This window comes from Microcebus murinus, chromosome 9, assembly GCF_040939455.1.
Source record: "Microcebus murinus isolate Inina chromosome 9, M.murinus_Inina_mat1.0, whole genome shotgun sequence".
Lineage (NCBI taxonomy): Eukaryota > Metazoa > Chordata > Mammalia > Primates > Cheirogaleidae > Microcebus > Microcebus murinus.
Genome location: NC_134112.1, coordinates 60,138,123 through 60,714,838, shown reverse-complemented (window position 1 = coordinate 60,714,838; position 576,716 = coordinate 60,138,123). Strand labels below are relative to the sequence as shown.

Here is a 576,716-nt window from a genome sequence, read left to right as displayed (position 1 = left end):
ACATTTATACAATGTTGATGGAAATGTAAATTAGTACAACCTCTATGGAGATCAGTATGAAAATTCCTCAAAGATCTAAAAGTAGATATACCACTCAATTCAGCAATCCCACTACTGGGTATCTAAAGGATAAGAAGTCATTATATCAAAAAGATGCATGTACTCATGTTTATCACAGCGCAATTCACAATTGCAAAGATATGGAATGAATTTAAGTGCCCATCATCTGAGGAGTGATTAAAGAAAATGGGAGATATATATATATATATATATATATATATATATATATATATATATATACTATGAATATACTACTCAGCCATAAAAAAAAGTGAAATAATGTCTTTCACTGCAACTAGGATGGAACTGGAGGCCATTATCCTAAATGAATAGAAAACTAAATACACATGTTCTCACTTATAAGTGGGAACTATGGGGATACAGGGGCATACAGAGTGGTACAGTGGGCATTGGAGACTCTGTAGGGAGTAGGATGGGAGGAGGGTGAAGGAAGAAAAACTACCTATCAAGTGCAATGTACACTATTCAGGTGACAGGTGCACTAAAAACCTAGACATCACTGCTATACAATTCATCCATGTAACCAAAACCCACTTATATCCCTAAATCTATCAAAATTAAAAGGAATTATTTTTTAATATAACACAAAAGACAAAAAGGAGAAAGAAAACTCTAGATTTAAATTCTCTGCTTTAAAAAATCCTGCTACATTTTCATCAGCACTGCAAAGAAGATAGTAGCCTTCCTTTTTATGAATGAGGAAGATGAAGCTTGGTGGGCTTAAGTGGTATCTCCAAGGCCCAGCTAAGTAAGATGTGGACCCCGGATTCAAACCAAAGCCATACTTTACCCTATTATATCATGGCTACAATTTTGTTAAGGCTAGGTTGATCAGTGTGTTTTTAATAACATGTTCTTTAGAAACAGTATACATCCTAGGTTGAATCTTTGAGAACAACCTTGGAATCCTACTTAGTGGGGTCATAGAACCTCAAACATAAATTCAGGGTCTCTTAGTTTACCTTTGCCAAATGCAGTATCAGCATAACTGCACTATACAGTATTCCAAGGGGCCACAAAATGTTTGTGGTAAGGAGCTGGTCTGTTTCTCCTTTGAAGCCTTGCCCTTGATTAGCTCGGAGAGGGAGTACCATCAAGGAAGTTCATGTGTGGGGAAGAAGCAGGCAGTATTGACAGGTGTAAACCAGGCCTGTGTCTTCTTCCCCACTGGAAATGTTCGTGGGTCATGGAGAGGGGCTGGAGCTGAAGCTTGAAACCCTGCAATCAATCTCAGCTGGGTGTTCAGTCTTTCATAAGTCATGAACAGCCGGCGGGGACCCTGTGGGGCTCAGTTGTCATGGGAACCTGACTTTTAAATGCTGACAATGAGAGGAAGACAATGCATTGAGCATAACATACTATTTTAAAAATCTATGACTTGTGATGGCGAGACAATGTAATGGACTTACTAAGAACACAGTAAGGGCTTGAAAATTATTTCTAGACTTTCACATAGCCTTGTATCTGTAGATTCACAAACTTAATGAACAAGAAGAATTGTTAGATGTCTATATTAAAATACTCTGGAAAAATTGCTTTTCCCAAACTAGTTCTTATAAATTAATACACCTGAAAGTATATCGATGGCAATTTTAAGCCCACAAAAGGACAGTTCAACAGCAACACACTGAACAGTGAGGGAGTGCTCAGAGGAGGCTGAGATTTAGGTTAAGACTGACATGTCAATTAGGTTTTGTAAATATGCTTCACAGCATTAGTGACATTTGATAATTATTCTGGTTGGAAGTCAATGTCAGCAGTAGCAAAATTATAATTGGCAGGACAGAAGAATATAGATATATATAATAACCAATGCAAACAACAACCAAGATGAGGATTACAAAATAAACAAGTGATGGCACCAGCATGGAGTGTTTTTCCATCTGACAGAGGCACTTACTTTAAGGATCATCGAGCCATGCTTTTGGTGAATTCAGGGATGTTACTTATAGATAGTATCTTTATAGCCAAGTTCTACTGAATATTTATTTGTTAAATGAAAGAAGCCCTAGGAAAAGTAACACCAGAATATGTGCTGGGTGACGGGAGACAGGTAATTGGCTTTATACAGTGGCATGGTAGATGCCTAAGAAGGTTATGCTTGGGACAGGGCTGTGGAGTTTTGTATGGAGGACACGCAATTATTCCAGTTGATTCCTATTCCTTCAGAATTTTCCTCTACTTATTCTCACATGGGGTAAAAGGGGTAACTATATATCTGCCTCATTGTTTGATGAAGAATTTTTTTTTTTTTTTTTTTTTTTTTTTTTGAGACAGAGTCTCGCTTTCTTGCCCAGGCTAGAGTGAGTGCCGTGGTGTCAGCCTAGCTCACAGCAACCTCAAACTCCTGGGCTCAAGCGATCCTCCTGCCTCAGCCTCCCGAGTAGCTGGGACTACAGGAACGAGCCACCATGCCCGGCTGATTTTTATATTATATATATTAGTTGGCCAATTAATTTCTTTCTATTTTTATGGTAGAGACGGGGTCTCACTCAGGCTGGTTTTGAACTCCTGACCTTGAGCAATCCGCCCGCCTCAGCCTCCCAGAGTGCTAGGATTGAGCCACCGCGCCCGGCTGATGAAGAATTTTTGAGATAAGAATGCTTACTTAATAGTTGTTTATACTCATAGAGGCCTAAACAAGACATACAATTAAAGCAAGCAGTTTCAGTGGAAAATAATGACTATTTTGAAAAATCAGTGATAGTGCCATCCTTGTTAGGTGAAAAGACCAGAAAACCAGCTGACTTTATCAAATGATTTAGGACCTTATGATTTATTATTTTGTATTGTTCAAGATTATTCTACCTAAGTTATAGGCTTGTCCCTACAACAGTCAGTCATCTCTAAGATGTGAGGATCTTCAGAGAAATTCTCAACTAGAGGTAGATTTGGGAGTCATTGGTTTATGGGTGGCAGCTGAAGTCCTGACCATGGACAAGAGCCTACAAAAAGCAATAGTGAAAAGAGAAGAGGGCCAAGGTTGACACCAGAGAAGTTTGCGTCATCTATGCCAATGAAAAAAGTTTCAACTGAAAAGAGTATAAACTCTATCAAATCACAAAGATTAAATAAAATAGAAAAGGTAAAACTTATTTATCACACTTGACAATTAGCTTAAATGACTTTAAGAGCATTCCCACTGGAGTGTAGGTTGGGGAGAAAACAGATTGCAATGACCTGAAGGGCGAATCCCAGATACAGGAATAGATAGTAAATGTTGGGGGTTTCACATTCCAGAATCTTGACTCCGAGAGAAGGTGATTGTTATGGGTTGAATTGTGTCCCTCAAAAAGTCATACACTGAAGTCCTGACCTTCAGTACCTCAGAATGTGATCTTATTTGGAAATAGAGTCTTTGCAGATATAATTAGCTAAATGAGGTCATTAGGGTGGCCCCAAATCCAACATGACTCGTGTCCATATAAAAAGGGGAAACTTGGACACAGGTATGCATTCAGGGAGAACGCCAGGTGAACATGAAGGTGGCCATCTACAAGTCAAGGAGAGAGGCCTGGAATACATTCTCCCTCAGAGACCACAGAAGGAACCCACCCTGCCAACACCTTGATTTCAGACTTTTAGTCTTCAGGACTGTAAGACAATACATTTCTGTTGTCGAAGCCATCCAATTTGTGGTATATAGTTACAGCAGCCCTAGGAAAGTAATACAGTAGTGTAGAAACTATGTAGAAAAATGCACGGTTGGGGAAAGATAATCTCTTCAAAGTCAGGGAACATTGAATGTGTTTACATACATAGGAAAGGAAGAAGATAGAGGACAGAGAAACAAAAATAGATGGGGCACAATACTGAAGGAGATAGGCATGAGAAAGGTGTTTTTCAAACTCTTAGCAACCTGTAGTAAGAAATGCATTTTTACAGCATGACTCAGTACACACATGCATACACATAATTTAAACAAAGCTCTGCTTTCTCTTACTATTTATAATAGTAAGTTATAATAAAGTTAATACCAAATATTATGTTAATACAAAATAATGAAGTTGATACCAAATATTTATTAATATTTAAATGCTATTTAGAAAAATAAGGTAACATAGACCATATAAAATCAAAACGAAAAATGCAAATGCTGGTTGTAACCAACCAGAGTTGTAGACAATGTTTTGAAAAAGACACTGCCAGAAGACAGGCAGGGGTTAGCCTGGAGCAGAAGAGGGGCCTTGTCTTCTTCCACTGGAGAAGAAAGTATTGGGAAGGATGCCTGTGAACATAGCTATGTCTGCATGAAGTGAAAGGCTGAGCATTCTCAGCTGCTGGGCCTGTTCTCTGGATGAGGAGAGAAGGCCATTTGCCAGAAAGCGAGTAGGGAAGACATGGGTGAGGAGAATGGCAAAGATTTGTAGTAGCTGCAGCAGGGAATGAAAAAGGGAGCAAAATTTTAAAAAAGAGATACCTGGCTACAAGTATGTGTCCTGCCTCCCAAAGATCTGTTGGCCAGAGAACTGTGACCCTACTGGGAGGGGTCAGACCAGCCTCATGACTGTGGCCCTTGTCCAATCTCCAGTCCTTTTCTGTCTTCCTTAGCCACTAGTCCTTGGCTCCTCGCACTCTTGGCTTGACCCTACATGCTCTGGGTTGTGTCAAGAAGAAATCTGGGATTATGTCTCATTTTCCTTTTGTGCCCTCCATATACCATGAAAGATGCCAGGCCACGTTCTTGATTGCTTTATCTTCCCCTAGAACCCCAGAACCCCACAGTGTGGTTTATCAAGCTTCAGCATCACCTGGGAGCTGGTGATAAATGGAAAACTCAGGGCCCACTCCTAACCCTCTGAATGAAAATCTACATTTTAACAAGCTACACACTTGATTCATGTGCACATTAAAATTTAAGATGTGCTGTCCTAGAAGAGTGGTTCTCAATCTTGACTACAAAACAGAATTATCTGAAGAGTTAAAAGAGAATGACATCAAGACTGAATTAGGAGCTCTAGGGGCAGAGCTCAGGACTTGGAGTTCTAATATGCTGCCTGGGCTGAACACCTGCGCCCTAGAACCTTGCTGTGTATATCTTGTTTCTCACAGCCCATTTAGTTATAAGGGTCCTTGGAGGACATCCAGTGGCAACCATGTATTCAAGGTTTCCACGTAAAACAACAGAGTCACACATTTGGGGGAACAGGATGTGGACATCTTTAGGAGGCCATTATTATGCCTAACACATGGGGACTCTCTGTCTTAAAGAGAAAAGCAACTAGATTTCCCATACACCCATGTTCATCAGGCACCTCCCTTGGCCGGGCACTGTGCAGGGGATATGCAGATGAGTGGGACCCCGTCCTTGCCTGCAGGAGCTTCCCCTAGTGAGGAAGACAGGACGACGATGCACACACCGTGTTGTTTCATGACCAAGGAAGTGCTCAGGCGGTTCTAGAGTAGGGAAGGTCACATCCACTAGGGGGGCAGGGGAGGCTCGTTGCACCTGGTTGGGGTGAGTGCTGTGGTAGAGGCACACAGCGCAGAAGAATAAGTACTGAGAGAGATGGTGACTTGCGACCTGGGCTCTGAGGAACTGCCAACATTTTAAGGGAAAATAACAAGCAAGTCCTGGAGGGGGCCAGGAATGTTTTCTTCCTCAGGGAGAGTAGGGCAGGGTCTGGTTGGCAGGGGAGCCTCACCCAAGTGGGATTCCACCACTCCTGAAGCAAGGTGACACTGTCGCCTGGATTTGCTCCTACTGTCCTGTTGCTTTAAGTCTCGTCTGCCCCAGATTAAACTGTTCTCTTGGATCATTTCTGCATCCCCTCTTGGCTCCTGTTTAACCCTCTTTTAATTTGCCCTATTATTTGTTCTCCCAGCTCAGTCCTCACTGTGCTACAACTTGGTCTTTAAAATTCAAGTTCCTGGGACACTTGAGTTCCTCAGGTAATTCTGTTTATAGGTGAGATGCACTTCTGCCTGCAGGCATTCTGTTTTCTGGGTAGCTGACCCAGCTCACTGTTAGCCCAGTGTTTGGTAAGAGGTACTGGGTATCAGCGAGTGAGAGGGGCTCTAGCACAGCTGTAACCACACATGGGGAGTTCAAGTAGTACTTGGTTAGGCCTCAAGTAAGTGTTGGTATGATGCCCCAAGTCCAGCATTTCCAAGAAGTTGTCTTTTCCAATGTGGATAAGTCAGCAAAATCAAAAGGAAATGTTTGTGAAGGCAAAGGTGGGGGACAACTACAAGAGAAAAACTGTTGGGCATCTATACTGCCAGTCTCTAGCTGCCTTGTCCCACATGGCAGCCACTAACCACGTGTACCTAAATTTAAATAAATTGAAAAAAAATTAAATTAGAAATTCAGTTCCTTAGTTTCACTAGCCGCGCTTCAATTGCTTAATAGCAAGATGTAGCTAGCAGCTACGTTATTGGACAGGGTAGATACAGAATATTTTCGTCATCATGTAAAGTTCTATGGGACAGCACTGGTCTATAGCAATGCACTAAACTTCCCAACACCTTCTCATAAAACCCAAAGTCTGTGTCAGGGTTGCAGACAATCACAATGCCTGCTGGAGGCTTATGGGAAATACGCGGAGGGGCTCCCGGTAGTTAGTGGGCAGGGCTAGGAATGCCGGCTGTCGCACGATGCTCAGGACAGCCTCACACAATGCAAATTCATCTTGTGTCCAGCAAGACTTTTGAAAGTCCTCTTGAAATCTGTTAATTATGATCTAAGCCAAGATCCTAACTCCATTTTACACATAAACTGATTTTTACAAAATTTTACTAATTATTGAAGAATACAACTATAATATACCTCAAGGGATGCTTATCCTTTGTTTTGTTCAAAACTCTTCAAGTGCTAGTCACCATTTTAGAAAATCTCAACACTGACAGCAACATTATGGTTTTGTTTTTTTTTTTTTTTTTTAAGGTACAGGGTCTCTCTGTGTTGCCCAGACTGGAGTGCAGTGGCTATTCACAGGTGTGATCATGGTACACTACAGCCTTGAACTCCTGGGCATGAGCGATCCTCCCACCTCAGCCTCCCTTGTAGCTGGGACTACAGGCATGTGCCACCATGCTCTGCTTAACATTACACTATTTAAATTACCAGCACACCTGTATCAATCCATTGTCATATTACAGTGATTTTATGTAGAAGTGCAAGCATCCTACTAATTCACTATATTTTCTGGCATTGTTGGGAAATACTTATTTTATTGCAGGTCTTCTATTTCTTCCTAGAGTTATGGTACTATATTAATTTTTTTAAACTATGAGTGAAGGTTATATTATCTACAAATTTTATTATAAGAGAGTAAAAGGGCCATTAGGAAATATTTGTTATAATAAAGGGGGCCTTGGTTTCATAGAACTGAGAATCCTCAACAAGACCCTACACAAGGGGCTCTTGGCTAGCTCCCTCAGTCCCCCCCACCCACCTTCCACCTGCTCCCCTTGCTCCACCACACTTGTCTCTTGCTCTTCCTCAAGCTCAGAAAACAGGCTTAGGCTTCAGCCCTTGGCACTGGCTCTCCCCTGGCCTGGAACACTAGTTTCTTGGTGGCTCGTTCCCTCCCTTTGCTTAGGTCTCAGACTAAATGCCAGAGAGGCCTTCCCTGATCCCCCAACTGCAATGGCACCTCCACTTCACTCTCTAGCCCTAAGAATTTTATTTTTCCCCTAGTCCTCATCACCCACCTGTTCTGTATCTGATGATTTGGGCATTTTCTGTCCCCTGGCTCACTCCATTGTAGCCAGCGCAGACTTGGGGCTCAGTAAATCATTTGAATTCCTCAAGCAAAGCACATAAGGAATTGAGAGCACATATAGCTTGGGTAACTTTAGGGTATTATTTTTTTCTAAAGATGAGAAACCATTTTCTAGAAATTCAAACTACATTTGAGGGTTATGACTTCTACCATTATGAACTTTCTTTTTGTTTTTTTCTTTAACTTTCCTCTTCTACTGGAAGAACTTTCTTTTTGTTAAACTAAACAATCTGATTTTTAAAGTTGCTTGTTCTCCTTGGAATTTATCTCCAGTGATGCTGCAAAGAAAGATTTGGGTTTTGATATGTTGGGTCCCAGTAACAGTTTGACAATTTCCTTACTGCTTATAACCTTCAGTTCCCTACAGAGGCCTCCTCTCCACTGCCGTCTCTGCCAAGTGGTTGTCACAGCATTAATTAAACTGGAAGAATAAAGGCATTGCATGTCATTTTCTATATTGGATGCCTTCATGTTATGGATGTATCTCCATGGAGAATCCCATACATAAACTAAAAACAAATGCCTGGTAACATTACAAAACCTCAATCGTTGTATTGTTAAGAGGGAAAATTACATCACCCTAAAATATGAACTCTGTTGCATGTATCATATTTTTTAAATGTCTAGAGAAATATGAGTTTACTTCTTTTTTCATTTTCCAAATTATATTTAGACTTCCTCCCCCAAAACATTAAATAGGCACATCTTTTTTATGTATACAATCCTTATTGTTACTGTATCCAGCATTAGACTCAATTGCCCTGAATAAGAGAAATATATTGCCCACTGCATTCATACATATTGATAAAATTTCAGATTTATTTTTAGATGTCCCCAGGTATCATACATATAAACTCTATGAAGCACATTGCTTTTTAAGAAATATGTATAACATTAATAAATTATATTTAATAATAAATAAATTATTAATAACAGTGAGCATGATAAAATATAAGCTAAACCACAAACAGTGGCCTTGCTGCTCTTCAACAGAAGAATAAGTGGCTTTGGAAAGGTTTGGCTTTATCCCCATATTCCAAAGGTCAACTCGCTGGGCTTCTATAAAACTGGAATTGCAAGAATTCCGTAGAAAGTCTCTGGACGTGCTCTCATGAAAGAAATCACGGACAGCACAACTAGCAAAGAGCACAGGGCAACCTTGTTAAACTGAGGGTACGACCGGGAGGAGATGCTGGGAGTCTAGTAAGGGCAGGAGAGAAGAGCGAACTCTGAAGCCAAGTCAAGGTGGATGCCCCTCAAAGCATGTTTCACCAGCTGCCATTACTCGCCCACCAGGCCGTAAGAACAGAAAGTAAAAGTAAGTGTTCCAAATTTTTATAGCAATTTAACAGAGTAGTTATATTTCTGTTGAACTTAATGCATTATATTTTATTATCAATTTAATAATTTTTTCTATTGTAGTTTTAAATTTTACTTTCCTAGAAATTCATCATTATCGTAATGAATAAAAGTCTGGCACTATTGCAGATTGGAATTTTTTTTTTTTAAAAAAGGACTTCACCACAGATGATTTTAGAAGCACTATTCAAAGTCGAATTGAACTTTATAAATAAATCTGTTGCCAAAGAGTGCAGTCTTAACCAAGCTGAATTCAGAGCATCAAAGTATAAATTGTCCTCAGTTTGTGTATTAGATATGCCCTGAAAAATCTGAGCTATGAGGTTGGAGGTCAGATTATTTCTGAGATATCTTCCTATCCTGATAATGTGATATATTTATTCATTTAATAAATATATGCTGTTAAATATTCCAAGTGATGAGAAAAGACTAGTGACTAAAACAACAAAAATGGAGTTTACATCCTAGTGGGAGGAGACAAAGAATAAACAATAAGTGTAATAATAAAGTAAATTACACAAACGTAGAGAAGCAAGTCAATGATAGAAATGCAGAAGTTAGGAGTACCAGAGTGCAGGAATCAGAGTGTGGGAGTGTGTGTGGGGAGTGGCTTAAAATCCTGTGGTAAGCATAAGTCTCATTGAGAAGGTGACAGTCAAATGACAGTTGGAAGATCATGAGGCGGTTAGTCATGGGGCTTTGGGAAGGAAGAGTGGACCAGGCGGAGAGAACTACTGCAAAGGCCCCAGGGGAGCATCACTGGGAGGTTGGGCGTTGGGGGCAGCAAGGCGGCCAGTGAAGTAGAGCAGAGTGGGGAAGGCCAGCAGGGAGGAGATGGGACCAGGGCAGGAATGAGAGCTCAGATGCCTTGGGGCCTCCAGGGCCATTGTGAGGACTTGGGCTGCTACTCTGAGTGAGCATGGAGCCTTGAGTAGAGGGGTGGCACTCTTTAGAAGGATCACTGGGACTGCTGTGTTCGGAGTGCAGTGGGGGACCAGTTAGGAGGCTGTCCCCAGTGAGAGATGGTGGTGGCATGGTCTTGGGTGGTAGTGGGAGAGGTGGTGAGATGCTGGGTAGGGTCTAGTTACATTTTCATGATAGAGGTAACAGGATTTCCTGACCCATTGGAGGTAGCATAAAAGAGAAAAAAAGGAATCAATTGGTCTCCAATCTTATTTCTGCCATGATAACTTTAGAAATGTGCTTTCTCAGGGAAACTTTTATATTGTGTGTGAAAACTACATTGAGTAGCCTGGAATTAGACAGTGGATTGTGGCCACCTTTGGGACAGGCCTGTGTCTTTTCCTGTCTCTAATTCCAGCACAAGGCATGCCTCCAGGTACAAAAAAAACTTTAAATAAATATGTTATGGCATAAAAAGGATATTATACTTTCATTTACATACAAGCTACAAGCATATAATTGTCCCATACATCTTTTGAGTTATTAATCAGCAAATGACCTGAGCACCCTGTCATCATTTACCATCTATTAGATACCTATATCAATATCTACCTGATATTGGTTCTTATTCCGTGTTTTTTACCTTTGAATGGGACTTGGATATTTGAGCTTTCATATTGCATAAGTTGTTATTTCTGATTTTATTGGACTTTCCAGCTCAAAGAAGCATAGGGAGATGCTTCTTCAGGAGCTTCCAGACAACATAAATCAAGCTTTCCTTGTATTTAGCAATATATGCCTTAGGTCTCTAAATGAACTTGCAGCCAGCCTCTCTATCATTCAGGGTCCAGGCCCTGGTGATGGGTCATTGATACAGAAGATCCTCACACAGGTAGTACCTGTTGACGAATCAGTGGGACCAATAGGCTTTTGACCTGGCACTCCATAAGATCTGCTCATCAGCATGCAAACTAGAGAGCACATTTTGTTTCAACCATGCCCCTTCTGAAATCTGACCCTCAAATGCCTTTTATCACAGGGCCCTTACATTGGCAAACTTCTGCATTTTCGCTAGAGGATGCTCTGGTGTTCACACAGAATCCTATCCCGAAGCTATAAAGACACAGCTCACAGAAGGAGCTGTGCCAAGCACTTTACCAAGCCCTCCTCACGCGTGATCTCACTGATTCCCTCTCACCATCTTTGAGGCCAGCATTACCACCCCAAATGACAGACTGGTGAACAGCCTTCAAGGTCATCCAGCTGGTTGATGCAGCCAGGATCTAAACTCAGATTGTTGATCTAAAGTTCATGGATGTTCACCATCTCACCACTCTGCCTCTTAGTATAACCTAACACTTGCCAAATGATAGTCACATTCTGTCCCTTGAAACTCTACATCCCCATGTGGAAAATCCCATGAAAAAGGGGACCAGGGCTATCTGTTCTAATTTCTATAGTTTACCAACCCTGGGCATTCATCTTGTCTGGATTGAACTTCAGCCAGTTCATTTTCAGCCAAGTCTCTAATTTAGGAAGCCATGGGGTAAGAGACAAAAACCACCCTGTCAGAATCAGATGAGAAAGAAATACAGGATGGGGATTCTTGGCATAATGATGAAGCAGGAGGTCCAGATCCCTTGCTGGTGTTTTAAATGGTCTCCCATTGACACTGAACAGAGAGCATCCCCCTGGCAGGAGATGCAAGAGCAGCATCCTCTCAGCGGACGAGCAATCACCACCAACCACCTTTTGGGTTTTGAGAGAGAAAAATGGATTTGCTGGAGCCAAAACAAAACAAAACCATGTCCATTCCACCTCAACATCTGAAATTGAATAGTTCTTGGCAGTAGTACAGGAACACAATAAATATTAAATCAGCTAAACTCAATTGACCGTAGGACTCAAAGTAGGACGCCAAGGAGAATTGATTGAAATGGTTTTGCTTGTCCCCTCAGTTCATCCTCCACCCACACCTATCTTCCTTTCATCTGTCCTTTTTACCTGCTCAGCCCTTGGCCTTCGGCCCCCAGGAATGCTGTGGGCCGTGTAACACTAAGAAAATTCGAGTGGGAAGGTGAGTATGCAGAACATGTGGGCAGCGTGCGTGTGGAGGCGTCAATCTCCTGTCTGTTCTCACTCTGGAAGCAAGGACCAGTCAGGAGTGGGGAGGAGCTGTAGAGTCTGGCAGGAGAAAGACAAAGAAGGAGGGGAAAGGGAGAAGGAGTGTTGAGAGAAGGGGAAGTAGAGGAGGGCAATGGTATGGAAAAACTAAAAAAGGGAAGAAGAATGGAAATGAACTGAAAGGGAAGGGGAAGGAGACTCCTACCAACACCCCAGGAAGGCTTTTCAGAATAATTTGGTCCAACCAAATCTATACCTTCCTATCCTTTTTTTATTAGGTCCTTAGAGAATTTTAAGATAGATTATAGATATCAGGGTGAATGTATAGGAAGTCTTTCAACCTACCTACAAAGCCCCTGTGGGACTGAGCCTTATCTCCTTGGACCCCCACTGTCTTCCTTCACAGAACCTCTAACATTTATTTGACCCCATCTGTTTACATGTCTGTCTTCCCTCCTGGAATAAAAGATGATCAAGGGTGTAGATTGTCTCCACCAGCTCTTTGTAGTCCCTGCTGTTAATACGATTCCTGCTTCATGGCAGGTACTCAGTAGATAATAAATTTAAAAACCCTAAGTCCCATAAAAAACAAATCACTGGGCAGACACAGAAGAATACATCCTGCATGACTGCATGTATAGAAAGTTCCAAAACAGGCAAAGCTAATCTGGGGGTAGGAGTCAGGATAACTTTTGCGTAGGGGTGATAAATGAGAGGTGATATGAGAGGGCCTCTGAGGAATGGTAATGTTCTGTGGCTTGATCTGGGAGGTCCTTTTTTGTTTGTTTCCTTTGTGAAAAGTATGGAGCTGTATGCTTATGATTTGTGCCCTTTTCTGTATCAGTATTATGTGTGCTTCAATAAAAAGTTTACTAAAAGCAAAAAAAAATCAAATAATTAGCTACTCCAGACAGAGAACCTTCAAAAGAAATTGAGGTGGATGAGAGATTCTAATTATATAGGGAGCTGCTTCTCTTCTTTTCTTTTGTTGAACATGAATTAAAATAGCTTTCAAATTATATGATAAGCCTCACCCGCACTTCCTAAACATAATTACTCAGTAGTATATCTTATTTCACTGCTGAACAACAACTGAACCTTAAGAGGTCAACACATCTGTACGTATGCACATACAAATTACAATCTAATTAAAGAAATCTATAGTACCACGTTCTATATTATTGATTTCTAAAATGTTGCTACACTGGAATGAACAAAAAGACTTCTGCATCGGTAAGTGTTTGGAATGTCAGATGCTGAAAAGTGAATTGTGCCTTTGATTAATTGACTTTAATAATAATAATTTTATTTATATAGAGACCTTGCCAAGGCATTCAGGGAGCTGTAAAGCAACCCATAATCCATGATTAAAGCATTATGCAAGCAATATATAACAAGCCTCCCTCCCAAAGTAAAACAAAGGGAAGAGATGGATGGGGCAAAGATATGAAGGTGCAGGAGAGGGAATGGGCTGTAGATTCAGTGTGGAGATGGTGATAAATGCTTCATTAGGGAAAGAAGGGAGTTTCCTGGGATTGGTGAAGGAGTGTAATTTAACAGAGTTGCATTGAAATAGTGGTCTATGGGGAGGCAGTCCTAGCCCTGCAGAGATGCCCGTACTTCTTCCTCTCTGCATCTGCCGGTGAGAACACAGATAATAATCACATCCTTCCTGCCAGCTACATCCTATCTGTGAGTGGGATTTTTCATAATAATCCAAATAGCAGAAGTTAAGGAAATACTTATAAATTATTCCTCAATTCTTGACACTGGCAAAGATCTGGGTGTTTTTTGTTTTTTGTTTCTTGTTTTTAATCAGCTCTTAGTGAAGTCTTGGAAAATATAAACATATATTTGAAAGTGACTGTGAAGGTGCTCCCAATGCAAAAGTCCTGAGGGAACAATAGCAGGAACTGAGAAGTAGGTATGATTTGTTGGAACTTCCTTCCTCTGCAGACAGTCCCCAACCCCACCAGCACTCCTTCCCCACACCCCAGCATCCTACCTACCTCGCCATCCCTCTGCCCTGCCAACCAAATGACCTCTCTTCTTGCCATGGCTTCTTGGTTATTCTTTTTAGTTTTTTACTTACTTTTATTGTGACTTACAACCAACACATAGACATTATTTAAAATGTAGGAAGCAGAGAAAGATGTAAAGAAGTAGAAAAGAGCTAGGTGCTGTGGCTCATGCCTGTAATCTCAGCACTTTGGGAGGCCAAGGTGGAAGAATTGCTTGAGGTCAGGAGTTTGAGACCAGCCTAGGCAACATAGCAAGACTCAATCTCTACAAAAAATAAAAAAAATAAAAAGAATAGCGAGGCATGGAGGCACATGCCTATAGTCCTAGCCACTCAGGAAGCTGAGGTGGGAGGATGGCTTGAGCCCAGGAGTTTGAGGCTGCAGTGAGTTATGATCCTGCCATTGCACTCCAGCCTGGGCAACAGAGAAAGACCCTGTCTCTAAAAGAAAAGAAGAGGTTGAAAAAAAATTTATCCCTACTCCAATCACCCAAAGGCAACTGCTTTTCAGATTTTCTAAAATATTACATTAATGTGTGTGTGACATATATATATGAAAAAGTTTACATGAATATATACCAAAGTGTTTTCAGTGGTTGTGTCTAGGTGGCAGAATAATAGTTGATTTTTACCTTTATACAATATTAGAAAAAAATTACATACAGATGTTTATTAGTTAAAATCATGAAAAAAAAAAACAATAAAGAAAAGAGAGTGAAACTGGTTATTTCTCTATGTGAACTTTGTCCACCTGATATTAAAGGTTACCTAACCAATATTTTTTAGATGGAATGACATAATAAAATACGGCTTCCAAAAGATGATATAGTAGATGCTGAAACAATGTTTTGAATGGAGGTTGATGATACAGTTCTCCACTCTAGATTACAAGTTTAATTCTTATTTAGTTTCTTCATCTGAGTAACAAAAAAAGAAAGATTCATTGTAGGAAAAGGAAAAAGTAATTAACAAAATCCACAAGTGATAAGATGGAAAGTTAAAAATGGCATAACATCACTAGCAAGGTCCACATATGTGCAGTTAAACAGAAAGACAAGGACAAGGGAATTTTCCTCTAGCCAGAGCAGGGGCAGGGGATTCCCTATTGCTCAATTAATTTCACCCAATCCCTAGGTAAGTTAAATAAAAATCTTTATCTTATGCTGGGTAGATACAGTGAATATCTACCAATAGAATCATATGCTGTCTGCAAAGAAATAAATACTTTTAAAAAAAATCCCTCGTTTGTTTTGTGTTATTGTGGTCTATGTTGGCTGTGTAATCATGTGCCTTTGTTTGATGAAAGCTGAAAAGATGTCTTGGCAGGGGAGGAAGGGGAGCCAGAGTTTACTGGGAATCCTTGGCCAATGAGTGATTGATTAGTGGGTGAGGAGTCAAGTGAGAGCTAGTGCCCTGGATTGAATAAAAGAGCTTCCATTATTCAGAGAGCACTGGAGAAGGATGGGGAGAGGCTGCATGGAAGGCTGCCATGAGTCTAACAGAAAAGCAACTTTATGGGAAAGAAAGCGGGCATTAGGGCAAAGAAGGCAACCGTATTCTACCCACTGAGCAAAAATTGACATTAGAGAGGTTGGGATAAAAAACAAGTCTAGAGAGAGGAAGATTGTAAAATGTTAATGCTATATGTGTTTTACTCTCATGGGACTATTTTCTCTGTCAATGTTTGCCCTTCTCTTGATTGCTGATTACATAATCACCAATTTTATAGATTGTTATGTTCAAGATGAGGATTTCTTAAAAGCCTGTGACTGATGGTACAGGTTTGCTGTCTTATCTCTTTGCATGTTTGTATTTACCCATGGTAGGTGGCACCAGAGACTATCACAGAAGAAGGAAAACAGAAATGAATGCAAGGCTTAGAGATCACTGAAGGTGGGGTAGCAGCTGAGTCAAAGCTAGGGTTATCAGGTGACAAACTGAGACCCTGTGCTTGCATTACTCTGCTGTGATAAGACTATCTTTCCCTCAACAGTGTTTATCAAACTGCAGGTTGGGAACCATTACTGAATTGTGAAATCAGTGGGGTAGATTACCCAGCATTTTTACAAAACCAAAAAGATAGAAAATGGCCGAGTGATGAGACTAAGGGGTCCATGCATGCTGTCTGACCCTTGGCTCCTGGTGGGGGTGGCAGATATAGGTGGGATCTGAAGTCTTAGTGGGGGTACCCGAGGCTTGCTCCCCACGGTAAGGCCAGATCAATAGCACTACTGGCCTTGCCTCCATTTCTGCTGCTGCCCCCAGTTCCCAGCAGCAACCTGCAGGGAGGCCCACAGGTGGGGCCCAAAGAAGAGAAAAAAAAAAAAAAAAAGAAGAAAGAAAAGAAAAATATTGAAAATATCAGCATGCATTGCATGTGGTAAAGGTAAGTATTGTTTTGTAAAATTTGTGCTATTTCACACACACTCACCTATGTGTGTGTAGTGAGTTGCAAGGTAAAGTGTATTTTTCATGTGGGTCAGAACCAAAAAAAGTTTCAAAGCTTCTGTCCTAGAGTGTACTCTTTAATAATACCAAATTACAAATTTAACACTGTTAGAGGCTTAAAAGTCCCAATTGTTTGGAAGGTATGCTTTATTATAATAATTTCCCACAAGAATTTTGTGGCAAGGAGAGCCCAGGTATTCTCAGAAACTATACCTAACTAGCAGATTAAATCTTTCAGTAACACCAGTGATAGTGAATGTATTTGTGTGTGTGTGTGTGTGTGGGGGGGGGGTGTTTGACTTAAAATGTTACCTTTTAAAAAAGCCCAAACACGTTAACTCTGCATATGTTGAACTTTTGGTAACTTAGGCTAATACATAGGAGGCAAGTGGATCAGAGAATTCAAAATAATAGGTAAGAAAAAAAAATCACTTGTATTTGTTTTGGGAATTGCTACTTCATTTTTTCTAGATTTACTTTACTATTTACATTTCATATACAGCTGTTTTAAAATGAGTTTCCTTCTCTGAATACATTAATAGGTTCTCTGACAGTGGACGAAGCAAACTGAGTGATAGGAGGTTGCCACTGTGGGATTAAAATTTTCCTTGTGTAATCCATAGAACGGTTATTTTACAAGAGATTTTGCAGCTGGAAAACTTCACATGACATATATAGTTGAGTAATATTTCATTTATTATATACTATTTGCCATATAGAAAAATTTGTTCACTCAAACTTAAGTCTTATTGAATTTTTTTGGTCTAAAAAAATGTATTAGGAAAATTTCCACCTAAATCTGTGTTGGTGTAGAGCCAGTGGACAAGTGGATAGCATCACATCTTGACGTACATAGGCACGCTCACCTGAGTTGATCCAAACACTCCCCAGCCACTTTTGCAGGCCGTTACCCAAGAGCTTGATGTAGAATGAGTCAAGTGACCTTGATATAAGAAAATCAATTATTTAAGTAACAATGGATTTTCAGATACTTTTAAAATCCAAACACGAAATGCCAAAAGAAAAAGAAAGGGAAGCACTCCATGAAGAGGAAGTGGACGTGTAGTGATGAGAAGGCTTTGAGGAGAAAGAACAGTGAGGAAAAACAAATCCTTTGCAAAGGTTAGGCACGCAAACTCGGAAGAGGAAGCATTTTGATGTATTTTTCTTTGACATTATCACTAACTGAAATCCTAAGCAATCAGACTTCTATAAAGAGGCATTTAAGAGCTTACACCAATAGATTGAAGTATGGTTATTGCTTTTTGAATTTTCATTCACTGAAAATTCATCTTTCAATCTGTTCCTCACTTTCTTAGTTCTTAGAGCTATGTAGTACTCTTTTTAATAATTAGCAATCAGATTTCTTCAAAAGAAAAAAAGTCCCTTGCAAAATTATCTTTGAAAAAAAGTTGCTGATTGAAGAACACTGGTTCTTGGTAAGAGTACTGTAGATTGCTTGGCAGTACACATCTTTATTCATGAACACCCTTTGAAATTCAGTTTTGCATGTATTTAATATATTTGCAATTCAGTTTTGCATGTATTTAATTAAATAACTTCAAAATGAATGAAGTTATTTAAAAATGATAATAGATGCCCTACATGTAGTCCTTTGGAACAATTAAAATAGTTAAAAGTGATTACCCTTGAAAAACCTCTTTGCTTAGAAAAGCTTATTGGCTATCACCCATGTCACTTTTTGTAAGTTAAAAAAAAAATTAAACACAATCCTTATCAAAATCCTAGCTGTCTGTTTTGCAGAAGTTGAAAAGTTGATTTTAAAATTTCTATAGAAATACAGGGGACCCAGAATAGCCAAAATAATCTTGAAAAAGAAGAGCAAAGTTGGAGAACACACACTATCCAATTGCAAAACTTACTGCAAAGCTACAGTAATCAAGACTAGCATAATAAAAATGGCATAAGAATAGATATAGAAATCAATGGAATAGAATTGAGAGCCCAGATATAAACCCATACATTTATGGTCAATTGATTTTGGCAAAAGCTCCAAGGATTCAATGAGGAAAGAATTATGTTTTCAACAAATGGTGCAGGAATAACTGGAAATCCATGTGCAAAAGAATGAAGTTGGACTCCTACTTTATACCATATACAAAAATTAATTCAAAATTGATCATAGACCTAAATGTAAGCACTAAAACTATAAAACTCTTAGAAGAAAACAAGGGGGGATATCTTCATGACCTTGGATTAGACAATCATTTCTTAGATATGACACCAAAAGAACAAATCACAAAAGAAAAAATAATTGAACTTCATCAAAATTAAAAACTTTTGTGTCTCAAAGGATAGCATCAATAAAGTGAAAATATTATACAACTAACAGAATGGGAAAAATATTTGCAAATCATATATCTGATAAGGGTTTTTTTTTCAGCATATTATGGGGGTAAAGATTTTAAGGTTTCAATAAATGCCCATTTCCCCCCCTCCCCACACAAGTCTGAGTCTCCAGCATGACCATCCCTGAGATGGTGCACATCTCACTCATTATATATGTATATACCCTCCCCCCAACCCCCTCCCACTTGCCCAATACCCTATTACTGTAGTACCTATGTGACCACTTAGGTGCTGTTAAGTTAATACCAATTAGCTGGTGAGTATATGTGGTGCTTGTTTTTCCATTCTTGGGAAACTTCACTTAATAGTATGGGTTCCAGCTCTAACCAGGAAAATATAAGATGTGCTATATCACCATTGTTTCTTAGAGCTGAATAGTACTCCATGGTATACATATACCACATTTTATTAATCCATTCTTGGATTGATGGGCACTTGGGCTGTTTCCACAGCCTTGCAATTATGAATTGTGCTGCTATAAACATTCGAGTGCAGGTGTCTTTTTTGTAGAGTGTCATTGGATCTTTTGGGTAGATGCCCAGCAATGGGATTGCTGGATCAAATGGTAGATTCACTTGTATCGCTTTAAGGTATCTCCATATTGCTTTCCACAGAGGTTGAAGTAGTTTGCAGTCCCACCAGCAGTGTAGGAGTGTTCCTCTCTCTCCGCATCCACGCCAGCATTTATTGTTTGGAGACTTTTTGATAAAGGCCATTCTCACTGGAGTTAAGTGATATCTCATTGTGGTTTTGATTTGCATTTCCCTGATGATTAGAGATGTTGAGCATTTCTTCATATGTTTGTTGGCCATTCTTCTGTCTTCTTTGGAAAAGTTTCTGTTCAAGTCCTTTGCCCACTTTTTAATGGGGTTATTTGATTTTTTTCTTCCTGATTTTCGTGAGTTCTAACTATATTCTAGTTATCAGTCCCTTATCGGATGCATAGGATGCAAAAATTTTCTCCCATTCTGTAGGTTGTCTGTTTACTTTCATGACTATTTCTTTGGCTGTGCAGAAGCTTTTTTGTTTGATCATGTCCCATTTATTTATTTTTGTTGCTGCTTTGATTGCCTTTGGGGACTTCTTCATAAACTCTTTGCCTAGGCCGATGTCTAGGAGAGTGTTTCCAACTTTTTCCTCTAGGATTCTAGTAGTTTCATACCTTAGGTTTAAGTCTGTTATCCAGCGTGAGTTGATTTTTGTGAGAGGTGAAAGGTATGGGTCCTGTTTTAGCCTTCTACAGGTGGCTATCCAGTTTTCTCAGCACCATTTATTGAAAAGGGATTCTTTTCCCCAGCATATGTTTTTGTGTGCTTTGTCAAAGATTAGATGGCTATATAAGGATGGTTTTATATCAGGATTCTCACATCTGTTCCACTGGTCAATATTCCTATTTTTGTACCAATACCAGATTGTTTTAATTACTACAGCTTTGTAGTATAGTTTGATATCTGGCATATTAATGCCTCCCATTTTGTTTTTGTTGCCTAGAATTGCTTTTGATATTCGGGGTCTTCTTTGGTTCCATACGAAGCGTAAAATTATTTTTTCTATATCTGTGAAGAATGCTGATGGGATTTTAATAGGTATTGCATTGAATCTGTAGATCAGTTTGGGTAGTATAGACATTTTGATGATGTTGAGTCTGCCAATCCACGAGCATGACATGGATTTCCATCTGTTTACATCCTCTGCTATTTCCTTCCTCAGTGTTTCATAGTTATCCCTGTAGAGGTCGTTTACCTCCTTGGTTAAATATATTCCTAGGTACTTTAATTTCTTTGTTGCTATTGTGAAGGGAATTGAGTCTTTGATTTGGTTCTCAATTAGATTGTTGTTGGCATATATGAATGCCTCTGATTTCTGTGTATTGATTTTGTATCCTGAGACTTTACTAAATTCATTGATCAGTTCCAGGAGTTTCTTGGTTGAATCTTTGGGGTTTTCTAGATATAATATCATATCATCAGCAAACAGTGAAAGTTTGATCTCTTCTGCCCCTATTTAGATACCTTTAATTCCATTTTCCTGTCTGATTACTGTAGCCAAGACTTCCAGCACTATGTTGAACAGAAGTGGAGATAGTGGGCAGCCTTGTCTGGTTCCAGTTCTAAGTGGGAATGATTTCAATTTTTCCCCATTCAGTATGATGTTGGCTATGGGTCTGTCATATATGGCTTGTATCATTTTTAGGTATGTCCCTTCTATGCCTATTTTCTGAAGTGTTCATATCATGAAAGGGTGTTGAATTTTGTCAAAAGCTTTTTCTGCATCTATTGAGAGAATCATGTGGTCTTTGTTTTTGCTTCTGTTTATGTGGTGAATTGCATTTATAGATTTACGTATGTTGAACCATCCCTGCATCCCTGGGATGAAGCCCACTTGGTCGTGATGGATTATTTTTTTGATAAGCGTCTGGATTCGGTTAGCTAAGATTTTGTTGAAAATTTTTGCATCTATATTCATTAGGGATATTGGTCTGTAGTTTTCTTTTTTTGTTGCATCCTTTCCTGGTTTTGGTATCAGAATAATATTCGCTTCATAAAAGGTGTCTGGGAAGTTTCCGTTCTTGATGTTGTGGAATAGTTTCTGCAAGATAGGTACTAGTTCTTCTTTGTAAGTGTGGTAAAATTCAGGTGTGAAGCCATCTGGACCGGGACTTTTCTTTTTAGGGAGATTTTTAATTGCTGTTTCTATTTCAGCTGTTGAGATTGGTCTGTTCAGGGAATCAATTTCTTCCTGGTTGAGCCTAGGGAGGCTGTGTGTTTCTAGAAATTTGTCCATTTCCTCCACATTTTCCAGTTTGTGTGCATAAAGATTTTTGTAGTATTCATAAATTATATCTTGTATCTCTTTGGGATCAGTTGTGATATCTCCTTTTTTGTTCCTGATGGAGCTTATTAGAGATTTCTCTTTTCTGCTTTTCGATAGCTTAGCCAATGGTGTGTCAATTTTGTTTATTTTTTCAAAGAACCAACCTTTTGTTTTATTAATCTCCTGAATAGCTTCCCTGTTTTCAATTTCGTTTAGTTCTGATTTGATCTTGTTGATTTCACTTCTTCTGCTGGGTTTGGGGTTGGTCTGTTCTTCTTTTTCCAGCTCTTTGAGTCGTTTTGTTAAATTGTCTATTTCTGATCTTTTTGTCTTTTGGTTAGAGGCATTTATGGAGATAAACTTTCCTCTCAGAACTGCTTTAGCTGTGTCCCAGAGGAGTTGATAACTTGTGTCTCCATTGTTGTTTTCTTCATAGAATTTTTTAATTTCCATCTTGATTTCTTCATTTATGACGTAATTGTTTAGTAGGAGGTTGTTTAATTTCCACGTTTTTGTGTAGAAATGTGAGTTTCTGTTAGGGTTGATTTCTAGTTTTATTCCACTGTGATCTGAGAAGGTACATGGTATGATTTCTATTTTTTTAAATTTCTTGAGATTTACTTTGTGTCCTAGGATATGGTCAATCTTAGAGAATGTCCCATGAGCTGATGAGAGGAACGTATATTCAGTGGATTTGGGGTAGAATGTCCTGTAGATGTCAGTCAGACCCAATTGTTCCAGGGTTTTGTTTAAGTTCATTATTTCTTTATTAATTCTCTGTTTGGAAGATCTATCTTGTGCCATCAGTGGAGTGTTGAAATCTCTTAGATCCAGTAAGGTTTGCTTTATGAAACTGGGTGCACCTAAGTTGGGTGCATATATATTTAAAATTGTTATCTCTTCTTGTTGAACTGAGCCCTTCACCATTATATAATGACCCTCTTTGTCTTTCACTACTTTTTTTGGTTTAAAAACTAAATCGTCTGAAATTAGAACTGCCACATCAGCCTTCTTTTGGCTTCCACTTGCCTGGAATACTGATCTCCACCCTTTTACTTTTAGTCTATATGCATCCTTGCGGGTTAGATGTGTTTCCTGAAGACAACATAGACTTGGCCTGTATTTTCTTATCCATTCAGCCAGCCTATGTCTCTTGAGTGGAGAGTTTAAGCCATTCACATTTATTGAGAGAACTGATAGGTAACGTAGATTACTGTTCATTCTGTTGGGTTGGATGTTGTTGCTTTGATTTCTCTCTTGAGCCATTGTACTATATGGCCTTTAATCTTTGGGTTTTGGTTGTTTTTATATTCGTGAGTTTTTATTATGTTGTTCCGTGGGTAACACTGTTTTGAGTACTTCTTGTAGGGCTGGTCTTGTCTTGGTGAATTCTCTGAGACTTTGCTTGTCTGAGAATGTCTTTATTTCTCCTTCATATATGAAGCTTAGTTTTACAGGGAATAAGATTCTAGGCTGGGCATTGTTTTGTTTCAAAAGAGTGAGAATGGGGCCCCAGTCTCTCCTTGCTTGTAAAGTCTCATTAGAGAAGTCTGATGTTATTCAAATTGGCTTTCCCTTGTATGTCACTTGCTTCTTTCTTCTTACAGCTCTTAGAAGGGCCTCTTTAGTTGATATTTTGGTCAGTCTGATGACTGCATGTCGTGACGTCTTCCTGTTTGCATTGAATCTCCCAGGAGTCCTCTGAGCTTCTTGAACTTGTATATCAAGATTTTGAGCAAGGCCTGGGAAATTTTCCTCTATTATATCTTCAAATAGCTTGTCCAACCCTTGAGTGTTGTCTTCTTCCCCTTCTGGTAACCCTATGACCCTTACATTAGGTTTCTTCCAATAATCCCACGTCTCTTGTAGGCTTTGCTCTTTTCTCTTGTTTTTCTGCTCTATCTCTGTGACAGTTTTATTTATTTGGAGGGTGTTACCTTCAAGCTCTGAGATTCTTTCTTCTGTTTGATCTACCCTGTTCTTGAGACTTTCCACTGTATTTTGTAGTTCCCTGAATTGATTCTTCATTTCCAGGAGTTCGGTTAAACTTTTCTTCATTGTGTCTATTTCTTTTTTTTTTTTTTTTTTTTTTTTTTTTTTTTTTTGAGACAGAGTCTCGCTTTGTTGCCCAGGCTAGAGTGAGTGCCTTGGCGTCAGCCTAGCTCACAGCAACCTCAAACTCCTGGGCTCGAGTGATCCTTCTGCCTCAGCCTCCCGGGTAGCTGGGACTACAGGCATGCGCCACCATGCCCGGCTAATTTTTTATATATATATCAGTTGGCCAATTAATTTCTTTCTATTTATAGTAGAGACGGGGTCTCGCTCTTGCTCAGGCTGGTTTTGAACTCCTGACCTTGAGCAATCCGCCCGCCTCGGCCTCCCAAGAGCTAGGATTACAGGCGTGAGCCACAGCGCCCGGCCGAGTGTCTATTTCTTTAGTGAAGTTTTCTTCTAGGTCCTAGAGGCTTTTTGTGGTTTCTTTGTGTTGGTTATTGAGTTGTTGTTGCAGCTGGGTGAGTGTTCTTATGATCCACATACGAAATTCCTCTTCTGTCATTTTGGTTGCCTGATTTGGGTTGGTTTCCGTTTCTAGGGGGCTGGTGCTCCTCTTTGGGGGTGTGTTTTCCGTTTGGTTCTTCATATTTCCTGAGTTCCTTCGCTGATTTCTTCCCATGTCCATTGGTTGTTGTTTCTTTCCTTTAGGTTTTTGTTTGGGTATTCACACGCCTTATTTAGTTTCTGAGATGTTAGGTGGTATCTGTGGGTGAGATTCGACCACTCCCTGTATAGTGAGTCAGTGGGTGCCGTGAAAAGGCTGTGCAGGATGCCGTCCCTGTCAGTAGGTGGAGCTTGCTTGGAGGAACAGGCTATGGTGTTGTTTTTGTGTCCTGTTATCAGCTCTTGTTCTGGGCAGAGCTGGGTTGGGTAAGCCTGCCCTCGGGCACCACCAATGTCGTTAGCAGGTGTCAAAGTTCTGTTCTCTGCTTCCAGGAAAAGCTGTCAGGGCGGGGCAGGAATGGCCCCTACTCAGCCAGAAACTGTGCGTGTGGGGTGGGGCTGTCTGAGACCCACAGTCTGGAGCGGGCCTTGCTTCTTTCCACCCTCCCCAACTCCGCAGCTACTCCTGGGCCTCTGCCAGCAGGCCAGACCACACGCCACCAGGCCTCCCCGGACTGTGATGCCGGTGGGGAGGTTCCCTGTGCAGGAACGCCACCTGGGCTGGGCATATGGTCTCCTTTTGGGAGGAGGGTTGCCCTCCAGGAAGCTGATCTGCCCCTGAAGGCACACACACCTCAGCAGGCTGTTCACATATATCCCTTCTGTGCCCCAGGCAATGCCAAACCTGGGTGCACAGGATCTGGTCTGCAGGTCAGACCTCTGGGTCCCAGAGTTCAAACTGTATCCCCACCAGGGAGAGGAGTTCCTGTCCCAATTCACCCACAGGGAGCCCAAGCTGGGTCTATGTCTCTCAGCCTCTGAGTTGGCACCGTTCTCCTGGGAACACCGTGCCAGCAGCACCTGGGAGGGTTGGCGGGTAGGGAGCTCACAGTCTGAGTTCCCCTGAGTCAGGTGTAGGGTCCCAAAAGAGAAGGTCCCATTCCATGGAGGTGCCTCCGGCTGGTGGCTATATTGTCTCTCTGGGCAGCCACGGGTAGGGTCGGAGGAGGGGAGGAGGAGGCAATATGGTGCCTGCCACGTGGCTCGGGTCTGTGCACAGGGAGGTGCCCGGAGGGAGTTGGGAGCCTGGTGCCGTGTCCACTACAGGCTCATCGCTAGCTGGCGGTGGCCGTCTCTGGGCTGGTGTCCGCAGGTCTCTCCACCCGCTGGGGAGCCCACCAGCAGTCCCAAATGCAGGGGAGGAGAAAGGTGACTGATCCACCTACCCTTCCCGCTGGTCTCCGGGCTGCTCCGGCGGTCTCAGCTTCCAGTTCTCCTCCGCAGCCTCCTCCCGTGGAGTCTGCCGGGGTCTCAGGTACCCCTCCTTTTGGCCCTCATCCGCTGTATGCTCGTCTTCTTGCTTCTTTTTTCTAATTTCTGCTAGAATCTGTCTTTTCTGCAGAGACACTCTGTCTGGCGGTGTTTCTCGTCCGCCATCTTGATCTCCTGATAAGGGTTTGATATCTAAAATACATGAAGTACTCTTACAACTCAACAATAAAAAGTCAAATAATCTAATTTTAAGTTGAACAAAGGATTTGAATAGACATTCTCCAAAGAAGATATATAAATAGTAAATTAGTACATAAAATCATTCTCAGCTTCATTAGTCGTTAGGGAAATGCATGTCAAAACCACAGTAAGATGACTTCACACCATTACAATGACTATCATCAAAAAGATGGCAATAATATGTATTAGTGATGAGATGAAGAAATTGAAACTCTCATACATTGCTAGTGGGTATATAAAATGATGCAGCCATTTGGAAAACACTTTGGTAGTTCCTGAAAATATTAAACAGAGTAACCATATGTCCCAACAATTTCACTCCTAGATATATTTATATATTCAAGAGAATTGAAAACATATGTCCACACAAAAATTTGTACATGAATATTCATAGCAGCATTGTTCATAATAGCCAAAAAGTAGAATCAATGCAAGCATCTGTAAACTGATGAATGGATTAACAAAATGTGGTATATCTATAAAATGGAATATTGTTCAACCATAACAAGAAATGGAATGCTAATACATTCTACAACATGGATGAACTTTGGAAACATAAAAAATTATGTTCAGTGAAAGAAGCTAGACATAAAGGCCACATATTTTATAATTTCATTTATATGAAATATCCAGAATAATCAAGTCCACAAAGACAAAAAGCATATAATGGTTGGCATGGGCTGAGGAAAGGAAGGAATAAAGAGTGACTGCTAATAAGGGGTAAGCATTTCCTTGGGGTGATAAAAATGTTCTGGAATTAGATAGTGGTGATGGTATATACTAATACCACTAAATTTTATACTTTGAAAGGGTGACCTTTATGGTATGTGAATGACATCTCAATTTTTAAAAACAAACAAAAAAAGAACTTTGCAAGACAATTGAGAAAATTTAGAGATAGTCTAAATATTAGATGATATTAGGGAGTGGTAAGTGCTAATTTTCTTAGGGTGACAATTTAATTATGGATATAAAAGAAGAATGTCATTATTTTTAAAGAGGGCTTATTTTTAATTGACATTCTGAAATATTTAGGAATAAAGTTTATGATGTTTGCAAACTTATTTTCAACTTATTTTGGGTCACCAAAAAAAAATATTTTTTATAAATGTATAAAGCAAAGTTAGCAAAATATTGACAAAGTTCAATTTGGGTGATGGTCTCCTGAGGGTCTAGTGTTCTTTTTGTTCAACTTTACTGTATTTGAAATTTTTCATAACAGAAAATTCAGGAAAAAATATTAATTTAAGTTCCCTAAAGTTTTGTCATTTGTCACATAGTGAATATCTTTCTAAGCTCCTTTATGGCTTGGTTGTGAGAATCAATTTGTAAAATACTATACAGATATTGATTACTATTTTAAAACTCTGCATTTTTAGAGCTTGAAGTGTCTATCACCAATAAATTGGGACAAATGCAAAACCACTATTTTAGGATGAATCAAATTTCTACCCTCATTCTTTTATTTTATATATTTAAGACATGTTTTACTGTCCAATTCAAATTCTTCTTAGAAAAATTTCGGAGCCACTTAGGGTTAGATGATGAATAGTTAACACCTATTATTTTAGATAGCTAACTTTGTTTTCCAAGCTTCTGGGGCAAAAAAAAAAAAAAAAATAAGAAAAAATGCATCAGGGCATTTTTACTCTTCCAAGAGTAAAAACAGAAACATCAGACTTAGCTAGAAATACATATTATGGGGTTGTTGAGAGAAACAGCACATAAGTAGTAGATGTCTTGAAAATAGGAATGAAGAGCTTACTGAGTCAGGAACCAGTGAGAATACAGAGAGCTTAGGTGAAATATCATGTGGCCAAACCTCCTTAACGCTGATGAACAGGCTGTCTTTTCACTCAAGCCCCGGGGAACTGGTTGTCCTGAACTCTTTCATCCTGCCAGGCCATCTACCCCTGGCAGCCTCCTTCTGGCCTGTCCAACCACAAAGCTTCTCTCCCCAGAGGGAGAAGGTTTTGGTCTCTGTGGAACCTTTATTGGTAGGGCAAAGGGAAGTTTTCAACAAAGTTTTACCCCTTTCAAGAAGTAAGAAGGGTCTCATAGACCTTGCAATGTCCTGGCAGCATCTGCAGCACCTGAACACACAAGCGTACATCTAATCACTGCTTCTCCCATCTACGCACACGCTGACTGGCATTGCATGTAAGCTCTATGAGAGCAAGAGTCCATCTGTCTTGTTCACCACTCCATCCCACCTGGCGTCACAGGTGCTCACTGAGTGGTAATTATGTATCATACCATATGTCAGGTATTGGGGTTACTGGGATGAGTAAGACCTGATCCCAGCACTTGAGAAACTTTCAAACTCTTGAGGAAAACAGCCATAAACAGATCGTTATAATATCGCGAGTGCCACCGAAGGCATGTGTATTGGATATTATGAGATCACAGAGGAAGGTAGACCTAAGAAAATTTTCTATAGCTGCAACCCATAGCTATATTAATATTTTCAGTTATAGCAGGAATGGCTTGTTTCATTGAAGAATTGCCTCTTCTCTAACAGTTGGGCTCATTGAGGCCTATATAACCAATATTTATCCTCAGGTATACATATTGGATAGTTATAAAACAAACAAACAGCCATGTGCTGTGGCTCACACCTCTAATCCCAGCATTTTGGGAGGCCAAGGCTGGAGGAATGCTTGAGGCCTGGAGTTCAAGACCAGCCTGAGCACCATAGTAAGGCCCTGTCTCCTACAAAAAGTTTTAAAAATAGCCAGGCATGGTGGCATGTGCCACCTCCTCAGGAGGTGGGAGGATCACTTGAACACAGGAGTTCAAGATCACAGTGACAGAGCGAGACCCTATCTCTGAAACAAACAAACAAACAAACAAAACACATCAGAGATGGCACCACAAGGCAACACTTGGACATCTTGGGTTTGTTCTAAGCTCCTGCCCTTCTCCTCTTCTTCCTGGAGTTGTTCTCACTCTTCTTTCCATTCCTAAAATGGACTCACAAGACAGGGTCTGCAACCCATTCACAATAAGATACAATCGGTAAGATTTAAAATGTCTCCTTTCCTTAGGTTAATTGCAATTTGATAACGTAGGAAAGTCTTAAATAAAAGAGTGAAACTCACATCATGGGATTTCAGGTATTATCCTTCATAAGGAAAAGGTATTTTCTGGTTAGGTTGGTTTCCTCACCCAACTCAGCGCCCAACTTAACTTCTGTCTAAAGCCAGCAAGCTCCCTGGGAGCCACCGGTTCCTATCTGAAGTTGGCACTGGTTCTTGCCTTCTTGGTGACTATGTGATATTTATGTGAAATGAAGTGGTAATTTCTTTTCCTGTTCCTTGTACAAAGATGCCCAATACACTAACTCCATCTAACAGGTTTCCACCAATAATTAACACTCTGTAGGAAATCAGACATGGGATGGAACGTCCCAGAGGAAAAAGCCTCTCTCTTGAGTGCTTCCTTTCTCAAGAAGTTGACACATCCTTCAGCAGGGAGGGCTGAAAGGAAGGACAGGAAAGGCTTAATGCAGAACTTTCCAACCTCTGCTGGGGGTGAATTGGGCAAGCATTGTGATTCACCAGCATCCGATTTTCTAATCATCTCAGGAAAGTGGCTTATGAGTTTAACATGAATTTAGAGTTACTTTTACAAGGAGAATGAGGCAGAACAAGTGTTGTCTTTCTGATTTACAGCTGCAATAGCAGACCCCACATACATTTCAGACGATGTGATCATATTCTGTCAAAACCAAAGGCTCAAGTGTGAACTCTGTGTAGATCATTCACCGACTCTCCTGATAATAAAAACATCAGGATAGGAACATTTTTTTCCGCTGTAAGCATAAAGAGAGAGACACTGTTTGCAACTCCGTGGCTGTATCATCCAAAATACTGTGATCAGTTATTCATGATTATTGGGGTCACTACATGAGTTAATTTGGATTCAGTAATAAATACAGCTATTTAGAGGCAGAAAACTGAAACCATAGGGTAAAAGTAGCAAATGGTTCTTAAAAGTTTCCATATGAGACATTGCTATGTGAAGGAAATCCACATCTCAGAATATTTAATCACAATAACATGGCAACTTCCTATATCAGTTTCTTCCAAATAATAATAAATGTGTGACACACAGGTAGTGTTTTACTCAACGTAAGGCAGCTGAGTGCAATGCTTAAAAGAATACTGACATTGCTAACTTATTCAAGGTCACACTAGTTCTGTGACCTAGAATATGTTTCTTATCCTTTATGTGCCTCCATTTCTTCATCTATAAAATAAGAATAGCGCCTACCTTGTAAGATTGTTGTGAGTTAAGATACATAAAGCACTTAAAACGGTGTCTGACAAAGAGTAAGGCCTCTGATATAGTCGGGACATTTGTCCCCTCCAAATCTCATGTTGAAATTTGATCCCCAGTGTTGGGGATGGGGTCTAATGGGAGGCATCTGGGTCGTGGGGGCAGATCCCTTGCGAATGGCTTGGTGCTGTTCTCAAGGTAATGGACGAGTTCTCACTCTGTTAGTGCTAATAATAACTGATTGGGAAAAGAGCCTAGCACCTCCCTCCCCTCCCTTCCTTCCTTCCTCTTGCCATGCTCCCCTTCAGCTTCTGCAGTTAGTGGGAGCAGGCTAGCCCCTCCCCAGAACCAGGTGCTGGTGCCATGCTTCTTGTACAGCCTGCAGAATCGTGAGCCAAATAAACCTCTTTCTCTATACTTTACCTGGCCTAGGGTATTCCTTTACAGCAACGCAAAACAGACTAAGACAGCTGCTGTAAATGTTAGCTCTTAGCTCTATTTTCTTTTTCATAACCTAAGTTTATTTGTTATTGACAATTTTTTTTTTTTACTGCAAAGTTACTGTATAACTTTGCAGTGTTAAAGTGTATTAGTGTGGTTGCCAATAATAGAACTTATTTAGGCAGAGAGGCAACTTACTGACTCATGAAACCCAAGGAAAGGTTGGACAACTGAAATTGTGGGAAGGTCCCAGGTACATCTGATGTTCAGGACCTCTGGAATCAGGACTTAATTGTCCCCAGGACATGTTCATTGCTTTGCATTCCTGCCCCCTTCTGAGATCAGCTTAATTTGCCACTCACTGCAGATAGGCTTTCTTCCCATAGTATGTAACGGCTTCTGATTTTAACTTAGGCTTCATTCTTACACCTGCTAACATTGATAAGGGATTGACTGCTTCTTGATCTGTTCACAATTTCAAAATCCTGGAGAAGGATCCTGATTTACATATCCCATTATTGTACTTAAATGAAGGATTAGTTAATTATAGAATTCAAGGTTGAAAGTTGTTTTGCTTCAGTACTTTAAAAATATTATATATGTCTTATACTGGTTTTGCTGTTGCAAAATCTGATTTTCTTTTTCTTTGATGTTTGGAAATTCACTATTATGTATTAGAGTGTTTTTTTGTTTGTTTGTTTTTCCTTGTGCCCTATTCAGCACTATAAATCTTGCCATTCTATAATCTTAGATGTTTCTTCAATTCTTGGAGGGTCTTGGTCATTCTCTCTTAAAACATGTTTTGTTTCCATTTAGTTTTTATCTGCATGTGGGGCTCTCACCAGATCGATGCAGACCTTTCTTTCATACCTTTGAACTTCTCTTTCATTCTCTTAATTTTTTTATCCTCTTCCAACACCTTCTGAAAGAATTTCTTGACTTAATCTTCAAGGTCACTAATTTGTTCTTTGACTGTATCTGTTCTGCTATTAAACCTATTTGTTGTATTATTTTCCACTGCAAATATTCTATCAGCTATTTTTTTCATAATTGTTTATTTCTGTTTCATGTTTCTAATATTCTCCCTTACATGTCTCAGTTTTATTATTTAAGTGTGTATCTGTTTATTTAATTTTGCTTATTTTGGGTGCAAATTTTCCATTATTTATCTTCATTTTACAATATAGTATTTATGCTCACAAGATGTCTCATTATTTGTCCCTTGGGATGACCAGCTAACCTGGTGTTTTGGAGGTCTTCTGCCCACCCCCCAGATGCCCTCTCCACTCTTCCTCATCTTGCTCGGGTGCTCCTGGAAGCTGACCTGTACCAACAGCAATAAGCTCCCTTGCTTTCTGGCTTCCCACTGGGTTCAGTCATGGGGGAGGCCCAGGAGGAGAGTGTTGGGAGGGAAGAATGTGAGGTCAAGAGTCTTTATTCTCTCACTTCTCCCCCTGTGCTGTCAGCTCTGTCCTTGACTGAAGATCAGAATTCCCATCAAGACAGCCCTCCCCAAATGACTTTCTTCTTGTGATTCTGATACTGCCTACCTTCCCTTTCCCCATCAGGCCTGTTACCAACACTTAGATACTGCAACAAGTTGCCTGCATAATATAAATAACTTTATTAAAATCTCCTCCAATTGTTAGTTTGGGTGCACCACCATTTCCCACTGGGACCCTGAATAGTACCCTCAGCTAATAATGTCTGCCTGGGGAGGGGGTGAAATCTTCTCGGGCCCTAGCTGGTGCCTCCCCAGGTGAGTTAGGAGATGCAGAGTGCTGTTCCAAGTGACGTTGGCTGACTGCCTCATGGCGGAGAGGCCCTGATGACCTTGTGTTAAAATCCAGGATTAAGCCACCTCTGTATCCATCTTCTCTACCTCTGGAGTTCGGTCCCTCTTCCCAGGAAAAGTTTTATCCAAGGATGTTGTCACTGCTTGCTTAAATTATAAAGGGGTTTTGAGAAGGCATGAGATGCCCAGGTACCTGCCAGCCCATCTACACTTTTATAATTTGTTCTTTTCCTCTGCAGCTTCCAAAGTTTCCAGGATACTCTCCTCTGACCCTGTGGTGGTAGCACAGAAGGCAGTGGTCTGCCCAGAGCAATGCTGGGGGGACAAAAGAACACAGCTAGAAAATTCTTTGCCAGCCTCTTCAGGGCTGTAGAGCACACCTCATCATCTACCCAACCCCAGACCCAACTACCTTCTATATTTTCAAGAGTTTCCCTAGTTTTAAAATTTTTAAGTTGCCAAGCCAGCACTGAGCTCTTCTAGTTGCCAAGCCAGCACTGAGCTCTTCTTCAGATTCTCTTGGGTTTGGTTTGGGCAAGGGAACCATAAGTGGGATTCCCTGGACCTGTAATTGAATGTGGTTGCTCACACAGATACCTATCTTTTGTTCACAATGGTGTTCTGATTTGCCAGGACCATAATTGCTTGCCCAGGGAAGCCCCTCACCTGCCATTGTTTAGGACTGATAATAAACGAGGTCAGTTTTCAAAGATTATCCAACTTTTTCCCCTAGGAAAGACTCAACACTATCACAAAGGGACAGAGAGGGATTTTTTGCCCACATGTGGGAAGTCTGGTTCTACCCTCTATGCTTATTATACCTACTACTATAATAACTTGAATATTATAGTGGAAGTTCACCAACCAGAGCTTCACGAATGCAGGATTTATCTGTTCTGAGTCTTGCCAGCAGATATCCTTCAGCTGTCAGCCCTTTTGGGAGATTGCCTTAGCTAAAGAGATAAAAGGAGGAGGTATTATTCTTGTTGTCATTGCTGCTGTTGCTAAGTAAGGAATAAAAGGAAGACATTAAACATAGTTCCTACCTTTGACTAGCTCACAGTCTTGTTAGGAAGACAATTCATAAATGAAAAGAAGTATAGTTGAGAATACAAGCCAATATGTTTAATCCACAAGGGTGAGGCAGGCAGCAGTTAGGGTATTTTGGGGAATTTGGAGGAATATACATGATGTCCTTTTGGTCAAGGCTAGTCATGGAAGATTCTACACAAAGGAGTGATTTGTAAAGAATCTTGAGGCAGGATGTAATTCGCTAGGACATATTGCAGATATGGTTAATCTAGAGATTTCTTAACTCTACTAGATACTGTCTATCCTATTGCAAATAAGACTGATATGTATTTGGGAGAATTCATCCATTCAGCGACCAATCCATCCATTCAATGACCATCCATTCAGCGACCATGAATAGTCAAATAATAGCTGACTTTTATTTTAAAAATACCTACTCATCTCACAACAACCCTAAAAATTAAGTACTATTATTATTCTCACCTTCCAGATAAGGAAGCGAGGCACAGGATAGTTCAGTGACTTGCCCGAGATTACACAGCTAGTAGGGGCTTGTGTTGGGATCCAAAGCCAAGAAGTTTGGGCCAGAGCCTGTGTTTCCTGTTTCCAAGCAGGTACTGCTTTCCTCTGAGACACCAAGAGATGAGAATTGAATTGAATCTGTTTATGAAGTGATAGCTATGGATAAGCTACTATGCCTCTGGGAAGAGGAGCTTGTTTATTATTTCTCATCGTTTTTGCAAAAGCAATTTTTGCAGCAGCTCAAGCAAATGAAACAGGTGCTCATTAGACCTCCAGGCTGGCGTAACTCTCACTTTGCAATTGCTTAAGAGATGGAGAAGATGAACAACGCTAAATGTTCACTCCAGAAACTTGGACATCATTTATATTCACATTCAGTTCATTAACCCAAGTTGCTATAACTGTGTTTTTATGAAACAGGCAAACGCTTCAGAGTGTGGAAGCATAAGCCAGAGGAAAGTAGTATATCTTTAAAACAAACAAATCTGGAACTAATGGAAAACTATCCCGCCTCTTTCTTTTTAATGGTAATCTCTGAAGCACATATGCGTAGACTGCCTTAGTGTTTTTAGTGAAAGTTAATAAAAGAAACATTTATTTTTGAAGATGGAATAATACATTACCTGATGGCTGAACTATTTTGAGTTCAGTCTTTATGGCTTTAATGAGCAGAGAACATGTGGCATTGGGAGATGTCTGAACAGAACCCATACAGTTTGCACGGAGAAAAAGAGCTTTTACAAACATGGCGAGAACTATGTATTGATCCAAGGGATTCCTGAAGTCACTGATTCATTTTAATGACTCTTCTTTGGCTATGTGTCTGTTGCCACTCACCTGAGGGTAAACATGGGATCAAAGTTCTGACTCCCCCAGGATTAATCATTTTCTTCTTTATCTGCATCAAAGTTCTTTGATACAGCAAAGCTTCCTTTCTCAGTTGAACTTACTGTATGTTTAAATTTCAATCAATCATAGTAAATATTGACTTGAAAGGTCATTGCTTACCTGAGGGAAAGGGGTTATCATTAGAAAAATTCACATTTGCAAATTTTTTACTCCTTTCCATAAAAAGAGATTTATTTACAAATCTTATTAATTCAGGAAAAGAAAATTTGACCACAATTCTTTAATTATTTCACAATATTTAAAAATAAGTATTTCCTGATTCTACATAGATTTTATAGCACAGGCATTATGAGTGCAGAGTTTAGAATCACAAAATCCTGAACTGATTTGTGGCTCTGACATCTTTTTGTTGCCTAACATTTAGCAAGATACCAACCTCTACTAAAGGGACTAATGACAAGGCCTACAATATATGTTGGCTTGGAGTTTCAAAATATATAATCAATATAAAGAATTTAGTTCAGTACCTGGCACATAAGTGCTCAATAAATATTAGCTATGCTGTTGTAATATTCAGAAAAACATACATGTGTATGCAAATTATGGTGTGTGAGTATTTGCATAATCTAAAAACTCTGCTATAGATTACAGAACCCAGATGTAGGTAGGCTCAGCAATTTTCTTAAAAGATCAATATATCTTTAAAATCTGTGAACAGAGGTGTCATTTGTATAGGGATATCCAACATTATTTTCTTAAATTAGGCATGCACACCAAGTCAGCTTGACTTTGTACCTTGAAATGGTAAATTTATGTTCACTTTAGAATTCAAATTCATAGGTTCACAATGCTCAGTATAGTAAAAATAACTATATATTTTGTAGTTAATATTAATACGTAATAATTGAAGTGGTAATGTATACTAATTGTGTGTACATGCGTAAACGTAACCATAGGCAATGCAATATTGCATTTAGAGAAATATAGGCCTGTCAATGGTGGCAATGGCCTCTTTTTAGTTGCAGGCAATTGAGGAAATGCATTGCAGAATCACCTTTACATATTTTTTTCAAAATGCTGATGCCTGGGCCTCACCTTGGACTTAAGTGAATCAGAATTTTCAGGAATGGGATCCAAATGTTTGCACTTTTAATAGAGTCATCCTGCCATAAACAACTAGAAAACTGGGAAAAATATATCAAATTATCATTTTTGGACATTGGCTAACAGGCCATGCAAGACTGAGATCTGTGAAACAAGGCAGACAAATGAGGTGAGCCCTTCAATTCCCCAGCTACTGCCTGATGGCTATTCCGGGCCTCGGCTCAGGAAGGGGCCCACACAGAGCCTAAGTGTCTCTGTCTTTGTCCTTTCTTGATGTTATAACAAAATACCTTAGACTGGATAATTTATGCACAACAGAAATTTATTTCTCACAGTCTTGGAGCCTGGGAAGTAGTCTAAGATTGAGGCACCCACAGTTTCTTTGTCTAGTGAGGGCCTGTTGCTCATAGACAGGAACTTCTTCCTGCATCCTGGCATGGTGGAAGGGAAAAAGAGCTCCCTCAAGCCTCTTTTATAAGGTCACTAATCCCATTCATGAGGGGATTACCTAATCAGAGGTGACCTAATCACCTCCCAAAGGGCCTCTTAATACCATCACTTTCGGGGTTAAGTGTCATCAGAAGAATTCTGAAGAGACACAAACATTCAGACCATAGTGGTCTCAATGCGAGCTTCCAGAAGGCTAAGGTGGCTAGAATTTATGTAGTAGAATATCAGAGAGAAGGAAATTACACAGAGAAAGTTCTGGAGATCAGCAGAAGATTCCCTGAGCCTTCAGCTGATTACTGATGGATGCATGTGTGGATCTGGGGAAAGACCCACCCTCCAATCTCCACTTCCTCCATCCTACCCAAAGATAGCTACATATGATTATTTTAACCTGTTTTGAACTTTATGTAAATGGAATCATATTGTGTTTGAGGGGGGTGACTTATTATATTCCTGAGGTTTATCCATGATGCGTGGCAATAGCACATTCATTGTTATCGTTACATGTTCTTTTACGTATTTATAGTACATATAGTATTTATCATTTTGCAGTTAGTGGAACTTTGGTTTTTATGATTTTTAAAAAATTTTAGCTATTAAAAACAATGGCGCTATGAATATTCTTGTACATGTCTTTTGGTACATGTCTTGTACATGCATTTTTCTTTAGTATAAACCTAGGAGAGGAGTAGTTGGGTCATAAGACACATGTATTAGTACATGTAATATATATGTAATATTCCTTGATACTGTCAGTTTCCCAAAATGGTTGCACCAATTTTACTCTCACTCTTAGGGCATTAGAGTTCCACTTTTTTCCACATACTTATCAACTCTTGCTATTGTCGATTTTTTTTAATTTTAGCCATCCAGTTGGGTGAGTAGTGGTATTTCACTGGAGTTCTAATTTGTATGTTTCCCTAATTGCTAATAACATTGTGCAGCTTTTCATATGTTTATTGACCATTTAAATACCTTTCTATAAAATTGTCTATGTTTTTCTTATAGATTTATTAAAATTATTTTTACATATTCTGGATATAAGCCCTTTGTCTATGAAATGTGTTTCATATACCTTCGCCTACTCTGTAGTTGGCCTTTCACTCTCTCATTGGTGTCTTTTGATTTAGGAACAAGAGCTGCTAAATTTAATTTATTCCAATTTATTCATCTTTTATAGTTAGTGCTTTTTGTGTCCTGTTTAAGAAATCTTTACCAACCTCACTTTATGAAGATACTTTCCTATGTCTTTTTCTAGAATATTTTCTACCTTGGGAGCAGTTAAATACTAGCTGAATTTTGTTTTCAGTTTACTTTTTCATATGGATTAAGCCAACTGGCCCAGCACCATTTATCCCAAGACCATCTTCTCCCTTCTCTGCTGTGCCACCTTTCACAGAAATCTAGTGTCCCTGTGTAGGTATGTCTTTTGCTGGATTCTATTCTTTTCCATTTCTCTGGTCTATCCATGTGCCAATGCCACTGTCTCAATTTATAATAGCTTTATAACAAGTCTTGATATTTGGCAGTACAACTCCTCTAACTCTACTCTTTTCTTCAATGTTATCTCAGCTCTTATTAGCTCTTTCTATTTCCATATAAATTTTAGAATCAGTTGCTATCTTTGGTATCAATTGTAATAATTGTCTTCTGGAAATTTTTCTATATTTTCCAATTCAAAGCTCTCATCATAATCCTAACATTCTAATATTATCCTTTTTATTTTCAGAAGAACCTGTTGGTAATATCCCCTTTTTACTTCCGTTACTGGTTATTTGCATCTTTTCTCTTTTTTTCATTGATCAGTCATCCCAGAGTTTTATCAATTTTAGTAATCTTTTCCAGGAATCAAATTCTACCTTTGTTAATCCTTTCTTTCATGTTTCTTTTAAAGAAAATAATTCCTCCTCTTTCAGTTATTATTTCTCTGTTTCTATTTAATTTGGGTTTAATTTAATTTAATTTTTATAATTTCTTGAAATGGATACTAAGATCAATGATTTTAAGTGCCTTTACTTTTCTTATATATGTTAAAATATTTCCCTGTAAGCACTGCTTTAATTTAATCACATAAGATTTAGTATGTACTATTTTCATTATTATTCAGTTCAACTGTATTCTATTTTCCATTATCATTTCTTCTGGATCACATGGGTTATTTAGAAGTATGTTGCTTAATTTTGAAGCATATGTGAATTTTCTAGTTTTTCTGGAATATTGTTATTGATATCTAGTTTAATTCCACTATGGTCAGAGAATATATTCTCTTTTTAAAATACTCTTTAATTTTAATATTATGACATTTGGTAGAGTAGCCTATAGACTAGCATACGTTCAGTTTTACTAAATGCTTGTGCAGTTGGGTACACCGTTCTACATATGATAATTAGGTCAAGTGTGTTAGTCATTGAATACTTAATATCCGTTATTATTAATATTGTGATTTACCAACTAGCATATCTGTGTCATTCTTTTTAAATGTCCATATCTCTGCTGAAATTCTCTATTTTGTTCCTTTAGTTCCTTGAACATATTATTTTAAAGTTCATGTATGATAACTATCAGACAAAATAATAAATACTGTCATATATTTAATTATCTCAGTTTTCAGTTAAGTCTTCTTTTCTCAAATACCCAAATGTAATGTTTCTGATTGGATACTAGGCACTGGATATGAAAAACAGAGAGGAAATTGAAGCTCTGGATAATTTCATCTTCTTTCAGAGAGAATTTTCTTTTACTTCTGTAAGTGGGCATTGAGCTAGGGCCTCCAGATTACCTTACAGTCAGGAATTAAAATGATTTGAAGTTGGGTTTCAGTATCTAGGGAGGCTGGTCTATATCCAGTTTTCCTTTACTCCTAGTGTATATCCCAGCTTGCCCCTAGACCTGGATTCCTTCACTAATGCAAAACTTGAACTTTGGTTTTTGCCCCCCATACCTGTATCTGCTGAAAGTTCTGCTTGGCTTCTCAACTGCTGCTTATAAGAATTCTATTTCTCTTCAAAGGAGAGTGGCAGCAAATGCCAGACTCACTTTTGGGGGCTTTCTTCCTCTCCCTATGATATTTCTCCCACATTCTTAACTCCCTTGCTGCGTATGTGTGTGCATATGTGCTTGTATATGTGTGTGTGTTCCAGCTTCCCTAGTTCTCAGTGGAGAGTTTGGTCCAAACAACTAATCTTCCATAGCTAAAAAGTAGAACTAGCCTAGAGAATTTTTTACCTAACAGGGCAATCTCATCTTCTTATCAGAGTAATTGGCTCAGTAAACACAGACATGTGCCTGGAATTCTGACAGATTTGTAAACTAAAAAATGACTGTTGTTGTTTTAAGTCACTAAGTTTTAGAGTGGCTTGCTACATGGCTGGAAATATATGGATTTTGGTGCTTGTGCCTTCTGTTGGTACTGCTGCCATAGGAAAAACTGAAACGTGTCATTGGCCTGTGGAACAGATAGTTGATGGAAGCTGGAAGGGACATAATGAGAATGCTAGAGAAAACTGAAAAGGCCTTGAGAATAGCTTTAGTGGAAGCCCAAAAGGCCCCAAGGAAGCTTTAAGGGCCTGAAGGAAAATATTATTGAAGCTGGAGAAAAGGGGGCCCTTATATAGTAGCAGAATGTAAAACATAGAAAATATAATAAACTAATGATCTAGCGAAGGAAGTTCCCATGTAGAACATTGTTGGTGCTACCTGGGACCTTTTAGCTGCCTATAGTAGAATGGGAGAAGAGACATGAATCAAAAAGGAACTGTCAGCTGGCTGTGGTGGCTCACACCTGTAATCCCAGCACTTTGGGAGGCTGAGGTGGGACAATCACTTGAGGCCAGATGTTGGAGAACAGGCTGGGCAATAGTAAGACCCCATCACTATAAAAAAATTTAAAAATTAGCCTGGTGTGGTGGCATATGCCTGTAGTCCCAGCCACTTGGGAGGCTGAGGCAGGAAGATTGCTTGAGTCTAGGAATTTGAGGTTACAGTGAGCTATGATGGTGCCACTGCACTCCAGCCCAGAGGACAGAGTGTGACCCTATCAACATAGGCATAGGCAGAATTCTAACATGGCCCATACCAAATCAACCCCATAGTGTTGCACCTGTTATTAGACTATGTTATATGGCAGAAGGGATTTTTCAGATGTAATTAAAATCCTTAATCATTAACTTTGATTTATCAAAGGGGATTATCCTATGTGGGCTTGACCCTATCAGGTGAGTTCTTCAAAGGGACTGGTCCCATTTTGTGAAGAGATTTGAAGGGCCTATGAAGGGAGGCCATGGCAAGGACCTGAGAGTGTCCTCTATGAGATGAGAAGAGCAGCAAGAAATAGGGACGTCAGTTATACAGTCCAAGGAAATGGTCTCTGCTGTCAGCCTGAGGGAGCTTGGAAGCAGATCTTTGAGCCTCCAGATGAGGCTGCAGCAGGCTGACACGGTGCTTTCAACCCTGTGAAACCCTGAATAGAAGATCCAGCTAAAGCACGCTGGACTCCTGATCCACAGAATCTATGAGATAATACATTTGTATTTGCTTTAAGCTGCTAAGTTTGTGATAATTCATTATACAGAAATAGAAAGCTAACACAGCAACTGTTCAATTTTCTAGCAAACTTTAGAGGAAATATAAAGAAACCAGGAATCTATATTTGAAAATAAAAGTATGTCTTATCTCAGTCTCTTAAAATTGGCAAAATACTCTCAAATTAAGAAATGGCTTCCAGGCAATTATTGAATCCAGGGTGGGCCTGTAAGATTCTTTGTTAGGAACTCCAAATGATTTAAGATGGAACCTCATAGACTCTTCTAAGTCCTTATAAGAATCTTAAGGGTGTGACTCACAGCCTCTCTGTTAAGCAATGGAGCTTCTTAGAATTTGGAGGGTTTGTCACATGGCAGCTTCATAAGGACCCCAAGGGGGGAGAGAGCTTACCTGAAAAGATTAGAAGTTGTGGCAGTCTTAAAAGTCCTTTCCTAAAATGACCAAACCTTAATATGACTTATTGAGAATCCACAGACTATTTAAGAAAATATTTTCACCAGTGTTCTGGTGAAACACTGTCAGTTTGAACAAAGAACCAAGAACAAAAAAGCATCATTCCCAGGAAGCAGTATTGGGCTTTAATTAAGAAACTAACAGCAGCTGCCTGGCTGTGTTTTGGAATCGCTAGGGACCAGCGGATGCTGTGTGGCACCCTGTGTGTTTTCCCTCTTTTTCTACCTTCAACTTTTGAGTTAACTTCCTGACTTCTAATTCTCTCTCTCCTCTATTAAAGCCACTGGCAAAACTAAGCCAAAGTAGTTTCTGTCTTGCATCAAAGCCCGTGGTCTCTGAGGGATTCATGGGGTAGGGGGGAGGGGGAAAGACGGGGGGAGGGGTAAGAAATTTTTGGCACAAGCTTTTGTACTTTAGATCAGTTTTCTGGCTCAGGTGCCCTTGATCCTCTGTAGGTGTCTCCAAAAGTGAGGATAGTGAGGAACATAAGGGGGAGGGGGAGGGGACTGACTGCCTGTCTCCTCATTTTTTGGTTTTAGTATTCCCCATCCTCATCTCTGAGCATGTGTATATGAGAATATTTGTGTGAGCATGCATGTGTGTTTGTGTGCACATGTGCAAAGTATTGTTTAGATGTCTTTCCAAGAGGACATTCAAGCAACTCTTCCCCTAATCTATCTTCCCTAAACTTAAATACCCTTCTCTCCACTAGAACTTTGCCCCTTTGTAATCAAATCTGTTTCCTTTGTTTAAAAGGAGAAAACAAACAGAACTGTTTTGTCAATAGAAGAAAGGGAGGTGCTCATATCAGACATCGTACAGACCCCCTTTACTAGTTATATCCTCAGCAAGGCCTTTCTCTGGGCCAGACACTTAGTATCAGCCCTGGACATCGCACGGTAGGCATTAATTCCCAGGGTGTCCTCAGTGTGGGCCCGACCTCTGCACAGATGCAAAGAAAAATCAAGGAAAAAACTTCCATTACTAAGATGTATTTCTTTCAGAGATAGTTCATGGAGGAAAATGCAGGCTGACTAAATTGCAGAATTCTCCCTCCCCCACCACACCAGTAAGAGTGTGCTTTCTTAAAATGAAAGAACCAAAGAAGTGAGTTGTCTAAAATGTGCTGCATGTGTTTTTTCCTTTCCTGAGGGAAAAACCTGTTTGACTTTGGGTTTCACCACTCATAAATTATCAAGTTATTTCTCACTTAGGGCATAAATATCAGTCTGGTTCGAATATGCCCCCACACATCAGCTGAGACTGAAGAGAGCTAAATTTACAAAACATTAAATCAATAAGCAGGTGTGAATGGGTAAACAGCGTGATATCCCTTAACTTAATAAGGCCACAGCATTACTGTTAATCATCTGTTTTGCAACTTCGGGAAGTTTTTTCCTTTCTAATTCTATAGTGTTGTTAGAAGTAAAATGAGTGAAGGTCCTTCTATCAGAAGAAGAGAATGATGTAGCTCAAAATAGAAAATGAGAAATTATCCCAGGGAGATAAAGCCATGATAATATCCAGGGTACGGCAATGATTGCAAAATGCTGTATTTTTAAGGAAGAAATAACTGCAGTTCATTTTCCTTGTTGTTTCTATTAATGGGAAGCCCTACCAGATGTCTCTCATGGAAATACCAATCCTACAGATGGGGGAATATGTAAAAATAAATGAGTAAAAATAGTATTTCCTCTTTCTCCTGTCTTAGGGATCCCCAAAATCATGTTTCTAAACCTACAAAGACAAAGTGACAATCTTCTTTCATTAAAAAATACCCTTCAGGAGGATTCCTGGAGGTCAGGAGTTTGAGATCAGCCTGAGCAAGAGTGAGACCCCATCTCTACAAAAAATAAAAAAAAATTAGCCAGGCATGGTGGCACATGCCTATAGTCCCAGCTTTTTGGGAGGCAGAGGCAGGCGCATTGCTTGAGCCCAGGAGTTTGAGGTTACTGTGAGCTATGATGACACCAGTGCACTCTAGCCCAGGTGACACAGTGAGATTTTGTCTCAAAAAATAAAATAAAATAAAATCCTTCATAGAAAATTCCCTGCCTCCATCATGGGATATCTTTTTAAATTGCTAAGCAAATGTCATAAAAGGGTAGTCTGGAGTACTTGCATTAGATTACTTACCAACGTCCAAAACTTTTTGCAAGGACAAAGTTCTAGGGGAACCACCAGAAGGGGAGAAATGTTGGTAACTACTGTGAATTGGTGGAAGCCATAGTTCTAAAAGATCCTGGGTAAATGAAAAAAAAGGACTAAAGTGTGGGGAGAGCCAAGCTGCCAGGGAAACCCCAGAGGGACTCTGATCTTGAAGTTAGCAGGGCTGGAACGTGGGAGCAAGCAAGGAGATGGAAAATGAGGCATTAATTTGAAATGGAAGATATAGAACAAACTGATGAGGATTAGGGCTGCTGGGTAGATCCTGGCTTTTTTATTCATTCATCTGCCCAACATATAGACCAACTCTCCACCACTTCTTATAAAATACATACTGTGTGTTGATTCCCTCCACTCCTTCTCTACCACCATTGACACACATAACCAGGCAGCTTCCAGGCAGCCTTTAAACTAAAGGGTAAGAATGAGCAAGAAAACCTACTAACCTACACAACAGGAGAAAATCTATATCTAGTACCTAGAAAAAGCAATCTAGTCCCTTTTTGCATTGGAATGGACAATAAATCATATGAGTAAAATAAGAATAATGAAGTGGAAAGTCCAAGGTAAAGAAAATATCTGATCCCCAATGAATATAAGGTCATTTAGGAAAGGCAGGGGAATTAGAAAAAGACAAGCAAAACTGAAATGTGTGTGTGTATGTTCATGCATGAAATATCTTTGAAAGGATACATAAGAAATTAATAACAAGGTTGCCTTTAGGGCTGAGAACTGGGGAGAGAGAGCTTATTCATCACTATACATTCTTTTATCTGTGGAGTTTTGTCCAAGGAACTATTTAAATTAATCAAATATAATTTATCCATAAATTAAGAACAGGACACTATGAGAAAGGAACAGAGAACCAAGGGCTCTTGGAAATTAAAAATATTCTTGATGAAATAATAGAAGAGTTGGGATAATAGAGCAAATATACAAAGAGACAGCAAATCTCACTAGTTGTACTTCTTAAAAAAGAAACAGGAAAAAATTAAAATAAGGGATATTATCAAAGAACTAACCAAAGAAAAAATTTCCTAGAACTAAATGGAGACATGAATCTTTTGATTAAAATTACCTTTTTCATAACTCTTTTCTTCTCCTATTTTAAAAGATAACTGCATAAAACTATGATTATAAAACTATGCTGATTGGCTTATCAACAGGTAAAGATGTAATTTTTAGGACAATAATAGCTCAAGGAAGAAAAGGATATGTATTGGGGGAAAGTTTCTATAGAATACTGAAATTAATATTAATATGAACTAGATTATTTTAAATTAAAATTGAAATTACCAAATTTTGAGTAAGGTGAGTAAAAAATTCCACAAACAGACAAAGTATTGTGAATTTTAGAACTCCAAGGATAGAGAAAAGATCCTAAATGTTTTTATGGAAGAAAAAGACATCACCTTATAAAGGAATAAAGATTTGACTTGAAGCAATGCCTTCAGAATTCCAAGGAAAATAATTTTCAAGCTATAATTCTATACCTAGCCTAATTATCAATCAACAGCCATGGTAACATAAAGATAGATAGATATATAGATAGATAGATAGATATTAATGGATATAACACCTCAGAAAAGTTACATGTAAAATATTCCTTCTAAAGAATTTTCTTCTGACAAAATAAGATAAAAAGTAATACAGACAGAGCTGCAAGATGCAGGAAATGGTGGCACTAACTCATGTGCACACTAAAAAGAAATTCCAGGAGGAGAACTCTGTAGCAGACCTGGAAAAAGCAATTGGCCCCAATTAGAAGAGCAAGCCAGGGGGCTCCTAATAGGAATGTATTTAAAAATGGGTTCCATGCAATAGACAGAATAAATAAGAAGCTGGAAGTCATAAGTCATGTAGTAAAAGCATCAAGTTTATTTTCTTAGCCAAAAAAAAGGAAAAAAGGCAAAGAAAAATACTAAAAAACTGTACAGGCAACTCATGAAGCAAACCACAGTGTAGAATAATTTATAACTCTTTGTTCCTCTTCATACCTTCACACCATTGATTCCACCACATTTCCACTGCCCACCACGCACCTCATATATCCCACTTTCCTTCAGCTTGTAGTTCATCATCCATCACTCTAATAACTACCTTTTCTACACCATCAACATCTTCCTCTGATTTACTCACCTGACAAAAGAAAAAAAAAAAAAGCAGGTTAAACTCAACTCTCTGTATGGGCTATGTCTGACATCAGCAGTTTGTGACTGGGGAAACATTTGCAGCTCAGACAATTGATCTCACTCTAAACAGAGGACCGCAAATCTCACAGGTGCCCTCAGCACACACTACCAATCCTATTTTACTTAATTTCCAGTCTCCCCAAACCTCATGCAGCCATTTCCCATTTCTTACTCTTAGCTGATACCCTCCCTGCATTATTGATCTTTTGACACAAGAGGTGCATTGCTCTGTATGATTCTCTCCCACCATGCCCACAATTGATTGAACCAGAACCCCAGCCCTGCCTCTGACAAAACCCCGTGTGGTCTGGGGAAGCAGAGAAAGCTTGTCTGCAGAGACAGAGAAAAATGGAAAAGGTACACAGAGATGTCAAGGCAAGAGGTGGAGCAAATCCAGCTAGCTTCACATTTCCTACTTCAGTTCCCCTCTGGAGGTCCAAAAGCTTTTTTTTTTTTTTTTTTTTTTTTGCTTTCAGTTCAACGAAACACGATTGCATCTTCATATAAAACTCTTCTCTCTCTGTCAACCCATTTGGGACTTTTTAAACTGTCTGCTAGACAAACTCCCATAGTGGGGAGGGTGGATTTCTGGCCTGGGCCCACCCTTCACGCCATACCAAGTTCTGAACTGAGTGATAGGAGTCAAGCAGATGAAGGTAAAAGTATCTGCATTGTTGCTGATTAATGTTGAATTGGAGCAAGTAAGTTAGGGGTGTGATAAGAGAGAGTTTGCTGATGCTAAATACCAGAATCTGGCCAATTGAACCGCCCGCCACCTGTCGTCACAGGCAGCACAGGGACACTGTGGCCTCCCCTGGGGGGGTGGAGTCTTTACCGCTAAGCTCACCTGTGGCTGAGAGAGGACCAAAGAGCATGCTCTCCCCAACCAGACAGATCTGAAAGAGAAAAGAGGGGAAGGAGGGACTGAGTTACAGAGTCATAGTCCCTGACCCTAAAGTAACTAGTCAGATAAGAGAGTCCTTCTTTCCTGTAGATGAAGAAAGGCTGAGAAGGTCCAGGAGTGTTATGCTAATGGAGGTCCCTTTACTAGGACGGAAGCCTATGGAGGGAGAAATACTTAGTCCTGTGCAGTCCCCCCAGGCGTCCTCAAACTAAGGCCTGCGGGCCACATGCAGTGTTTTTGTCTGTTTTTTTACTTCAAAATAAGATATTTGTAGTGTGCACAGGAATTTGTTCATAGTTTTTTTAAACTATAGTCCGGCCCTCCAACGGTCTGAGGGACAGTGAACTGGCCCCCTGTTTAAAAAGTGTGAGGACCCCTGCCTAGAGCCTGGTAGACCTGCTGGTTCCCTATTCACTGCTGTGTCCTCCATGCACACAGAGGCAGGAGTCTCCTTTTGTCTACCCTAACGCAGTAGTAAGCCTGCCTTAGGGAAGAAAAAGAAGACACAGAAATTCAGTTAATAATGGAAAAACCTTGTGAGACATCTTTTTAAATAGAGATGTCTCCACCTAGAGTAGGTATAAGAAGTTGACATATGTTCCTGACCACAACTTCTTGGTCATGTCTCCCTGAAGATGATTTCTTTTAATGAGGTACAGGCGGTATTCTTACACACACCACAGTCTTTTACAGCCTTTACAATGCTGTAATCAATTCTGGGTCACCAAATGTAGCTCATGGCCAAGGACTTCTCACAAATGATTGCTTCACCGTGCTTCACCTATTATGGCTAAGATAACGTGACAGATGCCTTCTGGAATAACAATGAGATTTCCCCATGAAAGTTCCTCGTGGGCAGATAGTTCATGATGGAAGCTTGTTTATAAAGCTTGGGTTCCTTTGCCCTTCTTTCCTGGCCACCCTCTCCACACTGCATTTGAATCCAGGCAGTTAATATAATGCACACCCTCCCCCCAAATGGATAAAGAAGGCATTTGACATGAAAGCTCTTGCAGGAGAGGTGACTTGCCACCATGTGCGGCTCATTGGGACAGGTAGTGCTGGAATTAGATGTTGTCCTTCCAGCCTACTAATAAGACTGCAATAACAATAGGTGAGCAGAAGCCTAGTCTTTATTTTGCACGTTGTCAACATAATTAAGGTGTAGGCCGATCTTTAGAAATAAATACCCGAGGAACCTTGTGACCAGTGTCATTTTAAAAGGCAATAGCATAGAGGGAGCTACAGAATTCTTTTCCTCCTTTGATAAGAGAAAAAGTTCTTTCCTGATTTATGCCCAATTTGGTAGCGAAAATGAGATTTTTCCTTAGTAGTGAGAAATCTCAATGCCGTCTGATATTTGTGGCTGCATTATTCAAAGTAATTAATTGCGACAGACAACCCCAAAATCTCCAGGGCTTAACACAATAAAAGTTTATTTCTCACTCTCATCACAGCCCAGTATGAGCCAGGCAGGCCTCCGTCTTCCATGACATCTGGAACGCGTGCTCTCCAAGGTTGCCCCCCACCGGGGAAGAGTGTGACGGGGACAGCGTTCCAGCTCCTACTTGCCTCATCCCGAAAGGGATGCATTCAGAGACCATTGGCAAATCTACTCACCTGGCTCCAACCTAACTGAGAGGGGAATGGGAAATACATAATGAAGGTGTAGGCTGATCTTTAGAAAATAAGTGCCCAAAGAATGTTGTGCCCTGCATAAGTTCTAAAGGCACTGCCATAGAGAGAACACATGGGTATCTGGTAAGCAAATTCCCTGTCGTTGTAGCTAAGCATAGCTCGCAGGCCACACTTTGAATAAATAGTAGTTTATTTTAGCAAGGCAGCCCACCTGCATTCATAATCTACATTTTATATTCTTAAATCTATAAGAAGAGTAGGTATGGGCATGTATAATTTAATCTTCAGATATTGTGGAGCATACTTTTTTTTTTGCCCTTTCTAAAATTGTTAGTAAAAACTTATTTTTTATGCATAAGATTTTTTTTTGCAATGAGTCCTTTAATTTCTGAGACTGACATGGTTAAGGCTCTCATATCAATTTTGCTTTAGTCAAAAGGGGTTGGAAGGCCATTGATAAGGCCTCTAAAAAGATGATCCTGCAACATTATTTAAAAAATGTTTAAAATTTCTGGGTCGAAACAGATGGTGCAGCTCAGCAGTAAAATAATCAGTGTGTGCCAGACTGTTGATTTTATATGTGAATCATAAATCTCCAGACAATGACTGATGGTGCTTGTGAACATTTTCCCACAAGCTCATCAGATGTGTTTGTCATAGTGCAGCCAGAGGACCGAGTGACCCTATTATGGTAATTGTGTATTAGACAGGCATTGGAAACACAATACGTAGTATTCAGTTACTTTAAGATAGAAGTAAGTTCTCAGCATAGGAATGCCAAGTGGCCTGTCATCATATTGCTCAATTTGTTTTAGTCCTAAGGTTTTATGCTTGAGCTTACATTCATTTAGTTAGCAGTATTACTGGAAGGTGAATTTGTACTGAGTGTTGTTTTCAAATATTTTAAGGAAAGCATCACCTCTCTGTTATAAAAGACTGAGTTTGTTAAAAGTAAAGACCAAGCATAGATGAGCAGGCCTTCAGAAAGACTATTCTTTTCATTTCAACCCAGACATGTGGGATTATTCTTTTCTTTTCTCCTTTTGTATTATTTCAAAATATTACAGGGGTACAAATGTTTTTGGCTAGATGGATGGCTTTTGTAATGCTTGAGTCAGGGTTATAAGTGTGCCCATCACCCAGATAGTATTCATTGTACTCATTAGGTAGGTTTTCACTCACCACCTCCTCCCTCGTCCCCCCGCTTGATTTCCACTGAGTTTTACTTTCCTCTGTGCACATGTGTGCTCCTCAGTTAGTTCCAGTTTAATAGTGAGTACATGTGGTATTTGTTTTTTTATTCTTTAGATATTTCACTTAGGATAATAGCCTCCAGTTCCATCCAAATTTTTGCAAAAGGCCTTAATTCTTTCTTCTTCATGGCTGTGTAGTATTCCATAGTGCACATATACCACATTTTGTTAATCCACTCATGAATTGATGGGTATGACTTGATGTGGGTTGATTCCACATCTTTACAATAGTGAATTGTACTGTGATAAACATTGGAGTGCAGGTGTCTTTTTGATAAACTGAGTTTTTTTTTTTCCCTTGGGTAGATCCCCAGTAGTGGGATTGCTAGATCAAATATTAGCTCTACTTTTAGTTCCTTAGGGAATTTCCATACTGTTTTCCATAGAAGTTGTACTAATTTCCAGTCCCACCAACAGCATATAAGCATTACTTTCTCTCTGAATCCATGCCAGCATCTGTTGTGTTTGGACTTTTTATAAAAGCCATTCTAATTGGGGTAAGACAATATCTAATTGTGATTTTAATTTGCATTTTCCTGATGATTAGTGATGTTGAGCATTTTTCACATGTTTATTGGCCATTTGTCTATCTTCTTTCGAAAGGCTTCTGTTCATGTCTTTTGCCCACTTTTTAATGTTTTCTTTTTCTTGCTGATTTGCTTGAGTTTCTTTGTAGAGTCTGGTTATTAGCCCTTTATCAGATATATAGATTGTGAATTTTTCCCCCTATTCTATAGGTTGTCCGTTTGCTCTGTTGATTATTTCCTTAGCTGTGAAGAAGCTTTTTTGATGTAATCAAGTCCAATTTATTTATTTTTGTTGTTCCTGTGACTGCCATTGGGTCTTCCTCATAAATTCTTTACGTAGGTTGATATGTAGAAGAGTTTTTCCAACATTTTCTTCTAGCATTCTTATAGATTCATGCTTTACATTTAAGTCTTTGTCCATCTTGAATTAATTCTTGTTAGTGGAGAGAGATATGGATCTTATTTCATTCTTCTGCATGTGGCTATCTAATTTTCTGAGCACCATTTATTGAACAGGGGTTCTTTTCTCCAATGTATATTGTTGTGTGCTTTGTCAAAGATCAGTTGGCTGAATGTGGATGGTTTTATATCTGTGTTCTCTGTTCTGTTCTATTGGTCTATGTCTCTATTTTTGTACCAATACTATGCTGTTTTGGTTACTTTAACTTCGTAGTATAATTTGAAGTCTGATAATATGATGCCTCAAGATTTTCATAATCTTTTTGCTTAATACTGTTTTGGCTATTTGGGCTCTTTTCTGGTTCCAAACAAAGCATTGGATTATTTTTTCTAGATTTGTAAAATATGACATTGGTATGTTGATGGGAATTGCATTGGATCTGTAAAGCACTTTGGGTAGTATGGACATTTTAACAATGTTGATTCTACTGATCCATGAGCATGATATGTTTTCCCATTTGTTTGTGTCTCCTGCAATTTCTTTCCTAAGTGTTTCTTAGTTCTCTTTGTAGAGATCTTTTTACCATTTTGGTTAAGTATATTCCCAGGTATTTTATTTTCGTTGTTGCTATTATGAATGGTACTGAGTTTTGGATATGACTCTCAGTTTGACTGTTATTAGTGTATAGGGATGCCACTGATTTATGTACGTTTTGTAACCTGAGACTTTGCTGAATTTATTTATCAATTCCAGAAGTCTTTTGGTGGAGCCTTTGGAGTTTTCTGGAGAAAAGATCATATCATCAGCAAAGCCTATGATTCTTATATTTGGCTGTTTTACATAATGCCATGTTTCTTGTAGGCTTTGTTCATTCTTCCTAATTCTCTGTTCTTTATTTCTGACTAATTGTCTTAATTGGAGAGAGTTGTCTTCAAGCTCTGAGATTCTTTCTTCTGCCTGGTCTAGTCTATTAAAACTTTCCACTGTATTTTGTATTTCCTTAAATGAATTTTTCATTTCCAGAAGTTCTATTTTTTTTTTTAAATATGTCAATCTCTTTAGTGAATTTTTAATCAACTTCCTGAACTGTTTTTCTTGTTTCTTTGAGTTGGTTTACCATTTTCTCTAGGATTTCGTTAAACTTCCTCATAATCCATATTTGGAATTCTTTATCTGTCATTTCAATATTGCCATTTTGGTTGATATCCATTGCTAGAAAGCTAGTGTTCTCTTTTGTGGGTATCCTTTCACTCAGGCTTTTCATACTTCCACAGTTCTTTCACTGATTCCTTTGCCTCTGGAGCAGCTGACACTCTTTGTTTTTGGATTTTTTTTGTTGTTGTTGTTCAGATGGGGCTTTTTACATTCCTCACTTGTAAAGGAGTGTGTGTAGCATATGTTGGGTAAGAAACTTTGGCTTTGCTTGTGGGTGATTTGATGGTCTAGTTCTGAATAGATGCCTTGGTTATAGAGATCCTTGGTGTGGTGGTTTTCTCAGTTGCTAGTTGTTTGCAGGCTGTAGCAATCAGTAGTTAGCCATGTGTGTGGGCAGATTCCCTGTCTGTTGTTGATGAGGGAGGATGGAGGTCTTTGAAATCCTTCCTCTTTCCCCAACCGTGTGGTCTGACAGTGTGAATTATATTGGCTTGCCAAGTTTGATCTCTGAGACAGCAGGTGGTGATTGTGGGTAAGAATCAACCACACCCTGTATAAATGAGTCAGTAATGTTATAAAGGGCTCTGCAAATTGACCTCCCTGCCAGTAGGTGGCACTTGCCAAAAGGAAGAAGCTGCAGTGTCATTTTGGGGACCTGTGACTGGCCTCTCAGGAGAAACAGTCAAGTGCCCCAGGCGGTGGATGGAGCCCTGGAACTTCCAGGTGAGTCCTTATTCTCCACCACAGCGGGGAGTGGGGGGGGAGTGAGGCTGAGTGGGGCTGGGTTGGTGAGCTTGCCCTTAGGCCCCGCAAAGGCTGGTAAGGTAGCTATTTCAGCAGGGGTCAAAGGTCTGCTCCAGGCTTCTGGGGAAAGCTGCCAAGGACAGGCTGAGGTGTCCTCACCCAGTCAGAAAGTCTGCTTGTGGAGGCAGGGGCCAGCTGAGATTCATAATCTGGCTGTCAGGAGCGGGTTTTACTCTTCTCCCTACTACCCTGCTCTGCAATCTCCCTCCGGCATCTGCTAGCAGGCAGGAGCTCAAACTAGCTAAGCTCCTCTGTAATGGCGCTTCGAGGAGCTGGGAGCTTCTCTGTCCAGGATCCTGCCCTGGACTAAGAGCATGGCCTTCCTGTGGGGCAAGGGGTGCTCCGTGAGTGTGTTGTGGCTGGGACCCACACTGCATTCTCTTTTTGATTCTGACTACAAGGGCTCCCTCACCTTAGGAGATTAGTTGGCAAATCTCCCCTCTGTGCCCCTGAGCAACATGATTGAGTCCTGGGGGTACAGGTTCTGGCTTGTGGGCCTGTCCCTGGGTCCCCAAAGATCAATCTCCGGCCATGCCAAGGAGAAGTGTTCTGGTCTTGAGTTGCCTATGGGGTGCTCAAGCAGGTTTGATGTCCCTCCACTTCAGGGTGTGCCCTGCTCTGATGGAGCAGCCAGGCAAGCAGCACCCAGGAGGGCCAGTGAGCAGGGAGCTCGCGGTCTGAGCATCCCTTAGTCCTCTGTAGGCCTTTAAGAGGAAAAGTTTGAGCCCCTGTCTCTGTGAAGCCCTGGTGTGGTGTATGCACCAACAGGTGGGAAGCAACAGCTCCTGAGACCTCTGGCTTAATTGTCTCTCTCAGCAGCCACAGGTGGTGGAGGAAAAGGGGAGGAAAAGAGTCTGATTGGAGGAAAGCTAGCACTCTGGTTGTCTCTGTCCCTCTCTCTGGAAGGTAACCCTCCCGGAATGTCTAGGCTCTGGGGTTACACTGATTCCCCAGGACCCACTGGCTCTTGTGGCTCCTGAAGTCTGGGCTTGAGTTGGGAAATGTTTGTGGGAATGAGCAAGATGAAAACTGAGGGTGTGATGCTCGCTGGGAAGGACAAAGGTGAACAGTGGGTGGAGAAGCAATATGGCGCCTGCCGTCTCAGCTCAGGTCTATGGTGACAGGAATTGCTGCAAGGGGGGCTAGCAGGCTGGTGCTTTGTCCTCAAGAAGCTCCCAGATCACTGTCAGCAGCAGTTTTGGGGTGTGTGAGGGTAGAAAATCTCTCCAGCAGCTTGGAAGCCTGCTAACTTCCAGAGATGTGAGGGCAGGAGAAACAAACCTCTCCACCTACCCTTTTCACTGGGCTCCAAGCCTCTCGGGGATTGTCTTCTGCTGATATCTTGCTCTTTCTTGTTCTGCTCTGCAAATTCTTCCCATGGAATCTCTTGTAGGTTCTGGTACTTTTTCCTTGGAATTTTTCTTTTTCATTTAAAACTTTTCCTTCTTTCTGAGACCATCTGGCAGCTGGTGTCTCTGGTTAGCCATCTTGTCCCCAGAATCATAATTTCTATTGAGAGATCTCCCTTACAGGACTGTCTTGTGAATATGAATGGTATGGCCCAGGACTATTCTTTTAATAATAACTATTCTTTTAAGAATTCTTTGAATTGTTTGGGAAATACTCTAACTGCTCCCATCCTTATAGTCTAAGGGATCCAAAATGCTAACTGCTCTTGTGTACAGTTGGCCCTTCATATCTGTGGGTCTGCATTCCTGGATTCAATCAACCATGGATTAAAAATCTTCAGGAAAAAAAATCCACAAAATTCCAAAAAAACAAAACTTGAATTTGCCATGTGCTGAGCATCACATTGAATCCATGCAAATGAAGTGATGTGTAGGCATTGTATTATAGGCATTGATGTGTAGGCATAGATATTATAAGTAATCTAGAGATGATTTAAAGTATATAGGGGGATGTGTGCAGGCTATATGTAAATACTATGCCATTTTCTATAAGGGAATTGAGCATTTACAGATTTTGGTATCTGCAGGGGATATCCTGGAACCAATCCCCACAGATACTCAGGGATGACTCAGTGTATGTGTGTGTGTATGTGTGTGTGTATTTCATAAACACATAGCTGAAACAACTTTTATTCCATTTTATATGTGTTATAGGTAGTTGAAAACAGTATTGAATTTTTATTATATTTTTAATAAAGGAAGGCTCATGATTTTATCCTTTTGCAGTTGAAGGTACCATTAAATTCATATAGATTATCTGCAGGTTATCTAGGGGCTGCTACTGAGTTTGAGCTTTGCCCATTACTTTCAAGGTTATCCTAGTTCATCACAAGTTCTAGCATAATGTGTCTTCTTAGGAAGTCCATGAAAATGATGCTTACCTTTGAGGATGGGTACAAGGATGTGCAACTATTTAGGAAGAAAGGGTTTAGGCAGAATACAGCTGTTTTGACTTGGTTTCCTGCCCCCTCCCCATGAATTGTCTTAAACTAACCAATTAATAGATTTGTGGACAGTAACTTAATTTCTTAATAAATTACATATGCAGATTTATCATTAATGAGAATAGAGTCAGACTAAGGGAGGTGAGGTTAGCCACATGTAACTGACAAATTAAAGACTTTTTACATATATAATCTGTTTCTTAGGGAAGCAGGAGAATGCAGTGTCTAAACATACTGATTTGGAATAAAATTTCCTGGGTTCAAATTCCATCTCAGCTACCTACTAGCTATGTAACTTTGTGTCTCTGAGCTTCAGTTTCTTCATCTATAAGGAGAGGAAAATAATATTACATACTTAACAGTGTCATTGTGATAGATAATGAGATTGTATTCATAAAGAATTTACCATAATTTCATAAAATGAATATTATTTGTTCATGTGTTAACATGAGTGAGCTTAACCAGGTGCTGTCCGTGGTTCTGAGGTGAGATCTGAATCATAGACCATAGGACACAATCCAAACAGTACAGCTTGCACAAAATTGCATAATATGTGCAGTCTATCAAGTAGATGGCCTTCCATTAATTCAGGATATGTGTGTGTATTTTTATAAATATACATATATATAGAGAGAGAGGGAGAGAGTGCCATTATTTTGACTTCTCTGAAGTGGGACCATTGACACACTGCTTCACATAGTTTTATCATGGGTTTAAGAGCCACCAAAACACTTAGCTACTTACATAGACAGCTGCTTTGATTTAATTTGTACCCCCACCAATAAATTATCCTAATTGACTAATATCTTTTTTGACACACTTTTAATTTTTTAAATAAAATACATGTGAGAATTTCCTTATTAATAAATTTGTTTTCTAATGATATATTTTTACCAAAGGGCCAAATGGCCAACTGGTGCATTACCTTTATTCCTATTTACCATTGATAGAGGTTACTAGCCCAGCATCCTACCTATGTTATGTTCATTTATTAACTTAGTATGATTGGAATATAATGTCAACAGGTTGCTATGCTGTCATCTATTAAACTGTACTCAATAATTAAGATCTTTCTAGATATTATATTGTATATTATATAAGTTTTAATTTTCACTTCTTGTCTACCTTTATGATGAGGATGTAAGCTCCAGAGAGCAAGGTATTATCTCTTCTGCCCCCTCCTTATTCCTAAAGCCTGGGACTGTGTGTGGCTTATAGAGGACATCCAACCAATGTTTGTTGAATGAATAAGAAAAGAACAATTTTCTAATCAAGAAGATAGCCACCTTCATATTGTAATCTTAAATGCTCTCTTTGCCTAAAATAATGTCACCCCAAGAAATCAGTATCTGCATGGAGTCAAGTATGAGTGAAGTTAACAATTGTATGCCAATAAAGATAATCTAAATGAAATAGACAAATTCCTAGAAAGACACAAATTATTGAAACTGACTCATGAAAAAATAGAAAATCTGAAGAAGTATATAACAAGCCACTGAATTAATAATTTTAAAACATGCCACAAGGAAAATCCCAGGCCCAGATGGCTTCACTGATCAATTCTATCAACCTTTAAAGAATTAACATCAATTCTTCACAAACTCTTCCAAGAAGTAGAAGAGGGTATACTCCCTTGACTTACTCTATTATCCTGGTAGCAAAACCAGACAAACATCACATGAAACTATAGACTAAAACCTCTTTGGAATGTAGACCTAAAAATCTTCAACAAAATACTAGCAAACCAAATCCATATAAAAAACTATACAGCATGACTAAGCACGATTGGATTTATCCCAGTAATACAAGCTAGTTCAACATATAAAATCAATTAATATACTATATTATAGACTGATGAGCAAAAACCACATGATCATCCTAACAGATGCACAAAAGCATTTGACGAATTCTAACACCTTTTCATGATAACCCTTCTTCCTCCATATACCATTTTCACATATTGGAAGGATCAGTTGCACAAGTTGTTTTATAAGGCAATCCTTGCTTACATCAGTAAATAAATAAATTTGATGTGAAGAAGAGCACAATATCAAATTAAAGAAAGTTCTCAGTATAGTTATGAGTAAATAAAGAAATAAAAACAACTTAGAGAAAAGGAAAGAAATTGAATTCAGAATTAATATTTTTACTAATAGAAAAAGGAAAAATATTCAATTTTATAAAAATATCTAAATGCAAATTTTACTTAATAAATATCCCAGGGAAACCTAGAATGTTAGGGGTTCATGAATCTGGTATAATGCATTCCTCCTAATAGAATAAATCTCCAGAGATTTCCTGCATCTATCTGGTGGGAATTGTGCAGCAATAAGACCTGCGATTATAGAGGGAAAGGAAGGAAGGAAGGAAGGAAGGAAGGAAGGAAGGAAGGAAGGAAGGAAGGAAGGAAGGAAGGAAGGAAGGAAGGAAGGAATACACCTCTTTCACACTTGAGAACTCGCAAAATTTTCATTCTCAAACTATTCAGACATTCCAAAGATTCAAGTGTACCTAAGAACCAAATTTGTATCTAGTTTTATATGAAAAGAAGGAGTCATTCATGGGGCAAAATGACTCTTGTGCCAAAATAATTTAGCATTGGAAGGAGCTAGAGTTTTTTCATTGTTATTATTTTAATGCCCAGAAATATGCTTTCTTTGAAGCATACTGCAGCACAAATACATCTTTTGAGTGTCAGGTTTCATATGCCTGCATGATTTCCCAGTCCCCTACCTGTCATTATATGAAACTTTTATGACTACTTGCAGACAAAAGCCAGAAACACAAAGAAAGGGAAAAAAAGATGAGCTCGGTAAATAACAGATCAGCAATTTAAGCTCAGCTGAGGAATTCAGCTCTCAGACCCCAGACTGCTGAAGAGGCTGAATTCAGGTGTCAGTGACACTAGTGAGTCAGAAAGATGAGCTTTGAGTTCCCTTGTGTTTCACTATTAGTGGTGTTAACCCTGCTTCAACTACTAACCAAATTGTAGAATCTCACATCAATTGCTTAATTTACTTGACTGTTTCTTTCCCTGCAAATTCAACTACTAATATTGTACTCTCTTGTTATACAAAATATTGCTATAAAACATTGCTAATAAAAAATAATTAGAAAAGTAAATGACAGCTATAAATTGTGAGTTAAATTGTCTGTAAAAAGATGGCATACTGCAGGCATAGCAAGGAGAACTTTGATTACTCCATAACAAGAATAACCTACACTTGTGTGGAGTTTGGCTATGTGTCAGGAATTGTTTAAATACCTTACTTATTTAACCATTTATTTAATCCTTTTAGAAACCCCATGGGTTCAGTATTTCATCTATAAAATGCAGACAATAATAATTCTACATCATAGAATTGTTGGAACAATCCCCAGCATAGAGGAAACATTCAATAAATGTTATTATTATTATTTAGTTTACAGTATACTTTTTTTTTCTCCTTTAAAACTGAAGCATTTGTTTTTCTCCCACTTTCTGGCTCCTTTTTTTTCTTCTCCATGATGTCACATATAGTCACATACATAGATTCTTTCCATGCATTAGGATATACATTTTATTATAGAAGTAGAAAATTTGGATGTATTTGAAGCTACAAAATGCATCCTTACTCGCTATCTTTTCTCTTTTATCTTTCCATTCCCTTTTTGCCAAGGTTTATGCTATGTTCACCTTTAAAATAGTCCTGATATTTGAATTGTTCATTTAAATTTACAGACTATTTTACAAGCAGAATGGTCTTCAGAGTTGAGCTTTAGAGTGAGTTGAGCTTTGGAGTGGTCTTTAAGCTTGAGTCTTGGCTTATAATTTACTCAGTAATTTGAAGCAATTCATAGACCTCAGGCTAAGTTTCCTCATGTGTAACATGAGATTAACAGAAGTATATACATTATGGATTTATTTTTAAACAATAGAATATATATACAGGGTTTAGCATAATCCCTAGCACAATAAATAGCACATATAGTAAACATTAGTGGACATTGTTATTCATAGTAATAATAATGGTTGATTTTCCAATATCTATCCCACCCCGTAGAGTTAGTCTGAGCTATGCACAGTTACACACTTTCCCTTAAAGTGACTGATTTAGGATTAACAATGTAACTGAATTCTAGACAGTAAGATAGGAGGAGAGGTCTGCTGCAGAGTTTCTGGGGAAATTTTTCTTGGTTCTAAAAAAGAGCTGTAGGAAAGAGCTGATCCCTCTTCTTCCTTTGGACATTGTCGTGTCTGGATGGGATAGTGGGGACAGCTGCAGCCACTTTGCTGCCAGCCTGTGGATAAAACCAATATAGAAAGAAAGGCCAAGGGAGCTGGAGGCCAGAGGTGCTGAGCTTGGAGCTGCTTGCCTTTGGGCCTCTGGGTATATATTCTCACTGCTGAAGCCACTCTAGACGGGGGTTTTCACTTACTTGCAGCCAAAAGACACTCTCATACAAAATATTGATAACAATAATCAGCAGCAGAATCAGAGACAGATTAATGAGGCATTTTGTTTCTCTGCAGGCAAACTCAGGTCTTTTCCAGGTAAGACACCTTTTTTATTGTATTAATATGTATTTCTTAACTATCTCATATGGTCAAAACTATATCATCATTTTTATTAGGTTTGTATCTTTTTTAAATGTGCCACTGGATAGTTTTTGAATAGCATACCCCAGCCCCATTCTCCCATAAGACCTGTGTTTATTGCATGATTTTGCGAAGAGGAGTGATTTTTAGGAACCGGCATGTTATGTTATAGCAGAACTGAATGTACTATCAATAACTCTCTCCCTCATAAGGCTAATGATTGATTTTATTTATACTAAAGACTTAGATAACACTTGGCTGTAGTAAGTGGCAAATTAGTAATGGCTATTTTTGCACTAATAGAAAGGAGATTGAGTTAAATAATATCTTCCAAAATCCTTCCAACAGTAGGATTTTTTGCATTGTAGAGTCTAGGTTCCCTCATTATTCATAGGAGATGGGAGACAGGAGGGCTGCTCAAGGTCGCACAGCTAGTTAGTGAGGAGATGAGAAAACACTGGCAGCCCAGGCTCTCGCTAGCTCTCCAAACCTGTGACCAGCAGACTTAAGGCAATAACCGAAAACTAATTGCAAAGTCATTAAGTATCTCTCAATTTCTAAAGTATACATTAAAGTTTTCTGGTTATGGTAAACTGCGTCAGATGGAAGGGCTCTAAGGCTCTTGGCTGCTTTAGCTGTGTAGAAAGTTATAGCCAGAAGGCAGATGTCTAGCCTATTCAAATTTCACTCTGAGTTCTAAGCACCACTCCATCTTTGTGCCTGAAGGGAGAAAGCCATACAAAGGTAACATCCAGTCATTGGCAGATGAATGCCTAAGGGGCAAAGAGAAATTCATTTTTATCTCCCCCATCACATTGTTATTTTTTCAATAGCAATTCCCTCAGCCCTCAACATTCACAACACTTATGCCCATGGGTGGAGGGCTTTTTTCTGTATTGCTTATGGTATACAAACTATGCCCCCTAAAGAATATGTTTTCAAGCCTTAAGAGCCACTGTCACCTAAACTTCCCCCTTAAACTCTTTTTATACCCTGATTTTGTATTGGGCCAAGAGTAAAATAATAAGATATGGACCCTCCAAACAGTGTAATCATCATTTGACACTTGGATTATCTTCCACTCTATAAATGGTGATGAGTTTGCATCTCATATTCCATACTTCCCAGCTTGCCAGCTCTACAAAAGCAAATGATTTTTAAACAAACGATGGTTTAAAAAAGAATGATGAGATAATTAATTTTATTCATTCTGTCACCTCTTTGGGGGAGGAGGAACCAATAACACTGGGGACATCCTGCTACATTTGTGTTTTTGTTTTCCAGCCTGGATTATATTAAAATAATAGCAAGCATGTTTTGTTTTGTTTTTTTAAAAACAGTGGTTGTCAAGGTGTGGTCCACAGACTTTGAGAGTCCTGGAGACATTTTCAGAAGATCAGGATCTTTCAGAAGATCTGCAGGATCAAAACAAATTTCATAAAAATCCTAAGATGTTATTTACCTTTTCCTGAGTGTGGACATTTGCCTTGTTAGTACAAAAGCAAACTGCAGGCACTTTAGCACAAATCAAGGCAGTGGCACCAAATTGTACTAGTAGTCATTACATTCTTCCTCATCATGCATTTGTGGTTAAACAAACAAAATCAAGTTTCACTTAAGAATGTCCTGGCGAAGCAGTACAAATTATTAATTTTATTAAATCTTGATCTTTGAAATGTCATTTTAATCTGTGTGAGAAGTGGGAAGCGCTCATGAAGCAGAGTCTGGTGGTTGTCTCCAGGAAAAGCAATAGTGCAGTTGTTTAAGGTGCAAACTGAACCACTTTTTTTCTCATGGAGCACTTTTAATTTGAAAGAAGAAATAACATATAAAGTATGCCTTTCTTTCAAAAATGAACCAAATAAGCCTGTCATAAGGATAAAAAAACTATAGATATTTGTTGCCAATGATAACATTTGAGCTTTCAAGAGAAAATTAGATTTTTGGAGAGCTTATATTTGCCACCATGAGCTTCACAGCATCTCAATACTTAAAGCTTTTTCTGGTGATTAATGAATGTGATTTTTATAATTTTATAATATTATGAAGTAAAAAAATGCCAAAATTTGGAAGATCTACAAAACTTAGTAAAATATTATTTTCCATATGACTAATATATGAAGTTACAAAATGAGGAATGGGCAAAAGATCACTCAAAATAGAAGCAAAGCAATGAATTTTAACAGAGTATGAAAAATTTATTGATACGGTTTCAGATTCTACATTCTAACTAACCCTTAAGAACCTTTCACCTGTCGAGTTTTTCTGTAGTATCAAAGAATATCCACAATTATATAAAAAGATTATTAAAATAGCATCTCCTTTTCCAACTAAATGTCTATGTGAGACCAGATTTTCTTTATATACTTTAATCCAAAGCATCATATTGCAAAAGATTGAATGAAGAAACAGATATGAGACTCCAACTGTCTTCTGTTCTGCCAGACACTGAAGACATTTAGAAAAATCTAAAACTATGCCACATTATTTTGATTTTGGAAAATATAGTTATTTTTCACAGCATGTTATTTATATTAACATGTAATAGATTTATTATTTCCTAAATGAATGCATAAGTAAATATGTTTAAAACATCTCAATTTAAGTTTCTAGTACAATACATATTGGTAGACATGACCTACAAAATAAAAGCTTTTTGGGATCCTAGATAATTTTTAAAAGTTTAACTGATTTCTAAAACCAAACAGTTTGAGATTCACTGTCTTAGAGCTCTGAATTGAATTTAAAGATGTGGTTTTCAAAGTGTGGTCCTTGGACCACCAGCCTCAGGATTATTATTAATAAAAAGATATTTATAAATATGTGTAAAAATGGATATTCCTGGATCCCTTCCCACATTCTTGAAATGGACTTTAGCAGCATGGGGATGGGAAAACTTCTATGTTTGAAAAGCTTCTCAGTCATTCTGATACACATATAGGATCCTGAGCTAGTCGAGGGTCCTGGACTCCATATCTGGATTGGCTCCAATTTATTAAAGACCTTGAGTCATTCTGTCAGCTTCTTGGAACCTCAGTTTTCCACATTATAAATCGGACTCATGGGATCACCACAACAAAAGCTTATTCAGAGAACCTCAGATAAAAGGCTTTAAAAACATCCCACATGTTGCCATTTCTTAAATTACATGTGTTAAAATAAATGGCTGAAGTACATGTTGCAAAGCAGTATCCTTAACATTTAAAAATAGTCTTTTAAAAGACTTTTAAAAGTAGTCTGCTGCTCTATTATCCATCAATTTCGAAAATTCACAGTAGACATTTTTGTCATTAGTGCATATTAGCTGGATTCTAAACCCAAAGTGTATTCCAAAAAAAAAAAAATAAATAATAATACCTGAAACGAGAAACCAAAAGAAAAACATAAAAAAGATAAATAATGTAGACAAAAATAAATAAATAAATAAATAAAACAGCTCTAAACTCAGATATGAAATGAATCTGAGGTGCCAAGGGCCCCTGAAAAACAAAAGGTTTTTAAAATGAGAGATGATTCTCCCTGCTTGGGGGCTGTGTATGGAAAGATGTACAATCCCTTTAATGTTCAACTAAGCCCCAAAGTCCAAAGCTCCATTTCCTCAAACCCCCTGAAGGCAAGAGCTGACTCACAGTTCCTAAAACTCACTTGGAAGCTTTCCTTCAAGAGCTTTAAAATTAGAAGTGAAAACCTTAAACCTTAAACTTAATCTGTTGCTCACACAAACACTCATTCAAGCAAGTGCCCCGGTGGGCAGATTGCATCCTCTCTGCCCTTCCTGAGAAACGGTGGGGCTGTCACTTTCTACATTCACCTCCAATAACAGATTTAATCCATCTAGTGATTCCTAACAGGAGCCCACCATACAACTTTCCTTCGTGCCCAAGATGCTGGTGTATCGTTTCAAGGCAAGGCATGTCTCCCTAAGTTAGCAGCCCTTTGATTGCCCACTCTGTTAACAGAGAACGTGTTTAATATTAATGGGTCACATTTATTGAAGCTTTACATGTCAAGTACTCAGCAGTTCAGCAACACTCCCAGCAATTCTATGAGATAGATACCACTGCATCTATTTATAATGAGGAAATTAAAACATGGCGAGCTTGAGTAATTTCTAGAGCACCACCCAGCTAGTAAGCAGTTGAACTTACATTCAATTCTATGATTGCAGGATTCCAGGACTTGAGCTCTCGAAAGATACCCTATTCCATTTCCTTACCCAAAGGACTGAGAGGTAGAACAACCATCCTGGAGTGGGAGAAGAGAGAAGGGGCAGCCCCTCAGTGAAGCCTTCAAAGCCCAGTGATAGTCTTCAGAAAATCATTCTAATATGTAATAAAACCTCGAGATTTTAAAATCTCACATTTTCAACCTGATTATTGTAATGTCTAGTTTAATTGGTTGTCCACTTTGTTTGAGAATGGTGGGAAAGCTGCCACTTTTCAGGACCATGGCAGCCAACGTTTCTGATTTCTCCTCCTCTCTTTTCTTTTTTGCTGAGTCCATTCGTCAGGATTCAGGGCAAGGGCCTGGGTAGGGATTTTGTAGGGTGGTCTAGAGCTATATGAAAACAAGGTTAACATCTGATCGAGTTCTATGTTTATTCTTTGTTTGCCAGCACCACAGTAGCTCTTGTAGACAATATCTGAAAAATGCTTTTTCTTCATTACACCTGAGAGGCATGGAGGTTTGAAGGAGCATTTGTAACTGAGGGAATCACATTTTTAAGATTCATTGTAGGGACTATTGCCATATGCTCTAAAATTACAGCTTTTTCTGATTTCTTTTGTTCCTTCCTACCCTCAAATTTCCAAGCCGAGATGGAAACATTGTTGTTATCTATCCCCATCTTTCCTTTGCGTGTGTGTGTGTGTGTGTGTGTGTGTGTGTGTGTCCATGTCCTCCAGCTCTTCCCCCAATGGAGTCCTTTGCTGATATTTTATACTCTTATCATCAATATTTGTTTTTAGTCCAAAACTTGCTTAAGTCATTTGGGAGTTATATGATCATCAACTTGAGTTGTACAGAGTGGATGTGCTGTAAAAATCTTAAGAAATATCTTTTTTGCTCAAGGGAATGTCAACAACTAAGGAAAAAGGAGAGGGGAACCTGAAAGTCTAGAAAGCATGTATTAGTTTCTCTGTCTTTTTTTTTTTTTTTTTGTATTTTTCATTATTATTAAATTTCATTTCAGTGGAAAGAAAGAATATTTTGAGGATTGCCAGTCTGAATTTACAAGACAGTTGGATTTCATTAATAGAATATTTTAGGAAAGAAGGTTGTTCACTTCATATCAAATACAGTAAATGATCAAGGTTTGCCTTGTTGACATGGCTAAGGTGCTTAATAGCAGTCTAGCTAAAATATTTGCACAGCTGTAATTTAATTTTTTAATAAAGTAAATAATATTTATATGGTACTTTTGCATTTATTGCTATGTTTGATCCTCACAGCAATGCTGTTCAGTAGGCATCACTGATAACACTCAGAATGTTAAAAAACTTTCTTGAAGTTATGCAGCAAAAAAGTGGAGGAGCCAGAAGCTCTTTCCTTTCCAATGGTACTAATATAAAATGTTAAATTTGCTTTTAAGAAACATGCTGCCATTCAGCAATCATTTACCACATCCCTCTTAAATTAGATCACTAAAAAAGTTTTCTTAAGAAGTAATAGGATCTTTGAATACTGAAATTCCCTATTGAGACCTATAAACCAACCTCAACTGTAATATATGCAATCAATAAAAGGTGTTGTGCTGAATATGTATTTAAAGTTGACCAGGAGAACTTGCTATTTCATGGAGTGCTAGTGTGAATTCTATTTTTATGTGAACAGTCACCCTCTAGTTTGTATTGTTTGTCAATTGAGCTTAAACAATACTAGATTTGTGTAAACTCCAAACTTTAGAATAAGATATATTTTTTTAAAATATCATTTAAAATGTTTCTTATATCATTAATTTCTAAAAGGAAAATTTAACTCAATTCTTTTCTAAATTAGATTCCGAGTGAGTTGAGTCCTAAGTACATCTTAAGACAATTTGAAATGTGGCAGTTCCTAAATGAGAGGCTTATAGAATATTATCAACAGCGCTACATCTAAAAGTGTCTTTCAAATGTTACTTGGTCTGATCACTATCCTTGGTAGCTAAGACCACCAACTTCTGATGTTTTTGCTTCTGTATTTTGGTTGGAAGCAGAGCCATTTCATCAATTAACCAAGCATAGACCCTGGAGTTACTTTAGAATCCTTCGCTCCACATATTTCATTAGTTGTAATTATACATTATCTCATCTCCATTTCCATAATCAAGCATTTCATACAAGCCCATATGCCACTTCCTCCTCTCTGAGATACTGCAGTACCTTCTTTCAGGTCCTTCTGCAACAGACTGTGGTCAATTCTGAATGCCACAATTCTCATCATAGCATCCTCTCCTCCAACAGGACACAGTATCAGGCAAAGGGAACAGACCAAGATTTGGAGTAATCAGACTTGGATTAAAATTCTTCTGCCAGTTACCAGTTGTGTGATCATGGACAGTTTACTGAACATTTTTGGACCTCACCCATTGAAAGAGGATGATAATGATAATATTTACTTTACTAGGTTGCTAGGATTAAGTAAGATAAATATATAAAGCACCTAACACAATGTCTGGCACAGAACCAACAAATGTTGGTTTTGTTCCTATATCCTTCATTAGGTTTCTCATTATCCACTAAGTCAGATTCCAACCTAAATTATCAGTGAACGAGTCCATGGTCTTCCCTTCAATCCTCCCATCCACCACCATCTTCCCAGAGAATCACTGTCTCGCCTTCTTTGTTCATGGGAGCCTGCTTGTCTGGAATACCTTCCTCCTCCCTCCTGCCCTCTTATTCATCTCCAACTCAGAGTCTAAGTCATCTAAGAAGTCTCTCTGATTAAATCAGCAGTGGCATGTTTATTAGCTTATATTTCTACTGATTTAATATTAACCATGCTGCTTTGTATGGAATGCGTTCCCAGAATGCGGAATAAATACATAGACTATCTTTTGCCTGTTCACCCATTCTATAACATATAAGCTGGCAATTGAATGGTAAGGAAAATATGTTAATCAAATACATAATCTGTTCTTGCTAACTCAAACCATTCTGCGAATAAAGTAAAAGACACAGAAAGACCCCATAATGAGATACTGATAAAAGAATAAGTCCTTTCTATGCACTCGATGCGAAGCAGCAGTGGTTTTAATTGATGAAAATAGGGATTAGGATTTGTTGATAAAAAATTATGTTTGACCCTTAAAAAAATAAATACTGTCCCAGAGAAGTGGCTCTCACAACAGGGCAGAATTTCACTAAGTGCTGAACCGTTACTGCCCCCTATAGCCCATCCAAGATATATCAGGGCACATTACAAAATGTTTTTTTTTTTTTTTTTTTTTTTTTTATTCTTTTTTTTTTTTTTTTTTTTTTTTTTTTTTTTTATTTTGGCATATTATGGGGGTACAGATTTTAAGGTTTCAATAAATGCCCATTCCCCCCCTCCCCCCAAAAGTCTGAGTCTCCATCATGACCATCCCCCAGATGGTGCACATCTCACTCACTATGTATGTATATACCCGCCCCCCTCCCCCCTCCCACCTGCCCAATACCCTATTACTGTAGCACCTATGTGTCTACTTAGGTGCTACTCAGTTAATACCAGTTTGCTGGAGAATATATCTGGTGCTTGTTTTTCCATTCTTGGGATACTTCACTTAGTAGTATGGGTTCCAGCTCTAACCAGGAAAATATAAGGTGTGCTATATCACCATTGTTTCTTAGAGCTGAATAGTACTCCATGGTGGACATATACCACATTTTATTAATCCATTCTTTGATTGATGGGCACTTGGGCTGTTTCCACAGCCTTGCAATTATGAATTGTGCTGCTATAAACATTCGAGTGCAGGTGTCTTTTTTGTAGAGTGTCACTGGATCATTTGGGTAGATGCCCAGCAATGGGATTGCTGGATCAAATGGTAGATTCACTTGTATCGCTTTAAGGTATCTCCATATTGCTTTCCACAGAGGTTGAACTAGTTTGCAGTCCCACCAGCAGTGTAGGAGTGTTCCTCTCTCTCCGCAACCACGCCAGCATTTATTGTTTGGAGATTTTTTGATAAAGGCCATTCTCACTGGGGTTAAGTGATATCTCATTGTGGTTTTGATTTGCATTTCCCTGATGATTAGAGATGTTGAGCATTTCTTCATATGTTTGTTGGCCATTCTTCTGTCTTCTTTAGAAAAATTTCTGTTCAAGTCCTTTGCCCACTTTTTAATGGGGTTATTTGATTTTTTCTTCCTAATTTTCGTGAGTTCTAAGTATATTCTAGTTATCAGTCCCTTATCGGATGCATAGGATGCAAAAATTTTCTCCCATTCTGTAGGCTGTCTGTTTACTTTCATGACTATTTCTTTGGCTGTGCAGAAGCTTTGTAGTTTGATCATGTCCCATTTATTTATTTTTGTTGCTGCTGTGATTGCCTTTGGGGACTTCTTCATAAACTCTTTGCCCAGGCCGATGTCTAGGAGAGTGTTTCCAACTTTTTCTTCTAGAGTTCTAATAGTTTCATATCTTAGGTTTAAGTCTGTTATCCAGCGTGAGTTGGTTTTTGTGAGAGGTGAAAGGTGTGGGTCCTGTTTCAGCCTTCTACAGGTGGCTATCCAGTTTTCCCAGCACCATTTATTGAAGAGGGATTCTTTTCCCCAGCGTATGTTTTTGTCTGCTTTGTCAAAGATGAGATGGCTATATGAGGATGGTTTTATATCAGGATTCTCACATCTGTTCCACTGGTCAATATTCCTGTTCTTGTGCCAATACCATATTGTTTTAATTACTACAGCTTTGTAGTATAGTTTGATATCTGGCGTATTAATGCCTCCCATTTTGTTTTTGTTGCCTAGAATTGCTCTTGATATTCGGGGTCTTCTTTGGTTCCATACGAAGCGTAAAAGTATTTTTTCTATATCTGTGAAGAATGCTGATGGGATTTTAATAGGTATTGCATTGAATCTGTAGATCAGTTTGGGTAGTATAGACATTTTGATGATATTGAGTCTGCCGATCCACGAGCATGGTATGGATTTCCATCTGTTTACATCCTCTGCTATTTCCTTCCTCAGTGTTTCATAGTTCTCCCTGTAGAGGTCTTTTACCTCTTTGGTTAAATATATTCCTAGGTACTTTAATTTCTTTGTTGCTATTGTGAAGGGAATTGAGTCTTTGATTTGGTTCTCAATTAGATTGTTGTTGGCGTATATGAATGCCTCTGATTTCTGTGTATTAATTTTGTATCCTGAGACTTTACTAAATTCATTGATCAGTTCCAGGAGTTTCTTGGTTGAATCCTTGGGGTTTTCTAGATACAATATCATATCATCAGCAAACAGTGAAAGTTTGATCTCTTCTGCCCCTATTTGGATACCTTTGATTCCATTTTCTTGTCTGATTGCTGTAGCCAAGACTTCCAGCACTATGTTGAACAGAAGTGGAGATAGTGGGCAGCCTTGTCTGGTTCCAGTTCTAAGTGGGAATGATTTCAATCTTTCCCCATTCAGTATGATGTTGGCTATGGGTCTGTCATATATGGCTTGTATCATTTTTAGGTATGTCCCTTCTATGCCTATTTTCTTAAGTGTTCGTATCATGAAAGGGTGTTGAATTTTGTCAAAAGCTTTTTCTGCATCTATTGAAAGGATCATGTGATCTTTGTTTTTGCTTCTGTTTATGTGGTGAATTGCATTTATAGATTTACGTATGTTGAACCATCCCTGCATCCCTGGGATGAAGCCCACTTGGTCGTGGTGGATTATTTTTTTGATAAGTGTCTGTATTCGGTTAGCTAAGATTTTGTTGAAAATTTTTGCATCTATATTCATTAGGGATATTGGTCTGTAGTTTTCTTTTTTTGTTGCATCCTTTCCTGGTTTTGGTATCAGGGTAATATTCGCTTCATAAAAGGTGTCGGGGAGGTTTCCGTTCTTCTCGATGTTGTGGAATAGTTTCTGCAAGATAGGTACTAGTTCTTCTTTGTAAGTATGGTAAAATTCAGGTGTGAAGCCATCTGGACCGGGACTTTTCTTTTTAGGGAGATTTTTAATTGCTGTTTCTATTTCAGCTGTTGAGATTGGTCTGTTCAGGGAATCTATTTCTTCCTGGTTGAGCCTAGGGAGGCTGTGTGTTTCTAGAAATTTGTCCATTTCCTCCACATTTTCCAGTTTGTGTGCATAAAGATTTTTGTAGTATTCATAAATTGTATCTTGTATCTCTTTGGGATCAGTTGTGATATCTCCTTTTTTATTCCTGATGGAGCTTATTAGAGATTTCTCTTTTCTGCTTTTCGTTAGCTTAGCCAACGGCGTGTCAATCTTGTTTATTTTTTCAAAGAACCAACTTTTTGTTTTATTAATCTCCTGAATAGCTTTCCTGTTTTCAATTTCGTTTAGTTGTGATTTGATCTTGTTGATTTCACTTCTTCTGCTGGGTTTGGGGTTGGTCTGTTCTTCTTTTTCCAGCTCTTTGAGTCGTTTCATTAGATTGTCTATTTGTGATCTTCTTGCCTTTTGGTTATAGGCATTTATGGAGATAAACTTTCCTCTCAGAACTGCTTTAGCTGTGTCCCAGAGGAGTTGATAACTTGTCTCTCCATTGTCGTTTTCTTCATAGAAGTTTTTTATTTCCGTCTTGATTTCTTCATTTACGAAGTAATCATTTAGTAGGAGGTTGTTTAATTTCCACGTTTTTGTGTAGAAATGTGAGTTTCTGTTAGGGTTGATTTCTAGTTTTATTCCACTGTGATCTGAGAAGGTACATGGTATGATTTCTATTTTTTTAAATTTCTTGAGATTTTCTTTGTGTCCTAGGATATGGTCAATCTTAGAGAATGTCCCGTGAGCTGATGAGAAGAACGTATATTCAGTGGATTTTGGGTAGAATGTTCTGTAGATGTCTGTCAGACCCAATTGTTCTAGAGTTTTGTTTAAGTCCATTATTTCTTTATTAATTTTCTGTTTGGAGGATCTGTCTCGTGCCGTCAGTGGGGTGTTGAAATCCCCGGCGATTATGGAGTTGCTATTAATCCATTTGCTTAGCTCCAGTAAGGTTTGCTTTATGAATCTGGGTGCACCTAAGTTGGGTGCATATATATTTAAAATTGTTATCTCTTCTTGTTGGACTGTGCCCTTCACCATTATATAATGACCCTCTTTGTCTTTTACTACTTTTGTTGGTTTAAAAACTAAATCGTCTGAAATTAGAACTGCCACACCAGCCTTCTTTTGGCTTCTGTTTGCTTGGAATATTGATCTCCACCCTTTTATTTTTAGTCTATGTGCATCCTTGCAGGTTAAATGTGTTTCCTGAAGACAGCATATACTTGGCCTGTATTTTCTTATCCATTCAGCCAGCCTATGTCTCTTGAGTGGAGAGTTTAAGCCATTCACATTTATTGAGAGAACTGATAGGTAAGGTAGATTACTGATCATTCTGTTGGGTTGGATGTTGTTGCTATGATTTGTGTCTTGAGCCATTGTAATATCTGGCCTTTAATATCTTTGGGTTTTGGTTGTTTTTATATCCGTGGATTATTATTATGATGTTCCGTGCATAACGCTGTTTTAAGTACTTCTTGTAGGGCTGGTCTTGTCTTGGTGAATTCTCTGAGCCTTTGCTTGTCTGCGAATGTTTTTATTTCTCCTTCATATATGAAGCTTAGTTTTGCAGGGAATAATATTCTAGGCTGGGCATTGTTTTGTTTCAAAAGAGTGAGAATGGGGCCCCAGTCTCTCCTTGCTTGTAAAGTCTCATTAGAGAAGTCTGATGTTATTCGAATTGGCTTTCCCTTGTATGTCACTTGCTTCTTTTGTCTTACAGCTCTTAGAAGGGCCTCTTTAGTTGATACTTTGGTCAGTCTGATGACTGCATGACGTGACGTCTTCCTGTTTGCATTGAATCTCCCAGGGGTCCTCTGGGCTTCTTGAACTTGTATATCGAGATTTTGAGCAAGACCTGGGAAATTTTCCTCTATTATATCTTCAAAAAGCTTGTCCAGCCCTTGAGTGCTGTCTTCCTCCCCTTCGGCTAAACCTATGACCCTCACGTTAGGTTTTTTCACATAATCCCACAGCTCTTGTAGACTTTGATCTTTACTCTTGTTTCTCTGCTGTATTTCTGTGACTGATTTATTTAATTGGAAGGTGTTATCTTCAAGCTCTGAGATTCTTTCTTCTGCTTGATCCACCCTGTTCTTGAGACTTTCCACAGTATTTTGTAGTTCTCTGATTTGATTCTTCATCTCCAGGACTTCGGTTAAAGTTTTCTTCACTGTGTCAATCTCTTTGTTGAACCTTTGTTCCATTTCTTGGAGGTTTTTTGTGTTTTCTTGGTGTTGGTTATTGAGTTGTTGTTGCAGCTGGGTGAGTGTTCTTATGATCCACATACGAAATTCCTTTTCTGTCATATTGGTTGCCTGATTTTGGTCGGTGTCCGTTTCTAGGGGGCTGGTGCTCCTCCTTGGGGGTGTGTTTTCCGTTTGGTTCTTCATATTTCCAGAGTTCTTTCGCTGATTTCTTCCCATGTCGATCAGTTGTTGTTTCTTTCCTTAGGTTATTGTTTGGGTATTCACACACCTTGTTTAGTTTCTGAGGCGTTAGGTGGTGCCTGTGGGTGAAATTGGACCACTCCCTGTATATTGAGTCAGTGGGTGCCGTGGAAAGGCTGTGCAAGATGCTGTCCCTGTCAGTAGGTGGCGTTTGCTTGGAGGAACAGGCTATGGTGTTGATTTTGAGTCCTGTTATCAGCTCTCGTTCTGGGCGGAGCTGGGTTGGGTAAGCCTGCCCTCAGGCCGTTAGCAGGGGTCAAAGTTCTGTTCTCTGCTGTCAGGGCGGGGCTGGGATGGTCCCGCTCAGCCAGAAAGTCTGGGTGTGGGGGTGGGGCTGTCTGAGACCCACAGTCTGCAGCAGGCCTCGCTTCTTTCCACCCTCCCCAACTCCGCAGCTACTCCTGAGCCTCTGCCAGCAGGCCAGACCACAAGCCACCAGGCCTCCCCGGACTGTGATGCCGGCGGGGAGGTTCCCTGCACAGGAACGCCACCTGGGTTGGGCGCACGGCCTCCTCCTGGGACGTTCCGCCCGATCCGCCCCTGGAGGCACACAGACCTCTAGGACACCGATCCGCCCCTGGAGGCACACAGACCTCAGTAGGCTGTTCACGTATAATCCTTCTGTGCCCCGGGCAATGCTAGCCCTCGGTGCAGGGGATCTGGTCTGCAGGTCCGACCTCTGGGTCCCAGAGTTCAAACTGTATTCCCACCAGGGAGAGGGTTTCCGGTCCTAATTCACCCACAGGGAGCCCAAGCTGGGTCTATGTCTCTCAGCCTCTGAGTCGGCACCGTTTTCCTGGGAACAAGGTGCCAGCAGCACCTGGGAGGGCGGGCGGGGTCCCAAACGGGAAGGTCCCGTTCCCTGGAGGTGCCTCCGGCTGGTGGCTGTATTGTCTCTCTGGGCAGCCGCGGGTAGGGTCGGCGGAGGGGGGGAGGAGGCAATATGGCGCCTGCCGCGCGGCTCTCCGTGCACACGGAGGTGCCCGGAGGAAGTTGGGAACCTGGTGCCACGTCTGTTACAGGCTCACCGTTGGCAGGCGGCGGCAGTCTGGGCTGATGTCCGCAGGTCTCTCCACCCGCTGGGGAGCCCACCAGCAGTCCCGAATGCAGGGGAGGGGAAATAGCAAATCCACCTACCCTTGCCGCTGGTCTCCGGGCTGCTCCGGTGGTCTCAGCCTCCAGTTCTCCTCCGCAGCCTCCTCCCGTGGAGTCTCCCGGGGTCTCAGGTACCCCTCCTTCCGGCCCTTGTCCGCTGTATGCTCGTCTTCTTGCTTCTTTTCTCTAGTTTCTGCTAGAATCGGTCTTTTCTGCAGAGACCCTCTGTCTGGCGGTGTTATTCGTCCGCCATCTTGCTCCGCCCCCCTCAAAATGTTTTTTATAACATTCTCAGGAAAAGCTTTTATTGCCAGAAGATCTGTTAATTGTCTACCCAGCATTCTACCTCCACTTTCTCCTTCAGAGTGGAACTCTAATTTTATGCAGGCATCCACAAAGTGCAACCCATGTGACTTAGGGGAAGGGGACCCCAGCCCCAGTCCCTGGGTAGGCTCTGACTAGTCTATGGCAATCAGTGCTCTCACGTCTCCTGCCTGGATTGGTTGGGTAACCTGGTTTAAGCAATCAGTTCATGGCAAAGGCACTTGACAATGGGACCTATGTTTAGCCAACAAGACTGAAAGAAAGGAATTTTGTTGCATAATTGGGTGGGGGGAACTCATTTGTCATCTGCTGGATTTAAACAAGAAATCACATACCTTGTCACTACTGGCAACCATGATCCTGACTGCTGGGAAAACCGGTCGTGGGAAGTCCACACTGTGGAAGGCAAAGCAGTGAGATGGAAAGATATGGGGTCTGGACTTCACTGAGCTGCTAAATCAGCCAACCCAGAAGCCGCGCTGGACTTTTTGTTACATGAGATGATATATTTTGTTAGTGCTTAAGTCAACTTTAACGCATTCTTACTGGTAACACTACTTAAAATGGAAAGAAATGGAGATAATAATGAATCTTTACAATTTCATTGATTTCTAAGCTTAAGGAACATTATTACAAGCATGCAATTCTTCGGTGACACACTTCCTAAGAATATTCTCTCAGTCCATCTGTGAGTGAAAATGGAACATGTCTCTTCAGGTTCAAGTCTTTTTAGGCTCTTTAGATTCCTATAAAAGAGTTTCTTGATGTTGAAGGCCTTGTAGAAACTAGGAAGCCAACATATAATTGGTGAATTCAAGTATTTGACATCTCTGAGTTCATTGTCACAAACTTCTTTCCCAAAAGCTTTGTTTCCCCCATTTAAAAATATATCCTCAAGTGCAACTACTATGGACAACAGTATGGAAGTTCCAGAGGCTGGGAAGAGTAGCGGGGAGGGGGACATAGTGTAGGGATGGTTAATGGGTGTGAAAATATAGGTAAATAGAATGAACTATACTTGATAGCACAGCAAAGTAACTATAATCAATGTTATGATATACAATAAAATAACTATAAGAGTGGAATTAGAATGCTCCTAACACAAAGAAATGATAAATGTCTGAGGTGATGGATACCCCAGTTATGATTTGATTGTTACACGTTGTATTCCAGTATCAAAATATCACATGTACCCTATAACTATATGCAACTATTAGATACCCATAATAATTAAAAATTAAAAATATAACCTCAAATAAAACCAGATCATCGGGGTTATTTTTACTGAGCTGCCTGTTGGTGTGATGTCATCATTCTATTTTTAAATGCTTGTCTTTTTTCATAGGAGAATTGCCCAAGCCATCATTAATTTATTAATAATTCTGCATTGTCATGCCAAGAATGGAAAAACAAGTACCACATATACTCACCAGCAAATTGGTATTAACTGATCAGCACCTAAGTGGACACATAGAAATTACATTTATCGGGTATTGGGCAGGTGGGAGGGTGGAGGAGGGGGGCGGGTATATACATACATAACGAGTGAGATGTGCACCGTCTGGGGGATGGTCATGCTTGAAGCTCAGACTTGAGGGGGGAGGGGGGCAAGGGCATTATACACAACCTTAAAATTTACACCCCCATAATATGCTGAAATAAAAAATCTGTACACCCCAAGTTCAAACATGGATCATGGATGGGTGGATAGATTAATAAATCTGCAAAAAAAAAAAAATAGAAAAAACAAAACAAAAAATTGATAATTCTGCACTGTCCTCTTTATATTGTCCCTGCCCATGAGAAATAACTGTCACCTAGTATGAAGATTAGTAATACTTGAGCAATTTATTTATTTCTAAAATGAAGAACATTGTGAGGTATGTTTCTCCAAAGAAAGTGTTTCCCCCAAAAGGGGACTAGAGAATTACTTACAAGGATACTTAAATTTTGTGTTTTTATTTAAATGACATTCTAGAAAATGAATTAATATAAGTGTATTTTGGAACATTTGTATCTTAATATTAAAACCGGCCCACAGTTTCACTGCCTGAGCTCATGTTTGTGCTTCCAACAGAGTTGATGCCATGCGATACTGCTTGAATTGTTGCCAGGTAATGAAGAAAGAGCACTGGTGGGCTTGATACATTGAGGATGTCTTCTCACCAAAGGAAGGCCAAACGGTATCTCAACAGGCCATATGAACTAGGCGTCTCAGTAGTCTAATTAGAGAAAAATGGAGGGAGAATTGAGTCATCAAATTGCAGCATGCCAAACTCAAATGAACTTTCATCTTAGTACTCAGTTCCATACTGAGGTTGCAAGCAGGAATTAGTTTCAAACATTTATCATATAAAATTATCTTGGCTTGTTTCTGTAGCTTTGTTTATATTTAGTCAAATTCATTTCATACAGGTGAATATATGAAAGCTATAAATATATAATATATTTATATAAAAGGTCTAGAGTTTATATAAAAGGTATAGAATATATAAAAGGTATAGAGTTTATAAATAAACTCTTGTTTATCTAAGCATACATTAAATAACATCTCAGCTTTATCTCTTACTAGGTACATGATCTTGGGCAAGTTACATATCTTTTTGTTACCTAGTTTCCTAATTCATCAAAAGGAGATAATAGTATTACCTATTTAATTAGATTTTGTGAGGATTAAATTATTTAATATATGTAATGTATTCAGAAAAATACCTGGAGTTATAGTAAGCACTCAGTTAGATCTACTCTAACTACTACTATATTTTTACTTCTATTACAGATTGAGTAATTTAATCCAACATTCCAGATCCACTGGGATTTTTTTCTTTTACAAGAATAGAGTTTGGTGTCTTCCTTTTCTCTGTCACTGCTACAAAGCTTAGCACCAAATCTGTGGCCCACCAATACCAAGAGTGGGGTTATTATAATGTATCTTTTTTTTGCCTTACTCTTAGATCCATTTATGTTCCTATTTATATTTTTCTTTTCTGTGCTCACACTTTTAATTTATGAGTTTTGTTGAACTTTATGTGTCTTTTTAAGGTATCTTAAATCCATTTTAGAATAGAAGGTACGGTACATAAAAATCAATAAAAATTCATGTCCACTCTTAGACTGTGTGAAAGTAGGGAATTTAACAGACAATAAAGCTCCCTGGGACATATTACCACACACAGGAAGGATCTCAGAACTCATTTCCTGGACTGTGAGATATTTTCTCAGGAGTAGGAGTATAATATAATTGACCACAATTATCTTCTGTCCATTCTATGAATGTTGCAAGTGTTTATTCCATTTCTGTAAAAAGCCCTGATGTAGTATATTTTTTTCATGTTTTTTTTTAAAAACTCTTCTCACAATGAGTTCATTTAGGAGACTCTATTTGTCTATTTTTTATTTATATTTCTAAATTTTTGATGATTTCTTTTTCTTGAGAAGGAAATATAGACATTTAGGGTGAAAATGCTATGATTCAGGTTCAGAAGAACAGAATATTATTCATGATGATGGTTATATATTTTCCATTTCCTGATCTTTCTGCTCCATTTTCTAAGGCCAGATTTCAACCTCAAACATTTTGTACTGAGATAAATGAATACCCTGTAGGAGATTTTTTGCTGCCTATTATAATTTGTTAAGTGAGATGAGAAATAACATGATTCATCAAGTGTTGAAGTTTGCTACTTATAGTCCTTGGGAAAAAAATACCTATCAGTGTATCCAGAGCTATTTCACTTTTAAAGCAATTATCACTTCATGTTAGGAGTTGAGATGGGAGAGAAAAAGGAAGTGATAATTTCACTTACAAGCTTCATCCATATCCATAAGGATGATTACTCTCCGATTAAAATTCTCTACTCAACCTGACATTCAACTGTCATTTCATTTAATTTTTTCCTCCAACTATATTATTTCATGTGTGATTTATTAAGACAATGTAAAGGGAAAAACTGAACTTAAGAACCATTAAATAATAAATAACTTTTAGGTGTTTCTTTGTGCTCCCTCACATCCAACCAGTTCAGATATTATAGCCTTGACTTACGTAAGTAAATGATTTCTTCTCTTATTAATTATTGTGATTTCTGCCTGCTAGACTGGGCTATAGGAATAATGGCAGAATATTTATTCTCTCAATATTACCATCTGTTGCTTTACGTGATCAAGGTCTATCTTCTGTTGGCAACATAAAGCTAGACAGCTATAAATGGCTTTCCATGGTATCCTTGTATAAGGCAATCACCAACTTTAAGTTTCCTTGATACTGGTTCATGGTTCTTTCTGATCTGTGAATCAGCTTGATACAAAAAAGGACATGCAGTGAGGTGGTATGAACAGTGTTAATAGACATACATGATATGTTTACCAACCTCTTTCCCCCACATTTCATGGATTATTATCCCAATACCAAATGTGTCCTTCGCATTTTCCCTGAAATCCTGACAGCAAAACTTTTAAGTTTAAGAACTGAAGCTGTAGTATATATGAGATGGGAAATATATGAAAGCAGTTTTGAGTAGGAGACCAAGTTAATGGGTCTATATGGTTATGTTTTGAGAAGTCCCTTTCTAACTGGCCCTGATGATCTATTTGAAATAGGCTCCTTCTTTCCAGATAAAAAGTTCAGAATCATTCATTAAAATGTAAATAGTCCTTGAAAGGGTGACATTAAGCTACTCAATCATTGGGATTAGTTTACCAGATTTTAAAAAATGAATACATGTTCCCTGTTCAAAACACAAATTCAAACAATACAAAATAAAATAAAAAGTTTAATTTCCTTACTCATATTCAGATTACACTCCATTCTTGTGTATCTTCCAGAAATTTTCTTTGTATATATAAGCATTTACTTTCAGATTATTTTTTTTTCAAGTTGGACAATCTATATCTATCTACCATTTGTCTATCTACCAATCAATCAACATCTACCTATCTGGGAAAGACTAATAGTCTTTTCCTCTATACTCTCCTTTTTTTATTTCATTCCCAGGAAAAACCAATATGAATGATATTAGTAGCATTTCTCAATGCTCCAATAACAAACAAATAATATATTTTTCTGATTTTTAAAATTGGGAGGATATGCTACACATCATTTGGTAATTGTCTTGCTAAATCATACATGGACTCCCTTAAAAAAAAGAGAGACACTCATTGGCCAGGTGCAGTGGCTCACTCCTGTAATCCCAGTGCTTTGGGAGGCCAAGGAAGGAAGATTTCTTGAGGTTAGGAGTTCGAGATCAGCCAGGGCAACATAGTGAGACCCCATATCTACAAAAAAAAATTAACTGGATGTGGTGGTGCATGCCTATATTCCTAGCTACTCAGAAGCCTGAGATGGGAGGATCACTTGAGCCCAGGAGTTGGAAGCTATAGTGGCTATGATTGTGCCACTGTACCCCAGCCTGGGAGACAGAGCACAACCTCATCTCTTTAAAAAAAAAAAAGATATAAATCTTACTCTTGTCTTTTTAACTGCTACATAATACTCCTTATATACCATAGTCTTACATTATCCTGTTTTTAATTCAGTAAGATGGATTCCCAAAAGTGAGATTTCTAAGTAAAAAGGTATATGTATATTGCATTTTCAGCAATATGGCCAGATTTCAAGAGTGGCCATTCAGCCTCAAATTTCTACTAGCATACTGAATATGACTGTTTCCCCACATCCTTGACAGCACTGGATTTTGTCATTCTTTGTAATTTTCCTACTGCTTTTATTTGTATTTGCACAGTGGGGGGAATTATTTTTTAATGATTATTGGACAGTTGAATTTCCTCTTTTGTGAATTAGCCATTCATATCTTTTGTCAATGTTTCTATTGGTTGTTTGTCTTTCATTATTATTAATTTATAGAGTTCATTGTATGTTGGTGGTTATAATTGGTGTTCATATATGTTGCAAATATATTTTCCCAGTCAATGAATGATGTCAGAGGCAACTCAGTTTCTGGTGCCAGATTGTTTAGATTCAAATTCCAGGTTTATTATTTATTGATGTGTGACTTGAGGATATAGATTTATCATCTGAAACATAGGGATGAAAATACTACCTATTGCATAGAATGGGATGAGGATTAAATGAATCAATAAATGTAAAACATGTAAAATAGCATCTGATACAGAGAAATCCAATATTTTTTTGTTTGCTAGTATTATTTCTATAATATATTTTACTCTAAAAGCATTTTAAATTGTTACATAGAATCTATGTTTATTAGTTTACCTAATGACTCCTGAGTTTTCTTGAATTGCTTATAAAGATTTCCTCTGTTCCATGACTATGCAAAATAATAACTTTTTTTTCTTTTAAATTTAAGTCCAGGCCGGGTGCACTAGCTCATGCCTGTAATCCTATCACTTTCGGAGGCCAAGGCAAGGAGGACTGTTTCAGATCAGGAATTTGAGACCGACCTGCACAAGAGTGAGACTCCCATCTCTACAAAAAATAAAAAATATTAGCTGGGCATGATGGTGCACACCTGTAGTCCCAGCTACTTGGGAGGCAGAGGTAGGAGGATGGCTTGAGCTCTGCAGTTTGAGGTTGCAGTGAATTATGATGACGCCACTGCACTCTAATCTGGGTGACAGAGTGAAACCCTGTCTCAAAAGAAAAAAACAAATTTAAGTCCATATATAATTTATTTCTTTACAAATACTAAGGTAGGGAATGAACTTCAGGTTTTTTTCTACATGAATAGCCTACTATATTTGCATTATAATGTATTAAATAAAACTCACTTTCCCTTGTTATTTATCATATATATACTTGGTTTTTCTTTCACTCTCTATTTGTTCCACTATTTTATTGTCTATTCCTACTATTTTTGTTTTTATGATGGTAGCATTGTCATAGTCTTAATATCTGATAAGGCTAGTCCCATATCAAGATTTTTATTTTAGTCTTCTTGGCTATTCTCAAAAGCTTTCCACTGACCTTTAAAATGTTACTCTGCTCCAAAATATGTATATTTGAATTGAATTAAATTTACATATTAACTTTGGAAGGGTAATATTTTATGATATTAAAGATCCTCATTCACGATCAGAGTATATCACTCAATTTGTTCAAGTCCTGATTTATGTTATTGAGTACTATATTATATTTTTCTTCATGTATATTTTGTCATAACTATTGCTATTGTGATGACACTTCTATTTCTTTCTTTTTTTTTTTTTGAGACAGAGTCTCACTTTGTTGCCCAGGCTAGAATGAGTGCCATGGCATCAGCCTAGCTCTCAGCAACCTCAAACTCCTGGGCTCAAGCAATCCTAATGCCTCAGCCTCCCAAGTAGCTGGGACTACAGACATGTGCCACCATGCCCAGCTAATTTTTTCTATATGTATTAGTTGGCCAATTAATTTCTTTCTATTTATAGTAGAGATGGGGTCTCGCTCTTGTTCAGGCTGGTTTTGAACTCCTGACCTGGAGCAATCTGCCCGCTTCGGCCTCCCAGAGTGCTAGGATTACAGGCGTGAGCCACCGTGCCCAGCCGACACTTCTATTTCTATTGGTTATTAATATGCTATGCTATGCTATTCTATTAGTTGGTGCTAATATAAATAGAAATTAGGTGGACCATGGTGGTTCATGCCTGTTATCCTAGCACGTTGGGAGGCCAAGATGGAAGGATCACTTGGAGCCAGGAGTTTGAGGTTGTAGTGAGCTATGATTGTGTCACTGCACTCTAGCCTGGGAAACATAGTGAGATCTTGTTTCAGAAAAAAAAAAAGTAAACTAAATATTTTTATATATTACTTAAAATCCATTCATTTTTTATACCATGAATTTATTAAACTAGTCTCTTGGGGTTTCTATGTCTATAATCATATCCTAAAAATAAGAATAATTTTGTTTATTATTTTCCAACATTTTTGAATATTTTTATGAATTATTTCATTTTCTTATTTAGTGCACTAACTCTAAAGTGATATTGAATGATAATGTTGATGTGGGCCTTCTGCCTTGTTCCTGATTTTTATAGAAATGATTTTAGCATTTTATTGTTTAGTTTCACATTGGCTTTTTTTTTTTTTTTTTTTTTTTTGAGACACAGTCTCGCTTTGTTGTCCAGGCTAGAGTGAGTGCCGTGGCATCAGCCTAGCTCACAGCAACCTCAATCTCCTGGGCTCAAGCAATCCTACTGCCTCAGCCTCCCGAGTAGCTGGGATTACAGGCATGTGCCACCATGCCCAGCTAATTTTTTTTGTATATATATTAGTTGGCCAATTAATTTCTTTCTATTTATAGTAGAGACGGGGTCTCGCTCTTGCTCAGGCTGGTTTTGAACTCCCGACCTGGAGCAATCTGCCCGCCTCGGCCTCCCAGAGTGCTAGGATTACAGGCATGAGCCACCGCGCCCGGCCCACATTGGCTTTTAATTTGGTTTGTGACAAATAGTCTCTATCACATTTTCCCTCCATTTCTATTTTATTTGAAGGTTTTTAAAAATCAGAAATGGATAATGAATTTTTATAAATTCCATTTTGTATAGTGACAATCATAACAATATTCATTTTCATACTCAATTTGTTGGTGCAATGAATTATCTTGAAAGACTCTTTAACATTAAAGTACTCTTGCATACTTAGGATAAACTCAAACTGTTTCTTTGAGTTCACTTACTGCTGGATTAGAATGATGATATTTTATTTAAAATTTTGCATCTATGCTTATAAGCAAACAAATTTATAACTTTATTTGTACAATCTATTGGGTTTTATTAATAAGGTATTGCTGGCTGCTGAACATGGAAATTAATATATTTTCTATAAGCTGGAGTACATTAAGTAACATGAATGATCAGTTTTTTAGGACTAGATATATCTGTAAAACCTGGGCCTATACCTTTTCTTAAAGGTATATCTTTAGTTATAGTTTATGATTATTTGTCTCTTTAGGTTTTCATTTTTTTCTTAGGCTAACTTTTGGTAATTTATATTTTGTGGGAAAAATTACCATTTCCCTCTATATTTTCAATTTTATTTCCACAGAATTGCATGTATTTCCTCAACAATTTCTATAATCTCTCCTCTATCTTTAGTTAAATCTCTCTTTTTAAAACATGTGTATTTTGCTTTCTTTCTCTTAATCAGGCTTATCTTTTTTTTTCCTTTTTTGAAAGAACCTGCTTTTGTTTCAGATTGCTTTTCAAAAAGGAGTTAATTGAAGTGAAAAAGGAAAAAGGTGAGACAGAGGCAGAGGGAAGCAATCCGCAGAGAGGGGAGAGGACAGATGCATCTCAGCTCTCTCTCGCAGTTTCACCTATAATTGGTACTTCGCAGGTTAGATAAAGTCATTGCTTCCTAGCTGTCAGATTGTCAAAGGTAGCTTGGCACAGTGCTGGATGGCAAAGAGATTTCAACTGATGTGGCAACCCTAATAGATTAGAAGCTGTTACCTGCCTCTCTGTATTGAGAAAGATACTGAAACCATGTTTTTGACAATAGATTTAGTTATTACATCTGGGTTCAAGTTTTGGCTATTTAGTAGCTGTCCCTGGCACATTGTGGGCACCCAACCAATAATTATTTGAATGAAGGAATCTCTACTGAGTACTCTTAAACTTACCGAGCCTCTACCATCTGCATCTATAGAATAAAATGGTAATAGTCCCAGGACTTTATTGCAAGGATTAAATAAAATGAGTGCTTGTGCATGCAGATGCTTTCTCTGTTACAGAATGCTATGAAAATGTAAAATTATGTCCTGAACCTGTACTAAAATTAGACTGTTGGACTGCTAAGTCATCTACTAAACACTTTTTGTGTTTTTGTTTCCCTGACCCTAGTTTAATAGTTTAACATTTAATAACAAGTGATTCATCAGATAAATTTCAGCAGCAATGGACCACTCACCGGGAATTGGGGGCAGCATATAGGATTTCCTGTGAACACAGGGCTTCCTCAGCTTCTGAACTTTAACTTTGGGTGGTTTTTTTAAATTTAGTAATTAAATCAAACAACATATCTGGCCATAAAAACCACACATTGACCTAATTTAACATATTCCATTCTCATTTGAGCTCTGAAAATTTCATCTGCTGGATAATAAGGAAGATCATTATGATTATTGAATCTCTGAAATGTGACTTTCTTCTTCCCTAAGTTCAGATTTCCCTGTTTGTATCTAATTTGGCCAAGAAGAAAACTCAGCATTTTGGCTTCAAGCTATCCAAAGAATACTAGCAATTAGATGCATACAATGACTGTAACAAAATACATAGCTCCAAGTCAAGAAATCATGCGCTGTCATATCAATAATAGTAAGTACTGGGTGATGCAATCACTAAACCAGGGCCTTCAAAATCTTTGAGGATTTATATTTGATTTTCTTTCTTAGAGAATCATTTACACATATTCACTTTAAACTTCAGTGTACCAGTTTATATGTAGATCAGGACAATAGTTGTTCTAATCAAAATTAGCCATTGATATAAAATACTAGTAAAACTCAAAATGTGGAAGATAAAAGAAGTCCTATCTTACTTCTAACATGTTAGACCTTAGCCTAGGCTCAGTTTGTCCTTGAGCAGGAGCACTGTTGCACTGAAGGTCAGTTTGAGGTCAACATTATTTTTCAATAGTAACGCTCTTCACAGGCCTCTCTTAAGTTGGCAGTTGTCATTTTCCTCTCCTTTTTTCTTTTCCTTTGACCTGAAAATCACAGGGCAGGCCATGCCCTTTATCAGGCCTCCCTGATGCTGGGCCTTTATCAGGCCTCCCTAGAGTTAAAGCCATGACTCATTCTCAAATTCAGAAAAAGAGAGCTCAATGATTAACAGAATCAGAGAGAAGGGCTTTAGCAGAAACCCACAACTGAGTTCCCAGAAAGTGCTGCTTATTGACTTACAAAGTTTAGGGTTTTGCATCAGCAAAGCAAGGCTCTTGACCTCACATCACTCACCGGCTTCTGTCACCCCTGGGTGTGAGTCAGCTCATCCGCCCAGGTCAGAGAGCGTGGGTCCCTCAGACGGAGGGGTGTGGTGTCCTCACTGTGGGACACCCTGGGCCTTCTGACTGGGAAGGATTCTCACCTCTCCTCCTGTGGAGCCTCTGAGCCGCTCTATTGGAGAAAACCCTCTCTCAGGCACTTTATTTTATTTATTTTTTCTCAGGCACTTTAAATGGCTCTCGGAAGAAACGTGACTCCCACTGCAGGGGCTTCTGCAAAATGAAGCAGAGTGGCTAGACGGTATTTTCATGAAAGGAGAGTAGGAAATCAACTGTTACATTACGTAAATCACATTCGATGATCAATCTCAAATATATGGATATTTAAATCTGGGAGCATTTTGGTGCAATATGTGAGAGCCATGTATTATAAGAAAATAAAATGTAGCCTCTTTGTCAGCTTTCTCAGCCTATGACACGCCAAAGGTGTAAAATTAATCATACTGAACAGAGAATACAATTATAAATCCCTTTGACTTGATTTCTACCTCCATCGAATAGGCAAGTAGTTAACAGTTTACATTATTTTTTGTACCTTGAAGTAAGTTATAAATTGTTATAATATGGAAGGAGGAGATTTTTATGATCATCAGTGTTTGAAGAACACTTCAGATAAAGTCTATCTAGAATAAACATTTATAAGTAAAATTTAAAAGTTGTGAACTTACCTTGTGGGCAGTAGGTTTGTGAACTAAACTAGCAATTTTATCTGAACAGAGGAGCAATGCCATAAATAATTTTATGAGTCTTATTAAAAATAATTTTATTTTATTTTATTTTTTGAGACAGATTTTTGCTCTGTTGCCCTGGGTAGAGTGCAGTGGCATCATCACAGCTCACTGCAGCCTCAAACTCCTGGACTCAAGTGATCCTCCTGTCTCAGCCTCTTGAGTAGCTGGAGCTACAGTTGTGTACCACCGCACCCAGCTAATTATTCTACTTTTAGTAGAGACCGGGGTCTTGCTTTTGCTTAGTCTGGTCACGAACTAAAAAGAATTTAATTTTAAAAAACCATTAACAAAATCTGCTTTATGCTTGAGAAATCTAACACTTTAAGACTTATAAAACTGGTCACTCCTAAGACATGGTAGAAACATTTGCTGCTTATGCTGCATATAGTAGTGCAAAATAATGGTATTGGTAATAATTTTAAGGGCCTTAATTTATTCAGACTATAATTTATATTTGTATCATTTATATAATTCATAAAATTATATTTTAAAAATGATTATAACTGCCAGTTTTAAAAAGTGAGCATATAACTTATAGTTATGAGACTTATAAATTGGGTCAGGACTATATTATTTGATTCTATATTTGTGGGTACTCATAAAACAAAACTCACAATCCCTTTAGAATAATCATAACCACTAAGGGTTAGCAGTGCATGTAAAAGGACTAGGGGTTTTATTAGAGATAACTGGTTACAATACAAAAATCTAATGCCCAGCTGGATTTGAGTACTTTCAATCATGGGTCAAAATTCATTTATATATCTTAATATTGAAGCTATAGTACTAGTCTTGTTATAAACACCTTTTCTAGCATTCTAATGTAAAACTTGTGATAGCACTTCCTGTATGAATTATATAAATCATAGAGAATTTGGTAAAGTTGAAGCTTCTAAAGTCATTATATTACTTTCTGCATTAGTACCTGTTGCATCAGCAGCAAACGTGTGTAACTATGTCTTGACGGTGACCAGTTTTATAACTTTAAAGTGCTAGATTTTTCAATCATAAGACAAACTTTGACATCGTCTTTCTCTTATGAAATCCTTTACAATTAATGAACAAGGAAGTTTTCATTTAAATATTAGGAATAAAAGATATTATATTCAAAGTGTAATGCTGAACAGTTTATGTCTTTAACAGAATTATTAGACTTGTCCCTGACTTCAATGTCCACATGGTTGTCATTAATTGAAAAATAAAGAAAAAAATATGCCATTGTGTCTACCATGCGAAAAATAAAATCTCGTAATATCATAGGCATGGAAGTTACTTATCATTTCACATTTAGTGCTTTGTTTTGCAACTGGCCCATGACCCATTTGAGATCAAAGTTCATGCAACTGGCAAGTAATGGTCGCATTATTGTGTGTTTCTGACATAGGGAGTGCACAAAAAGGGAATTCATAGAAATAAAGTGTATGGAATGAACAAGTTCCCTCCAAGCCTTGAAGACTTTCTCAAATTCAAGTAAGGGTAAAGAATGAGAGAAATAAATTATTAAAGGTAGCCAGTTTTATTATTTTTTGCCTCCAGAAGTCTTGGAATTCCTAGTTCTTGAATATTTTTATCTCCTTTCAGAGTGAATTTCATGGTCCAAGACTCAACATTTACTAAACATGAGAGAATTTTTAGCAGTGGGATAGTGCTATATTTCAGCTATGCAATGTGTTAAGTAGGCCTTTATTTCTAGGCTTAAACCCTAACTGTGATTTACCATCTTTGGAAGTGGGTGGGAGAGGAGGGGAAATAAGTTCAGAATTGGAATGTTGTGTCCCCAGTAACCTGCACATCACCAAAATTACTTTCATGCACATCTGTGTGCCATGCATAGGCCAGGCTGGTGAGGAGGAAGTCTGGTGCTTTACAATGTGAACTTGGAAGGGAGGTGTACCCTTGAAACAAGAAAAACTGCTTAGCTATTTAAGATTCCTACCTCCTGCCTCTCCAGGGCAGGGGATGAATCAAGTAGGGATGGGCAGGGTTTTTCTCCTCTATTCAGCACCTTTTTCCAAAGGGAAGAAGAGCTTCTTATATGGCCTCAGGGGGGAAAATGAGGGAAAGTGCTGCCCAGGCAGACATTCAAAGTTAGGGGTTTGTTATTGGGCAGCATGGCTAGGAAGGGGCACTATTTTAGGAATCCAAACACTTTGGTTCAATTCACAGCTCTACATCTTAGTAGAGACCTTGAAGAAGTCTCCTGTTTTAATAATTCAAGTTATATAATAACACAACCGCACCTGCTCACTTATATATTGTCTATGGCTATTTTCATGATGTACCTGTTGAGTATTTGCAACAAACATTTTGTGGCTTGTGTAATGGTTTGAATGTGTTTGTCCCCTTCAAATTCATGTTTTGGAAGTTAAATCCCCAATGCAATAGTGTTGGAAGGTGAGGCCTAGTGGGAAGTATTTAGATCATTAATGAGGGTTCTGCCCTCATGAATAGAGGTGCTTAAAGGCTAAAAATGGCTTGCAGGAGTGAGTTTGCTCTCTTCTCCTCTTCTTCCATGTGAGGAAAAGTGTTCCCTCTGGAGAGTGTAGTGTTCAAGGTGCCATCTTTGAAGCAGAAACTGGGTCGTCATCAGATATCAGATGCTAGTGCCTTGTTCTTGGACTTCCCAGCCCCCAGAACTGGCAGAAATAAGTTTCTGTTTTTTATAAATTACTCAGTCTCAGGTATTATATTTATAGCCGTGCAAAATGGACTAAGACAGCTTGCAAAGACAAAAATATTTACAACTTGCCTTTTATAGGAAAAGTTTGCTGACTCCTAATCTAGACCAAATATTAGGGTAGCAAACTGATTAAACTACCTCACACTAAGATGTGGATGACTAACCTCTTTGGTAACCATCCCCAAGAACAGTAACCTATTAAAATGCTTTTAAGAAAGAATTAATTACAATTACATGAATAAAATCTCAGTGGGTATGTGACAGATACTTTTTAGTAGGTACCTTTCTCCAGGCCTACCAGGAAGGGCCTGCATCTTTAGCTACTTAAGCCTATTTTTAGTTAGCTGAACACACTATGATTGCTCATTTCTCTGTTTACTCTGCCCAGGTTACCCTTTCCATTCCGACCTCACCCCCTGGTACCTGGATAATGTCTACTTGTCCTTAAGACTTAGCTCAAGTCTCCTATAAGATATTTATTCCCCAACAAAGTATTTCCTAATACCTCTGCCACCCATCCCATTATTTTTCTTGCTCACCCTCAATTCTAAGAAACAAATATATTTTATCAAGGTAACTACCACACTATATTATAATTACCTATTTGTAGTTGCTCCAATTAAATTATAAACTCTTTGAGAGCATAGACCATCTCTCTTTACTTTTATGTCCTCAGAGCCTAGCATGGTACTTGGCATACAATAGGTGAATAATATGTAATGAATCAATATTTATTAATCTCCTCCAGTCTAACCCCTCGTAAGCAGAATTCTGGCTACCTGTTTCAAAGGGAGGGATGTTCATACATAGAGAAACTTCTGAGAAAATTTCTTTGAATACTGTGAAAAAAGAAAGTGGGTAGATATTTACAATTTTATCCTTGTCTGCTATAGAAAACTTACTCTCTGAGCACTGCTAATAGCAATCGAATTTTTTTTGTGTGTGTGGTGAAAAGTCATTGACAAGGTCATGTGCTCAAAGAGTATGGATTGTAGTTTTTATAAGCCCAGGTATGCTAAGGCATTGATAATGTGGGCAGTATTTTCATAAGAATAAAATGTTCCTGAATAATTTTCCCATTATGTCAGTATACAGCATCGAATCCAACAATATTAAACAAATCCTTCTTCTTTATTTAACTTTACTGGAAAGCTTTACAGAAGTATACATTATTCATGTAAGACTTTATCATGAAAGTACAAGCTGAGGACCAAGTAGGAAACACCATTAACTCTATTAAGTTGTATAGAATGTGGGAGTCCTGGCCTCTATTTCACATAGGTCCAGGCTTGTCTTGATGAAGTTAAAATTCATCTTACCATGAATACTACTTCTGAAATCCAGCCTTGATCAACACTCATTATTAAACAGAAGAACACATTCAGATATATTGTCATACATCCTGCAGTTACTAGAGAACAGTATGACACAGGACTGAACCTCCACTTCTAGGCCATGGAAAACATTTGAATCCTCAGTTGATGCAGTGGAAATTTGTTGTTTGTTCTGCTCAGCATTTACTTTCCCTTCTTTTGTTGACCCACACCTTCCTCCCTCATGGTCCATGTAGATTTGGTGGGCCTGACTCTGCACTTACTCTTGGCTCTAGGAGACATGCCCCAGACTGGGCCAATCAGCATTTCCATCTCTGTGACTGGTGCTAGGATTAGCATCTGGCTCTCAGCCAGTCCAATGAGACTCATTCCTCTAATAATTAAATATGCCTGGGCTTGCCAAGGTCTAGCATGCCAACAGAGCCTGCCTCAGAGTGATGTCACTACAGGAAAGAGCAAGTGCCAAGAGAAGAAGAGAGTCCTGGCTACTCTCTTCCAGGACATTTCAGCTGGGCCAGAACCTAGAAATTCATCTGGACTTTTCAGTTATTCTAATCAACAAATAACTTGTTTTGATTACACTAATTTGAATTAAGGTCTCCACCAGGTACAATCAAGAAGTTCTGTCAACTCCAATCTATAAATAATACTGTGGTGAAATTAAAAATTACCTGGAAAAGATGTCTGGGAAAAGTCAAGAGAGTTCAAATAATAGCAAAGTAAAAGAAGTTGTAAAGAGAATAAATATTTAAATATCTTTAAAAGCATTTTGAAGGTAGCTGCAAAAATTACACAAATTACCTTGGAAATAATCCAACTCATCTGAAAAGAAGTTGCTATATTTTCACTTTTCATTTTTTAATTCCATGATTTTGAGTATATCATTTTAGTCATATTTGGGGCATTAATATCTTGAATATTATAATTAATTTTTAAGTATAGGCTATAATTTTTCTATAATTACATGCTTTTAAAGGGTTAATTCATTTAAAAAAATTATTATGCAATATTTCACATATATAAAAAAACATAAACATGCATTAAATAATATAACAATATAACAAACACCTAAGAACCTACCAGTCTGTTTGAAAAATATATCATTTTAAGTAAAGAATCCCTCTGTAGACAAATACCTCTCTCTCCCTTCTAGAGGTAATTACTATCCTGAATTTGTTGTTTATCATTCCCATGCATTTCTTTATACTTCATTATATATGTCCAAATGCCTAAACAACAGATAGTGTTATTTAGCCTGTATCTAAACTTTATGTAAGTGATGTAATAGTATATATCTTATTTTCCAGCTTGCTTTCTAAGTTAAACATTACGTTTGTGAGATTCATTCATGTTGAAATGAGCAACTCTTCTTCATTCGCTTCATTCATACAATATAGTATTCTGTTCAAGTTCTTAGGTTGAGATCCTGGCAGGAGTGGGGGAAATTTATGAAATAGGATTTTCACTATTAATTTAACTGAAATGTAGCATTTCCTTTAATTATAAAGTAGGCAATTGACTATAGTAATATGTAACTTTGTCACAAATAGAAACTACAATATTTCCATGTTATACAATGGTTGATACAGAGATCTTAAAATAGTGTGGTGGCTCACACCTGTAATCCTAGCACTTTGGGAGGCTGAGGCAGGAGGATCTCTTGAGGCCAGAAGTTCCGAGACCAGGCCTAGGCAACATAACAAGACCCCATCTCTACCAAAAAAGATAAAGCCAGGCACGGTGGTACATGCCTGTAGTCCCAGCTACTTGGGAGGCTGAGACAGGAGGATCACTTGTGCTGAATTCCTGTATCTGTTGAAATTATTTAAAATTTTGTTTCCTTTGTTAATACAGTGAATCATAAAACTTTTCTAATGTTAAATTACTCCTTTATTCATGCAATGAACTTAACATTGTCATCCTGTATTGTCTTTTTCACATTTTGCTGGATTCAGTTTACTAATAGATTTGTATAGGATTTGTGAATCTTTGTACATGAGTGATTGAGATTGGCCCATAATTTTCTGTTCTCCTATTATCTTCTCTGGGATTGGCAGGTGGAGCACAGTTTGATTTCATCTGCCACTCCTGCCCCTCAGTGGGCAGTCTTCTGCAGTGTAATATATGTATGTATCCCACAACTTTTTTATTTCTGATATATTTAACATTTATTCATTGCTATTATTATTAATTATTATTACAATTATTTTGCTCCCAATTTCTTGTATCTCTGACTTTCCTTCAATGGATATAAAATACTACATAATAAAAATTAAAAATAAGAACCTAATAGATAGGTTAAATGGCACCTTAGACACAGTGAAAAGAAAATTAATGAACTGGAAGACAGATCTGAAGAAATTCTCTCAATTGGGGCACAGAGGGATGAACAGACAGAAAATATAACAGAGGGATTAAAAGATATGGAAAAGTGATTGAGCAAGTAGAGTTTACATCTGAATAGAGTTCCAGAAGATGAGAGTAGCTAGAATATAGAAAGGCAAATTCAAAGAGCAGTGCCTCACTCACCCCACCCTAATCCCAGACCTGACCTCATTCTCCTCCTCCCTTTGATCTACCACAGGTCTCTCTATTGGCCAAACTTTGCACCGGAAACAGAGGCCACAGGTTCTCTTTTGGTGCCATCTGCATAGGTCAGCATCTTAGGTGTAGTTCAGGGTGGAGAAAAGTAGAGAGTGGATCAGGGGAGGAGAGGGAAAGACATTTGGCTCACTGTTTTCTTCTAAAAGTTTTGAAGTTTTGCTTTTCACATTTAAAACTTTATTTTTTTGTTGGGTACAGTAGAGTTTAATATTTAAAAAATGCATAAAAACTGATACAGCAAGGGCACAATCAATTGGGAACGAAGCTCCACTAGTCAGAATTGGTGCTGCTTGTTAACATTAAGACCACACCTGTGACACTGGCTGACTATTATATCTCAGCAGAGCAGATATAATGGTGGCTCCGGGCTTTGTGGGACTTGAGACTTATATATATCTGGAGGTCCTCTTTAAGAAAAATAATAAATTATATATAAAAGAGAATTTTTTTATTTTGGGTTTTGTGTTATTTATTTATTTTTGAGTTAGGGTCTCACTCTGCTACCCAGGCTGGTGTGCAGTGACATGATCATAGCTCACTACATCCTTGAACTCCTAGGCTCAGGTGATCCTCCTCCTTCAGCCCTTGGATTAGCTAGAATGACAAGCATGTGCCACCATGCCAGGCTAGTTTTTTAAATTTTTTGTAAAGACAGGGTCTCACTATGTTGCCCAGGCTGCTCTTGAACTCCTGGCCTCAAGTGATCCTCCCTCTTTAGCTTCCCAAAGTGCTGGCTGAGAATATTTTAAGAATGAGAAAAAATTACAACAAAGTAAAAAAAAAATTAAAAACAAACACCACAAACATCACAAAATCCAGAAAAAAATTATAATGTTTTTATTCATTAGCTGCCTAATCCATTTTAATAATACTTCTTTTCCTACATTTGGTTGCATAATCTTCAATACACTTTCATATGTCATAGGCTGCTTGTGTCTTGAAAAGTCTTCATAAATTTTGAGCACTCTTAATAAATTTCTTCAGTCTGACATTTAGCTGATATGAGTAAACTTGTTTGATGTTTTGTTAATAGAGATAACAAACAAAACAATAAAAGCATCCTATACCCTTACAATAGACCAGACAGGATCGATAGTGGTTTGACCATTTAAAAACCTGATTTTCAAAATATTTTTTGGGAAGTTCTGTTGTCTATTGTATGATTTCTTTGATTCTCTATAAATCTTAATGGGATCAAAATTTTGAAACTTTTTTTTTTTTTACATAAGTCTCTCATTAAATTGTGTTGAGTGAAATTATAGATATCTTAATAGGACCAAATGAAAGATCCTGGTGTTTATCCAAGTCAACACATTTAACAAATTGAAGCTGCTTCAGGCATTCATGCTTGTTCTATTGATTAAATACATGTGTTTTTATTTATTATTATGTTCATCTTCCTTTTCATCTTTATTTCCTGCTTGGGAGGGTACTAACTCACACAATTTTCTTTATTTCTCCTATTGTTATTTTTATCATCTATATTTTCGTGGCTACTTTAATTAATTTCCTTGTCATTATGATATTGACCATTGGAATTTTTGGTTTCCATTGTTACACAATAAGCTAGTTTTTGAAATTTCAAAGCTTTTCCTCATCTTCATTTGGGTTTACATTTTTGTCATTCCTTAGATCACTTCTTATAATATTTAAATTTTGGTATAAGCAACAATTATGAAAAACCATAAAATCAATCTGAACTTAAGGCATCCCAAGAGCAATCAAATGCAATATCGTCAAATAACTTATACTATATACGTGGTTCTACTGAAGAATATGTTTGGGAGATTTAACACTGGAACACTTATTTCTTCAAGCCCTTTCACTGCATTGGTGGCAACTCTGTGTGCTATTTTGTCTGGAACCAGCAGCTGGTCAAAGCAAAGCACATCAGCTACACTAAATATGGGATTCAATTAATTGAGAATCATGAAACATTAGACTTCACTTACAGATGTATTTGCTGTTTGTAGTGGTTCTACAGGTGTGTGTCATTTAAATATAGGAATTCTGGTTCAGTTAAATTACATTTCAGGAGACCCTGTCAAAGAAGGAAAAATATAATATAGCTATAAACTATAACTAAATATTTATAGTTATATTTGAATAAACTATATATTTTAGGCATATAAAATATAATGAATTATAAACAAAATATAAGTAAATTTTATATTATAGCTGTAAAATATAATTGTAAACACTGCATTCTTTCATGTTTTTCTGACAGAAGAGAACTTACATTATGAAATATCTTAGGATTGGAAGAATTTTCCACAGACTAGCTTCTGACTTCATACATTTCATGCCTTGTTACCCCTCTACATATTTCTGGAGCTAGAACCCAAAAGACATGATTTAAGTTGTAACCTCAAATCTACAGCCACATATCATGACTCCAGGTAGAAGTTTTCTGGAGATCATTCTTTTAATAACTTAAGTAAACACAAAATAACTGCAAACATAAAAATATCCAACTAAACTCAAATGCAGTGAATCTCCAAGTTGACTTTTCTTTAGTCATAAAAAAAAAAATGGTCACAGCCTCTCAAAAGACAGTTTGCACAAACAGAAATGTGATGCAGGAGGAGTTAGAATAGAAAAGGATGGTGTCTTAGTCAATATGTTGAAAATATCTTACTTTTCAAATTTCACAGAAACATGCCCACGTGAACCCAAGCCACCCCTCAGGACCTTGGAGGAGACTCAGGCAAGTGAAAGGCCCTGTGATTATTAAACCTGTGGCCTTAGTTGGGAAGGGGAGGTCCAATTTTGTTATTTTCCATATAGATAACCAATTGTCTCATCACATTTATCAAAAAGTCTGTGTTTTCCTCTTCTGATCTGCAGTGCCAGCTGTTATTTATTGAGTTTCCATATAATTGGGAACACACATTCATATGTATCCACTGCTCATACTCACTGTTCTGGATTTCTTTCATGGTTGCTTCCTTTTTAGAATTTCCTTGTCTTCCAGTGATTTCCTTTACTGTCTATAAGCCTGATAACACAAGAATATTCTATTTTATGCTGGATCTAGTTGTTTTACAGGAAGAAGGCCTCTCAGTATATCAAATATTCTGTATTATCAGAAGCTCATATCTTTTTCTTTGCAGTTTTACATTTTAGTTATTATATTTTTCATTTTGAGAATGCCTTGCCATTCTTGATGGTCCTTCATTTTTAGATAGAGTTTTGAAATATTTTAGTTTTCTAAATTTATTAAATATGCACGTCTTATATTGTAGAGCTAATAATTCCCACATCTATAGTCTTTGTGGGTCTGATTCTGGTTATCTAGTGTTTCTGTTAATTTATTGGGTTCTGCTTTCTCACAGTATTAGTGATTTTGGGTTGTGAACATATGTTCTATGAATCTTCATCTGTTGTAATCCTTTGAAGCCTGACTTAAAGAAACTTTTTGTTTTTTGTTCATCCTAGAGATGATCTGAATTTGGTGCTGCCAGGTGCCTGGGAACACTTGTACTCAGGACCACTTTAAAATTAATTCCTGGTTTGAGGTTTTTCAAGTCAAACGGAAATGTGAATTTGAGTCACAAACGCTTGAGAGCCAGATTATGGTTTCAAATTTTGGTGAGAGAACTCCTTTGCCATTACTTCCCTACGTCAAGATTGAGACAAATGAGGGATTTCTTTTCTAGTTCACCTTTGCATTGAGGGCCTAGGTATTTGGGGATGGGTCATAGCTCTGCATATGGATTTTCTATCACAGTGCTTCGCAAACTATTTGCAATCCATTTGTAGATACTTTTATAAAATATAATCAGAATGAATTACTGGAAAGATGGAATGCTGCTTGGATGTTACTACAACATAAAACTACTATAAAAGTTTCTAAACACTTAATCTCAAATTTCGTGCCTATCTCAACGTGGACTGGTAACAGTTTGTAGATTGATCTGCAAACCACACTTTGAGCAGCTCTGTCCTATCATTCTACCAGCCCTGGGCTGGCTTTATCTCCTGTTACCACACCCGGCATGGCCATCAAAATGGAAATTCAAGGACTATTGAAGTGGGCAGATGTCTCAGAGTGCTGGGTGGGTTGGGTACTCATTGTTTATCTCTGGATTCCTGCTGTCACTTCATTTTTGACCTCTAAGGATTTCTATTTATTTCTCACTAGTTCAACAATGTGTTAAAAGAAGTTCCCCCATGATCCCACACTTCCTTTCCTAACTGAAATGTATTCATATGTTTACCAAAAGACATGTACAAGAGTATTTTTAATTGCATATTCATAGTTGCCCAAAAGTGAAAATAGCTCAAATTTCTATGAATAGATAAATAAATTGTGATTTTTCCCATATACTACATAGTATATGGAAATACGAATAAACAAATTCTTGCTACCTGCAGCAACATGAATGATTCTCACAACCATGATTTTTGAGCCAAAGAAGCCAGATATAAAATCAGATATACTATGTAAGTCCATTTATATAAAGTTTGAAAACAGGCAAAAAATAATCATCCTGAAGGCATGTTATGTCTTTGCGTGAAATCTCCATGCCTTGGGCATAAAGGGGCCCTTGAGACTTCTGCCATTGTTCAAAGCGGCCCTTGGGACTTCTGCCAAATGGTCTCTGGATGCTGCTTACAAGGGGTGTTCCATTTGTGACAATGCATTGCACACTACACTTAGGATTTGTTCACTTTTGTGCATATATTATACTTCATTAAAAAGTTTACTTAATTAAAAAGTATTTTAAAAAACATTTTATCTAACAGTAACAAGTTATCAAGCTGCAAAAGCCTGAAAGTTGTGCATCATCATCATCATCATCATCATCATCATCATCATTTCCCTCCCTTTATTCATATGTCTTGCCAGTCACCCAGTCTATTCTCCAGTCCTGTAGTTCTGGCTCCTAAATATATCTCAGTTCTATCCTCTCCTCTCTTTCTCCTCTCCAGGCCACCATCTCTCACCTGAGCTACTTGCACTACATCCTAATCCTCTCCCTGCATCTGCTTTCGCTGCTCTCCAATCCATCCTCCCCTCTATAACCAAGATGATCTCCCAAAGGTACAAATGTGTCCCTGCTTAAAATCCCTTCCATGCTCACCACTGTTTTCAGGAACTGAACCCCGCCAAATCCTCACTGTGGCACACAAGGCCCTGCCTAGACTGGCCACTGCCCGTGCTAGTTGCTTGTCTGGGACAGTTTCCCTTGTGCTCTTGACTCCACCCGCACTGACCTTTCTGTAGGCCTCGAATCCACCACTTTCTTTCCACCTGGGATCCTTCTCACACAAAGGTGTCTCGGCCTGAAATATATTCTCCTCTTTCTCCCCACCACTTTTACTAAATTCACTCCTTGTAGATCTTAGCTTCAACCTCCTTCTCAGGTAAGCCTCCACTGTCCTTTTGTTCTTGTCACTCTTTATTTCCCTTTACAGCACACAGCACTTTTATAACTCCATAACTGACTGTAGTAATTGTTGTTGATGTCTGTCTCTCCCCCTGCAGTGGAAGCTCCATGGAGCAGGAACCGTATTTTCCCAGTGCCTAACACAGGGCTTCGCATGTAATAGTCATTCAATTAATATTTGTCAAGTAAATGAATAAGTGACTATACTTGGTTATACTGTAATAGAAACTGTGCTGTAGACAATTACATTAAAAGATTATCTTGGATATTTATTTAAACCCTGGAGAAAACTTACTAGAAATTTTTTCCTCAATTTTTTTTTTGGCATTCTTCAACATTCTGTCCTTTAATTAACTCATTCTGATCATGTCACTCCTTGACCCACATCTCCCCATTACATTTATGTGTTCTAGCCTCTGCCTGCTTCTCTGGCCTCATTCCATACCACTCTTCCCTTTTCTTGCTGCCCTTCCCGAGCCTTGAACATCCTGAGCACAGTCCTGCCTCTGCGCCTTCATGCCATCTGTTCTCTCTAGCTGGACTGCTCTTCCCCTGCGTGTAAACACGGCGAGCTCTTTTATATTAATGAAGTTCCAGCTCCACTTTCACTCTTTCAGAGAAGCTTTCCCTGACTCTCTAAAGTAACCTCTCTGCCCTTGACACTTTCTACTACATCATCCTGTTTTATTTCTTCATAGTGTTTACCAGCGTCAGAAATAATCTTGTTTGTCGTACATGATTATGGTCTGTCCCCAAACCTAGACAGGCACTGCATCAGCTTTATTCACTGTATCCACTGCATCTAGCACTTTGGCACATAGAAGGTGTTCAATAAATGTTGACTGAATGATTGAATAAAGGTGTTAGTGAGTGAGCATTCATTCATTTTTTTCAATGTAGAACAGTGCTGTCCAATAGACCTTTCTGCAGTGATGGAAATAATCACTAAGTCTGCACTAGCCTATATAGTAGCTACTAGCCACATATATAGCTACTAGATACTTGAAATGTGGCTAATGTGACAAGAGGAACTTAATTTTTAATTAAATTAAATTTAAATTTAAATAGCTACTTGGGGCTAGGACTACCATATTGTATAGTATAGCGCCAGAGAACCTAATTTAGGAAGGAGGATCAGGAAAGGTCTCTAAGAGGCAGAAACGTTTGAGGGGAGTCTTGGAGCCAAGAGTTGGTACCAGCCAAATGAGGAGTGAGGTGATGGAGGGAAGGGTTGAGGGCACACAGTTAGGACACAAGAAACGGGGAGGGCATTCCAGAGAGAGGTAAGAAGACGTAGAAATTCCTGGAAGCACAGAAGCTTAAGAAAAGGGGTTTTTAGTGTTGCAGATTTGGGTTCTGGTTCAGAACTGTTGTGATATAATGAGTTTTGTTGACCTATGGTTTATCTCATCTCGGTATTTTAATTTGGGATGGCATTAAGAAACATGTTCCGTCAGGATATGTGTATCAGAGCCAATCCTCAAATATCCCACCTTTCCCAGTGAAATTTCATTCACCAAAGACTTAGCTAAACCTTTGTTGCTCAAGAGCCTCAATGTCACCATCCTGTACCACATCTTTTAGGTAATGGGTTTTATAAGTTTTACTGGCTGTTATGAAAGGAAGGGGATTGTTCTTATTTGGCATTTTATTACCATTTTGAAGCCTCCAGTGTCAACTGGCTTCAGTTTGTTCACCCTCTCCTTATTTAGTTTTACATATTTTTTGATTTTATAGACTTTCTGTTTGACTTTTACATAGCAAATGAGAGTAGTGATTCTTTCCCCATAAATACCAAAATGTTCGATACTTTGGCTCAAAAAAATCAATGGGAGGCAGACAGTGAGTAAACTCTTGCAATTTTTAAATGTAATTTAATGTCATTTTTTGTATTTCATTTAGATTTATCACCTCCCAATAATTTAAAAATTGTGTATCTGATATAGCAACATTTAATTCCCACTGTGTTATGATTATTCAAGTAACGGGCAATAATTTCTACTTATCAGGAAGAAATGGATTTATCGTCTAAGAATGCTTAGTGTAATTCTTTTGGTAGACTAATTACGACTTCAAAGCTCTTTAAATTAAAAATAAATCTTATCCCATTTTAAAGTCCTTTTTTCACAAGTTTATTCATTTTTCACCCTTGACATTACCTTTTATTTTTTTGCAGATATTTTTGATGTAAACCACTTTTTCTTGAAAAGCACTTCTCTATTTTTCCATTAGTTCAGAAGGTTTGTAGATTTTGTAAACCACACAAATATTCTTGAAGATATTTATTATAGCTTACTAAATAGAAGTGAGGCCTAAGGGTTATCACATTGATTGGGAAACTGGAAGTATTGATTTCTAGCCCAGTTTGCCACCTTATTGTGTAATTTCAAGTAAATTGCTAAGAGGATGCTACTCTCAGTTCAACATGATTATTTCCTGATTTTTTTTAAAGATTATTAACAAGTTTTAATAATAATTAATTAAACTGGACTCAACCAGGAAAGCCTCAGAGACATGCGAACTACAAGGGCACGGGTACTCATGTTAATCCAAAGGATGGTAAAGTGGAATGTGCCAACATCTACTTCTCTCTTGACTGGCCGACCAGCATTCAGGACATTACTTAAGCAGTCTTTGTGCTATTAATGAAGAATCACATGGTTATAGCCAGAAATGCAAGCCTGCTTCATAGCCACAAGTATAAAAGTCATCCAAATGCAGTATCAATGTAAAAAGTCAAGGAAGAACAAAAAATGGGAAAATTTGGAAATTAAGCATGGTCACATATATTGAATGTTAATACACCCATGGTGAAAAATAGCAGAAAGAATACTTATTATAGAATGTGCTACACAATAGAAACAAGGGAACCTCCTGGGAATTAAGTGCCAATTATGTCCAGGACCAAATGTTTGTGCTTTACCAAAGACGGGGTTTTTATTTTTTTATTACCAACCTGGGGAAGGTTCAATAAAGACAGTTTATTTAAAGCAGTGACCTTGGGGTCAAGTGCGGCAGGGCTTGATTCCAGGCTCCTCTTCTTACTCAGTGCTCTTAGACAAGTTACTTAATTTTTATGAATCTTAACTTTCTCCTCTAAAAAATGAGGATACTTATACCTACTTTGAAGGTAAATGTAAGGATTAAATGAGGTAATTTAATAAAGACTAGCTATCCTCCCATCTCTAACAATACCAATATGCATTCTTTAGAGGTGATTTGCAGTGGTTAAGTGCTGGAACTCTGTGATCAAAACTGCTTGGGTTCAAGTCACAGCTCTCACTTATCAGCTGTGTAACCCTGGACAAGTTACTTAACCTCTCTGGGCTTGTTTCATCATATATAAAATGAAGACATTAATAGTACTTTTCCCATAGTGGTATTATGAGGATTAAATGAGTTAATATATGTAAAGCACTTAGGACAGTGCTCAACACATAATAAACATTTTTAAAATGTTAACTGAAAACATTTAATAGTTTGGGATTCTTTCTAGAAGTGATTTATTTTGTCTTTGGCTATTTTCACATAACTGGACAGGAAGACTTGTAACAGTCTTGCTAGCTGTGGGGAGTACCTCCTAGTTGCGTTTGGGGAAACACTGCCTGCTAGAGATCCTTCGAAGCCAGCCTGGCTGCCTTGTATACAGTCTTTGTCACTGACTTTGGGCAAGTTATTAACATTTTTCTTTTCTCCCTTGGGACATGGGAATAATTTTTGCCTCTCCAGGTGGTGTAGGATTAAATGAGGTAAAGTACCTACCGCCCACAGCCTGTATCCAGCACGAAGATAGTGTAACAATTGTTATCACATTATATATGATACAATTGATATGTCTCATATATATCAATAACAATTGGGCATATAACAATTGAGACATATAACATATAACAATTGAGATGTACATATATCTCGCAGTTGAGCCCCCGGGGATTTTGAAGTAAGGGAAACGAGAAGGAAGCTAGAAGTGTTCCCTTTCTACCTGTCTAAACTTGGCTCTGGGAATAGGAAGAAAAACAATCTCTTCCTTTTGCAAGGAGGTAACTACAGAGGTCGCCCCTTGGACCCTGGTTTTCACACTCCCTCCCCAAATGCAGGCAAAGACCCCATCCCTTCCAATTTTATAATCTACTCATCTCTGTACGTGCAGGTTGATCCGGGCTTGGTGGCAAGCCCAGGGTGGGTGTGGAGAGGCATTAAAACCTGGCAACCCCGAGCACCCATCTCCGGATGCCGCGGGCTCCTGCCAGCCGCGCTCGGTTAAAACGTGCTTATGGATTATTGCACTTCCCCGCAGCCTCCGCGCAGCAGCTCGTTACCACCCGCTTCAATCACCGCCGCCAGCGTCTCCCCTGAACGTTTTCCCTCCCCCATTCCAGGGACATTGGTAATAAATGACATTTAAAGGAAATAAACACTGCTTTAAAAAATTACTACCCCCATCTCCGCCCGAAGAACCCAGTCGCAATGAATAACAGAACAGTCCAGCGAGGAGCGCGCCAGCCCTCCCCGCCTCCCAATTCCCCACAAGCGAGCAGCACGAATCACCATTTCCAGGCACCACTCGAGGCTGCCAATTCCACTTTCGCTTAATCTCATTTTAAATCCGGCTACACAGGAGGCTCTGTCCCTGCTGCAAGAAGCCGGGCGGGGGCAGCGGGAGGGGACCCGAGGCCTGGAGGGGAGGGGAGCGCAGGGGCCCGCGCGGTTCGGGGCCGCGGGCGAACCCCCAGAACAAGTGCGGGCCGCCCGGGCTGCCAGGAGGCGAGCCCCGAGGGGCGTGGGGCGCAGCCGGCGCAGACAAAGAAGCCGGCGCCAGCGCCCGTCCCCGCCGCCCCTCTCCTCGCCTCGCGCATCCTCCCAGGAAAAAGAGGGAAATCTGAGGGCCAGAGGGGCTGGCCTTCTCCTTGGGACAGCGGGGCGGGAGGCGCCCTCCCTGCGGGCGCGGGCGCCCCTCTCTGTAGAGTCGCCCGCTCCCAGGCCCTTGACAGCGGCCGCCGCCCCCTCCCAACTCGCGCCGCTCCCCGCCCTGCCGCGCGCGAGCGGGTGCGGGCCGGGGCTCCCGGGAGGCGTGCGCCCCGCGCGGCGCGAGGTGCCGCCGAGCCCGCCCGAGAGGGCGGGGGACGGGCGGGCGCGCGCGGGGCGGCGCGCGGGGGCGGGGGAGCGGCCGGGACACGTGTGGCGGCGGCGGGGGGGACTCGGCGCCCGGGGCTTTAAGAAGGTGTGGAGGGGGGCGGGCGCTTTCCCAGGCCTGGCCGAAGGGCGTCGCGCACAGGCGGCGGCGGCGCACGGAGGCGCTGGACGAGCGCTCTCGGCGCCCGCAGCCCGGCCCCGCGCTCCCGCGGCCCAAAGTAACTTTGGGAGCCGCGGTCTCCCGCGGAACTTCCCGGAGGGGCTCCGCTCCCGAGCCCGCTCTGCTCCCGTCCGCCGCCTTCTCGCCTTCGCTCCGCGTGGCTCCTCCGTCCCGGCGTCTCCAAAACTGAATGAGCGAGCGGCGCGCGGGGCGCGCGGCGGCGGCGGCGGCATGGAGCGCAGTGGCTGGGCCCCGCGGACTTTCGTCCTGGCGCTGTTGCTGGGGGCGACGCTGAGGGCGCGCGCGGCGGTGGGCTACTACCCCCGCTTTTCGCCCTTCTTTTTCCTGTGCACCCACCACGGGGAGCTGGAAGGGGATGGGGAGCAGGGCGAGGTGCTTATTTCCCTGCACATTGCGGGCAACCCCACCTACTACGTACCGGGACAAGAATACCATGGTAGGTACCACAGCATCTCCGCGCTCGCCGCCGCCCCGGTGCGCCCGCGAGCGCAGCTTTTTATCCCTTTCCTTCTTCCAAGGGGCCATTTAAGCAAGAGCCGTGACAACCCTTACCCCAACGTTGCGCTCTGTTGAGGGAGCGAGAACAAAGTTAGTGGAGAATGGAGTCGCGAATTGGGGCTGCTTCTCCACCCCGCCTCCCCTAACGCGTCTCCGCGTACTGAGCTGGTGCTTGTGCTCCACGCCCGAGAATTCTTGGGGGTCGGCGTCTTCTCCCGCTCGCTCCGCGTTCCTGCAGCTGGGACCTTGAATGAACCTGCGCTTCTTGTTTCCCTAACCCCAGTACTTGGATCTCAGACCTTTGTCCTGCTCCGGGTTCCCCCATGGGTCCCCAGGTGGCGTTGGGGCTATCCCTGGGCTTTGCGGACAGGCTGGTGACAGATTAAAGCGCCCAGGTCGGTGGCCGCCCTGCCCTGCGCTGCCCGCCCGCCCGCCGCAAAGTTCCCGCTGCTCGCCGGCCAGGAGTCCCTCTGGTTTCATTCAGGGTCAGACAGCCCTCTTGAAACGGAGCGGCTGCGTCCAGCTCTCTCTTCTTTTTAAAGTGGCATTTAAAATGTCAGCAATTGATGATTTTTCTGTTTCCTCTCTTACTTTTAACAGGGTGCTTGTTGTTAGAATTGTCTTTGTGGTGTTTATTAATGACTTTGTCTTTTATCTGCACAGCTTTAATTGCCAGGTAGAGGCTGAAGCCTCTTACAATTTAAAGGTTCTTTTAAAAAAGGAATCATTATGCAGTTCTTCCTCACAATTAAACGTTATTGAAGAAGTAAAATTTAGCTCCAAGAAATATAATTTTATGCAGTGCATGTTTTTAATATTTTTAAGCTAGTAAATTGAATTTGCAGAAAAATAAAAATATTGTCTGTGTTCTGTATTTCTGCCAGGACTTCTGAACATTTCACTTCTATGGAGCTTTCAAGCGGTGACAGGCACTATTTAATTAGAATTTCAACACAAAAATATTTATATTCAACCAAATAGAAACTATCACCCAGAAAGGTCAGGTTATAGTTTCTATCTCTAGTAGGCTAACATGGCAGGAGAATCTGTGGGGTACTGACATATAAGATAGACAAGCATATAAAAACTTTAACAATCCTTAAGAGTTTTCTATTTAAAAAAAAATCCTTCACATCCGTTCTAAAATCTGTAGCCTAAATAAATGTTTCCTAGAGGTTTTAAACTGCTTTTACAACTTTATTGTGGCATGCTGGCAGCCTTGTCTGTAAAGCAGGAATTCAATTTGGTGGAATTTTAGATTAATTTTGGAAAATTAATTTTCTGTAACTAGTCCCTTCTTTAATAAAAATGCTTACTGCACTGTCTTCCCAAGAACCATCTGGTGCTTTTCTGAGGTCATGAGAATCTTTAAGTAGAAGGACCAGCCAATATCTGGTAACCCAGACCTAGCCCAAAGACTGATTGATTGAGCCCATAGCTTAGCGTGCCCCTTAGCAAAGGTGCTTACCCGTTACTAGCTCTGCGAGTGGTAAGTGAGCCCAGGCTGGTCTGAAAGGTATGATTGATTGTTAGGTTGTGGTGGAAGACCAGGTGAGAACAGAAAGCCTTAGTTCCCCCCCCCCTCTGTTTTCCACATCCTTTGTGAGATGCTAACATAGAAAACTGAAATAAAAAAAACAAAATACAATATACTCTTTACTTTTTCCATAAAGTTAGCAAATCTGAGTCAACCTAAGACTGACCATAATCACATCTTTAAGTTTGAAAGGGAATGGATAACAGTAAGAGAAAAGTGTAATACTTCAAGTTGGACATTGGGGGGAAGAAATCTCCATTTCCACCTCTTTTCTGCCACCAGAAAAAGCAGAGAAATTTAAATTTCTTTAATTAAGTTATGAAAGGTCAAATTATTATACACTTTGAGAATAGTGACAGATTTTAAATTCCTGTTAACCTGTTTTATCAAATATTCGGATTTTGGAATTAGTTGTATCTACAGGCCTTCAGTAAGAGATTTCTTGTAGAATGTTCTACAGGTAGAAGAAATGTTTAACAATGAAATGATGCTTATTTATGTCTCTTTTCCCTTTAGACTTTTGAAAATGAATTTTAAAAATTCTGTAGCATCTGTAAAAATTGAACTGCTCATAGGAAAACTTAACGTAATACACTCTTTTGGTTGGCTCATTTTGCTATGTGATCAAATGGAAGGTCATTCTGCCAAAAAGTCTACTTAAGAAATCTGTAAAATGTTAGCTTGAGACTTTATTTCTAGCTTTCTAAATCTTTAAAATGTAGCAGTTGTGTCAGAACAAATCAGTCTTATGTACAGTTAACATTGACTCAGCATTTGGATGAATGGTGTTTGGGTGCAGAGCTGATGATTGTGACTTTTGTTGGTACCCAAAAGAATGCATTGAGTTAGAGGTGGTGTGCACAACACCTAACGTACAGCATTATTAATAGATCAGTCAGCTGCCCTCTGAGACTTGGGCTGTATGACAGAGCTTGGAGTGTGACATGGGGAGGCAAATGTCAGGCTAGCATAAAAGTGGTTCAAATTATGAGTCCTTGTATGTGTCATATTTAAAGATTCCTGTAGAAACTCTTTGACAAAAATAAAGACAAAAATATAGGACTAAAGAATTTGAAGCTTGTGGGTCTAACAGAATTGTCACAGATATTTAATATTAAGTAGCATATGTACCTGTTTGCAGTATTGGCAACTATAAATGATGCATGGTTATATCTAATGGGTTCTTATCTCTCACTTAAATGTTGTCATGTGGTGCCTTTGTTCTCATCTTCTATATCTTTTAAGCTATGTTTTCTGTGATTCTCTTGAGATGGCATTGTTAGTCACAATGAACCATGATCCCTTTCCATGAGTACACCACAGTGTACAAGCTCAGCAAATAGGGGTCTCATACACATCATGTTGAATTATTAATAGAATGGTCTCAGGGTCAGAACATTTTTTTTTCTAGAATTTCCTTTTTTATTTCCACGAATCTTAAGATATGGTCAGTTTCTCCAGTGTGGTTTCTCAGCTCCAAACCCCAACTTTTTTCTGGTAGAAAGTTGGCAAATGATGGGAAACGGGAACCTACATGGCCCAGTCAGGTAGCCATTTCTCTTTTTGGACCACACCTGGCAATCCAGTGCTCCTCCGAGGTACCAGGGCAGTACTGTGAATCATGTGACAGTTGAGTTGAGGTCTGCACCTTTCTTCTCCCATGATAATCCCTTTTCCTTACCGCCCCCCACTTTAGATACCCACCTACCATTTTTGTTTGCCACTACTCTGCCTGCCCCTTAATCACATTTATGGTGGATGTGACTTGACTTTATTAAACTCCCCCACAATTTTACTCAAAACTGGAGAAAGGTGTTTTCCCTTTTTTGCTTAGAATGACTTTGGCATCATTGAGCAGGCAGATAATATATTTTGGGATAGAAAGACTTTGAGATAGATGCCCATGAAATCATGTCAACAAGGACCTGCCCACTCACAAGATTGGCTTTAGTCAGTCACCATCAGAGAGGTTGGCTATTAGAAAAAAGCAAAAAACCATTGTAAATGAAAGCCAGCATGAGCAAATGAGTCTGCCCCAAATACTTGAGCTTTGGTGAGACCATATACCTGAATTGCTAAATGGACTAGAATCCTTGTTATTACGGTGGCACAAGGTGGGGGAAATATTCCTTTCACAGTGAGAGATATCCTATAAAATATCAACTGAGGGAAAAAATTATGTCTTTGGTAGACTGAATTGCTGATACGTCATGTCATGATGCTTTAAAAGAGAAATTTTGTTGTATTTTGTAAATCCAGTATCACTATTGGTAGTTTTTTCATGCTACATATCCACTCCATTGTTTTTTCAATCATATCGTGGGGTAGGTAGGAAAATCAATTTCCTACTGCTAAAACTAAACATTTGCCTTAAAAAAGGTGTAATCAGGATCAAGTCCTGAGGGCACTTTGTTTTAACCATCACCAGTAGGACTGTAATACATGTGTTCTGAAACCAGCTAGTTGCAATTTAAAAATCACTATTCAAAGGAAGTACAAGGTAACGACCTTTACATTCAAGAAAGATATCTGCGTCAGAAAAAATTTTTGGAAATATATTCTGGATATAATTCCTTTCAAAGGAGTGATTTCATCATTTGATCACAAGTAATTTGGTATTGCTAAAGTAACAGTGTTGTTGATCAGGTGTGCGGTTATTTATCCTTTGTATGTCTCAGATTCTGGAGTGAGTGTATTTAAACTCTCAGAATTATTCGTCAAATGCAATTCATAAGTGAACTGCAGCTGTCTCCTGCTTATATATGACTATGAAAATTGGGCATTTTAGTAAACCATTTTGCTCTACTTGTCACATATTTCATCTTACTCTCTACAATTTATTTCAAACATATTTTACTGATGTGGTTCAGATTGTTTCTTAAGTCGTATAAGTCTTGGTTCATGTAATTTGTATTCCCTGTATGAATTCCAATTCCAATTTTAAACTAAAGAATCAGGTTTTTAGAATCATAATTCAAAACATTTCTTTTAGGAATAAATTCTTATTCATAGCCCTGTATTACTTGGAATTATTTAATTAGAATATTTCCTTCAAATTTTTGTGAATCTTTATTTTAAACTATTATTTTTATTTTCATTAAATATGTTAAAGAATAAAATGGGAAAGTTGTATCATTGTAATCATATTTTTATAGAAATGTCTTATTGCAATAAATTTTTCTTTTCATCTTTAGAAAGAGAGTGATAAGCTTAAAGTCGATATTATTGACTTTCAAATATTTTATATATTAGTTTTGTTCAAAAGAAAATATCCGAAATCTATCTTTGTTTTTCCCTTTTCCTTCTTAGGAATTGGTCAACTTTATAGAATGAGCTGAGAGCCTCACATCATCAATTACTTAGGATAGGTTGCATTTAAGCCATAATTGTTTTTCTGATTATTTCACATGTTACTTGAAACTTACTAATTATGTCTTTAATCTTCAAAAATAGTTGCTGATGCAATGACACTTTTATTTCAAGTAGCTTTTACATTTGAAAAGCATAAATAGAGTGACCACACTTTTTGAACATTTGCATTTTAAAAGACTTTTATATGTACTTACACAAAAATATAAGGTTCTTCATGTTGTGTAGAAATAGAAAAATGGATAAGAAGGAAGGCAAAGTGGTTGAAATGGGTAAGTTCACTATGAACAGAGAGAAATGATTCAGGCTGTGTCTGAGTAATGTCCTAACACATAAAAAGGGAAATTTATTTATCTAAATATTTTGGTTTCAGAAAATACTGGGGTGAATAATTCACCCCCTCCATCTGATTTTAGAGTCATTAAAAAAAAAAATAACCACAGTGTATTATTTCAATCTCATTAACTTTAAGCAAAAAAGTTTTAAAAGTACAATTTCAAAAACTGGAATTGAATTTTCAAATATGATGATCCCATAATGAGTGAGCATTCAAGTGCAGGAATGGTGCATTAAAAAAAATTCTTAGCTTTCAGGACATTCAGCATGAGGGAATCTCACTTTGGTGTCAATTATGGAGCTCAGAGAGTAATTTTCACCACGATCACCTGCCATGCCCATCTCATTGAAGGCAGAGCTTCTGAAGGGTTGAATGCTGTGCCTGTGGGTTAACCAATTATTTTAAAAATGTGTGCTTCTCTGAAACTATACATGCATTTTTTTTCTTTTTTATTCTATCCCCTGTAGGACCCAACCTTAGCAAATGGATTTGAGGGTGTGGGGCAGGGGGCGGGGGTCGATCAGTACAAATGTACAAATGTCGATTTGTGGTGTGAGAAAGCCCTAAGCCACTCTAAAACAACAACAACAACAACAAAACAAAGCTAAGGTAATTAAATAACATAGAATTGCACAAAGATAGTTTTTGGAACTCTGAGTTTCCAAAGTAAATGTTAAAACCCAGGTTTTCCTTTAATGCTGAATCAGCTTTCCTTAGAAAAATAAAACTTTTATGTTGGAAACAAAATAAAATTTTATTATAGCCGGATGTGGTGATGTGTCCCTGTAAATTTTAGTTACTCAAAAGACTGAGGCAGGAGGATCGCTTGAGTCCAGGAGTGGCAGACCAGCCTGGGAAACATAGACCTTTTTTTAAAAAAAATAAAAATTGTGTTGATTTAAAGGATTCTTTAATGATAGGAAAGGTGACAAATGTTTCAAATAGCACTGATTACTGCTATACATTGGTGCCCACAAACCAAGTGACCTGAGAAGGAATGATAATAGTTTACCAATAATTGCTGCTCTCACCTCAGAATTGCCTCCCTGCCCGGTGCCTCTCACCTGCCTTCTCCCTCCTTCTCCTAAATTTTCTTTGTCTTTCTTGCTCTGCTCCCTTCCACTCCGGGTAACGGGTCCTTGCTTTTCCTCTCTCTGCTTTTCTCTTTTAGCTTCATAGCTCTGTTCATTTTCTCTTTTTATTCTTTCTCTTTTTCTTTCTTCCTTCAGGTTTCCAGTTATTATCATCTCTACTCTTTTCTTCTCCTCTGACTATAATACAAAAAATATCAGCACATTTATAACCATTACATTCATTGGCTATTTGCAATAATAGAAGTGAGTAGGTAGGCATGTCTATTGCTATCTTTAAAAAACCAGTTTTATCTTTTCATGACATCTCATGCATTTGCCCTTTTTTAAAAAAAACAAAATTCATCTGAGGGATGTGGTGAGCATTGTGGAGGGGAAGGGCATATCTCTAACCCTTGCTAGGGAGAGCAAAGCTATAAAATACAACCAAAATGTTTGTGCTCCCATATTTTCTTGTACTCCCATGTTTTCTTAAAAAAAACCAAAAAACAAAATTGTGGGTCAGTTGTTTCTAATTGAAAAGTGGTTCCCTCCTTCTACACTACAAAATCACTTTGAAACCTCTACGTGTTTAATTCTGAGGTAGCTGCTTTCCCCACTGTCGGTTATGTGGTCAAACTGCAGAATGTGAAGTTTGAGCACAGAAACACATATGTACACCAGGTGGAAGTATTTTAGAAATCTGAAAACTGCACATGAATTAGTTTGAATCCAAAAAGCAACTCAAATTGGGTAATATCTTGAATGCCCGACTGCTTCAGGATCCTTCTAAGTAAATGGATGAAGACATGTCTTCATCGTCACCTCGGTCACCTCACGTTATCTCCTTGACTTGCTGGTCTCATTGGCAAAGCTCACACTTACAGTTGTGTAACTACCAAGATAGTGATTCCACTTTTTAAGTAGCTGGCACTCAACAGACAGACCAAAAAGGGGATCATTGTGGTATAAGGTAAAGAACACTAGATTGGGAGGCAAGAAAAGAAGTGTGTTGTTTGGGGTAAGTCCTATAGCTTTTTTTGAACAGAATCTGTTCTATTGTTTTGTATCATATGAGCTCTAATGTTTATTCCAGCTGAAAAATTCAGAAGATTCCATGGCTAGCAGCTCAGACTTACACTGAAAAGAGAAGTCCGGAGAGGCACAGTGATGTAGTGGAAAGAATTAAAGATTTTGCAGCAGGTAGACCTGCGTGCACGTCTTGCTCTGCCACTTACTAGCCAGATGCCTTCAGCAAGTTACCTGTCCTCTCCGATTCTCAATTTCCTCATTCCATATTTCAGAGTTGCAGTTATTAAACAAGATAAGCATATAAATCACCTGACACAACAGTAGATGGTTACTAAAAAGTAGTTATTATCATCTGATACAATCACCGAACTTGAAATAAGGATGGCATATACAGATAAGACTATTCGCCCATGCCTGTTCATTTTATGCCTTGTCAATATATGGCACAATTTCAAGGGAAATTTCAGATTGAGTATATTGAAGAGGGTCACAAGAGTAGGAAAAATATCAATGTGTCACCAAATATGTATGATCAGAAAGTACTTTCCAGCCAAAATAAATGTAGGACTCTCCTACAGTTATAATTGAGTTAATTAGTACACCTCCAATTCAACCAAAATCTTTGTTGATTTAGCCAATTCCTAAATCACACCTTCCTGTTCCTAAATTGAGTATTTTTTCCTTGGTTGATGGTCATGATAAAAACCGAAGTTCTGTGAGTTTAGGTGGTAGTCTAGGAAAGATGCCAAGATAAGTAAAAATAGACATTAGTTTAATATATGTTGTCAAATTCTGTAATATGTATGTGTACAACCCTGTGCAAAATAATTTAAAAATACAAAACTATTTGAGTCAAATTAGAACAGAGAGAGACTTATTTTGATAGTAGATCCGGAGTTTGCCAGGACCTCAGGGACTGACTAGAGAGATGTCACAAGTGGTTAGGTGGTGAACTGAAAGGCTAGTTCATTTACAGTGAAAATTATACTTCTCAGGATAAGGCATTGGATGGCCTTAGCAAAGTTTATATGAGTAGTCAAATGACTGTTAGTAGATTGTTTGGAAGCATGGAGTTAGATGATCTCAATGGCAGATTCAAGAATTTATGGAAGTTTCTCCATCTAAATCATGTCAGCTGGTCTGGTTGGCATCTTCTTCCCTAGTGGAAGATTGCCCTGTTTCTAGACTCCATATGCCTCATTTTGTATCATATATTGATTGTTGTCTAACCAGTCATTACTAGGACTCTTTTTCTTACTGATTTTGTTCAGATAGACTATGTGTCTCGTTAAAAACATGCACCTCCATGGCCCCCTTGCAGCTCTGTGTAATTCAGCAATATGAAGTGGAAGTCTATTAGTTGGGGTCTTTGGGAAGGTTCTTGATAAAATTGATAAGGGGATTCAACAAAAGGCTGGGCAGGCATTTGCTTTTTTCCCTACCCTTTCCTGTTTCTTTTAGCTAGAAGGTGATACAGCTGCCTTGTGACTTTGAAGATAATGGCCACATGCTAAGGATGGTGGATTAGTAGTTTAAAGGGAGCCTGGATCCTCATTTATTTCCTTAGGCAGCAATGCTAGCCCTGGAATAATGTGCAGGCTTCTTGTATTACAAGAAAAATTACTCCTGTTAAGTCGTGTTTCTGTTACGTGTAGTTGAATGTGATCCTAATTGATACGTGTTTCATCTGAACACACAGATGACCCAGTTAACATTCACTTTTAGGTCAGTCACAGTTCTTAGATCAGGCTCTGAATTATTCTGGTCCTCTCATTGAATTGCTTTTGGTAACCTTGATGCTCCCTAAGATACTTTTGACAATATATTTTCAAAATTATCCCTTAAGGTGTGCTACTTTTTCAGTTGGGGAAGATAGCGAATTTTATGTTAACTTTTCTAGTTATACTTTGAGAAGGTAGCCTGTGCCTGACCTCCAATTTCTGGAGTTTCTTATACACTGACGATTTATGCTTGTTAGTTTCCCTCACTGAACTTTATTTCCTGACTCTCCTATCTCTCTAAAATGCAGTGTCACCATATGCAAATCCTGTTGACATTTAAAATACCGAGATGTGTGTCCTGGTTGTGAATGTGAGCTCTGCTCCAACCTTAACCTTGTTTGTTATGTCTGGCTCAGCCTCTAGGACCAAATCCAAGCTTGTCATTTCTTTTGCTTGTTACATATTGACAGAGGAAACAGACATCTCAATCTTACCTTCAGGAACATGTAATCTTTTAGTTTACGCCACCTTTGTTATGAATGTTGAGATATCCCATGATCACAGCTCCAATTTTTTTCACACTTCCTTTTCTTGCATAAACACTTCCTGCATTCTCATCCTGCAAAAAATGTTATATGTCCAGTGTTTGTGATGGAGAACTACAAGGAAATTAGTTGGTTATAGGCTCTTAGAAAAAGTGGGTTCCCATTCCCATTCCAAGCTCCTGAACAAAAAGGCAATTCATGGACTTCTGAGTAAATTAATTACAACAACTGTAACAGTAGCAAATCCTAAAGCAGGACTTAATATGTGCCAGGCACTTATCTAAATGCTTTACATATATTAATTCATGTAATTCCACAAAAACCCATAAGGAAGGTACTGTTATCCCGTTTTTATGGATGCAAAAACCGAGTCACAGGAGGTTAAGTGCCTTGCTCAGAATGTCAAGGTTGCGCTGCAGGACTTCTGTCAGTCTTGCTCCAGAATCTGTTCTTTTAACCGTGCATTTATTTTTATAAATGATTATTAGGAAAGGAAAAATGTTAAATAATAAAAGTCATTTCAAGAAAGAGAAAACAAGGAAAAGTAAATGCTAATTTTGTTATTTAAAATATCGATTGCAGGATCAAATCAGAAAGCTTATATCTATGCCAACAAAGCTGGGATTTCATAATCCTAAATCCATAGTTCTTTGTTTAGACATTGTCTTCCAGATAAAGCACAAACATATCATCTGGTGTACTACTGGCCTGAAAGAGTTAACATGCCTTCAAAATATGGTGACAAAGAAAAATACAAAAAAGTGATTTACAAATTTAATTCAAATTTATTTTTAACATTTTGATAATAAAATTTTTATTAAGATTTCAAAGTAAATGAGAAATTTATTGTCTGACTCACTAATAGAAACAAGTAGGACCTGAATACTAAAGGAGAATTAAGAATTTAGGTGGAGAAGAGCATTGTAAAAGATAATTGTAGAAATTCATCTGTTTGTTATATATTCCTTTGATTAGGAAGTTCCTTTAAGTATTATCCGTCTGCAGGTACAGCCTGTGAAATCGAGTGGTGTGGCACACGATGAAAGTCCTTAGTAATAATCCAGAACTTTCTGCAGTCTGACCTGCTCACTGCTCAAAGGTCTGCTCTTACAGTGATATCAAAACCAGTGGGATCACATTTGCCGTATACTTGACTTTGTGGTGTTGTTTTTCATATATGGATCAGATCTTTAAAAATCACATTTTATTGAGTTCATTTGAATGAGAGAAAAAGAGCAACTGGTAAGCATCCTCTCCCCCCTCACCTCCAAATAGTTCACCTCTTGCACAGAGGACAGAACCAAGTTCTAGACTTCATGGCAACCAGGTGAGGAGTGAAGCAATGCGGGAGAGCTGTCAGCGTATAGTGAGGAGAAGCAGGGACTGCCCTCGTCTTGTGCTCTGTTAGTATAGAAATGTTTCCCGATTTGTCACTGTTGTAGTTCATTCCAAAGCTTGCCATCAGCTCTGAAGGAAGATCCACTGACCCATGGTAGAAGTTGAATCAGAGGGTGGAGGACAGTCTGGCTGAGAGCTTGTTCGGAACCCACAGAGGTTCTCAGAGGGCCTGAAGGTAAGCTCATGTTTTCACGAGGAGAGAAAAATTCTCCTCATTGGACTTTAACAACCCAAAGGACAGGAGCAGTTATAAAAAAGTAGCCAAAAAAATGTAGGGAAGGTCCACAGATAGATGTTTTCTTTTCTCAGGCCTGATAAACCTGATCATTTCTCCCTTTGGCATTCTCTGATGGGCTGTGCTAAGTTGAAGCTCTAATGGGAAAATCTGTGAGCCTCAAGGGTGGGTGGGGTAGGAGGCCATGAGACTGCTTACCTGGTGATCTGACCTGATGCAAGTATGAACATTTTTAGAATATTTTTATCAAATATAAATGGTTTATGCCAGGCTGTCAACAGAAACTGAAGCAAACACTTCAATTCCAAATAAATTGTGAAATACTTCAAACATATAGAAAACGATAATAAATGAAGATTCAAAATTGGTATCATGAATGAGTGCCCGAGAGCTAGGCATCTGTATTCATTGAAAGAAAGTGCAGATGCTCTAGAGATCAGACTCTTCACAATTGTCAAAATAATGCTCATTGGTTTGACTTGCATTGCTCAATGATTTTTGCTTATCTGTACAAGTTTGTCCTGTTCTAGCTTACCAGGCATTCCCAAGTGTTTCTGCAACATAATGAATGACATGAAAGCCCCAGGGACATGTAAGAATAGGAAACTTTGAATGAGGTGCATCCTGTAGAAACAGCTATTAATGGAATATTATTCAGCCTTTAAAAAGAAGGAAATCTTGTCATTTGTGACAACATGGATGAACCTGGAGGACACTATGTTAATGAAATAAGCCAGGCACAGAAAGATAATTACTACATGATTTCACTCAAAGTGTGAAATCTAAAAATGTCAGTCTCATAGAAACAGACAGTAGAATTGTGGTTACCGGTGGCTAGGGAAGAATTGGTCAAATGATACAAAATTTCAATTAGATAAGAGAAATAAATTCAAGAGATCTGTTACTCAACATGGTTACTATACTTAATAACTATGTATTGTATTCTTGTTATATGTTTTTTAAAAATCTTAAATAAAAATGATGTTCATTAATTTAAGACCAAAAAAAATGTTTTTTATTTGAATAAGAAAGAGTGTTTCTCCTTGGAAATGTTTCTCAGTGAGAGAAACATTTACAATCAGAATTTAAGGATGGTGATTGAAGTATTAAGCTTTTATTTTTCCAGTGTGGCCATGGCCTCTAAATCTTTATTTTTCCTTAACTTGGAAAATTCACCCAACTTGGAAAATTATGAGTTTTATTAGCTATCAGCTTGGAGAGTGGCAGGTATGCTAGGGTACTCTGGTGGTCAGCAATAGAAACAAGCTCTGATTAACTTGGACTAAGGGAATGTTAGAAGAAGCTGGGTTAGGGTTAATGTTTGGAAGTAAAGTCCAAACATTAGATTTAGAAATGATGATGGTGTCTCAAGGAGGAGGAAGTGGACAACTGCTAAAGAAACCTTGGTGGTAGAAACCTGTGGACAGACAGACTTCTCTGGCTCCACAGCTGGGACACATCCTCTCCAGCTTCTTTCTTGTTCCACTGAATTCCAGGTACAAATTCCTGAGACCACAAGTCTCACTAGCTTAGCTGGGGTATGGCAGGATTGTCCTCTTATCATACATACAGATGTAGCCTGAAAGTGATTTATTATGCTCTTGGACTTTTGTGGAAATGTCTCCTGCTTTTCTGAAAGTTGCATGGTGCAATATAGATGGCCTATCCTTATAAAAGAAGCCCAGATTCTCTGGGATTGTGTCTGCTTCTCTTTACTTCAAACTGCCAGGGATCTTACACTGAGTACCCTGCAGGGGAATGTCGAAGGTAAATGAAAGAGTACATGCTTCTGCCTTCACTTACTGCTGTAGAAAAACCATCCCTATGCTTACTAGGAAGATGTCAGAAAACTTTTCTCAGTCCTTAGCTTACCAGGACCAAAACAGCACTTGTCACAGTTGATCACTCCATTTTCCCTGACATGCTTCTATCATCTGGCTTTGGGATTTCACACTCTCCTAGTTTCTTCCTACATTCCTAGTTTTTGCTTCTCAGCTTCATTTTCTCTCTCTTCCTCTCCTCCCTGTCTCTGTTGTATTAGGGCACCCAAAAGCTCTGTCCCTTCTTTCCTCTTTTTTGTCTGCCCCCTCTCCCTAGAGATGTCATCCATTCTAATAATGCTTTAAGTGCCATCAACACACTGGTGATTCCCAAATGACTCTCTGTCTTATGCCTACTGTGTCTTACTGTCTAGTCAATATTGCCACTCGGGTGTCTATTGGAGCTTCTTGTCTCCTCTCATCCTGACACCCCTGTACCAGCTCCTTCTGGAATCTTCCCAACTCTGTTAGTGCCAACTTAGTCCCTACAATTGTTTAGTCCCCAAATCTTTTTTCTCTAATGCCACTTATCAGCTCCATCCCTAAATCCTGCTGACTTTGCATTAACAAACACCTGTAATCTGCCACTGCCACAACCACCTCTTACCTGGATGTTGAGGCAGGCTTCTAATCGCTTTCCTTGCTTAACACTTGCTCACCTTTATGCTAGTCCTACAACTGCTTAGCAGTCTGAGTGATCTGGTTGAAACCAAAATTATGTCACCCCTCTGCTCCATACCTAACCAGGCAAGTCCTTAAACTATGGCCGGCCTGCGGGCCACATGCGGCCTGCCGAGTACATTTATCCAGCCTCCCGGGTGTTTTTGCCGCTGCTGCCTGTCCTGCTTAGCAGCCAACTTGTCCTGGGCCCACAGTGTGCATGTGTGGAATGTGCGCCACACTCTCCAACGGCCCTCCAATGTCTGAGGGACGGTGAACTGGCTCCCTATTTAAAGAAGTTTGAGGACCCCTGCCTAAGACAAATGTACATTCCACTAGTTTATCTGGAACAGCCTCGGTGTTCCATTGTCCCATCCAGTTTAGCATTTTTACCAACAAAAATGCCACAATTTGAAATAATAAAGCATGTAGTCATTCTAGCTATACCTTCAGTTGCTCCCCTTATCTCTTTGAGAAAAAGATAAAGTCCTCCATGTGGCCTGAAAGGCCCTGGAGCACCTGACTGCTCAGTTACTTATCTGACCTACTATTTTACTGCATTCCTCTTGTTCCTCCATTGAAAGCATGAGGGCTTTTCTTGGTGGTTGTTCTTCAGACACAGTAGGGGCTCAGTCCCACTTCAGGGCCTTTGTACTGGCTCTTCCCCTGTCCAGTGTGCCTGTCCCTAGATGGCCTCATGCTGTTCCCTTCCCGGCAAAAGTCCTTAGTTGAATGTCAGTGACCCTCAGGGAGGCCTCCCCTGACCACACTATGTAAAGCCTTTGATTCCCCCTCTCCCAGGACCCATGTCTCCCTTGACTGCTTTATTTTTCCTCATTGCTGTCATCATCATGTCTGTATTTTGCTATTTACCTTGTTCCCCTACTGTGTGCCATCAGTATAAACACCTTAAACCACGCTCCCCCCCCCCCAGGCAGAGATTTTTGTCTGTTTTGTTTGTTGCCAGTGCCTAGAACAGTGCCTGGCACACAAAAGGAAGGCACTTAGACATTTTTATTTAATGAATAAGTGAGCAAAAATAGCATTGGGATTCCTGTCTAATATCAGTTATAGCTAAAATTGTCTGAAAGTGGCAATTCCAAAATAATTTAAACAAGAAGATCGTTTTAAAGATGGATTTGTTAGTACAGTTTCTGAATTTCGGCTTTTTGGATTGGTGATAACAATGTTTTAAAAAAATTCTGAAAACCATATTTCTACTTTCCACTCCAAATTTACAAAATTCTCATGTCTTCTGTGAGGCTATGCAAAGCTATTTATAGTAGTTTGTTGGATTGGCTTTACTTTAACTATATGTTAGCGTATCCAAAAAAGTTCTCATAGTAATTAGTGACTACAATTATTAATAGAAATCATAATAGATTTTAAGTACTTATTCCCAGAAGCTTCTCTGTGCTGTACCATAAATAAATTTGAAGCCATCTTGATGAATGGGTAGCTAGTTTGTATTTAAATTTTCATCTGAATGGGAATAAGTAATAGAAAGGACAGAGACTAAAATAGCTTGGCTCCATGTTCAACAGATATGTGATAACCTTACAGAAAACACACAAAAATGGAACGACAGTATTAAAGGCGCCAAACTTATGGATATCAACACGAATGTTTTCAGGAGTTGTTAGTGAGAATTGCTCAACTCTTATAAATAAGATAGGAAAAAAGTCTGTATTCATAACGTATTTGGACACTTTAATTTATGAGCCTTTAAATCAGAGGAAACTTAACTCTTAGGGATTGGTGGTGGTGGATAGCATGCAAGCTCAGGAAACAGCCTGGCTGAGTTCATTTCCAGGCTTTGCCCTTTTAAGCTATGTGGCCTTGGACAAGTGACCTCACCTCTCTGTGGCTCAGCTTTCTCTTGTGAAAAATAGGAGTGATGATAGAACCTATCACATGAGGTTGTTTTGAACCTTCAATGAGATATTGCATATAAAGTGCAATGCAAGGCCTGGCACAGAAAATAATGTCGAATATTATCATTATCAGTACATACATTTTGATACATTTTCCTGTGAGTAAATAGATCTCTATTTACAATCATAGGATTTATAATCTTTTTTCTCTTAATGTTATATGCTTGTGATATTGACATTTTTCAAAAATATAATTTTAGTGGCTGAATAATATTCTATTGTATGGCTGTAACATAATTTAAAAATTTATAAATGACATTTTAGGTGTTTTCATTCATAAACATTATGATGAATATCTTTGTCTTTCAAAATTTGGCAAAATTCTTTCCCCAAGTTGTGGTTTTATTTTTATTTTCATCATGAATTTTTATAAGCCTATCATGTTAATAAATTTATGAACAGGCATATCTTTGTTTCTTTTGTTATGTCATATTGTTTTTGTGCTTAGAGTCTTTTCTTAATCAGATACTAGGTAAATATTCACATAAATATTTTCCCTATATTACTATATTTTAAATTGTGGATTATAATAACTCCTGTGTGTTGTTGGTGAGCTGATCTCATTTATGTTTCTTTTCTTGTGGAGCAAGGGATTCCCCTAGGACCAGACATCAGTCTCTATTGTTCCAGTAACCTCTGCCATTCCCTGCCTTGTCTTAGCCTCTGTTAGAAATACTACTGAAACAGCTGTTTCATGCACCATATGGATTGGATTATTGCTACTGATTGCTGTGGTTGCCAGATGCCTTTACTTAAGCTTTCAGGGAACCTTTGCCTTTTTCAACAGGTTCACTCTCCTGTACAGAATTCTTTTTGGGATTCTAATATTCTCAACTGTGAAACTCAGCTGGATCAGAGTAATTGCTGACATCACAAATGCAGTCTTTTGCTGATGGTGCCTCTTTTCTGGTGTCAGTCATAAAAGCATTTCTATCTAATCTTGTAGAGAGCGCACACACACACACACATACACACACACACACACACATACACACACACACACACACACACACACACACACACACACACACACACACACGCTGTCCAAAAAGTATCCAGCCATTGTATCCATCGTGTCCCTGGCTGGATACTGTCCAGACAGCTCCTTTACATAATCTCATGCCCACACATATCAGCTGTGTGCAGAGCATATATCTCTTTATCAAAGAAAATATTAATAAGCCAGAAAGGGAACACACATATGAAATGCAAACTGGGTTGGTTTCTTGTTCTTTCTAATTTAGCTCTCAAGCTATTCCTGCTGCTCTGAGCTCTCATCTCATTTTTTTCTTGTAAGCCTCTGACAGTGATGCTGTATCTCATCATGGTGTTCTCTTTTCCTAAATCTAGTAATGTCAAACTTCAGGAATCCTGAATGGATGACTGACCGTCTATTCCAAACAGAAACCAGGTGACCAATGCCAATTGTGATATGGGACCTGCCCCTACCTCGGCTGTATTCCAGCCTTGTCAGTGCTTCTCAGTGGGACAGTGTCAGACCTCTTTGCTCTGTAATTCTGAGAAATTTGGGGAAGATTTAGAAATCCAGTGAAATCCTCTGATATGGTCCTCAGGACTGAGCCCTTCCAGTGTGAGGAAGGAAACTAATCTCTAAATTGAATCTCTTATAGGCAATCTGTTTTTTGTCTGCATATGTACATGTAGACATTAATGGAATCAAACTATACTTACCATAGTTGGATTTCTTCACTTAGCTATACGTTTTCAGTATCTTGGCATGCCAAGAAATGCAGAGTTACAACTTCATTTAGTATTACATTGAATGGATGTACACAAATGTACTTAAATCCTCTAGTATTCAAGTTTTGGATAATATATACAACATTGCAAGACATTTAAAAATTTATGTTCATTATTCATTCATTGATGTCCAAATACTTTCATAGTATAAATTCCTAGAACTGAAATTTCCAGTTCAAAAGCTATTAGTACATTCAGGCTGTTGATACATACTGCCACATTGTCCTCCAAAAAGATTCTATGAGTTTACATTTTGTCCAGCAGTCTGTTTGCATGCACATACTAAATGCTGGGTGATAGAATTTTTTAGTTTTTGAAAAATCTATAGATTTAAAGAAGGTATTTTATAATTGTTTTATTTTTACTGCTTTGAGTACTAGAGGGATTGAATACTTTTCTTATGTCTCATTACTAATTTTGTATGTGTGGATGAATTATCTGTTCAATCCTTTACTTATTTTTAACTTTTAAGGTTGTTCATTTTCATAGTGAAGAACTCTTTAGTTTTAGTAATCCTTTGTAATATATGTTACAAGTATTTCTTTTCCAGTTTGTCCTTTGTCTTTTGCTTTTCTTATGTAGCCAAATCCATCAATTGTTTCCTTTATATGGAATGAACATGGCACAGTGTGTAGTAGTATGGCTTCTGGAATCAGACATGCCTGGATTCTAATCCTGGCTTTGCTGCTTTTTAAAAAAATAGTTGATTTGCATTATTTATGGTAGTTATATTCTATAAAGACTCTGTGAACACTGAATGAATACTGGACCACTGCTCTTAGAGGAAATATAGAGTTAGGTTCCTGTGGGCCTCTGGTCACATTTTCATCAACCAATCAATTTATAACCTTGTTTTATGTGTGAGTCTGTTGAAAGACTCCTTATTAAATGTATATTGTTGATTCATTAATGTTGAACTCATGACCAACAGCACTATAACTCATACCTGAATGTATTGCCTGTAAAGCTCATCACAACCTTCTTGTACTTAGGAACTCTAGATAGTACTTCAGCACTATACTTGGGAGCCATTAGTAAACAGTGAAATCACCAAGAATGCAAACATATGGCACCAAGCAGATAGTGAAAAGGACACTACAGTATGTAAGTTGAAAAAAGAAAGCAGCCTCGTTTGACCTCAGCTGGGAATGTTGCATATTGGATAACTCAAATTTTTTGCCACTCTGCATGCATATGTTTGCAAATGACTGCAAATGTTGCTTCTGGAGTTACAAATAAATTCACAAATAAGGAATCTGTGAATAATGAGGATGGACTGTATGCACTGATGTGAAAATTACTGAACCTGAATCCCCTTTCTTTAAAGGTACTTAACTCCTTTAAGTCTCCTTTATGTAAAATGAAGGCTTACATAGTTACATGACAATAAATGAGATAATGTATGCTTGGTATATGGTAAGCTGGTGAATATTAGCTGCTATTGTTGTTGTATGGTTTCTGCCTTCAGCGTTATGCATAAAAGAAGCTTTTATGTGGCTCAGATTACAAGAGCATTCTCATTTTCTTTTCTCCTTGTACTTTTATAATGTTTGGTTTTTACACTTAACTCTCAGATTCTTTTGCAATTTATTTATGTCTAAGAAAAAGGATACTGATTTATTTTTTTCCCTGTATTTTCTGCCAGTTTTCCCAGTATCATTTATTGAACAGAACATTTTTCTCCCATAATTCCTAAGTATTCTATTCTATAGTACAGGGGATCTTTTTGATTTCATCTTCTAATTGGCCTTTCTAGTATATAGGAATGCTATTGATTTTTATATATTTTATATTAATATCTAGACATCTTATTTAACTCTGATGTTCTTAAAAATAATTTTGGGGGATAATTTTCTTTATTTTTAAGAAGTATTTTTAAGGCACTCAAAATGAATAGGGCAGGATGGAGGAAAAAGGCAGATTGTATACACACTAGAAAGGGGCCACAACAACTTAATTTTACATTTGTTGAATAAAATTTGTTTCCAGTGGGTCATTAGGGCATGAAATTTTGGAATAGCTTAATTGGAGGAGTTAAAAACCCCCAGTTTAGGCTGGGTGTGGTGGCTCACACCTGTAATCCCAGTACTTTGGGAGTTCTGAGGCAGGAGGATCACTTGAGCTCAGGGGTTTGAGACCAGCTTGGGCAACATAGACGAGCTCTCTACAAAAAAATAAAAAAATTAAAAATTAAAGAAAAACCCAGCTTATTAATTTTAAAAGCTTATCTTTTGTGAATGCAAACCCCTCCATTTTATGAAAGCAAGGATGGTAGGAATACTCACAACAGATGTGATACCACAACAATAGCTCAATTAATCGAACTCTCTCCATGTGCTGGCCCTTTCTCTTAACCTCTCAATCCTTTGTGGAATTAACTCATTCTCAGGAGAACCTTGTGAGGGAGGCACTAGTATTATGCCACTTTTTTTTGGAGACAGGGTTTCTGTCACTCAGGCTGGAGTGCAGTGGTGTGATGATAGCTCACTGCAGCCTTGAACTCCTGGGCTCAAGCGATCCTACTGCTTCAGCCTCCTGAGTTGCTGGGACTACAAGCCTGCATCACCACGTCTGGCTATTTTTTTTCTTCTTTTTTGTAGAGGTGGGGTTTTGTTATGTTGCGCAGGCTGATCTTGAACTCCTGGCCTCAAAGTGATCCTCCCACCTCAGCCTCCCTAAGCTCTAGGATTACAGGTGTGAGCCATTGTGCCCAGCCCATATCAAATTCTTTCAAATGTTGCAAGGTTTTATCCATATTTTCTTTTGGTTATTGTTAGGCAGAATGTAAAAATTTGACATCCTTGAGCATTTTGAATAATCATTTAAAAAAGACATCTTCTTATGGGGTTCGTTTCCATCTTTTCTAACTGGCTCTTAATATTATAGTCTAGTGCCTCTTATCTTTGTTTGCAAATGGATTATAGGAATAGCTTAGTGCCAAGAATTGCTAGATGGTTAGATTAGATTTGAATAAGGAAGCAGCAATAGCCTTTGCCTTATTGCATCTTACTGCAATTTCATTTCTTTTTTTATATATACTTACTTTTTAACATTTCTGTCATACTTTTAGTTTGCCTTTTTTTCCTGCACCTTCTCTTCATTATACATTTATTTTAAAGATGATTCTCCAACTCTTGTTTTCCAATTTAATAAAATATATAACTTGGAATTACCACATTTGTTAATGAAAGCACTATAGCTGTAGAGACTTTGTCCAAACCATCCCATGGCAGTGATTCCATCTCATCTTGAAGGGCTTTGTTTATTTGTGCAGGGAAAGTGTTTTTAGCAGCTCTGCCCACACTGGTTCTCTGCTGGAATATCTGAGTGTGGGGCTGGCCGCTCGTTGCTGTCATACAATGGGTTCCTCTGGTCCTCCTCAGTTATTTCTTACAAGCCACCAACTAGTCTTCCATAGCAATTGCTGTTGCCTGCAGACCTGGACATCAAACCAACTGACAAAAGGGCACTCAGTGTTCCAGGCACCATCTCTGAGATAATCCAATGCACTCTTCTTCCAGTTCTTTTGTTTCTGAGTTCACATTGAACCAAAGACCTTTTCCTTGCCTTCAGCCATTTTGACATGCCATTTGCTTGAAGATTATGTATAAAAACATATCATAAAGTATAGTTTCTCAATTTGTTTTCTTATTTTGGGGAGGAAATTTTATTTTTCTTTAAAATCAATAAACATTCTTTGAGGGCCAACTTTGTACAAGATATTCTGTTTGGTCAACGAAATAAAAATGCTTCATTTTTCCTGCCAATCAAGGAGTTTACAAACTGGTTCGATGAATATATACTCAAAAAATGGCAAATGTAAATGCCAAATAATAAATGATGTGACCAGAAAGTAGCACAGGCCACATGAGCTATCTGAATTTAGATACAAGAGAAGCCCTTCTGATCCAGAGGAATCAAAGATGGTTCTGGAATAGTTCTTGAGGCTGAGGATTTTGGTAGGAAAGAAGGAGGAAATGGTACCATAGGCCTGAAGGGTGGCGTAAGAAAAAGGGTGGCTGCACAGGCTTGTAGTGAACAGAGAGTGGACCAGTCTTGCTGGAGCTGAAGAGCTGTTGAGGAGTAAGGCAGAGGACAGAGCTGCTTCAAACAGGTTCTGTGTGATGATGGAGCCTTGCACACAAGACTGAGATGTTCCCCTTTTGTCTCTGGGCAGCAGGATCCACTGAAACTTTAGCAACTGGGGAGTTGTGCCTTGAAAGCCTGTTTGCAGTTTTCAGCTGGGAATTCACCTGGACCCTAAGTGAAGAAAAAGCCTGCTCCCTCTGAGGATGGCAGGCATGCGCAGCTTTGAAATTGCCCTGGAAAGTGCAGGCAACTGCCTAAAGCAGGCGTCCTCAAACTGCAGCCCTTGGGCCACATGCAGGTGTTTTTGCCCGTTTGTTTTTTTACTTCAAAATAAGATATGTGCAGTGTGCGTAGGAATTTGTTCTTAGTTTTTTTCAAACTATAGTCCAGCCCTCCAATGGTCTGAGGGACAGTGAACTGGCCTCCTGTTTAAAAAGTTTGAGGACCCCTGGCCTAAAGAGAGGCCCTGACATCCTTGGAAAGCATTCTAGCTTCCTGTAGAGCTCTGTCAAATGGACTGGAGTGGTAGAGGCCCAAGGAAGGAAGACTGGGGAGTAGGTAACTAGTAACAGGAGGGGAGGCAGCCGGTAAGAGTGTGAGCTTGATGGTTGGAATCCTGCCTCTACCACCACTAGCCCTCAGTTTCCTTATCTGTAAAATAACCATACCCATATCTTAGTGCTTGTCAAGGGCCCAGCCCATTATCTGGCATGTAGTACATACTCAATAAGTGTTAGCTACTACATTACTAGAGCATTGGCAACGAGGACAGCTGCAGTAGATCACAGGGATGTCACACTGGGAGGGTAGGCAGGGCTTGGCTGATTGGGCGTCGGCACTGCAGAAGAAGGTGGAATCATCAGCGATCACAGCCTCTGAGTTATTGGAGAAATGGAGGACGCAGTGGCAGTTCAGAGAAGTTTGGGAAAGATGTGCAGGTTCCCATGAGATGTTGTAGATTCTTTTGGTGTATAATTTTCCTTCAGGGGAATGATGTGTGAGTTGATCCACGACAACTAGTGTTCTAAAACACGCATCTTGTTTGGTTTTGTCATTCAATACCTGTATTTTGGAAGATCAAAGAAATTTGATAGCCTAGTTTCTGGTACATTTATAGCTTCCAGTACCAGCTTCAGGTATGTTTATCTCTAATCTGAACCATTCAGCTGTTGCATTCTAAAACAGAATCACATTTTTTTTACCTTTTATATCCTTATTTTCATATGCTATCTGCAAAAATTCAATTATGGGAAGTCCTCAAATAATGTAATTTTGTTCAACATCATTTCATTATGATGTTGATGAGAAAAAAATTGTTTTCTAGCTGAGGCCACTGTCTGCGTGGAATTTGGACTTTCTCTCCATTGCCTGCGTGGAGTTTTCTTAGGGGACTCTGGTTTCTTCCCACGTCCCAAAGATGTGCCGTTAGATGAACTGGCATGTGTAAGTGGTCCCAGTGTGAGTGAGTGAGTGTGGGTGTGTGTGAGCGTGCCTGTGATGGGCTGATGTCCTGTCTGCAGTTGTCCTGAGCTGCTGGGAGAGCCTTTGGCTACCTGCCACCTTGAACTGGAATAAGTGGGTAAATAATTATGTTACCTCTTTTTGTTATTCTTAACTTTATATATAGCTCACACTTATTTCAGTATTTAATATTAGAAGTGTTTTCGTCTTTATTTAGAAGTTTGGTGATGTTTTTGTGACCAGAAATATGCCATAGGAACTTAAAATATCAATTAGCCTATGGTATTAATAAAATGGGTTTTCCTATATATCTTTTGAAGTTGCAGTTTTCAAGAATCTGTTGATGACATTGAGGAACTTTATTTAATTTTTCTTAATAAAATTTTTCTTAATAAAATTCTAAATCTAGAATTTGATGTCATAAACATATACATAGATAGGAATAATTCAAATGTTAGAAATAGGAAAAGAACAAAGAGTATTAGTTTAGATAAATTCTTTAGTTCATGAAATAAATAATTATTTAAATAGCTTTAAATTATAGTTTTTTGGGTGTCAAATAAAATCTTTTCCAAATATTAAATACTGTTCTGTGAACTGTAAGTGCTCTAGATTTCTAGAGTTCTATGAAACAAAGGACTTTGCTGTACTAGCAAAAAGAGAAAAAATCTAGGAATTGGCTACTCATGGAAATATGCAAATAAATGTGTTATCATTGCCACTAGTGTCAAGATAAATTTTCTAAGACCAAATGGATTATTTGGAATTAAGTCCTAGCTTCTAAGACACAAGGAGACCAAGAACCAAAATATATGACAGGCTCCTTAACATAAATATAAAAATGATGGTTTCATTATGTTGTTCTAATTCAAAGACATGATTTCATGGATATGATGCTATAATATTCAGTTTTCCATACTTAAACTGTCATTTTAAAAGGCCACCCTATAATGTATTTTCTACCAAGTATGTTGACAAAATCGCTTGGGGCAACTATTTTCTTCTTGTGGGCAAAGGCACTTCATTGACTGAGTTCTGAGTTCTTTCGCATGTTTTGTGATATATTAATTTATTGCATTTATTTGATGTACTTTGTACTAGGTAGCCTATGAATATGTTTACAAGCACCATTTTAAAAATTCTTATCATTTTGATTTAAAAATAGATGTCATAAGACAACAAATTTGAAAAATCTTGGCTCCAAGGACTATGAAAGAAATAAAGGTTCTCTGGCCATGAATTTAAAAAGCACAATGAGTTCATATGAAAATGTGTTTTTTATGACCTTTTTTATGTATAATAATACTTTGCGCTTTTTTACAGTGCTTTGTAGTTTTCAATGTTGCTTCATATAAATTATTTTGTTTCTCACAATAAATTTGTGAGGTAGTATTATCGTCCTTATTTTAGAAATCATAATTGTTCAGTCAGTTACAGATTGAACTCCTTGTTCTACTACTCTTCCCACTCCTCACTATTGAACTTCACTAGTCTTAAAAAATATAGAGATCATAAAATAGAAGTTCAGAAAGAGCAGGTGACTTTCCAAATTCTTATTCAGCCGTAACTGGGGGGAGCTGGCATACATGCCCAGATTTCTAGCTTCAAGCCCCTGGCCATATCTCTGTGCCCACAGACATGCCATACTGGCTTCACATAACAGCAGTTTTCTAGTTGTCCCATTTTATAGAGGATTAAATCAACTAAAGTATTTGAGAATGACTTGGGGACTGTAAAGTGGCACCTATGCATAAAGATGAATGAAATAGCAGAAGTGACTGTGTCAGTGATTTTATTTCGGATCACAAAAAGGGGAAAGTAATTGAAAGTTTCTAATGCTTTTATGCAGGCCAAAATTTAGGTGCAATCATTTAAATAATTTATTTAATGGACTCCCAGGAGTGATAATTGTGGTAATTGTAGATTTTGCCCTAAGGGAGCCATCTGGATGAGTGAGATATTATTGCTCTAGTCTAGGGATAATATATTGTCAAGTGGTGGTGGTTGGTGCTAGCTGGGTGGTTGATGCTAGAACTATCCTCTTTCTGCAAGCTCTGGTCTAGAAGAAAGACCCAGCTTGATCTTCAAATTGAGAGTAATTCATCTTGTCATTTTCAGACCACTATTTGGGAACTTAATCATTATTATATTTAGATTGACACTGATCACAAAAGAAAAGATTTACTCCAATCTCTTTTGCTTCTCTTTTTGTGAGTAGCATAATAAAGAAGTCTACGACAATATCCAGAACTAAGGAATTAATATTTAGATCTTTGTTAGTGATTAATAGTCAAAGTTTGAGTCTTGGCTCTACAACTTGTGATTACAATGACTTTGCATGACAAATCACTTAACATGTCTGTACATTAGTTTTCCTCATCTGAAAAGGGAAATATTAATACCCACTTGACAGGGTTATTTTTTCTTTCCTTTATATTTGTTATGAAATATTTCAAACATAGTGAAAACAAAAAGACTGATTTAATACCTGTGCATTGTCACCCAATATAACAAATGTTAATATTTACCATAGTTTCTCAGATCTTTAGAAGAAATAAAAAAAGAGATATAGTTAGAAGTGCCTTTGTTCCCCAACCTACTGCTGCTCCCACCCACAACCCCTCAGATCTCCCTGGGGATGGCTGGAATCCTGAAGTGAGGAAGGGAGGAATCCTGAAGGGAGGAAGTGGGAGAGAGAGAGAGAAAAAAAACTATTCTGTGTAAGGCAGCTTAGCTCTGAGTCTCTTCAGATTGTCTTCTTGTTCTCATTACTGGCTTACTTCTGCTTTGTGTTCTGGGTGTTTCTGTCTCTAGATCACTTAGCAAAACTGGAATTTTCTCAGTCTTATCCCAGTGTCTTTACCATGCACATGTGTGCAAGTGATATATGTATAATGGACAAATGAATTCAGGAGTCTGCCATTATCAAAACATAGCATAACAAGTAAGAATTGGTCTGAATGTCATATTATACATTTTGAATTGACAGTCTAACCGGAAGAGTTAAAAAAGCAAAGTAAAATAAAAACTTATGACTTCATTTTTATAATGAAACTATTATGATAACTTTGGCTGATAGAAAATATGTTGAGTGTGCTGTAAAAATAGGGTAAAACCAACAGAAATACAAAAAATTCATTTACTTTTGAATGGAAAATCCAAAGAAGTGTGCTGTGAAATACCTTTCAGTATTTTCCTTTTGGGAGGTGCCCTCTCTTCTCCTTTGTATTTCAGTGAGCTGAAATCTACAAGTGAGGTGCATTAGGGTGGCAATCACCTATTTGTGGCTCCTGTTTGTGTGGGTAGAGGCGCCTCACTCATTCACCTGGGTGGTGGCTGAAAGGCAGTCAAAGAGCATAAAGAACAAACAAAGGGAAGGCAGCAGAGAAGATGGGAGCGACACTGTGACAAGGGAAAGAAAAGGAGAGCCTGCAAGTTCTGAAGGGGTGTGTGTGTGAGTGCTCATGGGTGTGGTGCTGAGAGGAATGCGTTGAGGGAGGGAGTTTAAGGACCATCTTCAGTTTGAGGCGTGCAGGGAGTGGGTGTGCTGCTTAGTACTTTAGGTAAAGGGTAGTAGTGAGCAGTGAAGAGGATGTGAATTCAGTACGGGGAGTAGTGTGTTTTGTTACAGGTGTTAAATATTGCTTTCTATAACCAGCTGTAGGTAGTTGACAGTAACAGGGGTTAAATAAAATAACCCGGAAGCAAAAAAGTGAGACAGAAAAAAATCAAAACACTCTTTCAGAAAGAAGAATGAGAACTTTAAGAAGATACCCTACCTCCCGAAAGTTTTAAAACAAGAGCTCATTTTTATTTTGTGGTTGTGAGGAGAGACAGAAAGACCCTTCCAATGGTGTTTGGGAGACAGAGTTTAAAAACCACTATTACTAAAAGGTAGGTAATATTTACTTCATGCTTTCTGCCTCTAGACACTCGTAAGTATTTTATATCCATTATATCATTTAATTCTCCCAAGAACTCCTTGAAATGATACTCTTATACAGATGAGAGAATGAGGTGTGAACAGAATTACAAGACTTTCCCAAGGTGTAGAGCTAATAAGTGGCAGAGCAGAATTTAAACTTACAAAGATGATTTCTAGAGCCTGGACTCACAGTCCTGAGTTACCTTTGAGGTCTTTGTTGCCTAAAGCAAAACAAACAAAAACCTGCAAAACAAAAAATCAGTTCTGCTGCAGCACATTGTGTTTGCTTCTCTCAAGCTTGTAAGGCTATGTCATTTCTCCTTTATGCACAAGTAAATTACCTGGTGAGTGAATTACCCAGTTCTTTTCATTTCTTTTTTGGTATTGTCCATTTTATTTTTAATTCATTGCCACAAAAAATATAAATGATTTAAAAGGAGGAGGGGCTACATTCATCAGTCTGTTGGTGTTTGAGCCTCCGTTTAGTTGCTGCATAAGTAAAGCAAAAATAAAATATGTCCTAGGATTCAGATTGAAAAAAATATATATATTAAAATATTTCTCAGATGGTTATTGCCAACCATAACTTTTCAAAATTTAGTTTTGAATTTTTTAAAATTTAGAGTATACAAAAAAGATACAGCTTGGGGAAAAAAATAGGTGTTTTTTCATTAGGACCTGAAAGAACAGTTGTAGGGTATCTTTTAAAGTCTGTTTTCTCTCACAGTTGTCATCATTTACCTTAGTTAGCCAAGACACAGGAGCCTATAACAGGTACATCTTCTATTGTATTTCTTGCACAAGCAACATTTTAAGTCCCCTTGTTCATTAGCACTTTGCTGACCAAACACATAGTCAGTAGTCCTGTTTAAAGAAATTTATCTGCTCTAACAACTCACATATCCCTCTTGTGCACACACACCTCCAGAAAACACCGACTATCCATAAGAGCTTGCCCAAGCTTGTTAGTGGTTTCTGAAGACTAAAATTAGCTTATATGTGAGGAAAGCCCCTTAAAGCAGTGTCTATGTTAGTTACATTGACTTTGCCATTTCTGATTGGTGGAAAACAGTTTTGAAGCACTTTTTTCCACATATAAGGAAGGATCCAGAGGACTAGACCAGAGCATGTTAACTTTGCTTATTCATAGGCATCTTCACAGCAAACACGCACAGGTACATACACAGGTGTGCGCCTACACAGGCAGGAATAGATAACTAAATATAGGTAGGCACATTTAATATAAGCAATAGAATTTATATTAAATGTCAGTCTAATCCTGCTTTGAGAAGCAGTCTTATTTAGAGAGCACTCTACTATCCATTCATTGATATATTCATTCAGTTATCAAATTTGCCAGATACTTTCTGTCCTTATGTTGTAACTAAGATGGGGGAGTCAGAAAATAATAAGGAAAATAAATGAAATATATAGCATGTTAGATGAGATAAATAAAGCTAAGGGGAATAAAAGAAGGAGGTGAGGAGGAAGCCCCCCCCCCCCCCCGCAAAGGTGATATTTGAGTAAAGATCTGAAAGATGAGGGAGAGGACTCTGCAGCTATCTGGAGCAGGAGCTTTCCAGGCAGAGGCAACAGTAAGCAGAGAGGAAACTGCCTGTGTATTTGAGTCCCAGTACGGTGGACAGTGTGTCTGGAGGGGGCAGTGAAGGAAGGTGAGGAGGTGGGGAAGGACAGAGCCACTAATGTAGAGTCTCATGCACTTTCATGCAGATTTGAGTTCAAGGGAACCCTTTTGAAGGATTTTGAGCCAAGGAGTGACATCATCTAATTTCCTCTCTCCAGAAAGATCATTGTAGTAGCTGCATTGGGAATGAACCGCTGGAAAAAGGTGGGGCAGGGAGGGAAGCAGAGAGATCAGTTAGGAGGCTGGCAAATGATGAGTTGGATCAGGGTGGTATCACGCGTGACTTTGTCGAAGATGAAGGGTGGGTGAGGGGGAGGGGAGTCAGGCCGGCTTCAAGAGTTCCAGCTTGAGCAACTTGGGGAATGGCATTGTTTGTTGCAATGGGGAAAACTACAAGGAGAGAGGTTTGGGCAGAGTATCAGATAGGAGCTCAGTTTGGGGCATGTTAAGTTTGAAGGAACTGTTGGACACACATGTGAGGATTTCTGGCTGGTAGTTGGATGAAAAGTCTGGAATTCTGGGGAGAGATTTCTACAGGGTTATTAATATGGGTATCACTTGCATCTAAATAGTACTGAAGGGAGCGAGTATGGCTAGAAGGAAGAAGTCCATGCAAATTCACTAATTAATGCAGAAGGAAGGAAGCAGCATGTGACTATGAAAAAAATTACTGGACTGGGTGTTTACAGGTTTGCATAAGCTTGAGCAAATCTCTGTTTTTGCCTTAATTTTCTTGTCTGTAGAGTGGAGAAGTAAATAGCCTCAGACACCTGTTTCTGAGACCAGGTGATCTCCAGGGCTCTGGTCATTTCTAAAATATAAAATCTAATGTTTCTGATTTCTTTTATGTAGTTTTCAGTTTGGCAGTGGAGATACTAAAATACTTTAATCTCAGTTTAGTAAGATTATTTCTGAGAGCCATTGTAAAATGAGTTATTTGTGTATGAATAATGACAGATACTATTTCTGACCTTCTTTTTTCCTTTGTTCAAACACAAGTTCTGATCAAAATACACACACACACACACACACACACACACACATTGTGTGTAGAGGAGCACAGCAGAGGAGATTTTTCCACTCTGTGCTCTTTGGTGGGGGGAGGAGGTGGTTGGGTGGCCGAGAACAGTGAGTGGCAGGAAACTGCCTGTGAGGCTGCTTCATTCATGTTGGACCAGACGCATTCTGTAGTACACATGGATTTTCCTCAGACTTGCAGGAAATTGATCACAAATCAAACCTTAACTCCTCTATTTCGGGAATCTCAGTCCATAGATCTTATAATCCTTCCTTGACATAGGGAGCCATGTACCAAACCTTCACAAAACTTTTAGTTTCAGAACAGTGACTGGCATTAGGTCCTGTCTGTAACAGAAGAGCTAATGTACTCCCTAACTTGCTGGTGCAGAGGGACTTATTCTTAGTGGAGGTGAATATTCATTGAGTACTTAATCCACGTGGTCACTTCTGGGCGAAATTCATGTGCGTTATCCTGCTTTAGTCCTTGTGCGAGCACTGAGAGGTAAATGCTATTCCGCCCATGTACAGTCCAGGACTGAGGTGCGGTGACTTAAATTCCTTGCCGTAGGTTGCATCAGCAGGGTTGGTAGAGTTAGGAGTTAGGTGTCAAACAGCTCTCCAGGGCCCCAGAACTCATGTTTGCTCCATTACGCACATTGTGTGCAGGCCAGGAGAGCCAAATGTGGGAGATGTGGAATCTGCCTGGGGGCGTCTGAGTCTGTAGCTATCCGTTTCTCTGGTGTGTGCTGTTCTATCTAGCGTTTCCAACACTCAGGAGATAACTGGGCAATATGTTATTATCCTTCAGACTATTACTAATGCTTTTCCAAATCCGGTATTAAGGTTCATATTTTGCCTTCATGAGGATTTTCTGCAGATTTAATGTGTTTCCTTTCTATCTCACAAACGTGAGTGTTATGTAGCCAACAATCCAGGAATGACCGAGAAATCTCAAAAGCCCAATCTGAAAATATTGAAATACATGTAAAACTAACACATCGCTACTTTCTGTATATTGCAGGATTGCATAAAGGTTAAAGTAGACATGTGGCAGTGTTTTATAAAGTGTTCCACATATGTTAAAGGACTGCTATTATGATTGAGTCAGTCCCCTTAGAATTAGATAACTTTTTATTGTAGTTAAAAACCAGGGCACTTATTTTTCTAATTTCAATCCCTGAGGTAATTATTGCAACTCTATTTATTTTTGTTCAGCAGACTCTATACCAGAAGAATAATTTGTTTTCCTTCATATATTAATTTTCTTCTGGAGTTCAGAGACAAGTTGAACAAGTCTTTTTTTCACTGGAGACAGACTTCAGTGTAGTACTCTGTCTCTCTCTTATTTTTTTATTTTTTTTAACTCAAGGGAACTGAGTTCCAGAAATATTTCCAATGAGAATGGCTTGATGAAGCCAAGGCAAACACCCAGTGCCCTCCAATTATTTCTCTGCAACATGAGTCATTTATCCTTTCCTGTATGCTGCCAGTTTTTCTTTTCTGCTTTATGGCAAGATTCTTAGACTCTTGTTACCTGTGTTTGTCCTCTCAGTTCCAAATATGAAGTGTTAATCTTCTCTTTGGCTTTGAGAATCCCAAGACACCAAAAACATCCATTCATCCCTCCCCTGCTTTTTTCTTTTTCATGGCCCTCTTTGACTGTCATTTCTAAGCACAAGTTGTAAAGTTGCCAGGATGGTTCTCTTTTAACACTCCAGTGATTCCATTCTTTATTTTTTGTCCAGGACAACAGTATTTGCCATCTACAGCTTCATCCTCAGCATATCTTCCTCCTTTTCAAGTCTACATGGAAATTTTAGAACTTCTAAGCCTTTTTAAATCCTTGCTAATAACCCCTTTTGGGAGAAGATAGAAACATGGTTTTTTTTTTTTTTTAGTCTAACAAAGTTTTACATCTTCTTATTAACCAAGCTTCTATCCAAAGATTATAGCATATCAGTATGATTCCTAATTAAAAAGTTTTGAAAACTAGCCCAAAGGAGAGATTTTCTCATAAGACCATTTTTTATTATGCCCATAAATCATGCTGTAAGCATATACTTTTGTGCTGATTAGAACTCACGTTTTGTCATGTTTCTTAAATTCTGTTTGGCTTTATCCTGGCCTTTTCTTTCCTTTATGGGAGATTAATTCAGCAATGTTATTACTTTGTTTCTTTATTGAACACTTAACATTTAAAACAAATTTTACTGTAGTTGTACATTTTTCAGGGAAGCTGTTCATTTCTTGTCGTGGCTTTTCTAGAAAGAAAGGGGGACTCTCGTGACTACCATAAGCATAGTAAGTAGAGCTGGCATTGCATCTGAATCTTCGAATGTGCCCAAGTGATCACCTGAGGTGTAGCTCTTTATGGTCTACGAGGAAGGTAGATATAGCAGTAGATAGAAGGTAAGCTAACATGGGAAAACCCTGGTATTGCTCCAAACACATTAAATGCTAGGTAAGATATGACAAAAGTTTATAAAAAGTACATGTTTGGGCTCAAAACAAATTAAGGGAAATCTTTAGATGCCAGGGAGAAAGAGGAACCTAAAGACATAATAGAAAGAATGGAAGCTACAGTAGCCCACAGTGGCATCTGGACATAATGTATACTTTAGGAGCTGAGATTTTTAACATCTGAGTCAAGGCTTCAGGCCCCTAGAATATACTTAGAACTCACGAAAATTAGGAAGAAAAAATCAAATAACCCCATCAAAAAGTGGGCAAAAGACTTGAACAGAAATTTTTCTAAAGAAGACAGAAGAATGGCCAACAAACATACGAAGAAATGCTCAACATCTCTAATCATCAGGGAAATGCAAATCAAAACCACAATGAGATATCACTTAACCCCAGTGAGAATGGCCTTTATCAAAAAATCTCCAAACAATAAATGCTGGCGTGGTTGCAGAGAGAGAGGAACACTCCTACACTGCTGGTGGGACTGCAAACTAGTTCAACCTCTGTGGAAAGCAATATGGAGATACCTTAAAGCGATACAACTGAATCTACCATTTGATCCAGCAATCCCATTGCTGGGCATCTACCCAAATGATCCAGTGACACTCTACAAAAAAGACACCTGCACTCGAATGTTTATAGCAGCACAATTCATAATTGCAAGGCTGTGGAAACAGCCCAAGTGCCCATCAATCCAAGAATGGATTAATAAAATGTGGTATATGTATGCCATGGAGTACTATTCAGCTCTAAGAAACAATGGTGATATAGCACATCTTATATTTTCCTGGTTAGAGCTGGAACCCATACTACTAAGTGAAGCATCCCAAGAATGGAAAAACAAGCACCAGATATATTCTCCAGCAAACTGGTATTAACTGAGTAGCACCTAAGTGGACACATAGGTACTACAGTAATAGGGTATTGGGGAGGGGGGAGGGGGGAGGGGGGTGGGTATATACATACATAATGAGTGAGATGTGCACCATCTGGGGGATGGTCATGATGGAGACTCAGACTTTTGGGGGGAGGGGGGAAATGGGCATTTATTGAAACCTTAAAATCTGTACCCCCATAATATGCCAAAATTAAAAAAAAAAAAAAAAAAAAAAAGAAAAAATGGATCTGAGTTCTCAGCACAAGGTCTGAAGCTGGGATGAGGTTTTCCTGTCCTGCATGAGTACCAGAAAATCTCTGTCCGTCAAATTTGCCATGTGACATGAAAGTAGGCCTTTTGTCCTGGTTCCTGGGCAGGTTAGAAGGTCATTTGAGAGAAACAGAATCCAGAGTGTTATATGTAGGTAGGGCCTTCATGTGCACTGCTTACTGTCAGAAAGCTGAGCCAAACTCATAACAAATACCAACACTATGCTACATCTAATAGGAGTTCCAGGGTGTAGCAAAGAAGGCAGATACAGTATTCAAAGGGATAATAGCAGAGAACTTTCTAGAATTTGAGAACGTTTTCAGTCCTAGGATTGAATATAGCATTGAGTAGGATTAATTCTGATGGTATAGAATCACAATGAATTACCAAGTCACATCCATTCTTCTGCCACTGGAGGGAAAATAACCTTAAGTTCTAATAGGAAAAGATTTTATTTTTTACTCATTTTTAATTTCTGTAGGAAGGAATTCAATAACTGTTCATGGAAATATATTAAAACATCTCTTAGGAATGCCATAAAGTCATAAGAGATTTTGAGCTGAGAAACATGTTGTATGTTATGGAATCTACTTTTGTGTTGTAGTTTATTAAATTTAGGTCCAGAAAAACTAGTTGTATTACTCAAGGTCTCGTAGGTAGGCTATAGATAAGACTGGAACCCAGGCTTCATGATTAATGGTTATTTGTTTAGGATAAAACTTAAAAATGTGCCATTTGAAAAATATAAGTAGTTGATTTCTGTTGTATCTACCTTTGAGGTGTGAACACCAGACCTGAGCTATTGGCTTGGGATCCTTTTCTGTTAATGAACAAATGATCTGGCATTAGCTAAAACTTGTTTTGTAAAGGATGGCCCTTGGCTTTCTCTTCAGCTAAAAAAAGCTTTATTTTTTAACAACTTTGCTAATTGTGTTTTCTGAAGCTCTTTAAATTATTCTTTGGCTTTGGCCAGGTGCAGTGGCTCATGCCTGTAATCCCAGCACTTTGGTAGGCCTAGGCAGAGGGATCATTTATAGCCAAGGATTGAGGCAAGGAGCTCAAGACCAGCCTGGGCAATAGAGTGAGACTCTGTCTCTACAAAAAATAAAAAAATTAGCCCAGTGTGATGGCATGTGTCTGTAGTCCTACTACTTGGGTGGCTACGGCAGGAGGGTCCCTTGAGCCCAGGAGGTCAAGGCTGCAGTGAGCTATGGATCATGCTACTGTATCCCAGCCTGGGTGACAGAGTGAGACCCATCTCTAAGAAAAATGTTAAAATTACTATACTTTTTAAAATCATCATAAAAGAAACATGGAAACATGTACTTCTGTCTGTGTGCTTTGAAATATCGAAGATTTAGCTTGTATCCAGATTAATAACTCCTCATCATTTCTATTTTAGCTTACTGGAACATAAAAATCAGGTCTTGCCTACCTAGATTTAAATCCTTTGATAATCTAATGATAACATTTGTTTATAATATATTAATTTTATGCCTAAATGTGCATTTTATAGAGTCCATGCCAGAATTTGGTCTCAATAGTGTTTGGGAATCCTAGTATCTCATGCGTATTTTGTTCTATACCACTATTGCTAAAACCTTAATCCAAATGGCCTACAATTGGGAAATGATTGTCAGTGAATGGCCAGAAAGGATGTATGAAGAAAAGATACTGAAGTCTTTTCCCAATAAAGAAAATGGAAATAAATAACTCATTCATGCATGTATACACGCACACATATACTCTCATTCACACTCACACTCTCTTTCTTTCGCACCATTCTCTTCCAAAGTGTTTGGTTAGGTGCTTATCCCCATAGCATACTTGGCAACTGTACTTAATAATTAGAAGAGATAGAAGCAAGATACGAGTTACATAAGGCTGGTGAGTTTTATCATTTATTTTTACCAAAACAAATTCACTATAACTACTAGCAGATTACATTCCCAGTTAGTAGTTAAATTGGCATATTTAATATTCTTTACATAAAATTCTCTTTGTGTGTATGTGTGTGTATCACTCACACACACATATATCCCCTAGTAGTGCCTAAAAAACATCAACACTGCCAAAATGTGGTTTATCAAGAGCATGTTAGATCTGCTTTCAGTGAAACTGTGGAGAAAACTGAATGTCGCTAGCAATTGAATCGTATTATCTAAGTTGCCCTTAGTCCTTTTGATGTTCTATGGCAAAGAGTACAATAAGCTATGCATGTGGATCCAAAACCAAATGTGAAATGACAACCGTTCTACTTGTTATTGTGAGTTTTAGGTAGGACAATATTTTAACTTTTTCAATAAACTGCAATAAATATGAATTTGGGATACTTTTAAGAGCTTGTCTTCCTTGGGAAGCCTTTGCTTGCCCTGGCTTTTTTCCCCTATGGTGCTGATCTTGGAGAACATATCCTTTTGAAGTCAGCAGGAGTCAGCTCGAGTCCACACACAGCATGAGAAAAAGAAAGTCAGGAACCAGGCATTGGTGGTTTGTCCCCACCAGAAGGCACATTGGTAGGTGAATGCAGTGGCAGCTGTGACATTATAGAGGAGTATGACATCATCTAACAAGGGCATAGTGGGGGAAACACCTTTTAATAAGGCCAGAGCCCATTTCCATTTTTTTTTTTTTTTTTGAGACAGAGTCTTGCTTTGTTGTCCAGGCTAGAGTGAGTGCCATGGCGTCAGCCTAGCTCACAGCAACCTCAAACTCCTGGGCTCGAGCGATCCTTCTGCCTCAGCCTCCCGAGTAGCTGGGACTACAGGCATATGCCACCATGCCCGGCTAATTTTTTTTTTATATATATATCAGTTGGCCAATTAATTTGTTTCTATTTATAGTAGAGACGGGGTCTCGCTCTTGCTCAGGCTGGTTTTGAACTCCTGACCTTGAGCAATCCGCCCGCCTCGGCCTCCCAAGAGCTAGGATTACAGGCGTGAGCCACCGCGCCCGGCCCCATTTCCATTTTTAAATACCATTTTTCCTGTTAGTAAAGATGGAATTAAAAACAAAAAGCAAAAGACATTTTATCAGAATATTTTTTGGTTCTTCTGTGAGTATTAGAGACACTGAGAGTATTGGTCAGCATCCTCATGTTTAAACAATACAATTATTTAAAAAGTAATTTCCTGACCTTTTGAATATAAACAGGTGCCATATATGGTTTTTTAGTGTACATCTCCATAATGCTTTATATGGGAAAGAGACTACTTCATGCCTCCATTTACTTAATATGGATTTATACATTTGGGGTCATTTCCAGTGACATATTTCAAGACCCCAGAGACTTTCTTACAGTGTCACATTTACAGAGAGAGGGTTTAAGTTTTAAAGCAAGGTTTATAAAAATGCATCAGGAAAAATATACATTTTAATTGAAAACAGAAAAGTTGTAAACTCATGATTAAGTACCAAAATGTAACATTTTAAAATAAATACAAAAATTAACATTTTAAATAAATTTAAAAATGAATCTTGTACAGTATATCTGCAAAGTCAAGAATCATAGGGCGTTGTATGTAGCTGACATACTATCATTTTCCTGTTTCCTGACTTGGTAGAATGAAGGGTGAGATGAAGAATAAGACTTAAGGTTCTCACTGATTCCTGTGCTCACCCCTTTCTTGCTTTACAGTTCTCCAAATAATTAACAATCAAAACAAAATGGAACAACAGCAAAACCACTGGTTTTAAACAAACCCTAAAAAGCTATACAGAGCAATTGCACCAAAGCTAAATTATTTTTTTGAGGACTAATTTTGTCAATGTCATAATGAAAAGATGTTTAACTCCTCAAATAAGAACTGCTATCTAAATACATGACTATAAGTACATTAGACTTTTATTTTACTTTATTTTTCTTTTGGAGGCAGGGTCTCACTCTGTCACCCAGGCTGCAGTGTAGTGGCGTGATCATAGCTCACTGCAGCCTTAAACTCTTGGGCTCAGGTGATCCTTCTGCCTCAGCCTTCCCAGTAGCTAAGACTACAGGTACATGCTACCACGCTGGGCTAACTTTTTAAATTTTATAGAAGCGAATTCTTACTATGTTGCCCAGGATGGTCTTGAACTTCTGGCCTCCAGGGGCCTCTCAAAATGCTGGGATTATAGGTGTGAGCCACTACTCCTGGCTTCATTGGACTTTTAAATTTATGGGCTCAAAAGTTAAAGAAGGCCCAGAAATAGATGATTATAAGAGCTAAATCATATAAACACGGACATAATGAACATGTTTTCATGGCAAGGGGTGTTGGAAGATTTGATAAGAAAAGTTCAGGCTAACTCAACTGCACTGAGAGGTGGAATACTAGAGTGAAAGGAAGATCTCCTTAAATCAGGCATGTGTAGAAAAACTGAGATGAACATAATTCCCACCCAAATAAGTATGTTCTGTTAGGACTGTGATTTGGTGATATGTGCAATATCCAAAGTAGTCTTTACATAATGATAAGGCTGTTACAAGACTTAAAGAACATAGTATTTATTTCCCTTTTTAAATATCACGCTTACTCTCTAGAATATTCTTCTCTTATTTTGTTTAGCTATCAAAGACAATATATTGATACATAAGTTATTTGCTTATAGTTTAAATGTAATTGAATATTAATGGTTGGTAAACTGATAAACTAGGTTGCTGCAAGTAGTGTCAGATTTGTAGTAGATTTGATTTCTGGTAAACTTGCGAGAGGACTGTGAAACCCACTGATTTAAAATAAAAATCAACAAAAAACAAGTTTCATGATAAAGCATTGGAGATCTTTTTTTGCTGAATGGCATTTCAATATCATTTACACAAATTCTATTTTCAGTAGTGTTTCAGTAACCTCTTTAATACAGAAAGGGGAATAGATTATCATGGCAGTATCCAATATAGGGAAGGAAATGTCTTCATAAAAACTGTCCTCTAAGAGTCAAAGTTATATATAAAAAGTCTTTAAGTTAAAAAAAAATTAGAAAAGATTCAGAATTTTCTTCTGATAGTTGATGGCACTAGGAAATATATTTAGATAACTAGATAAAGTGGATGTTAAAATCACTTAGTAATATTTGATGGCTAAAATGTTTGGAATTTATCTTAGCAGCATGTATGTTTGCATAAATATGGGCAAACTCTCTGGAGCCACTTTAAAAAAGCATGTCTAGATTTAGTGTTTAATGTGCCTTTTTTTAAATAACTAAATTCATACTGCTGAATTTTCTCACAATCTTAGTTTATTATGAATTATTTATCATGAATTTATTAGTAGCTTTCCTTTTATATTTATTTATATATGAATATATTCCTTAAAATTTTATTTTAGTATATAGTATATGTTATGGAATCTCATTAAATTATAATGTTAATTATTATAAATTTGACCATTCTGGAAAATGTGTGGTATGATCTGAATGTTTGTACTCCCCCCAGATTCACATATTGAAATCCTATCCCTAAGGTAATCGTATTAGAAGGTGGGGCCTTTGGGATGGATGTGATTAGGTCGTAATGGTGGATCCCTCATGAATGAGATTAGTGTCCTTATAAAAGAGACTCTGGAGAGCTAGCTAACCTTTCAACCATGAGAGGACACAGTGAGAAGGTCCCATCTGTGAACCAGGAAACAGGTCTCCACTGGATGCTGAATCTGCCGGAGCCTTGACCTTGAACTTCCCAGCCTCCAGAACTGTGAGAAATAAATTTCTGTTGTTTATAAGCTACCCTGTTTATAGTATTTTGTTATAGTAACCTGAGTAGACTAAGAAAACATGGTTTCCTTTAAGACATATATACTAAAAGCTCGATATAAGTTGCTTTGATATTTTGACAGAGAAGTATAAATTCAGTCCACTGAACTTCTCTGGGCATTAACTGTGCATCTTGTAACTAAATGTTGAGTGTAGAGTGTGTGAGAGGTGTGGAGTAGGAAAGGAAATGTTCTTTTCAAATTTGTATTCTTAAAATATCATACTATTTAATTTGTCCACTAATTGCAAAAGAAAGAGTTGTAATTTAGGATATCATCTCATTATTTGTCTTCCTTGTGTGTGAACAGGTGTCTTAGTTCAGGCTTCTGTAACAAATGACTATAGACTAAGTGGTTTAAACAACAATTTATTTCTCACAGTTTTGGATGCTGGAAAGTCCAAGATCAAGGTGCCAGGAGATCTAGTGTCTGGTGAATGGGGGTGGGGTAAGAAAGAGAGAGAGAGAAAGGAAGCTCTCTTGTGTCTTTTCTTATGAGGGCACTAATCTCATTCACAGGGGCTCCACCCTCATGACCTAATTACCTCCCTAAGGCCCTATCTCCAAATACCATCACACTGGGGATTATATTTCAACATCTGAATTTTTGGGGGACAAAAAAATTGTCAGTAGAAGTAGACTGGTTCACATTTGGCCTTTGAATTTGATATAATATTGGAGAAATTACTTTTCTCTCAGTGAGATTTATTATATTCTCCATTCTGGATTTTTACACATAGCCATTTTGACAATTAGGTTATTAAACTAAAAAAATGAATGTTTGTTTTAATTTATACAAACCATAAAATGCCCAAATTAGTTTAAAAAATCAATTGAAGTAGGATGAGGGAAGTTAAAAAATAGACAAACACATGTATACTGATTATATAAAGAAAGAAATGTAAATATGTCCGTGTGTATGTGTTTGTGTATTCATCAAATAATCCTTTACATAGAAGACTCCTTAAAGCAGTGGTCCCCAACCTTTTGTCACCAGGGTCCAGTTTCACAGAAGATAGTTTTTCCACAGATGGGGGTGGTGAGGTGGAGCTCAGCTATAAATACAGATGAAGCTTCGTTCACTCACTGCTTACCACTCACCTGCTATGCGCCCCTTCCCTGTTCCTAAATTTCATGGAAAACAATTTTTCCATGGATTTAGGGGTAGTAGGGGTAGTGCAGTGAAACTTTGTGGCCCAGTCCCTAATATACTTGTGGATATACTTGTTTATGTCTTTGTGTATCTGTTCTCAATTTGCTTTACTGAAGAAAAAGTAGTGTTATTTATCGAATGAAAATGATCATATTTTATACTTTGTTGTAGTTAGTTTTGTTATATACATAGACAGAAATTAGTTTATTTTGAAAAAGGAAAAAGGTCATTTCTTGCTAAACATCTTTATCAATGTGAAAAGGTTAGAAATTTCAGAGGAACAAGTGCCATAGCAACTATAAGTCTCCAAAGTATCATTGGCATTGTAAGACATAACAAGTAATGTATGGTAATTTCTCATGTTAATGTATTATATGCACCAGAGTCAACTTGCAGCTGTACTGGAAAAATATAATTTTTATGTTATGAATGGAATATTTCTGTTGTAACACACAATATTTTACTATGTCACTGTATTCACTTGCTAGCACTGCTCTAACAAAATACTACAAACTGGGCGACTTAAATAACAGAAATTTATTGTATCACAGTTCTGGAGGCTAGAAGTCCAAAATCCCCAGGATAGGTTTGCCTTCCTGAGGGCAGTGAGGGAATGATCTATTCCAGGCCTCTCTCCTTAGCTGGTAGATGGCTATCTTGTTCATGTGTTTCTTCATATTGCATTCTTTCTATGTACAAATTTTCCCTTTTTATAAGGACACCATTCTTAGTGAATTAAGGCCTACCCTAATTACCTCACTTTAACTTTATTACCTCTGTAAAGACCCTCTCTCTAAATAATGTCACATTCTGAAATATTGGGGACTTCAACATATGAATTTTTTGGGAGGGCCCATAATTCAACCCATAATAGTTACCATTGTTTCATATATGATGTACAAAGGTACTTCCTTGCTACAGTTAAAGGGACTGAATATGTTGTAAGATATAAATCACAGTTAATTTCCTTGAGATTTCTAAATGATAGAGTATATGTAAAAAATAGTGTTATTGGCCGGGCGCTGTGGCTCACGCCTGTAATCCTAGCTCTTGGGAGGCCGAGGCGGGCGGATTGCTCAAGGTCAGGAGTTCAAAACCAGCCTGAGCGAGACCCCGTCTCTACTATAAATAGAAAGAAATTAATTGGCCAACTGATATATATATATAAAAAAAAAAAATTAGCCGGGCATGGTGGCGCATGCCTGTAGTCCCAGCTACCCGGGAGGCTGAGGCAGAAGGATCACTCGAGCCCAGGAGTTTGAGGTTGCTGTGAGCTAGGCTGACGCCACGGCACTCACTCTAGCCCGGGCAACAAAGTGAGACTCTGTCTCAAAAAAAAAAAAAAAAAAAAATAGTGTTATGAATTAATCAAGTCCCATTTATTTATTTTTGTTGTTCCTGCAATTTCTCTTGGAGTCTTCATCATAAATTCTTTGCTTAGGCTGATATCTAGAAGAGTTTTTCTGACATTTTTTCTTAGAATTCATATGGTTTCATGTCTTACATTTAAGTCTGTTATCCTTCTTGAATTAATTTTTTTTTTTGAGTAATGAGAGATATGGATCCTGTCTCAATCTTCCACATGTGGCTATCCAATTTTCCTAGCATCATTTATCGAATAGGGATTCTTTCCCCCAGTGTATATTGCTGTCTACTTTGTCAAAGATCAGGTCAGTATGGGATGCTTTTATATCTGGGTTCTCTGTTCTGTTCCATTGGTCTATGTCTCTATTTTTGTGCCAGTACTATACTGTTTTGGTTACTACAGCCTTGTGATATACCTTAAAGTCTGGTAAAGTGATGTCTCCAGGTTTGTTCCTTTTGCTTAAGGTTGCTTTGGCTATGCAGGCTCTTTCCTGCCTCCAAACGAAAGCATAGAATTATTTTTTCCACATCTGTGAAAAATGATGTTGGTATTTTGATGGGGATTGTATTGAATCTTTAAATCACTTTGGGTAGTATGGACATTTTAACAGTGTTGATTCCACTGATCCATAAGCATGATATGTTTTTCCATTTGTTTACATCATCTGCAATTTCCTTCCTCAGTGATTTGTAGTTTTCTTTGCAGAGATATCTTTCACCTCCTTAGTTAAATATATTCCTAGGTATTTTATTTTCTTTGTAGCTATTGTGAAAGGTACAAAGGTGAAAGGTATTGAGTCTTTGATTTGATTCTCATCTTGATTGTTGTTGGTGTATAGGAATGCTACTGATTTGTGTGCATTGATTTTGTAACCTGAGCCTTTGCTGAATTTATTTATCAATTCCAGGAGCCTCTTGGTGGACTCTTTGGGGTTTTCTAGATGTAAGATCATATCATCAGTAAAGAGTGATAGTTTTACCTTCTCTTTCCCAAAAGCTTCTACATAGCCAAGGAAACAATCAATAGTGTGAATAGACAACATACAGAATGGGAGAAAATATTCTCATGCTATACATCTGATAAAGGGCTAGTAACCAGAACCTACAAAGAACTTAAGTGAATCAGCAAGAAAAAAAATCAAACAACTCCATTGAAAAGTGGGCAAAAGACATAAACAGAAGCTTTTCAAAAGAAGATAGACTAATGGCTAATAAACATATGAAAAAATGCTCAATGTCAGTAAACATCAGAGAAATGCAAATCGAAATGACAATGAGATATCACCTCCCCAGTGAGAATGGCTTTTATCAAAAAGTCCCCCCAAAATATATGCTGGCATGGATATGGAGAGAAAGGAACAGTTACACAGTGTTGGTGGAACTGCAAACTAGTGCAACCTCTATGAAAAGTAGTATGGAGATTCCTCAAAAAACTAAAAGTAGACCTACCATTTGATCCTGCAATCCCACTACTGGGTTTGTACCCAAAGGAAAAAAAGTCATTTTATCAAAAAGACACTTGTACTCAAATGTTTATAGCAGCACAATTCATGATTACAAAGATGTAGAATCAACCCAAGTGCCCATCAATTCATGAGTGGATGAATAAAATGTGGCTTATGTATACCATGGAATACTACTCGGCCATAAAAATGAATTAATACCTTTTGTAACAATCTGGCTGAAACTAGAGACCATTTTCCTAAGTGAAGTGTTCCCAGAATGGAAAAACAAATACCACATATACTAACTATTAAATTGGAACTAATCAATCAGCACTCATGTGCACAGATGGAAGTAAAACTCAATGGAAATCATGCATGGGGTAGGGAAGTGATCACTATCTGGGTGATGGGTACACTTATAACTTTGACTCAAGCAGTACAAAAGCAATCCACGAAACCAAAACATTTGTACCCTTGTAATATTCTGAAATTAAAAAGAAACAAAAGAATAAATTGTTATGGCTATTATTGAATTTTTAAATGCTGTCATTAGTTTTAAAATGCCTGAGAGGACTTGGAATCGTTGAATTTATTTGGAGCAATATTATTCTATTTCCACAGCTAGTGTTTAGAAGATTTAGTAGACCAACATGCAAGCACTAATATACTTTGTATTTACCTAAAATGCCTTTAGCATACCACTTACATTTGTCTGGGGGCAGTTCATGAAAGCCAGATTTTTAGTAATCTTCTACAAATAATTTATCATGAAAGGTAATCACATCACACAGGCACTAACTTTTGCTTATCATGAGTGTTTTTGTTGTTATTATCCCATTGCATCTGAGATAAATGTATTTAGAATTTTATCAAAAGCTTAATGCATTACAATCATGTTTTCCTCTAATGTACAGATCACTGTGGATTCCATAAAGCAGAATTCTAAGAAAGTATATATTAACTCTATTGTTATTCAGTTGTAAGAGACATAGTAAAGTGTAATAATTTCAAGAGACTGTAGAAGCACTAGCATTAAATATTAAACATTTAAATGAGGAAGTGCTGATTAATTCATAATATTCTGAGCAGCTCATGAATGTTTAATACTCATATCTTGCCTTGATTGGGTATTATTTAACTGAAGCCATGGTCACTGTAGAACTGTTTAGTTACCATTTTTAATTGCACGCTTAGTTTATAGTGATTCATTTTACTTTAGGTAAATATGATTTTGAATTTCTCACATTTTTTGTTCACTTTCATAAGCTAGAGCAGAATGAAAAGTTAAAGCTTAACAATGTCTGTTAAACATTTTAAACCATAATTATCTTTGAAAGTAATAGTTGAGGTTAAATTTGCATTGTCTTAATAAAGTGAAAGGGTCTTAGCGATAACTTTACATTGATTTTAATTTTTAGGTGCTCTATTATCATTCAGTAGATATTATTCAGCACCCATTATTTGCTCAACACTGGGGAAACAGTAGCAGTGAACAAGGCAAACACAGTGCTTCATAAAGCTTGTGGTCTATTGAGGGATTTAGAGATTAGACAAGTAATTATAGTCATGCATCACTTAATGATGGGAATATGTTCTGAGAAATGTGTCATTAGGCAATTTCATCTTCGTGTGAACATCACAGAGTGTAGTGTACTTACACAAACCTAGATGGTATAGCCTACTGCACACCGAGGCTATATGGTACAGCCGATTGCTCCCAGGCTACAAACCTGTTTGGTATGTTACTGTATTGAATACCATAGGTAATTATAACACAGTGGTATTTGCATATCTAAACATAGCTAAATATAGAAAAAGTACAGTAGAAATACAGCATTATAATCTTATGTCACCCATCGTATATGCAGTCTGCCATTGACCACAACATTATATGGCACATAACTGTACTCAATTATTTAATTACTATACAATAAGTGTTAAGCAGGAAAAGTGTGAGATTTTGTGGGAATATTTAATGCAGTTTGTAACCTGATCAGTGGGGATTACGGAAAGCTTTCTTGAGGACAAGCAGTTATGATGTGGCTTATAGGAAGAGTGACTGTTGGCTGGAGGAGGGGCTGGAAGAGCATCCTCTGCAGAGGGGACCATCAGTCTTTGTGGGGGAGGGCACTGAATCTGTTTGAATTCCAAACTAATATTACAGATGAGAACTGGTTTTCTTTAGAGATTAAGATTAGCTCTTGGAAAGTGTCTGGGAGGAGAACAATCAGTAATGTAATCTCAGTTTGTGATAATTTATGTCCTCAATTTTTGTGAACTCATGCAGTACTTAGCTCTCTGCTTGGTTGGTGGAGTTAGTTCTCAGGTATATATTCTCCCAGAATTTGCACATCTAACATGAGTGTAGCCTCAAGAAGTTCTCATTAAATTTCCATTGTTATGCCATTAAACATCTCTGCAACTTCCCTTTCATTAAATCTCATGCACAAAGCTTGAAATGGCTATTCTAACAGGCTGATGGTCAGGATGGAAATGTGTTTCTGGCTCAGGGCAGCTGTCACAATTTTAATCAAAGTTCCATCTTATCCCCAACTTGTTATCCCACCCCTCTTGCATCCTTTATGACCTTGCTACCTTCTTTCTAGCAAGAGAGTAGCTTTTCTCTTTTGAGAAGGAAAACTAGGATTGCAATGATGTAGTACTTCTTATCCCATCACATATTATATATTCAATTTAGGAGAAAGTCATTGTGATCAATAAATCACATTAAGTGGATAGTTATTACTGATCAAGTCTGTACAGTAACACCAAAAGAGGTGAATATGTTTCTTTGAGTTTTGAAACAATCCCAGTTGCCATTTCCATTAATTAAGAGACAAAGCAACTTTAGTACTTTTAAGAATTATTTGGAATACTCATTAAACATGCAGATTCTCTAGGTTTTCCTTCCTGTCGCTCCTATATCCTGCCTGGAAATTCTGTTTTCTTAGATTTTTGGTAAGGGTTGAAAATCTACATTACTACTAAGTTCCCTAGGTGATTTCTACACAGGTTGTATTCTGTGGACCACACTTTGAGAATCACTGGGTTGTGAAATGTGTGTCTCATTAGAGTAAGTGAAATAAGCTAGGCACACAAATACTATATGCTCTCATTTATATATGGACTCTAAAAGAGTAGAACTCTAGAAGCAGAGAGTAGAATGGTGGTTTCCAGGGGCTGAGTGAGGAAAGAGGAGTGGGAAATGTTGGTTAAAGGGTACAAAGTTTCAGTTAGACAGGAGAAATAAATCCTGGAGCTTGTACAGCATGGTGACTGTAGTTAATAACAATGTGTTGCATATTTGAAAATTACAGAGAAAGTTGATCTTACATGTTCTCACTACACCAAAAAAAAAAAAAAATGATGTCTGTGAGGTGATGGATATGTTATTAAAAAGAAGAAATGTGTCCCTTAATTTAGTGTTAGAGGTAGAAATTTAGTTTTTGTGTTTTAGAATAGATGTATACTTAAAATATTTGTGTAAATTAGATATAGTAAATCAAATTGTATTTTAAGCCTTAACTATGCTATTTAAGTAAAATACTTCAATATTAATAATTATGTATAATTTATTATGTAACAAATAATATAATGATAATACAATATTTTAAAATTATTATGTTCACACATCAGCTTTACTTGAAGATACTGCTGCCTGGCTAGTTTTCTCTCTTTTTTTTTTAGTGGCATAATGTTCTGCGAATCCCTGAAACAATTTGATGGTGTCACCAGTAGATTCATAGCCTTATTTGTAATTTTAGAAAAGTCACAAGGGCTTTGATTACCAGAGAAGTAGTGGAAAAATGTCCTTTTGTTAAATGTTATGATTTTATGTGTGTGTGTGTGTATATATATATATATATATATATATATATATATATGCTTGGAATAAAATGTTGACAGTAGTCATTTTTGGATAATGGTGTTTCAAGTGATTTTATCTTTTTTCTAAAACATTTAAGATATTTTTTCAAAATTTTATCATGAGTAGGCATTACATTTGTAATTTAATTTAATTTTAATAAGTGAAAAATAATTTTCATCTGGATAGGTATGGTTGGAGATAGAGACTAAAAATAATAAAATCAAATAAAAATAAAATAGACATTCCAGGTAAAAAAAAGAAATCAGCTCTAGTTGGGGGTTGTTACTTGTGAGTTTGACTGAAGGGGGGAAAAGTCAGTCTCCTTTAAAAGGAAAGAAACAGCTTGAATTCTTCCATGCCCTTTGGACAATGTTGACAATCTTTATTTGTCTTAGTAAGTTCCAGTTTGTCTAAAAACGTTTTACTTACCATTTAGAGGAACTATAGCATGGTCTGGGATTTATGGTCAGAGTAAATATAGTAGAAACTTCAGCACATCTTCCTCTTTTTCAGCTGCATGAAAAACTTTCCCAAGGTGATAGTAATGGAAGTTTGATCTCTTCTGAGGGGATAGCATGTCTTAAAGAAATTGTACCTGTGTCTAGTTTTGGCCTGGTGGTTTAGGAGCAAGAAGGGAAAGGGAGGTGACCAGGGCAGAAATACCATCGAGGGAGGAAGATTTGGACCTTGAATGTTTATTGAGCAGAAGCTTAGCTCAATGCATTCTTGACCTTTGGAAGTAGAAGTTATTATTAATTTAGCAATGAAGTTTCCAGGCTAGGATTTAATCCAAAATGTCCGTCAAAGTGTTAGATAATAGGCAAAAGCTTAGCGAAGGAAGGAAATGATACCCATAGCTGATATCCTGTGAAATTACTTCATTAACAAAATCAACTGTGGAAATTTTTGGTTTCAGATATCTCTTCTATGAATCTATTATCTAATCAATCACCCAGCCATCTATCATCAAATGAAGTGATTTCATGGATTCTGGAGGCAAATTAAGGCAATGGGCTATCTTTAAAGTTTCAGATTTGGTTGCCTTATCAGGGATCATATGAGAGGTTTATGTCTCAGGGTGCTCCCAGGGCTAGCCCAGGAACTCTGGGGAGGTATGATGAATGAGAGGTACGGGTGTGGAAAAAATGGCAGCTGCTGGTCAGCAGAGACAGTTGTGGGGCGGAGGAGTTGATAACCATAGCACAGTATTCTCCCCAAATTTGTGTTTTTAGTGATTGCTTGCAATAATCTCATTTTCAGTAAGAATTTAAATCCTGTTTAATGGGTAATTTTGATAACAAATCTAATAATTTAAACACATGTACCAGAAAGTATTCTGAAAATTGTATATAAATCATCTAATTTAATTCCTAAATCATGATAGTCCTGTTTTATAGATAAAAAGAGTGAAACTCAAAGAGGTCATGTAGCCCCAGGCAGTCTAACCAGAAAGTAGTGAAGCTAGGTCTTTGCTTTCAAGATAGACCTTCTTCCAACCCTAATATTAATAAATTACCAAGGCAAGTGCTGGGGAGATTCACATTTATTTTGTTCGTATTTCCTTCCTTTTTTGGGAGGCTGGTATATGTATGAAACATTATAAATCAACCTGTAACAAATGTTTTATTGATGTATGTAATGGATATAGAAAAATAGCAACTAGCATAAGTATATAGCTTTTCTTTTTTCACAAACTGAACAGATCTGTATAACCTTCATTCAGATTAACAAGCAGTAACATTTATAAAGCAGCATTTATGAACATACTTTTAAACAGAATTGGATCCTGCTGTTACATAGAGTTTAGCCTCCTACTTTTTCCACTTAACATTTTATTGTCAAATATTTCTAATGTTAATACACATTCTTCAAAACAAGCTTTTTGGAGGCTGCATGATAAATCCTCAAGTGGGTGTACAATAATTTACTTAACCATTCTTTGAATATTTAACATTTAGGCGGTTCTTGTTTTTTATTATTGTAAATAGTATTGTAGTTGATTATATTGAACATAAATCTCTGGCTGCATCTTTGATTATTTCCTTAGGATACAGTTCTAGAAGGGTAGCTACTAGATCAAAGAGCATAAATATTTTAAAGCTTTTGATACATGTAGGCAAATTACCCCATGGAACGGTTATACCAGTCCACCAGTGTTCATGAATGCTCCTATTCCAATACTGGATCTTCTCTTCATAGGTGTATGGGGTCTGTCTGTGCTTATCTTTAACTTTTTAATAGAAATTGATATCTGGTTGTTTGGGTTTTATTAGTGAGGTTAATATGTGTATGGGGGTGTATGGGGTCTGTCTGTGCTTATCTTTAACTTTTTAATAGAAATTGATATCTGGTTGTTTGGGTTTTATTAGTGAGGTTAATATGTTTTCATATGTTTATTGGACATGATACTGCATTTTTCTATATCTTTTATATAGAAATTAACATATAAATACAGAATTACTCCTTATTCTTAGTTTCTTTGGGAGATAAAAGCTTATGAAACTTTAGGAGAGAGGCTGAGGTGGGATTGTGTGAGGCCAAGTGTTTGAGACCAGCGTGAGCAAGAGCAAGACCCCATCTCTGCAAAAAAATAGAAAATTAGCTGGGCCTGGTGGTATGCACCTCCTAGCTACTTAGAAAATAGAGGCAGAAGGATGGCTTCAGCCCAGAAATTTTAGGTTATAGTGAGTTATGATGATGCCATTGCATTCTAGCCTGGTTGACAGAATAAGACTCTGTCTCAAAAAAAAAAAAAAAAAGAAAAAAAAATGTAGGAGAATATCTTTTGTAGCTCATAAAGTGTTGAGAAATTATTGGATAAGGTTTCCTTTCATGATCACCTTTTTAAAACATCCATAAAACTGTTTTAGAGAAAAATATGTGTCTACTCCAGAACAAGTGAGTCTTAATTGACATGTTTCCTCATAAGCCATTTTATATGCTGTTGCCTTACAGATGATTGTGGTCTTGTGTGGTAACTCACTTCTTCAAGTGTCTCAGACTTCTGTTCCTATATGGGGAAAAAAATTATATTGGAAGATAATATGTATTTGAATAACTGAAACACAGCATATTTATTAATAGATAATTTGATTATGATTAGAAATTTGCACAACCCTATTTATAATCTCTATTTGTAGAAAAAGATTGGACTAGGTTTTAGATCTTCTTTTTACCTTTCGAGATATACAAATGTGAAATTTAAGGATGATTGTACATAAAATTAGAATTAAAATGATATATATCAAAGGCTTTCTAGTTGACTATTCAGTGCATGAAAAAGTTTTGATATTAAGGTGGTTTTTTCAGGCTTTTAAAAGTATATTCGATTTTTTAAAACACATCTGGGAGACATAAAATATAGGAAGTTTTAATTTCAGAAGCTAGGGTTTTGCTAAAGTAACTTTTGCATGAAGAGAGTGGAAATTTAGTAAAACAAGAAAGAATTCACTCGCAGAAGTGAGGGAATGGGGTAGGGGTCTGTAGCTCTGTGTCCGTCCCTTCATTTGCCGCTGGTTCTATCCTGAGCCTCATTACTGGGAAGAGGCTGCTGGAACTGGCAGATTGTGCTGTGTCTTATGTAATGCCGACAGATAACCTGCAGTTCTGAGCCTATTAGGATGAGGCCATTTTAACATGTGTATTTTAATCTCTATGTTAGAATTCTGATCTCCAGATGTTATAAGCATTAAGCCATTCTTTCCTCTTTTGCAAATACATTTGCCAGAATATTTTATGAACTCTAGAGTACCTGGATGCTAACATTGAGCTTTACCTGTTGTTATTCTTTGCTCTACAATTGGATGTCAACTAAATCCAGTTTTCCCCTCATCATTTCATAAATAACTATGTCCTATACAATAAAATCATAGATTATTTTTACATTTGGAAGATAGCTTAGAAATCATACAGTCCTTCAGATCTTCAAATCCAAATGCCCTCTAGGACAAACAATACCTATGTGAAGTTACCAGGGGTAAGACGGTAGGAAGTGATGGTGACTACACAAACTGGACAGAGTAAACCTCACCTAAAGGTATCAAGTTCAAAAGTTTATTCACATAATGTGCTGTCCTAACAAAACGTCCTGTCTGTGGGCCACATTTGGCCTCTAGGCTTCCAAATTTCAATCTCTGTAGTCTTCTTGTTTTAAAAATAATCTTTCCAGTAAAGTTAATATGAGCAAGGATTAGAGACTGGGTTTTCTGACTTTCAAAGAATTAATACCTATTGAGTGTCCACTTCCATCAGATATTTTCATATATTTAATTATATACATGTCATCTACTTAAAAAAGCAGACTTGAGGCTAAGGATAGTAAACACACACAGTAACATATCCATGGGGAGGATAAAATAAAGATGGAAAAAGATATTTAAGACCATAGGGCAAAAAAGGCTACAATTGGAGAAGCAGCCTGAGCTGGAACATGGCAGCCAAATTTAAAAAAAAAAAAAAAAAAGGAGAATGAATGAAATGTAAGATTGTCTAGAAGTATTTATGATCTAATGCTGACTTTTGATGACAATAATTGATTAATAGATATCCTTGGAAATAATTCATAGCAAGAATATAGTTGTAAACTGAAAGAAGATATGGAAAGTCAGGGAAGGTTATAGCTGATACGGTGGCAGAAGAATTAGAATTTTACCGGGCAGAGGTGAGTGTATGTATATATAAGAACATTCTCAGTAAAGGAAACAGCAGGTGCATAGATTCTGTGATGGAGTAGAGAGAAGGTAAATGAGGCTAGAACAGACAGTGAGGGCATATGTTGTTTAAGGTGAGGTTGAACAGTAAGCAAGAGTTTGTAGGCCATTGCTTAGGATTTTGTCCTATATCCAAAGGATAAAGAGATGCTAAGGAGAGATTTTAGCTTGGGAGTATGAGGGGTAAGGGGGGGGGTTCCTATGATCAGATCTTCCTTTTGAAAAGACCACTCTGACTGCTGTTGTGTGAAGAGGCAGACTAGAGTGAATGCTGAAAGACCAGTTAAGAAGCCACTGAAGCAGTTCATGCAAGATAGAGGCTTGGAATATGGAGGTAATAGAGGAATGAACAGACTTGAGATATGGACAGACATCAGAAATATTTAAGAGAGAAAATGGTGGTATTAGGAATGAATGTGGCTAGGGGAGGGGGACAGTGAGAGAGAAAGAGAGAGAGAGGTTAAAGATGATTTCAATCCTTGGATTTTGCTTTTGGTTGGATGGCTGTGCAATTCAGGGAGGTGGGGAACACTGAGAAAGGGTCAAATTGGGGGTGGAGGAACAGACAGTTTTTATGCTCCATAAGGTCAGGGGCACAGTCTTATTCATGGATGTCTTTGGGGCCCAGGACGGTGCCTGGCACACAGTAGGTACTCAATAAATTTAGGCTACATAAATGAATTATGCATTCAGGTTTAGACAGGTGTGAGTTTGAATGTGGTTGAGACATTCAGGTGCTGATGTCAAGTAGATGTCTGGACTTTCGGGGAACTCAGCTGGAGCTTCGAAGAGAGAGACTTGAGATCCACTGACATAGAATAAGAAGTGGAGAGGGCCACGGACAGAGATTTAAAGACTACTATCCTTTAAAGGTTGGGAAGGGATTGGCCAAATAAGGACAAGAAGGGATTTTAAGTTATGTAGGAAAAAAAATTAGGCTCACAAAAGCTAAGGGAAGAGCAAATAGAATGATGCAGAGGAGTTAAGATAAGGACTAAAAGTGCCACTGGATTTAGCAACAAAGAAGTTGTTAGTGACTTTAGTGAGGGCTGCTCTAGTGTAGTGTTTGAGGGGGAAGCTAGATAGGAATTGATTGAGGAGTGAAGCAGTGGTGAAGGAAGAAACATACTTGATCACTAATCAAATGTAGTTAGAGACCAACTGAAAACCCAGAAAATTCAGGAAACTGGGATGTACTTTCACACGAACACTTGGGATGCAGAGAAATTTCATGCACATATTCCCCAAACATTTACTGAGCACATTTTGGTGCCAGGTCCTGGGCTAGAGAAATGCGTCACCGGGATGGCTTTTCTGTTCGTGTGTAGCCACTGCGATCAGAGATGTCCGTAGCTCTGCACTTCAGCTGCTCGTTGTTACATTTCTAGGGCTGGGTAAGAATACAGGTTGAAATGCTGTTCTATGTGGGATCCCTTCCAGGATGGTTGCTTCTTTAAAGATTGTGATTCTGACTTAGAGCAGGTGAGGTAAACATTCCTCTCATTTCTATCCTGGAATCCCTTTATGCCTCTAAATTGGGAGGGAGTCCCAACTGGGTGAAGTGCCCTCTTCGGCTGCTGCTGGCCATTCTGACTCCAGAGCAGTGAATAGGTGCTGCCTCCACCACCAGGTGGAATAACAGGAGCGTAGGCTGCCAGACAGCATGGTTGCCTAGCAACAGGAGGAGATGCTATTGTCCCTCAGCGTGTGAGCACATATATTCTAGCCCAAGGTGCCTGACGAACACGGTGATTACATGTGAACCCTCCACGTCACCTTTGGAAGTTGTGGTTCTGAGCCTGGGAAGTCTGACTGTCTTTGGAAGCTGAATTTGCAAGAGAAAGAAGCTATAGGATATGATCATCTGGCTCCATAGATAAGTATTGAAAAACAGGATTTGGGTTTCTGGTGATGGCTTAAGCTACAAGAATAATGGACTCCTGGCAAAGGATAAAGTATATCTCATGAAACAAAAAATAATGTGCCTGGCAGGCGTGCGATTCTCACTGAATATGATGAAGTGGGAGACAAATACCTAGATAATCTGAAAAACAAAGAATAGATTTTTATGGAGGACACCAGGTGTGAAGTAGAAAGAACCACAATGGAAAAAATACAGAGTGAATTTCAAATTTTAATGTAAGACAATAATTTATTTCCTAGCTATTACTGAGATTTGGAAGTGTCATGTAAAAGGCCCCTTTGTGGTCAGCAGCGGTCCTGAAAGGGATTGGGACAAATTCCACACTGTCACAGTATGGAGGAGCAAATAGGCATTATTAGGAACACTTGTAGAACAGGGAGCAACAAAAATAGAAGGTTTTTGTTATTTCTCATCATCCTATGGAGAGGTGGCGGGGACCAGGTTGCTGCAGAGCCCTTGGTTTGGGTCTGTGTTTCAGCGAAGGGACCCTCCCTACCCTCATGGTTCTTCCTTTAATAGAGAAAGTAGGAAAAAAAAACAAAAAACAGTCTTGTCATTGGGAGAATAATCTATCTGTGTGGGGCCAGATGGTCAGAAACCAGAGTTGTCCCCAAAGTCAACCCAGCCTCTGGAAACCTTGGGGCCCATGGAGTGTTGCAGTGCCCATGGGGGAAGTAGCCACCCATTCTATGGGAAGCTGAACTTTGGTGCTACCCTCTTCTTTTGCAAAATGGAGGACCCATCCCCAGCTAGCTTTCAGGCAACCTAAGCTTGTGGATGATTCTGCTTGTTGCCCCACAGGTAGGATAGAATATATGGTTGGAATACAGGATAGAAAGTGTGCATTTTGTTCAAAAAGAGCAGATACTATAGCAGATACTTTAGTGCTCCCTCATATTCAATCAGCTCATGAATGCTGTTGATTACATTTGCAGGAATTTTGTGAGGCAGTTGTTAAGCAGTGATTATTAAAAATTAAATTATGGACTGGGTGTGGTGGCTCATGCTTGTAATCCTAGTACTTTGGGAAATCAAGATGGGAGGCTCATTTGAGGCCAGGAGTTCAAGACCAGCCTGAGCAACATAGTGAGACCTTTAATCTACAGAAAATAGAAAAATCAGCTGGGTATGGTGGGGTGCGCCTGTAGTCCCAGCTACGCGGGAGGCTGAGGCAGGAGGTTAGCTTGAGCCCCAGAATTTGAGGCTGCAGTGAGCTATGATGACACCACTGTAGTCTGGGCAACAGAGCGATAACCAGTCTCAAAAAAAAATGCAAAATTAAAATTAAATAAATGATATTAAAAGCAAAGACAAAACATAACTCAAAACTCATCCCTTCCTAATTGGTTGACTACATTTTCCTATTGTTTATGTCTCCTATATCTGTATGGTGAAAACACGCTGATAATAGCATGCTGCTGTGCATCTTGTCCCAGTTCAGTGTCCAGTGAGTGAGCACTTGGAAACTTGGAATCTGCCATGGTGGGAATTTGTAGTATTTTTGAAACACCACAAACCAGAGCCTTTTGCCCCAGAGAGGTGGTGGTTGCACTTGTACCAGCACACCACTGCCCACATCCCTTGAACCTTGCCATTTCCTTTGTTGTGCTCCAGCCCAGAAGCTCCTGCATGCTTCTGTCTGACGATGTCTGAATCTCTGTGCAGAGGATTTCACTGGAAGGTCACTTTGCTCCTGCCCATGTGCACTGCTGGCAGGAATTAACTGCCTCCAGGAGCAGCCATCACCTTGACCTTCAAGTGGAATAATTTCGAGCAAGTGTTTTACACCATTTCCCAACTTCTTAACCCCACAAGATTAAGTTTCAGTTGCCCACCATGGCGTTGCATATTGTACTTTTATTGACTGCCCTCTCTTCCCTGGATCACTTCTTTTGCTTCTGTCCCAATGTTCCGTCTGGCCTGTCTCTGAGTGAGTTGTATAAAAGGAGGAGAGGAGTGCTGAATGGATGGTGGAAGCATACTGGAGAACTTTGGGGTAGGATTAAGGGATATCCTGTGAGAATCGACAATAAACTATGCAGCCAGATGGCAGCCATGGATGATGATTTCCTAATAGCTATCACAGAATTGGCAGGAAAGCAAGATTGGGTAGTCATGAGGGACTTCAACTGTATTTACCTAATTTAGATTCAAATTCTAAAAGCAATGCATATCTGCTTTAAAAACATTGGCTAATAACCTATTAGGGACTCTGTTCAGCGGTGTGGGGATGCAAGGATGAATAAGCCATTGCCAGTGCTTCTAAGGTACTTGTAACCTACCAAGGGATATCAGATATAACACAAGTATTTTGAAGTAGAATAGGTGAGTTTCACAGAGCTGAGAGTGACTTGTAGCTCTTGGGGGAGGAAGAAGGCTTGAATGGAGGAGGAGCATCCTGGAACAGCTGACACTTAGATGAGGCCTTGGTGAGTTGGAAGGATTTCAACAGGGAGAGATGGAGAGGAAAAGAATTGTGGGCAGAGATGATGATGAGAACAAAGGCCAGAAACTGAGAAAACAAGCCTTGTATTCACATCTTGGATGCAGAGAGGTGTGCAGGAGCATGGAATCAGAAGAGAGCCTGCAAAGGCAAATTAGAGGCAAGCTGTGGAGGCTTGGGTAGAATTCTGGGGGATTCTTGGTACCTGTCTAATATAATAAGTACTTAGGATGCAGGGAACCTATATACGGGGTCTGATTCCCTAGCCATGCTAAGGCTCCAAATGGGGATTTTTAAGACTCAAGAGGGACAGTGGTTTCTAAACAGTCAATCCTAATGATATGTTGTAACTTGTTAAAATGAGGAATTACAAAGGGGAGAGAGTTCTGATCAGCTTTGATTTCAAAAGGCATTTAAAAAACATGCAACCAAAAGGCATGACTTGGAGAAAAGCAGTGTGTGACAGACAGGCATTGCTTGGTGTTACGGGCTGAATTATGCTCCTTCCCCAAATTCATACGATGAAGTTCTAACCCGCCCCCCTCCCCCAGTACATCATAATATGGCTGTATTTGGAGATAAGATCTTTAAAGGGGTAATTAAGTTAAAATGAGGTCATTAGGGTGGCCCTAATCCAATGTGACTGGTGTCATTGTAAGAAGAGGGAATTTGGATACAGACATATGTGAGCATAGAGGAAAGGCCACGTGAAGAGACAAGAAGAAGGTGCCCAACGCAAGCCGAGGAGGGAGGTTTCAGAAGAAACCAAACCTGAGGACACCTTGGCCTCAGACTTCTAGCCTCCAGAACTCCAGAAAAAGTTAATTTCTGTTGTTTAAACCACCCTATCTGTGGTACGTTGTCACGCCAACCTTAGCCAACTGATGACTAGGCATGAGGTGAGCGATGACTGGGGTCTTCACCTTGGGGCAGACAATACAGTTGATCCTCATTATTTGTAGGTTCCTTATTCATGAATTCACCTATTGGCTAAATTTTCTTTGTAACCCCAAAATTGATACTTGCCTCACTTTCATGGTCATTTGCAGTCATGCACATAGAAACTGAAAGTTTGAATTGTCAGACGCTCAATTTCCCAGCTGAGGTCAAGTGCTCTGCCTTCTTGTTTCAGCTCTAGTACTGTAAACAAGTGTCCTTTTCATAGTCTATAGTGCATTTTTTGAATTTTGGTCCTTTTTTGGTGATTTCACTTTTAAAATGTCCCATAGGTGTAGCACTGAAGGTGCTGAAGGCTGTATTACACCTTAGGGAGAAAATATGGAGATTAGATAAGCTTCCTTTAGGCATGAGTTGTGGTGCTATTGGCCATGAGTTCAATGTTAATGAATCAATAATACATATTAAATAAGGTTGTCTTTAAACAGAAGCACACATAAAAGAAGGTGATATATGGATCAGTTGATGAAAATGTTGCAACTAGAGGTTCACAGGAACCCTAACTCTGTGTTCTAGGAGCTGTGGTTCAATATTTGTTAATCCAGTGTTTGATAGAACACTTTATAGAACATAACTACCACAAATAATGGGAATCTATTTATCATGTTGCAGAGTGGTTGGAAAGTCTAGCTATTCAAATTCTGTTCTCACCTTCTCCACCAATAAGCTTATTCCAAATGAAAAATGTAGAGCTCAAGTACTGTTAGACAAGAGTTGAAGCTCAAGGTAGGTAGAGAGGTAGTGAGAGGCTAGACACTGGAAGTGAGCTCAGTGTTAAGCCATGGTACTGAAAAATGTACACATGGTCATTATTTCTCTGTTTCATGGATAAGAATTACAGTTAAGATTCCAGCAACAAATATGGGCCGTTTAACTTGATGTTGTTTCATTAGTAAATTCAAGAAATTCTGATGACCTAATAACAACCAGGTTGTACTCTGGAATCCAGCAAGGATTCCCCACAAGATATGCTAATTTAACTACATGTCACCTCCAATTTATTTTTGGATCGAAATTATAACTATATAACATTGGTGAAATGTTCTGTAAATGTACACCTGCCAAATTCAGGAAGTATTTAGCTACTTTTGCTGTTAATTCACAGTCAGGACCGACATTGCTCTTTAGTGCTCACCCCAAACCTCCTGCAACCTTGGCTGCTTATCCTCCTCCTGGATTTGTTTCAGTCCTCATCAGTCAGAGAAAATTCGCTGGCACACGTGAGGTCTCCTAAGAACAGGTGTCCCATTACATCCTCATCTTGTTAAACATCATTTGCACTAGGAGAAAACTGCGGTATAATAAAAGGCAAAGTGGCTTTTTACTGTAGTTGAATTCTTAATGTAGTCTCAATTCAATTCAATTATAATTTTTAGTCCCGTGGATGGCCTTCATTGGAGATTCTGTTTCCCAGGAGCTATGAATATGGAGCTTTTCATGTCACTACAATTGGTCTACTCCAAGACCACTTACACAAAATTTTCTGAGGTGTGCATTGTTAAACATACTGATTCCTGGGCTTTATCCCAGTAATAGAGAATCAGAACCCCTGGGGGAACTGGGAATCTGAATTTTAAAAAAGCTTCTCAGGTGATTGGATGTTTTAGTTGCAAAAGTAAAATAGTCTTTGGGAAAATTTAGTTCTATCAAATACTCATTATTTGACACTTATAGAATATGAGTCCCTTTATGTTGAATAGATATTTTAATTGATATTTTAAATTCTGTTTAGAACTATATCTTAAGAATTTCTATATACAGATAATTGCAAGCAAGAATATGTTTATAAAAATGTATCTATATGTTAGTTTGCCTTTCATCCAACTTTAGTTTTCTATGCCATATCTTTAACTTGAGAACTTAGATCAATTTTCTTAAAAAAATCAAATCAAAACCAAATATGTACTAAAGCTAGATTCAGATTTTCTTAGAAATCCTATACCAGAAAATGAGGAATACCACAGCTGCCAAAAAGTCCTTTGCAAAATCCTTTCATCTAAACACTCTTTAGATAACTAATCACTTAACTCGTTCCTATACTTCTAACCCTTAAGACATTTCTTGATGGTTATTCACACCTGGAGTTTTTCTTCATCCTTATCCTTGGAAAAATTGTCTTTTGGCTGGGTTGAAAATGCAAATTCACACTTAACTGGAAAGAGATTTTGTTATTTTTAAGAATGATTTTGAGGCTTATTGTACTAAGTGCCATTTTGTAAAATAAAAAGTGCAGCATTTTCCATTTTACCTATAGGAGAAACATTATTTATAGTTAAATTTAATGTTATACAAATGAGCTATCCATTTATTTCTTCTTGTATAATTTACCAAATAACTATCACATGCTATCTATCAATGTAAATGTAATTTAAATTATATTCTTAGTGATAGGAATCTAAAAATTTTAGAAAATCATTCAGTTGTAGCAATTAAAAGCAATTGGCTCTGCTAGAACTTGTAAATTTCTCTATCACATCATTTACTTAACATTATTTTGTGAAATTTCATTGTTAGCAATGACAATTTGGGGTTTTATAATTTTGAAACATGGAATATGGATTCTTCTGAAAAAAGACAGGAATAATTATTCTAATGTTATTTTTGCAAATAAAATCCCAACATCATTCTACACAGATATAGAAAAAATAATTTTACGATTCGTTTGGAACCTGAATTCTAGGCAATAAAAACAAAATGGGAGGTATCAATATGCCAGATTTCAAACTATACTACAAAAGCTGTAGTCATTAAATCAATTTGGTATTGGCACAATATTTAGGAATATTGACCAGTGGAATAGTACTGAGAACCCTGATATAAAACCATCCTCATATAGCCATCTAATCTTTGACAAAGCAGACTAATCTTTGACAAAAACATCCACTGGGGAAAAGAATCCCTATTCAATAAATGGTGCTGGGAAAACTGGATAGCCACTTGTAGAAGGCTCAAGCAGGATCCACACCTTCCACCTCTCACAAAAGTCAATTCATGCTGGGTAACAGACTTAAAGCTAAGATGTGAAACTATTAGAATTCTAGAGGAAAACATGGGAAACACTCTCCTAGACATTGGCCTAGGCAAAGAATTTATGAAGAAGAGCCCAAAGGCAATCACAGCAGCAACAAAAACAAATAAATGGGACCTGATCAAACTAAAAAGCTTCTGCACAGCCAAAGAAACAGTCATGAAAGCAAACAGACAGCCTACAGAATGGGAGAAAATTTTCTCATCCTACATATCTGATAAGGTGCTGATAACTAGAATCTACTTAGAACTCACAAAAATCAGCAAGAAAAAATCAAATAACCCTATCAAAAAGTGGGCAAAGGACATGAACAGAAACTTTTCAAAAGAAGACAGAATAATGGCTAACAAACATATGAAAAAATGCTCAACATCTCTAATCATCAGGGAAATGCAAATCAAAACTGCAATGAGATATGACTTATCTCCAGTAAGAATGGCCTTTATCAAAAAGTCCCCAAACAATAGATGTTGGTGTGGATGTGGAGAGATAGGAACACTCCTACACTGCTGGTGGGACTGCAAGTTAGTTCAACCTCTGTGGAAAGCAATATGGAGATACCTTAAAGCGATACAAGTAGATCTACCATTTGATCCATCAGTCCCACTACTGGGCATCTACCCAAAAGAACAAAGGACAATCTACAAAAAAGACACCTCGAATGTTGATAGCAGCACAATTCATAATTGCAAAGTTGTGGAAACAACCCAAGTGCCCATCAATACATGAGTGGATTAATAAAACGTGGTATACGTATACCCTGGGGTACTATTCAGCTCTAAGAAACAATGGTGGTACAGCACATCTTGTATTTTCCTGGATAGAATTGGAACCCATACTACTAAGTGAAGTATCCCAAGAGTGGAAAAACAAGTACCACATATACTCACCAACAAATTGGTATTAACTGATCAGCACCTAAGTGGATATATAGGAATTACATTAATTGGGTATTGGGCAGGTGGGAGGGGCAGGAGGGGGTGGGTATATACATACATAATGAGTGAGATGTATACCGTCTGGGGGATGGTCACACTTGAAGCTCTGACTTGGGGGGGGAGGGGAGGCAAGGGCATTATTCGAAACCTTAAAATTTGTACCCCCATAATATGCTGAAATAAAAAAAAATAAGTTGAGCAATACACACAGTCTGATCATAAAGTAAATGAAAATTTTAAAATTTATCTTATGTAGAGTTTCATAGTTAGTTTAATCTTATGTATCCCACATGTGTAATATACTCAATATATATTTAAATACATTCTTTAATGTTAGGACAGTTGCTTATAATTAGTTTAAGTATATTGAAATTAACATATAGAAGTACCAAAAGAGAATACTATGGAAAACTCTTTTTAAAAACTTGTAGTATTTTTACAGCTACATTCACTTTGTCTATTAGGAATTCTATCACTTATTAATTTTTAACATTGAATTAATCATTTTACAAACATAACAAAGACACATGACATATACAAGAGTGCCAGCAATGTCACCCTTGGGATTTTCTTGATCAAGCACACAGTTGTTGCAAATATGAAAATATTTTAAAAATTTGTAATTATATATTATCAATATGTTGAACTAGAATTAAAAGGATATATTTATGATATTAACAATTTGGGGCACTATTAGAAGTTACCCTGTGAGTTGTTATATGAGTTAAAATTTTCTTTAGTTACTTTCAGTCAAAACTACATTTTGGAGGAATGGAGGAGTCACTTCTTGTTTAAAAAAAAAACAAACAAGAACCATAATAGAACAATTAGAAGCCTTTTTGATTGTATAAAAGCTTTAAACACTTGATTATATTTGGAAAATATCAAATGTATTTATTATCTAACCATCTGTGCATTTTATTGTAATATATTTACCTGTGTATGTGCTTCTGAGAATTACTAGATTTAATTTTCTCAACCTAGAAAAATTTAATTAACATCCATGCCTCAAAAGAATAACATTCTTAGAACTTCTTGCAGAAGGTTGGGGGTAATATATCTTCCCTAATTATTTCTTTTAAGGCTAATCTTAGCTTAAATTTTACAAAGTTATAAGGAGTTATAGACAAGATAGTCTTTCCTTTAAAAAAGAAAGAACAGAAGGATAAAAATTGCTGAAAACCTGAATACCACATTCCTATTTCACATCACTTTAATAATTTATCAAGTACAGGGCCAACAATATGAAATTTTCATGTATGAATATTATCCAGCCTCATACAAAAGTGATACATGAAAAATAAGGCCAGAGATAAGTCAAAAATACCAGTAACTCTTGGCTGTAATTCTCTAAATTACAGTAATGAAATGTCATTTATACAGAAAAAAAATTTTTGGTTCTAGAAACTAAACAATTTTATCATTGTACATAGGAATTTTTAAAAATTTGGAATTAAAGCTGAAAGTGGATGATGAAAATGAAATTATTCCTGCTTTAAGTGCAATCAGGACTAGAAATAGGGTAGAGCATTGTAAAATTATATTTTTCTTCTTTATAGTGAAGATCATTAGTTAGGGAATTTGTATTTAGGGTAGATTGGCCAATCTTCAGGAGATTTCAAAAATATTGTTCAGGACCTCATTACAGGTGCTTTATTCTGGCATAGGCCTGTAAGTCTAGGGAGAGGATTTCACCTGAATGAGTTATGTGAGATTTTACCCCAAGGTTAATGTTTTCAGAAATGCTGAGAGTGTGAGACTGTGTGTGTGAGACTGTGTGTGTGTGTGTGTGTGTGTGTGTGTGTGTGTGTGTGTGTGAGAGAGAGAGAGAGAGAGAGAGAGAGAGAGAGAGAGAGAGAGAGAGAGAGAGAGAGAGAGAGCGAGCGAGAGAGCACATCAGAGAAAGAGACACGGGGGACATAAAGAAGAGAAAATGGCAATGTGGAGGGATGAGGAAATGGGAAGATTTATCTTCACCAAATGCTGTCATTTAAACTTGCTTCCAAAGCAAGTTGCTTCCAAAGGGCTTAATTTTCAAATAATAATTCACAAACACTTTTGACTTGAACCTGTTTTATCTCCTAAGAAAAACTTTAAAGAGGGAAAAAAATCTCTGAATCTCCATTTATTACTGCATGAGAAGATAAGACTTAGAGACTACATGTGGTTCATATGAATCTCTGAATCTATAATAAATATAATAGGGTTCCTCAAAGATGCTGGATCCCTTTTCCAGCCAGCAAAGAGTATTTTCCAGACTCTAGAAAGTGTTTTAATAGATCATTAAATTTTGCATACGATGGGTCTTTGGCACCTGCCATAATTCCTGGATCATGTTCTATCTGTCCTCTCCTTTTAGGTGGAGACAAAGGTGGAGAGTGTTTTCCATGGCATTCTCCCCTGCTTTCACAAGTGGGTTGATCCAGGATTCTTTGTCCTTATTATTTGGATCTTCAGCTTAGTCCTCTATCACACTGCATTTAGTCTTCCCTGGAGGCCATTCCTTTTCCTTCCTTTGTCCCCTAGAGAATAGTACAGAGCTGTATAAAGTGAAAAAGAAGTCATAATAATGATAATAAATGGCTGTGTAGCGGGCATCAGGTGAAGTGCATTCTACAGAGCAGCCTGCTGGGCATACTCCCAGGAGGCTATGCCCACGTATCTGGAGGTTGGGAGCACCATCATACCACTGCCTTCCAAAGATAACACCAAGCCCCTGTCACCCTCTCAGCCATCCCAGGAGATAGAGGCTGCTGTATTGAATGCAGTCCATTCAGGATGGGGAACACAGCTTCCATTTCTTAGAGCCACCTTTTACATGCCAGTTATGGCACATTACTTGGCCCGTTCCCCGTTTCATTTCATCTTTCTCATGGCTAAAAGGATAGTAATAGTACTTATCTCAAAGGGAGATTAAGTAATACCCATAAAAGCCTTAGAACAGTACCTGGCATATAGTACTCAAATATTATTTAGCTGTTATTAAGGAGATGTCTATTAAATCTGAGGGTAACAAGCTCTTAGAGATTATGTAGGTCAGCCATTGAATAAAGACTAAGGGAGTAGTGAAGGGTGGGTGTGGTACATTTAGCAGTGCTTCTCTAGAGGTGGCCTGGTGGACAGCCAGATCCTTCCTCATTATGCCCCTTTTTAGTTTTGGGGATACATAGGTAAAGCAGAAGCAGTCTCTCTCTACCCCTCACAAAAGGCTGGTCAGAGTCCTTTTGTTCCTGATCTAATTATTTAGGATCTCAGTTCACTGCTATGGATCCATGTCCTCCCTCAGTGAATCATGACCTCCGGTCATTTCTTTTATGTGTTTACTGGGATGATTACTTTTTCATTGCTCTTGGTTTGGGAATGTTGTTATTGAAATGCCTGACTTAATATTTGAAAATCACATAAAAGTATGTCAAAATGGAATTAATACATGTAAGGAGAAGTATTAATAGTTCATGGGTCATGTTCTGATAGAGGTTTGGATTGGAAATTGTAATGCATTTTTTGATGATCTCTATTTGGTACTCAGAGCTAGTGGCACTTTAAAGAAGAATCAGTAGTTGAACACACAGTGTTGATGAAATTTTACAGCAAATAAACTCAGTTTATTTCATTTTCAGAGAAATATGTTTGTTCCTTAGGCTATTTAATCTGTTCTGGTATTCAAAAAGCAAACGAGCTCTTGTTCATAAGGCAAAATGCAGTGATGGTTTTCAAAATATTGACAATATTAGATTCTACTGGTGTTTTTCATCTTCAAAACATATGAAATTAAAAATGGAAACTCTTTGCAATTGGTGCATCATCACTAATACTTAAGTACTAATTTTGACATTTTTGCAATTTGCAGTCCTCTGATGTTGTCATCTTGAAAAAATATGGAAGCATTTCAAATATTGTTCAGTATGTTTATTTTCTGCACATATTAAAGGTCTTTTGTATAAAGTAGTAACAAATATGCTTGAAGTGATCAAAATTTTAATGGACCATAGAGCATTCGTAGACCAGAAGCTTTAGGATGAAATGCAAACAGCATTAAATGTCTAAATATATTTTCTTCCAGACTTTCATCTTACAGTGATTTTCTGCAAGAATGATATTAGGGTTTTGTTGGAAACATTTAATAGAAGCTACAATAGATGATAACTGACTCTGCAATTAGTCATTCCTACAGAAGTACTCTTTGAGCCACTGATAAGAATTGAATTGTGTTGCTACATCGTGTTTTCATTCTGCTGTCACGAGCTAGCAATCCATATTCATAGTCTCCTGGTGCTAAGCTCATTGCCAATTTAACACAGATGTGGAAGAGATATGTATAACCTCCTCAGCCTTTTGATCCTTTATTTTTATTTGAGGAAATGGCAGAATAACTTCAGAATGAGGATAATGGTATAAGGTATCTTAGTGACGAAAACTATCAGAAGATTGATTTGGTTTGTACATAAAATATGTACATAGTTACACACAAGATACAGATATGCAAAACACTATTATAGTTAAATGTAAAATTCAACCAAAATTTTCTTAGACATTTCTGATTTTTGAGTACTATAATGAAATACTGCATTATTTTTCATTTTTTGTTTTCAGGGGAACTCATTTTTCCTATATCTATGAATAACAAACACTGGTCTTTTTTTCTGTTGAAGAGGAGTTAGAGTTTACAAATTTAGTCACATTGGCTGCAATAGATTCTCAGTTATATTTTTTGTTATCCTTATATGTTATTTTAGGTAGGAGCAAATATTTCTGTATGGTTGAATTCAACAAACGTTAATTGAGCTCCTCCTTTGAGCCAAGCCCTGGGAAAACTGGAGTGTGATCAAGTGCCCTGTGGTTTCCCCCAGCTCTGGGGTTGCGGAGGCGGGAGAGGAGGCTTCCCGCAGGAGGTCAGAACAGACTTCAAGAGAGAGATGGCATTTGAGCCTGTGCCTAAAGAATGTTGGGATTTTTAACAAAAGTCAACCAGGGGAAGTCATTCTGGGTGAGAGCACCCTCTAAAGAAAGTCAGGGAGGCAGGGAAGGGACAGAACGTGTTCTGATTTAACTGGATCAAAGGATGTTTTCAGCTGAAGTGGAGAAATTTGACTGGAGAAATGGGTTATGGCCACAACTGGAAAGTCTTTGAAACCCCGTGGAAGCTTTAAGGGTTTTAATCTGTGGACGACAGGAAGTTAGAGATATTTATTGAACAAGGGAATGATGTGATCTGATAAGACACATTTGCTTTATGATTATAGGTAATATACATGTTTTATTTCCCCCCTAAAATGTACTGGCAAATTCAGAATTCTGTTTGCAATCTGTAATATTGATATTTTCCATGTATAATTAAAGTAATTCTATTTATAACATTTTTAAATGCAAAACTATGAAAGATATAAAACTTGACTCCAAGAAGAGAAAAGTAGCCTGGAAAAGAATTTTACAAATTTTACCATGAAAGTTTGTAAAGACATGAAGGGAAAAAGATCATGTGGGAGAATGGATTGTTTAAGTAAGTGTTTACCTATTTAAAGTCATCAGATTATTATTTAATGATTTTATATAAACCTTTGGTATCTGAAATGGATCCTATCCCATAGTTGTGATATATTTTAATTTGTATAAAATAGCTAGAATTGATAGGATGTCAGAGTTTACAAATATTTTTATCAAAGGGGAACTAATTATAAATGTCTCTTTTTGACTTTCTGGTTAATAAAACCCAAATTACAGTGCTTACATGGTTCTCTGGCTCATAGAAGGTATTTAGTTGTCTATCAATCATGTAGCTTGCTTAGTTCTTGAAGTCTGAATGTGTTATGTGCCTTCTAGCGTGTTTTATTGTGGGCTAGTTTGCTTATCGTAAGTGCATTTATAATAAGTTTATTTCCCCCCAACTTTTTAATATAAAATTTTTCTAAAATGAAAGTTAAAACACTAGTACCACAAATGTCTGTGTACCTACTACTTAGACTTGGCAATTGTTCATATAATAATTCTTTAATAAGCTCCTTTAAAAGTGAATTGACACTTGGTAAATATCATTTGCTCCCCATCTTAACATTAATTAGCGCATTTGGCTGATATCATGGAAAAAACATGAAGGGTTTGCTTATTAACTGGGTTTAGTTAGATATCAGTTAGACACATACAGCCCAACATTTATCTTAAAGGTAGTTCTAATATAAACATTTTATGTAAATTTTCCCTATCCTAATGTACCCAGATTTATATCTTTTAACTATAACTTCAACTTATGCAAAGATATTTCATAAACAAGCATTTTTAAAGGAAACATTTTAAAATTACAGCTATGGAAACATTTAAACTATGCAGTTTGGGACTATAGCATTCTGAGTCAGAGTATAAAAAATTACAAAAATATATGTAGTGGGAATTAGGACTGTGTATTTTACATTGTACAAATGAGTATATCTAGATCTATATACAGACATAATCCTATGATTCATGGATAGATCACTTTTTTTAAATAATAGACAATAGTTATCTGTCTTTAGTTAATCAGCTTCATCAATGGGCCAAACATTATAGAAACTATGAAAGTTGTAAGTTTTCCTTCTAGTTCATATACATATTAAAATAATTTAACATTCAAAAATGTGAACCTCAATATTTTAATCATGAGGCTTATTAGTATTATGTATAGTAAGCTTTTCCTTTAATTTATCATAAATCATTCTTCTGCTTTCAAGATTATTTCAATTGCCTAGATGGCAGAAGGTTGGGGATGTAAGCCATGAGCTCAGACTAGAGAAGCTATTTAATAAAATCGGGCATGAAGGGTGGGCCCAGGGAAATTAGAGGAAAGAAAGTCAAATCAGGGCACTTAGGAAGGACAGGAACCTGTGCATGTGGGAGTGGACGGGAGAGGCCTCACATGAAACCTAAACTTGCAGGGGCTGAAGACGCAGACCTATGCGGGTACCAACAGCTATGGTGGTAGGAGTCCTGTAGCCAGAGCATGATGCCTGACACAACTGTTTGTTTCTGTGCTTGTTTACTCTGACAGATTAACTGAGAGCTGCAAAGTACAGATAAAAGGAAGCATTTGAGTGAAAGAAAAAGAAAGGGGCAGAGAGAAGGGTGTTCTCTGATGAAGTTTTGAAGTCAGAGTTCCCTGGCATAAAATTTTCAGCATGCTTGTGTAGACTGCTCGTATGTTCACTACCAAAACTCTAGTCAGTAAAAACATGGGGCTGCAGACATTTCTGAAATTTCCTACGTACTAACAGGGAATGGAAACTGTGTCTGTTGTTTTTTGAATAGAGAAATTAGACGCATTATCTTCTTGAGTAAAAGAGAGCCTGGTGATCAGAAAGATATATCTTAAGTCCCATAAGAGTCTGGGCAGCATGTCTTCTTTCTAAAATAAAGAGACCAATTACCAGTTTGCATATTGATTATGCATTACATCTGTTTAAAGGAAGAAGAGGAATGCTTATTCCACATTGTCAATAGAGTAGCATTTTTCCAAAGGCAAATATTCTTTTCCAAAAAAACATTTTAAACTTCCAGCTCTAGCAAGCAGAGAAATACATTATAATCACTTTGTTTCAAATGAGGAAATTTTTCTTTATATGACTTGTGTAAACATATGGCATGTGAGAACTTATGTGTACTCCTTCCTTTTTTGTAAGTGTCTTTGGCTGGTCCTTTAATCAGTTTCTCTCTGCACTGATCTGTCTTGTGCTCTGGAAAATATTCTGCATGTTTAAATAGCCAAGTTTTCTCTGTCTTCCTTTTATTCCTTGTGGCTTTTCCAAGTGGGGTTCATCTGATGTGTAAGTCTAGGATTCACAACAGACTTCTCTGGAAACAAGTTGAAGATAAGACACCTGGCACTATTTTTGTATGACTGAGTTATTAATAATTTACTAAATATTTATTGAGCACTTAAAGGCATGTGGAATTTTTCTAGACATTGGAGAAATATCATTGAACAAAATATTCAAGATACCTGCCTTTAGGGAGATTATATTCTGTGAATGAGACTGACAATAAATGTAACAAACAAAAATATCATGAGTAGATTTGTCACTATAATGTATTAGAAGGTGATAATTACTTCTAAAAAAGAGAAAGGAGTAGAGTCAAGGGGGACCAGGAATGTGGGAACAGTGGGAGCAGGTAGGCAGGGGACTGTCTGCAATTTTAAATAGTGTGATCAAGGCAGATGTCATGGAGAGGGTGACATTTGAGCTGAGACTTGAAGGAGGTGAGGGAATTGGCCCTTCAGTATCTGGGGGAAGAGAGTCTAAGGCAGAGGCTCATGCAAAGGCCTGATATATCTGCACTGTGGCAAGGAGACAAGTGTGCTGGAGTGGAGTGAGCCGAGAGGAGGCGAGAACAGAGAGGGAATGGAGGCTAGTCATGCAGTACCTTGTCGGCCACTGTGAAGACTCCGTCTTTGAGCAAAATGAGGAGCCATTGGAAAGTTGTAAGGAAAGGAGCGACATGGTTGATGGGATGTGTTTTAAAAGAATTCCTGTGACTCATACTGAAAATGGATTGTGGAAAGGTGAGGGTAGGCCCAGGAAGACCAGACTGACATTTAAGGAAGTAGATAATCCATGGGAGGGAGGATAGTGGACTAGGCAAGTGGCCATATTCTGGGTATGCTCTGAAGGCAGAGCCAACAGGATTCCTTGGGGACTGGATGCAGGGTGTGGGAGAATGGTGACTCCACAGTTGGCTCAGTGGTGTTTGCCTGAGCAACAGGAAGGCCGCAGGAGAAGCGGGTTTGAGGGTGGGGTGGGATGGGTGTTCAGTATTGGTCATGTCGAGGTTGAGATGTCTCCTGGACGTCTAAGTGGGGATGTTGTGTGGCAGCTTGACATATATCAAGAGCTTGGAAAGAGGTCTGGACTAGAGAGGGAAATTTGGGAGTAGTCAGCTTATGGATGGTATTTAAAGCCAATAGAATCTAAGAGTAATAAGTGTTTTTCATAGTATTTCCATTTTGTATTCTACGACACTCAATGTTTAGAAATTATTTCCCACATAATACACCTAGCAGTGAGCTTACTGAATAATAGGCATTTGCATCACTATAAGAAATAGAACCAAACAGAGAGAAATATTTGCCCAATATGACATGCAAATTAATATTTATGTTGGGAATAAAATCTAGTCCTCTTTCTTCTGGGCTGTTTTCACTAGACCTTGCTGTTTTAGCACCTAAGAATCTATGTACAGAAAAGAACTGATCTGAAACAGGCATTTTGGTATGTAGTGGACTAAAAATTAGAATTTGCTCTGGGGCAAGAGAGACATTGGGTGGCAGGTGAGAGACAGGTCTGGTGAGAGGTTAGCAGCCTGGCTGGACGTCTAAGGGGCACAGGTGACCTTGGTCATCTCAGTACCCAAATGAGGCACAGGCCTTTAAGCAAGGGTTTGGCCATGACCACTTTGCCACTTTGGGATCTGGAGAGAGCAGGGAAGAAACAGAAGAGAGTCCATGTAAACAGCAGCAAAAAAATTTTAGGTGATATCGGATAGTGCTGGGAAAGGTTCCTAATGGCTCTGTGCCGTAAGTTCCTCATCTGTGTGCTAGAAGTAATAATAGTACCCCTGCTATGTTTTGGTAGTTAGGTGAGATATCACATGTAAACTATTTAGCTCAGTGCCCAGCCAAGTGGTTTACATGTGGATTTCATGCCAGTACTCAAAAATATTAGCTATTATTTCTTATTAAAGAATGGGAAGGTGATTTATTCCAACATCCAATACCATTTTGTGGGTAGCATGCTATTAGGCTATTCTATTGATATGTGTGTCCTGTTTTATGGTTTATAACATGGATGCTTCAGATCATTCAGTTCTACTCACTGCATTTCCTGGAGTTTAATTTAAACATTCTCATCAAAGTTAATATGACTCTGGCCATTCTCTATACAGCCACCAAGCATGGTGACAGCCTCGAATGTGCACTACCAAAATGATATTACCTCCACCTGGCTGCTTCCCATAAATGGCATCATCTTGGTCTTTTAAAACCTATGCAGGAGGCCAGGCACAGTGGCTCATGCATGCTTGTAATCCTAGCACTCTGGGAGGCCAAGGTAGAAGGATTGCTTGAGCTCAGGAGTTCAAGACCAGCCTGAGCAAGAGCGAGACCCCATCTCTATCTGGGCGTTGTGACTCTCTCTCACTTATAGTCCCAGCTACTTGTGAGGCTGAGGCAGGAGGATCGCTTGAGCCTAGGAGTTTGAGGTTACAGTGAGCTATCATGACGCTGCTGCACTCTACCCAGGGCAATGGAGTGAGACTCTGTCTCAAGGGAAAACAAACAAACAAAAAAACAAAACCTATGCTGTGTAAGGTTTTTCGGCGGTGGCAAAAAGAAAAGACAGAGAGAAAGAATGGGCCAAACAATGTGGCTTTATTTAGTGCTCCTATATGAGGTTCTGGGGCCCCAAGAGAAGGGAGCCCCAGAAGTCACTTCTGTTTGAAGGGGGTGCGGCCTTTTATACAGTTTGGGAGGGCTAGGGACTTTTGGTGGGAAGAGCTGGGACAACCTTTGGTGGTCATTGAGAAATAGGAGGGGCTGGCGGTATTTGCAGAATCCAGGAGCCGAAATATTCTTATCCTGGTGGACATCTGGGTGTGGTTTTCCTCAGCAGGGTCTGGTAGTTTGTCCTTGGTGGGTCTGGTCTCGTGAGCCTTTTCTTTTTGATCTATTGAAGGGGGGGGGGGTGCGCCACCAGCCTTACATGCTGGAGAAAATGTTATCATGTCATGCAGGAAATTATGATCAATTTTTAAGATAGTGAAGCAAGAAAAATTTTAAGAAGCCAAACCTGAATAGCATACAGATATATTTAATTTGACCTTTTTCTTCCCAGGAACATCCTGATTTTTTGGTTATGAAACCATCTGGACTCCTCTCGTAGACTTTGTTCTCAGACTTAAAGCATGCAGCGGCATTCCTTTCTTGTACACAAGAGAATAGGGGCTGACTGTCTCCATGCAAATTAGTCTGTTTTTGTTGAAAAACTTCAGGGAACTTATCTATGAAATGGAGATTCACAATAAGAAATGCAGCGCATCTTATTGTTCTCCTTTCAGCCAGTGTAAGATTGTTTCCCACAGTATGGTATGCTTAAAAAAAAAAAAAAAGTGTTTCATCACAATGCCAAAACTCCAGCAATGCCTTTGACTGCCTTCAGGGGTGGTAATGGAGGTGGGGAAACTGTCTATTCAATACTGTATTATTTTCAGATGATTTTCTACCTACCCGGGAAATGTGTAAATGAATGCAGAAAGGTAGGACTGATGTACTAAATTTAGGACCAGCAATTATAGGTACTGGAGTTCTGAACTTCTTTTTGCTCCTCTGTAATTTCTAATATTAAAAAATACTAAGTACAGATAGTATAAAAATAATTTGTTAATGAGTAAAGATTGTTTTGACAGTGTCTAACATTTCAGAAATATATTGCCTTATTCTGACTGTACTAATTGAAGTTTCTTTTTTTTCTTTATATTTCAGTGACAATTTCAACAAGCACCTTCTTTGACGGCTTGCTGGTGACAGGACTATACACATCTACAAGTGTGCAGGCTTCACAGAGCATTGGAGGTTCCAGTGCCTTCGGATTTGGTAAGCTGTCTTGACAAAAGAAGCCAGTAATTGTGGATATTTTATACAGTCATAGGTCTTATTTTTTAAAATTATCTCTTAAAAGTAATAGAGATTTATTACTTCAGAGAAAATAATCTGAAGTGATTTGTGTGTGTTTGCTTGAAGTTGGGTGAATTGAAGTAAGTCGTGTAAATGTGCAGCCAGCTTTGATCTTGGTGTGATGGTCTTTCTCTCTCTCCACCTACTGCCACTATTACACTTGGTCCTGTGGGTTTCATGTAAATTTCCGTGTTCTGTCACTTAGGCTGCTGGCATTTGCTCTGATGCCCATGCCATCATTCAGTAACCTGTTCTCATGCACAATTCTTAAAATCCTGTGGTAAGTCGAAAATGTGTTAAGTTTGGCAAATAATCATTGTATAAAACAGAGAACAGCAATATTTGTTAATGATTGAATTCTAGGAGTATTCATAGAAGAATGCCATTTAGTATTTAAGATATTTATTTGGCATCTTTTTCTTTAAATCAGAGACCTGTCAGGTTACTTATGTGGAGAGGCAGAAGGCCACATGGTAGTAGCCATTAATCCCAGAGGATTCTCAATTTGGAAATCTCTAGTTTACCCATAATGCTATAAACATGCCAAGCTGGGATTAAGTAGACCTTTTATAGTACCAGAAATGCAAATGTCATATATCAGTTTATGTAAGACGTGAGATTACTGATTTTACTGTCAAACTGGAAAACTATACAGGACTTCTCCATGGGAGTGAGAAGGATAGAACTACATTATCAAAGGCAGCCATGTGTTCAATGTTTTATTTTTTTCTGTGATATTTATTAAGTAAATAGTTTTTACCCATTTTTGATATGTGAAAGGGCACCTCCTCTGTATTGAGTCCCAGCAGTAGCTCTGCCTAGGTGACTCACTAGCTGATGGCAGAGCAATAATGTTGATGTGGCATCATCACTCTGCTTGCCCAAAATGAGATCCATAGCTTCAGGGCTTAAAGGAACTTCAAAATTATTCAGTCATCCTGTTAAATTATTTGACTTTCAGAATGTGCCATATTTTAAAAAGGTCAGAGATAAGATTTTATAATCTGTTGATAATGACTTCTAAGGTCTAAACATCAGAAAAAAAATTTCTCTTACGTCTAAAAATTCCACTTATTCAGACCCATCCTTTTGGTGCTCTGCAAAGATGAAGTGTCAGGTGACAATCATATATATAAGTGCAGAAGTATATTACATACTATCTGTTTTGTTACAGGAGGACCCATAAGTTGGGTTGTCAGATTTAGCAAATAAAAATAAATTTGAATTATGGAAAAACAAATAATAATTTTTAGTATAAGTATGTGATATTTGGAATAAGACCTCCTGGGCTCCACCCTAGCTATTATTAGCAATTAAATCAAAACCTCTGGGGTGGGGCCTGGGCACTGGTAATTGTTGATGCTTCCCAGGTGATTCTAATATTTAATCCAGGATTGGGAACAGCTGTACTGGATCATTCCCCAGTCCAGCAGCATCAGCGTCGCCGTCGCCTGGGAAGTTGTAACTTCAGAGTTTCAGGCTTCACAACTGACGTAATGAATCAGAAACTCCAGCGGGGGGAACCCAGTGGTCATTTAATAGATACTCCAGGTGATGTTACTGCATGCTAAAGTGTGAGTAACTCTAGTGGAAAGACAGATACTGATTAAGTGATCATGTAAGTGGGGCTGGTGAAGAAATATACTGAGTGTTGGGAAAGGATATGACAGAGAAACTAGGTCTAGTCTTGGGTAAAGTGAGGTGTACTTTGGAAGGTCTTTCCTGAGGAAATGGTATCTCAGTGGAGATGTGAAGGAGTAGGAATTACAGCTAAAGACCTGTGGAAAGTGGGGCACAGCATGCACAAAGGAAGGAATGGCAGTGCAAAGGCCTCGGCTTGGAAAGAGGCTGGCCACGTCCTAGAAATTGAAAGAAAACTTTGGTGTGGCTGGACCCAGAATCCAGAGGGAAAATGATAAATTATGGCTGGAGAGGAGACCTGAAACAGATTGGTTTCTGGATATTGAAAGATTTGGATCTTTGTCCCAAGAGAAAGGAAGGCCTTTGAGGAGTGTAGGCTGAGGAGTGACTTGACCAGCCTTTCCTTTTTTTTTTTTTGAGACAGAGTCTCACTCTGTTGCCTGGGCTAGAGTGCCGTGGAGTCAGCCTAGCTCACAGCAACCTCAAACTCCTGGGCTCAAGCAATCCTCCTGCCTCAGCCTTCTGAGTAGCTGGGACTACAGGCATGTGCCACCATGCCTGGCTAATTTTTTCTATATATTTTTAGTTGGCCAATTAATTACTTGCTATTTTTAGTAGAGATGGGGATCTCGCTCTTGATCAGGCTGGTTTTGAACTCCTGACCTTGAGCAATCCTCCCGCCTTGGTCTCCCAGAGTGCTAGGATTACAGGCGTGAGCCACCGTGCCCCGCCCAGCCTTTCCTTTTGAAGAGATCACTCTGGAGTCAGTATGCAGAACAAACTGTAGGGCCCAAGAGTGGATGTAGAACATAGTTCTGAAGTGTAATTAATCTGGACTATGTAGGTAGAGATGATTTGAGAGGACTTGGCCGAATTAAGTAACTAAGTAATTAAGTAACTATCATTTGTTAATTTGGAGCCTTTAAATAAGGAAAGGCATTAAAGATCATTCAGAAGTGTGTTGTAAGCATATTTTGAAGGAACGTATAAAATGTATGTATCATATTGCCTCTGATTTTAGATAGTAAGACAAACAAAACACTAATAACATTGTTAAAAATTATTTAAGAAACCCAGACATCAAGACATTTCCTACCATGACTTTGAAAACCATGAAAAGGCAATTTTTACTTGAATTAGAATGTATTTTAATTAGCTGAAATTGCACTTAGCCTTCCCATCACTATCAACCCTCTATCATTGGTTTAATGGTCCATATAGGACATGATTTTTGTATGGATGAATAGGTAGGTGAGATCTTTTTTAATTCCAATAATATCCTAATAATGTTATGTGTATTTATGTGATAGCAGTAAATAACTTTAAAAATGAAATTTAATTACATACCTGAATATTATATAATAGAGTTAATCTTCATAAATAACGTTTAGAATGGAAAGCGGGAAGTAAAATGTCTTTTTAGATAAAATGGTCCCTTCTGGGAAAAAACCATGTAGTTTTTTGGTATATAATTTAAGTTAAACATATTCTTTCGAATATAAGAACATAATTAGATTAATTTGGTTAGGGTACAGGTAGAAAAGTAGAGGAAACTTATTATGGAAGGTAAAATTTAAAAGAATTGGTGCTTTTTAGTAGTTTAGTATTTATGTTAGGATCAAGCTGAAGTAATGTGGCATTCTTTGACCTAGAACAAAAGAGTTATTGAATGTGTAATCTATCATTAGTCTCTGACTTTTTTTGATGGAATGTTAAGTTTGCTTGGCATTTTCCCAACATATCATAGGATCAGTGGGGTATGTTTAACCAGCTGTGACAAATAAAGGCAAAACAAAGCATACAGTTGTGTCTAAATGGATACATCTGAAAGATTTTCTAGAGTTGTTTTAATTGTACTAATTACACCAAAGTTACAGCCACTCTCCTTTGAATATAAAATGTGTATATGACCAGCCAAAATAAGTCCATAATTATTCTTAAGATACTGTCGTAGAAATGTAATTGCAGTAACATAGCTACAGCTTTTTATGCAAAACCAGAATTCTTTAAAATGCATGCCTCACTGACCAAAAATAGACAAATGCCTAATAGCCAGAAATACGTTGAAACAATAGCTATGCAAAAAATGACTGTAAGCCAGCAATGCCTGATTTGAAATACCTCATTTTGCTTGTCAATATAAGAAAACATGCTGCCCTAGGGAAGTGTGATGTTTAATTATGGATATCTCTTTGTGCATCCCAGAAAAAAAAAATGCCTCTCTCTTGTCTTTGGTTTTGAATTCCAGCTCAATCATGTAAATCTTCAAGGCTCATTGTGGTGGCTCAATGAAGGGCTATTTGAATATCCTTTCATATAAAATTGTTCCTTTTCCAGGGCTGAAATATATTTTACTCAATATTTAGTATTCTGGCTTTAAACGCTAGAGATTTCACTCAATTTTTGATATTCTGGCTCTAAAACCTGAAAATCAGGTTTGCAAGTCTGATGAATAGCAGTCACAATTGTTAGACTTTGCATAAATTAAGGCCTTTGCAATTCCTAGATAATCTCGCTCAGCTAACACATCAGCCATTTTAGAAATTTTTCACTTAAACTTTTGTAATTTCCTACATTTCATATCTTTGTTTTGTAATAATTAGGCATTGTAGATCCAATCATTTAAGTTAAACAACTCTTAAACTGGCAAGAATTGATGGAATCCAAGGTTAGGGATGGTGGTGTGGTTAACAGCTCTAGGGCTTTTTCAGTTTTCTCTCTTAAATATTCATGTTATATTTTTAATAGAGATTAAGCAATTAACATAAAAATTAGTATTTTTCAGCATTATCTTTAAAACGTATTAATAGGATTAGAATTTTTAACTTAATGATCTGGTTTTTTTTCCAGTGTGATTTGACACTCTAAATTGAGGTGGCTATGGGTATATTTATATAACAAATTATTAATACTTAAATATTTTAAGGAAGAGTTCAAATTTTAGTAAATTTTATACTGGTCACTAGTTAATAACAATGTGTACTTCACCAGTAGATTTAGATTGTATGTTAATGTTTCTTTGCCGAAATGCAGGTTTTACTACTTTGTTTTATTTTCACTAAAAATAAAAATACAGGGTTGGCTGGGAACAGTGGTTCACACCTATAATCCTAGCATTCTGGGAGACTGAGGCAAGATGATTGCTTGAGACCAGGAATTCAAGGCCAGCCTGAGCAAGAGTGAGACCCTGTCTCTACTAAAAATAGTGGTAGCATGTGCCTGTAGTCTCAGCTGAGGCAGGTGGATCACTTGAGCCCACGAATTCAGTGAGGTTTCAGTGAGCGATGATCATGTCACTGCCCTTTAGCCTAAGAGACAGAGCAAGACTCTGTCTGAAAAACAAAAACAAAACAAAACAATATAGGGTCTGTTTAAGCTAACTTTTGGCTGTCACATTAAGACTAAGTTGAACCTTTTACGATTTTGCTAATTATCATTAGGACTCCTCCCTGGGGCATTAGCTACATACAGTTCAATCTTAAATGTCTTGATTGTGTGACTACAAGACACACGTTATGAATAAGTGAATATTAAGGACTTAATATTGTAAAGAGGGTCAGCCACTAGCAACGTCATTAAATAGGATCCTGTATAGTAGTGGCAGTATTTACCAGCTTAAACTAAGCCAATACTGAGAATGATATGACTAAATTTATCTTGTCTGTCTCTTTACAAAAAAATACAAAAGTAAGTGAAATTTAAACATATTTAAGGAACTCAAAGGCGTGACCTTTTATTAGGTATGGTAAATGATCTATAACAAGAAGACTTGATTAATTAAACAAATTACTCTGGTCAGTAGTATAAGGAGCAGAGCTGACAAGAGGTGAAATTGCCATTAATTTTTCCTGTTTACAGAGTATTAACCTAAATGTGTTCTTTCTTCATTCTATTGGGGTATGCCAGCATTACCTTCATTAAGAAATAGTTTTATCTAGTTTATATTTGACATATGACAAAAAATTCAGGGATATTTCCCAACTTCTAAATAACTAACTTGAATCACTTACTAGAATAGCAGGCATGATCCATATAAACCTGTTGAGTTAATCAACAAATTGTTAAATCAAATGTTCAGGGCCATGAAATTTGGGCCAAGATGGAGGAGTTAGCAGAGAAAGGTAGCTCAGTGCAAATGGTTCCTCACATGCCCTCTGGAGTTGGGCAGTTCAGCTTCCATGCCTGGTCCTGCTTCTTGCTAACTTGGGCAACATATTAATACTTACCTTCCCCAAGCCTTAGTGTCTGCATATGTAAAATGAGGATAACAGTGGTGCCCAGTACACAGAATTATTGGATGGATTAAATGAAATTACCATTCAAGTGTCTAGTGTATGTTACATGCTCAAAATGGATATTGTTTAAAGACTCAGAAAGAAGCGAGAATTCTTTCTTTGAGAAGGGCAATAAAATGAGAGGATTGTTCAAGTGGAAGAAGGTTTAAAAAGAAAGAATTTGACTCTAATTTGAGAGGGATGCACTCAGTTTCTTACCTGTAGAATTTTAGAGCTGGAATGGACCTCCAGTAGAGCCCGGCTCAGCCTCTGCCCCCAGTGTCTCGGTAAGGAAGCAAGACTTGGGAAAGCAAGTGGTGACTGTTACATGAGCTGGTGGAAGTGTGTGGCAAACACCAGGTGTTCTGGCATCATATCCATTCTCAGATATTTTTTTAAAAATATATATAATTCACATACTATAAAATTAACCGTTTTAAAGGATACTTTCTGTGATTTCCTGTATAGTCACAAGACTGTCTAATTCTGCAATGATTTCATCACCTCTAAAAGAAACCCTGTACCCATTAGCAGTTACTCTCCATTCTTTCCTCCCCTCAGTCCCTAGGCAACCACTAGTCTACCTTCTGTCTCTATGAATTTGCTTATTTTGGACATTTCATATAAATGGAATCATAACAGGTAGCCTTTTGTGCCTGGCTTCTTTTACTTATCACAATGTCTTCAAAGTTTATCATGGTATAGCATCTATCACTACATCATTCTTTTTTTATAGCTGAATAAAATTTCTATTGTATAGATAGCCCTCACTTTGTTTAGTGAATGGATATTTGGCAGTTACCAGATTCTTAAAAGGAGTTAGGGCTGTGCAAATTGGAAAAAATAAACAGTTTAGGGGAGATGCTAAGCAATAGGATCACCAAATTCCTTAAATACTCATCAGTAGCTCAGAACCTCTAAAGATTAAAATTGCTTAGCCTGTTCTATGGCTTAGACCAGAGAATTGTCAAACTTAGAAATCAAGGCAGATTTCTTCTCTGCCCTCCTCTTCTGCCTTTTCTCTCAAAAGAGAGAGGCCATTGCAGCATGTTTTTACCCTAACCCTTGCCAAGCTAAGTCAATCAGATTTTACTAGCACAGGAACTTGGAATAGGGGCTCACCAATCCCAGTTCACCTCTCCACAATGGGTCAGAGGAATCTTGGGCAGGGAAAGGAGAGAGAGTCAAAATACTGAGACACCAGAGATTTCCAAACTCCTATTTTAGGATTGCTTTCCATCAAGCTGAGATATTTTTGGGTTCTAAGAAATGATAAACGTACCTAATATTATCAAATAATTGCTATGTGCCAGGTGTGTTACAAGTATTAACTCTTTTGCTCAAAAAAACAAATTCATACTATAATTCCCCTTATTTTGTAGATAAAGAGCCCAAGGCACAGAGAGGGTAAGTAATTTGCCTAAGGAAGGTCACGCTTGCTTAGGGAGTTGCAAAGCCATAATTCAAACCAGGCTCTCCAGCTTCTCATTAAGCTTCCCTTGCAGCCCAAGCCAGCTTGACTTGGTTTCTATTACAGTCAAAAGAACCTTGACTAAGAAAAGGCCCTCTCTGCTCTAGCCCTGCCTGTCCCTAAGCCCCATCTCTTCCCAGCCTCCTGCCACTCCTTTCCAGGCATGTACTCCCACCACATACACACATATATACCCATGCACCATTCAAAATAACCCCAAGCATTGTTCCAAAATTCCAGCTGCTTTAAAACCTCTACTGCTGTGGTTTATGGCCCTTGGAATTCCTTCTGGCTCTGTCGGCTGGGAGAATACCTTGCTGTCTTTTAGGGCCTCCTTCCTGACTCTCTTCCTCTCTGCTCTTTCCTGAGCCCTGCGTCCCTGGAACCCTCTGCCCCCTCTTCTACTTCACTGTCTTCTCTGACCTCCACCAGATGCCTCTAACAATCTATTGAATTGTTTAAAAACCTTTTAACTTTTTTGAGAACAAGGAGATAATCTAATCATCTCTACTCCAATGACATATAACAAGTGTTTAATAAATATGTACTGAATGAATAAACCAAATCTTTGAGGATTCATAGGGTATTTCACTACAAGAGCTGCCCTTGGTGAATGCAAGTGTATGTACAAGTGTATGGTTATGGATTATGTGTGTGTATGTGTGGGGAATATTACATCAATACATACATTTAAAACTATACAAGCATATGTAAATCTTATTATCAGACATCCTGGAGAAATTGATCGTTTTGGCTATCACTTTGTCCCTTTCTTTCCTGGTGGTGAGGGGCACCAATACTCTCAGATAGGATAGTGATTGATTAAGTGTTTTCTGTAGAATTAAGAAGATAGGAAGAACTTTAAGAGATTGTCCAGTCCAGCCTCATATCTGAGGGCAGGTTAGTGTCTTAATGATACATCATAGTTCTTATTTCCTCTCTCATATCTTTCCAAAAATGACAACTCTGAAGTTTCCTAGGACATAATCTAAGATTATGTCAAGTGAGATGATTAAGAAATATTTCCTTGTATAAAGGTATAATCCCTTGCTTTAACTTCAGCACATTTCTCATATAATTTTTCGTATAACTGAAAATGGTACTTGTTAAAAAGTAATTGTCACTTGTTTTCTTTCCTTTATGAAGACAAAAAACAAAAACACACACTCCATGTAAGACTCATTCATTTCCTAGCTCCTTAATTATCTACTTGTCAGTTTTCTCTGGACATTGTACAGATTGTAGATAGAGGAATTTAGTCCTGGTAAGATATGTACCCAGAAACCACTATAGATGCTTTAAAAAATGTATCCTTAAGGAAGAGCAGTTCTTATTGCTCCTTACTCTTCCTTATTCCTGTTCAAATGAATATGCTCAGAATCATATAGAAAACTGATATATACATGTCATATAAAAACCTATATATACATACAAATCATACAGAAAACTCATATGTATATATTTTATAAAATTATATAGAAAACTGAAATAAGAATGTTAGGAAATATACATTTTTAGAGCAGGTTCTGATAGGGGTTGCCACCTCTGATAGAGCTTTATAAATTATGATTTTTGAAAATATTTTCTTATTTTGCCAGTTTGTTGTTAAAAATGTATTTGTGAAGAGCTTCTACTGTCTTGTCAGAGTGTAACTTTATTTCTGTTATTAAAGAAGACATTTGCCCTGATAACTGAGCAGAGAATAAACAGGAACAGAGCAAGAGGTCATTACATGGGGTACTTTCTCATGGGCCAAAATTTTTAAGAATAATTCTAGAAAGTAAGTTTCTGTAAATGAAGTCTTAGCCCTTACTAGATAAAAACAGAATCAGGAACAGTTTCCTCTCTTTCTTAAATATAATTTTTCAAAACATCTAGGAATGGTGGGTCTTTGCTGGTAAGAGGTGCTGTTTTCCAGGAGAGTGACATGTCTCTCAATACGCTAGACTGTTCATTTTAACAGGAGACGGGATCGAAGTATATGCTTCAGGGAATAAACTTGAAAGGGGGGACTCTGACCTAGCAGTCATTTTACTTGTAGCCTGGTTTATTCCTGATGCTTTCCAGTCCTTTTTTTTTGGGGGGGGGGGTTTCTAGATAATGATAAATGAGTTTATCTTCCATGTTCACAGTAAATGATTTATAAATACTCTTGGATAAAGTTGACTTCTTCTTTCCTGGCAGTTAAATCTAAGAAAAACTTAAAATAATTTTATAATGTTATTGCTTCCTAGATATAATTCTGATATTATTTTGAGATATGAAAAAGTAGTGAAAGTAAATTCTTGGCATCTCCTAGAAAATAGTTCTGCATGTAACGTCTGAATTTGAAAATAGATGTAGGAGTCCAATAAAGGCACTTCACCAAATGCTGGTTTTGTTTCCACTCTTTACTTCTGTTTTGTAGTTTGTATTCAACCCTCTGATGCAGAGTTTTGCATTGAGCCTAATAGATGTGTAGGCTGCTCTCTGAGGCAAGCATACAACTAAATTACTGTTTTCAGGACTCTGAATGTCTGAATGGAAAGATACTTTTTAGTGTGGGAGATGCCATTTTGGAAAACAGAATAGCAAAAATTGTTAATATTTTGGTAAAAGTTCAGATTGAGCTCCCCTCCTGTTTTTCTTCTTGCATGTTTTCATACATCAGAACCATGTTGTTGTTATTATCTAGTTAATTATGTTATTTCTGGTTCTCTTTCAGAAAAGTTCCTCTCCATTTGAACTCTAGTGAATAGCAAATTAAAAGTACAATAAATGTAGTGCTCAGAGATCATATTCTGGGAATATATTTTGTATATCCTTTAATTGTTCTCTTTTAAAAGTAATTATTTGTATTATGAGAGGATTCCTTTTTAACCTGACTTTTAACCTATATGATCTGATAGCATTTCTAACATAATAACAAAAAATGGGGAGAAATCTGTTACTAATAAGAGAAGAACTCAATTGGGCTTTGGCTTTCTGTTTCTAGAGAATGGAACAAATGGCCAGCTCTAGAATAATTATGAGGCCGATGAAGTTTATCCCTAGCTTTCCTCTTTCGTTCTTCTTCTTGTCCCCTTTTCAGCAAGGAGCTCGTATCAGCCACATTTTGGAGTGAACTTTAAAGTGTTGTGTTAATAGCAGCTTTTTCCAGACTTTCACTTCGAGCAAACATTAGTGTCTCATGATATATTAAGGAATATTACATGGAAAAAGGATATTCCATATAAAAAAACTTGGAATATTCTGGTTAAACAAAGTTAAACAGTACTTCTTAGATTCTTTTAAATATGTGTTTCTTTTCAGACATAATTCACTTAAGATACAATTCAGCATTTTGTGTCCAATTCAGTTGTTCTTAGTACATTTAATATGTTACGCAACCATCACAACTAATTTTGAAAACATTTTCATTACCCCAGAAAGAAACTCCGTTACTCATTAGTGTTACAAATTCCTCTGCCTCTCATCCCCTGGCAACCACTCATCTACTTTCTGTGTCTGAGTTTGCCTCTTCTGGACATTTCATATAAGGAAATGAAATATACAAAATGTAGCCTTTGTGACTAGCTTCTTTCAGTTACATGTTTTCAAGGTTCATCTATATTGAAGCACATATTAGTATTTCATTCTTATTCATAGCTGATTAATATTCCATTGTATGGATATTCTGTATTTTACTTATCTGTTCAATGTGTTGATGGGCATTTGGGTTGTTTCCACTGTGGACTATTGTAAATAATGCTCCTGTGAATCTTCATACCAGTCTTTTGTGTGGACATATGTTTGAAATTTCTCGGGTATGCACCTAGAAGTAGCATTGCTAAGTCATGTGATAATTCTTTTTAACTTTTTGAGGAGCTGCCAAACTGATTTCCATAGCAGCTGCACCATTTCACATTCTCACTAGAAATGCATCCTTGTCGGCACTTGTTATTCTCTGTTTAATTAATTAATTTGTTTGTTGGTTGGTTTTATTATAGCCATCTTGTTAGATGTAAAGTGGTATCTCATTGTGGTTTGATTTTTATTTCCCTAATGACTCATGACACTGAACATCTTTTCATGTGCTTATTGGCCATTTATCTATCTTCTCTGGAGAAATGCCTATTCAAGTGCTTTTCCAATTTTTTAATTGGCTTATCAGTCTTTTTGTTGTTGAGTTATAAGTTTAATATACCTTTGCACATTATGAATTTTTAAGAATAGCATGTAATGAGCATTCTTTCAAAAATTTATGTTAGAATATAGTTCTTTTTAATTCCCCCAGAGAACATCTGTTTACATCTTGCAGAACTAGCTTTGTGTGGGATAGTTTGTGGAGTGCTGTTTTAAAGATAATACATCATGACTAAATTGGTTTTTTAAATATCTGGACTGTAAGGATGGCTTAATCTTAGAACATCTACTACTTTTCTTCTCTTTTAAAAATTTTTCTGACAGTGAAGAACTGCTTGTATAACTTAAAAATACTAATTTTAAAAATTAAGAAAATGAACAAATATTTTGCTGTAGGTGTAAAGGGGCTTTTAAGCCTTTGTGTTGATACAACCAAAAGACTAATCAGTGTCCTCATAAGAAAATATAAAAAACTCAGACCATTTACAAAGGAAGGAAGACAGATGTCCAATATATGTGAGCAAAATATTCAAGTTACTAATAAACATACATAATTACAACAGTATGAGATACATTTTTTTTAATTTGACAAAAGATGTTTAGAATTATGCATATATTCAATAACTGGTACCAGTGAGAGAAAATAGGTATTTATTATTGATGTGGATATATATTGGTCATCTAGAAAGCAATTTGCAGACATAAACAGAACCATTAAAAGCATTCATGTATTTTGACACAGTTCTTTTACATTTGGGCATCTATTAGCAATTTTAAAAAACAAATACAATTTGATGTATGTGATTGTTTGCCAGGTGCTATTTATGATAGGAACAGTTTCAAAATTTTCTAAATGTCCAATAACAGGGAAATGATTAAATAAGTTAAGAGTATTAAGTGAAAGGAATAGTATGCTGTCATTAAAATTGTATCTTTTAAATAATATTGTTACAGTATAATTGAAATATGGATACAAATGCATGTGCGCGCGTGCGCGCGCGCACACACACACACACACACAGAGTTTAGAAATTCACCTTGCTTCCCCAGATACTTGCATATTCACACAGTCAGCCACGTAAGAAACTACAGAAACCCTGTTATTTGACATGATCGGTACTAGGATTGAGTCAGTTAAAATATAAATTGATTAGACATATTTGATGTTTATTTTTCTATGAGTAATTAAGCAACAGTTCAATTAGTTTTTAAAAGGTGATGAATCCAGTGCAGTGGGAATGGCTAGGAAGAGGGTAGCAGAGTACTTACATGGGTTTTGATATTAAATAGGATGGTTGGGTAATAAAGTTGCCAGTTTTCTAATGTTATCTGAGAACTGTCCTTTAAATATGGGTCCACTGATTAGAGTTCCACTAGGGTTTTGTTACATAAACACTTTTCCAGTTTTTGTTTCTTTAAAATAGAGCAAGGATGTAAACAGACTTATGAAGAAGTACAAGTGCAGAATTCTGGACATTTATGATTTTTGTTTTGCAATCTTTAAAAAGTGCCCTTTTCAGCCGGGCGCGGTGGCTCACGCCTGTAATCCTAGCTCTTGGGAGGCCGAGGCGGGCGGATTGCTCAAGGTCAGGAGTTCAAAACCAGCCTGAACAAGAGCGAGACCCCGTCTCTACTATAAATAGAAAGAAATTAATTGGCCAACTGATATATATATAAAAAATTAGCCGGGCATGGTGGCGCATGCCTGTAGCCCCAGCTACTCGGGAGGCTGAGGCAGAAAGATTGCTTGAGCCCAGGAGTTTGAGGTTGCTGTGAGCTAGGCTGACGCCATGGCACTCACTCTAGCCTGGACAACAAAGCAAGACTCTGTCTCAAAAAAAAAAAAAAAAAAAAAAAAAAAAAAAAGTGCCCTTTTCACCATAGTTTAAAACAACATTTCTTTAGCTTCTTTTTGTCATGTCATTCTGAAACATTTGTTTGTATATAAACAACTCTCTTTCTTAGGAGTATCCATTTTTCATCAGTTTATATAGCGGTTAATGAAATTTTATTAGGATAATAGGTTCAAATGGAATAAACAGGTTTGGGGGCACACACCACGTATATACACATATAAGCACACACCAGATAACCACACTGGTAGAAGCACAAAAGTGAGCTCAAAAGCAGCAGTACCTACTCCCCTATTGCAAGGCTGATGTGATGAAAGGAATTGGTGACAGAAATGCTCTGTTAGCAGTTATATAGTTTTACATTATGTGTAGGTACTTATCTAATGAACTAGTGTTATTTTAAAAAGTAATTTAATAGGGATTTGATTAAAGTAATATCAGTCTACTTTTTAACAATTTATTATTAAAATTTGCAAACAAACATCAAAGTTGAGAGAATTGTTTAGCAAACACCCACCATGTTGGTAAAGTTTGTATATAACGATCTGCACAAATCTTAAGGGTATATGAGAGGAGATTTAATAAATGTACATACCTGTGTAACCCAAACCCTTATAAAAGACATAGGATGTTACCTTAACCTCAGAAAGTTCCTCTCCTCTATCCACTCTCACCCCACTTCCCAGAAGCAGCCACTGTTTTGATTTTATTCCACCGTAGATTAGTTTTGCCTGTTATACAACTTCATATAAATACAGTTCTCTCTCTCAACATGTTTTTGAGATTTACCCATGTTGTGTGTATCCATAGTTGTTTCTTTTTTATTGCTGAATATGTTCCTTTGCTTGTTTTTATTTTCCTATTATTGGACACCTGAGTTGTCTCTGGTTTTTGGCTATCACACAGCTGCTATGAACATTCTTGTATAAGTCGTCTTTTGAATACATGTTTCATTTTCATTGGGTATATAACTAGTAGTAGCATTGCTGGGTTTCGTTTTATGAGAAACTATCAGACATTTTTCCAAAATAGTTATACCTTTTACACTCTCACCAACATAGTGTTAGAGTTAGAATTGCTCTGCATCTCCGATAGTTAGTGTTGTGTTTTTAATTTTGGCCATTTTGGTGGATGTGTGGTAGTATCTCATTGTGGTTTTAGTTTGCATTTCCCAGCTGACTATTGATGTTGAGCACCTTTTCATGTGCTTACCGGCCACTTTGGTCAAGGTCTGTTCAAATCTTATGCCCATTTTAAAAAATTGAGTTGTATTTTTATTGAGCTGTATGAAAGGACGTGGCTACCAGTCCTTTATCAGATACATATTTTGTGAATATATCCTCCCATTCAAGGCTTGCCTATTCTTTTTTCTCAATGATATCATATGCCGACTAGATACATCCTAATTTATCAATGTTTTTCTTTTATGGCTATTGATTCCTGTGTTCTGTCTAGCAAGCCATAGCCTGATTCCATGCAATTTTTTTTTAACATGTGCTCTGGGTGATGAAACGTAACTATTGAAAAGTAGCTGTTTTTTCTTTTATCACCACAAAATCATCAAAATCTTTGGGTGATTGGAAAGCAGATATAGGATTTGATACACAATGTTTCTAAAAGTTTCTTTTTAAGCATTGCTTGCCTGATTTAGAAAAATCAGGATGCTTTTCATCATGTAGCATCATTTTTACACTTAAAAGTTTTTTATTCACATGTGTGTAAGCTTCTGTCTTTAATGCGTGACTTTATAAATGACCAAAATTGCTTCAGACCCCTGGATTACACTGTGATAAACCAAATGGGCTTTGGGACACTCCCTTCTCACCAGAAACACATGCCAGAAACCAAACAGATGGTGAACTAGGCAGAAATGACCCTCGGCATTCTCATTAGAGCAGTTGGGGAAATTTTAATGGGCCCCCGTTTGCCTTGTGCTATATCTAATACCCTTTGAACTACCACTGTTTTTTCCCTGTTACAAGTCAACAACCACCATGTATATTTTAATAAGGATTATCAAACACAATTTGCCCAGAAGATGTACAGCCCTCTAATGCTAATTAGCCAAGTTTAAATAATCACTGAGTTCTGGGATAATTGGAAAGAAACACTGTTTTTCTTGCCAGTGCATAATTACTAATTAACAGGAAGATAAAATATCAGTGTAGCAGTCATATCTAGAAGAATCTGTTAACAGTTAATTAACTGATGAGTTGGTGCCAAGTTGATGTTAGTCAAGAAAGTTTACAGATGAAGTTCTTCTGTCAAATAAATAAATAAGTTAAGTGTACACACTATGTAAAGATTACATTGTTGAGCCAGAGCAGAGCATGGGGGCGGGGGGGTAAGCGTGTGTGATTTTTGGCTTCACATGACAGTGCTTGAAGCAGAGGGTCAGGTCATCGCATTAAAGAAATGGTGTTTCTTTTGCTCTAAGTACTAAACACACCAACTGCTGGTTGCTACTCTGTTGCTTACACACAAAATTTGAGGCTTTATTAATTTGCTTTCCTCTTGATCCTAATAATTGCATGGGCTTTCCTAGGCTTAAATATTTCTCATGAAATTGGTCCACAGCCTTGTTTGTTTTTCTGCGTATTAGGGTTAGGGCTACAGTGCATGAAATGGGTAGCTGGAGATTCACAAAGAAGAAAATAAGATTTCGACTGCCCATGTAGGAGTTACCATTATGTCATTCATCAAAAGTCTTAGAAAATACATACATTAAGCCATTTTTAAAAGTCAACATTTTTATTAAAGAATAGCATGCTTTTAAATCATTTTTAATTTTTAAATTTAGACTAATGAGGGAGTGGGTACTGTCAAGTATTTAGTACACACACTGCTTGAAGATTTAAGTGTTTTAAAATTGCATTTAGGAAGTCTAATCATGGGCAAAAACTAAAACTTTTATTTCTTTAAGAATGCATAATTCAGTTATTAAAACTTTTTTCAAAATCTTTACTGCAATAAAGATTATACTGTAGGTCAAAAAAACTTGTAGAACTTAGAAGTTTTATAAATAATAAAATGCTGAATTGTTCAAAAAACAAGAAGGTGGCAGACAAACTATGGTTTCATAGATTGTTGCAATGAAGAATATTTTTGCTAATTTCTCTTGAAATAAAATGCCTAAGGACAAATTTGTAGCAGGAACATTTTAATTGTACATACACTTGCATTTAACACACTGAAAGTTTCGGAAGAGTTATTGAAGTAGGAATTTTAATAAGTTATAATTTATTCCCTTATATTCAGTCCTCAGCCATACCTGATAGTAGTTTCTCTTCCAAGAACAAAGAAAGGAGAATCAGAGCTGAGTGATTGTTTTAATTCATTTTATTAGTCTGCTCTTCTGATGATGAGAAATCAACCAATTTACTGATTCATCCTACACATTCCTCTGTCTTAATGATCTTGAGCCTTTGGGAGCTATGTAATATTTGTAGTTAATGTTTAAGCATGTTGTGGCAAAGTTTTTGTGTGTCCTTGGTTGCAAAGTAAAAAGTATATTCTGTGCTCTGGACTGTGGTTTTAAAAACAAGTATGAGAAGCACTCACTGCCTTACGAAGTCTTTCCGACACTGTATGGTTTCTTAAGTGTGTGTGCATTTATATTCAGGTATCTATCTGCATTGGATCTTTGGTATGCAAGAATTACTGTTTAGTTTCAATGACTAGTAAGCCTTCTCGAAGAACAAGGTCATATACTAACTTGCTATTTGGCTAAAGTGCAGATTAGAACGATGCACATTTCAAGACTTAGTGTCTCTTAATATTCCTATTTCAATGTGGTTTTGTGTTTCTCTAATTGTTTGTTCTCAGGCAATAAGAAAGTGACAAGAACTTTATTTCTTTGTGAGACTTACCTTACAAAGGTCAACTGTTAGAACTGGAGATGGATATGAAAGGAAACAGAAGTCTTCACCTGGATACTCATGTTCCTGGGCTTCTAACCTTGTGGGCCCCACTTGAGGGCTCTGAACCCTATAGAAATTTCTGGGAGTTCTGGCTCTCTCTAGCTGAGTGCTGGCATCCCTATATTCTATCCTCCTTTAGAGTAACCTGTGAACACATCTTTTGGGAGCAGGAAAGAGAAACCTTAATTTCTTTCTCTTCTCCCTATGCAATCTCTTTTTCTCCTCTACCCATGGACTTGAGCGATATAGAGAGTTCCTTCTGGCCTCCCTTCAAGACTCTTTCTACATGGTCAACCACAGAAACCTATCCCAGGACCACTCTATTCTATTTCAAAATTTCTATGTTGGGCTCAGAGCTAAAGACCCCTTTGGCTAAGCCATCAGCTTTCCTGTTATATATCTAAATATATAATAATGGATGATCACAGGTATATTCTGACATATGTTATTCATACATGCATATAGGAATTTCCTAAAGTGATCCCTGTTTCAGAATAATAGTATGAGTCTGTACTAGAAAATGCAGTATTTGCTGGGAAGGGCTAGTAATTTTAGTTATAAACTAGATACTACCCAGTTTATGTGCTAGGGTATGAAAAAAAAAGTGAAATGAATTATAGTCTTGAAGGACTACACTGAGTTGTCAAACTGAAATCATTTTTAAAAAACTTACTATGTTAATTTCTAGAGGGCAATTTTGGTAAAATAAAATGTTATCTAATCTAAGTTTTTAAAGAATGGTGTAGTCCCGGAAATTAACAAAATTTAAATCTTAAATTACCTTGTAAATAATCAAAACACGTACTCATGTTTTACATTTTTTTTCATTTATAATTATTATGGATACGCAATAGTTGTGTATCTGTATACAGTAGGAAAAAGGCTATTTCTGAGATGGATATGTTGACATTTCTTCCCCCCAGGGCTTTGGCGTGGAACCAATCCCTAGCCAAAAGAAGGGGAGCTGGTCAGCCAGGAGGGACAGGTGTGGGAGGTGCCCTGGCCACGTGGCAGGTGGGAGGGTATTTAGAAGCCAGGGGAAAGATCACACCAGGCTTACAAGAGGGATGTTGTCTTTTCTTTGGATTCCTTGCTTTTCCTTTTATTTTCTTCTCTTTTCTTCCATTTCACATTTCTACCCTCTCCTACTTCTTCTTTGCTTTTCTCTCTTCCTTTTTAAACTCCTTTTTTTCCTTTTAAGTCCCTCTTCATTGCTTTTACTTGTTTTCTCTCCCTCAGCTACTCATTTCTTACAATTCTCTATGCCTTTCTACTCTTCCTTTAATCCTTTATTCCCCTTCTCTGTTTCCCCTGCTCTCGCTTCTCCCCCTCCTTATGGTATCTTCTCCACTGGCGTCAGCTCACTTTCTGCTCTCGTCCCCTCCTCCCTTCACCATGGAAGCAGCATGTGCTCACCTGGAGTGTCCAGAGTGTCATTATTTAGGTTCCTCATATATTTCGTATGCTTGAGGAGAGCAGGCCTGCGTTTACAGCATGTGGTGAGCAGAGCAAATGTACAAAGGCATGTTGAGAAGTGTCCAGAGAAGTGGCAGCCCTCGGAGAAAGACTACAATTGTAAGGCCTCATCAGGCGATCACAATGTAGGAAAAAAACATTTAAACTATATTTTAAAATAAAAAATATACTATAAAAGCATATTGTAAAGTCTATGTTAAAATAAAAATTATGCTATAAAAGTATATTATAAAGTCTATTTTAAATTACTGAATTATATTTTATGCTCCCTATTTTATAATTTTTCTTTCAAATGTTTGTGATATATAATGGAATCCCAAAGTACAAAATATTACAAATGTGTTAGTTCTATATAATTCCTAAGCTAAAGATCCCCAAACAAACCTGAGCAGAATTGGTTGTGATCTTATAAAAAGTTACCCAAATTCCCTAATACACATGTGGAAACTAGGTATGTCTTCCCATGGCTGTGGTGAGAATTGGATGAAATCACAAAGAAAAAACTACCAATGTATAACATGTGTTCTCAATAAACATATTCATCTCCCCTTTCACCTTTTAAATTTATTAGGTAATAAGTAGATGCTGTCATATATATGTGCAAAATTTCAATGGCTTAAAACAATAAGATTTGTGTCCTCACTTGTGTATGTAGGGTCACATCGTGTTCTGTGGTGCTTAATTTTCTATGTGGGAAGCGTGATTGCTCAAAAGCCAAAGAGCCTTGGTGTTCCCCATAGTAGAGTGTCATAGTGTGAATGCCAAGTACAAATCTTCCACCATTTGATGGACACATTTGCCATAGCTGCAATGAGAAAAAATGACAGTCTCACTTAACTAGAAAGAAAATTCTTTTAAAAATGTTCTGAGTGCCTGTGCAGATCCAAACCATAGGTATAGCTGCAATGTCAATGGTGAAGACATAAAAGACATAGAAGGAAACCAGAAGCAGACTGCAAAAACTATTGCCAGAGGTGCCATGGGACGGGCGAGAATGAAGCCAAGGAAACACGAGAGAAGAGAAGAGTGTATGAACAAAAAGGGCATTGGACCGAGAGAAGGATTGAATTGGTGGTAACTATTTGGCCAGAGCCCAGAGAAGTTCACATAAAAGTGCCAGCTACATCAGTACTGGAAACAACATGCTTTTAGCTGGTACTAATTTTGTGTTGTGCCACCTGCTTGGATGAGGCTGGAAAAATGTTTCTAGAGCCTAATCTCAAACAAGGATTTCAGGGTTGGTGCTGCTTATGCCTCTCCGACAAGGAAGTATTTGAGTCTTTGTACATAACTACATAAAACTTACTGTTTGACAGAACTTTGCCCGATCTTTACAGCATCATTCCCCTTTGTAGTTTCAGTGTCCCTGCTCCCTCCCTCCCTCTCTCTCCCCACTTCTCCCTCCCTCTTTCTCTTCATCTCTCTCTCTCTCTCTCTCTCTCTCTCTCTCTCTCAATCTCTCTCAATCTCTCACAATCTCTCACAATCTGTCTCTGTCAGGTGGCAGGAATAAGATAATCCCTGAGGGATATAGTGTATTTTAGAGGAGGCTCTGCCCCTATCTAAGCCTGGTCCTATCAACAGTGACTGAAAAGTGAAAGGGTGTCCTTCAGCAGCCTTACGCTAGGCTCACTAAACCCTCTGACTCTCAAAAGTATAAAATTTTATATGGCTTTTCACACTTTCTATGAGTTGTGCGCTTTAGCTCATAAGTTACACATTAAGTGCTTGGCAGCATTCTCGAAAGAGAAATGAGGGTTCTGACCTTCAGTGCTCTGTTGTTGGCGCTCTTGATGGGTGGAACTGGCTGTCTTCTTGCTACCAGCATTCCCGTGGAGCTCAAGAGCTGCCAGCAAACCTCATCACCTCCTAAAAAGTGTGACATCAGAAAAGCAAGAGTGTTTTTACTTACATGACATGAAGTATAGATTGTTTTCACATTCTAAAGCGTCCTGGGATCTCAGTGCTTGGAACAGTTAAAAGTTGGTGCAAACTGTGTCTGTGCTCCTGGCACTATCAGCTTTGATGAGTATAAGTTCGCATAATTGGCTAGTTTGGCCTCTGTATATTCTCTTTTGTCAGAAACAGAACTGGATGACGAGAGGTCAGAATAAGAAGCTGCAGCTCATCAGTCCTCAGCAGGCTTGAGGTCATGGGTTGGGGGTCAGTGGCCAGCAGAGGCACTCCTGGGACCCGAGAACCAGAAAGCCAGACTGATAAGGGCCGGTCAGTAGGAGTCATCCAGAGATGCAATACAAGTGGCAGGAGCCTGGGGAGCAGAGCTGATGTTGGGCAGTGTTGTGCAGTTAGTGCTTTACACAAAGCCTCCTGGAAAGTGGGGCTGAAATCTGGCTCACATTGTGCCTGCCAAGTCTTGTGTTTGGTGCAGGACTGTGTCTGCCAGGATTACCAAGCTGTGGCATCATGTGGCTTCATCCATGGAGAGAGGGTATCTCTCTGCTTTCTATAGAGGCTCTGCCAGGGGGACTTCTTTAGTATATTTTGAGGCCATCTCTTTAGCAAGATGCCAAATACATGGTCCTTCAAAAACTTGTTAAATGATTACATGGGATTAGGCAATGGCAAATGTTGTTATAAGTATACTAACATCAGGAAAATGTTATAAGTATACTAACATGTTATAAGTATACTAAATGTTATAAGTATACTAACATCAGGAAAACACTAAGCAGTTTCTGATTCAGCTTTTGGGATTTTCTATGGCTTTCAGCAGCCAATCTCAGGTTTTTGGTTCAAGCCCCATCTGAGGGAAGAGGCAAATGAAGATATCTGGTGAGGTGGGGAGAGCAATACTCATACCTTCACCCCATAAATAGTTACTTGAGTCCAGAATCTCAGGTTTTATATCTTTTCTTAAAAGAGTTAGTATAGGAGAGCTCAGGTCCAAATGTCAGTTTGGGAGGCCAGGGGATTTTATTTAGGGGCAAGAAAATTTGTATAAGATTTTGGAATAGACCAGAAGATGAGCTTAGGACTCTCATGATGTCCTGGGATGTCTGAAAGCAGTGGAAAACCTCTGTAGCGCAGGATAAGGCAATGAAAATGCTGGTGGTCTGAGAGTAGTTATTGTTTTTTCACTAACTTCTGGCACAAAAGAAGCACAGTTTACCATGTTACTGAGAGTTTTCCCCTGAACCCCCTGGGCTAGTTCAATCCCGGTTATTTTGCCATTTTATGTCTATGTGTAATGAGAGATGAGCATATTCTTCCTAAAACTCCTCTGAAAATGTAAAATGCAGAGGTAAGGAAATGGAAATGGAACTTTCCCAATTCTGGTGCTTCTTATTAAATCCAGCCATCCTTTCTTTTTACCAATGACACCCATGAACACACCAAAACAATTTAATTAGAGCAAAAACAGAGTACCTCTCCATATGCCATTTCTTGAATGCCCTTCTTGTCTAGACTATGTTGTTGTCATGTCTGACCACAGAAGTCTCTTACTCATATAACATCCAGCTCTCAGTTCTCCATCCCTTCCTCCCATCCCATCCACCACAGCCAGAGTTGACCACAAAGCATGATCATGTTACACCCTCCATTCATTTTTCTTTTGACTTGTTATTATACAGGAGAATTAGTCCTCTCTTAGTACTTTGGATGCTCCTTACATAATTTCCCTTTCAGTTGCCAATATTTGAATTAGTATCCTTCCATTCATACAAGCTTTGCTCTCTCCTGCAACTCACCTTTTGCTTTGGTTTTGTTTACTGTACCAGGAGCAGACATCTTCATTCTGCACCTTTTCAGGTAACTTTCTTCTGTTAACCTAGGCCCATTTAAGACGCGTCATAGAGTATTCAACTAATTCTCGCTTCTGAGTAACTGTTAATCGGCCAACACCAAGATTGGTGTAAATTATGAAACTGTGTGGAGTGCCAAATATTGAATTTGGAAGAGGAAGTGGATTTTAAATTCCCCCAACTCCATTTCAGCGTTTTGGCAGCTACCTTGTGTCAAGGTGGACATGCTCTGTCTTTGGCAATTAAATTGCCAAAATTGACCCAAGGATGGGAACAAGCAGAGGTTTAGAGTAGGTATTCTGTTAATTAATAAAGACCCCTCACTAGTGATCTGGACATAAACATTTGCATGAAGCAGAAAATCACCTTGCACTGGTTCTCATATTGTCTTTTTTATTGTTTTGTCTTTATTTGTATGTCATCCTGCTACATGTATTCATTTGCTCATGTTCTTAATTTCCTCTTGGCCACTGAGTATCTCCATTAGATTGCTAGTAAATTATTCAAGTGTTGCAGCTCCCTAAACGTATATACTTCATAGCATCTACTATGAAGGCAGATGCATTTTTGATATGGAATTATTATTAGTGATGAGATACATTCTTACAATGACTGAAAAATATGACATTTTATTAAGGATTGATAAATTTCAGTGACCTTAATTGTTATCTCAATTGTTAGTTCACAAACAACTATTCTTATCTCATAGCTGTTTCCTAGATAAGATTATAACATTATGGGATTTACTTAATTAGAATGACTTTTTTTTCTGTTCTGAATATCAAGATGACTTTCATGTTCTCACAAAACAAATAATTCACCATTGCTTAAAATCAAGATGTGCATTAATTTGTACATGAAAGATAATCCCTTGATTGAAGAAAGGCTAATTGGGGTTAGCTTCAGTTAGTACAGAATCATGAAATAGCTTTGATAGATTTAGCATATGGATAAATCCCTTCTCCAAACTTCCCATGATGAAGACTATCTTTCAGTTGGATATCCTTTAAAGAATTAGATGCATAAAGAAAAAAATCTTATCAGGCATAAAATGTTTGTCCATTTCCCCTTGATATGAATAATGAATTCCCTATCTTATTAACAGAGGTTGAACTCATGTATACAAAAGAGATGGGGTTCCAACTTTTTATTCCCTTTCCTTTTGCCTGCTTCATTTTGGCTTTAGGGATAATAAAAACAAATTTAAATTGCTTGTTCACTGTGACCATCATCTATCACCTATTTTTATGGCACTGCTCATGAATAAAACTCATTAACTAATAGGCTGTAATATTTAGTTGCTTCACAGAAATTGTTTTTAAAATCTATTTACTTTCACCCTTATAAATAATATAATTTATTTTTGGAAGAGAATAATGGCAATTGAAATAATCATCATTTCTTCTTCTTTTGTTTTTTAAGATCTACTTAGCCTGAAATTAAATGTTTCATCTATGAAAAGGCTTCAGGTTGGACACATCATGACTTGGAAATGTAACTGTAAGATTCTCAATACAGCATTTTAACTATAAGGCATTTGAAAATTGTAAGATGTTTGGAAAACTATTAGAGTAATACAGAAATGGGGTAATGAGAGTCAAAACTAGGATGGGTGCAGGATATGTTGAAAAGAAGACATGAATGACTGAAAAAAATTACCAAGCCAAATTAGTGGGAACCAATAATAAAGATACCTTTGTGGAGAGATAAAGGAAGAAGATAAAAATGACTGAGATTTCAAGAATGAATGAGGATAGTAATATAGCCAGAATGATCAAATAGGTTCCTGGTGTAGAGGTTTGTAAAAAGTTCAGTTTGAGGTAACACAGGAGGTAACACAGGTGCCTACTATGTACTTAAGAGGAAGTACATAGTAGGAAATAGAGGTGAGACTGAGCATGCATAATGAGGTAGGAAAGAAAATTAGGAAGGAGGGTTATTGCAGAAATTATAGAAGAAGAGAGTTTTAAGAAGGACAACATGACCAACAGGTCAAATGCTCTAGTGAGGGAAAGAAAGATGAGGAATGAGATGCATCCACTAGATTCAGCAATGAGAAATGGTGGTTGGTTGCCTTGGTAAGACCAGTTTTAGTAGAAGCAGAAACCAGACTACAATGGATTAATCACTTAATAAGAAGTAAAGAAATGGAAGGGAGGAAAAAGAAAACAGTAGTTAGATGAGGCTGGAGAGAGTTAATTTAAGATGAGAAAGACCTTGGCATACTTTAATATTATGTTAAAAGTAAATGATAAATAATAAATACATTTATGGAATGTTTATTAGGTTTCTGGATGAAGAAATGGCAGCTCAGAGAAGTTAAGCAATTTGTTCCAGGTCATAGAGCTAGGAAGGGAAGGAGCAGGAATTTGAATCTATGCCCCACTTTCCATAGTTCATGCTCTTAACCACTGTACTCAGTGATGATGACAATGATAAGGGAGGGGCTCTTACATTGAATTCCAACTAATGAAATGAACACTAGGTATATACAACCTATAATTATTGGTGCCTTAGTTTTCTCACATTTGAAAGAGAAGCTTTATATTGGTAATGATTCATGAGCTGCATCACAGAAGAGCTAAGAATAAAGGAATAGCTAAAAATATCTCTAAAAAGATGTGAAGTATTTTGTGTGCATAAAATTCTGTGTGTTTTAAACCTTTTTCACATTCTAAAAGTTACTAATAAGTTACACCTAGAATGTGTAAGCTTTCCTTCTTAAATGTGCTATGCCACCTTTCTGCTTGTGATGGTGGATGTTAAAATTACCTGTGCCTTACATCAGCCATCTGTGTTAGTCTGGAAGTAACACAGACCAAGAGCAAGTGGGCTCAGCCTTGGCTCCCATTGGGAAGAATGATTATATTTTTGCAGTTTTTCATTTCAGAAAAGGGGAAATGTCTTATTTAAACACACTATGGTATTCAACCCAGCTTGTAGAAAATGCTTACAAGCAGTTTTTGTGATATTTTGATAAACACTGCAATGATATGTAGGTGAGAAAAATGGCTCAAGGGAAAGGAAATTAATGATGGTTGGGAAGAAGCCAGCTGTATGATTATGTGTGTACGAGATCAGTTTTTAGAAAAATGTTTTTATTTTTCCTACCAGTGTCTTCAGTTGTCAAATATTAAAAAATAGAAATATGTCCAAAATAAAATTGGCCTGTGGGAAAGACAGCAGTCAAGGTTATCAAAACATTAGAAAACACCAAGTTATCCCACCCACTCCCAGCACCTGTGAGAAACTGCAAAATGATGATAATGCATATGTTGCCAACGGGGCCATCTGTTCGAACTACTGCCGGCCTGGTCAGTGTTTGGAATGGAGACACCTGTCAGATAAATTCTTGTGTTGTGGGAAGCCTAGTTGTTGGTGTTTTGGCAGGTCATTCTCTTCTCTTTGAACCAAAATGAAACAAATGTTTTGGCATCAGGAAGCCTGCATATTCCTTCCAGTGGAATATGGAAGTGTGGTTTGGTTCCCTCACTGTGGTGGGCAATCCTGTAGCACTTAGTACAAACATCAGAGCATAAAAAACTGAGGAATGTTCTCTATACCCTTGCTAACTCCAATTATCTCTGCCTGACTTGTAAAACATAAGAGAGAAGGAAGAGTAGCAATATAATGTAGCTAATACTTATTTGTATCGGGCATTGTGTTAAGCACTTCATGTGTATTGGTTTAATTATCCTATTTAAAATACTTCGAAAGAGTCATCATTCATGTGGAAATTCAAACTAGGAAAGCTTGAGTTACTTACCCAGAATCATGTAGGTAATAAACTGAGATTAGAATCTGGATCTCTCTAACTGCAGAGCTCAGTCTCTTAACTGTAAAGTTATACTCCTCTATACATCTGAAGAGGATGTGATTAATAATATTTTGCAGATCATGTCTATTGTCCTTGCCTTGATGAACACTAGGGCCTCAGCCCAAGGTTCACTGTGTTCGTAAAAGCCTGAGTTATGACTTGACTACAGGGTTAGTGCTTGAAAATTGACCAAGAGTAAAGTCAACTTCTGATCATCTGTCTGCCTGTCAGGAGAGATGAAACTTACAGAAATTGATCTGTGTTTGGTCTGCAGTCAGAAGCATAGATTCTGCTGGAGACAAAAATTTGGACAGATATTTTTTAAAGGACCTTGGGAATCTGCCTTTCTTGGAGACAGGAAAATAAATTCAATACTATTTCTCCACTGAATTTTAGTTTTTTAATATCACACCCCCGTCCTGGGCACAGATGATTGTGTAAATTTGATATACCTGTTACAGCTCCAATTTTTTTTTTTCTTTTGAGACAGAGTCTCGCTTTGTTGCCCAGGCTAGAGTGCCATGGCGTCAGCCTAGCTCACAGCAACCTCAAACTCCTGGGCTCAAGCAATCCTGCTGCCTCAGCCTCCCAAGTAGCTGGGACTACAGTTATGCGCCACCATGCCTGGCTGATTTTTTCTATATATGTTAGTTGGCCAATTAATTTCTTTCTATTCATAGTAGAGATGGGGTCTTGCTCTTGCTCAGGCTAGTTTCAAACTCCATCCGCCTTGGCTTCCCAGAGTGCTAGCATCACAGGCGTGAACCACCGCGCCCAGCCTAGAGCTCCAATTTTTGAAGCAGGACATTTTGTCCTGCATTTCCGTCAGTGTGCCAGAGCCTGCAGTTGGAAGAGCCCGTTCACATGTCTCTAGTCAGTGCCTTAGGTGGGAGAGTCTAGTGGACTCCACCCACTCTTATTGTTAGAATAGACAGTGACTCCTCTGTCGCTTTCCTGGATGAATCATTTCTCAGGAGCAATTCTGAGATATATGTACCTGGAAGTTGGGAGAAGAGGGTAAGCACCAACAATTGGTAAATATCCAACAATTTGATAAGTATTTACCAAAGTAGACACCAACGATACAATGTGCATAAGTCACAGCCCTAGACTGAGGGTAAACTGCAACTGGCAGTGCAAAGATCAGAGTAAGAACAGATGCTAAGGGGCAAAGTTTCTTCTTAGCTAAGACACCACAGATGCGTAATTGTGGGTATGAAGTTGAGGGGCCAGGAAAGAGAGAGGTGTTCCAGAAAGGGGCACCAGCATGGGGCAAGGCCTGGAAGACAGGAGAGGACACTGCAGTTTTGAATCACTGGAAGGTTAGCATGGCTGGAGAGGAGATGGAAGATGAGATCCTGAGAAGGAAGCTGGAGTCAGACTTTGGGGTCTTTTGGACCATACTAGGGAGTTGGGACCTGAGGATATTTCAGCAGGGAAGGCACATGACCAATTTGCACTTTAGGAAGATCATGTGGAGCTCAGGGTATGGAGAATTGAGTGGAGAAGGTTGAGAATGGAGGAGGGAGACTCTTGGCAGTAGTCCAGGGGGGAAAATAATAAGGGCTGAGCAAGGTGGCGATAAAGGGAATGGAGAGAAGTGCTTGTACTTAAGAAGTGTTAGAGAAATAAAATCTGCAAGTTTGGAAGCCAGAGTCGAGGGAAAGTGATGGGTTGAAGATAATGCTTGGATTTATGATCTGAGTATAAGATGATCATCTTCACTCTGACAAGGAACACTTTAGGAGCAATAAATTGAGTTTAACATGTTGGGATATTCAAATGAAAGTGTCCAGTATGGAACAGTAAGTAGCTCAGGGAACATTTGTAGCTTTCCATAGATGACAATTCAATCCACAGGAGTAGATGAGATCACCCTGCCGGGGAAGGGGAGAAGAGAGGTGAGCATTAAACCCTCAGGTATGCCACTATTTATAGGAGGGACAGAAGAGGAATTAGCAAATGACCCTGAGAATAGACATGTAAGAGGCAGGAGACTTTGGGGGCTGAGGGGAGACTTTCTAGAGACCAAAGCAGAGAGCGTTTCCAGGAGGGTGAAGTCAGCGGGTCAGAGTTGTGCGGAGAGATCAAGTGAAGTAAAGCCTGATGAAGTGTTAATAGGGGTTAGCGGCATAGAGGTTGTTGGCGACCTTGGGTTAGATATTCTATATCTAGGAAGCAGTAAGTTAAAGTAACATTTTTTGGGGGGGGGGGATTTTTATTTTAAATCCTGAAGGTGGTGGTTTTTAACCTAGGGTATTTTTTTTTTAAGAGACAGAGTTTTGCTGTGTCACCCAGACTAGAGTGCAGAGATCATAGCTCACTGCAACTTCAAACTCCAAGCAATCCTCCTGCCTCAGCCTCCTGAGTAGCTGGAACTACAGGTGCATGCTACCCTGTCCAGCTAATAGTTTTAAACATTTTTGTAGAGACAGGGTCTTACTATGTTGCCCAGGCTGGTCTTGAACTCCTGGCCTCAAGAAGTCCTCCCTCTTCAACCTCTCAAAGTGCTGGGATTATAGGCGTGAGCCACTGCACCCAGCTAGGTCTTTCTTTTTTAATAGCAGAAGTTTTGTCATGTGATTTGATAATTGTTTTGTATTTTGAATCAGAATTTCTTTTTCAGTTAGCATTAAGCATCACATGGTGATTTCTGAAAAGAGCTCTCATTATTAAACTTTTTAGATGGAGATTAGTAAGTCACATATTCATACAGCAAAAATGAAATCAACCATTCATCAGGCTTTATCCTGTTAATGTACACTGTAATTATAATATAAAGTATTATTAATGTCAATAGAAGGTACAGAAGCAATAAAACCTTAATGATAGTAATAACATATTTGATAGTGTTTTGTTTGTACTTCTCTCTCTATATAAGCATGAATAAAAGCTTATAGACCAATAAGTACTTTTAGAGGGACAGGAGATTAAAGAAAAAGGTGATTTACATTCTTTTTGTTCAGTGCTTTCAACAATATAGTAAATCCCAAAATTAATGCTCCATATCTTTATCCTGTGTGAGCTTGCCCTTGTGTACAACCTTTCACAGACATATGTATTTAGAGGATGAAGCAAACATATGTTTGGGGGGAATACAAAAGACATATTCTGACATTTCATCTTAACTGAATCCCTTAGTGAAATGCCTTTCATTCCATATTTTGTACAAGTTAATCCTAAGAAAGTATCAGTAATGATCAATTGTTGGAGAAAGTGAAAGACAGAGACTAGAATCAGTAGTCCTTTAGGAGTACATAATCAAACAAAGAAATAGCTATCCTGCAACAAGAACATTTATGGTTACTGTGGGAATTCATGTTGTTATGTTGTCTTTAGATTGCTTCTTCAAGAATGCTTGCAGGAAAGTGGCTTTTATGTGATGTTGTATTGACTCTTGGGGGTTGTCTCTCACAGGTACTTAAAATATGAATTATGCCCTGAGTCTCTTGAATCTCTTCAGAGTCATCTCACCCCAAGGAAATTTTATTCTCTTGAATCTTTTCAGAATCATCTTACTCAAAAGAAATTTCATTTAGCAGTTCCCAGGGTGATTTCCATTCATCAATTATGAAAGAGAGATCCAGGGTTTTAAGTTTTAACTGGTTGCAATCTTTGACATTTCCAGACTATGCCTGGGAAAACATTCCTAAGTTTTGGGTGTAGTTGCCTTTTCCAAGGCCATTTAAAAAATAAGTCATAGGTTTACATCCACTTTGTAGTTTTAATGAGGTATTTTAAGTTTGTTTAGATTGCCATTAATATCTAGCATCTTTTTGGGGTGATAATGCATTAATTCTCTATTAAAACCACTTCAATACAGCGCTCACCGGCTACGAAACCTTGCCCACAGCCGGCACTCATAGTCTGCACAATAGTCTGTGCTGTGCATTGACGACGAATCCGTTTTGCTCTTGTGTGATGAGGAAAGCTTTAAAGCACTGAAAGCTTGTTTTACTTTACAGGCAGCTTTACTAGTAATGTAAATCAGAACAGCTAACATATACATATATGTTTCCATTACGTTATTTTTAAATGTTCACAATTTTATTTTGATAAATGAAAAATTAGAAAAGTCATATCACAGCTGTCAGCTAAAGTCGATGTGCACGTTCATCTGTGGCTATCGACTATAGTCAATGCTGGTCCTGAAGTGATTAAGTATAGTAACAATCTATATTTAATGTTGGAACAATATTTCAAGATGTGATCTGCTAATAGCTGGAATTTGGAATTTTCTACTCAAAATTATGTTCATTCACTGTGGTTAGGATGTAAATAATAAATGAGTATATGAATAATTAGTATTATATCTCATTGGTTTAATTTCTAATAATAGTAAAATGGATATAGTATTTCTAATCTGAACTCTATTAATAGTATTTAAAGCCTCTGGTAGCTCTCCAGAAATACAGAAAGGTGAAACATATCAATGTGTAAATTGAACTGTAGATCAGGGATTGCCCTCTCTTTCAAAGATGAAATGATACCATGCTAGTGAAACACTGGTTGCTGAAACCTTGTTTTCCTCTTCTTTTCTCTTCCCCCAATTCTAGTCTATTCTTACCTTGTACTTGATGCATAGAATAAAAATATTTCCCACTGGAGTTCTTTGTGACCCTTTGCTGTTGTCAGCTTGATGGGCCAACTCATTCCCTGATGCCTCTCCTCTCCTTCCCTCTGTGGTCTGTGGCAGCCAAGAAACAAAGCACGTCACTAAGACAAACTGCTCTAAAGCCATAGATCTAAATATCTATGACTATTTTATGTTAATATGCCAAGTAGAGGCTTTTGCTTTGGAAATAAGTTCTTGGTGGTTAAAGATTGTGTGGGGCATGTGTTCTGTATATCACTAAAATAGCTGGTGTGCTAAGTAGTAAAAGATATATTTGGTGGTTATTATTTGTAATTTATAACTTCCCGCTTATGAAAACAATTTGAGACTACTTACAATGTAAACATAGTTTAAAAAGGGAACTCACAAACTAAAGAATGAGAAGAAACCACTTAGAAAATAGAAGCTAGAGGGGCAACTTAATTACTTTAGTTGAGTACTAAATTTAACTCTGAGGCATTTCCACTTTAGCCATAAGGGAGTACTGGCACTTGCCTAGGTAACTCACCATAATCAATCTTAAAACTGGACAAAATACATGCGGATGTTGTTTTCTTACTGTACTACAGGCAGTGTAATAGGGAATGCAAGCTTCATGATCGCCCCAGTGTTCTGCTGGGGGCAGTTTCTTAACTGCAGAGAAGTGGGCTAGGGTCCAGGAAGTGCACCGTGGTCCTGCTGAAATGAGGAGGCAGAGACCAGAGTTTGGGCCAGGTGAACTGGCCATCTGTGGGATGGGGAGCCAGGAGGGAGCTGTTCAGAGGGAGGACTGCAGAAGTCTTTATGGAAATTGCTCATGAGTGATTGAGGACTAAGCTGTACACGTACAGGAAGACACCTCATAATGCTTTCCAGACTGTGGCTCCTACAGGGTTGAGAACAGAATAGAGATACTGGAGGGTGAGTAGGGCTGGAGGACATTGAAGGTCTGGCCTTGCCAGAGTGAAGAGATCATTTCAACACCTTGGAAACAGTCTAGGCACCCAGCTGAGATACCAAACAGACCAGAAAGAGTAAGACCTCCTCTAAAACCACCAATCCTTGACACAGATTCTAAAGGATGACTTAATTTCAATGCCGAATCTTACCAAATTAGAGAGACTTGGGAAATTCACCAGGCATTCTACAGATCTGTCCTGGCAAGACTGACTGACAGGCAAGGCTGGCAAACCTGACAGGTTTAAGATGGTCAGCCAGGTAGTTGAATTGCCTGCTAGAAAATAATCACATGTACTCTCTAATAAATTGGAACCAACCAATGGGCACACAGTACACAGAGGGAAGTAAAATAAATAGTAAAATAAATTGGAACCAACCAATGGGCACACAGTACACAGAGGGAAGTAAAATTCATTGGAAATCAAACAACTGGGAAGAGGAAGGAGGGGAGGGGCAAAAACCCTGCTAATGGTACAGTGAAGACTATTTGAGTGATGGGCACATTTATAGCTATGACTCAAGCCATGTAATAAAAACATTTGTACCCCCTTAATATTTTGAAATTAAAAAAAAATCTTAAGAGGAAAATAACAGAAACCAGATTCTCTACATTGTATCATCAACAATGTATATATGGAAATAAACAGGAAAACAAGAGGGGAAAGAATTCAATAGAAACCATCCTGAGATGGCCCAGGTGTTGGATTTAACAAAGACTTTAAAGCAGCTATTTAAAAAATATACTGAGAACTAAAGCAAAATATAGTCAAAACATGAAATGAAAACATTGTCTTAGTGAGTTTATCATATGTAGCAAGAATGTTGAGAGAAATAGATACAATAATAAAAGAACCAATCTGAAATTCTAAAACTGAAAAGTATAATAACTGAAATGAGGAATTCATTGGATAAACTTAAGTGCATGTTAGAGATGGCAGAAGAGTCAGTGAAGTTGAAGACAAATCAATAGGAATTGTCCAATCTGCAGACCAAATGGGAAAAAGTCTGAAGAAAAACTTCAGGGACCTGTGGGACAATATAAGATGGTCTAAAATATGAAAAATAGAATTCACAGAAGGAGAAGAGAGTGAACAATATTTGAAAAAACAATGCCCAGAAATTCCCCAAATTTGATGAAAAACATTAATTTACAGATTCAAGAAGTTCAGTAAATGTCAAACAGTATACATACAAATTTGTAACAAGGCACACTGCAGTCAGCTAGAAATCAAAGATAAAAAGAAAGTATTTAAAGCAGCCAGAGGAAAAAAGACACCTTCTATGTAAGTAAAAGTGATTGCTTTATGTCTTGTCAGAAACAATGTATAATAAGTTGAATTACATTAGTGATGCCTTGAATGGCATCGTTAAATTGCCAAAAGAAAAAATTAAAAACCTGTAAGCCCAGAATTCTATATCCAGCAAAAATATCCTTAAAATAAAATTTAAAAAGGTATTTTCAGCTAAATGAAAGCTGAAGAAATTGTCACTAGATCTGTACTATAGGAGATTCTAAAAAACATTATTCCCATACTCTGGCTTCTCTTCAGAGCATATATTATAAATCTTTAGCCTTTTCTAAAAGACATAATTCCTATTACATGAAAATAATAGGAGGAGGAATCTTGGATCTATGTATAGTAAAGAAGGTATAAAGAAGAGTGCTGAAAATTATATGAAAGTGGGTAAATATAAAGTATGGTGAGTTTTTTCCTCCTTGTAATTTCCTAAAAGGAAAGAAAGAAAGAAAAACAATGACATTAAAATGTGAGGTTTAAAATGTCCATTTATTGTACCACTTCACACCTATCCCCCTTTACACATTCTCCTTCACACTTCCAGCTTCTTGCTTTACTGTTTGATACTTCACATTATATACTTCATGAAATTTGTAATGTTACTATTAATACCCCCAAGCCTTGGCACAGAAGGGACAATTAAAAAATGGTGAAGTTAAATCCAACCATATCAATAATTACATTAAATATCAGTACATTAAAAACTCCAACTAAAACAGATATGATCAGATTGGATATAAAAATCAAGGTCCACAAAATCTTGTCACAGGAAATTCAGTTTAAACAGAAAAATGCAAACAGGTTGAAAGTAAAAGGTTGAAAAAAGATATACCATGAAAACAGTATGTATAAAAAGTGGATGTGGCTATGTTAATATGAGACAAAATATACAGCAAAGATTATCATTAAAGATAAAGAGGAACATTTATTGAGTATAAAAGGTGCAATTCAATAAGAAGTTATAATGATCCTAAATAACATACATATGTGCCATTTAACAGTCTCAAAATTCATGAAGTGAAACCTGAAAGAAGTAGGGAGAAATAGACAAGGCCAAAATCATAGTTGGAGATTTTAAATTTAACTCTGAGTTCCATAGCATACCAGGCAAAAAAGAAATATAAAGATAATTTTATTGTTATTTAGTTCTATCTGATTAGTAAAAGGTGATCTGGATGGATAGACTTTCTCTAGCACTAAATTCTGGAAGGGATTTATGGCAAAGGAAAACTTCTTAGTAGATTAAGATTCTGAAATGATGTAGAAATCTTGAAATGGAATTTCTTATTTTATATTTTCTATAAAATAAAATTTAATAAAATATACTTAATTCATTTATCTATGGAGGTAGGTTTTGAAAACATTGTTTTGCCTTTTAAGTCTATTTATCTCAACACAGAAATAGAGTTTGGGAAGCCTAAAAATATTTAACATGGCTTAGAAGCTCTCTTTTGATATCTAATGGTTCAACCAAACGTTTAACTTGGTGAGTGTGAGGCTGAATTTTCAAATTGGTTCCTGATATCCTATTTTACTGATTGCAAAGAGATCCATGAGTTTAAGGTTACAGAGATGCAGGTGGCATTTCATGATAAAAATGCAGACCCTCTCTCTATGTTTGTGTCCATGTGGAGCAGCATCCCACTTATGCATGGAGGTGGCCTTAGGGGTGCCTTTGGGTAGGGCCAAATTTTTTCTCAAAATAGAGCTTTGAATTTTGTCAAGCACTTGGACAGAGCAGGAGGGCACTTGGCGCCAGGAGGAAAAAAAGGCTTTGAAAAGCGAGGTGGGAGGACAGAGTGGACGGATTTGGCTGACTTCACAGCGTTGCCTGGGGTCTACTCTGGTTTGGAATATGAATTAGGCGGTTTGTGATTGGTACACATTGTTTTATCACAAAAAGAAAATTGATAGGTTTTTTTTCCCTCTCTTGCTGTTCAGTAAAATGAAATAAAGAGCATATCCACGTGTATGATTACTAAACATTATAATCTCCTGCAGTCAAGGAGAGATTAAATTTCAGGATGGCACGGAGGAAAATAAGCCAAATCAGGAGCAGCACCAAAGATTTTTTAAATAGCATATTCAAAGGTAAGAATACTGATCCAAATATTAAATTAGATACTTAAGTTGAAGAAATACTGATTTTTCTTCTAGAAAATATTTCCAGATATTCCCAGTTAAATTTTTATCCTTGTCTTATTTAATTTTAATAGTTACATAGGCAGATTAGTGACTTTGATCTAGCACATTTTAAATAGCTTTTAATAAATATTACAAAACAGAAAGTATCACAGAAACTTTGACATAATATTTTTATGCCCAAAAGACACATAACAAACCTGTGTGTATTTTTGTATTTTAGTAAGGCAATATAATGAATGAATGAATATAATCTTTATCTTAAGGTTAGACCTTTGGGGGACTATATCAAACTAGGAAATATAAATTGTCTAGTTTATTGAATTTTTCTTTTTAAATGAAGGTAGTGTCTCTTGGTTTGAATGCATTGTGTGTAGCATATTTAATACCTAAATAATTTTTATTTTGTAACAAGATCCACACAAAAATGTTTGGTTACATTGCTTCAGGTAAATGTTAACTGTCATTTATTCAGCCGTTGCAGAACTTGTATAACATCTATTCAGTTATGGTTGTGGGTGAGAAGCAATCTAATTTCAGTCTTCTAGTTGTACTTTTGGTTAGGGTTGCTTAATTTTGAACTATACAAGTGTATTTTACCTATCTCCTAGTTTTGTTTAATACATGAACCATATAGGGCAGTAAATAAGTATTTAGCTGACAATTCTTTCTCTAATGAATGAATGAACAGAGCACCATCTAGTTCTATGTCTCTAACATGTGTGTATGTCAAGGGTAGAGGAAGCTGTGCAAACATCACAGAGGGCAGACAAGATTATCCACTGGATGATGTAAGGAAAATATTAGAACTTCAACTTATTTATTGTTAATTTTATCATTATTTTATCCTTTTATGATTTCTAATTTGGACCATATTTTATAATGCATAATATATGCATAATATAATAGTATAGGAACGAGTACATTGTTTTATAAAATAAAGACACACATACTGGTATACATGTTATAAAAATATTTCGCTGATAGGGATGCCTCATTGGCGATCTTAATTACACCTATCCTTTTGGCTTAAGTTATGAAAATAAGAGAAAAATAACTAGTTTGTAAATTATTTTATTTTGGTTACCTAAGTGATTTCCTGAGCCTAAAAATGATTTCAGGAGTACAATCACAAATGTCTAGTTTTTAAAAAGTGTGAAGAATTGTATAATTAATAAATTGCATTAGTAAAGCTGTCTCCATCCCTAAAGAGAAGCCAGCTCACACTTGCTGTCAAACATGCCCTAAAGCAAGTCCTAAAACTGCACTCTCACTTGGTTTGGCAATGCAACCACAAAGGCAAAGCAAATCTGTTTTGATATGTTTTTCTTAACTTTAACCTGGGTTTTTGTTGTTGTTTTAAAGCTGTAGTGCTTTTGTGTATATAGTGGAATAATACTCATTGCTTCCTTCTAGTAATAGGCTGAGGAGTTAATCACATTTCCAGGACAAACACTAAGATGGAAACGGATATTTTTAAATAATAATTCTTGTATTTGTTATGGGTTTTTAGTTTACAAAATATTTTAAATGGCATTATTCCATTTGGTCCATGTAACATACTGTTAAAAAAAGATTAGTAACACTAACCTCATTTTGTAGATAAAGACACTGAAATCAAGTGATTGGGTACATTGACCAAGATTCCGTGGCGTTCACACATTAGGTGTAGGTGCTAAATCAGAGTGTCTTGACTCTGAGTTCAGAGTTTTCCACACTTTGCATTTCAAAATAAACACTTCTCAGCACTATGTTGAATAGAAGTGGTGAGAATGGGCATCCATGTCTTTTTCCTGACCTTAGAAGAAAAGCTTTCAGTTTTTTATTGTTAACTGTAGGCTTTTTATATTTTGCCTTTATTACGTTGGGATACATTCCTTCTGTGCTTAGTTTGTTGAGAGTTTTTATCATGAAAGAGTATTGAATTTTTTCATATGCATTTTCTGAATTTATTGTGATGATCATGTGATTTTTATCCTTCATTCTGTTAATGTGGTATATCACATTAATTGATTTGTGTCTGTTGAACCATCCTTGTATTCTGGGAAGCAATCCTACTTGGTCATGGTATATGATCCTTTCAATGTGCTGTTGAATTCCATTTGCTGGTTGAGAATTGTTACATCTGTGTTCATTACAAATATTGGCCTGTAGTTTTCTATTAGTGTAGTAGCTTTGTCTGGCTTTGGTATCAGAATTGTGCTGGCCTCATAAAATAAATTTGGAAGTATTCCCTCTTCTTCAATTTTTGGGAAGAGTTTAAGGATTGGTATTAGTTCTTTTTAATGTCTGGTAGAATTCACAGTGAAGTCATCTGGTCCTGGGCTTTTCTTTGTTGTGAGATTTTTGATTGCTGGTTTAATTTCCTTATTAATTATTGGTCTGTTCAAGTTTTCTATTTCTTTATGATTCAGTCTTGTAGCTTGTAGGTTTCTAGGAATTTATTTCTTGTGGATTATCCAATTTGTCAGTGCATAATTACTTATAAAAGTCTCTTATCCTATTTATTTCTGTGGCATCAGTTGTAATGTCTTTGATTTCATTTGTAATTGTTTTGAGTGTTATTTTTCATAGTTAGTCAAGCTAAGGGTTTGTCAATTATACTTATTTTTTCAAAAGCAAAACTCATAGTTTAGTTGATTTTTTTTCTATTGTTTATTCTCTACTTCTGCTCTAATCTTTGTTATTTCTTACCTTCTGCTCACTTTGGACTTAGTTCCTTCTTTTTCTAGTTCCTTAAGGTGCAAAGTTAAGTTGTTTATTTAAGGAAATTCTGTCATATGCGACAACATGGGTGAACCTGGAGAACATGCTGTTAAGTGAAATAAGCCAATCACAGCAAGACAAATACTGCATTGTCTTACTTACATGAGGCATCTAAAAAAGTCACACTCATAGAAGCAGAGAATAGAATAGTGGTTGCCAGGGACTGAGGACAGAGGGGAAGGGGATTTGGTATTCAATGTATATAAAGTTTTAGTTATGCAAGATGAGTAAGTTCTAGAGTTCTGCTATACAGAATTGTACATCTGTAGTTAACTATTCTCATTCCTTAAAGCTTTGTTAAGAGTGTAAATCTCATGTTAATGTTCTTACCACAATTTGAAAAAACCACCTTTTATGAGCCTTTTCATGATACCACATACATATGGGTCTGAGATGACACCAGCTTTGTGACCTTGGGCTAGTCACTTAGGATTGTACCACATACAAGGACTGTCCAGAAAGTAATAATTTTCATAATTTTTCATACGACATGAAAAGAAGAATAAAAAGTAAATGATATGAGTCATTCCATCCACTTTCCCATCCAAAGAGCTCACACCTCTGAGTGAAGGTAAAAATCCAGTTCCTCTCTCCCACTAATGGTTTCTGTGCCTTTGGACAAATCACTCCACCTTTCTGGGCCCCTGTTTTCTCACCTATAACAGGAGGAGGTTAAGTCAGATGCATCCAGGGGCTCCTTCTATTTCTATAGCTCTGACATTCTATGGTTCTTTTTTGTGCTGTGTATGTCAAATTGTCTTTGGGGTAGATATTTTAATGATCATAATTATTCCTTTTGCTTTGATGCTTTGTGTTTTTTCCTCTCAGATTCATACTTTTCAGTCTCTTTTGCTGGGCTTTATTATTTGAATAGTAGATGACTATGTTCTTAAATCTTTCCTTCTTTGTATTCCGTGAGTGTTTGGCCTGATCTCAGCTCTCCAGCTGCCTAGCAGGTTAGACTTCTGACCTCCAGTAACTGTTGATATGAACTTGAATACATGTTCATTCTTGAATGTGTGGCTCTCCCTAAGTAAATTCTTATATTCCACTATTGGGAGAAAAGCCATGCCCATTCTCTTATTTCCTGCGTAGTTTGGAGCAAACTGAATGTTTTTACCATCCTTTAAACCATTTGCTCCTGTATCCTAATTGCTGGAAGACAACATCCTGGCTGCTGATGCATGTGCAAGGTTTAAATTGCTGTTCATTCTTCTTTTTCTGTTTCAGTACTTCTGCCCTCTTCTGCCTTTCAGCCTGAACCTTTCACTCTTGGTTGTTTTTTTAGGAATCATTACATACGTTTGCCTTTTTAAAAAAAATTAAATCAATTTTTTTTTTTTTTTTTTTGCTGACTCTCATCAGTTATGTTTGATTTGAGATGAAGAGTTTGTGGAGTGAAATTTAAATTCTTTATTTCGGTAGAAATGTAGTGAGGACCCAACATGTGCCATGCCCTGAAGATGAAAATGTGCCCTAAGTTAGAGAATCTTGAAAGGTAGACACATTAAAGAGGAATGGGGAAAAAATAAGAGAAAGAGGCATGAGAGTGAAGGGAACAGAGAGGTAGAGGGAAGACAAGGAGAGAGAGAGATTGATTCAGAAGATGGATGGATTGATGAATAGATGGACAGATGAATAAAGGCATAAATGGAGGAGACCAGTGCCACAAGAGGATGGCCAATATCAAAATTAAAAATTTCCAGTTCTCACTGCCTTTTATACACCTGAAGACTATGACCATGTATCAACTGCAATCACACACAAATACTCAGATAATGCTGCAATATTTTAAATTCACTGACAAGCGAAGCCCTTTCAGATCCATATACTGAAAGGTCAGCCATTCTATACAACCCAAATAATGGTAACTTTTTCCTTCTTCAGTTAGAAAATTTATGCTGTTTTATTCCACTGTGCTTCTTGGATTTCCCACATCTTGACCTTATCCAAGAGAGACTAGAGTTATGGCCAGAGTGAGCTGTAGTTGATGGGCAGTGGCTGAAGTAATTCATGAATCCTCCACTAGTAAAGGCTAAACTTTATTTTTGCATACCTCCATATTTTTATTTTTAATCTCTTCCTCTTCTCTGTTTCTTTTTGGCTTATAAACATGCTCAAAAATTTAAAATCGAAACATAAACCCTGTACTTGCTCTTACCTTATTCACAAACTATCATCATACCTTCCAGCTTTCCTTTATTGCCAAACTTCATGTAAAAACACTGCACTTACTAATTCTACTTCCTCAGTAATTCACTACTTAATACATTATTTTAAAGCTTTATTTTTGCCCACCGCCCTATTGATTTTACTTTCATAAAAGTCAGCAGTGACATTCTATTAGCCAAATCTAATCCTGTTTTTAATTTCTCATCTTTCCTGGTCTCTTAGCAGTTTTTGACACTGTTGGCCACTTTCTATATGTGGAACTGGTCTTTTTGCTTTGGAACATAAGCAAGTTTTTCCTGTTGGTGAGTAGGAGTTTCTATGATTCTACATGGTCAGTCTTACTACAACAGCTATATGTTACCTAAAATATAGTCAGTCAGAGTGCCACTCACTAAAAAAAAAATCTGTTGCCAAGACATCTGAAATATAATCTATTTCCAAATATTGTGTCTTTTGGCATTGGCTCTGTCAACCTCCAGTTCTGTTAAAGTCTCACCCCTTCCCTTCCCATCCCTGGACTGGAAATAATGCAGTAATTTGTAGTTTTTTGCATTCTTTCCTAAATGTGAACCCCAAGAGCCTGTCAGCAGACCAGGGATTTGAGACTTTTTTTTTAGCTTGGATAATATTTGCAGTTGCTTGAGATGAAGGAGGTCCTAGATAATTGAAAGCATATTTTAACACCAACTTGTAGGAACCGTATAGCACCTTCCATCATAAATGTGTACATCAGAAAAAATATACTATTATTTAGAAAGTCTCTCCTCACTTTATGCAAAAGGAGAAGAGAATTATCTTCTACTCTTACATTACTTTAGCATTTATAAGTTAGCCCTTCTGTCTTATGCTTTAATATTTGTAAGTCTCCTCAATTAGAATATAAGATCTTTCTTATCATGAGATTTGCATTTGTCTGAAATCTTGATATTACCTTTTACAATCCTAAACACATAATAGAAGTATCTTTGGATGTTATTAAATTTTCATATCAAAGTCATGCTGTTGGTTCCTTTGAAGAAGTTGACAAGAAGTCATAAACCATTTATCTTTCCAATAATAATAATTAAAATAACCACTACATTTTAGGGTTTTTTTTTTATAGAATGTAGATATCAATATAAGAGTCAAGGGCCAATGTTGGTACTTTCTACATTTTCACTTTTGAAAGGAATTTGTTTAGAAATTAGAGGAAGGATGGACATGAGCAAACTTTTGGGGGCGATGCATTTATTCTAAAATTGGGTCATGGTGATGGTTGCCTGGCTCTGTAAAATTATTAAGAATTGTATACTTGAAATGGATAAATTTTATGGCATGTAAATTATATTTCAATAAAGCTATTTAAACAGAGAAAAGAAATATGAAGGAAAGAAATTTTACATTTGTATATATGCCTCCCATATGTTGCCCGTTAGCCTTTTTTTCTACTTGCTCTACCTGGTATATCATAGCTGTTAAATTTAATTCAGTACTTGTTCTTTAATATTTGTAGGAAACTGATCAGTAGGAATGTATATGGATATTCCTCATTCCCTTTTTATAGCTGCATAGTACTTCATGGTGTGTACCATATTTATTCACCAATCCTATATTAATTTTTGGGGGTTGTTTCTAGCTTTTTAAGGTTTTATTTCTGTAAATAAATATTGCTATAAAGCAGTAGTTACCAACTTTTAACATCAAGACAGATTTCTGACCCCTTTTCCTCAACTTCTGATTCAGTGGATCTTTATTCAACATTATTATGTTGAATTGATTTGTTTGTCCAAGTGTCCATATTGTGTGTATGTGTGTTTAAACTTTATTTTGAAAAATTTAATCACATGAATTGTGACATGATAGCAACGAGCCTTTGTGTCCATCACCTAATTTCGACAGTCATCAACTCAGAGCCAACTGTGTTTTATCTGCATCCCATTCACTTTCCCTTCCTCTATTAGGTTGTTTCAAAGCAAATCTTAGCCTTCAATTTTGTGGTCTTGGTCAAATCCCTTAATCTTGCTAGGTGTGAGTTACCTTCTCCATAACATGGGAATACTCATGCCTGTTTCTAGTACTGTGCTTGTAAATGTTTAAGAATCAGCTCTCCAGGGGAAAAATAAGGCCTGATTTGTAGTGTCTTCCAATTTCTGTGGTTAAATATTCTCACCATGACCAATTTGAAGCTACCAGTGTGGTGCCACTGAATTCAGAGTTGGGAAGGGATGAGTACAGTCAGCTTTCTCTAGCCGGTATAAGCCCGGTCTGCGATACCACTGCTGCAGTTTCACAGGTCTGCAGTGAGGATTTTTTCAGAAGTTCATGTTATAGAGTAAGCATTGATAAATGGTATATCTTACTGTTTTTATTATTTTTATCCTAATGAAACTCCTTCCTCGTTTGAGAGAGTTCTTCGACAAGTTCTTCCTCATTATGTGTTTTCCTGCATCTAAACATTCAGTGTTTCAGTACTATCAAAGGACCCATAAAGCAATGTGATCCCATTTACTGCCTTACTCCATGTAATAATTGGCTTGCTACACATTATAATTAAAATAAAAACTTAATACCTTGATTCCTCAGGGAATATAGTAAAGAAGTGTTAATGTATTTGCCTCACAGAATTCATGATATGATGAATATTAAGTGTTTTGAGAGTTGAGTATAAAGTTATCTTGGAAGGTTTTTTTTAGTCTTGTCATCATTAATTACCAACTGCTATTGATAGAAACAGCTGGGGAATATTAAAAATTTCCATTTATAGTTGTGATATAATGAACAACGTATGTCTGATTCAGTTTATCATGGCTTGGCCTGCATGGTTAAAGCCAATAAAACAAGTAATTGTACTAATGTCTTTAGAGGATAGGGCTTAATGATTTACTTACATGGAATTGACATTTCGTGCATGAGGATTTGAGGAATGTTAATTGTTGTCATTGTGCACATTTAAAAAAAATTAAAGCGGTGTTCGTGTCTTACATTGGATATCTTCTCCTCTCTGTGTAATCTTTCTCAGTAATGGAAAATCAGACAAATCCCAAAAGCCCTGTCACTATGTTCTGTTCTCCATTTATTCACATTTTTAAAAACTTGCTAAAACTTTGATACAACAAAACAAAGCTAGGCATAAATCTCTAGGTCTTGTGAAGAAAAGTTCAAATGTCATAAAATTGTTTCACCATAGGGGTTGAAATGATATTGGATACACCTTGTGCCATGTTGTTAAAAATCCAATTAATATTTTATTTACATTGTATTTAATCTAACATGTGTAAGATTAAATATGAAACCTTTAAAGATACCAAGTACACCAAACATTATTACAGTGAAACTGAAGCAGTGATTTTTTGAGTGGTATTAATGTCAGAGTCATGCCCGCACTTGAAAAGTGCACAAAACATGTATTGTTTTCTCATTAAAGCAAATATGATAATTTCTGTGATCTTTTCTACTTCTTTCTCCCCTCTTACCTGACTAGTTACTCAAATTTTATAACATTATATTTGTTGGGAATACAACTATCATGTCAAAGGTGAACAGACAGTACACTGACTTACAGCTGCTAACATTTACTGAGCACTTACTATGTGCCAGGTACTATTCTGAGAGTTTTGCTTATCTTGTTTAATCCTGCCAACAATACTAATATATAATACAATTATAATCCCATTTTGTAGATGAGACAATGGAAACCTGGAGAGTATAGAGTGTAACTAGGCCAAAGCCACACAGCTATTAAGTGGCAGAGGTAGGATTTGAGCCCAGGCTACCTAGTGCCGGCCCTGTTATGCTTGACCATTACACTGTACTGCATCCTATGGAGAATATTGAAAACAAGCTGGACATGATCTATATATTTTTAAATGCCACATTTAACTTCAGGTGGCATAGAAGGGGATTTGAAGATCTCTAAAAAGACTGCTGAAGAGGGAGGTTGTATGAAACATTATTACGTGGTAAGTGGGATAAAAATATCAGGGACAACGCAGCTAGAGATAAATATTAAAAAATTACCAGAAGCCTCTGCAAAGCCTTAGGGATGTGGCTTTTTTCCCTCAACTCCTTCCCTGGTGACTTGTTTTCCTGAAGTAGAACAACTGATTAGCATATTTTATTTCTGTTGTTCATGCCAAGCCTGTTTACCACGACTGGATTTGCCTGATTGGTGGCGTTTAGTGCGGCGCCTGGCAGTTCTCTAAGGAGTGCTTAGACATCGGCTGTAAATCATCTGCTCAGCCTCCCTGCCTGTGAGCTCCGTGCCTCCCACCTGGTGCACTGGGCACAAGTATCCACACCCCCGCCATATGCAGGCAGAAGCCCGCTCAGCCTCTGGGGGCAACGCTGCCAATTAGAAGGTGAATTCCCGGCTCTCTGGGCAGGCCCGTGCGTGTGCAAATCCTGTTCCTCGTAATTGGAATTGTGCTCACAAATCCCTATACACACAGGTGAGGTTGTATTACACCCCTGTATGTTGGATGAGGAACAAAAGGCAATCTGTTTAAAAGAGGCCAATTTAACTTCCTCTGAAAACTGGACGGTATGGGTGAGCTCTTTGCAACCATAGTCTTTCATGGGATGTAATTGCAATCACAATCTTTCAGTGGAGCGCTCTTTATTTCTTAGAAAAAAATTTCGTAAAATCTACATTCTATATTAGCATAAATAATGGTCTCTCCTTATATGCAGTCAGTCTTGAGAAAGAGATCTTGATGTCACCTTCTGTGACATCTTTATAAGGATCCATATTATTATAATGTAAGCCTAAATTCTGCTTGGCATAAAAGAAGGCAATATCAGCAGACAATAACATGTTGTGTGGGGTTGGGAAATACAGTTAACTGAGTTGGAAAGTAACCAACTTGGATAGTTTTTACTAATAACTTTTGCTAGGTAAAATTACTTCATCCTATTTGAAAGTCTTTAAGTGACAAATTAAGTGATCATCATACCATAAATGTTTATATGTTCTTTCAGAATTTACATTAGCTAGTGATTTACAATATATATATATAAAACTATGGGTAACAATGGGTTGCCTCTCTTTAAGGGAACATATTAATTTCAAAAGGTCATGCTGATACATGCATACAATTTCCAATTACAAAGTTAGAATTTTCTCTAGATATTTTTGTCAACATATTTACTTTTAGATGTAAATTTCCCTCGCCCTCCTGCTGTTCATTCTTCTAACTAGCCACCCCATCCGCCATTTTATGTGGGATTGTATTCTATTACACCTTGTATTTTACAATTCAAACAATATTTAGAAAAGTTATTATTTGATAGCATCTTAATAAAGAATAGCCCTTTCACCTAACTCTGATTGACAGGACAGCATCCATGCTTTCGTTATTGAAAATGTATTTTTTTCAAGAAGGCTGCAGCTCCTTGTGTTTCTCTTTATTCCTTTGTAGGTTGAATTGTGTCTTTCCCAAAAAGGGATGTGGTGAAGTTCTAACCCCCAGTACCTCAGAATGAGGACTTATTTGATAACAGGGTCATTGCAGATATAATTAGAGTTAAGTGGAGGTCATACTGGAGTAGTGTGGGCTCCTCATCCAACGTGACTGGTGTCATCTCGGCATATTGGATAGAGACACAGGGAGAATGCCACGTGAAGATGGAGGAGTGGAGTGGTGCACCTCTCAGCCTAGGAATGCCTGGGACTACGGGAAGCTGGGAGGAAAGCATGGAATAGATTCTCCCTCAGAGGTGTCAGAAGGAACTAACCCTGTTGACACCTTGATTTTGGACTTCTAGTCTCTGGAACTGTGAGACAATTAATTGCTATTGCTTTAAGCCACTCACTTTGTGATATTTTGTTATGGGAAACTAATACAAGGCATAAAGCAATGGATTCAAATCAAAAACCTTTCTGTCTCCCTTCCTAACACAAGAATTCTGACCCTTCTCTTGCCTTGCCTGGTCTCTTGTCATAACATGCTGGGCACTACCCTTGATGCTCTTTTGGTCTGCACCCATCCATTTCACACACTGTTGCTATTTTGTTATTTTTCTTCTGTGAACACAAATTTCCAGTGGTCATTCCCCTTTGTGTCTGCAGCAGTATATGTTGTTTAGAGACACCTTTGCTGGCCTCCCATTCTGGCCTCACTTGCCTTTCCTGCAGTTTCCACACTGTGCCTCTTTGTACACCACTGCATTTCAGCCCCGTCACACTTCTTCTTAGTTCTCTGGATGTGACCAGCACTTTCCCACCTCAAGCATGCTGTTCCTTTTGCAACATATCCCTTTGAGAGAAGTAGCTGAGATTACAGGTGCCCAGCTAATTTTTCTATTTTTTTTGTAGTGACAGGGGTCTCATTCTTGCTCAGGCTGATCTGATTATCTTAACTGTACCTCCAGATTGGCTGACCTAAAAGAATTATCCCTAGCAAGGTTATCTCTAAATAACCTGTGACTGCTGCATACAGAAACAGCTCTAGGTAAAACCGTTTTATCAAATATTTTATTCTCATTAAAATGAATATTCCCATAGTTTTCGATTCCAATATCTTAAAGGCACAGTGACTTCTCCTCCCTTCTCCCAGCCTTGACCATTAGAGACATACTGCTGCTGTCATCTGTGAATTGACTTGTTGCCCATTTAGTCTATGACAGGGTTTCTCAACCTTTTTTTTTATTATTGTTCCTCTAAAAAGCCTTTGTAGACATTTTGTCTAATTGTTCCCATGACATTATATATATTATATGATTGAAACCCTGGGTATGTCTATTACCATTTTCAGGTGAAAACCACAGAATACTGTCTAACTAATTGAAGGGAGTTTTAGAGATATGATAGAGCTTCTCAGGGAGGGCTCGAGAAGTAAATATGAATGCGGTGTAGCAAAGAGCAATGTCCAGCACACCATAGGACTGGACCGACATAAAAACAACAGCTGCTACTGCCCACTCCTTGACACCAGCCATAGTTAGGCTGAAATAACAAAACCTTCACCTCAGCTGTTTTCCCCAAATAAGTACCTTCTTTCCACTACTTTGCTTGATAGAATATTGACATCTGAGAACTTTCCACTACTCCATTTGGTAGAATATTGACATCACCATACTGGGTGCCCACCCCATACTGCACTCTTCTGCCTTCCAGTCTCGTGAGCATGGGTCTGATAGGTGGAAACTAGGTTACATGCCTTCACTCTAGAAAGGAAGGAAGTGTGGAAATTCTATTTGGGGAAAGCTATACTCACAACATGGGAAACTATATAAAAATTCTGGGCAATCATGGATGGTATATGCCCATCACAGAGGGCAAGTTCAAAGTCTATAAAATTCTGGACTTCTTGATCCAAAAGTAGCTGAAATAACTGATGGTTTTAAAAGGCCACGGCCTTTTGGATTATTTTCATGAGCCTATACATTGAGTTCCTCACTCCTTACCTTGAATGAACATTCTACCACAGGAACGATACTGCTTATCACAGTCGGTCTACTTGATGAACAGTAGCAAAATCTCCCCATACCCTTCCTGGAAAGCCTAACAGACTTCCCAAGGAGTCACATCAGTCAGAGGAAATGCCTATGCTCACACCCCAGACAGTGTGCTTCTGGAATAAATGGCAGACATCCTTTGAAAATCAGCGTTCCTGCTAAAGAATAAATGTAAATAAGAGTAATATTTATAATCTTAGAGGAAGCAGTGCTATCTTGTCTGGGAGTCATCATTGACCACTTTCCTGACTCCAGTCAATCAATCATCAGGTATTTCTGATGTTACATATTTTTTCAACAGTGCCCCCTCTTGCCTACCTTTCCCACTACTGCCTTATTCTAGGCCTTCATTGTCTCCTTTATCTGCACTGCCCACAGCTCCCTAATTGGTCTGAGTTCAGTTTTGCCTCCTCAGGAAAATTCTCAACAGTGCTATCTTTCTAAAATGTCAATGTGATTATAGCACTTATTTAAATCCTTCAGTGGCAACCCATATTTATACAATAGTCTACGTTCCTCAACGTGACATACTGTTCCCTGATGAGCTCTCTGGACTCATTTGTCATGACCCTTCTTTAAACTTCACACTCCATCAAGTACACACCATATATAAAGGTATGTACACATATCTGTTTTTGTTCTTGTTCTCTCTGCCTAGACTGGAGGTCAGCAAACTATGGCCTGTAGGTCAAATCTGGACCATTACCTATATTTTACCCTTGAACTAAGGATAGTTTTACATATTGAAAAGTTGTAAAACACAAAGAAAAATATGCAACAGACACTTACCATATATAACCTGAAAAGCCTCAAATATTTACTACCTGGCCATTTACACAAAAAGTTTGTTGACCCCTGCCTGGCCTTAACTGCCCTTTCTCCCTCTGGCTTAGCTAAACCCCTGCTTACCAATTAATATACATATGAGATCATAAATAACCCCATCCAAGAAACTTTCCTACACAGCTCCTTCCTGTACTCGAGACTACTGTTAGGCACATCTCCATGCTATTCACTAATACCTAGTGAATAGTTCTGTCATTGAACTTACCCATTGCATTACAGAGAGTTGTCTTCCCATTTACACCGTTAGGTATTTGTTATGAATTTTTATATCCACAATATCTATCATAGGCATGTAACAAATGTTTATGGAATAAATTACCTTTTTTTTTTAAAGGTATTACAATTTACATCATATGCTACCAAGCAATTTAAATGACAGGAGCTCTCCATGGTACTGAACAGTTCCTGCCACAGCTCCAGCTCCTTCCTGCGGCATGCCCAGAACCTTATGTTTTGCATTCCTCAATTACACTCACCAACCTCCATCAAGACTTTTTCTGCTACTCTTCAGCAACTTCCTGTAGCATCCTAACTAACTCTTGCCCAATCCCCAACTCCAAGACTTCACATACCCATTCTACTCCAAGACTTTACAAGCCATTTATTGCTCTCCAAATAGCCGTATGCTCCCACACATTTTCTGGCCCCTATGCAGTTCAAGTAGGCCATGAATCAATAGGATATGAGAGAAATAAAGTATACTATTTCCTAGTCGAAGCACAGAATAGAGGACATGAGTCCTTTATGTTCCTTTATTCCCTTCCCTTGATGAGAATGGAGGCCACACGCTGAGACGGCACAGCCACAGTATGAAAGTAGCCTATACTGCTGATCCCTGCCTGGAGGACCACTACCCTGAAGAGTCATTTGATTCATGTAAAACCACTGAGTTAAGCTGATGTTTGAGATTTAACTTTTTACTACTGCAAACCTGGACTTGCCCGATTCGTACATCCTTTTAGTATAACACTTACCACAGTTCATTTACTTATATTTCCTTTATCATAAGTTTCTTGGGAGAAGTGATTTGGTCTTAATGATTTTGAAGAGCATCACTCAATAATTGTTTGCTAAACAAATACATAGATTTCTAAGTTGGTTTTTATCTTCTTCATGATATTTATTACTCTCAAAAAGAACAAACTATTTTACGGCAAAGAAAAACTGTGATGAGTGTAAGCTGTTTATTAGTAGTCAAGAACAAAGACTCTAGAGCTAACCTGTCTGAGTTCATATCCCAGTTCTGCCACATACTAGTTTTGTCCCTGGTAAATTATATGTAATCTCTCTGTGCCTCAGTTTCCTCACATGTGAAACACAGAAGACAGCAGTAGCCATTTCACTGGGTTATATAGTTAATGTATATAAAGTATTTAGAACAATGCCTATCACATAGTAAATACTATAAACTATATATAGTACTTAAATGTTGGTACTACATCACTAAAACTTCTTTTTAGGATCTCTAATTTTCTGTATATGTTCTTAATGACTGACAAAAATCAATCCATCTTTTTCTGGTAAAGGCACTTCATTTAGTCACTAATTTTTATTTTCTTATAAAATTAATAAGTTAAAGAATATTAAATCACATAATACCAAAAAAACACTACAGCTTAAACATGTATCATATTACAACTATTACAAGCACTTTGTTACATCATGTTAGTAGATTATATACATTAGAAAGCATTAATACTTAATGGATTCTAATGATGAAATATATTTCATTATGTTTTCAGTTCTTCTGATTTCAAATAGTGCCTAGATAAGATAAGCAACAATACATCTAAAAATGACAAATCATAGGAAAAATGGCTTTTCCATGATGTGTACTACTACTTCCATTTAGATTTTATTAAAATTCACCCTCCACTGAGGCAATAATTTGGATCAGAAAACTGAGTGTTTCATACCCTTGAGGATAAATGATTACAAATGTAGTCTTAGAAATTCTGAAGGTCCCTCAATCTTTAAAATAGACTAGAGAAAAAATAGACAAAATACAGGTGCATTTTGTGGGATTTTATTTGTTGTTATTGTTTTCTTTTTTGAGACAGGCTGTTGCCCAGGCTAGAGTGCAGTGGCATCATTATAGCCCATTGCAACCTCAAACTCCTGGGCTCAACCAATCCTCCTGCCTCAGCCTCCCAAATGCCATTTACTAGCTCTGATATCCTTGGCAAATCACTTAAATTTACTGATTCTTGGTTCCTTTATCTCTAAAACGGGAATGATAATAATAGCTAACATTATGTGCCATGTACTCATTTAATCTTCACAGCCACACAATTATTATCATCCTCATTTTCCTGGAAAATTTTCCAGGAAACTGAGGAACAGAGTGAGTGAGTAACCTGCACAAGATTCTATTCCTCCTTGGTAGTGGAGCAAGGATCTGAACAGGCAGGCTCCCTCCAGGGTCTGTACTTCCCACCTGCCCGCTTTATTGCCTCTCTGATGCCTGGTACAGAGAAGGCATTTGCTAAGTGGTGTTGCTGGGAGAGGAATGAAGAGGACTCTCAATGAGTGAGGAAGGAATCAGGGCGACTTAGAATAGGCTCTGTTTATAGAACTGAAGAGTAAGTAGTATGGAAATAGCACAGGTCCTGATACATTTCTAACTTATACGTCCATAGATGTATAATTCCATAATGATTTTTAAAAGGTTTCAGTACTTTTTGGATTCTTAGTTTTAAGTCTGAAACCAAACGCCTCCAAATCAATGCTTTAAAAAATAAGCACACACGGTCTATGTGTGTGAGTGTGTGTGCACATACTATTCAATATCGTGTAGCACTACTTGAGAGCTATTCTTTTCATACCCATTTTCATTAGGCTGGTACTTGACAGATAAGCTGCAATAAGGCTGTTTTCAGGAAATTCTGTGATTACTTTTCAGTGTATGACATCATGTTTGGCTTTGTTGAAATGTTTGAGTACACTGACTTGGCAAAGAAGGCAAATAATAGACAAGCCAAATGCTGTAAGTAGACAGTTATTCATATTTGAGTTAATAGGTTAAAGATTGACAAAATGAACATATTAAAGAATGACAAAAAGGAACTCTATAATTCATTTTCTCCTTTTCATTTACAATATACTGCTAACTTTCCAAACTAGATTTTCAGAACAGCTTGTTTTTTATTAACTGATGGAAGGAAGCCTTTAGATATCCCTTTTAAAGGAAGAGTAAATGATGAAAATAAAAGGAAATAGAAATTATCTTGAATATGTGTGCCATTTTTTTTTTTTTTTGAGACAGAGTCTCACTCTGTTGTCTGGGCTAGAATGCCATGGCATCAGCCTAGCTCACAGCAACCTCAAACTCCTGGGCTCAAGCAATCCTCCTGCCTCAGCCTCCTGAGTAGCTGGGACTACAGGCATGTGCCACCATGCCTGGCTAGTTTTTTTCTATATATATTAGTTGGCCAATTAATTTCTTTCTATTTATAGTAGAGACCGGGTCTCACTCTTGCTCTGGCTGGTTTCGAACTCCTGACCTCAAGTTATCCGCCCGCCTAGGCCACCCAGAGTGCTAGGATTACAGGTGTGAACCACCGTGCCCGGCCTATGTGTGCCATTTTGATCTTAACACTTCTTGTGTGGGCATAAGGTAATAGTTTTACTAAATTTCTTGACAATACATTCTACCAAGCTTTCAGAAAGTATTTGAAATAATAAAAGAGTATTTCATTTAAGATTTCATCAGTTTTATATATGGGGTAACATTTTTATGTATGGAGGTTACATTTTTCACATAACAAAAATCTGATTTTTCTCATGAGGTTGGTTATTCTTGGTAATAGAATCTTCAGTATGTTTCTTAGAAGTGAATAGCCTACCTTTTTATGAGAGTATGAAGATTTTGTTTTAGAGATGGGAGATCATAGAACTTCTAGTTACAGTTCTGAAGACCCAAAGTACACACATTAAAAGCATAGAAAGGTATTCCTGGGGGGAAATGGGGTTCACACAAGGTTTAGTCACAAACTTAAAATAACTGAAGACTTGTCAAAGAAAATGACATCCCGGAAGGCACAGAAATGTGTGTCACTGTCTTAAAAGGGAGTGTGGAGGCAACTTTAGAATAATTAAAGACATTGTGAGTTGAATCTTGTTGAAGTGTAATGTGAATAGGGGAACTCTGCTGTTTATTCCAATCCTTCAACCACAACTTTGATAAAGAAGACAAATATTGGCTATTTGTAAACTAGATATCCGATGGTTTGTATGACAGTGTATTTTAAGCACCCATACTTTGTCAAAGGAATAGTGGCTTGAAAGAGTTCTAGTGATTGTTAATATAGAAATTACAGCAAGGTTATGAATATTCTGTTTTTCAGATGTGTGTACACAATATTCAAAAGGAAAATATTTTCATAACATAGATGCTTTTAAGTCTTGCTAAAATCAAAACAGTTACTAGTTTTGTAGAACTTCAGGTTTTGACGGATAAACTCTTCTTTGCTTCAAGCTGTAGCAGGAGAGCTACATTTGAAGTTTTTAGTTTCTCTCACAGCCCAATTCTTTTGGAAAAGTACTGCCTCTTTGGAGAAGAAATTCCATATGAAAAATTTTTTGTATGACAGTTTATGCATAACTACAACAATGCAAATAAAATATTAGAACTACATTATATACATATATATTAATAAAACTCAGTATGTATCCTGTTATCCAGCATGCAACAAGGAAAGCAACATCAACTCAAATTTGTTACCAAATTCAAATTTCAGTTATCCCAAGAATAGGTTTCCAAATCATCCCTATTAATTAGATGGCGTATGTCTTTCAGGACACCAAAGGCATTAAAAAGATCACTGTGTTGGATGCAGGAAATTGTGTCTCATAGAACACTGGAAACTGATTCTGACTCTCTCTTCTCCTAGTTCTTGTTTTATATGCGCAGCCTTGCTCATTATGTCCATGTTTGTGGAATGTCCTCCCATCTTTCCTCTATTCATTTATTATTGTACTCAGAGACTTACGGAGCTGAAAGGGGTCTTAGCATTTTACAGATGTCAGAACAAAGCTGGAGGGCGCATCCTGACGAAGTCATGCAGCAGCGAGTGGCAGAGAGACCGTCTCTGGATTATGCCCTGCTGCTTCATGTAGATGAAAACAAATGTGGGAAATCTTAGCTTTCCCTTCAATTCTCAGTTCTAGGCTCAGACTCCAGTAGAGCCATTTCTGACTGTGTAGCAACCCAGGCTACTGTGCCTCCTTGTCTTGTGACCACCAGCAAGTTCTTTTGTCTGCATTTTCTCAGTGTCCTAATCGGTGAAGTGTGGAGCATGACCACTCCTACCTCAGTGTTGTTAAAGGCCTTAAGTAAGTCAGTATTCATGAAGCACTTGGAATAACTTCAGGTCACAATAAGTGTTCAATAAGCATTAGTTGTCATTATTATAATTATCTGTATTAATCACTTTTTCACCCCTACTTTGTATTTTTCATCAATATCACTCAGCACTTACTTGTTTCCTAGCTGCTTTGTTTAGAATGTTAGTTTATTCCAGTTTTCTCTTCCCAGCTCCAGTCATTTCAGGGCAAATTTTCTATATTTCTTTTATATACCTCCCTAGGGCCTTACCCAATGTTTGATGCAAAATAGGGGTACTGAGGGATTTTTTTCCCCCTGCTGGTTGACATTTAGATAAATAGATTTCTAATAGTTAGAGCTCTGGTTAGATAGTTCTAGTTAGATGTTCTCAAAGAAAATCCAGTTACAATGTGGTAGCAGTATAATTAATATGCCAGCGTTCTGTGTTAAAAAAGCAAAGACCATGTATACTCAGTGTTTGCAAAGATCCAGAGAATACATGTTTGGGATGGTTTTAGGAGTAGTAGGTAAGAGGATAGGGCATTTTGTGTTACTACCAAGGCCATTGTATAAAAGATTGTTGAATACCTTCAAAGTCTTTATTGATACTTCAGTAATATGAATAGTATTACTCTAACCTCTGAATTCTAGACAACATTTTACTAAGTCACATGTTAATGCAAGTTCTTGGCTATACATTAGAATTGCTTGGTGAAATTTTTAAAATCCTAATACCCAAGCTATCCTCTAGACCAGTTAATTCAACATCTCTGGGTACCAGAGATTATATCTCTTCTGCTGGTGCCTCTGTGTCTCCAAGTTGGAGAACTACTATGCTAGACTGTTGGGTTGCAAGAATGTTCTTCTATGGCATGTTCACCCAGGCTAGGGCATGAGCTACTTTGCTTATAAAATTCTGTCTAGTAATATGTGGCCAGACATTGACTCACTTTCTAGGAGGGGTTTTGAGGAATGGGGAGATGTTTGCCTGTGGATCCTGTTACCATGGCTCTGTAATACTGAAATGTTATTTTGTTTGATTCATTTCCCTTCCCACAAGACTCTGGATGGAACTGTGTTTTCCTTTCAGCCAGGCAGACTTCTGCAGACTTGTCATTTTCTACACACTGGATCCCTGCTTTATGCCTGACCAGAGGAAAGTGGCAATGCCTGAGTCATGGCTGCTGAGTGTCCTTTGGCACTCTGTGATTTCCCTGGGAGTCCCTTATCCTCCCTAACCTTGTGGCTTCTCTGGCTTGATGAATTTTGTCATGAATGAGAAAAAGCATCATTTGGATATGTCAAAATATAGACTTGTTTTTCTATTGCTTAGACCAGTTATGATTTATGCTGAACAACTTTCCATTGTAGAAGATTCAGTTTCACTACTTAATGCAACATAGGTGTTATAACTTCTGTTGCCCTTTATTAAATATTTTAAAAGTTAGCCTCATATTTATTTAGAAAAATATTTCTTGAGTATCTGCGTTGTGTCAGACATTGTAACAGGTGCTTGGGATATGAAGTTTAAAGACAGAGTCCCTCATAGACTACTTGGGGAGACAACCAAGTGCTATGACGGAGGGATGTATGAACTGCTGTGGTGACCTGTAGAGGGGACACCTATCCAAACATGGGGCAGGGGCAGTGACTGGGGAGGGAGGTCTCTGAGATATGGCCAGGCCATATGTGATGTGGCTTTGTATCGTTATACCCCCAGATCAGCAAGTGAATTCTGTTAATGTTTGGTGTTAAACACAGGCCACATTGAGCCTTGCATTGCCTTCAAAGCACATAAAAGTTAGCCTCCCGGAGAAGAGGGATAAGTGGGAGGAGAGCAGAAGTCTGGGGCCTGCTGTGTCTAAAGGAGAACATATGCTTAGAGGAGTGGGTGAGGAGGGGTCAACCACCAGTGCCTGAGAATGACTGCAGAGCTGGTTCACAGAGGTGGCGAGGGAGTGCAGGGAGAGTGGGTAGGGGTCAGCTGTGCCAGACTTTATAACTGATGCTAAGGAGTTTGCATTTCTCTGGAATCTGATGGGGTGCCATTTGAGATTTAGCAGGGAATTGACAGGATCTTATATGTCATTCAGAGAAATCATTTTGGTAGAATGGGGAGTGAGACAGGGGCAGAGAAACTTGTAAGGAGTGATCATGACATCCCAGGGGAACAGTGATGGGAACCTAGAACCATTTAGGAAAAAAACCCTCAAATTCTGACCTTGTACCACATAACAAAATAAAATTTAGAAGCATTAAATATATCAATGTAAAAATAAAATATTAGAGAGAAATATAGGAGAATTTTTTTGTATCTTGGGGATTGAGAAGAATTTCTTTTTTTGAGACAGTGTCTCACTCTGTCACCCAGGCTGGAGTGTGGAGGCTTGACCATAGCTCACCTGCAGCCTCAAACTGCTGGGCTCTAGGGATCCTCCTGCCTCAGCCTCCCTAGTAGCTGGGACTACAGGTGCATGCCACCATGCCCCGCTAATATTTTTTTTTAATTTTGTATAGGGTGGGGTCTTGCAATTTTTCCCAGGCTAGTCATGAACTTAAGAGGACCTTTTTAAGCATGAGATCAAAGGCCTAAATATAACAAAAATAAGTATTTGTGCATTCTGTGATAGGTGCTAGAGAAATGTGGATTAGTAGACTAGATTTGCAATGTTTGGGGGATGGTCACGCTTGAAGCTCTGACTCAAGGGGGAAGCGGGGCATGGGCAATATATGTAACCTTAACATTTGTACCCCCATAATATGCTGAAATTAGAAAAAAGATATAGAGAAAGATAAGGAAATAAATATTCCAAATGCCTTGGGCTAAGAGCTATATTGGAGTTAAGGAAATGGTTCAGCTGGAACCTATAGGATGAAATGCCAGGGATTTCATTGGGAATTCATTGAGAAATTCATTGAGAATTTCCTTATAGGGAAATAGTATAAATAGGATCCTGTTTTAGAGATGCAGGAAGGAAATCAAGATTTATTGAGAGCCCACTGCTTTAGATACTGTCCTAGGTGCTGTCATATATATTGAGTCACTTAATTCTCACAACTTTAGGAAATAGAGGGCATGGTATTTCCATTTACAGACAAGAAAACTCAAAAAGAATAAGTTATTTGTCTAAGGTCACAAAGCTAGTAAATGAGAGAATTTTTAAATTTAACTTCCTATTCCTGGCAATGTTTTTAGCACATATTTATTAATAAATTTTATTTCTTTAGAGGATTTTTAGGTTCCCAGCAAAATTGAGTGAAAAGTACAGAGAGTTCCCATACACCCTGTGTCCCCACACATGAGAAATCTCCCCTGTTCTCAATGTCCTGTCCCATGGAAGCACATTTGTTACATTCAGTGAACCTGCAGTGACATATCATTGTCACCCAAAATTTACTCTTAGTGCTGTACATTCTGTGGGTTTAAAAAATTTGTGTGATGATGTATATCTATGTCATTAGTAGTATTATACAGAATAGTTAGTTTCACTGCCCTGAAAATCCTCTGTGCTCTGCCTATTCGTCCCTCCCCACGCCCAAACCCTGGAAGGGATTCATCTTTTTATGGTCTCCATAGTTTTGCCTTTTCTAGAATGTCATATAGTTGAAATCATATTGTATGTAGCCTTTCCAATTTACTTCTTTCACTAAGTAATGTGCATATTTAAGTTTGCCTTGTGTCTTTTCTTGGCTTGATATTAAATAGTTCATTTCCTTTTAGTGCTGAATAGTATTCCATTGTCTACATGTACCGCAGTTTATTTGTCCATTCACCTACTGGAGAGCATCTTGGTTGCTTCCAGATTTTGGCAATTATGAATAAAGCTGCTGTGAATGTCCATGTGCAGGTTTTAGTGTGGACATAAGTTTTCAATTCATTTGGGTAAATACCAAGGAGTGCGGTTGCTGGATTATATGGTTAGAGTAGGGGTCCCTAACCTTTTGGGCACCAGAGACCAGTTTCATGGAAGACAATTTTTCCATGGATGTGGTGGGTAGGGAGGAGAGAAGGTGGAGCTCTGTGGTTCGATTCCTAACAGGCCACAGACTGGTACCAGTCCATGGTCCAGGAGTTGGGGACTGCATGGTTAGAGTATGTTTAGTTTTGTAAAAAACTGCCACTGCCACACTGTCTTCCAAAGAGGCTATACCATTTTGCATTCCCATCAGCAATGAATGAAAGTTCCTGTGTTTGCACATTTTTACCAGTATTTGGTATTATCAGTGTTTTGGATTTTGGTCATTGATAGATTTAAGTGATATCTCACTGTTGTCCTAATTTTCAATTCCCTAATGACATATGGTGCTAAACACCTTTTCATGTATGTTTATTTGCCATCTGTTTTATCTTTTGTGAGGTGTCTGTTTAGGTGTTTTGCCCATTTTTTAATTATGTTGTTTGTTTTCTTACTGTTGAGTTATTTATTCATGTTTAATATCTGAGGTAAATCTAAGAGGGTCACCTTATAGAAAAGAAAAAGAGCATCCCTTGATAGCCAAGCTGGGAGCTGCTTATGTCCTCACATTGAACATAAGCAATTTTATCAAACATAATCATTGGACAAGGCCACTCTATGACTGTAATGATATGAGGCAAAACAACCTACTCTGTAATCATCTTAAACACAGACAAAAGCAAGAATGTGGTACAAACCACGAAAATGACCAACATCCCACTCTCCATGCAAACATAACTGCTGTTGCTTTTTTACCAATTGCAGATTTAGCATCACTCCATTCCTAATGCCTCCTGGATAGAAATGAAGGTACTCAGTGATAATATTGCCTCCACTTTTGTGATAGTCCCAAATCCAGAGGCAAAACTACCTTTTTCTGAAACTTCCCAAACAGTACTGGGAGGTTTCCTAGATGCAGAGCTATCAGTACTAACACTGAGAAATTCGTGGACAAACCTGGCCACCCTGCTCTCTGAAATAACATAACACAAGCCTAAGTATTTCAACCCGCCCCTCCCAATGCCCTCTTACTGAGCTGCCTCCCAGTTCCCCATGGCGTTTGGTCTCCCTTGTTGCACATAGTTCCAATAAAGCTAACCTTGTTTAACTTCAAATTGGTCCTGGTGGTCTTTGGTGATGAGCAAAGATCAGTCAACAGATGCAAAGCAAAACAAATACTATGGCAGCGATTTTAGTAGGTCACTCCCTAACAGTAATGTTTCAAATGATTAATTTACCTCTAGCAATAAACAGTAAAAAATTACATAACTTATGGGGAAGCCAAATAGCATCATGAATCTTACCATAAAAGAAAAAAATGTCCAGAAAATATTGTGATGCCATGACAGGAAGGACTTTGTTTTGTTGTCTTTATAAGAATTTCCCTTCCTTTCTGTCTCTCAGGGATCATGTCAGACCACCAGTTTGGTAACCAGTTTATGTGCAGTGTGGTGGCCTCTCACGTGAGTCACCTGCCCACAACCAACCTCAGCTTCGTCTGGATCGCTCCCCCTGCAGGCACAGGCTGTGTGAATTTCATGTAAGTACCCAAGCGTCTGTGACACGTACAGAAGGCAAATACTTACAACCTCTCATGGGGTTACATATAGAGCAACTGCTTAAATGTATTATTTTCACAGGTTTGACCTTAATTAAAGCCACTAATTTTGGTATCAAAAAAGATCAAAACTGCTTTTTTTAAATAACTTGTTTTTGCATATTTATTTATACTTCCAAAGTTCTGAGTTGGATTTTAGCTGACAAAAACACAAGCAGATAAAAATAAGTGAATTGGTGGGGGGGCAGGGTGTGGAGAATGGAGGGAAGTTGTTCAGAGGGTACCAGATTTCAGTTAGGAGAAACAAGTTTAGAGATCTATTGCACAGCATGGTAACTCTAGTTAATAATAATGTATTATATATTTCAAACTTTAAACATTTTCATTAAAAAAATGGTAAGTATGTGAAGTGATGGATATGTTAATTTGCTTGTTTTAATCATTCCACACTGTAAACATACATCAAAACATCCCATTGTATTCCATAAATATATCTATAATTATTATCTGTCAATTTAAAAAATACAAATAATTCAGGGTAATTGGAAAATGAGTGTTCAGAAAATAAGATGAAAGCAGGTACAAAAAATGCTATAAGGCTCCATCCACTTTTTGAAAGAAGACCACAATTTAGTTTTGAGCATTCCGGCCATTAGTGCCAATTGGGAAGTGCGATTGGTTAGGAGATTCATGGTGGCCAGAAGTCGGGTGCTTGTAGAAGCCTAATGACGGTCTCATGTGCATCGTTAAGAGGAAACTGGGGAATGTAGCGATGCCCATCACTAGCGATGCCCTCAACAGCATCCTTAGATAAACACTGCACTATGGCCACAAGCTGTGACTTGTGACATCTGTCTCTCAATATAGACTATACCCTACTCCTGCTCCAGGCTCACCATTCCTCATCCTTCTTATTCAGCTCTTTTTCACAACTTTTTTTTTTTTTACTTCTAACACTTGATATCCTTCACTTATTTAATTACATGCATCATTAATCATTTGTTTCTTCTCACTAAAATGCAAGCTTCTCGAAGGCAAGAATTTTTTCTGTTTTGTTCACTAATTTGCCACAGCTGTCTAGAACAGTCCCCGGCACACAGGAAGCACTTGCTAAATGTTCGGCCAATAGTAGAATGTCTAAGGCAGTTCAGAAACAACTGTTCTATGGGCAGTAAAGCAAAACGGAGCTGGAAGGCATCCTGAATGATTTTCTCTTCCAACCTCCTGCTCAGGCAACAAAATCCTATATAGCCTGTGTACTCCAGAATTTACCACTGCCTTTTCTTCCCTCTGGATAGCACACAGTTCAGTGCCAGGGGTTTTTATGGCTCTCACATCACTGATTATATATTCTTTCTGCCCATCCTCTGGGTTACCCAGGCTGCCAACTTCATCCATAGAGCTGGTTGACATTTAATCCCGTCATTTTCTCCCTCAGAAAGTTTTTTATACCTTTTCTTTCCAGTATCTCTTGCTAAGATGATTGTAGTAGCTTTGTAATTAATCTGCTCACCTCCAGCCTACTTTTCCTCTACTCCATCTTATGTATTTGTTGTCCAGTTAATCTTCTGAAGGTACTACCTTGATGTGTCAAAACTTGGCTAAGCCTAAAACTCCCTTTTGAAGACCAGGCCTTTGGCATGGGTTTGAAGGCCTTTCCCAATATTGCTGTTTGTCTTCTCTCTTACCCACTGTGGCACACGCCTCCTGGTAAAGCATGAACTGCAGGGCCTCCCAACCATGCTGTGACTTTCTTTCTTTCTCCATGCATTTCCCTTGGCCTGGAATGCTTTTTTGTATCAATCCCAATGTTAAAATCTTACCTATTCTTCAATACCTGTTTAAAATACCAACTCTTCTGTAAAACCTGCCATGGTATCAACAACAAAAGGGATATGCATTGTCACATTTTGCTTGTTACTCAATTATTGTGCTGATTATATTTTACTATACTTGATTCAATTTCTGGCCTTTTCAGTTAGGTTAGATTGGACAGGGACAAATTCTTATTTCATTTTGAATCTCCCATATTTGATACCCAGGTGTCCTCAAACTACGACTCGCGGGCCACATGCGGGTGTTTTTGCCCATTTGGTTTTTTTTTACTTCAAAATAAGATAGATGCAGTGTGCATAAGAATTTGTTCATAGTTTTTTTAAACTATAGTCTGGCCCTCCAATGGTCTGAGGGACAGTGAACTGGCCCCCTGTTTAAAAAGTTTGAGGACACCTGTACAGTGTCTCATATACACAGATATCAGGGAAAATGTCCCCTGCATTATATGGTGTTCAGTGTTGTCATTCCTGTAGTTAGTTTAATAGTGACGCCTCACTGTTTTTTTTTTTTCATATTTTCTTTTACTCATATTGGCACTTGCAAAAATAATTTAAATATTCTTGCCATATATAACTACTTAATTTAAAATAAGAACGACTTTCTTGAAAGATAAAACACAAAGTAAATCTATGTCAGCAATATAGAACTGCCTCTTTCCAAATAGAGATAAGTGTTTAGTTAAATCTGTTTAAAAATGATATTTGATGGCTTATGATCTCACTGTTTCTGTGATATGAAATTTTTTTTCCTCAGGAATAACTTAAATATTTTGAGTCTTAACTCCAGTGTTTTCTTAGTAGTTGGTCAGAAAAATGCAATTTGGTCAGAAGTGATTTTTCCTCACTGCAAAGAAGTTTACACACCCTCACTTGCATTTCCCAATAAAATTTTGCTGATAAAATTTCCCCTTTTTAACACTCTTGACAAACAGATTTAAGTATTTATTGTAAGCCATGACAATGTTGAATGTTAAGCTGCTTCCTACCTTGGCAAAATGCTTTTGTTGATCTCTTTTTCTAATCAGTTTGTGAGAGAGTACAGGAAAAGTGAAGATTGAACATGGACCACTGAAACAATTTATTTAAAAGATTCTCAACTAGAGTCTTGCAATTTCCTACCTTTATTCCTACTCAGTATTTATTGTGTGTTGAGTAGAGTGACATATAAGAGTTAGTTTTGTAATTAGTAAGTGTCCAGCAATACTTGAAGGGGATTGCTAATATTTAACGTTAATTTTAAGTATTAAAGAAAAACAAATCACACAAAAACCTATAGCATTTGAAAGTAAATTTACCATGAGTCTCTTTTCTTATTAACCTTGTAAGTTAAATTGTTCACTTTTTAAGGGAGGGAAGGATTATTTCTTAGAAATTAAACTTCAGCCATGCTTATATGCTTTTGTGATATATTCAGTATAACTTTTTAATGTCATTAATTAATTCATATTGTTATTTAATTTTTAACATAATTATTTTCTTTTTCTAATTAGATTTTTAAATCCTCCAAGGTCAAGGACTATGTATAGTAGTTTTTATATACCTAACAGTTCCTAACACTGAACTATATAGGCAATAAAAGGCTCTCAGTAAATATTTTTTAATAGCTAATGATAATATTATACTTCATTGATTCTAAGATACAGATTTTCTTTTTTACATTATGGGATCTCAGAAGTAGGGTTGCATTTTACATTTGACGACATCCTACAGTTATACTTGGCAGAATTTGCTTTACTTCTTTATATATTACGGTCGATGGTGTGTTGTATTTGAAAAAAGTCTAGCAACTAACGTTTGTCATTCACCCATGTACATGATTTTCCTAAGGCTGGCCATAGAATTGACGCTACACCCAATTGTATTATATAATCTCATATTAGTAAGTTAATGTATGATGCAAATGCTGATTTTTAAAACCCAATTACCTATTTAAAATCCCCTTTAAAAAAATCCTATACCAAGAATTATGGAACATTTGAACTGAAGTTAAAGACATACATATGTTGTGTGTGCCTTTCCCAGTGAAGAGTAAGTGGCATGCTGTCTGAGTAAATCATGTTTTATTGGTAACCCACTTAGTCACATAGTCATTTCAGCTGTCTGTTTACTGACTTCCTTGTTACAAGTAATCAAGTGAGAGACATAGAGGAGAGATGCCATGAGGATAAAATGCTGGCTGTACTCGAACAGATGTAGAAAATGGGCTAGAGTTGTTTTTATCATGATTTTTATGACACTTGTTGATAACTTTTATGTTTTAAGTTATAAATTTGCTTTAAGATTTGCTTAGTATCCACATCTTATGGAAGTAAAGTTTGTCTTTACTTTTATATTTGATTGAAGTCTTCAGTGACTAGTAAACCTCAAGTTAAAAAAGTACTTAATTATCTAAACTTCTTGGATATAAATCCCCTTCCCCTAAAATTTCCCAAGGAGGGGAGAGAGCCAGGGAGGGAGGGACAAGGATAAAGGAAGAGGAAGAGGAGGAGGGGAGAGGGACAAAGGGGGATGGGGGAAGGAGGGAAGGAGAGAAGAAGGGGAGAAAGAAAGGAGGTATCAAAAGACCAAAGTAAGGAATTCTCTAAGCCATCTAACTCTAAAAGTGAGAAACTACCAGGGAAAGGAAGTTGTAAAGTAGCACCTACAATATTAACAATGGTTTTGAAAATTTATATTGTTCCAGCCACTGTTCTAAATAGTTTACCTCTCTTAATCTATTTAATTCTCACAGTGATTGTGTAAAGTAGGTAATGCTATTATCTCAATTTACAGATGAAGGGAATTGAAGGGCAGAGATATTAAATAACTTGCTTAAGGTAACTTACCTAGTGAGTGACACAATCTGGTTTCAGAGCAGGTGATTTTTGCCACGTCACTACAGTTGTCCTTAGAATGAATGATGACTTGTCTATTTTGTTGTGGTTAAATACACACGATATTGATACAATGAAAATTAAATAGAGTTTGCTTTTTCAAGTGGCCAACATATGTTTTCTATCTACATTTTGAAATCTGTCTCTATATGGCATATAATAATATCTGATTCATTTGAATATTGAAAGGCACCACTATAAAATTCTGAAATGTGGAGAACATAGTGTTCTAAGGTGTCAAACATGAGTTTGATCTTGATATGTATAATGTAGGTCCATTCTTTGGATGTTGATTTTATGCTATCCCTTGTCACAAGGGTACTTCTTATAGGGAATTGCGAATTAGCAGCAAAATTCATCACAAATTTAGGTTTAACTGGACAGAGATACTGTCATAATATTAGAGTAAAAATTGAACATTAAAGAGGATCAGATTTGTGCCTATATTAGTGATTATTTAACCTTATGTGAATTTCCTCAAAACTGAAAACAGAATGAACCAAGCAGTATTCTGTTTAAGATATGGAGCATTGACAAAGAATGGACCCAGGTTAGCAAAGAGGAACGCAGGAGGACTGTGTCTGAACATTTGATGTTTTAAAGGAAGTGTCTCCTAGAGGGATCGTTTTCTTGAAGTACACTAAACAAGAAGAAGAAAAAATCATTTTAAAAATTGAAGACACAAGCAGTTTCTGAACCCCTTCAGACTCAAAATGATACAGAGCGAGAGATTTGAAGTGCTGTTTTGAGTGTATCTCAGATGCCTTTAATTTTTGATGAGAGCCATTCCAGTCCATCTGGGGGATTCTTTAGAAAAGATAGTGTGGTTGCCCACTTCTGTCTGTCAAAAAGAAACATCACAGAGGTATTTGCCTCGTTACTTAAACATTTGAAGTAAAACTGGGGACTCACCCATGAGTATGTTTATTGGGGGTACATTCACACCTATACATAAGGATACTAATAACTGATACATGCAAATGTTATTTTTACTTTCTGGATTATACATAGCTTACTACAAAAATAAATTACTTCTCATGTAAGCCTGAAATGATTATATCCACACTGTTAGATAAAACCAGATGTGCTATTTTCCAGAGGTGGAATTTCATCTATCTCTTAAATAGTAAGTCTATTATTTTTTTCTGATGGTCTAGTGTTTTTTTTAACAAACATTTCCCAACTTGAGACAATTATTTCAGGGCTGCTCAAAAATGTACCTCTGAATGGCAGGATAAAAAAAATATTATCTATCCTTAAAGGTAAATAACTAGGAGTCTAACTGATAGTTCTCACTTCCTCTTAGGTCTCTGCTTTCCATCAAAGTTAAATAACCAATTAGACTTAGACAAGGAGGCAGTGTAAGTTCAGGGACTAATATGTGTTCTTATAGATCAACACTTTGGGAAATGAGGTCAAAATGCTTCCTGGGAATTTATTTTTAATTTTAGGGAGTGTGGTTGAGATAATATGTCCATAAATCTCCAAGAAGGCTTGAAGAAATTATTTTTATTAAACAGTATATATATTTTAATTTAACATATTCAAAAGGCTAAACTGCTCTCTTCATTTCCCCTTCTCTCTTTTCTCCTTTCCTGTGTCTCCTCCTTCTAGGAAGTCACAGTGTAAACAGCACCAGTTATATTAGGGCAATCTACTGGAGTCCTCACTAGGAGATTTCTTTGCACCAAAATGATAAGGCCATCAGAGAAGTTGGACTACTTTACAGTGGAAAACTTTCTAGTAATAAAATAATTTTAACCAGGTTCCCAGGATGGGCCTGAATAGTTGCATTAATAAATTTGTTCTTTTTCAAAATCTCTGCTTTTTGTTTCTTTTTAGACAGAAATGTTAGGTTTTCCCTAATGTTGACTCTAGAAGCAAAAAAAAAAAAAAAAACCAGTCCTATGACAAAACCACCTCTTACCTTCTTCTTTTTCTTTCATGTAATGGTGTGAGAATTCAAGGAGGGCACTCAAGTAAATGGACTCAAGTTTGGAATCCACAAAATGCTCCTTATTACAGAGCCTTGTGGTCTAGATGGGATTACTAGTGTACTTGGCACTTCTTATTTGAAAAACCACATGGAACATTTGTGAGAGCAAAAAGACCAAAGTCAATAAATATAAAAGCTTTATGTGTTACAATTATTAGAAGTTCCCTAAACCAAATAGAAATTTTCTGAATGAGGTATGGGCAGAGATTTGGGTTATTTTTCCATTACTAGAATTGATTAAACCACTTTTAGAAGCCCTAAGTGTGAAATTTCATTTTTCCAAACTGCCCACATAGTCAAATAGTGATGACAAAGATGTCTGAGAAATAGGCGAATAAGTTTTTCTCATGGCAGCAATAACTCCATGGTTTGCCAATATAGTCACTTGGATAATATATACTAGCAGCAGCATATTAGGAAGGTCTAATTTTAGTAAATCTTTGAATATTAAGGCATTATTACAAGCATGAAATACAATTTTGATTGTTTCTTCCAGATAAGAATTTTTTAAAGAATTTACTTTGTCCTCTATGACTTATTTGGACATATACATATTACGTACACACACACACACACACTCTCATGTGTGTATACACATGTACACGTCATCTTAGTTCATTTTGTGCTGCTATTACCGAACACCTGACACTGGATAATTTATAAACAATAGAAGTTCATTTGTCTCAAGGTTCTGGAGACTGGGAAGTCCAAGATCACAGGGCCACATCTAGTGAGGGCCTTCTTGTTGTGTTATAACACAATGGCAGAAGGCGTCACATGGCAAAACATGCATGCCCAAGAGTGGAAGGAGGCCAAACTCATCCTTCTTTCAGGAACACATTGCCAAGTTGCCTAACCCATTCCCGCAATAATGGCATTAATCCGTTCTTGAGGGCAGAGTCCTCATGACTTAATCACCTTTTTAAAAGGTCCCACCTCTCAACACTGCTGCATTAAGGATTACGTTTCCAACAAATGAACTTTGATACATTCAAATCATAGCACAGAAATATGCATACACATGCACACACACACACACACTGTAAAATTTGTTTAGAGCTGTTCTTTCCAACATGGTAGCTACAAGCCATGTGTGGCTATTGAAGTTTAATTAAAATTTAATAAAATAAAAAATTCAGTTCCTCAGTTATACCAGCCACATTTCAAGTTCTCAGTAGTCATATAGGGCTAATGACTATTTTATTGGACAGCACAAATGTAGAACATTTCCATCCTTACTGAAAGTTTTATTGTATAGCATGGGTTTAAAGAATCTGTTGAATTATCTTTTCCTCTAATCTTACCTTAATATTTACAGAAGGTAACCATGCACTTCAAAGGACATATAGAAAGAGTAAAGCAAAACTAAGGTTTTGAAATTATCATGTGAACTTGAACCATCATAACTTCTAACCTCAACAAGCAAGACCGTGTAAAGAACTGGTTACCTTATTGTTCATTTTAGCTGTATTTGCCACTGCAGCGATTTCTGTGGTCTTTATGGGCAGTGGTAAGCCAAGTATGACAGGTGAGAATTGCCTCTGGTTACCATCTCTTACAGTGCTCAGAGCATAGTGCTGCTCATTGGCTACCTTGGGCCAAGGCATGTCTCAAGCCAAATCAAGTGTGAAAACAAAAATTTTTTTTAAAAATAAAGTTTGATATTTTTACCAAAATCAAAATGTACACAGACCATGTTAAAGCAAATTTTTGTAAAAAGAAAAACTGGAAAGAAAGGTAAAAGTTGTAGGATACAAGAAATTATGATGTGATACAATAATTAATGATGAGCAAAGAAATTAGTATCTTAGAAACTCTAAGCATTGAATATGCAAATTAATTTACATATAAAATATATACCATAAACTAGGATAGAATTTAAAAGCAATGTATAAGTAAAATTCTAAGCAACATTTGTATATAATATGGGAGAAGGAAGAATCAGTATTAAGGTTTTCTAATGTCTTCAAATTCTTTTGCAAGAAGGTTGTAAGTTTAGTTAAGGATGATTGGTAAAGACATAAATGTAAAGAACAGAAATAACATTATAAGTTCCAAATTATGAGGGTGATGAGGAAAGGATTCAAGAATGTTATATTAATCCCTCCAAAGAAAGGAAAAAAAACAAATTTTAAAATCATAGAAATATAAAATGTAATATAATACTAGTAATCTAAATAAATCAGTAATTACAATAAATGTAAACAGATTAAATTCACCAGTTGAAACACTGACTTTTAGAATGCAGTTTCAAAAATCCAGCAATGTACTGCTTCCAAGAGACAAAACTAAACATAATGGCACAAAAACGGTGAAAGTAAACAGATGGGAAAGGACAGCAGGCAAGTGCTAATAACTTGGTAAGTTGGTGTCACTATATTAATATCAGACAAAGTAAGTAAAACTTAATTGTATTAAGGATAAAATTATAATTACCTAAGAACAAAATAACTTACATATAGACAAAGCTGAAAGAAACATGCAAAATTGAAAACTGCCTTTGAAGTGGCAGAATACTGAGTATTTTTAATACTCAGAAAATATTCAGAATACTGAATATTTTTAATATTAATATTTCAATTGCAGGTAGTATTATAAAATTGTTTAGACAAAGACATTCTTTAAGAGTTATTTGTTGAATAGATGAATGAATGTGTACGAGCATCAGTGAAAAAACGCATGAATATATGAATATGCCAGAAGATTATGTTAGAGAATTAGGGTTTATACTCTGCTATTTATACCTCAGGCATGCACTGACTTTATATTTTAATATCTTAGATGCTTCACAAATATCAATTTGGTCATTTACCAAAACTTTATCAATAATTAAAAATTTTGATTTGCAGTTAGTTTTTCCCTAATAGTTCAAGCAACATTACATAAATTTCTCTTCAATATTAACTCTGAAGACTTAAATATGCTAGAATGCAAATGTTTCTATTGTTTATTAAGTTAACTTAGATTTTTGTGTTTTTGAATGCTATTTATACTAACATAAAATTTAAAGGTAAATATTATTAACAATATTTTTAAATTGAAAAGCCAAGTCCATGTAAAACTTTATTGTTAGAAAATTTTTTTTTAAATATGAGGAAATAAAAAAATTGAAACCACATATTTTCTGGAATTATGAGATAATCTCTTTAACATGATATCATCACATATTGATAAATCATCTTATTTAGCACTGAGAAATAAACAAAATTAATTATTTCCATCTCCATTTTAGCACCTCACATTATTAAAGTCAGATTTTGGTTACCCACGTTGACAAGTCCTAAGCCGGAAACAAGAATGTGTTAGTTAAATCTCCTCCATTTATTTCCACTATTAGTATTTATAGAAGGGATTATGAGTAACACCAGCATTTTAGTTAGCAGGGATGACATATAGTTCAAAGAGCAATGTCCTAAATTTTACAGGAAAGATAAACAGTGAAAAGACTTCTAATTAAAAATGTACACTGTAGTTGCAAAGGAGCTAAGATGGTAGGTCCCTTAATCAACCCCTGGTTTTAACTTAAGCAAATATATTGAAAGTATGGCTGTAAAGCTAAGCTACATAAGCCTTTCTTCTAAATCCGCCTGCAGGCATTAATGCTCAGATTTGAGATGGCATCCTTATTTGCTAAGTGCAAAGATGGTTACAGAAGAGCTTTTCTCACTTTGAGGATAAAAGCTAAAGTATTCTTTAATTTTGGTTACTGCCTGGCTCATCTCAGTACCATAATAGTTATTTGGCTTAAAACCAAGAAGTAGCAATACAGTACTTACATGTCTATGGATCAAAATTAGATGAAAAATTGCTGTTTCTCATCTCCAAAGCTATTTGCTGCACATTTTATAACCCTCAAGATGCCTTTTGTAATATGTGATAACAGAGCCAACTGCAGCATCTGCCTGGAAAGAGATTACTTTAATTATGGACTCAATGTCCTATTTTCTGCAAGTGATCCCCGGAGACAGGCTTCCTGCCGAAGGAGAGGTGCAAGGATGCACATTAAAGCCTACACATCAACAACGAAGAGGTGGATAAAGTGAGACAAGGACACCCGTAAACCACCTTCATTTTCCTAGTCTGTGGTGTGCTGGAAGAGTGTATAGTGATAGGTTTTTAAGTATTCTAGCATCTGTTGTGATGGACTTCTGATGGTAAGGGCAAGATGAGCTTACAAAAGAGCAGAACCTTAGACAAATCTATACAGGAAACATACTATATTAAAAATGTTTGGCATTGTTCAAACTACTGATACAATTTTTTTTTTTACAAAGAAAAAACTTTAATTTCCAAGGAAAAATTAATAATAATAAAAAGGTTTGTTAAACATTCTTTTCTTTAAAGTTTTCCTTTCAAGTTGAAAAATATATGTGCTTTATCAGTTACTTGCTATAATATTATTAGAAAGTGAAGCTAAGTGGTTTCTTGTCAACCCCAGTTCTGGATAACACATCAAGTGTCTCATTATTAAGAATTCATTTGCCATTCAGTATAATAGAGCTGCTCATAATGAATTTCATTTAGAATCAGTGTGGATGTCTTGTGTATTTCCATGGAAATTCTTTATAATTTAACACTGAGTTAACATTTTCAATGGACACTTAAAAGCAAATTGTTACCTTGTTCATATTAATTACAGAATCAGACTTCTTGATTTTTTTTAAAAGAATGAATGTGTTTTTTTTCTTTTTAAAAGCATTGCACATACATAGGGTATTTAGGATTTCATCTGATTTCTCATAAAGTATAAGCATATTTTGCATTTTTAAAAGGTGGAGGATTATAGAAGAGTAACCATGGAAATTAATTTTTAACTTCAAAAGAGGAATTTAAGGGATTTGCCATGGAATGATTTCATGTGTGGGAGGGAAAGATGGAACAGAAAAGTATACCTACAATCATATTAGGTGAAAATATGAAGCCTTTTAAATATCATACCAACTATGGTATTCATTATTTTCTGATGTTAAAATGAAATGCCATTACCATTTTTATACTTTGACAAAGAAATCTAAATAAATATATCTTAGGGAATTTTAAATGGTAATATTTAATTCTAAAGCACTAAAATGAGAATTTTCCTATTTCTTAGACATTTTCATTTATAATGCTATGCTGGAGAAATTTTTTGAAAATATGTTGAAATGGATAGTTTTATAGACTTTTGTATTGTATATCTTGTAAACAAACAGTTAAATCTATATTATCCTTATGACACCAGAACTTCTAAATAGGAGAAAGAGCTTAAAGTTCATTTCTGTGTAAAGATCTTGGATATTAGGTGTTAAAGCAATGTTGACGTACTTAAGGAAAAATAGAAACTTATTAAAAGAAACTGAGAATATAAATAACTGCACTAAATGTTCAGTGAAGGGAAAATCATTCTTAATTTTTAAATTTTATATTTTGCTTTTAAAACACAGGTTTCTTTATTTCATACAATGGATCTCAGATGTACAATTAGATATTCTATACAAGTAAATAGTAAAGGAAGATTTCTGAATGGCTCATTTGGAGCGTGAGGAAATGACCTCTTCAAAGATCAAAGGGAACTGGAGTTTTCTCTCAGAGTATTTCAACATTGTAATTTCAACATTGTATTGTACTTTGGTAACTCCCAATCAAGTTTTTTTAAATTAAGTTTGTAATTTAAGGGTTGTATCTGAAATATATACTTTCCCCCCCTACCAACTGTTTGTTTCAGACATTGTGTCTTTCTAACTTGTGTGTATGTGAAAGTGTCAAGTTCATTTGTTTGTTTCTGTATTTCACCTTTGAGTCAAAATGCAAAATATCTAAATTTAGAATTATAAATTTAAAGAGTGACAGTAAACTAATACAGACTTCAAACAGACTTTGTTTTTCACATTGAAACTTGACAGTAAATAATACTTCTTTTTAAATGAGTTTTAAAATCATTTTACTTTCTGATTATGAAAGCAATGCTTCTTATATATTAAAAAAATAGCTAAGGAAATCCCTATATATACATAGATACACACTTTCACACTGACACATGCGTACATACACATTCATATTTATGCTGTCCCAGAATAAGAATAGTATTTTGGAGTATATTTCTTTAAACATATATATGTGTTCAATTTTAGTTTTTACAAAATTGGGGCTCTACTATACATTCTATTTTCTTATGTAGCTTTTTTAAAACCTAGAATTAGACTATGAATGTTTTCCTAATAAATATACATCTACAACAACATCTGACTCATTCTATTATGTGGATGTACTATAATATATTTAATCAATCTTTTGTTTGTGGACTTTGTTTGTTCCCAGTGTTCACTGTTATACAATTTTAGGATTTAAAAAACCTTGTAGCTGGCCAGGCGTGGTGGCTCACACCTGTAATCCTAGCACTCTGGGAGGCCGAGGCGGGAGGATCGTTCGAGCTTAGGAGTTCAAGACCAGCCTGAGCAAGAGCAAGACCCATCTCTACTAAAAATAGAAAGAAAGTAGCTACACAACTAAAACTATATAGAAAAAATTAGCTGGGCATGGTGGCGCATGCCTGTAGTCCCAGGTACTCGGGAGGCTGAGGCAGAAAGATCACTTGAGCCCAGGAGTTTAAGGTTGCTGTGAGCTAGGCTGATATCATGGCACTCTAGCCCAGGCAACAGAGCAAGACTATGTCTCATTAAAAACAAAACAAAACAAAAAAAACCTTGTAGCTAATGCTCTTTGAATACTCCTAATTCTGAATGTATATTATTTTGATATTAGGATTGACTATGAAGTCAGCCTGATAAAATGAAATGCTAAGACATATGCATAAAACCGTATTTTGATTTTTGTACTGGGGACAGCATCACAAAGAGTAATGGTAGGTAACTTTTCAACTTTAAGCAGTAATAGTTCTGTATAATAATATGTGATAATTCATAGGTTAAATAAATGTCAGTTTCCTTATTGCTATTCTAATTGCTTAGATATCACTTTAATTAAGAAAGAATTATCTCTCATTTTGCAATATTTTCTGTTCCATTGTTGAATTTCAGTAAAGTGGAGATGCTTAATGGGTACCATCCCCACTTTATCCTCCACTCCCCCTGACCCTTCCCAGCCTCCGGTAACCATCATTCTACTCTCTGTCTCCATGAGATCAATTGATTTTAATATTTAGTTCCCATATATGAGTGAGAACAGCAAGATTTGTCTTTCTATGCTTGGCTTATTTCACTTAATGTTCTCCAGTTCCATCCATGTTGTTGCAAATGGCAGAATATGATAGTCCATTGTCTATTCATACTACAATTTCTTTAACCACTCATCCATTGGTGCACACTAAGATTGATTCCAGATCCTGGTTATTGTGAATAGTGCTGCAATAAACATAAGAATGTAGATATCTTTTCAATATACTAAATTGCCTGCCTTTGGATATATACCTGTAAGTGGGATTGCTGGGTCATATGGTAGTTCTATTTTCTATTTTTTGAGCAACCTTCATTCATACTGTTCTCCATAGTGTTTGTACTACTTTACATTCTCACCAACATTTAATGAGGATTCCTCTTTCTCTACATTCTCACCAGCATTTTTTATTGCCTTTTTGATAAAAGCCATTTTAACTGGGGTGAGATGGTATCTCATTGTAGTCTTGATTTGCGTTTCTCTGATGACTAATGATGTTGAGCATTTTTATATACCTGTTGGCCATTTGTGTATCTTCTTTTGAGAAATGTCTATTTAGATCATTTGTCTATTTTTTAATCAGATTATCTGATTTTTTTTCTATCAAGTTGTTGTATCTCCTTATATATTCTAGTTATTAATCCCTTGTCAGATGGGTAGTTTGCAAATATTTTCTGCCATTCTATGGGTGGTCTCTTCACTTTGTTGATTGTTTCCTTTGCTGTGCAGAAGTTTTTTAGCTTAATGTGATCCCATTTGTCCAATTTTGCTTTGGTTGCCTGTGCTTTTGGGGTAATACACTAGAAATCCTTGCCCAAACCAATGTCCTGAAGCATTTCCCCAATGCTTTCTTTTAATATTTCATAGTTTTTTAGGTTTTAGATTTAAGTATTTAATCTATTTTGATTTGAGTTTTGTATATGGTGGGAGATAGGGATCCAGTTTCATTCTTCTGCATATGGTTATCCAATTTTCCCAGCACCACTGAAGAGATTATCCTTTCCTACACTGAATGTTCTTGGCACCTTTCTCATAGATAAGTTCACTATAGGTGTATGGATTTATTTCTGGGTTCTCTAGTCAGTTCCATTGGTCCCTGTGTCTGTTTTTATGCCATTACCATGCTGTTTGGGTTACTACAGCTCTGTAGTATAATTTGAAGTCAGGTAATATGAATCTTCCATTTTTGTTCTTTTTGCTCAGGATGGCTTTGGCTATTCTGGGTCTTTTGTGGCTTCATATAAATTTTAGGATTATTTTTTTCTCTTTCTATGAAGAATGTCATTGGTATTTTGATGGGGATTGCATTGAATCTGTAGACTGCTTTGGGTAGTATGGACATTTCAATAATATTGATTCTTCCAATCCATGAGCATGGAATATCTCTCCATTTTTTGTGTCCTCTTTAATTTGTTTCATTATTGTTTTATAGTTTTCATTATAGAGATCTTTCATTTCTTTGGTTAAGTTTATTCCTAGGTATTGTATTTTATTTATAGCTATTTAAATGGGATTTATTTCTTGGTTTCTTTTTCAGATTGTTTGCTATTGGCATACAGAAATGCTACTGATTTTTGTATGTTGATTCTATGTCCTGCAACTTTACTGAATTTGTTTATCAGTTATGATAGTTGTGGAGGCTTTATGTTTCTATATAAGATCCATATCATCTGCAAACAAGGGTAATTTGACTTCTTCCTTTCCAATTTCGATGCTTTTTATTTCTTTTTCTCATCCGATTTCTTTACCTAGAACTTCCAGTTCTGTGTTGAATAACAACAGTGAAAGTGGGCATCCTGTCTTGTTCCAGATCTTAGAGAAAAAGCTTTCATTTTTTCCCCTTCAGTATGATACTAGTTGTGGGTCAGTAATATATGGTTTTTATGATATTGATGTAAGTTCCTTCTGTACTCAGTTTTTGAGAATTTTTATTATGAAGAGGATGTTGAATTTTATCAAATGCTTTTTCGGCATCAAGTGAAATGATCATATGGTTTTTGTTCATTTGTTCTATTAATATGATGTATCACATTGATTGATTTGCATATGTTGAACCATCCTTGTGTCCCTGGGATGAATCCTACTTGATCACAATAATCTTTTGAATGTATTGTTGAATTTGGTTGGCTAATATTTTATTGAGGACTTTTGTCTATGAACTATCTATGTTATCAGAGATACTGGCCTACGTTTTCTTTTTCTTTTCTTTTCTTTTTTTTTTTTTTTTTGCTGTGTCTTTTTCTAGTTTTGGTATTAGGATGATATAAGCCTCATATATCAAGTTTGGGAGTATTCCCTCCTCGATATTTTGGAATAGTTTGAGGAGGATTGGTGTTAGTAGTTGAATGCTTGGTAGAAATTAGCAGTGAAGCTATTGGGTCCTGGGCTTTTCTTTGATGGGTGAAATTTTCTTACTGCTTCTATCTGATTACTTATTATTGGTTTATTCAGGTTTTGGATTTCTTTCTGGTTCAATCATGGTAAGTTGTATATGTCTAGGAATTTATCCATTTCTTCTAGGTTTTCCAATTTATTGGCATGTAGTTGCTCATAGTAGTGTGTAATGATCCTTTGGATTTCTGCAGTATCAGTTGTAATGGTCTCTTTGATTTTATTTATTTGGATCTTTTCTCTTTTTTCTTAGTCTAGATAATGGTGTGTCAATTTTATTTATCTTTTCAAACTAGTGACATTTTGTTTTGTTGGTTTTTTTGTGTTTATTTGTTTCAATTTCATTTATTTCTGCTCTGATCTGTATTATTTCTGTTTCCTGGTACTAATTTTGGGTTTGGTTTGCTCTTGTTTTTCAAGTTCTTTGAGGTGTATGGGTAGGTTGTTTATTTGAAGCTTTTCTACTTTTTTGATATAGGCGCTTATTGCTATAAATTTTCCTCTTATTACTTCTTTTTTCTGTATCCCACAGGTTTTGATATGTTGTGCTTTCATTTTCATTTGTTTTGAAACAATTTTTAAAGTTCTTTATTAATCTCTTCATTAACCCACTGATCATTCAGGAGCATATTGTTTAATTTCTATGTGTTTGTATATTTTCCAGTGTTCATCTCATTATTAATTTCTAATTTTATTCCATTGTGGTCAGACAAAATACTTGGTAAAATTTTAGGTTTTTGGAGTTACTTAAGACTTGTTTTAAGATCATATGACCTAACATATGATCTATCCTTGAGAATGATTCATGAGCTGAGGAGAACAACATGTATTCTACAGCTGTTGGATGAAATGTTCTGTAAATATCTATTAGGTCCATTTGGTTTATAATGTAGATTAAGTCCAGTATTTCTTTGCTGACTTTCTGTCTATATGATCTGTCCAATGCTGAAAGTGGAGTGTTGAGGTCTCCAACAATTATTGTGTTGGAGTCTGTTTCTCTCTTTAGCTCTGATAATATTTGCTTTATATCTGGGTGTTCCAGTGTTGAATGCATATATATTTAGAATTGTTATATTCTCTTAGTGAATTGACCACTTTATCAGTATATAATGACCTTCTTTCTCCCTTTTTATAATTTTTGTATTGATTTCTATTTTATCTGATAGCAGTATGGCTACTCCTGCTTTTTCTTGGTTTCCGTTTACATAGAATATTTTTTTCCATCCGTTTATCTTTGGTCTGTGTCTGTCTTATAGGTGAAGTAGGTTTCTTGAAGACAACATATACTTGGCTCTTGCTTTTTATCCATTCCACCACTCCACTCTATGTCTTTTGATTGGAGAGTGTAGTCCATTTACATTCAGTGTTGTTACTGACTAGTAAGGACTTATTACTACTATGTTGTTATTTGACTTCTAGTTGTTTTGTGGTCCTCTTTTTCTTTCTTCCTTCCTGTTTTCCTTTTTTAAAAGTGATTTTTCTCTGGTAGTGAGTTTTAATTTCTTGCTTTTTATTTTTTGTGTATCTGTTGTACATTTTTTGATTAGAGGTTATCATGAGGCCTACAAAAACATTTAATTACCAATTATTTTAAACATATGACAACTCTTCTTACAAACAAGCAAAGAGAAATATAACAGAAATTCTACCCTTTAACTCTATCCTTTCCCCTTGCTTTTTAACTTTTTGTTGTTTCCATCCATATCTTTTTATACTATCTATCTCTCAAAAAATCATTGTAGTTATTTTTGGTAAGTTTGTCTTTTAGTCTTCCTACTCAAGATATAAGTAGTTTATACACAATTACAGTGATAGAATATTCTGTGTTTGTGTCCTTACTGTTACCAATTACTTGTATACCTGCAGAGGGTTTTTTATTTTTCATGAACATCCTTGTCTTTCAGATTGAAGGACTCCTTTTAGCATTTCAAGTAGGACAGGTCTGGTGTTGATGAAAACCCCAGCTTTTGTTTGTCTGGAGGAAAAGTATTTATTTCTCCTTAATGTTTGAAAGATATTTTTGTAGAATATAAGATTCTGGTTAAGGTTCTTTTCCTTCAGCACTTTCACTATATTATGTCTCTCTCTCTTGGCCTATATGGTTTCTAAGAAGTCTGCTGCCAGACATATTGGCAGCAGACTGTTGTTTTTTTTTTTCTTTTATCTGTTTTTTTTTTTTTTCTTTTTTCTTGCTTCCTTTAGGACCTTTTCTTTATCCACAACCTTTGGGAGCTTTATTATTAAATGCATTGAGGTAGTCTTGTTTAGGTTAACTCTGCTTGATGTTCTATGACCTTCTTATATCTGAATATTGATATCTGTCTCTAGGTTTGGAAATTTCCCTGTTATTATTTCTTTGAATAAAGTTTTAGCCCAATCTTGACTCCCCTTTAAGGCCAATAACTCTCAGATTTGCCCTTTTAAGCTATTTTATAGATCTTGTAGGCATGTTTCATTCTTTTATTCTTTTTTATCTTTTGATCGTGTATTTTCTAATAGCCTGTCTTCAAGCTCAGTAATTCTTTCTTCTCCTTGGTCAGTTCTACTGTTGAGAGGCTCTGATGCATTTCTCAGTTTATCAATTGAATTCTTAAGCTCTAGAATTTCTGCTTGATTTTTTAAAAAATTATTTCAATCTCTTTGCCTATTTCTCTGATAGGCTTCTGAACACCTTCTGTGTGTTATCTTGAAGTTCACCGAGCTTCTTTAGGACAGTTATTTTGAATTCTTTTTCTGAAAAGTCACCTATCTCCATCACACCAGGATTGGTCGTTGGCACCTTATTAAGTTTGTTTAGTGAAGTCATGTTTTCCTGCATGTTCGTGATGCTTACAGATGTTTATTGATGTCTGAGCATTGAAAAGTTAGGTATTCATTTAAATCATCACAGACTGGGCTTATTTGAACCCATCCTTCTTGAGAAGGCTTTCCAAATATTCAAAGGGAATTGAGTGCTGTGATCTAAGTCTTTGGTTACTGCAGCCATATTAGCACTGGGGATACCCTAAGTCCAGTAAAACTGTGATTTTTATAGACTTATCTAAACTTACCAAGGGTAGCATCTTGGTAAAGTTAGATAAGATACAAGAGAATTCCCTGGATTACCAGGCAGAATCTCTCACTCTCTTCCATCACTATCTGTGCTGGCATTGGGGAGCAATGACATGGGCACTCCCTTGTGGCCACCAGCACCAGGTCACATCTGTAGCCAGCCCAGTCTTGACTGAAAGCCCAAGGGCTATTTAGTCAGCAGGTGGTGAATCCTGCCAGAACAGGACCTTCCCTTAAAGGCAGCATGTTTCCTTCTGGCACAGGGTGGGTCCAGAAATGCCTTCTAGGAACTAAGGCTTGGATTCAGTGGCTTGAGGGATTCACTTGGTACTTTATTTTACTGTGGCTGAGCTGATATCCAAGTTGCAAAACAAAATCCTCTGAGTTCTTCCTTTTCCTTTCCTCAAGTGGAAGAAGATTCTCTCAGCGTGGGCTGTGTGGTTAAGGTAGGGGTGACACAGGACTGCCTTAGCTGCAGCTGCTGGTGTCTCACTCGGTCATATACACCCCAAGTCCACTGGCTTCGAGCCAGTACAGCTGTAGGATTTGCCCAAGGACTGCAGCCTTTCTGGTCTGACTGCCTTACAAATTAGTCTAGTCCTCAGGCTGCTTTCTGTCAGCTGGTGGCTGTTGGGAACTCAGGTTTTCAGGGTGGAGGATTTCCCCCTGGCTGGTCTGGTCTAAATGCTCTTTCCATGAGCACTAGCAGAATTCTGCACTGTGCTGTTGTGTTCCTCTTTGCCAGGGCGGTCCTGGGTTTCATTGCAAAGCCCCACAATCACTTTACTCTCCCTCCCTCAGCACACAGATTCTCTCTCCAGACAGGGTGCTGGCGCAGTACCGCTGGGGGATGGAAGAAGGGTGGTGTCGACAATGCGAGATTATTTTCTCTGCCCCCCTCAGTGCCTCTTTCCTTGATATAATGTCAAAACCAGCTGGTATGATCACTCACTTGGTTTTAGGTCCTTTTGAACGTCTTGGTTGCGTGAGTAGTTGTTGAATTAGTTGTTTGTGTGGAGGGAGGATCTCTGGAGATTTCTATTTGGCCATCTTGTTCCTGGTCACATATTTAGATCCTCACCCTGCTGCTTCGGATATTTGCCTGCCCTTAGTCTCAATTCATGGATTCATAAATCCCCTAGAAGTAAGTATTCACGGTGAAATATTCAAGTTTATGGGTGACAGGAACTAAAATAACTTTCCAGGAACTAAAATGCTAACTTGATTTGAATAAATTGTAGGATGATATTATAAACATGAGTGAGCAGGAGAGTGGCAATATCAGTATCAATATATAAACAAATATAAAGAAATGTAAGTAGGGAAAAATAATCTGAGCTGTGTTACAAAATGATGGTCTGTGAGTTATCAGCTCTATTCCAAGAAGACAACTATTCCAATTATGGAATAAGCATATTATGCTTAATATGCTTATTAAGCAATTATGGGCTGCACCTTGAAGACATCAGCATTGTTGTGGCTTATATGGTCCCCAAATCTGGGATACCTCTTGAGGACCACTGCAGTGAGGACAGAGAATGTTGGTCTTACTGGCAGCAATTCCTGGAATTATGGTTCCAGTGTTTGATAAAATTACTTTTGCATAGGGTCCACATCATATCAGTCCTGAAGGAAAACCTTGGAAAGTCTGTGTGTGTACACTCACACATGCACACATGTGTGTGTTTCCAAAGATGGCTCTAGATAACCACTATAAATCATATTGTTTTCTTTTGGTCGAAAACTTCCTGTGTGTAGTTTTATGCAAATTAAAAGATGATTTACATTTTTAATATAATGAAACCTATCTTGAAAGATATGTTCCCTTTTTGCTAATTCTATATTGAGAAAATGAAAACTCTTTTTTTTTTTTTTTTTTTGAGACAGTCTCGCTTTGTTGCCCAGGCTAGAGTGAGTGCCGTGGCGTCAGCCTAGCTCACAGCAACCTCAAATTCCTGGGCTCAAGCAATCTTGCTGCCTCAGCCTCCCAAGTAGCTGGGACTACAGGCATGTGCCACCATGCCTGGCTAATTTTTTCTACATATATTAGTTGGCCAATTAATTTCTTTCTATTTTTAGTAGAGACGGGGGTCTCACTCTTGCTCAGGTTGGTTTTGAGCTCCTGACCTTGAGCGATCCACCCACCTCGGCATCCCAGAGAGCTAGGATTACAGGCTTAAGCCACTGCGCCCGGCCTGAAAACTCTTTCTTTAGAGGACTTGACATATAATAGGTTAATTTATAGGATATTATACATGATTGAACTTAAATAAGTGTTTTTTGACAGAGTCAGTGGGTTTAAAAATCAAATACCTTTGAAATACATTTTTGTTGGTTCAAATCTATTTACACAGAACTTTTCAGCACAGCAATGTTAGGAATGGACACAGCCTTGGAGAATTAGTGTGTATGAGAAGTGCTGCTTTCTTATGGAGATTTTCAAAGCAACATACTTTGGTATGCCAATTTTATAAGGTCTTTGGGGATAAACATTTGAGTTACAAAGAGAACACCAAAGCTGTCATTATAGCACTTTAGCACACCACTGCCAATAAACAAGAATGACTTTCCATAACTCATAATGCTAATCCATAAGTAGAAGCTTTATTTTTAAGTGTGAAATTGTCAGTGTCCAATCATAGTATTTGGCTGAGGAGTATGAATCACTGGCAAATCAAATGTTTAAATTAACAAAATTATAAGATTTTAGTAATTATAGTATTGATATTCATAGATTTAAATTTTCATACATACATTAATTTTTGCTTGATGTATCAAGTTAAACTTATGACTTTACATTAAATGTGAGGAAAGTTACATCTTAAAGACAGCCACCCAGCTGCCTATCTTAGAAACTTCGACACATGGGTAAAGACTTATTTTATTTGCCTGGAAAGAATTAAATTTTATAAATCATTATGTGTAAAACTTTACAAAGTCAAATATTGACCAACATACGATTATATGGCTGAGAGTTGAATTTCTTAAATAAATATTTGAAAATGGAAAAAAATTCCATAGCCAAATTAACTCAAGAAATAGCTCTACATTAGCTTACAATAATACTTACCTGCTTTTCTACAAGTTCAGTCGCTTTCAGGAATGAACACTTTCAGTATATACAGTTGCTTGAGTGATGACAGCTGAAAGTCGACAGTGGAAAACCATACAGCACAGATTCCAACGTAGTCCTGTATTAGAGATTGCCAATATTTCTTTCTATACCTTCTTCCACCGCTGATTGACCCTGTTACTGTCCATTCCTCTGGACGGTCAAAGACATACAAATTAACTTGGATAATGTTGTCTTTTTGGAAACATTGCTAAATAGGTGTGCTGATAAGAGCAAAGTCCTCTTGGCCTGGCATAACTTCAGCTTAAGTGGTAGCTAGAAGGACCTGCACTCTCATCAAAGATGAGGAAATGGAGGCCCAGAAAGGTGAGCTTACCGTCACAGAGCTGCATTGGTGACAGCCTTCAGTGGAACCCGAGGCTTCCACTTCCCTGTTCACCACACTGTGCTGGCCCTTCAGCTCCATGACCCTCAGGCCCACAGAGGGGATTGCAGGCTGAGCCCCCTCCTGCTCTCCACCTGTCCTACATGCATGAACAACACGGCAGGCAGTGGAGTGTCACACTGAACTGATCCTTGGTTACTGATGAAAACGGAGGTGTTTCGCTTGGATTTATTGACCTGAGTAAACCATGACTTTATATTCTAGGCTTTCTGGAATAGGCTCAATTTCAGATAACTATATTCTTTCCAATAAAGGCGTTTGTAAAGTGTATAGAACTAAATAGAATATAATATTCATTAATTTATAACTAAATCATAATAAATTTCCAAATCAGAATAAATCTTCTGTCAGGTTATCCATCTTTACTTTTGTGTAAGCATATGTGACTTTCTAAATGTCTTCTCTCTGTGTGCTGTCCACTATGCTAGGCTCTTTACCTCAGTCTTCTTATTTAGTCTTCACAAACATCCTATCAAATAAGTGGTGTTATTATTCACATTTTACAGATGAGGAATCAGAGGCTTGGAGTGCTCACTTGGCTTTCTCATTGCACAGCTAGTTTATATAGCTAGTAAGATGCAGCTCAGGTTTAGCCTGGGTTAATTTGAGCCCTTAACCAATGCTCTTCCTATGGCCACACAAAGTTGATTGTTAGTGTATGTAAAGGTAGAAAAAGAAAACAAGAAAACAAAAGACACTCTTACTTAAAAATACTGTGGTGTGGGGTCCACATATATGGAAATGGTAATAAAATATATATTTAAGAATTAAACAAAATCACTAGGAGAAAAAAAGAGAAAAATTTAAAAATTTATTTAATTTTTAATTTTTATGGATATATAATAGCCATATATATTTATAGGGTACATGTGATATTTTGATACAGACATACAATGTCTATTAATCAAGTCAGGGTAATTGGGGTATCCATCACCTCAAACTTTGTCATTTCTTTGTGTTAGGGACATTTCAATTCCACTCTTTTAATTATTTTAATGTATATCATAACTTCTTGCTGACTGTAGTCACTTTGATGTGCTATCAAATATTGTTCATTCTGTCTATACCTTTGTACCCATTAACGATTCTCACTCTATCCCCACCTCCCTACTACTATTCTAAGCTTCTGATAATTATCATTCTACTCTCCGTCTCCATGAGATCAATTGTTTTAATATTTAGCTCCCACATATGAGTGAGAATTTGTAAGATTTATCTTTCTGTGCTTGGCTTATTTCACTTAACATAATGTTCTCCAATTTCATCCATGTTGTCGCAAATGACAATATTTCGTTCCTTTTTATGGCTGAATAATATTCTATCGTGCATATGTATCACAATTTCTTTATCCATTCATCCACTGGTGGACATTAGATTGATTCCAAATCTTGGCTATTGTGAATAATGCTGCAACAAACATGGGGATGCAGATATCTGAGAAAAGAAAAATTTTTTAAAAGAGAAAGAAGACATGGTCTTATGATCCATTGAAGGAGTCAAAATGGCATGTTACATTAGAAAAATAGAGAAAAAGAAGGCAAAAATACAGAAAAAGATCTTTGAGCCTTCCTCCTTTACTCAAAGACCTTCTTCCTGATACAATATTACTTATACCCCATGTTTAAGATTTTCTTGCTGTTCTCATGGCATAAGATTCCATTTTCAGGACTCATCTGGAAATTGTGCTTATGTGGAAAATCCAGTTTTCCAGCTATGTCCAAATAATGGAGCATTATTATACATATATGCATACATACACCCCCACACACACACTCTGACTTAAAAATAATAAATATTCTCCCCTTAAAATAAATATAAGACAAAAGCATTCAGATTGTCTTGTTAAAATTCTGATGTGATTGATTTCTCTGCCTTAGTTTCTCCATCTGAAGATAAAGTTACTTTTCTGTAGCATTTTTCTAATTTATTTCAGAGAAAATCCAGAAGAATTGCTGAAGGGTATGCCACCTTGATACTCCTGGGTGTTAGGAATTGTAAAGATACAAAGTATTATCAGTTGGCTATATCTTTTCTCAATTTCCATGCAGTTACTAAGAAAGTTCAAATTGACAAGGATGTGGGTATTACCACATCATAGGGGGGAAAAACTGGCCAGAGGATCATAAAAGGAAATGAGCCATGTATGTAGGAGGAGAAAGGGTTTCCAGTGACTTTCCAGGGAAATGAATGTCATAGCTATATTAACATCCTCATCACTGACCTGAAACAGAGGGAAAAGAGCAAGTTAATTAAATTCTCAGATGATGCTAAATGGAGAGGTGTTTGATACAAAATACCAATGAGGAATAAGATGAAATTCAAGAGGGTCCCTAGAGATTGTTAGAGACTGGAAATAGCAAAAAACAATTTAAGGTTAAAAATCCAAGCAAATGTATATAGAGAAGGAGCAATTTTAAATACTGATATTAGATAAGCTAGAATTAGAATGCAATATTAATAAAAGAGGCCTAAGGTAGATATTAAGCAGAAAATTAGCTATAAGCTCAAAATGTAATGCTACTGTATTTAGGTCCCTTGTATTCAGATTCTGCATAAGCACTCTTTGCGATGAGAGCTCATTTTTGATTACAGATTAATTCAGAGAAGACTTAAATCTAGATAAAACAAAGTAGTAAGAAAAAAACTGGTCTTGGTCTTATGTGTGCAAATACCCCTGCAGCCCGGGGAGATCCAGTGCTAGCCAGCTACAAGCTATAGCAGAAGCCCCTTTCCCTCAAAACATCTACCTTACCTGTCTGAAGAGCACAAGGTTCTTCAGAGTCACCCCCCTAGTTAGGTTGCGATTCTAACGTTCCCATTCAGTTGCCCATTGATCACCTGGGAATGAATCTGGAAATGAATTTGTTTGAAAAATGTTAGCAACCATGTGGCAGAAAGCAGGACTCTGAGTCGAGGGGCAGGACAGCCGAGTGTGTGGCATGGGCACTGCACAAGGTCAGAAGGGCAAGGTCGGGCTGGATAGTGTAGTTGAGGATCTGGGGAGACGGGGTGCCTGGGAGGGTCATGTCTAGAAGGAAAGTGATTAAGGAGGTGGAGGTTAGTGAGAATCACCTGAAATGTTTTCTGTTTCACATAAGAAAACAAAGTGACTATGGCCACAGTTACGAATTGTCTACAGTCCCATGGATACAACAAAGCAAAACCACATGAATAACTAGCTTCATTCTCAGCAGCTCATTCCTCACATAAATGCTATTAGCTTTCCAAGGGCTTTATGTTAGGGCCGGTATATCACTCACTGGATAGATTCATAATTTGGGCACTAAAAAAAGTTGCATTGGACTTAATACCTGACATGTGTTTCCCTCTGGATGAAAAGAAGTTCTGGGGGTTGATTTAAAAAATCTTGTGTTGGTTTATGTCTGCCAAGGGAAATTCATAATGAGTTAATTCTGCTCGATGAATTTTTGCCCTTATAAAATTATTTTAATGCCAAACATTGCCTGTTTCTAATTATTGTACCACAGGTATTTATTTCCAATCTGGTACATATGTAGTTTGAGCTTCTTAGCATAACTTACAGTGAATTAATGACTTGTTATTTATTGCTTAGCCACTCTGCAGAAGTGATTTATAGGGCCCTGCTATGCACGGGCGGTTACTTTGCAGTCTCTGTGCAGGCTGTCTCATCAATATCATTAAATGAATTCACAGTGACACAGCTCAGCTACTGTAGTTTTTGATATGAGGGATAACCGAACATAAATCAGGAGTTATGTTTAATTCATAAGATGTACCAATCTCTCATGTAGGCGTGAGTTAGGTTAGAGATGTCACAAATGTGTTTTACAGTACCTCTTGTGATTAAACCCACGCCCTTCCGTGTGACTTTATGCACCAGATGAAAATAATAGGTTGCTCTACACTATGCCGTGTTTCAGATTCATGCAATTTATATTTATTTACACGTGATTGGCTTCTATTATTGCCCCACAAGTGGGGTGTATTTTGGAAAGTAACCCTGAGAGAGAGATAATGAAAGAACAGTTATGTCAAATTTGTAATTCTCATATATTCTTTAAGTAATTGAATAAGAAGCAGTAGTGACTATTTTTGAAAATACTTTTTGCATAAGATTTTTAAAAATTGAATATTTGAATATTAATGCCAATTCAAAATAATTTTTATTTTAAGCCTTAAAATTTCTTTTCACTAATAACTTTTAAAGTGCTTAACTAACCGTGGGAGAACGGACCTGGTTATCTTTCCTTGTTTGTCCAGTCCAGAGAAAAGGGAAAATATTACAGCTTAATATACAACAAAAAAAAGTCAGTTCTTTGCTTGTTTGGAAGCAAAAAACTATACAGAAAAAGAAATCAAGATATATTCATATGCCAGTTTCCTTAAAAAGGGGGAGAAAAAAATAAACTACTCTATCATCAAGATAATTTTTCTGGCGTTGTTATCACTGCTACAATGACCAGTATTTATTCTTTGAACCAAACACTGTGCAAGTGCACTGTAATCCATGCAGAAGAGGTGAGGTTTTTTTTGTTTTTTTTTTTTTTTTTTTTTTTCTTGGAAGGAAGGGTAATCTGCCTCCAGCAGTGCAGCGACCAGGGGCGCTTAGATAATAGCAAGATTGCTGGGTTGCCGTGCCTTGTCACTGGCCCGCTGTGTAGCCTTGTGATCGGCTCTGCTGACTGTCACAAAGAAAGAATGTGACATGTTTCTGCCAAAGAAAATAATTCCAGCATATGCAAGAAACTGACACAAATGTCTTCTCCTCCTTCCTCTGGTTCCAGTTGATTAGACCTAGCTTTAGGTCGTGATGAGTGTAAGACCCAGTTATTTGGGCCTTGCACTGAAAAGAAGATGGATGAGCTATTGCTTTCAAGGCCCCAGTGACAAAAGGATGAGAGGAAATGACATTACTTAGTAGCTTAATAAGTAATTGATTTCATAACGCTCGGGGCAAGGGGCAGAGTAAATGCACGCATGAGAGCAGAGGATGCCCTGGGCATGTCAGCAGAAGGGGGAGAGAGTGAGCACACAGGACTTGGGGAATAGTGTGCCTTGGAGGGGAAGAATTACTATAGAATAGCAGTGGTAACAGCAGGGTAATTGAAGTAGTTCCTTTTGGTATGAACTGTGAGATTAATTATAAGTAGGGAATTTATTAAAAGTAGAGAACTTCTGCAAACCATATCAACCAGAAAATCTACTTCCTAGAATTTGTATCATAGGAAGAGGTTCCACTGCACACAAGAGAAAACCTGACTTTGAGTAGTGCCCCAAAAAAGTCTCTTTTTGTTCACTTGAGAAGTGATTAAAGTCGCAAAGGCTGCTCATGATTTCCGCAAGGCTCTTCTTTTAGCTGATTGTTTCAGAATTTTCCTCTGTATCACTAAATAACATGCTGCTTATTATTATTATTTGCCAATTCTTGGTTTTTCCAGTTTAGGCATGATCCATTGACTTTCCACAATGTACAATTAGATTGCCATTTTATAATTTTAGTTGGGCCAATATTAATGGTGCACGATGTTGATTATATAAATACCACTCAAGTTGAGCTGTATACTGCATTATAATTTCTCTTCCAGCCCAAGTTTTCGTTTTCCCTGGAATTAATAACTGCCTTACTTTTTCACTTGCTTTGTTTTCTAAGTATTTGTTCCTTCCCTATCTGTGTAAATTTTCTCTCAACACATTCAAAGCCTTTAGGGTTTCCATCAGTTTAAATCTCTTGAGGGAACCCTTCCTGGAGGCTTCTGGCTGGCTCCAGTGTGAACTGGCTGCTGTCTAGGCCTGTGGCACCAGATGGTATCCTGGGATCTCCTCCTCTCTCTCCCTCTTCCCTGCTGCAGATCCTCATTTGTTTAACAGATTTTTCCTTCTTGCTAGACACCCTGCACCCTCATCCCTGCTTTTGTCGTCATTGTTATGTGGAGAACATTCTCTAGTACCTTTCTGAGTAGACAAAAAACGTTTAAGACTTTGTTCATCTAAAAAAGTCTTAGTTTTACCCTCTTGAAGGATAGGCTGATTGTGTATAGAAGTCTAAGTTGGAATTGGAAGGCAGTGCTCCACTGCCTTCTAGCTCCCACTGTATCTTGAGAAGGCAACAGCTGTCTTGATTCTTTTTTTTATTTTTCCAATAGTGATTTTATTTATAACAAATTCACCAAATAGAATTCTGAGCCCTACAATAGAGTTAATGCTTTGCCCAGTCCAAAAACAGAAATATTTTTTATCATTTTTTTAAATTTTTAAAATTTTTTCCAGCATATTATGGGGGTACAAATGTTAGGGTTATGTATATTTCCCTTGTGCCCCCCCCCGCCTTGAGTCAGAGCTTCAAGCGTGTCCATCCCTCAGTTGGTGCACGTCACACTCATTATGTATGTTTATACCCATTCCCTCCCGCCTGCCTGCCTGACACCAGATAGATGTTATTCCTGTATGTCTACTTATGTGTTGATCAGTTGATACCAATTTGCTGGTGACAAAAACAGAAATATTAACATGTTTCCATAGTAATGCCATGTGATTAAAAGCATAATATTGAAAATCAGCTGATCTGCTGTTTAGCTTTTGTAGCAACCTAATAGTCTGAAAGTTCCAATTGATTACAAACAAGTTAATAAGGTAGATTAGACATATTTTCTCTAAAACTGGTCAATTTAGAAATCATAAGTAGACGAAGCTTCTATCTAGATATAGTGGATCTTATGACTCAGTATTTTTACAAACAAAAATCAAAGCATCCTGCAATCCCAGGGCCTATTGCCCTTCCTCGGAAAACATTTATTCTTTCCCAATGAGTAGGATCTTCTCTTTGATCTCAAAAACCTGGAATTTCCTGATGATGTGCATTGTGATGGTGCTGTTTTTATCCACTGTGCTAGAAACTCAGTGGGCCTCTGCAAACCCATCTGCAAACCCACATTCTTCAGGACCAGTACATTCTATTGAGTTATGTCACTGAGTATCTACCTTACTTTTGTCCCCATTTCCTTTTTTTCTGGAATGTCTCTATTGTGACCTTAGACCAGGGGTCCTCAAACTTTTTAAACAGGAGGCCAGTTCACTGTCCCTCAGACCATTGGAGGGCCGGACTGTAGTTTAAAAAAAACTATGAACAAATTTCCTATGCGCACTGCACATATCTTATTTTGAAGTAAAAAAACAAACGGGCAAAAACACCTGCATGTGGCCTGTGGGCCGTAGTTTAAGGACGTCTGCCTTAGACATTCTGGACAGATCCTCTAGTTTTCTTTTTCTTCTATTTCTATCTTTGTTTTTTACGCTAATTTGTGAGTCACTTCCTCGGCTGCATTTTCTAAATCCTCTATTGGTCTTCCAGCTCTGCTATAATATTTCAAATTTCTAATAGATTTTTTTTATTTTTGAATATTCCTATTTTTACATAAATATTTAATCTCTATAAAATATTTTTCTTTGTATCCCTGTGTATTCTCTATTTCCTTTAAGTTGTACTTTCTACCTTGCTGTTTGAATTGGTCTCTCTTTCATAATAGAGAGTTTTCTCAAAAGTCATAATTATCCTTGCTGTGGAACATTACAAAAGCAGCTGGCAGTTCTATGGCAGGAGTGCAGGGATTGATGAAAGTGGGTTTCGATGGTTGTCTTCATTGTAGGCTGATCTGGCTTGGCTGATTCCCTGGAGAGTCTTATATTTCATAATAATGTCTTTAGGGTTTTTCTTTAGGCCAGTCAGAGTCTCCAAAACAGACTTTCCAATTTCTTGGAGGAGAATGTACACCTAGTGTCCAGCCTTATGAGATCCAAGAGGGAGAAGAAAGCTGGGGATCCCATTCAGTATGTAAGCTTTCCCTTATCCTTGTTTTTGGAATGGTGCCTCACCCTTAATTATGCCCAGTGTCTCAGGGGAATAAATTTCCAGTCTCTTGCTGGTTTGATGAAGGTCTGTTACTGGGCTGCATAGAATTGCAGAGAGTAGTTCTTTAAAAAAAGCTTAATAAACAGACTTTCAATAAATAGTCTCTGTTTGAGTCTCTTCTGCATCCTAACTTCAAAAGATACCTAGTGCCACCAATTTCTGAGTCTCAGCTTATCTCACTGCAGCTTAGGATTCAGTGTTTGGCGTGTGCTAAGTTAGTTGCAATTCATCTGCTTTCTAGTTTCCTTGATTTTGACATTATTGTCATCTCTTCTGTCTTATTGGCTTTTACTGGTTTATTGCTTTGAAAAAATCCCTTGACCGTGTTTTTGTGAGGTTTCAGGAAGGAGTAGAAGCTAATGTTTGCATAAAATCCAACATCTTTAAACCCTGGTAAACTCTCAGCTCAGATACCTCCTCTCAGTCTCCCCATTCAGATTAGGAATCTTTTTTTATGCAAACATTGCACTTATCACATTCCATTATAATTTCCATTTCATGTGTCTTTCAGCATTAGTCTGTAAAGTCATTGACTGGAAAGCTGTGTATTTTGTCTCTTCCTCTCTTGTGTTTTCATGGAGCTTGTAACACACTAGGTGCCAGGAAGTACCTGTTAAATGATTAAGTATGGGTATTAGGATACTAAGGACAAGATACTTTCCCTGCTTAATCTATCCTGAAAAGATTACACTGACTCTACTGGATTTAGTTGCAGTAGTACTTGATTTTTAAGGCCAAGAAGAAGGTAAATTGATTTTTTAAAAAAGTAATGATTCATTTTTCAGATTTTCTTAATGGTTACTCAATTCACTGTTTTCCTCCTTTTTGAGAATGTGAGAGAGATAAATTATATTTTGTCATTTTTCTGTAAGAAAATGCTTACAGGGAGCTCCATTCTCCCTCAGTACCAAAGATAATAATTACTTTAACCAGTGGACTAGACCGAAATTCCCTTTGCCCAATAATTCTAAATAGATATACAGCAGTTATCTGACACTTACCTCAGAAGTTAGTGAAATATATGCTTCTTTCTTCAGTAAATTTCAGTAAATTTCTTCAGTAAATTTTGTAGTAATATGTCCTTCTCATCTGAAAATTTAAGCATGACTTTATAGAGAATTCTCTAAAAATACATAGTATATTTTCCTTATCAACACTTAGAGAACTTTTTCCTAAGATGGGTAAACACTCCCCATAGTTGTAAAACCTGATTCCTCCTTACTTAGCAACTCAAAATCCACATGTTCCCTTCTACATATTTTCTCTTTTGAGCTAAAAATAACATTCTGTAAACCCTGGGTCAATATTCATCCCCATAGAATATCTAGGAAGAAAGGCCCTTTCGTTTAACTCTGTGGTCCCCAAGCCCCAGGCCACAGACTAGTACCTGTCCATGGCCTGGTAGGAATTGGGCTGTGCTGCAGGAGGTGAGCCACGGGTGAGCCAGCGATGCTTCATCTGTATTTACATCCACTCCCCATTGCTTGCATCGCAGCATAAGCTCCGCCTCCTGTCAGATCAGCGGAGGCCTTGGATTCTCATAGGAGCGCAAACCTTACTGTAAACTGTATGCGAAGGATCTAGGTTATGCGCTCCTTATGAGAATCTAACGCCTGATGATCTGAGGTGGAGCTGAGGTGGTGATGCTAGTCTGGAGAGCAGCTGGAAATACAGATTATTATTAGCAAAGAGGCTTGACTGCAGAATAAATGTAATGTGCTTGAATCATCCCCCAAACATTCCTACCCCACCCCTCAGTCCGTGGAAAAATTGTCTTCCATGAAACCAGTCCCTGGTGCCAAAGAGGTTGGGTACTGCTGGTTTAAGCCCATCCAGTGTCCCTTCTAGCCCCTCCTTCCTAATCTAGCATTTTTCTAGATACCTCTGTGACCATATTTTACATGTCCCTTATGTAAAAGCCAACCAATTGGGCTTATACTTCATTTTAAAAATGACTAAGCGACCAATTATAGCACACTTTGATAAGTTAAAAGAGCTTGTGACCCAGGAAAATGTGAATGATTCTCCACACCTCCAAGATTAAGTGAACACCAGACCAATGGCCAAGCAAAGAGCTCTTCAGTCTAGCTCACAGCAACCTCAAACTCATGGGCTCAAGTGATCCTCCTGCCTCGGTTTCCTGAGTAGCTGGGAATACAGGCACGCAAGTATTTTTTTCTATTTTTAGTTGTCTGGCTAATTTTTTTTTTTTTTCTTTTTTCTTTTTAGTAGAGACAGTCTCTTACTCTTTTTTTTTTTTTTTTTCTTTTTTTTTTTGAGACAGAGTCTCGCTTTGTTGTCCAGGCTAGAGTGAGTGCCGTGGCGTCAGCCTAGCTCACAGCAACCTCAAACTCCTGGGCTCGAGCGATCCTTCTGCCTCAGCCTCCCGAGTAGCTGGGACTACAGGCATGCGCCACCATGCCCGGCTAATTTTTTTTTATATATATATATTAGTTGGCCAATTAATTTCTTTCTATTTATAGTAGAGACGGGGTCTCGCTCTTGCTCAGGCTGGTTTTGAACTCCTGACCTTGAGCAATCCGCCCGCCTCGGCCTCCCAAGAGCTAGGATTACAGGCGTGAGCCACCGCGCCCGGCCAGTCTCTTACTCTTGCTCAGGCTAATCTTGAACTCCTGAGCTCAAGTGGTCTTCCCACCTCGGGCTTACCAGAGTGCTAGGATTATAGGTGTGAGCTACCGTGCCCAGCCAAGAACTCTTCAAATAAAATCCAAATAACTAGAAGTTGGCTGGAGTATCTAGGAGGATTTTGGAGTGAACCCACTCCTTTCTCTGATACATACTCTTAGTACATCATTATATTTAAGTAAAAGTACTAGAACATTGAAAATAGGGTCAAATTTCAAAGGTTGATGACAGTTTCACAAATCTCAAAGTTGGCAACACGTATCTTTTGAATCTTTTCCTGTTTACAGAGCACTTTCATATCTGTTGACTTACTTGATACTCTCATAGTAGCAACCTGTGGGACAGACAGGCCAGCTATTGTTCCCAATTTTCAGATGAAGAATCTGGTGCATACGTTATACTATTTGCCCAAGTTTACTAATCTGGATGGTTAGTGGTAAAACCACCAATAGAATCTAGTTTTCTTTTGAATTGCTTCTTAGAACTGAGACTATTTTTTTTACTGAACCTGTTGGAATATGTATTAGATACCTGGTTATATATAACATGTTATATATATTTATATGTTATACATATATGTTTTATATTTTTATTTTTATATATATTAGATGCCTGATTAGGTATTAAATACTTTCACGAAAGGCAAGTCCCTGCTATACTTCCTAGTCAGCAACAGTTGCTCGTCATTCATTCATGATAATTTGTTCACTTCCCACATTAAAAATATCTTGGCTGGTTGTGATTTTTAGTAAAAGAATGGAGAGAAAATACATCATAAAAAGCTACACTACACTGAATAACATAGGCAAGCTGTTTTCTAACTTGTTTTTTCAGCTAATATTTAAGATTTAGGAGTTTAATTTGTTACCAAGAAATAACCTATTACTGTTTTCTACGTTATTTCTTAGTGATTAACATATATCACTTTATTAGATCTGCCTAAAAGATCTTGCTTCTCATTTCTTATAAATAATTTGTGCATACCCAGACACTGTAGATTCAGATTAGGTGTTACTACACATTATTTATGACCATAGTTCTTTAAACATATTCTAACCTGGAAGCTGTGTGTAGATTTCACATTTACATAGCTAATATATGCATTGTCGCTGCCACACAATAAGAAATGCTTACCTGACAAGCTATGACTTGCATAGTATAAAAGGCATTATTCCTAACTTATCAGACATCCAGAGCATAAATGATGGACTTCTTTTCAGACCACTATTTAGTGCCATTCTATTTGAAATTTGAAAAATTTCCAGCAACTTCAGATGAAATTTGAGATTTCTGCTCATTAATATTTTGGCTTATTATCAATCATGCAGGTAAGTCAAGCATAATTTAGAAAAAATTCTTATATGTACTTGAAATAACCTTTGGTTTAACCCCAAACTGAATCCACTTTTGTGAAATTTTCGGTAAACCAATACAAGTCTCAAATATAAAGATATAAATACCATAAAAGTATCTCAATGGTAGGAATTTTTTTTCTCCTAAATGACAAGGAAATGAATGGATGTGATAAAGACTCTGTCTCGCTCAGAAGTCGTGAAGGTGAAGCTAATTACGTGATGGAAATCTCCTTTCCAGTGACACATCATTTGAAGATCTTAAAACACAGAACTCAAAGATTCTCAGTGGTTTTCATAGCCTTGAGATATTTTTGGGTGCATTTTCCACCCTTTATAAAAATTTCCATCTTTTAAAATATCTTGTGAACCCTGATTTCTATAGCATTTCCTGTAACTGCATCCGTTGCTAGGAGAGAAGCAGAAGGAAAAACGGCAGCATCCTAGGATCCATAACCTTGCCATTTGCTGTTGTCCTGGAAGTGTAGTAGTCAAGGTTGTCATCAAGTCTCACAGTGATCTTAGCTCATTATAATTCGCAGGAGTGCCTGGAAAATTTTATAAGCCTCTAAGTTTCTTCCAGCCTTGGAAGCTGAATATCTAACTGCAATCTTTAAGCAATTTGATAACAAATTTTGACTATCTACACCCCACAGAGCATTATAGCATAAAGCCTTATACTTAGAAGGTGCCAAAGGGTATTTATTGAATCAACCATTGGAGCACTAGGTAAAGTTAGAGTTAGTGTCATAATTTTCAATTATCATCACTTGAGTCAGGTGTCTTTTGTCTGATACTATGTTAATTACCAATCTCTGATCTTTAAGAGTTTATCATGTAACGAAAGAACATTAAGTATATTAAAGACATCTAGCATATGAAGAAGCAGTAAGTGAAGTCAGTGAATTAAATAAGCAAGTAACGAGTTAAAATATATTTGAAAGCCCTAAATATATTCAGATGTTTTAATCATCATCATGATGAGTACAATAGTATGAACAAAAGAGAATTACCTTTAGTGAAATGGCAGGTGAAGAAGCAACCATTCTAAATGCCTTCATAAAGTATGAGTGGGAATAAAGAATAGAGTACTTCTAGTGTTGCAATCACTAGCTGGAAAGAGTTTTAGGGAAAAGTGAGCTTATTTTTGGCCCATGAGGCAAACTCAACACTCTGGTTCCATGTATCTATGTGGGTGATTCTATTTTGACCCAAATTTAAATTCACTTGGAAAAAGGGCCTGGGAATGTTCATCCTACTTATTGATTGGAAATGTGAAAATAACACATTACAGGATATATTTGTAAAACAAATATTGTTGGTTTACTTCATGTCAAAGAATGCCAGCATTCTTAATGTAGCTTTATATTGTGACCATGGTTACTTAGGAGCTCTTTTATTTTTTAGTCAGTAAAATAATCATTGCAAGAATTCTTGAATCTGCATTTTATATGATGGGTATATTTTTTAAATCCCTGCTTGGATATTTCAGATGTAGTTATATTCCTATCCCTAAAGTCAATCTGAGCCTTTAAATGAAACTGGTACTCTGATTTCATAAGGAGACTTGCAATTATATTGGTATTTAGAGGTCTAGTTTATTTTCTTAGGGATTTAATGCACAGTGCTAATATTATCCTTTGCTACTAAAAAAGATGCTTCTCGAAATTTCACATTTGGGTATCTTGAACTTACGTGACTTCTACAGTACTTTTATACTTAAATTAATTTAAATTTTGGTGAACCTTGGTCTAAGAGTAAATCTATATGTGAAAATCCAGGTACACAGAAAAATGTCAATTAGAGGATTGTGATTTGTTTTTCACTAGCAATCCTTTTAACTAGCAATCTCCCCTTGTGCACTTAATATTTGAATGCCCTAATATACCTTTTCAGGAACATATGCATTGCATCATATGAAGCAAATATCAATTTTACCTCATTTATTTGATCATACCTTAATTCTATTTTGTTATTAAAAATGACAATTTTAGCACTTGATCATTTTTCTTTGTTCTCTCCAAAGGGTTTTTCAAAAACCTCTGACTAAATTTCGAATGTTATAAAATTGTTTCCTTTATTTTTCTCCACAGTTTGTGAAACTTACTGATCTTTTATGTTGCTCTTTCTTTGTTTTCTTATTTTCATGCACAAACCAACTCCCTTCCTCCTCTAAAGAGTAAACACTGACTAAGAAAAAACCTTATTTGTATTTATTGTATTTCTTATTCATTCAGCAATTTGGGAAATATTAATCAACTATTGAGTATGTGTCATAGATTATGCCAAGCCCTAGAAATATGTAGCAGTGTATCCAATAAACAAATAGTAGTCTCTGCCCTTATACAACTTGTATTATTACTAATACTATTACTATTATTATATTAAATCCTAATTATTATTGTGTCTAACATTTACTTGGAGCTTACTATATGCCAGGCTAAGTGTTTTATGTGGGTAATTTCTTTAAATCTTTACCATAACCCTATGAGTTGGGTACTATAATTGGTGAGGCGAAGAAAAGTTAAATCATTTATTCACACGATTTACCTCAGCAAGTATTAAAATCAGATTGAGACTGAGATTCCAGGGCCTATGCTCTTGACCTCTCTACTGTACTTTACAAAACAAATAAAATATTATAATTATGACAAATGCCACGAAGGAGGAGTCAGAGGTACCATAAGCAGCTATAATAAGGGATTTGATTTAGTCTGAGAGGTAATGAAGGCCTCTCTGAAGAAGACATTTAACATGAGACCTCAGGGATGACTAGGAGTTGGCCAGGGGAAGAGTATTTCCCCAAATGTAATTGCACAGCACATAAAAATGTCCTGAGGTAGGAAATGGGTAGGTGGTTGGAAGAACTAAAAGCACACCCTGGGCTATGCATGTGATAGTTGATGCAAGAATACTGACAAATAGAGGAACGTGCACTACAGGAATACTGGTCTCTTCCCACAGAGCCACAATTTGTTGAATGATACAACTTTTCCATGGTCCTAATTACAGTAGCATCCTATGTAAACAGATGTGTTCATATAAAAATGCAAACTACTGGTAGATAATGCATGACTTGAAACTAGATATGACATAGCTGTGTGATATCTTTAAGTGTTTCCCACTCAAGGTTGAAGGGACCTGGAAGTACAAAGTACTTGAATCTATCAGCCAGCTACTTAATGTAGATAATTCTGGTATCATCTCAATGTATTATGGGTAGCAAAGTTGTAACTCCATGGATGTTTTTATTGCTATTATAAATTGCAACTTTGTTACTAGGTATAGTGTTCATAGCAACATGTAGCAGGTGGGAAGCAGGGAGAAAGGAAGGGATAAGTATGATACCAATGTTTGGGAAACTGACACTACTGCAGAGAATGTCTAGAGGCCCTGGGCCAGGCAGAGGACTGCACAGACTAAGGGACACTGACGTTGGAGTTTCCCATGGTTGGTACCTAGTAACAAGAAATGCCAGTAGACAACACTGGGAACCTAGAGGAAGGGTGGTTGGCATCTGAAGCTATCTGTGGGTGACCATGATGTGCACATCTCTTAAGAGCACAAAACATCTTCTATTCATTGCTTTATGCCAAGTGCCTAGAACAGTGCCTGACATTGTAACCAGGAGCTCTTAGGAGCACGTGCCTAGGTAGAGGTCCTAAGCACTGAGATGTCATGGAAGAAGGAAAAGGAGTGTCCTAAGGATGTCCTTATGGGGAAGAGGCCCTGCATCTTTCTGGCAGAGAAGGAGATATATAGAAAATAACACAAGCTTTCAGGAATTGTGACTAGTCCCCAAGATCCTACATCTAAGGAGGCAGGTAAATTTTAAACCTTATTAGATGACAGGACTAAAGCACTATTTTTTCCATTCTCCCTTTAGAATTGGTTCAAACTGACCTTTTGGGTGGCAGGGGTGAATATATGCCAAGCACATATTCAGGGGATCAGCTCATTTAGTCCTCCCAACAGTAACAGTTGGGTCTGTTATTTGCCCCCATTTTAAAGATGAATAAACTAAGGCTTAGAGACATTCCTTATTATAATTTGCCCAAGATCTCAATACTCTGAAGTACTACAGCTAAGATCTGAACCCAGATTTGATTACAAAGCTCATGTTCTTAATCACAATACTTTGCTGCTTCTTAAAATACACCATTGCTTCACGTTGCTGTCAGAACAAGACTGAAGCTAGTGAGGGCTCCGAAGGGGGTATACTCAATAACAGAACTGCTTCTGCATAAGCAGTGAGTAGAGCCGTCTGGGGCTGGGCAATCAGAGATGTCTCCACACACAACTAACTCCCAGGACTGTGGAGCTGGGAAAGGCTAAAGAAGCAAAAGGATGGCTGACCAAGGGCACAAGTCACAGTGCATGTAGCATCCACATTGCAAAGATTTTAATCCGTGACTTATTACCATAATTAATGATTTGTTGTTTTCTCTCAAATGGAAATTAGTTTGTCAGATATAGTAATTGAGGAAGCTAATTACACATAGCTGCATAGGGCCTGCCCCAGGCAAAATTGAATGTCTTTTGGCTTTGATTTGTTACCTCCTTTCTTGGCAGCATTTCCTTCCCTTCACAATTCTTTTATAAACCCCCACATGCCCAGGATTTTCACGCTGCCCTTATCTTTCCCTTCCAGAAGAAAATTGATGTAATAAACCAGTTCATAATAGGGTTGGTTGGTAATTTAATAAATTGCACGGCCTGGAAATTTTTGTATTTACAAAAGGGATCTCACTAAATGTGATGTGGTATCCTGGGTTGCATACTAGGGGATAAAAAGGACATTATCAGAAAAACTGGTAAAATCTGAATGTTAATTTCTTAGTATTAACAAATGGACTGTGGATATATAAAACGTTAACATTAGGGGAAGTTGGATAAAAGGTACATGGGAACTTTCTTGTATTATCTTGGCAACTTTTCCATAAATCTGAAGTCATTCCAAAATAAAACGTTTAAAGTAGTAAAAAGGAATTTATAGAGAGATTAGTTAATATTCAAAAGAACAAGAAATTAAGAAATTTCAGGCGTGCACATAAACATGTAAGGATGTTTCTGTAGCTATGTACCTGTTTACTTTCTACAGCCCTAGTTAACGAGTGACTGTTTCTTTCATAAATTTTGCATGCCATGAACTGTAGCCAGGGTAGGAAGATTGTTTATCTATTCTTCTCACTACAATAAATGATGCTGAAAGCCAAAAAACTAAACTGCAAATTAAAATTGGAAAACAAGAATTACAGACCTTTTTTCCTCTTTGGGGAACGGTGATTGATTCCAGAAATCTGAACATTAATTGATGTGTTGGGAGATGAGTAATTCAAAAGAACCAAGGTCACCGAATTTCTACTATCTTAAAATATTAATATCAGAAGAATAACAAACTCATTTGGGTTTTCAAATACTCACATAGGGTTTCTTCTTTATCGGATAATAGCATGGAAATCAGTATTCTTCATATGACCTAATTTAAAGGGCTAAGTGCTTGAGTGAGTGTTCCAAAAGAATTTACTGTGTATAACTCCAGGGATATTAAAATTATATAAAGAGCTTAAAAATATGATTTCCTTATTGAAATAGGTAGACCAACTAGTTGGCACTGTGTCAGGTAGGAGACAATTGAAGCTTGTTCTATTATTTATACAAATTGACTGGTTTGGCAGTTGCTACAGCAATGAGCCATAATGAACTACAGAAAAATGAAAATGTGATTTCTTTAGCATTATGCAAAAATAGAATATTTACAGGAAGGCAAGGAATGACATTACAAGAACCCAAGCTGTGTCAAAATGATCTTCCTTGTTGCTACTTTACCCAGAATATAAGTCAAATAGTGTATGTTTACTGGGGCAAAATTATAATGATGGCTGACCATTTTCCTGCTATTAGTAAGGGGCTGTGTGTTGTAATTCCAAAGCAATTTAAAATACTCATTTTCTATGACTTTTCACTTTTAACTGTACCTTTAACCTGCCCCTGTTTGCAGTAAAAGCTTTCTTTTGGCTAAGTAGAGAAGTTTCTGAAATTGATAATTTGTTCATGTCTTCCCAGCAAAAGGAGGGAAAAAAAAATCATGAAGGATATAATTTAACTCTAAGATACCTAATTTTCTGATTAATTGACTCAGTCTCTTTTTCTCTATTGGGATCCCTGGCTTTTGTGTTATGATCCTGACTTCGATCTTTGTTATTTATACCTTATACTTTCATCAACTCCCATTCATCCACACTGGTTTTTCTCTAACAGTATTGTGTCCACTTCTAGGAAAAGCCTTTTCAACAAAAACACTACCCACTTCGACTTTCCCAACTCTAAATGTTGTGTTAGTCAAATAGTAAGCTTACAGAAAATGAGGCAGACGAGACAACTTTTTAAAGCTGATACTTAGCTTGAGCCTGTGAGGACCATTTATACAGGTATCTACTGTAGAGTGTGTGTGTGTCAAATCTTACTTTTCTCTTTTGCCTAAAGCAATGCAGATTGCCTTCAATAGAAAAGGCTAGTTGGCATTAGGGGATATTATATATAATTCATCCCTTAGACATGAGCCAAATTTGAAATATTTCTCATAGTATAAATGTCAAAATGCGTGATATTCAATGTGGTAAACAGTAGGATCCTTGTAAATATTATCATTTTGATATGGGCTGAGTTCTTACAAACCTATACATTGGTAATTCTTAACCAAGGGTGATTTTGTCTATGCTGTCATGGGACATTTGGAAGTATATGGAGACTTTTTTGTTGTCATACCTGGTATCTAGTAGTTAGAGACCACTAAACATTCCACAAAGACAGGACAGCCCCCTATAACAAAGAATTATCCATTTAAATGTCCAATAGTGCTGAAGTTGAGAAACCCTGCTTATACACCAGCTTGTAAATGACTTTACCAGAGACAATACTGTATCAAATGTATTATTTGATACAGTGTCCTTTTTGGCTCATAGGAGAATCCCATTTCACTGGCAAAGTATACTTATTGGCTGTTGTGAGTTAGATATATATGTGATTTGCATCTATCAAGGAAAGTGAAAACTCAAAGGGGAATAGGGGGCAATCCCCTGCCATGACCAGTAGGATAAATTTTAATCTTTACTAAATGATCTTTGGTTGGGGAAAGAAGGAATTAGACAACCTACTGATAATGATGGTTGTTACAAGAATGGAAGATGTTATTAAGAGGAAGCATGGAATATTTCTTATTCATAGGGAGAAATGTATAGCAGTTTACCTCTTCAGACCAATAGTTTTCAAGCCTGTCTACAATTAGAATCACATGTGCCTGAGCCCCAAGCCCAGAGATTCTGAATTAATTGGCCAAAGATGGGGCCTGGCAGTGTGTGTATATTTTTAGAGTGTCCCATTTCTAGAATCACTAGTATTGATGGTTTAGAATCACCCTTTTAAACACCTATTTATAATGAAAAATATCTGTGAAATAAATTATTCTGTCTAACAGAATGTTCACTTGTCCTTGTCCTACCCTTGATGACCACTGCCACTGTGACTGTCCTTTCCCATCTCCTATTCCTTTGGATTTCCCTGAAAATGCACCTGCCTGAGAGCATTACACATAGAGGAATTTTATATTTCCCACTGGGGCCACTGTCTGTATTTCACTAGGTTACTAAACAGTTCTTATTAGGCTTAGGCTGGAACATGTACTCTTAACAAAATTGGGGCTCACTAGTGGCAGAACTGGTGATATCACTAGGAATCCTACTTGGACACTCAGCAACATGGCAACACTGGAATTTGCATGGCACACTAAGGAAATTCAGTCCAATTCTGGTTCCGTAGAGACCTAAGGGCATATATTTTCAGGTAAGGAGGGCACAGAAAAAAAAAAATCAGCCTTTATCCAGACAACATCCTAAGCGTTCATTTTAGTTACTTCAATTTTATAATTTATCAAAAAATGGTAAATATGACTGCCTTTGAATGTACTTGTTAGAGGTGTAGTTTTGCCTAAGCAGACCAAAGGGCTTTGCTATAAATATGCTAGATAATTTAAGAGGACTTTCAATTAATCATTACATCAATAATTTAATGTGTTTTCTTTCATCTAAATGTGTCCTGAGGCAGGTAAAAGAAGAACTACTTATACATTGCAAAAGAAAAATTATTCTCTCCCTGGGCTCAAAGTTGCATATAATATGTAGAAATTAAACTTTGGTTTAATTGAAATTTGGTTGCAATTTGAGGCTTTATAGTTTCCTTGGGCCACCTACTGCATTCTTTTTAATGAAGCATTGAAGGATGGCAGCATTAAAAAAATACTAATTTAGTTTTATTTTCTGGTTGTTTCAAGCAACAAAAAGACTTCTTTTGTTCATTATAACATCAGCCTCAAGGAAATGGAAGTGTCCTCAAAACACACCTGACTTTTCTTAGTAATATTATGCATAATATACAGCCTTCCAGAATATAATTCAATTTTTATTTTTTAATGACAACTTTATTGAGATATAATTCACATACCTTAAAATTTACCCCTTTGGGCCGGGCGCTGTGGCTCACGCCTGTAATCCTAGCTCTTGGGAGGCCGAGGCGGGCGGATTGCTCAAGGTCAGGAGTTCAAAACCAGCCTGAGCAAGAGCGAGACCCCGTCTCTACTATAAATAGAAAGAAATTAATTGGCCAACTGATATATATATATATATATATATAAAAATTAGCCGGGCATGGTGGCGCATGCCTGTAGTCCCAGCTACCCGGGAGGCTGAGGCAGAAGGATCACTCGAGCCCAGGAGTTTGAGGTTGCTGTGAGCTAGGCTGACGCCACGGCACTCACTCTAGCCTGGGCAACAAAGCGAGACTCTGTCTCAAAAAAAAAAAAAAAAAAAAAAATTTACCCCTTTGAAATATACAATTAAATGGTTTTTAGTATACCCACAGAATTATGCAATTACTATAAAAAATTTCAGAACATTTTTGTCACCCTAAAAAGACACCTTGTCCCCCTCTCCCCCATCAGCAGTCACTTTCCATTTCTCCATACCCCTAATCCCCTGGAAACCACTAATCTACTCTCTGTCTCTATGGATTTACCTATTCTGGACATTTTATAGAAATGGAATCATAGAATACGTAGCTTTTTCTGACTGTTTTTTTTTTTTCACTTGGCATGTTCTCAAGATTCATTCATGTTATAGCATGAACAGTACTGCATTCCTATTTACGGGTGATTAATAGTCCATGGTATGGATATGCCACATACTATTTAGCCATTTATCTGTTGATAGACATTTAGGTTGTTTCCACTTTTGTGTATTATGAATAATGTTCCTAAGAACATTTGAATACATATTTTTTCAATTTTCTTGAGTATATAACTGCAAGTGAAATTGCTGGGTCATAAAGTAACTAAGTCAGTGTTTAACATTTTGAGGCATTGCCAATGGTTTTCCAAAGTAGCTCTACCATTTTACATAACTACCAGCAATATATGAGAGTTCCAGTTTCTCCACATCCTCACCAACACTTAATATTGTCTGTCTTTTTTATTTCACCTTGTGGGGGTGGAATGGTATTTAATTGTGGTTTCAATTTGCATTTCCCTAAGGACTAATGATATTGTGCATCTCTTCATGTGCTTATTGGCCATTTGTATTTTAGGGGGTGGGAGAGGTAAGTGGCTATTCAAATTCTTTGCCCATTTTTAAGTTGGATTATTTGTCTATTTGTCTTTTATTGAGTTGTAAAAAGTTCTTCATATTTACTGGATACAAGTCCTTTATCAGATATATGATTTTCAAATATTTTTTCCCATTCTTTTGGTCATCTTTTTACTTTCTTGTAAAGTAAACCTTTGTTGCACAGAAGTTTTTAATTTTGATAAAGGCCTATTTATCTATTTTTTCTTTTCTTCTTGTGTTTTTCATGTTGTATTTAAGAAATAATTGCCAAATCACAGGTCATGAAGATTTACTCCTATGTTCTCTTTTAAGAGTTTTATAGTTTTAAAATATACATTTAAATCTCTGATCATTTTGAGTAAATTTTTATATATGGCATGAGGTAGGTCTCCAACTTCATTCTTTTGCTTGTGGATATCCAGTTGATTGAACACCACTTGTTGAAAAGACCTCTTTCCTCATGAAATTGTCCTGGCTCTCTTGTCAAAAATTAATTGACCATAAATATAAAAGTTTATTTCTGGACTCTCAATTCTGTTCCATTGGTCTACAGATCAATATCACATTGTTCTGATTATTGAACTTTATAGTAAGTTTTGAAATCAAGAAGTGTCAGTCCTCCAACTTTCTTCTTTATCAAGATTATTTTGACTCTTCCAAGTCCCTTGCATTTCCATTTATATTTCAGAATTAGCTTGTCAATTTCTGGAAAATGCCCAGCTGCGATTTTGAGAAGTACTGTGCTGAAGCTATAGATCCATTTGGGTAGTATTGTCATCTTAACAATATTAAGTCTTCTGATTCATGAACATGAGATGTTTTTCCATTTATTTAGATCTTTCATCTTTTTCAACAGTGTTTTGTATTTTGTTATATACAAGTTTTGTACTTCTTTTGGAAAATTTATTCCTAAGTATTTTACTCTTCTTGATGCTATTCTATAGTAGATATAATTGTTTTCTTAATTCTATTTCTGGGTTATTCATTGACAGTGTGTAGAAAAACAACTTATTCTTGTATATTGATCTTATATTCTACAGCCTTGCTGGACTTATAAATTCTAATAGTTTTCTTATGGATTCATTAATGTTTTTTTATATTCAAGATCATATGATCTGCAAGCAGAGATATTTTTACTTCTTCTTTTTCGATCTGGATGCCTGTATTTCCTTTTCTTGCCTGACTACCCTGGCTATATCCAGAAAAATGTTGAATGAAAGTGGCAAGAACAGAATCCTTCTCTTGTCCATGATCTTAGAGGGAAAGATTTTAGTCTTTCACCAGTAAGTGTGATATTATATTATCTTTTTCTTTTGGTGTTAATAGATGGCATTTCTGAGGTGGAAGATGTTTACTTTTATTCCTAGTTTGTTGAGTGATTTTATCATGAAAGGGCATTAGAAGTTGTCAAATGCCTGAACTGCATCTATTGAAATGCTCATTTGTTTCTTTTTTTTTATTTCAGAATATTATGAGGGTACAAACCTTTTGGTTACATATAATGCCTTAGCCTCACCCAAGACAGGACTGCAAGCTTGCCCTTCCCCCATACAGTGCACACTGCATCCATTAGTTGTCAGTTTACCCACCCCCACCACCCCCCTCCCACCTGACTGGTCCCCAATGAATATTACTTCCATGTGAACACCATAGTGTTAATCAATTGGTACCAATTTTATGGTGAGTATATGTGGTGCTAGTTTTTCCATTCTTTTGATACCTCCCTTCGAAGGATGGGCTCAAGCTCTACCCCAGATAATAAAAGAGGTGCTAGTTCACCGTTTTGTTTTGTTTTGTTTTGTTTTGTTTTGTTTGTAGTTGAGTAGTACTCCATGGTATACATACCACATTTTATTAATCCACTCGTGTATTGATGGGCACTTGGGTTGTTTCCACATCTTTGCAATTGTGAATCTTGCTGCCATAAACATTTGAGTGCAGATATCTTTATTATAGGATGTTTTTTTTTCCTTTGGGTAAATGCCCAGTAGTGGGATTGCTGAATCAAATGGTATTTCTATTTTTAGCTTTTTGAAATATCTCCAAATTACTTTCCACAGGGGTTGTACTAATTTTCAGTCCCATCAACAGTGTACAAGTGTTACTGTCTTTTCACATCCATGCCAGTATTTGTTGTTTTGGGACTTTTTGATAGAAGCCATTCTCACTGGAGTTAGGTGATATCTCATTGTAGCTTTGATTTACATTTCCCTAATGATTAGAGATGTTGAGCACTTTTTAAAATGTTTGTTGGCCAATATTCTGTCTTCTTTTGAAAAGTTTCAGTTCATGTCTTTTGCCCACTTTGTGATGGGGTTGTTTGATTTTTTCTTGTTAATTTTCTTAAGTTCTATATAGATTCTTGTTATCAGCCCCTTATCGGATATGTAGCATGCAAATATTTTCTCCCATTCTGTAGGTTGCCTGTTCGCTATAATGATAGTTTCCTTGGCTGTGTAGAAGCTTTTTAATTTGATCAGGTCCCATTTATTTATTTTTGTTGTTGCTGTGATTGTCTTTGTGGTTTTCCTCATAAATTCTTTCCTAGGCCAGTGTCTATAAGAGTTTTTTCAACATTTTCTTCTAGAATTCTTACAGTTCCATGCCTTAGGTTTAAATTTGTTAGCCATTGTGAATTGATTTTTGTAAGAGGTGAAAGCTGCAGATCCTGTTTCAGTCTTTTACATGTGGCTGTCCAATTTTCTCAGTACCATTTATTAAATAAGATTCTTTCCCCCAGTGTATGTTTTTGTCTGCTTTGTCAAAGACTAGATAGCTACATGAGGATGGTTTTGTATCTGGGTTCTCAGTCCTATTCCAAAGGTCTTTATCTCTGTTCTTGCACCAGTACCATGTTGTTTTGGTTTCTAGAGGCTTGTAGTAAAGCTTGAAGTCTGGTAGACTGATGCCTCCCAATTCTTTTTGCTTCAGATTGCATTGGCTATACAAGCTCTTCACTGGTTTCATATGAAGCATATAATTATTTTTTCTAGATCTATAAAGAACGATGATGGTATTTGGGCAAGGATTGTGAAATGCTTATATGTTTTTGACCTTACTCTATAAACATGGTGTATTACATTGATAAATTTTTGTATATTGAACCAACTTTGCATTCCTGGGATAAATCCCACTTGATCATGGTATATGATCCTTTGGTATGTTGGTACTGGGTTCAATTTACTAATATCCTGTCAATGATTTTTATGTCTCTATACATAGGGAATATTTGTATAGTTTTCTTATGATGCTTTTGTCTGGTTTTATATACTGGACTCATAGAAAGCATTGCAAAGTGCTCCTCCACTTATGTTTTTGGAAGCTTGTAAACAGCTGGTGTCCTTAATTGTGAAGGATTAATTCTTCTTTAAATATTTTGTGGAATTGACCCATGAAGACATCTCAGTCTGGGATTTTCTGTGTGGGATGCTTTTTATCATTAATTCAATCTCTTATCGGCCTATTCAGATTTTTAATTTCTTTTTGAGTCAATTTCAATACTTTTGTCTCCCTGGGAATTTGTTCATTTCATCTTGGCTATCTAATTTTTGGCATATAGCTGTTAGTAGTATTTTTTTATAAACCTTTTTATTCCTGTAAAGTCAATAGTAATGTTCTTCTTTCATTCCTGATTTTAGTAAATTGTTCTTCTCCCTCTCTCTCTCTCTCTGTCTCTCTCTTTTTTTTTCCTCTTGGTTATTCTAGCTAGAAGTTGGTCAATTTTGTTGTTCTTTTAAAGAACCAACTTCCTGTTTCATTGACTTTTTCTATTTTGTTTTTTATTCTCTATCTCATTCATTTCTGCTCTTATCTTTATTGTTTTTTTCCCTCTGCTTGCTTTGGCTGTCAGTTCTTTTTAAATTAATTTTATTTTATTTTATTTTACTTTCATTTCAGCATATTATGGGGGTACAGATTTTAAGGTTTCAATAAATGCCCATTCCTCCTCTTCCCCCACAAGTCTGAGTTTTTTATCAGAAAAAATTTTAAATCCTAAAATAGAAAAGTCTTATAATAAAAAGGAAGGCTTTCCTTCTCCATCTACCCAGTAACATTCCAGAGTAAGCCACTGTCATCATTTTTCAGCTGCTGCTTCTAGTATTGTTTCTAGTATTGATTTCCATATTTTGAAATAATATGCTTATATCAGTTACTTTATATTGAGGTAGAAGAAGATATATCTCACAGAATTCCTCCCTCTCAACACACAACTTCAACCCCCATATCCCTCCAATATAATTATATCAAATTTTTATAAAACAAATCAGTGTTTCAATTAATAATCATATAAATTTTTTCACTGCAGAACCAAATGATGTATTATTTTTATTTCTTGAACAACTTTTTATTTTTTCTGGAATTAATGATTGCTTCTGTTTTTTTTTAATTTGTACCTTCATTTTTCTTAGAGCTCTTTCTTGATTGCTTCCTGAGAAAAAGTGTACATGGAAAGTAAAATGTTTGATTCCTTACATTCAAATAATATAGATCAGCTAGCGATAGAATTCCATATTAAAAATAATATTCTCTGAAAATTTTGAAGGCCTCAGGTGTTATAGTTGAAAAGCCTCATAGAATTTTTTTAATTTAAAAGTTTTTTTTTCCTGGAAACTTTTAGGATCTTTTCTTTACCCTTGTTGGTTTTCAATTTCTTGAGAATGTGTCTACAGAATAGGAAGTGTGTGGCAGCCTCACTTTCCAAGCCAGAGGCCTTCTTTCCATTTTACTGTTTTCAGCTCACTGTATTGTGCCTAATGTCTCAATTCCAGACCTTCTCTGATTCAGTATTTCTAGAGAAGAAGGCCCAGGTTTATCATATATTTTCCTAAAATATTCCCTTTCACCCACATAAATGTTCAACTGACAAGTCTGTATTCTCAGACTACCATAAGGAATTACTCCCTGAAATTATCTGAACCAACTGATATTTAACAACTAGAAATAAGCATAATAAACAGATTTGATAGTTTCACTGTGTGTTTTTACTTCATGATTATAATTTAATTATGGCTAACATAAGCACTGTTTATTTCCTTTCAAGTTATAAATAATGAGAAAACATTATTCCCAATTTCACAATCACTTTGTTCTTATAATTGATTTTAGTATGGAAATTTTCCAAAGGTTTTCACATCAGTGGAACTTTATATTTCACAAAATAACTCTGATAGATATTTTAAATATGAAAAAGATTCCATAATGATTAAGTCAATAAAAGAATATTCAGTAAACTATACTAGAATATTTATTAATAAATGGAAAAAATAAATTTAAATCTCCACTGAATGCCTATAAACCAAAATAAATTCCAGGTGGATAGAAAAAATTCCCACAAGAAAATGCATGCCAATATCTATTTCGTTGAGATTAGAATGGGAAAGACCTTCTAAGCATGAAAGCCCTGAAAAAAAAATTAGAAGGGAATAGATTAAAATATTTGATTACATGAACAGTTAGAACTTTTAAAAATAAAAAACCCAATAAGGATAATAAAAGACCACTTATAAACTGCATTAAAAATATTGACAACAAATACAGCAGGGAGTTAAATAGCCTTAACATTTAAAGAGTTCTTATAATCAATTAGAAAAACATTAAAATCCATAGCAAAATTGGCAGGGACAGAAATACATAGCTCCGAAAGCTAAAAAATGTAATCAATAAACATGCAAAATATCCCCACTAATAATCAATGGATGAAAATGAAAAGTAACACAGCATCTTTGGGAAGAAAACTGATAGGCTGGTAATGCTTGGTGCCCCCAGGTGTGTACTAGCACACTGATAGAGAGTGGAGAATTGGCATGCTTTTACCAAAATGCTGTTTGGAATTATGTATCAAAGCTATCTTAGTCTGCTTAGGCTGCTATGATAAAATACTATAGTCTTAGAGGCTTAAACAATAATAATGTAGTTCTCTACTTCTGGAGCCTGGAAAGTGTGAGGTTCAGTTCCTAGTGAGGGTCTTCTTCCTGGCTTGCAAATAGCTGCCATCTCACCATTTGCTCACATGACCTCTTCTTTGGGGTGGGGAAGGGGAAGATCTCTGGTCTCTTCCTCTTCTTACAAGGACACTAATCTTATTTCAGGGGCTCTACCCTCATGAGCTCATCTAAACCTAATTACCTCCCAAAGACACCACTTCCAAATACCATCACATTGGGGGGTTAAGGATTCAACATATGAATTTTGAGGGGGACACAAACATTCATTCCATAACAAAAGCTTTAAATGGCTATACCCTTAATTCAGTTACCCCAGTCCTGGAAATCCATCTTAAAATGCAATAGATATGGTCAAAAATGTATACACTTCATTGTGTAAAATATTGTGAACAATTAAAATTCCAACAATATTAGAATAGTTGAAGAAACTATGATATAGCTGGTTATGTATTATCATATAGTGAAATATTATTTAGCCTTTAAAAATCTTGTTCTAAAGAATATAATGATATAGGAACTATTTATAATAAATACAAAATATAAAGGATTAGAAAATACCTTAGGCAAGGCATTTTTTAAACAACTTTATGGATTAATTTTTTAAAACTACAAGTGTATATAGTTTACTAATATGTTAATAGTGATTATCTCTCCTTGGTATGAATATAAGTACTTTTAATTTCTCAATAGTTTTCTATATTTAAAATTTTTATAATATAAGTTATTTTATAATAAAAATATTTAATATTATATCCTATAGTAGAAGTTTGCTTTATAACTTATTTCCTCCAAAGTATGTCCTTTGGCAGGATTTCTTTTCAAGAATATATCAATATTGTCCTAATCTGTTATGATTAACTGGGTTAGAAATCTTGCCCTTTATTGGAGCTTTCATCAGCTTTGGCACAGTCATAAAACATTTTAGGGTTTACAGTCTTCCCTTTTTATTCCCCCTTTGAGTTCAAAAGTAGCTTTTGACCTTAAATCCTATAGAATGTGATCCTTTAGTTCCTTTTCAATTTTGCATCAATACTTTCTGAAATGACCAGCTAGAATACTGTCATCATAATTTCTTCCATTTTTTACATTTTCACAGACTTGATCTCATTAGATTTTCACTACAGCCCTGAATATATATAGCCCAAGTTTTCTAGTCCTGTCTCAAAAAACAAATATTCATCTAAGGTCAACATAAATCATTGAGCTGTGGTGCAAACCCATGTCTTCTAATTCTAGAACTGCTATTTGGTGAAGGAATTATCCAGTCCAATCAGTTTATTTTATAGATTAAGAAAATGAGACGCATGGAAGTTAGATGACACAGCCTAAATCATGGAGGTGATGCATACTGAACTCAGAGCAAAACCCTCAATCTTCTGTCTCAGAAACTAGTACTCTTTTCATCCACTCAGTGGTGAGACCTAAATATTTTGCATGGGTGTTTGGACAAATACACAGACTCTTTAATTCACTATCCAGTGGATGACATCATTTTTTGTGAGGTTTCCTTTGAAATGGACATGCCATTTTACCTGTTTTTTTCTTGCCTTGCCTAAGGATGCCTCTGAGGCAAGCTGACATAGACTTAGTTAAAAGGCATTTAAAAGAGCAGAGTTACTCCAGATAGTTTTTGTTTTTTGAAGAATTTTAATTATTTGAAAAGGTGGTATAAAAACCATTTTTATTTTGAAGTTTTAGAAAGCATTTCTGGAATGCAATTTGTTTAAGAATACTCTGAAGATGTTAAATGATGAAAGCATGTTGCAATAGTAAAGTGAATACGTCAGTTTAATTACTTTTATTGTTCTTACTATCAACTCATTTCCAAGATAAATCCTACTTAAAATAATGTTTGTCTTGGCCATTTATCTAATCATCTTTTTCATAGTGTTTCTTAATGCAGTAATTTGCTGGTTACTTATTAAAGCACTTAACATTCTATATTGAATGTAACACCTATTCCACAAACATTTACTATATGGCTACTATATGTCAATCATCAAGTAAAATATAAAAAAATAAATAGACAAAATCCCTGTGCCTAGGGTACACATAGCCAAGTATAGAAGGCACAATTCATATTAATTCCATATTATTTCCTCCATAGCCAAGTATAGAAGGCACAATTCAAATTAATTCAAAAAATATTTGCTGAGAACCAATCATATGCCAACAGGGCCAGACTAAGAAACGTGAGCCCCTACAGCAGACTAATAACTTAGAACCCCATTAGATTTATAATTCTTTACGGTCTGTTGAATAATTATTTAGTGGAGGCAGAGAGAACATCATCTTTTTATTAACAAAAATTGTGTATTTTTCTTTCTGTTGTTTATAATCAAGGAACTGCTATGGTTTTCTAATCCAGAAAAATTCCTGATAAAACCTATATAAAGCCACTTAGAATTTAGGCCATGAAAAGTCATTCCTTCTCGGTAGACAGCATTCCACATGCCTAGAACAGACGCTGTTAGCTGGGGTGCTCTGGCCGTGAAGACACGGCCTGGCCTGTACTTGCACCTCCTACTGAGGTAGGTGAGGGCAGCTGAGGGGTTTTTAATCTGCCTTTCTCATCACTTAGCTTAATGCATGCCTTTGTTTTCTCCTTAAAGAAATTACAGATTCCTAGAAATTAAAGTTTCTCCCAGGTGTGAGCTGAGAGCTTTTAACAGGTGTTTGACACCTTATTGATGACCCTTCTTGATTCTTAGTCCTTCATGAATCTGTCAAGTCAACTTCCCCTTACTTTAACATTTTGTGATAATCCTGAGAAATGTGGCATTTCTGATTCCTTTTACTAGGAAAATCCATCCTTTTGCACATGGACAAAATGAAACATGGTTTTATCTCCTCGTGGGTATCTTCCCTCCCTCAATCCACTTTGTTGTTGGTTTATGAATGATAAAACTCTGCCAGTGATAATTGTTTGCTTCTCTTTAGTGTTGCATATGTTGCAACTATCAAGTGCTTTTGCACCAACATTATTACTCTTTATTTCAATACAGCATCACCTAGTGATGTTATTGAAAACACTTTAAGTGAAAGTCAGAGTTCTAACTACTTGTGGCTGAATGCAAAAAACACACTGGATACATATATACCATCAGATATACTTGAGCCCTGCTTCTCAATTTCAGTAGTTAACTTTGCTGAATTGCTTAGAAGGAAGTTAAGTTACTATTAACCATTTATTTAATTGCCCTACTTAAATGATTTTATATGTTCTTTCTCCTACTAATAAAAATTATGCTTTGATCAGAAAACAGGGTTAAGCCATATATTTGGTGACCTTTAAGGACATGTAGACTTTGTGATTACTAAATAATGAATTGATGCTGAAATTCGTTGTTTTCAGGGAGAGAAAAATGTGTGCACATTGGACAAGAAGGAAAAATGCTATGGCTTAGGAATACAAGATGTAATCATAAAAATGATGAGTGCAGTAAAGCTTTAAAAAGCAAAAGCATTGTGAGAGCATAACACAAGTTTTTACTCGTTTTGCAACAGCCTTGAGATAGTTGAAGTTGAGAGTGTAATATAAAAATAATTTCTTCCTAAAGTTATTGATTACTCCTTTTTATATGTTTTAAAGCATTTGTGGTTTTTTTCTTGTTTTAATAAATGTATCGATATATTCCTAGATTAGCAGGTACTATAATTGGCTTATGTAAAGGGGGCAAGAATCTTGCAAGTGAATTTATTGCTTGGAAGACCATATTTACCAAAATCAGACCAAGTCTCTCTTTTCCCATGTTCCACATATTTAATTACAGTTCCTAGAGGGCAGCTTGGCACAGACATGCTGACATTACACTAGATTAACTTCAGATTGCTGGTTAATGAATGCCCTTCCAGATGTGAATGAACAGTACACGCTAGCATACTAGGCCTACCTGGTAAAGCAGTAAAGAGAGATGGGAAAAGTCACCCAGCACTAGGGGCAAAGCATATTTTCCTAGGTTTAAAAATGAAACTCTAGATATTATTCTTTAGGTTAATCTGTGAGCAAATTGATTCATGAAATCAGTAAGGAATACTCTTGGGAATTTTTGCATTGTAACGACTATATTAACACCCTTTGTATTCCTTTGGAAACTGGATGGCAATATTGCACATTGGAAGCAAATTGTGAACTGAAAAATATAAACAATTTTGTTCAAGTCATTATGACAGGTGCCTTATGGGGGATAATTTCTTTTTAATTAATGATTCCTACTCTTTAGGGTGAGAGACTGTAAGTATCTGAAGAGTGAATATTAATATCTTTAAGTAATAGTTATGTCAAGTTATCCCTATCCTCTGGTAGGGAATCGAAGGCCCAGAGTGATTATAGAAGTTGTCCAAAGTCATATAGCTCATAAGTGGCACCTCACTGTGCCCTAGCTCTGGTCTATCTGATTGTGGAGACTGTGAACTTCAACACTGTGCTATAGCACAATGCATGCTTAATTCTTAAATGCCTTGGGCAGACAGTTGCTCTTGGGTGTTCAGTTAAGATGTAAATATCATATGCTCTTTTAAAATCATAACAACAAAGGCTATTCAAGCATTGAACTATGGAGATCTTAATGAACTTTCTTCATTTGGGAGAATCTATAGAGCTTTTCAAATGATAGGTTGGTTATAATAGCCCAAAGGATTTTAAAATTACTTAGTTAATAGAGTCTCTTGTTGGCAAGCATGCTTTAGAGATCTGTGCATCTCCCAGAAGATGATAAGTACTTATTAGAAACTTGTTTAAGAAATTTGGTCTACTCCCCAGAACAGTGAACAATGAGGATATTTTCTGAACTCTTCTGAAAAATTATTGCTAATTATGGAAAATTAAGTGCAAATAGTACTGGCATCATTATTAGCACCATAAATTTGATGGACTGCTCCAAAAAGAGAGTTATAAATTACAAAAAATAATGGTTATGAAAATGAATAAGGCCTGTCACCATATACCATAGCTGTATATTCTTATAAAAATATATTATGAGTTACAAATTAGAGGACTTGGTGGAATCTAAAAAAGTTGATCTCATAGAAGTGGAGAGTAGAATAATGGTTACCAGGGACTGGGGTGGTGGAGGAGATATTGGTCAGAGGATATAAAATCTCAGTTGGACAGGAGGAATGAAGTCATGAGATCTATTGTACAACATGGCAAGTTAGTAATATGTTGTATTCTTTAAAAGTGTTAAGAGAGTAGATGTAAAGTGTTTTCACCACAACAATGATAACTATGTGAGGTAATGCACATGTTAATTAGCCAGATTTAGTTACTCCACAATGTAGACATACTTCAAAACATTATACACAGCATTACATACAATTATATCTGTCAATATAAAAAAATAAAATTGAAAAAATTGAAGGATCTGACCTCTAGTAAATTTATTACTGTGCTTTTAGAAATTATATAGATAATATTTATATCATTCAATGAAATATATATTTCCATAAAAGATTTTAAATAAATGCTGTGATTCTGTAGGTAAACCACCACTAACTATTTCATAGCTCTAAATGTGTTCAAAGTAGGCTTGCAATAATTGACATTAGCCACATGCTAAGGAGAGTCAGGCAGATGTCTCGTGGGATGAAGCAGTGAAGCCCATGTTCTTACTGGTTACTGGTTACTTCTGCTCTTTCTTATCCCCCAGATAAGATGCCAATATGCAGACTTTTAAATTACTAATCCTGTGTCTACTATAGGATGGGAAATTTTTATATTAAAATGTTATCTGAGGGTTTTAAAGATTTAGAAGGAAAGTGGTACACGTGCTGCATGTCTGTTGATAGGCTTCTGGATCCTGGGTTTCGCACAGGGTCCGAGCAGCAGTGTGGCTGAGAAGGGCTTATAGGGCTCTTGTGTCTGATAGAGAATGGGAGAGATGCGAGGGGTCCTGGGCTCTTGGAGTAAATGTGACAAAGAGTTGAAAGGGAACTGCAGTGAGCTGTTAGAAGTCGAGGGACTTACAGAGCATGTGGGAGAAGGGGTCAGGAGAAATAGTATTTTAAAAGGCAGATCCCAAGGAATTGCTGGTCAAGGTTCCAACAGAAACAGAAAAGTTTGTCCAAGAGGAGGTTAAATAAAAGGGTTTAGCTGTAGCCTGCAGGGTTGGACTAGAGAGCAGAAGCCAGAGAAGACATGGCTTTAAAGATCAGGCCCGAAAGCAGGTCTCCCTCTAAAAAGAGATTGAACACTACTCTCTTATCTTTGAACCAGGCTAATGAAATTTTGCTGTGATGCTTAAAAGCAAGGATTTTATACTCAGACTACCTGAGTTTGAATCCTGGCTTTACCATGAGTTGAGTGACATTTGTAAATCATGCAATAGCTGTGTATCTCAGGAAAACAGAGATAATAGTACCTACCTCATAGGGCTGTTATCAGGATGAATTGAGTCAATGTGTGTAAAACCCTACAACAGTGCCTAACAAGGGGTAAATTTCAATTTGTAACAGGTATAATAATAATAACAATTACATATACCAGCCACATTATCATCATTCCTCCTTCTGATTTTCCTAAACAAAGAACTTCAGGTAATGGCAGTGAGCATGTGGTGCTCAGTGCTCCTCAAGCCAGATTTTAATTGCTGAGCCCTTTCTTCAAGCAAAATTAAAGAATTAGAACATAGAAAGGCCAGGTGCTCTGGTAGAACTGATTGGTGCCTGAAACACTCCCTGCCCTCTCCCCCTCTTGACTCCCAGGGTTACCCCTAGGCCACCACTGTGGAGCACATTTGGAAAACTACTGATGCAACAGAAAGGATCCAATACCCAGAATCAAAGACCTGGCATCGGGTCCTAGCTGCCACTTACAGGCCGTGTGGCCTTCGCCTGATTAATATCCTCCCTGGGCCCTTAGGTTCCTCCTGATCCATATACTGTAGGAGTTAGACTAGTACTTTTAATAGTTCAGTGGTTTTCTGACTCTGCTCCCTCCAAGCCTAGGAATTCCGGGGAAGTGCACCAGGCAGATATGGGGAAGGGGTGGTGGGGAGCGTGCTGGATGAGGAGAGGGAACCCCACAACTTCAAAAGCCAGGGCTCCTCTGTTTTATATATTGGAATTTCATATTTGTTTGAAGAATGAGTGCCACTGCTAAAGGAATTATGACTAGATGATCTCCAGTTTCAGTTATTCTATCGTTCCTCAGAAATTTACAAAATTTCTTCATTGCATAAAAGTAGCAGAAGTAAGAATATGAACGAAATCAACAAATACAGAATATAAGGAAACTGAGTGATAGGGAAAAACAATGTGGGTATTCACAAGGCACTGTGCAGTGCCTAAGATATTTCAGTATCTCTAATATCCAGAGAAAAGCAAAACCTCTGTTATGTGAATCTTAGTTCGACAATTTGACTCATCGTGTTCATGGGAGCATAGGCTGGCACAGTGATAACGACACGCTTGTGGACCACCAAAAATACATTACATACCACCAGAAGACAACCAAACTGAACAATTATTTAAACACTATGTGTTGTAGGACTTCTCTTGGTGGTTAGTGATTTCAGAAAAATGTGTCCCTGCCAAAGCAGATGTCAGATTAAAATTCTACATTTATGATTGCTCTGTTGTTATTAGAAGTTTATGTGAACTCAGACACTCTTGGCTTGATTGATTTGAACGATGTATTTGGATAAATTAAGATACTGTGTTCCTTCAGGATGTGAAACCTGCACTGATTAGTGAGTCTGTAGGCCATGCTTGTGGCTTGGACTGGCCCCATGTTTAGTCCTTCTCATTTTCAGCTTGCTGAAAGCAAAGGAAAACCTATAAACATATGCGAATATATATAGAGAGAATGCTGGCATCTGGTTATGTGTTATTTCGATAACGATTAACATGCAACAAGGGCTGACTTCCCTTATAGGCTTCACATATGGTGTGAGTTGAAGGCCATCCAATGATCTTTCTCTCCAATTATGTACTCCCTTCCACTGTTCAAAACTCTCACTGTTGTGCCATTGTGTGTGTGTGTGTGTGTGTGTGTGTGTGTGTGTGTGTGTGTTTTAAGGCATAATACTTTCACAGTTTCACTGCTAAAATATGTTAGCTTGGAGCAGCATCATCCATTAACACTTTAGCATGGATTGGTTTATCAGATTACTGTTGAAGAATTGGGTCCAGGGGGACTATCCCTAGGGGGCAGTAACAGTTCCATCAGGATGGAATTCAGAATGATTGGAAGCAGGGAGGGGGGAGGTTCATACACATGGGGGCCAGAGCAAGGAATGCTGGGAGCCAGGAAGCCCTACTGGGCCCAGCAAAGGAAAAGATGTGGACTGAAGGCTACACATATCGAGGGGAAATTCAGAGGCCTCTCGTGAGCTAGCACAGTGCCTTGTACATCATCTATCTTCAGCAGATCATGGCTGAATTAAATTATTTCTGTCCTAGGGTAGCTTTGGCTAAAACTCAAGTTAAAATTTAACATTAATTTTTTTTATTAAAAAGATTTTGTATGGCTTACTTTCTAAAATCAGGTTTCTTAAAGAGACACGATTTTCTGCTTTAATTTTAAATAATGCATTTTGTGCCAGAAAAATTCTTTTTAAGGGAAAACACTTCATGTATAAAGCATAAATAATTCTTCCTTTAATAAGACACTTCCTATTATAGCGATTGACGAACACATCTGCTGCAAGAATGTTATTTTTTTCACCCATCCATGTGCACAGCTCTGATTAGAAGAGGTAAAAGATGCACATCTCCTTTAAATGTTGAATTGCCTTCAAATGGATGTATTTTATTATGACAGAGTTTGTTATTATGAAAGCTCTGAATAGCCCTCTTTTCTTGAAAATACTTTTTAAAAATGTAACTCTCTGTCTCAACCCTCTATGTGTTATGGGTGACTATTGATTTTGGAGAAAAGTACCTTGAGAGCATCTTTCTCCAGTACTAATATCACTATTGCTTCACAAAACATTTTCTATCGAGGTCTTCTGAGGAACAAATTTTAATAAGCATCCTTTCCATACTTTTTCTTCTATCCAGTCTTTATTCACATCTGCTGTTTTTGGAATAAGCCCACAAATGTTACAATTATCTTTAAAAAGTAAAACCGGGAGACAATTCTCAACCCAGGTGCTTTTGAGCCTTCACTCTATTGTCCGTTTATATCACTGTTCAGATGCACTCATTTTTAAAAATCATACCCATATAATAAAGTTTAAGAATAAGGTTTTAAAAAAAATGTTTAACAAGTACATTATCACCAAACATAAGATTTGAATTAACATTTTCCTCTTTATTTCCAGGGCTACAGCAACACACAGGGGCCAGGTTATTTTCAAAGATGCTTTAGCCCAGCAGTTGTGTGAACAAGGAGGTAAGAGTCATATTGGATTTTTTCATATAGAGTATGTCCAAATTATTCATGGTAGATCCTATGTTCTATGTAGAAAGGAAGCATTTCATTATTGTCACTTGCTCAGGGTAGTTTAAAAATTGAAGTATTGACTCTTTTATGTTTCTAATAATTATTTAGTAATTATTGATAAAGGTCTATAGACTTCTGAAAATACTAAATGTGAGCAAACCAAACCAAAAGAATTTATCTTATTTTCATAATTTTTTTCTAGCAAATTACCTTTAATTATCTTGAAAATACAAATCTTAGTAGTGATTTTAGAATTCTGCAAAAGTGCATCTGCTTAATTTACCAGTTAAATTTTTTGTCAACTTTGTTGAAAATGTTTCTGATTATTGCTTTTAATATTAGCTTTTAATATTGCTTTCAATATTTGATCATGTTATACATTATCATGTGTGTAGTATCTATGTTCATGTTTCAACTATGTGCACTATTAATTTCAGACTTGTGGATAGATACTGTATCAGTTTAGATTAAATTTTACATAATATTAGATAGGTATGATGGGGTCTTAAGAAACTTGAAGTGATTTCTGGCTTTTGGCTGTCACATACATACCCAGACTCATCCATACCAGACTCTCACTCACACATGCACACACAAATACACCACAGCAGAAAGGTAAAACCAGGGTCCTTTCTCCCAAATATGTTCCTCCTACTCCTTGAGTTTCCACCCAAATTTGTATCTGCATGGTGGATGTTACCCTTGAGAGACTGAGCTTCTCAAGTATAGGGACTATGTCTTAAGGATCTTTGGTACCCAGAAGCTGACATAGTGCCTGGCATGTAACAGCCTTCCAAAAATGTTGGTAGATTAAATACAGGTTTGTCCTGCCCATTCCTTGATTTAAGCATCTTGATAATGAAAACATTTGATGTCAATCTTTGTAAATATCATGCCATTTTCATTGGTCATCATAGGCATATCATTGATTTTTGTTTAGAATGATATTTGGGGGGAATTTGTTAACTTAAGAATTGCATTATTGAATTTAAAAGAAATTTCTACTAACAAAAATCTAATGGGATTAAGAGAGAGAGAAATAGGAAAAATTATACTGGTTTTTGAAAGGCCTAAGAAAGTATCATTTATTATTATAATATATACATTATTATATATATACAGTATATACATTATATATAATATATACATTATTATATGTAGACATCACAATATTGCTTTAATGTGATGCTTAATGATTATTAGTGGCAAATTTCTGATTGGTTACATACATAATTCTTAAATCAGAAAACTCTATTCTAATTATAATTTCAAACGTATTATCAGTATTATTGGGTTAAACAGATTTTTCTTCCATGGCTTTTGAGAATGCAAATATTAAAATATGCCTTTGTAGGTAGGCTTGAAAATTCTATCATAATATAAATCTTTGTCCAGCCTATGAAAATGTTCATATTACTGAAAATATAGAACACTGTATATTACCAGTGACTATTAATATCCTAAAAAATGTACAGTGTCAGAAGAAGATATGTCTAATTTTATTAATGTTTACCAATTATCTAAAAACTGATTTTTTTAAGCCTTGAATTTTTGAGTCTTTTCCATTGTAAATGAGTTATTCGCATTGAGTTCATTTAAAATGAAAAGAAAAAGCCAAGAGAAACCAGTGGAGAAAAATTCTCAACCAGTGAGAAAAAAAAAAATGCCTTGTATAGTAGTATTGCATGTGAATATGATTTACATGCTGGTATGTGTGGATGTTATTAAAAATATTGTAGAGCCTGGGACCAGAAGAGAAACAATGAGCTTTTCAATTAGTACCTAATTCATTGAAATCATATCAGTCCATCCAGGATAAGGTGAAAAAGAATACAAACAAGAGTGATGGCTTACTGCTGTTAGGAAACAATAAGGAAAATAATTGGTGCTATAAACTATATATTTATTTTGGCCCTATCTACTTTTAATTAAAACATTAATTATTGCCTCAAATAAAATAATTTTAACATATAATGTTTTTATGTATTACATGAGGAATATCTAATATATTTAGTGCAGGAAAAAAAATTAAACCACTATATATCACAGTACAGTGGCCTCTCAATTATAACATACTCAATAGGTTTATTGATTTTAATTAAAATTAAACAATTCAAACAAAATTTTGTTTTGTGGAGCTTTAGGACAGCTGTTAGTACTACACTGTATTGCTGGCTAAGCATATTGAAAAAGTAAAAGGTTTAGAAAATATACTAGTTTGTCTTAGTCTGTGATCTTGATCCCTTTCCTTACAAAGCATTCATTGCAAGACTTTATTCTGCAAACATGTGTCCACCCCCTGTGAGAACTCCATCCTAGCTCACCGTGCTAACTACGGATGTGAGAGTGAACAGGACCCATTTCCTGTTCTTGAGGAACTCGCAGGCTAGGGCGTAAGTGACAGATCAATGGATCACAGAGGTAGCTAAGTTTGCCTGGGAGTGTTAGGAAGGGCATTTCAGGGAGCTGGAAAGGAGATTCCATCTGTCTCCTTCCCACTTCCACTGACCCATCTTGGAGCAGGCCCCAAGGCCTCTTGTGGGAATTGCTTAATGTAAGCCTCCTTTGTAGTTTCTCTGCTCTCATTTTCATGGTGCCTATACAGAGCTGCTATAATGAGCTTTCTAAAATGGAAATATTATTCTATCATTTCCTTCCTTAAAACCCTTCAATATCTCAATTGGAAGCAAAAGTTTATCTTCAGAGTAAAATCCATACTGTTTATCACAGCATGCAAGGAAAATCCTTTGCGATTTGCCTTCAGTTTGCCTCCCCCATCTGATTTATCACCATCCTCTCATTTTCACCTTAAAATTCCCTGAATGCACCTCACTCTGTCTCCACAGTGTTATCTGCAGCCAGCTTTCTTTGCCTGGACTACCCTTTTACATCTTTTAGTTCTGTCTAACTCAGGCTTTCAGATCCTGCTTGGCTATTACCCCTCTGGAAAAAACATCTCTGATCCCCACTCCTCTCCGCCCCAGCTGGTCAGGCACCTCTCATACATAACTCTCCACACAATGCTCAAGGCACAGTAATAATATAAATGGGAACACTCTCGGCATTATTAAATGCCGGAAACCACTCTAAGCACTTTACAAACATTAACTCATTTAATCTTTATAGCAACCCTCTGGGAATAAAAAACCATTATTATCTATGTTTTAAAGATGAGGAAACCAAGGCACAGCAAGAGTAACTTGAGCTTTCATCAACAACTGTTAATATTAATTGCATATTGTAATAAGAACATTATCACAGTGCCTTATCTGCTGTTAGTTATAAGCTCCTTGAGGGTAGGGATAGTTCTTATTACAGAATCTCTAAAGCCTCTCACGATATCTGGTGCACAGTATGCACCTAATAAGTGTTTATTGAATGAATGAGTAAACAGTTGAAGTATACAATGGTCTGATAGAGGTGGCAAAGAGAAAGCTACCCAGAAATTTATTACAGCTAAGCCATGAGGCCTGGAAGGGTAAGTGGAGGAGATCATAAAGCCACTGTTGCACGCTCAGGGGCTTAAACATTATTCTGCAGGCAGCGGGACACAGGTGAGTGATAGGAACAATTTATGTTTGAGAAAGAAAACATAATGGGGTTGGGGGTGGAATGCATTGCAGGGGTTAGGAAGCTAAGGGGGTCTGAAGTAGGTTGGAGGCTGGAAAGAAGGGTATGTTAAACCTAAGAAGGGATGGGGAGAGTGAGGACAGGACGGGGATCCAGAGCGACTTTGTGATTTCTGCCCCAGGTGACCCAGCAGATGGTGATGCCCAGAACAGAGAGAGAAACTTGGGCACTCATTCATTGATTTGAAGAAATGTTAGAGGTGTTTGGAAGAGAAGATAATGAACTAGACTTCTACATGGTTGCTCTAAGGAAGTGACAGGTCTCTCCACAGACTGGGCTGGGGAGGGAGATTTGAGAGCCACCGGCATGTTGGTGCTGGGGAGGCCGTGTGTTCTCCCAGAGAGTGGTTGAGCAGGGGCGGGAAGATGAGGGGACTCTGAGAAGAGGCAGCTTCAGAATTGGAGGGAGCTTGGGGAAGAACTTTCACCACAGTAGAAGAGTTCAGTAGAAACAGCTGCTTCCAAGAGAACGGGGTGGATGAAATGTGGAGAGGGGCCTTGGCATTTCGCAATTAGAAGGGCATTGGCAATTTGGCTATAAATGAGGGTGGTTTTCAGAGAGACTAGACCACCTGAGGCAGCCTTGTAGTATAGAAGGTTGTTGCTCAAGCTTTGGAGCCATACAGTCAAGGCAAGACAGATGATTGTGAGATGAGAAGTAAATGTGAGGCAGAGTTTGAAGTTGAGGCTTTGAAGAAAATCTAGGATTAAAGGGAAAGAGAGAGTTAGGGCAACCAGAGGGGAAAGCAGTTTCAAGGGAAGGATGGGTTCCCCCCCCCCTTCCTCCCTGTCTCTGTCTCTCAGCATAGGCTTCCAGTGCCTTGCAGCCAGATACCACTAGAACACACCTGTAGTGGAACAGGTCGGGTTTGGTGCTTGTTCCAGTGTAGGGGAAGGCACAACATGAAAAGCCATGGGGCATCTCAATAAGAGGCTGTAGCATAAGTAACTATTAGAAGATTTGGGCTATATTTGGTAATTTGAGCTCAGGTTTAAGGAAGTAGGGCTTTGTCCAGATTTGATGCAATCAGGAAGTTCTGTGGTTAGGTATCTCAAATCCATCTGTAGGAAGGACAGACTAGAGCGAGGCAAAGGCTGTAAATGGTAAAGAAGCAGCAGTCACTCCTACTAGCCAGGAGAGGGGAACGTTTGTGTCTTGGACAAAGTTAAAGTTGTATCTGTGTTCAGACGCAGTTAAGAAATAGATGTGTTTTTAGCTTGATCTATCGCCATCACGGAGTAGCCTTGTCTAGGTTGGTGTTTTGTGATATTGTTTATGTTCAACAGCGGAACACCAAGGCCCAGCTTGGATTGCCGGGTCAGCTCCTGGATGTCAGAGGCTACTTTTCTCTTAATTGAGGCTGAGGAGAGAATGCCAGTGGGCAGTGATTTACTTTGGGATTTTAGACTTTACAAGGGCTTTGAAAGCATAGAGGAATGGAATCTCTTATTTGTGCTGCTATAACAGATTACCACAGACTGAGTAAATTGTAGAGAACAGAAATTTATTTTCTCACTGACCTGGAGGCTGGGACGTTCAAGATCAAGGTGCTGGCAGCTTGGGTTGTCTGGTGAGGGCTGCTTTCAGCTTCTAAGAGGGGGAATGCCGTGTCCTCACATACATTGTAAAATGTATGTACCATCATATTAAAAACCTAAAAATTGTTCATGGATTTCTATTTGAACTCTAGTGAATCCCCTTAATGCTCTTGGAACACAGACCAGGTTTAGGGATTTTTACACCTCTACCTTGAATTCTGAGGCTCTAAGTAAGTGTAGACTTTTCTCCAGCTGAATCTGCCAACATGTCACAAGGCAGACAAGGAGTCAGAGTTTTTCATCTCTAATCCAGGGCTGAGGGTTGGAAAGGAGTGCTAGGCTGTATATTCTCAATTATCTTGAAGTGGAAGATGCTTAGGTTCATTTGCTAGCAGTAAGAAATAAAGAATTGAAACTATTCAACAGTTAGAACTCACAAGGAATTATTGAGTGCCTATCGTGGGCCAGGTTCTGTTCTAGGCTAGGTCTTGGGATACGTCAATGAACAGAGCAAAGATCCCTGCTGTCATGGAGCCCACATTCCGGTGGAGAGAAGACAGACAAAAAATATGAGACATAATAAATGAGTAAATGTGGTATCACCTTAGAGGGTGGCAGGTAGCAAGTATTATAGAAAAAAGAACTACAGGGTAAGAGCACACAATTGGGTGGGAGAGGAAGAGGATAGCAAGTTTAAATGGGGTGGCAGGTAAGTCAGGTAGACCTCACTGAGAAGGTGACATCAGAGCAGAGACCAAGAGTCTGGTAAAGGAGTTAGCTAAGTGACTATCCGGGAGATTGTCCAGAATGTCACTAAGTGATTTTAGAGTTAAGCATGGTAGTGTTTGGTGAAGTACTTCTGTTAGAGATGATTAAAGCAAAGAATAGAGGCAATTTCAGAATAGACTAAAAACTTGAAAGGAACTAGGAGAAGTCAGTTTTTTGCAGAAATTATTATTGAGCAATCTAAAGAGAGCTGCAGACCTAACATATATTTCTCTGAATCACAGAGAAATTACTGTTGAAAATATTAATATGAGTATGGTATATATGGACCAAGAATGAGGAATAATATTCGAATTTATGCTGTGATCATGGATCTGTGGCTTCCTTATCTGTGGATTAGCAAAGAAGCCAAGAAGGTTAACTTGATGCAACATACACTACTCACAATTTGCAGGCCTAGAATCCAAATCTCTGGACTCACAGCCCCATGTTGATTCCATTATACCCAATAGATTCTTAAATTAAAAAGTTAAGCATTAAAAATCCTCGGGCACCACAACCTCAGTAAACAAGATCATCACTACTACCTAAATTCTCTGAAAGACCAAGAGAGAATGCACTGTCTTTGGCGCCCTCATAAATCCACACGATTAAGGCAAAAGTGACCTAAGCATGTCAGCGTGGGGGCTGCGGGCCGGCAGTGTGCACAGATCACGCGAGGACGGGCAGGGAGAATAACGGTGTGTGTGTACACACTGGCCTGTGGGCTTCTTGGCACACCTTCTTCCAACATGCACATTGATTATTTAGCAAGGCCAGATGGCAGGCTTAGCGGCCTGGCCCGACAGCAGTCATGCCCTGTAGTGCCCCCAAAGGGTGCATGCCATTTACAAACCACCCTGGAATTCTCTGTTGTGGGGTTGATGGAAGTGGCTATGACCAAAGGCAAATGTTTTATGTCAGGAGGAAAGAGGTCAGGCTTACAGCTGGTGCAGGCAACCTTGGCTGCTTTCTGCCAGGCACAGCCGTTTTTCTGCTGTTTGTCACCCTCAGAACAGTGAGTGACAGAAAGGGCGGGTGTGTTCTCTGAGGGCCACTGGGTCACGGTGGTAGGCGGTGCATATACTTCATCCAGACCCCAAACTCTGAAATTTTTAAATCATTTATCTTAAGGATTGGTGAAAGTTTTCTGAAAGTCTGAAATGGAGCACAGTGCAGGGGAAAGTTTAATAAGCAAGGCCATAAAGTGAATGGGGTGTTTAACCTCTTTAGTTGTTTTTCAGCACTTTAGGGGTAACTTTTATACCCAAATATTATACAAATTGTAGATCAGACACAACAAAATCTTCTCTTGGCTATCCTCACTTATCCAATAGCTTATATTACTAAATGTCTTTCAAATGCCCTTAATAGTCAAAATTGGAAATTACCATATCTACTTTAATTGTTGAAAAGAAAAATAAATAATTATTTGCTTCACTTGAATTTGCCCAGTGTTAAATATTTGCTAGTCAAAGACATCTGTGTTCCCCACAGCTATTTTGTAGCTTCCATTTCAGTTTAGCTGTTACAATTCCTGTTCATGACATCCTCAGGCTTTGTAATCTAGAAACAAGGAGAACTGAATTAAGAGGCTCAGGGAAAACCATCCAGGAAACCCCAGACCTGCTTCAGGGTCTCAAAAACTGTCCAACAAAGGAAGGAACTAAAACCCTCCTGGGGCTATGGCTGGCAAAAAGTGTCCCTAAGTGGTCCTGAAGACAGACAGATTAAGGGGAATGACAAAGAGCTGACTCATAGGGCCATGGTAAAATTTCTTGCTACTGGCTCTGGGTGAGTCTGATTACTCTTTTAATTTCCTCAAGAATGGTGTTCTGGACTAGTGCTGTTTATTCCAAGGTGATTGAACATAGATTTAAACAGCCTTCTTTTCAGTTCTGAGGGCTATATACATTCCCACCTGACAGCTTTATCTAGTCCAAAGTCAAAACACCAAGATTTATGCCTGAGAAAAATTTTACATTGAGTTCTTTTGGATGCCCATATGGGTACTCTTTCTGTTCATGCTGCTATACAGTCTGCTTGATTCCTCCATATTCTGAAGGACAAAGCACTTGGACCTATATAATTACTTGGGGAAGGGGAGCGAAGCTGTTATAAACATGCATAACTCACAACTTTGCTTGGTTTGTGAAATACTACTTCAACTTACTAATCCGACCTTATTTTTAACGTACATGTGAAAACTCAGTTGTTTTCATGTAGTAATTAATATAGATTTTCACAATTGAGTTTGTAAGAGTTGGAAGCCATTAATATTAATTAACACATATTGTGCTGTGTCCCCAGTGTGTCCAGTATATAAAATATTGCACAGGACCCAGGGGAGTTGTGTAGCAATATACGGCAGTCTCATATCCTGTTCTTAAAGAGTGTATTATACAGTATAAACTAGTATAAACTCAGAATAGAAAAAAGAGATTTACAGGAAAACATAAACTCAGTGGAATGGCATTCCTCCCATCTCCTCTGGGGCCTTGTTCCAACAATTTTGCTCTCACTTTCTCATGGTTTTCAACATCTTCCTGTTCAGTGGCCACCTCCTCCTTGGTGCTTAAACCCGCCGAACCCACTACGACTTTGACTTTGACTGTGACCCCTCTGACCATGTTAATCCTTCATGCTCCAGCTTCCTGAAAGAGCAGTGCGTGCTCCAGGGCTTCCTTCCTAACCCTGCCATTGGGCCTCTACCGCCAACCACCACCATCCTGAGGTCACCAATATCTACTAGGATGTCAACCAATCTAAAGGGCTCCATCCTCACACTGCATGACTTCCCTGCCCTTTCTCAGTTTCCTTAATGAGCTCCTCTTCTTCCCACACTGTACATTCTGGGGTTGGCAGTGATTCTGTCCTTGGGCTTCTTTTCCTGTTTTTTACACTGTCCCTGATGATCTGACTCACACCTATGGTTTTCATCTCCTTAACTCTCTATGTTGTTGGTGCTTACTTAGGGAGTCAATAAGGCAGAGTGGTTGAGAGCCTGAAGTTTGGAGCCATGTACCCCTGGGTTTGAATTTCTGCTCTGACACTATGTAGCTGTGTAATCTTGCAGAGTCCCAGTTCCCTCATCTGTAAACTAGGAAAAATGATGGTGCTGACCTTTTGGGCCATCTCATGCCATTCCAAAGAGCCTGGTACAATGTTCTGTGCCCAGAAGGAACATAATGGAATTGTGATGATTAAATGCCATAATGAAGCACGTAGCGTGGAGGCTAGCACATATGCACTCTATAAACACTATCATTACTATTACTGGACACTACATTTGGATGCCATTTAAGTACCTTGAACTCAACATATTCTAAACTGAACTTTCCCCGATACCTCCTTTATTGCAGTTCTGGTCAGTGACTTCATAATCAACCCAGTCACTAAACAGACCTAGGTAACAGATTTCTTTGCTCATTCCTTTCTGTCATCTGTACCTACAACCAGGGTGTCTAAGACCAGTTTACTCAATCTCCCTAATGTCTCTTAAACCAACCGTTTTCTTTCCAGGCCCACTGCCAGAGATTTTGGTTCAGGCCTTCCATACTTCCATCAAAATGCTCCTAGACACAAACCTCATTTTGTTACTCCCAGCCTCAAACCTTATAACCATCTCCCTGCATTTGCCCCCAGTGTAGCTTGGTTGTCAAGGCCCTTTCTGATCTGTCCTCACCTCTCTCTCCAACCTCATCTCTGCATTTAGGCTGTCTCCAAACTCCCCACCCTCACCTAACACCAAACTCTCTACTTCAGCTGTAATAAGTACTTCCTTTATCAAACATGCCGTCCTGACTCCCATCACTGTGGCTGGTATATGCCAATTTTTCTCCCTGGGAATACCCTTCTCATTTCCTCCTCCTCTGTCTAAATGATGAAACTGTGCTCATCCTTAAAGATCCAGCTCCAGCCTGTCCTCCTCCATCATCTTTATTTGTTATCATTCTTCCACTTTATACTTGCTAACTGAATTCAGTTCACCGAATTGCATTGTAATGCATTGATTTCTACTGCACTTTGGGCTCCTTGATCCAGCAGAGACTGGATTGTTTTTGTATTCCCAGAACCTGTCATAGTGCCTGACACTTAGCAGGCACTCAAATATTAGTTAAGGAAATGAATAGATCCTACAAAGCAGGTATACCTTTCCAAAATTGTCTAATTACTATTATTTCTTTAATTGCCAGCCAGTCTGCACCTCCCACGCTCCCAGAAATGTTTTCCCATCTGTGTTAGGCATCATGCACTCCTCCTTCATTGACGGGCTTTATTAGGAGCAGCCCTGGAAATGCACAGCTGGAGGGTTGTTATTTGAGATGGTGTTTGCTGCGTCGCTCAGTGTCCTCTTTATAAGAACCCACAGGAGAAACTTCTATCAAGTATTTGTACCCGAAATATCTGTTAGAAACTCTTTAATTCTGTAACTTTTATGGCATGAAGAACAAACTGAAGACCTGGGGGCATGCATCTTGTACACTCAACATGGGATGTATTATTTTTCTACCTTCATTTGCCATCATCTTTGATTTCACCACTTTATTGTCTTGTTCAGGTGTCTGCCTTTTTTGCCTTAAATCTATTTTAGAGCAAGGCAAACTGTATGATTCATCCTTAGGTATGTAAAGGAAAGTGAGAAGGAAAGTAAAAGGAGGATGACATATGTACAAGTGACTAGGAAGGGAGAGAATAGAGGAGAGGGTTAGAATTTTCTATTAATAACAACAGTGGTTTTTAGCAATAATGCCTTGATGTCATCAATAGCCATTCAGCTGATATTTTTGTAGCTACTTAGTGCCAGACATTGTGTTTGGCCTTGGGAGTGCAGAGATAGACAAGATAGAGCAGGTGTCCTCAAACTACGGCCCATGGGCCACATGCAGGTGTTTTTGCCCGTTTGTTTTCTTTACTTCAAAATAAGATACGTGCAGTGTGCATAGGAATTTGTTCATAGTTTTTTAAAACTATAGTCCGGCCCTCCAATGGTCTGAGGGACAGTGAACTGGCCCCGTTCAAAAAGTTTGAGGACCCCTGAGATAGAGTCTCTACTCACAGGAACTCACTATCTAATCAGCTCTGATTTATACTCTGCCTTTTAAGATTCTGACTGAGATAAACATAGGCTACGTTTCTCTGAAAGAGACCCTTCCCCACCCATGGGAAATTAACTCATTTTAGTTACAGTATTGACTAAGCTTCTGTGTACTTGAGGTACTAAGCAAAGTACCTCAAACTATGGGTGGCTTAAATGGCTAGATGTTTTTTCTGAGTCATAGACCAGTGTGGTGGTGGGTGGTCCAGGGCTGGTAGGTGTCTGTACTGTGCACAGCACAGAGCTTCCATACCTCAGGCCGAGCTGGCTCCTCCGGTACTCAGTGTCTCCCAGCAGCAGGGACAGGGATGGGCCAGGGAAACATGCCCATTCCCTTAGCACATGACACAGCCCTCAGTGTGATCCAGGTCACCTCTGTTCAACCTCATATGGGCAGGACTTAATTCCTTTGTTACAGGAAGCTGCAGGGGCAGCTGAGAAATAGACCTCAAACTGGGAGCCACAAGTTCAATTAAAATAAAGAAGGGGAGAACAGACATTGGTAAATCTCTATCAATTTGAGCAAAAAGTTTTCTTCCTCCTCTTCCTCCTGTTTCTTTTGATCCTAATGATTTTCCTTCTGACCTTTGACTATTATTTAGAAGCCATGTGTGCTCAGGTTTCACATCAGTTTGTAGCTGTACTTCCTCTCATTTGCTTCATTTATGCACTTCATCTCTTTAAGTTCTCAAAGGTCTAGGAATTCACCAATTCACGTGGTATTGTTTTGTATTCTGATTTTTCACTTAAAACTTTTATTCATCTCATTGGCAAAGTTTTGGAAAATGTATGGATATCTCCATAGGTGAGGACATGGGCATGGTAAGATGATGAGTCATAAGTTCTAGTGTTTAATGTCCCATGATTGATAGCACGTAGTTGAATAAATCTTATCTGAAAGAACTCTCTGTCCCCCAATCATAGGTTATAAAGATATAGTTTCACCGTGCTCCTTTTCCATGTATTTTAAAATATGATAGAAGATAAGTTGTTATGAGACACAAATTGAGGTGGAAAATTAGAGAGACAGAGGGAAGAGTAAAATAATTCTTAGTATTGATGGTTCAGTGTATAATTTAACTGTGTTTAAATATTAAGCAATTTTTTATACTGATCATAAGTATATTCCTGAACACAGGGAGAACTATTTTCACTCCAAATTTATAACATTTTTGGAAGCTTAATTATCATACTTGAAGGTCAAATGGTGCTTTATTGCAATAAAATACAAAAAGTAATAAAGAAATTATTCCTGGGGAGATGAAAGTCTAGGTTCATAGCTCATTAAATGCTAACTTCACAGACCATGTCTAATTTGTCATATTTAGCTTTGGAAGTTTAATACATTTGAATTTCAAATTAGGCAAAGAGATACCTGAGGCAAAACTACCTAGGGCCTTTGAATTCCAAAATGATTCAGGAGATATAGTTCCTAGAACATAATACTTGTATTTGTAAGAATTGACTATCACTATATATATAGTGATAGTCATATATATATACATACATATATATATACATACATACATATATGACTGACTCAAAGCCTTTTTTGTTTAAAGCAATCAATAATATTAACATAAAGCTCATTTACTATCCCCACAATTCATCTTTAGGCACCCTTTCCTTTTTCCGCCTTGCATATTGAAATCTCTGTCCTTTGCATTGAGTAATTTGTTCAACAAGTTGACTGAAATGTATTAGTACTACTATATTTTGGAGTCACATGATTACTTAAAAGGTTCTTTCCAAAATAAGTCAGTTGAAAGAAAAAACACATTTGTCAAGAGAATAACCTTTAGGGGAATTAAACACAACCTCATTCTTTCTAATGTGCCTATTCCAGGCTGCTGTGATCTATGAGATTTTGGTGGACTCAACTTTTGAAAGAGCATAAACACAGAAATGCTTTTTAAAAAATGAAGCTTTTCTTTATTCTTAGCATGTAATCTGTCTCCTGGAAAAATTAAATTGATGATGGGAAGGATTTAGGCTTTCATTTAATATTGAGATACCATATAATGATCCATGTTTATAATATATTTATTTTAAAAAGCTCAATAGTTGAAGCTATTAAAATGTGACTAAGAAAAGTATAACTCTGTACACCAAGATACAAATGAAGCTAATATGGAATTGGAAGTGTTTGCTTCCTATTTCAGTTTACGAGATGTTCTAACTTCCATTTCTATCTGCAGAGCTCAGCTAGTGCTCTCTTGCCTAATGCCAGTGTCATAAAGATAAATTACTCATTATAATCTGTGAGATGCTCTAAATAATTGGAGATAATGGATAAAATATATTTAGTAAATGAAAGGTTATAGTCACAAAATAATTCTATATAATGACAAGCAGTACATTAGTTGTGCTTAAAAGTTTGGGAAGGGAGTAATAAGTGGTCCTTATACGACAAGGAAGGTCAGCTTAATTCATACTAAGTCAAAAATAGTGTGCTTTTAAAGAAAAATTTCCATCCCCTGCCACAAAATAAACTTTTTTTTAGGAAAAGACCTCCTACTCTGTGACACTAGATCCATCACCAACACACAGATGTGATAACATATATGGGCTAAGTCATTTTCATCATTTACTCAAAAATGTGCCGCTATGCACTTTTTCTACTTTGATTTTAAACAAATAAATAGTAACCTTGTTTAAAGAGACCAAGGAGCATGTTATTCATTTGAAAATTTTGGTACTGAATTTACTTAGTTGTCGTGTTAGGCCCACTCGGCCTTGCAGTGTGAATTGCTTGTCATGATATGAATTGGGTCTTACCATTCACCTCCACTATTTTTTTGCATAATTGTCTTTATCAAATCTGCATTAGTACAAAGTTCTTGTATTCATTCAAGGCAGTTCCAATTTCTTTTTCATGCTAGTTGATGGTGATTAATAAATCATTTCAAGAATAGCACAGCGGAATAGAAAAGAAGTTCTACAAGCAATATATTTTTTCAAACAAATTTTAAAGTACCTTCTAAAAACACTGTTTCAGGTTTCTTTTATTCTCAACATATTAGCTTATTAATTTTAAAAATTCATTCCTGTCCTCTTTGCATAGTCTACGAAATCTTAGTAAAACATATACTTAATCTTCAGGTTATTTAATAGTATTCCAGCATCTAGGAAAATGCCCAACTAAGGAAAGACTTAGAATGTCACTAAAGCATTTCAGTTACTGATCTAAATCTTTGTATTCTGCCAAAACAAATAATCTGGGTAGATCTCACTGGAGAGAGAATTTTGAGGACAAATAATTTTTAAGACACACTGCCATGAACATTAAAAGGAGTCTGGAAAAAGAAATAAGTACACTTTTATGAACAATTTAGACACTCCTAAGAACATTTATTTACCTGTGTAATATTAAGAGATGGAAACTTAAAATTTCAAGCATAATTCTATTTTTTCTCATTTAACTGCTCTCAGGAGAGATTTGACTAACAAAATTAAGTAAATTTTCATTTATCAGTACTTTCCTAGTAAAAATTGCTACCAATTTGTATTGATAGCTTTGAAGTTGTATATGAATTTGGATTTTTCACTAAAATCAAGTCAAAGTATGCCATGCTCTCATTATTTCTTTTTAATTTTTTTATGAAAATATTAAGGGGATGCAAATGCTTTTATTCTTAAACTTTTGCTAGAAATAGGCTTTTGAAAAAGATGGTGGCTTTTGAGAGATTCTATCATAAATCCTACATTCTATTGGCTTGCTTTTACTTTTTTTATTATTTCAAAATATTTTGGGGGCACAAATGTTTTAGGTTACATGGGTCACTTTCGCTATGCTTGAGTCAGGGTTGTAAGTGTGTCCATCACCCAGATAGTGTTCATTGTACCTGTTAGGTAGGCTTTCACCCATTCCCTCCTCCCCCTCCCCCCTGCTTGATTTCCACTGAGTTTCCACTGATTTCCCTCTGTGCACATGTGTGTTTATTGGTTAGTTCCCATTCAATAATGAGTACATGTTGTATTTTTCCATTATTTAGGTACTTTACTTAGGATAATGGTCTCCAGTTCCATTCAAATTGTTGCAAAAAGCCTTAATTCATCCTTCTTCATGGCTGAGTAGTATTCCATATACCACATTTCATTAATCCACTCATGAATTGATGGGCAATGGGTTGATTCTGCATCTTTGCAATTGTGAATTGTGATGCAATAAATACTTGAGTACAGGTGTCTTTTTGATAAAAATGACTTCTTTTCCTTTGGGTAAATACCCAGTAGTGGGATTACTGGATCAAATGGTAGGTCTACTTTTAGTTCTTTGAAGAATATCCACACTGTTTTCCTTTTGGGTCAGTTGTGTTTCCTGTAGACAGCAGGTACTTCAGTTATATTTTATCATCCATTCAGCCAGCCTATGTCTCTTGAACGGAACATTTAAACTCTTCACGTTGATTGATAGAATTGATATGTGGGATGCCATTCTGTTTATCCTGTTGGGTAGGACCTTATTGCTTTGTTTTACCTCTTGTGCTGTTGTTTTATATGAGCTCTGAGCTTTTGATTTTGTGTAGATTACACCGGTGTGTGTCTATTATGCTGGTCCATGTATAATGCAGCTCTGAGTATTTCTTGCAGGGTAGGTCAGGTTTTGAGAAATTATCTCAGCGTTTGCTTATCTGGAAAAGTCTTTATTTCTCCTTCATATATGAAACTTAGTTTTGCAGGGTAGAAAATTCTAGGCTGGCAGTTATTCTGTTTAAGAATACTGGTGATGGGGTTCCAATCCCTTTGGCTTGTAAAGTCTCAGTTGAGAAGTCTATAGTTAGCCTGATGGGTTTTCTTTTGTAAGTTACTTGATGTTTTTGCCTCCTGGTTTGCAGGAGTTCCTCCTTCTTGTTGACTTTGGCCAGTCTGATGACATGTGTCTTGGTGATTGCCTCTTTGGGATGAATCTCCCTGGTGTTCCTTAAGCTTCTTGTACCTGGATATCTAAATTTCTAGCAAGATCAAGGAAGTTTTCCTGAGCTATTCCCCTAAATAGATTTCCCAGTTCTCATTCATTTTCTTTTGTCACCCTCCGGGATGTCTGTGGTTCTTATATTTGGCTGTTTTGTATAATCCAGCATTTCTTGTAGGCTTTGTTCATTCCCCTTAATTCTTTGTCCTCCTTGACAAAATTTGTTCATTTCATTTAGAAGAACTGATTTACTTTGATTCAAAAACATGCCAGTTTCAAACTATAGCTTTCTAAGTATTATTCTTGTTTCAACCTAGTATTATTAATATTAACATGGAATTCACAGATATTGTACAAATTGAAAAGCAATTCTAAAAGTATTATATTAACATCAAGATATTCAAATTTTTCTTGTAGGATTTTTTGCAGACAATGTATAAAATGTTGGGAATTATAGTTAAAATCTTCTGGACATTGAGTCATATTAGGAAAATGTATAAAATCATTATTAATTTGTATTTTGGAAGTTTTAATTTAACATAAATTCTCTTACTTTTCCAGCTAGTTTGCAAATAAACTCTTGCTTTCCTTGGTGCTTAAAATTTAGCTTGTTCATATGCATTGTGATATTGGTGTGAGAACATACATCGTTATACCAGGTTTTTCTCATTGATTATCAGATAATTGGCAAGTATTTCTTTTGTGTCAAGAAAAATCTTTAATTAAAGTTAACAGTTCAGTGAATCCTTGTAAAACTCTTCTATGACTTAACCAATAAGCATTGGCAGAAAATATAAAATTATTAAATTTGTTGTCTTCTATTTTTTTCAAAAGTTCCTTAAACTGGTGATGATTCAGAGCATTTAAGTTCACATACTAAAAGATTTTCACACTGTATCCATGACATGTTCTGTAGAGTCAGCTTCAAAAAACTGTGCACAACTATTTTAGTATATGTAATGTGTTGATATGAAATAATGACAAATATCAGTCTCTTTTTTAAAAATTCTAAGTCTAGATTTTTAACCTAACATAGCTGAAGCACTAGACGTTGTGATAAAACTATGTTTTTTCATATCTACCTGAAATTCTTCTTTGAAAGATATAAAATCCTTAAAAAAATATATGTATTGAATTTTGGTTTTTAGATATTAAGTTGATATTTCTTCATAGATTTACAAATCCTTTGGGGGAAAAAACCTAACAAAAGTCTTAATTGGGCAGTGTCCCTTATCTCCATACTCTTCCAGAGTGCCCTTTTAAAAACATATTTGAACATGGCACTTCTTTGCTCACACCTGTTCAGGAGATCATCATGCTTCTATGGTAAATTCCAAATGCCTTAGCATTCAATTTCAACTCCTCCTGATATATTCAACTTCACTTTTTCTACTGTTTCCTCTTAAACTTTCATCTAGTCATGCTGAACTTGTTATGGCTCTCCCAAAAGGCCATCTCTCTTACTTCTCTGTGACATTCCACTTTTACTCCAGAAAGAAGCCTCTCTCCCATCCCCTACCACCACCTGTTTTCCTTCTACTATTCTTTCAAAATTCAGAGAAATCACCTTCTCTGAAAAATTCTCTTGACACCTCCAGTCTGCCTGGATTTAGCATCCCTCCTTTGCACCCAGCTCACCCCAGCACCCTCTGAACATGATCATAACAGTTACTACCCCATATTGTAATTGTCCGCACCAGCTCCTCGAGGGCATGGACCATGCTTTTTGTCTATTTCCCTAATGCCAGGAACAGTTCCTGGCATGTAATGGGTGCTCAGAAAGGGTCTGGGCATATCCCTTAACTATCTCCTCACATTTATATTTCTGCGCATCAAGAGATATCTGACTAAACCTGTATGGTAAGTAACTGTCCCACGTGTAAGAGGTTCCACTCTTCATTCTAGGAGAAATCCATGACTTTTAACTCTAGGAGAAATCCATGACTTTTAATAGAGTTGGCTGTCATATTTTAGGATGTTTATTAGCCTTTTTTTTCTTACTCCTAAAAAACCTAAAAAGTCTCTAACCATTTTATTGATTTACTGTGACGTGAGTTTTATAACTATATTTGTGATTGTTTATTACTGGACGTTGCTTTTGTTACTAATCAATCATCTTTCCCCTTTCCTCTCTTGGTTCAGCTCCAACAGAGGCCACTACGCACCCACATCTGGGTAAGTGTTTAAGACTTTGATATCACTGACCTTAGTACTTGATCTCTTGTTTTACTCTTCTGCTTATTTGAGCAGATGTGATAGAGGTGAGAAAAGTCTCTATCCTTTCTGATTTATTGATCATTCACTGAACTTAGACTAAGATACAGATTGTGCTTGAACTTAGAACCTCCCGAGGAAGTGATCATGCTGCCAGCTGGCGGCCTGTGCAGGGACTTCTGTACCTGCTGGGACCCTCAGCCCTGGGATCCTGTGACCTTTTGCGTTCTAATGATGAATTTTCCCCAGAGCTACTACCTATCATAAATACCAGCACATACAGGCATTGGATAAGGAGCTATGAATGTGGAAGAACTGAGGTCACTTCAGATTTGAATTTTCTGCTCAAATTAGTACTCAGTTGTAAAAAGAGAAACAATTTGGTTATCTCTTTAAAACTTGGAATGAGACTGTTTAAATCTGCTTTTTAAAATGGCACCATGATTTTTTCGTAGTGGTTTTTTCATAGGTTCTAAGTGGTCCACAGTTCTTGAGGCAGGGTTGTGTAGTGGTTAAGGGCACAGATTCTGGAGCCAAACTGCCTGGGTTTATCTCATTCTCACCACTTTCTAGTTATGTGACACTGAGCAAGTTACTTAACCCCTCTCTGCCTCAGTATCCTCATCTATAAAATAAAATTAATAGTACCTACCTCATAGGGTTGATATGAGGATTAAATGAATTTGTATTTGTGAAGTGTGTAGTAAATGATATAGTAGCCTTTGGAAAGAAAGAAACACATGAACAGATAACCAGTGAGGCTTACCCATTGCCTTTGTTTAAAAAAAAAAAAGTCTCTAGAAAACAAGTGATCTCTAAGAGTCAAGTTTCTCATTTGTGTCAGTGACGACCAATTTTTTAAAAGCGGTTTTCTATGTTACACTATTTAATGAGATTGAAAAGAAATCATCCTAGCTGGTTGCAGTCTTTTCACATGCTTCTCACTGTGGGACTTCCAGATAGGTCAGCTATTTGTCTCTTGGGCTTTTCCTTTCAACCTATAAACCCAATTAATTTATTTTTCTCTTTGGAAAATCTGCCTTGAGAAGCTCTGCTTTTATGTAATGCTACAGCTTGGGGCTCCTCTTATTTGGCAGACGAATGTAAGTGCTTAGAAGCATGCCTTCTGGCAGCCAAGACAGGCTGGTGACCTGCAGTGGCCCAGCCAAGTCTCAGCCAGATTGGGTAACTGAGAGAGCTGTACCCTGTAGGCATTGCAGGCCCTGCATCTAATCGCTCAGAGGAATCATTAAACCACTCTCATGCACAGAATACATCGCAGTATCTCTCCAGTGTATATTCGTATTTTCCCTGTTCTCGTGCCTAAGGCTTTGAATCTGAGCATCCAGTCCCCTCAATACATGCTGATTCACTGGTTTCCATGATTCATTATGTGCTTGCCTGCTGGCATACCTGGTCTAAAGGGGGCAAGGACTGCCATAGGTGAGGATGTCACCAAAGAGAATTTGGAAGTACGCTTCCTAGTATTTGGAAGTGATTTTAATTACCCAGTGAGTTCAGAGAATTATTAATATATTTGAGTGAGCCCAAAAAACATGAAATATCACCTTTAAAAAAACATTCTGGCTTTTTATTTTTTTTTTGGTTGTTAATCAGATAATATGGTTTTAATTTTTCCAAAAGGCATCTGTTAGCTAGTTCAAACAAAATTGTAAAGGTCCAAAGAATGTATATTAGCTAAAACAAAATTCCTAAGAAAACCATAGGAATCAGATTAGAGGGTTGTTTGTAAAGTACTAAATTAATTTTTACAACTTCAGTAGAAATAATTATCATTTCTCACACAACCTTAAAAATGAGCACACACAGATTGTAGCTGGCCATGAAATTGTTTTTACTTATTCACCCTCTATTCAGTGGAAATATGTCCTATACAGTTTATGAAAATATTCTTTGTGCTTGACATGCTCAAAGTTCTTTTAGTGCTTAAAAATAGGTATTTCATATAATCTCAAGTGTATTGATAATATATTTAAAACCATGTATGGTTCCCTGGCATTTCTCCTGACTTCTAAATTGACTTTATTTGGCAATTTTAGTTACTCATATAATTTCTTTTATGTGCTTCTGAGAGAAAAAAAATAAGTTAACAATTTGAAACACATTAAATGAAAAATGAGTGAATAAAGGGAATGAGAGAAAGCAAGCCAAGGCAAGAGGGATGGGAGGAAAGAGAAGAAAAAATGAATCAGTAAATTACAGCAACTTTAGCTAACAACAAATAGCCAGAATGTTCTATATACTTCCATGCTTTAAAGTAAGTTAGACACTGAATCTGTCTGGGAGGTCTTTGGAAGCCATGAATGAGTATGTGCTGAAATGTGAGGGACAAGTCCTGTGTGGCGTCTACTTGTAGGTTGGTGCCCACCTTGGCCTCCCTGCCTCTCCTTCCCGATGACAGTTTGGTTGTAGGCCATGGAGAGCATCAGGGGCCCTGGTTTTTGGACTTCTACATATCTAAACAGCAGAGCCTTTACTCTTGTCCCTTAGTAGTTTAGGGACAAAACAAATATAATCAACTGTTCATTTAAAATTCAGTTTTAATAAAAAACACTGTGATTCTTCATAAATGCAGCATGTTGACACTTTTGTTTAGCTAAAGTTACTGTTGTAGTATATAATTCCTTCCTAAATGCTTCCTTTTTCTTTTAGCTGAAATACATAGTGACAGCATCATCCTACGAGATGACTTTGACTCCTATCACCAACTGGAATTAAATCCAAATATATGGTAAGTTACAGGAATATACCTCACTTTGGTTTGTTTATGATGCTGACTGCTCCTTTAAGACAAGTTACTTAAAATTAAATTGCTCTTTAGGGCTAAAGTATCAGTGAGAATTGTTAAGCTATGGAACTGGGCTTAATGTAGACTACACATAATAACTATTACTTGACTTCTTTAAGAACTGAATCTAGGTGCTCCCCAAAGACATGGGTGTTGTTGGATTCTTTTTTTCAGTTTTATAAGATCTTTACATAGAAAACATTATGCTATCATATGTCTAATAATTCCATTTATGTCAAGTGATAGAAGGGAAATGGTTTATCTGAAATGATAATTGATTTGAGTCATACTTCCACATAATTGCTAAGTTATTGGGTCACCTCATTATTTATATTCCAGTCTCTCATTCAAAAGCTAAGTGCATAGGATTTTCAAGGGAAAATAATGATGAACCAGAACTCATTAAAAACTTGTTGAATACATAAATGGATGTTGAATTTGTTGGCAATTTGTTGTATTTTTGCTGACTTTGAAGGAGTAAGTCCGATGACCCAGAACTGCAGTCTGCATAATTGAGAACAATATCTCAATTTGGATTTTCTGTGACACTAAACCTTTTCATGGACAGTGAAGAGTTCAGGATAAATTAGACACTCTAATGTAAACTTTCAAGTTACAACTGAAATCGCAGCAGTACTCAAGACTAAAAGGACAATAACTATTTCATCCTTGAGTGTCAGCGTATGATATTCATCGTGTTCTCTTTATTTTCACTGTTTTAAATATTTAGCAATAATTATTTTTATTTATATAGTAAAAGAGATATGATTCTCACAAGTAGCTCATAGTTTAGTAGAGGAGACCCTAAAAACACATTTTTTAAAAGCTTGTAATCCAGGATAGAAATCCTCACATGTGATTAGAGGGGAATAAATAATGTGTACTGGAGGAGTTCCAAAAAGGAGAAACAACTCTAGTGGGAGTTTCTTGGAGAAAGTGGCTCTTGACCTGAAAGTTGAAGATAACATATAGATGGAGAGAGTGTTAGGGCTTTAAACTAGGCAAGGAACTTTTATATATTTTCTAGAAGGAAATATAGATCTATAGTATAAATATAGAAAAAGATATTAGGCTAGACAGAAAGTCTAGTCATAAAGTTTCATAAATTACATGCCATTTAAAGAAAGAATTTATCAACAGAACTCTACTTCTTTATGAATATGCCCTAAATATACATTTCCTAAAATAAATTGAAAATCTTTATTAAGAAAAGGCAAATAAAAACCTTTCTAAGCATTACTTTTACCCAGGAAAAATGCTCTACTTCTCCTGACATTTGGCATTTTTATATTCCATTAATACAGATGTTATCAGATGATTTGTTTCTTTCAAGGCGAGTTCATTTCTGTCAAGCTAATTCATTTCCTTCAGTGAACTTTCTTGACAAATATAAAATGTGACTTTTATGTGGTTCAAATTCTGTTGTTTTTAAAATCAATAAAATGTGATTGATTTTGCTTCACCCATTTTCATGACTGATCTGGTATGTGCTTTCTTGACCAAAGTTATGGATTTTGTGTCCCTTTTACTTAAGCTATGTTTTTTTTCCTACTTTTTTAAAAAATCATTTTTTTACCTCAAAAAGTCAAGTACTTCTGTCTTCTATCAAATATACTTTGGAATAATTTTACATTATCCCTTATTGCCCACAATCTTTTTCTCTTAGCCTCTTAAGATTAAAAGAGAGAGAGAGAGAGAGAAAAGAAAAAAAAAAACCTATGACGCTGTCATTGCTTGAGAGGTTACTTTGTTAAACAAGAGGTGGCAGAAGCTCTGAGATCAGGCAGTCTGGTTTGACTCTTGAGCAAGCCACTTGCCAACTGGGTACTTGGAGAAAAGCAAAAAGCTGCTTCAATTCTCTGAGCTCCATTTCATTGCCATAATAGTGAGGCAAATACTATCCTCACAGCATTGTTTCAAAGTTTGATGACTATGAAAGGGTCTCGCACTATGCCTGGTGTATTTTAGGTGCTCAATACAAGTTAGTTCTTTCCTGTGATGTATTTATACATTGAACTGTTTGTCTCTCCTATGCCCAAATATGATTTACAAAATCATTAATATTAAAATAGTCATCAGCTAATTTATTTAACTGAGTTCCTAAGTTTTCCTTCATTGCATTTGACTGCTAAACAAATACCAAATTAAATATGTATGTATTATGTAATCTATGGAACATATATTAATGAAAATACCATTATAGCAGAATCCTAGAGGAGGAAATAAAGAGGCTATTAGATGCCTTGAACCCCTTAGAAATAAACTTAAGCTTCCTAAAGCCAGAAACCAACACCCAGTAAAATCAGATATCCCAGTGAAATATTTTCGGTAAAGTAACAAAGTTCCGCTTTGTTTTGGAAACTCATAGGCAGTTTTCACCCTCCTGAAGTCTCTACTTCCTTGGTATACATTTTGTCACATGAGTTCCGTCCCTTATAATATTGTCTTTGGTTCTCTTTACGCCAGAGGAGAATCAGAAACCCACTGCAGGTTTGTGGCAATGTCGGAGAGAGGATCCTCGCCGCCCACTCTGTCTCTGCCCCACTGCCACGTACCACAGATAGGAGCAAAGCACCTGGGGGTGCTGCTTTGGGCTAAACTCTCATGGCTCAAGACAGAACCAAATAATTTGCCTCAAGAGAAAAATGTGTTACTTATATGAGCATGTTTCTCCCACAGGGTTCTAAAAGCTTCATATGCGTTATTTAATTTGTAATTTTCATGGACAAGCAAGAGGAGAAATTAAGAAACTAAAGTTATGTCTGTGCAGTGTTGGGGAGGTAGATCAGTTTAAAAGAGAAATCACTCATGACTTATTTGCTTCCATTAACTTCACCAATGAAATCAACTTTTCTATTTCATGTAATTCTTTCATATCCATGTACATGACTGTACATAAAAAAACAAGGAACATAAAACAATATTACTGTTATTATGAATGAAGGTATCAGCTAAGTTACAATTCCAAGTGGTATTGATAGCTGTTGGAATAAAAATTAGAAACTTTTTTACGTCAACTCAGTATTGAATGTATTACCTACTCAGTTAAGTATTTGAATTGATTTAAAAATTAAAAAATTTACTTGGTGAAAAGTTCAAGTAATCAAAAATTATGAACAATAAAAATAAGCCTTCATCCCACATCAGACCTTTATTCTCTTTCTCCAGAAGCAACAATTGGGGTAACATTTCTTTGTGAGTCCTTCTGAAAATTGTTTGTGCTTACGCAAGAGTAATAGTTACAAATTCTGTCCATAAACTTGGGTATCAGAAAAATAAAACTTTCTTTATTCCCTCATAACCCAACTTAATTTCTTTTTATTGTTCCCCTTCTACGAGGTTAGTGGAAACTTAATATTGGTCAACTCTGGCTTGCCCTCTTCTATTTTTCTTATTGTTTAGCTAAGTTTCAGGGGCCTTTATAAGTTCAAAAACAAGGGTAGGGTGAGGATGTACCTCTGGTCTCCAGTAATCGGTTCCTACAGATATTCACTGAGTCCTCCATTATCTCATCTAGTCGCTGGTGACTAGTCCACAGAGAGAGCCTTTGTCCCTGTCCTAAGCACTCTTTCAGGGCAGTAGCTCTGTTTTGAACCTGGCTTGAGGGAGTGGAAAATGTTCTGCTGATCTTGGAGTTGAGCCATAGGCAGCTTTGCGATGCTGTCCACTGGTGTGTCATTGTGCAACTCCGATCCTGCCTCCCTGAGAGTCAGTGCATAGATTTCTTCTACATTTTGCCCCTGAGATCTCTGTAGGGCTCTGCTAGGGAAGTGGTCCTTTTATTGTCCCCCTCACCCAGCTGCTTCTGATTACCTTGTTTAAAAAAGAGATGAGAAGTAAAGTTACAAGTGAAGAGGAGAACAATATCCCTTAATGTGAGTATAGTGGCAGTTCAGGCAGGATGAGATTGAGTTTTCTCCACTTTGACTTTGCCATGATGCTGGACCACACACCCTAACCTCATCCATTCCAGTGTGCCATTGAACCCAAGGGCATGAGAAAAAGTGCAGATGGAACACCACAGATTTATCAGTGCTGCTAACCATTCTCCATTAGCAAGTACGTCCCATACGAACGTGCCGCTGATGATGAAGGCGTCAGTGGTGTCTTAGTCGTATAGCAACAACCCTCCAACCTCCTCCCACCGAAATGGGAAGAAAGACATAACTGAATTTAGAAGAATGTAAGGAACCACAAATATGTTTTACCTCATTAACTTTTTTTAAGTAGCTACTGCTTATACATCAACTATGCTTTCATGGTTCCTTTTTATGAATTAAACTATTTTAACACTGTCACTATTGCATATGAATGGAGAAAAATCTTGGGTTTTTGAAAAGAGAAATATACTTAAGAGCCAAAATTGGAACCATCTCAGGTGTCTATCATCAGAAGGATGGATAAACATTGATACATCCACACAGTAGATACCACTCAGCAGTAGAAAGGAACAAGTTATTGATAGTTGCAACATGGATGAATCTCAAATATGTTGCATGAAGGAAGCCAGACCCAAAAGAATTCATTCCAATTATATGAAATCTAGAATAGGCAAAATTATCTAAAGTGATATAAATTAGATCAGTAATTTTTTCAGGGATAGAGAATTGACTGGGAAGGAGCACATAGCACCTTTCTGGGGTGATGAGTATGTTATATATCTTGAGGGGGTTTACATAGATGTGTGCATTTTCAAAACTTGAGATCTGCATATAAATTTACCTAAAAAAATTCAGCAGTAATAAAAACAATGAGAAAAAATAAGAAATAGGAGATATTTCTGACTCCTAACTTAAAAAGAGAACAAGAGCTAAAGGAACTAAAACATAAATGGCTTCTTAAAAAGGATTAAGTTTTCTTAAAAACTGTCTTTACCCTTTGTTTTGCTTAAGTTATCCCTTTAATGCTTGTTTGCTGAGGATCACAGAAGGTATCCGGAGCTGTAATACACTAGGCTCTGATGTACTAGTGGGAAATGAACTATTAAAAAACACAGTGATAAATGGCAACTAGATGACAACAGATGTTTCCCCTCCAGCACAATGATAGAGCAATAATAATAGCAGAAATGAGGGAGGAACAGGAGTTACTCCTGAGAAGGAACATCTTAGATGAGTGAGTCGTGATGCCAATGGGGATATTAGGCATCAAGAAGAAAGATACAAATGAAGTTGTCTCAGCTCCTCTGGTACAATACCTCCATCAAGAGGGTTATGATACAGAAAGCCTCACAGTTTACAGCTAAGGAAGCTAAAGCCATGGTTGGCATTGCATAGGCTTGCTAGCATCAGAAAAAGACTAAAACATTTCTACTTTTTTATGTGTTAAGCAGTCAAAATACAGGACCAGGAAAATAAGAGATCATAGACTGTTGCATCTGGAATTCTCTTGGAAATACTAATTTATTAGAACAACTAATATGAAAAGGAACAAAAAGATTGGTGATTTGGCTTACTGACATTCATTTCCTTTGAGAAAAATAATTATCTGAACAAAGAATATAAAAATACTGAGATTTTAGAATGAAGGGTAAGTTATTCTAGCTGGAGCTTTATTTAATGATAGCTTATCCCATAAAAGAAAAGAAGTCAAGCAGTAAAACCACTTTGTAGTTCATTAGTATCTTGGCCTTCCCCAAAACCCATAAATAACAAAAACAAGGAGTATGCCTCTATTTAGTAGTCAAGTGTGAGAATCACAATGTAAGTGGAGTGTCCAGGTAATCAGGAAGAAATAAGACTGATGAACAGATAACTGGGAAAGAAACTGGATAAGAGTATCTCCACTTTGCTCAATGTCCCGCAGGGCAGTAAGCCCAGAAGACCGTGCTGGTAGGAGAGGAGCATGAACCTTACATTTTTTCAAGAGCAAGTGACTATAGGAGATTCAGAAAAGATGAAAAAAATCAGGCAAAGTAAATATTTTGTCTGATGACCTACCCTTGCCAGAACCTCTAATATATCAGTGCCTTTTCAGGTTATGGAATTATAATTTGATTTGGGGAGTATAATAGTTCAATATTCTGATCTTACGTGCATCTTTCTCTAGGTTTTTCTCTTACTTTGTCCCACTTGATTTCTTTTTTTTTTTTTTTTTTTTGAGACAGAGTCTCGCTTTGTCGTCCAGGCTAGAGTGAGTGCCGTGGCGTCAGCCTAGCTCACAGCAACCTCAAACTCCCGGGCTCGAGTGATCCTTCTGCCTCAGCCTCCCGAGTAGCTGGGACTACAGGCATGCACCACCATGCCCGGCTAATTTTTTATATGTATATATATATCAGTTGGCCAATTGATTTCTTTCTATTTATAGTAGAGACGGGGTCTCGCTCTTGCTCAGGCTGGTTTTGAACTCCTGACCTTGAGCAATCCGCCCGCCTCGGCCTCCCAAGAGCTAGGATTACAGGCGTGAGCCACAGCGCCCGGCCTCTCTTGATTTCTTTACCTCTTACTTCTCTCCCTCTCTTCCTCCCTCCCCACACCCCCCTCTCTTTTTGTTAATAACTTTTTCTCTTATTACGAAACTCTCCTCTAACTTTCCTCTCTAGCTTCATCCCCCTCCTTCCTCCTCTTTTCCTACCATGATGTAATTGCTCTGGGGAAAAGCTTCATCTACAATGGAAACATTAACCAGGAGGTGCCCCACTAATAAAATAAGGAGTGAAGCTGGAGGCTTATTACTGCCTCGTTTAATTTCTGTTTTAGATGACAAAAACAAGAGCTCACTCAATGGAATTAAATGTCAAGTACATATGAAACAAGTAAGAAAATATATCTTCAAGCCGCATATAATGGCATTCACCATAGTAGGAGGTCAGAATATCGTTTGCAGTAGTAGGATTTTAGATGGGTTATTTTTAACCCAAATAACATTTGTCATTGTACCTGTTAACGAAGAAGAGATCAAATTTTTAAACTCCCTAGTGAAATAAGAAGAGTTCTCTTGCCTTCTTCAGTGAGAAGTAATGAGAAAGAATGAGCTATAAATGGAGTTTGTCATTTTCACTTTTTAAGCAGGTGTTAGCTCCTTAGAAAAAAAAGGCATGGCATAGTTGAAGGTAATATTCTCAGTATTATAGAGTGAACTTTTCCTTCTTGGTTCTCTGAATCTTCAGAAAGAGAATAGGATACACTAAAATTTATATGTTTTTTAAATTTGATCTTTCACTTCTTGAAAATGATCACATAAACTGCTTACAAGTAAATAGTCACACCTTCTTTTTTATAAAACATTGTGTCTTATAAAATATGGTCCAAAGTTGAGTATTCTGGTTGTTGAGGTTTGAATGGAAAGTAGAAAGAGCTCTGGTGTCTCCGAAGAAGTCAGTCAACTGCCCTGCTACCAAATGGCCTGCAAGCTCCCATTTTCTTTGGTGGATTCAGCAATCCCTGATCTGGCCTCACTTTGCAAGCCCACATGCCAGAATTTTGTCAGCGCAGGCAGTGTGATCTGTTACCTAGGGGCAGAGACATGTTACATTGGGTCAGGAAATTACAAGACATGTTTCTTTTCTTTTTTCCCAGTTCTAATGAACTTTTTAATAATCAGAACAAACATTCTTTAAAGTGTTTTAATAGCTCCATTCAGAAATGCTGGTGAATGTGGCTCAGAAATGTGGGCTCATAGAATCCATGTTGCTTCTTGTGGGGCTGAGTGCCAGTGACCCCTTCAGAGGCAATAAATTATGGATAGATAATACTATGTCCTCAGTCTTGGGGACAAATGGCATGTATCTCAAATGAGAATTTGATGATAACTGATTGTGAGTCTCTAGGTGATTAACTTGTTTCAGGAGAGAGCCTAACGCCTGACTGATTTCACTCTGATCCAAAAAGAAGAATGAGTCATGTCATTAGACTGCTCTTGAGAAAATAATATTTCGATTATTTATTTATTGTTACTGGGATGATGTTAGCACCAACCATTCATAAATCTCCAGTTGTGCAAAGAAGCTCAATTTTCTCATTAATCCTCCTCCTCTTTCCTGCATCCTGAAAGCCCTTCTTAGTCACTGCAGTATGTGGGGACCCCAGACTCTGGGGACATTTCACTTCAGAGTGCCTGCTAGGTAGACATATTTTCTCATGTCTAATAATTGTAAAGTCAAAATAGAAAGCACAATTATACCTTCAGAAGCATGCTCTCTACTGCTCAAATGCACATCACATAAACTTGTTTATCCTAAGACAAAAACAGCCACCTGAATAATAAATAACAAAAAATAGAGAACTAACACTAAAATAACAAGCTTGCAAACTGCCAAGGAGCTTGTTACAGTGAAAAACAAAACCTTGGTTCAAAGTATTTCTTTTTCTTTTATGTTTATGGTTTGATCCTGGTTTTGTTGGTCAGCAAGTACCAGCCTTTATATTTATTGATTCTTTTATGTTTTTGTTAGTAAAATAAAAAAAGCCTATAGTGTACATGTTAAATAGATTGTGATGAATTATCTAGGGACATATATAGCCAAAGGGATACTGAATTTGATTGTACTTCAGTCTAGTGAATTCATTTTTTATGTTTTCTGTGAAGTCTATGTCATTTCTCTTATTTTTGTACATTTTCATTAGCAAAACAAAATCCTATTATCTTATAATAAAAAAAAACAATTTTTAAAATAAGTCATTGTAAATTTCCAAAATAAACTTTGATAGTAAAAATAACAAACATGCTTTGAAATGCACACTGTTTTTATAAAGTTAGAATTTTTTCTTTTACTTACTAAAGCATTAGGGTGGAGTGGGAAGAATATTGGACAGAGAATCAGGGAACCTGAACTCTATGCTTGTTTCATCATTTATAAAATGAGGGGGTGATGAGATGCAGTGATATTTTAGGTCCCCTCTAAATAAATGATCTGTGAACTCGAGTACTAGATAAGCTTCATGTGGAACCTAAGCATGTGATGAATAGGTTCAGAGAGCGGTTAATAAATTCAGGTTTTCAATGGTCTTTAAAGATTGCTACTGTTTCCCTTTAAATGTCTTTTAATCTTATTTTTCACAGCAGAATATACTTTGAGGTGGGCAATTCATAAGATGTGCCATGGTATTTGTTAGATTCTTATGTTCTGTTTTTCATATTGGGAAACACAAAAAGAAGGAGGAAATACTTCTTAGATTAGAGAAACATTCAGTATTACTTTTACTATTAGGCAAAGAAGCAATTTATTTCTAATCCTTAGCCTGGGAGGTCACATTCCTTTTAAAATTGAAAAACAAAAGTCTCTTTAACTGGGATTATTGAAAACATCCTTCTTCCCACAAATCTCGAAAGAGTATGTTACCTAGTTTTATAAAGCCCATCATTTTCCTGAGAAACTGAGAAAGTAGGAAATTTTTAGTTATGAGGCCGTGGGTTTAAATGCCAACAACAAACGTCAGCATTTTGTTTTGGATTTTGTTTTTTTTGTTGTTTTTTTGTTTGCTCTGGGCCTAAAGAAAATTGAATCACTCATCATCCAGCAAAGTGAATTCCTAGTACTTAGGAACTCAAAGAACTTTACTGAAAAGGAAAAGTAGAATTTCAGACCATTCAGATGGTCTTCACAGAGACCACCATCCTTTGGGGTTAAATATCTAATTCTAATCAACCCAGCTAAATTGTTAGACATAGATGCATTCTGAGAAAGTAAGAAGGATAGGACTGATAGAGCACTTGGGCATTTACGTATTGTTTCAAATTCTGGGGTGAGCCAGGAATTACTTTTCTTGGAATTTAGATGTTTATTTACAGCTGTAGGTTTTTAACATTAACCTTGTTTTTCTGACATGGATCACTGTTTTCTTCTAGGAAGCCATGACCACCAGTTAGCTGTCTGTATCATCTTGTCTGGTCTCCATAGGGATCATTGTGTTCATGATTTATCTTTCCCTTTATGATAATGGCATTCCCATGTGTAGTCATACAGTGCTTAACTTTAATGATAGAAAAAATATTGGGGAGTTCACTTTGATGGGCAGCACAGGTTGGTTAGGAACATGTATAGAAGTGAACCCCAGTGCCAATAATCATGGAAGAATAAATGGAAATAGGCTTGGATTGATACACACTGAGGGGTCATGATGATGGATAGAGCTTTCCAGACCAGACCAAGAGCAATCTGATTGCTCCCCAGGGATCCATTCGTTTCTTCTTACTTTATATACCCTCCCCTCTCCCCAGACCCTTAAAAATATGTACTTCCATGATTTCAACCAGACCTTAACCTATCGTGTTGGTCCCGATCTCCTTTCACTGAACTTGTGAAAGTTCGGCTGGTCGTCTCCAACTGTCAGCAGAGCCAGAAAGCAGGCAGTTTCCAAGTCCTGTAATTCTGTAGAGTCATGCTGAATAATATTAATATTGTAGCTGCCAGTCACATATGGCTGTAGAAACTCAAAATGGCTTTTCCACGTGCTCCATCCCCACCTTATTTCAAAGCATTATTGTATCTTACTTGGGTTACATCTGTAGCCCCCAGTCTTTTCTACCTCTAATCCATTATTTTCTATAATATTACTAATTTTCCTAAAACTTGGATTTGCATCATGACCTTGGAAACAATGGGAATTTGAATCCCAGTTCTGCTATTTACTAAACGAGGATAAAAAATAGAGGGAGAGGGTTTTATATGAATTAATTGAGGTATTGTTTGTGGAGCGCCTATCAGTACCTGTTGCTTGGCAAATGGTGCGTGAAGCCTTCCATGAACTGATCCCCACTTTCTAGCCCCATCCTTTGTGGTCCTTCTACATGTACAGTGTGATTGCAGCCCTGCTCACCCACTGAACAGACAGTTCAGCTCATGTGTCCTGATTTCTGCGTTTTCTGTGCCCTATCACACACTCACCTTTTTTGCTTGTTTAACTCCTATTTCTCATTCAGGACCAGTTTTGGGGAAACTTCCTTTGAAAGCTTTTCCTTACTTCCCAGTCTGATTAGGAACCATCACAACCAGTATGTACTACTGTTATAAGGAGTAAGGAGCAATGAAAAATGCTGTGAATGTTGGGGTTAGCAAGCTCTAGGTCCAAATTGCAAACTGTAGGCTAAGTTCCAGGGGTGGGGAACCTGTGGCCTTGGAGCCACATGTGGCCTTCTGGATCCTTGAGTACGGCCTTTTGACGGAATCCAAATTTTACAGAACAAATCCTTTTGATTTGGTCAAGGGGCCGCATTCAAAGATCCAAAGGGCCACATGTGGTCTTGAGGCTGCAGGTTCCCCACCCCTGTGGGATTTGGCACATAATGGAATCCAACAAATAGCTATCATTGCCTTGGCATCCTCTATTGTAATTGTTTGTTTACTTCTTCTCTGCCTTTCCATTTGGAGTGTAAGCTCCTGGAAGAAAATGATAGTGTTTTATTGGTCTTTATACCACTAAAGCTTAGCATAGGGCCTGCAAATCCTCAGTGTAAGTTTACTAAATACAAAAATGAATTAATAAATGATGAGTGAATAAATGGCGCCACTGGCAGCTAAGAGAGGGCTGGATTTGACCACCTAGAGGGATGGGCATTCAGGGTAAATTAAAATAAATTATGTTGACAAACCCAGACTGTGAGAAATTCAAGCAAAGGACGTTTAAAAGACCTTGGCAGAGATCTGACAGATTTGTCCCTTTAGTCCTTGGTGAAGCCATTGTTTTTCCAAATAGCAGCAACCCCAGTGGATAATATCCGATAATTATAAATCTTTTAGTTTCTTCAATAGGGTACCAGTGCCTTTTAAAATTTTATTTTAAATTTCTGAATGTAGAAAGCACAATGAAGAAGAGAAAGGTCTGGAGGAGTTGTTGAGTCAAATGGGAAGAATAGCTGTATATGTTTACTCTTTTCTTGTGTTTATTATTTATTTAACATTTGTTATTCCACAAAATAGAAGTGATTCTCCAAACACATCAAACGCCTGTTGTCTATTCAGTGGTTCTCTAATTCCAGACTGTAGGCCATCACCTTTAAATCATATACAATTATCCAGGTTCTACCTGAATTCTGTTTAATCAAAACTATGGAAGAAGGGGCCTGTTATATATACAGCATATATACATTTTTTGATATGTGGTTGATTTGGAAACTGCTGATCAAAATTTATAGATAGAATGATTGCTATAGAAATTTAAAATGCAGGCCCCAAATTTCACATCAATAGCGACACTTTTAGTTTAGAGTCACTAGAGGCAATGGCAAAGAGCCATTGTGAGATATGTACATTCCTTCACTTTCTTCTTTGTCAAAGTTGATGTTTCTCTCAAGACATTTCGTAATGACTTGGAAACCAAATAATCCTCATCTATCACTAATGAAGCCCACTATAATTTTTGTGCTACTTCTCTGTACTTTAATCACAATCATACTCAGTTTAAAGAGTTATTAATAGAAAAATAGTAGTAAGTTGCTCATGTAATAATAGGTTCTCTGTGGGGGGAAAAACCCTAATATTCCAGTTCTGGAGTATATGAAAGTGATAGAAATCCATGATTAATTAATAATAATAATAGCTAACATATCAAGCTTACTACATACCAGGCACTATTCTAAGTTCTTTAAGACCTCAGACCTTAAAAATAGTTGTATTTATGAATTTGTCTTATATTTATTTATTCATTTAACAAATATTTATGGAATAAAACATGCCATAAAGGAACATGCCATAAATGGCAAACAAGAGACAGGTTTGTTGTCCTTATTAAGCTGCTACCATGTCTCTCCTCTAATGCCAAGGACATTTTATTATAATCTTGCTCCACAGTAATCAAGAGAAGGGTTAAACTCCCACTAAGATTAGTGATGCTGTGAGATACTAACATTTCAAATTCCATGTCAAAAATTCTTTTTTGTTGTTTCTATAAAAAAAAAAATTAAAGTTCCTTGGCATTGTTGATCTCCTCATGTGGAAACACAGCTCAAAAGATTAGAATAAACATCAATCATTTACTCCATGCATTAAACTTAGGAAGTATTCACATTTATTTGCCACATTTTCACTTATTGAGCTTCTGCCTCTTGGCTTTATGGGCTCCTTTCACACTTTTGTCATCTTCCTACTTGGATGGGGGTTCCTACTCCTGCTCTCTGAAATTGACAAATAGCTGAAAGAGCACAATACAATAATCTCCGAAACAAAAGGCATAGTATCCTTTCCACGATGTTTGGCACCTGGAATGTGAAAGTCTTTGAAAATGTTCTTTCTGCATGAAATACAGCCCTCATGTGGTTTGAGGTTCAGACAGGGGAAACGTAGCTCGCTCTTTCTACATGTTAGGCAAGTAATGATTGTAGGTTGAAATGTCACAATGCAGAGCATTGTAAATGTAACTGTAAATATACAAGGTCAAATCCAGACCATGCTTATCCTCTACTAGATAAAGACATGAATAAATGTATTTTTTAGATCCTGTCCTAAGGTTTTATTAACCACTTCATCTTATAGTAATAAAGATAGCAGCTTTACATTATTTGCAAGGTTAACATAGTAACTCAGTATCCAAAATTTGCTTGAATTAGACTATTCATACTAATATGTAGATTAAATGTAGTCCTTTTTTGCTATTAGCATTATTTAATTATTTGGAGATACATCTAATAGTTTTTAAAAATAATCCTATTTTTCTCACCAAACAAATTAGGCAGATTATCACTTTTTTGTCTATGACATGAACAGATAATAGCATGTGGTTAAAAGTTTGAACAAATTTGCAAATCATTATAAAAGGACTTGCCTTCTTTGGTGGAAAAGATGGATAGTTTTCTTAATTATTGCATTATGCTAATATCAACTCATACATTTCATTGAAGTTTTTACTTTATTATCATATGATTAAACTTTTTAAAGTATTTGATTATTTTTTTCTTTTTTATTTCAAAATATTATGGGGTACAAATGTTTTTGGTTATATGTATTGATTTTGTTATGCTTGAGTCAGGGTTATAAGTGTGCCCATCACCCAGATAGTGTTCATTGTACCCATTAGGTAGGTTTTTCCCCATCCCCTTCTCTCCCCTCCCCCTGCTTGATTTCCAGTTTTACTTCCCTCTGTGCACGTGTGTGCTCATCTTTTAGTTCCAATTTAATAGCAAGTACATGCAGTTTTTGCTTTTCCATTCTTTAGATACTTCACTTAGGATAATGTAGTCTTATTTCATTATTTTTAGCATGGTGGAACATATACATACAAATTTGTTTGAGGACAGTTATTTTAAACATTTACACTGACCATAGCTCAAAAGAAAAAGGGTTAAAATTTGTTAAACATCTTTTGATTTCAGAGATACAGGTTTTTAGTGCGTTACACAAGTGGATATTACTTTGCTTATTTTTAATACCTGCAGACATCCTTGTATCAGTCGTACATATATGTAATTATTGATAATAATAGTGTCTTGGATTATTAACTGCCTAGTACGAGATTGGTTCTGTATTCTGTGTTTCACATATCGTCTCTCATTTCATCCTCACAATAGCTACGTGAGATTTAGGTGGGTACCCTTGTCCTCATTTTATAGGTGAGGAAACTGAAGCTTTGGGAGGTTAAGTAACTTGCCCACCACAGTGAGTGACTGAAAGAATTAGGATTTATATTTAAGTCTTTCTGGTTTCAGGTCTTTTTCACCCTGTCATAATACAAAGTACCATTGCCTTCCTCAAAATCATGATTTGAACTGAGTAACAATAGCTATCACATCTTTTCTTACCTGAGCAACCAACTACCTTGTGCTGCTTAGTTCTCAGACTAGGACTGTGCTCTGTGTTCCCGCAGGGTTGAATGTAACAACTGTGAGACCGGAGAACAGTGTGGTGCAATTATGCATGGCAATGCTGTCACCTTCTGCGAGCCATATGGTCCACGAGAACTGGTAAATACATGCTATTTATGTACATTATTCCATTTGAGTGTTTACTGAGTTTTTTGCCTACAGAAGTTTCTCTTATACTCTTATAGTTCAGGTGAAAACTTGAAGTATTGTTTATATTATGATTCCTATCACAAATATCTCAAAATTGGGAGAGGTGATTTGATGGTCTACCTTCAAAGGTAAAAATAAATAATTCAGTAATAAAATTGGCAGCATCAGTGGGTCTCATTAAACATGGGTGCATCGCTATTATTCAATGGCTTTTTAAAAATATGGTTATTTTATATAATACCTGTAATAAATAATTTTACTTTCTAAGGTCTGTATAAAGCCATGATCTTCAAATTGTGCTTATTTTCTCCTTCCAAGTAAAAAATGTTAGGTGTTAAATTTTATCACATTACTTTTAAATTTTGGTCCTGACAATAGCAGAACTTTGATGGATTTTTTTTTTAAGTGAAGGACCACTCTGAATAAACCAGTGCTTTAAAAATTTTGGTTCATGCCAAATTACTTAGGAGCAAGTTATTTTCCTTTCATTTAGACCGATTATTAGCCTTTACTTGCCAAGTCACATGTAAAATTTTCGTTTTACATGAGCATTCTAAATTGAAAGCAATGAAACCACTAGCCACCAACATGTGGCTAATGAGCCTTTTGTTGTTACTTGGTACTTCTTTCTGGCATGAAGACTACATTCATTTTCCCTTCTTGAAAAAGGATATAAATATCCTGGCTCAATTCCTTTGCTCCTAATGCTCTTCTTACAATGTCTCTTACGCTTTCCTTTTCTGCTTTTCAACTTGGGCTTCAATGCTGCTCCTCCTTTTTTTCTCCCACATCTTCCTTTTCGGAGGGCTTTTAGAAACAGGTTGTATTTTTCACCCCTATGTCACACGTTGTATTTCAAAATCATTAACTTTAAAAGTTGACAAAAGACTGGCTTCCAAAGTAAAGGGAGAAAAAAGTCTAGGTAGGCAATTAAAAGAAGATTTAGTTATCAAAATGTGAAAGCCAATTAATTTTTGTAACATGGTTCTTACTTTATGCTGCTTGAATACCCCTTTCATGGCAATAGATACATTTAATTTATTAAAGATACAAGCTTCAGAACATTGATGAATTGAGGGGATTTTGGTTGAAATTAGAACACAAACAGAATTAATTGGATGCAAATTAAAATAATAGGTGCTCATAATTCAAGTCTCACAAAGTGTTATAATACTCTTGCAGACAAGTGTGACTCTGGTAGTAAAGTTTTTCTTGAAAAAGTAGGTTTGCTAGTACATTTTAAATAATGTACCATGACTGAATTAATTATCTATAAACCTTAAAACAAAATTAAAATTTTACCGTAGTTAATTGAGCTCGGAATCAATGCCTATTTTAGAAGGTGCCCCCATTCAGTAATATTTCTGGAAATGCTTGACAAATTCTTTTTGTTTCTACTGGTTAATAGGAAATAAAAGTGTCTATGAATATAATGCCAAAATTTATATTTCCATATCATAAAACTGAAGTATCTAGTTTATTTGATCCCATGTGTATTTAATCCTCATTGTTTCACTAAATCCTAGTTTATTTAGCATTAGAGTTGATGTATCTGGTGGGCTAAGTTTGAATTGTATTATATAATGAATGTGAGATTATCCTTTCAACTAAAAAGGAAAATATTCAAAATTATTTTCATCTGAGAAACAAAAAAGTATGCAGTTTTGTATTTCCCTCATAAGTATTTCCCTAAAATGAGTTTGTATTATAGATCCAAAGGAAATACAATGAGATAGATTGAGAATAATGGAATAATTGCCACATTTTACACTAGCAATTTCTAGTATTGAATACTTTTTATACTGTGTTAATGTCCCAGAGCAAAAGTAGATATTGTACCCAAGTTGTGTTTACAGAAGACAGATCAGTTAAATGAAAAGTGAGGCATTCAGTTGTCAGTTAACATTATGTTTACTAAAATCCAGACATTGGCATGATACTTCAAAACTGAACCAGTCAAAATTGTTGTGCATGATAACTGATGAAAGTTAGCCCCTAAACATCACTTTTGAAACAATATGCCTACTTATTTTTCATAAATCCAATTCTTACTAAAGTTGTGAGACAACCTTAGTAAGTTAAGGCTTTATCTTTTAAAATGCACAAAAGAGTATCTCCATTTTGTGAATTTAGTTAAACAGCCATTTCATTTTAGAAGTCAAAGTCAGTAAGAGGTGGCATGTGTTGTTACCTGAACATAACAAGTCTGTATTTCTGCTACTACTGTGCTATGCAGCCCTCACACGTTTTATTTAGTGTGAGTTTTATTTATACAGTGAAGTCTGTATTTCAAGTGGTGACACTGAACTTTATTCATTTTGCTACTATAAAATGAAGGGAAAGAGAAATTCATTTACCCACTCCTTTAAGGGAACATGTACTCTCAGAATTTAAAATGAATTAAGTTATGTTACTCTCCACTTTTTAAAATAATTATTTCCCCATATTTGGAAATGCATTTTAATTACAAGGATGAGTTTGGGTTAAAATAGTATGAAACCCAATACAAATTTGCAGGGAAGAGGTACAGAATGAACAGCTCCACCTACAGTGAATTCTTCAGATTTTCTTTAGTTTGGAGTATATTTGATAATTTAAGAGCACTGAGATTTGGTAGGAAAAAAGTTATCTATCGGACATTCATAGCTGCTATATTATTTATCAAAGACTCTTGAAGAGGCCCTTTTGTTTTCAGAATGTCAGATATAAAGGCTTAATAGCTTTATAGACTAAAATTACATATTTGAACTAAAGATTAATAAATAATTTATAATACCCAATTATAAATATAGGTGAATAGATTTTAAAGGCAGTCCCCCACTCTTTCTCTTTCTCTCTTCATCTTTTCTGGTCTTTTTCATAGCTGCCAATTATACTAATAAAATAAATGGGTAAAGGTAAAAAAAAAAAATAAGCATCAACCATTCTATCAGTCCTTAGTCTCCCTAGCAAAAAAAACAAGTAGAATCAGTGACTAATCAAAGTCTAGGTTTACCCTCAGCACATATAATTTGAAATTTGGCAATATTTCATGCAACTTGCTATTCGCTAGCAGAGGTCATGGCTGTTCACAGAGGTTACACAAGCATCGTTTAGTATATTACACCACCAGGATAAGTATCTAAGACTCTTTCATATATTTAATGCACTGCCAGTAGCCATAACCGTGGTGCTTTCAACTTACAAAATGCTATTGTTTTAAATAACCTATATCCAGAAGTGTTTAATAATTCACCTGGGAATCTATTCAGTTACATAAAATCAGAGGGGGAAAAATGTTCATTCAATTTATGTGTGAATTTCAAAAAATTTCTCTATTGGTATTGTGCCTCTTTGGATTCTAAGATCGAATGAGGCCAAATAAAAGCTCTAAAGAAAACAGATTTCTTTTAAAGGAAATTTTATTGGTGCATTTTGTCTGAGGATTCTGTTGGGGGTAAGGGGGTGGGGAACAGAGTAATGGGCATGGTGGACCAGTTGTCTTTTAGATCATAATCAGTAATAATGAGGGATTCAAGTTAAATATAGAAAAGAATTTTCTCCATCACTCTGACACCAGATATTTTTGCTTTTGTTAAAATAAATTAGAAGCTGACACTGATACTTTTTGGTGGACATTTTATAAAATGTCTTTCTTGTCCTCCCCTCTATTACCTTTCTTGCTTCCTCATTGAATTTGAAAGCCATGTAGTTAAAGCACATGTTCAGTCATCTTTCCAAATCATGATGTGGATCTTTTGATATTCACACACATCCCGTCTTTTGATATTGACATCTCACCTGAATTCTGGCAGAGCAAGAGGCTTGCCCCCTCATTCCCTAAGGCTATTCATGAACTGTCTAACTTGACCTTTCTGCAGCTGTGGACTCTATCACATGGGGCTGCAAAGTGTAGGGATCTGTCTAAAGATATTATTAAGACCTATGAGGAGCAAAAATAGGACAGCCCACTTCTTCTGCCACAGTGGAAACCCAGTTACACACTTCCTATTTTATAGAGTCGAGTCCAGTGAAGCATCCCATACGTTAGCAGACAGAGTTCAGGAGCCCAGCAAAATGAGAATCTTAATTCTGAACTCATTTGAGCTGCTATGAGTCAAAGCCACTGCTCCAAAGAATAAATAAATAAAATTTTAAAAATAAAATAAGGTACCCCACTGTCTTTCAGAAGGAGGAAGATTTGTTTAAGCATGCTTCTTCATGAAACTAAAGAAAAGTAGAACAGCATGGGAAGGATATTTCTATGTCCATAATTCTATTTTTTCTTTCTTTTGGGGAGGGAGATATTAAGAAATAATCCACAGATGCTACATTCATTCACTTAAAGTACACAATTCAGAGTTTTTGGTTTATTCACAAAGTTATGTAACCATTATTATAACCAATTTTAGACCATTTTCATCTCACCCCCCTCAAAGAAATCTTGTGCCCTTTAGATGTTGTAGCTCTATCTCCTTTTCAAAATAATCTTGTTCTATTCATTCTCTTTTAATTTACCTCCCAGTTTTTGTTTGGTAGCTTTTTTATGACATTCCCTTTGGGTCCTGGATCTGTTGATGTGGTGGGATGGAGGGAAGTGGTGGAGACGACATATGTTAAATGCCTTCACAAGATGACCTTATGCTAAAAGCAGTTTTCAACAGGACCCTGAGAAATTTACTATCCATGCCTAAGTCAACATCTCACCACTTTGTTCCTCACAGAGAAACAGGACATATTAATATATCTGTGTTCAGACACATTGATAAAAATGAACTAACAACTGGATAAATACAGCCTCTGTTAATGGAGCCTTTCTTTCCTCTTTTTTCTCATCCTTTCTATCTTGTCTGATTTTTGTATATATTTTTGTTCTAGATTACCATAGGCCTTAATACAACAACAGCCTCTGTCCTCCAATTCTCCATTGGTAAGTGTTTTTTAGCAATTATAGCAATTTAACTTAGAAATGTTTGTTTTAATCATAGTGTGCAGTCAGGATTATAAGGCCAAATGCTTTTAGAGTTAAGAAGAGTAAGTCTTAACTTTGCAGTGAGTAAAACATTTTTAAAGTGAACTAATAGTTTTAAAAGCTACATTCTGTTCTCACTTCTCTCCAGCAGTGAATGGTATTAAAGCTACTACAGATAATACAAAACATCTTAAAATGATTTACATATGGATTTTGAATGCATTGAGTTATTCTATTACAGCAGAATTATCTTACTAGTTATGTTTTTCTCAGATTAAGATTGAAATCTGTTTAGTTTCCTGAGCTCTGAGAGTAACTGGTAGTGAGAGACATAATTATTGGTGGCTAAAAGAAACCAATTAAGGCTTCATGTTTGACATAAATAATCTATGTTTAATTGAGGCACAGATAATGAAAAAATGACTGTATTTGGCACTGTTTCTTTTAAGTGTTTTTATATTAGATGCAAAAGTCCCTACCCAAAGCATTAAATGTAATAAGGTCCCTTTTGATTAAGTGTTTGCAGTTTTGCTGTCTATTCTATTACTTTCCATCTTAATTTTCAAAGGTATGTATTTCTAAATAACTTGTAAAAATTCACAAAGGAAATGTTTTGGGAAGAAAGATTCTATCTTCTAGATGGGGACTAGCTTTATTAATATTGGTCACACAGCAGGGAAACCTTCTGGTCTCTCCCTGCGGCATGAGAGTTGCTGGCGTCTGGCACCTGTGCCCGGGACAGCATCCACCAGCCTCCTCCACCTCTTAGGAGATCGACCATTAGCAAAGGACTGTGTCCCTCAGTAGCCTTCTATTCTACGTTGCAAATCAGCGTTCTATAGCCAGGAGCCCACTATGGTTGGTTGTGCTGAAGAGCAGTTTTCTTCAAGTAGAACTTTTGTCACTTTTTCATCAGTGTGCCTCGTTCCAGTCTGTGTGGGAGGAATTATGTGAAATCATGCAATTATATTTTGGGTCATTTTCTTCTCAAATTCACAGTATTACCTACAACAATGTACAGACAATTCCTAAGTCCACATATGGTCATAAGAAGTGTTAGTAAAAAGAAAAAGAATGTTTTTTTTAATGAGTTTTCTTTGATTTATTAGCAAGTGCATCCTAACTTTTATATAATGAGCATGTAATGCTTTTATAATCAGAAAAAAATAAAGTTCATTTTCTTGAAGTCGTGGTTCTAAAGAAACAAATATTTAAAATTGTAGTGTGACAGGTAACTTAGAGATTCTATATATTATGTTATTAATATATAAAAGTAAGCAAAAGAATGGTTTAGAATGCTCAATGGTTACCAATTTATCAGTATTCTGAGTGTTTATTCTTGCTTTTTGTTAGAGCATTGATCATTAATTTCAGATATTATCTTTAAGCAATTAAGGAACATGAGATAATCTACTTTAAAATATATATGTCACAGTACCACTTAGTATTTGTACTTCATTCAAATGAGGAGAGATCCAGCACCAATTAAATTGTCCTTCATTAAAGGGGAAAAAGTCTTTTTTGTGAACAGTAAGAGTGTACTGCTAATCTGGCAGAGATCCTCTATTTCCTTGGCCTTCAGTTGCACCAATCATAATACCAGTTGCAATAGAGCTGATGAAAAAGGACCAAGAAGAGAAGTTAATCAGAGAATGTAGGGTTTAGTACCTGAGACTCAAAACCCAGAACCAGTACCAGGCCAAGGGTCTTGGAACTAGACCCAAACATGTGACTCAGCCAGAGCCCTTGATTCCCCACAAGCCAGAGGGCTACGGCCCCCAGGCTAGTCTGTGTCATTTAAACCATGGATTTGAGTCCTGGGTTAGAAGACTGGAAGTGTAACAGAACTGGGGAGTTAAAAACATCAGAGAGAGAGAGAGAGAGACAGACAGACAGACAGACAGACAGACAGACAGACAGATGATTCATAGATATATTATAGATAGATGGCAAGGAGGGAAGGAAGGAAAGGAGAAGGTGGGAGGAAGAAAGGGAGAGATCTCAAGTTTATAACTAAAAAATACTTTTAGAAATCTTTTTGGCTGACACTTTTAGAATCAAAAGTGAAATTTTTAACATTCCATTAGGAATGAAACAACATATTTAGTAAAAGAAATTATAATTTATTGTTTAGAAATCTCATTGGGGAATTTACTTACTGCATTTTGAGAGCAAAACTTTGGAGGGTAACAGAGAAACAATATAGCAGCAAATCATTTGTTGTATGGTGCATGGTGTTGCATGGTGAATATAGTATAGTGGGCAGAACTTTCCTGAAATGATTCTGTGCCTCTCATTATCATTTGTTTATGTGGATGTTTATGAGGTATGAGGGTGAAACATCAATCTGTTTCCATGGATGGTGTGAACGCCAGACTGAGGCACACACAAATTGTAGGGATGTCATTATTGTGTGTATTCATCCCGGGCTTTACAAACCCATAATAACTGTATACCAAAATAGCAACTGCAATTTAGTAGTCATCTCATCTATACTCAGTTCAAAAATTATAGCAAGTGTGTTATAAATAAACTATAAGTTGACATTTCAACATTTATGTTTCTTTGTGTATTGTAGAATTCTCCAAATCTATGCTAATACTGTACTTAAATATGGACAGTTTTAGTGTCTCTCCTTAGGAAGTCCTTTAGGGTATAAAATGTTCATTGTGTAGCGCAGTGATTCAGGTAGTTTTCCTTCATTATTTATGGTGTCAGTGGTAAATTATGTTCATAATTAGGCATATAGTTCCACAGTTGGGGAAATTATTATGTCGATATTTTCATATTGCTCTTGTAAACATTTTCAGTTACATGACAGATGTTATCCAAGAGTCCCAAGTACCTTATACAGAAATTACTTGAATTACTAGTAGGGTCTCAAATAAACTCCCCTATAATGCCAATGTTTAGCAACAATACTCTCCCATATATATAAGCTTATATGTATAGAGATAATATATACATTATGTATATACACATAAATAATTTATGTATATATAAATGTGTTTATGTAATTATATATAATGAGTATGTGTACATATCTTTGGCTGTCTTAGCCAAATGATTGTTAAAGTCAGAGCATCCTGAAAATGCAGTTCTGCAAGCTGAAATTTATCAGGTTATCAACAGCTAAATCATCTTGAAAAGTGTTTTAAAATATTCTTAGAAGAACTTTTCATTTTTTCATTCCAATGAAAGATCTCGTATCTATTTCTGTGCTGAGGCATCGATTTGCTATAATCCTCACTTGATTCATTAGATTCAACTTATGGAATTTATGGTTGCAGCCTTATGGGTATTTACCCATTTCCTTTAGATTTCCTCTGGGAGAGGAAGAAAAATTGGAAATGATGCCCTTGTAAACCATTCTCTTACAGATACCTCCAAATTCTGTTTTCCCAGGCAGGGTTGTGGGTCCAAACAAATGCTGGTAGTGCTTTGTATCCATCATCTATTTAACAAAATTTCACTGAGTAGTTGCCGTGTGCCTGGCTTTGTCTTGAGCTAACTTTAATATGAAGACAAAAAAGTGAGAAGGCAGAATGTTTTTAAGCATTTAATGGTATAGCAGAGGGCACCAGATACATACTGAATATGAAACCTCTAGGAAATGCCAGATAGTCACAGACAAGGGTGGATCTGTATATGAATGTCCATGGTGGCAGGGCCTGACTAGGTCCTTCAGGGAGGCTTCTTAGAAAGGAAAATCCCTGAACGCCAATAAGGTGAGCCACTTGAAAGGACAGAGAAAGGTTTTCCAGGTAAGGAGATGAAGTAAACACAAGCAAGGTATTGTGGCAGAGGAGTCACAAGTGCCCTCCTGGAGCAGAGGGACAGGCCTAGGTGGCTATGAGCAATGTCAGATAACATTGGGTCTATCTGAAGAGCTAATCTATATCAGCTTGGGGCTTTAACTTATTTAATAGGGGATTAAATGAAAGATTTTAATTCATCTAACTTAAATTGAAATAATTTTGTTTATATGACTTATTTAATAGAGGTTTGCAAAAGAGTATCTCTTGAGCAATAAAGAAATATAATGAAATTAATTCTTAAGAAAAATTATCTGGGTAGTTGTGGTAAGTGTAGGCTTGTTAATTCCTTGATGTAAACCTGCACTGAGTCACTCTACAAGAATTTACAATGTAGCCCAGCTCTTTCTTTAGAATAATAGAGTTCATTAGCCAAATGAGCAATAAAGGTAGGGGTTTTCAGAAAGGCTGTGAAGAACAAATAGTTTGGCTTGGGAGGCAAATCTGTCTTGTCCATCATGGCATCCTCAGCCCCTAGCCCAGGGACTCACAGTAAATGCTCATACATATGTCTTGCCCGAGTGACAAGTAGCCATTAAGGAGACATGTATAATAGTATGTAACCAAGTGCTAACTTGGTATGATGCAGACATTTGATCACAAGAGGGGATTTAGAGGAGGTGATATGAGAACCTCAATCAATGAAAAAGACCCAGAAAGAAGCTAAGAATCACCAATAAACTACATTGTTAGTGAAGCAAGTAGCCAGCAATATATACCCATGTGTTTATCATATGTAATTACTAAGCTAACTAGAATCTATTATTTGTTCATAATTTATAGGATTAGTACCTTTTTTCTTTGGTTTTACTTATGGATATCCTAAAGATTTGGGGTTTTATGTTTTTCCTCCTTTTTTGTTTTTATCACTTTAAGACAGAGGAAAGTTATCAAATCATAAATGCTTTATATTTATATATTAAGATATGAACACATTCCTAGGCCTGTACTCTACATACCATGGAGTCTCTGTGATATATGAGAGCCACTCAATTTATAGGAGTGTATTTTGAAAAATAAAAACTAGAAAATTACAAAAGATAAAGGTACTTGTAGATGAATTGAAATATTACTTTGTAAAAGAAAAGAGATCTGCTATTATTTTATCTCCAGTTGATATAAGGATAAAAGTCACTCATAAGATGTATTATATTTTATTCAGTATAAGAGAAGCAGTTTTTCCCTTGAGCCTAATTGATAAACATCTTAATTACACAGAATTTGATTTAATAGAGAAACTCTCTCTCTCAGCTCTTTTAGAATAGGTAATTCAGGAGGAGGAGAAATTGAGCTCTTCATACCTTGGTGTGAATTATTGCTCATTTCTTCCATGAACTTCCTGAAATATATTTCAAATTAGATTCTCATTTTTTTTTCAAGAATACTTATATTTGATAAGTGCTTAAGACTTTGGAGAATTTATAATTGGAGAATTTATAATATAATTTTATAATTTATAAAATGGTGAAAACTTCTTCTAAATCATGGAAATCTGTATGTATGAGACTAACAAAATCTATAGTGACCTGAGCTCAAAACAAAAATGAATCAAAAACAGACATTTAGAAAATGTTAGTAGCAAAATTAACTTAAATACATATACTTTATAAGGTTAAATACATGTTTTATTTGAATGTAAGATTCTTGGTATATATACCAAGATATAAAATATATTAAACTAAGGTTCGTTTAAGATTTTGTTTTCAGATCTTCAAAGATCTATATTAACACACAAAAAAATGAAATATATATGGAGCACTTGTATATTATCTAAATTTAACTTTAAAAAGTATAAACTAATGATGATTCAGGGTATCCTGCTTTATTGTCCCCCATTGACTTATTCCTTTTCAGGGAATGTATATTTAAAGAAGATAGTTTCAATGAACAATGAACATTATATATATTTCAAATCCACCTTACTCCAAACTCTTATGTCCTATTTTAAGTAATGAAAGAGAACATTCTAAAATGCTGTAAAATTCTAAGCATAAGCTTCTGGCAAAGATTATTGAGATTAACTGTAAGTGTTTTTGAATTATTGAAACTGACAACTAAATAAACTATTACTTTATGTAAATTAAAATACACAGTTTGAAAATAGATACTACACCCTTACTTTTTTGCAATATTCAATTTGTCACTCACCTGATGAGGCCTAAAAAATAAATGTCAATAATTCATTCATAAAAATGTTCTGTTAATATTTATTGGGGCTGCTCTAGAAGGGATACAGCAATAAACTACAGGATAAGAAGAAATTGATCATTGTTATAGACCAAATAGTCTCTTTCAAACACCCTTCCTCTGTGAAAACTCATCCCATTGCCCCAGCCTGATATCTCTGAACCCCCACTTCCTCTGGATTTGTTTTATGATACCAACTTCACTCTGCTGTGATTTATACACTGGCCATTTCACTTTCACCTTTTATAGCTTAGACATTCTTTGAGGGCTAAAGAATGTACAGGGATCCCCTTCTGTACTTAGGACAGAATTTTGCTCACAACTAGAACTAAAAAAAAAAAAAATTAACTAAATTGATTCCTAGGCTAGATTAGGATTTAGTGCTGTTCCATGTTGGTGTTCAATACTATATACTATTCTTGAGGTCTGAGGCAAGGGAGTATGCTGAATGAAATCCATAGACAATATTAAAATTTAATCTGAGCCTGCAGTTTCTACTTTCTTATCAATTAATCAAGGACTCTTCTGTCAGGGAGAAGATCTTTAGGACGTGTATTACATATATCACGCTGTGCCTACATCCACTGTGGGGAAAGCAGAGACTAAGACACTGCCCCAGCCTTTAAGAATTTTATTATCAAATAGGAGGGAGGGTGGGAGAAGTCTATGTGTAGGAAGAAAATGAATAAGACAGTACATTTGGGTTGCTAATTCTGGGGTGCAGACCACAGAGGAGAGTGAGAGTGCAACTTGTTGGAGAATCCAGGAAAGGGGGAGGTCCAGAGGCAGGACTTTATCATTTGGAAGGGAGACTTAGAGTAAGGCTGGTACCACCTCAGAGGGTCCAGAGGGTCAGTGTCACAGTGAAGTTTAGGGGATGGTCCCCTGCAGGGAGAACAAGGCAGGGGCCTTACTAAGGACTGGAGACCAAGGTCAGAGCCAGACAGCAACAAGGATAGTGATGCTGAATCTCCAGATTGCTGTGGGGGGAGGAGGGGAGGTACTTAACACTTGCTGCCCAAGGTGGGGATTAGTCCTCCTAGAAAATGGGCCAGGCGCGAGCACTCAGGCGTGGGTTATGTGGGCCCTGGGGAAAGGAGGCCTGCCTGGCAGGGAACCTGGCAAAGCCTGACACATCTTGCATTTCTCTTCCTTGTGTTTCCCCCAACATAGGCTCGGCTGAAAGTTCTCTAATGTGGGTTTGGGAGAAAACTTGCAAAGGCTGGGCACCTGGACGTGGTTGGAAGTTGGCATGGCAGTCCTAAATTGGGAGAGAATCAATCCCTCTCTCCCTTATGAAAGGAGTGGCAGTGACAATGAAGAAATACGAATATTTTGGAAGTGAGGGAATGGGGATGGAACTAGAAGGGAGAAGGCACAGACGGGGAGGAGGACAGCTGTTCATTTTATATCCTGTGGTCACTCTCCATCTGCCATGAACTGGAATAAGTCCCCTAATGAGGTTTGGGAATTTCAGCCAGGGAAGTGACTAAGGAACAAAATATTAAGTACAATAAATCATGTAATGTCACATTTATCCAGAAAGGTTAGCAAGTCCAATAGCCTATTCACAAATAAAGTCAGTCAAAACAGAAATAATTACTAGCAGCCTCATTTTTGAAATAAACAAATACAAACATAGGTGGAGAACAGTTGCTTTTAAAATTTGGTTCTTCTATATTTTATCGAAAAAGTCTATCTGGTTTAAAGGAAGTATGTTTTTAGTGCAAGTATAGAATATTCTTGAGAATTTTTATTGATTTTTCTAATGTATTTGATCTCTTTTAATCATTAATATCAGTTTTTAGTAGATGCTTAAGATGGAAATTTTTGGTTCCATATAGTTTTCCTTCTTACAACACTGTCCTTGAAATATGTTTCATCAGTTAAAAATATACTAAATTTCCCCAGGGATACTTTTTGTTGGGCAAAACAGAAGTATAGATATAAACTCTAGATTTCCATATTCAAACAATTGTTTAATTGACAAATCAGGCTGACCAAAGATTTTGGACCTATTCATCTCTTTACATTGATAGTTTCTATTGATCTATCTCAACTTCGGTCATCGTATTTTACCGAAAGTGAATTCATTTGCTCTTGACAGATCCAAGAGTAATTCGAGGATTTTTCTCGTGTGCAGAATGGAACTGTTCTTAATTAAAGTAATATCTGTGGGCTCCATTCTGTCACAATTCCCATCCCTGTCATTCGGGACTGAGAAGCCCCAGGACACTTCCCGCCTGGGCTGCCACAAAGCATTATCTGATACAGTAACCATTTTTTCCTGTCCTGCTTTTTACTCATGAATCAAACTGCTGCCCCTGTGGCTAAGGCTCCTGGACTTCAACAAGGCATGAGCCACTGTCTCTCCGTGCAGAAACAGGACAGGCAAATCAAGCCAGTGTTTCATGGGAGCCAGAAGCTGCCCTGCGTGATAGGATGTGTACACCCTGGCAGACATGAGGATGACAGCTAGGAGTATCCTACCAGGGCTGAGGGAGACCGTTGGCTCAACAGCATTCTCTATGTAGCTATTCCTCATGCATTTATTTTACTCGTGATCTGAAAATTGCTAAAGTAGCACACAGAAGACCAAATACTTCTCTTCCAAGGTAGATTTTCTTCCCCTTGCCTTGAATCTCCATGTCAAAGTAGTTGGTGGATAATGGATGTTTAGTAAGGGAATAAGAGTAATAAAAACAATTTGCTTTGAACAATATCAGGCAAGAAGCTTGCTCACTACCAAAGAACAAGGTTAATTAGATTTTTAAAAAATTTTATAAATTAATGGGACAAATTGATATAGATATGTCACTTTATAAAGCAAAATGCCCAGATACATAAAATCTATAAAGTGTAGGTTTTCATCCTAGAGGAAGAATAAAACTGCATGAAAACTAAGAAACATATTAAACCAGCTATCCTGGACATGACAGCATTATACACTTAAAACTAGTAGTCATACTTTAGGTAGTGTTCATGAGTTAGTAATTTTAGACTTGCCATGTTATCAAGATGTTGCTGTACATGCAGCAAATTATTTTGAAGCCATGGGCCAAGAGAGCTAATGCTTTTAGGATTTTCCTGACAGTAAAAAAGGAAATAAAAAGCTAAGTGTGATATAATCATTGTTTTACTTCATTGTTATTGGAAGAATAAACATGAACAGCTGCCTCCAATGAAATATTTGAACAGAAGTTTGTAGAACTATCAAACTTGATAATCTGGATAAGAAACAGTCTTGTTTGGGGCAAAATTATTTTGAAGAAGAATTGCAAAGTAGCAAATAAGTTTTTACTATGTTTCTTGATGCTTTTGTGTAGAGTAAGAATATTTTTTTCCCAGTGAATAGTGTTGGCTTCAAAAATCACTTTTAGCTTTAAAAAAAGGAAAGGTAATTGCCAGAACTGTTTATTATATCAGTACCTCCATGTTGGTCATCACATTTCAGTGTAGAATGAGGCAAGTGTCTTTTTTTATTTCAGCATATTATGGGGGTACAAATGTTAAGGTTACGTATATTGCCCATGCTCCCCTCCCCCCTCGAGTCAGAGCTTCAAGCGTGACCATCCCCCAAACGTTGCACATCTCTCTCATTATGTTTGTATATTCCCATCCCCTTCTACCCCCTCCCACCTGCCTGACACTCAATAAATGTTACTCCTATATGTCCACTGAGGTGTTGATCCGTTAATGCCAATTTGCTGGTGAGTACATGTGGTGCTTGTTTTTCCATTCTTGAGATACTTCACTTAGTAGAAGGGGTTCCAGCTCTATCCAGAAAAATACAAAAGTCACTTTACGAAAAAGACACCTGCACTCGAATGTTTATAGCAGCACAATTCATAATTGCAAAGTTGTGGAAACAACCCAAATGCCCATCAATACGTGAGTAGATTAATAAAATGTGGTATATGTATGCCACGGAATACTATTCAGCTTTAAGAAACAATGGTGAGGCAAGTGTCTTTCTCAAAGGCCCTAGCGTGGAGTAACATGTAATATCCCTTGGGAGTGACAGTGTCTAGCCTTTTAAAAGCTCGCTAAGAGTTCCCCATTCATCTCTTTCTCTCTTTCCACTCACTACAACCTTGAGTTAATGGTTGTGTCCTCCATTCATCTATCTGGAAAAGGTGGAAGGAGATATGTTGATCCTGGGAAGATTTGTTCCAGTTTGTAGCGGAGTGTTCTTAGTAGCTAGATTGCATTCATTCCATAACTTTATGATCTTTCTATATCAAATGCTGTTGTTTACATGCAGCTCCTGGAGCCCCACTTGTCTCTGAGGTCTGAGTTTTGAGTAATGGCAGCGGCAGCACTCATGCTGCAAGAATCCTGAACAGGTTTCTGTCCAGACAGTCCTCCAGCCTTGAGTATTTATGGGCCCCACTGTGCTATCTAGAGGCATGATTTCTGGCAGTGATTTCCCCATCTATAAATTCTGTGAGATCAATTCTCTCCTCCTCCTGTGGCCCTGTGCTGCATTTGAAAAGGCAGCTCGTTTTTAAAGCAGAGCTGTAGGGAAAGAGGCTGCTCCCAGCAACCACTACCAATCCCCAAGAGGACAGTAGTCCTTCTATTTTGTTCTACTCTGATTTACTTTGAAAAGTCCTGGGATGGGTGGAGAATGGCATAACCAAATAGAATAACTACCCAGGCCTCAAAGGACTAAACACTGATTGATTTTTTTTTCTTGTATAAAACTAAAGAGAAATAACAGGAACTCTTAGAGATACAGGCTCACAATCCCTAATCTATAATTTCATTTTACAAAAAAAACACAAACCAGCGTTTAAAAAACTTTATGTGGTGGCAAAGCCTGACATGACCTGAATTCATTTGGCAGTAAGACCTGACTTGAAATGATATAAAGCTATTTATAATCTTTATTTCTATTATTTATGTGAATCTTCATGCCTTTCACTGCAGAAATATTAATATGTTTGATCATAGAGTTCTGCCAAGACTTTGCTAGGGATGATGCATAATATATGGTATATACACATATTACCTTTTTGAAATCTATAAATTAAGTTATTTGAATTCTGGAATTGATCTCACCTCAAAGGATTATGGATTTATATGGCTATTATTCAAAGGAAGGAAGCAACTCTTTAATTCAATAGAAGTTACTAGTATTTCTATTTTTAAGTGGCCTTGATGTTAAATCAGGCTGTTCTTTAAGTTGTTTGTTTTTATGCCAACTACCCAAGAGGGCTGGGAAGAAAGGATGAAGTTTATTTGTGAATCGTGGAAACTTCTTAGATCAAGAGTGTATTTGGAATCTCCTCTGTACATGTATGTTACGGTAAACAGTCTATTACACAGTAAACAGATTTTTGATGTACTTAATATGGATTTCACTTGATTGGCCCATAATTGCCATTTGTGCATGTGCTTGTATATTCTTGAGATTATAAACGCTAACAGCTCTTTAGGATTCTCCCAGCCGGTATGGGAGCTTCTGTATGGCACAGAAGCACTCCAGTAAGCAAGTCCTGGAAGTTACAGGTCCTCTTCAGCTTTTTTTTGATCCCACAAGGTTCATGAGAGTCAAATCAACTTCATTCAGGTTCATTTCCAACACAGCCAAAGATGAATGGCATGTTTCTTGTGTAAAGAGTTACCCGAAAGTCATTTCATCAATCCTAATCAAGTTGCAATGCGATTCATTTTCTTATGTGATTATTTTAATTGAGCTAATCCTGCCTTAAGTAATAGAGAAGAAAAGAATTTCAAAAATCATAAATTCTCTTTCTTTATTGTTGGCCTGTGATTAAAATACATTCATTGCTTGGTTGTGCCATGCTAAAAGCACAGTGGAACTTTGTAGCCTGGATTCCTGCGCTCTGGGACATGTGATTTAAGACATTAGTGAAATGCCAGGAGCACATATGCAGTACATGCTCTGTGCAGAGTCCAGATTTTGTGAGTTCCCCTTTGAAGCTTATACAATTTGCACAAGGGTTGAGATCTGAGGAAAAAAATTAAAAAGTTATACATTCAAAATTAGGTACAAAAGTGAATATTTATTTAGAATGAGAAAAGAAACCACAACAAATTACAAATATTTAGAAGCTGCCACACCACAAGCATCACAAGAATCAACAAATACAACATTTTTAACTGCCTAAAATGCCCTAAAATACTTTTTCCTTACATTTTTTTGGCTGTATACTCTTAAATGCCTCTTCATATGACAACAATGTTGTAATATTTTCTAGAGAGAATAGAAAGATAATTCTGCCTCTAGCTTGGTGGACCAGAGTTTGTTTTTTATGTTTCATATTTTACCTTCACAATTCCTTATTGATAATGTCATTTAGATTTTTAGGATCATTATAAAATTGGAAAAACGTCTAATTTATATTTCAGGGCATCTTAACTTTCTTTGTGCAGTGACTAATCTTAACTACTCTTTGAATTGACGTCACTCATTGAACAGTGCCATCATTGTCCTTGAGTCATGATGCTGAGTGAGTCAGCACAGTGGGTGGTAGGAGATCCCGGAAGTTCTTTTTATGTTGAGAATGACTAAACTATGAAACAGAAGTGAACTGCATAACCATATCACAGTAACCCACAATGACTGTATTTCCAACTCAGCTTCTCCTTAGCTGAATCCAAGCAGCAGCCATGGCCACCCCAGCACCACTTGAGATGGGGGGAACTTGATGAGGGTGCAGCAAAAATGGAGACGAGATCTTAACCAGTTGCAAGTGTTTTAAACCATGGTCATGAGAAAGTATTGCCAGAGGTCCTCCCAGGGCCTTGGAAGTGCATGTCCAAGTAAGGTCCATGAAGCTTTTAAGCTTTATCAGCATCAGGATGAATCATTTTTCTGTCTATACCAACGACAGAATTGAGCATTACATTTACATATGTTGCATTGATACATATATGTTTCCATTCTGATAATAAACTTATGTCACTTCCCTACTTCTTTCATATCCTCCTGCAGGTTGCCTCAACTTTCCCTTTCAAATTCCATTTACCTCCTATTACCTTCCCTTGATTTAATGTTCTATTGCTTTTGCCTTGTCCTGTATAGGAACCATGTATATTTCCATATACTGCTGCAGCTAGTGTTCTGATTTTCAATAAGTAATGATCGTTAATGCAAAATAATATTTTTATTCAATATAGGTATTTTAAGCCATGGCTTTTTTTTTTTTTTTTTTTTTACATTAAGAGTTTTCTACAGCATGTGTACATGACTTCATGACTCATACATACTGATAAACAACTTTTACTGTAAGTAGAAATAGGCACAGGGAAAAGAGTACTGAGTTGGGAGTCAGGCCATATAGTCCTTTCTCTGCTGATTGAATTCCGCTCATAAACTTGGGTAAGTGATGAAGCCTATCTGGACCTGGTTTATAAGGACCTTGCCTATCTGCAACTTGTTTATAAAGTGTGTTCATCTGCATGATCTCTTAAATGTCTTACCACTGTGGCACTAAGTCCTAGAACTGGGTGACAAGAATGAAACGAGCTAACCAGAAATGTGTTAATACTTTGTTTGGAAACATGGTTACTATGTTGTCTGGTTTTTTTTAGCTAAGTCAACCCCCCACAAGAAATACCAAAGTAGTTGCCATTTCTTATTTAACCAATTATATTTCATTTATACTTGTAGCTTATTTTGTCACCAGGGAAAGATATTAAACAGAGGAACATAAAAGCAGCATTGGCAGAACCATGTGATGTTGTTACCCAGACAGTCCCAGGTGCCAGCCAGAGAGATAGGAACATGCTGTTCCTCTGGCTCTTTCTAGAAGAGCACCAATCTCCAAGCTGTTGAACAGAAGTTACAAATCCTATCATCTCCCTATCCTGCTGAAAAGAGGTGGTACAAAAAAGCCAGTAATAACAGCAATAATACTATTATTGTATTTCCAAAAGGCTCTCTTCGTAGAGTTTAAATAAGGCTAGGAAAGGCTTTATTGCATTCATTCATTCAAGTATTCATTGAGCTCCTCTTCTATGTGAAGCAGCTCTCAAGGCACTTAGGACATACAGCATTTGTGAAACAAAATCTTTGCTCTGGTGGAGCTGACATTCTGGGGGGAGGAGGCAAGCATCAAACAAATGAATATGTCAGGGAATAATAAATGCAATGAAAAAAATAAATCAGGGGTCAGAGAATGGCATTTTATTAAAGGTGGCCAGGGCAAGGCCTGCCTGAATGGTGTAAAATAGCCCAGCGGAAGGAATAGCCGGCATAAGAGCCATACAGACTGATGTTTGGGTTGCCACAAGTGTCAGTACTAAATGATGTTTTACTTCTTTAGTGACAAGGGCTGTTCAGAGGGTCTGTTTCCTGTATTTTGTCTGAATGACAACCAACGTCAAGAAAAGTAAGACTGAATCACAAGAAAGTAACTAGGTTTTTCAGTTCACATGCACCTCTGACATAAGGTACTTTTAATAGTTGGTTGACTCATTGATTGATTGATTGGTTGTTTCATCATCTTGTCCTGGCTTCCTATGACAAAAGTGGAGAGGTTCTTGTCTATTTTTCTAAATTATACTAGAGACAGTGCTATTTAAACAGAACCAGGGGTAAAAGTTGATACCTATTTCAGTTGTAATTTTAGATTAAGTAAAGTAGCTTGCAGATCAGACCAAGTATGCACTAAAATATTTGTTAGAATTATAGTGATGAGTCTCCCTACCAGTAAAAGGAGCAACCATGTAGAAATAATCTTTGCCATTATTTTGTTTCTTCTTTTTTAAATAACAAGTACTGGATACTGTTTTATACTTGTAAATATTAATTATTTCTTTATGGTACAATGGTTATTTTAGAAATAGATTTTTTTTTTTTTGCTTATGTGGGAGGCCAGATTAAAAAAATAGATTTGCAAGCCATTTTGGAATTAGTTATTTAGGATACCAATGTGGATTAGACTGGTATCTTAAATTTAATCATGATTGCAATATTATATCAGTTAATGATTTTCACATAATTAAAATTGCCTGAGTTGGGAAATATCTGGATATTGCTTTTTTGGAATGCAACTGTTTTTTAAAATCTCTTAAAATGCCTCTCCATAGATTTTTTTAAAGCAATGACTAATAAATTCTTTGGAACGTTAACCCCTGTGTGTTTGTTCTGAGAGCCCAGATAGAAGGTTATCACATTAATCTGGGTGAAAGGAGGTTTCATGGGTTTGGGTGACTGTCTGTAGGGGAAGAGAAGGGGCAGGAATGGGCAGGGAGCATGCAGAGAAAGTGATGCCCAGGTAAACATGGTATCTCTTCTTGGTACAGTTGTACGTGATCTTCTCCTATCATGAAATCTGAGAGAGCTGAGATGGTGACCAGCAGAGTGTTTAAAGGATGTTCAGTCCTTTAGGTGTTTCTCCCTTGATCAAGAACCAAGGTCATTATGGCCTTAAGTCATGAGCCTAAGTAGAGCAGCACAGAAACCTTTCCCAATGTCTTCCGACCATACAAAAATGCAGCACTATCAAAAAAGAACAAGATGAAACAAAAGAAGAAGAAAGGGTGCTTCATACACCAGAATCAGTTATAAGGAAGTGGTCAAAAGCATGGGTTCTGATCTGCCCAATTGTGAATCCCATTGTCAGTAGGTGTGGCCTGGAGTAAATTTGTTAACCTCTTTACCTCAGTTTCCTTACTTGCAAAGTGGAAATGCATACAGTAGTGCCTACCTGTTCATAACACCTGTGGTTGTTCTCTTGCGTTACTAGAATTTTTTTCTTGATGGTTGCTATTAAAACTCTAACTAGTCAGATTTTCTGTTTTCTTTGGATGCTAGAAACTATACAAAAGAATTTTTAACTCCACTCTAGCAATTGTATAAACCTTATGGAAGGTGTCTCCTTATCCTGATTTGTCTTTCTATCCTACTCTCAGAGCATCTTTTTTTACAAGGAGACTCTTCTCTTTCCCCACATTTACCAATGATGCTACCAAATAGGTGGGTTACTCATTTGGGTCTCCGAGTTCATTTTCTTATTGAATTTATAGCATTTCCACTGATGCATAGGGCAATAGCCCAGAGTAAAAGAAACTATAGGGAAAAAGATGTAATTAAGTTCTTTGATAAGCAGTAATTTAATTTAATATTGAGCCCCTGAACAAATACTGTTAGGCATTTCTTCCTTTTTCTAGGATAAGTGAATTTATGAAATGGAATTAAAAATATTGAATCATAGCTAAAATTTATTAAATAGTATGCACCAAGAACATTTTTCTAGGCCCTTTTCGTGTGTTAAATCCTTAATCTTCTCAACAGTTTTATGAAGTAGTTGCTACTATTATCCACATTTTACAATTGTGGAAACTGGGACACAGAAAGAGTAAGTGTCCAAAGTCACACAGCTAAGAAGTTTCAAAGCCCAGATTGCAACCCTGGCATCCTGTCTTCTCTGTCCACTCTCCTAACCTCTGTTCATACTGCCTCTCTGGAAGATATCTTATATCAGAGGGCATTTCACTCTAAAAAGTAAAGTAAAAAATTATATAGAATTATCAGTATTGCTAACAAGCATTGAATTCATTATCATATAGACTTCTCTCATAGGAGAAAAATTAAATATGATCTGTTGAAGGATATATAATACATTATAAGATGCATATACCATCAAAGATTTTCTCATTAATCCATAACATTACAAATCAGACAAGTTTTTCTATACAGTTACAATTTTATTAGATTTCTTCCTAAACATGAAGACATCTTAGGGTTTTTTATTTGTTTATTTGCACCTGGGGTGGTATCATTTGAAATGAAAAGACACAACAGAATATTTGCTTGGTGGAAAACCAGTACTTCTAATTTTGACTTATTAAGATTGGGTTGTTTATTAGATATGATCAGTAGCAGTTGGATCTGTTAAGTGTGAATCTCATAAGAGATATAAACCTGAGTATTATCCATCATAGATGTTATTTAAAGCCTGGAAAGTGGGTAAGATCACCAAAGGGGGCAATGTATATAAGAAAGGAGAATGGTATTAGAACAATTTGAGTCCAAGAGAGTAGAATGGTGGTTACCAGAGGCTGGGGCTGGGGAACAATGGATGGGAAAGGGGGAGATGTTGGTGTTGGTTAAAGGGTACAAAGTTACACTTAGGAGGAATAAGTTCTAGTGATCTATTGCACAGCATGGTGACTGTAGTTAATAATAATGAATTGTATATCTCAAAATTGCAAAAGAACAGATTTTAAATGTCTTAACCATAAAGAAAAAAGTATGTGAGGTGATGAATTATGTTAATTAGCCTGATTTAATCATGCCACAGCACATACATATATCATCACATCTCCTTGTACTCCATAAATCTATGTGATTATGTGTCAATTAAAATTAAATTAATTAAAAAAACAATATGACATCAAGAGGAAAAGGGCAACAGAGGAGACTGACAAGCAGTGGCCAGTGAAGCAGAAGAAAAACCAACAAGGTGATAGAAGTCTAGAGAAGAAAACATCTTAAAAATACCAGATTGGCTGGGACAACTCCTGCTGAGAGGTCAAGTAACCCAAATTTGGGAAAGTGACCTATCAATTTGGCAACATGGACTCCCCAGCGGCCTGGGGACTAGCCAAGAGCAGTTTTGATGGACTGCTTGAGAGTGGGAGCCTGAATAGAATAGGGGAAAGAAACTAGGACAGGAGGAAGTAGAGGCAATCACTGGACAACCAGGCCTTTTGTAAAGAGGAGCAAAAATAGAAAGGAAGGGAGCAAAAGGTGGGGGTGTGACATCAAACTTTTTTTAAGATGGGAGATGCTTTGTATAGTTGTATCATGTTCGTATGATGATAGGAGTTGTGCAGGAAATTCATTAAGAGAAATTGATGAGGCAGGAGAAAAAGAGGAGAAATCTTAAGAAGCGAGGGAAGATGGAATCTCAACCAAACAAAGAGGTTAACCTTTGATTAAAACAGAAACACTCCACTATAACAGGAGGAGGGCAGAAAACACTGGCACAGGTGGATGGAGAACACGATACATGTAGATTTGTGGGTGAATGGATGAGGGCATTATAATCTGCCTGTTTCTGTTTTTCTGAATTATATGCATTGCATTGTTAACCTAATAAGAATGAACTTACACATAGGATTTTACATTAAAATACTGAGAAATTTTAAAATAACCTAGTGTTTTTATACTTGCAAAGCAAGTTATTAAAATAGCACAAATTCATAGGTACAAAACCAGTAGCACAAAATCAGGACCTCATCAGTGAAAAATGAAATGTTTTGTTGCAAGGTAATTTCAGGGCATTATGTAGCTAAAGCATAGGAGTAGAAATGGCTAATATTTATATTGCAATGCATATATGTCCTAAACCATAGGGCAAACTATAAGACAATAATGGGCCAGAAATGTTATAGATAAAAATACCCATCATTAGGTACTATGGGGTTGACTAAACAACTAATACTACAGGGTGTCCCAAAAGTCACCAAACATAGGGAAAATGGGAAATTGTAGGTAAGTAAAGATACATTTAGCTACAATTTCCCATTTTCCCTATGTACGTGACTTTTGGGGCACCCTATACTGTAAGTGACAGTTGCTATAAATGAGTGGAGATTTATCTTTATCACTTACCAATTTATTTGTCAATTTAAAATCAAGAATTGACAACCAAGACCAACTGGAAACAATACTGATAAGGTATCCTTCACCTGTGGGCATGGCAGTAATCTGTATACAGCACTACATGGGAGCCAAATTTCTTATATGATGTGAGGTCTCAGTAAATTCTAGAAGTTCACTAATTTTGTTTATGACTCCAAAACTATAGAAACCCTCAATCACTCCATACCCTTATTGTAGGTGAAAATGGAAATATATAGACTTTCCTCATTTGCCTGTAAGAACCAAAGAAAGTGCTTGAATTTCTAGACTTAAACTGGTCTCTCGGATCACACTTTGATAAGCATGGTTCTCAATTATCTTCTTCAACTCTAAATCTTTGCAAAATTGCTACTTTAGAGTGAAGGATTACATTGGAAGTGATCTGAAGTATGGAAAATGGATGGGCAAATGAGAAGATATTTTGCATTTGACATTTGGGATTGCCTTTCTGGTTTTACATTTTGGCTTTGGGAATTATTTTTAGTTTAAGAGGGGAGATGAAGAGATGCCTGTTACAGGTGATGCCTGCTTACTCCTGATTCTGTAAGAGGTGCCTTGAGGGATGTGATAACTCTGACACAGTGTCTTGCCTAGTTGTTTCTCAGGGTACACACTTGATCTCTAGGAACTGCACCTTTCCCGCACTGAGGGTGGAGGTGCAGCTTTTTCCGGAAGAGACTGAGGAATTGTTGAAGGATCCTAAGCAGGGAGATAACACAATTCAATTCACTTGTAGAAAGAGCACTGACAATAATGTAGCTGGGTGAGGACAGTGAGGCTGTCCTCACCCAGGGGGGACCAATGAGTCACCATTGCAGAAACCCAACAAGAGCTGATGAGGGTCCCTTAGCAATGGTGAGGAGGAGATGGATTTAAAAAAAATACTAATATTTTAGATGTGGGGAAACTTAATGGCTGGGCAGCTGAGGAACAGTGAGTCAGCTGCCAAGTGCCTTTTTATTTTATAGGTGCATAAAAAGTTTAATCTCATAACATTGAGATGGTGGCATAAGAAAATAGACAGGAGTTATATTTGTCATCAAGGCCATATTTGGACACATTTTTATTTTGCTGTGTATCACTTTTCCTTCTCTCATCTCATAAACAATTTGCAAGAAATTGCATTCTATAAGGAACATTTTTGGTTATCATTTGTTCTACCCTTTCCTTCTTCATTTGCTTTTAAGTACTTAGGTTGTATAAGACATAAAGGAAGCACATAAATAACATTTAAATTCTTTAGGCTAATTTCAACTTTCCCTCGAAATAACAGATTCTTTGCCAGACCTCATTCTTGTTTGTGTTGAAGTTTGTCCCATATAATCCTGCCTGTCTTCGTTTCCAGCTGCACAGTGTGATATTTATTTTAAGCAGCTGCTCCTGAAAGGTAGAATTTAGCAATGATTAAATGCATAAGGTGGGTTTCCATTTGCAATCAGGGGTGCTGGGTAGCTTTCCTTTGAATGCTTCTTTCTTTCATGCTTTTTCACCTACGTTTTGGCTGTGAGAATAAATCTAGGAAAACTGCTGTTTGGCCTTTTAGTACATTGCCAACTTTGGCAATTGCAAACTAACTGGTTTTGTACTAAACACCACAGAAATAAATGAGTCTGATTAAAGCTTGGAACCCCGGAGCACTACAAATGTAAAACCGTCAACAGATGCCATTTGCTGAAACGGGGGCTCGTCTAGCAGATGGGTGGAAGTGAAACATAAATTGCATGATTCCTTTTCCTTTTGGTTCATTTGCTTTTAATGTAGTATAAAAAATACTGCTACATCAGTTACAGTAAACTTCTGGCAAGTGTTTTGTAGATGTTTTGGGTATTCTAAGATCTTTGAAATTATAGTCATACTATGCTTTATTATATGATTTCACTGAACATACAGAAACAAAGTCATATCAATTTTAAACTTTCTTTGGTGTTTATATTTTTAATATTAAAAATAATAACTAGAAATAATCACAAATATTCACCATGGGGCATAATATCTATTTTAAACTCTAATGTTGGGCTGTGGTAGAGTAATATCTATCACATCAATAATAGTTATCATTCATTTAGCACTTGAATTTTCTTTACAATATTTTAGTTCCTCATATACTGTTGCATCATTTAGGTAATACATACACAGAAAAAAAATGGTGTTTTTATTCCTCAATGACTTATGTACCATTTAATGTAATCACTAATAATTGATATTAACTTGCAAGAACCATAATGGCATTATTAGTCATTTTATAATACCTAGGTGTTTTGTACATAGAACTGTTAATTTAGTTTAATTTAGTAGTTGTAAATTAAATGTATGTCCAAAGAAATATGCAGTTTACCTTTTGTAAACTTTTTTTCTGATTCCTGAGATTATTTATCAAATGATATTTGTTAGAACAGATCACAGGAAATTTCAGCATAGTTAGAAGAATGGGAAAATGACCAGATAAATACCCTAAATAGTTTAAAGTTATCTAAAATATTTATCAGAAAAGATAATATATATATTATTATCTGCTTTTTAACTTTGACATTTATTGTTATCGTCATTTACAGGGTCAGGTTCGTGTCGCTTCAGTTACTCAGACCCCAGCATCATCGTGTCATATGCCAAGAATAATTCTGCAGACTGGATTCAGCTTGAGAAAATTAGGTTTGTTGTAATTTAAGGTTATTTTCATAAGTTCTGATGGGGTTGGATTTCTACTTCCCCATTTGCCTTCATTCTACCACTGACTTTTCCTGTATGGTTAAAAGCACTCTGGTTGTTAACTACGTTGAATTATAAGCATACACATATTATGACCTACCTACTTAAAGAAGATACTGTTACAAGTGTCATTTTCTGTTCAGAACTTCCCATTGTCAGTGGTACTTATAACAAACTAATTTAGTAAAAGCACATTGGGTTCATAACCTTTATGATAGCGTCTTTCACAAAGTAGCATTGCCACACCTTGCTCTAGATGACCTGACTCTAGCCTGGTTTATAGGCCTGGGAATAGATCCGATGACCAGCTAAATCCCTTTCAGTCTGTGATGATACTGAGTTAAAAGCTACTGGGTCTTTGACATCTACTCTCTAGTTTTATCACTTCTCCTCTAACTTCCTTAAGGCCAGTTCTAAAATTCTATTATCATAATTGTGATACGACTTTTAATCATATATTTTCTTTATTAAAAAAAAAATCCCTCAACAAGAAAATGAGGTATTATGCTTGAGGAAGAAGAAACTCACTCATGTTAAAAATATTTGGTTAAATTACCAAAACTCAAATCCTGTTTATCACTTCTGCAGAGTTTAAATTATAAAAGAAAATTCAAATTGGATGCTGAGTTTCAAGTATAAGATATTTAAAGGAAAAAATACCTTGAACTTTTGTCAAGTGATTATTATGATTGGGTTAGTTCTTAAATTAGCATAACTTAAGTAGAATGTTTTCTGTCAGTTTTGTTGCAGTTTTCTTTCTTCTCTAATCTGTTTTCCTTATTATATTTCTATATTAAAAGAGCTGTAGGGCGTGGGCGTGGTGGCTCACGCCTGTAATCCTAGCACTCTGGGAGGCTGAGGTGGGCGGATTGCTCAAGGTCAGGAGTTCGAAACCAGCCTGAGCAAGAGCGAGACCCCGTCTCTATTATAAATAGAAAGAAATTAATTGGCTAATTAATATATATTGAAAAAATTAGCCCGTCATGGTGGCGCATGCCTGTAGTCCCAGCTATCTGGGACACTGAGGCAGTAGGATTGCTTGAGCCCAGGAGATTTAGGTTGCTGTGAGCTAGACTGACGCCATGTAACTCACTCTAGCCTGGGCAACAAAGCAAGACTCTTTCTCAAAAAAAAAAAAAAAAAAAGAGCTGTGATTGATTTATTTAGGATAGCAGGATAAATATTAGGCTCTGTATAATACTAAACCAATTTGTGCAAAGTTTCTACAATAATCGTATTTAAAAAAAAAAGAAAGAAATAAAAACTTCACAAACCTAAGCTCACTAGTCTAACTGAGTTCTGACATGCTGTGCCAATTTTATAACAGAACAGTTTACTATTCTTTCTAATTTCCAATAGTTATGAGAATGCATTAACATTAAATATTTATATAAATGACTTTAATACAGCATAAATATTGGGGGAATATTCGGTAACCACATCTCCATTGTTTTCTCTTTCTAGTATGCTATATGTCATAGTTTAAGTAAATCATGGTACATATTTCTTGCTAGAAAACTGCTACATGCTTTTGATATAAATAATGAAACTACACATTTAATTATAACATATAAAGATCATGTTCAGTTGATTCCATTTATTTTTTTCACTAAATGGGGCTTTCAATTTTAGACCCTGTACCAAACCATCATACTCATTAATCCAAATTTCTCTTATCATTGATGACTAGAGCGAAAGTGTTTCCAATCACTACCTAAAACCAAAATGTGTTCTTTTCATCAATTTAAATTCCTTTTGAAACTAAAAGCATAGTCATTATGAAATATTCTAAAAGAAAAGAGAATTGATTACCCTCAAAGGTAAGGTACACCATCTATAACCTATACTGACAATTTTACGGATATATATGTGCTTCATTGGTGAGTAAAAAATATGGCTTTTCTCTAGTCCTTTCAAAACTGATTTATAGCAAGCCTAGGGTACTACTAGTTTGCATTTTAGTACCACTTTTAATCTTGGCAAAGGCAATCATTTTTACTATAGCAGGTTTCTGCTTTGGTAGAAGGAAATGTTTAATAAAAATATTTTATTATATAGCGGAAGGGCCTAGATTCTAACAGATGTAATGTAAAAATCATGTCAAATTCTATCATGTTTTTAAAGATTGATCTGCATGAAATTATAAAGAATTATAAATGAGAACATTTCATTCTCATGGCAAATCTCTTATTTCGTATAGACTGAACATATGAAAAACACATCTGGTTACTAGAAATAAAATAATTATTCCATAAAGGCTGATTATTAAACATACTGCACACAGTAGCCTCCAATGGGTGCATAACTTCAAAGTAAGAATCAAAATCACAATTTTATAGTTTGCCTCTTTTTTCCCTTATTATCAAGTAAACTGAACTGTTTTAGATTGCATGTCTACCATGTCCAAAAAACTGAGCTGGATAAACTTTGATATTTTGTACAAGCCATGGCAGTGTGTGCCATTTTCTCTTCGATTTTTCCTTTACTGGCTTACTTGAATGTACTTAGTCCCTGCCTTGTGTTACACATAAACCTCTTGAAGGTGTTCGGCATTTAAACTGTCATCATTCAGTATGAAAACCTTAATGATCAGCAGATATTAAAAGACTTAAGGGCTACGGGATTGTGAATATTTAAACTATAATAAGCATAACATTTTTTTTAGTTCATGAAACTACAGGCTTAAGAAAACAAAATGCATCTACAAGAAAGAAAAAATTGGCATTGTTGACCTCCCCGTGTCACCATGTGTTCCAGGGCCCCTTCCAACATCAGCACCATCATCCACATCCTCTACCTTCCTGAAGACGCCAAAGGGGAGAACGTCCAGTTTCGGTGGAAGCAGGAGAATCTTCGTGTAGGCGAAGTGTATGAAGCCTGCTGGGCCTTAGATAACATCCTGGTCATCAATTCCGCTCACAGACAAGTCATTTTAGAGGACAGTCTTGACCCAGTGGACACGGGCAACTGGCTTTTCTTCCCAGGAGCTACAGTGAAGGTTTGAACTCTCTCTTTTGTTCCTTCTCCCTTCTAAAACCTAAAGCTTAATAAACTAAATTACATAAAAGTAACTATTTTATCAAAAACCACCATTAAGGGAATGGGTAATATTCTTATTTACGTTACCCTACCTTTTCCGGATGGAAATCATTAGTATAAAAACATTCATTGATTAATTCATTTCACAAGTGTTTTTGAAGACCCACTGTGCCATGTGCTGGGCTGCACCCAGAGACTATGGCTGCAGAAAGGTAGATATGTTTCTCTGTATCATGTGGATGTCAGTATAGTGGGGGCAGTTAGACATGTCAACATGCAAATACAAAACAGTTTAATCCTTATGATTTGCTGGGAAAGCTTAGAGTGCTGAGCATGTTTGATAAACAGCACCAATACAGAATTGGGGGGTCAGGAAGGCAACCCAGGAGAACAGGGAAACCAGGTAGAGACTGAAGGGTGATTTGGAGTTGACCAGGTAGGAAGAATAGTGTTTCTACAGTTAGAAATCACATACATTAAGGCTGTTTTATGGGCTGAATGTTGGTGTTCTCCCACCCCAAATCAATATGTTGAAACACTAAACCCAATAAAATGGTATCAGGAGGTGGGCTCCTTGGGAGGTAATGAATTGGTAAGGGTGGTGTCCTCCTGAATGGGATTAGTGCCTTTATAAAAGAGACCCCAGAGAGCACATTAAGAATGAGTAAGTGGGCCCTTACCAGATGCTGAATCTTCCAGCGCTTTAGTCTTGGTCTTCCCAGCCTTCAGAACTACAAGAAATAAATGTTTGCTGTTTAAGCCACCCAGTCTATGATATTCCATTACAGCAATGCAAACTAAGACAGGCCAGGAGGTGAGAGCACAAAGCAAAAGTCTTGGACACAGTTCAGAATAGCTGTCCAATACGTTTTAAGTTGTGACTTGTAATAGAGAAGTCTGAAGAGATGGCCAGTGACGAGGCATCCAAGGTCTTGCAAGCTGCTGTTCAAACTTTATCCTGCAAGGTGATAGAAAGTCACTGAAGTGCTTTAAATAAGAGCCAATCACATTTTATTTTTGAAATATCCCTTTGAGGATAGAGGACCAAATGGAAGGAAGAAAGAGTACATGCAGAGAGACCAAATAGGAGGCCAGTCACAGGAGTTCAAGGGAGATCATGTTGGCCAGAATTAGGGGAGAAAGAATGGGAAAATGTGTATATACTTAGAGATGTTTAGGAGAGGAAATGGAGAAGGTTGAGTACTAATTGAGAAGATGAAGGTTTGGTCAGCTGGGTGGACAGTTGCCATTCATTGAAAAAGAAAACCTAGGAGGAGGAGTGTGCATACAGGAAGTTGGTGAATTCACTTTGGACACATCAACCTTGACGATCTTGGTGACAAGCAGGGACTGTTTGGTGGGAAGTTAGATGTATGGATCAGAAGCTCAGAGGAAGGGCCAAATTTGGCAATTATCAACCTTATGAATGGTAACTGAAATTATGGGCTTGCCTACCCAGGGAGTGCATGGAATAAGAAATTGCACTTAGGCAATATGAAAAATGCTATTAGGCCCTCAGCCAGACCCTCTCAAGTTTCCAATATACATAAATAAAATACAAAGACAGCTTGAAGAACTTTTTTAAATGTGAAAAACATCCTGGGTTGGATGGGGAGAAGATCACAGTAAGAGTATCAAGTAGAATATCAAAATCCAAAATGCTCACCTCCTTTTAATAATTTGAGTACCAGAAAAATGATTGCAAATTATTTGGCAAACCCTCAACACAGGAACTCTCCTCACACAAATAACTTCTTGCTTAACAAATCAAACCCTAGTCATTTCACTTCAAGTTGAAATTATACCAATTGACGGGCATTAGGAATAGGCATCATCTTTGCTCAGTATAAGCAGTAAATCTTATGGAAATTTATTCTGAGAAAGAGTCTCGAGCCATGGCCCCTTTAAAGAGAGTCCATGTTCGTATGAACATAGAAAACGATGTTTGTCAGAATGGCTTATGTCATATCCCATAACACTTGATTTAAAAAGGGATTTCTGCTGTCATTGTTCAATACTGGCAAGCAGATGCATTAACTCAGGAGACTCAGGGCCTGGGATTCCCATTCTTTTCCCATGATGATGTTATCATTTGATCTCGGTACCCTTTACTGCGTAAACATACTTTTTCTGCCTTATTTTACGAGCCATTATACTATAATTAGCTATTTGGTTTCTTAATGCATGTACTTTGGTACCACCCATGACAAAAATGCATGGAGTATGGTTTGCGTTGGTAGTAATTTTCATTAGATTAGAAATTTGTGTGCAGTATGCTTTTGCTTTATGGTCCCTTGCCCTACTCATGAGCTTACCAATCACACATTTGAGACTTGCCAAGTGACCTACATCTGCTAAGAAAAAAAATCATTGCAGTAATGAGTTATATCATTATCTTTGACTTGGCTGTTGGGTAGAAATATTTTGGACCTTTTCTAAACTTCAAATAAATGTAATAATAAAATCTAAGATTTTGCCATTTTGACTCATTTGCATGAATACCTTTTTGATTTTTGGCTTAAACATCTGAGAATGAAAGAATTGCTTTTGTGAAGTGATTTGGAGTTCTAGAAATAATGTTTAATTAAACTGTATGCAACTTCATGCAATTTTTCAAATATTGCTCCTTTTCTTGGTGGCCTCTGAGGTGAAAACTGAATACAATCAATTAGAAAGCATGTCTCAGTGTTCCTATTGGTCATAAGACAGGTCTTATTTACTTTTTCTATTTTTTTTCCATTGGAGTACAACTCAGCCACAAAAAAAATGGTAATTTATTTTTTCTATTTTATTTTATTTTTAGATTTTTAAAGTTTGTAATTATTGGTTCATAATAGCTTTATATGTTTATAAGCTATATATGATGTTTTGATTCAGGCATACAGTGTGAATTAATCAAATCAGGGTAATTAGAGTATCCACCGTCTCAGGCATTGATCATTTCTGTGTGTTAGAGACATTCTAATTCTACTCTTAGTTATTTTAAAGTATATCTTAATTTATTGCTGATTATAGTCATTTTGTTTTATCAAATAGTGTTCATTCTATCTAATTATATTTTTACCCCATTACCTGCCTCCGCACTACCTTTCCTAGCCTTTGGTAACCGTCATTCTATTCTCTGTCTCCATGAGATCAATTGTTTTAATATTTTAGTTCCCACATATGAGTGAGAACATTCGAGATTTATCTTTCTGTGTGTGGCTTATTTCACTTATCATGATCTTATCCAATTCTATCCATGTTGTTGCAAATGGCAGGATTTCATTCTTTTGTGGCTATATAATATTCCATTGTGTGTGTGTACTACAGTTTTATTTCATCATTCATCTGTTGGTGGACACTTAGGTTGATTCCAAATCTTGGCTATTGTGAATAGTGCTACAATAAACATGGGAGTGTAGATATTTTTCTGATAAACTGATTTCCCCTTTGGATATATATCCAGCAGTGGGATTGCTAGGTCATAATGGTACTTCTATTTTTAGTTTTTTGAAGAACCTCCATACCACTCTCCATCGTGGTTGCACTAATTTATATTCCCACCAACAGTGTACAAGGGTTCCCCTGTCTCCACATCCTTGCCACCATTTGTTGTTGCCTATCTTTTTGATAAAAGCCATTTTAACTGGGGTGAGATGATTCCTCATTTTAGTTTTCGTTTACATTTCTCTGATGATTAATGATGTTTAGCATTTTTTATATAGCTGTAGGCCATTTATATGTTTTCTTTTGAGAAATGTCTATTCGGATCCTTTGCCCATTTTTTAATCAGATTATTTAATTTTTTCCTATAGAGTTGTTGGAGCTCCTTATATATTCTATTTATAGTCCCTTGTCAGATGGGTAGTTTGCAATTATTTTCTCCCATTCTGTGGGTTGTCTCTTCCCTTTGTTGATTATTTCCTTTGTTGTGCAGGAGCTTTTTAGCTTGATGGGGTCCTATTTATCCAATTTTGCTTTGGTTGCCTGTGCTTTGGGGTTATTACTCAAGAAAGTCCTTGTGCAAACCAATGTCCTGAAGGATTTTCCCAATGTTTTCTTGTAGTAGTTTCATAGTTTTGGGTCTTAGATTTAAGTCTTTAATCTATTTTGATTTGATTTTTGTATTTGGCAAGAGATATAAGGGTCTAGTTTCATTCTTTTGTATATAGATATCCAGTTTTGCTAGCACCATTTATTGAAGGGACTGTCCTTTCCCCACTATATGTTCTTGGCACCTTTGTCAAAGATAAGTTCACTATAGATATGTGAATTTATTTCTAGATTTTCTATTTTGTTTCACTGGTCCATGTATCTGTTTTTATGCTAGTACTATGCTGTTTTGGTTGCTACAGCTCTGTAGTATAATTTGAAGTCAGGTAATGTGATTCTTCTAGTTTTATTCTTTTTGCTCAGCTTTAGCTTTAGCTATTCTGGATCTTTTGTGGTTCCATATAAATTTTAGGATTATGTTTTCTATTTCTGTGAAGAATGTCATTGGTATTTTGATGGGCATTGCATTGAATCTGTAGATTGCTTTAGGTAGTATGGATATTTTAACAATATGGATTCTTCTAATCCATGAGCATGGAATACCATTTTTTTTGTGTGTCCTCTTCAATTTATTTCATCAGTGTTTTATAGCTTTCATTATAGAGGTCTTTCACTTCTTTAGTTAAGTTTATTCCTAGGTATTTTATTTCATTTGTAGCTATTGTAAGTTGGATTACTTTCTTGGTTTCTTTTCAGATTGTTTCTTGGCATATAGAAATGCTACTGATTTTTGTCTGTTGATTTTGGATTCCTCAACCTAATTTGTTTATCAGTTCTAATAGTTTTTTTTATTTTTTGTGGAGTCTTTAGGTTTCTCTAGATATAAGATCATGTTGTCTATAAACAAGGATAATTTGACTTTTTCCTTTCCAATTTGGAGGCCCTTTCTTTCTTTCTCTTGTCTGATTGCTCTAGCTAGAACTTCCAGTACTATGTTGAATAACTGTGGTGAAAGTGGACATCCTTGACAAGACATGTTTTAAACACTGCTTTATTTTGTACTTCGATTTTGAAGGTTGTATTAGTTTGTTCAGCCTATTCATTAAAAGTTTCCAAGATATTTCCATCTTAACTAAATCAAAGAGTGAATCTAACAGCAATCAAGAGAGTGTTCTTAATTACAAAGTAGATTTATTCAAGGAAAAATTTCCAAGCATAGATAGGGTTATCTTTGGCCAAGTAATAAAAGCTACTTTTTATTGGGCACTTACTATTCCAGGCACACATACACACACACACATACATACACATGGGTATATGTATTGTCTTAGCCAGTTTTCTGCTGCTGTAAGAGAATACCATAGACTGGATTATTTATAAAGACAAAGAGTTTATTTGGCTCATGGTTCTGGAGTCTGGGAAGTCCAAAGCCATGTCTGCAACATCTGATGAGGGCCTTTGTGCCATGTCATTCCATGGCAGAACATGGAAGGGCAAGTAAGCATCTGAGACAGAGCGAGGAAATTGAATTGAGCTCATTCTTTTATCGGGAGCCCACCTAAGATGACTAACCCACTGATGTGACAAGGGCATTAATTTATTCATGAGGACAGAGCCCTCATGACCTTATCACCTATTAAAAGTTTCACCTCTTAATACCATTACAATGTCCATTACAACATGAGTTTGGGGGCAAACATTCAAACCATGGTATATGTTTACAGATAGACACAGACACACACACACACACACACACACACACACACACACACACACGGTGTATCTGTGGTCTCATATAACTTGATCCTTATAAACCTGTAAAGACCATGCCATAGTACTATTTTAACCCCATTTTCCATATGTGGAAAGTGGAACAGAGATGTTGAATACCTTTTCCAATCCAAAATACATCTCTCACCGGTGGCACGATCAAGATTAAAATATAGAAATATGATTACAGAACTTGCTCTCAGTTCCCACATAGATTTGTTCTTACAAGTATTAAACATAAACTGACAGTGCTTCCTGATTTTCTTGTTTTTCTTCCCAACATCCACCTGTTCAATTATCTACCCATTTTTCCCCCATCACTCTGGCTGTAAGTTAAAAGATTTTGTTTTTCTCATATTTCTTGGTCTTGCTCCAGCTTTGTTCCATGTGTACATGTTCCTTCCAAGTGACTGATTTTTGTACATTAGAATTTAGGAAGTTTAAAATATATTAATAAAATTGTGATCTTGGTGAAAAAAAGTCCTAAAATTAGAGAGTGGTGATATATTTATAGAGTGATAGCTGCACAACTCTGTAAACGTAGCTAAAATCCCTTGAAATGTATCCTTTAAAAGGGTGAATTGAATAGTATATTAAACAATATAGCTTCAATAAAGCTTTTGTAAAAACATTTTAAAAAAGAATTTAGGAAGTTTAGCCCATGCACTCTCTGCTCCCCTCTCTTCCACATTGTAATAGCTGATTTTGTTTTCAAAATTCTAGTTACTGGTACATCTTAGGTACTGACTAATGAACTAAAGTGAACTTAAGGAGGTAGAAGTATTAAAATATTTCCCTTATGAGTGCAGGAGGCATTTTCAGTAACCCATATAGGAGGTGAAGTAGAGTACGGGACATGGAACTATAAAGAAAGAGAAGCCAACAGTCTAATGTAGCCAACTACCTGACAAGGGTGTTAGAGCCGGGGGTCATCCAAAGAGATGCTGCTGACAAAAACTCCAGCATCACTTCTTAACAGAAATTATATCATGCTACCTCCATACTCAACACCTCTGATGGCTTCCTATGTAGGCCTCAAGGATACAAGCCGAAATCTCTGTCTTGTTATTCAAGGCTCTTTCCAGTCTTGGCCCAGCCTCACTTTTCTTCCTCATCTCCTACCCATTGTGCTCCAGCATCACAAATAGAACTCAGAATTTCATACTTTAATCCCTTTAGGTTTGGTTTTCCATCTTTATTTTTCTCTTTCTAGTAATTCTCCATCCATAGAGGCCCAGTTCAAATGCCATTGTCTCTGGGATTCTTTGCATAGCTTATGTCTTCCTCCTCTCTGTGCTAGTGCAACCATCATGTTAAACAAACAGGAGTTGGAGTGGAGACTGGCTACAGCAAACAACGCCATTCTTTTTCCAGTAACCATTCTAATTTTCTCTGACAGTCCTTTTATCCCTGCTCTGCCAAAAAAGTCATTCAAGTCACTTTAGTCTCCCAAATATCTCAGTTCAGTTTCAGATATGATCAGCTAATAATGCAAAAACTCTTAAGTTTCACCTACAACTTCTCTCTTTCAGCCTAGGTCTGTTGTAGTAGAAATGTAGATAGCAATCAGCTCCTTCTCCCTTTCCACCTCTCCCAACTAGTTTCAGCCTCTGAATCCTCCAGGGCTTGGTCTGGAGGAAAAAGAAGAAGAAAGAGGCAAGTATGATTGTGAGCTGGTATTATTGATTCCTGGGCTTGGCAAGTGATCAAAGCTGGCTCTCTTTTAAATCTACTGATAGGTTATTTGGAAATCCTTCCATTCATTAAAGCTGGGACTGTCTCACCTGCAGTTCCCCAAAGCATCTCTCAAACAAGTCATGCATGCTTCCTCTCTTAGCATTGAACCTCTGACTAATAAATACAACATCTTTGTGCTGAGGGCACCTTGTCCCTCCGTGGAGCCCTTTGGGGCAAGATGTTAGCCTAGACTGGACTGCGTCTGTGTGCAGGGGCCGAAGCCTAGTCTGTAGTAAACACTTACCTGGAATCCATCATCAGGAGGAGAGGCATTACTTCTAGTGCAGCCCACTTTTTACTCTGTCACCTGCCAAGCAGCTCCAGGCACTGATCCACACCCCAGGGCACACAGCGTGCCCTCCAAGTGGTGTCCTTGAAGTCCTGTGCACTGGGCTTGAGAGGGACCCTCCCTGTTCACATGAGCATAGGTGGGACTCACAGGTCACCGAAATCTTTCAAAATAAAACATCTTTCTGCTGTCTGATTCCTTCCCACTTCAACTTCATGCTTGTACACCCTCAATGCGAGTGAGTGAGTAAGCCATTTTGCCACCTTTTTTGCTAGGTCCTTATGGTCTATCACCTCCCTTGTGGAGTGAGGTGGAGTAGTTGCCACCTATTTCCTTGGGACCTCAACCAAAAGTGTGGCTAAACTAATTCCACTTCAGCATTCTACTACACTGGTCATATACCTTTATGACAGCGTTTACAACAATGCGCACCGTCTGGGGGATGGACACGCTTGAAGCTCTGACTCGGGTGGGGCAAAGGCAATATATGTAACCTAAACATTTGTACCCCTGTAATATGCTGAAATAAAAAAAAATGCTTTATGGTTATTTATATTTTTGTCTCCCTGCTTAAAATGTTAGCTTCTTAATCTTAGGGAGTATTTCAACCATTTTTTGAACCCCCAGTATTTAACTCATGGTACATTATTATACATGCTAATTAAATGAAGGAAAAGTTGGAAAAATATCAAGAAGATCTAGTTAGTAAGGAAAGAAGATGAATTTTCTATTCAGTGATGACTTAAAGGCACTGAACATGCTGTGAATGACACTGGATATAGCACAACTATTAAAACTGCCTGGGTTCAAATCTTGCCTTAATATTTATTTAACCTTGCAGTGTCTTTACTTATAACAGGAATAATGACAGTATCCACCTCTTTTTGTCATCATTAAATAAGAAAATACAAGGGAAACCTTTAGAACAGTGCCCAGCACATAGAAAAGTCTCAATAAATGTGTCTCCTGTTTACTGAAAAGTGAGAATAAACTCTACAAGGAAGTAAATATAGAGGAAAATAAATAGAAGGCAAGAATTGAGATGACACCTCCAATTATGAGGAGGGGGAAAGTAATAGAATAGGGAAAATATGAGCTTCTCAAATTGTTATCATTATATGTCATTAAAATAATATCAAAGTCAAATGCATTAATTGATTAAGTTGGACACAAATATCACCCATAGTATAATCTTTGGCAATCAAAATAAGAAACAGTTTTCATTAGAGTTAAGTTTCAGTGCCATTGATATAATAGGAATATTATTGGTAGTTTTTATTATTACCTGCAAGTGTTTTTTTAAATGTTACTGTTAATAAAACAAGGGAATATAGAGCAGTGAGTATGTAAACTGTCCAGCTGCTGATCTTGAAAATAATGTTTGAGGGTGGCAGGTCAAATAATGAATGATAAAAATGAATCATTGTGATTCACAGTGCATATTTCTCTTGTCTTTAGATATTTCTTTCCATTTTGTTAGGAATATTAATCCATTTAACCTGAACCTATTCTTTATCTCAAGCAGGGCAGAATGATACAAGACCAAATACAGTAATTAGCATAAGGAGTTTATATGATCTGAAGAATTGCAATTATAGGTCACCAGTTTAAATCTGCCCTAGGTTAATAGAAGGCCATTACCATCTGTTGCCTTCTTAGTAATTAATATGAAATAGATGTATCACACTATCAGCCTTTAATATGGAACCTGGCCTTATACTACTTGTGCTTTTTGATTTATGGTTGGTAAGTTGAGGAAGATATTATATGGTCACAGAATTAATATATTTTTTCTATATAGCCATATATGTTTCTCCTCCTTTCTCTTTCCAAGTTCATGATCTTGCATGATTCATCTTTTGAGGTGTTTTTTTTTTTTTCCGAGAGACCTTGCCCATGTGGAAGAAAAGGTGCAACATATTCTTATTGTGCTTCTAATTACTATCATAATTTTTTATTTCCCACAAATCCCTAAGCAGCCATTTGTTCACCACCAAGTAGGTGGGGCTTTAAATGCCAATAAATACAGTGCTGCAAGCCCAAAAGCTCCCCAGGGCACCACCCTCATTAGTAATTGCCCAGGGTAAGCAGATCATGTGCTCAGCAAGGGAAGGAAGCTGAAACTCTCTCAATACTAAATCACCTGTCTTAATTATTGGTTACAATGATTTTACCACCTTTTACAGAATATTGTATCCTTTTTTTGTACTTTTATATATGATTTCTATGTAATCATGTATTTTTTCAGTTGCTCTTATTCTCATGATACAAGGTATAGCGTATCAGTTAATCTTCTGCAGCTGCTAGAATAGCTATTGGTACCACTGCAGTGCTTCTAGATTGGTCAGATGTGGTGGCTCATGCCTGTAACCCCAGCACGTTGGGATGCCAAGGCAGGAGGTCTGCTTATGGCCAGGAGCTCAGGACCAGTTTGGGCACCACAGTGAGATCCCCTCTCTACAATAAAATAAAAATAATATATATATAAAAAAAAGATAGCCTGTAGTCCTAGTTACGTGGGATACTGAGACAGAATGATGACTTGAACCCTGGAGTTCAGGGCCGCAGTGAGTTATGATGATGCCACTGTACTCCAGCCTGGGTGACAGAGCAAGACTCTATCTCAAACAAAACAAAACAAAAAAGTGTGAGCCACATTCTTTCTACCTGAAGTGGGGGAATGATTAATCTCAGGAAACTTCTGGTGTACCAACTCTGTGAGAATGGTCTTGGTTTTGCCATCAAGGATTAAAGGATATAAACTGATTCTTGGTTTTGGCTCCTTCCATTTAAGAATCAAGATGTAGCATTTCACCTTGGCCGAAATTCTCATATCCAGGAATGATATTTACAGTTGTATGAACACTGCATAGATACTGGATAATAATAATAAATAGTAGTAACCACAGTTGTGATGAATAATAGTCATAACAATAATGATAGTACTAGTGTTGATAGCATTTCATGAATGCTTTGTAGGTGCCAGCATTACACGGAAGGCTTTGCCATCAGGTTTTGTGTAATATCTATAGTAATGAACATTGAGTGTCTGCAAAACCCTGGATTCTCAGTGTTAGATTTTCCTTAGTCATTCTTGAAACATCTGGCAAGTCCATCAAAGTCCTCTTTCCAACTTCTCAAACACACATCCTGCAGTCTGAGATTATTCTTAATTTCCAGTTCAAAGAAAAACATTAAATGTAAGTTTTCAGGGAGTCAGCCTGGAGCTGCTGCAGCTGCCTGCTTTCCATAAGCCACCATCAAAGAGAAGCCCTGCAAAGGTCAGTGAAGCACTTCGAGAAGAAGCCAGAGAAAATTGATTTGGAAAGAGCTGTGAGCGGGGGTTTTTGTTGTTACTTTTTGTTTTTCTCATCCTTTAATAGTACCCCATGAAACAGACTTTCCAAATGGATCAATATGCCATGGAGGTGAATATTGTCAGGCAGCTGATTCATTTTGCTTGCTTGTCTATGCTCATCTTTGGTGGCAGCCAAAATTTTTAGCTTGAAAGCATGAATCATCTATGACCACTTGATACCTCTGTGTGTGCGAACGAGAGAGAGAGAGAAAAGGAGAGAGAGTGCTTTGCTCACTCACCATTAATAAATGTTTATATCTGCCCAGCTAGGCGGGTTACCTTTAGCTTGCAAAGGCATAAATCACTGGCTTCTGTCAACTCTGGAATTGACCCACAGATTAAATGCAGATCACCGTGAGATAGGTGCTGCTCCACATATTTTTTATTTTTAAGAAATCTTCCTACTCCGATTGCTGTGCCTTCACCTGCTAATCTTTTTCTATTTATTGCCCTGGTTCATTGTGAGGATAGCAAAAAATTCCAGATTACCTCTTCTACACGTTTATATCAACTTGTGTTGAGAAGTAAATCAGCGCTAAATGTCACAGATTCTGTTATGAAGGTTTGTCCTTTAGAATAGGCTATGATTTGATCACATGCATTTAAAAGAAATTCCCTTAGAAGTAATTTATTGAATTTTGCAAATTTATACCAAGGATTTGGAGTAACTAAGCTATAGAATTTAGAAGGGTCATATCTTAATCTTTTCTCTACAACTACTTTGAGTTTGACTGCTCCCCCTTTACCACATTTACTATTGATAAATATCTAATAATAAAGATAATTTTACTACTTTAACAAACACCAAAAGGCCCTATGAACACAACAGCCATTAGGTAAATCAACAATCCACTAAGAGGAAGCATTAAGTCAGAACAGGAGTCTATTAATTTTCTTATTGCTCTTGTACATTAATGTATTTGTCATATTCTTGTCCCAATAGACACTAGGCAACTCTCCAGTCCTGAATAAGAATTGAAGCTTTCATCCTGGGCTTTTGCTGTCACACCTGTCTAATGCTCTTATTACATTAGTAATACTAATTACTATTGCTAATAGTAATATTAGTATTACTATCACAAATTGCTGAATCATCAATGGAGAAAAAAGCTCATTGTGCCCAAATTATGAAAAAATATAGATTAATTTGTCTGAAAATTTTAAAGTCTTAATACAAGTTAAGGCTAATGAAAAAGAATCTAAGGTAAATGGTGAAAGAGAAGATCATACTCAAAGTAGAATTCATTTTTAAACCTACTCTTTGGTGATATAACCCCCTGGCAGAGGAATACCTCCCTACTAGAATGCTCACTTTGTCTTCCATGCAGTATTCCATTAGGCACCTTAGAAAAAGGTTTCAACAATTCATTTGATGATTTTATTTCCTTAGAGTAAAGGACAAATAGGAGAAAATCAGATTTGCTTTCCAGAAAGTGCTTTACAGATCACTGTACTGGAAACTATAGTCTGTAACTTGAGGGATGGATTTGAGTACTGGCTTTCTAATGAGGATAAACCTGAGCTCAGTCAGACTTGTGGCTAGTCCATGTTCCCATGTCTTTTTCCATTAAGAATCGGAATGTTAACTATGATTTCCTGGCCAGATTCCAGCTTGGTTAATTGCATGCTGTCTACCTAAATTCCCTTTGCTTGGGGTGTTCTTCACTTTAGATTGTGTTGCACTTATTGTCATGTTTCCCCCAGAGGTGGGTACATGATATCATAGGATGAGCCAGAATATAATTTGTTAAGCTAATAAGAGTACTTTGGGGATGAAGGGTTAAATGTAAGTAGTGTGCTTTTCACAATTTCCCCCAATGAGGCCTATTTGTACAGTAATTAATGTGGAATAGCATTAGTGAAACATGGAAATGAGCCAGATCAACCTGACAAGAGTGGCAATAACACAGAAACAACTAATTTTGATAAATTATGCAGAAAATAATCATTTAAACAAATACAGCCTCCCTGCCTAATTAATGCACCTTTTGTTTTGTTTTGTTTTTTTGATCTGAAGCTGCCACATTTAATCACTAATTGTGTTAACACAATATCCAGTAGATGAACTTTATTTTATCCCATATGAACATTTAAAACATAATAACATTATCTATCATCTTTGTACCTACCACAACACCTAGCACAATAACTTGCATAGTGACATTCATTTAAGTAAGGTTTGTTAAGTGAACAGATGAAGATTGGGGGCAAAAAAAAAAAAATGGGGGGGAAATAGCATTTACAGATTTCTTAAGATTCAGCAGTGCCTAGGGTAGGCACGTCCCCTACAATATTTCATCTAAGCCTCGCAATTATCCCCATTTCACAGACAAAAAAACAGAGGCTCAGAGATGCCAAACGACTTCCCCAAGATCAAACAGCTTTGAATTTCAAAGCCAAATCTGTTTTACTATAAAACCTGGCCCTTTTGCTCCATGATACTTTGCAGGCTCCCACGCTTGGCATCTTTGGCCTTAATTTGAGGAGGCACGTCTGAAAGCCTCAGACACTGTGAAAGTCAAGTTGATCCCCAAAGACAAGGTTAACAACTGCCCTATGGAATTTTACATTGTTATTCTTCCTCTCATTACTCCAATTCAAATCTGTCAGTATTGCCATTTTAGAGTTGTCATTACCATTGCCAAGTAATTATACACTTGTCACAAAATATACCATAAATTGAATCTTTATAAATCTTAGTACAAAGTGGTTCAAATGTGAATGCTTAATGAATCCAGAAAATAATGAGGAAAAACACTCTTTAAGCTCCCCAAAATTCACTTTCCATGGTTGAATCTATTGTGTTGACTAGAGAAAATGCACTTTAGCCGTCCTGCACCTGGACTGTGTTCATAGCCAAATTTTCAGTTTTCTAACTGGCATTAAATTACCTGGAAATTGAATGTGTGCAAAATGATAAAAATTCACTTTGCCTCATGAGAGAAATTTTACTTTTCCTATTTTAATTTTTCTTTTTTAACAAATAGCATGAAAGTTTATACCTTTGAAGACCATTGAACCAGGATGTAGGTAATATGTATTTCTATATGGTAATGTCTATAGCACAGTAAAAGACTTAAGAGGCACAATGATATGTAGGCTATAAATCCATTTCCAACTATACAAGCACACATCTCACTTGAATCCAGAAATTCCTATCCCAATATATTTTGTTTCCAGCCAGACAGTGGCTAATTTATGGCTCTGCCAACAATGCCATTTTAATTAATTTTATTCATCTTATTTCTCTTTCCTCTGCTCCTCATATCTCATCTGTTTGCATTGCCTAGATTTTAATTAAAAAACCTCTCCTCTCTAAGGAGCAATCTGAAGTGGCAAAAATAATCACTTAAAATATTACAGTCATTAAAAAATTGGCTGTGGTGGAAGCCATGCATTTTCAATTTTCCTACAAATGATGTTTTAGCTTTCTTTTAAAGCGCACTTTGTATCTGAATTGTCTGCCACCAGCCAGCTTGGCTATCAAAAATGGTCTTCCAGCTGGGTGGGCTGAGTGACAACTCCTTAATGGAGGAAATGGATGGCTCTCTGCTCGTGTGGAGGGGAAGGCATACCAGGCAGATTTCATTCCATCTGCCACCAGCTCTCTGCAAGCTGGCATTGCCCAAATGCCCCATATACTCATTCCAACTAAAAAGGATATCGTCAAAAAATAAATTGTAAGGCTACAGATGCCTGAAAGAATCATCAGGGCCATTAGACCCCAGGGAGATAATATAAAGAGGTGCCTCGATGTTCATCTCTGATGAAAACCTAATAAAACAATGGTGGAGGCAATTGTAAGTACTTTCACAAGTACAAAGGTGAAGCCATTAACATTTTCAGCAGAGCAGAGGGAGCAACCTTAGAAAAACGCTATCCTGAATTGTGGCCAAGGACTTGTTATATTGAGGAATTTGCACTGATGTTTCCTGTTGATGATTTTCTGAATGACAAATTCTTGTCACTTAGTTACACTGTGTTCTGCTTGTCAAGTAAAGGAAATCCATTTAGCAGAAAAGTAGGAAAATATTTTTGATTGACAAAGAGAAACACGTAAGGATTATACTTAAGGGATTTAAAAATTATAATTCTGCTAGTACTTCAAAGGCTAAAGTGTATGTCATTGATCAGTACTAAAATAATGAAACAAATACAAATTATAATTAATCTAATCTATATTAGGAGGGCTAGAGATATAAAGGAAAATTTAGAGTCATATGCAGAATTTATACCCTTATTTTACCCAAAATAAATGCTTAGTTACCTGATACATACTTACCGTAAGTAAATCAAAAGCTATGACTCAGGAAGTCACATGTAATTTATAATCATTTGCTCAAGAATATCTGGTGGATTTTCATGATGCTCACAATAAAATAGTCCTGAATTCCAAAATATTCTTGTTTTTATCATATTAAGAGCTCATGCATCTCACAAAGTTACACATTGCTTTCGAAGTTGTTTAGATTTTAATTGTTATTATATATAAATGATATGTTTGAATAGATGCTGAACAAAAATAGCTAGGTTTTAAAATTGAGAGCAATTTCCTGAAATTCCTTTTATACTTTCAATGCACATTTCATTTGGATTTTTAAACACAGTAGAGCAATGTTATACAATGCAAGTTCATATAAGAAAAATGGTATCAGGCATCTTGCATTAAGTTTTCCTGTTTTAGGAGAATATTTGGTAATCTGCCAAAATTTGAAGGAGGGCTTTTGAAGTTCTAATTGATGGTTATGTCTGCCCTGGAAATAAATGAATGTTTTCAGTATTTTTACCATATTGTATTGTTGGGCATATTCTTGTGCATTTTGCTAAAGGTTTTAAGTTGATCTGACGAATTTTAATGACTATTCTGATGAGAAGCAGTTAAAAATAGATTTAAATACTCTTCTATTTTTCTGTCAACTACTGCTAAGGGTATGGAATATATTACATAAAAATTTTTAGAAAAAGCATATATTCAGAAATAACGATTATGTTGTAGCACTTAGAAGTTTGAAAAAAATACTTCCTTATATATTATTTGTGCTTCTAACAATGTCTGTAGGGAATAGATACTATTGGTTCCATTCTACAGTCTAAGAAACTACGGCCAGAGGATTTAAGTGACTTGTGCAAAACCATAGCCTTTAAGTAGAGAAAATGCATTTGAACATGTCTTCTGATTCTAATCCCCAAAGCCCTTGAGGGATGGGTAATAACTGAGTTTTCAGTCATCATCTTGTTTTTGGTTTCCAGTTTTTGTTCTTTTCCAACCTTAATTTATTCAATTATTTAAGTACTGAATTAATTAAAATTTAGGAGGAAGTTCAAGCAACACCTAACCAAACAGGTAGGTCCTGGTTTCCCATTCAGAGACAGAGATGCAGATCAAAAATAAGCAGAGGCCCAGCAACTCTAACTCAATCTGAAGGCATTCAGGCATAAATTCTTAGTTTGGAGAGCATCTAGGATACTAGGCTAATTCCATGACACTATACACCCCGTGACCAACCCTAAAATAGAATTAACATGATACTCTGACATGCCTTGTAATCGATTTAGGGATCCTCAGAATGAGAATCCTAAACTGGCCCTCTACCCTGCCTAGCACTCCTAAGTTCAAGCCTGCATAAAATCAACTTCTTAGAAAGGGAGACTCAGTAGGCCCATTGCTCTCAAATAGCTCGGGAATTCGCTGGCTTCACACAAACTATCCCTGATTTTATAGACCCAGTATTACACTGCTGGATCATATATCTTTAAAAGTGTATCTTATCATCACTCCAAAACTTGAAAACATCGGGTTTTACTCAGAATGGCAGAGAAAGAAATCATATCTTGATCCCTTAGCATGGTGGGAAGCAGGGCAAACCATCCGTAGCTGTGTGTGTGTTCTGTGCCTCTCCAGATCCTGTCACCTAGACAGTGACACCCCCATCATGCTAAGAATTAGGGAACATTGAACCTCCTCCCACTGAGTGGGGGCTGCTTACTTTGGGTGTGTTACAGCATTTCCTTGGTAATGCGTCAGTATGCTAAGACTATAAAGGCGAGACTATTCAAAGAGCAATACTTTACCTGCCTCTACACCCAAAAGGACGTTGGGCTTATGTGGGAGGGGAGAATAGAGCTAACTATGACTCTCCCTTAAACTTGACAGGAGTAGTGTGTTTTTGGTGCAAAGGCTAAAACTGCCTGTTATAAACCAGTGCCCTGTTTGTTTGGATTTAGTTTTGGTATTGAGTATTGTTCATTTACTATAAATTGGCAAAGAGCACCTCTATAGAGCTTACAGTACTGTGTCAGAAACTATACCATTCTCACTTTCAAGAAAGCTTGTCAAGACAGATCCTACGAGTTTTTAGATCCTACTAATATGAAAATTGGTTAACACTCAATTAACACTCAAGAGAGTGTTAATTTTTTTCAGGTTGCTTTCTTTATATTTCCTGTGGTAAATATTACTTGTTTTTCATATGCTATCACTATTGTGGTTATAGTGACAAAAATGTATATGTGATAACTAATTTTCAATAATTGTACAATTGCAAATGGTCTGTTCAACTGCTACACGTTTGGTAATATAGCAAAATAGTTAATGAAAAATGAAAAGGTTTTTTTTTTTTTTTTTTTGAGACAAGCTCTCATTCTGTTGCCCAGGCTGCAGTGCAATGGCATCATCATAGCTTACTGCAACTTCAAACTCCTGGGCTCAGCCTTTGAGTAGCTACTACCACACCTGGCTAATTTTTTTTTTCTTCAATTTTTGTAGAGACAGAGTCTCTCTGTATTGCTCAGGCTGCTCTCAAACTCCTGGCCTTGAGCAATCCTCCTGCCTTGGCCTCCCAAAGTGCTAGGATTATAGGAATGAGCTGCTCCTGGCTGAAAAGTTTCTTTAAAATGTGCTTTCACTTTTCTCTTCCATCAACACATTAATTTTGTGAAACTAGTTTAACAATATGCTGCCCGGTTTTATAATGATTGGATTTTTTACATAAATTTTCTCTCAACAAAATTTAAAATATGCTTCAAATGTAATTTATATTAATATAATTATTTATAATTAATTTTTAATAATATAAAAAATAGAATATAAATCTTGGAAGGGTAGCAGAAATTATGTATAACAGTTTTAAAATATTAACAAACAATTGTGAGGTAAATGGAACCCAAACTGAAATAATTAAATTGATGTTTAGCCAAAAATGACCAAAGTTTCATGTTAGGTGAGTTGTTCTTTTTATTATAAAAATGTGTCATTTAAATTCTAATATAAATTATTCTCTTTTCACATCAGTAGTCATTTTCATGTATGCCACCTCCTTGGACATTGTCATTTGCATTGATGTCTGCATCCTAATATTAATTCCAGATAAACAGAGGCCACAGTTGATCAGGATTCTAGAATGGAAAGATAACAGTGAAGACCACTATTTAGAGCTCAATGGATTTAGTATTAGGAAAGGAACCTCTGTTATACTAGTTGTATTCACCATCTTTACAGCATGCACAGTGGTAGATGGTGACAAACATGCACTGGGTTTGTCATCACTGGACAGTCTCTATTTACTTAAATAAATGAAATTATTAAATAAATGAAATCCTAGCTTTTGATTGGTGTGTGGGGGTTAAGGGTCGTATACAGTGAATTCAGTTTCATGTCTACGAATAACCCGTACTCATGGTTCTGTGAAGAAGATTCTCAAGCAGCTGATGCATGATACATTCTACAGTGTTATCCAAAAATTAAGACAGAGTCCAGTGGATGTGACTTGTGTCTCAGTGCTGTCAAAGGACTCCCTCAAGATCATATGCTCCTACTCTTTCAAACTTTTGGAAACTTATACACTCTGCACTCTTCTAGTCTAGTACAGTCTGATTCCTCCCCAACTGACTTTCCCAGCCATAACCAGTTTAACTGTCGTAAAATATTTCTTTGCATACATCCCTTCCCTGCTCTGGAACACCACTGCCAACAGAACGGTGTAGAGATCCCTCACACTGCCACTTAAGATCCTTTACAGTCAGGCTCCAGGCTAACTCTAAACTGTGCCTATTTATCATGTTCGTAATTCATATTTGTCATCCAATTTGGATTTCTATCCTTTCTAATGTCAGCTAGAGACCTGTTCTTATATGAAGACTGCTGGTGTAAACCAGCCCCGGACACAGAGATTCCTGCTCTCTCTGTCTGTCTCATTGGCACTTACCACATGCTGTCTGGCATTGGGCCTTGTCTTTGGTATGTCTCAGCCAGACTGGGATTTTTGAGAGGAAAGATTGTGTATTGTTATACTTCATTATAAACACCTCCTCCTTAGTACCTTACTTAATGCCTTCAACATAGTGAGTGCGGCATGATTATGGTTAATAATAGTGTATTGTATTCAGGATTTTTGCTAAATGAATAGATCATAGCTGCTGTTATCACAGGAAGGAAAAATGTGTAACTGTGAGATGGTAGTTAATGTTAATTTGTTTCACTACAGTAACCATCTTGCTGTGTATAGTCATACATCGCTTAATGATGGGGATACATCCCGAGAAATGGGTCATTAGGCAATTTTGTCATACGAATGTCATAGAGTATATTTACACATACCTAGACAGTCCAGCCTATGCCTTCTAGGCTATGTGGTATAGACTATTGCTCCTAGGATACAAACCTGCACAGCATGTTACTGTGCTAAATACCATAGGCAGTTGTAACACACTGGTAAGTATTTGTGTATCTAAATATGTAAACATAGAAAAGGTAAAATACACAGTATAAAAGATAAAAAAATGTATAGGGTACTTACCATGAATGGAACTTGCCAGACTTGCTCTAAGTGAGTGAGTATGAGGGCCTAGGATATTACTGTACACTATTGTAGATAGACTTTATAAATGCTGTACACTTAGGCTATGCTAAATTTATTTAAAATGTTTTTCTTTATTCAAAAATAAATTAACCTTAGGTTACTGTAACTTTTTTACTTTATAAGCTTTTTAATTTTTTTTTACGTTTTTCACTCTTTGGTGGTAACACTTAGCTTAAAACACAAATGGAGTATATAGCTGTACAAAAATATTCTCTCTTTATATACTTATCTATAAGGTATTTTCTATTTAAATGCTTTTTTTTTTTTTTACCTTTTAAGCTTTTTTGTTAAAAACTAAGACCCCACACACATTAGCCTAGGCCTTCACAGGGCCAAGATCATCAATGTCATTGTCTTCCACCTCCACCTCCTGTCCCAGTAGAAGGACTTCAGGAGCAGTAACATGCGTGGAGCTGTCATCTTCTATGATAACAGTGCCTTCTTCTGGAATACATCCTGAAAAACCCACCGAAGGTTGTTGTATAGTTACCTATTTTTCGAAAAGTACACTCTGAGATGATGATAACAAGTATGGTATAGTAAATACATAAACCAGTAACAGTCATTTATCATTATCAAGTATTATGTACCGTTCATAATTATATGTACTGTACTTTTATACGTCTGGCAGAGCAGTAGGTTTGCTTGCTGCAGCCTCACCACAAACACATGGGTAATGCGTTGTGCCTACTGTATGCAGGCACTGTGCCAAGACATGGAATACAGCAAGGAACAAAAGGGGACATGATCCTGGCCCTGTTAAACTCACAGTCACTGGGCCTGACTGATATTTTGTCCAGTTGTTTTTCTTCATTTCTATTTCCTTTTAAGAGCGTATTAAACTTAAAAAAAAAAAGTTTGATCTTTCATTTAGTAGTACTTCTCTATATATGACTTATTACCACAAATGTTAATGTAAACTTTAAAATTTTTCATATTAGTAGGATCTAAAAACTCGTAGGATCTGTCTTTTTAAATTTTTAAAAGTAAATGCTGTTTACTCAGTTCCAGAGTTTGATCTTGCCTTTGACTGTTCACTTTAAGTGAAAAACTATAAGTTAAAAAAAGTAGCACCAGAAATTATTTTTATTTATTCTTTTTAAGTGTTCTTTTGGGGAATTTCAAAGCTTGTAATTTCCCAGCTCTTCATTGGGGACATCATGCAACTTCTTAGGTCTGGTTAGAAACTTTTACACAAAAGCTGGCTGGGAATATATGACCATATCTGGGTTTACTTTGACCTTTTCTGTATTCCATGTTTTGATTAGCTGGCTATTCCACTCATATCCCATTTACAGACAAATTGTGAGAGACTTGAATGGCAAGTCAGAAATATATGGAATATTGAAAAGGTCAGTGTGATTTAGCCCATAACCACAGAATTTAAAATATGCGACGAGTTATTATCAGCCTTAATTCTCACAACAAGGACTGCGGTAAAGATGGGAAATTATTCCAATTAAAATATTCTCATTTCATGCTGAAGGCTGAGATGGCAAAGCTCAAATGCCCTCTTGACTCCTTTTTTGTGATAACTTAATAAGTTAGAAAGAATTTGTAATTGAATTAAACAAGGCAAAAAAGAAGGTAACAAGCTCTTTTGAAAGTCCACTGTAGAGAGAATAATATAATGACTTTTCTAAAAACTCTAATTATACATGAGTAAGACCGATACAGTCAGAAAACCAATTCAACAGCCACCCCATGCTCTCTTTTTATCTACAGCATAGCTGTCAGTCAGATGGGAACTCCATTTATTTCCATGGAAATGAAGGCAGCGAGTTCAATTTTGCCACCACCCGGGATGTAGATCTTTCCACAGAAGATATTCAAGAGCAATGGTCAGAAGAATTTGAGAGCCAGCCTACAGGGTAAGTAATTGCTATCCCCCATGCTGTGTACAGCACTTACTTTTATTCCAACTGGACATATTTTAAATAGCAAAAGCATCAACACTGATGATTCTTATCATAGACAAGCCAAAAGGGGTACACTTTTCCTAAAGAATCTTTATTAACTAATCAACTGTTTTTATGCATATTAAAATTTTTCTGATTGCAAATACCTTTAAACTTCATTTGAATCACTTATATTTCAGCTTATTCAGCTTTTAGTGGCAGAGAGGTTTTTTTTTCAATGTTTATAGAACACAAAATCCTTCCACTACTATTATATTGAGATGTTCATTTGTCTTCCTGGGGTCTGAGATTTATGGATACTGCTACCTGATCTTCATTGGAATGTGGTTTTGATCTATAAAAATTGTTTAGGGAATAAAATTTGTCTTTGAGAGATTTATAAAGGAGGAATTTGAGACTGAGGTTGAAATAGAGACCTGAGGCAGTGAGGCTGGTTTGGTGGTAGCATTTTCTTGCTGTGCTGTGTGCCTTTTTCTGGGTCCTCACCCCAAGATACCTCTCACTAATTGAGCAGCACTTTGAGAAGTCCAAATTGCATAAAATGACTAGGTTCAGGGAATCAAAATCCACAAGGTAGCATGAGTTGGAGGCAAATGTGTGGTTTCTAACACTATGATAAGGATGAATGAAATTAAAATAACATGTAATTTCAGAATTAATATGAAAGAGCAATAATTTAACTGTTAACTGTGAGAAACTTTTCTAGATCATAACATTGAAGGTATAGTCATGTCACTCTGATCTCAAAAATTAAATACAAACTGATTAAACTTCTAAGTGCCTGAGTGGCAAGAAGGCCAGTATTGTTCCTTTGGGCTCCTGCTTCCTGTGCGATGCCCAAGCACCTCCTTCAGACCCAATGACAGGGAAATCTGACCGGCAGCCTGAGCCACCACTGCTGCTGTGTGCTTTTGCTGCCACATTGGGGTCTCTCACTGTTGAATGCTGAATTTCTACTATGGTGGACCCAACCCTGCCCCTCCTTGCCTCAGGGAAATCACTCAGGTCTGCAACCCTCTGAAGGAGGCTGACACTGAGTGACCCCATCCCCCTAGGGCCTGCCATTGCCCTCTCCAGCCCCAGCACCAATGCTCAGACCCTTCATCCACATGGCCCTTCTCTTCTGAGGTTCCTGTCACTCTTGAGGCTCCATGTCCAGTGCAGCTGTAGTGTCTCCTTGAGTGACCAGCAAACCCTGTTCCTCTTTTTAGTCTCTAGGATCTCCCCAGGACTCAGGCTGTTCTCCTGTGTAACCTTGGGACCACAAGAGGGCTCATACCACTCACAGATTGAATAGCTTCGATGAACTTCAGAGCTTTGACCATGCACAGAAGGCTTTTAACCTACCTTCTGGAGATAAAAGATCCACCACCAGCATGTCAGTTCTTTCTTCCTAACCCCTGAAACAAAGACCAATCCAGCTCCCTTTCCTGTTATGGAGCTTGACTGCCTATGAGGGGATCCAAAATGTTGAGGCACAAGAGGCTCATTTACCCTCCTCCTTCATCTCTCCAAGCTAACACTGTCCATGTATCAGTGATACGTCATCCTCGTCAGGGAGTCCCATGTGGTCTGAGCCCTCAGATGATTCTCTGGTGCCACCAGCCCCCAGCCCACTAAAGCAGAGCTAAAAAAAAAAAATTTCATCTCCACAAGTACCATTCTGATACTCAAATAAATCCCAATATCTCCCTCTCCCTCCCTCCCTCCCTCCCTCCCTCCCTCCCTCCCTCCCTCTTTCACTCTCTCTTTCTCCGTCCCTCCCTCCCTTCCCCTTCTCTCTCTCTCTCTCCCCCTCTCTCTCCCCCTCTTTCCCTCTCTCCCTCTCTCCCTCTCTCCCTCTCTTCCCCTCTCTCTCCCTCTCACCTTCCCAGTAAAACTTGCCTTACTCTTACAGTTTTGGAGAAAGATAAAATTTATTTTTACCTTTGACCTTCATACCCAGATATTCCCTCTCCCAGATTGCCAACCTCTTTTTTGTTTGTTGTCTATAAAAGCACACAGAAACGCTTTAGTATAAGGATGAATAGTCAGTCCATCCTGCTCTCTATTGGTAACATTTTTGGAGACTTGGTACAGAAACATGGAAACCCCTCCATGAATTAAGCTTAGCAAGGAATTGACTTTATATTAGTAAAAACTAAATGTATTTTAGAAAATTAATGTGCTAGTCCAGATTCATAGCTCGCGAAAAAATTTATATTCCCATTAACAGATCAGGCATTCTTTTTCAACAGAACACTAACAATATAAGAGAATTTTCGGCTATAATGAAATCAGTCATCCCACAAAACAAAAAAAGAACTAAAAGCGTTCATGCCTGAAAAAGAGCTGAAGTCAATATAGACACAGAGGAACATTAGAGGAAATTCCGTTCCCTGAATGACTCAGGTGGCTTTAATTATCCTGTCTGGACATTTCTCAGGACTGAAGATTTACCAAGGTCTGGTCACAGTTAAGAAACTGGTACTTTCAGGCCATGCCACTATCAGTAGGTCTCTGTTCCAATAATATATATTAATAATAATGTGCTTGACAAAAGCACCTGTGCCACTCAAATTGTTCTGTAATTAATTCATCTAAATTCTAAAAGTAGTATAATTATTCTAGCAACCATACCATATTTGTGACTTTTGCCCCAGGATACCAGGCCACACCACCAGAATTATTAATATGTCACTCACGCTGTCGTCTGGCGGCTCGGTTATAAAGTTGGCATTATTTTATCAAGATATTTGAGGATAATGAGAAGCTTAGTATTTTCTGTGTTTTGGATGATGATGAAATTACTGGTTTAATTCATATTGTTTGACGGGGGGCGGGAAGGTCTTCCCCACTCCCACATAGTCCCAAGTGTTACCTTATTGATCTAGGAAAGAATGCTGATATTAAACATTAAACAATATTAAACAATGTTTAATCATAGGTTGAGGAAAAAATTCTGTCACAAAATCAAATTAATGTACAGCATTTTTATCTGGGGTAAGAGCTGACAAAAACAGATTAAGAAGTTGGTAGTGAAACTCTTGATGTGTTCTGTTTTCTCTGCCCGGTTTATTGAATATTTGTCTCATTTTTCTCTTCAACCACCACTACCCATGCAAACAATTTGTCATAAGCTCATCTGCTAAAATAGATAGGAAACATAGATGGTAAATCCTCACTCTGTTTAAGAGTGATCAGTTGAATTTATTGAATTCTGTAGCTTTGAATTCACTTTATTCACAGTAAAGTTTCAAATGATGCTTTAAATTTAAAAAATTAAATTATTAATATGATATAATACTTTCGTCTCCTTTAACTGTGTTTTTCTCCCGTAAGAATTATGAGAGAGAAAAAAAGAATATGCCATTCTCTCTAATATTTTCAAAATACTTAATAGGAATTGCAAGAAAGAAAAGAAAGCCACTAAACCATTATGGCTTTTTTTAAGAAACCACTTTACCTACCAATTACCATATTTTCCTACCGTTTGAATCAAAGTATTTGATCTTAGATCACAAAGATGCAAGAACTGTTTGCCTTTCACATCACTAAGCTGTCCCAAATCCAAAGTTGTTAAGTTTATTTTTTAAGTGGTATTTTAAAGGTTTTTTTTTTCCTAAAGAAAACACATCTGTTACTTCAACAAGGGAGAAACTTTAATAGATACACTGATAATTTATGTAAGTCTTTCTGAACTTTGGCTTAACCTTACAGACACATCATTTAATTAGCAACTACCATATCTCACTTAGCTGAGGCTGTCTTTAGGTGGGAGGGAGCTTTGTATAACAGCACATTGCTTAATATGGAATATGTATACTTGCCTTTCATCCCAAATGCAAACCTTGTATGTTTTACTATTCGGGGGCCTTTTTAAAAATCTGTTTTATTGCTGTTATCAGAATATTCATGCTACAGAGCAACTCCACAAATGTGGTTAATATTAAAAGATTGAATCAAGGCTGCATGCTCCAATCTTCATTGCTTTCCCCAAATCCTTGGAAATGACAGAAAATGAGCAAAGAAATCTATAATGGCACCATAAAATAAGAAAGTGTCCCCTAGTTGGGCCAGGAATTATGAAGGATTGAGAGAGAGAGAGAAAGAGGGAAAGGGGGAGAGAGAGAGAGGGAGGGTGGGAGGGAGAGAGAGAGCCCAAAATACATGTTGAATAAGACACAACAAAAGGTGTCTCAGTATTGCCCCAGGTCATGGCTGCTGGAAGCAGGACTCCGGATGAGGCTGTAGGGTACTGCTAGAGGGACTGCTAAGGAGCTGAGGCCCTCACTACCCTTATTTCCAAGCAGAGGCTTCTGCCCCAGGAACAAACAGGGAATGTGGACACTGGAATGAAGAAGCAGGGCGATGTGCCCCACACTAGTCCTCACCCAAGGGCACATCTGCCCCAGTCAGTGGGCATTTTTACACTGAAACTCAAGAGAGTAGCAGATACAGATTGCAGCAAATGATCTAGAATCACCACATCTGAGAAAAATCAATTCCAACTTTAAAAAAAAAAAAAATCAAACTAAAGAAGTAAGAGCTGAGTAAATAAAAGTAACAGAATAAACAAATGGAGATTGTACAAGAAGTATAATTAATATCCTTGGGGGATACAAGAGCATACCATGTTTGTGAAATTAGAACAAATTTTATGAGGAAAAAAACAATTAGAGATGTGAGAAATGAAAATATATGATTGATGAAAAAATTTAATGGATTTTTTTGCTGGATTTCAGTATAGACAAAGCTGAAGAACAAATATGTGAGCTAGAAATGTGGGTCTTGAGATCTTGTATCATTAGATATAAGAAAAAGAGATGTTAAGTATGGAGAGAAAGTTGGTACTTTTAACCTTAGAAATAATAAGAATTTCAGAAGTCAGAATATGTGGAATGAAATAGTCAAATAAAAAATTGGAAAAAGTTCCTAAGATTTAAAAAGGAGAAGATAATGACAAAAACCTAGTTGCTATGAGTGAAAATGTTAGCAAGATGAATGGAAAAATACCCACTCTAGACCGTCAAGGAGAAATTTCAGAACACTAATAAAAGATGAAATTCTAAAAGCTTCTAGGTGAGATTCATTGTACTTTCCTTGGTAGCATTAAGTGTAATTTAAAAAAAAAAAAAAAAAAGAAGCAGTTATCTTACAGTTCTGCAAGAAAATTATATGGAGTATAAAATTCTTTTTCCAGCCATATATCATCAAGTATTGGGAAAAAATAAAAAACCTTTTCAGACACACAGTATTTACAAAGTTACCACCCCTGAACCCTCTCTGAAAAAATTTGTATAAAATATTAATATATTCCTAGAAATTAATCCAAAAGGAAGATGAGATCATCACAAAAGAGTAATATACAAGTAAAAACGTACAGCTTGTAGTTCAGTCTAAATAAGTATTGATTATTTGTAAATCTTAATAAAAATTTAAAGTTAAAGCCCAGAAGACTCCAACATGACAAGTATAGAAGGTGGCTGACAAGAAGAAAAGCAGAAAAAAGAAAGTAAAATACTTCCAGAGTTCTTAACCTGCTTAGGATGAGGATATAGATCTTGGTTAAATCTTATGTTAATAGAAAACTCTAAGTAAAAATATAAATATGTTGTAAAAAATTAGATAACCCTGATAGAGGCTGCATAACTTCTGAAGCATTAGGTTAACATGGAACAAAGAAATAATCAATTCAGCAACTGTCAGGATAATTTAAAAAGTAAACAATAAAGAACAGGGTAAATAGAAAATAGAAGACAATTTGTCAGGAGCCAATCTAAACATCTCAGTAACATGATAATTTGAGTGAGTTACATTCACTTATTAAATGAGATTCTCACAATAAGTTTTTAAAAACTGGCTGTGTATTTGCCCTTTATAAGAGACTCAACCTAGAATAACACAAGAAATTGGAAGTCAAAGAGAAATAGACCAGGCAAATGCAACAGAAGAATCAAGGAGACATATAAAAATCAGATAAAATAGAATTTATGCTTAAGCATTAAAAGAGCCAAAGAGAATATTTTATGCATCAGTATATGTAGAACACTTTGCATGATGCATGGTGCATAATAAGCAGTTAAACAAGTTAAAAATTAGTTGTTATTCCAAGCATAATTACTATTTGTAATGTGATGTGTCCAAAGTGTTACTCAAAGGAAAATTATGCTAATATTAATTAGTGAGATATAAAAGAAACACAAAGTTAAATAGGCCAATGAAACCTAAATTGTTCTTTAAACAAACAAGTAAAATATATCATCAAGAAAAAAACATTAGTTAAAATGATAATCGGTTATGTTTAAAAACCATGCAAGTGCTAAAATGGATCACAGTAAAGTCATTGCAAGCTGTTAAAAGATATATATCACTTCTTCCTTGTTCTGATTTTCTTTTTCTAATTTCTGATTTTCTTTTGACCCAGGTTTTAATATTGCTTTCTTTTTGAGTTAATTGTTTTTATGCTTTTAAAATAAAAACAATAATTTTTCAAATAACAATAAAAAAAAATCTCTACATGCTAAAGTTGTTCTGGACTTCCTTCATAGAAATTCGAAACGTTTCTTGAATTTCTAGCACATTCACACAGTCTTTGCTCTTGGCACTGCCATTTTGAGTTGGTTAATAGGCCCCCCCATGCCCAAATCAGCTGTCCATGTGAGCATCTGGAATTCATCAACTGGCTCCCTATCCTTATTCCAGGGAATGAGTACCAATGAGTCTCACATATAACCAGTGAAAACCAAACTGATGTATAAAACAACAAGAACAATCCCCATTATAGACCTTTTAATGTAAGTTGATACTTTTATTAAAAATGGGTTTTAAAATTATTTTAAACTCTTCAGAACAGTTTAAGCATATTTTTGTTATTTTTCAAAAAATATTCCCTCTGTCCTATCCAAAAGAATTGTTACTTCTGTCTTAGATAAAGTCAGAATGTTTATAAGGTTATAGAGGGATTTCATTCCTTTAAGCTTTATAATTTAGGGTAAGTGAATTGAAGGTAGATTGGGAGTCTGAGTTACTATTGTATTAAGCGGAGTTTTTTTTTAACAGACTTTGATTAAAGAAAAACTCATTTGACTATTTAAATAACATAAATAATAAGTTTAGGAGCCCAGATAGATTGTAGCCAAAATCTTAAGCAGTGCACAAGACTCATAAGACCCATGGTTAGATTAAGTACAGTTTTCTTTCAGCTAAGTTTCTACTTGTTTGAGGATTGTTTAAGCAATAACACTTTGCATACTGTACTGCAACTTCATCTGAGATTGTTGCTTAATTAACTCTAGTATAAAAATACTCATTATAATTTAGAAATTCATTCAAATTGACACTTTGACTTACTGTAAAATAAAAATAGCACTACATTTTACAGGGGGAGAAAAGGAAACTAACATCTATTGAGCCTCTGTAATGTCCCAGGTAGTACATTATTTTCTTTAAACAATTTGCAGTCTAGGTTATATTATTATCTTATCAATGAGAAAGTTGTGTGCCTTTTAACCATTCTGAAGCCAATATCTTTTTATTAGTGTTATTCAAACAAGGGTGTAAATAAACACGATGCAAGTAATGAAAACCTAAAACAAAACTGAATTTGAGTGCAATACTGAGGAACCAATTGAAGAGAAGAACCTTTGAAATGATGCAGTGCATGCAGGGAAGCCTCAAGTCAAGCTCATCCCTTACCATCACCCTAAGCTGTCATGCTGGAGGGAAAACCTATAAATGCAATGAAGGTGGAGAAGCCTTCTGTCAAAATATACACCATGCTAGACTTCAGAGTGCTCAGGCTGGAGATAAACCTCATGAATATAAATGAATCTGGAAGGGTCTTTATGTATGTCACATCCCTTATTAAATATCAGAGAATACATCCCAAATAGAGACCTTATAAATAGAATGTACTTTTTTCAATCTCAGAGAATTCATATGAGATTTAAAAAAAAAAAAAAAACCCTTATGAATTTGATAAATATAGGATCTTATAGCCAAGCTTTATTCTATATCTTAGGTCATACCTAAAGTTGAAAGTTGCCAATGTTAGGTGGTTTAAAATATTCTGGAGAATATAATAAAAAGAATTTCATAGATAATATGAAACATTCCATTACCTTTAATGTCTTTTATGCCAATATTAGGTGGGAAAATCTGATTAAAATATTAGGCCTCTGTTTCCTATGTTCATATTCTTAATGTTTTCATCAACCTATAATGAGATGGTTTAAATTTTCATTCTGAATTGGAATACACATAAGCTGAATGCATTTCTTTTTTCTTTTTGTTTTTTTCTGGAAATTATTTGCTTATTGCAATGCAAATGTGTAAAGTAAAAGTCAATAGTCACCACATGCTAATTCCCGTTCCTCACTGTTCAAATGTTGGCATATATCCTAGCATATATTCATTTAGAAATTTTTACAGCAATACAAAAAGTACCCTAGAATCACACTTCACATGTTATACTTCAACTTGATTTTTCTAACTTAATAACATATTATGAACATCATTTTTGTTAGTATAGATCTTCATTATTTCAAAAAGGCAATGCACCAGTGTAACTGATCCCTTGTTTATAGACAAAAAATATCACAATAAACATTCCTATGTACTTGTTAAACTATTTCTGAAAGATAAATTCCTCTAAGAAAAAAGGAAAATTAGAGAGTGAAACATGTATGTATACATATACACAGATATGTATATATGTAATTTTTGTTTTGATAGTTACTGCCAAATTGCCCTTCAAAGAATTTGTCATTCTTAAAAGTATTGCCGTTTGAGCTGATCAAAACATAGTTAGTCTTATTCACAAAGCATTCCAGAAAACCTGATAGTGAAGACTGTCAGCTTTCCAGCTAAGACATTCCTTTAGATTATTTTTGCTTACAAAAGTATTGCTCCTTTTATAACAAAAAAAATTCTTATTTAAAAAATAAATTATATATTATTGTGACCCTGCTATCTCTAAGGAACAAGGTTGCCCAAAGGCATTTCATTGATTAGATAACTTCTGTACTCCAACTTCACCTTACTCTATTTCTAATAAATAATAAATACCACTGTATTTATAATAAATAAGATAGGGGTTTTTCTATTTTAGAACTAGTCCTAAAAGAATAAATATAAATTGCTGTGTTGTAGAGAGCCCTCTCCCTTAGGCGGACATTCCTTCAAATGCAGTTCACAGAGAACTGCAGTTCCTTGGGGAGAGCATAATTTATACCAGAGGGAAGGAACACTCCTTGTGAGGGGAATTGCCATGCCATCCAGATATTGCTAAAATGATAGAGCTCCTCAAATAAGCACTGTTGGTCTCAAAGATTTGGTTATGTTATAATTTCACTGCCCGTAACTATTACATTGGGAGAGAGTCAAGGACTGTGTCATTTTTGTAACTTGAAATGACCACAACTTTGTAACCTTAAAGATGGAGACTGTGATGTCTGAGAAGCCCCTCCTTGAAGCCCCTCAGTAGTGGATGGAGCTCCTAGATCTCCTTAAGGATACTTTTCCTCCAATCATATTTGAGCCAGTGTGGGCAAATTTATGAAAGAATGTGCATGTTCTGTAACAGGCTACTACTGAATTTTTAATAAATGCAAGGTAATTTTTTCAAAGCAGTGGCACTTTCACAAAAGGCAAGTTTTGTAAAAATTAAGAAAAGCTGATTTCTCTCTGCTTCTTTCTCTTCAAAGCAAACTAAATATTCCATTTCACTTGATGATAAATATTTGGGTTTCTAAAGAAACTTTGTTATTTTCCAACAGTTAGACTGGGAGAAATAAAGACTAATTGAGAGTAAAATGGGATAGGTTGGACTTTAAAATAAAAATTAAAAATAAATGTAAAGTCTGAATCATATCTCACACAGCTTTGTGTGTGGTAGAGATCATGAAAATAAGGTAGATTATCTAGAAAAGTTATTCATTTATAACAAATAAGAGAAAATGTCTGCTAATCTCATTTCTCACTTGACTAGGAGGTTCTTCTAGTCCATGCCAATTCTATCTTTTTCAATTTAAGTTTTCACTTTAAAAATGCTCTAGAGCAGATAGATGTCTAAAAGGAGTCATCATCTGCATCATTTATAACCTTAACTTGCTTTGTGGATCAGTAGGCTGAGTGGTTTAATTGGGATAAATGGAGCAAATAAAAGACCAATGAACCAGTGTGAAATTTTCATGTATATGTCAAGAGAGGCTCTTGCTTAATTTATGAATGATCCAATACTATTAGGAGCTGTTCCAAAGAATTACTCCTTGTGCTCCTTGAATGATTGCTATAACCTGTTAAAATACAAAAAATTAGTGTGTCCTAAGACTTTGTCCCCAAATCTGTTATAAACTGGGTAATCAAGGTAATCATCCTGGCATAGTACCCTCTTTAGAATTGTACTACCAAAATAACAGCAAACTGAGAAACAGAAGATCTCGTTTTTTAAAAAGCCAAATAGTTGGCCTTAGGCAAGCCACTCACCTCTGTGTGTCTCGGTTTCTTCCACATGTAGGCAAGTTAGTTGTGTAACAAAGGCCAAATTAGACATGACCAGAAATAAATACTAAAATATTAAACTTCTCTCATAAACTTTACAAATTATAAAGTTGCAGATATATTATATAATACATCTTTTAATAATTCACATATCACCTTCAATATGTGTTGTCAAATGTGTGATATTGTAGTTGTATACTATTTGGTGTTTCTAAAAATTATTTCCCTAAATAATCTTTGCTTTAAAAGTACAATGAAGTAGTCAACTATAGTTAATAAACTTTGTGGGAAGAATAAATATAGCATTTTTTAAAACTAGAATGTTAAACATTTTACCTAAAATAACTAATTTTATTTACATGTATTAGTCATCCAGCCAAGTTTGGCCGCTTAATGAAATTTAATGAAACTAGTGTCCATCTATTGAGAACTGAACCTGTGGCTTAAATACATTATTTAGAGACACTTTCCAATATCTTATAAGCTTTGGGTGGGGAAATTATGGCTAATCATTATATCTATTTTCTTAGAAGGCAACGTATCTCCATTCCTTAGAACTTTTCATATTCATTTGGCAACTAATAATTGTTTATTTATAAAATTGCTACTTTTATAATAAAGTCACCAAGGATACAAAGTATATAATTTGAATGCTTAAAGACAAGTAGAAGAGTTATTAACCAGCCTGTGTTTAACAACTGATCACTTAATATTAAAAAAAATTGGATCCTACTTGAAAAGAAGAGTTCACTCAGGAAGATGATGTAGTCCTTTAATTTGTTATATTAACACCCCTGATGACATAATTATATGAGAGACTGAAATGTACTTATTAGTTTATCTCTTTTAGTTCCCTATCATCATTGGTAATAGTACCAGCCCAGCCAGCTGAAAATTTGAAGCTATGACAAGTCTGTCTGAGTTCATGCAATCCTTTCCCCTCTATAAACCCATAGAAATGTTGAATAAAGTATGATAATTTTCTTTAATACATAGCCCTAGGATAGGGGAGGAAATGAGCAGATGCCAGAAGCAAAAGAAAACTGAAAACCTGGATTGTAAACCTTTTAGCTAAAACTTAGATAGCTCAGGGTATACCAGATTTATGTATAATCTAAGACTGAAGATTAAAGTTAAAAATACCCATATCGGATTCTTGGCAGATGGCAGCTAGAACTAATATTCTTGCATAAATTTGGGACCCGGAAGAGCCTCTTCTCCATAAAGAAGTAATTAGGATAACAACTCTTCTCATTGATTCAAGGGCAAAACTATCTCCCAGGAGAATGGAAACTCCAAACAAATATACAATTCGTATTCACTCCACCTGAGTGGGAAAATTCTAAACTGAGAAGTTAGTATAAAAATGAATTCAGGACCAGAGAAACTCCAAGGTGCTCACAAACACAAATGCAAAACCCCTCTGTAAAAAATATTTCTATTCAAAGTGTGTAGAGTTCATACTGGAAATAAGTCCATCGAAGATGAGCTCAAAACAAGAATTATGATCTATGTGATTTTATGATTCACTAAAAAGGACAATCAGCAAATATTACAAACAGGAGTATAAGTGCATTCCCACTGAGTTAAAAGAGAAACATGAGAGAGATACAAAATAAACATAATTAAATGATTTAAAAGATTGTTTTAAAGGACTCTAAATCATTTTGAAAGAAGAGGATACTATGAGAAAGCAACAAGCACATGTTTAAAAGCACTAAAGAGAACTTTCAAAAATGAAAATACAGTCATGGAAATATATTTACTATAAAGGTGAAAAATTTAGAAAAAGCTGAAGAGAGAATTAGTATAGTGAACTAAAGATAGATCTGAGGAATAGTTTGAGGTTACACTGAGCTATGTTTGTGCCACCGTACTCTAGCCTGGGTGATAGAGCAAGACCATGTCTCAAAAAAAAAAAAAAAAAAAAGATAGAAAAGAAGTATCACTCTGAGTGTCTATTGTATAGAATCTGAACCCTCTTTCCGAACCCTCCATGGATTGTTCCCACTTTACTATTCAAACGTATTTTTTACTCTTCCCCAACACACACCCTCCACTGAGGTCTGTTGATATCTGCACTGTTAATAGTTTCATGTCCGTTCCAATTTCTCAGCCTATACGCATGTGAATTCATCCACCCCAAATACAGCACATGACCGTAGAGTGCAGGCTCTGGAGTCAGGCAGCATGGATTTGAATACTGTCTCCATCCTTTGCTAGCTGTTCCTAACCTCTCTGAATCTCAATTTCTTCATCTAAAATTGGGATAGTAATAGTGACTATGTCTTAGAGTTACTGCAAGAATTAAATGAGTTTAATGTGTAAAGGGCCTAGAGAAGGATCTGGCACACAGCACTCAGTGAAAGCTAGCTACTATTTTTATTCTTTTTTATATATCCAGACACCTCTTTGACAAGACCCAGTTTAAATCCCATCTCCTTTTTGAAAACTTGCTAGACATTTGTGAGCTCTTATGGCTTTTCATTCTGTAATTATTTTTTAATATGTAAAACACCATGTAAGTATTTATGATAATCTCTTCTTAGTTCTCTGTTTCCTTAGTTTGAATTTGATTTCCCAACCCAACTGTAAGTACTTTAAAAATAAAGACTGTCTCAGTCTGGAGCACGGCTATGATCAGAAGTACATGCGCTATACATAATATTGATTAAATTTGTCCTTCTGCAGGAAAACTGTAACTGTGAATGGAATGTATTTCAAGTTTATTCATTACCTAAAATCTATAGTAACACATCTTTGTATCAGAATTATTCATTGCTAAGTAAATGTTCCTCATTAAAAACAAAATGTTATACTTTATAAAGCTTTGACTTAATATTCTAATTCTTATTAATGATTCTCATTTTTTTTAAGATGGGACGTCTTAGGAGCTGTCATTGGCACGGAATGTGGAACAATAGAATCAGGTTTATCAATGGTCTTCATCAAAGATGGAGAGAGGAAACTGTGCACTCCATACATGGACACCACCGGTTTCGGGAACCTGAGGTTTTACTTTGTTATGGGTAAGTACATTTGGAACAAACTGTGTAGACCCCGGAGCAGATCCCAGGCCAACACCTATTCCTGAGGAAGTAAGATTGTTTGTTGTCTACCATATAAAATGAAAATTCATGAAATATAAGCTGTTCAGACAGAGCAAAAGCCTGTGGTGCTCACCTCTGCTTCGGACCAGCCCTGCAGGAACCATCCTATAGAGAGCTGGTCTTGGGCCATGACAAGGCCTGAAGACAAAAATGCCAGAATACCTCCCTCCCTCTTATCCCCCCCATGGGTATCGCTAAAAAGACAGTGGGAGAGAAGCTAAAAACAAAGCAACTTCTTTGTCCACAGTCTCTAGTTTCCCCAAAACAGTCATCGAGATGAGTCATTTGTTTTCACTGATATCTCATCATTGCATAACAGTTGTGGGAAACTGAGAAAGAAACAGGTTAATAATTTTCATATTACTCTCTATTTTCTTATGTTTGCAAACACATTAAGAAACAAGTGTTCGTAAGATGTATTTTTCTTCTAATTATTGTAGAGAAAATACATGAAGTTGGAAAAATACCCAAAGAGGAATTAGGGGATTGAAATTTATCCTTTTAGTTAAGAGCCACCGTTACATATTCTTTCACTGATGTCATTCCAGAAATGTGAGTAGGTGTCACATGCCTTCTTTGTTGAGTTACTGGAAAAGCACAGGCAACATCTGGAAGTAAAACAGGAAATAAACATTGTTTACCTTTGAACTTATTAGCAAAGATGTCAGTCCATCAGGACAAACAGATCTCCCTGCTCTAGGCATCAGCACTGGCTATTAATTTCTCTCATGTTCCTCACTTTGCCTCTCTAATAATCACACAGCTCAGTATTGTATGGTAAACCCAACTATATCATACTCTCACACATATTACCTGTGTGATGCTAACTCACTTTCCATAAGGATCTGTTTGATAAGAGAGAAATTGTGGATATAAAATAAATTAACCTCACATTTAAGGATATCCTCACTTTGACTCTGAAATGGTTTGCACATTTAAGGCCCAGAGCTCATTTCTTTTAAATAATTAGAATTCAAACTGGCTCTCATTTTAACAAAAGTGATTCCTCTAAAACCTTAACTCAAAGAAAAATTGCAATAAACATTTAGCATACTAATCAGTCTAATTGAAGTTTTTTCCTTTTTTAGCATTTTTTATATAGTGTATTGGATTTTTAAATATTTTTCTTAGTAAATCAACCATGCTCAGTACATTTATATGAGATTAAGTCATCATTACGTAAGTTCCTTTATGAAATTGTCTTTATATAAGAGATTAAGTCATCTTTAATTCTTTCTCAAAGATTACTGATTAATGAATTAAAATTGACTATGATGGAAAAATTAATTTAAATTAGCCCAAACAAGTACATTATCCAAATAAAAGCATCTTTATTTAATTTTAAAAAGCAAGGAATGCCTATTGAATATAGAGCCCTGAGCTAGGATATATGGTGAATACAAATAGGGAGAATAATGGCACCTAAATCACAGAGTTGTTGGTCAAATGAGTTTAATACATGCAAAGCACTCAAAAAAGTGCAAAATAAACATTTAGACTCAATATATCTTTGTTGTTATGTATATAACAATTGCTTAGAGTCCCTGCCCACAGTAACATCTAACTATCAAAGAGAACGCAATATGCAGTAATGGAAGGAAAATGCTATGAAAGTTTGGAGGAAGCTGTGGGTAATTGCAGTGGAGGAACTAGGGTAAAGCTTCATGAAGGAGATGGCATTTGAACTTGACCCTGAAGGATGGGCAGGATTTACATTTAAGGCAAGAAAAGAATTCTAAGCTAAGCTTTTTTGAAAAAAGTCACAAGAATAAAGGTATGTGATATATTTAGAGCTGGGTGATTTTCCCTATAGATTAATGGAAGCAGGTAAGATAAAACTAGAACAGCAAATTGGAGGCAGAGTAGTGATTTTCTTTAGTTCCCTATTAAGGAGTTTGGATTTTACAAAAGGTTAAAGTTCACCATTGTTCTTTATGGCTGAGTAGTACTCCATGGTGTTAATCCACTCATGTATTAATTAATTAATAATTAATGTATTAATTAACACTCATGTGTTAATCCACTCACGTATTGATGGGCACTTGGGTTGTTTCCACATCTTTGTAAATGTGAATTGTGCTGCTGTGAACATTTGAATGCAGATGTCTTTATTATAGAATAACTTTTTTCCTTTGGGTACATACTCAAGAATTGCTGGATCAAATAGTAGTTCTTTTAGTTCTTTGAGGAATCTCCATATTACTTCCACAGAGGCTGTACTAGTTTGTAGTACCACCAGCAGTGTAAGAGTGTTCCTATCTTTCTGTCCATACCAACATTTGTTGTTTTGGGACTTTTTGATAAAAGCCATTCTCACTGGAGTTAAGTGATATCTTTTGTGGTTTTGATTTGCATTTCTCTGATGATTAGAGATGTTGAGTATTTTCCCTATGTTTTGGGGCATTAGTCTATCTTCTTTTGGAAAGTTCATATCTGTTCATGTCTTTTGTGTACTTTTTTTATTTGACTTTTTTCTTATGGATTTTCCTGAGTTCTACATACAGTCTCATAAAGGAGTTTGGATTTTCTTACTCAAGGTAGTGTGGAGCCATCAAAGAATGCATGTTAGATCATTCTGTAATATATTATTACCTGTGTTTTAGAAGGATAATCCTAGTAGGAGTGTAAAGGAAAAACTGAAACAATTGGAAATTAAAGGACAAAAGACTAGTTAGGGTAGGGTTGCTAGATTTAGCAAAAAATAAAATAAAACAAAAGAAGAAAAAATACAGCCTAGTTAAATTTGAATTTCAGATAAACAACAAATATTTTCTTGTATAAACTTCATGCAATGTATTTTATCTGACAACCCTAAATTTGGAGGCTATTGCACTAGTTCAGAAAACAAAAGTATCAACTCATATTTGTAATGTAAGGAGAGGACAGAGATGGGACAACTGAAGAGATGGAACCAACTGAAGTTGGCACCCAATTCATTGTGGGGGTTATGAGAACAATATTGGGGAGGACACAGATTTCTTTCCTGGGTAGTTGAAAGAGTGGCACCATTTCCTAAAATAGGAAATATATATTTTTAAAAAGAGCAAGTGTGGAGTAGAAGATTTTAATATTAGGTATGTTAAAATCAAGGTTTCTGGAATGCCATATGAAGGCTGGAATTCTATTCAGGATTTGAATCAGATTTGCAAATGATCTGCATGCTGATGATAACTGGAGCCACTGGAGTTGCTGTGTCCTCCCAAGCAGAAGGTAGCATCAGACATGAGAAATTCTAAGGGAGAACCCTCATCTGTAGGTAGAGGGAAAAAGAGTAGACAAAGGAGACTGAGAAAAGGCATAAAGAGAGGCAGGAGGAAGGTGTCACTGGGCGCTAAAGGAGGAAGAAAGAGAGTGGTTCAGGGTGGGATGACATTAGCAGTGTAGGGAATGGCACAGAGAGAGGAGTCAACCAGGATAGGGTCAGAGAGGCCACCAGTGACTTTAGAAAAGAGCATTCCCAATTTTGTGGTGCCTGGAAAACCGAAGTACTTGGAATTAAAATAATAATAATTTTAAAAAATGTGTGTCTGAAAGATGACTACTTCTTCAAGAATTTTACAGTAGAGAGGAGAAAAGAAATGGGTCTGGATCTTGAGGATACAACAGCAGTCAGAGAAGGTGTTTTCAGGATAGGATAGGGTAGGATGGATAGGATAGGATGCCTAGGATAGGATGAGATGGATAGGGTAGGATAGGGCAAGATAGGACTGGACCTATAGAAAAGGCTTTAAAACTTTGTTAGCTGATGAGGAAGAAAGCAACATGTCAAGAGATTTAAGATGAGGTAGTTTATAAGTAGCCCCTCACTAAATATGGTACCTTAGGAAAATCAGACAGTAAACTAGACTATCTCACACTTGCTCCCTCTCAGGCCCTGTCTGTGATATGTTCTGTCCTTGGTTCATATCAATCTGATGTGACTACATTTCTGGAAAACTTGCTCAATTTTCAAAGTTCAATTAAAAGTCTTTTTCCTTTATTCATATATTCATTTATCCGATATACATTCATTGAGTACCAGCATCTGGCTCTGTTCCTAGAGCCAGAATGCAGTAAACAAGACAAAAATAACCTGACATGATTCATTCATGTATTTCTTTATTATTACGCCAGTAAATATTCACTGGGAATCCGCTTTGTGCCCAGCTCTTTTAGCTCACACTGTATCTTTTTTCTCTGAATTTTTACTGCAATTATGGCAGCACAACAGTTTACTGCTAATTATCATTCTTTAATATACATTAGTCTTGCTTTCCTTGCCAAATTATAAAATTTTTGAGGTCAGAGCTTATTTCTCCTTCTAGCCCAATGCCCTGCAAGTAGTAAATCTCCAACAAAATCGCTTTCCTGTTATATATAAGTAGCTTAAAAGCTACTTAAAACAATGTTTAAAGTATTTTTAAATTGACCATCCCTTGGTTTTTATTGAAATCCTTCTGTACCTTAGCTGCTCTACACGATGCCCATGAGTCATGACTTTCCACAAGGCATCACAGGCTGTGGAGCCAAAGAAGAATCCACATCTTCCTGTAGGAGATGCTGCCACTGAAACGTCACAGAGCTGATAAATTGCCCCCACAGGGGCCTTTCCGATAAAGTCTGTCATCATTGTAAAGTCTTGGCTCCTTGAGGACTTTCTTCTTCTGCCATTGCCATTCTGGGCTAGGTTCCCACGTGTGTTTCAGTTCTCTCGGAAGGGCAGATGCAGTTCACGAACTGTTCTCAAGGGAGCAAGAGAGGAGTTACAGGAAACAAATTAATGAAATTAGACAGAGCTGATAGTTCAATTCCTATGTCATTACGTGTGGTGCTCTAAAACAGCCTGCCTGCGATCTTTCACCTTTTTTGGTTAGTCTTTAATATGTGCTCAATGTGTAATTAAAAAGTTGCATTTTCAAAAAGGGAATTTAGTTTTCACGTGGATCTTTCCCCTACAGATCATCACTTAGAATATATTTATGTAACACTGAAGCATGTAATATAATGCTAAAACAAATGATATAGATGTTTAAAACATAAGATTTTTCTCTACAGGTGATTGTCCTTGAACAATTAATATCTATTAGGGTGAGATCTACATTATAACCATATCTGGCTCCTCTATTCTGAGTTCAAATTACTTAATCCAGTAAATATTTATTATATGCCAAATTGTTGTGTTTAGGAAGATGAAATGGGAATTCCATGTAAATGAGACAGCTGGCAATCACAATTGGCCCCATAGTTGACCTTAATGGGGTTACTATAGTCAATTGTACAGCTGTCAGGTTTATAGATTCAGAAAAACTGTTCTTACTCACCCTAGGTCTGGAATTTTGGGGACTGGCTCATGCTCTAAGCTCAGAGAAGGCTTATGTACAAAGCAAAATTCTCAATAGTAGGCTATGAAAATTTTACTGCTACACATGAAGGAATAGTCAGTGTTTATGGATTAGAACATATATATTTACTGCCCAGTAATTTTAATGTCAGGAGTTTCAATTACTGTCACTGTGGAATAGCAACAACAGCAATTGCCTATAGATAAAAATTAACATTGATGATGGTTGATTTAAGAACGGAAGGAATTTTTTAGGAAGATAATAAAATTAAAAAGTTAACGTTACAAATTTTGGAACTTAGGGATAGAATATTTGCCATGAAATACATGCACATACCCACACTCCTGCTGTCATGGATGGTGCTGTTATTAAGGATAGTGGTGAGTAGGGAGAGGCTTCTACTAATAGTTAGACATGTTATCCTTTGAAACCCAGGTTACACAACTGGTAGAAACTAACAGTAGCAAGAAATATTGACAGAATGCAATGGTGAAAAGAATATAGTGTCAAAGGTTAAAAGACATAGCATCTACTCCTGGCTCCCCCACCAGTTAATTAAATGATCTTTGGCTTCAGGTGCCTGCTCTGTTATTCAGTTTCATCATCAGGATGATCTTAAGTACCTTTCAGTTCTAATGGTCTAGTGTGTCATATGACTAAAGTAGAGCGAGAGGGAATGAACTATTCTGTGTACCTTCCATTAGTCAAATGAGATCCCAAACATAAAAATCAAAAATTGACTGCATTTAAAAATACAAACATATGTGCTAAAATATTGAAGATATGCAATAGTTTGAATAACACTACTTCAGAAGTCCTTGATGCAGCGGGTCACTACACTTGCTTTAAAACTATAATCAATAGGTTCTGTACTTTGGTCACCAAAACTTTCACTATAAGGAAGTAATAGTTTATTAAAAGCAGAGCACATCTTTTTAATGTGGGTTAAAACATGGATGTGCAGTTGCTGCTTGATGCAGACTGTAATTTGCATAACTTCATTAAGCAAGCAGTTACTTTGGCCTTCACAAATATCAAGTCTGATCTTTAGCATGGCCTATCTGAACTATATAAATTAATAATACTTCCTTGGGTCTCGTTGCCTTTGTTTACGGTTATTGTTGAATGACATCTCGTTACTATAATTATTTTTTATTCTGAAATTTAACAATGTATTTGATACATTTATGGGTGCAAGTTGGTGCTAACAACTTAAAATTTTTGTTTTTTACAGGAGGAATTTGTGACCCTGGAGATTCTCATGAAAATGATGTCATCCTGTATGCAAAGCTTGAAGGAAGGAAAGAGCACATTGCACTGGATACACTTTCCTATTCCTCATATAAGGTACACATGCCACTCCCTGCACCAAATAGCCCACCTCAGACCTCCCTAGACAATCCAGGGTCAAAATCACAAAGACCATGCCAGATGCAGAGGGTAAACCTCTATTCTGGCAACCCAGAAAGCTGCCAGGTTTCTTAAAAAGTGAAATGGATATTTTAACATTCACCCAATTTTTTCTGATACAAATGAAAAATGAAGTTTTATCAGGAAGAATGGATTACAGTCCATCAGAGACAATAACGTAGAACCCAACACTCTGACTGACAGTGATTCTTGTCCCCAAGACAGTCCTAAAAGTAGCTGTAATTATGCAGCGTCACAGACTTGCTATTAGGCATAATGAGTGTTTATCCAGCATTTGGAGCTTTCCTAGGTAGAGGACATTGTAAAAGTAGAGATTATTATTATCTTTGCTTTTTTCTTTGCTAATGAGAGCTACTGAGGTTTACCTTTTTCTTTTGCCCTTTGGATGTATGACAGGTATTGCCTCTGGTTATTTTGCACACATCTTCAAAATTATGTGAGATGCTGTGATAAGGTATAGAATGATGTTTTATAATGGTAGATTTGTTTGTGCTAGAACCACACCCAACCACTCATTATTAGTTAGCCTTCTCTCCACATTGATGGCACCCTAGGTACTTTTAAGAGCTGAAGCACAGCCAATGTCTAGCATCTCAGGGTTTAAGTTAGGAAGACGAGATAAAAATCAAGGTTAGAATGGAAACAACCAGAATAAGTATCCAGCACATTCCACATGCAGGAGTAATCCAAGTTATAGCCTTTGGGATTTGATAATGGACTACTTTTCCAGCAATGGCAAGGTAGGATTACACCTGCTCTGGTCTTCTGCATGCCTCAGACCAAATCAATTATGTAAATTAGCATGCATTAACTCATTGGCTCTGGCTGTTTCTGCTTAGAGTCCTATTTTCAGAACATTCCTTGGAAAACGGTTAGTATTATACAAATATGCTTTAAAAGAGGGCTGATGATAAAGTATAAATGTCAAGTTACTTTGTCTTTTGCTAAGTTAGATAAAATGGATACACATGCTTTGGAAACTGAACCCTACCTCTCAGTACAGGAAGAATTCTGAGTCACTGAAATGAATGCTGCTTCAGGATAGTATCTTTGTCATGAAACAACAAATGGGAACACAAAGGATACTACCTGATGCTTACAAAAAGGCAGTTATGTGCATAGCGATTACTAGGTAGAATCTAGAAGAATTTACATGGACTAACATAGAAAGGATGATGAGTGATTTTGGTTTCCTTTGTTTGGAAGGTTCCATCTTTGATTTCTGTCGTCATCAATCCTGAACTTCAGACTCCTGCTACCAAATTTTGTCTCAGGCAAAAGAACCATCAAGGACATAATAGGAATGTCTGGGCTGTAGACTTTTTCCATGTCTTGCCCGTTCTCCCTTCTACAATGTCTCACATGATACAGTTTTCCATTAATCTGGGATGTGGAACGCATCAACCTGGGAACAGGTAGGAAGCCTTATTTTGCAAGTGTACTAAAGTAATTAAAAGAGAGCTTTTGGACTTGGCTAATAAGTCAGAGGCAGTTTCTCAGTAGGGTTTTAGCTGGATTTTAAATCAAATATTCATTAATGAAATGCGCACTTTTCCCAAAAGTTCTTTCCTTAATATGTGGGATATGACTGGATAGATTGTAAGTGGGAATGCCTTCCTTCTATGAGCTTGAGCTTAGGTATCAGAGGTGTTTGCACATCCTGTGGCAGCCATCCATTACAACAGATTGCTAAGGCAGAAAAAAAAAAAAAACCCAAATAACGGGAAAAAAAAGCTTGACCTCATGTTGGCTAGTGACCCCCTAATAATAAGCACGGAAATCAATTAGCACTTCAAGAGCTATGACTTCTCAGTTTCACTTGGTTTCACTTGCCGAAGTGTTGCTGGTATCCTTTCTAAGAGTTCTGTCGTCTCACATTCACAGGATGAAGTGACAGTGTGAGACATGGTAATTGCCTTTCCAGCTATCAAACTCCAGAGCACAGTTCAAGTTACCATTTGTTGTCTTTAAAACATTGTTTTTATAGCAGTAATTTAACTGATTGCCCTTTGAAAGCTGGCCAGACTTCAGTGAAGGATAAAACAATCATTTAGGAGACAGCATCTTAACAAAATTTTATATTGGTTCTACAGATTTAATGTACTTAGCCGGAGATGAAAACTTCATTTTATTTGTTATCTTTGCCCCTTTTTGTTGCGCTTGTTCTGGTGTCATTAGTGTAAATTTGGAGTTTTCTACCAACCATGGGCGTTCCTGGTCCCTCCTGCACACTGAATGCTTACCTGAGGTCTGTGCTGGCCCCCATCTCCCCCACAGCACTATCTACTCCTCTGAGAACTACAGCGGGTGAGTAAATTCTTTCTGAGACACTGAAAGACTTGAATCCTTGTTCCAGAATGACAATCAATGAGTAATCCTGAGGCTAGCATTTTTGGCATAATAGGTAAGGAACCTGACTTTTCTTTTAAAGTAATCTTATTTAAAAAATAGGGATGTGGCAAAGTCATAACATATAACCAAAATGTTTATACCCCCATAATTTCCTGAAATAAAAAAATAGACAATGCCTTTGGTAAATCTAATGCAAGATTACAATTTGTAAGATCATTCATTCTATATGTATTTCACTTGTATTTGGGAATACAGGAATTTAAATTCTATGTGGTGGTCCTGTGGTTATTGCCAAAAGACTAATTGCCAAAATACTCATTTTTAGGAAGATACAGCATAGAGAAGTAGAGGAAAGTTGAGTTTTGGAATTGGACCTGGATTTAAATCCTGCTACTGCCTGTGTAATGATGTATACCCTCTCTAACATTGCACTTCTTTCCCCATAATTAAGAAGAATAATATACTCCTTTGGGGGCCACTATGAGAATTAAAGAGGATTATGTAAAGTACTTGCCACTTTACAGAATAAGTGAATAGTAAAAATATTTCCACGATGGCAAAATTAACTTGGGAATTATTTTCTTTCTTAGCCCCTCTTTAAATGTTCATAGGGTTAGGGGATAGCAAAAAATAAAAAGTAATTTATGCTAATCAGCATAGATGCCTATCCTGGGATAACATATAAGATCTGAGTATTGATGGAAAAAACTTCTTGTTGGGTGTGTGTGTGTGTGTGTGTATGGGATATTACTCAGCCATGAAAAAGATTGAAATCATGTCTTTTGCAGCAACGTGGCTGGAACTGGAGGCCATTATTTTAAGTGAGATAATTCAGGAACAGAAAATCAAATACTGTGTGTTCTTATAAGTGAGAGCTAAATAATGAGTCCACTTAGTGGAATAATAAACACTGGAGACTCAGGAGGATGGGAGGAGGAGTGGGATGAGAAATTACCTAATGGATACTAATCGAGTGAGGGTTACACAAAAGCCCAGATTTCACCGCAATACAATATATTCATGTAACAAATCTGCATATGCACCCCTAAATCTATATAAATAATAAATAAATTCATAAGAAAACAAAAAAATAAAAATAAAGTGAAAATATTTTTAATTTTCTAAAAAGAACTTCTTACAACAAAATAATTATTGCTTTCTATTAAGAACAAATCCACTACTTTAGCATGATACGGATTTTACAAGTTATATGTCTGCTTCACAATTAAAAACTTCACAGGTTTTAGAGAGTTTATTGACATACTCTAGTGCTTTTCCAAGCACACAGAAACTAGAACATCAAAAGCATGTAAAATAGGCTCAAAATATGTGGACATTGTTGTGAAGTTGGTTTTGTGCTAAATTTCTTGCAGGTGGAACCGAATAACGATTCCCCTTCCTAACGCAGCACTAACCCGGAACACCAGGATTCGCTGGAGACAAACAGGACCGATCCTTGGAAACATGTGGGCAATTGATAATGGTTAGTGTTTCTGCCTGTCATAATCACATGCCATTGATATAGAGTCTTCCTGTGCTTTTGTTCGTCAGCACAGACTTAATCACATTTCTAAGTCATGGTCTTGTGATTCATTAAACGCCCTTTCTTCCTTTTCTCCTTTGCATTCTGTTAGAAGCTCAGGGATGAGCAATCATGAAAAAAAAAAAAAAAAAGCCAGTGTAGTCAGCAATATTAGATGCTAGAATATTTCAACATATATAATCTTAAAATGCATAAAACCCTGAAACTCAAATTCACAGTTGATGATAAGGGATATCCTCACATTTTCTTTGATTTTTTTATACAAAATTAACATAAATACTTATCATACTGCATATATTAAAATAAGACCCATTCTTCTCTTAGTAACTACCACAGCATCTGGAATGCTGATCTTTTAGATGCAGACACTATGCAGAAGGAAACATCATCTCTAAAATGATTAGTGAAACTTCTACCTCCTTTACAAAAAACAGTATAAAAGGAAAATTTAGATATACAGAAAAAGTGTTCTATCTTTAATTTTTAATGAATTGTTGAAATTTTTTCCACTAATTTAAAGCCATTATCATTTATGACAATGAGAGAAGACATTTTAAGCTATTGGGCTGCATGGTTGTAAATTTCTTATATTTGTTATTAACAGCTGACTCCATTTTTTTGTTATTTTAATTACAGGTAGATTCATAGGTTTCCTATTTTCAGGGAAAAGTATAGGCCACAGGAAAATATATAAATTTGACTGAAGGCTTATATACTCCAAGGAAGTAAAAAAGGGAGGAAGAAAAGGGGGAAGGGACAAAATGCCAATCATTAAGTAGATTTAGCATAGCCACTGATTTGTGGTCAGTTTGTAAAATGGGAAAGATCTACACCATTGTTTAATACTGATTTTCTATGTCTTAACCACCTTTTTTGTTATTTTTGAATAATTCAGACATTGAAACACAACTAATTATATTTTTGAAATTTGAGAATAACTTTAGGCAGGATAATTTGTCAGCGAACCAATAAGAATTCTTTAAGCAATCTGTATTCAAAAAAGACCAATAAAAGGCCCACATTCAGAGACCTCATGAGTTATATGGACATAAACATAGCGCATTTGCAAAAACATTTAAAGATGAGGTGTTAAAATGCAGTTTCTCCATTGATATAACATTGTACATAACATTTTAATTACTGTACCTGTTGATTGGCTTTAGAGAATATGTATAGTGGATAGTGGGATACAAGTGACTTTTGACTTTTTCTTGCTGTCATACTTTTTAAAGGTCATATAATAGGCCTTTATTTACTTCAATAATCATAAAAATAGTTTAGAAATCAATAATGAAATAAAGTATATGAGAAAATTAGGAGTGCAATGAAGCACATATAAGCCTATGAAAAGTATATCTCAATTTCCTAAAGACGGTTATTACAACATGATTTTAGTTTACAAAGTGTTCACTACACATGCTCTGAGTTCCCACATCCTGGTTTTAGTAAAATGGGAAGAGGCAAAGACATATGGAATGCACATGGTTGGCAGTGTAAGTTGAATGCAAAACCTGGGGCAGAATCTCTTCCATTTTGTCATTCTATGTGAGACTTCACATAGAATTCACAAAAACAGGACCCGCTTTTTGGCTTCTTTACCAGGGAAAAAAGAGGACACACACTCATTCCTTCCCAAGAGAAATGTGTGCTAACTTGCCCCAAAACACCCCTGAACTCTCTCCCATTTCACCGTGGAATTCCAGAATTATGCCAAGAGGTGGGAAATAACAGAGAGAGAAAAAAAAAAAAACAGGTCAGCGTCATAATTCTGGGAGGGATGCTCTTCCTTTATGGCAGAGTCAGCTTCTGCTAGTGTGTAAAGAAGGTATATTGGAAATTACCCTGAAAATCTGAGCAAAATGAAAAACCTAGAGCAAAGTATATTTGTTGTCATTTTTTTTTTATTTTTCTAACTTGATTACATTACTGATAATAGTAAAGGAGGCTTATCTGTCATTACTAATAATACTGAAGAAGGCTCATCTGTCCTTTCCACACCCTTAGGAAAAGGGAGCCCATAAACTTACTCATATTAAGTGAGTCCTAATAACTCCATTGTTAGCAGGGAGGGATGACAACAAAATTCGTAATTGCAGTTTTTTTCATTGATTTGGAAAGTCTTAATGTTGAATGGTTTTATGGTGGAGGCTTTTAAAACTGATTTTAAACAGAGCAGCCTCCAGAATGACACTGCAAAAGGCAGTGGACCACTTATAGGACCTGAAGCAGATCCTCCTGCAGCCATAGAATCAAATATGCAAGCAATCCTGACGCTTTTCCAGACTGAAAAAGAAGGGAGCCAGCCCTTTCTTGTTCCTCAGCACTTAGTGGACAGTGGAGCTGACCAAAGCAATAGGACAGGAGGGTGGTGAGGAATATTTGACCCCAGTGTGGTGGTGGTGATTATAACCATAGGGTGCCAGGCACCATACTAAGCATGACATGTTTCAATTATTCTTCCCTCCAAGGAATAATATTATTCCATTTTAAAAAATAGGAACACTCAGGCTTAGACAGAATAAATCATTTATCCAGAGTTTCCTGGATGAAACCAGAATATTTGAATCTAAGATTATCTGACACCTAAAACCAATACCTATAACTACTCAGCCTGCTATGTAATCTCTTCCTAAACCAGCTATTTCCTTTACCAAGAGTTTTTTCCTTGACCTGTTTTGCATTGCATTTGAATTACTGCACTGTTAATTGGTTCCAAGGATTAAGTGCATGTAGGAGCATAGGCCACAGGAAATTTTATTTTAAAATAAAAATCATTTAAATAGTTTGATGTGATTACAAGACAGAGAAGAAAATGATGATGTATTGTAAATTTGTTTATGCCTAAAATTGAATGCATGAGGTTCTTACTAATCATTGCATCTTGAACTTCTCATTGGTTTTGTACCACTTTTATACTATTTGGTATGTTATTAATTGTTCTGATTGTCAAAAGATATAATAGCTTTAAATATATTTGGAGTATATATTTGAGTATCTTGGAATCTACCATTCAACAATCATGAGCCTTTTACTCAGCATTCAAAGATTAAAATTTAGGTTTGTAACATCACATTATCAGTCAAGCCCAGCATTGAGGGAAAAAAAATTTCCATGATGAAGAAAACTAGGCTCAACAAGAGAATCTTGACTCCTCATTTCCAGGCAGGGTAGATTAATATTCAAAAATAATGGAATACAATCACCTGCAGTGTTACAGGTTTTCCCCACATAGGAATGAAAATTATAGTTATAACTGCCCCACTTTGTAACATATCACATTAATCCTTTGTAAACTCTTTACTTCTGCCTAAAGAATATAAACTTTGTAAAACACTCAAGGCAGCAGCTCTAACATTTTATCTAAAATTGTCTTAGCAGAAGTCCACTAAGGATTCCAAATCATATGGTCCTACCTTGTTTGACATGAAATATTAAAATCTTTGAAGGGTCATTTGCATAAGTTAAAACAGTTCCAGCAGATTTGTAACTAAACACTTACCTTATGTGACCCTGGATTCCTACACACAACACACATACAACAGGCCATATGTCATGGGTATTACTTCACAAAATTCTACTGGTGCTGTTCTTGGTTTCTAAATTGTTACCATCTTTTACATGATCTCTTTCTCCCTGCAGTTTATATTGGTCCCTCATGTCTCAAATTCTGCTCTGGCAGAGGACAGTGCACTCGGCATGGTTGCAAGTAAGCATTTTAAGATAATATTTATGCTTCTCCTTTTTGAGATATACTTTATATAAAGCCACAAGTCTTTTGTTTAAATATCCTTTTTAAGGATTTGAGGTCTTTTTAAGTTTAAAAAAAAAATTGGATACTCCTAATGCAATTCAAGTGTAATTTGAATGTATTCTGTAAGTGAAAGTTAATTGATAAATTGTATGTTAGGCCAAATTGTGAATAAAATTAGCATTCCTCATGTAATTTGTGAACAAATTTGAATTCCTCATAGCTTGGTGGCTGCCCTCTCTGTGTGTAGTTACATTCCTTTCCATAATCTTGTTCTAGTGTCCATGAGTCATATTTTCATTCCAGGCATGCTTTGTAAATGATTATAAAAATCAGTAATGACCCATAGACCCAATGCTAAAGTAAACCGGACTGGGCCAAATTTAGCAGGCTTGATAAGAAAATGTATCATCTTTAAATGTAACTTCACAATCTTGTTTACTTTTGAAAATCATTTGGGTCTTCAAAATGATTATAAAGTGTTTTACAGAACATTGATGTTGAATATGAAATCTGAAATTATACGTTAATAGCGTAATATCTAATCACCACTGGTGAATTATTTTATGTTTTATGCCAAAAATGGATATTCACATTTATTATGTCATCCTCATATTAACATTTAATTATAAAATATCTTGGGATTTTCTGAAACCATGGGAAATCTTTGTTATACAAATGTGTTAGTCCAGTTTGCACTGCTATAAAGGAATACCTGAGACTGAGTAATTTATAAAGAAATGAGGTTTATTGGCTCACGGTTCTGCAGACTGTACAAGGAGTGTGGCACCAGCGCCTGCTTCTGGTGAGGGCCACAGGGAGCTTCCAAGCAAAGCAGGTGATGGGGAGCAGGTGTCACATGGAGAGAAGAGGACCAAGAGAGGGGGAGGAGGTGCCAGGCTCTTTTAAACAACCAGCTCTCACATGAACTAATAAAGAGAGAACTCATTCATTATCACCGGGAGGGCACCAAGCCATTCATGAGGGATCCACCCATGGCCCAAACACCTCCTACCAGGCTCCACATTCAACACTGGGGATCAAACTTCAACATGAGATTTGGAGGGACCAAACATCCAGATCATATCAACTGATAAGCTTTCAATAGCAGATCATCTAATCAATCTTTTATCCTCCTAACAAAAAGAGTAATTAGCTAATGAATGAATGGAGAACTCAAAAGGTCTTTGAATCTGATCATTTAGAAATTACATGCATGAGGCAAAGATGTGTCAGTACTGAAATTAGGGTGGCAACTTAACTTTTAAACTATATTTCAATGAATTTCATTAACAAGGAAAGAAATATACACAATGAAAATGATTTATAAAGTATATGAAAAAATGAAAAGTTTCTATGTATATTTCAAAGTTGAATACGTATCTCTGTGCTTTTTCATAAAACTACCAACTCCTGCCCCCAAACACTTACTCATTAGATCTATGAAACATTGGCTGATGTTTTTCTCAAGTTGTTATCTTCATCCATTATCCATAACCAGGCCATTCTCTTGTCTGGTGTGTTTCAAATAAAATTAACAGGAGGCTAGGGATTTTTACAGTTCCTGAGGTTGTCCTGAAAGTTTTGAAAATAAATTATCTAAAATGACAACTTCTTTTATTAAAGAAAATAGAAGGTGATATTTCTGAAAGACCTATCTACAATTACGATAGACCTCATACTTCATTTCGTGTGTACAGTATTGTTATTGAACCCCAAAAGGTGTCCAGCCTAGGTCCTATCATCACTCACCACACAAAGTGCCAACTATCGAGATGACAAGGATTGCCAAGGAAGAAAGGACTTTTAACGTGAAAGACGTCTGTCAGGAGAAATAGTCTCAAACCCATATCTGTGACCAGCCAAGGGCGAGGGCTTTTACAGTGGGTTGTGGAATGCAGGTCAGGCCGCGTGGGGTTGGAAGTCATAGAGTCTTCAGGTGGTCTGGTTCAAGAATCAGCCATTGGTGATGGATGGTGAGTCCTGTGGGGAGGCTAGCTAAGTTTGGTTGTATGGTTTGACTGGTAAAGTCTGAGGGAACCAAAAATAGGGAGGAGGTCATTTTGCAAGGCCGATTATAATATTCCTGTTAGCAGTAAGTGGTTTTATTAAGGCAACCATCTGTGTCACCTATACTGGGTGCAAACAGAAATCAAAATGGTAGTTTTATGCTTTTGGACATTGTTCTCTTTTGACACCATACATTATCCTGAATAATCATGGCCTTTTCCTCCTTCTGAGCTTTTACAGAATATTTCCCCCAGTTTGAAACGTTAGGGTTTTTTCCCTATTTCTGACAATGTTTTATGTAATACTCATTGGATTTGTTCATATACAGCTGGGCTAAAAGTTTGACTACTATTTCCTTTTCCAGCAATATGGGCCTTGCTGAGTTAGAGCAAAATTGCATGGAAAAGAACTTGATATTCGATACCACTTATTTCCTTTAAGCAGATCCTTGAATTTGGGACCTCCGCAGCTCTGTATTTTTCTCTCCACTTGGCTCCCCTCATTACTACCGCTATTTGCTGCCAGGATCACACCCTCTCCTGCTCTCAGACACTTCCTGGCCTGTGTACTGTCCCAGGCCTGGGTCTCTAAGCTGATAAGCCCAACCCTGTTAGAGCAGCTGAGGAGGAGCAAGCATGTTAGAACCCTTCCTTCGCAAGTGTCCTCCATGTATCTTAACAATGGGATCTGTTTCCCTGAGATGCAGACCAACCATACTGCTATATTTAAGAGTGGGTACATGAACCAGTAAGGGACATATTTGGAGTCAAGAGAGCCTCATGTCATTCCTGAAATCACCAGTGTGTGCTACCCTACTGTTTTGCTGGAAAATGATGACTACGGGGTTTGTTTGTTTGTTTCTTGCTTTTAAAATATGAGTAAAGTCATTAGCATTCTATTCCCATTGAATAAACTTTGATCAAAAGTAGACTTACAAAACCACTAAATGGAGACTGACTGTAATGTGAGTTATCTCTACCTAAATGATCACAAATTTCTCCCAATCACTCATCCTAATAAGATGCATTCAATATGCATAAAAATGCATTTGCCCTGAAATGCACTCTGGCATAGATAGTCTTACTAGGGAACACTAGTTCCAATTTGTGGCCATGGTTAACCACATTCAGTTTCCTGACTTTAAAATGTGTTCAATTTAGCTGATCTTTTTATCTATCCTTTTTGGAAATGACTTGGCTATTTAGTCTAAGTCCATGAGACAACATGTGAAAGAAGGTAACTGTTTGAGGCTCATTTACATATTAAGTAAATATTGATTTTCTTGCCCTCCCCTTCCCTGATGGTGTTTAAGATGCCAAGAGAACCCTCAAATTTCATGCTACAATAGTTCTTAGCGTTTCAGGGTCCAACTTCCTTGATAATATGATAAAAACTGTGGACCTTCTCCTCCAGAAAATCCAATATATACAAAATTTGGCATTTGATTTCAGCATGTTCATACATTCCTTGGACTCTTCAAAAGGCCAGCATAGACCCCAGTTTCAGTGATATTGCTAAAGAAGTATCCACTGAGCCATGCTATAACATCACTTCATTGGTACACTTGCTTTATAAAAGGCTTGCTTTAGGCTTTGGCAAGTTTTGAATGCTTATATGAGAATCCGTTGTCCAATAAGATGCTGATTTTATTTTATAATGGGCAACATTGTAAATGTAATGAGAAAGAAATAGTGCACTCAAAGAATTTGAAACTGACTCCTGTTGGGTAAACTCCTTAACATGTAAGAAGTTTCAAGTATTGATTCATCTGTGATGAAAATGCATTTTCTCACTGATAGAAGACTCAGAGAGCTCCATACATATTCTAGTCAGCTAACATAAGTACAGCACATTCTCACATGGGAGCAAGCAGGTTGTTGGAGGGGGTGGGTTTATTTTTCTTGAAGCACATACTAATTTGGGAGTCCACTGAGAGGCAACACAGTTCTGCTAAGGACTTCTATCTAGGTCAAGGGTGTCACATCCCCTTTATAATGCCAATCTAAGTTTTAAATAGTTAAAGACAGAGTTATTTTCAGTAGTTTCCAAATATTGAAAATAATTCCCATCACAAACATAGCATGTGTTTTTATGTTTGTTCTTAGAGAAAATTTATCCTAGATATCTTGTTAAAAGCATTTTATTTGTGTTGTTTCTTCTATAAAGTTAATGAGCATCATTATGAATAAAATTATATACATATGACATACCTTTTAGAAAGATGTTAAGTTGGAAATGTGCATGAACATAGATGCATTTTAAATAAACTGCTGGCAATGGTTGAAGGTGAGCCCTGAAATATTTTTTAATCATAAGATTTTTACAGCACGGCTGTGCAAAGACTGTATTCATCTGGAATATTTGCAGTCCATCCTCCTTTATCACATTTTCAGATTCAGTATTCTCTAAAGACTAATGAGCCTCATTTACCATTCAGTCAAATCCTAGCCTCTGGACTTCCTCCTCCTCCTCCAAGTAGATTCAAGAATCTCTGAATGGACCAATAGTTTCAGATTTAATTTCACCATATTTCTTTCAGGTGTGATCCTGGATTTTCTGGCCCAGCTTGTGAGATGGCATCCCAGACATTCCCAATGTTTATTTCTGAAAGCTTTGGCAGTTCCAGGCTCTCCTCTTACCATAACTTTTACTCTATCCGTGGTGCTGAAGTCAGCTTTGGTTGTGGTGTCTTGGCCAGCGGTAAGGCCCTGGTTTTCAACAAAGAGGGGAGGCGTCAGCTAATTACATCCTTCCTTGACAGCTCACAATCCAGGTGAGTGAAGGCAGGATAGAATACACACAGAAACCAGGTACTAATGTTGAATTTAGATATATTTTCAATTTTTCTTTTTTCTTTTCTTTTATATATTTATACACACACACACATCTTCCAATTTTTAACCAGGATGGGAGGGAGCTTATGGTTTATTTAGGTTTAATTTGCCCTAGTTTTTAATAAATTAGAAGGCTCACCAATGACTTTGAGATATGGTAACTGACTAGATTTTTAAAAATATGAAGTGTTAGCATCAAAACTGTGTTCTTACGCCAAGGGCTAGTTAATTATTTATGTAGTTTTATTTATTTGACAGCTTGCAGAGGCTGATTAGATTTACTCTACAACTTCCCTTCCCCCAGTGCCTCATAAATAATGCATTAAAGGAGTGATTGGCATTTTAAGTGTATATACACAAGTACATAGTATACAAATATGCATAAATATACAGTTATATTTTTGTGACTATATTTATAAAATACACACATTGACCTCATCTTCTACATTTAATTCATACATCTCACAGTGAAATTACTTACATTTTATGAAAGAGGGATGAGTAGAAGCATACAGTTTTGGGGTAGTTCATTTAAATTTGTTTGAAATTCTTTAAAGATCCAAATGAACATTATGGTTAAAAATGTTTATTCCCACACTAATTATAGACAATTTATGTCTAGGTTTCTCCAGTTCACCCTGAGACTGGGGAGCAAATCTGTTCTAAGCACATGCAGAGCCCCTGACCAGCCTGGCGAAGGAGTTTTATTGCATTATTCTTATGATAATGGGATAACTTGGAAACTCCTGGAGCACTATTCATATCTCAACTATCATGAGCCCAGGTATGTTGGAAAGCATTTGGAAAAATGGTTAGACTGACATCTCCTTCCTGGGGAAATCATAATTCGAATGGTATAAGATTCTAGATATTTTCCTTTGAGAGAGAGGACAAAGATTGATGTATCTTGCAATGAAAAACTAGCAAGCCCTGTTCTTCTAATCCATTTGTCTCACTGATAATTTGAAGAAATGTATTCTCTTATTTTGAAATGTGCATATAAGTGAAATATTTCGATGGTTAGGAAAGAGAAAAATAGTTTACACTGTTTTCCTTATTCAACTAGAAGGTAAACTATTACGTAGAATTTTATGAATAATGCGGCATGAAATTGTAAATGCTGTTAACAAATATTTCTTAGCAATGTATTTAATATGTTATAATAAATTTTATGGTATAACTCAAAATACGATAACCAATATATTTTAAAATTTTGCATGTAATTTAAGTAATGAGTACAAAGAAATTTTTCTAGCATGTTTATTAGCCCTGGCAAAGGTGGAACGTGAAATTATCTTTGAAGCCCTTTCTTCAGGCCACATCATTTGTCTTTACCATATAGATTTCATCGTCTATAATAACAATTGTTAGACTTCATTTTACTTGAAGCTGGGCTATCCTTCAAAGTTGGCAGAGTAAAACTACCATAAGTTGTATAACTTCAGAAGTGTCCAAAATATCCTGTACCTTCCTAGAACAATTTTTTTTTATTTCAAAATATTAAGGGGGTACAAATGTTTTTCTTATGTGGATACCTTTTATAATGCTTAAGTGTGCCCTCCAGAACACTTACTGAGCTGCTCACTGAAATTCCTTTAAAAATATCGAGGAAGGAGAGGATGGGAAATCTCAAAATTAAGATTTAAAGTTAAGGCCAGGCACGGTGGCTCACGCCTGTAATCCTAGCTCTGTGGGAGGCCGATGCGGGGAGATTGCTCGAGATCAGGAGTTCGAAACCAGCCTGAACAAGAGTGAGACCCCGTCTCTACTAAAAATAGAAAGAAATTAATTGGCCAACTAATATATCTAGAAAAAATTAGCCGGGCATGGTGGCACATGCCTGTAGTCCCAGCTACTCGGGAGGCTGAGGCAAAAGGATTGCTTGAGCCCAGGAGTTTGAGGTTGCTGTGAGCTAGGCTGATGCCACGCCACTCTAGCCCATGCAACAGAGCAAGACTCTGTCTCAAAAAAAAAAAAAAAAAAAAAATTTAAAGTTAAAATGCCATTAAAGGAGGTGATGCCATGGCTTACATTCACAGTTGTGTATAAAGAACTAAGACCATTTCCCTTCCCGGTAGTATATTTTAATCACATGGTGATGAGAGAGAGGGTTTGGGGCAATGAAGCTCTCATTTGCACCCTGTAAAAAAAACAGGGTTCAGGAAGTAGGAGAGAGGAGCACTGATGGTACACTTTATATACTTCACAGTTTTACCCACAGCTGTCCCTATATTTAATTATTTGCAAATAGATGAGAACTTTTATTTTCATAGAGAATGAAGTGGCATGTAACAGAGATCATAATTAACAACTATTATGACTTATAAATATTATACATGACAAAACTTTAAAAATGTACCAGATGTTTTGGATATTTTCCCTGTACAGGTAAAAGTATAAGGCCAAGCTCAACTTTCTCACTCAACAGAGACACATAAATCCTAAAGAAATGTTTCATAGACTCTCCATAGTAAACATTAGAAGAAAATTAACCGAAAATCAAGTGGTAATGATAAAAGCATAAAGAAAATATCACCATCCTAAGTTAACATGGCCTAAAGCACAATTTTTCCTAACAAGGATGAACAGCTGCAAAATTCAGTAATCAATCTATATCATGAAATTTAATTAATCTTTGTTGATATGAAAAATAATTACACATTTAATGTGCTATTGCAAAGGTGCATTTAATCTTGCCTGCCACTTGACAGCAACATTTTTCTTCTAAGAATCAAGATGGCTTTTCAGTATTAAGTGTGTGCATAGCTTGAAAGATTAAGATCAGAATGGAGATATTTTTTAAAAGCAGAATATTGTAGTCATAGAAAATATGCTTTCATTTTCTATATATGTACCTCTGTCCATAAGATGCTTCTTCACTCCCCTTTCTCTTATAAATATTAATAAAAGGTGACATGGCAGAAGTAGAATTTAATATACTCTAGATACCAAATTATATTTTATATGATAAATAATACAAACTGTGCAAATTCTTCATAGGAGAGTTAAATATATCTTGATGCCTTTAGCCATTTGCTGTATTTCTTTCAGTATAAATTGCTGCCTATAATTGCTGTGAATTCCATATTGTTCCTTTATGCCATGGTTGTTCAGAAATGAAGTGTGATCCATAAATTAGATATGCTAGTTGGCCAACCACTATTACTCCAAGACAATTTCAAATAATTTGCTTGTCTATGAGTCATTCAGTAAATAAAAGAACTCTTATCTACTTGTTATTTATAAAATTTAAAGTCTGGTAATATATCTAAGCTAGTCTTTTAATTCAAACTGACTAGAATGTCTTGTGAACTAATTGGTACTTTTATTAATGTAAAATTTTATACACTTGCTAGACTAAAATTATCCTAGCATTTCTCTTAATTATAGAGCTTTATTTTTGCTCCAAAATTATTATGAAATCTAATCTTGGTTTATTTTTATGTCTTGATTATTGTATTTGATCTCCTCTTTCTTTCTTATCTTGTCACCCAATTCCATAGTACATATCATTATAAAACATTTTCAAAAATAAATCCATGAGCTTAGTACCTACCCACAAAGGGAAGATTGAAACAGAAAGTTGACCTAAGTCTCTGAGTTCTCTTCTAGAAATAATTTTATCAGGCAGTTGCATAGCTAGTCTAACTAGATACTACAACATGCAAAGCGTGGTGAAATCAGCAGGTACTCCCACCACACGCAGAGATATGACGTGGAGGTTAAGAGCAAGGCTCTAGAGTCAAACCCCCCAGGTCCATATCCTGGCATTGTCACATAGAATCTGCTTAGCCCTAAAGAGAATATTTAACCTCCTTGTTCCTCTGTATTCACATCTCTGTCATGGGGATACTGATAATACGTGCTTTGTGCAGAAAGAACTTGTTGAGTTCTTATTATATGCCAGGTCCTGTTCTAAGATACAATAGTGAAAAACAGATTAAAACACAAGTCTCTGACCCATGCCATAAGAATATCATTATTCCAGTTTCACAGATAAAGATGCTGAGGCATGTAGAAGTTCAGTACTTTTTCTGTGGTTGCAAACTCATTAGCCGTTAGATGTCAGAGCGGGAACTCTAACTCAAGAGTCCAATTACAGACTCACAGTCTTAGCATCTCTGCCATGAAAATATTGGTCACTTCAGTTGCTGCTATCATATGCATATATGCTATTTTCCTTAAAAGTTGCCTAGGAAATTCTACTTTTCAGTTGCTGCTTTTAAAAAGTTGTATTTATTTTCATCAGCAACAATATTAACTGCTTTTATTAATGTAAAGAAAATTAATTTATTAATGTAAATTAATTATTAATGTAAAGAAAACCTATAATTTTCTAATAACATAATGCTAATCAAATTATTAAATCAGTGCCTGGTGTTTTTATTATTAAACCAGTTTTAATACAGTTATTTAGTTTCTGTATATATTACTAGAAATAAATGTATATATTTATTTAATAAACATAAAAATTTAGAAAAAGTAAAGTAAAAATTACTAAGATACTTAATTTAACTAAACTTGACTCTTCTAATAAATTCATATTGGTAAAAAATTCAGCAGATTATGGAGTAAGTATTTAAAAACCATAAATGTATTATAGCTATTTTTAGCTTTAAAAAGCGTTTTTAAATGTTTATTTTTGTAGTTGCATGTTGATTTTCTATTATTTAAAAAATATGTTTCCTTACATTGCAAAAAGTCCTACCAGTTCTTACTGTTTATGTAATCAGTGGTGACGGCCATGTTATTCTACCCCATATGTCCATATACAAACTATGTAAAGGGAAATAACTTTTGAATAACTTGCAGTATGTGAAGCAGCACATTCCCAAGATGAAGTTTAGCATGTTCCTTTACACAATATGATATGAAGATAGGACAGTCCATCTAATTTCTCAGCAAATCCAACCTTAGACATTGAAGTTTTTAAATAATTTATTTCCAAGTTATTCAGCTACGCACTTGGGTGAGGAAGTTTTTTGTGCTCACTGGGAAAATACAACCTCAGTCCTTTCAGTGTGCATTTACTGCAGGCACCTCTTGTGGTGGTTAATTGCACCTTGATGGAGACAAATGTTCCATTTGCCATTTGCCTCACATCTCACCTCGTATATGGATGTGAGTAGCATGGTACTGTGATTTATGGAGCTTTCAAGCAGATGTCATTGCATGGCAATTAATGTATGGTTCCTGCTGCTGTGTACAATAATTGCTCCTGGAAGTTAGATATTATTCTTAATTTTCTTCCCCATTTGTCAGATACAGGTTTATTGTCATAGCTGCCATGACACAGCAAGTGACCTTGCTGTACACTGTGCTAAACTCATGGGAATCAGGAAGTGCCATGGTTCCAACCAGGCCAAAACTGTAATATGTGTAAGAAGCTGCCCAAGATCCCCTACCAAACTATGGTGAATCCTGCCACTGTGTTTTATTGAGTTAGCTTTTTCAAGATCAAATGAGTGAAAACATAATTACATTTTTGGTTATGTTTAGAAGACTTTATTGGAGTCAGACAGGAAATTGGAAATCTCAAAAGAATATAATAGTGCGAGAACTATTTTTTTTAATCCTGTACTTAAGGGGAAAAAAAAAAAAACTATCCCACAAATATATTTGTATTTTACGATACCAGAATAATTTAAATTTTCCTTTTATTTTTTTCCTTTAGAATAATCTCCGTAGAATTACCAGATGATGCAAGACAGTTTGGAATTCAGTTCAGATGGTGGCAACCATATCATTCTTCTCAGGGAGAAGATGTATGGGCTATTGATGAGATTATCATGACGTCTGTGCTTTTTAACAGCATTAGTCTTGACTTTACCAATCTTGTGGAGGTCACTCAGTCTCTGGGATTCTACCTTGGAAATGTTCAGCCATACTGTGGCCACGACTGGACTCTTTGGTAAGGATTTCATCATTGTTGTTACAATTTGCATTAGGAATTAGAACATGAGGATGATCTGGATTCCAGTCCACTCAGCACCTGGCCATTTGTTGACAAGTATTTACTGAACGTGAACCCCTTGAAAAGTCAATATGACATCTTCAAATAAGATGTCTTGGGAAGGAGAACTGAAAGCAAAATATGGATTGATTTAAATAAACATAAAATTTCACCATATTCATTAATCTCAGAGTCTCATGTCCCACAGTTACATATAAAAACCTTCTTCAAAAAGTGTTTATAATTAAAGTGACTACCACATTCTCCCTTCATAGAAGTCCATGATAATCCAAATGAAGCATGAAATCACTCTAGTGACTATTTTAATAAAATTTCCCATGAGTACTTCTGTTTTCATGCTTACGTTAAGTCCAAGAAGTTTTTTCAGCCTTGATTTCTTAACTAAGACCTTTTTAATCCATTTTATCAAGCTGTATTGGACCAGTGCTTCATATAGTCAGTGCTGGTGGAGGGTTCAAGATTGTGGGATAGCCTAATTAAGGTACCCTTCATTTTTGGATATTTTCCCCCTGTGATCATATACAAATTTAATTATATGATAAACAGTCAATAACTAATTTCAACTGTGATTAGCATTTCATGAACACAACCAGAATGATACATCAGTGATTAGTTGGGATCAAGAGGTAGTTGCTTTACATAGGGAATTCCCAAGAGGCTTCTCAGAGGCTACCTTTGGACAGTCCAGGCAGTGGGTGCAGTACAGTCCCCCGATTGCAAGGTAGAACAAGGAAGTTCCAGTCACATGAAGATCTGGCGAAAGAGAATTCCAATTATTGGAAAGTTTGTGGTGCAAAGTCCCCAAGTGAGAGTGACCACAGCATGTTCAAGGACCAGGAAGGAGGCCAGTAGTTCTGGAGCCCTGTTAGTGAGGGAAGGAATGTCAAGAATGCAAACCAAGAGATGTGCAGAGGCCAGGTCATGTGGGGTCTTCCAGGCCCAGAGATCCTAGATTAAAATTTAGGTCTGCATGATTCCCAAACGCACATCCTTCACCACAGTGCATACTACACCTCTCTAGGTTCCTTTAGGACCATAAACATGCTTGAGGAATAATTTTTCTAAGAGACTTTTATTTTCTATTGGGCACATGGTCAGACCAATTTAATTCCTCCAGATGAATCTCGCCAAAAGCTATTCACTGCCTCCAGAGAGCATATCATAAATGACCCATCAGTGACCTTATCATAATTAGAGGTAAATTTTACACCATATTGCGCCGAAAATTACCTTTGATGGGAATTGTGCATGTATGGTCACATCTCACACACAGCAGGCTAAAATTCTAGCATCAAAATGACAGCTAATGGAATGGAAGTACAGCTGGTCACTTTTGCAGCAAGCACTGTCAAACTGGATAAAATGAAATTTCTATACGACAGAGTAGGAAAGGTTATATTGTGTGTTTTCTGTTTGATAGCCTCAGATGCTTCTTTCTATGGATGTTCTTTCTTAGTCCTGGAGCCTTCAAAGAAAATAAAGGGGTAAAACAAATAACAAGATATAAAGATATAAACCACAATGATTTTTTTTTAGAATTTTTTATTTCTGAAAATTTAGATTGACCTGAATTAACAGTAATTCAAATTGGTCATGTACCATAAACTATATCCCTCAAGTTTGTGTAGCAGGTTTTTTCCCTAACACTTAATACAACAAACAGTCATATCATGAATGCAAGTCCTGTATCATGTTTATTTTCATAAATAGTTAACATCTGCTCATATAAACTCCAAAGTTGCTGAGCATTTTAATTTAACACTTGGGTTGAATGCATGATAACAGCAGTTTAATTTCTGTGCTTTGATCAAAACCCTAAGAACAATATCCTTTCACACAAGTCTGATGAATATTCTTAACCCACCACTGCTTTAATTGGTGGAGATACATTTACTTTGTGAAAGTACAATCACAGTAATTATAGAAAAACCATAAGAAAATATAAATAATTGTACAATCCCCATGGGCACCTTGAGCAGCACTGTAGGAGTTTTATTAACAACCACATGTGAGCAATCGATTTGACTTTCTGATCTTCTCTGAAACGAAAAGGAGTTGTCTTGGTTATGAAACAACAGAGAGTATACTCTGGCGGTGATAATGAGACTACAGAAACACATTAACCACTTTAATAAGGACATGAAAAATGCTCACTGCTCATTAAAATGAAACAACATGGAAGATCTCAAACTGTTCCTATTTTCTTAGCCAATGAGTCAGAATAAAACCCCTTTTAATGACACTGTTTTCTCCCTGCTGCTGTTGAGGAATATATTGTCCAAGATTTAATGTGAACACCTTAGTGATGTTTTTCAGAAACATTTATTCAATATTGAAATTCAAGTGATGATACTGACCATTTATTATAACCTCATACTCCTAAAACAAGCTGTTATTTTTTAATGTAAAATCTTTGGAGTATATTGTCTTATTAAGTAAAAATTCTTTAAATATATTTAAGTATGTGGTCTCTGCCCTTCAATGACCTTGTTTCTCTCAAGGGAAATTTTGAAACATATACGTGGTCTGTACGAATGGCTGGTGTTAAATTAATTATTGTTGGTTTTTCCCAGCTGTGAGTTCATTTGGTTCTCATTTTCTAACTCATGACTTTCCATGAGCATGGATTGTTGTTACTGAGAGTGTTCTCCAGGGAAAACTTGGACAATTGCTTTTTCATTAGAAGAACTATAGTCAATATGCTGTAAATCACTTTCCAGTATGTCATCCTAGAATACTTTTTTTCAGTGGAGAAATGGATTGCTTTTAATTCTTTGTAGTACTTTTCTTTCTTCCATACATAGTATCCGAAATCAGAACCTCTATGTGCTTTAGGTTTTAAAAATAGTCTTTAAAACAAACATCTTACATGGGATCACTAAGGGAATAATTCTAATTGAAGTTTATTAAAGATTGCATCTAACTAATACTATTAGTGATAATACCAAGGGACATTAAGACATTAACATTCCTCTGTCCTATCTAATAAACTAACTAGACACCACAGGTAAGAAGGACATTGCTGTCATATTACATAGAGTTTTTGTTTTAAAATCTACATAATTGCAAGATGACAGTTGTCATAGCATATTAGAATTGGCCATTGTTTTTGGTAGTTATGCTGTGGTAGAAACATAAGCTTTGAGGTCAGAGACCTGAGTTCAAATTCTGGTACTGCCGCTTAAAAGCCTGAACAGTCAAAGCAGGACAATTTTAACTAATGAGGGATTTTGAGGAATGTGCTTTGATGTAGCTGTTTTAAGAAGGTTGCATCAAAGCAACTCTGTCAAAATAGGAAATAACTAAGTTTTGTTCCTAACAACTTCCACTTCCACCCAGATCTCCCACCCTATCTTTGTCTTTCATCCCATGCATGACCTAGTGCCATCTCTAACCCTTATTCCAACTGTATCACTGCCCTATGATAAACCTCACTCCATTGCCAGCCCCTAATAATGGGACAACAGTGGCATAGAGTGAGAACACCAGTCTTACACATTCTCTTGTAATTTCTAGAAGATGACACTTTAATGATTTCATTTTTATATTACCAAACATGTTCCTATATCAAAACAGTAATGTCAAAAAGCTATGCATTCAGGGAACTTATTTAGCCTCTCTGAACCTGAGTTTTTTATCTGTAAAATGGAAGCAATGATACCTCAGTACTCCCAGGATTGTTGTAAATATTAAGTGAGATCACAGATATAAAGTACCTACTATGTGCATGCCATTTCCATTCCCTTCATTGTCTGGTTGAAGGGAAGAAAATTGGTTTCTGTAGGGTTGTGTTTAGGTCCATAGTATAAACAACTTTTTTTAATTTTAGAAGATAATAAACATTGTTTTAGTAATGCAGAAGAACATGTCTCTGAAATGTAAAGAAATGAAAATAGAGATGTTAAATGAAATTTTTCTTGTGTAAACTAGATTTGGTTGGGGGGAAAGTTTGGAGAGTTGTGCAAGAGAATATTCATAGTACTTTTTGTACTTCTTGTTGTCAGTGTTTTTCTATCTAAATACTAATCATCATCTCTATACAGATGGATTACATTCCAGCAACACTAAATATATTACCATAGAAAAGATTTTATGAATAGTGGGTAGTTATTAGGAAATCTCAGACATAAATGACCCTAAAAGCCTGTTTATTTCATAATGTAACGTAAACACAGTTCATTTGGAATAAAAAGTAGAAGAAAAAAAGCACTGGGCCCTATTAATAATTGAAGCAAAAATTAAGATGGAATAAGAAAAGCTATAGTTTTTGTTTATCATTAATGGTGCTTGAGGAAAAGCAGATTTAATTAAAAGAAGATTTAGAGAGAGTTGGGACCTGTAGAAATATTAAAGGACCTCCTGAGTACTTTCATGGGCATTAAAGATAAAAGATATTCATTCCTTGTCTAATTTTATTTTATTTTTTAATTAAAGCTGCTTTTTTCTTTACATAAGTAAATCACTAGCACTAGTCATATGTGGGTCATTTTTTTAGAAAGAGAAATTTCCTAAAGTAAGTGTCAAAATAGAAAGAAAATAAAAGAGCAACATGCAAGAAGTAAAATTAACTGTGAATGACAAAAGACATGAGAAAAAAAAAGGTGACATTGGGTGGTACGTGATGATGTGATGGGAGAATCTTTGAAGCCTAGTTTTCCACACCAGCCCCAGGTGGCAAGGTCAGCCCTGGATGGAGGAAACTAGAGGTGTAAAATGAAAAGAACAGCTGCAGGGTGGGTGGCCCAAGTCAGAGGGAATTGATAAATGAGTACATGTTTAGGACATTTAAAAAGTATGTGTTCGTATCTCATGGGATATCTATGAGCATAGACAAGAAAAAAGACTTTGTGTATTTTATGAGGAGGAATTGCCCATGCAAAACCCCAGGTTAAAAAGAATCCTAAAAGCCTGTTTATCTTATAATATAAATTAAATACAGTCCATTTGCCATAAGAGATAGATAAATAGTACCGTGGCTCTATCAAGAATATAATTACATAATTATATAGCAGAATGATGGGTGAAATTTTAAGATATACAAGAGGGGCTATTAAGGAGTTGTTAAGGTACTTCTAGGTTATAAGGACCCTCAGTAATCAGCAATAATGTGTAGTAATGGATAACTCAAAAAGTTTTCCAAAGTGACCTGGAGAACCACCATCAGAGCTCATGTTTGCACTAAACATGCATCTGTAGGGACATTCAGGCCCACAGGAGGAGCCGTCACAGTTAGCAAGTGTTGGACAACACACGTTTAAATGAAATTTCCCTCTCCCTCTGCTACTTTTTGGCTAATTTTTTAAAAATTCGAATATTTGTTTAAAGGGTTTAAACCAGTCAGAGTCTTTACTCCACACAGATCGTTATTCCTTTAGACTGATACTGAGACTAGGCAAGGAGGTCGCACAATACTAATGTAAGGATTATGTCATTTGTACATGTGGGCAGAGAAGGGGTTGGGTTAGTGCCCAGCTGACACTTTAGATGCCTCTGATTTCTTAGGTTATAAGAAAAAAAATTACTGGCAATCCTTTATGAAACAAATCAACCTATAGAATAAGAGTAATAGCCAAGTAAATTTTTAGTGATTTTTCTTTCATTAAGAGTCTCAGTCTCTGCACTGCAGGTGCAGTGGCTCATACGTGTAATCTTAGCACTCTGGGAGGCGGAGGTGGGTGTATTGTTTGAGCTCAGGAGTTCGAAACCAGCCTGAGGAAGAGTGAGATGCTGTCTCTACTAAAAATAGAAAGAAAATTACTTGGACAGCTAAAAATATGTAGAAAAAAAATTAGCTGAGCATGGTGGTGCATGCCTGTAGTCCTAGCTAGTTGGGAGGCTGAGGCAGGAGGATCACTTGAGTCCAGGAGTCTGAGGTTGCTGTGAGCTAGGCTGATGCCACAGCACTATAGCCTGGGCAACAGAGTGAGACTCTGTCTCAAAAAAAAAAAAAAAAAAAAAAAAAAGAGTCTCATGCTCTACTGACTAAGCTAACCAGGTGCTCTGATTTTTCTTTCATTAAATGTAAACCTGTAACTTACATAGAACTTTTCTCAGTTTAAATAGTTTATTAGCCAGCTTAGCGTATTCTTGGTTTTTTGGTTTTTTTTTTGCAAAGACTATTAAAAAGAGCAGTAAATCAGCTAAAATTGTGCTGCTGAAGAAAGTTAGTCCAGGAGAGATGGCTCCCAAGAGCCACCTCAGCCACCCTTTCATAGTAAATGATTGTTCTAGGAAACTTAGCAGATAGATAAGGTAAATACACTGAGTGACAAATGGAAAAGTCACTTTCTATTATTCTCAACAGCTGCGAAAAGAGTATTCCCAGCACCTAGGGCTTTCAGCGTCTCTGTAAGATTGCTAATATAATTGAATAGATTTATAAGTGACTTTCTAAAATAGAACCTATTTATTAGGCTTTTTCACTATGAGCATTTCATTACATGAGGTTTTTCATTTATTGATAGACTAATTTATATATTCAGCTGTTTATTGATTGCATTACAGGTATTATTTGTACTGGAAGTGTAGCAGTTAGTGTTGGAGATAAAGATAGAGAAGCCATTTGCTTATGGAGCTTACTTACATTCTAGAGGGGAGTAGCAACAGTGAACAAATAAACAAATTCATAAAATATTCCAGGCAGTGATAAGTGCCGTGAGGGCAAGAAAATGGAGTTTTAGGCGGCAGAAGTGGAGAGGGGGGCTATTTTAGGTAAGAGGATTGGGAAAGCCTTCCTGGGAGGCATTAAAGTCAAGTCCAGAATGATGGGAGAGACAACTATGTAAAGGTGTGGGATGAGGGCTTCGCAGGCAGAGAGAACAGCAAGGGCCGAGGCCTCAAGGGAAGAAAGAAACCAGATCATGTTGGAGCCTTGTAAAGCAATATAAAGATTTTGGGTTTTAGATTGCTATGGGAATCCAGTAAATAATTTGGAGCAGATGAGTGATGTGATCTGACGTTTTAAGGAATAATTGTGGTTGCTGTGTGGAGAGGCTGATAGGAGAAGCAAGTAGCAGGAGCTCAGCAAGGAGGGTAATAGCATCATCTGCATGTGCTGCAATGTGCTGGGACCAGGATGGTGGCAGTGGGGAAATGAACCACTTGAAGATGCATAAAGAATGGGCATAATGGCAGAATTCTAAGACTTGTATCCTGTTGATGTGCAGGGGGTTGATTTTTAAGTGATTTATTTCTCCAAAGTTATATTTCCCTAAAAATCTTCTTTTGGGCTAAGTAGATAAGTGAGGTTTCAGAAGTAAGGAAACAAATCACTAAGCCAATTAATAACAAGAAAAATCTACATTATCCGGTCTAGGTGTGTGGGTTGTCTTGTTTGTTGAAACAGAAATTCAGTAGACTGAGACAATTATTTTCTATGGACAGTGGTTCACAAAATCCCCTTGGTAGACCCTGGGTGAGCTAGCTGGGTCCACTCTGTGTCCTCCTCCCCTGCCTTGCTGCCTTTTACTCAGTCCATCACAGCCATGCTGATCTTCCGTCTCTCTAATCCAACAAGCCACACTCTTTCCTCTCCCAGCGCCTTTGCATCAGCTGTGCCTCTGCCTGGGAAGCTCTTTTATTACTTATTTTGGACACAGTGCTGGAGCATCCAAGCTTTCCAGGGAAGGGGACTGGAAAAAGTCCAAGGCTGAGAAAATGTATATTGCCTCAAAAATACAACAAGAAAATTACAAAAATGAAATTAATAAAATTTTAATTATCTGGAAAAAAAACCTCACTAGACTAACTTCATTAATTGCTAAATTTAATATGCATAAAATTTCATGATATTGGAAATTATTTTTTGGTCAGATTCCTGAGTATGCTGAAAAATCACAGCCAAAAGTATATTAAATGCATTACTAGTAAGTAGCCAAATAAAATTTAGAGGCAAAGTTATAAAATCCATTTGAATATTTTTTAAAACCAAAACTATTTATATTTAAAGTGGAACATATGTACATTTTAGTATGCTTGATATGATGTGAGATGGAGTTTCCAAAATTAAATGTATCAAGGTCGTACCAAAGGCTCGGCTTAAATAGGGTCTAAATAATGCACATGGTTGCATGTAATTGAAAGGAGAAAGCAATAGAGAATTTCAAGATTACACATGTGTTTTCTCTCTCCTCTCCATCCTAAATGTTTCCAGCCAGGGGTGTCAGACCTGACTACATGGATCAGTGTGTTCCTTTCTGAAAGGAAGTGAGGTGCAAGGAATATAAAGGAACTGACAGAGACAACAAGTAGGGAGATATTTCCAACATACATAATAAACTATATATCTCCAGTATGTGAAGAACTCTTACAAATCAGTAAGAAAAAGATAAAACCCACTTTTTTAAAATGGGCAAAGCAGATGAAAAGGCTACTTACACAAAAAAATTATAAATAGCCAATAAACATGAATAGACTTTAAACTTTAGTAATCAACATAATGTAGATTAAGAGACTATAGACATAAAGTGGCTAAAATAAAAAATATTGTCAAAGTTCAGTATGGATGAGTAGTAAGAATTGGCACTTCAGTCACTGTTAATGTTCTTGGTAAGTGTAACTTGGTATAATCTTTTTGGAGGACAGTTTGGCAGTTAAGTGCCAACTTTTGAAATGTGCATTTGCTTTGATGAAGTAATTCTGCTTCTAGGAATTTATCCTCACGAAATAGCTGGACAAATGTACAAAGATATACAAGGATGCATATTATACAAGAATTATTTATAACAATAAAAATGGAAACAACATCCCCAAATTTTCATATTTGGAGATTGGCCTAAAAATGAAAAATTTTCACCATATTTTTCCAATATGGAAAGATGGCAATGAAAGTTTATAAAAGGAAAAAGCAGATTTACTATTATTTCATAATTATTTAGAAGAAAGAAAAATGTGTGTGTGTGTAATTTTGTGTGTAGGCTTAGAAACAAATATCTGAAAGTATTTATACCAAAATGTTAACAGTAGTCATCTTTAGAGAATGGAATTATAAATGTTTACCTTTTTTAATGCTGCTTTTATGATATCAGATTGTTTTTTCCAATGAGTATAAAATTTATGTAATCCACTAAAATAATAGTTATTTCTGTTTTGAAATATGATGTTGTAGAAATAACAAGTGATTTAAAATGCTGCCTTTAATCCCACAATATCAACAAGTGTTTCTGTCAAATCTAATAAACATTTCTTTGATGATTACAAGAACATAAACCAAAAAAGGATGATATCAGAGAGGCTTAAATTCATTCACATCTCCTTCTACAGATGTATATAACTGCTGAATGGTATCAAAGCAAAAACAGCATTGTCGCCGGGCACGTTGGCTCACGCTTGTAATCCTAGCACTCTGGGAGGCTGAGGTGGGCAGATAGCTCGAAGTCAGGAGTTCGAAACCAGCCTGAGCAAGAACGAGACCCAATCTCTACTATAAATAGAAAGAAATTAATTGGCCAACTAATATATTAGAAAAAATTAGCTGGGCATGGTGGTGCATGCCTGTAGTCCCAGCTACTCTGGAGGCTGAGGCAGGAGGGTCGCTTGAGCCCAGGAGTTTGAGGTTGCTGTGAGCTAGGCTGACGCCACGGCACTCACTCTAGCCTGGGCAACAAAGTGAGACTCTGTCTCAAAAAAAAAAAAAAAGAAAAAAACCAGCATTGTGTGGCTCTCCTGTTTTTCTAGAAATTAGCTATGCAGAGCTGTTCTTTTCTATGGAACTCTTAAAGTTAATATATTGCTTAGGCATCTAAGAAGTATAGATACTGTTGCATTGTCTTCTGTTATGGCAAATTAATAGTGAGATTTTGGCCATCTTGGCTGACTTACCAAACTATTCTTAAAGGGATGGGCTCAGTTGTCAAAAATGGCTCAGTCCCTAGATAACTCAGTTGTTTGACATGAATTTGCTTTTAAGGAACTTTGTGGCTCAAGTATTCTCCACTTACTTTGGTTATGTGTATCTGCCTTTCATATAAAAGAGCCTTTTTTTTTCTGTAGAGGGGAAATAGGCTCTGGAGAAATGCAGAAAGTGATTTATTTAAGTCAAGATAACCTCAAACCCTTGTCGGTGTACATTACAGCATTTAAGTAATTATAGTTTTGTAAAACTTGCCTACTCCCCAATTGAAAGCCTCACTCATGTGCTCATTTTATTTAACAGACATTCTTTGAGAGCCTGTAATAGGCATGGCATAGTGGAAATGACTTCGAAGTAGCAACCAGAAGTCTTTGTTTCTAGCTTTTTAGCAATTGTGTGACCCCTGGGACCAGCCACTCAGCCTCTCAGTTTTCCTTCTCCATAACACTATGTTAAGGATCCCTGATGGTCTCCCAGATGGTCTTGACTCAAAGGTCTGATAAGATAATCCAGCTTTTAGAAAACTACGTGCCTAATACATTGTGCTTCTCTGAGGTGCAGCCAAGGTTCTGAGTGCTTTAGGAGCTACAGAGATGAGTAAGACATGATCCCTCCCTGTGGACAGGCTTCCAGCCTGGTCAGAAAAACAGATCCTCAGCAATACTTGAGATTAAGCAAGGAAAGGGGAGGAAAGGGAGCTGTACCATGGACTTAGTATAGAACTGTGGAGACTCGGATTACATTACGGTGTTATCTATTTGGCCACTGTCATAATAGGAAGCCTACTAGCCTTCTTAGAGGTAGAAATAAAGAGGACCGGAGAGGCAGTATTTTCCTGGTGGAAAGGGTTATCCCCATTCTCTCATTAAATCTTAGAATTAGAGGTGGGAGCTTTTTTTATTGTTACTTTATTTATAAGGCACTCCTGCAAGTCAACATGAATAAATCTAAGCCTCCCAATTCCCAGTGCATTCTGTTGCCGGAATTTCTCCCTGTAATGCTGATGTGAGCTATTCTTTTCTTTTCCTATGATTGTAACAGAAAAGAAGTTCTGCTTCATGTTTGCCTTTATAAACATATCTTGACTTAGACAAGCAGCAAATAGGAGCAGTTTTGTAAATTAAACGATCATAGTCTGTGAAATTCTCTGCCCCCAAAACTCCAGCTGAGTATGAACATTCAGGAATAAAAAAAAAAAAAAAAACAGATTTAATATCACTGACTTTCAGCTAGTCTTGAATAAACCAGAAACAATCAAGTGAACTTGTACTATGAATGGTCTAGAATTTAAGACACAGATGTCTGTGCTTTCCTTGTGTTATTCTGCCTCAGATTAAGGCATTGGGATAGATGGCACATAGTACCAGGAAGCATGGCTGATGTGTCCGTTAGAAATGCATTCAGCTCTAGGTCACAACAAAACCAACAAGAGAAGACTGGCCAGGGCATAAACAAAAGCAAAGGGGCTTATTTCTTATTGTACAAGCAGTTCTAGAGTAGGCAGTCCAGGGGTGGTGAGCACCTTAACAAGGGCTGTCAGGGATCCAGGCTCTCTTTCTTCTCCACTATCTCAGCAGAAAGGTTTCCATCTGCATACTGTTCCATTATCGTCATAAGATGGTCGCTGCCCTCTAGAGAGGAAGGAAGACCGTAGGAGCAACAGGTGAAAGAGTGTGGCAGCCAATTCCATCAGTCCCTTTTAAAACTTACAATGAAAGCCAAATGAGTAAATCCACCTACCATCTTTCACTTACACCTCATCGGTGAGAACTCACTGGTGTGCACATGGCCAGCCCTGGACCAAACACTGGAAGGTGACTAGAGAGAAAAGAGGCCATGTCTGGTAGCTGAAGCAGCCCACCCAAAAGTATCTGCCCACAAGAGGAAACACCAAATTCACTCTAGGCTCCTATTCTACCAATGGAACAGAGATAGATGCTAAACAAGAATTTTGTTGTCATTGTTTAACTGCCTTCATTTTACTTAGTATTATTAGCATATTTGTTATTTTAGATAATGTTTTTTTGAGACAGAGTCTCTGTCACCTAGGCTAGAGTACAGTGGCGTCATCATAGCTCACTGCAGCCTCAAATTCCTGGGCTCAAGCAATCCTCCTGCCTCAGGCTCCAGAGTAGCTGAAACTACAAGCACAGACCACCACCCGCCCAGCTCATTTTTCTATTTTCAGTAGAAATGAGGTCTTGTTATGTTGCTCTGTGTGGTCTCAAGCAGCTGGCTTCAAGTGATCCTCCTGCCTTGGCCTCTCAAAGTGTAGGCTTACAGGCATAAGCCACCATGCCCAGCCTATTTTATATAATTTTTTTTTTTTTTTTTTTTTTTTTGAGACAGAGTCTCACTTTGTTGTCCAGGCTAGAGTGAGTGCCGTGGCGTCAGCCTAGCTCACAGCAACCTCAAACTCCTGGGCTCAAGCAATCCTACTGCCTCAGCCTCCCGAGTAGCTGGGACTACAGGCATGCGCCACCATGCCCGGCTAATTTTTTTTTTATATATATATCAGTTGGCCAATTAATTTCTTTCTATTTATAGTAGAGACGGGGTCTCGCTCTTGCTCAGGCTGGTTTTGAACTCCTGACCTTGAGCAATCCGCCCGCCTCGGCCTCCCAAGAGCTAGGATTACAGGCGTGAGCCACAGCGCCCGGCCTATTTTATATAATTTTTATCTTGTTTCTTTCTTGGTATCTTGGTCCCATTAAAATCTGATATCACCAAAGTAGCTCACAGAGCACACACCTCTCCTCGAGTCTAAATGCTTCATCTCTTGAGCCCATTTCATGGTAGCAATGATAATCGTGCAAAGGTCAGGAGCAGGCAATATTTGTAAAGCACAGCATTTCCTTGTGTTTCTGTACAGAATTATGAGGGCATTAAACCATCTCAGAAGGGAGAAACTTACAAGAATCTGATTGTGAAAATAACCTTAAGTTATTCCAGAAATGCTCAGGTGGGGAAATGCTATGCATGGCATACATGAGAAAGTTTTAGTGGCTCTGTGTCACTTGCAGACCCTTCAGCCTGTGTGCTAACACACATTACAGGGTTTCTCTCCAGATGCCCAGGAGACTGGTGTATCTTTAAAGCAAACAATTTAAATGAAGCCTGTTTGGCTGCCTCTAATTACCTTCCTCCTCATAAAGGGTACGAGAAAGAGCCCTTGAAGCTAAAATCAGCATTTACTTCTCATGGGGAAAAGCATTTGGGATTTTTATCTATTTTTTTTTTTTTTGGCCTAGTAGAAAGACCCTGGAAGCAATCTGGAGAAGTTTGTGCCTATATGACTTTCAACTATTTTTGTTCTGTGTTGATTTCTTTTATTTTTCCAATATTGCTAAAACTTACATTCTATAGCTTTATATTTTTTTGGATTGCATCCTGTATACCCAACCACATAGCAGCAATCATGGTTTTATATTTTTAACATCAGAGTATCATTGCATAATAACTGAGAGTTAATGATTTGTAAATTAACTATAAAATTTATTCCAAATTGCAATGTTTTTCTCTCCCAATCTTAGAGTAATAGAAAGACAAAGAAATAGTGTACTGGATAAAAGAGTTTGGAGTCAGGCAAAGCTGGTTTCTTGTTGAGTCTCGACCATTTACTAGACCCATTCTCTCATGTGTTAAAAAGAAATAATTATTCTTACTATGCAGAGGTGGAACTAAAGAAGATAATGTGGATAATATTGTGCTTATCACAGTCTGAGTACATGGCCTTGACTCAACAAATGATAGGCATCTATATTAATAATGATAAGTTGTGTCATTTTCTATTTTTTAATTATATTTGCAAGACCAGCAGTATTGAATATGACTTTTCCCTTCTTTTTATTAACTATTCAACTAAAGCAGAGATTAGGGCTTTTCCATTTTATTCCTCTATTCATTGTCCCAGTGCAAAACCTTGGTTTAAAAACTGTTAAATGGTAATTACTCATTGTTGGAAAAAGCTTCTTATATTTTATGACCTTAGTCTAAGTCCATGGTGATCCTCTATATAGAAAATGTTCCATCATTAAGTAACATCTTAATCTCTGGAAAAAGCAAGTCAGAATAATTACTCATTTTGCCAATTCAGCAAAACATAATTAAGAAAATATATTAAATGCCTCAAAGATTTCACAGAGTGCTTTGGTCCTTGGTCCACATCAGCTATACCACCTGACTAATAGAAGTTACTGTTGAAGAATGGCCCTGGAACTGCTTCAGAGTAGCAGAAACCGTGCTGTGACAGACAAATTTTAATGCGGTTGACTCTGGGAATATTTACACTGACCCATGTAACTACAGTGAAAATATGTCCACATTTTAATCTTCTCTGATAGATTACAAATTCCTGAGCAGTTTTCTCTAAAAAAAAAAAAAAACACAAAATTTGCTTGCCTTCAAACAGTTTACAATTACATAGTACTCAGCTCGGATCCAGTAAAACATGAATTTTACTGATCTGAGGCACAGCAACTAAAACTCCATTATGATGTTTTCCGTATTTAATGAATGAGCATTAAAGACTATTTGAAAAATAAGAAAAAGAAAATTTTTAAATGACAAATTTCCCACCACCAAACGTAGCTAACACAAACATTCTCGTGAATTTCCTTTATGTATAATTTTGTGGCTATTTTTTGAACTATTCCATCATATACATTTTAATGTGATGTATTACCTCCATAAATACTTGAAATATGGATAATATTCTGTCGAGTAGCTATACCATTTTATTTAAGACTTCCATTTTTCCTACAGTTGGACATTGAGATTGTTACCAATTACTATGGGTAATCCTGTAATATTTGTCATAGTTTATAAAATTCGTCTCTAAGTTGAATATTATTTCTTTAGGATAGATATAAAGAAGTGAGATTAATGAGTCAAAAGGTTTTACTTGTGGGCAATATATGAGTGAGTACCAATTTCAGTAGGTATTAACTTTTTTAAAAAGTTGCTGCTTTGATCGCTTGTTTTAAATCTCATGTATTAGATTGACTGAAATCCATTCTAGAACTTGGCAAGACTTAAATAAGTAAAATGAAACTGTTATGATCTATATTATGAAGTGAAGAGCTTAATTTTCTCTGCTATATTGCTTTTAGAATTTTCTGATTTCCACCTCTGTCTCTTTTAGTTTTACAGGAGATTCTAAACTCGCCTCAAGTATGCGCTATGTGGAAACACAATCGATGCAGATAGGAGCGTCCTATATGATTCAGTTCAGTTTGGTAATGGGGTGTGGCCAGAAATACACTCCTCACATGGACAACCAGGTGAAGCTGGAGTACTCAACCAACCATGGCCTTACCTGGCACCTCGTCCAAGAAGTAAGCCAATTTTCCCTAAACCTTGTGATAGGTGTAACCTTTTCCTTTTTACGTAAGAAGCAAAGAAATGACAGTTCTAGAAGTCTAGGTTTGGTTGAAAAGAAATGGTGTTATTTGTAACTTAGAATTGACATAAAGTCAGCAAGAAATTACAAGGATGCCACATTCTTCTCTGTCAGATACTAAAGGGTAATTGGAAATAAAAAAGAAATGTGAATAACTTCAAAACTGGATACTCTCAGGTGGTGTTTTGAATATTATTTTTCTCTAACCCTTTCCTTTATAAATGTGTGTCTTTCTTTTTCCCCTATAACATGTCTTCATGTTATTTGACTTCATTCGTAAGTCCCTTTGCCTGCAAGTAGATCATATTAAGAATGTGGTATCTCTTGTCTTTAGAAATAAAAAGGAAATATATAGATCTTGTAATAAAATTTACTTTTTTATATATACTTATCAATAATCTCCCATTGCAATAAATTTGTAAACATCATAGCAAATAGAATAATTATGCCAAATGTCAGTGTTATGATAACAGGTAAAAAATAATTGATTCCTAATCCATTTCTGTTTGTACATGTGAGAATTGGGAGACATTCAATTTCATTATGGCATCTTATATTTGAAAGTATTTCTTAAAATGTTTTAGTTTCACAGGAGGAAAAATCATGGATTACATCTATATCACAAATAGTTAAGATTATGAATTACATTTCTCTAAGGTCTTTTTCATATACGGTGAGTGAGTAAACATATTTCACTTGGGGAAAATGTTTGATTTTTGCCTGACTCTCTTTTAGGAATGCCTTCCAAGTATGCCCAGTTGTCAGGAATTTACATCAGCAAGTATTTACCATGCCAGTGAGTTCACGCAGTGGAGAAGAGTCATAGTACTTCTTCCCCAGAAAACTTGGTAAGAGATGACATCTTTAAACATGACTGTCACATTAACTTTTACTATCTCTGGTAGCATGACTTGAATATGAAGACAAGTTAAGCACAATAGCAAAATGTGTATTTATTTTTGTTCATTATCACAACCTCTTCCTTGAGGTCAATTCCTTCTAAGTATAATGAAAAGGTTTAATTAGGTTATCTTAAAGGTCCTTCACAGTCCTGAAATCCTAAGAGTCTGTGGTTTGTGCAGAAGAAAAAGCATAAAAGGAAGAAGTATTATTTTAGTTTTCTATTATATATGCCTTCCCGTAACCCTTTTCTAAAGATAAAATTACTAAATAAACCTTCTCAGATTATTTTATATTAAAAGCTCTACACAAAAACAACTAGTTAGATAACAACCTAAAATTATTTTTACACCTTTTATTTGAAAATTGAATTACTCCATTATATAAGAATGCCTCCTTGATTATTTTTTGAGGATGCATTATTATGTCAGTTGGAATAAAATGCTTGAAATTTGATTTCCACAGATTTTTTTATATCCAACTGTGAGCCATTTCCTGGATACCCTATTAATGCTTTGTGTAACAAGTTGCTACTTTCTCTAACATTCTACTTGTTTATATCTACCGCTGGGAATATAATCAAGACTTTCATTTAATTTCAATGACATTCCAAGCACATATATCAAATTTATACAAAACAACACATCAAACAATTGAAATACTGTCATACTGGGTGCAAGACTACTGAGGTTTATTTATTTTTTCATTATTTCACCATTAAGTATATTTCCCTCATTTAAAAATTGTTAATTTTTTTCCTTGACACGTAAAGTATGATTTCAAAATTAGATAAGACAAAATTGATAGTGTTTTAGAGATGTCTTTTCATACTTAGAGATATTGTAAACTATTATTATTATTTAATGTAGCTTAGGCAACACCCAGAAAATTTTGTCCTTGTCAGAAAAAGCTTTGCAGGCTATATCACACTCAAATTGTATTAATGTGTTGCATTATTATATCTTAGCTCAAAAGATAGCACCACCAACTTGAAAATTTTAGTATTATCCCTACCTCTTATCAGCATTAATTAGACAGGGAAAGGAAATATATTGACCTGTAAACTTTTGAGTTCTAACACAGTGCCTGCCACATAGTAGATGCATTTATTAAATGTTGGGGAATTAAATAGAATTTTAATTCGATGTGCCTCAATGAACTAAAGAGATGTTTTATTATAAAGTATCTCTTTTTACAACAGAAAAAATTCCACCAGGTTATTCCCCTGACCATTTGCCTTTAAGTACTTGTAATAAATAATTCCATTCTGCTTTTCTAACTTTCCTTCAAAGCCCTAGAAAAAGAAACTTAAAATATTTATTTAAAAACAACCCAGTAGGATATTTATTTTAGCATTCCAACTGGCTAATACATAAACTAAACATTATTGCTACATTTCAAAAAAATAGTATTCAACTAGTTATTGTCATTGTTTTTGAATCTATAATGCTCAAAAACTCTGCTATAAAGTATATTCACTCTTCTTGGCATTCTTGATAACTTTATTTTGCTTATCTCAAACTTTTGTGAATAGAATGTTTTTCTCAAACATTGGGGAAAGAGAGTGCGTTTTGGTTTGAAGCAGTACTCCTTTTTTTGGCCAAACCTTTGTTCTCCATTTTTGATTAAAACATATGCAACTTACATAATGAATGTGATGCACACCATCTGGGGGATGGACACGCTTAAAGCTCTGACATGGGGGAGGGGGTGGGGTGGGGGGTGGAGGGGGAGTAGGCAACACACGTAACCTAAACATTTGTACCCCTATAATATGCTGAAATTAAAAAATATATATCTCAGAATAAAAAAATATATGCAACTATAATACAAATTGAATGCATAAAAGCAAATGTGGTTCCTGCATTATCAAAGATCTGTGAAGTTTGGAAAATGTGCTAGATAGGAATGGGCTAGTGAGAATATCAAATGTATACACCTGCTCAGAGAAATTACATTGTATATGAACCCAACATTTGTTACCCAATGAAAATTAATTTCATTTTTATGGGAGACATTTACATAAGAACAAGTCCTAATGAGACCCAAACAGCTGTCAGTCGCTGGCTTCATAAACAAATCAACACCTAATGACTGAATGAGTTTCAGAATAATTGAGTAAATGTAATTACAGGAACTCTGAAGGTAGAAAATACAATTTAGCCAGCCTTCATTTACCTTGATTCTTCAGGTTACCTAACTATCAAGAGATGACTCAATGCTATTTCATTTTAGCCTTCAACTTTATACGGAAAAAAAAAATGGATTAAAGAGTCAAGTTTCGTTACTTTTGGGAATCCATAGAGTTTGGATATTAAATACAAGCCAACTTCATTTCATGACCCACACAGCGGTAGTTCCACTTTCAGACTCAGTCCAAAGTGTTCAAGATTTTCATCCTAAGGTTACTTATTTGTAAGAGAGAGAGAAAGGAGGAGAATAAGCAAATTAAATTTTTGTACTGAGGGCAGTATTTAGCAGTCACGCAGCTGCAAATCAGCAAGATCACACCTTGTGTTCGCACGTGTGACCAGCTGGAGACCGCTCACAGGACTCATTTTTTTATCGCTAAAGCTGAAGCCAGTATTCAACCTTTCTCCTGCCTTTTCTCTTAATTAACATCAACACATTAAACTGTGGGTTGTAATTTTAAATGGAATAGTTCACTTTAAACTTTCTATCTTCAGGAAATTTTTTCCCAAAAGTTCTTAAGATGCATGTAAGGACTAATTTACTTAGAAAAAAAGAATTTAGAATGTGTCAGTGACTGCTTAGAAGCATAAATCAACTATGTAATCTAGGACAGGTTTCTCAAACCACCCCACCCCTGGTTTAATGTTTGAAGTAACAAAATCTCAAATTAATGTAATGCCATGGATTTCGTATAGGTGTGTGACTGTAAGGAAAATAAATTGTCACCTTGGTCAACACAACACCAGAAGAATCATTGTATTTGAGGTCTGGAAGGAGTATTAGAGACCAGTTTGCCCAAAACTTTTATTTGAGAGGTGAAAAACTAGAAGCCCTTGAAGGCTTAAATTTCCCACTAAAGGTCACGCAGCTGATAAATTGTATAACCAAGGTCCTGGGGGTCTTGTCTCCCACGTCCTAGACATTCTTCACTCTATTACCTACACAAGTTGGAAGCAAGGCTGCCCCTTTCTGATCTGTTCATCTACTCGTTGACTAATTTTTTAGCAAAGTTTTTTTTAAGAATGTACTTTATTCTGTTCCTGTGCAAACCATTGAGACAAAAGATATCCCAGTTCTCAAAGAGCTCACAGTCCAGTCACCTGTGGCCCTAAACTTAACTCATATTGCAATTAATCTTAAAGGAATAAAATCAACTCTCCTTTTCTTGGTAACAATGGTGCATGAGTCTTATTTACTTCTGTTCTTTCAGGCTCTATGCACTAAGACAATGTATCTACTTTTATAGAAGGCTTTTCTAAAAAGCATTTCTTAGTATGGGATTATGAAAATCGTAATGGCCATTTGATTACAAATATAAACCTGTTACCACAGAGGAGGTAGTGCATTGGTCCCATTGTATGTCTTATGATGAGCGCTGATATGCAACAAGCCTGTGTCTTCTGGATACACTTCAGTGAGTCCTGGAATTATCCTACTAGGAATGAAAATGCAACCTATTAGCCACAGATCATTGATAAAATAAACAATGAAGACTTAGTCTGAATTTTAACAGTCTGTTATGTACTTAGGGAGTACTTAATATGTGGGTAATTAATGCAATAGACTTTAATGGATCATTCAGAGCCATTAAGATCAAGTCTATCTGTATATAGTATGCTTGGGGAGGAAGGTTTAATCAATGGAACTGAGCATGTACAATAATTCTGCACATTCTTTTGTTTTTGTTTAGTACTTAGACCAAAGAGACCCCTGCAAATTCCTACAGGTGAAAAATATGCTGTAATTTTAAAGAGAATGTTTTATAGTACTCAATAACTAGAAGCCTTATTGACATTGCTCTCAAAATATCCGCTTCTTTGGACTGTATGTCTGGATTCAGTGAATTAAGGTCCCTAGTGTCTCTCTGTGTGTAATGGACTGTTTAACTTTTCATCTCCACTTAAGATCAGCTTGTCCATGAAACTCAAGCAAGTTCGTGTTTCAGAAGTCAGCAGAATTTAGCATCCAGATGTTCTTATTTGCCATAGATTACATTGTAGTATGTCCCTTCAACCCCACAACAATACCCCGAAATGAATCTTTTGTTTTAAACTAAGAGATAACTGAAAGTCTTCCAATAACTATTTGTGTTTATTGTAAGAAATTGTATTGTGAGATATCTTATTTTTTAATCTGTGAAAAACAGGTTGAGTTTAGTAGATATCTTTATTTTTTTAAATATTCTTTAATAGTACTTTTTCTAGCATCAGATTTCTGCACAGCTACCAAAGAAGTCTGATATTTTGTTTTTCTTTAAAATGTCTCTCACACAGGAGACCAGGGTTTGATTTAAAAACTAAATAAATAAATTGTAAAAATTAAAAAAATAAAATGTCTCAAATTAAGAGTGAAGAGTATTCAATAGGTAGACTTCTTTTTAACTCTCCTTCCTGATAGAATTGTTACATTGCACAAAAATTGAGTGGAAATTATAGAAAAATGATGGGCAGCTAAATGCAAGTCTCAGAAAGTTAGTTATCTGAAAGATTTTGGCCTCTGACATTGTCTGTCTTATACCGCCACATATTGGTTGAAATACTGCTTTTTTCCCCCCACTATATCTTGTTTCTAGGTCCAGTGCCACCCGCTTCCGCTGGAGTCAGAGCTATTACACGGCCCAAGACGAGTGGGCTTTAGACAGCATTTACATCGGGCAGCAGTGTCCCAACATGTGCAACGGGCACGGCTCGTGTGACCACGGCATGTGCAGGTACACGCACCAAAAAGTGCAGTCAGCTCCCTGCCTCTCAGGATTTGTGTCTGCAAGGGTACTACAACAGTCGTCATCAGAATTGTATGGACAGAGTATTAAGTAATGAAATGGCCAAAAGAAGATGACCCCCCTTCCTGTTTCCATTTTAGATGGAAAAGATATTGCTGCCTTAAATTAAGTATAATACCGTATATTCTAAACCTCAAAGTCTAACCTCAAGAGGAGGCCTCCTGTGTTTAAATTTCAGAGTTTATTAAAAGAGCCTTACTATTGTTTCCCTTTTCTGCCTCTGACAGTCTTAAAGCAACAAATGTTGCTGCACACTGTCCTACATCACTTCCCCAGAAGTTCAAGGTTGTGTATATGGGGAGATGGTGATTATCACTAATGAAGGCAGAGGAACACACTTGAATACTTAGACTCTAAAATATATGTAATTTCATTAGGGGAACTATAAAACATGGCCAGGTTTACATATTGGTTAAACAGACAGACATTGATATGTGGCTTTTAAGGCTACAGGAAAATCACCTCTCCCTCACCCCCCAGCACACACACACACTGATGTCCTCCTTCATTACTACTTGATGCCCAAATTCTACCCTTGTAATGTCATTTCTTTTAAGAAAGGATTTTGCCTGTAGTCCCAGCTACTCAGGAGGCTGGGATGGGAGAATAATTGTGAGCCTAGGAGTTGGAGGCTACAGTAAGTTATCATCATGCCACTGCAGTCCAGCCTGGGCAACAAGCAAGACTCCATCTCTTAAAAAAAAAAAAAAAAAAAAAAAAGGAAGAAAGAAAGTAAAGACAAGACTCTATCCATTTGGGAGGAGGGTGCAAAACTGAAAGTTGCCGCAAAATTAAGACATGGGAAATGTTTCAGATAAGATGGCCATTGTGTTGGCAGGTAGGCCTGTGACTTCTCTACCTGCTCTCTCATAGGTGTGACCAGGGATACCAAGGCACTGAATGCCACCCAGAAGCTGCGCTTCCTTCCACAATTATGTCTGATTTCGAGAATCAGAATGGTTGGGAGTCTGATTGGCAAGAAGTTATTGGGGGCGAAATTGTAAAACCAGAGCAAGGGTGTGGGGTCATCTCTTCTGGATCTTCTCTGTACTTCAGCAAGGTATGACCAAGACCTGGGAGAAGTCATCAGGGAAATGGCTAATTTAATGTGGGACTGGTTCATGGGCACTGTAAACTCCAAAGGTACAAATGTGAAATGATTTTTTTTTCCCCATGTTCCCTACTTTTGACTGGGCTTTGTCAAACTCCCATCCCTTGACTCTTTTAGTTTTATGATTGGTTTTGGTTACTACAAACCCAAGTTAGGCCAAGTTAAAATTCCTATCCGTCTTGTACCTGGTCTAAATCCCATTGCTTTCCTTCCCTCCAGTGCCAGCCAGGCTTGTGTCTTAAGGGTCTTTGAGTAGGGAAAGTTCTCGGCCTCTTCTCAGCCCAGCCTTTGGAGGGTGTGTCATGCGCAGGCCTGGCGCCGAGGGGTGGGAGTGGTGGAGCTTAGAGACTAAGGGCAGCAACTCTGGAGCCAAACTGCCTGTTTCAATCCAGCTCTACTACTTCCTTGCCCGGTGACTTTGAGCATATTACTTAACCTCCTTGTGACTTAGCTTCCTCATCTGTAAAGTGGGGATAAAGAGAGTATCTACTTTATTAGGGTTATTACATAGGTTGAGTTAATATCTGTAAATCATGTAGAAAAGGCCCTAACGTTTAGAAAGCACTTCCATAAGTGTATATTAAATCTGTCAATCAGTTAATATCAGGAATATGATTGGAGGAAGGAGGGATGATGGTGGAGGTGGGGGTGTACAGACCTGTTCTGAGGCAGCTGACCAGCCGTCCATGGTGAGCAGACATCTCTCAGGTTCCATTCTGGCTCAGTTTGGTGGCTGCTGGTGGCGTCTGCTGATGTGGGACTCTGCATAAATGGTTTTCTTGCAGTATTCAGCTTCCTCAGTGGTAGCACCAGATTAGGCAGGCAGAGTGGTGGACACCAAGTAAGAACTGAGCTGCCAGACAGAATCTTTCTAGCCACAGTGTAGGCAGGATATTCTTTCTCTCTCTCCCCCAGCTCACGTCCTTAGGTAGTCTTCAGAGGGCCTAAAGGGGGAAGAAGGTCCAGTCTCCAACCTGAGCAACATGTCTATACCCTAATTTTTGGCAGCTCTCTTTAGAATGTGGGGTGCTTAATACCACTTCTTTCCAGCAGGACCTAAAGCCACCAATTCTGAAACAATTGGAAGTGTCCCACTTTACGTCGCGTAACAAGTAGACAGGTGTGGGTGATATACCATAGGGCTGATATGTCTCGGAATCTGTTTGGGCAAAAATCCAAGACAAGTTAATTTATGTGAATCCAAAAATAGGTACATGTTTTGTTTTAATGCAGGTGCAGAACAAAGAATAAGCAAGTAAACAAGGTAGAGAATAATAGAAAATCAGGGATTGAGTCCATTTAACAATATTTCCTATCCTTTGACACTGAAGTTTCCCTGATGACTATTGTTAGAGATAATAATAATATAGTGAACAAATGATCAACATACATTGCATACATCTAGATACACACTGTATAATTGTACAGAAATGAGATGATTGCGCTTCCTATAAGCATCAATTTTAAAAGAATATTATGAATATTTCACCAATATGTACTCAGAACACCCCAGAAAATGTATGTGTGCATCCACATATAGACACACACACACAGATTTTAAATATATAAAGGATTGGGTTACACATCAATATTTCTTCTACTTAATTCAAGATGATCTCTGCAATCAGAGACTGACTGACTGCAATCAGTCTATCTAGGCTCCAAAACTCATTGATTGGTTCTCCGTGCAAAGTTATAACAACTCTCTATATCTCAGTTTTCTTGACTGTAAAGTGGATGTTGGGAGGAATAAAGGAGCTAATGCAGACAAAGAATAAGGAGTAGTGTTATGAACATAGAGCTCGGTAGGTATTAGCTATCATAATTACATTTAGGAGAATAAATTTCAAATTGGTATCATTGAATATTTGCACATATATGCCCTCCTACTAACTTAAAAAAATCATCATTTCAAAAGTAAAATTACTTTCTCCTCCCCCCACAATCCAGCTTTCCCCTTAAAATTTTAGCAGACTCTCTCAGGGTTAATTTTTTTTTTTTACTTTTTTCTCTTGATTCAGTCAGAACTGTTTTGAATTCTGAGTGGGAGAAACTTTCTTACTCAAAAAAAGCAGAAAATTTAGTTTATGCAATGAAAACACAAGGAGGGCTTAGAGGGAACTATACTCAGAGATCTAGAGCCAGTTACCCAAATGCCCACAGAACTGAAGAGTAGATTCTATTTTCAGGTCAGCTGTTACTAATAGCCGCAGAATTTTCCAAGAGGCTCCATAGAAAAAATTGAGAAGTTTTCTAACTGGCCAATCACAGTGTCCTGGGGGGAGTGGTGTTCAGTGATTGGCGTAGCCAGAGTCATGGACTCACTGGTTTGGTAGACAGGTGGGATGCACAGTTTAGCGGCCCCCATCAGCAAGTGTGTTGGAGTGGAGAAGGGGCAGGAACCCAAAGGAAGGATTTCTTAGACCATTTGTACACCATCCTAGGTTAATTTATCTAAAAGTGTCTTTCTATCCTTTCCCTGTCCTATCACAAACGTTCAGGGATGGTCTCCAATACTCCTGCCCTAGCTACATAACTTATATTCATTTTCCAAGCATGAGCTTTCTGTCCAGCCAAGAAGCCCTCCTCACTGTCCAAGGTTTGCCAATTTCTCCACCTTGGCCCAGGCTCCACTACCTACCATTGTGCCTTCTGTCTTCTCTGCATTCACATAAAACTTTCAGCATTCTGTTCAAATCCTGCTGCTTCCATGAAGTTTTCTGGAGCTATGGCAAACTGTGCTAGTCTCTCTTTTCTTAGAATTCCTCTCTCATTTTTACATAAATAGTTCATACTTTTATTTTTATCCTCACAGTACCTTCCAGAATGCAGAGTCCCGCTGACTGAGCTGAACTGTCGATAAGGTGTTCACCTCAGAAATGCAGGCCACGTGCTAGGCATTTACAAATCCATAAATACTCCTGAGGCTGTGTAGATTGGAAAATGAACAAAATGGGGCTCCACAAGGAATCAGGGCTTGGTCTGCAGACCTCAGCTGGCTTTGCTGTCTCTGCCACAAGTCTGTGAATCCTTCCACGTTTGTTTTTATGACACATGGTGTTGTGCCTGGTATAATTGTTGAGGAAAGGAATGAATGAGTGAATGAAATTAAGATAGAAAATTGGAAAACAACAATCTTTAGAAAAAGATTCTAAAGAAATGGTTATTTTCAAATAAATATGATAGAATTGTTTTACAGTGGCATTTTGATTAATTTAAAAAGACTTTAATGGAAAGCAAAAGGTGAATGTTCATGAAGTATTTTAAAGGTTTTGTTATAAAGGTTGTAGACTCTGAAAGCATTACCTGTTAAAACTTGTTTTATTTTAGCTATACCCTTAAAGCAGTAAACCATTTTAACCTATAATTTTGTGGGAAAATTGGAGAGTATTTTTCATACTCCAGGAACACAGCATGCTTAACCTATTACTCCAACACACACACGTTACATGTATATATGTGTCTATACATACAAATGTTACATGTGTATATGTGTTTACACGTACATACACAAACACATTGAAGTAATAGAAAAACTTTGAAGCATATGTTACATCAAATTCTAAATTCTGATAAAGACTTTGCCATGAGCCATTTCCCTTTTTTCTTCTTTTAAAAACATGTTTGGGATTTCAGGTCACTGGACAAAAGAAAATGATTTGTGCTATTCTCTAAGAAAAAAACACTTTCAATGCCAAACTAAGCATTTGTGTGATACTTTCGACCGTTTACAAAAATCCCACAAACGCTCTTTCAGAACCTATGTAGACTAACACCATAGTCTCCTGGAAAAACAACACTACTCTATGAATTTCACAATAGGAAAATCATTCCAACCAACTAATTGTGATAATTGGATTTTTATAATTCTTCTCACCTTAGAGCTTTATCCTTTTGGCTCATTTCCACATGCCAGGTTTTTCAGAGAAGTTTGCTGAATTGGAATTAACCTGCTAGGTTCTGTAGTTGTTCTTCCAAAAATCATTCTTCCTGTAATGATCTGGAGGCATGAAAATACTAGGATCACTGAGATGTTTCCCACTTACAATATTTCAAATCAACAACACGAAAAAATAAATGCACATATAACAAGTTGAAAATGCATAAGATGTCCTCAGATAAATACTTAAAATTGAGATTTCCAAAGAATCTGAGTTCCTGCCTCAGAATTAACTTCTGTTCTCATTTTTCTCATTTATATTGGAGTCTCTTAATTGGCTTTAGACCTATTAGTAGCAGTGTACTCTTTTAATTAGCTCCAAGTACTTCCCCTGTGACTTCTAATAACTGAAACCCTTTGTTAATTGACTTAGTGGATTAGAGTTTAAATTATAAGTGTGAGGGCTGTTTTTCTCTAATACTGTGTATACTACCTCAGTTTTTATTCCTGATTTTTAATTGAACTCCTTGGGAGCTCTCCAAGACCAGTTCAGAGAAGTGTATGGATTAGCTTTGGCAGAAGCTGTTTGGATGGAAGAATCTCATAAACAAACCCTTTTCTAGTCCCATTGGCATGAAATCATGTGGGCACTGCAGGAACAATGACAAATGTTGGGTATTTTGTATCTAACACCTCACAACAGGACTGTGGCCTGCAGTGGACACACTAAGTGAGATACTGGATTTGAGGAAATTTTTAACACTTGGAAGACACAAAGAGACCCTTTACTGGCTGCAAAAACCTATTTAAATGATCCCTCCCAACCTCTCTATTTGAGAGACAGAGAGAGAGAGACTAGGAGGTTGAGAGGCTCAAGTACTCATTTTGTCAAGAAGTTTCTATCTTGCCCCGGTTCACTTTCAGGTCAGGGGCATATCTCTGGAGAGGATGTTTGCTCAGGAAGGCATGAGGTGTGTCAGGCATGTTACATGCTATGTGTTATTTCATGTAATTGTCATAACACACTATGAGGAAGGCAGTATTGTCCATATTGTACCTTGGGGAAAATAAAAGCTCAGAAAGGTCACCCCACTCATGAACAGGATGAGTAATGGGCTGAAGTTCAAACCCAACTCCAACTGATTTCAAAGTATATGGTTTTCTTCTCCGTTACTCTGCCTGGAGGAGATTTACAAGGCAAGGATTGGGAGTGTTTTCATGAAAATGAATTTTGCTTTATTTTTTTTAACTTTCAAGTACTCTTTGGTATAGTTAGCAATTTCCAAAGTTCTCCTAACCAAGTCTGGGAATCAGTGATGTGGAGATTAGGCAAACGTATCCAGGACCAGTTACCATAGCCAGAGCAGAGACAGCTAAATGGCATAACTTGCTCCTCTCAATAATAAATGGAAACAAAACTGTCTCCACATAGTAGAGCATGCTTGTGTGAATTTGAAACTGAAACAACAAAATACCAGGGAACTTCCAGATTGAATCTGTGATTCTTCTGTTTTTTTTTTTTTTTAAAAGGCTGGGAAAAGACAGTTGGTGAGCTGGGATCTGGATACTTCTTGGGTGGACTTTGTCCAGTTCTACATCCAGATAGGTGGAGAAAGTGCCGCGTGCAACAAGCCCGATAGTAGAGAGGAGGGCGTCCTCCTCCAGTATAGCAACAATGGGGGCATCCAGTGGCACCTGCTAGCAGAGATGTACTTCTCAGACTTCAGCAAACCCAGGTAAACACCCAGCTGCTGGGCCTTCCAGTGGTTTCCAGGACTGGTAAAGATTAAACTGTTGATGTGTTTCTAAAAACACAAATGGCAAAAAATAGACAAACTCATAAATATTTAATGTGAAAAATAGCCCAATATATAAAGATTTCATTTCATTTAAAGTGACTAAACAGAAAGCATTCGTATTCATGTTTGAATCTTTAAATATTTTGAAAAAAAATTGTGACGAGAAGAAAAGCAAAATGAGTGACCACTGTTTACTCAAAGAAACTCTATAGTAATAGAGATGTACTAAGCTCATTTTTCCACTTGCAGGTTGGTTTATTTGCTTTTACTGCACATACAAAGTATGCTTAGCTGTTAGATTTAACAGTAAGAGGGATTTTTTTTTTTGTTAAAATTTTTCACATGGTTGCACTCTAGGCTGGTCCCAGACAGTGTATGAGTGAGTCTCTGGAGCTCAGATTTTCTGAAATTTCTCACTGGCCCCTCCCTGCCTTTATTTTGACAAATGGGGGGATATAGGTAATAAAATGTCTTAGGCAATGATTGTTGAAGAGTTTAGGAAAATGATTCATGTTAAATAGTAATACCTGTACCAGGCAATCAATGTATTTAAATATAGTTCTTTTGCAATTATGTAGTATTTTTAAATTCTATGTTTATACTTTATATTTTATATAACAAGTATCATCAGTGTCTACTCACGCATATTGCTTTTAGGGTACTCCTTTTCATAATCTCTGTATTTTCACTTTAACACAAAACTGATTTTTTTACATGTTGACTACTTTTAAGCTTTAGCACATTAATTTTGTTCTCATTTTGCATTTTACAACTGAACTTTGTTATTGAAAAAATTATTTAAAAATGTATAGATCCTATTCTTACCAACTGAATATATTTTATACATGCTACTTAAAGTATACCTACTTTGTAGATTAAAGGCTCATAAGTTTGTTGTTTTAAAATATCGGGTCATTTAAATGTGACATAACCTTCCATGATCTAACACAAGTAGACATGCAAATAGACCAACAAAAAGCATTTCTTCTAAGAGTCGAAAGGGAGAAGAAGAAACCAGAAAAGAGACAGCTGCATGAAACAAGAGACATGATATCCAGGGAGAAGGTCAGGAATGGTGGGTAGGAGACAGAGCTTAGTGAGCTTCCCCAAGATGCAGTATAGTAGAGAGGAAATTGATAATAGTGTCCGTACTGGCTTAAACAATGATTTTAAAAACTCAAGTTATTTTTTCCAAGCAATATGTCAACCTGAAATTATTGAGAGTTCAGTAAAGTGACTAAAGAATTATATAGGCAAAGAAAAACTTAATGGCTTCCTCAAGTTCCAGAAATATTTAGTTTCAACAGAAGTAATTAACCTGTGGACTCATGAAGTCTATGAACTGCCTCAAATACTATGCAAAATATTTTATTTACAGAACTTTTTATGGAAGGCCATAAAATTTCACCAGATTGTCAAAGAGTGTTGTGACACTAAAATGTTTAAGACACTCTGAGTTTGAAGATATGGGGGAAAGACCCTATTCATGGTAGTAAATACAAAAATAAATTTAAGAAATAAACAATTCTGAGAATGTCTGTGAAGAAACTACAAAACTTCAATACTTCCTTCTGGGAGGTAACATAAGAAAACTAGAAAGTAATACAGGATCTCTGGATGGGAAAATTGAGTATTATGATATGAAAATATCTCTTAATTTGTGTTTAATGTCATTCAAATCAAAATTCCAGTGGTATTTGGGGAGAACTTTATATCTAGAAATAGCTGGCAAAAATAGCTTAAATTTTGAGAGAAAAAATAAAGCCTATATAATTAAAAGGAAATGATAATGTTGTACAAATAGAGCAATGAAGCCAAGTGGATGACCCAGAAATTGACTGAGATGTATGTAAAAACTTACATATGAAAAAAGGTGTATCAACTATAAATGCAAAAGAAATGATTATTTAAATAAATAGCATTAGAAAAACATGCATAGGCTCTTTAGAAGAAATACCTATTTATATTGTCACTTTAATGTCATCAAAAAGTATTAAAAGTTAATGTGAGATTTAAACATTTAGGTAATAGCTTACTATCTGATCTTGGAAAAAGATCTAAACTTTCTTAATATAAATTCAATGGAATAAGAGGGAGTGTGATGGGGGGTGAGGGACAAAAACTTACCTATTAGGTACAGTGAACACTATTCAGAAGACAGGTGCACTAAGAGTCCCGACTTAAGCATTATACAAGGCATCCATGTAACAAAAACATTTGTATCCTCTTAATATTTTGAAATTTAAAAAAATTCAATGGAAGAATTCACAAAGAAAAGGACTACTTGCATAGAAAAGTACTACATACAAACATAAAACTACATAAACATGTAACACATATCTATCAAAGAAAAAGAAAGAAAAGAAATTGAGAAAAATATTTGCAACAAATATGAGAAATAGAAGACAAATGTCCCTTAAAGAACTTACACAAATTTTCAAGAAAAGTACTAAGATTCTAATGGAAAAAAAGGTAAAAGGAATAAGCATATGTTACAAAAGAAGCACAGATGTTTAACAAAACATGAATAACATTCAACTTCTGTTGCATGAAAAAGATACCACTTTTCAACAGTCAAAAGATTTTTTTTTTTTTTTTGGCAGGGAGGGGATAGGTCTCACTGTGTCACCCAGGCTGGAGAGCAGTGGTGTGATCATAGCTCACTGCAGCCTCCAACTCCTAGGCTCAAGCATCCTCCTGCCTCAGCCTCCCAAGAGTCTCGCTGTGTTGCCTAGGCTGGTCTCAAACTCCCAGCCTCAGGCAATCCTCTTGCCTCGGGCTCCCAAACAAATGATCATTTTTAGATGACAAGTGCTATCTCCACATGAGAGCAGCATGACAGGTATTCTCACATTATCCTGCAAACTGCTATAACCTTTCCAGAAAGGAATTTTAAAGACTTAAGAGACTTAAACACGACCAGTTTATTTGACTGGGTAATTCCATTTCTAAGAGTCTTCCCTAAAAAAAAAGAAAATAGGCCAGGCACAGTGTCTCATCCTGTAATTCTAGCACTTTGGGAGTCTGAGGCAGGAGGATGGCTTGAGCTCAGGAGTTCAAGACCAGCCAGAGTAAGAATGAGACCCATTTTTACCAAAAATAAGAAAAAAGAAAGATTAGCCAGGCATGGTGATGCTCACCTGTAATGCCAGCTACTTGGGAGGCTGAGGTAGGAGGATTGCTTGAGCCCAGGAGTTTGAGGCTTCAGTGAGCTATGATGATGCCACTGTACTCTACCCAGAGCAACAGCACAAGACTTTGTCTCAAAAAAAAGAAAAAGAAATAAACTGAAGTGTAGATGAGGCTTTATGCATATAGATTTTTATCACAGATTTATTTATAGTAAGGAAAGGTAAAATAAATAATAGCATGTCCGTGTGATGAAAAATGATATAGACATTAAGATGACCTTGAGTAATTTTACTGACATGAGAATGTACTTATGATATAATGTTAAGTTTTAAAATGCAGGACACCAATTATACATACAATGCCTCATCTATATAAAAGAATACATGCTGGGATGATATGGATTAAAATGTTAACAGAGGCCAAACGCATGCAATATATTATGGGTGTTTATGTTTCATTTTTAATGCATATTTATGTTTTTCCACAATGAGCAAGAATTGCTTTGAAAAATTTTTAAATGCTATTTTAATGTAATAGCATATAAAGAAAGTTTTTTCTTGATATTTCTTTAAAAAGTTATAGCCATTTTTATGGTAGTCGAAAGATATATTTCAATAAATCAAACTCAGTTAAAATATTTCTCCCCTTCTTTAAAAGGTACAATTCCAAATGAAATAAACATGAACATACCTAAACTTGCATACATGGTTAAATCTCTTGTCTGATTTGTCCAAACTTAGCAACTTTTCAAAAATATCAGGAGATCAAACAAAACTAAACTTTTTCTTATTGTTACTGTGTTATTTTAACAGCTGCTATGAAAAATGTGGTTTTTCCTTTCTCAACCATGAATAATTTGCTTTTATGCAGATTTGTCTATCTGGAACTTCCAGCTGCTGCCAAGACTCCTTGCACCAGGTTCCGCTGGTGGCAGCCCGTGTTCTCAGGGGAGGACTATGACCAGTGGGCAGTCGATGACATCATCATTCTGTCGGAAAAGCAGAAGCAAATCATCCCAGTTATCAACCCAACCCTACCCCAGGTATTTCCCATATGTCTGAACCCCAAGAAGACAGCATTGTAAAAGTAAATGGTAAATAAATACTCATTTTCTTAAGGATTTAGTGCTTGAAACTAAATATGTAATGTAGGTTTAAGTGTTCACACTTATTTTTTTGATACCTTTCTGTGCTACTAGTTCACAGATTATTTAGATGTAAAAAAAAGACCAAAGTCTAAGTCATCGAGCAAAATTGTTAGTGTGTTTATAAAATGATTAGATACACAGTGGCAAAATATTTTCAGTTGTTAAATCAGCAGGAGAAAAAGTTAATGACAGTAAAGGAAAACAGTTAATTTAGGGATTCTTCTGTATTTTCCTAGAAATGCAAGTGGTACATGGCCCAGCATGTCATGAGCTGAAAATTCCTTTCTTGTTTTTCAAAGCTATCAAATTGCCTTTCTGTGTTATTTGTATTGTTTCTATTAGAACTTTTATGAGAAGCCAGCTTTTGATTACCCTATGAATCAAATGAGTGTGTGGTTGATGTTGGCTAATGAAGGAATGGTTGCAAACGAAACATTCTGTGCTGCCACACCCTCAGCCATGGTATTTGGAAAATCAGATGGAGATCGATTTGCAGTAACTCGGGATTTGACCCTGAAACCTGGATATGTGCTACAGTTCAAGGTATTTATGTGCAAACTTCTTCCCAGAGCAGATTAAGGAGCAATACGTCTTCCAGATTTATAAATGAAACTCACAAAGAACACAACATTTTCATATTCTTAAGTAAAGAGGAACATACCTGAAAAAAGGTTAAACAATCTTGTAAAGCTGTTCAGCTCTACTCAAAAGAAAAACAGCTTATTCGTTTTTAAGGAATCCCAAAAGTTGTGGTTATAGAATTGTATATCTTTAAATATTTGTGGAACTCTACCAGAATTAAAGATAAAATTGACTTTATTGCGACTTACTGAATCCCATGCTTCTGAATGATGATGGATAAGTTCTTCTGTTCAGCCAACTAGGGGGCTTTGGACTTACGAGTTATTTTATCCTTGTACCATAGGTTTTCAAACAATTTCTCTTCCTTAAATTCAATACATTTTTCCTTTAATCATTATTGTTCTCTTAGAATTTTGTTCTTCAGCTCTGTGATAACATATCAACATGTATAGCAAGTATTTATTTTGACAAGCTCTTGTTTCAGAACCCTAATCAAAATTTCATTGTGTTTATAATAAAATCCCATTGGTGAATTCTGGGGTTGAAAGTAATGCAGTTTTAATGAGCTAGCACAACTACACGGTCCTTACGTAACGGCAGGATGCAGATGCTAAATAATTTACAAATGGAATTATTAAAGAGATCAGATGTTTATAGGCCGCTCTTCAAATATAATTTTCCAGGTCTGTAAATAAGGAAGTTAGTCATAAATAATATGATTAGTAAAATGTTATCCTTCCTTGTTTAGATTCTGATGCTAAACTGCCATGGAAAAACACATCAATAACAGTATATGAATCTAGATTAGTTTGTTGGTACCACCTAAAATGGTAACAAAATAACATTAATAGCAAATATTTCAAGAACACTATGCTGTTTCTCATTTGACACCTTTTCTATATAATTAGTCACAAAATCATGGTAGCATACATGTTAAAGTCTGTGAAGTGATATTCTGAAGTTAAAAAATCTAAATAAAGAAAACACTGTTAAATACTTCAAGTACTTAAACCAAGCAAGAATGCATAACACTTAAGAAAAAAAATCTTAATTCTCATTATCCTATTCTCTTAATTTTATTAATAATAAGTATGGAATATTGGTCAATCAGGGACTGGTAATTAATATATATTTGAAACTTGTATATAAGAATTTTTGGTGTCATGTACAAAAATACACAGTGCTGGTATGTTTTTTGTGACTGCTTGCTGTGTAACAAACAGTACATGCTAGGAATACAGAAATTAAAAATATGGCCCTGGCCCTCAAGGGGTTGAGGAACTAGTGAATGAGGCCAAAAAGTGAATACTCACAATGCAGTCACGGGATGCTGTAGTAGAAACAGGCTTCAGGTGCTATGGGAATACTCTGCATAGTGCCTGCTGAGGCAGGTGCTCAAAAAATATATTAGTTGAATAAATGGATGGATGGATGGATGGATGGATGGATGGATGGATGGATGGATGGATGGATGGATGAGTTCAAATTGGAAGTCTCTAGAAATACAGAGACTTAGCCAGCTGAAGAATGGAGGGTGATGAATTCCAGTTAGAGGGAACAGAATGAGAAAATACATGGAAATATGCAAAAGTGCAAATGAGAAGTGCAAGTTTCCAACTTTGAGGAATATCAACTATGCACAGCAGAGGTGAGATATAAGGTTTATCCTGACTCATATTATATTCTATGTCAAATCTACTTGGTCATTATCCCAAGAGCAGTGAGTCATGGAAGATTTTTAATCCATTGAGTGTCAGAATCAGACCTGTGTTTTAGAAGTATCATTCTGGCAGTAGTATGGGTGTTGACTTAACAGAAGCAACTGGAATCAGCAAGTACATTCCTTCATTCATTCAGCAAATAGTTATAAAACCTCTAGGCTTTAGCCAATGTTCTAGGCTATGAAAGTAAACACAAATAGAGAGTACAGAGTGGGGTGATGGAGGATGGTTACCATTTTATAATGGGCTGTCAGGTTGACCTCACTAATCAAATAGCATTTAAGCCACAACATATAGAAAGTGAAGGAATGAGTCACGCAACTGTCTGGGCAAGATCATCCCAGGCACAGGCAACAAAAAGTAGCAAGATCTTGAGGCGTGAGAGTGTTCTTGGAAAGGTTTTAGAAACCATGAGGATGCCATTGTGACTAGAGCAAAGAAAGTGAAAAAGGGGACAGGTGTAAAAAAGTAAGGTCAGACTTCCTTTCTGAATAAAATGGTAGCAGAGGGGTGATGTGCTCTTAGCTGGGCTCCCAAAGAATCACTCTGGTGACTGTGTTGGGATGACCTGCAAGCTCAAAGGCAGAAACAGAGATACCAGTGGGGTAGCTGTTGTAGCGACCCAAGTACAGGTGATGGGACCTGTGTATGATAATGGCAGAGAGAAGTGGTCAGATTTTAACATATATTTTGAGTAAAGTAAGGATGCTAGAGCTGTAAAGTCAGAAATGAAAAGGACCAACAAATGCACAGCATGGATTGTAAAGATGAGTAAATGGGTCTGGGAGATGTTAAAGGAATACAATTTACAGGTTCTGGTGACTTACTGGGTAATAGAATGGAGTCTAGAATGATTCTCACATTTCTGGCTGTAGTCACTGAAATACCGGAAGAGGAGGATTTGATGCAGGGAGGTGGATGACAAGAACTGCTTTACAAGAACTGCTTAGACATGTGGAGTCAGGGGTGCCTATGGGCTGCTGAAGTGGAAATGAACAGGCAGCAGTAATGTACATTTGTCCAGAGAGCGGAGAGAGGACATATTTGGGAGTCATAGGTATTCAGAAGGAACTTGAAGCTATGATTGTGAATGAGATTAGGGAGCAGGCATACAGTCAAAAGATAAGAAAGCCAAGAATTTAGTTCTAGAAAACACTAGCAGTTAAAAGCCAGGCTAGATGGCCAGAAAAAGAGAAGTTGTTAACAGTGTTAGAAGCAACAGAAGAATTGAGTAAAATAAAGATTAAAGTTTCCCACTGGATTTAGATAGATAGAGGTTTCCCTGGCAATTTTACTGGGGTAGTAGCTGCAAAAGTCAGATCCCAGTGGATTAAAGAAATGTTGAACGAAGAAGTCTACCCAAGGAATATGGCCTTTCTCTCAGTATGGTTAGCTGCATAGTTAGAGGTAGACCAAAAATCAGGGAGAATTTTTATTTTCTTTTGTTTGTTTTTTAAAGGTAGGAGAAACTTATGCATATGTATCTGATGCTTAGACAGTACCCAAGTAAATATTTGTTGAAGGTATGAATAAATCTTAAATGGGAAGTTTAAGATAAATTATATAATTAACACACCTGAGAGAATGTCTATACCACCCCATTACCTGATTTTTTGAAGCATGAACTTGTCAAACAACTCAAAGTTCCAACAACTTGTCTGCTGTAGAAACAGCAGCAGTCGTGATGAGTTTAAGACGAAAAGCTGACTGTGTGTGCCCAGTGTGGCTGCTCCCACCGCATGCCAACCAAAGGCCGTCCTTACTAATGAGTAACGCAGTAGTAAAAGCAATTTGTGTTAGAAGAGTTTAATCATATGTCTGAGAGGGTCAAATCTTTCATTATATTCTTGATGTTTTACTATATAGACTTGGATAAATGAGTCACGGTGTAATTTCCACCAGCCAAATTGTAAATCATTCTGAGTGACACTTTCTAGCTCTGAGTGTGGAAATAAGGAATATATAAAATCTTCTTTTAAAAAACCAAGGCAAGGTCTCCAAAGCTCAGGAGTTAGAGCACTGCTCTCATAAAAAGCTAGATAAAGTACCTTGTAATCATAATGATTCACTGGTTGAGCTCTGGCCCAATATTGTTAGCCTATGATTCTGCCTTTATTTCATCCTTTATTCCCTGGTCACGATAATGCTCTTTTGATTCCCATTTCAATTTTCCTTCTCTAAAATTTGACTTAACTACTCTTATTTATAAAGTCTTATATAACAAAATCGTGTAGTGGCTCCAGCCAACAAATGAAATAAGATATGAATAGACCATTCATATAAGATACAATGTAATTAATAAATATCATTTATAATAATATATATAATAAAAAAGAGTTTTACATTTACAATTATGAAGAAATGTAAACTAAAACAGTAATAAAATTCATTTCTATATTTATTAATTTAGGAAAAAAACTGTCTTAAAAACTGTAATAATATCCAACACTGAGATAAAACTGATTCATTTGGACTCAACTGATACAAAATGAACAGATATAACTGGAAAATTTAAAGTGTTTCTACATTTTGACTCAGTAATTCCTACTCCTAGGAATTTATCTGGTTATAACAAATCAACTGAAAAAATTTTTTTTGGAATATTACATATAATAATAAAATATGATGTTAAATAGAAAGTAGGAGGAAAGTTCTAGAAGTATAATAATTACTTCAACTATATGGATAAAATGTATACTTCCCTATAAAGATCAGAAGAGAACATGGAAAAATAAAAAGTTGTACTAGGGCAATGGGGTTTAGGTTGCATTTTTTACAATCTTTTTAAATGTTATTAATCCTGTGATGACAATCTTCTACATGAGTGCACAGAACAGTAACAATTTTATTTCTGGATTATGTTGCTTATTTGACAATGATTTCTCACTAAGCTGTGGCAAGAAAAAGAATAAAGATACTTAACTCCACTGAAAGCAGAGAGGAAAGTCCTCCCTTCAGGTAACCCTCCTCTTCTGAAGACTACAGCTGTTCCTCCGTCTTCTGCTCCCCTCTCTTCACACCTTCTGGGGAGGAAGAAGAAAGTAGTTTCTTGGCATCTTATCTTTTGTCTGGATTTAAGAACTACAGATACTGATTCTCTCTTCTATAATGCCAAGAAATCCAGAAAATGAGTAGCTGGTCCAGTTTTCTGTTTAAAAGGACCTATTGCTTGCCTAATCAAAGAATTCTAGAATCTATGGAAGGGTCTTGTTTGGGATTGAGCTGCACAGTTCTTACCATTGTAAATTTAATCCAGACTTGCTAGAAGACACCCTGGCTGCTGTAGCACCTAATTTGTTGAATGATGACTTGGGTGTGTAATTCTGTCCTTCCTTTTTTCACAGCTAAACATAGCGTGTGCTAATCAGTTCAGCAATACTGCCCCAGTGCTGCTTCAGTACTCTCATGATGCTGGTATGTCCTGGTTTCTGGTGAAGGAAGGCTGCTACCCAGCTTCTACAGGCAAAGGATGTGAAGGAAACTCCAGAGAACTGAGTGAGCCCACCGTATATCACACAGGGGACTTCGAAGAATGGACAAGAATCACCATTGTTATTCCAAGGTCTCTTGCATCCAGGTAAAGTAATCATTCTCATTGGATTTGGGCCATAATATTGAAAAACAAAATCCCAAATGCCATAATCCTGAGTGTTGAAATCCCAAAAGATCAAAATCCTGAAAATATAATTCTGGAAAAAGTAATTTTAAAAATTCTTTAAAAGACATTTATTTACATTTTTAAAAGGGAGTTTGAGAAACACATAAAAACACTGCAGAAGACTTCATAAGGTACTTTACACAGTAGGCCGGGCGCATTGGCTCACGCCTGTAATCCTAGCACTCTGGGAGGCCGAGGCGGGTGGATTGCTCGAGGTCAGGAGTTCAAAACCAGCCTGAGCAAGAGCGAGACCCCGTCTCTACCATAAATAGAAAGAAATTAATTGGCCAACTAATATATATGTATATATATATATATATATATATATATATATATAAAATTAGCCGGGCATGGTGGCACATGTAGCCTGTAGTCCCAGCTACTCGGGAGGCTGAGGCAGCAGGATTGCTTGAGCACAGGAGTTTGAGGTTGCTGTGAGCTAGGCTGATGCCACGGCACTCACTCTAGCCTAGGCAACAAACCAAGATTCTGTCTCAAAAAAAAAATATATATATATATACTTTATACTTTATCAATAAAACAGGCAATAATAGCATACATATCTTTCCAAGCATAAACACTCAGATATACCAAAAACAGTTGCATGAATATACCAGTTATGAGCAGACAAACCGTATTCATAAAGAATGGGCCCAAAACCACAATGTACAAATGCATATCACTATGGTTGATAATTGTGTGCACCCAGCCTTATAACTCTGGTCATCTCCAATACCATGACAGACAACCTAAGCCTTTTGATTAGATGGATCAAAAATCATGATGGGTCACCACCACATATGCAGCCTCCCAAAGCACAGAGATGTCAAGAAATGTTATCTTTCACAAATGTAGATGTGCAAAAAGGGCATATCTTCATTTATTGAGGAAGTTTTTCAACGTTTTTACGTACACGCACAATGCTTACACTCAAATTGTGATAATGCACTTTCATAGAGTCAGATTTGCAAAAAATGCATAAAGCAAATTAGAACTCTCTAAAAGTCTTTACACAGTTTATACCTCTAGTTTTAGAAATGATGCAAAGATGAAATACATAGCATAGCAGATTGGTGCTCTCTGGGAAGCTGTACATGACCAGGTAATTTGGAAGGGGAGATTTTTTTATAGTTTTTTTGTCTATATTTCCACCTTTTCTATGATCTTTAAAATACTTGCTGCACTTATATTTAGAGAATGGTGTGGTCTGCAAATTTTGTAAGTATATGCTATCCATTTGAAAGTCTGGTTTGTGCTTGGCCATTGCAATTAAGCAGTTTTCTACTTTTGCAGCACCAATAATAATTAGCTTTTAAAATTTTATCTTTCACCAGTAAGTAGCCTCACACACTTATCACAGACTTCTTGCAAGGGAACAGTGTCACAGATTTCTTCTGTTGTGTTGTATACAATACAGTAAGATGCAATGCTATTTGGCTTCCTAATACCAGATCTGTATTAGTCAGGGTTCTCCAGAGAGATAGAAACAATAGGATATGTATATAGACATATGAGAGAGGATTTATTAGGAGAAATTGGCTCACACAGTTATGCTGGCTGAGAAGTTCCATGACAGGCAGTCTGCAAGCTGGAGACCTGGGATGCTAGTAACATGGCTTAGTTCAGGTCTGAAGATCTCAGCACCATGGAAGCTGATGGTATATAACTCTCAGGCCAAAAGCGAAAGCCTCAGGACCCATGAGGCTACTGGTATAAGTCCCTGAGTCTAAAGGCCAGAGAGCCTTTGTCTAAGACAGCAGAAGAAAAGTCTGTCCCAGCTCTCAGAGACCAATTTGCCTTCTGTGTCTGTTCTCCCTGGGCCACCAGCCCATTGGATGGTGCCCTCCAACATCACGGGCAGATCTTGCCCCATGTAGTCCACTCAGACTCACACACTGATCTCATGTGGAAATACCCTCACATACCACCCAAATAATGCTTTACCAGGTTTCTAGGTATTCTTTAATCCAGTCAAGTTGACACCTAAAATGAAGTGCACAAGTCCACCTCTTGTCAGCTTGGCACCCATACACATCTCTTGAAACCATACTTAATTTCCAAATAAAGACAATAATTCTACCCAACATGATGCAACTATCCTGCATCCAGCCAAAATAGCACTAATCTCTTCCGTCGGACTCCATTTTCAGGATTTCAACATTTAGGATTTTAATTTTGGGGGGTTGGGATTTGGGGGATTTTAGACATTAAAAATTTTAGACTTTAGGGATTTTGATCTTTTAGGATTTCAAATTTCAGGATTATGGTGTTCAGGATTGTGTCTTTTGAGATTGTGATCAGCTCAGATTCTTATGTGCCATGGCTGCCATTTATTGAGAACATTTATTTATCTCAATTATCTCAATAACCTCTAAGAATTTATATAGTCTAGCTATACTTATGCACAGAAAGACTCTTGAGGAAAAGAGCCCTGGGACAAAATATCCAAAATGTATGTATGCACACACATGCTTGTGAGTGAGATAAATTTACACATTTAGTTTATTCAACAAATATTTATTGAGCTTCTGCCTATGCAAGCTACTGTTCTGGGCACTGAATACAGCAGTGAACAAAGTGTATTAAAGGCTAAAAGAGTAATAAGGCATTATTATATCAGACTTTCATTATATATAGATTTTTTAATGATTTAATCCTTCCTTACATAGACAAGTTGAGGTACCTTGCACTATAAATGATCCCTTTCAATGCCTACTAAAATAAATAATAAAATAATAGAGAGAAAGATTAAAGATCAATTGATGGAAGAATGAAATCTATGGACCAAGAACTTGAAGTGAATTAGTTTCAATAATAGGGCAACAAATTTAACTCTTAGCATCTTGGCAGCTAAGACAAAGGGGGATAAGTTGCTTGTGTTCTCTGCCTCCCTTGTCACTTAGATGTTCATACCTCTAATAATGACACCACAGCCGTTGGTAGGCAGACTTCCTAGATAGAGAAGGAGCTTGTTTGTTTGAGGATATTCAATCAAGTTTCTGTGCTAATCTGCTAAAACTTGAACCATTAATCTTTAAACACCAGCTATTTCAAGAAAGAATTTGTCAATCAGCAGATCCAATTCAATTTATAGGTAATTTTGCTGTCTTCCCATGTCAGTGTTCCTTGTAGTTTGTCAAAGAGAGACTCAAATGCTTTAGATATTTAATATGGAGGGGGAAGAGTTGACAGAAAAGAAAGGAAGAGGAAGGAAGGAAGGAAGGAAGGAGGGAGGGATGGAGGGAGAGAGGAAGGAAGGAAGGAAGGAAGGAAGGAAGGAAGGAAGGAAGGAAGGAAGGAAGGAAGGAAGGAAGGAAGGAAGGAGAAAAAGGAAAGAATGGGAAGCGCACAGCAGTTACTGGCCCACAGGAATTCTAAAAGTCAGCAAGAGGCTTGTTACCCTCCTCCCTCTTCCGAGAACAATGTCTAGGACAAGAAAGTTTCCCGAATTAAGACAGTTCTGCTCCCTGGGAATGAGTCCCCGACCCATTGTTCTCAACTCTTGATCCTACTCTCTAGGCTAGACCTGAGACCATCTTTCCTTATCTATAAGAACATGTCTGTGTTTGCAGCTAAATAGCCATCTCATCCTGCTTCCTGCCCACCTTGAGCTATGCATGTAACAGTGCAGCCCTTGTACCTCTCACCTCTATGACTGCCTTTTCTCCCCACACTTTCCAAAACTGTGGCCCAACCACAGCTCTCCCAAGTAGATACATGTAGCATGCCGTGAAGTTGGGGAACATCAAGTGGTGCATCTTTGCTGCAATGACTAGACTATCAGGGTGCTGGAAGACATCACTGTAAAAGTAAATAATATATTCAGGAGCCAAGGAACACAAATCTGGTTTGATTTCCTCAAAGCTAGTAATATAGAACTGACTCTGAAACTGCAGTTCATTTGGTGTGGGGCTAGAATAACAAAATTGGTAAAGCCACATATTAGAAGTAAGAGAAAGTTATCCTTAGCATCACAAAGTGAGCCAATATTTTGAGGCTCCTAATAGATCAATATTTTCTAGGACCTCAGCTTTTGGAAGAAGAAATCTTCTCTATTAGAATTCAGCCTCCTGGTTAAATTGGATACCATCCAACTTGCTGGTTGATGGCATTTGTGATGAAGAGCCCTTTACTAAAGAATAGTAAATATGTTTCTGCTTTACTCCAAGTAAATGAGCTGTTGTTGTTCCTTCTGCAATATGTTAAACTCAGATATCTCCAAATGCAATGTTGGAAAGCTGAGAATTCTAAGTGTTAAAATTGTTAAAATTTGGAGCTATTTTGCCAGGAGGAAACATGCTTGTAATAGTTACTAGAACATTGGTCTTTCAGAAATAACTCTAAGCTGATTTTCTCAAAGGAGCAGTTTATGCTCTTATTAATTCACTGGGTTCTTAGCTACATGTACTGGTGACAGTGAATATATGTTGTTGCATCTCTCCTGACTCCCAGAGGCATCCCTGTCCAGAGACTATAGAACCACACAGCCTGCTGTAGGTTCCCTGTGCAGAGTGCAAAAAAGTGGGTGTCTTCAAGCAGAGCTAGAAGCACAATTGCTTAGTATTCTGCAGAATGTCTCCACCACCACCCATCACCTGTGCCTCTCTGCACAGGACAGGAATGCCCTGGTTTGAGAGGCAGATGCAACATCTCTCTAAATTGTGTGGTGATAGAAGTGTATGGTGTAGAAGCCAATTCTCGGGGTCACTCAGGCATCCTCTGAACAAAGATGAAAGTTGGGAACAGGGACAAAGAGAAAGAGCTTTATCTTCTCCTCCTTTTGTCCTTATCTGGGACATGCAAAACAAAAGGGGCAGTTTTGTTGAATGATCTGAATAATCAAACCACACTATGGTTTGTTTCTAGTAAAATTACGTAAGGTTAAAAACTGTCTTTTTTTATTTCATCATATTATGGGGGTACAAATATTGTTAAGGTTACATATATTGCCCCTGCCACCCCTCCCCCCCCGAGTCAGAGCTTCTAGAGCATCCATCCTCCAGGTGGTGCGCATCGCACTCATTATGTAAGTATACAGCCATCCCCTCTGCGCCCCTCCCACCTGCCCGACACCCGATAAATGTTTTGGTTTTCGGGTTTTTTTTTACATTTTGGTTACATTTTATATCTTTGCCTCTCCCTAGCAAGGGTTAGAGGTATTCCCTTCCCCTCCACAATGCTCACCACATCCCTCAGATGTGGGTCTATCCCCCCCCCAATCCCTAGAGAGCACTATCACCATTTGAGCACCATAGTTTTAATCAGTCAGTACCAATTTAATGGTGAGTACATGTGGAGCCCATTTTCCTGATCTTGCGTCACCTCACTTAAACTATGGCTGTCTTCTCAATCCTTACTTCCTCCAAATCCTTCCTAGACCCCCTATCAAGTCAAAGACCTCTATCGCATGCTCTCCTAGCTCCATGTCCTTCTCAGTGGTTGTCGGAGTTGCACAGGTGCATTTCTTTGTGCAGATGCTCGATTAAGTGTCTCCCCACTCAAGTGTGGACTGTGTGAGTGCAGGAACCATGTCTGGGTCTTGCTATTTAGCAAGAAATCATTGCTCTGCATTCTATTGTGTTTCCTTGAAAAGGCAAGAATAGCATATGTGCACAGATATATTAATAATCTTAATAATTGCAAGGCTATATCTCCTCTACTTTAAAAGTGTGGAATCTAGTGATTCTTATTAGCTTAACTTTGGTCTGCTTATTTCTTTCCTTCCTTCTAACAGTCTCTGTCTTGGTTTGTGTTGCTATAAAAGAATCACTGACTGGGTAATTTATAAAGAAACGAGGTTTATTTGACTCATGGTTCTGCAGGCTGTACAAGAAGCATGGTGCCAGCAACTTTCCTGGTGAGGGTCTCAAACTGCTTCCACTCATGGTGGAAGGGAAAAGGGAACAAGCACCACATGGCAAGAGGAAGGAAGCAAAAGAGAAAAGTGAGGGAGGTGCCTGGCTCTGTTTAACAAGTAGTTCTCTCAAGAACTAACAGAATGAAAATTCACTACAGTGAGGATGGCACCAAGCCATTCATGAGGGATCCACCCCATGACCCAGACATCTCTCACCAGGCCCCGCCTCCAACATTGGGGATCAAATTTCAACATGAGATTTGGAGGGGACACATATCCAAAGTACATCAGCCTTTCTCTGACTGGTTTTTATAATGGATTCTTTACCAGTTCTTTTTCTTATTCCAGCAACCCTGAGGTTGCCAAATTTCTTGAGATCAATCCCAAGATCAGGCCACTGAGAAGAGAACAGAGTAGCAGCTGGCATCAGGAACCAGGCACAACTGGAGAAATGAATATGAAGCAAAACTTAACTTAGATCGTGGCCAGTGAGACCTTTGTTGCTTTGATTTGCACCTTCGAACTAAAAACAACTGGCAAAGATTGAAAGAAAGAAAAGAGGAATCATTTCTAGTCCTTTCACTGAGATACAGTTTTCTACCTAGGACTCTCAACTAGGACTCACAATGTTCTAGACTCTCCCTATTAGCCAAGATTAGTCTTTCTGTTTCTTTTTTTTTTTTTTTCTCCTTATGTAAACATTGATTCCTTAATACTGAACTCCTAAGGTCTTCTACCTTTTCAAATATTTAACAGTGCACTCTGCTTCTTGGGTCTTTAGGAGCCTTAGGATCTGCAAACAGGATGCCACCTCACCCTGGCCAGACCAGAACTTGCTTCTTTTAATATTACAATGAAAATCACAAGACCTCAAGAAACAAAGACAAGTTAAAGAGTTTCATTTGTCCTTTATTCACTATCAAATTACCAAAACTTTTTCTAGAATTCTACCAAAATGTGGGATTCTTCAACCTTCTCATGCTTCTTCCATGAAGTGGAGCAGTTGATGGAGAGATGCCCTCATCCTACCCAAGTGGGAAAGTGTAGGGTAGGGGAGAGAATTTGTTCTTTCTCTTTTATTACTTTCCATATGGCAGAAGTTGTGGATCCATGTTTCTTTGGGTTCTATGATAGAACATAAAAAGAAGCAGCAAGGATGACTTCTAGTCCAAGAGGCCTTGTGTCAGGGAATTGGCATGTTTTCCTTGTTTATCACAGATCATGCAATCTCTCCCTTAGAAGGAGCAAAGGTGCCTTAACATTTTCCTTAAGAGCAATTGGCAAATACTGATATTCATCAACTCCGTTTACTTCCTTTTAGAGGTAAAGTACCTTCACAGGCTGAATAATGGTACAACTCCAATGGAAGGAATTGTCCCAAGGTCCGTGACAGTAGGACAACTATATATATTTTATTTTATTTTATTTGCTTTTGCTTTGTTTTTATAATCTTCTTTAATTCAATTCTTTTTTTGCCTTAAAAATTACCCTGATTTGATTAATTCACACTGTAAGACCAGTATACTTTGAATTAGCTCCAAAGGATATACTTTTGTATGTTCACCTTCGTCTTAACTGGGGCTTGCATTAACAGATGATTAATCTCTGAAAATTTTTAAACCTAGCAAGCAACATTGTTGGTTACATTTTGAAAATTGGCCAAGAAAAAGTAACTCAAAATAATGAAGGGGAAGGAAAAGCCAGGCTTATGGTTCAATGTCCAAAGCCCCCTGAAGAGCCAAAAAGAAATGTATTCTGCCATGTTATTTTCACAATAATGGAAGTGAAAAGGAGCCATCCTTCTCTGCAGTTATCCTTAACAGTCTTCATCAATCTTCATGATTCTTTATCCTTGTTTACTAAGAAACCGGTTCACTCAAAAGTCCATAAATATTGGAATCTAGATATACTAATACATTTTCCTCCTTTGATTTTAGTAGAACTAAGAAGGAAGAGGAGCCAGGCGCGGTGGCTCACGCCTGTAATCCTAGCTCTTGGGAGGCCGAGGCGGGCGGATTGCTCAAGGTCAGGAGTTCAAAACCAGCCTGAGCAAGAGCGAGACCCCGTCTCTACTATAAATAGAAAGAAATTAATTGGCCAACTGATATATATATAAAAAAATTAGCCGGGCATGGTGGCGCATGCCTGTAGCCCCAGCTACTCGGGAGGCTGAGGCAGAAGGATTGCTCGAGCCCAGGAGTTTGAGGTTGCTGTGAGCCAGGCTGACGCCACGGCACTCACTCTAGCCTGGGCAACAAAGTGAGACTCTGTCTCAAAAAAAAAAAAAAAAAAAAAAAAGAAGGAAGAGGGATTTCCCTGGTATGAAATTATAGATGTACATATGTTTGAAAAGAAAGATGTGTTGAAAAGATTGGAAAGCAGTTGGGACCAGTTCTAGTTTGGCGGCATCAGAACTATTGTTCTAGGGGAAGGAGGATGGGGCAGTCGCCCAGCCCCTCGTGATCCAGGGTTTTGAAGTACTGGGACTAGGTCCGTCTTTTGTTCATTGGCAGTTACAGCTATTCTCTGGCTGCTTAGCTGGTTGCTAAGAGTTCATAGAATGAGCATCTTGGAAAATGGGGAAGGCAAAAGAGGAAGAGGAAGGGAAGGAAGGCACAGGTAGGAACGGAGCTTTCAGTACACACTTAACTCTTCCCTACCTGAAGCAGGTCAACAGCAAATAGCCAGAGTTCCCTTGTATGTCCTAACAAAGAACATTCTATTTGATGGTTTCAAAAATTCCCAAATAGCCTCTTCAGAAAATATCCATAAAATTAGTGTAATGGAAGGGTGAATATTGAGTAAAGGAAAGGAATATCTTCCTGGGTTTTATTTATTACTAAAAGAACAGAAGGTAAGAAAATATGCAAGTAAAACCTATGATATCTGGTCATCAAAAGTGTTCTGTACCTGATATCCTCCCGGAATTTAAACATTTATGCTGAAAAAGAAATCAAGAAATTTTGAGAAAGATCTGAGACAGACACCTTACGAAGATTAAGTGTGCAATCAAGCAGGCATGACTTGCAAATAAATAATAAATCTCTCTTGAGTTTTTTGAACCTTTCTAAAATCTAGTTCTTTGTAAGAGATGTTGGTGCAAGAAACAGATGTATTGTTTTTCCCAACAGCAAGACCAGATTCCGATGGATTCAGGAGAGCAGCTCACAGAAGAACGTGCCTCCATTTGGTCTAGATGGAGTGTACATATCTGAGCCTTGCCCCAGTTACTGCAGTGGCCGTGGGGACTGCATTTCAGGAGTGTGTTTCTGTGACCTGGGGTATACCGGTAAGCTGAATATTAATACACGTGTCTCATGATTTGTTTGTAAAATATTCATCTCTAGTACCATAATTTATGTTATTTTTCAAAAAAAAAAAATAGGTTCTGAGTTTATTCTTCTCTAAGAATTGTAGGAATTTGCAATTTAGGTGCTAAGGTATTTTGTAGTTTTGAGCTACCTAAGGAAGAAACCATGATAACACAAATTTCACTTCCTAAACAGAATTTGTTTATTATTAATAGCAACAGTAATTAACATTGCTTGAGGCCTTTTTCATGCCAGGTACTAAAGTAAGGCTTTTTATTTCATCTCATTTAATTCTAACAATAACCCTGTGGCACAGTACTGTAAACCCTGGTGTTATGTTTGAGGAAACTGAGGCACATAGAGGTTTAGTAATCCTCACAGCGGGGAATTGCTGGAGCCGGGTGTCAGACCCTGGCAGCCATTCTTCAGAACCCAGAACCAAGCTCTTAGCCACTTGCCCACAGGGTCTCCCTGAACTCTTTATATTGCTCTTTATAAGAAATGTAATTTTATACATTTAAAGGAAAAATGCAACTTATGAAATGATAAATCCAAGACTGCCAAAAGAGAGTGTTGCTATAAGCAAAAATGAAAAGGGAGCTGAGATTAAAGAGTAAAATTGGCGCAAAGCTTCAAAATCTTTTTTTTGGCTTTTTCCTGGAGACAACTTCAAAAGGCTTCTTCACAGCTTTTCAGCGCTCTGGCCTTCATTTGGCGCGTGACCAAAGACAAACATATGCTGTGGCAGGCTTCTGTGGAGAGTGCTGTCACTCACAGTTTCAAGGGTGTTTATTTATTTTTTAAACTGGGACTGATGCCCTTTATTGATCCTATAACAGAGGGACAACAAATGAGCAAGTTTTCTTCTGTATAACCTATTTCTCAGTTTACACAAATCCTCAGTCGCAAGAACTATGGAAGTATGCAGGTCCCCTTGTCTCTCTCTCTTCAAATATGAGAGACTAGGGAGGCAGAATAGTGGTTTTGACTATGGTAACGATGGCTGCCTTTCAGGCAGACAATTGTGTAATACAGATTTTCATGTGGCTTCCTTCCTCTGATTCTTGTGGAAATTCTCCCTTTGCCCACTGTGTTGAATATTCCTTCTAATGTTTAGTGATTCCAATGAAGCATCTCTCCTATGTGTTTCTTTTTTTCTGAAGCCGCACAAGGAACCTGTGTGTCAAATGTCCCTAATCACAGTGAGATGTTTGATAGGTTTGAGGGGAAGCTCAGCCCTCTGTGGTACAAGATAACTGGTGGCCAGGTGGGAACTGGCTGTGGGACACTTAACGATGGCAGATCTCTCTACTTCAATGGCCCTGGGAAAAGGGAAGCGAGGACTGTCCCTCTGGACACCAGGAGTATCAGGTAAGTAGTTAATTAGTACCCTTCTCTGTGAACATAGTATTTATCGCACTATGTGGTCTAGCCTAAAACATTCTGTTCTGCTATAGAGAGTTTATATAATAATGTTTCCATAGGAGGGCTGTCTGGAAAGTATCCAGCCATTGTGAATATAGCAAGAGTGGTTACATGGCTGGACACTTTCTGGTCAGCCCTCCTATAGATCCTGATATGTAAAAATGAAGATGACTCTAGCTCTATGATAAAATAAGTAGTTTCTATTAAAATCATACCAAAATTCATTAATCCTTGTATAGTCATCACCAAGGCCTCTATGTCTAGTGTATGTCACCTTGGTCTTCTAAAGTTTTATGTTACTACGAAGACTATTTGGCACTATTTTTGAAGTGTGCTATGTGAGTCAAAGATTTTTCTAATCTTAAATTGTGTGTCCAAAAATGATGCTTCCTCATTTACCTACTTTTGTGTTCACGTCTCGAAACTGCCCCAGAAATTTAAAATACCTACACTGACACCTACTGGTACAATACAGAACTGTTTGGTTTTAAAGGTCAAATGAAATAGTAGCACACCTAAATTGAAACTGTGCTTTTTTTTTAAAGCAATTAAATTATTTGAGAATTGGAAGAAAGGAAACGTAAAAAATGTTTGAAATTTTTAGACCTTTTCCTCCCTAAAATTTTGGGTTCTGTGTCATATTTTTTTCTGCTTTCAGTCTCTTTCTCTTTTCTTTTGCATTGTTCTCTCAGAGATGTGCCTGTCAAGGGAGCACTCTCTGGCAATGACTGGGGACTGGGGCATAATTTATATCCCACTGAGTGTCAGTTGAGACAAAGTTAGCCAGCTGAGTATAAATCAGTTATAGACAGGTAAATGGCCTTAAACAAATAGTATTCAACTTAATATTAGATTTTTCCTCATCTGGAGTTTCCAAGGATAGTATTATCTGGATTTAAGGAATTTCCATTTTAGTGATTCTATTAAATTATATCAGACTGTCACAATGATGTAGGGTTAAACTGTTTCCTTTTGTTTAGGTCATTATTACAGAATAAGATAAATGGTTATGTTAATCAACTTTTTCTAAATTGTTACAGAATTTATTATAATCCATATAGTTTCTGTTTATCGTATGCCCTTGGAGCTTAAAAGTAGCACTTGATAATTACTGAAGGGTTTTTTCCTAAAGCATCAAAATACAAAGGGTTAGTGTTCTTTTGAACTCATCCATTTGTAAGTAAACTGAAGTTTTTTTCCCCCAGACTTGTTCAATTTTATATACAAATTGGAAGCAAAACTTCAGGGATTACCTGCATCAAACCAAGAGCTAGAAATGAAGGTAAGCTGCTATATTTCCATAGAAATTACAGTTACTTTTGGCAAATTAGTTCATTTTCCTCCCAAAGTTGGGCCAGGATTTTGCAAACTGATACATTATGCTGAATCACTCTCTTCTGTTCTCCTTCATAGAATGGGTGGCTGCATGGAGCCACGTTCCCTAAGAGTTCTATACAGATCCTTAAGCTTGAAAAATCGTGTCTTCTCTGGGTGTAGGCAGGATCACAGGGGCATTTGTTTTAGGGAACCCTATTCCTTTATACTTTCCACAGGGAGGGGAAAAAACCAGTAGCAGAGAGTTTTACATCAGCATGAGGGCTAGAAACTTGTTTGCATGGGGCATTACGAAATGCAGATCAAACTCTACTCCTGCTCATAAACATTCTGGGTGGACAAGGATCCTTGTATAGGTGGAGCAGTTCTTGGTAATATTAATAATAAATGTTAACTTTTGGTGAGACCTATTATATGCAAGACATTATTCCAAGTGTTTTACCAGTGTTTATTCATTTTATCTTCATCATACCCCTTTGCTGTATTAGTATTAGTGCTATTTTACAGTTATGGAAACTGAGCACAGAGAGGTCAAGTAACTTGCAGTTAGTAAGTGATGAGCAGGGATTAAACCACTCACGCTGGCAGCAGAATTTATGCCTTACCCATCAGACTGTACTGCCTCTCTCCTTGCCCTGAACTCCGCCCTCCCTGGGCGCCCATACCATCTTCTCCCTCACGTGATTCAGTGAGGGAGAGGGGTCCTCCAAATGTTTGTCTCAGGAGCAGCATGTGAAGAGTTTTGCACCTTATATGTTTGTTATTATCTCGTATATGACTGTGTAAAGCATACTGGCTTAAACAGTGCCTACTAGTCATTGGAGCTGCGGAGGGCTCTGTTCATCAGCTCTACATTTCCTTGGACACATCATCACTAACTGAAGGCTTTAATGATTTTTTTTCTGAGCATCACAGTACTTTTAGGCTGATTGTCCAAATCATCCATTAACTGGAATAGCAGTCTAGATAGAAGTCTTTATAGACCACTTTGCATTCCTTAACCTCTTCAACAAATATTTATTAAGAATCTGTCCTGGAGAGGGGGGATGAAAAAAATAAATTTAAAAAAAAAAAGCATTTGTTCTAAGCCAGACACTGTTCTAGCTGCTACAGATACAATGTCACCAAAAAACAGATGTGTCAGTCATGATGAGCTAGGTTACGCTGCAATAACGAAGAACCCTCTAAATATCAGTGGGCTAAAACAAAAAGGATTTCTCTCTCATGCTACATTTTCTTCATGGGACATCTGGGGTGGTCATCCCAGCACCCAGAATCATGAAGCAGCTGCCAGGTAGATTCTGGGTGTTGCCAACCATGTGGCAGAGGCAGAGGGAAAGTGTGGTGGAGGGATAAGAAAGACAAACACACCATGTGCTGGAGGGAGAGGAGCCAGTGGGGCACTAATGAACACCTTCAGGATAGATTCCTGCCCTTAAGGGAGCTTATATTGTAGTGATAAAGGTCAGATAATAAACAACAAAGCAAAGAAATAAGCCAGAAAATGTTAGGCTGTAAGGGCTGGACAGAAACAAATATACTGATGAGATGGAAAGTAAACTTAACGCAGGGGGCGGTGCTGATTTAGATAGAATAGTGTGGGTGGGGGCTCACCGAGGAAGTGACATTTAATAAATTGGAATCTAAAGGAAATTTGTGTGCGTAACTCTTTTGAAAATGACAAATCTATACCCCTCTATTTGTGTATGACCTAAAAAAAAAAAAAAAAGAAAGAAAGAAAAACACCCCGAGCATGGAACAGTAGGAAGCATCTGCTTATCACAGATACGAGTCTCTGTTCTGTATTAACTTCCAACTGCAAGTGCTGCTTGCTGTCTGCCCTGGGAGGCAAATGCCCCTTAGGATCCCTTTAGGAACAAGACACGTTTTCTCAACTAGTCTTGAGCCATTTTTATAAACTCGATGTTAGCCATGTAATTCACATCCCACAGGCATTTCTCAGCCTTTTATTGAAAACTGGTTGTTAAAATGTAAATCTGCTTAAATCCTTGAACAAATCTCTTCCAGTGATGAAAGTAAAGATTTTTTACTTACTGAGGCTGAGGCATCAATTTACATATTTGGAATTAAAATCAAAATTAGGCTATTTACAATAAGACTGGACAGAACATAGATGGAATTGCAGTTTTAAAAAAAGAAATGTTTTATTTGAATACATGCCTTAAACCCTCCGTAGATCAGCTAAAGGGCTTGGTTTATTCAGATGTACAATGTTAGATGACCCAGCTAATGAGGCTCAGCAACTGACATACGATATGTATATTGCAGTCTTCCTTTCCTACACTCCTGCACTCTCTCATACTTATCTGGGATGGTTCTTTGGAATCGGAGCCCTCATCACTGCAGACCTTGTTACTGCCTGCAGGTGTACGTGACATTCCTGAAAAAGCTAATGAGGAGAAGGGCAAGAAGCAGAAACCAAGTGAAGTACCCACCTCCTGGGCTGTGCTTTTTATATTTTAATGTGCACCTGAATCATTTGGGAGGCTTGTTAAAATGCACATTTAGATACAGTAGGACTGGAGAGGTATGTTACATAACAGATTATCCCAAAACTGAGTGGCTTAAAATGGCAAATATTTGTTACCTCACAGTTCCTGTGAAACAGGAATTTGGGAACAGCTTAGCTGAATGGTTCCAGCTTAGGGTCTCTCATGAGGTTGCAGTCAAGACAAAAGCCAGGAGGCACATGGTAGCCAGAAGACTTAACCAGGGCTGGACGGTGTGTTTCCAAGATGGATCACTTACATGGGTGTTGGCAAAAGGATTCAGTCTTTCTCAGGCTGTTGGAAAGGGGCTTCAGCCTCTAACTCCATGGGCTGCTTGAATATCCTTACTACATGTAGCCGCGCTTTCCCCAGAGCAAGAGATCTGAGAGACAACAAGGAATAAACTGGAATGCCTTTTATGACCTAGTCTCAGAAATCACACGCCATCCCTTCTATTCTATTCTATTCTATTCTATTCTATTCTATTCTATTCTATTCTATTCTATTCTATTCTATTCATTAAAAGCAAGTTACTAAGACTGTCCACACTCAAAGGAAAGAGAATTAAACTCCTCTTTTTGAAGGGAGGAGTGTCAAAGACTTTGTGGACTTATTTTTAAAAACCTGTTCCAAAGTGATATAGGTGCTGGTCTCAGACTGTACTTTGAGTGGAAGGCACTAGAAAGGACCAGTGGTGAAATTTTATTAATATTCTCATGATGCTTCATTTCTGGTCCTATAATCTACCATCTGAATAGATCACTGCCAAATAACTGTGTACATAATTTCTCTCTACCTCTTTCTCATCTTACGACGTGTATAGCACATTAACACAAATGAATGGCCACAAGAAAAACTAAATTTTGAAGTGTCTGCACCCTCGACCATCCAACATCACACTAAAAAGCCAATGGGAACATATTTTGAGCAAAACATCAGGGGTTAGAGACTAGAGCCTTTGCCAGACATTCCTCAACTTGACTAGAATAAAGACTAGAAACAGCCTCACTTCAACTTTCCTCATGAACTTTGGAGTGTGACCCTGTCCCTTGCCCAACACATGGGTGTCAGCTCAGTCAGCTGAAGCTCTACCTGCCCATCTTCACACCTGTGTGCCACCTGCTGTCTCCCCAGAGAGTTCCGTGCTTTGAACTATTTTTATCCTCTCAATTAGTTTGACGAGTTCCTTAATCTTAAATAGGGTAGGCTTAATTCTCCCAAGATTTCTAATTTTTAGCATATTTGTCATTTTTGTTCTTGGCATCGTCCCTTATCAGATGTGGTGACAGTAATTCCATATGCTATTAATTAGCCTTAAACAGCTTTCTTTAGCTCTACATCTTATTGTAATGTTTCTTGAAACTTTATTTTAGTAAACTCTTTGTTATCCAACATGATAAAGGGGTTGAGACATTCCATTCAGCCAATAATAGGAAAATTAATAAAATAACAAATAAATATAACTTTGCCAAGCATCATTTCTGTGAATGCTCAAAAAGTAACTCAGTATCCCCATTCATAATTATGAATACGCAGTGCCAGTCTCAGGTATGATTGCGGCGTAGGCAATTAGATAGATGCCATCCATCACTCTGCCCCCTCCCATCAGAACAAATAAATATATATTTATAAATAACATTAATAAAATTATACATATGTCACTGTCTATATAGTTATTCCTAAGACTGGCACAGTCTTGTTCCTAAGATGGGCACTGATTTATACCTAGTTATATATTGTATTTATGTTAATTGGTTCCCACAATTTCATCATTAGCAGTTTGTTCCTTTGCATTGAGCATGACCCTTTCCCTGTGTCCTCGGTAGCACACCAGGTCCCCACCGTGTAGTGTGCAAGTCTCTGGATCCTACCACCCTGGTAGCAGGTGGAGAGGTGAGGGTGGAGAGGGCGAGTAAAGGGGGAAAGAGTGGTACAGAGAAAGGAAAGTCGAACTAATACTGGAGAGGAGTGAGTTTTTCTGTTTGCTATTTAATAATTGGGCTGCCTTCAGGCTTCACTGGCCAGGGTCTGACAAAGTGTGAAGTGCCAATAAAAGGATCTTTCTGCTTAATAGAATTTCAGACTGTGGGCTGTGCTTACCTCCTTGTGCTTCAGCAGCCGAGAGAGCCACTTGGTTTTGTGCCAGTGGAGATTGAGATATTTCTTCTGAGTATACAATAATGATATGAGACTTTGTAGCATTCAGGACAGAATCTAAAATTCAAATACATGATCTGGAGTGGGGTTTTTATGTTCTCCTTACCCACCTACTCATCACTCAAAGCTGAGTGGTCTTTAAAAGAGCTTATGTATTTTCTTTCTCCATTTCCTGGGAGTCAGTGCATTAGAAACTGTCAAGAAATTGATGAGCCTTCGAGTCTACTAACTCATTCCTTGGAAGTTAGACGAATGTGCTCTCATTCTATGAGACACCATTTGAGGTTGCTGCAGTTTCACTGTGTAAGAAATACTGTTCCTTGCCTCTAGGAAACTGTCCAAGTGACTGGATTTATGTCTTTTAACTTAGGGCTTATTGTTCAGTATTCAAATGACAATGGAATACTGTGGCATTTGCTTCGAGAGTTGGACTTCATGTCATTCCTGGAACCACAGATCATTTCCATTGACCTGCCACGGGAGGCAAAGACACCTGCAACGGCGTTTCGTTGGTGGCAACCGCAACACGGTGAGTTACTGCTTACTCCAACTTCCTGGTAGCTTTGAGAGCATGCAATATCTATATCCACCTTGTATTATGTGTTTCTTAATTTACTGTCAATTTCTAGACAATCTGATTTAAAATCAGAGTCATAAAGCTACTGGTATTGCTATGTAATGAACCTTCTCTAACTGCCTTTATTCATCTGATTGCAGGGAAGCATTCGGCCCAGTGGGCTTTGGATGATGTCCTTATAGGAATGAATGACAGCTCTCAAACTGGGTTTCAAGACAAATTTGATGGCTCCATAGATTTGCAAGCCAACTGGTATCGAATCCAAGGAGGTCAAGTCGATATTGACTGTCTCTCTATGGACACTGCTCTGATATTCACTGAAAACATAGGTATATATTATCACCAGATAAAGGGAGAATACTTGATTAAGGAGAGGACTAAATTAACTAAAACTCAAGAGGAAAATTCCAAATGCAAAACTATGTGCCTAACTACCTGTGCTGAGGGAGGCTCTGAGCTAAAAAAAAAACAATCGTATTGTCCTGGTATAACTTGGTGAGCACAATGACTTGGTTTTTATTGGAACAGCCTTTCCATATGGATGATATGAGTAAGGTTTCTTATAAGCAGAGCAAAAAAAAAAATATATATATATATATACATATATATATATATATATAAAATAATAATTTGTGGGATTATAGACTCTGTTAAAGAAAAGATAAATGTTCCAAGTGGTAATTACCCTGATTTGATCATTACACATCTATACATGTGTCAAAATATCACATGTACTGCAAAAATATGTACAACTGTGCTTTATCTGTTTTAAAAAGACTCTATATTAGCCATTTTCAAGGTGGTAATGCTTTTCAAGTTAGCAGCCTTCTATATTTCTGAGTTCTATGGGTAACCAAATAAAAACAGGAAATATGAGAAGAAAAGTCAAAGCACACATGAGGAGCTAAAGATAAGCCAAAATTCTTGTGTGTTATCACAAGTGTTGATTATAAGCATAAACGCCAAGGAAGGAAAGAGCACAATTATATGCTACCATTGCATTTTTTTTTTTGTAGGAAAACCTCGTTATGCTGAGACCTGGGATTTTCACGTGTCAGCATCTACCTTCTTGCAGTTTGAAATGAGCATGGGCTGTAGCAAGCCCTTCAGCAACTCCCACGGTGTACAGCTCCAGTATTCTCTGAACAATGGCAGGGACTGGCATCTTGTCACCGAAGAGTGTGTTCCTCCAACCATTGGCTGTCTGCACTACACAGAAAGTTCAATTTACACCTCGGAAAGATTCCAGAATTGGAAGCGGATCACTGTCTACCTTCCACTCTCCACCATGTGAGAATTGTCATTTGGCTACGTGTCAGAACTTTGGGTTTCTGTCACCTAATTTGAAAATAATTGTAATTCCACTTAGGGATTCCATTATTCTTTCGTGATAATTATGCATGGAATGTGCCAGGAAGAATTCAAAAAAAAAAAAAAAAAAGTATAAGGTGCTTTGAGTTGCAATTTTTAAATGTGACCAGAGAGGTCCAAAAGTTTTATAAGGCTGAACTTTAACGTTCTTTAGCAACATGGAGGCTGCCTAGCAGGTTCAGCTTTTAAACTGTTGCAAGAATAAGTTTCTACCCGTAAAGCAGACTGATACTTCTTCACGTTAGGCAGTGTGTGGCATTACCAAATATAGGAGAGCACGCTTAGTTTTTTCATCTCAATACCACAATGCGAATGACAGGTTGGCTTCTTTGGAAGGCTGTTATCATTTTGTACCTCTTTTCCCCTCCCCAGCATTTCAGATCATAGTCAGGAGTTGTATTGTCCTACAGTAGGCTCCCACTGTTGTGGTGGAGGCATTTGGACAATTTGAGGGTCTTTCTAGGAACAAATGTGTGCCATGGTCACTGGGTAGAGATGGTGCCAGCCTGGGACTCCTCCCCCAGATCCTTGCCTCTCCCTTCCTTGCTCTGTTCTAAATGGCAGGAAATGCAGGGGAAATTGGCCTCTACGAGTTCCATTTCCCAGCCTTCTATATCTGCTGGCTTCCTGAGAGGTTTAGACAGTGGCGGACACTGGCAAGAGATTGGAGGGAGGAAATTAAAGATAAATCAGGGTATTCCTCTCCCTCCTTTTCTACCTCAAGTGCATCCTGTCTGACTTCTGCAGCTCTAGCTCCCCCAGGGGGCCCTCCCCATGGCCCTGGTCCCCAGGCACCACCAACAGTGTCTCCTCCCTGTGTCTCTCCAGCCTTGGACTTACAGTGAGTGGCTTCTTAACTGTGAAACTCAGGTTTCCTCACCGACTCCATTGGTTTTTCAACTCTGCCACTGTGTACCCAATTCCTTGTATTAAATCCTTTCTGTGTTAAATATTTATAGTACTTTCTGTTTTCCTGGTTCAATTCTGATTCAGAGATGCACACTAAATGGCAGAGAAAAATGCAGAAAACCAAAGCATTTTAGTTTTTAGCCTAAAATAGTTTCCTGAGACCGCCAGAGCTTTAAATAATGCCTGCTTGTAGCTCATTTATTCCTTTTCTTATTCAACAAACATTTATTGAGTACCTATTGTGTTTTAAGCACTCTGATACTAAATGAATAAGCTGATGCCAGGATAAGATCCAAATATATTAAAGTCATGCATCACTTAACAATGGTGATACATTCAGAGAAACATGTCATTAGACGATTTTGTTGTTGTGCAAACATCACAGAGTGCACTTTCACAAACCTAGATGGTGTAGCCTACCACACACCTAGGCCATATGGTACAGCCTGTTGCTCCTACACTACAAACCTGTGCAGTGTCACTGTAGTGAATACTGTAGGCAATTGTAACACAGTGGCAAGTATTTGTGTATCTACATGTATCTAAACATAGAAATGGTATAGTAAAAATATAGTATAAAAGATTGAAAGTGGCACACCTGTATAGGACTTACCATGAATGAAGCTTGCAGGACTGGAAGTTGCTCTAAGTGAGTCAATGAGTGAGTGTGAAGGCCTGGGATGTTACCGTGCACGACTGTGGACTTTACAAACACTGTACACTTAGGCTACACTAAATTTATCTTAAAAACTCTCTTCAATAATAAATACCCTTAGCTTACTGTAACTTTTTTACTTTATAAACTTTTTAATTTTTTTAACTTTTTGACTCTCTTATGACAACACAGCTTAAAACACAAACACATTGCACAGCTGTACAAAAATTTTTTTCTTTATATCCTTATTCACTTTTTTAATTTTTATAAAGCTTTTTTTATTTTTAAAGGTTTTTAATTTTTTTTACCTTTTAAACTTCGTTGTTAAAAGCTAAAGTGCCAAAACACACATTAGCCTTGACCTACACAGGGTCAGGACCATCAAGACATAACTAGGTGACAGGAATTAAATTCCATTTTAGTCTTATGGGGCCACTGTCATATATGCAGGCCATGTTGACTGAAGCATCATTATGCGGCACGTCACTGTATTTAGGACAGCAGACCCCTAAGCAGCTACGATTGATATAAAATAAGAGAGGTAATACTCAGGGCTAGTATTGAAACGTAGGAGGATACTCCCTAACTCAGTTTGGGGGAGTTCAAGGTAGCTTCTTGGAGGAGCTGTTGTCTCAGCTGAGTCTAAGTAAGGAGAGCTTATCCAAGGGAAGAGGGACATCAGAGAGCATCTGTGCTGTCATGAGCCAAAACAAAATCCCAAGCACCATAAGGAGCATGAGTTGATGGAGCAATTCAAGGATTCAGTGTTTTCAGAATATAATTATGAGGCAAGAAATAGGGAAAGAGGCTTGAGCCTGGAAGAAGTGAGATGATGGAGGGGCCATGTGTGTCATCTTAAGTAGTTTGGCCTTGGCGATGTGTGTACTTTAAGGAACCATTGAAGGGCGTTAAATAGAGTGGCAATGTGATTAGATTTCTGTTTTAAAGCCACCTGCTGACAGCTGTGTTACTTTGAAGGAGAACTTGTGTAGGGGAAACAATAGTACTTGAAATGGTATTACTGAAATTCTACTTCAGGTAGACTGTATACACTTTCCAAATAACTAACAGACTTCCGCTATGCAATCTGTTCCTAAATGAGGGGCTGTTATTGTTGTTTGGAGAGGCTGCTTCTATTTCTGGATAAAGCAATCTTGTGACCCAGCATACTCCAAATAACAGATTGCAAATATGGTAGAAAATATGGGAATGCTTCACATCATTCTAGTCCTCAGCCTTAGAGAGCCAGACCCTCCAGGACCAAAATACAGGGCAGAGGTATCACAGGGCTTCCCTGCACTTTCCCCATACTCCCAGAAACCACTCAGGGACAGTAGAATAGGGACCTCACTAGCAGAACTTTGTAAGAGTCTAACTTTTCCTATTTATCATCTTAGATATCTTTCCCAGTACTGAATAGCAGTAAAAGCCTGAAATTGAAATTCTGCCTGTATCTCAAAAACAAAATAAATCAGTAGTTGAAAATAACTTTTCCATCTCACACATGTGTTTGTAGAATTTTATATGAAAGAAATGGTGAAAGAGTTAAATAGTATGTTTTCTTCTCTCTTGTTTATGGGTCTAGAGAAAACAGCATCCATTATTTAGAAAAATAAAGTGTCTCAAAGGAGAGGGAACTGGACTCTGGAAAAAGCCACTTTAAAGGGAAAAGGGAATTAGAATAAATGTCCTTATCCTTTCAAGGTTGCTTGTCAAACCAGTGGTGTGTTTTCTTTGGTTAGTTCTCCCAGGACCCGGTTTAGATGGATTCAGGCCAACTACACCGTGGGAGCTGACTCCTGGGCTATTGATAATGTGGTGCTGGCCTCCGGGTGCCCCTGGATGTGCTCAGGACGAGGGATTTGTGATGCCGGACGCTGTGTGTAAGTTAATAAAACTGGCAGTTTCCTTCTTTACAATGCAAAAATAAAAATGGCTTATTGAACTCATGACAAATAACACCTTGACTCATTCTTCTCCTTAGGTGTGATCGGGGCTTTGGTGGACCCTACTGTGTCCCTGTTGTTCCTCTGCCCGCGATTCTTAAAGATGATTTCAACAGCAACTTACATCCTGACCTCTGGCCTGAAGTGTATGGTGCAGAGAGAGGGAATCTGAATGGTGAAACCATCAAATCTGGAACATCTCTCATTTTTAAAGGGGTCAGATAAGATTCTCCTTGTCTACATTACTGCTAACACTCGCTTCTTCACTCACTGCTCCTCCTAAATGACTTTCTGAATCTGTTTAGATGACATATTACTTTATACATAGTTATTAACATCTAGCCCAAATCATGTTTCCTCTTCTATTCAGTGAAATTACTTTTTATGATCACTTGAGCATAAGTTTTTTTCCTCTGCTTTAGTGACCAGACCTTCCTTCCTTTATGCTGGAATTATATACATAAAAATTTATATTATAAAAATGTATATATATAAATTTATATATAAAACATTTATATATTTTTAGAATGTAGATTTCTAGAAGCTAGCATTTTATGTTATTAAATTTTTAATTTGCAATTTTTTAAATGATTTGGTGAAAGATCTTTACTTTTTCATTCTTTTTTTTAAATTTCTGGTAATAGAATCGTTTGGTGGCTTTAAGAAAACAAAAAATTTAAGTCAAGTTGAATAGCATTCTCAAACATTGGTATATTTTTGTATTTCAGCCTAGATTTCTGATTAGAGAAATGTCAAGCAAGCATGTAAAAATCTGTGCTAAGCTGGCACGTCTTCATATGTGAATACATGCTACATCACATCGCTCTCAGCATGGGGAAATTGACTAATCTAGGTGTGCAAATGAAATCTGTGACAAAAATCTGCATGGGTTTTTATACACCCTTAATGATTAACACCTAACCCTTAGAAAATTAGATACCCTGGAACTTTTTCAATTATAGTTAATAGATGCCAGTTATCATCCTTGTTTGAATCCAAATTCTTCTCAAATTTTGGATGAGAAAGAAAAAAAAAAATGATGAGGGCCTGAGACATTTACAAGTCCCTGAGAGTTTCAAGAGACCAAAGAAATTAAGGTAAAAATTTTCAGAGTGGAAAATCATGGTTTGAGGGGTTTTGTTTTAGTTTTGTCTCAGATGTTAGCTCTCATTACCACTAGCTCACGTCTAATAGTTTTGAAGCAGTTGACAAGACCAAAAAGCAGAAATCCTGCAACTTTTCATGATTCAAAGAATTTTTAAAGTAGTAGAATTTTTAAGCAGTAGAATTAATCTGGTCCTTAGATTCTATAAATGAGAAAGATGCATAGTCTTTTATATTTTCCTTTTAGCCATCCAAATGCAAGAGCAGCCAAGCATTATATGTGTTAGACATATTATCTATCAGCTCTGCAAGATGTAGAGAGGGCTCAGCATGTGCCATTCAATAGGTTGTAGTTTGACCTAGAAAGGCACTCTTTCGTGAAAAAGGAAATGATAGTCTCTTTTTAATGTTTATAGATTCAGGAGTACTATCAGCTATTAAAATAGCTTGTTGGTTGCAAAAGAATTCCTCACATTTAGCACAAATGGATCACTAAACGTGGAAAAAGGATGAGAAAAGAAACATACCTGTGTGAACTAGAATATATGTGGCAGCAGGACTTGACAGTTCTATATAAATATCAAAATCATGTGCTAACCTATAAACAAATATTGCAAATATGAAAGATATTTTTACATTATATATCATGCCCACTTTCAACAAAAGTGCTCCTACAAAATGCAGTGTAAAAAAAAAAAAAAAAAGAAATTTGAAAAATACAAAAGACCGGGCATATCAGCTTATGCCTATAATCCTAGCACTTTGGAGGCTGAGGTGGGAGGATTGCTTGAAGCTAGGAGTTCAAGACTAGCCTGGGCAACAAAATGAGACCCCATCTCTACAAAAGAAAAAAAAAAATTTAAATCAAAATGCAGTGTAAAAGGGATACTTTTACGGGTAACTTCTGTTTTCCCATCGGAACAGTTTTATACTTGCCTTCCATAATCAAGAGGAAAGAGTGATCATATTCTTTTATCTTGATGTTAGCAAGGGATATTTATTAGCTGAATCTGTCAACTATCCACCTCAAAGTTTGTTCATTACAAGCTGAGGAGCCACCTTTCCTCTCAACCTCAAACTCCACATGGCACAAGCCATAAAAGAATCCAAGGCTTTATATTTGTAAGTGTAAAAGGGAGAAGGTAAGGACATTGAGACATGAAGAAGACGCATTGAATAGGTATCATGGACTGAGCAGGGCAGTAAATTATTAGGCATAAAAGACAAATGAAGACTGGGAATATGAAGCTTTTGCATGGCAGCCTTCTGTCCTAGAAGTATGAGGCTATGCTTCGTGAAGTTATAAGATGTGAATAAATGCAGTTGCTTTTTCACATCAATTAATATTTCAATATCAAATATTGAATATTTGAATATAAAATTTCAATATCAAATAATTCTCAAATTCTGAATTTACCATTATCTGGATTTTTTTTCTCCCCAGACGAACAAAAATGGTTTAATAAACAAAACAATGGTATCTTATAAAGGATAGAGGATAAGATTCAGAATCTGACATATCTGGATTTGAATCCTACCATCACCTCTTATAAACTATGTAATCTTGAGCAAGTCCCTCTCTGAGTTTCTATTTCCTTATCTGCATCATGAGAATAATAATGCTAGGTGCTTTAAATGAGTAAAGTGTTTCTTTTAGGCCCCAGCATGGGGAGGCACTAAATATGTGATTGTTATTGTGAAATTAGCTCTATTTAAAATTTTTCAGCTATTAAGGAATGTGATCTTTAAGGAATGCTAAGAAGAGGGAAGTTTTGCTCTTTCTAGCTAAAATTATATTTGGTATTTGTTACTTGATAAGAAATCAGTTGACAGTGTCCCCTCAGTATCACACAGCCATCTATCCCTCCAGGGTCTCTTCATTCAGCAGTTGCAGCTGAGAAACTAAAGGCCTGTTTGGACCTGAGGACATTTGCACAGTGCAATTGTATCTTACTGGCTGTCACTGCAATCATATGAACACATGAAGAAAAGAACCTTTCGAGCTGTCAATCCCAGGCAACCAGAAATAGTTAATTAGCAGAAAAAATTACTAAAGCTAATGTGATCTCTTTCCTCGTTCACTGGCTTCTCTGCATGAGTGGTTACAGCCTAAGCATGGGACTTGCCTTAGTGATGCCTTATTTAACTTGACCAACTGGGGGGTGTTGTTGTGTCAGCCTGAATGAGAGCTCCTGGGGCTGTCAGAGTGAGCAAAGGAGTAGTAAGTTCCTAAGACTCCTTGGAACCCTGGAAAAGTTACCTATTAGTCCCCGGCTTCCAGCAGGAGCACTTGGCTCATTTTCCATCTGCTTCCTCCTTACTCCTCTCACAACATGCTGTGATCAAAGGAGGCTATTTTTAAAAAGGCCTGTAGATATATAATGCTATCATCTTTGCACTGCTTTTTGTAAAAGTCACAGCAAAGTATGATTTAGAGTCGAGACAATGCAATTGTGTTATTTAGGCACAGGAAATTAAGGCCATTAAGAGAGAGGAAACCAAGATCTTTTATTTTTCCTTTTAAACTGGACAAAATTTGCTTCTTGATCATTATATGTATCTGTTATTTAGCCTGGTGCAAGTTAATTGCATAAAATCAAAGGAATATAATTTTGCAAATGAAATACGGTTGCTTAACATGGATGTTTTTGTTTTCAGGAAGGACTAAGGATGCTTATTTCAAGAGATCTAGATTGTACCAATACTATGTATGTCCAGTTTTCACTGAGATTTATAGCAAAAGGTAAGCCATTTCTGTGAGTATGAATTCATTATTTTCCCTCAAGAAAATTCTCCCCTGCACAGTTCCTCCTCCACACACACACACACACACACAAAACAGATTTAAGGCCCCTGAGCTTTGTTACATGGAAGAGCTAACATAGATTTGTGGGCATAAATGTTTACAAATGTTTTTCTTTAATATAAGTTTATCTTAATATTATAAGGGTAAGGCCGGGCGCTGTGGCTCACGCCTGTAATCCTAGCTCTTGGGAGGCCGAGGCGGGCGGATCGCTCGAGGTCAGGAGTTCAAAACCAGCCTGAGCAAGAGCGAGACCCCGTCTCTACTATAAATAGAAAGAAATTAATTGGCCAACTGATATATATATATAAAATTAGCCGGGCATGGTGGCGCATGCCTGTAGTCCCAGCTACTCGGGAGGCTGAGGCAGAAGGATCACTCAAGCCCAGGAGTTTGAGGTTGCTGTGAGCTAGGCTGACGCCACGGCACTCACTCTAGCCTGGACAACAAAGCGAGACTCTGTCTCAAAAAAAAAAAAAAAAAAAAAAAAAAAATATTATAAGGGTAAGAAAACTACTGATTTTAAATAATTTCATGTACCTCTAGTAATCCTACCAGCTCTGGGGTAGTTGAATTTATCATTATGTCCCTGAGTCTCTGCACCACTACTTTCTGGCTATAAGAATTTTAAATTAACAAATTTTTAACTTATGAAAAATTTGGATTAGTTTTACAGCTATGACCGCACAAAAAGCCTACTCTGTCATTCTGACTTTTCATATCAACTAAATAATTTTCTTGAAAATGTTATAGTGGATATAATAAACTTTAAAGTAGGATTTTGTTTGTATCCTGAGATTTAAATGTTTGACCATGATGCCTATAGAATCAAATTTTTTTGATATAATGTTTCCTAAATACAGAAAAGTGCATAGGTGTATCTGAGAGAGAAAGGGAGATATTATTGTGTGCAAATCCAAGATTTGGTGTGTTTTTTGAGATATATTCATACAGAAAGCCCAACCTGTCATCACTTTAAGTTGCTTCTGAAGCATTCGGACTGTAAAGCCTTTATGTAAATATAAGTCAACTTTTGCACTGCCGCCAAAAGAATCAGCTAAAAACATAGCATTTCCCCATTTTATTAAAACAATATGTTTTATGCTTTTGTTATCTTCTTCCTAGGCACCCCAGAGAGGTCTCACTCTATTCTATTACAATTCTCCGTCAATGGAGGAATCACTTGGCACCTGATGGATGAGTTTTACTTCCCTCAAACGACCAGTATACTTTTCATTAATGTTCCCTTGCCATACACCGCCCAAACCAATGCTACAAGATTCAGACTCTGGCAACCCTACAATAACGGTAAAAATGCATGTGTTCTTCCGCATGTGAACATATTTGTTTCTAAGGTGTGGAGGAAATGTTTGTCAGCTGAGTGGCTTAGTTGTCCATAGCACACACATTTTACATGCTTCATTTTGGCAAATCTCAATGGATATTTAACTTTATATATTTTTATCATCCCCTCAGACCTGACTAGTAAGTTCTTTTGATGATGTAAATATAGCTGGATTCTGGCATAGAGCTAAGGTTTTTAAAAAATAACCCAGCATTACTATTAGGCACTCATCAATTGTAAGTTCATTTTTGTTGAATTTATTTGGGAATGCATAGTTCTTCTGAGTGTGGCATTTCATTAGTGAGACAGAACATTATAGCAAAATGCCATGACACAGTGGGAGGGACTTACCAAGAAGATAGTGCCTTAGATAAAATATTCTTATCACAGACACTTGCTTCAGTGGTAAGTTAAAGTGAATATAATTTAATAGCATTTTCAAATGGTTACGGAAAATGATTCTATAAATTTGTAATGTTTTATTGCTTCCTATATTTCTATTAACTGTTGACTATAAAGGATCAGACTTTACCAAATCATGCATTTAATCACTAAACAAGTATAGAGATACCACATTAAGCAGATTCTTTACAGAGGTAACACAGAAATGGATAAGAAAAATGTACTTCCATCTCTAAAATTTACCCTATTTTCATTATAACTAATAAGTAAAAATAAAATAAATTTTGGCTTAGCTTGAACAAAATATATATGTGTATATACATATCTTGTAACCAGTTTTCCAGTCCAGAGGATTTAAATCCAGGTTCTCTTCATGTTGTGTTTGGAATGCTTAATTTTTTTTCATTGTTTTCACCAACTGCTTTTAAACAAGAAGAGAAAGAAAGCTACTAACATTCTATAAAAAAGACATCTGCACTAGAATGTTTACAGCAGCACAATTCACAATTGCAAAGATGTGGAAACAACCCAAGTGCCCATCAATACATGAGTGGATTAATAAAATGTGGTTTATGTATATCATGGAGTTCTACTCAGCCACAAAAAACAATGGTGATCTAGCATCTCTTGCTTTATCCTAGATAGAGCTGGAGCCCATTGTACTAAGTGAAGTATCATAAGAATGGAAAAACAAGCACCACATGTACTCACTATCAAATTGGTATTAACTTATAAACACTATGTGCACATACACTAGTAGTGTTCATTGGGTGTTGGGCAGGTAGGAGGAGTGGGGAGGGGATGGGTATATTCACACCTAATGGGTGTGGTGCACACCATCTGGAGGATGGACACACTTGAAGCTCTGACTTGAGTGGAGCAAAGGCAATATATGTAACCTAAACATTTGTACCCCCATAATATGCTGAAATTAAAAAAAAGGAAGGAAAGCTACTAGAACAGTGTGATAGGATTAGGGACAGAGAGACGTGATTCCATTTAAAGCATCAGGTTATTTCTACAGGCTCCTTTTTACAGATCCTTCTTGATGTTTTGTAAGAATTGCACTACAAGTGGAAATCAGTGAAGGAGCCACCTTGGTGAATCTTGATATTCCTGCTTAGCATATTCTTATCATCTTGTTTCAAGTTCAGTCCAAACAGTGCCTTGCAAAAGCAGCCTGGGTTTGGCCCTTCTTATCAACTCTATAACATCTTCCTTAAAAACCAAACCTAAATTGCTGAATCAAATCCTATACCAGTCTAAGAAGTGATTTCACTAGTTTTCTGTGTATTCCCATATATCTTCAAATCAACATAGAAAGTTTGAAAAGCATTAAGGAAAAAACTGAAATATTGCATATCACAAAATATTTTTCTTTTGTGTTAAATAAAACAATTAAATACAGTTATGTAGCAGGGCAGTGTTTTAACGGCCAAAGTCCTCCAGCCTGACTGAAGTATAGTGTTGAGAACTCATGAGTTACTCCCTGAGTAGACTAGCTAGCAGGGGTCCTCGAACTTTTTAAAGAGGGGGCCAGTTCACTGTCCCTCAGACTGTTGGAGGGCCATTGGAGAGTGCGGCACACATTCCACACATGCGCACTGTGGGCCCGGGATGAGTCGGCTGCTAAGAAGGACAGGCAGCGGTGGCAAAAAACATCCGGCAGGCCAGATAAATGTCCTCGGTGGGCCGCATGTGGCCCACAGGCCATAGTTTGAGGACCCCTGCTTGCTAGTGTACCCCTTGCCAGTGCAGGGTCCGTACACCACTGTGATGGGCAGGACAGCACACTTTCACAAGCTGTTTGTCACAGCTCTCTGAAATTAGTGAGGGAGTTCCATCCTATGTCGATTTAATGTGGTTGCAAGCTTTATTTTTTCACGATTTAATCACTGTAAATACACTGTTACTTGGTTTGTGGTTTTTTTCCTAGAAGGCATGTGTTTAACCTGCTGCTACTGAGTTCCTTTTGTCCTTTACTTTCTTTCAATGAGCAAAAATGTCCATCTGATTTTCATCATTGGAAAAATTTGCTTTATCCAAAAATGCCTTAGGTAAGAAAGAAGAAATCTGGATTGTTGATGACTTCATTATTGATGGAAATAATCTAAACAACCCTGTGATGCTTCTGGATACCTTTGACTTTGGGCCCAGAGAAGACAATTGGTTTTTCTATCCTGGTGGTAACATTGGTCTTTATTGCCCATATTCTTCAAAGGGAGCCCCGTGAGTATTTAATTGAGAAGCTAAAAATAAAACCACTGCTCTATACAAATCATGATGAATTTGTGCCTAAATGGATTCCTTGTCGTTTTCTTGCATAACAGTGAGGAAGATTCAGCTATGGTGTTTGTTTCAAATGAAGTCGGTGAGCATTCCATTACCACCCGTGACCTAGATGTGAATGAGAACACCATCATACAATTTGAGGTACTTACTTTATTCTATTAAAAATGCTTTAAATTTTATCTTGAACAAAACCTAAGAAAGAGGAGGAAAATCTAAGATAATTTCATGCATTATGACTTCCCATTTTTGAACAAGGACAGAAGAGGTTTTGGCATCATAATTCACTTTTATTAGCAGAACTGATTGTTATACTTAGGTTTATTTCTGAATTTTTGTCCTGCATTTATGACATAGTTTCCCCACCTATAGTGGGAAGTCACTGCAATAAATTATTTTAAACATTATAAGAATGAAAATGATCACACTATTCTAGTATTATTTTCATAATTTTATGTGAAACTTAAGATTTCTTAAGACCCAGCTCAATGTAACTATAGTCCATATCATGCCACACATTTATATTATATTTATCATGGTGTTATGAATTTTACAGATAAAATAATACTACACTGTTTTTATAATTTCAAATATATTTGCTCTGTGTATTTTATTAATATTCATGCCCTCCTTATATTTGTCAAGAGAGCAAATTAACAATTAATGTAAAAACCTCTACATATTTCACAAACTTAGATAAAATCAGTAGGACCAAATGTGCAATATGCCAGGATTCAAGAATATTAACTTTTAAAGGTACTTGTTTCATAGCTGAGTTCTGTACCAGCGAATCAGCAGACTTACTTGAAATGTGCCTAATTACATCAACACATTTTGAGTATTTGTTTTTGACTAATTATCTATATTCCCTAAATTACAGTTGTCTAGTGATCTCAAAAGACACCGAATGATGCCTTCGTGGAGGATTATTGTGTATTTGTTTTAAACTTTGTCTTATATTTTCTTGTCTTATTTTATGCTTTAAATACTAATAAAAGGTAATGCATTTGGGCCTTTTAAGAGTTCTATTATCAAAATAATCCAGCTAGAAACAAGTGCCTATAGTTGAAAAGTTTATCCAATGTCAATAATTTACTATCAGAAGGTAAAAAGAGTAAATTCACACATGCATACTATATAGATATTATATATATATTTAGTGATTTGTATCAATGACTATGATATATATACATATCAATAACTGGTTGATATGCTATGATGGCATGATAGTAAGAAAATATTAATCCCAATTCAAAGGGGGGAATTTGTCATAGAAAGAATCCATATTTATTTATTTAATGAAGTTTTGGTTTAATGCACTTGAAAGCATGGAAAAAGGAATGGAGTGGTTGTTTCTCTAACGGTTAAAAACATAGTTACATAGAAACAGAGAGTAGACCAGGTAGAGTGATTACCAGGTGCGGGGAGGGGAAGAAATGGGGGAAGTAGGTCAAAGGATACAAACTTGCAGTTGTGTAGGATGAATAAGCCTAGATAGCTAATGTAAAGCATGAGGACTATAGTTAATAAAATAGTACTATATGCTGAAAATTAGCTTAAAAAGTAGATTTTAGGTGCTCTTACCACACATACACACACACATACACACATACACACACAGGATGGTGATGGACAGGTTAATTTGCTTGGCTGTAGTAATTATTTCACTATGTATATTATATCAAAACAGCATGTTGTACACCTTAAATAGATACATTTAAAAAAAAAAGGCCTTCCCCTGTGCCAGGGAAATAGTGATAACAATTATATTCTGTTTTGATATTGAATATATGTTGAAGATTTGCCACATGTAAAACTTTTGGGATTCTTTGGAAGGTGTCATAAGAAAGAAAACAGAAGGTATTTCTTACCTAGTAGACTGAGGGAAAAAAAACTAATAGGAATAGGGAAGCAGGCTTTTCATTATGATTTGCTTGGCTATGGAAAGTGGGTCAAAGGTAAAATTTGGAATTGTCCCAGCTTTTGCCTGGAAGTGGGTAACACTTCCTGGTTTTTTATAAAACGAGGGAAGTAAATTTTTCATGAGGCCCTTTGAGGTTCTTTATGAAAAAATATAATTTTAAAGATAATATATAATATTAGTCTGTTAGGCAAAACAGAATTGTATTAGTGTTAAATATTTCAGCAAGACAGTTCCCAGGAAAATGGGCTCTAGAAAATAATGAAGTGGTGAATCATTTCAAGGCTTCTTGCTCCAAGGTAATTTGTATCATTTCTTTCTTCTTCCCCGAGATCAATGTTGGATGCTCAACTGATAGCTCATCTGCTGACCCGGTGAGACTGGAATTTTCGAGGGACTTCGGGGCGACCTGGCACCTGCTGCTCCCCCTCTGCTACCACAGCAGCAGCCACGTGAGCTCCCTGTGCTCCACCGAGCACCACCCTAGCAGCACCTACTACGCGGGAACCATGCAGGGCTGGAGGAGGGAGGTCGTGCACTTCGGGAAGCTGCACCTTTGCGGGTGAGGACCCATGGGTGCCTGGCGCCACATTCGTTTCTCATTTGACACGTTGTCCCTGAAGTCATCGTTGACTTGCTGCTTTATTGGAGGGAAATATCCATCTTACGTTTCTTCCTCAGTTCTCACTTGAAACAGATCAATCAATATTTAAAATGTAGGATGCTGAGGTGACTAGCTTAACAGTTTGAAGGTAGATTTTAAGAGCGGGCTATGGACTGCGCCCTATAGTGGGGTTCCTGTCCCCGTGGGCGCTTATTAGATCAATTAGGAAGCAGCAGAAATGTGGTTTTCCGCATTGTGACTAAGACTGTGACTCTCCTCCCCACCTCACAATATAAATGCAGTTAGGATTGTATGACTTTCAAACATCTACCTCTGTTTCCCATTCAGGGAGAGGACATGTAGGGAGGATGGAAGCCCACAGAATGTTCTGGTGTCTCATAAGAAAAATTGTTAGCACACTTCCCACAAGTATTTCTCCTTTTTCAACCTCTCTCAGCATTCTTGTTACATATATTTGACTCTTCTGTTGAAAAATGATTTGGAGATAAAGGACTTCAACCCTAATAGAAATGAAATAAAAAGTATATTTCAAAAAATAAAACTAATAAGTAAACAAAGAGAGGAAGTCAACAAAGCAGACTGCCTCAGAATTTCTGTCTTTTGTCTCAGATATAAAGAATTTGTTCTTTCGGTATGTCAAAGAAAGAAGAAAGTACTAATATCATACTTTCATGACAGAAAGAGATTTGTATTCCTGATGTGAAACTGAGCATAATTAGAGGTCTTGGGTCTTCAAGCAAAACTACTAATACCTAGTACTTTTCCAAAAGGGTGAAAGTGGATTTTCGAAAGTCTGCATTTTCTTTGAACTTAAATCCATTCCCTCATCATTGTCTCATCAGCATAATTTTTATAATTTGATTGCTATGGGCTTTAATATTTTGTGTTGTCAACTGTGTCATTTCCTAATCCTTGCTATAATACCAGTACAATATTCTAATAGGAAATCTAAGTCTTTCAAAAAATAAGCATCACTAACCAAAATGCCCTCCAGGTTCTTTAGAATAAACAGCCAGAGGAGGTGAGGAGAGTACCTGCAGATCTCAGGACCACACAGAGCTGATGACTCAGCCAGCACAACCAGAAAGCTACCATGGGTTCAGGGGAGTTTGTCTATAGAAGAATTGAGCAGGGGAAAATAGCTCAAGAAAAACTTTTTATCCAGAGTCAGTTTTAAGATTATATGTTTACAAGAAATATAAACAGGCTTATAAAGAAAAGTAGAATAACATACTGGAAAGATAATGGGGAACTGCATGGACTTCACTCAGGAAGAGTGAGGACCTTAGCAACAGGAGTTTGTGATCCTTGTTTTTATCATGGTGACATTAACATCACTCAGCAAATCACAGCTTTTATTTTCTGAGACTCTTAATTCCAAATTTCAAGCAAAGAAAATCTGAACCTCTTAGCTATGGCCAGAAAGCCAACTGTTCCAACAGAAGCATAGCTGCCAAAACACCCTATCTATCTGTGGGTGGGGCAGGCACGAGAAAAGGCCTGGATAGCCAATAGGATCTGCTGTGGTCTGAATGTTCATGTCCCTTCCAAAATTCAGGTTGAAATTCTACCCCCAAGGTGATGATATTAGGAGGTGGGGCCTTTTAGGGGGTGATTAGGCCATGAGAGTGGAGCCCTCATGATTAGCATTAGTACCCTTATAAAAGAGGCCCCATAGAGCTGACTCGCTTAGTCCACCATGTGAGGACACAGCAGGAAGGTATTCATCCGTGAACACAAAGTGAGCCTTCACTAGATACTAAATGTGCTGCCTCCTTAATCTTGGACTTCCCAGCCTCCAGAACTGTGAGAAATAAACTACTGTTGTTTATAAGCTACCCGGTATATGGTATTTTGTAATATCAGCCTGAACAGATTAGGACAGTCACCTTATGAATAGAATGTTCCACCAAACTCCATCAAAGTATTGCTGAGAAGCTCTAGGTTTTCTCTTTAATGGACCTCTAATTTCCTCCAATGGCCCAGTTAAGAATTAGATTAAATAGAAGACAACCCTAAAGATAGGTTGGAGGCCATGATTTTAGATTGTTTGTCCAATGGAGACTTGCTTCGTCAAGTTCCCACATGAAAATAATCCTATCGAAAGGAGTATGAAATAAGGTCACAAAGATCTGCCATCAGAGGCACTGAGTGAAGATGTCCATGCCAGGAGAGTGCTCCAGTGTCCTAGAGACCATCTCACTTAACATTTAGAGATGTCCAGTGTGCTGTGCTCACATATAAGGCACCACAATGCAATTTGGAAATTGAACAAGAGAAATGCATATGTCTGTATTTTTACCCACTGGTGAAAAGCAACTTATAAAACACAATCCTATAATAGTGTACAGAACTTTGACTGTCATGTTATTTGTATTCCATGTCATTTTTATTTCTATGAAAAGAAAGTAAATGTGTTAAGAAGGCATGTCCATTCTCAGAATGGTATAAACATCCTTTTCAAAGTGCCTTCAACCATTTCTGTGAAGAGAAGAGTTTGCCTTAATAGTGTTGTCTAGTCCTTGTTTCAGGAAAAGAATTAGCACTCTTCTTAAAACCCATGCAGGCATGAATTGCTGGAAGGCAAAAGTTAAATTTTCTCCATCTCAGTGAATCATGCCTTGGGTTGTATTCAACATGATACATACTAATGGCACAAGTGCTAGATGCTAAAAATATATAAAATCCATGTTTAAATTACCCTTTTCTGTGTACTTTTTGGACACTAGATAGATACAACAAAAGTATATTAAATGTTTTCAGGTGCAAAATGGCCATTTTTTTGCCTCTACATATAGTCCATTTACATTCAAAAACATAAGTATTGAACTTGCATCTAATTGTATTCACATCACCTCTGTGTTTTTTTAGTCTAGAGTCTTTTTGTCTTTAAAACTTCCTAATTGCTTTTGCTTTATGCAGTTTCATAACGAGTCAACTGAAACCTCTGTTTAATGAAAGCAGTGTTGTGTGCTTGAAATTTTAAGTTTATGTTTAAAAAACAGATCCTTTTGAATGCCACTGGCTTAGGAGAACAGATGCTGACATTCACCAAGGAGGGTGGCAGTGAGAAATTTTCAAAGTAAGATTTCAGTGGAAGGGAACCACAGTGAAACCAGACCCTTCAGCCCATTTATCACAGTGCTTGCAGTTTCTGTGTCAAGGCAGGTGCACAATAATAAATATCCACTCAAGGTGGTTCATTTGTATTCAGAACATTTGAATAAATAAGAAGTTCAAAAAAATCCTTATAGACTTTTGTTCAAAGGAAAACTCCAGCCATTTCCCTCAGCTCAGCAGTCTGAAAGTTCAAAAGGTAAGAAGTCCTCCTTGCCAAAACTATAAACTCTGACAAGTATTGGAAAATAAAGTTTAATTGTGAACTGGCATTTTGGGGGCAGCTTGATATAGCTGGACTCTTGATATAAACAATGAAATTAGGGTTAAAATCATAAGTGGGAAATTGACTCCAGCTTTACTATCAACTAGACTTTTAGAAACCTGACAAATGCATTTCCCTCCCACCATCCATCCCCAACCCTAATGTTTGACTTCTAATTTCTGTTTCTCATATAAGAAAACTATTCAGAATTTAGTTTTTATGACAATTGAAAATTGAGAAGATTCACAGGTCACAAAAATAAATGGATATAGCCTGCTCCTCTAAAATAAATCCATCTTCTTTGAACTGAGTTCTATACATGATATATTAAATTCTGACCTAAATATGTAGATTATTTCCAAGTAGCTAACTTATCACCAACAATATGATAGGACAGTTCATTTACAAAAGGAAAATTATCTTTGATTTAAAAAGAAATTAAGAAATAAGAGACATCTGATTTTGTCACCTTTTCTTTTAAAGATGATCCATTGGGGTTTTCTGTTTCTGGTAAGATAAAATCCAGAAAAACTCAGTTTGGCTCATAAGACCTTTCACAATAAATTAGATGCAACAGACATTTAATGAGCATCTACTGTGTGTGAAACACTATGCCATCCACCATAAAAAGGTACAAAAAAGACAGATATGTGGACATTGACCTCTGCACACTCAGGGCCAAGAGAGGGAATAGATACACTTTTAAATAACTCTAGCTGTGGTAACCATAGTAATGAAAATCCCATAAGACTATGGAAGAGCACCCAAATGTTTATGGCAGCACAATTCACTATTGCAAGGATGTGTAAACAACCCAAGTGACGGTCAATTCGTGAGTGGATTATTGAAATTTGGTGTATATATATACAATGGAATATTACTCAATTTTAAGAAATGAAAGTGATCAAGCCCCTCTTATATTTTCCTGGATTGAGCTTGAGCCCATTATCTGAAGTGAGGTAACACAAGATCCAAAGAATACACTCCACTTGTACTCGCCATCAAATTGATACTGATTGATTAACACTATGGTGCTCACATGGTAGTAATATTCTCCAGGGATAAGGGGTTGGCAGGGTAAACTCACAACTAAAGGACACAGTGAGCATTGTAGAGGGGAAGGGCATGCCTCTAACCCTCGCTAGGGAGAGGCAAAGATATAAAATGTAACCAAAATGTTTGTACCCTCATAATACCCTGAAATAAAATTTAAAAAACTATGGAAGAGAGGGAAAGAGAAAAATTAGAAAATTGTTCCTGAAATGCCAAGTCATGTGTTCTACTTCTGAAGTGTTATACAAAAGCAGTAACTGTCCATTGTTCATTGATTAGATGTGCTTACTTTGAAGGTATATTTTTATATTGATTCGTTTTTGAAAGACTTGTATCTCTTTGCCAGATCTGTGCGTTTCAGATGGTACCAGGGATTTTACCCTGCTGGCTCTCAGCCAGTGACGTGGGCCATTGATAATGTCTACATCGGTCCCCAGTGTGAGGAGATGTGTAATGGGCATGGCAGCTGTATCAATGCAACCAAGTGTATATGTGATCCTGGCTACTCAGGTCCAACCTGTAAAATAAGCACCAAAAATCCTGATTTTCTCAAGGATGATTTTGAAGGTAATCTGTTCTCATAAATTCTGTGTAGCTTTGTGAAAGAGCTTATACGTTAAACACAATTTGCCATAGAGAACCAATCATTAGGTTCACTCTAATATTTCATTATTATCATTATAATTGTGAATACCCAAGAATTCATTTAGTTTTGAATTTTATAGGGTTCCATATTTGAAACAATGGTCAGTGAGAGAGAGAAGAAGACCTTAGTTGAAAAAAACTAAGGCTATTTTCACCACTTTTTCTACCACATGTAATTTCCAATTAGTGATAGTTTTAGAAAATGTCTATTGAAGTTTAATCTTATGTGGAGGAAAGAATTTTCCAGAAATATAAGTTCCTGTCATTGTTTTACCAGTAACTCATTAAACAGCCTCTTATCACTTTGTGTACTTTAGTGTTAGACCTAGAATCCAGCATCATTATGTATAAAGATAATGTTACAACATAGAAAAATGTGTCATGTAATAATTAGAGAAAAAAGCATTTAAATTGTATATGCACTATGATCAAACTGTAGAAAAACAACTTCATAAGAGAAAGTCTTAACTATAATAGCTATCTATATTAGGATAGTAAGATTAAAAGATCTCCTTTTAGCCACATGTCCTATAAAATTGTTATACTTATGATTTTATAATACATTTTAAAACTAGATCTAGGTATAGTCATACAATGGAACATTATTCAGCCATAAAAAGGAATGAAATACTGATACATGCCATGACATGGCTGAACCTTGAAAACATGCTAAGTGAAAAGAAGCCAGACACACACAAAAGGCCACATATTGTGGGACTCCATTTATATAAGATATCCAAAGTAGGCAAATACATTCAGACAGAAAGCAGATTAGTGGTTGCCAGGGGCTAGAGGAGAAGAGTATGGGGAGTGACTGCTTAATGGGTACAAGGTTTCCTTTTGGGGTGATGAAAGTTCTGGAACTAGGTATCAGTGATAGTTGCACAACATTGTGAATGTGCTAAATGCCACTGAATTATTCATTTAAAAATGGTTAAAATGGTTAATCTTGTGTTATATGTATTGTTATATAATGAAAAAAAAACTAAGACTAAATCTGAGATGAGTATCTGCACAGATTTGAGAGCTAGTTTTAAAAGACATTATTTAATAGGAAATAATACACTTGACCAAAATTTCTCCATTTTAAAAAATATTATATTATACCTGCCTGATACTGTCCTCACATTAGAAAGGACACAGTGAAGAGGCAGGTAGAAAGGCCACATACCCTCCCTTACTTTTGGCCCGAGCCATCTCTGACTAACAAGTGTCTTGTCTTCAGTGTGGAGGAGCAGAATGGAGGGACCCATCTGGCTGAACCACTGATACTCAAAAGAAGACCCCCTTCTTCTGTCACTCGGACTCTTAAATTATACCAGTCAAGGTTAAACAATTCAAACAAGCTAAAATGTTGAAGAGGCCTCTTATCCCAAAATATATGACTTTAATATTTATGACTTCATGTTTTAGAACTACATAATGCATTTATCATATTCATTTAAAAAATATCATATGACTGATGATACTAGGGATCATAGGTAAACCACATTTTTCACTCTTTTCAGGTCAGCTAGAATCTGATAGATTCTTGTTAATGAGTGGTGGAAAGCCATCTCGCAAGTGTGGAATCCTTTCCAGTGGAAACAACCTCTTTTTCAACGAAGATGGCTTGCGCATGTTGATGACACGAGACTTGGATTTATCACATGCTAGGTAATCATTTTTAGATGCTGTTGAAGAACCACATTGTAATATACAGTAGTAGGACATAATCAAGTCAGAAATAAGCAGAGAGATCTCCAGAAAAGGCCTCCAATTAGAAATGCTGAACTTTTCTCTTGTCAAAACCTCCATTAAGATGCAACTTATATAATTTCCATTCTAAAACTGAGAGAGATTTAGAGATTTGTTCAATAACTACATCAGAAAGGAAACATCTAAACAGACAAAAGTTAATGTCTGGTATTTTATAAGATTGAGACTGGAAGATAATGTTTAATTTACTTCAAGAAAATACTGTGGTATCTTCTTTTTATCCACCTTGTACACAACATTTTTTATTAGCACTTGGACTATGTCAAAAGTATTTACATTTATTACACCATGCTTAGTGAAAATTTAGTCAAAATACATCTTCAAATTATTCACAATTAATTTTATCTCCATTAGCAATTTAAGAACATGTGAAGTGTAGCTGTATTCTTTAAAAGCATCTTTGCAATGATTCACTTGCACATTCTAAGCAGTCATTTTCTAAATTGAACACAGTCACTCAGAAACAAACATTTTAAACTGGCTCAGAGGATTATATCCTGTCATGATGTGTATCCCTTGATCATTTGATGAGCCAAAAACTTAACAAGGAAAATAAGACAGGCAGTTTAACATGTGGAAAATGGAACCCTGACCTATTTTTGCAAGTGAACAAAGAAATCATATTTCTATTTTATGAAATATTTCAGAATATCTTAAAATACATCTTAACATATTTATTCCCTCTTTCTCCTAAATCTCTTATTTATTGATTATAAATTTGACCATGCAATCATAGAAAATATAGTTCTGTCAGATAATTTTACAGTTATAGAAAATAAAGTTTTATTGTCTTTATCTTAATGCATATAGTCTAATTTGATGTTGTTTATCTAAGATTTTTATTAACAGATGAGATATCTAATTTAGGAATTATTAGGTTTTTCCAAATAACTAATTCTGACATGGTTTATCTATCAATTAATATAAAGATTTTCTCAGTACAAATAGACAATATGCTATAAGTTTTTTTTTCTGTAAATGACTATTGTTTTTATAAATGTAAATATCACTAGGTACTAACCATGTATGTTTTCATTAATCCAATGTTAAAAGCTCCATTATTTAACTCATCTCAGTATCATGCTGTGTAGGATTTGCATATATTGACCTGAAAATGCTCCATGTAAAATCCCAATTTTTTCAGGGTCATGAGATAAGTGAATGGGAGGGAAAATCTCATGAGGAATGAATGGCTTTATACATAGTGCTGATAATAATTTTATTAGAAGTCCCAATATATTTCCTACATTTAGCATGCATACATTATTGGGAATGTGTGTTGGGTTACAGTGAAATTTATTCTGCATCACCAGCTAACGTAGTGGCCAGACCAGGCATCAGCAGCTCGCCTGCCAAAGATAACATGTGAGCTAGTTTTCATTGGCACCCCAGCTGGTCGCTGCCACTCTGTCCACTTCCCTGCCAGCTGGGAAAGCTGCCCCTGGCTAGCTGCCACAGTTCTCAGTGGCCAGTATCATCCATCCCCAGCCCCAGCAACAGTCAGAAGCTGGCACAGGCCTCCTCCACCACCAACTCACACTCATGCTCCCCTGCCCCTGGCACAAAGGAGAGAAAAGAGGCCCAGGCTTGACATACCTCTTCCAAGAGATCCCTGGCCTTTCGCAAAGAGGTGCTACAAGCACTGAATTTAAATGTGTCTCCCAAAACCAATCATATGACATCTGGAAAGCTCCTGGTAAAACCTGAGATTGCATGATTTTGCCAGTAACGTGGCATAAACTACATTAATTACATTCTTCCAGTTTCAAACACTAAGGCTCCAAATTTATCTTACATAGATGACAATACACACTCCCAACCTGCACAGCCTTTGGGTACCTCCCATCTTCTTACAGAGTAGCCCAAGGGCACAATGAATGCTCACTTCCCTCAGACTCACCTGAGGGGAGATGTGAGCTACAAATGTGGGCACAGAATTGCCTTTTTTCAGACTTCACATTTAATTAACTCCCTTTCCCATTAAAAAAGAAAATCAGGCTTTGAAGTGATTGCTTTGGACATTCATTAAATCATCATATTCATTAAAGCCATTTATTCCCCTGTATTGTCCTGTCGGCTTGTCTCTTCTTAACATGGATTTCTCCTTGAAGTAAGAGTCTACCATAACGTTTACTAATGTCAGATTTGTGCAGTTCTTCATGAGACTGGGCTGTGGGAAAGGTGTTCCAGACCCTAGGAGTCAGCCCGTGCTTCTGCAGTACTCTCTCAATGGCGGCCTCTCATGGAGTCTTCTTCAGGAGTTCCTTTTCAGCAACTCCAGCAATGTGGGCAGGTACATCGCCCTGGAGATCCCCTTGAAAGCCCGTTCTGGTTCTACTCGCCTCCGCTGGTGGCAACCATCTGAGAATGGGCACTTCTACAGCCCCTGGGTTATCGACCAGGTCAGTCCCTTCAGGATTAACTATTTTAATTTTTGTCACTTGAGCTGAATGTGGCCTTAGAAAGCATTTAGTCCAACCTTGCTCCGTAGACAACCCCAGGACTGACAGTTGGATGACTTGCCCAAGGGCACACAGCAAGATAGGATATGGCATTTAGCATCCTTTCATTCTCTATGCCTTCAATTGCCTAAGCTTATAAAAATAAACGACACAACAGAAGGCCTGGGTCCTGCTCATAAAGCATTCTGCCATATGGATAGAGGGACTTTATCAAGCGTGATACAAGGTTATAATTCTCTGAAAAGGAAAATGTGCAAATTAGCATTGGTGCCACATACAGTAGTTCCCAAATCCTCTTTTCTAGCCTTGGAAGAAAAAAATAAATAAATCTCCCCAACATCCTTATAGACTGCTCTAAAAGATCTTTATATGCAACAAAATATGTATCAAATAGAACTCAAAGAACCTGTTAACAAACCGTGGAGTTCATGCAAAGAATTGGAACTGAAATGCCTTAGGATACAACTGTCCTTAAATAGAAATTTTATGTGGAAACTAATTGCATGTGAGCCAAATTTTACTTTCCTAGCTTGGGTACATGTAGTTTCCAAAGGCACAATTTGGCCCATGAAGGCTGTGAATGGTTTTGTCAATCCTTTGATTTGTTTTCTGCAGCTTCTTGCCAGATGGGCAAGGCGACCACATAAACAAGAGCATTCTGAAAGGCCCCCTAACATTATGCTCACTGTGTGGTGCCAGTTCTGAGCAGGCTGACAGATAAAAACAAACAAACAAAAAAGACTGAACTTTCCTGTATCTTAAAACCACATTGAAAATTTGGGTTTTTTTTTTTTTTTTTAATACATTGCAGATTCTTATTGGTGGAAACATTTCTGGCAATACAGTCTTGGAAGATGATTTCACAACTCTGGATAGTAAGAAATGGCTGCTTCACCCAGGAGGCACCAAGATGCCCGTGTGTGGCTCTACCGGTGACGCCCTGGTCTTCATCGAAAAGGCCAGCACCCGCTATGTGGTCACCACAGACATCGCCGTGAATGAGGATTCGTTCCTACAGATAGATTTTGCAGCCTCTTGCTCAGTCACAGACTCTTGTTATGGTAAGTCCCCCATTCAAGGTAGAGGGACAGACATGTGCATGCACACCCGTGCTGCCTCTACCATAGGACTGTTTTGCACCTTGGATAAGTCTGGAAGTAAAGCACGAGTGCACTTTGAGCCAGACCATACTATATTCTTGAAAATACTGTGTGTAAAATGACTTTTAAAAGTCGATTTTTGAAAGCAACAGAATATGAGCTTAGTTTTTAAGCATATGAACATGAAGACTTATTTTTTAAAGTAAATAGTAATAATTTGCACATCTAGATTATTTTTTGTATTAGACTTGCAGAATAAAGGATACACTTGTGGTGTTTTTCTATTCCAGGACTCTCATCACATAGAAAATGCCAGAAATAAGCAATAAGATTGATACATATATTTGTATATTCATGGATTTTAATTCTCAGGGCTTTGGATTTAGACTAGTTATTGTCTCTTTTCCATATCCCCAGGAATTATGAAATTTTGCCTTTCCCAGTTTGCCTTGTGTTTTTGCCATCGTGGGTCATAACACATTCTGGGCCACCCTCACTATGACCAATTTGCATCCCCAAGGTTGAGTATGTGTGTCAGCACGCACACACACACACACACACACACACACACCATATGCACACACAAACCTATCTTAGAAGGAATTAAAACTGACATCATTGCACTTTTGAAACCTTCACCCAAACTTACAGACCTGTCAGGATGCTAAGAGTCTCCTAGTCTTTTGGCATCCCATGCCACTCTTCTTCCAAGAGATACAAAGTAGGATGTTCACAAGGGCCTTGTTTGGTTTTAGATTCAGGGGGAGGAGTGCTGAAATTTGAGGAATTTGTGTTACTTTCAAGGTCCTACACAATCTAGATTTTTTAATATTTCCATTAGTTTGAACGTAATGGACCTATGTCACAAGGAATTCCAGAAGTACTCTTTCCACCACAGACACAATCAGTCAACACCACACTAGTCAGTGCAGGTAGAACTTTTAAAAGAGAAGATGGAAAAGTAGAAGGGACACACCTTGTCTTCAGAAGATACAGACTAGTTGAGGGTCCAGTTGGGGTCCAGTAAATCAAGTGCTCTATGGAGCGGTACCGATGCAAAAGGTAATGAGAACTTAAAGGCAGGAGAGATGACCAATAATTGCCAATCCCAGGAGTTAGGGAACATTTCTCAAGGGAGCTAAGTCTTAAGTGGACCTTGCAGGTTGCGGTGGGTTTTAAGAGTGGATGGAGAAGAAAGGGCACTCCAAAGTAGGCTGGAAGCATAAGCAAAGAAGCAGATGTGGGGATTCTCCTGGTGTTTGGGGGAGACTGAGCAGATCAGCTTGAACAGGCAATTTTTACATCTCATGGAGAAAAGCAGCGTATGTTGATTTTGAAAACAGACTAGACTCTTACTCCCTCATTAACATAGGAAGTTGATGGGAGCCCAGAGAGTAAGTTATCACGGGGTCGACCTGCGGCAGCACCAGGACTGACATTCTGCCCTCGTGGGCCCAGTCACATGTACTTCCTAACATAGGCTGGTGCAACCTCCTGAGAGAAGTTAAAATGAAAGATAATATGAAAGAGGAAAGTGGCTGAGTGGAGTTGGTGACAAATTATGAAGGGCCTTAAAGGGCAGGCACAGACTCTGTGCTTGACAAGGTCCTGAACAGGAGACTACTAGCACAGAGGGGGGCATCATGTGTTTTAGGGAGGTTATCTCAGGAGCCAATGGAGGTGGGTAGAGAAGAATCCCAGTAAAGAAGCCATCGTGGCAATCTCAGTGGGAGGTGATGCAGGCTTGCAGTATGTGGCATGAAGAGAATTGGGGTAGATAAAACTGATATGAGACGATGCAAACAAAAAGTAAAGAAGCAGCAGATTTCAGGACTGGGTAATAGGATGAAAAGAGAGGAGAGAGGAGTAAAATTTCTCAAATAACTTCTAAATTTTGAAGCCAGAAAACTAGTGTAAAAGTATTGCCATTGATAAAATTTGGCAGTTAAGAAGAGATGTTCATTAATGACAGGAAATGATAAGGTTTTCTTCGTTCAGGTGAAAGTAGTTCTAAGTGAAGATATCCTTTAGTGAGGAGGATGCACAACACGGAAAGCAACAACTTTGTCTACACTGTTCATCGCAATACACGCAGCATCCAGCACAATGCCAGGCTCAATAAACATTCCTTGGTTGAATAAATAAAATCAATTTCGAGTTTGGGAGATTCTGGCACAGAGGTAATAGTTGAAGTCCTACGAGTGCGCCTGTAGAATAGATGGCCAGAAACAAGGTCTGGAAAAACGCCCATAGCCGGGCAAGTTAGCCAGGGAGTCAGAATACAAATAAGACAAGAGACTCAGAATAATGTCCCCCGAAATAAAAGAAAGTTTCGGGAATCAGGGAGTCATCAATAATGTTCAATGCTGTAAGGAGGACAAGTAAAATGAAGACTGAAACGAGGCCATTGTATTCACCTAGAAACCTCGGAGCAGCACGTGGTCTCACACTGGCTGCTCAGGAGAGTCACCTGGGGAGCCTGAAAGCTCCTGACACCTTGGCCAGGCCCTAGAAGGGTTCAATCAGAACCTCTGGTGGTGGGGCCCAGACATTGGTGGTTTCTAAAGGTACCCAGGGGATTTCAGTGCACAGCCAAGACTGAGAACCACAGCCATAAAGAAAGGAATTTCAGAGGGAGATGGGGGCTGAGGCATTTTATAAAGTGAATAGGGAGAGAGAGAAATATAAGACAGGGAGTACAGGTTGAATGTTCCAGAAGAAGACAAAGGAAAGAAGTATCTTTCCATAGACCTGCAACATGACTGCAAGCATTGACACAAATTCCATGGCCTTCAACTATCTTCTTATACCACTCTGATCTCCATATTCCATATATATCCATAACACAGCAGGGCAAGGTATATAAGCAAAAGAAAGTTTACCATTTGTAAGGAGTTTCACCTATACCACAAACAGAATTGACATTAGTTGGTCAGGATTCCTATAGAATGGTCGAAATTTGAGAAGTCTGTTCAATTTTTTTTAACTATTAAAAACTAATTATTTAAATATATAATTAATATGTTCTTCATCTGTATGTTAACCATTAAATGGGCATAATCTATTAATTTATAATTGTTATACTATATTAAAGTATATAACATTTAAATAATACACTTATGTAATATATATTCAATCATCATTATAGTAAATTATGTTTATAACTGTTACATGTAGTTATTCATATACTATAACTGTACATGGAGTAATAATATTGCCATGATGATTGTTTCGACAGTTTCTCATTTTAAGAAGTCATTCAGGAAAATTTAATATTTTACTTGAACATATCCCCTTAAAAGAAAAATTATTTCAACATGGAAATTTAAAAATAATAACTAATAATATACAGAAGGAAAAATAAAACTGGAAACATTTCAAAGTAGGAAACATAAATATAGGAAAAAAATCAAATTGACATTTGATTGAAATTAAAACATATGGAAACATGCTAAGTAATTATGGTTCCTGTGTCTGCAGACATGTGTTCTTATCTAGAATAATGCTTCCTGTTTCAGCTATTGAGTTGGAATACTCAGTAGACCTTGGGTTGTCATGGCACCCACTGGTAAGGGACTGTCTGCCTACGAATGTTGAATGCAGTCGCTACCATCTGCAGCGTATCCTGGTGTCAGATACTTTCAACAAGTGGACCAGAATCACTCTGCCTCTCCCTCCTTACACCAGGTATGGATGCTTCTGCAGGCAGTGAACCCAACTGTGATAAAATTTGGCATGTCATATTTTAGCACACCAGGTTTAAATGAGATATGTGACATTTTGTTACTTGTTCATGGTATTACCATGTATGATTATTAAGGCTATCTTAATAGGTAAAATAGAAACCAGTTTTTGTGGTGGCATTATTCTGTGGTTTCCCAAAATCCAGGCCTTTACTGACTTTTAACACTAATATTTTAAAAGAATGGCCTACATAAGAAAACAGTGGCTGTATCCCCTGGTTTTTCCAACTTAATTCAGAGATGCCAAGATCAAGTCATTTGAAATAGCTCCACTGGATAAGAAGTAGATCTAAATGAAGTCTATGCTCTGCCTGTCAGATTGCTGTACATATAGGAGTGAGTGATGTCATATGAATAAATGTAGCAAATAAATGTGTGTTAAAATCAGCATCTGATTTTGAAACTTTATTTTGAACAGTTTCTTAAGAATTATCACCTGAAGCATTCTTTTATGTCAAAAACAATTGTCACTGCTTTCTTCATTGTGTCTATGGGAGGCCATCATGGCTTAATAAAATTGCCTGGTAAATGCTGGTAAAGAAGTTAAATCTAAACTATCTGTGCATTTGCACTCCTGTTTGAGTAAAGCCTAGTGGAATAGTGTTATATAACTTTCTTTCACCATCTAAAGGAAGTGCTAATTATAGAAAAAGTTTGAAATCTTGATAGAATCTCTCACTCTCTCCAAGAAAATGCTGATCAGTTGCTGCCATTAAGAAAGAAGCAAAGCACCCAATGCAGTGGGCAAAACAGGAGTTATAGTCTGGGCTCATTGTTTTGTCACTTCCCCACAAATGAAGAATGAATAAATCTTCCTAGCAAATGACCATAAAATTCAACCATTCATCTAGGGTATAACTTTTCTTGGGATTATCATAAATGGGATGGCTTCAGTTACTAACAGCCTAGGGCTGCTTTACAATTGCTGGCAGAGAGGTGCAAGAGTATATTAACTGTCAGCAGAGTTGCCAAGTTTAAATGAGATACGTGAGATTTTGTTGCTCATTAAAGGTGTTGCCACACATGAATTATTAAGGCGATCTTAATAAGTAAAATAGAAAAAAACTCCATTAAGGCAGCCGTCTTTTAAGTCTTTATGAATTCTATGAATTATTACCCAGCTAGTCGGTAGCATTTTGCAAATAAGCGACATTCAAAGATTTACTCCAGTTAATCATTATGCCCCTGAGTCTTTTGCTCAAGAAAAGTAATTATTCCTCATCTTTTAATCTACCTTTTAATTGTCTCTTGCACATACCCACAAGAATTTTGACCCTTTCAAATGATATTTGAAAAAAATCTGATGAGCCTCTATTTTCTCCTGTTACCATATTGAAAATATGTGGTTTGTTTGTTATGTTACCCTCCAGGCTCATGTACAATGGTCTTAAAGGCAACACTGCCTTATAACAAGGCCCTCTGGGTAATTCAGAAGGAAATGTGCCTGGATGGAGCCCAAGTCAGACCCACTTCTTACCGTGCTCTGCCATATGCTAAAGATTATTAGAACAACATGCCAGTCACAGAGCACTTTGTCTCAAACATGAGTTAACATAGCTATACTGTGTCTGCTTTTACATCCAGTTACTTGGTATATATGATGTTTCCTTGTTTTAAGTTGAATTTACTGCCTCAATGTCTGGAAATGTATGGAAACGTCAATGTTTATGTGGTCCACTGGGCCAGAACTAAGGGTTTCAGTTTGTAGCTCTGTGCTATAAACCAACACGATGCTGATAACTTAAACATGTGTGCTAGTAGAGTTTAGGAGTGACTGTGACCATGTGACAATTGCAGCTTCATCTACTCAAATATCATGTGATCATAAGGCCTGGATCCCAGTATTGTTGGTGAGAGAGACAACCTGAGGCTGGCTGTCCACAGGCAGACATCAAACCACTCACTAAACTGAAATGGCCAGTATTCAGTAGCAATTATTCATTCAGGTAGTCATTCATTAAACACATATTTCTGAATTGCTTAATGATGTGCAAGGTCTATGTGGGAGCTGAACTTATCTCTGCCTCAAAGAGTTTTCAGTTCAGTGGGAGAAAGGGATATTTACCAAAAATCACTAATAATCACAGAAGTAAATATAAAATTCAACTGTGATAAGAAATGAAGAACAGGTACATGATGCTCTAAAATTATATGTCAGAGAGAGATTTGACTTGGCTGAGAAGGCCAAGGAATGCTTTCTTGAAAAAAGGATAATTGAGGTATGAAGGATGAACAGGAGCTAACTAAGTAAAGTGTACAGGTGAGAGTGTTCCAGGCAAGGAAAATAGTCTATAGTATGAGGAAGCATGCATATTTAACAAGCTGAAGGTATAGATCAGAGAGGAGCAGAGAGCGGTGAGAGAAGGTGTCAGACTGTGAAGAGCATTGTAAGTTGTATTAAGGATTTGGGGAATTCATTATAGGGACACTTAAAAGCCTGTTGAAGTGTTTGGGAATAGGGAGACATGATCAGATTTGCATTCAGAAAAGCTTATTCTAGCTGGAGAACACATTGGAAAGGACAAGAGTTGATGTGAAGAGGCCCTTAAAGAGGTCAAAAATGCAGGTTGTAGGACCAGGTGCAGGCAGCAGACATGAAGAGAAGTGGAGAAAGTCAAGAGACATGGAGGCAGCAAAACTGACCGAGCTTGATGATGAAATGGACATGGCAGGTTGAAGTGCTGAAGATGAACCCCTGCTTTCTGAATTGCAGAACTGAGTGGATGCTGGTGCTTCTCTCTGGGAAGGGAACACTGAGATTAAACACAAGATACATCACACTCTGTTTCAGACATTGCTATGTTAAAACCTAAATAATTGGATAGATTTGTAGTTTCTATTCCTTATTGTGAACATCCGTTAACATTTGGTAACATTTTGTTACCAAAAAACAAACAAAAAAAAGAATAAAAAGCATTGCAGTATTGTGGGGAACTCTGCCTCTTCATCCCTTGGAGTTTTTAAGCAAGTCATTTCATGTCTCTTAACTTCAGTTTCTTCATCTGGAAAATGGAGATCCTTTTTACCATAAGAAAATTTCATAAATGTGCATGGAAGTGTTTGGAATAGTGTAAAGATTTATAAAAATGTAAACCATTTTACTTTTATGAGTTAGCCACATAACTTATTAACCATAACACAAGTTTATTATCAGGCTTCAACTTCAGACTAAGAAATATTCCTAAGTCCCAGCTCAGCTTAACAAAAATGAACCCATGATAATGGTAGGACAATATCTTAAGTTTTTGCCCTGGAGGAGGTTACCATCTGTTTAAGGAAAATGAGAAGCATACCCAAGAATCAACTGAAAAATAATACATGTTGTATATAATTTAGAGCTTCACTGAGGAATGGGCTAGAATTGCCCTAGGTGTTGAGAAATGGGTGATAGTATTAAATAGCACAGTTAGAGACAGTTTCATGGAAGAGATTAGGCCTGGCTTTGATAGCTAGGAATTATACAGGTAAGGGGAAGAACATTGTAAATCAGGGAACAGTATTAACAGGGCAGAGACATGTGGACAGGAGCCTGGGAGAAGCACAGGAGTTGCTAATTAAAGCAGAGGGCTCCTATCTGGGAGCTGTGGAAAGATGCTGGTTAGTAGAGTTGGATTAACCTATAGCAAGCATTGAAGCAAGGCAGAGGAGTTTGGACTTGTAAAAAAAATGAACTATGGTGGGTTTTGAGCTGAGAATATTCTTCCAAGAAAATAAGTGGAGAGAGCAGAGAGACTCAAATAAGAGAAGGTGGCAAAGGTATTGTGATAATGACCTACAGATGAAGTAAGCAGTGTCTGGGCTGCAGCTAACATGGAGGGGATGAGGCAGATACTACAGAACATGTCAAAGAAAGAACTGATAAAACTCAAGGCACTAACTTCTCCTTCTCCGTTACACACATTGAGAGATAACTCCAAAGTTTAAAGCTTGGGAGAATAGTGAGAAGAGGTGAGGAGAGAACTGAAGTTGACTCCAGGAGGGGCAATATGGAAAATATAGTCAAATGATGCTGAATTAAATATGATGACAAGAAATGCAAATAGAAATATCCATTTGACAGAGACATGAAGAGCTGAGCCCAAGGGAAGGTAATAACATTGGAGGCACGAGCATAGAGGTGATAGGCGATGCTGTAAAGCTGCCTTTGCTTCCCCTAAGAAAATGTTTAAAAAGAAAAGCAAGGATTCCTAAATTTATTAGCAGAATGAGTGGAAATGGCTAGCAAAGGAACTGAAGGGATTCAGTCAGGGAGGTAGAAGATCAAAACGACAAGGTCTCCAGAAGCCAAGTGAGAAGAGATTATCATGCAGGAAGAGATGGCCATCGGTGACATAAGCTTCAGAGAGTGGTGAAAAAAAGCTTCACAACAAATTTACTGGATTTTTCAATTAGGAGATAATCAGTGACCTTCAAAAGAACAGTTTCAATAGGATACTGGAAATAAATACAGCTTGTCTGGCTCCAAAGCTCATGGGCTTAACAACTCTATTAGTTCTACATCTTTATTGCTTGCATAAGAGAGATGGCCACAGGAGAAATAGGAAGGGAGGAATGCCAGGAGTTCTTGAGAGAGACTGAAATAGAAGATAGGAAGATGCCAAAACCAATCGTATGGTCCTACTCTGAACCTGCCTCCTCCTCATTACTAACTCCAGACCTAAAAATAAGAGGTGACTCAAGTGGCATGGGTTCTCGAATGTCACCTGAGACCCAAGGTGAGTCAATGGAAGGGCAGGTAACCCAAATCCACTGAGAAAGGGAGGAGGGGAGTGGCCACTGGGAGGCTCAGGTGTGACTTGGCTATTTTAAGTTTGAAGATGATCCATTACCTTCTTCTTGCCCTATGACCTAGCTGATACCATCTTCTTTAAAGATTAACTACAACACTTTGGAAGCCAAGTGGTATTAGCCACAGCATGGGAGCTACTTAATGTTTGCAGGAAGTTCCAAGGTAAGGTGCTTAAGCACAAGAAAGAGTAAGATTGTAGGATAGGGGTGACAGGACAGGGAAGGGAGGCTATAGCTTTTTGCAAGTAAAAAGATTTAGGGAGGGAGATGGTTTTCAATGATATTCTCACATACTATCACTACAAACAGAGAAAAGGTCTTATTCAAAGAAAACCAAATAATGAGGCATAATATTTACTGGGTTCTTCCAATATTCAAAGGAGTTACAAGTTCATTTTTTTAAGGAAAGGTTCTTTAAACTTGCTCTGGTACTCTATTTCTGTCCATTGTTACTTCTAACATAACAGTATCTTTTGAAAGGTTTTTTGCAAGCATTCACATTACTAAACACTTTGTTAAAATTTTTCAACCAAACCAAAGCAGCATTGGACCATAGCCATTTTCTCATGCATCATTTTGATACTTTGAACATCACTGCTATTACATTACCAATTTGCTGGTCTTTCAGGATTACAAAACATAATGAGATAATTTTGTCTGATACAAGCTGTGGTACTATTGATTTTCACATACTGAATATATGAATTTATATAATATACTAATATAGTTTGGATACTGTATTAAAACAAATTAAATCTATTTCCATTTCTACTACAACAGAAATTAAAACTATTTCCAGAAATTCTGCATTCCCTCTATGCTTTATTTTTTCTGTTTTTTTGGGGGGTGTTTTTTTTTTAAAGGCATACTTAGGATAGATACCTTCTATGCTTTATAAATTGCCAACAATGTTGTCAAAGTTCTATCAGAGAATGTGAGATTTAGCTGTACTTTATACATATTAGTATAGATGGATAATTGGGATTGTTTTAACAGTTAAATATAAGTCATTCTCCATTGAGAAGATATTTTAAAATTATGGGAAATCTCTGTATTTGAAGGATGGTCCAGTATGTATTCTATGTCTTCAGTGGGCTTACTTAGAACACTATAGTTTTTATCATTACTGATCATAAGTGTCAGTAAAAATCTTATTTTACCTAAAACTGAAAGCCATTCTCTTTTATTTGTAATTCTCAAGTAAAAATTTTACTGTGATTTTAAAGGGACTATTATTAGCTCATATTTTTATCTATTTAAATAACACCTAAGTGGACATATAGGAATGGCATTTATTGAGTGCCGGGCAGGTGGGAGGAGGGAGGAGGGGATAGGTATATACAAACATAATGAGTGAGATGTGCAGTGTTTGGGGGATGGTCACACTTGAGGCTCTGACTCAACGGGGGAGGGACGCATGGGCAATATACGTAATCTTAACATTTGTACCTCCATAATATGCTGAAATAAAAAATAAAATAAATTATATAAAATTAAAGAGACTAGTACCTAAATCTCATATTCTTATTACCTAGCTTTGACAGGTAAAGTGGAAATGGCTAGCTTTGACAGTTACCAATTCATGACCAACCTTGTTTCATCAATAGCCCTGCTCACCCCTGCCCTCCCATATTATTTTGAAGCAAATCTCAGACATCATATCATTTTAACAGTAAATATTTTAGTATGTAGGAGAAAGATTTTTTAAACAAAAAAAATCTACAACATCATTATGCCTAAAACTTAATGATAATTTTTTATTCAATACTTAATATTTGGTACTCAAATTTTCCTATCTCACAAAATGTGTTATAGGTTTCTTTCCAAATCAGGATACAAATCAATACCATTGGTTAAAAAGTCTCCTAGGTCTCCTTTTACCTCTAGGTCCCTTTGCCTCCCTCTTTTAGGTGGGGACTGAGACACAGGGAGGTTATTTGATTTTCCCCAAGGCCACAGAGTCAGTGGCTAGACCAGGATTGTTCCAAAGTTCTCCATTTGTTCTCTATCAAGGGAGAAAGAAAAGCCTTGGGGTGCAGCTCATTTAACTTCTTTTTTTGTGACTCTGTGATATGCTTTTCACCCTAATTCCAGAGAGAGGTCATGAAGGCACTATGTTACCTTACGAGGGCTTTACCCCATTTGTTTGGACTCTGAACCTATAGGCCAAACACTTCTCCTCTCATGCAAGTATTCAGACCTCCATGTATTATAAGAAAGTTTAGTACAAAAGAAAATCAAATGGCACCATACATTCTTTTGTGGACAGATTAATGTTACCTAAAAATCCAAAGATAGTCCTGTAGCATCCTACAAATTCATAGTGTTGATTATAATCACCAAGAGAGAAATTTTGTACCATGAGATCTAGGATACCTGGGTTAAGCTTCCCACTACTTACTGCCAGATCTATTGTCTTCCAGCCTTTGCTGGCCATCAGGGTGACCAGAGTTCTCAGCAATACATCAAGTCCAGCAATAACATGCTAAGCCAGGACATAGTGGATTCTGGATTTAGTTCTAAAGCTAAGAAGCTGTGCAAGTCCCCCTTGTTGGCTGGCAGTCCCCACACCTGTGAAATGAGCCAATTGAGCAAGACACTTCCTAAGAGTCACCGCTTCATTTATTTCCACCCCAAAGTGTGATTTCCTTGTTTTGTTCATAACTCAGTGCACCATGTGGATCCACCCCAGTGCATGGTCTTTGTGCCCCTTCTCCGATGGCTCAACCCTTTAGAGCCCTGTCACCATAAGTAATCCATTCACACCCCTGGTTCATGCCTCCTCCTAGAGCTTACTTTTTCTCTAGCTGTTGTCTGTAGGTCATGGGCTGTGGCCCTTGTTCATTTGAGCTGACATATGCTTTTTGCCAGTGCTGGGACTCTACAGCTTTCATGGAGGAAGGTAAAGGACCCAAACCCTAGGAGCCAGAGGCCAGACCATATCAATTTGCTTAATGGCAGTACCCAAGACTCAACTTAGAGATTAAGAACATGAACACCAGAAACAGAATTTCTAACAGCCACTGTGGACTGATTTAGGCAATGTGAAAGTACAAAATAAAAATTATAGGGAAATATTTTCTGTGTGATGCGTATTCTCTCATAATCACTGTACCATAAGCCTCGAAGTGATACACAGTTCTATAATGTATCCCTGCATATTATACTAGAAAGACTGATCCTGGGAAAGGCTGTTAATCCCTCAACGGTTACAGAGCATGCTCATGATTCTAGGAGCACTCTGCTTTAATAAAACATGGGTTTGGAACATAAAAGTGTACCATTTTCACCTTAGTATGTTGACTATCTCATATGCCAGTTAGAAGTGAGGCCAAGCCTGTGACAATTGTTTCTCAAAGGCTGTTTCTTCTTCCTATAGGTCTTCTCAGGCGCCTCAGCAGAGGGGCCGGCTCGCCCAGACTTAGTTCCACTAACAAATATGGCCCCGGAAGACCCCCTTTCTACTTACTTATGTAAATAAGACACTTCCAACTGCTTTTGTGATTAGGATTCCTGAGGAAAACTTGCATTTTAACAACAGTCTTTTTACAGCTAATATTCTTCACTTAAAAAAAAAATAGCTATAATTCATATACCATACAATTCACACATTTAAAGTGTATAATTAAATGGTTTTTAGTCATTACTAAAAAACCCACAGAATGTGAAACCATCACCACAATCTAATTTTAGAACATTTTGTCCACCTAAACAAAATCCTGCACCCATTAGCAATCACTCCCTGTCTCCATCCCCCATCCCAGCCCTAGGCAACCACTGATCTATATTCTGTATTTGCCTATTCTGAACATTTCCTGTGAATGAAATCATGTAATTGTGTTTGTTTTATGAATGGTTTCTTTCATTTAGCATCGAGGGTCGGATATCTATACTGTAGCATGTATCAGTCCTTCATTCCTCCTTATGGCTGAATAATATTCCATCATTTGGATTTGCCACATTTTATTTATCCACTCATTAGTTAATGGACATTTGGGTTCTTTCCGCCTTTTATGCTGCTATGAACATTCATGTACAAGTTTTTGTGTCAACTTATGTTTTCATTTCTCTTGGGTATATACCTAGGAGTGGAGTTGCTGGGTAATATGGTACCTATGTTCAACATTTTGAGAAACTGACAATTTTTTTCCACAGTGACTGTACCACTTTACATTCCTACCGTACAAGGGTTCCAATTTACATCCTTGTCAACACTTGTTATTGTCTGTCTTTTTGACCACAGTGATCCTCTGGGGTGTGAGGTTGTATCTCATTGTGGTTTTGATTTGCATCTCTCTAATGACTGGTGATTTTAAGCATGTTATCGTGTGCTTGCTTAGTGTGGCCATTTATATATCTTCTCTGGAATATTTTCTACTTTCGTCTAATAAAAACAAATAGGCTAATAGAGGAAATTTCATGCCAAATATAAAGATCCTGGCTAGCAAGGAAAATATAGGACACATTTTCAAATGGGCCAGACATTGCAGAGCCTCTTACTCAAACACAGAGGGCCAAGGGCTTCAGCCATGAAACTGACACAGAAGTCAAGATCAATAGGGTTGTGTGCACATACAGCAGCAGCACTCACGGGCTTCCATAGTTAACAACTGTTCATATTTAGGGGTGATGGCAAGGGAAGGATGTTTTGTAGAGGTTGTGGTCAAGTTTTAGAAGATTTATTTAATGGGAATACAAAGTAATAATGAACCAGAGATCTGTGCCTTGTCTTGGTTTTATTAGCAAATCAGTGCGTCTTAGGTCCCTGGGCCTCATCTTCTTCATTGGTAGAGTGGGAGGGTTGGGGTAGATTTTCTAGGCCGACATATTTTATGTATCTCTTTGGGAGCACAGGAAATGTCAGGGAAGAGTGAAAAGATTAAAAAATATGCATGATTCCTTTCAAAGGGCTTTCTCTCATGATGATGATGATGACAATGAGGACTTCATAGGTAGAGTCATTCTGAAGAAAAGAGAAGAAACAAAGACTCTGAAAAGTGTATAGGAACCTATTAAAAGGTGGAGGCAGTATGGGGAAATGTACCAGTGATAGGAACCATATAACTGGCAATAACATTTTAACTACTTAGCAAAAGATACCCACTACGCAACGCTTAGGGTAGCATTTACTATGTTCTGTAGATGGGAGAGAAATGCTATAAATTCAGAACAGAAGCAAGGGGAAAGACTTCAAGGATATGGAAGAATGAAAGATCTGCTCTGAGGCCATTTTCCCCTAACTCCAAGAAGTAGCAGCTGGTGGTGGCCATCATTATAAGGAACCTTCATGATAAACGAGGACACCTGCCAAGGAACTCCACCAAGACACTCATAGGTCTTGGTAAACACGAACTAATTAATTTTCACAACACCTTTGTGAGGCAGGAAGTAGCATTTCCCTAGTTTTACAGACGGGAACATGTCAGCACATAAACATAAGTGATTTGGCCTCTTCACGTAGTGAAGCTGTGACAGGGCTGGGAATAAGAACTCCCAGCAATTCAACTTCCAGACTCTCATTTTTAACTTATTTTCTAGTTCTTCCTCTTAGTAAAAGTTTTTCCTCTTCTTATAAAATAATATTGGTTAGCATATGCGTCCTTGTTTTGTGGCCACATAATTACTAGGTGCAGTTATTCCTAAGAATGTAAAATCATCACATTTGAGAAGCGGCCTTAGAAATCATCTCATTTAACTCCCTCATTGTAATGTTTAGTTTCTCACCAGGGACTTAGAAGTTACTAGTGCCAGAGTACAAATGAGAGTGCCCACTTATCTTTACTCCTGTTGGCCACTCCAGGGTAGTACATTCTTCACGTGGTTTCCCACTGTGTCCTTTTCTGTGGAATGCCAGAGAGTTGTATTAATGGAAAATGTCAGGGTTGGAAGTCCCCATAAAGGCTGTCAACCCCAACAATGCATCTGGCTCTTAAATCTTCTGTACAGTCTCTCTAAGTGGTTGCCCAGAGTGTGATTAAACACAGCCAGTGATCAGAAAGCCACCACCTGCTAGGCAGCCCACGCCACCTCTCAACTGCTGGGACCTCTCCCCTCTTTAACAGCCATCAGTCACTGCCCATCCACCCTACAAGACATATCTGACTCTTTCTGGTCATCTTTATTGCTATCAACTTAAAATTCTTTAAGCAAATGTTTATGAGGCACCATCTATAGATGCCACCAACAATAAAATGGTAAATAAGAAGAATAATAGAAGAAACTGCATATAAATAGGCACTTTTAATGTAAGGTGATCAGGGCTTTGGTGAAGTATATATAAGATATTAGGGGAACAAGGAAAGTTTATTACTTATCTACTGTGTATAAGCACTGAGGATCCAAAACAATATTCCCTGAAGTGATACAGAGATATTTCCTACCCTTCAGAAGCTTATGGTCTAAAAGAAATGCAGAATAAATATACAAAAGTAATGCAGAATAAATATATAAATGTTGACTAATTATCACAACCCAGGTAATTAAATGCTATGAAAATAGGGTGTTCCACTATGTCTTTTATAAGATGTTGCCACACATAAAGAGATACAGCTGTTAATAAATTTAGTCATTAAAAATAACTCATCAGCAGAGCCACTGAGTTGCACAACTCCAGGAGAGGGGGCAGCTTCACATTGCTCACTGTGAGAATGGCGACCCCTGAACACAGACTCCCCTTAGCTACAGAGCACCTACTAAGCGCTAGGTGCTGTACATGGGGTGCACGACATTGAGCATAAATAGATCAACCCTGCCTGCTCCCCTAAAACTTACTGTTCCTCAGAAGAGACAGACATTTATCAAATACATATGCAAATTCTGGTCATCTTTATTGACTATAATTGTGACAAGTGCTATACAAGGAAAAGAAGTCGGAAGAAATATCATTTTAAAAGGGATCAGGAAGAAAATTGCTCTGTGAGAACCTGACATTTCCTCTGAGACTTGAAGGATACAGAGGGGTTACCAGGCAGAGACAGACAGAGACAGAGATGGAGAGAAGGCAAGCGTGCAGGCAGAAAGGTGGGAAAGAGTTTGGTGTGCTTGGGGAACTGAGAGAAGTACTCCGGAGGTGAGTGGCTGGGATGAAGCAGAAGAGATGGCCACTCTGCTCAGGCGGAACCTCATGGGCCAAAGAGAGGGCTTAGGGTTCAAGTTAAAGGCAACAGGAAGTGATAGGAGGCAGTTAGGCAAAAATAACTCTGCTGGGGGAACTTAGGAACAAGAAGGATGATGAAGTCAGCTTATGCATAGATTCTGCTTAGTAGATGTATACTGGACTGAACTCTTTGAGTGAAGATTTTAGTTCTAATATGTTTCTTTCTGATATTCTAAACGTTTTCAATTGGAAAATCCTTGCCGTTGTTTGGTATTTTGCCCTGCCTAAAACAGATATTCCTCAGTCAAATGATTAACAGTTTCTCAATGACAAAATGTATATGGATCAATAAACACAAATGATTTCCTCTACCAGTCTTGTAATGTTCAACTCACTTGAGCCTCGGGCATTGTTTGGATTTTACTGCCATCTAGTGCCTCTGAAAACATATGTGTATTTGTGTTTCTGAACAAGACATTGTCCAGAACTGTGCAAAGGAGCAAATTTATTTCTGCTTCTGGAATGGGAGAACCTCTGTTTTGGTTTTACTTATATTGCTTCTAAATCAACATAAAAAAAGTCTGGTCTTATTTATTATGCTCTCACTTTTCTCTGTTCAGTTATCGAGAGTTTCATTGATCCTTCTGCTTTACACCTTACTGTCTCTAAGGCTTTCCCTGGGAGAATGCCTCGGGAATGCCGTGTGAGCTGGACCAGTGTGCCCACTGCAGAAAAGTGTCTGGCTGTAGGAAGTTAAGTGGGAAGCTGACATCCAGCCCGTATTCTGTTCTGAAGCTGAATGTAGAGGGGTTGCAGCTGCTCAAGGACAGGCATCTTTGCCTAATTTGCATACAGAAGTTAGCAGCAGCCCTGGTGTCACTCCACAGTACTTCCCACACACAATTCAAGGCTCCCTGTTGTCCTGAGGCTTCCAGTTTTAGGATTAATTTTTGGTTTTGATTTAGTCTGTTTTTACAAGGCTCAGAAAGATCATCACTGGGCCAAAACATAAGATCAAGCTATTGCAGCTTGGTTGGTTTGGTTTGTTAACCAAAGTTTTACATAGAATGTTGCAAAAATGAATGTTCTTTTCAGAACAGGAGTGGGAATGTACATGCTTTTGTGTCATTCTCCTCCACACACTTGTTCAAACAGACCAGAACACATTCTCTTCCCCACTGCATCCTTCATTATAATTCTCTTCTTCTTCAAAGGTCCCAAGCCACTCGTTTCCGTTGGCATCAACCAGCTCCTTTTGATAAGCAGCAGACGTGGGCAGTAGATAATGTCTATATTGGGGATGGCTGCATAGACATGTGCAGTGGCCATGGGAGGTGCATCCAGGGAAACTGCGTGTAAGTAGATTTCTTTCTTCCTTCTTTTGAAAGCTCCTGACTCAAATTCCATCTAGGAGATTTTTTTCTGAAAGTGATATTTTTAATCACTCCCAAGCTACCTGAAGTCATACATTTTCCCTAAAATATGATATTGAGCTTACTGTGGAATTGATGGATGGTGTATCTTCATTCTTGCTTAGAGATTAGGAATTGAACGATAGCTATCCTGTCAAGAGAAGGCTGTATTATAATTGACTATATTTTACTTCCTTCTGTGTTTCTGTGATACACTTGAGCCTTGAAAATGACACTGGAAGAGGTTCAAGAGTTCAGTATGTTCTGACCCAAAGTAATGCATCATAAGTATTTTTCTCACTTAGGTCTGAATATAGGTAAGGATATGCATTTGTCGTGGTTTAGTTGCTATTCCTGTGTTGTGTAAGAAAGTATGTATATGTCTGGCCAATTTACCAGGATTATTTGATGGAGAGACCTAATATTAATATATTACTTTTAGAGAACCTTAGTGACTTTGGAAAAATCTAAATAAAGTGTGTGTGTGTGTGTGTGTGTGTGTGTGCGCGCGCATGCACTATAGACCTTTGTGCTTTATTTTTATGCTGTTTGATGGGGTAGTATGAATGAAGGTGCTATTAGGGAATTCATAGTCCCTTCCCACTAATCTCACACCCCTGGGAAGTCTCTCCTTTGATGAATGATTTTAGCCCATATTGATGAATGATTTTAGCCCATATTCAGGATGACCCTTGAGCACTGAGCCTTTGGTCAGAGATGAGAGTTACTATTCAAAGTATTCTCTGCCATTTGGAACTTGGCCTCTTGGATCCCTAAGTGGCTCAAAGCCTCTGTTAAAAAGACCAATTTCATAGATAATTAGGATCTACCAGTTTACTTTGGCAGCTGCAACTGTTTAGCAACCATTCACAGCGGTGTCATGTAAAGACAGGGCTTTAATAAATTCTTTAAAGTTGCTTCTTTCTCTCCACCTGTAACCCTGAGTCATTAGGAAATTCTAGTGGTAGTTAATTCACAGCTTATTTCTAATCTAAAGCACTGTTAAGAGCAGGTGAATTATAGCCAGCTCTGTGAAAATCAGTAATTTTTCATCATTCCAGACTAGGAAAAAGAGTTGGCTTCACTAATTTGAGAACACACTTGCAGGGGCTTTGTTTGATACTGACTTTTCCTTTCTCTTGCTCTACGCCCAGCTGCGATGAGCAGTGGGGTGGCCTGTACTGTGATGAACCTGAGACCTCTCTTCCAACCCAACTCAAAGACAACTTCAATCGAGCTCCGTCCAACCAGAACTGGCTGACTGTGAATGGAGGGAAACTGAGTACAGTGTGTGGAGCTGTGGCTTCGGGAATGGCTCTCCATTTCAGCGGGGTGAGTGGTCTGGCTACTGGTTTCTGCATAGTTGAGTCTCTTCTGAAGTTTAATGGGCAAATCAAAATGCAGAGTTAGTTACCCTAAATGCACAACCCTGATCTGAACTTGCAACTTTATACAAATCAGAAAATACTGATTGTTTCCAGCATTTTTCTACCACAAATCAGTTGAGACAACTTAATTATTCAGGGTAGTGTCAGCACAGGGTATATTTAAATACACATTTATAAAGGACTTGAGTGAATTTCCATCCTGGAGGAGAGTACTTGCACAATGTGTGAGGTCTTCCATCTGGATGAAGCTTATATCGAAAACTCAATACAAGAGACTACAAGAGATTTGGGATCTAAGGAGCCAAAAATCTGGAAAATGAGCTTCAAGCATTCCTGAATTTATGAACAATAATTAACTTCCTATAAATTATTCAAAAAAGAATAATAGTCAGAAATTACTAGACATTTGTATTTATAGCATATTATCTTGCAAATGACAGGAGCAATGTTGGAAATATTCATTGAGAAATTTTATAGCTACTCTACTTTTCTGCCCAAGGTGACTTTGTTTAAAAGGACAATTTCTCTGATACCATGATTAGATAAGCAAATTAATTTTTTAAAATAACAAATGTACTGGCAGCTATTTCCCTACATGCTCTACCTTAGAGTTTATATTTGTACCAATGAAGTCTATTATTTATATTAGGTATGTTAGCCTAAGAGCAATAAGAGGACATATAGCATACAGGATTTTTATAATCATCAACACTAAGAATCCATTGTTCAGGATTCTTTTCCTAGCTTAGATAGAACTAATTATAAGTAGCCTAGCTTTTCACATGTGTTCAACTAAGAAATAACTACCTATGGGCATTAATTAATAAGTTAATATAGATGCCATTAAAATCTACCATGAAGGTTTAAATTTAAAACTTACAACTATTATCTCTAATTATAATTATATGAAATTTTCCGATGGAGCTATTTTAAAATTTCATATTAAAATGGTCATTTCAACATGTTATTTTATTAATAGTTAATGCCTTTTTAAAAATCTAATAAATGCCTATGAAAAAATAGGGATAGCTTAATAAAAACATAGAACAGTTACTTTAATTCCAGCCCTCATTTTGCTTATAAAACAAAAGATAGATAATGTCCTTAGAATATATTGCCCACTCTACGTAAGTCTTAAATATTCAAATTTCAAAGTTCAGCAAACATTTGCTAGGTAACTACTGTGTATTGGGCACCATGCTAGGAGCTAGCATAGTAAGAGAGATGTTAAGGATATCAGTGCTACAGTACCGTGTGACTGGTATTCCAAAGGAAATTTAAAAGGTTGAGACACCAGAGAAAATCTATAATCTGCCATCAAGATTCCTTATCACTGTTTTTTTTTTTCATTCTGCTTCTCCTCCTTAGGGATGTAGTCGATTATTAGTCACTGTGGATCTAAACCTCACTAATGCCGAGTTTATCCAATTTTACTTCATGTACGGATGTCTGATTACACCAAACAACCGTAACCAAGGTGTTCTCCTGGAATATTCTGTCAATGGAGGCATTACTTGGAACTTGCTAATGGAAATTTTCTATGACCAATACAGTAAACCGGGGTTTGTATTCTATTTTATCTCTGATAGCTAGTATGTTAAGGAAAGATGCTTTGTAAGGCCTGCTAGCAATCAGTCACAGGGGACTGAAGGAGACCTTGAAATTACTCCTTGGTAGAGGATGCCTCTGGGACTGACATGAAGAAGGGTTTCTGAGCTGGGTAAATAACTGGTTTGGATTTTTATTTTAAAAACAACTAGTTTTCATATCCTAAAATAAGATGAAATATGCTACCACAATGCCAACAGTAAATAAATAAACCCAGTGCAAAAACTCATAGAAATTAATGAGTATATGATAGTTAATTTCAACAACATTTTGGGAAAACAAAAACAAATACTTGTTCAATAGCGTCCACTCAGTTTTAGAGAATTTGAGGGTCAAAATCAAACACAATGAAATAGAAATATCCTTAAGGAACCTAGAGACTATTTTAAAAGTAAACATATTTTAAAAGTAGTCATTAAAAATATATATATATTCTTGAAGGGCCAAAAGTAATTAATATGACCAATGAAAAATGTCAAAGAGGTTGTTAAAAAAGGAAAAGGGCACATTCATTAAAGTAGAAGGAAGAGAAGAGGGGGAAAGAGGGTAAGAAAAGAAAAGAGAAAAGAAGAGAGAGAGAGAGAGAATGGTGGGAGGGATATGAGGCAGGAGAGAAGAGGAAAGAAATACAGCCCAATCAAGAAACACAGATAATCCCTTAGTGTATGACATGCCAGATGTAGGCTAAAAATTGAGTAAATAAAAAGAGTCTGATAAATGATCATTTCAATTTAATATCTTAATTAAGAATAAGTTAAGAATGTGTTCAACTGTAAATGACAGAAAACCCAAAATAACTTAAAAGTTTTTCTGTCTCTCTTATGTAAATTAGATCTCCAAGAAAAGTAGCCCAGCACTGCCATAGTGGCTCTGCAAGCACCCAGGTTCTTTCTATCTTATTGTTCTGCTGCACTCAATATGTGACTTCCATTTCAAGGTCCAAAGGGCATTGGGAGTAGGAAGGAAGACGGGGCAGGAAGGGTGTGCTGTCTCTTTTTAAGGACACTTCCTGACAGTTGCACGTACTTCCATTCATATTCCACTAGCTAGTATCTGGTCACATAGCCACATCCAAATGCAAGGAAGGCTGGACATTTCTTTATTCTGGGCAACTAGTTGCCTCGATAGAAAAGATGGGCTCCCGTTAAGGAAGTAAGGAAGATGGCAATGGAAGAAATAGCAGCCATCTCTGCCCCAAGTGAAAATTTTAAATCTTGCACTTGCATTAAAATGCAGGACACTGTAAAAGGAATCCATCTCGAAGCTAAGTGGTACTCAGTTTCTGGTGTAAAAAATGTACTCATCTATTAGTAAGAGATGACAGACAAGCCAAGTAAGCTGTTTCCTTGGTCTCTAGGGAGGAAGACTCTCAGGTATAAGTTCTTAAACACTTAAGCATCATCATATACATGGAGAAGGGAGGTGTGTTTCTGTAGGGTAAAAGCAGAACTCTCTACTTTAGTTCTCTGAAGGAGAAACAAATTGACCAAAGTAGGAACAGTGGTCATAATTTATTTAGACTTACAAGCAGTGTTAGATAAATTTCCACTCCAAAGGTTTTTTAAATGTGGTCCAGGATTTATCAGAGAAAAAAAGCTAAATTAGAAATAAGAAAGAAAAAATAGAGATAAAAGATCATTGCATGGGGTGAAGAAGTGTTACTGTGCATCCCTCTAGAAACTGGCAGATTTCTGATATTATGTAATACGTTTTCAAATGTTAAACATGCCAAATCAATGGAGGTAAATTTTACAAAGATCTCACAAGGTGAGCATACAAAAAAAAAGGGTGGAGGTGCAGTGAGCTTCAAAATGGAGATACACGAGGAAATGAACTTTGGAAAAGATTCTGCCTAAAGGGCGATGGTCTCCCAGCTGCTACATCCACACAGGTGAGGGTCTATGCTTCACACTTCTAGTCTACATTTTCCTTCCCTACAACCAAGATCCAGTGAGCTATCATGGTCTAAAGGGTACCCAAAATGATGGATATTGCCCCCAAAAGTGTTATATTTAAAACCCAAATGTTAGAAATCCAACTAGAAGTATCCTAGCTTGGAATGAATCTTGGTTAGTTCCCCTCTAGAGTACCGCCCACCATTCTGGCCACTGTACCTCAAGGAAGACATAAAAAAGAGAAAGGAGAAGTAAAACCAACAGGGAGATACTGTGTAAACAAAACTCACATAATGAAACCTCTTTAATGTGAACTATAACGACTAAAGCCACTGTCATTGAAGCCCTCAGTTTAAGTGTTTTGCATGGGATGAACTTTGGCTGGTTGCCCCTTTCCTGGAGCACACACACACTAAGAGGCAGCCCTTGAAATTAAAGGGAGGTAGAATAGCATAGATTAAAAAATATATATATATGATACTTTATGCAGAGGATAGTAAACCTAAAAAAATTATTTTCCCCAATAGGCCTTCTGAATTGTGAATATAAATTAAAAAAGGCTTGATACATTTTGGGATTTTAATGCATAATTATGATTAAGGAGTATCTTAGACATTATTTCTAGTTTATTATTATTAAGGAGTATCTCAGACATTATTTCTAGTTCATGTTGGAGCATGGAGCCATGTTTTTCCATGTCTGTCCTTGGTGATTGAGTCTGGGATAGCATGCTGGGCTTGTAAGCCCATAGTTCTCACTCGGCATTTCTTAGTATAATGTTTTCAACAAAGCATATAAACAAAGTCAATGTCCCCACCACAGATATTGGTAACTTACCTGGTATCCTCAGGCTGAGAGCCCAAATGTCTTGCCCAAATCCAGTGTCCTTATTCTAAGCCAATTGCTAGTACTCATGGGAGGAGAGTGAAAACAAAGTGCCAATGGGAGGAAACAGCTGAAACGAACCCCTAGGTGACAGGAAAAAAGTCAAAATTGGCTGACGTCTACCAAAGTGCATATACTCCAGACCTTTCGATCCTCTAGGTATGCAGAAAACTTTGGAGTCCCTCTAAGGCCTGCCTAAGGCCAGGTAGAGTAAGTAGGTAGTTCTGGGATGCTTGAATTTGTTCCCATTCTGTTTCCCTGATTTAGTGACTACTGACACTTCATAAAATGAAGCCAGATGATCATGGTTTCTAAAAATTATTTTATGGACACGCTTGAAGCTCTTACTCGAGGGGGTAGGGGGCACATGGGCAATATATGTAACCTTAACACTTGTACCCCCATAATACGCTAAAATAAAATAAAATAAAAAAATGATAAAAATTATTTTAGCTAATGTCCTCCCCTCCCCCACCACGTGCCATACAATATCTAATACTGCTGGCTGTAAATCTTTTCCACACGTGAGCTATTTGACAAAGGTTTTTCTCCCACTTCCCACACCCATCACTTTTTTTATAGATTCGTGAATATCCTTCTCCCTCCTGATGCTAAAGAGATTGCTACTCGCTTCCGCTGGTGGCAGCCAAGACACGACGGCCTGGATCAGAACGACTGGGCCATCGACAACGTCCTCATCTCGGGCTCTGCCGACCAGAGGACCGTCATGCTGGACACGTTCAGCAGCGCCCCGGTGCCCCAGCACGAGCGCTCGCCCGCGGACGCCGGCCCGGTCGGGAGGATCGCTTTCGACATGCTGATGGAGGACAAAACCTCAGGTCAGTCGTGCACTCGTGCTCAGGAACAATCCCGTGGACGTGCGGTCGTTTGGACTGGGGTCTTTTCAGAAAAGAGTGAATCGTGGGCCCTATTCAGGTGCTCAGATAGTGTAGACACAGTGAAAGGGGGATCAGCCTTTGGTTCCGTGCAACCTTCCTGGTTGACCTTGTAACTAAATCTTGTCTTTCATTCAGGCCAGCTAGTGTGTTTTCATAGATAGCATTCTATAATTTTATTCACGGAATACTTTTCTTACAAAACTTTCATTTTTCTAATGCGTATCCTGTTTGTGTGTTTCTAATGTGTATTTCTAATGTGTATCCTGTTTTCTGCTTTGGGTAGGAAGCCGACATTTCCTGGTCATTCGTTTTAATATCCACTCAGTGATGCTGGAGAACTGGGAAGACCCTCTCTATGCGCTTCTCATTGTTAATGTCTTTTCATTTCATGACACTATTCTGGTCACCATTTTTTTAAAGTGGTGTTTTTTTTATCAAGTATGTATCTTTGCCATGCCATATACTTGGTTATACTACATAAAACATGATATCTTCACATAAAACAGTAATATTTAACTATGGAGTTCATACCAAGATGGTATCCAAACATTACAAATAGATATAATATTATACCACTATAGATTCAGACAGTGGGACTATGTGTCACACCCAACTCAGCTGTAGCATCTTGGACAGAAATGACAATCTGGATAATTTAACAATAATAAGACTGATAAGAACCTTCCAGTGGAATGGCATATGTTAGGGGAAAAAATTGAAATTTGAAGAATATTAATGATTCAAAATATTTTTCTTGTAAAAGTAATATCTACTGAAAGTGTGAAATTGAGAAAATATAGAAAATCATGAGGATGAAAATAAAAATCACTCAGGGTAACCACTGTCAGTATTTTAGCATATATTTTTAGAGTCCTTTTTTTTGTATGCATGTACATAAGCATATTTTTAACAAAATTACAACCTTAAATTATGTATTTTGTAGCCTTCTTTTTCATTTAGAATTAAATTTTTATCATTCCCCCTTGTTAAGTATCTTTGAAAATAAAAATTTAATGACTATATAATATTCTATAAGAATTTATTTTAAATTTTAATATTACTAAATATTTAGGTTAATTTCATTAATTGGCTTATTGGTATATCATGTGGCGCTGTGATGTAACTACAAATGTTTATTAAAAAACACCTTTGTTTAAAAAAATACCCTTGTAAGTAGAAAAAGAAATGTCCCTCACCTCTACTAAGTACTCTTTCTCTTAAGAAAATTTGCTTACATAGATCTGATTGAGAACTTTGCTAAATTATTCACTTATTTTTCCCTCTGTAATGGTTTATATAAGAGAGTTTTCAATCAAATAATTTAAACACTGCTTCTGTATGAATAAAAGCAAACACAGACTAGTTTTTTAAGTACCTAAAATACTGATTTTTATTTTAGGCTTAACTGGTGATATACAATTGAAGGAACAAATTTTCTGGCTCCTGTCTTGCAAAAATGGTGTTACTAGAAACTGTAACACTTTCTTACAGAAGTAGTCTGATTTTGCAGAAGAGACTGATGAATTAGTTGATTAATGTAAGCCCTCTTTCATCAGGATTGCAGCATTTTAGCATAAAATGAAATATGGACCCAGAATAAAATGGCTCAGAGTATGCTTATTGGAATTCAAATTTCTGTGCACTTTGACTCTTGAGTCCTATATCTGTGATGTAGGATTAAATGTGGCTCCAAATCCCTCAGAGTGAAAACACAGATAACGGTATCGCAGCAGCTATTTGAATCCCAGAGATAAGCTGCTTGTTCTACAGGCACATGTTATGGTCAGACAAAAATCAAAAGTGAAGGCTAAATTACAGTTAAATTGTTTGGTCTCTTACCTGGATTATCTAAGTCATCAACTCTGCTGCTTGTGCAGTGGCTCAAGCCTCCGATTGCACCTGTTCATCTTTGGATGCATACTGGGGCTAGCCAGGAAACTTTTGGAGAAAAGTTGGACATATACAATCGAATTATATCGTGTCACGCTGGAAACGCAGACTTGTGGGGGGAGGGGGGGAAAGGGCATTTTTTGAAACCTTAAAATTTGTACCCCCATAATATGCTGAAATAAAAAAAAGGAAAAAAATTATAGCGTGAATTAGAAGCAACAACTATTATGAATATGTTTAATTTCTAACCTTTCTGAGATAAAATCATAATGTAAAATCACCTCTTCCAGAATAGAAAAGGAATTGTGAGGGTGTGTGTGTGTGACAGAAACAGAGAGGCTCAACACATAGGATATTCTTTGCACTAATCAATTCATAGTCTTGCTGTTTAAGTTTTCTTTAGATTCTTCCTAATGTATTCATTCAGTAATTTTTTGCTGATTGAATACACTTTCTTAAAGTATAACTGTTGGTCTAGTTTAGAAAAGGAGTTAAGATTTATTAAAAGAAATATGTATCCAGAATATTTAAATAGCCATACCCAAATAATCAAATATTAAGAACATTACTGAGGTAAGGCCAGGCGCGGTGGCTCACGCCTGTAATCCTAGCACTCTGGGAGGCTGAGGCGGGCGGATTGCTCGAGGTCAGGAGTTCAAAACCAGCCTGAGCAAGAGCGAGACCCCGTCTCTATTATAAATAGAAAGAAATAAATTGGCCAACTAATATATATAGAAAAAATCAGCCGGGCATGGTGGCGCATGCCTGTAGTCCCAGCTACTTGGGAGGCTGAGGCAGCAGGATCGCTTAAGCCCAGGAGATTGAGGTGTGGGCTAGGCTGACGCCACAGCACTCACTCTAGCCTGGGCAACAAAGTGAAACTCTGTCTCAAAAAAAAAAAAAAAAAAAAAAAAAAAAAAAAAAAAGAACATTACTGAGGTAAATTTAGTATAGTATTATATTAGAGATAATTTTACTTTCTTAAATAATCTCTTTATGATACTTTACTTCTTGCCAAATTAAGTATGACTTCACATTTTAGGACTTAAAACTATTCTTTATAACAAATTGTACAATGGGAAGTCTTAATTTTGATTGAGTCATTTCTAATTTCAAAAATCATTAGTTTATGTAATTAAATAGGGTGGTTGCCAGAATTTGGGGAGAAATGGGAATCATTTTTCAAGGACTATAAAATTTCTGTTATACAAGATGAGTAAGTTCTAGATCTGCTTTATAATGTAGTACCTATAGTTAACAGTACGGCCTTGTGCACTTTAAAATATGTTAAGAAGATATATCTCGTGGTAGATGTTCTTGCCAAAAACCAAACAAACAAACAAAAGAAGAATACAAGGAAATTTTGGTAGTGATGGATCTACCATGGTTGTGGTGATGGTATCATGGATGTTACACGTTTGTCCAAACTCATCAAGGGGTGTGTGTGTGTGTATTTATTTATTTATGCCAAAAACTTTTTATTGGAAAGAACAATCACATCAAAAAATACCTGGTATATTTCTATCAAATAATGCAAGTGACATTATGTTTTTCCTGTTGCTTTGTTAGAAAATTTAATCTAAATTTAATTGTTATGATAGTATTAATAGTACATTTTCTTTGTCCCTTAATGCTCTTTTTTTTTTCTGGGATGACAGAAATATTATTTTTTTCAAAACTTAATTGAAACAAACATTTGTGCAGTTCATTGTAGCTTAATTATACCTCACTTTAAAAATATACAAGGTCAAGTATTATTTCTGAATTTCTTTTATTTTATTAAGGTGTTATAAATGTTTTTGGTTACATGGATCACTTTTGTAATGCTTGAGTCACAGCTGTAAGTGTGCCCATCACCCAAATAGTATTCATTGTACCATGTGTGGAATTTTTAGATATCAATTATACCTTGGCAAAGCTATAAAAAAAATCATTACCCAGAAAATACCACCAGAATTTGAGAAAAAGTAGTTAACTCCCTTTCCTATCATGTTACTAATAATACTTTCTCCTTCTTTAGATGCTGCCTAAAAAGTTAACTCTGTCAGAAAAATAAAATATCCATTTCCCTTTGATTTTCACTTACAATACATATGACACACACTTTTTTCCTAAGTCTAGACTAATATCTATACTTGCATGTGTACTAATATCAGATAGTAGGTATATCTCAATTCTCCTAGTACTCAATGTTCCTAAAACAATGTTTACATTAATGTTTTATCTATGGATTGTATATAAAATATTATAAGATATTTCTACTTAAAATAATTCTAAGTTCTTGCTTAAAATGAAACTTTGCTATAGGTATTTTTGTCATAAATTTTTCATAAGATTTTTGGTTTTTGTTTAAGTGAATGAGCATTGGCTATTCCATGACGATTGCACAGTAGAAAGATTCTGCAACTCCCCCGATGGTGTTATGATCTGTGGCAGTCATGATGGCCGAGAGGTGTATGCAGTAACCCATGACCTGACTCCCACTGAAGGCTGGATTATGCAATTCAAGGTGAAATGTTATGGTCTTGATTATGTAAATAACCATATACTAGCAATATAACAAATCAAAAACATAATAATTAACTTAGTATATACTTTGAAAAATAAAATTTAATATTAAGGTAATATACAGTTCAACTATATATTGCTTAATGATTAAAATTATTTTATTTCTGAACTATTGTTTCTGCTCAGGATTAAACACTGTTAGAGGCCAGGCAACAGTGGTTTATGCCTTTAATCCCAGCACTTTCAGAGACCAAGGTAGGAGGATCACTTGAGGCCAGGAGTTCAAGAACAGTCTGGACAACATAGCAAGAGCCTCTCTACACAAAATTAAAAAATTAGCAGGGCATGGTGGTATGCACCTCTTGTCTTAGCTACTCAAGAGGCTAAGGCAGGAGAATCACTTGAGAAGTTTGAGGTTACAGTGAGCTATGATCATGCCACTACACTCTAGCCTGGGCAGCAAAATGAGACTCTGTCTCAAAAAAAATTGATAAAGTAAAATATTGATAATAAAAATATAGCATATGAATTCCAACTCCCAGAGTTAAATCATCATAAGACTTAGGCAAATTGTTTCTTTAAGAGAAGATTAAAGCTGTAATGGTCATTTCTACTGTTTTGTTGTTTTTTTTTTTTTTTAGAAAAGCATTTGGATGTTTCTGGAGAAAGAAAATTGTAGAAAACAAAGGCATGATTAGCATTAATGCCAACATCAACTTTGGCTAATATTTTGGCCAAAATTTTCTGTCAGCCAATTTATTCTGTCTTCCTAAATCCCACTGCATTAGCAACAAATGCAGCAATTATCGCTATCTCCAATCAATGAAGGGTGCTATACTTTGTTAAATATATCTTCTGTTATCACTTCATTGCATTTTACTTGTAGTTATAAGTGATTTATTGAGAGTCATAAATCGCAGGACAAAACAGTATAATTGTTAAAGCTGTTAGCAATTCTTCTTGGTTAAGTGTTCTGCCAGATAGAAGTGCCAGACCATTAACACAACAAACAATTTGTAAGACTGGGCCCAGGCCTTCCAAGGCAATCAGTCAGCATGGCAGAAGCGCAGGTTTCAGCTTCTCTCCAAACCCTCTGCACAATCTATTTGGCACTTTCCACAGTTTGTCACCTGGGGAAACCATGTTGACTTCCCCTGTCCATCAGCAGAACAAAGACTGAATCTGGAAATAACAGGTGAATGTGGTGCAGTGTATAGCAAGAGATCAGCAGCTTTCTTGCTGCCAAGTCCTTACAGCAAATACATGTAATGTGGTTTTAATAGCTTGATGATCTTGCTTTTCTGTTTATTAGATCTCTGTTGGATGTAAAGTATCTGAAAAAATTGCCCAGAATCAAATTCATGTGCAGTATTCTACTGACTTTGGTGTGAGCTGGAATTATCTGGTCCCTCAGTGCTTACCTGCTGACCCAAAATGCTCTGGAAGTGTTTCTCAGCCATCTGTATTCTTTCCAACTAAAGGATGGAAAAGGATCACCTACCCACTTCCTGAAAGCTTAGTGGGAAAGTAAGTGGAAAATTAAAATAAGGCCTTAGTTCCAAGCATGCAGAAGCTGAATAGGGACACTATTGTCAAGCCTGAAATTATATGTAATTGTATGTAAAGTGTTCTCTTCCTCCCTAATTCTAAGGGTTCTCTAATTGGTGATTTCCATGATGAGCTCACTTCAGGAGACCTCAAGTAGTAATCCTCAGACTTGACAAAGTGGGCCTGGGCTGGCTCTTTCATTTTCCACACCTCAGTATCTTCAGTGGGGACATAGCAATATGTATGGCCTTGGAGCCAGATGAAAAGGTGTATGTGACCTCATCAACCTGTAGACTACAGACCACCATATACTTTCCACATTATTCCTTATCAGTCCATGACAGACAGAGCCAGGAGCAAATCCTAATTCATCATACTGTTTGTACAAATCCTAACTCCTCATGCTATTTGTCCAAGTGTGGCTTGTAGGGTTCATTTTTCTCCTATCAAAGTACTATGGGCTGGGCACAGTGGCTCACACCTGTAATCCTAGCACTTTGGGAGGCTGAGGATGGAGGATTGTTTGAGGTCAGGAGCTCAAGAACAGCCTGAGCAAGAGCAAGACCTCAGCTCTACTAAAAATAGGAAAATGACCCAGGTGTGGTGGTTCATGCCTATAGTCCCAGCTACTTGGGAGGCTGAGGCAAGAGGATCACTTGAATACAGGAGCTTGAGGTTGCAGTGAGCTATGATGATGCCAGTGCACTCTAGCCCAGGTGACAGAACAAGACCCTGTCTCAAAAAAAAAAAAAAAAAAAAAAAAAAATTATGTTTTGTACCTGCAGTGAAAAGTAATTAGCCTGGAGCAGTGGTGAGCAGAGGTGATCAAACTGTGCTCTGAAAGTGTATTAGATATGCTAATGTAAGACAATTCCAAAAGATTCCTCTTCTAGCATAAAATTAGGAAAAGAGATATATTAAAGAAAATGACAGCTGCATCTCTACTGTATTAATCATATGGTCTGGTTAAACCAAGAACTTGTGAAACAGATTTGATATGACCGGAACATAACAGAGCCTTTGAATAAGGTACTTAAGCATAGCTTTTCCAGTGTCCCATAGATATTATTTCCTATATGACCACTCAAGAGTTTTCTGGAATGAATCTAAACATGCTCTGAGACTAACTCAGGAAGCTTGTCAATGACAGCAAACCCAATTAAAACTGGCTCAAAATGTATTATATCTATAAGGAAAGAATCCAAAAATAAGTGACTCTAGAATTGGTTGATACACAGGTTCAACAATATCTTCAACAACACTGTTCTTCTTTACTCTTATTCTTTGTTGTGCTGTCTACAGCATTGGACCATCCTCAGCTCTCTTTAGCTGGTTTTGCTATTATTGAACATAAGATGGTGGCCAGAGAAGTGGAGCAGAATGCTTCCTTACCTCTGTCCAATGGGAGAGAAAGAGGGTTGAGGGTTGCTTTTCTCTCCAAGAGAACCAGAAGCAGCAGCTTCATGCATTCCACTGACAAAAGTTAGCCACTCAATAGTTAGGGGAGTTCTATTACCATCATTATTTCATATGAATTATCTGGGGTAAAATGGATGCTGGAAAACCATCACAACATCTATCATAGACTCAGTTCCCCCTCCCATTCCCTTTCTTTTTTTTTTAATAATGAAGTATAACTTACATTCAGTAAAATGAATATATCTTAATCATTCAGATCAATAAGCTTTTATTATTGTGTAGCCCATGTAACAGCCACATATAACAAGATACAGAACATTTATATCACCCTCTAGAAAGTTCCTTCATATACTTTGAACTCTTTAAACCAAAATACTGTGGTATATTTTAATATACAGTTAATTATGAGGCTTTTTTTCTCCCAGAAGATGGAGAAGAACAACGATGAAATTAAGATCTCAGGAAAATTGGCCTTTAATACAACCTTTCAAAATTGTTTTCTAATTAGCATAGTTACTCTGAGAATATTGGTTGTCTTCAGGGAACTCAGAAGTTGCTGTTTCCCAACCACCTGAGAGCTGTGTGTATTCCCACAAGGCTCTGTCAAAGGCTTCATTCATCTTCTGTATAATTTCAGAAGTGCAATTAGTGAGTCTAAATTGCATCACAACCACAGAACTTCAGTTTTTAAGAAACTTGATTTATGAAAGTTACATATTTTTATTTTAAAAATTGCTATTTATCAAAATAGAGATTCTACTGATTTTCATTTTTTGCTGTGCAAGTCTGCTCAGACATTATAAAAATTTCAATTAAAATTTAGATATAAAGCTTTAAAGTTCCATTACTATTAATAGAAATATAAAGATAATGGTGGTCAGAAAACATTTTTTATTTAATATTAACCCAGTTCATCCAGTAAGAGTGTCTTAAATGTTTTTTCTCTGAGTACTGAATACACATACAGGAAAATGGACCTGAATACAATTAACATTTTTTCTTTTGCATTGTCAACAGTCCAGTAAGGTTTAGGTTCTATCAGAAGTACTCGGATATGCAGTGGGCAATCGATAATTTCTACCTGGGCCCTGGATGCTTGGACAACTGTGGGGGCCATGGAGACTGTTTAGAGGAGCAGTGCATCTGTGATCCGGGGTACTCCGGGCCAAACTGCTACCTGACTCACACTCTGAAGGTAAAGTGAAAGCCCCAAACAGAAGCATTACATTCGTTGCAGGCCATGCCTAAGAACCAACTTATGTGTGAGACTGATAATCTATAATAGTGCTCTTTAAGTTCCCCAGGAAATAAATCCTTTGAGTAGAAATTTTAAAAATATGTCTTAGGTTTCTTAGACACTAGAATATTAGTACAATTTACCCAATTCACAAAATAAGCCAAGGCTATATGGATTAAAGACTATAAACACTCTGGTTTTCCTTTTTTTATTAAAATATTCTTAATTGAGAGTCAATATTAAGGCTTTTTTACTTCACTCTTTCAATTAATACACTATTTGAAGGAGGATACTGTTATTGCTGCTGCTGCTATGAAATAGCAAATAGTACAGATACATTATCACAAAAGACCAAAATTTTCAAAAATGCCTAAATAGTGCCTGAATTTTTGTTCAGAAAATTCTGTGTTCTGATTTGTTGACTGCTGAAATGTGCTCAATGTATTAAGAATAGAGAGGTTATATTTGAAAGCTTTAGCTGTTACATCATTTAATATGCAAAGCAAATACAGTTGTCCAATATAATTGCAATATATGCATTCTATTCATCTTTATAACAGAAAAATGACTAAGCTAAAAAAAAAACAAGCACAAGTGATCGAAATCCAACATATGATAGGCAAACAGTATAAACAAAACCTGTTCTGTCATTTTTGTTTTCTCCAATACTTCAACAACTTTGAAATTGAAAAAATTTTAAATAACATTGGAACAGTGCTCACTTGTATCTGAAGATGTTAGTCTATTGTTAATAAATGAGGTTATCACATAAGACATATAGTTTTATAAGCCAGAGGTAATGAATAAACTAAAAAAAATCAAGTTTCTTTCATGAGCATTCAAATGCTGGTTTCATGAGCATTCAATTACTGGTTTCCTCAGTTGAATAAGAATTGTACAAGTTTATAAAATCTTATTCAGATCTTTCTAATAAGAGTTTACATGGTCAACCATGCATTTCTTCTCTTGTTTTCTTATATAGAAACCTTCACTTACAAAATTATGTTCATTTGCTAACCATTAGTCAGGTAAAGAAAGACTGACATGTAACTGCATGTCTTTAACCACAGAACTGATTACACTCTAAGTCTGAGAAAAAGAATGTCTATTTAAGTCATTTTAACTATGCCAACTAGAAAACAGTCCTAAAGAACTGGAAAAATATAGTTTTTCTGTAGACAATTATTATAATTACAACTATAACAATTGTTTTCATGAGAGATTTTCATTGATTAGAAAAACAGGAAACATATCTTTGCCCAATGCAAAACTGTATTATGAACAAAATGAATATACTATGAACAGAACTAGAAGAAAATCAACATCTTGACTATTATATGAGAGGATAAGCTAATTTTACATAAAATGTAACCATAAACCTTTCATACTTAATTTATCCATTCTCTTTGGGAAATAGATTATTCCTGTTTGTTGATCATTCTTAGTTATTAATAAAAGGATAAACTGGAGACCCCGGAAAATATTTTATTTTAGACTTTGAGTACTTCTCTTCATTATGCTGCAACTTGGCCCTGATGAACATGTGAAAAGTGTTTAAAACTGCCTTCTGAGGTTTATTTTCTTTTGTCTTTATACAGAAATCTTTGGTTTCAAATGTCCCTGCCTAACCATACAGATGTTCTAGGTTCACTCTGTGTTTGTGTAAGCAGCTGGAGGATCCTGGCTGCCTAAAGCAGTCTCCAAATCCAGGACAATCCGTCCATTGGTGATGATGGGAGAAAAGTGCTAGATCATCTGTTTATATTTTATCTTATTCCTTTAACTTTTCATTTTTTCTGCATGTATAATAAATTGCAATAGTACTTTCATATACTATATAAACCTACATATTTAGGGGTATATGCTTAAGTAACTTTTTACAAATAGAAGTGTTACTATGGTCGACTTTACAATTGTTTTTAAGATTTTTCTCTAGACTTTAAATTCCAACTATTAAACATTATTTTAGTAGTTTAAATGATCTTCAGTATAGGATGGAAAAGAACATTGTGGAGATATCCTGATATTTTTTTAAACATCTTTGGGAAAGCATTTGAAATCAGCTTTTTTTTTTTTTTTTAAGTTCAAGATGTAACTCTATATTATCTTAACAATTCCATAGTTATTATCTGAAATTGTTGTTTTTAACCACATCCCACTTATCTTTTTTCCAGACCTTCCTGAAGGAACGCTTTGACAGTGAAGAAATCAAGCCTGACTTATGGATGTCCTTAGAAGGCGGAAGTACTTGCACAGACTGTGGAATTCTTGCCGAGGACACTGCACTCTATTTTGGGGGATCCACTGTGAGACAAGCTATTACTCAAGATTTGGATCTCAGAGGTGCAAAGTAAGTCCATTTTTTGTTATTAGTATTGCAACTGGCCCCAAAGCAAGTGGCAAAGTGGCCCCAAAGCAAGGAACGCATGTGTATAAGAAGTAGTTATCCAGGACTGGAGTAGAATATTTGTTCTAATGGATAATATGTGCTTGTGTTCAGGTTCCTGCAGTACTGGGGGCGCATCGGTAGTGAGAACAACATGACCTCTTGCCATCGTCCCATCTGCCGGAAGGAAGGCGTGCTGCTGGACTATTCTACTGATGGAGGCATGTTGCAGGAGTGAAAGCCTTGCTTGGGGAGCAGATTCTCAAAATCCATCCAACACCCTCAGAAAATTCTGCAAAGCATTGCTGACTTCATAATGTGAATTGCAAAAGTCACAAAGAAAAAGCTACAGATGCTGGTTGCATTACATTTTCCATACATGACTTCCAAAAACTTGTAAAATCAAAAACTTGTAAAACCCCAAAAAGGGAACAAGAAAGCAATCACATTAAAAAGTAAACTACAGACTTTATGAATAAATAAAATAATTGGCTGAACATGGTGGCTCACGCCTGTAATCCCAACACTTTGGGAAGCTGTGGCCAGGGGATCACTTGAGCTCAGGAGTTGGAGGTTATAATGAGCTATGATTTCACCACTATACTCCTGCCTGGGCAACAGAGCAAGACTCTCTCTCTTAAAAGAAAAAAAAAGAACCTCTGTGTTTAACTGAAGCTAAAATGATACAACTAAAAAATAAAGTTTGTATGATTTTCCAAGTTAAAGATCATTTGAAAACATTTTAAAGCATTTTTAAAAGCTTATGTGTGGGCAAGCATTTAATAAATGCTGTAGAAAATCTACAAAAAAATTTGAATTTGTTATGAAATACTTTAATGAAATTCTGTATTATTTTGGACTAGCTAAAACCAGATGAGTAATGCCATGATGTCTTTAGAAAATCTGCTCTAGCAGATAGATATCATTCTTAATAACTAGTTGATAGATGATCCTGCAGTATTTTAAGGTATTTGAAAGATGTTTTCATAAGTAATTTAAACATCCTACCTGCAATATTAGCAATAAGAGATAACTCTCATACCAGTCCAACTAATTACAAACTGCATAAAATTATCATAGCTATATTTTTTAAATACTGGAAGTTATTGTCTAGAAACATAAAAAACATGGATGTGTATCATTATTTATGGACATAAAATCTAGAACTAAATTTTAAAAGCAAAAAAATATCATTTTTATTTCAGTGTTTTTATTTTGGCCAACTATTTCTAAATAGCATCAGCCTCCAAGTGAAACTTGTTCATAAGTGGTGATACCTAAAGTAGTCAGCAAAATCCATTCCCATTTCCTGGTTATAAATTTCTTTGGGAAGCTTATAGTATCTGCAGTATACTGGTAGTTTATGGAAGTGGGTCTCAGATCTATTACTCTGTTGGTGTATTTGTTGTTTTAGGAATTACTTGGACTTTGCTACATGAGATGGATTACCAGAAATACATTTCTGTTAGACACGACTACATACTTCTTCCTGAGGAGGCCCTTACCAACACAACTCGACTTCGCTGGTGGCAGCCTTTTGTGATCAGCAATGGAATTGTGGTCTCCGGGGTAGAGCGCGCTCAGTGGGCACTGGACAACATTTTGATTGGCGGAGCAGAAATCAATCCTAGTCAATTGGTAGACACTTTTGATGATGGTAAGAAACAAGACATTGAACAGTTTTCTTTGCTGTGTGCTTGTGTCTGCTTATGTCTTCAGATGAGTTAGTACATGAAGAGCATTTTTAATAGTGTCAGCACATATTCCTGTTTAACACGTTAGCTATTATTTTGTCCAGTGGTTTATAAATCTTCTAATTTGGATGCTGGTTAAAATGTCAACTGAGAATATAATAAATCCTGTGAAAGACAAAATGTCTAGCTTTAAATGTAATTTGAAATTTCAATACCCCAAAATAATTTGTCTCCTTAGTAATTTCTGTGTCACAGAGATGCATAATGCAATGGCTTACAAAGTGTGCCAAAACGGTGCACTTTGTAATGGTTAAGTTACCCAGACTAGCAATTAGATTTTAAAAGTGGGGTGATCATTACACTAGCATTTAATAATCTTTTCTAAATTTGATTTCTCAGCTCAGATGCATACATTATGCCAGTTAAATAAAAATCAATCCTAAAGAGCAAAAAGCTAGAGCATAAACATTTAAGACATTCAACAATAAACCAATCAGTTCAAGAGAATAACATGCCGTATTGCTTCCAATGTATCTTAACAGAAGGTGCTTCCCATGAAGAAAACTGGAGTTTTTACCCTAATGCAGTAAGGACTGCAGGATTCTGTGGCAATCCATCCTTCCACCTCTACTGGCCAAATAAAAAGAAAGACAAGACTCACAATGCTCTCTCCTCCAGAGAACTCATCATACAGCCAGGATACATGATGCAGTTTAAGGTAAGGGGAAGTGGCTCTTCAAAACAGAATGTAACATTATGTTTGGAGGGTGGGGGAGAATGTTTATTCAGACAACTCTAAGGAAATGATTTCATTCAGTAAAAGAGACTTTGTCTTATGAATAAAACAGGTAATCTTTTGCAAAGGCCTTTATTCAAGTATGATATCTGAGCATAGATAAAATCTCTATGTTGGGACATAGCAAGAAATGTAACTGTTATATTTCATATGGTAATCTTGATTTCAGTTTCCTAAACCCTGTAAATAAAATGCTCCAATAGGAGTCTCTGCCTACTTCTAGCTCTCTGTAACTCTATCTCCTTTTTATATTGTACAGTTCTCTCTCTCTTCTCCCGTCTCTCTCTCTCTGTCCACCCCACCACTATTTCTCTTTTATTCTATGCCTATTACATGCAGCAAGCCCTTTGCTTCTTTATCTGTTCTTTTTCAGTAGATCTTTCCATTTTCCTTTGTCTTCAACTTCACAAATCTGTACACTAGCCCGGTTGGATTTCCCAAACCTTCAAAGAATTATAGGGGACTCTCAAATCTTTTAAACTGTATATTTTATTCATATAGAAGGATGGAAGAGAAGGTTTAACAGGTGGTTAATAGACAGAGAGGAAAATAAAAGCAATATCAACTGATCTTTCTATTGCAAAATACACTTTTGAAAAAATGCATTACAGAAATGCAGTTTATTACTAGGTCATTTTAAAGACATTATTCTAATGCCCTTGTTTTTTATGTACTACAGTGATGATTAATAGTAAGAATCCTTATTAGCGGAAATAAAAGTGAATTTGCTTTTTGCCTTGACTCTTATGTTCAATTCTCCTTCAGAAACTGGAGGGTGTGGCAAGTTCCCTCCGAATGCTACCACTCCCTTAGGACTATTCTTAATTTAGTGACAGGAAGGACATACAAGGTCATGTGCAGTGTTATTCCACCCATGTTCCCATGCCCCATTCCTTAAGAGTGAAGGTTTTCTTTCCCTCTACCGGGCCCATGCTGTGGCCTGTATCAAAGGCATCCTACTTGACTGAGTTAATTGGGGCCTTCTCTTTGGCTGCTTCTGTCAACCAAGATTTGAAGCAACTGAAATTTTCTTCTCTAACCAAGTCAATTTGTTTAGAAAAAAGTTTGTCAGAAATGTAGCAATTAAAATATCACTAAAACTGGGCTCTGGGAAGCCACCGTAGACTCACCACACACTCCACCCAGCAGTTTCCACCCATTCATCGCTCTGTTCCTCTCTGGACCGTTTGATGCCGTCGTCCTTGCCCTCTCCAGCCTGTGAAATTCTTCCCCTTGGTTTCTGGGTTCTCCATTGGTTCTCCTCTTACCTCTTTGATATCTACTTCTATCTATTTTGGGGCTTTTCTTCTCTCAACCCTCTATGTGTCAGCATTTCTCAGTACTCATCAACTTTCTCCTCCTTCCACAGACATTCTCACCCTCAGGAATTTTATCCAGTTCTGTGGCTTCAAGTGTCATATCTTGAAGAGCCAACCTTGACTGGCCCATTAATAGCCTCTGCACATTGCTATACCTTTGCTCATTGGCACCTCAACTCAATATGCCTAACAGTGAACTTAATATCTTCCCCTCCTCAAACCAACTCCCCTTCCTGATTTTCCTATTTCTGTGTCTGGCACCGCACTGCCTTTCACCTAGTAACTAGATTGAAATGTTCAATTAGTCTTTGATTTTTCACTTTTTACATCTAATACATTACTGTACTCTTTTAATTCTAATTTCCAGTGTTCCTAGTATCCATCAAATCTTCTGTTTGCAGTTATTACCACATCTATTCTGGCCCTAATTAAATTAATAGCTAACTAAGTACTCTTTTCACCCTAGTCTATCTCCATTTTTCTTTTTTTCTTTTCTTTTTTTTTTTTTTTTTTTTTTGAGACAGAGTCTCACTCTGTTGCCCAGGCTAGAGTGTTGTGGCATCAGCCCAGCTCACAGCAACCTCAAACTCCTGGGCTTAAGCGATCCTCCTGCCTCAACCTGGGACTACAGGCATATGCCACCATGCCCGGCTAATTTTTTCTATATATTTTAGTTGTCAAGCTAATTTCTTTCTATTTTTAGTAGAGACAGTATCTCACTCTTGCTCAGGCAGGTCTCAAACTCCTGAGCTCAAACAATCCACCCACCTTGGTCTCCCAGAGTGCTAGGATTACAGGCGTGAGCCACCACGCCCAGCCCTATCTCCATTTTTCTGTCTGTCCAAAATTTAACATCACAGTCAGATTGATCTTTACAAAGCACAGCTCTGAGCACACACTTCCACTGCTCTTAAGTTTTGATGGCTCTCCATTGCTTACCAAATTAAGGACAAACATCTCAGATTACATCTCAGGGTCTGCCAAACTCAGCCAATCTTTCTAACTTTATCTCCCAATATTTCACATACTCTATGCTTGGACCAAAACATGCTACATGCTGTGCTCTAGACATGCCACCGTGCTTTCCTGCCTCTGTCTTCATGTACACTCTTTCTCCACTAACCTTCCCTATTATCAGCACTTAAATAGGACTTGTTGACAAAATAATTAGGACTTAAATTTGAATCACCCAATTTGTATAGCATTTATGCTTATGAATGATTCAAATATAAATTGCATATTATATGGAAAGCTTTTATTCATATGGGAATCAAGAAACCCCTGGGAATGAATATTAAGTAATTAAAAATGGCTATTTTTAATTCCAAATAAAGATTTAATAATAATGAAAATGTTTTGAACCAGTGTTACTTTGTTTCTTTCCATAAATTCTCCTAAGATACTCTTTTTTCCCCCGTGACCAATTTATTTTACCCAATTTGTGATTAATATATTAAAATAATTGAGTAAAGAGAAAGAGTACCTTTTAAAACCTTAATTTTCATCTCCATGCAAAATTGTATGTCTTTTTTTTTTTTTTTTTTTGGATTTTTTTTTTTTTATTTTTTTATTTTTTTTTATTTTGGCATATTATGGGGGTACAGATTTTAAGGTTTCAATAAATGCCCATTTCCCCCCTCCCCCCAAAAGTCTGAGTCTCCATCATGACCATCCCCCAGATGGTGCACATCTCACTCATTATGTATGTATATACCCACCCCCCTCCCCCCTCCCACCTGCCCAATACCCTATTACTGTAGTACCTATGTGTCCACTTAGGTGCTAGTCAGTTAATACCAGTTTTCTGGAGAATATATCTGGTGCTTGTTTTTCCATTCTTGGGATACTTCACTTAGTAGTATGGGTTCCAGCTCTAACCAGGAAAATATAAGATGTGCTATATCACCATTGTTTCTTAGAGCTGAATAGTACTCCATGGTATACATATACCACATTTTATTAATCCATTCTTGGATTGATGGGCACTTGGGCTGTTTCCACAGCCTTGCAATTATGAATTGTGCTGCTATAAACATTCGAGTGCAGGTGTCTTTTTTGTAGAGTGTCACTAAAGCGATACAACTGAATCTACCATTTGATCCAGCAATCCCAAAATTGTATGTCTTTAACAGGACTCAAACGAATGCATTCTTAGTGTCCCAGCAGGCTGCTCTGTAAAAACTTCTCTGAATGTTTCTTAATTACCTATCAGTCATAATGGAAAGACAGAGGATTTCTAACTAATGATATTAGATGTCATTTTATTGATGGTTTATGTTTGTTTTAGATTGTGGTGGGTTGCGAAGCCACTTCTTGTGGTGACCTTCATTCTGTAATGTTGGAATACACCAAGGATGCAAGGTTTGTGAAATGATTTTTTACACTGTCTCCAAACTTGAACACATAATCCAAAAGGTTAATATACAAGGGGTCACTTTTTATATTAGAAGTGGAGGTTTGTATTTTTATATAAATTTCATATGTATAAAATATATACATATGTAATATTTTCAAATTTTTCATTCAAACCAAGAAAATTCAATTTTCATACAAGGCTGCAGCCAAGAAACTTTATATTTTAAAATAAGTAAGGCACCACATTTGTCCTCAAAGTGGAACTCTATTTATGTTGCTCATTTTCAACAGACTCTTACAAAAATTGTAATCGATGAAGGATCCAAATATGCTTAAGCCACAGTCACATCTCCTGAAGCATATTAGCATTATTAGCTAGAAGTCTGACAAAGTATAGTTACCTTATTAAGGTATTGATAACTCTGTCTCCCACCATCACTTTTAAAAACTACTTAAGTTTGGGTAGGCAGACAATTTTGTTAAATCAACTCCAGGTATATTTCTAGTAACAGTATCAGTAGGAGGAAGCCACTAGAATTCACCGCCATGCATGCTATTATTTTATTCTGTTGTCTGTGAATCTACCAGTGTGCTTAGCCAGAATATGTCTCAGAAATTATTTTTAATTTTCCTTTTTATAATCTGTAATTATAAATATGTATAGGAAACAGGAAATTCACATAAAAAGATCTTAATTTAACCCCACCCTAAAGCATTACCTTGACATTAGAAAGACTCTATGTTCCACATATGATTTGTCCAGCACAGCCTTTTGGTTTCTGCAGGTCCGACTCCTGGCAGCTCGTGCAGACTCAGTGCCTGCCTTCCTCCTCCAACAGCATTGGCTGTTCCCCCTTCCAGTTCCATGAAGCCACCATCTACAATGCCGTCAACAGCTCAAGCTGGAAGAGGATCACCATCCAGCTGCCTGACCACGTCTCCTCCAGGTAGGCTGCACGTTACGGTCAACTTGTCAGATTATCTGGCAGTATCTACAGAGTTGGTGCAGTGAGCTAAAAACCACTGATAAGTGAGCCAGAGCTTTCTGCAGCCCAAGTGTCCCTCCCTTCTCTCACCAATCCACGCCCCCCAAATTGCATGTCCCGTGAAGAAACAGAAGTTTATTTGTAAGTAACTCATAGATCTCAGATTTTCTTTTAACTAAATACCAAGGATCTGCCAAACTCAATTACAGGCTGTGAAAGACAGGCCCAAAGACTGGAGCTGGTACCAGTTTTACTTCAGTGTTCTGCTCTCCCAACAGCTGTGCTTCTCATCCAGATGCAAATACTCTCTGGGGTGAACAGGGCTGTCAGGTTACACAAAGCTGCGGGATAAACACATGGAGAGCAATCTCCCTAGAGCAGCATCCAGTTTACTCAAAGATTTGGAAAATGATACACCTCTATAGGCAAAATGGACATAGATTTATTATGGAATAGAACAGGAAATTCACATAAAATTTGCAGGGAAGATACAAGCTTCCAAATTGGCATTTTGGGTTGTACTATCAGAGTCTGAAGGATACAAGTTCACTAACCTCTGCGAGCAGGCTGCTTCAGAAAGAAGTTTGGGAAGCCCTTTTCTCAGAAATAGTCCCCATTCCCAGAGGCTGCAGGCAGGAAATAATCACCTACTGAATGTCTTCTGCTCTCCGTGGGGCTTTCAGTGCAACGCAGTTCCGCTGGATCCAGAAGGGAGAAGAAACCGAGAAGCAGAGCTGGGCGATTGACCACGTGTACATCGGAGAGGCCTGCCCCAAGCTCTGCAGTGGGCATGGATACTGCACCACTGGCGCCATCTGCATCTGCGATGAGAGTTTCCAAGGTCTGACTCCCTGCTGTTGGTGTTGACACAGGAGATCGTGAAGTTCTCCTCGTCTTAACCCATATACAAAAGTCCACTCAAAGATGGATAAAAACTCCACCCGGAGGGATATGAGATAAATACACTTCTTGATCACTTCTGATTTATCTTTGGAACAAATTATAAAGCACAATTTAATGCTATACTGCTGAAAGTATTTTTTTTTCTTTTTACTTTTTTTGATGAAAGTATTTTTAAAAATACAGATTTAGGCCAAGTATAGTGGCTCACACCTTTAATGAGGCAAGAGGATCACTGGAGGCTGGCCAGAAGTTCGAGACCAGCCTAGGCAACATAGCAAGTCCCCATCTCTACACAAAATTTAAAAAATAACCAAATGTGGTAGTGTGCACCTATAGTCCTAGCTACTTTAGGAGGGTGAGGCAGAGGATCGGCCGAGCCCAGTTCAACATTACAATGAACTGTGATTGTGCCACTGCACTCTACCCTGGGCAACAGAGTGGGCCCTGTCTCTAAAAAGAAATAAATAAATAAAAAAGACCACAGATTTAAATATACTCAAGATAACCTATAAATATAAGTTTATTTTTATAGGTAAATATAAATCCTGATAAATCCACTCAGGATATGCTATAGTACTTCACATTCCCCATTTTCCATATAACTCTCTGCCCCAACCCACACCCCCAACGCTTATTTCTGCTGCTGGGTGCTCTCCCTTCCTGACCTAGCTGCCCATGCCCGAATACTTCGCCAGTATCCATCCTTCCTCCACCTCTTCCAACTGTAACTGTCATTATCCTCCCAAGACATACAGTATCTTGAGACTACTCAAGATGTTCTGTTTCCCAGGTGGTTCCATCACACAAGACAACCTTCATGACTCAACAAAATACATTCTTACTGCTTGAGTTTCAGCATATATTTAGGACAGAGTATCTACTCAACCCCTCACATGATAGAAAATTGCTTTGTTGGCCTGTTAGAAGGCCTGAAGGCCTGCTTTTCTTTGATCCAATGTTTCTAACAGGTTTCAGCCTCTCTCATTACAAAGTTCACTTTACATAATCACCATTATATCCTCCTAGCCTAATACTTGGCATATAGCAATACTAGCAAATCTTTTTTGAATGAATCCTTACATTGCCTTATGCTTTGCTACTTACATAGTATATACCAATTCATTCTTCAGAGTCTTTTAGTATTTATGATATCCCCATAATTTATCTATGGTTAAAATAATTATTCCAACTTTATAGGCAAAGAAAGTGAGGCTTGTGGAGGTTAAGTGACTTTCCTAAGATCACACAGCTAGTAAACGTCAGAAAGACCAGGACTCAAGTTGTTCTTTCCAAGCAGCCTTGCTTGGCTCATTCATAACTGAGAGTTTTATCCAAACAGGAACACAATTATACAACTTCCTCCAAGTATACAATTCCAGAGTCCATATATTTGAATTCTGAAGTAGGATCTATTCAGATGTCTTAGTTGATGCTACTTCCTTGCCTCCAAATGAAGTGGATATGATTAACACAGGCTGCTGCACATCTCTGGCGTTAGAAATTACTTAGCTATCTCTTTTCCCCCCTGGCATCATTGCCACTGAGACCGGCTGGTCTGTCTGCATATTAGCTTGAGAATTTTAACTTTAGGCAAATGAATAAATCAAATGTCTCACAAAGAGTCCTAGAGGTCTGGAATTTTCCCTCTCCCCTGATCCAACAGAACTATGGCCTTTTGATTTTAAACTATTATGGACATGTAGAAAAGATGTACCGCTTAAATCAAGGGAACATGCAAGCACATACACATTTGCTAATATAGTGTCTTCTCTAAATGCCAGTATTGCAGCTCAGTGGTCTCTGAGAGACACTTCCAATTTGCTTATTATTCATTTATTTATCCCAGCTTCACTACTGAACATCTTATGTATGCTAATTATTGTGCTGGGTGCTGGAATCCAACAGTGAATTAAGATTCATTGCTTAATTGACTTTGCTCTCAACAATCACCAGTATAGAGCTGGAAGGAGAACAAGAACATAACTTACCTTATTTTCTACTACAAAATCATGCTAGGAAATCACAAGTTAGGGTGGCCTCTCATGGCATGGTGAGCACTCCTTACTGAGACCCATCATTGGTACACATTCAAGTCCCAGCCAGATGCTGTGGTATTTAAGCAACAGAGTTACACAAGCAATAAGTACGTGAGCACCTACATATTTTAGTAAACATTGACTCAAAGATGATGGGATTTTTTTTCAACAATGTCAGCCAATGATTGCCAAAACAAAAGAGAAATATTTATTTCTGGGAGTCTATCTCTGCTTGATATTTTGCCATTCTTACAGTAGTAACAATGGCTAAAATCTGAACTTGAATACTATTCTTAATCTTTGATGATTCTGCTTGTTCCGGTTAAATTTCTGTAATTATATCTTTCCCTCTAGGTGATGATTGCTCTGTTTTCAGTCATGATCTTCCTAGTTATATTAAAGATAATTTTGAGTCAGCAAGAGTCACTGAGGCAAACTGGGAGACCATTCAAGGTGGAGTAATAGGCAGCGGCTGTGGGCAGCTGGCACCCTACGCCCATGGAGACTCGCTCTATTTTAATGGCTGTCAGATCAGGCAAGCTGCTACGAAGCCTCTGGATCTCACTCGAGCAAGGTAACCAAACCTCTGTGTTGCAGAATTGGTCACAAGCCCAGTTACTGTCCACTATCTGTGGATATGATCATGAACCTCACAGCACAGATGTCACTAAGCCGTGGAAAAATAACTATCATTTGAATTTGGTACAAGGCAGCATTATGTGTTTTCATAACTCAGAATCATGCTTTGCTTAAATTTATTATAGAGTTGCTTTCTATTTCTTCACACACACTGGCCATTCTTAGTGGTGGTGACATAGGCATAAGCCCAGAAAAAAATGGCCAAATATAAAATATTGGCTAGGGATCATCCACATAGATAATTTAATGTTGGCCACAGGCAAGTATGCAAATATGAATGTGTATTGAAGATTTAAAGCAATGCAAACATATGCCTATATTTAGCATATGTATTAATAAGTACAATAATAAAAATAAAAGATGGATGGATGAATGGATAAAATCCTTAAAAATTCACATGCTACAGGAGCTGGAGGTTAATGCAGAGTAGAGTGGACAGAGACCCTGCAAATGGACTAGGGAAGAGACAGAGAAAGAGATATAAGGAGGATTTATTTCCTTCCCCACCTGCCCTTCCCAGCTCTGCCACCTTAGCCAGAGCAAACACAGCTTTTTGTCTGTGTAAATCAAGAAAAGATTGCAAGACTTTAGAAAGTTTGCAGAGTACTATTCTAGAGTAGTCACTGAATTCTGAAAAATGTTCAGTAGCTATGACAATGTTTGAGAAATAGATGTTTGGTTAATGAGAATATGATGTTTACTAGAAGCTCTTCACTGTGGAAAACATTAGTAATATATTTTCAGAAGCAGAAAGGCAGTTTTGGGGGCCCTTAATATGATAAACAATGAAAATAATAAAATTAATTCCTGTATAGAAACCATGGAATGCTACAAGTTGTATTTACTCATCTCCATTTTTTTTCCTACCAAAAACATATACTTAATCTAGAGACAACCTAATATCTTCCTTGGCAGTGGCAACTAGGTGCTTAGTTAACAATTGCTCGGCATGTTGTACAAGTAACTTTGTTTTAACTTATGCATGTATAAGTCCAGTTCTTTATTCAACTATCTACTCTAAATGGGCACTCTGTTAACATGAGGATTCTTACAAGGATATATTTCCTATGTCTAAAGCTGTATCTTCTAAGGGCAAGGATGCCTGTGAAAATGAGCGCGCATGCCAAAGTGAATAGCAGACATGGTCCAGGGCTTGCATGTCCTAATTCAGTTTTCCCTCAGTTCCAATCTCCAGACTGCCTTTCCTAAAATAGATATTTATCCTCGTCCAGATGCATTCAGCTTGGAGCTATTTGTAAAAAGTATGTAGCATAAATGTTGTGGCTGTAATCCTTGTTGTCTTCATGGGCTCAGCTGTTTGGCCCATGTTACCTTTTAGAGAATAGAAGGTATTTTAGATGAAATACTCTACAAGGTTTCCAGCATCATGAAAAGATGACACATCTTTGAAAGTTAAAATTGTTTTCTTTGTGTAGAAAACCAGCCTTCTGATGTTATCCTCATATGTATAATGTAAAAGATAATATAAATTTATTAATGTGATTTAATCATAAAACTAGCTGCTTCTGGTTTTTGTTTATTACATTATTAGGATTATGGGTTTTCTGATAAAAACTGGAAAACTTGCTAGATAAATTCTAAAAGAGCTGTAACACTCACTTCTATGTTTACTATATTATGCACTTAGAAATTGTGGACTTTAGGAATAAGAAAAAATTAAGGAAGTATAACTCCTTTAATACTTCCTGACTTTTGCTGAAAGATGACTTCCTCTGTGTTTTTCAGCAAAATCATGTTTGTTTTGCAAATTGGGAGCACGGCCCAGACGGACAGCTGCAACAGTGACCTGAGTGGCCCCCATGCCGTGGACAAGGCCGTGCTGCTGCAGTACAGCGTCAACAACGGGATCACCTGGCATGTCATTGCTCAGCACCAGCCAAAGGACTTCACACAAGCTCAGAGAGTGTCTTATAATGTCCCCCTGTAAGTGGCCTGACTGGAAAGGTGGTCTCATGCACAATCCCTGGGAATCACAGAGTTTGAGGTAGATTGGGTGAAGTTACTGGACCAATACCACAAAACTAGGTGATAGCAGGACAAAGACTAACCTAGATCTCCAAAGTTGTGTTAACTGTTTTCTATTAGGACAAGAGGCAAATATTACAGCAAGGAATAAGGACAAAAAGGGAATAGAGAATAACTAAATGAAAGGCACTTTTTGCATATGTCTCTTCCTTTAACCAGTATTTCTAGTCCTTTAGAAAACAGCCTTTTTAGGTCCGGCATGCTGGCTCCTGCCAGTATTCCTAGCACTTTGGGAGGCCTAGGTGGGAGGATTGCTTGAGGTCAGGAGTTTGAGGCCAGCAAGATCAAGACCCTGTCTCTACAAAAAACAGAAAAATTAGCCAGGTGTGTTGGTGCATACCTGTAGTCTCAGCTACTCAGGCGGCTGGAGCAGGAGTGCTTGAGCCCAGGAGTTTGAGGTTGCTATGAGCTATGACGACACCATTGCACTCTAGCCAGGGCAACAGAGACCTTGTATCAAAAAAAAAGAAAGAAAGAAAACATGTTAAATTTTCTGCTAGTTTGAAAATTACTGAGGATAAGCAGTCATATCAGTTTTGCTTCATATTATAGGCCTAGCTTCTAGCACAGTGCCTGTCACACAGAAAGCACTTCATGTTTTTGACGACATGTGTTGCTCTTCCAGGCCCTACTGGGGTGAGGGGAAGGAGGACTAGAGATGGAGAAGTTTTACAAGTCCTTGAGTAGCCAACAAAATTTAATGCTGCTTAGATGAGAATTATGACCTAAGCAAATCTGAATTCTATGCCCAAAGCTTTGTTGATTTAGATCAGCCTATTATACATAATATTTGAAGTCTAGAAGTCCCATACTAGAAAGTTCTGTTTCCTAGTGTGTAATCGCTTTGTCCTTCTGTGACCTAGGGAGGCACGGATGAAAGGAGTTTTACTGCGCTGGTGGCAACCACGCCACAATGGAACAGGTCATGATCAATGGGCTTTGGACCATGTGGAGGTCGTCCTGTGAGTATCTGATACATAGCATCCCATGTCCATTTCAAGAAGGTTTGCAATTCCTTTGATACGGCATGCTCCTTAATTCAGTTAAGAACTGTTTTTGATGAGAAGCCCCCACAGGACCACTCTGTCTTACACTCTTCAGCAACTGCAAGCTATAGCTCAAGTCATCAGCAAAATAGCAAATCCCCGAATGTAATTTAATGTACCTCAGAAAGCATCGATAAGTAAAACATCTATTTAAGGATTGACAATATTGGTTAAATTGGATAAAACAAAAGTCTCCAGGTAAATGGGAAACAAAGTCTTGTGCCAGATCTGGGTTGCCTTATAAAAAGGAACAACATCCTTAAAGAGGAAGGATGTGTGTGGGGTGGTGTCCAGAGTGCCACTGGCTGATGTGCCCAGTTACAAACACCCATCTAAGCCACAGATGCCTGAGGCCTTCTCCATTTAATGGTGTGGTTGCAACTAGAATGAAGAATGTGTGGTTTTAGATTCCTCCTGGCCAATGCCAGCACCTAACAAGTTAGAGGTGTTCCCCCGTGGTTTCTCCTATATAGTAAGGCTATCACCTGGCCGGGTCGACTGTTCCCTCACCAAGAGATGACTTGCTTTTTCTCTAACAATCTAGTTCCTGTAGAACTGGAATGCTTATGTCTCGACGGGTTCGGACTGATGGCTCCAAGTGGTTGGCAAGGAGAGGCGAATCTTCTCGGTAGATAGGTTCAAATGTTCATTCTGTTTACCAAATCCAAAATGAAATCAGTCCTGTGGCTGATTTCGGTCATTTTGAAAGCAAATTTAAATGATTTATTGGTAGGAAAGCTACCAGATTTGTTTTCTTTCAATCATAGCCATGAGCTAAATTTTTCAGTCTTGAGCTAGCCCTCGTCTGAGTTTTCACTGAGGCACCTGCTTGCATGGCATCCATATCAACCCCAAATCCAAGAGCAACCTGGTCCCTACACTAGCCCCCGTGCGCTCTGCTGCTTTTGGACAACTTGCTGGGCTCTGCCTCCACAGGACAAAGTTGAAGTTTATAGCAACAGTCCGGACTCATTTGAATCTAAATATGAGGCTGATGTTTTACTTAGATATTGATTTCCTCTGACTACATTATTCCACAGAATAGAACAACCTGGGCCCTAAAATGAATACATGCATGGTAAGGCCATAGAGAGATGTCCACATAGACCAAAACCCAAGAGCCATTTTGTCCTGGCTACTTTCTTTTCAGAGCAGTGTTTTTCAATCTGATTGAATATCAGAATCATTTGGGAAGCTTTTGAAAGCGTCAACAAATATCCCAGTGCCCAGACCGATCCCTTTGGATAAGGATTTAAATCGATCTGCAATGGGAACTGAGCATCAGTCATTTTTAAAAGCACCTCGGTTGATTCTAATAAACTGACTGAGAATCAAATTAAAGTCAATAACCACTTCTTATCTTTCAAGGCTTTTGCCAAGACAATTTGCATGACTGGGGCTTCCTGTGCCTAACAGAGCATGCCAACTCCTATGGAAAACTTCAAAATTTGATAGTCCTCAAAAGAAGGCAGGATATTAATACTGCCCTTGAGTAGACAAGAATTCTTAATATACCATACATTTAAGTACATATTTCTCCTCCCACCCAGTTAAGTAATTACAGTTATTTATTTAGGATTTCAGAGACATATCATCACCAATAATTTTCCCCCTTGGACTAAAATTAAAGAGAAGGTAGAGTCAGAAGCGTGAATATACTGCCCTCTGTGGGAAGTAGCCGCTTCACAACTCCGAACTCTGTTTTCCACTCCCTGTTTCCCTGGTGCCTCAAAGGCTCAGGAACACCAGCAGGAAGCCTCGCACACAGACCCCAAGACAACTTCCTGGGAATACCTGGTGTTGGAGTTCACATATATGAGCAACTACCAGCATCATGATACTATTTTAAGAATCAAACTCAGATTATGTGAAATGCCAGAAACCTATTGTTTCTGGTATTTTTCTGGAGCTGTAATCTGTATTGTAAAGACTTTATTCAGTCTCCAGAATTTTAATACTTAGAAGAATTTATCACTCATCAGGCACCTGTCTGATCCTACCCTTTATTAGTGTCTCAAACCCTCAGGGCACTAAAACATTTTAAATAAGAAAAGAGCATTGCCACACCTACACAGTGTTACGAGGTATGAGTTTTATTCCAAGCCATCTTTCAGTGAATACTTTAACAATTATCACCTTACACATAATACCATATACTTTTATGTACCTATGTTATACTTATAATTTTAAAATAAAATTCTCTTTAATGACATTTCAAACATTTGTTAAAATTTAAAGGAATTATTTTATTTTTCTCCTTTTTTCAAGAGGAGAAATACCTAACAAAGCTGAGTTCAATAAATGGTTGTTTAAAAAATACTAAGAAATTATATTTTCAGAACCATGATTTTGATGTTTTGCTCCGGTCTTAAGATTTTTTTCATAAGAGTCACAAAAAGTGTTATGGCATTCATTAATTAATTACTTCATTCATTGATGACCTTTAAAAGAAATAGAAAGTTTCAGAGAATTCAGAAAAGTAAAATATAATTTTCCAGAGTGTCTTTCAATTAGGTAAGGCACAAAGAAGCTAGCCAAGGTTCGTGTCATGATTCACAAACAATACTAATTATAGCCTTGCTACATAGGATGTATATTTAGACACAGAGAATTGGGATACTCCCATAACGTCATATTAATTGAAAATATCCTCTTAAACACTTTTTGTATCAGAACATTTAATTATATGAACTAGTAATGTGAACTCTTCAAGTGTGGAGGGGAGAAGATCAGACTGAGGCATGTATCTTAACAGATGCAAGCCCTAACTCATTGAATGCTGCAAACAGGGCACCTAATATGTTTTTGCAACTAATGGTTGGGGCATACGTTTCACTTAAGAATTTTCAAAATGTATTTTGTTTTTTAAGTGAAGGTTGGCCTTAATCTAACTTGATTGCCATAGTTTGCTTTTTGTGCATGTGCACCAAGGACACATGCTAAAAACCCCTAGAAAGAAAAACTGTGGTCATGCATGGTATCTTATATTGAGTTTAACCTCAGTACTGCCCATATTAACTAAGACATATGAGTTTGATGAGAACAAATTTAGCACTTTTGAAAATATTTCAAGGTTTAGAAGTACATCCTAAATGAACAAGATACAGACTATATTTTTTTACTTCAAAATATTAAGAGGGTACAAATTGATGAGTAGGTGGTTATTTTTAATTAAATGGTTTAATTCTAAAATACTACATGTGAAAGGATTTGAGTTTCATAAATATGGATATACAGAATCACTAGCCCTGCACCATAAAGATAAAAAACCACCCTTTTAGCTATTAACAAGCAAAGTCCCTTATGCTTGTTTGAGAGTGTAATCTTTCCACTCTCATGTTTTCCAATGAAACCTGCACATGAAAAGCACTTCATGATGATTAGCCCGTGCTAATCTACCATATAACAGATCAACCAAATTGACAGATATTTTTCCAGCCTCACTAGCTTACAAAACGTCCTCATTCCATAAAGTCTGAAGAATATAGCATTATACAATCATTGACAATCAAGTGTCAGAAACCCAATTTCTCCGAATTCATTTGCTAGTGCAGAATATTTGCTTTTCAGTAACTGTTTATAAATACATTTGGGCAGATCCCTCACAAGATCCATGCTGGTGGGGTTATTCTTAGGATAAAAGAGAATTTGTCATCTTAATCATTTTTGTCAAGCACTCATACTTCTATCCTAAGAATCTCCCTCACCCAACTATGCATTTCATTCACACATCACATTTCCTGTGTACGTGTCTAAAGTCACAACTTGTCATGTGTATAATGAAGTGGGCCAATTTTTGCATGTGTACCTTGAAAGCAAATTGCTCAGTAAAAAGCCTTTGTGAATTGATTTACTAAAAAGTGAATTATTACCACATTTACGGAGAACTGAAAACCAAAATGTTGCTAACTATGGTCTTAAACACATTTATCAGATTTTAATGAGTTCCATCATGACCATCCCTTCATGCTATTCATTATCCAGATACTGTCACATTTTTGGCACAAATGATTTATGGTGATGAATGTATTACATTTGTTGCAAAGCATATTAAATTTGACTGTGTTATCTGATGTAGAGGACTTCTGCATTTTTAAAAGCCCATTCCTTAATATATTCAGGAATTAGTATTTCCTAAAATGTAAACAATCGAAAATCAGATGACAAAATAGTTATTAAACTATTAATTTAATATTTATAATTATATACAACATTTATGCCAAATGTAGTACTACAGCTACATGTACCTTAACATATGGTTATGAGCAAATATTGCATGTTGCATTACATAGAAAAATATATGTATATATTGGGTATAGAATAAGAAATAACTTCTTTAATTTTTATTTTCAAAAGAGATGAAAAATCCTATATTGCGTCTAAACCTGATCAGACTTTTATGACTAATCACAGTGCTGCATGCATTGAAAGGCATTTTTTAACTTGTATTATATTTCATTATTTGCTGTCATTGGTTTTCCACTAGAGTAAGGTAAGTCCTTCTTACTAAATCTGGGGAACTGTTTGCTAATATTAATAGATTCACCAAAGTTAACTGAGAATTTTTGTAAAGACATTTGCAACTGGAAAAAAAAATCTATGAAAACAGTTATGAATGACATTGGGATATAATGGAACATTTGAAACCTATATCCATGTAAACTCAGAGTCAGCCAAACTGAGATGTTTCTAACATATACAATATTGGTCACAACAGCATAGACCAAACTGCTAATCGGCATTCCCTCATTGTGCAACAGATCTTAGATTCTCCTCTGTGCCAGGCACTGTATTATACATCTTTATAGATGTATATCACCAGATATTATTTTCATCACCATTTAGCGGAGACAAGAAATATGAAATCTTTAGTATTTGTGAAATATTTATGCCTTCATTTATTTTTATGTAGCCTTCCTGAGAATGCATGGCCTTGAAAGTCAGAAATGCAGCATCCTTTATGCAGGGGAGTTTCATTGATTGGTTTGAATGGCAACTTCCCATCTTATACTTGCCAATATTTCTCTGAAAGAGATTCCACTGGATTCTTATTTCTACATTCATATAAATCATTATTTGCTATACCATATTTGATTATAAATTACTGATCAGTAAAAATACCTACATTTCTATAAGCTCAAAGTACTTCTACCAATTCTCTACCTCTTCCATTTCCTTTAGAATCCATTAAAAAAGCAAATTGAATTTTTATAATAATAAATGAGCTAAGATTATGGCTCCAGTGAAGAGTAACAGTTCAGTAGAGCACAGAGTCACTAGTTCTTCAAAGATCTTGCAATATCCATACTTCCTATGCAGGAACAGGAAAAAGCATTTTATAATTCCATATGCCACCTAAATCAGTCCCTAAACGCCCTCAGCAATAATGGAAATTTAAATCTGCATTTCCAAGAAGCCATTGATGTTCATTCTTATTTCCATGACTTACTCATAATGGGAGAATTTAAAAATGGACCTAGTTCTATCCATAGCTGAAGCAAATTGTTATGTCAAGCGGCATAGTTGACGTGCCTTAGGATGAACATTACCTGCTTTTATTGAACTTAAAATAAAAATTACTCTCCCCTGTAACTGCAGTGAAGAAATAAATCTTAATTCCTTTGTACCTATTATTTAAGTTAAAGTTTATCTATAGCTATATATCTACATGTATCAAAAACAGATTCACAGATATGCTGCACACAAAAAAATGGGTAAATATAAAATCTTTAAACTTGTTAAAAATTCCCCTGATGCCCAATCCTGTTAGGTTAGACATTTTAGAAGGTACAATAACTGTTTAATAACCATGTCAACTTTTAAACGACCTGTAAGCAAACAGCATTTGGTACAGCTTCCCATGTTACTTGATTTTAAAAGGCTTATTCCAACCTAACTGACTGGTATGTATCACATACCAAATTACCAGGGTGCTTTGAAAGTATGGCCATTTTTAATGTGACTATATAAACATTAGGCATTGAGCACATTAGTGTGCATATCAACATTCTCAGGAATCCAAAGATATGATGATACTGATAAATTTATTCAAAATTAAAGAGCATCTAATGAAAATGTTCTCTAAATTAGTTGTAAGCTTCCACCTTGAACTGATGTTTAGAGTATTAAAGATCTGCAACATGCTAATATTTATTTTCTCACATTTAAATCAGTTCCATAATAAGTAATTATATGGAGAATTTGCTTTAAAACCATTAAATACGTACATCAACTTTATTAAAAGTAAATGTTCTTTTGGTCTCATATATCGAGGTAATGTTCACATCAGTCTAGGTTGCATTGAGATAACTAAATATCTTGAGTGTTCTAAGTTTATCTTTTTTTAATGTAAAATATTTTAACTTTTAAACTCTGAGTACCTTATATCTTTAAACGTGTTTTCAACAGAACAATTTTCACTGCTTTAACTTTGCAATTATTCCTTATAGTTAAAGAGTAATGATTTACAACAGGAATCCAATCAGTAAGTCACCATAAATTCAACAAACATGCCTTGACCACCCACAGGTCAGGCAGAAGGCTCAGTGCTGCGGTGGGGTGGGGCGGGGGGAGTTGGGAGACAGGCCCCATACCAATGGACGTTTAGTCATGGGGAGCCAAGATATGAACCCAAATAAACTCCATTCAAAGCAGGAAATGAGCACTCTTGAGAGTTCAAAGTAGGAAAAAAAAAATCGCTTCTGATAGAGGTGAGCAATAAAGAAAATGTGATACTAGAACAAGTAGAAATTTAGGAAGTGATGCTTGAGATTAGCCATTGAAGTAGGCAGAAAAGACTCAGGCAAGTTTGAACAGAGCAGTCTATACAGGAGAGTAGCAAAGGATAGTACAGACTAGTTAAACGTGAAGAGGACTTGAAATTTCTGGTAAAACTGGCTTAGGTGTTGTTCCATAGGCAAGAGGATTATGCATAGTTTTTAAAGCAAGGTAAAGCCAACATCTGAGAGAAAGTTTACTGAAACTGGTGTACAAAATCAATTATATGTATGCATAGGAAGATACACACACATTCAAACAATTATGCATTCAGCTGCACTTTCTTAGCATTTCATGGTTTCTTTTTAGTGAAGTTTTTTTTTTATAAGGGGAGAGAATTGAGTTAAGGAAGCTCTTTTAGGGGGCCATTATAAAGGCTCAGGGAAAGGACAATAAAGTAACTTAGGATGTTGGCAGTAAGACAGCAAGTGCCAGTCCCAAGATTTTATGAATAAAGTAACTGGATCATTTCTTCTGATACTTGATTAGTCTAATACATTAAATCATTGTCCCTTTTTGTAACTAGACTTTACATAGGCAGCAATTAGTACTTAGAGCAGCCAATAAATAATGCATACACTTCAACTATGATGGATCGACTTAATTTATACAGGTAACATTGTCACGGGGGGGGGGGGGGAGGATGATAGTAAGGCTACCTGAAGACAAAACCTGATTGTTTTTATCTTTTTCTCTAGAATGTCTTCATAGTATATTCTTTATTTCCATCTTATAGTTTTTAACATTCTGATATTATTGAAATCCAGAGTGGATTAGCACTTTATTTTATAAAATGTATATCGATCGATGTCTATTTTTCATCAGATTTTAAGCACAGATACTATTGCTTTTTGATTAAACATATCTGACTAAATTCAATTTATGTATTTTCCTTTGAGACATTATAAGTTTTCTAATCAAACTTAACTATAAAGTTCTCCTGTTTTTAAAGTTTTCTATATTTTACAAGGGCTTGTATAATACCTAGTATACTATACTAGATAGCATCATTTTATACCTTGCTAGTCTATTGGTGATTGAAAACCCAGAAGATCACACTGCTCAGTGAAAAATTACCCTTTTCTCCCCTTTATCCTAACTTAAGTTCAGGTCATATCAACCTTTATGGTGGAATCACATCACATGACATTATCCCTCTCTTCATGCATTTTGTGTTTCTGTGGAATTAAAGAGGAAAGGCTTTGGGACCATGACCATATTCAGGAGACTTGATAAATCTGAAAAGTAATGATAGGCTCATTCTCATAAACCACGTATTAATGCCACATATAGATATGTTATCACTTGGGTCAGTGTGTAATAATGTGATTCTTTTTAGTGATGTTATAAATCATGATCCTTTTTAAAATATATCTGCCATGCCAAAACTTTAGCAGCTATGACTACCACTACTGTCCAATTTCATATAGGCTCCTAAAATCTATTTTCAGTATTTTTCTTCAGCTTCACATGTAGTGTATATGCATAAAATATATACACACATACATACAAGTATATATTCAGTTACGCTTTCTTAGTATTTTCTAACCTCTTTTCAGTGGAGGGTCTCTTTCATAAGGCCATGTTTATAGAATATAACCCCAGATGCTTACGATTTGAGGAAAACAATGGAATCCAACATTCTGAGAAAAACTTATTTCCTCGTTTTGCCCCTGAGACTGCATAAAGTCTCGTTTTGCCCCTGAGACTGAGAGGTCAAAGTGATTCAGCTAACAAGTTTGTTTTTTCTTTGTTTTTGTTTTTTTAAGCAAAAGAGAATGTTTGCTAAAGGAACCAAATGATCCTTCCTACTTGTTACGGAAGTATTTAAATAAGGCAATGGATATAGTGCATACTTCTATTAAAATGAAATCCATCCAGGTGTATGTTTTCAGGAAGAGTTCAAGAATAAAATTAAAGATCCAGAACAGTCTCAGTCAACTTTTGCTATAAATCAAGACAATTTACCATCTTTTCTGGTTCAGAGCTCACTCATGAAAAAGAAAGATTTCTAGGTGTCAGCCTTCAGTTACTCTGTCCCCGGGTGGTAGTGTCAGCATGGCCTATTAATCCCGAAAATTTTCAAATAACTATCAGGGTAACTTAGGACCTAGAAAAGACTGCATGTTCAATGATGGGACTTACATGCTCTTTCTCCTTTCCCTCCCTGCCTGTATCCTTTTTGATTTTAACAGCACTCGAAAACAAAATTACATGATGAATTTTTCACGACAACATGGGCTCAGGCACTTCTACAACAGAAGAAGAAGGTCACTTAGGCGATACCCATGAAGAGTCAAAAAGTTTATTTTTTTTCTTCCAACATATGACATGTTGCTCTCCATTCTTTTAAATCTCGCACTGCATCTGATATCAGGAAATATCTGCGAAGGACTTGGTGATTAACTGAAAGCCCTTCTCAAGACCGAGTGTACACCACTTTCCCACACTGTGAACTAATGACAAGTGACTTATATGCTCATAAGTAAATGTCTTCATGTTGATGTGTCCGTGAAAATTGTGATGCTGTTGTAATATCAGTTACAGTGGCAGTATTGAGAATAAGAGATAGTTTAACAAAAAAATAAAGTTTAAGCACAAAAATTTAAGAGATTTTATGTTTAAAATGCCATTTAGCACAGTATTTAACATTCTTGGTCACAAAGCTATTTAAGTGGACTGTATTTCAGCTATGTATCATGTTTTATATGATTAAATTATCATTGTTTGTCCTTTATGTATTCTCTTCTATGATATAACACATTGAAACTGTATTTACTTGTTATGTTGCAATATTTTGCTGCTGAATTTTGGGCTACTTATATTCTGCAGAAAGTTAATTGAAATACCTATTCAAGAAGATAGTTGTAAAGATATTGTATCTCCTTTAATATACTCCTTAAAATGTATGTTGGTTTAGCGTTGTTTTGTGGATAAGAAAAATGCTTGACCTTCAAATATTTTCTACTTAAAATTGTGGATGAAGACCCTATCTCCCACAAAGAAGTTCCCATTTCCTTGTCTAAAGATTTTTTTTTAAGTGTTCTGTGGCTGATTTACTAACAGTAACTGCCATTTTGTGTTTGTGGTAACAGTGATTTGTAAAACAGTGGATGTTTTTCATTGTGTTCTCTTCGTGGGTCATTTTTTCCCTGCGGGTCATGTTCATACCTTCTGATGAAGTTGTACCAACACCAGCAACAGTATAATGGCCCTGTAGCCCTGAACTCTCTGTTAGTGTAACTGAAAGTTCAGTTACACTCTAGGGTGAACCAAGCTAAAAGCCCATGCTTAAATAAAAATTATCTCAAAAAGCCATTTGAAGTTTATGTGTCTTCATTTTTAATTAAATTTTATGTAGAATTTATTAGCTGCTCAGGTTTTGAAAAGATAATGTCAAATATATATACTGGGTTTTGTTTCATCACTGATAATAGCAATTAGGAAACCATACTTTCAAATTAGTCATTTTTCTCTTTTTCAGCTTTTTCTACTAATCACTCTGTATCTACACTAAGGAAAGTTAATAGAGAATTCTGTTAGCTGCTAACACAATGCCTGGCTCATAAGAAGTACTCATGAGTTCACTGAGCAAATATTTGTTGAGTACTTGCTATGTGCCAGGCACTGTGCTAAATGTCAAGGATAAAAATGATGATTGAGACATTTCCCTTCTTGCTTTTAATGTCTACAAAATAAAAATTTTGTTGATACTATTGAATTTATTGATTTTCAAGAGGATTAAAAACTAGGGAAAAATCTTAAATCTAGAAGGTTTCAGCAATGGCAAACTTTCTCAATACTTTTGACACCTCTAATGCTGAGCCTAAATATACCTGCAATGAATGAATGAACAATCTTTTGTAGGATGGATACACCCACTAGAGAATAGTACCTTTTTAAAAACTTAAATGTAAGAGAAGTAACTTTGATTTCAGAGTATTTCGTACCATGGCCCACTTTAGTCATTTTGTTTATGCATGCATTCATGGAATATCTATTAAGGAATACCATGAGCCATGCACGGGAAAGAGCACTAGAAATGCAATGGTGAACAAAAGGAAACATGATCTCTGCCTTAAGGAAATTCACAGTTTAGTGGAGGAGGAAGATATTTACCAATAATCACACAAACATAACTGTGTAAATGCCTCATTAAGCAATAAACATTCTTTTGATAAGCACCTATTAAATATCTACTACTATTATCAAGATACATTATTTGGGAAACTATAATGAATGAAACATGGTTCTCTTCCCCAATTTGTAGTCTAGGCAGAAATTCAGAAATACCAACTAATACATACAATATAATGAAAAAGGTGCTGCCTATATAGAAGTACATTTTTTATCTAATGGGCACAGGAAAGAGAATAGTCTATGAAAAACCTGCAGATAATAATCATACTTAGTGGTAAAGACCTTACTGCTTTCCTCCTAAATCCAAGAACAAAACTATTCAACATTGTACTAAAGATTCTAGCCAGAGCAATAAGGTTAGAAAAAGAAATAAAAGGCATCCAGATTCAAAAGTAATAAATAAACTGTCTTTACTTGGAAACAACCTGATCATGTTTGTAGAAAATCCCATGGAATCTATGAAAATCTACTAGAACTAATAATTGAGCTTTGCAAGGTTACAGGATATGAGATCAATATACAAAGACCAATCGTATTTCCTCATTGTTAATAGGAATGTAAATTAGTATAGCCATTGTGAAAAACAGTATGAAGATTCCACAAAAAAACTAAAAATAGAACTACAATACAACCCAGTAGTCCCACTTCCAGGTATATATCAAAAGGAACTAAAATCATATCAAAGGGATATCAAAGGAGTGTAGATATCACTGCAGCACTATTTGCAATAACCAGGTATCGAACAACCTAAATGTCCATCAACTGATGAATGGATCAAGAAAACACTATTCAAACTATTCAAATAGTTTCAAATAGAAAATAATTCCAAATAGAAAATGCTATTCAAACTTAAAAAGAAGGGAACTTTTGTCATTTGCAACAACATGGATGAACCTGGAAGACATTACACTAAGTGAAATAAGCCAGGTACAGAAAGACAAACACTGCATGATCCCACTTATATGTGAAATCTCACAAAGTTAAACTCAGAGGTAGAGAGCAATGGTTACCAATGGCTAGGGGGCAGGGGTTGGGGAGAAATAGAGAATTGTTGATCAAAAGATACAAAGTTTCAGGTAGAGGGAATAAGTTGTGAGATCTGTTGCACAGCAGGGTGACTATTATCAATAATAATGTATTATATATTTTTAACTATGTAAATTTCAAATATATCACCATAAAAATGATAGGTAAGCAAGGTGATGGATATGTTAATTAGTTTGATTTAATCATGCCACATTGTACACATGTATCAAAACATTACATTGTACCCTATAAATGTATATAATTATCAAAAATATTAATACGTTTTTAAAAGAGCAATTGTATTTCTATATACTAGCAATTAACAAATAGGTTTTTTTTTAGTTCCCCTTAAAGATTTAACATAAAGATTAACTTGTGTTAAGTGTGAGAGAATGTAATAGGACAAGCAATTAATAATAAAGGCAAAAATGCAAAGGAAGAAAAATTATCATTTGCTGACAATATGATTTTATAACAAGAAAATCCAAGGATGTTAATTGGAGAACTGTTACAAAAAAATAAGATAATACATTGAGGTGGATGATCGCAAAATTACCAAATAAAAACCAATAATTTTTATATATTTTACAGCTGGAAAACTGGTCAGTTTTTAATTTGTTCAGCTTTATTGAGGTATAATTGACAAAAATTGTACACATTTAAGGTGTACAACTTGATATTTTGATATGGGGTACAATGTGAAAAAATTACAATCAAGGTAATTAACACATCTAGAATCTTTTTTTATTTTTTTGTGCTGAGAAGACTTAAGATCTCTTAAGCAAATTTCAAGCCTACAATACAGTATTGTTACCTATAGTCACACTGCTGTGCATTAGCTCTCTACAACTTACTCATCTTGCATAACTGAAACTTTGTTCCCTTTGACCAACATCTCCTTTCCCCTCCCCTGAGCCCCTGGCAACCACCACTCCACTCTCTGCTATGAGTCTGACTATTTTAGATTCCACATATAAGTGAGATGGCATTTTTTTAATACAATTTATAATAGCATCATAAATATGAAATAGAGATAAATCTGGAAAAGTGTGTAAGACCTGTACACTGAAAACTACAAATTATTGCTGAAATTAAGACCTAAATAAATGGAGACATATACCATGTTAATGAGTTAGAAGTCTCAATATGGCTAAGACATCAACTCTCCCCAAATGGATCTAAAGATTCAATCCCAGTCACAATCTCCATAGACATATTTATAAAAGTTGACGAATTGATACTAAAATTCACAAGATAGCCAAAACAACTTAAAAAAAAAGAAGGAAATCAGAAGACTAACACTACTTTCTTTGAAAACTTACTATTTTAAAGCTAGAATGATCAAGACAATGTGGTACCAGCATCAAGACAGACGAACAGAGCAATAAAACAGAGTGAAGAGTCCAGGAATAGATGCAGACATATGTGGGCAACTCATTCTTCAATAAAGGTACAAAGGCAATTCATTAGAAAATCTGAATTGAATTCAATTCATTCAGTTGATTCAATTGAATTGAATCATTTTTTTAACAAATGGAGCTAGAACAATTGGATACCCATATGCAAAAAAAAAAAAATTCCATCTATACCTTATGTCATATACAAAAATTAACTCAAAATGAATCACAAACCTAAATGTATAACCTAAACCTGTAAAATGTCTAGAAGAAAGCATAACAGAAAGCCTGGTGACTTTGGGTTGGTCAAAGATATCTTAACGATGATACCAAAAAAACAATTTCTTTCTTTTATGGAACAAATAAAAATGTCATCAAAATTAAAACTTTCACAAGAGAATTAAAAGATAAGCCATGCACTGGGAGAAGATATTTGCAAAACATATATCCATAATGTATAAAGAACTCTCAAAACTCAAAAATAAGCAAATAATCCAATAAACAAAATATGGGCAAAACATTTAAATAGACACTTCATCAGAGAAGATGAAAGGAAGGAAAATAAGCACATGAAATTATCCTTTATATTGTTAGTAATGAGGAAAATGCAAACTAAAACCACATTGAGATACTACTAAACACATAATAGAACTGATAAAATTAAAGAGACTAAAAATACAAGTATTGGCAAGGATATAGAGAAACTAGAACTTTCTTACACTGCTGATGAGAATGTAAAATCATACAAACTATTTTGTAAAACAGTTTGGTAGTTTCTTAAAAAGCTAAATATACACCTACTATATGATTCAGCTAGCCCACAGATATTAATATTTACTCAAGAAAAATGAAAGCATGTACTCATGGTAGCTTTATCTGTAATAAGAGAGAAAATGATGGACTAAGATAGTTTATAATTCAGATGAAAAAATATAGTATGCTGAAATAAAATAAATAAAATAAAACTAGACCCCTGGATATACCTTTACACAAATATAAATTCCAGGTGGATTAAAGACATAAATGGCAGAAGTAAAACTTCACAACTTTTAGAAGAAATTATATTAATGGGGTCATGGAAAAGAAGGATTAAACATGACACAATACACACATACCATAAGAAAAACTGAGGGAATATTGGCTATAGTTTGAATGGATCAATCTGGAAAACTTGTGCACAACATAAGAGAACATAAAGTCAAAAAAAAAAAAAAGGCACAGACTGGGAGAAGACAAAGCCACAACATATAATCAATAAAGGACTAGACTCTAGAATATATAAAGCACTCATTCAAATAAATAATAGAAGGCAAATAATCCAATTTTTTCAAAATGGGTGAAGAATGGAAATTCACCAAAGAGAAAATTGGAAGAACAAAAGATTAAAGGTGCTCAACTTCATTCATAATCAAGGAAACATCTTTTTAAACAACAGTGATTTCATATCTAATCAAGATGGCAAAAATCAGAATCTGATCATATTGGTGTTGGAAACAAGAACTCTAATTTGTTAACAGGAACTCTCATACACTGCTGGTTTATATTGGTGCAACCTCGTTTTAAAATGCAAGTTTTATTATTATTCGGCTATGGTGAGGCCAATAGATCAGGAGACAACAGCCATTGAAAAGATAAAAGACATTAATTCATTTCTTTCTATGGCTGAGTAATACTCCATGGTGTGTGTATATACATATATATGTGTGTGTATATATATATACACACACACACACATTAAAAAAAAAAAAAAAGATAGTCTGTGACTCACAGATTCCAAGAGAAAGGACTATGTCATGCCAGTCAGGAGCAACAAAGTTGGTCAGGTGGCAGAAGGAGCAAGGGGAAAGCATGGGCACTACCCTTTATTGTGATTTCCAGAGGAAAGGCAGGGAGGGTAAGCAAGCTGAGTATTGGCTAGATTGAGTAATTTCAGCAGGCTCTGGAGTCTAGGGGTTGTCTTTAGTTGTCTGGTACTTGGTCCTAGGATGACTAGGGCAAAGGAGAATTGCTGGAGTGTAAAAGCCAGAGGAGGGAGCTGGCTAGGAATATGGACTCTGGCTGCTTAGTCTGCATATGAGAGCCACACTCCTGGGTGAGTCCTTTGCTGTCTCTAAGAATTGGTCAGCCATTGAATAGGCAGACTCTCCCCAGTCAGCGAGGCCCCAAATGCCAGAGCATCACGAATACAGAAAATGAGAATCGTTAATATGTAATATAAGCCTCTAAAGAGAGCGGTGTAACAATATCAGTAATGTTAAATATTAATAAATGTATACAGCATGACCCAGCTCCTTCTAGGTAATTATTGTAAAAAAAACTCTCACATATATGCACAAAGAGATGTGTGTAAGAATGTTCACAGCAGAATTGTTTATATTTGCAAATAATTGGAAACAACCTAGTGTGCATCGGCAAGAGAATGGATAAATTGTTGTTTATCTATATAATAAAGTACAAACATGAATCACTTAACAGCAGGGATATGTTCTGAGAAATGCATCATTAGGCAATTTTGTCATTGTGCAAACATCATAGAGGTTATTTACATAAACCTAGATAGTATAGCCTACTATATATCTAGGCTATATAGTACAACCTATTGCTCTTAGGCTACAAACCTGTACAGCACATTACTGTACTGAATATTGTAGGCAATTGTAACACAATGGTAAGTATTTGTGTATCTAAACATAGAAAAAGTACAGTAAAAATATGGTATTACAATCTTATGGGACCACTGTCATGTATGCCATTGACCAAAAGTGTTGTTATGCAGCACATGACTGTACTTTATGGCAGTTAAAACGAATAAACTCAAGAGTACTCCTGTCCACAGCAAAACAAGTTGGAAGGCCGGGCATGGTGGCTCATGCCTGTAATCCTAGCACTCTGGGAGGCTGAGGCAGGAAGATCTTTTAAGCTCAGGAATTTGAAAGCAGCCTGAGCAAGAGCGAGACCCCATGTCCACTAAAAAAATAGAAAAATCAGCTGGAAACTAAAAAAATTATATATATACACATACACACACACACACACACACACACACATTAGCTGTGCATGGTGGTGCATGCCTGTAGTCCCAGCTACTTGGGAGGCTGAGGCAGGAGGATCACTTGAGCTCAGAAGTTTGAGGTTGCTGTGTGTTGGGAAAATGTGATTGAGGAATTAATGAAATGTGGCTCATAAGACTATTATTTTATTGTATCACCCTATATTAAAGACAGAAACAGGAGTTTGCAGGGCTTTGCCCTGAAGGAATGTGTGGACTCAATGGTTCACTTATTAGAGGCTGCTATGATGGGAGAGCTCTCTAATCTCCGGTGGGGATGTTTTCCAGGAAGGCTTCCCAGTATCCCAAAATCTGTGAGCTTCCCTGTGTCTTGAAAGACAAGGCAAATATGGCCCACAGGATGGGAGCCGGAGACAATGAGTACACTTTGCCCAGAGATGCGCCCTGGTGGTTATAAACAACCTGTTTATTAGAGATGGGCTTCCTGCTCTCTCCCGTCTACCTACCTTTAAGTCCACCATAACTAATCAAAGAAATATAGAGTCACTATACCTCTTTTGTTTACCTCTGTTAATTGACGATTACCTCTTAGAACTTGGAAGCTAGCCCCTGAAAGACTTTGTACCTGTTTATTCACCTAGATAGATTAGAAGCCCCTTGAGAGGATTTTTGACCCCAACCCACTACCTGTATCCCCTAGCAACTGCATTCCCTGCTATGCAAATATGTTACCCTGACAACTGGTAATTGACGTCTGTGATTATGAAACCTTGTATGAATCTAACCATATTGCTGGTGTTTGGGAGATACGCCAGTCTCCTAGGTACTCCCAGCTATGTTATATCTGATCTTTATGTAACTATAAACTATACCTTAGTCTCTGTGTATTCTTTTATTTCTCTCTGTTGCCTATCAATTTTCCTTTTCAATTTCCTTTCCTCTGTGGTGACCCCTATCTTAGGGACTTGGCTCCTGGGGAGAAGTAGCTAATTTCCTCACAGGCCTGCCTCAACTACTCACTGCCCCACAGCTGTGAGCTAGGCTGACACCACAGCACTCTAGCCCAGGCAATGGAGCGATACTCTGTCTCAAAAAAAAAAAAAAAAAAACCAAGTTGGAAAACTATAAATACAGTATGATGCCATTTATCAGATTTTAAAACTTGCAGACAAATACTATGTATTGCTTATAGCAAAAATATAAAAGCATGTGTGGGAACAGTAAACACAAATTCATGATAGTTGTTACCTCAGGCAGGGGGATAAGATCAGAGAGGGGTACATGGAAGACATCAGGTCTATCTAAAATGTTTTATTTCTTTCTAAAAAGAATAAGATATTAATAGTCAATAATGTTAAGGTTTAGCTGATTTGTGTGCATATAAAAATTTTTATATTATTCTCAATTATCATGTGAAGATCCAAATATCATGGCCAAAAGAAAATAAGTAGGATTTGTCAAGCAGACTCAGTGGGGAGACATATTCTAAATTTAACGCAATATGTGCAAAAACACAAAGTCAGGAACTAGCTTGTCTCCTCAGAGGAGCCACAGATCCTTTGGATTTTAGAGGCTCACAAGAAGCAGCCTGAAAAGATGGGGGCCAGTGTTTCTGAGGAAGTCAGGAGTGAGAAATGCAGAGTAATTTCTAATACTAACAAAATTCAGCTTTAACCAGGAGACATTCACTCGGAAGCTGTTAGAGGGTTTTAAGCAAATGACTTTCACTTAGTCCACTCTGACCAATCCAACAAGTTAAAAAAAAGAAAAGAAACTAGAATTAATAGGTAGGTCTGCGACTACAGCTAAGGAATAATTTTAAATTGCCTAACAAGAATCTTACTAAGGATTCCCATGTCTCCAAAGTAAACTACAACTACAAATCGCTCACATATAAAATACAGTAATAAAGACAAAAAGTAGTTATGTATTTACTGATTGTTCAGGAAAGAAAATCAGAATTCCAGTTCTGAGGTAAGTGAGTTTGTCATTATTACTGCATCTTCCATTTTGTCCTTTGGGTACTTATTATAAATGAATTTTTTACAGTTGTTTCTTTTTCTCATCCAACATAGATGGAAATTAATGCTGTCTTTGTAAATATGGGAAACCACACAATGACAATGGGATAGTCTGCCACTCTCCAGGGGTCTTATTACCTTATTCAGTGTCCAGACCCACTGTCCCACAGCTCATGCCAATACAGCAGAGAAAGAGAAGTCTGGAAAACATAACTTTTTATGGAGAGAGTATTAGAATATATGGAGACATATAAATGAATAATAAAAAGGCATGGAAATGTAAGAAATGTTGCCTCAGTAAATCTAGAGACAGTAAACTTACACCAAAGTTATTACAATAGCCCCTTATTACTATCCATAGAAAGTAGACATGGTGTAACAAGTTAGACATTTTTTAACACCTCTACAATCACCTAAACAGAAACTAAACGGCTCCTTTAAAGGCTAAAGAAGAACTCACTCCTAATTCTAATGTAATTTCTTTCACATTGATACTTTAGTTGATGTGAAATTGATTCTTTACTCTGCCTTTAAATTTCCTAACTGTAACAGAATACCTACAGTCTGGTAACTTCTATGTTTGGCGCTTGCTATAACAGCAAAGGAGAAAAGCTGTCTTTGGGACTCTCTCCCTAAGACATACCGGCATGCAACCAGAACCCTGCCCAAATTCCCACACCACACATGACCAGCTTGAGTCCCAGGCCTACAGATTAACCGGCTCTCATACTGGAGAGGAAAAGGGGAATGGAGACTGACTGAATGCAAGCCACTGTGGTAGGCATCTACATACCCATCTCACAAAAACTGAAAAGTCTGCACTTCCCGTTCCAAAATGGTGGCTAGAGGCAAGCTGGCTTCTCCCCGCTCCACAAAAAAAAAAAAAAAAAAAAAAACACAGAACAAACGTACAGCTCTGAGATCTTCTCCAGAAATAACACAGAGCTCTAGTATGAGGCTGAGACAGTTTCCGGGGCCATAGAAAAGTGGAAAAACTTCAAGCAGACGGTACGAGAACCAGACACCCCATCCCCACCCCGCATCCTTCCTGGCAGGGACTACGTGGAAAATCTCCCCTCAATTCACAGTTCCTGTGCTGGAAAAAGTGAAATCGAGGTGGTCAACCAGCTTCCCCACCTGCTTGGGATCCCTGGCAGGAGACCTATCCTTGCCTTCACCCACGGGTAACCTGGTGACTGCTGAAGGGAAGAATATCCAGGAGGACAGGCAAAGACAAATGGGAGAGGCAGGACTGCCATCTCCATCCTGGAAACTCTTCTCCATATCTCAGCCAAAGGAGACACCAAATAAGAGTGGCCTGTGGGAGGTCCATTCTCCGGTTCCCCAGGCTCGAACCCTAGCCACTGCAGCGTTATAACACAGGGCTGGGATAATCCCTTTGGGACCTCCTCTATTGGGGGCAGGCAGTGCTCTCACCATTTACTAGAGCCAAAGTGATCCTGGGCTTACGGCACCACTTAGAGCCAAAAAGGAGGCAGCAACCTAGCAGTGAAGATTTGCTAAACAAATACCGTGTTTCCCCGAAAATAAGACAGGGTCTTATATTTATTTTTCCTCAAGAAGACACCCTATGGCTTATTTTCAGGGGATATGTTATTTTTGTTAAGTACAGTACAACAATCTACATTTATTCAAATATAGTTAAGTTGTCTTCTTCTGGAACATCATCATAACTCTCCAAACCCCAAATTCCATCCCAAATTTCTTGCAACTCTATTTCCTTTAGAACCATTGGCCCCAATCTCTCATGTCGAGCAATAGAGCTCTCATGGGGCAAATGAGAAGGGCTGCTCGTCTTCTTTATCAGTCAGCGATGAAATGCATGGGTTGTGCAGATGCGCTACATAGCCACCCCCATCACTAGGTCTTATTTTTGGGGTAGGGCTTGTTTTACAGGTAGGTCTTATTTTTAGGGGAAACACTGTATATTCAACAAAAAACAAAATAAGCTACACAGAGAAAACTGGAATAATCCTTCAATGGAAAGACATAGACATGTACCTACAGGAAGCATCAGCAAATAAGGAACCATGTCCTCCCCAAAAGGACAAAGCAAAAATCCAGTGACAAGCCAGGCGCAATGGCTCACGCCTGTAATCCCAGCACTCTAGGAGGCCGAGGCAGGTGGATCGTTTATCGAGACCAGCCTGAGCAAGAGACCCCGTCTCTATCAAAAATAGAAAAAATTAGCCGGGCATGGTGGCGCATGCCTGGAGTCCCAGCTACTCGGGAGGCTGAGGCAGTAGGATTGCTTGAGCCCAGGAGTTTGAGGTTGCTGTGAGCTTGGCTGATGCCATAGCACTCACTCTAGCCTACAAAGTGAGACTCTGTCTCAAAAAAAAAAAAAAGGAAGGAAGGAAGGGAGGGAGGGAGGGAGGGAGGGAGGGAGGGAGGGAGGGAGGGAGGGAGGGAGGAAGGGAGGAAGGGAGGAAGGGAGGAAGGGAGGAAGGGAGGAAGGAAGGAAGGAAGGAAGGAAGGAAGGAAGGAAGGAAGGAAGGAAGGAAGGAAGGAAGGAAGGAAATACACAAAGAAAAAGGAACAAAGACTACCTCCTATAAGATGTAGAAAATTATCTCGGAAGACCAAATCTAAGAACGACTGATGTTCAAGAGGGAGCTGACAAAAGCAAGGGGTAGAGTAGAAACTTATTCAAAGACATAATAACAGAAAACTTACCAATAAATATTCAGGTACAGGAAGGTCTTAGAACACCAAATAGATTCACCCAAATAAGACTACCCAAGGCATTTAATAATCAAACTCTCAAAGTCTAAGGACAAAGCAAAGATTTTTAAAGCAGCAAGAGATAAGACGAAAATAACATAGAAAAGAGCTCCAATTCATCTGGCCACAGATAGACTTCTCGATGGAAACCCTACAGGCCAGGAGGGAATGAAATGACATTTTCAAAGTACTCAAAAAACTACAGCCCAAGAATATTGGATTCTGCAAAATTGTCATTCAGATTTGAGGGAGAGAGAAAGTCTTTCAAAGACAAAATCTGGAAACTACATCACCACCAGACCCATGTTGCAAAAAAATGCTAAAGGGAGTTCTTTGATCTTAAAAAAAAAACCAAAAAAACACTAACGTGCAAAAATTGTTAATATTGAACAAACTGTAACTTTTCCCCAAGGGATTTATATTTTAGTTAGTAGTGCTAAACTTCCAAAAATGTTTCAAGATTTTAAAAAATGAGTTTTTAATGGTAAAATTCCAGGTTTTTGTTTAAGTGACTGAAGTAGGTATCTTGGCAAAATACCTTCACTTATTGCAATGGCAACTGAAGTCTTCCATTTGGATGGATCAGACAGTGAGTTGATACTATGGTAACACAGGTTCCAGGGCCCAGCTTTGTGTAAAACTTTTCACCTACAAATTAGTCCATTACACCTGTTTCAAACCATAGTGCACACAAATGCTCAGCATTTGATAGTTTAAGTACCTAGGATGGCACATCTTCCCTGCCCTGCCTCATGCTGCCCTGGTAGGTGAGCCTTTATAACCAAGAAAATGGACCAGATGCTCAGTTGAAAGAGATACTTAGGAACTGTCAAAGCCAAAGATAAACAATGTGTTATATTATGCCTTTTCCTTGAGTGACATTTTCATCTCAAGTCATTATTACCTCTATGCCGCTTATTACTGGGGCAAATCCAGATTTTGTGGCTCCTGAAGCTTATACAATTTGGTAGAATCACTTTAAGAACAAGAACTCAAAATTATGAATACAAAATTAGGTACAAAAGTGAGTATTTAAAGTGAGAAAAGAAATCACAACATGTTACAAATTTATAAATTTTTAAAAATTGATAAATATCATAAACTTTATCAGAACTGCCAGACTTAATCAAGAAAAAATGCATTGGAAACACAAAGAAGTCATCCAATATATTGAGATACATAAAACTGGCAACTTCACACACAGATGAACTCCCATTTATCTATTCAAAGAACTGCTAACTAAAAATTTTCTTAATTTGGCCGGGCGTGGTGGCTCACGCCTGTAATCCTAGCACTTTGGGAGGCCGAGGCGGGCGGATTGCTCAAGGTCAGGAGTTCGAAACCAGCCTGAGCGAGACCCCGTCTCTACCAAAAATAGAAATAAATTAATTGACCAACTAAAAATATATATACAAAAAATTAGCCGGGCATGGTGGCGCATGCCTGTAGTCCCAGCTACTCGGGAGGCTGAGGCAGTAGGATCGCTGAGCCCCGGAGATTGAGGTTGCTGTGAGCCAGGCTGACGCCACGGCACTCACTCTAGCCTGGGCAACAAAGTGAGACTCTGTCTCAAAAAAAAAAAAAAAAAAAAAAAAAAAAAAAAAAAAAAAAAAAAAAAAAAAAAAAAAATTTTCTTAATTTAATAAAATCTGTAAATCCATAGATCCAAAAAGCTCAGCAAACTTCAAGCAGGATAAATACAAAAAAGCCACTCCCAGGCACATAATTAAATGGATGAAAATTAGTGATAAACAGAAAATCTTAAAATAACCATTGTTCCATTCTCAATCTAATGTCAATTCCTCCACAGTGCTCTGGATTCAAGCCTCTCTTATCTGATCTGAAAATTTAGAGAACTGTGAAGAGTCTGAGATTTGGCAAGTCTAAGGAGTAGATGCCAGTAGAAAACACAAGACTCCTGGGACAGAAACAAAGGACTTTATTACTCACAGCAGAGGAGGCAGCATAAGCTCACGTTCAAGTTGGTTACCCATGTCCTCCTCTCCTAAACCCCAAGGCAGGGGTGTTGGTGATGTGGAAACAGATCTAGGTGCATGTTCTATACACAGTGGATTTGTGTCCCAGCTGAGGAACCCTGAGCTTTGGGAATCCCAGTCTTTTAAAGGGGCTGCTAACAAACCTACCCAATCTTTGCTCTGAAGGTAGACATTATCTTACTATCCTCAACAGCAAACACACTTGCCCTCCCTTCTGATGGGAGACACTCTATATTCCAAGGATGTTTGCTATATAAACATCCCTAACAAGACAATCTGGAACAAAAGCTGTCACAAGATGTACACAATGTAGAAGGCCCATGGAGAATTATCTCCCAATACTTACTATAAATCATCCCTTCTTTCTCCTGTATGTTCAACTCTCCATAAACTGGATCCTATCCATCAATATTTAAATATCCTCAAGCTTCTCCTCACTACAAACAAGTAGATAAACAAAAGGTAATCCTCTATCAACACCAAACATCCCCTTCCTCATCACAACCAAACTCCTTGTAGTTACACAAGTTACTCCTTTAGTTACACAAGTTAGCAGGTTCCTTTTCTCCTATTCAATTCTCAGTTCACTCCAAATTTGACTACTGTCACCATCACTCCCTCAGATTCTGCTCCAGGTCTCCTATGATCTTCATGTTCCTGAATCCAATAAACACTAATCAGGTCTCTTACTACTTTGCTTTCACACTGTTGACCATATCTTCCCTCTGGTTACGTTCTCTTCCCTTGGCCAGGGACATTTAACCCAGTTGTGCAGTTTGTGCTGCACCAAGATGCCTGGATTAGGTTGTCATGGGAGCTGAAATGCAGCCCACAACTGGGCTGACCAACACCCTGGTGTGGAGCTGAATCTTCCCAGAGAAAGGTGATATATTCTTTTCACAAAGAAACTGTCTGCTGGCCAAGTCCTGTGTCTATAGGAATGCCTCTGCCAGAGGAGGTGCTTTTTTAAAATTTGGTTTTCCTAGAAAGTCATCTCTTTCTAATGCCCATAAAATCTAGTGATAGCCTTGTCCTTTACTTCTTCCAGTTTTCCTCTTACTGTTCTGTTTGTATTTTCTCAGCCTCTTCTACTTGTTGACAGGAATTATTATGGCAGCCAGCATTTGGTCCTCTTTCTAATCAATTCCAATTTTGCAAGCAGCAGCTAGATTGATCTTTTCAAAGCACAAATATGATCATGTCACCTCCTGCTCAAACTTTGCAGAGTTAACTTTGCTCCTAGAACAAAAACCAAAATTATTAACATGACCTACCTGGGCTTACCTGATCTGACCCTGTCTCCCTCTCCAGCTTTACCTTACACCCCTCTACTCTGTGCTCCATCTACAGGGGCCTTTTTCATGCTTGTTTCTGTCTTTCAAATATGCTATGCTACTGCCACTTACAGGGTGTTTGCACACACAGACTCCTCCCCACGCTGCATCCACCCTTTATCTAGTTGACTCCTAATGTTGACTCCTAATGAATCCCACCCTTTCCTCATCTGGATTGGGTTTTTTATTTAAATGTGCTCATGCACCTGATTTTATTTTTTTGCCTTTAGAGTATTTATCTAAGTTTGTAATTATATTTTTATTACTGTGATTATCTGGCCAAACTGTTCTTTCCTCCTCTGCTAGACTGTAGATTCCATGAGAGCAATTTATCATTGCAGGCTCAATGCCTGCCACATAGGATTTGAAAAACTGATAGTTATTAAAATGGTAAATGACTACATAAGTAGTTAACAAAAAAATTAGTTTATACTATTTATTGGCCTTATGTCCTTGGGCAAGCCAGTTAATACTAGTCTGTTTGTCTGTAATACTGGAGAAATAGTCTCTATTCATGGAACTATTGTAAGAAATAACTTCAAAGGGGTGTGTGTGTATCTTAAAAAAACAACCAGAGTTATTCCTGCCAACAAAAATAATGTTTTCAAGCCGAAATATAAGTGAGAAATTGAGAGAATATATTTGTAACATATATCACAGATAAAGAGCCAGTATTCCTAACATACAAAGATCTTTTATTTATTTATTTATTTATTTATTTATTTTTTTGAGAGAGAGAGAGTCTCACTTTGTTGCCCAGGCTAGAGTGAGTGCCTTGGCATCAGCCTAGCTCACAGCAACCTCAAACTCCTGGGCTGAAGCAATCCTTCTGCCTCAGCCTCCCGAGTAGCTGGGACTACAGGCATGCGCCACCACGCCCGGCTAATTTTTTCTATGTATGTTAGTTGGCCAATTAATTTCTTTCTATTTATAGTAGAGACGGGTCTCGCTCTTGCTCAGGCTGGTTTTGAACTCCTGACCTTGAGGAATCCTTCCACCTCAGCCTCCCAGAGAGCTACGATTACAGGCGAGAGCCACCGCGCCCAGCCAAAGATCTTTTAAATTGCAGGCAAAAATAGACCAAAAATTCTGTAGAAAAATGAGCAAAAGACATGAATAGATAATTCTAGAAAACAGATATTTAAAAGGACCCTTAAACATATAGAAAGGTATTCAACTACACTTACTATAATAGAAATGCAAATTAAACCTCACTGAGATATCATTTCTCGCCCATCAAATTGGGAAACTTCAAAAGCTTGACAATACAAGCTTGGCTGTGGAGTGTAGACGTTCTAAAGCGCTGCTGGTGGAAATGCAAAATGACCTAAGCCCTAAGAACAGGGTTGTGGTAATTGCTACTACATATGCATTTACCTTTGACCCAGCAAACAGCCAGCCCACTTCTAGGAATCTACTCTAAGAATACACCTCCAAAAATATTAAAATACATGCACAAGGTTATTACAGCCTCATTTGTAACCACAAAATATTGGAAACTATATAAAGCTAACATGGGTGATTATTTGACCACACCATGGTATTATACATACATGCAATGGTGCACTATGTACCTATAAAATAAAATGAAGACGATCTCTGCCAGGGAATATGGGGTGATTTCCATAGACACTGGTAAGGGGAAAAGGCTTAGTGCAAAAGCACTTCTAAAGGATGCCAACTCTTGTGTAAGAAAGAGGGGGAAACAAGAGCACATACAAATACCTGTGGAGCTTTACAAAAAGAAACACAGGAAAAATAAACCAGAAAGTCAGGGAGTTGTTTGCACACAGAGGGTTGGGTAGAATGGGTGGCACAAGGCAGGAAGACACTTCTCCGAGTATGCCTTCTGTGACCATGTTAATGTTCTCACACAAAAAAAATGAAATTAAGCCACCAGCGATGGGAAAGTTTCGCACCTGAACACTATCGCCTGTATGTTGTGCTTTCTTCGTCTTCGACTCTGTACACGTGTCGCTTACTTTGCCCCTCAAGGCCACACGACTCCCAGTCGTGGGCGGTGCGGGGTGAGAGCGGGTCTCGGGTCAGTACCTGTGGGGTGGCCGAGCGAGGTGTTCATTTCCGAGCGCGCTGTGGAGGGCTCCCGGCGTCTGAGGAGAGGCCTCCGGGGAGCGGGCCGCGCACGCCGCGGGGGCCGCGGGGCGGGGCGGGGCGGGCGGCTCGGGTTACCGCGAGGGGCGCGGGCGGCG

General features: G+C 37.1%; 1 protein-coding gene, 1 long non-coding RNA gene and 2 other non-coding genes across 6 annotated transcripts; 2 read left to right on the top strand and 2 right to left on the bottom strand.

Annotated features, from left to right (window-relative positions):
* The first annotated feature begins 16,304 nt into the window (after positions 1-16,304).
* Positions 16,305-16,597, top strand: LOC142873243 (small nucleolar RNA U89). Its single transcript, XR_012921280.1, has one exon. It is a non-coding gene; the product is annotated as a small nucleolar RNA U89 (small nucleolar RNA).
* Positions 16,598-102,507: 85,910 nt separating this feature from the next.
* On the top strand, positions 102,508-560,154 carry RELN (reelin). 3 transcript variants are annotated; one of them, XM_012747038.2, is made up of 65 exons: positions 102,508-103,015; positions 175,302-175,412; positions 234,712-234,847; positions 294,432-294,502; positions 312,642-312,674; positions 315,387-315,465; positions 330,258-330,354; positions 335,263-335,314; positions 356,536-356,632; positions 359,447-359,687; positions 381,441-381,586; positions 394,994-395,145; positions 401,782-401,894; positions 403,185-403,393; positions 404,157-404,285; positions 405,704-405,813; positions 409,513-409,579; positions 414,171-414,404; positions 415,088-415,249; positions 420,140-420,376; positions 435,433-435,625; positions 436,426-436,538; positions 441,356-441,493; positions 442,439-442,625; positions 448,087-448,292; positions 452,358-452,529; positions 452,977-453,177; positions 458,282-458,514; positions 467,584-467,741; positions 468,927-469,134; positions 470,394-470,470; positions 475,561-475,719; positions 475,908-476,096; positions 476,784-477,057; positions 480,445-480,585; positions 480,687-480,864; positions 484,411-484,495; positions 485,681-485,863; positions 488,360-488,531; positions 488,633-488,735; positions 490,845-491,074; positions 495,919-496,139; positions 497,726-497,873; positions 500,119-500,377; positions 501,249-501,498; positions 505,056-505,224; positions 518,379-518,519; positions 519,731-519,908; positions 521,333-521,526; positions 524,935-525,191; positions 529,496-529,650; positions 530,962-531,176; positions 533,634-533,811; positions 536,028-536,203; positions 536,354-536,460; positions 537,654-537,896; positions 538,476-538,651; positions 542,336-542,409; positions 543,189-543,350; positions 544,073-544,230; positions 546,683-546,902; positions 548,714-548,911; positions 549,877-549,975; positions 554,546-554,551; positions 559,032-560,154. In XM_012747038.2, exons 1-65 carry the CDS (start codon positions 102,790-102,792, stop codon positions 559,126-559,128), a joined length of 10,383 nt encoding a protein of 3,460 aa, XP_012602492.2. In that variant the 5' UTR covers positions 102,508-102,789; the 3' UTR covers positions 559,129-560,154. The 3 variants fall into 3 exon arrangements, with proteins under 3 accessions (XP_012602492.2, XP_012602501.2, XP_075862614.1); XM_012747047.2 differs by lacking the exon at positions 554,546-554,551; XM_076006499.1 differs by lacking the exons at positions 554,546-554,551; positions 559,032-560,154 and adding an exon at positions 550,604-554,539.
* LOC105861524 (uncharacterized) lies at positions 347,248-367,544 on the bottom strand. Its single transcript, XR_001149583.3, has 3 exons — positions 367,455-367,544; positions 360,409-360,459; positions 347,248-347,335 (listed from the first exon to the last, which is right to left on the bottom strand). It is a non-coding gene; the product is annotated as an uncharacterized LOC105861524 (long non-coding RNA).
* LOC142873181 (U7 small nuclear RNA) lies at positions 548,524-548,585 on the bottom strand. Its single transcript, XR_012921224.1, has one exon. It is a non-coding gene; the product is annotated as a U7 small nuclear RNA (small nuclear RNA).
* Positions 560,155-576,716: the final 16,562 nt, after the last annotated feature.

Bases quoted from the DNA above. Each gene is read 5' to 3' on its own strand.
- RELN (XM_012747038.2), top strand. From the start codon at position 102,790: ATGGAGCGCAGTGGCTGGGCCCCGCGGACTTTCGTCCTGGCGCTGTTG. The intron at 491,075-495,918 runs GTGAGGACCCAT...TCTCTTTGCCAG, and splicing joins GGGAAGCTGCACCTTTGCGG to ATCTGTGCGTTTCAGATGGT. The intron at 537,897-538,475 runs GTAAGAAACAAG...GTATCTTAACAG, and splicing joins GGTAGACACTTTTGATGATG to AAGGTGCTTCCCATGAAGAA.